The 534,861-nt window shown below is 38.5% G+C and overlaps 1 protein-coding gene, 2 long non-coding RNA genes and 1 pseudogene across 9 annotated transcripts; 1 reads left to right on the top strand and 3 right to left on the bottom strand.

Moving 5' to 3' along the window:
* Nucleotides 1-69,748: 69,748 nt before the first annotated feature.
* Nucleotides 69,749-350,011, top strand: LOC106837338 (uncharacterized). Of its 3 annotated transcripts, none has more exons than XR_011502585.1 (6): nt 69,749-69,870; nt 334,830-334,946; nt 335,984-336,168; nt 337,331-337,435; nt 338,236-338,358; nt 346,759-350,011. It is a non-coding gene; the product is annotated as an uncharacterized lncRNA (long non-coding RNA). The 3 variants fall into 3 exon arrangements; XR_011502589.1 differs by lacking the exon at nt 69,749-69,870 and adding an exon at nt 312,039-312,145; XR_011502588.1 differs by lacking the exon at nt 69,749-69,870 and adding an exon at nt 320,924-325,383.
* On the bottom strand, nt 310,541-320,734 carry LOC139045031 (uncharacterized). Of its 2 annotated transcripts, XR_011502591.1 has the most exons (4): nt 319,960-320,734; nt 318,883-318,971; nt 310,931-314,685; nt 310,541-310,837 (listed from the first exon to the last, which is right to left on the bottom strand). It is a non-coding gene; the product is annotated as an uncharacterized lncRNA (long non-coding RNA). The 2 variants fall into 2 exon arrangements; XR_011502590.1 differs by having other exon boundaries at nt 310,931-318,971.
* An 11,641-nt stretch (nt 350,012-361,652) lies between the features above and the next one.
* On the bottom strand, nt 361,653-534,535 carry ADGB (androglobin). Of its 4 annotated transcripts, none has more exons than XM_070506834.1 (36): nt 534,377-534,535; nt 506,478-506,640; nt 501,189-501,281; nt 497,334-497,405; nt 495,329-495,538; nt 484,398-484,537; nt 481,602-481,688; nt 469,839-470,050; nt 465,661-465,801; nt 463,414-463,508; nt 458,219-458,393; nt 455,101-455,191; nt 450,499-450,628; nt 446,104-446,137; nt 445,046-445,229; nt 444,572-444,635; nt 441,047-441,149; nt 438,824-438,965; nt 437,409-437,523; nt 433,844-434,011; nt 430,763-430,898; nt 430,001-430,138; nt 428,090-428,183; nt 426,821-426,955; nt 425,872-426,025; nt 423,687-423,874; nt 418,885-419,069; nt 409,158-409,357; nt 407,071-407,182; nt 387,082-387,254; nt 380,315-380,494; nt 379,374-379,557; nt 376,297-376,509; nt 369,454-369,544; nt 368,570-368,753; nt 361,653-363,169 (listed from the first exon to the last, which is right to left on the bottom strand). In XM_070506834.1, the coding sequence occupies exons 1-36, from the start codon at nt 534,448-534,450 to the stop codon at nt 362,984-362,986; spliced, it is 5,046 nt and encodes a 1,681-aa protein (XP_070362935.1). In that variant the 5' UTR covers nt 534,451-534,535; the 3' UTR covers nt 361,653-362,983. The 4 variants fall into 4 exon arrangements, with proteins under 4 accessions (XP_070362935.1, XP_014706132.3, XP_070362940.1 ...); XM_014850646.3 differs by having other exon boundaries at nt 379,455-379,557; XM_070506839.1 differs by having other exon boundaries at nt 380,315-380,491.
* Nucleotides 382,106-385,016, bottom strand: LOC106837225 (calcium-independent phospholipase A2-gamma-like; annotated as a pseudogene).
* Nucleotides 534,536-534,861: the final 326 nt, after the last annotated feature.

The raw sequence follows: 534,861 nt of genomic DNA, 5'->3' as shown, positions 1-534,861 counted from the left end.
TTTCTGAACCGAAATCGGGAGTGCCCGCCCTCCCCTTTGTGATTGGCCACCTCCTGCCCGTGCCTGGAAATTCTCGTCACAGTATTGGTTGATGTGACAGTCATTCAAGAACAGTCCGCAAACCAACTATGACTGGGGCTCAGGCATTTCGGGAAATGTAGTTCTCTGTGGCGCTTCCGCATCCAGAGGCGGTCTTACGCTTGGAACTTATAAAATTATTTTATGGTTTAATATTTATTGACTTAGTACGCTCACTGGGTGCAGCGAACAACAAAACAGATTTGAAGATTTTCTTAAGCTATTTCCAAGTGGCTCTGAAATTTTTGTTTATTAATTTAGTTCCCTGAAACACATTTTACTGAATGTGAGACGTCCTGGGTACTGAAGACAATTCTTGCTTTCAACAAGCTCACCACAGTCTAAAGAGGGCAAACCTCACATAAATAAGAAATTGTAAAACAATGTGATGAGTTCACTGATGGACTCATGCACGAGGAGGACTGGTAGAGGGTACTTTAACCTGCCAAAGAAGGGCTGGAAATGGTGATACCACAGTTGAGTCCCGATGAATAGGAATTGATCAGATGAAGAGGCGAGACAGGAGCGCTGGAAGGCTGGTGGGGAGGAATTACCTGGAGAGTTTTTTAAAAATACAAATGCCTGCATAGGGGGAAATTGCAAAAGAGATCACTTCCCCATGGAATTTTATGATCCATCTTTTCATCTAGGTTGAAAATAAATCTTTGGATAATTTGTCGTCATTGGATTATAAACCTCTTTGGAGAAGGAACAGCTTCTTGCTGAGAGGCCTTGTGGGGTAGTGGAAAAATCCTAGGCTCTGTTGTCTCCCAGACATGAATTTCATTCCAGGCCTTGGTAGTATGTGCAAACTTGGGCAAATTCCTTACTTTTCTTAACAGGCGGATTCCCCCTGTGTAAAATGAAATTAATACTACTTTCTTCCTGGGGTTCTGTGAAGAAAACTGGAAAAAAAAAAAAAAGGGAAATTTGTACTACATTGGTTAGCACTCTGTAGATACTCAAAAATGTCAGTTTTTCCATTCTACTTCCAGGGTCTTTGAAGTGAAAGAGACTTCAAGAGATCACCAATTTAAGCCAGTCTCCATCATTTTTGACTTTAGAATTTCTGTTTTGATTTTCGTACCTCATCCCTCTCATCAGATTATGAACCCATCCTGGCATTCCCAAAACTTTGGTTCATAGAGGACATGTGGAATTCTGAAGGTGGAGCATCTCTGCTAATGTAGGTTAGCCTCATGAATTTGTAGTCTATCCTCTCCATGCTCCAGGAGGCCATGACATATTCAGAATTCTGTAGGTAAAAATCAACACTGCCCCAAAATATCTACCTTTGTGATAGGCGAAATAATGGATCCTCAAACTCATGATATTTCATGTAATTCGGTTTCAATTGATCATTTGATTTTTTAAATTAAGATTGATAGAAATTTTAAGATTTTAAATTAAAATTAGCCATTTTAAGTTTAGAGTAAAATGTTAAAATTTTTAATAATTTATATTATTCATTTTAAAATTAAGCACAGAGCAGAGTTTTACCCATAATAATCTCTCAACAGTTTTATTTATTTTTTTGTTTTGTTTTAATAAATGAATTAGTGTGTTGATTCCAAGCAATTCAATAGTTTTCTGCCTTTGGGCAAGTGACATTCTCCCAAATGGAAATCTTTCTTACCTGCTTACTGAAGAATGGATCAAGAGATGATGATGTGATAGTGTATTCCGCTGACAAGTTATAGATAGCTATATTACATTTAGCTGAGTCAAGACAGCTCTAAACAATATTCAGTTAATAAAATGAAAATAAAAAGGCAAAAAGAAAAAAGAGAGTCAACATACAAAAACGAAAGCAGCTCATTAAATTATTCGGCATGGAAGGCTAAAGATCGAGAATTCATAACATTCCTGAATATGCCATTCCTCATTGTCTTGTTGAAAGGCTACCAGAGGAACAAAGGCTCTGTTATTGGTCTCATAGGGGCAGCTGGAATAAATAAAATAAATAAATAATAAAAGAAAAAATAAACATTCCTTTTATTGAGAAGAACAAAGTAGAAACTGAAAGTACATATTTTAATGAGAAATTATGTTATCGGTAAAAATTTTCTGGAAGACAGACCAAATCTACCTCACCTTCTAGCATTCGTTTATATTGACTTGATTTCAGTTTATTGAGTCCCAAAGGATGTATGTGTGACAATAATTGATTCACTACACCGGTTAACAGAATATTGAATTTAAATTATTTGTAAATTGCAGCAAGATGTTAATTAGTTTGCCTAGTTCAGGTGCCCTTTTCTGAATGGGTCCCTTAGGTCCTGCTGAAATGCTGGGGCTGGGCAACCGTGTTTTGATCAGGTGACCAAGAGTCCTAGTCCACACTGACTGGATCAGAGGCAGCCAGCTGAAGTAAGCCAAGCCAAGAGATCATCTGGGAATCTGGAATTGAATTATAAAGATGCTAAATACTCTAAACTAGAAAGTCTTGTAGAGCTGGGACTGAAGCTAGAAGTGCCCATACTTCGATGGAACACGGGAGAACGGAGCAGACACAAAAACTACAGACAGCTGACTCTGGACAGTTGGAGAACCATTTCTCTCCATGACTTTCCAGTTTCCAGTCCTTATTCCTCATGAAATCTGGCTGCCCTTTCTTCCCTTCTTTGTTTAAACGAGTTTGAATAGGTTTCTGTTTCTTGTACTCAAATATTCCGACAAAAATTTAGAAACAATCTGCCCCAGCATGGAAAGGAATGTAGAGATGTTGTAGCCATCTTTCGCTGCCATTTTTTCCCTTGCTCGCAATTCTCCCTACAGTTAGGAGGCTATTGCGATAATCCAGCAAGGAGTTGGTGGCTTAAACTGGAATGATTAAAAGTTGTGGTTGTGGTGAAAAAGGGTCAGATTCTGGATTGTATTTTAATGGTAGAGCCAAGAGGATTTGCTGACAGTGTGGGGGGTATTAGAGAAATAAAAGAGGCAAGGATGATGCCTCAGTTTTTGACCTGAGCGCTTCAAAAAGCGCTGTTGCAATTTAATTTCCACATTTATGACTCCTGGATAATTTCCAGTTACCATTTGTACCTGAATGGACTTGACAAATATCATCTGCTAAGTAAACAAGGTTGGGAACAAGCAGGATCCACACTATGTTGTGATCTTTGTCAAGCTCTGGCCTTTCTAGAAAAACAGATTAGAAAGATATTAATGAGTCTTCATGATTCCATAGATTACTTCTGTCACTACTTAATATTATTTATAAGAGTATCATTAAACAATATACAGAAATGTCTGGACAAAGGTCAGTAAGTTCAAGTGAAGAGAAAATTCCAGAAGTGCAAAACAAAACTAATGGAACCAAATGAACACTTAAATGTAAAATATGAGGCATTAATGTAATATGAATGAAAAGTATTGTCAAATTCTTAAAATTTAGAAACTGGGCAATCAGGAATTCCTCAATAAATTCTCCTGTATTTCAAATACCACTTCTACAATGGGAACAATGTTTCTACAATGAGAACAATATGTGAGGTAAGGAATAATGCTCCCAGTATTTTAATTTCAGCATCTTATTTTAGGGTTTAAATATTGTTGTAAATATTTTGAGAATTTTGCTAAACTTTTGCCAAAATTTCAACTTTTCTTTTCTTTTCAAATAACTCCTTATAATTGATTTGATGACTAAAGAGCTGGAGACAAAGTTTGTGCTTTATGTACTTACTCACAGTTAATATACCGTGGTAACTGAATAAGCTTTGAAAAGCAGTTAAATTTAATATTTTGTTCCACCCACCACACCTACTGCTTCCTTCTGCTCCACCCTACCTATCCCCCGCCTCCAATAGCCACCCCCACCGCCGCTCTCCACAGCATACACACAAAAAAACAAAGAATAAATTGTATATCATAATACTTCTAAAAAGTATTTTCTTAGGGCAGGTCAAGCAGAAGTGTGATTCTGAGGGAATTTCCAGGCCACACTGGTTTTTTTAATTAAACACTACACAGCACACAGGTCAATAACTAAGTGCCAGCATGCTGACGGAAAACTGAACACTTTTCCCCTCAGAGAGAGTTACTTGACGTGGCAGCCCTGTGAGATAGTGTCAGTTGCAGCTGACTGAGGCGACAGGGCCTTCCGTCTCAGGCTCTGAGGCTGGACACATGCTGGGTCCCATCTCTTAGTCATCTGGCTGTAGATCTTTCAGATCCAACTCTCCCTTCTTTCTCATCAACCCTAAAGACTACCACCTGAGAAATCAAAAGGATTAAAACAAAAGCCTTAACGTAAGGAGAGTAGCAGCACTCCTCTCCCCAAGGACTCATCTGAGCCAAGAGAATTGTCCTAACCATGAAAACATGCAGGGGATGCTAATTAACTCTCGAGGTTTTATGTAGAAAGTGGGTACGCACAGGGATGGAGTTCTTCCAAAGAGGACCAGGTATCTAGCTTTAAACTCAGAATGGATTCCTTGACTGCATTTTTAGCAAGCACTGTACACTTAGTCCAACAGCAACATGCCTACAAACCTGTAATTGTAGTATCTGCTTCCGCCAGCTCCAGGTCAAACATCTTCAGCTTTCAAGGAACCTCTGCCTCGTGGTCATCTGCTCTTTTTGCGTTACTCTACTATTGTATTTCACACACCCTTAGTCTCAATTCTACCTCCAGTGGCCACTGCACTCTTCCTGGTTCTATGACCAATGGACAAACTAAGTTCCTTTGAACAAAGACTATTCTTCACAAGGGAGGAACAAGGAGTGTGACTATGTACACTTTAGTCATTGAGTTCCAATTTGTTCCTGGCCCATAAATACGTCCAGAGAGATAATAATCGTGATGCTAGGGACATAGAATGACTAAGGTCTTAAAGCAAAGGAGAAAGAGAAGAAGAGCGCAGCATTAGTGCCCTGTCCGAAATAGAGGATCAAGAATCTGGATCCTGATGCTTACGTTTACCTGCCACCAGCATGATCATTAGTGTTTCATTCCACAAACCTTTGTGACAGGTACTTTGCCAGATGTTATGGAGAATACAAACATGATTTGACTTGGGTGTGGCACTCCATGAGACAGCCATATAGTGATAAGGAAGGAAAATCCCTAAAAGAAATGACAAAAACCAATGCTGAATGCATTTTTTAGTCTCCTGAGGATTATTACCATATATCATTTCAAGCTCTCCTTAGCAGCACTCTCCCATTGAATTTGTGCTCATTGTCAAGGTACCTCGTCCCAGAGGATGGGCTTCCCTTGCAAGCAACACCTGGGGTTGAGAAACATGGAGAGTGGAGGAGGAAAGACACTAGAATCACTCAATTCCCTATTATTCATGCAAAACCTTCATCTACTCCCACTAGGTTTTGTCCAGACCAGCATCACCCAAATATTTCCACCAAGACTTAATCTTGTTCAACAGGCCCTAAATACAACTTCCTTTGCTTGGTTTCCTCATAACCGTGATGAGGGTGTAACTTCAAGGCGTGGCTTCATAACTGGGGCTAGTGGAGGTTCTCACTTTCCCGTACAGGTTAGTTCCTATCCACCATTCAGTGTGGAGTGATGGGCCTCTCTTGATTTTTGTGGTAATAAAATAAGTCATGATTCCTTTCAGCCCAGGCCTGTAGGAAGGAAATGAAGAAGGATACGAGGCTTTTGTTTGCTCCATATTATTTTTCAGCAGATGGATATGACTGCACTTTAGAGAAGCCAGTGGAATCCAAGTAGTTAGAGACTATGAGTCAGCCAAACACGTTTTACTTAGGGCCAATACTTTGGAAGGGTAAATGCAACACCATAAGGATTTTAGTGACATTGCGGGTCACATCTACAGATGAGTGATAGTCTCTGTCTCTGTGCTGTTTCAAGTGATTCATATCCAGTTTTCAGTCATGAGGTTTGTTTCCTTTGATTTCATAAAAGATTTGTCCAGTGTCCTGTAAGAGCCTCTAACCTTAGTGACTTGCAGATTCCTAAAATGCAATACAGACATTGATGCATAAATTCCTGTGCAGCGGCTGCCTCTTCATCTGCTCTTAAACAGAAATGTTCTGCTTATTCACGATGAGAGAGTTAAATTCAGGAAATTGAGGAGGAAGTTTCATGAGAGTATTATCGTGGTTCACCAGCCTAGCGGTTTCCTTAAAGAAATGTCTCCCTGCAATTGAAACTTAGAGCAGAGTGCCTGTCTGGTCATAACGTTCGTGCTCATGTGCAGCCTGCTTGGGTAATTCTACTGCCCCTTGCACTGTTCAGATTGCAGAGCTGATGTTCACTCTTCTGTATTTCTATTTCTTATGTCGTGGCAGAACAGAGAAGGCTTGGACCACTGAGGCAGGCACACCTGGCTTCTGTCTCCAGCTAAGAAGCATCAGAGAAGTCTTTTAACCCTTAAGTTTCCATTTCCTCTTATGTAAAATAGGTGCACAAACACCTACCTAAGCAGAGTGTTGTAAGATTAGAAATAAAAAGTATAAAGCTCCTAGCTCAAAACTTGTCACATATATTGAAATTAAATGGTAATATTCAAAGCATTCTCTGTGATGTCTTTAGCCACCTTCAAGGTGATGCTATCCTGTTTTTGTGACTTAAACATTATCTGAACTTTGATGACACCCAAATTCCTATGGCCATCTCAAACCTTTCCCCTGCACTCCAGGTTTGATTCATGTATTCCTCTTTGACGTGTCCGCTTGGATATCCAAAGGGCATCTAAAGTTTAGTGTTCAAACTAAATTCTTCACTTCCAACAACACATTATACTTTACACCTCCCACAATCTTCCTTTTGTCTGTTAATGGCGAGCCCTTCAGATGCTCAGGCCCACACAAGTAAATTTGGACCACACACATTCCCACTGTCTCCCCCAGCAGACACACATCTCTATTTCAAGTTCATCAGCAGATCCCATCAGCACTGTCTTTACAGTACATTCAGAATTGACAGATTCTCACAACTTCCACCTTCATGCTTTAGTCCATGCCAGAATCATTTTTCATCTGGATTATTGCAGTGTATACGAAACTAACCCCCTCTCATCTATTCTAAAAAGAGTGAGCAATTTAAAATGTAAGTCAGATCACGTCTGTTCTGTACCTAACCTCCTCCAGTGGTTTCTTATCTCACTCTAAGTAAAGGTCAAAGTTCTTTACAATGGCCTATGAAGGCCCTGCAGGATCTGGTCCGCACTCTCACTCTCTGCCTTATCTCCTCTCACTCTCCTTGCTCACTCCACCATAGCCACACTTGCTCTCACTTGTACACAATAAACACACTCGTGCCTTAGGGTTTTGCATTTGTTGTTCCTTCCACAAAAACCAGGAATCAGCAAACTTTTTCTTTAATGGGCCAGGCGGTAAATATTTTCAGTTCTATGGGCCACACACAACCTCAGTCACATGGACTCAACACTTTCAATATAACACAAAAGCAGCCATAGAAAATAGTTAAGGACTGAGCATGGCAGTGTTCCAATAAAACTTTATTTACAAGAACAGGTAGTGGGCGGGATTTGGCCAACCTCTGGCCAATACTTCTCTTTCCTTAGATATTTGTGTGATCCAGTCCCACATTTCTTTCGTGTCCCTGCCCAAATATCACTTTATCAGTGCAGGCTTCTTTGACTGTTTCCCACAAAATAGGAGCAATTTTACCCCCTCCTGCACAACACACACACACACACACACACACACACACAGGCACTGCTCATCTATACCTATCCTCTTACTCTGCCTTATTTTTCTCCATAGCACTGACACACTACACTTTTTTTTTTGTAAGGGACTTTGTTTTCTTCTCCGCTGTGTCCCTGAGGCATAGAATTGTTGATTGAGATAGAATGAATCAGCGGGCTCTGGGTCAGAAAGCAGGAGAACCTTCAGGATTCTAGTATGAGCCAATATAACCCATTAGCATGTCATTTAACCCCTGAGGGTCCTAATGTCCCTCTGTAAAAAGGGGAAAATAGGACATGCTGTGAAGATCAAATGGAATAGTAAATGCAAAGAAAAGAACCTCAAAAATCTATGAAAAGTAATAGAAATGTAAGTTTTGTTTGTTAATTGTTGCACTCTAATTTCTTTCAGGGAAAATATAAATACTCTTCAAATTAAAGAATGTTGACCAATTCAAAGTTCTAAATGACCAAAGTAATTTCTTCTTTATGGTCATTTTCTCTGCTTCAAACTTTATATATAAAGGAAAAAAGTGGAAATCTTCAGGAATCACTTGAAGAGTCAATCTAATTGATTCCTTAATAACCTGAGGATCTACCACAGAGATCAGGCAGAGGCTATCATTTGGAACTCCATTTTATAACCTAAGAACTAAAAGTTATTAAATTTTAATTAATTAAACCTAGAGTTATATCGTTGATCCACCTGTTTCAGTAATTTGATTTGCAAGCTATGATTTATATTTATAGGATCTTTAAAATGCAAAGATCATATGGCAGAATATTATTGTCCAATGTTTGTGACTTCTAGTTCCTTGTGAATTAATTCTATTTGCTCTTATTAATTCTAAAGTGATCAAGTTTCAGAGAAGCACAAATTCTATCCAACTGCAAACCCTCATCTTCTCCCACAGAAAGCCCTGGCCTCTCCGGATAGAGTGGAATGAGTGTTTCTTATACCTGGGTGGAGAATTGGGGTGCTAATCCCCAGGAAAGTAGCTTTCGGGGCCAGAGTACTTGGAATGAGGGGCTAATCAAAAAGTAGAAGCCTAAACAATTCCGGCAGAATAAAGCCCATTTTTCCTTCATGCCCCGAGCATGAATTGTTACGTCCAATTAGCAAACATGGGATCTGACATTTTCTTGGCTGCCATTCAACTCAAGATTGCTGCTTTAGTGGCAGCCAATTATCCAGGAGCATATTTGGGAGAAGGGCAGAGATCCCCAAAAGAGCATACTTGAAACATGATTATTATAGCAGCTGGCACAAAGTTCACGGTGTGCAAGACGTGAAACTTTCTTCATCTTCAAATACTAAAATTGTTTTCTGATTTGAAGCCCACTCTCCCTTTTTTTTTTTAACTTACTGTGGAAAATTTGTCTTGTCACATCAGGTAAACTAAGGTTTTTTTTTAACCATTTCAGGTTTTAAATTCAGTCATTTCAAGGTGTTTGCTTTCTGTCCCCCTCTCAGAATGCTGCCGTGGTGGGGAAAGGGAGAAATCTTGACTTCTCAGCCTTGGTTTGACTGGCCAAGTCTTCAGCACAGGAAATGAATCACAATCCTTCAAATGTCAAAGATATGGTCTTGGGAAGCCAACTTGAGTCCCTGCAGAACTGTACAGTCTGCTGAACTGTAGCCATGGACTCAACAGATTTAGAGTGAGGAATGCCCATAGCATTTCTGTCTAATATGACATCCCTTTGTTCAGTGGTAAGACCCAAACCAGGGGCAGGGGCTCTTTCTCCAGCCCCCTCATGGCTACTGTCGTTCTATGTTTGTACTTTACCAGCCGCACCAACTGAATGGGGGTGGGTGCTTCCTTTTCTGGGAAGCTTGCAGTTTCCCTGAAGCTCACCTAGAGCAGAAGGCACTGGTTTTCTACTTGTGGTCATCAGACATAAAGGGAGCGAAGGGAGAAGGAAGATCCTTGAAGAGATGATGTGTTTGTGGGGTGCCCTTCCTTAGCTCTCCACTCCACCTGCGGAAGGAAGTGCAAGGTATAAGGCTCCCCACATTTACACCTAACTCTTCAATTTTTCTCTTCCTTCTTTCCCTTCTCATATCTGAATGAGGGGACAGAAAGAGCAGGCAAAATTCTTTGCTTTTTTTCTGATCACTTTTGTCTGCCTCTTAAGTCTTTCTATTTAAAATTTAAACTTAAAAAGTAAGATATGGTCTCATTTGATTGCCAGCAAAGTTTTCAGCCTCCCAGTGGGCCAAATAGGGACCCACCTCTCTGAGCCTAAAGAGACGAAGGTAGTTGGAAGGACAGACAATGAGTAAGAGGAAAATCGTGCTGATTAATATCTCAGTTTTCTTATCCGACCATATTACATTATATTCAACATCCTCGTACAATATAATTATTATTATTTTGGCATATGTTTTTATATACTCTCTAGAAAGAAGTCACCAATTTTATTTTAAAATATTATCATAAAAATGCTAAGAGTTCGTTATCCACATTCAGCTTGGTTCTCTCCTCCATTCTTTGAAAAGTGTCACCCTGTTCTTTCTCTCCCTTTAGGGGAAAAAAATGTTGACATCCAGGTTATCCAAAGTCATGGATTCAAGGTAAGGCACACTGTCGGTAACATAACATCCCTCTTCTTTTTGTTAACATAACATTACATTCATAACATTCATAACATTACATCACATAACATTCCTCTGACATAAATAATTAAAGACACCCCCTCCATTGACAGTGGCATGTCTGAACCTGTGTTCCTCTGAAGAATTTTAAGCTGCCCATCTATCAAGGTCTTTATTACTCCCCTCTCATTTTACTTAGGAAAGAGGGATATAGGAATAAATCTCAGAATTTGTGACAAATGAGCATTATTTCTTTTTCTCCACTTTTCAATTTCCATGTCCCGTTCCATTTTTAAAAACTATCTCTTGAAGTATTGTATTAAAACATTTTGTTAGATTTTTTATATTAGTTTATAACCTTGTGGAGATTACTAGAATTTAGCAATATACCTACTCAGTGAAAATTTCAAGATTCTGAATCAAAGTTATAAGCAGCATCAATAGCAAATATTCTGTTAATTCACCTTGACTTTGTCTTTCCTCCTAGGTTTAATTAACCATTTTCCAGGGGACAGTGTTCTTTTACTAGATTTTCATTGTATTTCACTTCAATTCACTTGTCAAAGTTTTTAGTTGGTTTTCTACCCAAGTACCGGAATAAATATAATTCCTCCTAATATCAATTATCTCTGCCTTTGTGATTTCCCTTTTTTGGCACTGACTTTTTATTTGTTTTTTTGATTAATGACTTTTCTAAATCAGTAGTTTTGAAAATGTTGCATACACTCTTGATTGCTCACAATCCAGACAACTAGAAAACTTAACTGACCATAACAATCTGAAAGTTCAGCATCATAACTGGTGGCCGTAGCGATGTTACTGTGTTGGTGCCTAATGTTGATGTTTCCATTATCAATAATCTGTAATTAATTATTTCTCGAAATGTTTATGAATAGAGACATTTATTCAAAATGTTAGGAAAAAAACCAAAAAATTAAAAAATATGTATAATACTCACTCGAGTTATTCCTTCTTTTACTGTACCCTCTTTTGATGAATCTACTCTAGGTACCCGCACAGAAAACCAGAACTTCTTTTAGGCTGCTTTCCCACCGGCCATCATATCCCACCCTCACTGGCTCAGTTCCTCTGTCCTCTTTTACTCTGGACCTTAGCTCGGGCTTTTGTTCTGGGCCTAATGGATATGTTGTGTGATTCTCTGCCATGACCCGTGGCTCCGGCTTTGCATCCCCTTGGGCACAGCATATGATACTTTCCCACTGACTTCAGCCACCACCTCTAGAACTAAGAGGCACAGACTGGCCACCTCTGCCTCCCCTACCTGACATTGTGCCATATCAAACCTTCGGACACTGTCACAGCTGAGTTCACCATGCCATGGTGGTGAGGAAGAGGATTAGACCTATGACATATATAGTAACCTTCAGTTAACCTAAACTTCTCCGAGATTTATATCCTGAGATCAGAAAGTAAACAACAACTTACCAGAATATACATTTATTAAGCTGGTCACTTGCACTATCTGTTGTTAGGTTGCATCTCATTCCAAGTTCAGGCTTATCCCTTGCCTGGAGTCACGTACAAAAAATAGATTCCATGATGGGTGATGGGCTGGGTTGGTTGAAAATTCTATTGGCGTAGGACTCGGTGACCCCAGTCTATGGGTTGTTGAAATGCGGGCTCAGGAATTTAGTTCTGCCTCAGGCTAAGAAAGGCTTTCTCTCTCTGTCATCTAACTGCCTTTCTACTTAAGAATTTCAAAAGCTTAGCATAACTGCATTCTAAGCTGATGCCAAGATACTTTGTTATCTCAACAAGAAAAAAGATCAAGAAAAGGAAGAATAATGTTCAGTGACTGAATCTGAAAATAACGCAGCCAATATCTTTCATTTGTATAGCATTTTACACTTTCAAAAGCATATTATCTATTTAATATTCACAACAATACCTACATACCATTGCCCCTATTTTAGGATTGAGGAAATAAAGCTCAGGGAAGAAGAGGGATTTGTAAAGTCACACAGCCAATAAATGGCAGAGCAAAGGGGAAAACCCAGCTCCTTGGACCCTCTGTCCAGAATCCTTTCTTCTACACCACACTGCCTTTGTGAACAGCCTGTTACAAAATGACAAAACACAGGATTATGGGGAACATGTTTTGTTTTGGCTTTATTTTAAAGATTAGTCCCCATCTTCTATGAGATTTTCCCCATTCCCCTCAATATCCTTTTTCCTGTGAATTTTTCTAAGCCAAATCTAACTCAGCTCTAAAAATTCCTCATTCTCCATCCACCAAATTTTCTTCTCCTCATTAAAAATCTTCTTTAAAGCCCAATTAATATGACTGTCCCATAGTACACTCTTAAATTTCTTTTTGAATATTTGAATTCAGGAATTAAATTTTTTATGCAGTGTCCTGTTCCATGTTAATACTCGAAACACATTAAATAATCTTTATGAGAAAAGTTTCAGGGCCTAAATCTGTAGATAGTGCTGACTTCTTCCATCGTGTAAGGTACCACCTCATGCGGATCTGGGGGGTTTAGATTACTCAACGCATGAAAACGCTTAGAACGATGCCTTGTGCATAGTATGTACTCAGCAAAAATTGTTTTGTTATTGCTATCATTTTTACTATTATTTGGTATACAGTGAAGTATGGAAAATGAATCCCTCTCAGGTCAGACTGAGGAAGATTTAGAAATACTCAATTCTACATGACAATTATATGTTGTCCTTCTGACTTGTATATTAAAAAATTTAAATCACTGCCTTTGTTTGGGTATTCTTTTAAAGTAAACATTTTTATTAATTTTTACAAGTAAGAAAAGGATTCTAGCCTGGTAAATTTCTGTTTACAAGCTATAGTTTGCAAAACGTGTTCTACCCCTATTGTCACCAGTGGTGAAGGTTGGTTGCCGGTATAAACACGCTCATTGTACCAACATTTTGTGGCAGAAATACTATAGTATTGAAAATGTTCTGGATTCTTTTCAGTCTCATTTTATTTTTTAATCACGAAGGATAATTGGATGAAAATAATTTCCTTGTTGTTCAGGCGCTCTTTTCATGGAGCTTATTTCTCCGACCTGAAATAGAAATGTATTTTTAATTACTAAAATATGTGTGTTTAAGCACATTGTCATTATGCTTGAAGACTGGAAACAATATAAGTAACCACACTCACATTAATCCTGGGAAGAATGCATAATAGACTATGAAGTAATTAAACATTTATGTCTATCTAATAAGTCTCAATATGGGGTGGTTTTACATGTACTCACAACTCATATAGTTCAGTAGAGCAGTTACCATTATTGCGTGCAGACATTATATCAGGAGTAGTAATCAAAACGGCTTCCCATTGAAAGTTTCAACTGTCATCCCCTCTCTCTACTTCTAAGATCCAACATTTTATCTCTCCACAGTTCTCCTTTCAACTGATTATCCCCCTCCTTCCTACAATTCCTCCTTCCTACTCACGTCCTCCTTCCAGGCTGTTACTTCTATGTGGAAATTTCTCCTATTCCCAGAAATCCAAACTCATCATTCTATACTTAGCTAAAATTTTGTGTCCTCAATGAAGCTCTTCTTGATGGCTTGAAAGGGAGGTGACTGTTTCTCCATATTTTATATTGCCTCCATGTGCAACTCTCTGAGCTCTTTATTCTTCAAACTACGTATTTTGATATTTACATATTTGTTCATGTTAAATCACTTTAAACCTGAAGGGGGTTGTTTATGTCTGTTTGCCATTTGATATTTGAAATTCTCTAAAATCTCTTGGGTAACGCATAGAGTTTTATGATTTTTCTGGAATGCCTAGCAGAGGGCTTCATCCAGTCATATTATTAATGGTTTTTTGATGCTAGTATAGCAAGATAGCTAGTGGTTTATTTGTTTTTCTTAATTGGATGTGTGCATATTCAGCCTCATTTGTGTCCTTTGCATGAACGAATGTGCTAGCCAAGCATCCTTCTGATCAGAAAGAAGACACATCTTCTATCCTGGCAGCATTCTCCAGAAAAGCAGCTGACAGCGAAGGGATGACGCCTTAGAAGACAGGAAATTCTGTTCACCTTGGTTCAGAGCCAGCAGAGGTCTTTCCCTGCTCTCTGGGTGAAGCTCAACTCTGAGTTGCCAAGCCCACTTCCCTCTGCAGGTTGCATGGTCCTTGATGTGTGTCTACATAACAAATACAGGGGAACTTAGATCCTGAAGCACCAACTCTATGTCAGTGGAAAAGAAATGATCAAAATATCCAGTTTTCATCAGAACTTTTCCACGTGGATGCCACACAGGCACAGCTAATTCAACATGCCTAAAACAAAGCTGCTCATCTCTTGCCTGGAACGTGATCCTTTTCTTATGTTCTCTCTCTCAGAAGAGACCACCATTATCCATCCAGTGACCAAGCAGGTGGCCTGGGCAGCCATTCGAGAGTCCCAGGATTCCTCCTTCTCAATAGCTCTTGGTCTGTTTCCTCCTCCCCTCCCCATCACACCACTCACCCTAGTGTGGGCCTTCATTATTTTCACTTAGATTATTGCAATGTTGAGTTCACGGGCTTCTTGTCTTTAGTATGGAAACTGTCCTTGCTACCCAAGGATTATTTTCCTAAAATAAAAATCTAATCATGTCATGTCCTTACTCAAAGATCTTCATGTCTCTTGGTTCCCTGTCTCCAGTATAAAAATGTTACTGTCTCTATCCTCACCATCTGGTTCCTGCCTAATTCTCCAGTTTATCTTTTGTCACTACTCAGCTTGCATTTTACTTTCCAGAACCATGGAACACTGTCTTCTCTTCCCCAGTCCTGCTTTTGCTCACGCTTGGAACGTGTCTTCCCTTTCATCCTGCCGGTCTCACGTACGGTGTCATCTCACCTGTGAAGCCTCCGTCACTCCCACAAAAAAACCGGGGGCATAGTTACTTATGCCCCAATGGCCCACCCTTCTTTCTGTTTTTGTAACTTTTTATAGGACTGTCAAGAAACTCCATGTCATATCATTCATTTCTTAGTCTACTATGTGGATGGCCTTCCTGGTGCTAATGCAGTAAACAGCACATATGTCAGTAGAGAGTGGCCCTGACTATTTGCCTGTCTGCCTCTCTGTTAGACTAGTCTCTTAAAGGGAAAAAGATTTGCCTTTAACTGTTTTTATCTCCAGTAGCTAGTACCAATACCTGGTCAGGTGTTTTGTAAATGCACATTGGATATATATATATCTCTACACACATCTATCTGTCTATCAATCTTCTATGTATCCACACACATGCACACACTCCCCTGAAAAATACTTCTCCTACCTCCTAGGGTACGCAGGCTTAAAATATAGAGACCCATAATATTAAAATTTAAATTCAATTAAATCCAATTGGATTAAATCAATACAAATTAAATTAATCCAATTAAATCTCCTTCAGTGTTTTCATAGCTTACAGTTGGAATGATTAAAGAATTTAGATTTTATAGGAAAATTCCATTTTCATTTTATTTTGTACTTAATAAACTTTGGTTTTTAGAACAATTTTTGGTTCACAGCAAAACTGAGTGGGAAGTACAGAGAGTTCTCATATACCACTTGTCTCCATACACACACAACTTCCCCCTTTGTCAACATTAGAGTGGTACATTTGTTACAATCAATGAACCCACACTGACACATCATTATGCCCCAGAGTCCGTAGTTTACATTAAGAGTTCACTCTTGGTGTTGTACATCCTATGGGTTTTGACAAATGCATAATGATCTGCATCCACCATTATAGTATTGTACAAAATAGTTTCAGTGCCCTGTTTTCATTTCTTTTTAATTTCTGAATTCAGACATTACTTTTTATTTTTTCCCCCTGAATGTTTTTTATAAATAGTGGATACATTACACTTTTCCTGACTTTTTTTGCTGTTCCTTACTAGAAGATGGCCCCAGTGGTACCACTGGAAACCTATGTGAGTGTGATTGTGAAATGGACAGTTCGCCTACATTTTTTACTCTCTTTGGATCAGCGACTCACCAAATCTCTTCCTCACAGAGCCTACAACTGGTTGAGATCGTCTCTTTACTTCCTAGCTTATTTGATGAACTTAGGCAAAAGGAGACACCTGGTCTCCCAGCTTTCTTTCTCAGGCTGATTTGTCTGTTATTTTCCTTCTTGTTGTTTCAAAAACTATACTGAATCTTCTTTTTAATGCTGCTTATTGGCTCTTTTTAATTATAAAAATAACTGAGACTAGTGTTAGAAAGTTTTGAAAATAAAGATAAGATATACACATATAAACCTAAGTAACCTGCAATACACAATGATAAACGTTAGCATTTTGACGTATTTCCTCCTAGTCTTTTTCCTATGTATGCGCATACACATATACATATATACTAACTGAATAGGCGTATATATTTGAAGCATACTGTCTAAATAATTTTGTATTCTACTTTTTTTAATGAACATTGTATAGTAGTCAATTTCTTATGATTGTTATAATTCTCTGAAAATAAGTTATTCCATTGTATCTACCATGATTTATTTAATGAATTTCTATTACTGGATATTTAAAGTTGTTTTATATATATATTTGCCAGGATGAATAACATTTTTGGATATTAATTTTGCAATGTTGATTATTTCTTAAGGGTAGATTTCTAGACAAGCACTCCTGAGTGAGAGGATGGCCACACTGACTCTGTATGGTATTACTTCTACCTATGGTGCCTGAGCAAAGACTCTTGGAATATTTGTGGTCTTTCGGGTCTTTATGTCATTTATATAGCAGTAGAAAGGAGAAAAGGCACTATCTTTGGTGATGCTCCAGAGTTCGAGTTCCAGCTTAAGTTCTTACAGGCTGTGTAACCTTGGGAATGTTACTCAACATCTGTCTGCTCTAGTTTCTTTACTTCTAATATTAGGATATTAGTATTCCACTTGTAGCGTTCTTGTTAGGAATATAAATATACTGAATATATAGGTGGTATCTTTTCAAACTTGTCTAGTGGCTAGTGGAGTTGAATTATAGCTCTAAGGCTGGAGCATTCTGCTGAGCATTCTATTTTTAGCATTCGATGCTAGCTATGGCAGACATGTCCTAAGGATGAAACTGGCCAAGATGCTGTGACGCCCATGGCATATTTTTAGCTTATTTGAGATCACACTTAGTATCCTAAAGCACAGTCTTTTAGATCTAGTTTTATACTTTTCTTACTCTTTGGAATTCCAATATTGAAAGCTGACTATCAGATGATAATGGTTAATTATAGCTAGGTAATGATACGATCTCTCTGGTACCCAGTTAAAACATGTCTTATCAAACAACAGCACAGGGTTAATGTAAACAAAAGACTTTATAAGCTTCTGCATTTTCTTCTTTGCGCATAGCAGATGGAAGCTCCCGGATTAGTGGATTAAGGAGGCATCCTCTTGCATTGAAGTATTTACCAGATTCAGAAAATCATCTATTGCTAACTACTTGGATCAGATTCAAAATTCTTTCTTTTTAGCTTCTAATTTTGATATAATTCCTTAAATAAAAGTCACAAAAAGTGTTACAAAGCACTCTATAATGTCCTCTACTCAGATTCAACAATTCTTAACATTTTGCCCCATTTACTTCAGCATTTGCTCTTTCTCTTGCTCTCTGTCTCCTTTTTATGCATAGGTGCTTCAACATGTATTTCCTAAGGACTCGCTCTTACATAACCAAAGTACTTCCATCAAAATCAGGCAATATAGCATTGGTACAATATTATTATCTAATTCATAACTCTTTTTCAAATTTCACAAATTCTTCCAATAATACCTCATATAGCTTTTTTCCCCCTTCAATTATTTTATTGAGGTCATAATGGCTTATAACACTGCATAATTTCAGGCGTGCATTATAATTTGTCAATTTCTGTATAGACTGCATCGTGCTCACCACCAATAGTCTAGTTTTTATCATCACCTTTATATGCCTTTTTGTCTTGTCCGGGGTACAATCCAGGATCACAGGCGGGCTTCAGTGTTGTGTTTCTTTAGTTTCTTTTAGTCTAAAACAGTTCCTCAGCCTTTCTTTTTCTTTCACGATCTTAACATTTTTGAAGAGTAAAGCCGGTAACTTTGATATCTTTCTGTTTGAATTTCTCTGATGTGTCTTCACAATTACCTCAGGTTGTGTATTTTTATCATAATAACAGCGAACTGATGCTGTGTCCCTCTCAGGATATCATATCTGGAGGCACATAACGTCAATTTGTCTCGTTATTAGTGACATTAATCTTGATAGCTCAAGTAAATTTGTGTTTGTTAAATTAATCTACTATAAAGTCACTATTTCTTCTCATAATTAATAAGGAATTTGTGGTGATTAATCTGAAACTATGTAAACATTTTCTTGCTCATCAAACTTTCATCCACTATTTCTTGCTTTCATTAAGCTGGATCCTCATCTTGTTTTGACGTGTCCCTATCTTAGCACTTTCATACTTTCTAGCACAACAAAAAGTTCCAGGCTCGTTTTAGTTTCCTTGCCCCAACCCTGGACTCCACCATTTCTCTAAGGATCCCTGGTTCCTTTTAGTGAAAAATAGTACTTAGACACAAAGCTCTGGGTGTCAGATATGCTTGTGGCTCTCGTGGTGCTTTACTTCTAGGCCTATTTATCTGACACACCTAAGAAATATACACACACAGATACATGTATTTATACCTCTTTCTGTAAATTCATGTATGTATTTGTGTGTATTATATAACATATAATTTTTATATGTAAAAATATAACATATATGTATATAATGCATATACAGATTATATACATACACATATATATGTATACATATATACACATATAAATACACATATAAATTATATATTTAAATGTATATTTTTATAAATGTATACATTTAAATATAATGAGTTCATACTGATTCATTTCCAATTCAGTACCACAAGGGTCACAAAATATTTAAAAGGCAGAATAGACGGGACTTGATATTAATTGGGTGTGGGGGGAAGGGAGAGGAGGAATTCATGGGTGACCAAAAATTGTAAATGCTGGTACGGCATTTCCAAGGGCTCAGTGTAACATGTTTCTTGTGCCGACATTTTTAGTTGTGTGTGCCAAACCTGCCAATAAAGGCTTCGGTTGTGTTCCTCTTTTAGCACCTGTTTCACAATGTTCCTGCATATGGATCTTGAGGGCAGATGAAACTTGAGGTCTTTTTATATTAACTGTTGTCAAGCAAGGTGTCCTACCACTTTTCTTATGAATTCAATTGTTGGAAACTATATGCTTGTATTCCTGTGAAATTTTATCTGGTTAGTATTAGACCATTGTTTATTCTCTTCAAACCCTTTTAACCCTGGTTTAGCTAATATATTAATTGTCCCCACAAAGTATGTGTTGTACAAAGGTTTTGTAATATGCCTTCTATGAGACTGGGAGGGTCTCCTCCACAGAGAAAGCAGAGGGTCAAGACTACAGCATGCTGTTGCTGAGGGGGCAATAACCCCAGAATTGTAGCTGGAAATGGGGTCATTTCTTACCACAGTATTTTATGTTATGAAGGAGGCCATCAAGAGTCAGGTTATCAAACGCTAAAAGGAAAGTTGAGGGGGGCAAGATAAGAAATGTGACTCAAGATCTGCAAAAAGACAAGGAGATCGCCCTGATGGCTGTCACATAGCCAGAAAAGGACTCTTAGGACGTCACTTCCCTCCTTGGCCTTCTTTTCTTCTCACTTTAAGCATTCTTCCTAGGTAATCTAATCCACATTCATGGCTCTAACCCTCCAACTATACCCTATAGCTGCTGTTTCTTCCATAATTATAGAACTTAGCTGTTTTGTGTCAACTAAACTAGGAATTGCATTTCCTAGGCCCATTACAGTAGGGATGGGCACGTGGTTGTTCTAGCACAGGGAACATGATTAGAAGTGATATATGCAAGTTCCTCCTCACTCAATTAAGAGGAAATCTCTGTCTTCATACTTCCATTCTTTCTTCCCAGCAGAGAGACTAGAGAAACCACATGTTGAACATGGAAAAGCTGCTATCAACCTCGGTTCCTGAATAACCACATGAGGGAGAGCCCCCCACCAACCCGAGATACCTGTCCTGGAATTTCATGTGAGTGAGAAATACTTTCCAATGGTTTGAGCGATTACATTTTTTGTGTGTCTCTCTTGAGCACCTTACTCATATATTCAACTGCCCACTAGGTGCTTCTACTTTTGTATCTCACAGATGCCTCAAATCCAACATACTCCTCTTGAACCTTACTTCTCCTTTCAGACATTATTGTCTTTCCAGATGACCAATGCAGAACCCTTGGAGTTAGTATTATTGACTACTTCCTCTCCCTTTTGCCCATATCCAATCTGAACAGCAACTTCTGGGTTCTGACACCTTTATTGCTCATCTATGCAACCCGTTTTCTCCACCCTCTGTCTACTGCTTTAGATTCAATCCCAATAATCTCAGGCAGGAATTAGTGCACTACTTGGTAGCCGGTTTTTCTGTTTCTAATTTTGCTCACCTCAAATTCATTCTTGGCGCTGGTTCTATTGCTTAGTAGCTCAACGACCATCTGAAAAGTGAGGGATGCTACCTCACGACTTTTTGTGAGAATTAGTCGAGATCATGCATGCCAAGCATTTAGCATGGTTCCTGAAATATAGCCTTACTCAAAAAAGTTAGCTACTTTTAATACTATTATTAGCATTTTCATATCATAACTCTTCTTATAATTCCTTAAAGGATTAATATTGCCTCTAGGATAAAAATCACATCCCTTAGTGAGCTTGGCTAACACTCTGTAATCTGGTCCCTATGGAAATTTCCAGATTTATCTCTTGTTGTTCTAACCTTCAAACTCTGTACTTTATTTATAGTGAGATCCTACAGTTCCCTCAAGATGCCAAACTCTTTTATACCTCTTATCTTTGTACATGTTGATTCCGTTGCTTTAAACACTCCACTTCATTGTCTCTCTCTAGCTTATTATTCATTCATCCTTCAAGTCTCAGCTCCTATATTACCTCTGCATGATGCTTTCTGGTCTCATTCAAGTGCGTGTTCTTTGTGCGTCCACAACACCCCGTGTTTTCCTTTATTGTGGCAACTAAGAGAATGTTCTATAAATGTTTATCAACAGTAGACATGTTTTGTGTGTTTGCCGTGCCCCTACTCCTTTCTTGGTGGGCTTTCCATCCTCACTTGGTGGGCTTTAGTGGCATTATTTATATAGGAGCCTTCACGTTGTTTATCGTATCTGATTGAAACATGCCCAAAGACTAGGCTGAGTCAATTTGCTACATCTACTGAAAATTTGAATGAAGATAAAATTATGACTGGTTAAAATGGTGCTGGATTTGTAAAACATGAAAATTTAGGACCAGAGTCCAAGCCTTAGAAAGGAAAAAGGGAAGAAAAGCCTACAGATACAAAACCACAGACAGAAGATGGAAAAACGGGGATAATGAATAAGCAGAGAAAGTGGGTCTTCAGAGAGAATTGAATTGATGGTTGGAGAGAAATGGAACAGAGACCATTCATCCCTCTGAGCAAGAGAGCAGCTGTCTCATGAATTTGAGCTTGGATTCATTCGTTCAAAAATCTCTGTAAACTACATTTACAAAAAATCTTTGTAAATGACAGAGAAAAGAACCATATTCCAATAATACTTTGACTTGCTTTTTAACTATACGACTTTATAATAAGTAATAAAGACCCAAATGGCACTGATTAATAAGGTAACTCCATAAGAACTGTGTTACTGGTCTTACATTTATACACGTTCATCTTGAGAAATTCAAATATAGCTGAAATTTATGTTATTTTTGACTGAGACCAAGATGTTCTTATAGTTATTTGGTCCAGATTCACAACCAAAAACTAGTGGTCACACACAAATTGATTCTTTCTACAGCCAGCATAGAATAACAAAAGCAAGTAGCTGCAAAAGTGTTCTGTGTTTCAAATGTTGTTATTAGACAAATTATAAATTCAAGAATTAATCTGCTGAAGGTCAGCCTTAGAAATTTTTTGAGGACTCGAGCCTAAGATTCCAGGAAATATTTTTTTATGATTTTTTTATGATGTGATTTGGAACTTATTACATCTTTGCTTTTTACCTCCATCTCTTTTTTCTTTCAGCTCCATTTTGCATTCCATATAGAGTTGTTTATTTCCAGAAAAATGAACAAATTCATAAAAGTTGAGAGATATAAAAACTGAATGACCAGAAAGTTAAGTGTTATTTGAGGGGCATTCTACTAGAAAAATATTCAATGAGTCATCAGAAGGCCAAATTTCTAGACAAAGCTCTGCCATTATTTGACTATATAATCTTGGCTAAGTCAGTTGACTGGAATTCCCCTCCGTTCAGTGAACTCATCTCTAAAGTAAGGATCATAATCTCTTTCTTGCTTACCTTGGAGGTGTGATGATCAAATGTTCACTTTGAAAATGTTAAGGGCGTATATATCACAAGGCCTCATAATATTCTGCAGTAGAATATTGGCTAGGATTGACTGGAGTTGATTTCTCGGTCCAAAGATATTACGCTACTAGTCACCAGTTTTATCTACATAAGAAAGAATGCTTCCCATTCCAAGAAAGACACAAATATCTATATTTGGAACCTAAGAGAGACATATTAAATTATTTATCTACAATATGGCAGCATACATCCATGTTTATGCACCTAGGTAATATTGTTAGCAAAAGAAAAAGAATTGCAACTCAATGTAAAAGGATAATAAATCAAAATATTTACAAAAAAAAAAAGAATGAAAGATGCTTCCAATTATGTGCTACAGTTATCAAGAGCACAGGTTCTTAGTTTTCTCAACTGTAAATGGGATAATTATATATATAATGGGATTATATAGAATTTAGCACATCTCCTGGCACAAAATAAGTGCCCGAAGAATGTTAAGTGTAGAAGTAAAATTTAGCTCTGATCTTTGACCCAGAATAGACATGGGAGAAAGAGATTACTGATAACAAGTGTGAAGCTGACCAGGTGTAGAAATGTGGTCCCAGGTGTAGAGTTTCACAGCAAGTCATCTCTTTACGTTCCTGTAACACTCGAGATATAGAAGGATCTGGCTCCTTGCATTTGTCTCCTGCGAGATGGATTGTTATTGGTCATTAATTCATGTTAAATGTCAACCAATCAGATAACATTTCTCCACCCCTCCTTTCCCCCCAAAATTTTAGATACAAATGTTTTTAACCAATGTTTTGATGAACCACTGTAGAACCAATCTAGTACAAAGTTAGGAAACATTTAACCAGACTTTCCTAGTTTATTTAATGTCTTTTCACAAATATTTGCAGAAAATTATCATTAAAACCCAACCAATGTTCTAATATAATGGTGAATAGTATGCATGATAATATTACATGGTTATAGCTTTATCTAACAGTGTACTTGAAATGTATGGAAAAAGTAATGAAAACTTTGTGTATAATGAAAACTCCTTTAGATATTCATTATCTTAAATGGACTGGTGACAAGAGTTCAAAGGATAATTTTAACTTTCTTCGTCGTTCTAAATTATCGTTAACTTAATTTTTACTATTGTTCTGAATACATTCATAATTTCCTATAAGATGTAAATGTCCTGCATAGTAAAATGAAGGGTAACTAGTTGACTAAAAGGAGTAGCTATCATTAAGAAAACAATTCCAGTTTAATGTAACAATAGTAACAAACTATACATACTAGAAATGTAATACGCAGAGATACTTCACCATAATAATAATCCCGCGACAATGTAATATTGTATTCACTTTCGGAAAACAAGGAGAAATAGCTCCTTCGTAATGAAACATTGGGCATGAATCCCTGGGGATTTACCAATCATTACTGCTTTAAATTAAAACGGGTTTTCTTTTTTTTGTCTTAAAACAGAATCTCAAAAAAAGCTGGAATTTACCCACGTAGCACAGAGTGCCAGGTTTGTACTGAACAATGCTGATGGGGAATAGTGTCTGCAGGACAAGGAAGAGAGCCAAGCAAATTAGAATTCTAGAAGTTTATCCTATATTCGAAATGCCATTTCCTGGCTGAATGCGTTTTAGAAGTAGTCATGTTTCTAAATTTGATATACAATTTAAAATCTAGCCTATATTAATGTTTCATTTGAAATATGATTTTTCTCTTTAGATTAAAGAATAAATAAAAGGAAAAGTGGTGTGATACAAATAACTCATCTTCAGATGATAGCTCCTATGTCATTCTTTGGATTTGAAATGCCCTAGCCTTTACGGACAATCTCTTCAGAAACACGACAGGATTAAATGCCAGCTGTACTTCTAAATGCAGCAAAATGCAGCTCCTTACATCTAATATCAGCTGAGTGCTTTCACTGACTTTTGATAAGATTCGTTCTTGGGTCACTTCTCAGGATCCAAAGCCAGATGAGAAAGTGACTATGAAAAATCACCAAATGCACGTATGTGACAGCACAGTTAGAATTTATCAAGCAATTTATAGCAGATTAACCACGCAAGTCTGAGATTTTAGAGTATATCAATTTTTGAATAAATTAAGCAGGATGGTTTTCCCTATTCCGATAGTTTCACTTGTATTAACGTACATAATAGATCCTAGACATCAGGGTTATTGTTTATAACAATCCCCTGAGTTGTGTGTTAAAACTACACATACCCAAGTTCTAAATTCCCTCCCCATCCAGTAGGTCTGGGGTGACACACAGAAAAAAATATTTTAATCAATAGACGTTACTAGGTTTGGCTTCAGCCCCTGTGTACCAGGTACCCCTCTGTATCCAGTTACATGTTTGCTTCTCTCTTTGAGCTTTGGTCTTCATTGTTAAATGGAGGGCAGTATGTGGACCCATTATTTTGAATGTGCCTTCCCAGCCTATGTGGCTCTGTGCCTCTGCACTTCTGCTCCTCTTGGCTCCTGGGTTGGGTTTCAGACGAGCATAAGGCAGCTGCCTAGCAGCACTGGATAAGATCGGAGTGGAAGTAGATGTTCTTCTCAATCTTAATAAATTCAACCAGCATTATTTTTGAGAGTTCATGATTGTCTTCTCCTACCTTGAGAAGGGAGAATTTGGTAGAATGAAAGCATGGTGGGCCTGACAATTTTATTTATTTGTAGGAATATAGAAAAAAAAAAGAAAGTTATGGAATCTTTAAAGGGCAGATTGTATTTTGAATTTCATTGGTGTGCAGATATGCTTGTGCCACAGCAAATGAATTTTGCGTCATCATTTACTATTCATGAGCATATGATTATATCAGTAAAACAGATAAAATGTCATGTGACCTTCTGTTTTCTCTGTTTCTACACATTCCAAAAACATTGGGGGTAACTTTCAAAAACACAAAGATCTCCAGAATCATTTACAGTGAGAACAAACTTGAAAGAAATGGCATGGCAGCTTATATCTAGCTCAAGCATCTGTCAGTAAGTTTCATGCTTCACTAACCCATAAAAGAGGGAAGTAAAGGTCCTTTGATTTTTCTACCTTCCAACTCTGGAACAGAATGTCCCTGACTTTAAAATGGATGACCTCCCAAAAAGGGAAAAATGAAAACAGAGCTTGACAGACTATTAACTGCTAGTATTTTCAGTATTTCAAAAACTTGCTGTATATACTCCTCTCATTGAAATATGCAATTATGACATTTCTAAGAAGTGATGGCATCTGGTGCTAAGGACAAAATAGGGGGAATTTACCACAAGGAGCCTGATTCTCCCTCCTGTTCTGTCTGAAAAAGAAAGTTTTTTTAGGCCACTTATGGTGTCTGTAGCTGTCTACTGTGAGATAGACGTATAAAAGTTTGTTACTTTTCAACCAATGCTATGATTTGTGAATAATAATAGCAAATAATTAGATAGCACAAACTTAGATTTTAAGTACTGTATGTGTGTGTGTGTACATATATTCATGTAACTGTCATGATCTCCATTTTACAGAGGTGAAACTGAGCCATGAAGAAATTATACCCCTTGGCCAAGGTTACATAGCTGGTAAGCAAAAGAGCCAGAATTCAAACCCAGGCGAACAAGTTCCAGAGCTCATGCTCTTAACTAGTATACAACACTACGTCTCAACTTCAAATTCATTGTCCTGTTGAGTAGCCGTCCTGGGAGGCTGTACAGCTCCATCTATGTTGGCATTGCTGGAAACATTCCTGGACTTTCTTTGATACGCCTGATTACTGATACATTAGAAGCCAATCCAAACAGAGAGAAATCCCCCCAGCAGCTTCGTCTGGCAGTATAAAAAGGAAGTGAGCCGTCCCTCTGGCTAGACGCAGCCCACAAACATGCTTGGTTTGGTCTGTGGTTTTGGCCTGATCAGCATTTTACATTTTAATTAGTTACCGAAATAAAAACAATGAAATATAAAAACCTTACGTACAAATCTGAATTTCTGCTCTCCCTCAGAAAATTGGACTCTCTGCGTTGAGCTCGTATTTTCAGTTTCCCACAATCCTCATCATCTGTGTACCCCAGAAACTGGGGCTCCTGCTCACTTACCGTTGGTACCCAGACCACTTCATTGGTGTATTTTACTTGCCTAGCTCTTGTAGACATTTGATTTTGTGACACTTGAAATGAAAACATTGTTTGTCAAGGAGTTTAGAAACAAAATAATTATTGAAGCTTGAAAAAGGGAACCTCAGGAAGGTGGCTTTTAGGTTAGAAGGATGTTTATTCCTGGAGCTTATCTATGAGGAATTAAAGGATGAATGCAAGAGCATTATTTGGAGAAAAAAACTAAGAGAGATGAAAACCTTGGGATACGTAATTCCGACCCTTCCCTAATTTTCTCTGTGCCCTGAAACAAGTTCCTCAACTTTCATGTAGAATGGCATATTTTCCAAATTCTAGGTAGTATTCGCACTATGAAATGACAAAAAGAAATAGTTCCATGCCGTGGTCAATGTGCGCTATTCTAGAGAAAATCAAAATGTTAGCAGAATGAACAGAAGAAAGATTCCACAGCAATATTGCAAACCCCTTCTCTCCAAGGATGAAATCATTGATTCTCCAGGCTCTATCAGAGTAACCACAAGAACAGACACTAATTTGGTAATGTCTGCTAGATAAGAAATGAACAAATGTGTTTCTCTAATGTGCTGCTATTTTTATCATGTTTAGAAATGTGTTCACCGAGAACTCTCACGTACCAAATCGGCTTTAGACCATGTCTGTAAAATGTTTGCCTTTATCCTTGATACATACAAACTCCTTTCTGCTTTGTTTTATCTGCGCTGTCAGGATTCGTGCAGCCATACACCCAAACCGCCAGTTAGTTAGTTATTGGTTCATTCATCCATTCTTTTGGAAGATATTTACTTAGTGCCTACAACATGCCAGATAGGTTCTCAGCTTCATTAATGTAATTTGCAACCTGGGACATGGTTGGAATAAAGGATATTCATGGAGACAGAGGATGCTCAATGTGCTCATTGTTATATTTTGTGGTTTGAATGGGGTTAGTGATGTTACTGAAGAAATACTTCCTCACATTTGAGTTCCAAAATTACTAGCAAAGTAGCAAACATCTTAGATATGTATTGTCTTCTGAGTGGTTTGTGACCCAAGCTAGGGGAACTGTTCCCTAGTAACGGAACATCTCTGCATCATCAGCGGCCTGGCGCTGTAGGGGAAGGGAGGATGAGACTCTAAAGTACTCAGTATTATTCTTTGTGAAAAATTGCCAGCTTGTTTTCCCCCTCTTCTCATTCCTCAAAGTCTGCCGCAAGAACCACTGGTGTTCTGTTGCGTTCTACTTGGCAAACACTTCAGCGCATGCTGCATGCTTCTTTTATTTTTCTTCCAACTTTACCCTTAGTCATGTTAGAGAAATGTTTTAAAGTCAAATCTACCAGGACTTCCTTCAAACAATACATAGATGATGTCAGTGAGTAAGAGTGGAGAATATCTTCAATTCTTTCATCTTAGACTAAAAAGGTGTGTAATCTATGATTCTGTTTAGATCTCTTAAGGTTCTAGAATTTCCATTCAGACAAATTTTTTTTTTACGTCATTATTTATAAGCCTGTCACGTTTATTTCCTAATGTTAAACCACAGTTTGCCTCTCAACCACTTGTATGCTGAGGTACTGCAACAGGTTCCATTTGACGCTACCAGCCAGAAGCCCGTTAATGCCCTAATGAAAGCAATTTGTATCAACTAAGTCACAATGAAGACACAAGAGGGAAAAGGTTAACTCTGGCCAAATGAGTGTCTTATTGAATTAAACGAAAAACTACAGTTCACTCTTTCCCCAGAATCCTGGGTGATATTTAGAGATACAAGCTACATTGGCTAGAAGTATTTTTGGATTTTGTTTTCTTTTCAATGTGTGGCTTAGCACATGCTCATCTGAAAGCTCTTCTCTACTTTCATTTCGCTATCAAAAAGTTTCTCCTCTGGTACAAACTTCCAGCTATGAAATAAATAAGTCACGAGGATATAATGTACAGCAGGATGACTATAGTCAGTAATACTGTACTACATCTTTGAAAGTCGCTAAAGAGATCTTGAAAGTTTTCTTCACAAGTGAAAAAATTTTTGTAACTTTATATGGTGATTGATGGTAGTGAGACTTATTGTGGCGATCATTTCTCAATATATACAAATATCGAATCATTATGTTCTACACCTGAAACTAATATGTCAGTTATACTTCAGTAAAAAAGTTTCTCTTCTGATTCTGAATATACCAGGAGGGAATGACTGAGGTGTGTGTGTCTGTGCGTATGCGTGTGTGTGTGTGTGTGTGTGTGTATTCAGGGTGGGGGTGGAACCCTGGGGAGAAGGAAATCAAGAGAGTTCTAAAGTTCCATTTTTGTTAACCGTTCAACCAAAGAGCATGTGCCTTATTGGGTACTTTCCAAACTCCCAGACTGTACTATCTATCTATTAGGCTCAACTTCATCAAAGTCTATCTTGGAATTCTTAGAATATGGAAATACATTTTTGTAGGGATTTATTTTCATTTCTCTGAGAAAGAGAAGTGCAGATAATGCCCTGTGGATTATCATCATCTTCAGCGTTCGTGAGCACCTGGGATAAGGATATTGTTCTAGGTCTTGGAAATACAAGAATACAAGGGAGCGTAAGGCATTCTCTCTCTCTCTTCTTAAACCATCAGGAGCTTACAATTTATTTGAGGAAGAGATCACGTACATGTACCTGTGCAGATAATTAAAGATATATTGGTAAGTGGTACATGTAATAATGATGTAGGAGAGGGTGAAATAGGAAGGTGAAATGGAAAGTTCCATAGGGAAGTATTAATATTTAAGCCTGCTGAGGATTAATGCTCTATGGCCTGATGTTAACCAGAAGAATGACGACTCTTAGAAAGGATTTTGAAGAAAGTCCTGGGGTCAGAAAACATTAATTTCTTTCCTCCCAATTCCTCTACTAGGGATCTGACAATTTCCTTTGGCCAGACTACCTGGACTTAATCCTCTTGCCTGATGCTCTTTGCATTGCCCCAGCTAATTGCTTTAGAACAAGCGTCAGTGAACTTTTTCTGTAAGGAGAGTCAGAGTAAGTATCTTAGGCTTTGTAAGCCACGCAGTTTTTGTCACAACTACTCAATTACACACTTATAGCACGAAAGCAGCTGTAGACAATATGTAAAAACTGAGCCTGATAAGATTCCAACAAAGCTATATTTATGGACACTAAAATTATAATTTCATATAATTTTCATGCATGGTGAAATAGTATTCATCTTTGGATTTTTTTAAACCACTAAAAAGTATAAACCACTCAGCTTGTGTGCTGTACAAAAATGAGTGGTAGACTGGATTTGGGTCACAGACTGTAGATTACTGACTTCTGCATTAGAAGACTTCAGCATTTACCAACTTCTACCCGATCTTCAGCTCTGTTCCGTTTCCTCATCTGTCTGATAGTTTCTATCAGAAACCAGGTGCCGTTGCTATATAGACATTAGGTTCTTGAGCTCTTCAAAGTAGAAGGCTTAAATTAATGTAATGATTTATTTGATAGTAAATAATTGATGTAACTTCAGATCAAAGGAAGTCTCCTGGACATATTAAGCATCAAAGACTGCTGTCCAGGGAAAAGCAGAGTGCTTAGAACGTAGGTTAATGGATCACAATCTGTATAACTAAGAGTGGAGCCTGGGTCCACTTCCTCCACTTGACCACCAGCCTTGTGCCCTTGGGCAGGAAACCAGAGAATTCCTCTTTGCAGAAGAGATCGGCTGGAAGAAAAGACTTAATGATACTGATATTTGTTAATTTCACAATGAAATTTCTTCAATGCTCCATATTATTTTGAAATAAAAATAACAGCTTTAAATATGGAAAGTGGATGCCTGACGGGAGCAGGACTTGAGGATGGGGAGAGATGGAACAGAGAACATACTGATTTTATTTTAAGGCTTGTAATAATTGAATTTTAAAATCCTACATACATATTTTTCATAAATATAGTAATTTAATTAAAAAGAAAAAAGAAAACCAAACCCTTTGGTGACTCTCAATGCTTATAGAACAAGTCCAAACCATTTGGCATGTCACGTAAGACATTCAATAACTTGGGCATAGCCCCCCGTTTTGGTTTCACCACAATCACTCACCAGCACACACCAGGCAAAGACTTGTTCTATCCAACCCACTTTTACATCCCCGTGTTCTTGCCCCTGTTGTTTTCTCTCTTTAGTGTCCTTTCCTCACTCTCTGCCTGGTGAACTACTTACCCTTCAGAAAATACCAGCTCTCTGTTGCCTGCTGCCTGTGCCTTTCACAGACCCCACAGGAATCATTAATTGGTTCATTACCTGTGTATTCTCAGCTCTTCTGACAGGTTTATATCATAGCACTTAGCACAGAGGATTATTTATTTATTGGACTCGCATGCTAGTTAGACGGTAAGTATCTCAAAGTAAAAATCAGGTCTGATTAATCTTCAAATCAGTATTTCCTGCACGTGGAAGGTTCTCAGGCAGTAGTTTCTGACTTAAAGATGGATTTGTCTTCAGCCAGATTCTTAATGAAGGAAGAAGCCACACGATTGATTAGTGACCAATTGGATGTCACTGTGGAGGCAAAGGTCAAAAATGATACCTTTGTATTTTTAAATAGTTGGTAGCTAGGAGACTGATGTTACCTCTGATAGAAGAAAGGGGAGGAGCTTCTTTTGGGGCAAACGTGAGAAATTTGGTTTTATTTTTCCTGAGCTGTGGATTGACAGTGAGTCATCTAACAAATATTTCTTATCAGAAGTTAGAGAAATCAGTTGAATTCAAAAGAGAAGCTAAAGTTAAAAATATAGATTATATTGTCATTAGCATGTTAGGCCATCTGTGAATCCAAGAGATTTGATGAGATTTCTGAAGTAGAGAATTGCTTTAAATAGCAAGTCTCAACTTCAGATGTGCACACGAATCATCTGGAGCGCTTCTGAAAACACACATTCTTGTGGCTCCACTCCTTGAGATTTCAATTCAGAAGGTCTGGGATGGGGTTCAGGGATCTGCATTTTTACAGGCACCCTTTTATGATTCTGATGGAGCTAGCCCACGTCTACACTTTGAGAAATTCCTGGTATAATGGGAAAAGGAAGAGGCTGAAGAAGCTAATTTGGGAGCGATTTGGAAGGCTGGAGGAAGATGTGTACTCAAGGAAGGAGAGAGAGATACATGGCAGCAATTCGGAAACGGCTTTACCACTATCTACAGAAAACAGAAAACACTGGAATTGGAATTTACCAGTTACTTTATCTGTCTTCAAAATGACTTCTTATGATTCATGGCTTGAATTTAAAAATGTCTTCAGGTCACAGACCTCAAAAACAGCTTCCTGTAAGGACTGAATGTATCTGGGGACTCCTATCACTTTTCAACCTATGTTGATTTAGAATTCTACGGCTCTAAGTATCATGCCTTTTTTCTGTCCCTTACTGAATGCTTTGCAGTAAGAAAATCAATAAATTTTCAGATTTAACATCCTTTTGTTAAGCAAATTATGTAAAAAGTCTTTACAGATAAGATCATTGTTTTTCACCATAAAGAACACCCTTTGGTGATGACTCATCCTTACGTGCCAAACTCAAAGAACCTATCATTTACTGTACAAATTACTATGGAAAAGTTTGCTTTTACCGCTAACTCTGGAAATGAATAAAACCTCGTGAATATTTTCCTTAAGAATAAAACCTTGTGAATATTTTTTACTAGAGCCACTGCTAGTTCTGTAAAGGAAACAAGTCCAATGGAACTTTTAATGATAAAATAATAAATAATTATTTATTAAATCATTTACTTAATTTAGTAAATTAGAAAGCAATACGTATTAACCAAACATATGTTACAGTTAAATTTGCCAGTGGCTTCATTACAATAAATGATCTTAAGCATGAAAATTATCATTGCCTGCTGCATGTGGAAATAAAGTCTAGCCAAATGAGAACAAGCGAAGGTTATTTATTCAGAGCTTGTTAGAGCAAAGGAGTCAGCCACCATTACTTGTGTTTGCAGAGGAGCTGGAAAGCTTTATACTGAATAAAAGAAAGACTTCAGGTGTGCCCTGACTGGAGGCTGTTGGTGTGGGGAAGCTGTAGGAGGGCTAATAGAAACCGGCATCCTGTCTGATTGGTTGGGATGCATATTTGGCTTTCTCTGGTTGGTCCAAAGTTGGAAGCCAGGACGAAAGTTAGGGAGCTCTCGGTTATTAATCAGTTCTGGCCATTTGGGGCTGATTGCTATAGGGATTATTGTTTGGCTTTCTGGGCCAGTTGCTGGAGATAGTGGTCTGAGTTCCTACAAGTCTGACTTATAGACAGCAGGCTGGCTTCCTGGGCTGGTTACTGTAGCTAATGGGTTGCTTTTCTGAGCTGGTTGCTGTAGACTGTGGGTCAGAGGTCCGTTTTATGTACGATCTGGCCACTGTCTCTACAGTCAATCTCACATACACAATGATAGCTATGAGTTTTTAAGGCAAAATCATAGATAAATTTGGATAGCTCTCCAAGACTTACTCTAAGGCAACAAAACAAACTGAAGATAGGTACATACGTTATTATTTATATTATGTAAAAAGAAAAGGAAATAAAAACCTATGTAAACAATACGGTAGGTGTTTGGCAAACATATAATGTTTAGCAAGTATTAGATGTGAATGTTTATGTTTAGCAAAAGTCCTGGAATGTTATACCAAAAAAATCACATGCTGGAAAGCCCAAGAGAATCACTGAGATACTGAGGGAAAACCTATAGTTTAATCCCAGACCCACAGTGCAGGGCAGAGGGAGCAGCTCTTTGTGGAGATGTCCACATCTGTGTAAGGGACAGTATTGCATGTGGGCAGGAACCTGACGTGGGAGGAGAAGGGGAGTGGGTCGCTCTCGCTTGAACTACACAGTCCAGGGAGGAATTCTAAGAATTTGGAATTCGGAATTTTTATTTATAAATTTTTTAATTCATGTTCTAGATGGCTGTTAAGGTATATTGTAGATTGGAGGATAAAATATATTTTAATAGTTTATTAGCTTGGTGCATAATTTTTAAATATTCCAACATTTGGTGTGGGGGCCTCCATTTATTCCTCAATTATTAGTGGCAGGCCTGATAATGCCTCGACGGTCCTAGAGCCAGGGGAGGACTGAACGTCAGGGCCGAAGCTGGGTGCCGTCCATCCAGCATCCACGCAGAACCTATTTCTGCCTTTCTCCATCCCAAACCCCCAGCCCACATAGTACAGTCTATCTGTGGCCAGGTAGAGGGCTACATTAAAAACAGCTGCTTCCTAAGACCTCATTTCTGGCCAAATGAGAAACAAACTCCAAGAATCTGTATCTAAGAAGGACAACAAATTGTCCCACAAATTATATTTCCTCGAATACTTTAAAATTGTTCCATTCAGATATGTCTTTTTGTTTTAAAGAAACAAAAATGGAATGGAAAACTAGGAGAGGATTAGGAGAAAGGAACTTTCACTATTTGGTTTTGTTTCTTTTTTCCTTATTGGAACAATTGCAAGCTTACTGAATATTTGCAAATACTACACAAAGAACTTTCTTCTTCCCTGAACTATTAGTGTAGGCTGTCCATACGATGCCTCCTCAACCCTGAATACTTCAGTGTGTATTTCTCACAAACAAGGACATTCTTTCACGCAACCAGAATGCAAACATCAAAACCAGGAAATTAACATCGCTACTCTCTAATCTTCAGGCTCCATTCAGATTGTGGCTGGGGTGGGGGGCGGGGTGTCATTCAATTTCTCTGTAAAGGACCCACAAGGCAAGGAGTCTTCTGACCTCTGTCAATCTCACGGGCCTCATCTCCCATCAGCCCCCTGGCTCAGGAAGCTTCTGCTACCCTGCTGTGTTTCCATACCTCAGATGCATGGAGTTCTTTTGCACCATTTGCCTTTGCCTATAACTGTTCCTTCTGCCTAGAACACTCCTCCTGCAGCACTTCACCTGCTAAGCCCTACTCTTCTTCCTGTCAAAACTGGTTACTACCTCAGAGAGCCCTTTCTTAACTTCCCTAACCTAAGTGAACCCCAGTAAATTTTCTCAGAAAACCCATGCTTTTCTTTCATTGCACTCCTCATAGAGTGTAGCTACGATTTTATTGGTGAGATTATTTCTGAAACGTCTAATTCCCCTCTCTGAGTTTTGTGAGGACAAGGATCTTAATTTTTCACTTATCAGAGTGTCTGGCACTTAGTAGATGCTTAGTAAAAATTTAATGCATGAAAAAATGAATACAGTGTTGTTATTCTGTTGAGTGTTTATACAAATGAAAGTAATATTTTACTCAAACTTTCAATGGCCAAATCACAGAAATGAGAATTTTAGAAGTTGTGGACTTCTCAAGAGAGAAAGATAAGAGGATCTGTTATAAAAACAAAGACCAATTTATTTATTGTGATTTAGTATTAAGAGCAATGATTCCATCAGACAAAAAAGTACGCATGTATTTTTTCTTTTAAATGTATCTTTTATACATTCTAGATATGGCTGTGTATTATATTGCATGCTATTATGGTTTATTTCAAAGTAATTTTAGGTGAGACTTATAATGAGTGGATTCTGGTAAAATATACTTAGGAGTGTTTGCTCAAAGTTTCTTATTATATTTAAAATTATTTGAGAAGCACCTTTGTATATTACAGACATATCACTGTAAAATGATCATTGTAAAAGTTATGTGGGATATTTTATAATGTGATGCATTGTAAATAGACACCATAAGCTGTATTGTTGAGAAAAATGCAATATAAGTCCTATACAATGTTTTTTTAAACTAAACTTGAATTTAAAATTTTGGCTGTTCCTTCTACAAAAATTAAAGAATACATTTAATAAGAATATGTTATTCAAATAATTGTCTTACTAAAAATGTCTTTTTAAATGTTCTATGAGTCTTTAAAAAGTTCTAGTGACATTCCATTGAGCTCCATACATTTAACTTAGAAACTCCAAATACTAACTCTGAAACACAGCAAATAGGAAGGGAATTTGATTTATTCAACTCTTAGGGGGAAAATAGGAGTACTATTTCAATCTTACTGTTTTCACGGTCATTGGGTTTATAACAAGAAGCTCTTCCCTGGTATAAGGACATGTCTAGACATATGTAGGCTTGGACTTGAAATATATAATAATCTTGTTAAGAAGTATAAATTATAGATCCACAACAATGGATCTGTTTATGTAGTATTTACACAAACTTGTTTTATAAATAAAATCCTTGTTTTCAATAATATGAAACAAGTTATCAAGGTAGAAAAGAACAGCTTCCTTCCTACCCTACCCCCCCAAGATAGAAGATAGAGGTAAGTTACCGCTTTCTGCTGCATTTTGTGATCATTACAATATACACAAAAACAATTAGTGCTCACACACAATTCTTTTTTTGCTGAACTGTGTGTGCGTCTTTATGTGGGCTGACCCTCATAACTGACTACTAAAACTACAGCATATGTCATGATGTTTTGTGCAAATATGCTTCGAGAAGCGGTAGGCTTCTCTATTTTTCCCCCTGGAGTAACAAACTGGGTGCATTTAGTGCAATGCACATGTGCTAGAGTATAATGTAAGCCACACATATAATATAAAATTTTTAACTAGCATCATTAAAATAAGTAACAAAAAAACAGGTGAAATTAATTTTAATAACATTTCCTCAACCTGCTATATACAAATTACTATCATTTCAACGTGTAATGAGTATAAAAAATTATCAATGAGATATTTTACATTCTTCTTTTTTATACCAAATCTTTGAAATGAAGTGTGTATTTTACACTTACCATACATCTCAATTAGGCTTAGCCACATTTCATGGGCTCAATAACCACATGTGGCTAGCGGCTACCATATGGCACAGTGCAGGTAGAGTTTATCCGAAGGGAGAAAGGAAGGACAGACAGACAGAAAGAAACAAAGAAATTGGACACAATTCCTTCAAAGTGGTAACTATTTTTTCAGAGGAGAAAAGTAAGCATTAATTGTAATTATAGGGCTCAAGGCAAACAAGCGACTGTGTATCTTTGGTTTCCTACCAGTGTCTTGAGTGTCTCCCATAGAATATGAAGTGCTTAAGGGCAGGGACTTATCGTATTCATCTCATTATTGTCAGAGCCTAACACAGTGCCTGGCATATATTAGATTTGTGTATATTTGTTGAATATGTGAATAAATGAATCAATGGCAGTATTATATCCTAAATATGTTTATTTTAAAAATTCAAGATTGCCAATTAGTCACTTACATCTTAGCCAGGGATTTAGCAGAGTATGTTGGATCTCCATTTCAGAGAGAGGAAGAGAAGTTGTGGTTGATGCCTTGTGTCATCAATACTTGTGAAATAATTTCAAGAGACTAAGAAGCATAAACATAAGACCATCACAATACAGCATGTATTTAAAAAGCAACTTTTTAGAAAGGCCACCCTCAGATGCCTAACTTCAGAAGATCATTGCCAAGTCCGCAAACTAAATAATATGGTTAAATCCTTCATAACGAAATTTTTTTATTGAAAGAAATACTTTAAAAAATATAAGCTACTGTATCTCTAGTTCATATATTATTTTTATAATTTCTCTTTCTCTCTTTCCTTTAACCTAATGTATTAATTTCATAAGAGTGTGACTTAAATTCTGAAAAGGATTGAGTTCCCCAAGAATAAATCAAATTCGTAGTGTCTCAAAGAAGCAAATTGCTTGGGTTTCAAGGACAAGTGAAGTATGTATTTCTCACTTACAAGGAGACTCACAATGTCCTCACCTGCTTTCTGTAACTTGAACTAACCAGATATCACTTTGAAAAAGGGATTTTACTGAGTATGACCCTAAGACATCTTTAAAAATAAGAGTTATCGTTTCTTTTCTGATTTAAAAAGTAATTCCTCTTTATGATAAAATATTTATAGAAGACTATAAAGGAGAAAGTTATAATCACTCATAATCCCACTATTCAGAGATACTTGAATATTTTAGTACATTTTTCCGAAGTCATTTTTAAGAAGATAAATATATGACTTTTATAAAAATATTTATGCTATATGCTAGATAGATATATAACCTTATGTCCCACTTATCATATAGTAAGCATTTTATATTCATAAATATCCTCTGAAAATAAGATCTTAGTGACTGCATAATATCTCTAAAAATTGTTTGATATGTGCAATGAAGTGAAAATGTTATTCGTGCCATTCTACTTTTTATGGAAGAAAGCATTGATGATTATTGTTAGAAAGTAGGCCTTTACAACTTTCTCCCCCTTCCTCCAACACCCAGAGGCTTAATCCTTGTTGGTACAAAGGTTTCAGAGGCATTGGTAAGTTGCTCCGAGTGAGACAGGAGTATGGACCTTGTGTTTCGCTGCTGAATAGAAAGAGAAGATAGGAACATAGGTGGAAGCCAGTTAAATGGCAGAATGTAATGTCATGTGCATCTCTAGCTCTTCATTCGTTCTTCTATTAGTCATCCCTGATGGTTAATATCATCAGCAGATTTCTACTAAACTCAGAAATGTTTGGGGTGTGTGTTATTTTTATGAAAATTGATGATGATATTTGATACTGAAGGTTCTGGTTTAGGTTGACATGGGGGAGATAAACACGACATGAATAGATGCAGGAGCTAGTGTCAAAGAGTCGTGAGAAAGTAAACCCTTGGGAATTCAAAGATATGGTAGGAGGATTTTAGGCCACTACTGGCTCTGTGGCAGGTAAGATCATTGTCTTTGGTCCCAGGAATTTCTCTTTGGAATGGACACATTTATCTTTGATTTTCCTCTACTTTTCTCATCTATTTTCTCCCAGGGGAGCTATCTCATTCTCTTTCACATCCTCCTCATATCTCTCTCAGACCCATCATCTTTGATCTTTCCGTCTCAGTTGTTTTTTGAACTCTTTTCTACTTGCACCAGCATTTTCAAAGCTTGGAAGATCCTTCCTCTGGATGGTTCCTGTCCACACCTGTCTGGCCAAAGGCTTCTCACCTCTCCAGGTTCTGCTTGTAACCTGGATCAGGATGACTGTGCTTACCCAGTTCCCTTCCTGGCCTCACAACGTACCACTCATCTACTTAAATCAAAAACAGAAACAACGCTTTCCAGAGCTTGTGTCTGTGTTTTAATTTCAATTCAAATTTTTCATTTGTCTCTACCACGTCCTCTAAATTTATAATGATCTTCAAGTTCAAATTTATTCTTGGTTTATAGGACTTTGTGGGGGGATGGGAAGAAAATTAAGGAATTTATAGAGTCAGATGAATTAATCCCACGATCAGTGTGGATTCTTAGGCTCAATTTGACATTTTGTCTAGAGAAAGAAACACTTAAGGATGTATTTTCCAGTGCTTATGGTGAAGTTAGAGGATATTATAAAGTGTCTATTATACAAACACTATCAGAATATAAAAATAACTCACTTAGCAAATGGTCGTGTGTTTAATTTGTTCCTCCTTGGTGCTTGTTCATGCCTGAAAATAGTGTTGTAAGGAGCAGTTCTGTGCAGCGTGGTTGAGGGCAAGAGCCTATCGTGCATGGCTCAAGTTACTTCATATCCTTCTCGAAAAGCTGTGGTCTGTCTTATCAAAACGCTTTCTAACTGCTGTGAGCAGTTGGTTTCTCTTTGCAACATTTTAAGGAGACTTACAGTTGCTTGGAAGTTTGTTGTAAGGGAAGTGTTGGTGTGAGCTAGCCTATGGAAACCAGTCCTGGCTTCTAGAAAGAAAAGAAAAACATAGCAAAAAAGAAAATTTACTTCAATCCACACTCAGGTCTAGCTATTTTCTCTGGATTTTTTTTTTTTATTTTACCAAAATATGTTAAACAAATATTTATTGAATGGCTACTATGATCAGATACGGTGTTAGAAGCTGGAAATAAATAAGATAAATAAATAAAGAAGTCTCTTTGTGGTAAAATCAGAAGATTCATGTTTATATGTATTTGCCTGGTGTCGTGGTGCTACCAGCTCAGCATTTAATTTTTTTAAGCTGCATTTTCATTGCTCCACGGGCCAGCCACCAGTAATCAAATGATTTGTAATGTGACTTGGTAGATTATGTATACATTTTCTTGGCCAGCCTGCAAAAAGCATTCGAAGAAAATAAATCTTCTTTTAGAAAACTCATACACCCTATACGACCTGAATGAATTGGTCTCCAATATTTAGACCAAAAAAAAAGTTAAAAAATTTTTTTTTAATTTTTGAAAATACGGTACACTCGGTAGTAGTAAGAATATAAGAACACAACAATGCAGAATAAAGGGTGCTTTTTCTGATGGTGGATTTCTGATAATAGAGTTAAAGATTACCATATGAAATAGAAGGAGACAATGAATTAACTGTAAGACTTAAATGGTTCTGGTGTGCTGCATGAACCAAGTCCTCTGTCCCTGGATAAGAACCTTATTCCCTTGTGAGTTACTCCAGTGATGTGAAAGACTGAGATGTATGAACTAACCTCTAAGCACAGAAAAATAAATAAGAGTCTGCCTCCTCATGTTCACTTTGAGCCCAAGTTATCCAATTAGGCTCCCTCCATTGATGAGGCTCGCCTGTTAGCCAGCCAGTCAGTTGATGTTTTGGCTATATCATATCTTTCTTCTAAACAGTTTTCAGAAATCATTGATCAAATTAGCTTGAACTCTAATTGTGGTTTGGACATTTATGCCAACTAATCAAAAATGCCATCTAAGACCTAGTGGATAGATTTACTTATACATATAATCCAAACATCACGTGGCGCCAGAGGAAGCTTTTATACTTTTAAAAGAAGCACTTAAAATTCAGAGACTCTTCTCTGTTCCAAAGGTCTTTTAAAGTATTTAGAGAAAATAAGTAATTCTAAGCAAAAAGCAGTCTCGTGAGTTCTTTTTCAAAGGCTTTGTGTTTTTCTTATTTTATTAACTTCTTTAGATATAACACCTTACTTTTACGTTGCATATTATATTTTGTCAACCTACTTCTACGTATCATCTAATATATTCCTTATGACAATCTCATGAGGGAGACAGGTCAATGTTCCCCAAAATTTGCATGGCTAGTAGTTTACTGACAGAGTAAAGATTGGAGCTCGTGTACCTGGGCTGCAGGTTTGAGGTTCCTGAAATAGTGTTATACAGGCTGGTCCTTTATTTTAATTTCATACATTTCTTCTAGAGGAACAAGATAAATAAAGGAAGAATTGATAAACTTTGTGGAATGTACCCCTAATACGCAGTAGTACGTAAGATTTTCTTTCCCAACCTAATAAACGAAACTCTATTGGTACCTTAAAATAGCACAAAATATCAAAGTCAAGGTTTAAAGCTAGCTGAAGAGAGATTCTGCTGGATTACAGAAATCTTCTGGCTCAAAAACTACATAAAAGCTTCTCTCAGGAGTATCTGTGGTGATATCCAGAAACTTCTGAAGAAGTCTGAGATAGGTCCTTGATCACTTCCTTCTCAACCTGTTTCATTGAAAATGACTCCAGAATATTTATGCACTACTTCCTACTTTTACTCCACTGGGAGCAGGACATTACACTGGGACACCAGTATGTGCTTATGTGGGGATCTGGGGATCATGCTGGTAGAACCCGTGGCAGAGGAAGAGTTATATCTGTGACCAACCAAAATTTGACGTCACATGAGTGTTCCCAACTTCCTCTCTCTTCCTGTCTTCCTCTGTCTCTGTCTCTCTCCTTTTCTTTTACTCATTTATCTAAGGAGGGTTCATTTAGTTTTTGCGATGTGAGAAGAGCTCAGGAGATTCAGCAGTTTGGGAAAGTCACAGGAATGGCTCTTGCGTATGGTGAAAGTGGACAAAAGAGGAAAAGAAGATTCAAGAATTAAGAATTACTGAGACTTTGCAGATGAGTTTGGAAAGATGCAGCATGGTTGTACCATCTTTTTCTTACCTAGTCCCAACATCCAGCCCATCCGCCTGTCCTGAGTGGAGCTACAGCTGGGGCTGGGGCAGACAGGTGGCTGGTTGTCAGGGGTCTCCCAGACTCTTTGGGTGGCTTGCCGGGAAATGCAGAGGAGTCTCCTCTTTGCACAGGACCACAGCTTGGAGTCCAGCACTGCAGGGTGCTGGTGTAAGAAATATAGAGGATTCTGAAAAGATGCCAATTCAGAGATCCGTAGGTCCTCAGGAAGAAGATCAATATCAGCCCAACTTGAGTGAGCCTGCTCTCCCTGGTACTCAAGGAGATCAAAAGCACCTGAACAGGTAGCTTGATGCCTCTCTACTTCTGATGCTGGGAGAGCAGACAGACTAGGAAGCAGAGAGGTTTTTCTCTGCTCCCAAAGAGCGAAAGATAAAGAGATCAGCTGGGGTTAGAAGTGCCAAAAGCCGTGGTGGTAAGAGAGAGGTCTTTAGCGTTCGCTTCCTCTTCCCTTTCCTGTCTTCATTGATCTCTTTCTATTTGTCCACTCCATTCCTAGACCTAGACTGACCCACCCTTAGAGAAGCAGAGAAGAGAGCCAAGAGGAATATTTCAAGTGTAGGTGTTTTCATGTGCATGACCACATTTAATCCAGTCTCCAACCGACGTGGTAGGTTTGCTTGTCCCAGATTTATCTATGAGGAAATGGAAGTAAGGAAAACCACCATCCCCACAAAGTGCATCTCCCTGACCCTTGATAAGTTGATTTTCCCATTCGTGGGAAATGGAATTTCTCATGCTTGTGGAGTGGAGTTGCTGGAGGAGAATGGGATTCTGGTACAAGCCACTGGAGAGAGAAGGTGAGATGGGAAATTCTGAATCTGGAGTGGGAGGGAGGGGAAGGGGATTTGTATATGTTTTGTATGTATGTATTTCAGAGTTTACCCATGTTTATTACCTCCTTCCACTAAACCGGAAGCATCCCAAGGAACTGTATTCCTCTCACCATCTAGTACACTCTATAATTGTGGAAGAACAAATGTTGAACTTGAGAACTGTCCATGAATCTATTATCACAGTGTTATTGGCACATATGGAAAGAGCTACTGAGAAAGTGGCAGGCATTAGGATTCCCAAATTGCTGGACCAGGTAAAGTTTGTGGTTGTTACCTTTTTGAGATCAAATGGGTAGGAGATACTTCTTCATGGGGGAAGATGGGACAGGTGGTGATAGCATGTGTTGCCCCATTTAAAAATTAGCCCTACTTAAAATTTATTAATGTGAGTTACACTGAGAGATATGATGAACTGTTTTTGAGATGAATTAGGTAGAAATGATGTCCCTAAGATGGTGAATCATTTGTCTTTTAAAATTAAATTAGAAAAAATTGAAAACTAGTATTAGAATAACATTTCTGCTGCTCCTTCCAATGTTTATTCACTAGAGGGGGAAGGAATGGAATTACACACAAGTCACAGTGACTTGGGTCTGAACCTCCAGAAATCTTCAAGTGTGAGTGTTAGGGTCAATGTCATTGGTGGAGAAAATATTGAGAACCATAGATTCTTATCTGGTGTTTGGCCCTTATGGCATTATGCTTTGTATTTTTCATCATCTTTTACATGCTCCTGTCATCTTTCATTTTACACTGTATGCAACCTGGGATAATTCTTGTACTTTTTTCTATACTTCACAGTTGTTTGCATATGCTTGGTGCCCAATGTAACCAGAATACAATCATCAAAATCAGGACATCAACAATGATGCATTACTGCCCTTTAATCTTCAGACCCCATTCAAGTTTTGCTAGTTGCCCCAATAATGTCCTTTATAGGAAAAACGCAGGATATAGAAGGACACTCGTGATAATGACTTCTGTCAACCTTATTTAACTATCTCTTTCTCCATTTCTATTCCATGTAAAACCTGAACACTCCACACAAAATAAATTGCAGCTTCTAACCAGGTGTTAGTCTTAATATAGAGGGTGTATACAATATGTTTAACCAGGCACGCCCTTAAAAATCAGCCCTGTTTATGTTTGCAATGAACAAACAGGGTTGAGTCAGCATGTATTGAAAAGAATTTCAGTAATACAGTTCAAACAATCTTCAGGATGTTCTTTTCTCAGGAAGTGTTAATTTTGAGGCTCTGAGTCAACTCATTAGAGTAGTGCAGTGCTGACCAGAAAAAATCCATGAGTCTTAAGAATAAATTGCTCCAGTAGGCTGCCAGGCATCTGCGCATTGATTCTCCAAGGCAGACGTTGTCTGGAGAAGGAGTGAGAACAAGTGATGGCTGGCAGGCCCTGGGTCTGTCCTTCATCTTGCCCCTCCCTCTGCTCCATCATAGGAGGGGCTTGAAGCCTCGAGAAAGTACTGAATGGTGTTAAGACACCCGCCTGAGTATAAACTGAGAGGCTGAAAACAGGCTGGCCTAGAGTGAAGAAAGTTGATTGAACCATAAGAGAGTGCTACTGCAGGGTAAGGGGGCCATGCATGGCAGGAAAGTGGAACGTGGATGAAATATGGGGAGCGGTGACAGTTCGTGTAAATCTCTCTGCCCCAGAGAATTAGAGAGGGCAGAGTAGAGGACAATTTAACTTTCCATTTTAGTTCTGAAACACTAACAATAGCATCTGGTCAGACAGATTAAAGTTCAATTTCAAAATTATTCAACCAAAATTTTTTTAAACTATCCTGCTAAGAGGGAAAAAACCTTTGATAGAAACATGTATTTTCTTTATTGGATTATAGGTATGACTGCTCTCATTCTTTTTTCTTTTGAGCACCCCTGTTATGTCAGGAACTGTTCTCAATGCCAGGCATCCAGGGATGAAACACAAGGACAATGTGCTCAAGAGGTCACAGAACTTGTCATCTGCCAAGGAGACAGACAGGATAGTAACTAGTACAGCAATAGAAGAGCATGAAAGTGTAAGCAGTGTTCTGGAGACTGGCTTTATAGTTTATGAACAACTGTATTTCTCATTTTTATGTTTCAGAATCTTTTTGTTTGCTTCTCTATTAGCTTTATTAATTTATCAAACTTAAGAAGTATGTTTACATTTACTCTTAGAACTTAGTGTTTTCTGAATTTGGATTGGGGCACACCTATTTAAATACTTATAAAGGACACTTTTTCTCTCTCTAAGTTATGCCCATTCTTACCTGTGTGGTACAAAGGATTGCTGGACGGTCATTTCCAAGAGAACGGTGAAGAGATGCCAGGGTGAACTGCAAGTGGCCTCAGCAACAGGCTTTGCACCTCTCTGGCAAAGTACAATGAAGCCTGTTCCCACAGGCCACACGGAATGTGTGGCCACAGATGTGTTGGGCGGGTGCGTAACATAAGAAGTGAAGTCTCAGGAAAGGGAAGATGGGGAATGTTTGGAGAGGGGTTGGCTTTTCTAGAGGAAAATCAGATCTGCTTACACTGTTATCAAAAGAAGGATGAATGGAGAATGACCCCTAGAGTTAGATTTCCTGGGTTCAGATCCTGCTTTCTCATTACTAGTTGACCAATTGGGTGAATTACTTGATATCTCTGAACCTCATTTTCCTCATGGGCAAAATATAGTAGTTATAACATTAAATATGTAGGCTCTTAGCTCAGTGTCTGTTTGCTAGATGAGGAGGAGCAGGATGACATGATGAAGGTGGTGATGATGATAATGACAAAGTGGTCCTAAGCCTTATGTGAGGGATTCATGAGGTGGATGAAGTAGATGTGGTCTCTGATCTGCCAAAACGTACAGACAAGGAAAAAGAATTACAACGCAGTAAAAGAAGTGCTGTTGTAGGGAAGAAGCGTGTTCTGAGAGTGTGCATGTGGTATCTCATACCCACACTTGGGAGGCCGGGGAAGAATTCTTTGAGGAAGGAATATCTAAAGAGAAACTTTCATTCGAGATAAATAGGCACAATCTAAGCAAAGGAGAAGGACCTTGGGTGTGAGAGAATAGAAGAGCGTGTGAGAAGGTATGGAGGAACCGAGAGCAGAGTGATCTCCAGGAACTAGAAGATGTTCTGGAAGGCTGGAGTAGGCAAGTGCAAGGCCCCTGTGAAGTTTTAAGCAAATGAGAAATGACAATATTTGCACTGTTGAACACTCCCCCAATGGCATTGTGAACTGCCGTCAATGTGAACTAAAGGTGTTAAGCACCTTTAAACTTCCTTCGAGCTGCTCAGAGCACACACCAGTGACAAAATCACCCCTGGAGAGTGCATACAGTGAAAGTAGGAGAGCCACTAGGAGACCTGCGGGGAAAGCAGGCATTTGAGGAGGAGGAATATGAGGTGGATCTGAGGCGGAGGCGGAGAAGCATGACCCAGAGAAACAGAAGGAAAACTAAGAGGGGGCAGTATTGCGAAAGTCAAAGAAAGAGTGTTTCATAAGGCAAGAGTGGTCAATTCCAAGTGCTACAGAAATTTCCAGTAAGCTAAAGTCTATAAAGTATGAATTGTTTGGCATAGAATCCATATTTCAATGACTAGATAATGAACGTTAAAAAACAAAATTCAATTGAGTAAATTGGAAGGTTGAATTGGCTTTTTTAAACAATTCATGAATCGGGCCGCATTGCATCTAGTGACTAGAAGGGCGCTCAGAGGGATGGTACAGAATGAAAAGTTTTTATAAGAAGAAGAGTGGGACAAGGGAGTTATTAGCAAAAGAAAAGAAAGGATTATTTTTAGGCTAGGCCATCTCCTCTTGGTGGAAGGGAAGCAGGGATCTTAATCATACAGATTGCTTCTTCTTCTAGGGGACTGAGTGGGCCCAGTGACAGATTACATTATTGGTGCTTGACCAGAAAATTCTAGACTGTGACCAGTGTAGATTGAGTCTAGACTAAGATTACATTTCTGGGAGAGATGGAAACTGCAATTAGATCAGGTATGACATCTAGGTTTCGTGTCATGGGCTTTAGCAAGAGTGATGCCATTTTGTGCCTATGGTTTCCTTTTTAAGATGAAAAATTGAGACAGTAAAACAGACAACCCACTAAAGACACAGGACTGGACAATGAGTGTTTAAAAATGAGAAATAAGAGGAAGTCTCAAGGGGCTGGCCCTGTGGCTGAGTGGTTAAGTTTGCGAGCTCGGCTTTGGCGGCTCAGGGTTTTGCCAGTTTGAATCCTGGGGGCAGACATGGTACCACTCAAGCCATACTGAGGTGGCGTCCCACATAGCACAACTAGAAGGACGTACAACTAGAATATACAACTATGTACTGGGGGGCTTTGGGGAGAAGCAGAAGCAGGAAAAAAAAAGAAAAGAAGAAGATTGGCAACAGATGTTAGCTTAGGTGCCAATCTTAAAGGAAAAAAAAAAAGGAATCTCAAAATTATATTTAGACAAGACAGAACCGGTGTAAAGTTGAAACATTTCTTCCAGTTAATTAGGGAAAGTTTTATGGTTTCAAAACTAGATGAATTGCTGTAGTAGAGAGACGAGCTGAGGCACTTGTTGCCCAGCAAAGAGGCGAGATGAAATGGAATAAGTAGAGGAGGATCCCATGAGTAAAAGAAGAGAGAAGAGGAGCGTAGAGGATGATACAGAAATTTAAGAACTCCAGGGGCATATTATTTAAATGCAAAGACAAGGTTAAAACACATTAAACTAATAATGGACCATAAAATGTTGATTTGCATAGAAATGAGTGTAAGTGCAGTAAGAAGGCAGGTAAGTGGGAGATCAAGGATTACCCACTACCGTGAGAGAAAATCAAACTTTTAGAGGGGACGTTAGCGTTTTAAATCCATGTGGTGCAATTTCAAGGATGATGGTGTCTTCTAAATATAACCTGGTGTTTGTGACAACTTTGTACAAAGGGTTTGGCTCTGTATACACTTCTAAAGTGCCTTCCATAAAGATGCATAATCATTAACTATCTTTGTTGTCTGTACCCCAAAAGGTATCAAATTAAAGTGGCTTTTTAAATACTGAATGATCCAACGGAAAAGCACTTAGTCCATGTCATTGTAAGACATATTTTAACATTTAATGTAGAATTCTGTGTCTCCCAGAATAGTTCTATTTATCTCATCTGCTTCATCGATTGCTGTGAGGACAAATAGGAAAAATACGGTTTTAAAAAACCTTATTTCAGCTAGAGAAGATTGAATTTAAAAACAAGACTATAGATGAAAGAAAATGCAAAGTTACCAATGCAATAATTAGTAAATCAACTTTGTTTTCACATAAAGCATTGTCTGAGTTTGTTTTTGTCTCACTACAGTGTACAGACAAATTTAGAGGCTTTGGTGTTTTTCCATTATGAACTCATCCTTTGTGTAGTAGAGATTTGGTTTTCTGTAGTGTCAGCAAATAAAAGTACAGTCGCAAAAGTGTGTTTCTTCTTAGTTTCTTCTATCATCAATCATCCTTGATGAGAGTTTAGTACAAAGTGAGTTTAACATTCTTATGCAGACTGTTTCTAACAAAGAGGCTTTGCTTTCATTTTGGAGTTAACTTTACAAGTTGAATTTACTCTTAATTTATTAGCTACATCTTATAATTTGTTCTAATTTTTAAAATTGTGATTCATTCTTTTAGATGCTACAGCTGCCATCAAATAGGTTTCTTTTAAGTAGTCACCCACGTCCTTGTATTCTTGCACTTAATTGTTCTTCATATTTGCAAAAGATATTCCTGTGTCATTGCTTGTACTCATGTTTCATAGTTGAAATGTTGAAATACCGGATTTGTTCTAGTATATGTTTATTTATTTTAGTATATTTTTACCTTTATTAGTATGCAAGATTGACTTGTCATAAACTTACCGGTCAATACTGGTGAACTAACTACATTATATTAGTTCAATTATGGTAAGGTTAATTTACTATTAACAGTGATTCATAGTGAAAATGGCATCCAAAAACGTATTCTTCCATAAAAGCAACAACAACAAAAAACTGGCTAAATAGTCAGAATCAATTTCTTTCAAGACTCTGGAAATTAACCAAAGACTTGTAGCAAACCAGGAAACATTTATTCAAGAAAAGCTGCTGAATGTTGGTAAGAGCAGCACTCAACTCTCCCACTCCCCAGCTCACCCTTAGCCTTGAGGCAAAAGAGCCCACCTTCCCGGGTACTTGAAGGAGCAGAACAGAGCTAGAGTTCTTTCAAAGCTGCGTTCCCAAAGAATTGCTAGTGTTTGATCTGTTAGATGTTTCCCAGGAAGACCTGTGAGAAGCTTTGCCTTTATCTGATCTGACTCAAGTTTGTCCAATGCTAAAAGCCTCTCCCCAAGGGTCATTTGTGGAACATATTTACGGGCAAGTGTTTTAAAATCGCGATGCCTGAGATGATGGTTAATAGTTGCTGCAAACAACAGATTAAAAAGCTGGAAAAGAAAGGCTGAGGAACGAGGTGTTTATAGGGGTTTTGGAAAGTGTTTACGTATTCCTGGGAATTTAGAAGTTCATGCACACGTGTAGTGCTGTGTGCATACTCAAGCAGAACCTGAGAAGGCCCTAAGCTCTCACCTCTGGCTGACCTTGAAGGGAATATCTAAAGCAGATATACAATGCATGCTCAACAGCCATGGTCAGGCCCTTTTGGAAAGACAAGGTCAGGCCGAATTAGGTTTATACCAAATGGCTTCCTCATATTCTCCAATATATCCTATTGCTTGCCATTTTTATTTGTCAATAGTTTTGTATACCAGAAATGAAAAATCCTAAAATGAAATTAAGAAATTAATTCCATTTACAATCATCAAGAACAAAATACTTATGAATAAATTTGTCCAAAGAAGTGCAAGACTTGTACCCTGAAAATCACCAAACATTGTTGAAAGAAATTAAAGAAGACCTAAATATGTGGAATGACACCCCATACTTATGGTCGCAATACTCCCCAAACTGATCTACAGATTTAAAGCAATCCTTATCAAAAGTCTAACTCCCTTTTCTGCAGTAATGCACAAGTTAATTCTAAAATTCACATGGAAATGCAAGTGACCCAGAATAGCCAAAACAATCTTGAAAAAGTAAAACAAAGTATGGAGGTCTCATACTTCCTGATTTCCAAACTTACCACAAAGCTATAGTCATCAAAACAGTATGTTACTGGAATAAAGATAGACATATAGATTACAAAATATTTAACCTGAGAGTCCAGAAATAAACCCATACCATCTTTGGTCAATTGACCTTTGACAAGGATGCCAAGACAATTCAATGGAGAAAGAACAGTGTTTCAACAAATGATGCTGGGATATCTGCATATTCATATACAAAAGAATGGGGTTGGACCCTGCCTCACACCATCTACAGATATTAACTCAAAATGGATCAAAACGATATGTAAGAGTTAAAGTGATAGAACTCTTAGAAGAAAATGTAGGGGAAAGTATATGTGGTCCTAGTTTAAGAAATAGTTTAAAAAATATGACACAAAAAGCATGAGCAGCACAAGAAAAAATAGATAAATTGGAGTTCAAAATTAAAAATTTTCATGCTTCGGGGGCTGGCTCTGCGGCCGAGTGGTTACGTTCCTGTGCTCCCCTGGGTGGCCCAGGGTTTCGCCAGTTCAGATCCTGGGTGCAGACATGGCACTGCTCGTCAGGCCATGCTGAGGCAGCATCCCACATGCCACAACTAAAAAGACCCACAACTAAAAATACACAACTATATACTGGGGGGCTTTGGGAGAAAAAGGAAAAATAAAAAAAAAAATTTTCATGCTTCAAAACACATTATCAAGAAAGTGAAAAAATGACCCAGAGAATGGGACAAGACATTTGTACATCATAGATCTGATAAGGATCTTGTATCTAGAATATGTAAAGAACTCTTGTAACTCAACAATTAAGAGACAACTATCCTGATTAAAATATGGGCAAAGGATTTGAATAGATATTTCTTCAATGAAGATACGCAGATGGAAAATTAGCATATAAAAAGATGTTAAACTCCATTAGTTATCAGGGGAATGCAAATAAAAACCAAAATGAGATTTCACTTCACATCAACTAGGATGGCTATAATAATAATTTAAAAAAAAGGAAAATAACAAGTGTCGTTGAGGATGAGGAGAAATAGGAACCTTCATACATTCCTGACTAGAGTGTAACATAGTGCAGCCACTGTGGAAAACAGTTTGGAGTTCCTGAAAATGTTGAACATAGAGTTACCATATGACCCAGCATTTTCACTTTTAGCTGTATATCCAAGAGAACTGAAAACATAGGTTCATATGAAAAATTGTACTCAAATATTAATAGCAGTGTTATTCATTATAGTCAAAAAATGGAAACAACCTAAATGCTCATCAACTGATGAATGGATAAGCAAAATTTGGTATGTCCATACAGTGGAATATTATTTGGCAATTAAAAAATGAAGTGCTGCTAAATGCTACAGCATGAATGAACTTAAACACTAGGCTGAGTGAAAGAAGCCAGACACAAAGGCCACATATGGTGTAATTCCAGTTATATAAAATATCCAAAACATGCCAATCTATAGAGACAGAAAGTAGATTAGTGACTGCCAGGGAAGGAGGGAGATGGAGAATGGGGCATGACTATTAACAGGTGCAGGTTTCTTTTTGGGGTGATGAAAATATTCTGGTATGTGATAGTAGTGATGGTTACACAACTCTGAATACTCTAGAATCCATTGACTTGTACACTTTAAAATAGTGGATTTTATGATATGTGAATTATATTGAAAAAATTTTACTATTTGATATCGGAGGTGCTTGAAATTAATGCTTATGTCACTATTTTAGAAGTGAAATGGTATCTCCAGTATTTTCAATACTCACATAATATTTAATTTGTTTTTTGCCATTCTTTTAAACTTAATCTTGAGATTCATTTTATATGTGTATCTACTCAACTATGTTTGTAAAAATTTTGATCTGTTATTTTAAAAATCTGTTTGTATAAATCTTTTTTTTTTTAAAGATTGGCACCTGAGCCAACAACTATTGCCAACCTTCTTTGTTTGTTTTTGCTTCTTCTCCCCAAATCCCTCCAGTACATAGTTGTGGGTCCTTCTAGATGTGGCATGTGGGATGCTGCCTTAGTGTGGCCTGATGAACGATGCCATGTCTGCACCCAGGATTTGCACCGGCGAAACCTTGGGCCACCGAAGTGGAGCGTGGGAACTTAACCACTTGGCCATAGGGCCAGCCCCCTGTATAAATCTCTTGATGTTAGTAACAAAAAATCAAAATTGTTTTACATATTTAAATTTTTCTGTTTCTAACCAATAGGAATAGAGTAGAATTCTCTGTCTTAGAGTGAAATTTATTAAAGGCAGATTATAATATGTCCTTGGTTTTAAGTGTGGCATCAGCTTTTAAAACAGTGTTCAATTTGCAAATCAGTTAACTTTTTCTATACCAGAAAACTATCCCAAAACTTAATGGTCTAAATGTCAAATAATTACTGATTCTCATGTTTCTGTGGGTTGGCTGAATGGTTCTTCCAGTCTGGTCTGGCTGGGCTGGGGTGGAACTCATTCACGTATCTGAGACCTCAGCTGAGACAGCTCACCACGGTGTCTCTTTCTGCACGTGGTCTCTCAGCCTCCAGCAGGCTGGCCTGGGCTTGTTCACATGATGGAGGAAACGTCCAACAGCAAAAGAGAGGAAGCCCACTGTATGAACACTGTGATGGTTAGCTTTATGCGGCAACTTAATGGGGCCACAGGTGCCAGATATTTGGTTAAACATTTTCTGGGTGTTTCTGTGAGGGTGTTCTGGATGCGACTGACATTTGAATCCTTAGACTGAATAAAGCGGATTACCCTCCCCGATGTGGGTGGGCCTCATCCACTCTGTTGGAGGCCTGACTAGAACAAAGTGGAATAAGAGAAAATTTGCTCTCTCTGCCTGTTTCTGAGCTAAGACATCGGTCTGCACGCAGACTGGAACTTACCCCGCCAGCTCTCCTGGGAGTCCAGCTTGCACGAGGCATTATCTTGAAATTTCTCAGTCTCCATAATCACACCAGCCAATTCCTTATAATCAATAAATTTCTCTCTCTCTCTAAAAAGGGAAAGAGAAAGAGAGAGAGAAAAAGAAGCAAATGTGATGGAAACAGCAGAGTGAAAGATGCTTTTACTAGTTAGGCTTCTCCAGAGAAACAGAACCAGTAGGTTTTACATGTATCAATAATATAGATATAGACTTTATATGCATATATATTATATAATAATACAATAATATATTACAATATATAATAATAGTAAATATATTAAATTATAAATGTATACCTATAAATAATATTATATATTAATATTATAGCATTGATAATGTAGTTTAGTATAACAAAAATATTAAAATTATATATTAATATAATTTTACATAATGTAAAACCTACTGGTTCTGTTTTTCTGGAGAACCCTGACCAGTACAAGTGAAAACCCTGCTCCTGTCATCACACTTGCTATTATTCCATTGGCCAAAACAAGTCACATGGTCAGAGCAGAGTCATCACAGGAGGGGCCTCCCTATGTGCAGAGAGGGGTATTCAGTCAGCCATTTTGCAAACAATTTGCCAAAATGGGCAAAATTCTCCTTAATCTGTTCCACATGGTAAATCCCACAGTTCGTGAGTGACTCTCCCACGGATGATAATAGTTCTCATGTTGGTTATTTCCCTGGAAACTAGGAGCATAACTTGAGTTCATCTTCTCTATTCCTTAAAATATTTTCAAGCACAGTTGCCTAAAATATATTAAATAAAAGTAGACTTATAAGCCTTTTTTTCTGGGTAATCAGAAATGGAGGAGTATGTGTTTAATTAGGAAAGGTGCTGACAGCGGTCTGAGGAAAAAGATGGTAACCTTGTGTGTTTCTAGCATCTGGGTTGCTTACATGTGTCAGAATTACAGATTCTATTAAGTCCTACAGTGACACAAGCAGTACCACGCCTGTATTTGGTACCATTAATTACTGTAACAAACAGCAGCAGCAGAAGCAAGGACAATAGTATCATTAATTGAATGATCAATATGTTTCAGGCATGATTCTAAGTGCTTTAACTGAATTAACTAATTCAATCCCCACATCAACCCTTTGAGATTGGTCCTATTATTCCCATTTTAAAGATGAGGAAATGGAAGCACAGAGAAGTTGTTTCAAAACAATGGAGAGGAAAAGACTTAGTAGGTTCTTTCTTGAGAACATGGTGAAAATAGTCTTTGCTGTTTAATACGTCAATCTGTCCTGAAATGACCCCCTGAAGCTCTGGTGTGGAGTGAAATGGACACCCAGGAAATGACACCCCAGATTTCTGTCTCATCTTGAGGACTCAATGGGGGCTCTTGTCCCAACTATCGTCCCCCTCATACCTAGAACTTCCTCTTTGCAATATTTTGTTTTCTGGAAAGTGGGTCTGCCTATCCTTAAATTCAGAAGGCAAAGGTGCATTCCTTTTTGAGAAAGCAATCCCCATTCAGGTTGTGAGGCCAAACTATAATTTCCCTAGGCCAAAGCTGTCAGCAAAATGGGACACTGTTTGTGAGTATGAAAAGGAAGGGTTATTGGACCGAGAATGATGTCAGCAGAAGTAGAATCTTCCAAACGTTGGAGAGTTTCATCAGTTGAGGATATGTCTTATTTCCCTACATTTTACTAGCTAAACAGGCAAGTATTTAGCGTATTTCTGAAATGAGACTGTAATGGGGTGAAATACCTTTACGGTGAGTTCCATTTGACATCGTTCAAATGTTTATGTCATTAGAAAAAGAATATTGGCTTTTCTCATTCTTACTCAGTCTTATTCAAGTCATTTCTTGAAATTGTGGATAGTTTCAAACTTACAGTTTCATTGAAAAAATCGTAACTTAATTTAGAAATAACCCTCTAGAATGTATTACTTCATGTATTAATTTGTAAAATGTACGTCAATTTTATTAGAATGAAATTAATGCAAAATAATTCTGTTCAGAGTTCTTTTCTAAGGAAAAGTACATTCTTTATTGGGCTGTAGCTGAAAATAAACATTTTCAGTATGTCTTATTATGCATATACTAAGCCTTCCTGGTTTTAATAAAAGTTCTATTAAGATGACTTTAATAATAAGTGTGGATAATTGCATACTATTATTGTAGAAAGAATCATTGAAACACCTCAATGAGATGGCGGTTAAAAGCATAAAATAGAGAAAGTTCATTTCTGTTACATATAAATTCTGAAATGCAGCTTCTGAAAAGATCAGTCAAAATTCATTTCTTTCTTTTTTTTAAATGTGTGATTCATTCTTTTTTTTTTTGTAAAGATTGGCCCTGAGCCAATCTATTGCCAATCTTCTTTTTCTTCTCCTTTTCTTCTTCTCCCCAAAGCCCCCCAGTACATAGCTGTTGTGTTCTAGTTGTGAGTGCCTCTGGTTGTGCTATGTGGGACACCACCTCAGAGTGGCCTGATGAGCGGTGCCATGTCTGCACCCAGGATCCGAACTGGCGAAACCCTGGGCCGTGGAAGCGGAGCGTGCAAACTCAACCACTCGGCCATGGGGCTGGCCCCCAAGATTCATTTCTATTTGGAGCACATGTTCCTCCCAATATAAAATATAAAATTGTGTTTTAAAGTTCACATGTATTCAGAAGAATTAAAATAATCAAAAAATGCCAAATATTTACATATTATTTACCTAGTATTCACTTCATATCTTCCCATTTTTTTCCCCTGGTAAGGGCTACAGAAAGAGAACTTAAAGACCAAAGTAAGTGAGGAATGACATAACTACTTAGAGAAGCAAACATAAGCTTCTATTTGCTAAATTCCAAAAACAATGCAGAGTTTTCCTTTAGTTTGCTTTTCAGGTGGGGAGAGAATGAGGGAAAGTGTCAGAGCAGAGACTCCAGTGGGCCAGGCAGACACATGTGTTAAGAAGTCAAGGAAAACACTGCAGAGAGGAAGCAACAGGCCTGAGGGACACAGGTAGAAAGAGAGCAAAATGGAAGACATAAGGGAAAAGAGGAAGAGGAGAGAGAAAAAGGAGAGCAACCCACAAACAGAGAGGTAGAAAGAAAGGAAGCTTGGGTTGGGAGACACAGGGAAGAAAGAGTTTACCTATGCTTATTGTGGTAACCATTTCACAATATATGAGTCAAATCATTATGCTGTATACCTTAAATGTACACAGTGCTATATGTCAATTATATCTCAATAAAACTGGAAAAAAAGAATAGTACCTGGAGAGAGGTATGGAGGTAAGGCCCATATCTGGAAATATCCACTTCAAATTTACACTGAGGGAAAGCCAATCTCAGAACTACTTTTAAAAAGTCACGGTCACATATGTACACGACTTCAGCAGGTCTTGGTTTAAATGCCATCTCGTCAGAGACGTTTCCAGACCACCTAACTAAAGCAGTAGCACCCCCGCCCCCATTACAGTTATTTGACCTTCTTCATAGTACTTATTATTTCCAGAAGTGGTCTTATTCATCTATTTACATGTTTATCTCCTATTTCTCTTCTCTGTGAGTTAGGGATGTTTCCTTGATTCCACTGCATCCCCAGGGCCTACAAAAGTTCCTGGCATATAGCAGGTACTCAATACACACTTCATGATTATTGGCCAAGAGAACATCTGTTTACTTTTCTCATGAGTTTAAGACTATATACCTTAAATTTGGGAATAATACAAAAACCTGTATGTATGTATGTATGATACTTGGAAAATTTCTCCTTCTTAGAGAGACTTTCAGGATTCACTCCCTTTTAGAATCTCTTCGGAGGCTAAGAACTGCCGGATGTTCAATTCCTTCCACTGAATCTCAAGGCAAGGTCCTTGCTTCCGCTCAGGAACAGCCATTCGTAGTAGATTGAACTCTATCACTAAGTAGTTTACTGAATGTTTCCTAGCCTAAAATTTTATAAAGACACCAAGGAGTAGAGATGATTGATTCCCTAAAAACCAGGCCTTCTCCTGTGCGTATTTACAATAAGTAAAATCACAGTAACTAGGATTTATATAGGGGAACAGGAGGTGAATGGGAAGTGTCAAGGGGTCATTTTGGGGAAACACTTAGTAGAATATTATTCACTAGTAGATACGAGAAGGAGTAACTCATTGCAACTACTCCCCCTAGCCTGACATGGCTGGCCCAGCATTGTCACAGTACCTTCTACATTGTGACTGAACTCAGCTGTCCGGAGCCTGACAGTCAACAGACTTCCTCCTGGGGTAAACCGAGGACTCTCAGACTCTGTATAAACAGGCTGTTTCTCTATAAACTTAATGCCCGTGATATAACTTCAAAAAGAAAAAGGAAACTACAGATTACTTAGCACTTCTCTACCATGGGATGAGTAGATTTCAGTCTGCCTTAGCTTGGGGCTTAAAGAAAGAGACCCTATCCCTCAACATCACCTTTATTTTTTATTTCGTCCTTTTTGGAGAGGTTTGCTCATTTCCATAATGACTTGTTCATTCCTAATACCACTTTACGGAATAATAGCATGATATAAAAAACAGCGTGTCGGGAGAAGAATATTTTTGAAAGTTTAAGGATTTAAACTGAAAGACACTGACAATTTTGCATGTCCCCAAGAGTCAAAGGGGTTAGTACAAGAATCAGACGTGTGGCATGGAGAGGGAATAACCAAAGGATCACTTCACCTACCCAAAAATGCGGCTACTTGTGGGGTGAACACTAGCAGAAAATATAGTATTTTGACTACTGTATTTAATAATGAAAAAAAAGGAGTTCAATTAAAATTGCAAAGGCATACATTGGTAAATGGAGTAAAATTACCCTGGCTGAGAACTGAACAAAATACCATAATTATAACTTTGACCTAAAGTTGCAAAAAAAATTTTTGAGAATATTTCTGAGCCTCTATCTTGAATCCTGCACTCAGCAAGCCAGACTAGAACCAGCACAGTAGTGGGATCTGGAGCAGGGATGGTGCGAGCAGAGGAAAGAAGGATTGTGGGTACACCAGGGTAGTTCAGTCTTAGGAACTTGTCTTGGGTGAGTCTTTTAAAGGGCCTGTATTCAGACACCAGATTTGGATCACATTGTATGTGAAGGTTAATTTTAAGTTAGGTCTGGTATGGTCAGGAAAGTTAGGATGTTAACTCAAAGATTTCTTGGTTTGCCTCAGGAAGGACACATTTATGAAGTTTGACTGTAAAATAACCTCACCTTTATAGAGATTGAAGACGACCAGGGACAAACTCAGATTTATAGGGTCCCTGTGGAGTAGACCAAGATACCTGAGATCAGACCCAATCCAGACGCTGGATTGGTTATAGAATCAAGCCAGCTTCCAGAATTGGAAGTGAGGCAAGCTGTGTTATCTTCTCTGCTATGTTGTCTCGTGGTTCCATGGGAATCCAGCATATCCAATATGTGTAACCTTGATTTTACATTTAATTTCAAAAAGACCCAGCAGCTTAAAAATATGTTATCTTAATTTAAGTCCATATGTCATTTGATACAATATACGATAGCAGTTATCACAAGTACTGTGTTTGAAAGAGTTCAGGTACCACAAAATTGCTTAACTTCTTTCTGTAACTGACTTTTAGATGCATAGGAAGGCAACCCAACCCAACCCAACACACCCACACACACACACACACACACCCATCAACCATAGACTGCAAACTTTCAGTTGCATAAAGTTTTGTAAGACTTGTGAATTACCAAATATATTAAAGAATTATAAGGTCTATAAATTGACTGCCCTTGCCTTTTCCCTTTCAATCAGAACACACTCTGTAGGAATTTTGGCAGGGTGAATTTTGGTTGAGAGGAATTTTCAGGTTTCAATCTGGACACAAGGCTAGTTCCTTTCACCAGTCACCAGAGGAAGCCTGTTCTTATCAGCGAACAAGGCAGGAGCACTGAGCTGATCACCAAGTTACCACATCCCTTTGTACCTTACCAAGAAGAGAAAAGGGAATGCTCACACTGAATAAAATAATGGCCCATATCTTCCAAATGTGGGTTAAAGTTGGCTCAGGGTAGTATGCACATGGAGACATTTGGTATGGGGGAAGGCCCAGGAGCTTGGGGATAGATGAGCTGGCTTTGAACTTAATGGCTTTGAGTGCTTGAGAACTGGTAAAATCTCAGTCTTCTTTCACCTGTATTTCCACCTGCCCCTTCTAAGTCCAGGGCTGTTGTCACTAGGTATTTTAGGATTTTGTGAAGAATCATAAAACTCTAAGGTATGCTTATATTATACTCATATCAGATTCTAGATACGCAAGGCCTGAGAACCCTGAGAGGGAGATTTGTGGCACGTGACAGAGAGTGTGCAGAGAAGAGATGAATGGGATGAACGATCGTATGCAAACAGTTTCTTCAAACACTCTGTGATGGGGGACCTCAACTGCCTGTCTCTACTGTTCCTTCTCATCTCTGCTTCATATTCACCTCCAAGCCCCTAAAAGCATAGGCTTGACGAAAGACTTAAGTTCACAGAGGTGCATGTCTATGTCACAGTCGGGAGGGAAGGACCAACTTCCTGGGCTTATATAGAAAACTATTAGATGGCTGTTTGAAAACTCACATTGTTTAAATATGTCTTTTAGTTGTCCCTATTATAACTTGGATTTTTACCTTCACATTTGAAAAAGAAAACAGTATCACATAAAATCTACTATGCACCGTGAAGTTTGTTAGAAGAGGATTTACTTGAAAGAAACTAAATGTGTAAATTCTGACTTCAGAAGGCAAAGAATGAAACACAGAAGACGTAAGTGATGTGAAATCTCATTTTTATTAGGAAAATAGTCATGGGTGGATTTGTGCTACTAGTAAGTCAACGTAATTTGTGACTGACTTCTTATTTTTTTGGTAGGTTTTCATTGACTATAAAGGGCAACTTATCCTTTGATCTATAAATCAGAGTGCTGAATAATGGCGTATTTAGAGTGTTAGGAACTGTCTATTGAGTATAAAAGCCATTGACAGCCACCAGATTTCCTTGCAGGCAAATTAAAGTGGGTGGTAAAGCTGTTGAACATATCAGATCAAGTTCAAGGAGGGAAGAGAATCAAGATGAGTTGAATCAAGTATAAGAATTAGACCAGGGTTAGTTGGAGCAATGATTAAAAACATTGAAGTTTTAATAAAATCCTGGTAGTTGCTACATATTTCTTGTATTAATTGCCTACCAAATAAAAAAAAATTCTTAGCAATGCTGGTTAATGTCTTGGATTTTAGGTTTAATATAATAATAGTTCTGTCTTTAAATTTTTTCTTTTTTAAAAGACAGTTTTAATTTTAGGACAGTTTAAGACAGAGTTTCCACATATCCCATACCCATTTTTCCTTATTATTAACATCTTATATTTGTACACTTGCATGGGACATTTGTTGCAATTATTGAATCCATAGTGATATGTTATTTTAACTAAAGTCTGTAAGTTATTCCGATTTCCCTAGTTTGTTGCCTAATATCCTTTTTCTGTCTGAGGATCCCATCTAGGATACCACATTAGATTTAGTTCTCATGTGTCCTTAGGCTCCTCTTGGCTATGATAATTTATCAAACTTTCTTTGTTTTTGACAGCCTCGGTGGTTTTGAGGAGTACTGGTCAACCATTTTGTACAAAGTTCCTCAACTGGGATTTGCCTGATGTTTTTCTCATGATCAGATTGGGGCGATGAGTTTTGGGGAGGAAGACTAAACAAGTGAAGTCCCATTTTCATCACATCACAACAAAGGTACATGCTGTGAACAAGACTCATCAGTGTTGATGTTGACCTTGATCAGCTGGCTGAGCTAGCGTTTGTCAGGTTTCTTCACTGTCAAGTTACTGTTTTTCCCGTTTTTTTTATACTGTACTCTTTGGAAGGAAGTCACGTTGTGCAGCCCACACTTAATGTGGGGGGATTTATGCTCCATCTTTTTGAAGGCAGAATATCTGCACTAATTATTTGGAATTCTTCTGTGTGGCAGATTTGTCTACTCTTCCTTATGTATTTATTTGTCCAATTATTTATCTATATCAGTATGGACTCATAGCTTCATTTTTTACTTTGGATTAGAAACCGATACCACTTTACTTGTTGTGTTGCTCAGATTTTCCAGCTTGGCCATTGAGAGCTCTTTCAGTTGTCTGCTATGTCCCTTTGCATACTTAATCATTTTTTTAAAGCATTTCCTTACTTTCTGGCACTACAAGATGCTCTAGGCTCATTCTATACATTTTCTTCCCCAGTCCTAGAATAATTTCTTTCTCCAAGGAGCCCTGATTCCTTTTATTGGAAAATGGTGTTAGAGAACAAGATCCACGTGGTAGGTGTGCTTGTTGCGACTGAGTTGTCATTGCTTCTAGGCCCTCTCCGCAGACAGAGCAAGGAGTTTCATGTGTGCATACTAACCCGCTCATATACACATATCTATAATTATTTCTATGTGTAATAGTGTGTGTCTATACTAACCTAAACATGAGTTCATACTGATGTCTTTGACTCTAATCCAATCCATTACCACGTGGCTCATTCTAGCCTCCTCCCTTGCTTTCTGTAATCTTCCACCCCAACATGGAGAAACCTGATTGCCAACATCCAGCACCCAATTACTTAATTGTTCAATTCTAATATGTAAATATAGCAGTATTGAAATTCCTTATATCCCCATGAGAAACAACTTTATCAAGTAGAACACAGTGCTGATGTACAGTTTATCTTGCCTTTAGTCTTACAGACTCCATTCATTTCCAAAGTCACTTAGGTCACATTCCCCACTCCCCCTTCCGTGAGGTTATTACACACATTTGTAATACAGTTAGATTTATTTCATACATTTATAATACAGTTAGTTTTATCACACTCTGAATTCTATCTTGGAATACTCTGACCTCCAAAATGTATTTTTCTTTAATTTTCATTTCATTTCACTTTTTATGCTAGAAAGTTCTATGGGTTTTGACATGCATAGTGTCATATATCCACCATTACAGTATCATACAGAATAGTTTTACCACCTTAAAAAAGGTCCCTCATATAGTCAACCCTCACCTAACGTCCCCACCCTGAGCCCCTGGAAACCAGTGATTTTTCACCTTTGCCATAGTTTTGATGTTTTCAGAATATCATATAATTATTTTTCTTTGTAAGCATAATTATTAGCTTACATTTATTAAGTATTCACCAGGTGGTTATCCCTATGCTGTGTGCTTTTCAGGTACCATTTTTTTTTTTGAAAAGTACAAGAAGATGGAAGTACAATTATTATCCTTAATTTACAGGCAAGGAAACATAGATTTACTAAGAACTCCTCCTAAAGTTGAATATAGCTAGTAAGAGGTCAGTTTAAAACAAGGACTATTTGGCTCTGAAACCAGAGGTCAACCAATATGTTATGCTACTAAATTCATACTCACAATTGAGAAAATTAGAAACAGGATACCTGTTTCAGAATGCTCCTTCACTTTGATAGTTTTGTACACAAAATAATGGGACTCCTTTACAACTCCAAACAAGCATTACTTTGATAGAAAAACACGTATATACTAAAAAGAAGGAAGATAAGAAGAAGAAAGGGAGGAAAGGAGAAAGGAAATCATATCAGGAAAAGGATCAGTAACTCTGTTAGATTTCCTTAAAAGCCATGTCTTTCCCCCTGAGGGTGAGCAGGAGTGACCATTCTGTGGGCTCAGAACTCCCTCAAGTTCCACCAGTCTGGAAAGGGTAAGTCCAGAGGAGCACATTTGTTTATGACTCTTTCCTCAAAAGAGACTGTGCTGTTCGACATTAATACATTTTATTCACAGTCTCAATTTACTCAAGAACACAGCAAATGTTTAAATTTTAGTTCTGTATATTCTTTGGTAATGTGGCTATTAATATAGATCCCAACTATGATTCATGCCACATTTTTGTCTTCTTCACAAAACCTCAAATAAGAATCTTCCACCATGCTTCCCATCAGACTCCTTAAAATTAGCCATTAGATCAGTTATTGATTGTTGTGAAAATAAAACACTGTCCTGATATCTGAGAATGTTTTAATGTGAATTTAACCATGGACTGATGGACAAACAATGCATTCTGAGTATCTAGATGTGTCTTAAAAGCCCAGAATAAAAATATTTAAATGATCACTTACGAATCAGGCATCAGTTTTCTGGTAGAAAGGGAAACATTCTCTCCAGAAAAAAATATTAACCTTTTTTAGCAAGTGATGGCAACGTATCAGGAAACATAGATGTAATATCTTTGTAAAATTATTTGCAGGTGTTCCTCGTGTGGCTATGAAATCACAGGTGAAAGTTCAATCTAGCCATTTCGCTGTGAACTGGCTTTACTGACATGGTGCCCCATGAAAGTGTTGGGAATTGCTTTATTCATGAGCAAGAGGCTTAGATTTGTTCTAAGATTTCTTGAAGATGCTTACATTAGTTCCCAGGGCTGCTGTAAAAAAGTACCACAAGTTGGGTGGCTTAACCGACAGGAATTTATTGCTTTACAGTTTTGGAGGGTAGATGTTCAAGATCAATATGTCAGTAGGGTTGGTTCCTTCTGCGGGCTATCAGGGAAAATCAGTTCCAGGTCTCTCCCAGGTTCTGGTGATTTTCTGGAGATCTTTGACATCCCTTGCCTTGTGGATGTATCACCCCAATCTCTGACTTCATCTTTATATGGCATTCTCCTTTGCACATCTTCATGCAGTCTTCTCTCTGGGCATGTCTGTCTCTGTGTCTAAATTTCCACTTGGTATAAGGACACCAGTTGTATTGGATTAGGGCCCATCTTAATGACATTATTTCAACTTGATTACCTCTGTAAAGACCTTATTTCTGAATAAGGCTGCATTCTGAGGTATTGGAGGTGAGAACATCAACATATCTATTTTAGGTAACACAATTCAACCCATAACAGTACTACTGAGGTCTATTTTGCTAATACAAAGGCAAAAACCTCTATCATGCTAAAACCATGTTCCTTTCTCCCATCTTTCCCATTCTCTCTCCTGTCAACAGCAGAATTTCTGGATGACTTCAGCCTGCTGGATGAATCTGAGGAGAGAATGAGGTTGGGATTTACATTGAGCGAGAAGCTGGGATCATGTGAGGCTAACTAAAAACTCAAAGAACACAAATTTCTGGGAAATTTATATTGAATCTGTTCCTTGACTCACATGAGAAGATGTAACCCCTGAGAATGTTAGCTATGATACATTGATTAAGGGATAACCCTCGGTCTCAACAAAATATTACCAAACTGAATTCAACAATACAGTAAAAGGATCATACATCATGATCAGTGGGAATTTATTTCAGGAATGCAAGGATGGTTCAGCACCCACAAAGCAATCAATGTGATACACCACATTAACAAAATGAAGGATAAAAATCACATGAACATCTCATTAGGCGTAGAAAAAGCATTTTACAAAATTCAACATCCATTTATGATAAGAACTCTCAACAAAGTGGGTATAGAGGGAATGTATCTCAACATAACAAAGGCCATCAATGACAAGCCCACAGCTAACATCATACTCAGTGGTGAAAAACTGAAAGGTTTTCCTCTAAGATCGAGAACAAGAAAAGATTGGCTACTCTTGCCACTTTTATTCAACATAGTCTTGGAAGTCTTAGCCACAACAATTAGGCAAGAAAAAGAAATAAAAGACATCCAAATTGGAAACAAAGCAGTAAAGCTGTCACTATTTGCAGATGACATGACATTATATATAGACAACCCTAAAGACTCAACCAAAAAACTGGTATAACTACTCAACAAATTTGGTAAAGTTGCAGGATACAAAATCAATATACAAAAATCAGTTGCATTTCTGTACACTAATAGCTATCAGAAAGAGAAATTAGGAAAACAACTCCATTTATAATTGCATAAAAAAGAATAAAATACCTAGGAATAAGTTTAAGGATGTGAAAGATCTGTACACTGAAAACTATAAGACTTTAATGAAGGAAATTGAAGAAGACACAAATAAATGGAAAGATATTCCATGCTCATAGATTAGAAGAACTAATATTGTTAAAATGTCTGTACTACTCAAAGCAACCTACAGATTGAATGCAATCCCTGTCAAAATTCCAATGGTATTCTTCATAGAAATAGAACAAAAAATCCTAAAATTTGTATGGAACCACAAAAGAGCCTGAATAGTGAAAGCAATCTTGGAATGAAGAAAAGAGCTGGAAGCATCATTTTCCTTGATTTCAAACTCAATTACTAAGCTATAGTAATCAAAACAGTATTGTATTGACATAATAACAGACACATAGATTGATGGAACAGAATAGAGAGCCCAGAAATAAACCCATGCTTATATGGTCAGTTAATTTTTGACGAAAGAGTCAAGGATATACAATGAGGAAAGGACAGTCTCTTCAACAAACATTGTTGGGAAAACTGGACAGCCACATGCAAAACAGTGAAACCGGACCCCTACTTACACAAAAATCCACTCAAAATGGATTAAAGATTCAAATATCAGACTTGACACCGTAAAACTTCTAGAAGAAAAGATAGGCAGTAAACATATTGACATTGATCTTGGCAATGAATTTTGGAGTCTGACAGCAAAAGCAAAGCCAACAAAAACAAAAATAAAAAGCTTTTGCACAGCCAAGGAAATCATCAACAAAGTGAAAAGGCAATCTACTGAATGGAAGAAAATATTTTCAAATCATATATTTGATAAGGGATTAATATCCAAAATATGTAAAGAACTCATACAACTCTATAGCAATAAAACAATCGAATTAGAAAATGGGCACAGGATCTGAATAGACGTTGTTCCAAAGAAGACACATCAATGGCCAACAGGTACATGAAAAGATGCTCAACATCACTAAGCATCAGGGAAATGCAAATCAAAACCACAATGAGCTAGCACCTCACACCTGTTAGAATGGCTGTTATCAAACAGACAAGAAAACACAAGTGTTGGTGAGGACTTGGAGAAAAGGGAACACCGATGCTGGTGAGAATGTAAATTGATGCAGCCACAACGGCAAATGGTGTAGAGGGTTCTCAAAACATTAAAAATAGAACTACTTTATGATTCAGCAATTTTACCTCCAGGTATATTAAGGAAATGAAATCACTATCGTGAAAACGTGTCTGCACCCCTATCTTTACTGCAGCATTATCCACAATAGCCAAGATGTGGAAGCAGCCTAAGCGTCTATTGATGGATTAATGGATAAAGAACATGTGTTGTACAAATATGCAGTGGAATATTATTCAGGCATAAAAAGAAGGAAAGTCTGCCATTGAGACAACATGGATGATATTTGAGGGCATTATGATAAGTGGAATAAGTCAGAAGAGAAAGACGTATACTTGTGAAATCTCACTTACATATGGAATCTGAGAAACCCTAACTCAGAGATACAGAGAGTAGATTGGTGGTTATCAGGAGATGGGAAGATGTTGGCCAAAGAGTTCAAACTTTTAGTTATAAGACGAATAAGTTGTGCAGATCCAATGTACAGCATGACTATAGTTAACAATACTATATTGTGTATATATACCAGAGTGTTGTAACAGAGTAGTTCTTTGATGTTCTCACTATTAAAAAAAGCTAAGTATGTGAGGTGATGGATGTGTTAACTCACCTTATTGCGACAATCATTTCACAATATACATGTATCAAGTCATCACTTTGTACAGCTTAAACTTACACAATGTTATGTCTCAGTAAAGCTGGAAAAAAATTAAAAAATAAAAAAGAAAGCTGATGGAACACATAAATATGCCCACAAGAAATGACAGATATGTTACATATAAAAATTAAAGAAAATGTAAGAATGTGGATGTTACAACTCTAAGTGATATAGAAGAATTGAACAAAGGTCATTCTATTGTTCACCAGACTGGCTATGTGGTAGGAACCAAACTTCACGAATGAAGTTGATTTAGAAGATTTTGCTCCATTCCAAGCACTTACTGTATGCCAGGACATATCATTAATAGCTGAGGGTTAAAAGACGAAAAAAGTCATCATCCGTGACCACAGGGTTCTTTGAGGGAAAGACACCCAGTAAGATACTTTTTAGTATATGGTAAATCCTAAGAACATCTGGCCAGAAGGAGAGAGGGACGAGGTGATTTTTAAAAGATAAGAGTTATCTGGTTAAAGAAATGAGGAATGTGGGCCTGGGTAGTCAGAGCATTATCAGGAAAGGCATGGAGGTGTGAAATGGAAGGTGTGTCCATAAGAACACCACAGTTTGTTTAAAGTATGAAGTAGAGAATGATGGACTCAAAAATACTGACTAATCATTGAACTTGGAAGAAGAGGAGGGACACAGCATTTTATTACATTGCTGGATTTTATGCATTATTTAAGACTTTTATATTAATATTCATTAATATAGAGATATTCTGTATTTTCCTTTTCTCATATTGCTCTTTAGTTTTTTTTGTTTTAATCAAATTATACTAGACTCCTAATATAATTTATTTGGATAGTTCTCTCTTTTTTTCAATTAGAAGAGTTTGTAAGATTGGAATTATCCATCCTTGAATTTTGGTAGATTTACCTGTAACACCATCAAGGCCTCATGCTTGCTATCTGGGAAGATTTTCTATTTCTAATTCAGTTTCTTTGGTACTTCTGAGTCTCTCCAAGTTTCTGTTTCTTGTTGATTGATTTTATTTGTCCCTTTTATCTATGCTTCCAAATGTATTGACATAAAGTTCATTATATCTGATTTCCTTGTAAATCCCTCTTGTAGCTCTAATTGTGTTCCCTTTGTGTTCATTTCAAATGTTTACTTTTGCCTTGCTTCTGTTTTCTTGGTCAATCTTGCCAGAGGTTTGTCAATTTTATTTATCTTTTCAAAGAACCAGTTTGGCTTTGCTGATATTCGCGCTATAAGTTGCATCACATTTCCCAGGGTTTTGCTTTTCCTTTTACTCTTTTCTTCCTTCTGCTTCTGTGTGTTTTTTCTGTTCTTTTTATATCATTTAGGATTGCATGCTTAGATGATCTATTTTCAGCCTTTCTTATTTTCTACTCTCTGGACATTGTTTCAATTTTACATTTATTTATGCTGTTATTTGATTAATGACTTTCTCCCATTATAGACTATATGCTCCTTTAATTTGGGGGACCATTTCCATTTTTTGCTGTAATTTCATATCCAACATTTAGCACAGTGCCTGAGTCTTAATAGTGGCTCAATAAATATATGCTGAATGGATGAATCTTTAGTGTGATGTATAAACTGCAACACCCTACACACATTAAATTATTGATAGATTTATCTGAGCTGAAGATAGTATAGTAGCTTGGAGCATATTAGAATATCAATGCAACTGTCTGAGAAAAGTTATAGAACCAATATTTTTGAGAGCTATTTTTATTTACAACCTAAGGGAATAAAAATGTCTTCAGGCAAACACTTTCTGAACTGCTGAGTGTTACAAAAACAGAAGAGTCAGTAATCAAAAGTGTTTATGACGCAACCTGGAGACTATCATCTGCTTTCTGTTTCAGTGAATTCTATGTCCAGGGATCCTTGCTCAGATCAGGATGCAATTTTCAATTTTTACCACAGTAACTAACAAGAAATTATCCTTAATTTCTGTTAAAATGTCGTAAATATTTGGAGTCAATAAAGCAAGAAAAAAATAAGAAATAAAAAAGCTCGTGGAACATGTAAAGATGTCCATGAGAAATGACAGATATTTTACATATAAAAATTAAAGAAGGGCTGGACCGGTGGTGCAGTGGTTAAGTTCCGCTTCGGCCGCCTGGAGATCGCTGGTTCGGATCCTGGGTGTGGACCTACGCACTGCTTGGCAAACCGTGCTGTGGTAGGAGTCCCACATATAAAGAAGAGGAAGATGGGCACCGATGTTAGCTCAGGGCCACTCTCCCTCAGCAAAGGAAGGAGGATTAGCAGCAGATGTTAGCTCAGGGCTGATCTTCCTCAAAAATAAATAAATAAATAAATAAATAAATAAATAAATGAAATAACTTTAAAAAATTAAAGAAAATGTAAGAATGTGGATATTGTAACCATAGGTGATACTGAAGTACCAAATGGAGGTCATTCTATTTGTTCATCAGACTGGATACGTGGTAGAAACCAAACTTCAAATGCCAGCTGTGTTCCTAACTACCTGTGTGACGGCAGGCAAGTGACTTTAGCCCTCTGAGGTTCAGTTCTCTGATCTGTAAAATAGGCATAATAGTAATTCTCTCCCTCACTCTATTGTGAGGATTAAATGAGATAACGGATGGAAAGTGCTTAGCATGGTGTCTGGCACATGGCGGGTACTCAGTACATGCTATTTGTTACTGTACCTGTGTGAGTTCTTCATGGAAGAGACTATCTTATGTATCTTATATCTAATTGTAACCCCAATGCCTAGCCCAAGCATGATTGCAGCACCAAACTAAGATCCTCATGTTGACCACAGTAGATGATAAAAAAGAGAGAGGCCATTGAAGAAAGGAATTCAGGCTTTGTAATTATTCAGCCATGTGCTTCAAATTCGGGTTAAAAATACATGATGGAGAAAGAACCTTTCTAAATATCTCCTACACATGGAGGTGGATTTAACCATTTAAACTGAGGCATTGGCAAAAATATCCTAGGGAGATAAAGATAACATGTGCAACAAAATGGTGATATTTACTATCGCTTTGTTAAAAGTAGACACTTTCATTGGGAAAATGTCATCTAAAAGCACTTTCGTATGTGCAACTCTGTGAGGCCTTTTTATAATTCCTGTGGGAAAACTGAACTGAAATCATGCTATTACGAGTTTACTCACAGCAGATAATGCAGAGCACCACTTGACCTCCGGAGTGACACGTGCGTGGAATGATTAGCTGTTTTAGAGGAAGACTCTCTCATGCCTGGGTCATGTGGAACTGTTATATCAGAAGGTCAGGGGCAATGCTATTTCTATTGGAAAATTTTCCTTTTTGAAAAAAAGAAATATATTTTTAGAATGACTTTCAGTATTGACATAAAACATAAATACAAAAATCTGTCTTTATTATAACTAGTAAAACCACTTTTTTGCACCACTTATTGTTGTAATTTGGTCTGAATAATGCCAGCTATATTGCCACTCTGCTGAAGTCCTCTTTTTTGAGCCTACAATGAACCTGTAATACTTATGGAAAGAGTTACCATAGCAACCTACATTGATGTCACAAGCTCAGGCTTCTGACTTCATTGCATAATGCAGTAGCAACTGGATTTGCAGCAGAAACACCCTGCTAAAGAACAAGTGTCTTGGTTCACAGCAAAGAGGACAAAGAAAAACAGCAAGTTCTAGGGGGTTGAATGCTGGATTGTGAGTCAGATTGTCTGAGTTCTTATTTTAACCCTGCTTCTCACTTGTTGCCTTGTTTTCAGCAATTGTGTTTACATGTGTGCACTGAGGTTTGAAGCAAGAAATCTCCTATCTATGGTATAGACATAGAAGAGGAAACTCAATATTTAATGTCTTAGCATTTGGTGGACATCTTAACAAAGCTAAAGCACCCTAAAAATAACTTGGAAAGAAAGGAATTACTAATGTCTAGTAGTAGGTATCTAGCTAGCTCACAAAGATAAAGAGGACACTTTGAAATAAAAAAGAATCTAGCTAGTGTTTTTTTTTTATTTTTTGAAATAGCAATGGGTAAAGGACAAGATTGATGCTCTAATTTTAATTTTAGTAAGAATGTAGACAACTCATATAAATATGTCATGTTATATAGCTATATCTAGTTAAAGATGGTTTTGTATGTTCAGAGCAGAGAAGTGAAAGATTAATCTGTATCTATTAATGGGCATGATGCTTCTCATGTTTATACTGTGTACATCAAATCATGAATGTTTCTTAATTTTTCCATGCAAATGTTCATTCTCATTAGAAAGCAACTGAATATGTGAAATGGCTTTGCTAATTTAAAACGAAATTTTAAAAAAATCCTAATGATATCCTCTTTTAGAATGGCCTAATCTTTGCATTGGAACCTATTACCTGTTCACTATGTCAAATGGTCTAGGTTTTTCATTATACATTAAATTTCAAAATTGAGATAGAAATATTTTGGAATTTGAAAAGGCATTTAAACTAATAAACTTTCTCACCAGAAACTAAGGGGAAAATATGATATAGCTTTTTACTTTATCTAAGATAACAAGCTAGAACATTTTGATAGAACTATGGTTCTTTCCACCCCCTCTATCCATATGCTTCCAAATCATTCCAAAATATCAGCAAAAATTTAACAAGCTAAAAAACTTCATTAACTAAATTCCATGTTCAAAAACCCACAGAAAGGCACAAATAATTTGTCAAGTCTTAGGAAAGTTTTAAGTTACCATTGAAAAATGTAGAGCAAGGTGGAAGTTGTGGCTATGTTTTTGATAAGCGCTTAATTGCATTTGAGCTCCACCTCATATTGCAGCACAATCCATTTGTAGGAGTCGCAAAATCTTGCAAAATCATTCAAAAACAAGGATTTAGTATACAGTATTTTATAGAATATATAAGAATGAAAATTAGTTCTTTCATTGTAGGCATTATGTCTATCAAATAGCTAATGTGGTATTTCTTTTATATGGGGAGAAAAACTTTTTGTGTGTGTGAATTTCATTCAACAGATTAACTTTATTGAAATGAAAAGGTTCTGAACATACATAGTAAAGTTTTGTGAAAGAAAGGGCAAGTTAGTCTCCACTTTTTTCTTTTTTCATCTTAAGCAAAGAGAACAACCAGTCGTGGTTGGTGTCCTTCTGAACTCTACTTTGTTCCTTGCCCTAAATTCCACCATTTCCTAAGTATAAGCCCTCTAAAAATCACATCATGGAATCATAGGTATAGAAAAAATTTCAGGTTTTTTTTTTTTTAATCCAACTAAAATCTGGTAGATTTAAATAACTTTCCTAAAGTGAACTGGTGGGAGGAGGCACACCGCAATCAAGTATTGTTCTACCTCATCAGATGGCCCTAATCCTGCTTTGTGGCTTTAATCCAGTCACCTCCCTTGTATATAGTCTGATGTATCGTCCTTTTTTCTCTTTCTTTAATTGGGGTATAATTGACATATAACATTATGTTAGTTTCAGGTGTACAACATAATGATTCGATATTTGTATATATTACAAAATGATCACCACAATAAGTCTAACAGCTGAGTCCTTTTTTTCTTAGTGTTTTGTGTTGTTTTTTTTTTCCCTTGGCAAATATCACTGGCGATTAGCTGGTCTGGTCTGGAGAGTCAAAGATAGTTTGACTTACAGGCCTTGACAAGGAAAACTGGAGGGCTGAGCTCAGCTGGGGCTCTCCCTCTATCCATGAGCACAGGGCCTTTCCACATGGCCTCTCCAACAGAGTATTAAGACTTCTTACATTCTAGCTTGGGGCTCTCAGAATGTTGCAAGAGACAAGAAGTAGAAATTGCAAGTCCTCTTAAAGTCTAGACCTGCAACTGGCAAAGCATCACTTCTGTCATATTCTTGATCAGAGCAGTCAGAGCAAAGATTCAAGGGGAGGGGAAATAGAGATGAGTCCTATCAATGAGATGAGTGTCAAAGAATTGGGGCTACCTTTTTCCCATCACATTGATCCTGTGTTATATTTTAGTTTTCGATTTCAGTAATATATTATTTCATCCTTCTGTTTTCTTTATATATATTCTATCATTACCTACCCCTCAAATTCTTAAGTTGGATATTTAAATCATTAATTTTCACCATTTCTTTGCCTGATAACATCAAAGTGTAAAATTTTCCTAAATTATTGCCTTTCAAAGTTTAGCTATGTTGGTGTTTTACTCTTTGTTCAGTTGCAAGTATTTATAATATTCCATTATTATTTCTTCTATGACCTGTGAGTTATTTGGAAGTGTGGTTTTAAAATTTCAATCATATGGGGTCTTAATAACGTATCTACTCGGGATTTAAAAGACGTATCCATCAAATACAATGTATGATCCTTATTTGGATTCTGACTTGAAGAAACTTAAGAAAACATGAGATAATTGGGGAAATTTGAACATCGACTGGATATTTGAGGAACTTTTATTTATTTTTAAAGATATATAATGGTATTATGGTTGTGTTAAAAAAAGAGTCCTTTTATAGAGTTACAGAGAAATATTTATGGGTGAATTTGCTTGAGAAAAATTTAGATGGGAGTGGGTGTATAGATAAGAAATGATTGGCTCTGAGTTGAAAAACTGTTGAAGCTAGCTGAAGGGCACATGAGCATTCTATGTCTATTTTATTTACTCTTGTATGTGTTAGAAATTTTTCGTAAGAAGATGTTAAAAATTTCTCTCTTTAAATAATGGTTTCTGATTTAATTGCATTGTGGCCAGAGAATGTAGGATAAATACAGTCATGCACTGCATAACGTTTCGGTCAATGACAGACCGCACATGTGATGGTAGTCCCAAAAGATTGGTACCATATAGCCTAGGTGTGTGGTAGGCTACACCATCGAGGTTTGTGTAAGTACATTCTATGTTGTTCACCAAATGACAAAATTGCCTACCAATGCATTTCTCAGAACATATCCCCGTCCTTAAGTGATGCATGGCTGTATATATAAAATGAGTTTTGCTTTATAGATTAATATATTCAATTTTGATAGATGTACCATGTGTGCTTGAGAAGAATATGGAACATCTCTTTCTTTTTCTCACTCCCTCTCTCTCTCTATTTTATATAGAGATACATGAATATCCATTAAAACAAATTTGATAGTTAAAAATATCCATATTTTAACACATTTCTTTCTTCTTGAACTATCATTAATTGAGAAAGATGCGTTTTATTCTCATATTATTAGGGGGATTTGTCAGTTTCTTTCTGTACTATGATTGTTTTGCATTATGTCTTTCAAGATAGGTTCATATTATATATCTAATTGTTAAATCTTATTGGTGATTTGAAACTCTAACCTTAAGATAGTATCACTTCCTCCTAATAATTTTTACCTTAAAGATCTTTCATAATATTAACAGCTCCTCCATTTCTCTTTGGGCTATTTGACAGATATATCTTTCAATAATTTTCTGTCTTTATATTTTACAGTGTCTTTTATATAAAGCATGTAGTTGAAGTTTTCTGTTTGTCTAGCTTTAAAATTTCTGTTTTTTAAGTGGCAAGTTTGATCCGTATATATAAATATCGTGATCAATGACATTTAATTCTTGATATTTTATTGGGTGTCCATTAACTTAAAATGCCTAAATTTAATCAACCATTTACACCCTCCCCCTTCTGAAAATACAAGAGTAACAGAACAATATGCTTCTGATCACCCCTTCTGACTTCCATGCTATTACTCTTTAAGATCTATCATTTTATTTAATTTCCCAAATTAGACATTTTAACTATTACTTTATAAGTCAAAGTTTATTTAGATTTACCTACATGTTTATCAATTTCTGCTCACTTTTCTTCTTAGACTTTCCTTCTGGAGTAATTTTTTTTCTTCCAGAAGTATATCTTTTAGAAATTTCTTGTGAAAGTATATTGTTTCTCTCTTAGATTTTGTTTATCTTAAAATGCTTGCAATGTATCTAATTCACTCTCAATCTTGAAGAAATTTTGCTAGGCATAAAATAATGGGTTGATGGTTATTTTCTTGAAATAATTTCTTGAGGAAATTACTTTTATATTTCTTGAAGAAATTATTCTACTGCTCCTGGCTTCCATTGCTGCTATTGAGAAGTCCACTTTTAGACTAATTATCATTACTTTGCAAATGATTTCTATCTGATTACTTTTTTGTTCTTTTACTACAATATATGTAGGTATGGATATATTTCATGTATCTTTCCAAAAGTCTGTCATCAGTTCTGGGAAATTTCTAAACATTTTGTCTTTGAATGTTTCCTTTCCTCCATTCTTTGTATTATTACTTTATGAGATCTTATTCTATTCTTTGTGTCTATTTATCTCTTTTTCATGTATTGCATTGCTTTTCCTCTATCTGCTTCACTCTGTGTAATTTCTTTAGGGCAATCTTCCAATTTCCTAATTCTCACTTCAGCTCTATCTAAGCTGTTTACTCATTGAGAAACTTTCTACTTTCAATGATTGTTTTCATTCTGAAAACTTTATTTTTAAAAGTTGCCCAATCTTTTTTAAAAAAGTAATTTCTTCTTAAATGCTTGCTTTTTTAAATTTATCATTTACTTCTTTCAATATTTTATTTAGAGTTATTTTGTATTTTATATCTGATAATTCTACAACTTGAGGTTATTGGGGATCTAAATAGGTTGCTTTTTTTCCCTGCTGATTCATACTCATGGTGGACTTCTTCTTGTGCATTTAGTCAATTTTTATGATGATTTCATAATCTATGGGAATCCTTGGAGTTGTGATTGAAAACACTTTTCTCTAGAGAGGATTGAGTTTGGTTGTCCTGGGTTCCGTTGTTGCTACTAACCTAGGTCCATTTTGCTCACCATCAAGGGCCTCTTCTTAACGTTGGAGTTTCAGATTCTATTCACCTAACCTTGAGGCACAGCCAAGGCTGAGTACCTCAGTACCAACCTTGCCATCAAAGTAAGCCCAAGTTTTGCCTTTTTTGTTTATTCCTCATCTCTCCAGTTTCAATGTTCTCTGGTAGTGCATCGCTGAAGTGTTTCTTTACTTTATTGTGGATTCAGAAAAATATTTTCATGATTGTGAGCTGTAGTTTATCCAATAACTAGATAATTTCAGCCTTAGTATCTTGACATCCAAACTATCTGGACATGCTAAATTCTCCAACCTTCTGTTGGTTGATTTGAATTGTGGTCCATGTTTTTAAAAAATCTGATCTGTCATGTACTACATATTGTAGAAATTATCAAATTTTTCATCTTTTAAGGGAAACCTTAAATATTTTTTCTAAGATAAATACATATTTTACCTTTAAATTTTTTTCTTTAGTCATTTCAATGGTTTTTTGAATACAGGACTGTTGAACACATGGGATAAAGTTAGTGTTCTTCAAACTGGAAATCCATAAATTGTTTTAAGAACAAGGCTTGAAGGTGAAATTCTAGTGAAAAATAGCATAAAAGATGAAGCTGAATTTAATATTGATGGATTGATGAAGACAGGAAAGACTTAATGTTACATTTAGCAAAAAAAGTAGAAGTTATCAAACTTTCCCCATAGAAGAGAAAATGATATAGTGAAGTCTATTGGAGAAGGATGGCAATTAGGAATAATATGAATTGAGTTAGGAAGAGACTGAGATCAGGGAAGCCAGATTAAAAGCCCTTTTTCAGTTAATAAAATATGATGGCTAAGGGCTGAATTAAGATAATGGTTAGAGACTAGAAAAGAAAGGCATTGGCTGAGAGACTTAATAAGTTTGGTAGCATCCACAGAGGAGATGAAGGAGAGAGAAGGAAGCAATATGCCAGTAATAATAAGACTGATTATGTTACTACTATTGGCAACCCAAAGATGTAATCCTAAAGGTTTAATATTATTTTGATGCCGTTGAGAATAAACACAAATTGCAAAGCATCTTTATAGTATTCTTGAAAGAGTATCATTTGGGATAAGAAAGCTTGGGTTTTCATGCTAACTCTGCTACTTATTAACTGTGTGACCTACAGAAATTCACTCAACCTTCTTTGGAACTCAGTTTCCTCATATGTAACATGCAGGTGATAATGTGAACCTTCTGGAGTTATTTTTAAGGTTAAAAATATATGAAAAGTTTGTAACATAGTGGATAGGGAAGGTCAGTGGATTGTTTGACTGGGAGTCTTGGCTGGGTCAGAGTTGAGGCTTAGATATGCTAGTCCGTGGAATTAGGCGAATGCCCAACATCCAGCCACATCGCCTGATTTGCATGGTGTCCATTAGTCCATTGGGAAAGAACTTGAGTCTTCCACAATTAGGTCTATACATGCACAGGCATGTATGGACTTGTGAGGGAAGCAGGGCAAGAAAAAAGTAGACTAGTCAAGTGGTAATGCACAACGGCCATGAACTGAGAATAGAATCACAGGCAAGGGAAAGAACCATGTGTGAAACAACTCTCCATTTGCAAACTCCTAGAGAATCATGAGAAAGGGGAAAAAGACTTAAAGTCTTCTACTTACCAAGTATGGGCTACAGAAGGAGAAATTGTTAAAATGGTATGAATGAGATCATGGGATGCAAGAGAAAAAGTTGTAATTCTATTTCTGTGGAAGGTCCGATTGAAGCTAGATGCGATATTTTCCAGCTGTGCTTGTTAGATCAGGAACATGAATGAGGGAAACAGTGTGGTCTGTTAATGTTGGAACTGGAATACTTATGCACGTATGTGTATTAAACATGGAAATAGAAGGGTTTATTATAATTAACAACAGGCAGCTGGCTGGGTAGAGAAGCATGTAGCAAAGAAGGTCGGAAAGGGAATGAGGACTGTGACAGAGGAGGGCTGATGAGAGAGAAGAGCATGCCCAGAAGGGAGAGGTAGAGATAGAGGTGACAGAGGTGATAGACAATAGGAAGCGTAATGGCCAAGGAGAGGCATTTCAGAGCTTCTGAAGGGGAAGCAGTTAAGAGAGATGGTGAGGTTTAAGGTGTGGTTTATTATTAACTAAATGGAGTGGAGTAGAAGATTCTAGTGTTGACGTGGTTGAGGAAGTGCTAGAGGATTCTTGTCTATGATCGTAGAGGAAAGATTGAGTGCAGAGGAGTTAAAATCAAGAAGTTAAGTGGGAGAAAAGCGTCATTTTTCATTTAGCAAAAAATTTATTAAGCTCCTCCTATGTGGTAGGCACTATACCGAGTGCTTAGTTATATTGACAAATGAATGAACACAGTTTCTCCTCCCTCCCAGACTGAATTGAGCCATTAGAGCATGGTGGCTGCCCTGCCACCTTCTCTCTTTATATCATAATCTACTGCTAATCAGCTTCATCTCCTACTTTTCTATTTCCCCATCTCCCCAGAGAGGAATTCAATTTCTTCTGCTTATCTCTTCAAACCAGGTCCAGAGTCTTGCTTATTGGCTCAGTCGGTGCATCTGCAGCCTTTGTGTTAGATGTCCATCTCTGTTCAATCCTCCCCTGAAAAGTAGGGAGGGTTATTTGCTCTGGACATGGCCATGTCCGCTCTGCAGGGCCTGTGATGTGGGCAAGTGTTTTAGCTGACAACCCCAGAAAGCAGGGTCTGTTGTAAGAATTTGTGCTACTTTTTGTGTTAAGGGAGGCAGGAGAGAGTCTAAAAAGAACTGAGTTAGGCGAAGGAGGGAGAGCTCATTGAAAGGTGTGATGCTGAACTAGTTAGCACTACATTATACCGCTTCATGCTGTAGGACTGTCCCATGAAAAGCCACATCAGCTGCTCTCAGGACCATGGATAGTTGAGGAGAGAGAGGAAGTATCTATTTTTCTTGTCTGCCACTGGTTAAAGGTTAGCTCTACTGGCATTTAACTCCCCTGAAATTCCAGACTGCATTGGTGGGCACCAAGCAAGACCACTCACCCCTCAGTGTGAATGAGAAGTCCTGGGCTGCTGAGAGATGCGTGGTATGGCCTTAAAGCAAGGCATTGTCAAGTTCTGCCTGAAGGAAATCATTCCAAACCCACACAGGACTGGTCACTGCAGTAGCCATTGAAACAAAAGACACATGAGGCTGAGAGATGGTGAACTGGTGATAGGAAGCGTTGGGTACAGAAGGCGATGATGGGCAAACTAGTCAAGGGCATGAGGGACTGGCCAGAGGTGGAGGAAGCAAGGGGATCTCATCAGTCCCAAAGCTTCAAACAGAATAATTCAAAGGAAGCCCAACAGATACTTTTTGAACCTCTACTATCTGCAGGGAACTGAACTTATATCCCCATTGGGGATATAAAGCTAAGCGAGAAGCTTTACCAACAAATGGGGGAAATAGATGAGTATAAATTTGTGATACAAGATATCACATGTTAATGTCATCACCTACACACAAACACGTGCAACAGAAACATGGAGGAGATGGTGAGCTGTGCGGGAGGAGCAGGAGGTTCTTTGTGGAAAATTAAATGTGGCTTTCACGATTAAAGTTAAAAGTTTAATAATAATGTCAGGGCTATTTCTTTATAAAATATCTGCAACAAGCCTTCAGAACAACTTTATGTCTGCATCTTTATTTTATCAAAATGACCTTTTTATATTTTAGATAGTTCATATTTAAAATAGAAATTAAAAATTTAAAATTTAAAAACAACTTATTTTTCCTTTTTTGGAAAATGAATAGTATTTTTTTTCATGTTACAGCACAATGCATCTGGGTTGATTTTAGACATGATATGCCAGATTTCTTTATAAACTTTCTTAGAATGGAGTTAATATTAAAAGTTGTGTGTGACCTGTACATGTTTATTGTCATTGATTTAAAGATTTTCTTCCTCCCTCCATGTAAAGAGTAAAGGAGAGAATAGGTGAAGAGTCGAATGGAAAGAATGAGGGTAGCAGGAAAATAAAATATAGATCTTGAGAGAGATTAGAAAGATCAGGTGTTAATGTTGGTGGATCAAAATCTGATGCCACGGTCAAGGAATGCTTTCCTGGTCTGAATTCCTTTTCTGGAAGAAATAAAACAAGGTTGAAAAGATGCTGTAAATGGGACCGACAGGACCCAGACTCTGAGAGACAGAAAGCTTGATGAACAAAGACAGGGCTAGATATGACTCCTGGGCTAGACTAAACGTCACAGTGACTTGATTGTGCCCCCGACCAAAGCTTTGTCTTAATTTCTTAAAATGTGAATGTGTCTCTGAGTGGTAGAGACCTGGCTGGTGGGGCTCACCATTGACTGCAGCCTCATTTTAGTAACACAAAAGCAAAATGTGGCGTAGTGCCCTGTTTGCATTTAATTAAAATATATTTAACACATGTAAATACAATCATATTGCTTTGCAAAATAAAATATATACTAAAAAATTAATAAATAGTGCAGGCTATTCCACCAGTTATTCCACTCAAAGTGTCCATGGAGAGGGAAATCTTCCCTCTCCTCAAATGGTCTCACTTCATTTACTTTTTTCAAATTACGAGCATCTTGCTAATTGGAATATGAATCTAGTATCAGAATATGTATATGTGATTTTTTTTTGAGATAATATAGATCTCAAACTCAAGCCAGCTTGTTCACCCAGACTCAGCTAAGGAAGAAGCAACTTGTCCCAATAATGGAGGGAAAATGGCCTACGCTGGACTTGCTGAGAGCCTGTACCCATGTGATTCCTTCCTGAGGGATTTTCAAGGGTAAATTTGACCGGATGAGATTTGCACTTTTACTTCTGACTTTAGAACCAAGAGATAACTTGTATAGAGTTTTCAGATATAGGAAGGTCTACGCCCAAAAGAGTAAATGTTGGAATGGCTTAAGAAGAAAGGGATGTGGCAATATTGAGTCAACGTTCCCATGGATCGCCTTAGCCTTTCTTTTCCAGCAGCAGGAAAGGCGAGCAGATCTCCTAAGATGGAAAAGCACCATAGTTGTTTGAGGATCCAAAACTTTTAGGGGAGAAATTCCTTCTTTTCCCTTACTGTTAGCTTCTCATTTCTATGGCTTAGACATTGCTCAGACTTCATCTTTTGGTCCAGGTGAAGGCGTTTGAGTGTTAACCATGTTCTAGGCATTGAGTCAAGCGCTTTACATAGTTTACCTCGTTAAAAATTCGTAACAGTGTCAAGAATTATTCTTATCCCCAATTTACAGTTGAAGAAACCGAGGCTCTGAAGTCTAGGTGATTTACTCAACTCATAAGTGAAGGAGGTAGGATTGGGATGCAGTTAAGTCTAAGTGTAAAGCCTGTCCTCATTCCGGCCTACACACATCCTATCTCTTACGTTTCAGACCCTCTGTCTTATTAGGGTTTCTTAAGGTTGACTTAGGCGCCCTTTGAAGGACTAGGGGAGTTCATTTGCTTTCACCCTTATGTGGGGAGTCTTTCTGAGAGCCCATGAATTATAGGGCTGAACCCCTTCCCATGGCATTGCCTAAAGTGGAATTAGGTGATGGTACCAGCAAGGAGCCTGTGCCCCCAATAGTGGCTCAGTTACACTTTCCTTGATATTTGTTTGGACTTCATCAAAATCTTTTGTCTTATAATTTTGGTAGCATTTAGGTAAAGCCTATATGTGAAAGTGAACGGTTTAGTTTTCCTGATGGAAAGTTTAATTTAGCACTCCAGTATGTTGCTTTTAGCTTGTTTGTAGATATAATCGTTTGCTTAATGAGGACGCAGCCTCCCTTCCAGAGTACAGACTTTAAAATGAATTTCCATAGATTTGCATAGATTCCCTGCGGACCACTATAAAGTGAGCAAAGGAAGAATTGCCCAGCTGTGCATGGATTTAATGGAATTATGAAGCTTTAGGGTGTGGGCTCTGAAAAAGATATCTGGGGGAAATAGTTACTCAAACTGTTGGAGAAATAAACCATTAAGTGAATTTGCTCTCACTCCGAAAGAAGATGTTTTTAGAAGCCAGCATCAGCCAAAGTTTTAAACAACTCATCTTAGGGAAAGCTAGTGAAAATGCTGTGCATTTCAGAAATCACCTGTTATTTCTGAGAAGGGATGTTAATATTTTATGATAGCATTTTTTTGAGTAGAGGCTTTTATTTTAAAATAGTTTTGCTTAAAATGGAAAGAATTGGCAAGTGCCCTGTATCTCACACTGTCAACTCAAAACCAACAGCATCCTCAGATACACTTACCTTTAAATTTAACAGGGGTTTCCAACTTCCTCTGGGCCAGGTCTATGTTCTTCACACCTCAATCCCTTGTCGGTGATGTGGAAAGAGCTAAGAAGACATGAGCTTCTGGGGCTCAGGGATTTTACTATCTTTAATCGCCTGTGAATCTTTCTTTAGATGGCGGTGTCCCAAGTACTCGGTTTTGTACTCTGTGGCTGGTTCTGTAGGTTGGTTAGAATAACATAATTGCAAGGGAAAGACCTCACGATTCCCTTGGCTTTGGAACGTAGCGATGTGAATTATGTCCTTTTGAATTATGCTGAGATGATACCTCAGCATTGCCCAGCTGTCTATAAATGCGTATCTTTGGTTCAAAGAGGCTTATTCAAGAATATGAAGGGATCGATATTAATTTATATTCTGTGTTGGAGAAACAACCACTAATGGTGAGTCAATAGGTCTGTCTCTGTCCATGAATATATAAATCAGTCAATAAGTATTTAGTAATATATAGAACACACTCTAAGGGGGATGCAGAAAAGGAAGAAATGTTTGTCCATGGCATTGAGGTTTTAGCATCTATACCAAAGAAACAATAATAATAGCTAACGATTTTTGCACTCATTGTGTGCAGATTTTCCTTTTGTCATTTACTGTAGACTTCACAACAACCCTATGCCTTAGGCACTCTGATTATCCCATTTTACAGATGAGAAAATGAAGTCACCGAAAGACTAAATTTCTTGCCCCACAGCAAGTGTGGGGGATAGCCAGGGCACCAATTGTGGCACTTTGACTCCAGACGTTATGCTCTTTTTTTGAATTCTTATTGTGGTAAAATGTGTATATCATAAAGCTTACATTTTAACCAGTTTTTAAATGTACAGTTGGTTGGCATTAAGCCCATTCACGTTGTTGTGCAGCTATCATTATGATCCGTCTCCAGCACTTTTTTCATGTTCCCAAACTGAAACTCTATGCCCGTTAAACAATGTCTCTATATTTCCTTCCCCCCAGCCCCTGGCAATCACCATTTTCTTTTCTGTCTCTATGAATTTGGCTATTCTAGGTACCACAAATAAGTGGAATCATATGGTATTCATCCTTTTGTGTCTGGCTTATTTCACTTAACAAAATATCTTCAGGTTTCATCTGTGTTGTATCATGTATGAGAATTTCCTTCCTTTTTAAGGCTGAATGATATTCCATTGTATGTATATACCACATTTCATTTACCCATTCATCCATCAATGGGTCCTTGGATTGCTTCTACCTTTTGGTTATTGTGAATAGTGCTGCTATGAACATGGGTGTTCAAATATCTGTTTGAGTTCCTGCTTTCAGTTCTTTTGGGTATACACCAGAAATTGCTATAACCTATGGTAATTCTATATTTAATTTTTTGAGGAACCACTGTACTGTTTTCCATTGTGGCTGCACAATTTTACATTTCCACCAGCAATGTGCAAGGCTGCAATTTCTCCAAATCCTTGCCATTTTTCTCTACTAGCCATCTTAATTGTATCTCATTGTGGTTTCGATTTGCATTATCCTAATGATAAATGATGCTGAAAATCTCTTCATGTGCTTATTGGCCACTTGCAACCCTCTTTGGAGAAATGTCTATTCAAGTCCTCTGTCCATATATAAATAGGGTTGTTTTATTGTTATTGAGTTGTAGAAGTTCTTTATATATTATGGATATTAATCTCTCATCAGCTAATGGTTTGCAAATATTTTCTCCCATTCTGTGGGTTGTCTTTCACTACGTTAATAGTGTCCTTTGATGCACAAAAGTTTTTAATTTTAATGAAGTGCAATTTATGTATTTTGTCTTTGTTGTCTGTGATAAGACCCTATGTTCTTAATGACTACACTGAAGCATTTAACCAAGATTGCAGCATGCTAAATTATTTGGTACCGTCCATACCTCCTGATGATGAAACAAAGATGCAGGTCTGTGTTGTTGGGGGAATTTGTGAAAGAAGCCGTGATACCTAGCACGTTGTAGATGTGTGTAGTGCGTATTCCTTGATGAGTCTGTTTTTGCATAAAATTTTATTGAAAAGAATAATGCTGAGTCAACTGTGTGGCATCTCCCTGACTTTTCCCATGTATTTCCTGGGCATTCCTTAGGGGAGGGGAGAGATGGGGAAAGGGGATGGGTGCCTGCTGGGAATGGAAATAGATCTGCCAATCTCATAGCTGTGGATACCCTACCCTGCCAGGACGATGTCTGGTAGAAGTTTTATTCAGCCTAATTTAAAGAGCTGGAATAGCATGTCTCTGCAGTCTCATTCACTACCTGCCACTGCAAGCTCCTTTCCCTTGGAGCTTAACTGAGAGAGAAAGTAAAAGAGGGAAAAAGAATCCTTTCTTTTGCCTTTTCATCTCTGCCCGAGGCGGTACTAAACTCTGTCTTCCTGGGGATTATGGGGTGGTGGGGATGGGCCGAGAACTGAGCCCACATTGTCCACCTTCATCTGAAGAAGGTATTGCACATCTGACTCCTGTTTCAGAGATTTTTGCTTCTGACCGCATACCCTCACATTTCTCTTTTAGTTTTTGGACTTAGGATACATGTGAGATAAAGTGTTTCCCCCATACTGTTCGTGAATTATTAATTCTATGCCTCAGTCTCAGAGGGTGGGCAGGCATGGATACTGTAACAACAACAATCAGTGCAGCAAATAATAAGGAAAGTCCTTCTCCTTCCGATCCAGGTAGATGAATGAGCCCCAGGTGATCACAGTGGAGGCACAGGCTTGCTCAGGCTCCTAACATTTTGTATGTTTCAAAGAATCTTAAAAAGGGTTTGCAAGCACAAGGACGATGGTTTGATAGCTGTCAGGAAGTTTGCAATAAGAAGAGCTCGTGTGTAAGCCCCCCCGGAAGAGGGCACAGCCACAGCGTTAGTGTAATACTTTCTTCCTCTTACAGTGCTTTGGGTAATAGGGCTGAGAGAGGATTGTAATGAAGATGGGAGAGCGTAAGGAGAGACTTCTGGACCCTCCTGACTGCGTTCCACATGACGGTCTTGCTCCCAATCAAGACACTCTGCAGTCTAGGGGTCATTCCTCCCTGGAAGGGTCCTGGTGTGCCTGGTCATCTCCAGACTCCAGACGATTTCATCACCTTCCAAGGGCTGCTTTAGCTTGACTTCAATCCTCTTACAGAAAAAACTAATGAGGTCTCTGCTACATATCAAAGGCCAAGAGAAAGAGTTATTTTGCAAGATAACGTTAATAATAGTAACTACTATTCATTGTGTTTATACTGTGTGCTAGGTGCTGACATATTTTGCTAAATTCTTGTAACAACCCCAAGATAGATTTTATTATTCCCTTTTGCTCTTGAGGAAATGGAGGCTGGGGAGGGGAAGTGAATTTGCTTGTGGTGACGCGATGTGTGGAAAGCAAAGCCCACAGTCTGAGCTGGTCTCATGGTCCACAGTCCATCCTCCACCTGATCTGTCTGGGCAGGGACGTCTTCCTGGTCTTCTCTTGATGGCCTATAACGCTTTCCTTCCAAACTCTCATTATAGATTCCCAGAAACACAGGGAAAAAAAAAGGGATGCTTTATCTGATATTTGTTCACTGAAATTAGCCACAATTATCACCTCTTGGAGGAGAGATTGTAGAATGACAACATTAGGCTGGGTACCATCCAAACATTGGATGATCATGTTCTCATGATAAATGAATCTAGTACACACTCTGTTTGGTGTAACTGTCATCTCATCCACTAGCACAGTTTACTAAGGAGATGTTAGATGCAGTTTTCACACTGCTGATGGAAACTGCTGGTGGAAAGAATTGCTACACAGGTGGAGATAATATCATTCAACTGCAATGAGGGGCAATTTGCAAGAGAGAATCGCTCCTGTTCATGCTGAGGCCAAAGGCAGAGTCTTGGCTTCTCATTTTGTGGCAGGAACTACTTCCTGGCATATTTTTTCTTTCTGCAGCTCAGTTGTTGGCTTATTGTACTTGTTTTTATCAGCATAATGATTTTTTTTGTAATGTCAGTTTCATGACATGATTATTCTCCTGCCAAATCCAGTAATCAAATGAATTAAAAATGAATTGATTTTTAGAGAGAATAGGTTTATTATGATGTATTCATTCCTGAATAGGCTAATTTGATACCAAAAAAACCTATTAGGGTTAGACAGCCCCTTTAGTAAATATAATTTACCCAATAATTTAGAGAATGTTATTTTCTTAAATATAGTACACATGTCCCAGTTTTAATCATTTTCAGAGGATGCTGACAAAACAGCAAGAAATGATTTGACTTTGCCTGGTGAAAACTATAGTACAGGTGCTTGGCAGCTTCTTTCCTGTCAGTTTTTCTTGAACAAACTACAATCAGGACGAATCTGTTCCACTTAGTAGCTGTCATCACAATCTATATTAGATATAAAAAGGGCAACCATATAAGTTTCTTAGAGGGTCGGTGGACACCAGGAGATGGGGCAGAGAGCATGTTCTCTTGCTGTAAGGTTTTTCTAAAGTTAGTGCTGGGTGGGGCGGGGGGAGGTGTATTATCATCACCATCATCATTGTAATAATAATAAATATATTGCATCCCAAGGTGGTAGGCATTATTCTGAGAAATTTACTTGTAATAATTCATTTAATCCTCATGGTAACCCTGGGAAGTAGAGACTGTTGTCATCTCCACCTTACAGGGGAGGATACTGAAGCACAGAGAGGTTAAGTAATTTGCCCATGATTACACAGCTAATAAGTGGGAGAACCAGAATACCTATCCAAATAGCCCAGCTCCAGAGTTTGTGCTCTTAACCACTATGCTACATGACAACACTTATTGAGGTCATACCAATGTGCCGTCTATTATGCTAGGCACTGAGACTGGAGAAAGAAGAATTCCTCAAGGGGTTTACAGTCTAGAGCAAGTGGATACAAGTCTGTCTGCTTTCCAGCTTTAGAGGTTGTGTTTAAAGTTTCTGAGGGCAGGGAAAAGATTTCGCCAAGTGTCAGTGATTTGTGCAGCCATTAACAAGAAGCACTGCTCTCCATGATGGAAGGGGCACAATGATGCCCTTCACTCGGAGTTAAAGCAAAGCATTGACAACAACAGCTGCACCAGTGACTGTCTATTGAGTGCTCCCATAACGTAGGCATTGTGCTAGACACTCATACGTAGACTCATGGAATGCTTGCCACCGGATGAGCTGGGTCTCATATGAATGGATCACCACCCCCAGCCCCACTCCTACCTTCTTGCTTTTGGGTCAGCCTTGTTGGACTTCTTCTCAAGCAGCATTTTGAATTGTGCCTTTCGTCACAGGGCAGTGAAGGATATTCCCTTGCTGGTTTTGTGGTTTCACCTGTAAGACCTCTCTTTTCACATATAAGCCAGAAATCACACCCCAAACTCGAGCTAGTCTATTTTCACGAATTTTATGGGGAGAAAAGTCAGCTAATTTCCACACTCCCCTGATCCTGTTATTTTTCTTATCACACTTCCCAGCATTTCCTAGTTTCAATTAGGACTGAAAACAATGTACTAAAATTGCGTGAGCGTCCCTTCTCAGGGTGCTCCCTCTCCGCAGAGGGGGACAGCCCTTCATCTCGCCAACGAAGAGGTCAAAAGGCTCATCAGGCTTCTTGCTGTTTATTAGATGGGCAGACTCTTAGAAACCGGGCAACCTTTGGAAACATCTAAAATTTGAAGTAAATATTTCAACTAAACTTCAAAAAAATTTCAAGTTTGCCTGTTGATGTCCTTTTTCAGTTTTAGCAGCTAGAACTGTGGAATGCTGAATTGGATGACACTGGGCTATAAATATCCATGATTCCTATTTGAATAGCTTAAAGATTTCATCACAAGACAGTTGGTTCAGTTAGACCCTATGTGAGATGAGAGTGAGAGCATCCTAAGTCAGAAGACTCCCACCTCTACAAAGATCCATCTTTAGCTGCTATAAAATCTTCCACATCAGGATCTGAGAACTTTGCCAATAAAGTTTGAAGAGTGTTTCTTTCTCTCCATCGCTGTCTCCATGTACGTAAGCATGTGCACACATACACACACTTGCAAAGGATTCACGAAGACCAGAATCAAGGGAGAGGAGAAAATGCAGGATATGCTTATGGTAATTTATACTTTGGTATATTGGAATTAAAAAAAGTTCATATTTCTTTTGAAATCTTATAAATGCTTTTTAAATAAAGAAGTACATAGTTCTAGAGTACTTGAAGAAAAACTTACATCCTCTTTGTTGAGGATGAAGAATGCTCCCAGGGGATATTAGCCATTACCTCTCAGAGGCTTAACCTTCGCTTGAACAAATGTCTACATTTGTATAACCAGGTACTAAAATAATTCTCATGTTAAAGCAATCATTATTTACCTGCCACACTATGTGACACAATAGTTTTTAAGTGATTTTATAATTATACTTTTTTAATGCTGTGCTTTCGGCTGCCAAGACAGATCTGCCAATCTAATGCATATTTTTACATAATTTTGTGTGTAAGCAAAGACTAAAAATAGGTGATTTTTAAAAGTTTTTCATCTCACTGTGCCATCCTTAGTAAAATGATAGCTCCACAATGGCTATTATAAAGACATTTTTCACAGGACAACGTTCTATAGCAATATCACGTCCTTGTATGCAAATATCACAAGTGTCTGGATCATTGACAGAATTTGAAAGAAAAAAGAAATGGCCTAAAGCCTTTGGAATCTTTTAATCAGATCTGTTTTTCACAGTCACACAAATGCAAGAACGCATGTGATTTTGTTTTTAAATAAAAACCATTCTTACCTATAAAAGCGCCTGGTTTCCCCCTGCCCATGTGGGAGACAGCTTTAGCTGGGAGGAAAATGAAGTTTATCTTCACAGTGTCTGCTTGCCTTCTTTGCCCTTTGGATACTTGCCCTTTCTGGCTCTAGAATATTTATGGGTCCATGCACTCTTTTTGGAACGCCTCTGATAACCTCGTTTATACTTAGATGTTCATATCTGATAGCATGTTATCTTCCTCCCAGGGAATATGTTTTTAAGTCAAAGGCTTAAATCTCTAATGGATGAATGTTGAACATCAGGAAGTAAGAGACAATTTGGGAGATCATTTCCCATGTGTCAGAAATGATAAAATGAATATATATTAGAGTGCACCTTTATGTTTTTTGAATTTTTCCATAAAACATGTTTTGCTGGCCCTGTTAGAGAGAGAATGCAGGTTGGATGGATACTCTATGTATTACATTCTGGTAGAAAATACTTTTATGTTCTCTTTTTGTTACATTTTATTTTTGCCAATATCATTATCATAATTTTAAAGTTCAGATTTTAACCTGTGAGGATTTAGAATTAATTTGAATTTAATTAAAAACAAGGAGCTCAAATAATATTTTATTTCAATATCTTAGTATTTAAAACATTCAAAAAGTTAGAATCTTAGCATCTCTCAACAGTAAATGATATAGATAATGACAACAAAATATTTATTGAGCACTTACAATGTGCCAGGCACTGTGTTAAGTTCTTTTTTTTTATGCTTTATCTCCCCAAATCCCCCCTGGTACATAGTTGTATATCTTAGTTGCAGGTCCTTCTAGTTGTGGCACGTGGGACGCCGCCCCAACGTGGCCTGACGAGTGGTGCCGTGTCCGCGCCCAGGATCCTAACCAGTGAATTAAGTTCTTTTTATGGATTGTTTTTTAATGTTTGCAAGAATCCTATGCAGTAGGAAGTGACTCCTCTTTACAGAGGAGGAAGCTGAGGCTGAGAGAGCCCCCCAGATTGATTCAACATCCGAAGCTGGTGAGTGGCAGAATCAGAACTGGACCCTGGTTCTGTTTCACTCCACAGCTCCTTGCTCCTAATTATTACAATCTAGATCTAATGATACGCCATGCCCATCTTTATTGAGTGCCAACTGCATACCAGGCACTGCCCTTAGATACTTATGTATCTTCCCCCTTAAGTGGCCTGTCCAATTCTGCACAGCTTAGAAGTAGCAAAGCAGGGGCTCATATCCAGGTTTTATGATTTCAAAGTGAGTAGTGTTTCTACCACACGCAGCTAATCCTCAATCAAGCCAAATACGATATAACGTAGGGAGAATTATAGAGGTGGGCTATTTGGTGACAATTCACCCAGAAAACCCTTAGTTTGACTCTCTTTAAAACAAAGAGAAGTATCTAATTCACTGTTTTGTACTTATTGAGTAAGGCATTAATTTAAAATCATAATGAAACTTTATCGTTGTCATGCATAGTTTCTAGGTTAAATGATATCTAGCCTATATTTTGTAGCATTTTACAAGAGGTTATTTTGGTTTTATTTGCTTGATAGAACTCACAAACTAAACCCTTCATTGATTAAAGTGATTTATTCATCATTAAAGTTTAGCTGTTCAGGGTATTTTGAATGATGGGTGAGGAGCAGGAATGTTCTTGTGTAATGACATAGTAATTGAGAAGTGCTGGTGTGTTTAAAGGGAGAAAGGATTTAAAGAAGTAATTTTCTAGACTAAGAAACTAGGTGAGTATAGCTGTAGAGAGAGAGGACAAATATATCAGGAACAGACTGGTGACCTAAGATATCTTGGGTGGGTCTCATTAAGATGACACTAATTCTCAAACTGGAAGACTGATAGCAACTCCAAGTCACCAAGGTTTGCATAATTCTGCTTTAAATTTCCATGTTTCTCTACACTTGTCTCCTTTGTCTGGAACTATTCACTACCATGTCCCTAGCAGCTTCAAAAAGAGGCCTCCATCCACCCCGATCTTTTGCCAAGCAGGAGCTCTGTAGTATACTGTCTACTCTAGTAAGGAGCTTCACCTCCAGCCATTGCTGAGCCTGGAGAGCTCTCAGACACAAGGAGCAGGTGAAGCTCAGTGAGTGGGGGACTCTCTCTATGGGAAAGGAAGATAGGAGGTACTCTCTGTGTATCTGGGATACCAGATTTGTGGTGATTTGATCAATCAGATTAATTACATTCCATGACACTTATTTTTTAAGGCAATCACATTTACTAACGCAGTTTTGAAATGTAATGCCCATTGTATTAGTTTCCTAGGTCTGCCATAACAAAGCACCAGAAATTGGGTGACTTAAGACAACAGAAACGTGTTCTCTCACAGTACTGGAGGCTAGTAGTCTGAAATCAAGGTGTCAGCAGGTCCGTGTGGCTCCCTGAAGCTTCTGGGGAAAAATCCTTCCTTGTCTCTTCCAGATTCTGGTGGTTCCCAGCAATCCTCAGCCTTCCTTGGCCTGTAGCAACACGGCTGCAATCTCTGTCCCGGTCTTCACATCTTCACATGGCCTTATTACCTGAGTCTGTGTGTCCTTGCCTCTTCTATGGGGACACCAGTCATTGGATTTAGCACCCACTCTAATCCCCTATGACTTGATGTTTATTTCCAAATAAGGTCACAATCTGGGGCTCCCTGTGGACATGAATTTTGGGGGGATACCAATCAACCCACTACAGACTGTTAGTCTATATCAGGCATTAGTTTGGCACTCACGACACAACCATGAGCAAAAACCAATATGGCGTCTGCCCTCATAGATATTATAGTCCATCATGGAAATTAGGTAAACATCAAGAGTGCTAAGTATGTTAAAGGACAAGTGCCCTTTGAGAGCATATAGCAGGAAAATTGATCATGTCAACATATTGGAAAAGCCTTGCTCGATAGTGAGGTTTGAGTTGAAATATGCAAGATGGGTGGTGATAAGTAGGTGAAGAGGGGAAGGAAGAGTGTTCCAGACAGAGGGAAGAGCAAGTGTAAGGGACCTATGGTGGGAAGGAGCACATTCAAGGAACCAAAATACACCTGCTGTACTTGTACTTCTCACATTTTATAGCATTAAAAATCAAAATAGGCCCAAACTCTGGTCCTTACATATAACGTACTGCTAGATGAAGACAAGGTACTTTGGAGAAATGTCTAACTTTTGCTTTGGAGTAGGAAATACACTAGATATCTAAACTGGTATACTGAAGAGTAAGGAAATCAATGGACTACTGGAGTGGAGTCAAAAAAACCTAGGAGCTAACTTTAACAGGCTCCTACTAACCAAAGATGGGACAGTCTGAGAATTAATAGGAAATCATCAAAATAGACAGGAACACATTATGTTAAAATCCATGAGTACAAACGATATTGAAAAACTCACTTTTAAATTTTATTGGATGCTAGGGAACCAGTTCATTATTCTGAAAATTAGTAAATAAGAGGAAAGAATCAAGCATTTATTTGTATTTCCTGTGTGAGTTGTCTTCAGGATAACCATAGAGTTGATGAAGAAAGATTTCTGTCCACAGAAGTCTGTCAGCCAACAGATGACAGAGGAATGATAAAAATATCACCATATTTTAAACCCTCCATGAAATAATAGACCTAAGCAATGATCAGTAATGGCCATAAACATCACTAAAAGAGAGACAACTGAGTATTATGTACCTCTACAAACATTTTCCCCCAAATTTGAAGCTGAATTAAATCATGCTTCTAGATCTAACTATAATTTATAGGAACATGTTAAATGAGGTGATAGAAAGGCAGTCAGCAAAATCTTAGAGTATGAAGAACTCTGCAGAAATAAATTATCTGATTTCTTTAGCAAATGTATTGCCAGAAGAAAAACGAGCGAGGAGGGATCTTTCAATTAAAAGACATAAAGGACCTATCAGACAAGTGCAATGTGTGGCTCTTGTTTGGATCCATAACCAAACCAATCTAATGGTAAAAACAAACAAGCAACATTCATGTGTTATACAATAGGAGAAATTCAAATATAGTCTTGATATTTGGTGACATTAAAGAACATTACTCTCTTTTGGGGGGCAAGAGAATAATGATATTTTGACTATGTTTAAAAAGGAGTTCTTATCTTTTTGAGATGCATACTGAAATATTTATGAATGAAATAAGCTAATAATGAGGATTTGCCCTCAAATATTCCCATTGTTGTGGGGAAGGGATGAAGCAGATGGTGGAATAGATGAAACAAGCAGAGCCCTGAGTCGAAGGGTTTTGGAGCTGGGTAACAGGTGCACGGGAAAATTGTATTTGACTTTTTTTAGTGTTCTCTACTTTTGTCAATGAAGAGTAAAAGGAGGACAAAAAACAATTAGGAAATAGAAAAGAACACTCCTGGGTGAATTCCCGCTTCTCTTTCATGTCATCGTAAGTGTTTTTGTGCTCTGCTCTGGGTAATGCTCACTTCCTCCAGAGTGGTCACCAAGGTAACAACTCTGTTGTGTCTTCAGGCAGGGAACAAGGTAGAGTTATGAGGTCAGGATCCTCCGAGGTCTTTTAAGTGTTGAATTACCAAGTACTATAGGAAACTGTGAAAGAAGATGAAGACCATGGGAAGTTGTGAAGAAAGCTGTGTACCTTTTTCCACTTTTTTTTTCAATCTGCGTATATGCTTTCCCAAGGAAAGATAAACCCAGGAGAGGATGTGCGTCACATACTTAAAAATGGAGACCATATTTCTTTTTTCCCTGAGCATAGCCAATTTAAGCTAAAAATTAACTCAACAATTGAAACAATGACTACTTGACTTTTTAAAAAAAAATTATATTGGGTCGACACTACCTTTGAGTGAACAATCAATGTTTGTATAGAACATTGCATATATCATTTTGAATGCTCTTTTTATTTTCTGAAGTTAATTGCTACTGGAAACTTCAGTCAAGTTGGAGTTGATGTGTTTGTACGTAAATCACTTGTGTTCCTTTCACATTGTCTGATGACTCCATAAGTTAGATTTGTTGTCATTTTAGAGCCCAGCAGGAATATCTTTTGGTGAAGAAAAGTTCCTTATGAGTTATACTTGCTGCTAAAGTCACAGGAGGACGATGGTGAATTATTGCAATATATTAAGCACATATGGCAATCATAAAGGTAAACAAAAATCATTAACTTTTTAATCAAGATATACTATCAATAAGTGTGCCTTAATAAAATACAACTCGTGGAAATCAGTCAAGAAAGTAAATACGCTGACAACACTCAAATTTATTTCCAGCTCCAACCTTTCTCTGGAGCTCTAAAATGACAAATTGACTTCTGGACATTTCCACCTGGATGACCTTCCCACAAACAACTAAAAATCAATATGCTTAATTGAGTTCAATTCAACATTTATTTATTGAACCCGTTTCAGGAGATGTGTTAGAAGCTGGGGACACAAAGATAACTAAGATCCAGCCTCTGATCCAAAGAGGTCACCAAAAAAACCCACAATCTTTTTTAACCAAAACTTTGACTTTCTTCTAAGTTCCATGTCTCACTTGATGGCAACACGCAGAGCCTAAAGCCAGAAACATTTGAATCATCTTTGACACATTTTCCCTCCCAACTGGCATTCAATCCATTGCCAAGCCTTTTAGATTCTACTTCTAAAAATTCTTTGATGCCTTACCCTCTCCTTCAGTCCTGCTGTTAATGATTAGTTGTGCGCTTTGTCATCTTTGTCCCAGACTATTGCAATAGCCTCCTAACTGGTTTCTCTGTTTTCAAATTGTCCCCTCCACCCTCCCACCCATCCCTCTTCCCCGTCAGAGTTGTGTCACGAAAACAAAGATCGGATCATGTCACTCTCCTATTTTAAAACCTTTTCTAAAGGCATTGTGCACCTTGGAAGTCTCCAGGACTTTCTGCAGGGGCCACACACAAGCTTACAGAGGACAAGCAGGTGATACAAACAAGAGACGGGCACCAGGTGGGAGACTATGAAGAGCCCATACCCTATCTGAAGAGGCGGAACACTCAGCTCCAGCTTGGGGGGAGTGTTGGAGGGCTGGGCCCACTCTTGCTAAAACTTTTACTTTTTTTTTTTGCTTGCTATCAGAAGTGAGGAATCCTGATTTTTACTGAAGTCTCTTGGTTTTAAAATATTGGCTCATAGTTTGAAACCACTTTGTAAGACAAATTATATCTGTGGGCTAGTTTGTGACCTTTGTTTTTTTGCTTTGACCCTCTCATCATTTATTCGTGGCAAACTCCTACTCATTTGTTAGGGCACAGATCAAATGTCCCTTAACCTTTGAATCTTTCTCTAATCCTAGTCAGAATTAATAACTCAGTAGTCTAAACTTCCATCAACCTTGACTGAACTTGACTTTAATAATAAACGTGCTTGATTTACACAATAGGTACTTTAACATAATGGCAGTTTACTGAGGAAAAAATTTGTGCCAACGTCAGAAGAAAAGAGAAACTTTTGATTTTCTCATGCTATTCGAAAGTTATGTAACAAATGAATAAAAACTTCAGAATAAATAACAATTTTTGAAAAACAAGAGTTTGAAATGGGGGAAAGAGTGAATCTGTTTCAAATGCCCCCCTCTTCACCAAATGTACTGCAATGCAAATAAAACATAAGAAGAAAAAAGCAGAGACATAACTGGACTTATAAAAAGATGGACATCGCCATCGCGCAGATTTGGCACAAATGTAAAGTTGGGCAGGCTGGAAGGCAGACTGGGGTCCCGGTTCCCAGCGGGGATTAATGGTCCTGTGGAGTGCAGGGGGCCAAATGCACTCAGTTCAGTGGGGAGAACCACAACCAGGCTCACTGCTCCAGTGAGGGAGGGAGGAACAAATTACAAATATTTCAGGCATGCAAAGACTAAGAGTGTTTATTCTGCCAATGACTCAGCAAAAAAATGAGCAAAAGTTATATGTTAAAGAAAAGTGAACCCAGAAGTCAGACATGGGCTACAGAAAACAATGAGCACAGAAAATGATAAAAATATGTTGGTTGACTTAACTATTTAATATAAAAATAACAATTTTTAAAAAGAATAAAACTAAAACCTTTAAAGACAAGATGGTGGGGACTGCTTTGATTTTCTTTAATTAGCTAAGAAGTAGTCACGAGGAGAATGGAAACACTGAACAATTGTTGATTTTGTTGAAAAAATATAGATAAGTTTGCTTGATAAAATTTAATGGTTAGCCATTAAAATAGAGACAATCTATAGCTTCCCTACTACGAGAAGAAAAATGAGGAAAATAAAAATATTATATATGCAATGGAAGGCAGGAAAGAAGTTAAAAAAAAAACAAGGAAAAAAGAGGATAAAGAGAAGACACAAAATAAAATGGTAGGTGTAAGTTCAAGTCGGTTAGTATTTATAACAGATGCAAGTAGACCAAAATCTTCTGTTAAAACATAGAATTTACTGGAATGGATTTTTTTTAAGTTCAGCTATATGATATTTATGAGATATACCTAAAAGAAAACTATATAAAAAGAGGTATATTATAAAAACACCAACCTAAAGAAAGCTGGTATAGCCATAATAATATCAGAGGAAAGCAGAATTTAAAGCAAGTCCTTTAATAGACAGAATGACTTGAAATGATGATAAAATGAACATTCCACCAAGAAGGTAGAATTAGGAACTTGTGTACTTCTAACAACGTAGCCTTGGGCAACACAAAGTACAAATTGATTTAAAAGGAGTTATCGATTTTGGACCAGTATAGTGACTCATAATCAACACCCGGATCAAGCTATAGAGTGCGTCCATCGCTGTCCAGAGTTCCTCGGTGCTCCCTTCCAGTCAATTCCCACTCTCCCCACCCCATAGGCAACTACCGTTTTGATTTCTATCACCAGAGATTAGTTTGTTTTTCCTAATCTTGAAATTTATATAAATGGAATTAGGCAGAATTTATTCTTTTGTTTATGGCTTTTTTGGTTCAACATGTTTTTGAGAACCATTCAAGTTGCTTTTTATATCGATAGGTTCTTATTGTTTGTTGCCGATTGGTGTACTATTGATGGCTACACCATAGTTTATTTTCCTGTTGATGAACATTTAGATTTCCAGACTTGGGCTACTATAAATACAGTCGCTGTGAACATACAAAAAAAAAAATAATTCATACAAATTCATACAAAAAATGAATTAATAAAAGGGGATATTGACTAATCTACAATCTTACTGGATTACTTATATATACCTCAATTAGAAGCAGACTAAGATGCCAAAAACTAATGAGAATTAGGAAATCTGAACAACACAATTGACAAGGTTGTCATTTAGATGAGTATACACATATGAACATAAAATCTTGCACCCAACATTAAAGAATATACATTCTTTTCAAGTTTGCATTGAACATTTACAAAAACTGACCCTGAACCAAGTCACAGTGCAAAGGATTCTCTATAATTGATATCACAGAGACTAGAATCGCAAACATTGTAATTAGATTAAAAACAAGAGAAGATAGCTTAAAAAATTTTATTTGGAAACTTACAAAATTCACTTTTAAAGATTTTTTATTTTATTCCTTTTTCTCCCCAAAGCCCCCTGGTACATAGCTGTATATTCTTCGTTGTGGGTCCTTCTAGTTGTGGCATGTGGGACGCTGCCTCAGAGTGGTTTGCTGAGCAGTGCCATGTCTGCGCCCAGGATTGGAACCAACAAAACACTGGGCTACCTGCAGTGGAGCGCGCTAACTTAACCACTTGGCCACGGGGCCAGCCTCCAAAATTCACTTTTAAATTACACAGAGATTAGAAAGGAAATTACAATAAAAATTATAAAATATTTAGAAATGAACTGCTGCATTTCCTATATGTAGCAGAAATGCTACATTTTATAGTCTTTTTTCTTTTTTGGCTTTTTGCGTTTAAATTTTTAAAAGCTTTGACCTATTTGGAAGTGATAGAGCATAAAGATTGGGGTCCAGCTTTTAATTGTTTTAAAAATGACTATTTTTCAAATTGTACCAATACCATTTGCTGATTATAAATGCAACCTTTTTATATGCATGATTCCCACATGTACTTGGGTCTTTTATTGAACTCTTTGTTAATGCTCTACCGGTAAAACAGTACCAAATTAATTTAGCATTAAAGTTCTATGATAAATTTTAATGGGCTAATTTCACCTTATTATTCTTTGTCAGAATTTTCTGGAATGTATATTTTTCCTGATTAACTTTAATATTATTTTGCAAAGCTTCTAAAAAATTTTAATTGAATTTTGAATTTGCACAGAATTTTTGATCAATTTAGGAATAACTGATATTTTGTGCAATACTATGTAGCCCATCTAAGAACAAGAGCTGTATTTTGATAAATTTATGTCTTTTTTTGTGTTCCCTAGTGGCATTTTAATGTTTTTCTTATGTAGATCTTCTGTAGTTCTTGTTAACTGATTCCTAGGTATTTTCTCTTTTTGGTTGCTGTTATTGCTGGCATCCTTTCTCTTATTACATATTCTTTTTTTTGTTTGCATTTAGACAAACAATGGATCTACTATACGTTAATTTTGTAACTAGGTACATTATTGAATTCTCTGGTTGTTTCTAATCTTTTTCAGTTGGTTCTTTTGAATTTTTCAGAATTGTAATAAAGCTATCTGAAAATACTGAAAAAATTTCCCTCTCCTATCTTATATATTTGGCCCTTATTTCTTACTCTTCCCTCACTGCATTGATTAGTTACCTCCAGAAAATAATGTTAAGTAAAGATTAGAAGGAGTGGTATTGGTAGGATGCTTCATTTGCTCCTGATTTTAGGGAGAATGCTCCCACTTTTTTCACCATTAAGCACCTCCCCCAGCCAATCGATAACCAAAGGAAGCATGCTAATTAGAAAATAAAAAATAAGATGACAAAATTAAGACCAAATTTGCATGTTAAATCAATACACATAAATAGTATAAACTTACCTGTCATAAATTCGTTGTCAGGTTGGATGAAAAATCAAACTGAGGGCTTTATACAAAGGGTATATTCAAAACCAAGAAATTCAGAAAGGTTAAAAAGGCAGAGAAGGAAATAAGAGGTGAATGCTAAGCAAAACAAGATGGAATTATGATATTAACCTCAGTCTATCAAGGCAGAAGTGCTACATGAGACCAGGAAGTGGACTTTCAGAATAATAAAGGGTAAAAGACCCACAAATGGTTGTGGCTGTTGTAAATTTCAGGCAGCAAATACCCAAATGAGAAACCAAAACTGATACTCAGCCTGGCCACCCTTGTGAGGTGTGTACATCCTACCCCACCATCGGAGAGGAAAACCTTCCCTCTGCGATAAACCACAAAAAAACAAGAACACTTTGAGTCCCCTCCAGAAATGAAGCCTCGAGGCCCTTTCCTGTAGAAGTTGCTGACTCCGTGAGAGAGCGATGTTATCTCTGACATCTGAAGATCGCAGCAATTCTGGCAGAAAGGATGTGAAGGAAAATGGCCCTTTACCACCAATGGGAATAACAAACAGATCAGCTGTAACTTTGTGCGTTTTAATTCTTTAAATAGTAGCTACATCCTTTACCCAAGAAATAGTTCTGAAGGCTGGACTCCTCTATCAACCTTGCAGATAAAAACACTTTCTAAATGCTTCAATTTTTCTTTGAATTTTCCTTTACTGCAACATCAAGGTATATCAAGCATAAAAAGCAGGAAATGTAACAGAAACACATTTGGACAGAAATGGACAAATGTGTACAGAAATGGAGAGAAACACAATGATGATAACATTAACTTACATTTTTGGGCCCACAACAAACTAGGGAGACAAAAATAAAACAAAGTGTATAACATTTGAAAAATATGATTATATTTGTACTTAAAAAATATATATATAATTATCTGTCTTCCTTTCTTTCTTCCTTCCTTCCTCCCTTTAGTTCTTTTTTTGGTGAGGAAGTTTGGCCCTGAGCTAACACCTATGCCAGTCTTCCTCTACTTTGCATGTGGGACACCACCAAAGCATGGCTTGATGAGTAGTGTATAGGTCCGTGCCCAGGATCCAACCTTGGGCCACCAAAGTGGAGCGCATGAACTTAACCACTATGCCACTGGGCCAGCTCCTAGTTTTACTTCTTTCTCATCAATTTTGTCACTGTTGAAGAAAGATAAAGAAATTAGTGCACTTAAAATACCTTCTACCACTAACTCCACACTTTGTTTGTTTGTATTATATTATATTGTTAAATTGATAATATTCATAGTATTTCCATAACCATTTTCCCACATGTTTATTTACTGCTCACCACTAATCCCTTCATGGTGGGTTCTCTAGTCATCTCTTATTTGGCTCTCAAGTAGTTTCCTTTTTTCGAGAAGCTCTTGTGGGTTCTCTCTCCCCTGAGTTCTCCAGCGTTTGAAAGCGCCTGCCCAAAGCTGGGTAGTGCAGACGCCGAGAGTTTAGGCTGTGGGGCAGACATCTTAGGTTTGGATTCTAGCTTTGCCACTCACTGTGTGACCTTGAGCAGGTAACTGTGCTCTCGTTTCCTTATTCTTAAAAGAGGGACCCGTATAAGTGCTGTTCATTGCGTTTGTTGGCCCCTCTACAACCCACCCCAGCTCCACTCGGGCACTGCTCTGCCTCATTCTGTACCCCAGGAGGAAGACCACTGTCTCTGCACCAGCTGGGCTTCCTGGCCCACTAGCTTCCAGCCGGATTGGGCCAATGGGAAGGGCTGACAGGAAATCAAATGGCGGGGGAGGGGAGAAAGAGTGGGTATTATTTCCTTGCTTTCTCCCCACTGCACCCCTTGTAAGGACTGTCCCTGAAGCTGGCCACTTTTCCTGAGCTGCAGCTCTCACTGGACTTCTAGAACACTGCTTTCTTCTTTTGTTCCCTAGTCCCGAGAAGGGTAATGGTATTCCACTGCTACGTTCTCCAGGTATCTCGACGGACCTTGTTGTTCCTCTAAGCTTGCCTACCTTTCTAAGCAGTTCCTTTGTTAAAGTCTCTTCATTTTAAATATCTGGGGTGAACTGTGTTGCCTGCCAGAATCTTGACTGATACAGTCCATAGGACCAGGAATGACCCTGGAGATGGAATTCTCAGACTGGGTTGCTAATATGGTAGTAGATTCATGGGAACACAGGACCTGGGCAGTAGGTGGCCTGCTGGAGCATCCTGATCTCTCCAATTACACTCATAATGGTAGGAGATGGAGAGCCAGCCAGGTCAAGGCATTGCAAGATCGCCAGGCTGATGTATTACTCCCTGACATTATGACAATGATGATGACAAATGCTGCAGGGGATGTGACTTGCTTCTGACTGTGCCAGAGAGCTTGTGTAAAAATAAATATATTGCTTTACTTTCGATTCAAGACAAAGTGGAGAACCAGACATGTTCTACGGAGGCATTAAGAGAATCGCTTCTTGCCTTGAGCTGGAGAGCAGACATGAATAAAGATCAGGCCTAAAATCGAACTGTTCAGCTGCAGAATTACAACTCTAGTTAAGCATGCAACCTTTGAAAGTCTCTTGTGCTAAATTTAGAAGACTGGTTGAGAAGGAAGGAGACTCTGAGCCTTCAGATAGGGACCTTTGTGCAGACACGATATGAATCTCCGAATCACCCTGAACCTCCTTTGCTGTTGCAAATAGTCTCCCCTCCCTGTCTCAGGACGTCTCCCTTTTCTTTCACTGACACCTTTCAATGATACTCCCTGAGGCAGTTGCTCTGCCAGGGCATGCCTGTTTGTCTAGATCCACCCACAGGGCCTTTAGGCCCCTAGCGAGAGTTCAATCACAGCCTGGCACAGGGAAGAACTGTACATTCCCTTCCAGGGGGAGAAAGTAAATGAGCCAAAAAACCTGCGGGTGCTTTTCACTTCTTTGAGATGGGCCTAAACCTGGGGAGGACCTAAGAGAATGGATTCTAAGCATTAGACCAGGGATTGGCAAATTTTGGCTTGTGGGCCCATGGCCCACCACCTGTTTGTGGATGGCATGCAACCTAAGAATGATTTTTGCATTTCTAAATGGTTGGAAAAAAGAGTATTTTATGTCACGTGAAAATCATATGAAATTCAAATTTTGATGTCCATTAATAGAGCTTTATTAGCACACAGTCATGCCCATTGGTCTGCGGGCGCTTTTGTGCTGCAAGGGGTAGTCATGGCAGAGGCTGGCTCTCACAGCTGGAACTGTGTACTACCTGTCCCTTGATAGAAAGAGTTTGCTGAGTCCTGCTCCATAGCCTGGAAATGATAGTTGGAGGTGCTGCCATTGAAGCGGGATCCCAGTTTTAATGGGCATAATGAGATTCTGGCTAGGCAGAGGCCAGGTGGCGATGATTACCATCAGAGAGACAAAGTGGGCACAATTGCCACACTAGGCAGGGTCAGAGGGGCCAACTGTTTTGACCCACTGGATTCGGTGGTGGTGGTGCATTGACCATGGGTCTGTAGGAATGAAATGGATGTAGTCTACTAAGATACTGATTGAGCTATATGATCTTATAGGCAGAAACGTGATTAGACTCTCCATAGAGGGAATTCACAGGCTACCATCAACTCAACCAAGCCAGGTCAGACCTGGAGAGGTGACTGAGGGGAAGCTGGACCCCTGTGGGGAGTAACGTAGCCACAAATGTATACTGTAAATCTTTCTCTAAGCATTTCCACAGGCCATTGATAGGATGACTGTGCATTGGTGAAAGGGAATTTTCCAGACCTTCCATATGTTGTAAGATACTGACCCTGGGTTGAGGGTGATCACGAAGTACCCAATATACCATTGTGACCCACCAATCAACATGGGGGCTCATGGAGGTTAGATAGATGGAATTTTTTTAACAAGTTATTATTGTGAAATAATTTCAAACACATACAGAAGAATAAAGACTGGTTATAGTGAACCCTATGTACTCAACCTCTAGCTTCAACACTTATCAATATTTTCCTATATTGTTTTATCTAACCACACTAACACTTAACCCCACCCCTGGGAGATTTCTAAAAAATCATCATCCATAAATCTTTCATCATGTACCTCTGATAAGGACTTTTTAATGTAACTACAATATCACTATCATACCTAAAAAATTAACAAAAATTCCTTCATATTATCTATTACACAGTCCATGTTTCAATTTCCCCAAATGTATTAAAAAATGGCTTTTTCAGGTGATTTGGTTGAATCTGTACCTAAATAAATTCCATACAGTGTACTTAGTTGAAATATCTTAATCCTCTTTCATCTATAACAGCTCCCCCTCCCTACTTTTCATGACATATGGTGAAGAAATTGAGTCATTAGACCTGTAGAATTTCCTTAGAATTTCCCTTATTCCAAATTTGGCTGATTGCGTTTTCATCAGATCATGTAATTAGTTTCTCTTCCCCCTCCAACTATCCTCACCAGGCCAAAATTGTAAACCAAGAGGAGTGCAACCTCCCTGGGGGAAATTGTGGAGATTGGGGCCACATTTCTGCTTAACTTACTTGTGTGGTTGGTCCAAAACCTAGATGGATCTTGGGGAACGACAATGGTGGTTATCATAAACTTAAATAGTGACATCATTGTTGCTGCTATTTACATATGGCATCTTTCGTGGAACAAATCAACACTCTCCCTGCTCCTGGTTTGCAGCTACTGACCTATCAAAAAAATTCATATGGGGCTGGCACCTTGGCCGAGTGGTTAGGTTCATGCGCTCTGCTGTGGCGGCCCAGGGTTCGGATTCTGGGTGTGGACATGGCACTGCTTGTCAGGCCACGTTGAGGTGGCGTCCCACATCCCACAACTAGAAGGACCTGCAACTAAGATACACAACTGTGTACGGGGTGGGGGTTGGCGAGATAAAGCAGAAAAAAAAAAAAGATTGGCAACAGTTGTTAGCCCAGGTGCCAATCTTTAAGAAAAAAAAATTCATATATCCAATAGTAAAATCAGAAGCAATTTTCATTTTTATAGCAAGGCCTATACTATATATATATATATATATTTTTTTTTTTTTTTTGCTGAGGAAGATTTGCCTTGAGCTGACATCCACTGCCAATCCTCCTCTTTTTTTGCTTGAGGAAGATTAGCCCTGAGCTAACTTCTATTTTGTATGTGGGTTGCCACCACAGCACTGCTGACAAGTGGTATAGGTCCACGCCTGGGATCCAAACCTGTGAACCCAGGCTGCCAAAGCAGGGTGCACCAAACTTAATCACAGGCCACAGGATGGGACCCTATACTGTGTTCTTAATGGACTATGTCGACTCTTCCGCTTTCTGCTAGAGGCACATTGACCATCTTGATGTCCCACAGAACGTTATACTGATGCATTATATTGATGATGTTTTGGTAATTGGATCTGGTCAGTGGAAAATAGTCAATGACTTACACCCCTTAGTAAGACTTTTGTGTATCTGTGGGTGGGGGATAAACCCCATGAAAATTCAAGGATCTGCCATGTTGGTGAGTTGCTAGAATTCTAATGGTCTGTGGTCTATCTGGATACTCCTTTTAAAGTGAAAAACAAGTTATACCTTGAACTGCACACCACAAATAACTCTTGGTGGGCCTCAGTGGATTTTGGGGGCACTATGACCATCTTTGTGTATTTTACTCTGGTGTGTTTACTGACTTGCTCATAAGGCTGCTATTTTTGAGTGGAGACCTAATGAGAGCTCCATAGAGGATTCAGGCTGAGGTGTAAGCTGCCTTACCACTTGGACCTAATGATTCTTGCTGTGTATACAGCCTTCAGTAAGCCTCAATAAGAGGATCACTGTATATCAGCTCTCATGCCCTAGGATTTTATTTATTTATTTTTTTGTGTGGAAGATTAGCCCTGAGCTAACATCAGCTGCCAATCTTCCTCTTTTTGCTGAGGAAGACTGGCCCTGTACTAACATCCGTGCCCATCTTCCTCTATTTTATATGTGGGACGCCTATCACAGCATGGCTTGCCAAGTGGTGCCATGTCTGCACCCGGGATCCGAACCCGCGAACCCCGGGCCGCTGAAGTGGAATGTGTGCACCCAACTGCTGTGCCACCGGGCTGGCCCTCATGCCCTAGGATTTTAGAGCAAAGCTCTGACTTTTTCTGCTATTGCTATTCTCTGTGTGAGAAGCAGTTCCAATTTTGCTATGGGATCCTCAAAGAGATGGAATAGCTGATCATGAGACACCAAGTGACTATGAAACCTGAGAAACTCCTCATGGTCCGGTGTTTTCTGATCTGCCATATCATAAATTACATGGCAGCAATCCATCAATAACTAAAACTGGGTCTGGGTCTGAGCGGGTCCAGAGCGCCAAGTAAATCTGAGGAAAAGGTGGCTCAGACTCTCAGGTATCATCATTTTCTCCTTCATCACCTTCCTTTAACTCACACTTAACAGCCTTGTGGGGAATTTCCTATGACCAATTAACAGAAGAAGAAAAGTTGAAAGCCTGGTTTACATGTGTGTGTATAGTATACTGGCACCAGCTGGTAGTGGAGAGTGAAAATATTTTTACAGACTTAAGAGCGTCTCTATGGTCAATGGGGAGGGGAGCTTCCCAGTGGGCAGAACTTTATTAGGACCTCTGGTGGTCTACTCCCTTTAGAAAGAAACGCAGCTTAAAGTATGGATCTGCATTGCGTTGAGGTCTTTTACCAATAGGTTGGCTGACTGATCAGGGTCTTAGAAAGAAAAGATTGGAAGGTTGGTGACAAGAAGCTCTGGGAAAGAGTGAATGCCCATTCAAAGCAGACTCTCAGCAATGAGCTGGCAAGATGACCTGTGCTACAGATGTCGGCCGCCTATACCAGCCACCACGGTGCTTGCTTGAAAGATTCATTTATGAAGTGGGCACAGCATCAGGCATGGAAGATATGCATGGGCTTAACAGCATAGACTCGCCCTTACAAAGGCTAGTCTGACTACTGCCATTGCTGAGTGTCCAACCTATCTACAGCACAGGCCAAAGCTTTGTCCGCAATATGGCACCATTCTCTAGGAGAACCAGTCAGCCACCCAATGGTAAGTTGAATATGTTGATTTTCTACCATTGTGGAGGGGGGAAGCTATCTTTACAGGATTCATATTCTGGTTACAGATTATTTGCCTTCCCTTCCCACATTTTTTCTGTTAGCACTACTGTCTACTATTGAGGGACTCACACAATGCCATGGTGTTCCTTACAACATCATCCCCAACCAACAAACTCATTTCATAGTGAAAGGTGTATGGCAATGAGCTCAGGCCCCTGGAATTCACTGGTCCGCCCACTTACTCATGAGCTAAGAGCAGGTAGACTAGCAGAACAGAACCAATAGAAAACTGTGTAGGCTGAGTTACAGTGTCAGCTCCAAGAGAGTGCTCTGTGATGTTGTAGTGATGTCCTACAGGGAGTAATCTATACTTCACGTCAGTAACATTTGTGCCCCCTAGCCAGACTATATAACCTGGGAACCAAGGAATCAAGTTATGAGTGACTCTTTCCATTTCTACTACCTTGGTCTTGCTGAGTTGGGAGTCGTATCGCCTCGGGGAGGGGTGCTTCCATTAGGTGATACACTTGTGTGGCATTAAATTAGAGAGAATGCCCCCTGGCCATCTTAAATTCTCTGAGGCCCTGAAGCAATAGGCCATGATGCCTAATCCTTGTTACCAAAGGGAAATTGTGTTCCTTTTACGGAGGGCCTGGGCAGGCTAGGGAGGCACTGGGGCAGCTCTCGCCCTTAACACCACCTGGCCCACTACATATTTGTTTAGTGTTCCACTAAGCTGTAAGGACCATGAGGATGGGACCGTGTCCATCTTGTTCATTGCTATATCCCTGATTCCTGTAGTTTAGTAGTTGCTGAAGAAACTATTTGCTGAGTGAATCAATGTGCACTGGTGGCTCTCCCAACTGGGAGTTAAACTATTAGCCTCTGGAGTCTGGGTTTGTATCTAGGTTCCATTACTTCCTACCTCTTTGACCTTGGAGAACTCGTGACCTGAACATTTCTCTGCTTTAGTTTCCTCGTTACCACAGGTCCAAGTGTCTTATCCGCCAATCCCAAAAAGTGCGAAATGCTCTGAAAACCCTAAGTTTTTGTATCTTTGGCACAAACTCATCTGCAGCAAAACTTGACCTGATTTGAATTTATATGAACTATTTATAGAATTAATTTTTCCAATTAGTGTGAATATTCATAGATTTAATTGAAAAATTTAACATGTTTGAATATAGGATGCTTCTTCACGACCTGTGGATTTTGTGTCTTATATGGCACATGTATCTTATTCCTTGTCTTAAATCTGAAAAAAAGTCTGAATTTCAAGACATGTTTGGCTCCAGGGTTTTTGAATGTGGAAGTGCGCCCCAATAAGAGGACCTACCTTATTGGGTTGCGTGGGTTCAATGAATTGGTACACATAAAGTGCTTAGTGTCTACCACACAGTAAACAATAAATGCCAGCTGTCATTCCTATTAGAAGACCGTCTGTTTGCTCTAATATTGTGGGAGTGAGATCTCTTTAACTCCTTTCTTATCACGTTGGAGACCAGTTTGTATCTTTTAGAGCTTATCCTGGGGGCTGGTAAGGTGTGTGGTGCTTGTTTTCTGTTGTGGGAGGCACAGGGAAAGGAGGGGGCTCATTAGGCTTGTGGGAAGCTGTGCTCTGTGAGCCTGGTTTCTGCTTTCACTACTCCAGTTTGGTTCGAAGTCCTGCGCAGAGTTTACCGCACCTATGCGAGGTCCCCTCAGAGGCCTGGGGAGACGCACTTTAGAGCGGATCCTGGAACCTGTTCTTTGCATAGAGACAAGCTGCACCTTCTTCACCTGCTTCTCCCCGACTGCTGGTCACGTTACCAAAAATTAGGATGACACTCGTGGGCTGGGCCCACAGCCTCATCACCTGCTGGGAAGAAGTGGTACTCCCCAAGGTGCCTTGTGGCTTCTTCACTCTGGGCCTCTGGCTCCTTCAAAGGAGCTTGTTTCAGTCTCTTCTGTTCATGTTTTCTTGGCTTTGGGTTTGCTTTGTTTGTTAGATACGTATAGATTTTTGGATATAATTAGCCCTAGGTCATCACGAATAGACTGCCTTCTCTTTATAGCTTTGTTCTCAGCTGGAAAAAAACAAGGCACAAAATAGACAGTGAGCTCTGGAGATTCTTTCTGACTCTGGGGAGACACACGTAGAGTTCTATGTTTGTCCTCTTTCTATGTTTCTCCTCTTTCTATACCTTTTGTCTTTTTCCTACTTCGGAAGTATTTTTTATGTGTATATGATTTTGTCTTCTTTTTTCTTTTTCTTTTTCTATTAGTATCTATACCAATTTCTGGAAAAATCTGTCTCTCTCTCTCTCCGTGCTTCTCTCTTCAGCTATGCTTTTCACAGAGTAGGCATAAAGCTGTGTTTCTTCTTATGTTTGATTGCTACTAGTTTATTTTTTTATGTCTTGTTTGCCTTAAAATTTGTACATTTCTTTAGTGTGGTGATAGAGAATCTGTGATAGTTTCACTCTGCCAACTTACTCTGAAAATCTCATCTACTACATTATCTTTTACAGCATAAAGATATGTTGCCCTATAGCGCAGTTCATAGGTATTAATGGATAAGAGTAACTAGACATAAGGCAGTTAAATTTTTGCGTGTAGAGGGAGTCAGAAAAAGCCCATAGAATTAAGCCCAACTATGTACCACCATGAGATACTGCCATTAATTAAGGTGCACCAATTCCATACATTCCAGTTTTTTCTCTTCCTTTCTGTTGGATATAGCAGATAAAGTCTTTTTTTTTTTTTTTTTTGGTGAGGAATATTGACCCTGAGCTAATGTCTGTTACCAATCTTCCTCTTTTTGCTTGAGGAAGACTATTGACCCAACATCTGTGCCAATCTTCCTCTATTTTGCCTGTGGGATGCCACCACAGCATGGCTTGATGAGTGGTATGTATGTCCATGCCCAAGATCCACACCAGAGAACCCTGGGCTGCAGAAGCCAAGCACGTGAACTTAACCACTACACCACCGGGCCGGCCTCTAAAAGTCTTTTAATGACTGGCATGCTCAGAAAATTGTTTCAATTCTTCACTTCAGTACTCATGTATAGTATAGCCTGAAGAGGCTGCATACTTTAAAGCATACACTCCATACGTTCATTTATTCTACACATATTTCTTGAGAACCTACAATGAGCTGGGGGCCTGCAGATAGAGCAGAAAAAATGAAACAGACGGAAATTCCCGTGTTCATGGCGCTTACATTCTATCAGAGAGAAACAGACAATAGAAAAAATAAGTACATTGTGTAGCTTGTTAGAAGCTGTAAGAGTGATGGAGAAAAATTAATCCAGGGAGCCTCGCAGACCTAGAGGCAGGGGGAGCAGTGCAGTTGCCCCTATTTCGGGAAGATCTCCTGAGCAGTTGCCATTTGAGAAAAGATTTGAAGGATAGGAAGAAGCAAGTCATGCAGATTCCTGGGGGAAGGAACATTCCAAGCAGAGGGACCAGAAAGATAACATTTTTTCCTCCTCCTTTCTGCTGGATAGAACAGATAAAAGTCTTTACTGACTGGGCTGCTCCGAAAATTGTTTCAATTCTTCACTTCCAGATCCATGTACCGCCTGAAGGGGCTGCATACTTTAGAGCAATTATTAACATTTGTAGTCGAATTTAAGTATTCCTTTTGGCTATACACGAATGAGTATGCATAAATTAGTAAGTGTCAATAAATATCTGTTGTAATAAATTTAACCTAGTGCTTGTTCTTTCAGTTAGCACGTGTATGTGATTGGTTAGAAACCCAAGCAGAAGGCCTGCGTGGTCATCGGAGAGGAGCAGCCAAGAGTTACAGAAGATCCGCTGGATTCTTTCAAGGAAACTTCCTTCTTCATTTCCGTTTCTGTCTGGTTTCCTCTTTGAAGAGTCAAATAGTGGTCTGGGTTTAATTGCGACTTCCTCTCTAGTCTCTGCATTGATCTCTACTTCATAAAGCAGAGGAATATGATCTGAAAGGAAACGAACTTCTGCTTCAATGAGCTGGATGGTTTTATCAGGTGATTTCAGTCTGAAAGTAAATTGTTCTCTGGAGAATAGATGCTTATTGCTGGTGTTATTTTGAGAAAGGATTTAACAAATAACTTTCAACATATGCCTCGTTCTATTTGAAAAAGACATAACAAAACAGTATTTGGGATCTAGAACAATGATCTAAAAATAGCTGAGAGACTGTACTCCTATTTGGAAAAAAAAATCGCCATGAAATGATTTTTGCTTCTTATTCTGAGCATTGCGTAAAGCAGAACCAATTCACAGCAACTAAAGCATACTCTCAAAGAGAAATCTCAAGTCATTTTCTGCTCAGGACCCTGGAGACCTCATTAAACTGCCATTACAAAGAGACCCGCAGCACGTGGTTTACGCCTGTCTGCTAGGGAGTCAAGCAAACGGCACCGAGATTGCTATGCAGATATGTCTATGAGTTGCCAGATATAGATAAGCCCGGTGTACCCCACTCTATGGAATTAATACTTTTTTGAAAAATTGTGTTCTAATTTAATTACATGTTGGAAGTTTTACATTAGTGATTCTCAAAGGGCACACACCCTGAGCAGATTTATCAGAATCTCTGATGTTGACAGGTCTTTTTGAAAAGTCCCATATAACCACCCCACTCCTCTGCTGCTATATCCTTCGAAGCAGAATGGGAGTTCCCCACCTCTCGCTTCCATGGAGAGTAAGAATCTCCGCTGTGGGGAATTAGTGTTCTTGGCTGGAGTCTACAATGGCCCTCAGAATTATTGGAGTGGAGACAAAGTTGAGAACTCCGAGGGTGTTTCCTCTTCTGTGGTCCTGCAGGATCCAGTCTGCACTGCAGTCTCTGGCAGATTCGACAGGGCATTGGTATTCTCTGTTCCTATATGTGCGCCCTCCTCCTAGGAGCGTCTTGAGGGTGAGAGTGGCGATTGCTTGTTTTGTAAGACCTCGTACACAGCAACTGCTCAGTAAATATTTACTGAATGGATGAAGGACTGGTTTTAAAGAGGCTCTGTTTCAAGGGATCAAAGTAGTATAAGACCATCTCAGTCCTTAAGGGATTTAAAATCTAATTAATAGAATAAAGCACACATATGTAAGGGGGAAAACAAATCTTGGGTTAAAATACAGAAGTTTTAAAGAAGAACAAATTCTGTTGAATGAGAGATCATTTTATTTGGCTGAGCACCTTGATGGATTTGCATATGCAAATGTAGGTCTGATGCAGATTTGGAGAGTAAGGACTGTAGCGAATTGAATTGTGCTACCAAACAGAATGAAAAAAGTTAAAGTTTTTAGAAGGTGTTCCAGAAGGGAGTGGGGAGGAACTGAGAATGACAGAAGGGGGTGAGTGAGAGAAGAAAGAGAAATCAAGGAGGTGAAGTGAAGTTGGGGTGCTACATGGGGTGAAATGGCCAGTGAAACCCCCAATATGAATCCCCAGATTTTAATATTGATTGTGTCGCCTTTTTTGGATTGTTGTGATGTAGACCCCTGCTCTGTGGCCCCAGTTAGTCGGTAATGACTGTTGAATGTGGATCCGTGACTACAAGGTAGCCACATTCCTTGTAGAATATATATACGTTGGCTGCATAGATATCTCTGTGCCACTTGCCTATGTATATACACACACACAGACACATAATATATATATATTATATATTCATGTTATATATGTATACTCACACACATTTCTGAATGAATATGGTACAAAACAGTAAATGAGTAGGCATTTCTGTAACTGTGATAAATGTTTCTTCTATTTTCCAAACTTTGGGTTGAGTCTATCATTTATGTAAAATCTTATATGAGTGCTGTTTATTTGCTTATCATTGGTTGATTTTGTTTTGTTGACATCAGGGAAAGGGGCTGAGTTCCACTTCTGGATTGACCGGAGGCAGAATAGGAACAGCCTTTATAATAGAGGAAGATGACCCACACTCTGAGTTAATTGCACAGAAGAATGGGTTCAGAGTCAGAGATGACTGTGAGCATAGATGCGCCCCAGGAATTTACCAGAATCTTGTGGTGTGTTAAAGACTGGCAGGAGTGGGGTTTGAGACACACTTAGAGAGGTCTTAATGGATAGAGAGGCTCTAGCTAACGTCTGAGTTACAGATACATGAAAACAAGAAAGCAAAATTACAACGCAGTATTTTATAAATGTCAGATGAATGACGGAATAGATAGTAGAGAAGTTCAAAGTGGGGGCAGTCGTCTGAGCGGAGGCAGATAGAAAGGTTTTTTCTTGTTCTTTTTTTAGAGATTGGCACGTGAGCTAACAACGGTTGCCAATCTTTTTTTTTCCCCTGCTTTTTCTCCCCAAATCCCCCCAGTATATAGTTGTATATTTTTAGTTGTGGGTCCTTCTAGTTGTGGCATGTGGGATGCCACCTCATCATGGCCTGACAAGGGGTGCCGTGTCTGTGCCCAGGATCCAAACCGGTGAAACGCTGGGCCACCAAAGCAGAGCCCGCAAACTTAACCACTTGGCCATGGCGCCGGCCCCGAAGGTTTTTTTTAATTTTTTTGAAAGAATTAGAATTCAGTTTGAATCTTGTGAAAGAGAGAAGTGAATTCCTGATAAGGGATTATTAATTCATTCAACACATGCCACTCACTTATTTGGCTCCTAGAATTTGTCAGGCACTACGCTGGGCTGTCAGATATAAAGATCCTTTAGACATGATTCTTGTCTTCAAGGAAGACAAACCGAAAGGTGAGAACAGTTTACTCAGCAAGTGACGATGATATGTTATAATGTGATGAGCCTACATTGGTGCATGAAGAGGATCCTGTGGAAGAACACACATGGCCACGGTTCTTTCTGCTTGCGTTGGTTCAGGGAAATTGCATTAGGAACTTGCCTTTTGAAATGGGCCTTGAAGGAGGCATAGACTATAACTAGTTAGAGAATGAGCAAGGGCGTTTTAATTAAAGGGACTAACGTGAGCCATGCTGGAAGACCTGAAGCACATGGATATGTAAAATACAGCGAAGTCGGCTTGGCCGGAGCACAGGGAGTGTGTCGGGAGAAGGCTGGAATGTCACCTTGGGGCAAGGAGGTGAGAGGCTCAAATGGCATTATTTATAGACAGAAGGAGCCTTCACAGGTTTCTGAGCTGGAAAGCAGGAGCAAATTTATTTTGGGAAGATAATTGAATTTGGGAGGAGGATGGCAACAAACAAGGAGAATTTGATGGCTAACGCTTGCTCTTTAGTTGGTACTTACGCTGCGCTAGGTACATTCTAAGTGTTTGACGCCTGTAACTACTCAAGACCGTGCAAAGATGTAGGTCCTATTATTAACTGCATTTTACAGATGAGAAAGCCATACAGGTTCCATAGCAAATAAGTGGTAGAATCAGGTCTGAATTCATTGGTCTGACTGCAGAGTTTATACTTTTAAATGATACAATGAACTGCCTTTTAAAACTACAAAACAAAGGCAAACTTCAAGGTGGCGATCATGAGATGCTAACGTAGGGCAACGTGTACAGGATGGTAAAATGAGGATGGAACCCAAACCACCACAGGAAGTGTGGGAGAAAGAGGTGAGGAAGATGAATCAGTTTCTTGTTTGGATTGCCTGATAAATGGTGAAGCTATTAACCAAAAGACACATACTGATTTACTCAGAAAATAAGAAAAATGCAGCTTTTCAATAGATTGTGATCTTTATGCTCTCAAGAAACATTTAACCAAATGGTGGCAGCCCCACATACCGCTATTTCAGTATGTACAGACACATTCACATTCACGGAAATGCTGATGTTACAGCTGTCAGATTAAACTGAAATCTGTGATACACATGCCAAAAATTCAAATACAAAGGGAAGGTTCAGTTAAGCAATCAATCACTCCATTGTTCGGGGTCATGTAACAACATCTGGAAGACTGACTGAGTCTCACTTTTTATATAGTTTCCTTGCCTTTATGTCGTTGCCACATTTAAGAAATGAGGCCAACTTCAGAGATATGTATGCAAGGAAGCAGGCAGTAATAGCCTCTGTGGCTGTTTCTGGATGGTAAAAACATTCTTAGCCCCTGGCGTGTGCATATATATGGCTGAATTTCATGAAATAATAAAAATAATGCTTCCTATTGCTATAGTTCTTTACATAGTTTTCAACACTTTCTGAGGAAAAAGATGCAAAACCCAATATGCATTCCTAAATGATTAGTGATACGGCACTAAGTGTGACTTTCTAATGTTTCTTTATGTGTTTCTTGAATGTTCGTAACGTATTCGGAACTGAAATGTAAGGATTAAAGGGACTTCAGTAGATTCTAATCACACACGTTTGTTCCTTTTATATTTTCTAAACCAGGGAGAATGCCAGGATATTTTATTTCCTACAGGCTGAACTATTTAGAAGACATCTTCCCTTACATGTTGCTAACACGCTTTCTACTTATTTAGTTTCTAAATTTGTTTATTCACTCAGTGTTTGTTTAGTGGTTTCTGTGTGCAATAGTACAGTGTGGGAAGTCTACACTGGAAGCCACTGGAGGACAGGGAGCCCATCTGTTCCCTCTTGATGCACAGCCTGGCTCACAGAGGCGGACAGAGGCGTGCTGGATGAACGACTCTGCTTGCTGACAATATGATGAGTAACCATTTCTGATTCCTATGTGTAGATATATGTAATATACTATGATACATGATAACTGAGGAAAAAGATGCCTTTGTTTTACATCAAATATTCAGGAAGGGGCAGAGAAGTTAAACCTTCATCTCTATGACATTTAAAGAATAGCACCAGATCATTGTATTTTTACATAATGATATCATCAAGAGCTACCAGCTATTGAATGTCTGCCCTGCCGTGCACTTTACAGATGAAAGTGCTAAGCTTTGAAAATTTTTTATTTAATTTAATATCTACAGCAACCTAATGAGGTTGTAATATTATTCCTGCTTCATAGAATAAGAATCCAAAGCTTAAGGAGATTGAGTAACTTTCTGGAGGTCATACTATTAGGGGCTTGAAGGCGGTGTTCTTTTCACCCACCACCAACAGCCATGTCTGAGCGTTAATTACATCTCAGGAGACCCAGCAAGATTTGAGGGATCGAAGACCAAAAGAACTTTATGGAACCAGTCCTACAGTTAGAATACAGAAGCCATTTACACATCGTTATGAGTCAAGCAAAGCCCCCAAACACTGCAGTTATGATGGATATTTATTTAACTCCCATATATCTGGACTTAGCCACTTATCCATTAACTCATTTAATGAGCTTGGGGAAGGTAAATTATTTGCAAGTACTATTTGACAAAATACAAAAAAATAGTGAAAACAAGCCATATTTGTACCAATTTACTTAAAGTCTGTTTCTCTCTATCCAGTTCCACACATAACTATTAACTGAGCATTTATAATGTGCAATTTTATTGTGCTAAGCACTATGGCAAGGTTTAAAAAACAGCAACCAAAAAAACCCATGGTTGCTCCTCTCGTTGTTTGCCAGGGGAAGACTAGACTAGTTGGCCCCTGCCTTTCTCGTTTTGCTTACCCACAAAGCATATTTGTTCAGATATCTTCTAGCATCTTTACTCAAAAAATTCTAAACTCGAATTGCAAAGCACTGGATAACTCTTTCAGTTTGGAGCAATATCATAAAATTTAATGAATGAAACCACCACACAATGGATACACCTAGGGCAATATTTGAGAAAGTAAGCCAAGAGATTGTAAGCATGGTTACAAGTGTGGTAACACACAAAATGCTGAACAAAATCACCTGAGAGGAAGCCCAGGCCTGAAATAGAATTAGAATCAGGAATCACCTGTAATCGGTAGAAATTTCATAGGGAAAAACTTGAACTTATAAAATTCAAGTTCAGGGGCCGGCACTGTGGCTGAGTGGTTAAGTTTGCACACTCTGCTGCAGGCAGCCCAGGGTTTCGTTGGTTCGAATCCTGGGCACAGACATGGCACCTCTCACAGTGCCACGCTGAGGCAGCGTCCCACACACCACGACTAGAAGGACCCACAACTAAGAATACACAACTATGTACCGGGGGGCCTTGGGGAGAAAAAGGAAAAAAAATAAAATCTTTAAAAAAATAAATTAATTAATTAAAAAAATTCAAGTTCCAATTTGGAACTAAATTTTTAAATACAATCTGGGTTTGTTGGTTTTTTTCATGAGATGCCATTTTCCTTAGATACCAAATACCTAAATTTGTCCACATCCAGGTAAACTTGGGCAAAGTAATGACTATTCTGGTCATATACTTGGTCAAGTCAGGGTTTCTCTTGCTTCCCATTATAGGGTTGTGTTTAAGTTCCAGGAGGTTTCCAGCAGGACCTCGGCATTAGTGAAGAGTGAGGCTCTACTCCTTGAACATTCTCTGTCTACCTTGGTCAACGTCATACGGCTCACACTGTTGGGTTTTGGCATCTGCTCCTGATGTCCACAGTTCCTGGATTCCAGGTCCAAGACTCTGAAGTTTCCTCTCTCAAACTGCAAGCCCCACTCCCAACCTTACCTACTTCCTCTTTGAGGGGTTGCGAATTGTCTTCATTAAAACACTCTAGGGTGCCCACGGCTTTGTCAGCCTGCCTGTAGGCTCTAGCTGGCTTAGTCAACAGCGGCCGTTTTACTGTTCTGGCGCCATGTTGGATGGAGCCTCCTTAAGGAAGTCTGAAGCCTCTCTAGGCTACACTTTGGGAAGGGAGGTGGGCATCTTGTCTGTTCAGGGATACCAACAAACTTATCTGGCTTTTATATTGTTTCCACACGCTAGGCTGAGCTCTTTTTGGGGGCCACGGTACAGGGCCCGCTCTCTCAGAGAAACTTACAAGAGTTAGCTAACTTCATTTCTTTCCTCTCCATTTCTGGACATTCTCCTCGCTAGCCCAGAATCTTTTCCCTTGGGGAGATTGGAAAAACCTGTAGAGGCAACTATCTTTTCACCCTCTTTTTTTTGGTCCTTCAGGATTTCTGCTCTGTGTTTAAAGCCAAGCTTTTGGTACTTAAACACTTTATTCTTTAAAAAAGCTTGATGCTTGCAAATCAAAAACACCTTGGTTTTCAAAACTGTTGTTTTTGCTCTGAGTTCCAAAATCTATTTATAAACTCAATTGACTCTTATGTTCTCAGCTCTATCTATCTTTCCACTGAGGAAACAAGTGCCAAGTCCTTGAAGGACAATCAGATAAATGCTGAAAAGAAAATGCTTGGTATAAGTATCTGTTTGAGTCCCTGTTTTCAATTTTGGGGAGTTTTATACCTAGGAGTGGAGTTCTTGGGTCTTATGATAACACTATGTGTCACTTTTTGAGGAACTTCCAAATAATTTTCCACAGCAGCTGCACCATTTTACATTCCCACCACTGGGAAAGTGAAAGTTTCAATATCTCTGTATCCTAGCTGACACTTGTTATTTATTTTTATTATCACCATCCCAGTAGACGTGAAGTGGTATCTCTGTGGTTTTGATTTGTTTTTCCCTAGTCACTAAGGATGTTGAACATCTTTTCATTTGCTTATTGGCCATTTGTATTTTTTTTTTGAGAAATGTTGATTTAAATCTTTTGCCCACTTTTTCTTTTTTGCTGAGGAAGATTTACCCTGACCTAACATCTATGCCAATCTTCCTCTATTTTGTACGTAGGTCACCGCCACAGCATGGCAGCTAACGAGTGGTGTAGGTCCATGCCTGGGAACTGAACCCGGGCTGCCAAAGAGGAGTGTGCTGGACTTAACCACTAGGCCATGGGGCCAGCCCCCTTTGCACACTTTTTATTTAGTTTTTTTTTTTTTTGCTTGTGTTTTAGTGGTTTAAAAAATATATTTTGGATATTAAGTCCTTATCAGATACATGATTTGAAAATATTTTTTCCCATTCTGTAGGTTGTCTTTTTATTTTCTTGATGATGTCCTTAGATGCAAACAAGTTTTTGAATTTTGATGACGTTCAATTTACCTATTTTTTGTTGTTGCTTGTGCTTTTGGTGTCATATCTAAGAATACTTTGCCAAATCCAAGGTCATAAGATTTACTCCTATGTTTTCTTCTAAGAATTTTACGATTTTAGCTCTTGTATTTATTCTTGATCCAGTTTGAGTTAATTCAATTGACCATGGATGTATGAGTTTATTTCTGGATGCTCCATTCCATTCCGTTGGTCTCTATGTCTATCCTTATACCACATCCTCTCAATTTTGCGTCATTTTGAACAGGGGAATTGCTCTTAAATCTTTCTGCTTTATTTTCAACTCTATCTTTTATGTATAGACTTTTGCCTGGTAACTTCAATTTTTGTCCCTGGATTTTCAAAGCCAAACATCTATAATGCAATAATGTTGTTCTCTCTCTCTCTTTCCCTTTTGAAAAAAGAAAAAAAATGTGGCTCTTTCAAATTACATTCCTCTTGTCTTTCAAGACTATGTTCTCCACTAGGATTGTTTTAAAATCTATCTAGAATCTAAGAATTTTTAAAACATCTCTGGACTGGAGAATATCCGAATACTTTTGTGTTGTTTCTTCCTGTGGCAAAAGAATGGACTGTAGAGCAATGGAGCCAATTTCAAAGGGGTGGAAGGGGCCACCAGAAACTTACTGGGGGACAGGGGAAATCTCAGTAATTATAGTGAATTTTGTCCTGCCACAGTCACTTGCATTTCTTTGGTGAAAGAACATATGCATAAAAAGAAACAATCTCTTTAGAACAGACTGAGAGTTTACAAAAAAGAATAGGAATGAGGAGGAACAAAGAAAAATAGTGAAAGAAGAAAGTAAAATCGAATATACAACTGATGACTAAATATTTTCTTGGATACACTTGTAAACAGTGTCAAAGTTTTTAGTATGAATCTAAAAGCATGGCATTGCATGTCATATGAAATTTAATAGAGATGAAACTTAACAGGGCATCATGGTCAAGAAACTAGTAATGAGGAACAACACCCACATTTGACTGAACCACTTGGGCAGAGTTGACATTCTAATAGTAGAACACTATCCATCTGCTTCTCTAGGGAGCCTCAGCTTGCTTGTTAGCCTATAAATTGTCAATGGATTAATTAGCACCTCTGTATCAAGAACATGGTCTGAGGTCTTATGAAAGTCTCAAGATGCGAATCGCTGAATTTTCTCAGGGCACCTGTGATACTTTTAAACGACAAATCTGAATTCAGGGTAACACTTGCTTTGCATTTTTAGGTTAAATAAGGTTAAATAGCATTGGAAGCAAGAATAATGAAAAGTAAGATCTTTGATATGCACGAAAGATATTTACCTGGTCATGTACAATTGTCATTCTAACATTACAAACGTGCTGTCTTGTCCACCCTTATCCTTTTCTCTACCCCTGATGAGACTCTGCGGGAGGTGTCTCAGAGAATACCGATGCAAAGATGTGTCTACTTACTTTTGGAGAATTTGACTCATTCTTTGGCTGGTCACCACATAGAGAGAAAGAAACTGCTATAAGTCTTAGAAGTTTATTAAATATATATATATATATATATATATATATATATATGTATATCTATCTCGGTCGGGGAGGGCAAGGGAAGGGGAGGGGAGAATTTGAGGACAAAAGCGAGAAATCAAGTAATGGTTGTCATGATGCAGACTTTCCATTATTTCTTGAATTTTCTTAGAAAATATTGGTCTGGAGCAGAGGTTATTCCCTTGAGTCAATACATCTTAAGAAGATTAATAGATAAACTTTGGGAGTGCCCAAAACTACCTGAAACAGTATGAAAGCAGTTTTTTGCATGTGTGAATTTTTCTAGGTAGAGTGGTCATAGTGTTCTTGAATCTTTACAAGTGTATCTGATTCAAAAAAGCCTGAGAACTGGTCTAGAGCAAAGGTGGCAAATAGATAGCATTTTAAGCACCAAGATGAACTTTCAAATAGTGGTTTCCTGGAGTACTGTGATGAGGATTCTAAGGTCCAGCAGAACAGACTGATTAGCAATATTTGTCAAATATATGTGTGCTGGAAGAAGGGTTTGCTGTCCCTAACTTAAAGTGAGTTTTTCCAGAAGACTCAGCCAGTCCTGTGTTCTTAGGATTATTTAAGAAACATTGCCTAGCATCTAAGGAGAACGCAAAACAAAAGACATATTCAGCTTCATCTGTGACTGAGTTTTAAATTCGTTTTTAAAATACTTGACCATGGATTTAGGTTGTTAGTTTCCCTTTCTTCATACTTTGTATATTGGAACCATTTGTACTCCTTGAGTAATATTTAAGACATGTATAAATGTAGCATCAAGTCAAAAATATTCCGTGGTGGCAAATCCTGTTTTTAAATGCATGAACATAGCTCCTGATTAATTTAATAGCAACTGTGAGCATGCATTAAAGACCAGAATTTGGCTCTTTGAGTCTAGGATTATGAGGCAACAACATGGATAAAATATGAAACTCTATTTTTAGGAGATTCATAATAGAAATGAAATGAGCTCTACAGTTAATATTGCCTAAGTCACCATCTGCGGATCATTTGGGTCCTCTGGGAAATGTATAAGCATCATCCTTTGTTCACTCAGTGCTCTTGGCTGCCTCAATGTCAGAGAGTAATTCAGATCTCAAGGAGAAGAGAGCTTCTTATCCTCACCATCTCTTCATAAGGGTAAGGGGGGAGTCGAGAATGGACAAACATAGACACAGCTTGCCTTTATCTCAGGGTATCGCATTTTTCATTAACAAGAGTTCAAGGAAATGATGTAACACTACAGGCACTCGCCATTCTTCCCACTTCCCACTGGCGAAGGTGAGCAGTACAAGCATTACAGAAAGGCTGTCACTTCCATTCACTGAATTAACCATGAGCTTAGTGCATTTTGCAAGTAACATGTTTAATCAACACGTTCTTTGCTACGTGCCCTGGAAGAGGAGATCCAAGCCCTTGAATTTAGGCTTCAGGTGGCCAACAAAATTTACGGATCACAAACTGGGGGCAAGACATGGGGCTTGGTGGTGGGGACACAGACATGAATCAGTTATGGGTTCTGCCTTCAAAGCTCTTTCAATCTAGTAGGAGACCTAAAATGTATTTACTAATCACTCTAGTAGGAGGTGGAAAGCCAAGTACCATCAGAGAGTCAGCGATCTGCGAAAAGGGCTGTCTTCTCAGCTGCCTGAGTAGCCAGAGAGCATCAGCACTCATCTTCTGGGCTTTGGTGGAGAAAACTGAACTCGACATGTTTTTAGGTATTACAGGTATTTTATATAAATTGGCTGTTTATTTAATACAAGCACTCTTGAGTTTGTCTTCATGGCAGAGTATTTTAATGATTCATTGTCTTAGTAAAGTGTCATGCTAACTTTATTTTCAGTGGAGCTAAGAGTTGACTCTTTTGGAAATATTATATATCTGATACAGTCAAACTCTGCTAATTGGAAGATGGCAAGCGAAAATCAGAGAATTGTCAAATACTTGGTAGATCCCTTAACATAAAAATGTTTCCCCCAGTATATAGAAATGATTAACATTCAACAGCAATCCCTAGCAATTAAAACAGGATGATTAATTATAATTTTTAATAGGAGTCTTACATAATATTAAAAGAATAGTTCTTAAACATATAACAACTTATTCCTGGACTCAGAAATTGATAGCCAAACTCCATGGAAGGAATTCTTTATTTCTTGAGACTTTAAGAGGATCATACAGAAAAGAAATTGCATACCGTGTACCTAAGAGTGAACCAACAACCATGATCTTTTAGCTCCAGGACACTAGGAGGAAAACCAGAACTTGGGGAGTTAATATCCACTCTACCCTCACGTGTACGTTTGTGTCATTCTCCTCCTTGTTTCTTTTGGAGGCTAGCTCCACCCCAGACTGACAACTTTCACGTAGCTGTCATTTTTGAGGAATGCAAGCAAACCAGTTAGTAGAGTGAGCTGAGATTGCTGATTATGACTCCTGCTCATAATGACCTTTACATCGTACATTTATGTTGGGAAACTATTGAAATGAACAGAGTCAACAGTCTGCAAACAATGTGGTATAATTTGGTTTGGTTATCTTTGACCTTCTTTGTATGTCACATTTCATTATTTAGCTGCTTTTGTAAACAGAATCTATTCAACCATTCATGCATGGACACGGCAAGAAACAGGTTTGCAGGATGTTTGACAGCTCAGGGAAGTGATGAAACAGTGCTGTCAAACAGCTACAAAAGGCCTAAGAAGTCCTAAGTGAGCTGTCGTCAATAAGTGATAACATTGCTGTAAAATAGCAAATCAAAACATTTTCGATGTGAAAACACCAAATTCGTAAATTCCTAGAAATCTTAGAACTCAATCCCTTGGAAGCCTAAGGATTTATTCAAAAACTGAAACTTCCAGAGACAAAGCGGGAAATGCACTGATGACTTCGATTTGGATCCTCATTCTGTTGGTAAGGCTCTGTGATGTTGGAGAAGTTATTGAATCTTTTTTTTATTTTCCTACTCTGTAAAATGTCACTGATGATACTCTCTACCTACCTTTCAGGGTTGCTGTGAGAGTCAAAAAAGAGAATGTGTGGATAAGGGTTTCATACACTCTAAACCGCTGTGCAAATGGTAGTTATTCTGTCTGGCCTTCCACATAGGGAACAGGGGTTCAATAAGTCCTTGAAAAGTAAATGAAGTGTGGGCCTAACATACTTGGAGCTTTGAAACCTTAAAAAATTGTGTTGGTCTCAATAATTGTCATGATAAATTAGAAAACTAGTTTAACATATTTGCTGGAGAAATGAATGACAAAAGGAATCATAACATAATTTGGTTTCTCCAAACATCTCTAATTATTCATCATAGATCAGAATGTCATTCTGACACGCAGATTTTGAATAAAAAATATCATCTTGACTTAGGGATGTTTTGACCTAAATCTAAAAGCTAGTTCTTTTATAATCTTAATTTCCTTTTCTTGTGGTTAAAAAATAAATAAATAAAAGATAATTTGGCCTAGTCAATACATTTTCCAAACACCAAACCACATATACATTATTTTGCAAAGCACTTTGGAAAATATGACTCTTGCCTTTAAAGACTGGGTGTGCCCTAAGCAAGGCAGGGCATATACATTATAAAAGAAAGTTAATTCAAACAACTAGATGGATGCCAAGATGGGGGTTATAGGAGGTCATTCAGGGCAGGCAGCAATATTGAGGTATAATTGACATATAACATTATGTTAGTTTCAGGTGTACAACATAATGATTCTTTATTTGTATATAATGGGAAATGATCACCACCGTAAGTCTCATTAACATCCATCACCGTAAATTGTTGACAACATTTTTTTTTCTTGTAATGAAGACTTTTAAGATCTATTCTCTTAGCAACTTTCAAATATGCAGCACAGTATTATCAACCATAGTCACCATGCTGTACGCTACAGCCCCATGATGTTTATTTCATAACTGGAAGTTTGTCCCTTTTGACCTTCTTCATCCATTTCCCTGCTCCCATGAACACCTTTGCCTCTGGCAACCACCAATCTGTTCTCTGTAACTATAAGCTTGCTTTTTGTAAGATTTCACATATAAGTAAGATCATACAGTATTGTCTTTCTCTTATTTCACTTAGCATAATGTCCTCAAGTTCCATCCATGTTGTCACAATGGCAAGATTTCATTCTTTTTTAAGGCTGAATAATATTCCACTGTATATATAGACATATATCTATATATATGCCACCAAATATGTGTGTGTGTATATATATATATATATATATATATATATACACACACACCACAGTTCCTTTATCCATTTATCCATCAATGGACACTTAGGTTGTTCCCATATCTTGGCTATTGTAAATAATGCTGCATTGAACATGGGGGGGTGCATAGATCTTTTCAGGTTAGTGGTTTTGTTTCTGTCGGAATAATACCCGGAAGTGGAATTGCTAGATCATATGGTATTTCTATTTTTAACTTTTGAAGAACATCCATACTGTTTTCCATAGTTACTACATCAATTTACATTCCCACCAATAGTGTATAAGGGTTCCCTTTTCTCCACATCCTGTCCAATACTTGTTATTTCTTGTCTTTTTGATAATAGCCATTCTAACAGGTGTGAGGCAATAGCTCGTTGTGGTTTTGATTTGCACTTCCCTGATGCTTAGTGATGTTGAGCATCTTTTCATGTACCTGTTGGCCATTGGTGTGTCTTCTTGGCAAAAATGTCTATTCAGATCTTCTGCCTGTTTTTTAAGTGGATTGTCTGGGTTTTTTGCTATTGAGTTGTATGAATTCTTTATATATCTTGAATAGTAACCCCTTATCAGATAGATGGTCTGCAAATATTTTCTCCCATTCTGTAGGCTGTCTTTCCAGTTTGTTGATGTTTCCTTTGCTTTGCAGGAAACTTGCATTTTAAGGGAAGAACTATGACTGTTACGTCTCTATGAGTATTTGTTATTTTTGTTGCCACAGTTTGTTTTCAAATTAGATAATTTTTTTTTTCAAATGGAAATGTCAGCTCTTGACTTAAGTATTGCATTGTGATTTTCAAATCTTATTGATATTAGCATTTAGCCTCTAATTCATGATATATTGAGATATACATATCCAACTTCATTTACTTATTACTAACTTTTGCCACATTTCCCTATTAACGTAAATTCATTGTTTAAAACTCAGCATGGCCTCAGGTGAAATTCCACACTTACTAAAGAATTAATCATGGCAGCCCCCACCCAGATGTTCCTCTGAGATTCAGCAGGTGTTTTGCTACCATTTTCAAAGTACTGATGGAATTTCAAACTGTGAAAGTCCAGCGGTGTATTCATTAACTCTCTCTGGGAAAGTAAATGCAATATGATCTGATTCTATTTCACGGGTGCAACCTTGAATCTGTGCACGTTTATTCCAATTTTGAGTTGTTTTGTTGTGGTAAAATCACTCCTGGTTTTTCACTGACAACTCAAAGCAAGTGTTATTTTTCTCAAGAGGTCCGTGGCAATTCCATTTCCCCTCCTCAAACTGTGCTCCATTGGCTTGCGTGGTTGCAAATGGCAGCTCTCCATAGGGACGCCTCACCTCACTGCTCCAGCAATCAGGACTCTCTTCTCCAGTAATTCTAATAATTGACTGTTTCTTACATTCTACACGACATGACACATAAACACCTGGCAATAAACACATATTGCCAGTTTTAGGCAAATCACTAAAATCAAGCATCAGGGACTCATTCGGATGGGGAAGGAGGGAGTAAAATGGAAAAATACAAAACGAACCTTAAGAGATTGAATCTGAAAGGGTCAGAGGCCTCATGCCAAATCAAATTCATCTTGAGAAGGTTTGTTCCAGTTTTTCTAAGCTCCCAATTTGTCCCTTTTTCTGTCCTGGTTCTTTGTAGGTTTGTCACGTTTTCTCTCTAATCTTCCTCTTCTCTCTCCTTCATGACTGGCTTCTCTGAGGCTCCATATAGCCTTGCTTAACTTGCAGAGAGGAAAAGTATTTAATCAGCTGATTTTCCTATAATGACAAAAAACCAGTCCGAATTTTTTAATTGAGATAATTTTTACTCGACGTGACCTCTATGAGGTAGAGGGTTATGTTTGACAAGAAGAAGCTTTGATCTGAGTTCTAGTCCAAGTTAGATGATGTTGGATCTCAGTTTCTTTATCTATAAAGTGGGACTAGAAAGGCATAATTCATGGGGTTATTGGGAGGATTAACATCTTAATGTATGGTATCCCAAGGTGCTTTGTACATTATAAAGTGCCAGATTAAATTTATTATATTTAACAGCTAAAAGGAGGCAGGCTTAGCTTACACGCAGCCTTTGCTTGAAAAGAGGAAGCCAGGCACTTCCCTCGGCTTTATTATTTACATGAGAAGCAACGTAAAGGGATTTGCTGGAAACATCTTATAAATAGGACAGAACATACTGGTTCAAATGGAACATTTCCCTGAGAAGTCTCCCTGGGGCGGGCTGGTTCTGTTGTTAAGAAAACATCGCCCACACTGGTTTCTCCTGTCACAGCTGGTCAAGAGACAGAAAGAGACTTTACAGTTTATCTCCCATTGATCTGGTTTCCTGAATACACTTGTTCAGTTCCTGTTTACAGGCATTCTCTTTAGAAGATTCGGGGCAACTGGAGTTTATGTAGTTATACATACGCCCTGATTCTCTCTTCGTGGATTTGTACCTGCCTGTTAGCCACACAGTGTCCCTCTGTCAGGTGTGTGCTGGGCATATTGATGGCTCCAATAACGGGAGCAGGAGGCCAGGCTTACAAGCACTTGACCTGCTTTGACTTGGCTCCTGTGCCAGTGTTTACCCGCCTGCCAGCGGCAGCTCAAGCAATAATGTTGTCTTTGAATCTGCTGCTGTCCCCTTTAACTTTAATATTTTTTTAACAGCTTTATAAATTAGGACATTTTTCTTCTTAGCTGAGCACATTGCTAACGTCTACACATTATCATTTAGTTGAAGGTGTAGAGAGGATTTATAGCTAATTATTCAAGACACCCACCTTATCTTACTCACTGCCACACAGCCATTACATCCAGGGGCAAAGCTTTTGGAGGAGTCGATTGATTCATCAGGACTGCGCTTTCATTTATTCTTTAGACACTGGGTCCCTGCAGATGGCCTCTTTACCACGCCTACTTGAATAAGGTTGTTTTAAGTAGTGTTTTGAATAGTATTTCTGGAACCTGACTCCCTGGGTTTGGAATCACAGTTCCATTTCTTACTGGCTTGTTGATCTTGTATAAATTAATTCCTTTCTCTCTATTTCAACCTTCTTATCTGCAAAATGTGGATAAAAGTAATATCAAACGTGTTTTGGGGGGAGAGAAGAAATGAAAAAGTCCTTATAAAGTGCATATCAGAGTGCACGGTATGCAGTAAATACTCAATTAGCTTGATTATTATTATTATTTAAGAAAACCCAAGGGGCTGGCCCCGTGGCCGAGTGGTTAAGTTCGCGCGCTCCACTGCAGGCGGCCCAGTGTTTCGTTGGTTTGAATCCTGGGCGCGGACATGGCACTGCTCATCAAACCACGCTGAGGCAGCGTCCCACATGCCACAACTAGAAGGACCCACAACGAAGAATACACAACTATGTACTGGGGGGCTTTGGGGAGAAAAAGGAAAAATAAAATCTTAAAAAAAAAAATCATTAAAAAAAAAAAAAAAAAAAGAAAACCCAAGACACAGAACACAGCGAACATCCCACTGAAGTAGAGAGCAGGTGTCCTGATCCGGATGTCTGAACTCTTAGAAGTCTAAACTTTTGCCCTTTTTCTGGGCTATAGATTTGGGATGCCCAAAGGTGTTCCAGTCACTATCAATTAAGACTGTATTCAAAGCTTTTAAGTGTTTGGTGGGCAAAGGGGATCTTGAGGGAGCTTATGATTTGGATTGTGTTTATGAAATTAACAAGTTAATTCATCCAGTAAGCGTGCACTGAGGGCTGTGGTGTACCTGGCTCAGACGTGAAGAATACAGGATCCCTCTTTCTTTGGAGACTTCTTGCTCATCTTTGAGACACATACTCTCCTGATTTTCCTCCTTCCTCACTGGAACCATTTCTTTGCTGTATCTTTATTAACACACCAGGTGGTTTTCAGCTTTAAACACAGGCTACTTAAGATGCACTGATGATTCCCACATTTACATCTTGTCTTGATTTTTTTTTAAAGACAATTTTTCTAGAGCAGTTTTACGTTCACAGCAAAATTAAGAGGAAGGTACAGAGACTTCTCATAGACTCCCTGCCCCCACACACGCATCACTTCCTCCATTATCAACATCCTCACCAGAGTGGTACATTTGTGACAATTGATGAACCTCCATTGACAGATCATAATCACTCAAAATCTATAGTTTACATTAGGGCTCACTCTTGGTGTTGTATATTCTATGGGTTTGGACAAATGTACAATGACACATGTCCATCATTATAGTAGCATACAGAGTATTTTCACTGCCCTAAAAATCACCTGTGTTCCACTTATTCATTCCTCCTCCTCCTTCAATCCCCGGCACCCATGATATTTTTTTACTGTTTCCATAGTTTTGCCTTTCTTAAAATGTCATATAGTTAGAATCGTACAGTATGTAGCCTTTTCAAATTGTCATCTTTCACTTAGCAATATGCATTTATTACTTTTCATAGCTCGATAGCTTATTTCTTTTTAGTGCTGAATAATCTTTCATTGTCTATATGTGCCACACTTTCTCCATTCCCCTCCTAAAGGACATCTTGGTTGCTTCCAAATTTTGGCAATTATGAATAAAGCTACTATAACCATCCATGTGCAGGATGATTTGTAGACATGTTTTCACCTCCTTTGGGTAAACATCAAGGAACATGATTGCTGGATTGTAGGATAAGAGTGTTTAGTTTTGTAAGAAACCACAGGCTGTCGTCCAAAGTGGCTGTACTATTTTGCATTTCCCTGTAATCTTCTGACAACTCCCCGTGGGATTTATATTATCTGTGTGCTTATTTGCTTTGGGATTATTTCTGCCCTTATCTAGAATGTAGGTGCCGCAAAGGCAGAGGTTGTCAGTTCACCTCCGCATGCTCCTAGGACAACCTGCGTGCCTAGGTTCACATGAACTCTCAGTAAACATTTCTTAATGAAAGAATGCCTCCATCCAGGGCACTGCAGTGTGGGCTCAGACACTGTGTTGTCATCATTTCCTTATGTGACCCCCATTTCCTGGCTACTTTCTCTTCCTTAATACAGAACTACCACCTCTAACGCTTCTCTAGGGTGAATGAGACCACACGTGCAGTGGGTGCGGGGAGGCGGCAGCTTCTCGGAGACTCTTTGATCTGTGGGTCAGAGCCGTGGGTTTGGGTAATCCTGTTAGGAAGCTGTGCTTACTCGGAAGGTTTCAGCTTCTGATTTCCAAAATCATTTGCACCCAGAGATGAAGTCTCCAGGCTGTGCCATCTGGTCTCAGCGCCAGGTTGTGAAGAACACCCTTCCAGCTGGATGCTCTGCGCGCGCGTGGGGGCTCAAGGGAAGGGAGGTGGACTTGGATGGGTTTCTTTGTGTGCAGACTCTTCCTATTCCTCGGGCAGCTCTTCCGCTTTTAGTTTTGTTTTGTTTGTGCTTTCTCATCATTTTTCTTTTTCTGAATGCTCGTAAATAATTTTTGTTTACAATTTCATTAAGTAAAACTTTCCATTCCAATTTTTATTCTCTCCAGTTTTCCTGGCTCATAGAAGGGACAACCTTTCAGGGGACAGGAAGTGAGAAATGAACATTTGGGGGAAAAGTAACAGTGAACCTCCTACGACAAAAATCTTCACTTCCTCTGAATTTCATCCTCTATTTGATATAAAAATAGTTTTCAGATATCCTGTCCCTACAATGATATTAATTACTAACATTTACGTGCAATTATTATGTGCTAGTCACTGCTAAGTGTTTGACATCCCCACAATAATCCTAGGAGGCAGGTTTTATTATTCTCTCCATCTTAGAGATGGGGAAGCTACAGGGAGGAGGACTGAGACATTAATTGACTTCCCAAGGTTATCTGCTAGTAAGTGGGTTTGCTGGGACCTGAACTCAGATGGCCTGATTCCAGATCTGCGTTCCCAGCCGCCAAGCTGTGCCAGAGTTTCTGTAGAGCTAACTGATGTTCTTGTGGATTTTAGGTGAAATATTGGTATCATATGAACTTTTCTGGTTCTCTTGAATGTAAGCACGTATTTTATGCAAAACTTCGTTGAAAAGCCTTTTAAAAAAGCTCCCCCACTTCCTTAGATTAAGACACAATTCCTTAACCTGGTACTTGAAGAACTACCCACTAAAAACCATTTTGTCTTCCTTATTATTTTTCTATTACTTTTTCTGTCAATTTTGCCTCTTCTACTTATAAAAGCACCTGGAGAATTTTAAAAAGTGTAATACATTGGAAACGTAATTTAAAAATTCCATATCATAATTAACTTATATTTTCTAGATGTGGTGAGTTGTGATGATCAAAATAGCAAGTATTATTTGAGGATATTTTTGATACAAAATACTGTTTATGTATGAAGCTATTCAATGTATCATTTCTAAAAGAGAATTTATATTCATTTTAATTTAATGCCGCTATTAATGAATTTATCATGTGCCTGTTCTACGACGATTATTGTGCTTAGAATTCTGGGGATTCTAAATAATCTATGACATGGTCCAAGCTATAAAGGAGCTTAAAATCTTATTAGACAGAAATGTTTATAGAAAATTATAAATTACAAGTTTGTAATTAAAAATTACAAAACAATTAGGGGCTTGCCCTGAGGCATAGTGCTTGAGTTTGGCTTGCTCTGCTTTGGTGGTCCAGGTTGGCAGGTTTGGATACTGGGTGTGGACCAGTCAGCCATGCTGTGGTGGTGACCCACATATAGTGGAGGAAGACTGGCACAGATGTTAGCTCAGGGCTAATCTTCTGCAAGCAAAAAAAAGAAGAAGATTAGCAACAGATGTTAGTTCAGGGCTAATCTTCCTCAGCAAAAATAAAAAATAGAAAAAAACCCCACCCAAAACCATTAAACTACAAAAAATATGAAGCAAAGATGTTTTATTTGTTTATACTCTCAAATTTTTTCTAAAAAAGATTTGAAATGTCTACGATCTAGTATACTATTTTTACATCTCCTTCTATAGATTTTATTCATTCATTCAATATTTACTGAGCAAATATGTGTAGAAGATGGCCATAAATTTTTTCAAGGAATCCTGAGGTTCTGTGGAATAGAGTTTGACAGTGATTTTGACAAATAATAAAGATAATTCAATGTTTGGAATATCAAACAAGATTATGGCTTCTGCTTCCATTAACATATTTTTAGACTGGTATTATAGATAAAATTTTTTTAAGTCAAACAGTAGACACATATAGGGCACCTAAATTAGTCATTGGGAATTTAAAAGACTAAGATACTTTTCCTGAACTCAAGGAAGGGAAAAAAGGGAGAATCCACAATTGATTACAATGCCATGATGAGTGCTAAAAATGGAAGTAAGCAGCAGGTAGCAGGGGAGATGGAAGAACACACCTAAATACACCTGAGAGAGGTCAGCAAAGGTTTCTGGGAAGATGAAACCTTAAAGGGGAAGAGAGAGAGGGATAGAGAGGATTCTGTCATGGAATTGAGAGAAAGCCTGGCTTATTTAGGTTTAGGTTCACTGTAATAGTGGGGAGAGAGTGACAGAGAGTTTGTGTGTTTTGGGAGGACTATTATAGGGAATTATTTATTTAATTTAAGTTCTCAGTGTGAACCACAGAAACAGAAAATTATTTGAGTCACTATTTTCTTGGTTCTCCCAACGATGGTGTATAACTAATATTCTAGATGCTGAGGAGAAGTTAATCCACTCGTTACACACCCTAGGATGCCTAAGGTATTAGGGCTTAAGTCTTGGAGTAGTTCCAGGTGAGAAAGGCTGAGGATGAGTAAGATGGACAAAGGCGACTGTCGAATGTGACTCTTGGGTGTAAAGTTTTTGAATTAAAATTACTTTTACTTTTGATTTTGTTCTTATTTCTTCTAGCATTTCTTCTAGATTTTGGGATATTGTTCTCTTGAGTTGCTCTCTCTCCCTTTCTTCCCGTCCTTCCTTCTTATTACTTTGAAGTAGTCCTCAAATAATTGGCCAATTAGGACGTTCTCCCCTGTGTGGGCCAAGGGTTTCTGTTCAAGTCTTTAAACCTTGGTATAAATCCTGTTCTGTTGTCCTCATTCACATCCTCTGCGTTAGATTTTAAAGAATTTTTTTATTTATATATTCTCCTTTTTCTCCCCAAAGCCCCCTGGTACATAGTTGTATATTCTTCATTGAGGATCCTTCTAGTTGTGGCATGTGGGATGCTGCCTCAGCGTGGTTTGATGAGCAGTGCCATGTCCGTGCCCCGGATTCGAACCAATGAAACACTGGGTCGCCTGCAGCACAGCGCGTGAACTTAACCACTCGGCCACGGGGCCAGCCCCCTCTGCATTAGATTTTAAGCAAAATTTTCACAGCCAGAATCAAAGTCATGGAATCCGTCATGGTAAAGATGAAGGGTAAATTGGCCCCAGAGAGGTGGTATTTAGGCTGATTTGAGAAAAGACCTTCTTTTCAAGGTGACTGATTTTCCAGAGTAAATTTCTTTAACAATTTTCCAGGCCTTTAAAGTGAAAGAAGCTTTTCTTCCCTCTTTTTTTTTTCTTTTTTAAAGGTTAATGTCTTCAGATGTCCTCAAAACAATGTGCTTTGTGTCTCCTTATACATTTTTGCAGTTCTGGTTCACTTCTTACGTTGCTGGGTAGGGAGTTAATCGGTGTCTCTCATAAATGATAAGCCACTCATTTGAGAGAAGATAAGAGGCAGCTTCCGCTCTGTGACTCCGCCAGCATGCTTTCTGCCAGTCGGGACACAGTCTTCCATTTCGAAAGCTTCCAACCCTTTGTTTCAGAGGGCTCCTGGCACGGATTAGGAACAGGCAGGGCTGGGTCCACAAAGGTTGGCCCAAAAGTTGGCATCTGCTCCTTACAGTTCTGCGTACAGGCCAAGAAAGGCAATTCTTCTGACCTCCTTTTGGTTTGTGCCGTATTGCCATAAAGAGAAAAGATTTGCTGTGTAGGAGAGATACTTGTTTCTTCATCTGAACCCTGAATATGAGTTCTGCACAACACACAGCATTATCTAGGAAACTGGAGCCCAGTGATGTTTTTTTGGAAAAAATCAGGGTAAAGGTACTAAGTTTCATGCCCCAGAAAGATAGTTAGTGTAGTCATCCGAGGAAGATGGTCAGTTCAATTAGATAGGGTCAAAATTCCGAACAGTCACGGCTTATTTTCATGACTGCCTTGTGTGGACCAGACCGCATCTTCCTCTAGTGTCGTTCCTCAGGCTATGCTTTGATTTAAAAAAAAGTGGGGGCGGGGAGGCTTTGCCAGTTGAATAAAGCCACTGTTGGAGAAATGAATACAAAATCTTTTCCTCTTACTGACAGAGAAACAAACTGTTTTCTCACACAGATTATCTATTGACATATTATTAGATGAAAAAGGTTGAGTTGAATGGGCCACAAGACTGACCCATCACGGAGATTCCTATGTCCCTATGTATAACTGATTTGCTTTCATGGGCCTGTTGCAGTGAGGTGATGGCCTGCCTTGATGTAAAATGAAATCTGCATCCCTTTGTTTTTATCTTGACAGTTTCTGGTGCCACCATTGCTTTTTGGTAAATCTCATTATGTGATCTGAGCATCTAAATGAAAGGTTCTTTTCTGCCAGTGTACTGAATAAACACTACTCCTGCTTCTGGAATCCTTATGAGCTCTTCTCTGCATCAAACAGCTGCATCAGCTTTATCGGAAATGAGTTTGTTCCTGGGCTGGTATTTCTCAGTGAAGGGCATGTTTAGCATGGTGAGGCTAGCTAAGAAATCACTTTGATAAGTGACACAAAAATCTTCATGACAGCACATTTTCCAAAAGTCTCCTTTCTTTCTAAAGCAGGTAAGTTAGATCCTGATTCTCCAAATATTTACAGTAGTAAATTATATGCTTTTCACTTTTTGAAATTTCATGCTGCACAATTCTCCTGCCGTTATTGGGACCAAATCTCATTTTCCCATTTCAACTGCACTTTCATTCAAGTCATCAGGAGTTCCATATAGAAATTGAAATAGGAATCAAGACTCTTGCTATTAAATAATTCTTTTGTGACCCTACCTGATGTTTAGATATGGAGCAAATTCTAAATGAAAGGCTATATTCAAACATTTCAGTGAAACTAATAATGCCACTATTTTAAGTTATTAACACGTAAAATTTCATAATATGTTTTCTTTAATACATTGGCTTAAAATGTTGAAATGATACCCCAAGGGCAAATTATTGTGATTTTATTTATAACAACTGGGAGCTGTATCTTTTTGTGGCTATGATTCACAAAAATATATACAGCTCAGTGGTTCCATCAGATGACTATAACTTTCACATTTTCACATTTGTAACTTGTCACATTTGTGTGATTCTAGCTAGCATTTATAAGCAGCAAGGATCTTATACTTCAAAGCACAGAATCCTTTTTATCCACAAAAGAACCCAATTAAAGAGTGTAATAAGATTTTGAAAACTGAAAAAAAAAATGCTCAGGCCATTGACTTATAATGGTTCACATAACAGATCACATTCAATGAGGCATGTTTGAATCCTCGTTTTCAGTTCTAGGCTATTATATCTTGTACTAGATTTTAGAGAGGCGGAGCGTGATGGCGTGAGAAATTAACAGGAGGTGGACACGGGGAGGGTCTGTAGAGATGAGAGCTCTCCAACTCCGAAGGGCACGATCATTCCCAAGGCTACATTTCCCACGGAGCCACGACTGCTTCAGTGCCACCCATCCAGCTTCCAAGCTGACTTGTACACTACCACTTTTCCCACTGGGCCCACAGCCTCAAACTCATCACCATGCAATTTTAATTCTTTGGTTTGAGCACACAAATTGGTGTCTGAAAGCAGATCAGAACCTTGATCTCATGATTTCTCATTTGGGTCACTCACCACTTTCAGTGGCCACGTTTGATGGCTATTGATGAAGAAGTCCAATAGTTTGGTGGAGATATACAATTTTGTACATCCTCACTTGATTTTCTTTTCTCCTTCACTTTCAATGCATTTTAGTATGCAAATAGAGCTGGGGTTCAGGGAGTTCCTACGGGCATGCTTGTTTGAGAAAGTCTGGGTGGCTTGTGGACCACCATGGAACTAAAATGAGTACAAAGTCATATGACAGCACTGCAAGACTGTTAATCGCTGCAATCTGAACTTAGGGTTTCTTTTTCCCTTTTCTGTTAAAGGAGAAATAATATCTTATCTACCTATTGTCCGATGTGTTTTGGAAAATAACATGCGATAATACATAAAAGCAAGTTTCTAAAGGCTATAATCAAATGGAATGTCATCATTTTTAGTATCATTATTGTCATAGAGGCCATAAAACGCACAGCTGGCTAAGCACTTTTACTTTCAAAAAATGATTGTATGAGAAAAGAAGTCATCCTGATTCTCCTCCCTTCTTTCCTATATTTCCACTGGGAACCAAGAAGCCGTGAGTGCTGTGTAAACCTCTTTCAGATTTGGTTTAGGAAAAAGAACCCAAAATATAGGGATTGAGGTGAGCATGTAAATGGCACAAAATTTTCTATACCCATGCTATGTGCCTTCTGCTTTTGTAGCAAAGAAAATAGTAAGTAACAGTTACCACTTACAGATTATTATCCCTCATACGCTGTCCTATATACTTTCTCTGCGTTGTCTGAATTCTTACAAGATTCCTGACAGCAGCTGCTATTATTATTCTCATTTCAGAGATGAGGGGATGAAGCTCCAAAGGGGTTAATTAGCTTGCTGAGTCTCCCAGAGCTAGTAGATAGTTATCTTAGAAAGAAAGCCTGCATTATGTGAGAAGTTGCACTTTAAGATATATTCTCATTCCATTTTTCTTTGTAATTATATGAAAATAAACTACAGCATCACTCAATATTAGTCTGGAAGGATCTGAAATTAGACAACAGCATTTGGTTAGTGGATAACCAAACACAGCTGTTGGAGGTGTGATGTCACAAAAACACAGAAGCATCTAGGGAAGCTGGAATAATTAGTCAATAATGATTAAGACACTGGGCATTTCCTAAGGGAGTATTAACCAGCTGGACAGAGTTGATGGACCAAACCGTGCTATGGGTCATTAACTACAACAGTCATTATTTCTGGGAAATGTCTTATTCTGAAGTTAATACTCTGGCTTGTATGTGCGTATTTAAAGTGAGCGGCTTGATTCTTCTTGTGCTGGATGGGCTGGAGATGCTATGACAAGGGAAAGTCTATGAGAGAAACTGATTGTAGTTCCCTAGAGCAAAATATGAGAGCAAAATTATGTATGTGTGGAAAGGGAAGCATATTTGAATATTTAGACTTCATTTCTTTGTCACAGGAATTGGAATTTACGTATCATCCCTTTTTTCCCCCCACTCCAATGGGAAAAATAATATCCTGCCATTAAGATCAAATAAGCCAGTGTTCACCTGCAGAACTCAGCAAAGCAGTGCTGCCAGGGCGATGCTGAGCTGAGATAAAGACCAAAGATCAGGCAGAGTGCGGAAGAGGAGGGAGAGAGAGGGAAGGGAGAAAGGCAGAGTTTCAAAGGAAGTCAGCAGAAAGAATTGGCAAAATGGAGGACAATAAAGAAAAGATGTGTAGATGACCTCAGAGAGAATTCTAGTCACTTGAGATTACCCTCTTCTCTCATTCTATCAGCCCCTTGTACAGTTGCTGTCTTCCCTACCTATTGGTTTCACATTTCTCACAGAATCTGTCATCATTCCCACCGCTGTCTTCAAATACCCCAGCCCACTCACCATCATCTGGCTCCTCACCAGATCGTTTCCATTTCTAATGGAGGCCAAGATCTGAGCACCCCATACAGGCTGGTGGCTTGGAGCCTTTCAAACCAGTGTTGTTTATGTAATGGTTAAAGAGGAAGGAGGGGCTGGAGCCAAGCTCAGCCTGTCTTCTGCTATTCCACACAGTTCCACCGTGTCCCCAGACCTGCACACCCCACTTGGCAGAGCAGCAGCTCTGCAGGTCCTTGGCTTCCTATCTTAGAAAGCAGTTTAGCCAACTTCTCGTGTTATTACTTGAGCATGAGCCTGGCTGGCTGAGGGAAAGATGTCTCGCTTTTCCCTCCTTAAGAAGCAATCAAATTTGCCTCCCCGTCATATATAATACTGTGGTCTCTCTTTGAGAGAAGTTTAGGTAAAAGAATTTTCTCCAGTGACATTTTAATGCCTCATATAGATTGAGCTCTTGGGAAGCTTTAAGCTCTTCTCGGTAATTTTACTAATCACATGGGAACTCCCTCACCTTCCGTCATTTCCTTCCTCTTTTCGAATCTACTCCCACCTCATATCTCTTTTATACATACACACTTATAAACTTAGTTCTTTAAAAATCAACTCTAATTTGTCATGTATGCTCTTGATTTCATCCTTTTATATCCTCCAGGACTGTACTTGATCAATTACAAGCTCTATTTCTACAAACATTGAAGCTATAGTCTATAATCATACTCACTTTTCAAAATTAAAACGTTTTTCTCTTGATCTTGTGCCCTCCTGTAGCTATAATCCTGTCTTCTTATAAAGTCATAATTTAGATACTACTATTAATAATAATTCATATTGATTATCAAATATTTTATGACCGTCTCATAATAGTCACATGTAATTAGTGTCATTTCCCTTTTACAGATGGGGAAACTGCCATCTAGAAGTCAAGTAATTAAGTCACACAGAAACTAAGGGGCTGAGCCAGGATTTCAACCCAGAATTGTCTGGATCTATAGCCTTTTAACAGTTATAGTGTTCCTCTCTGTACTTTCCTACTTTCCAGACCCTGGGAGGAGAGTGATGACATCCTGTTCATACCGTCTGGTAGCCAATGCAGTGACACTTCTCGGTCTTTATTGGTCTTGATTATTCTGCAGTACTTGGCACCAAGAAACATTCTTTTCTCATGGTTTCTATGACACCATTTTGTTCTGGGTATTTCTGTCTTTCTTTCTGTCATTTTTTTTTTTTTTTAAAAGATTGGCCCTGAGCTAACATCTGTTGCCAATCTTCTTGTTCTTTTTTCTTCTCCCCAAAGTCCCCCAGTGTATAGCTGTATGTTCTAGTTGCGGGTCCTTCTAGTTCTGCTATGTGGGACGCCGCCTCAGCATGGCTTGACAGGTGGCACTAGGTCTGCGCCCAGGATCTGAACCAGTGAAACCCTGGGCCACCAAAGCAGAGTGCGTAAACCTAACTGCTCATTCACGGGGCTGGCCCCAATGTTCTGCTTCTTATTCTCATCACTCCTTCTCAGTCTCCTTCATTGGCAACTTTACTTCTCCTACCCTGTGAACATGTGTTCCTCAGGTTCCAACCTTGATGCCAAGGATCTCATGTATGCTCACACTGCCAACTCATCATTCACAACTCTATCTCCAATGTAGACTTCTCACCTGAATTTCAAAATATTGTTTCTATCTGCCTACACGATATTTACACATGGGTGTTTCACACAGAAACTAAAAATGCAACAGCTAGAAAGTTGAACTTCTTCCCAGGACTGCTGTTTTTGGGACTGTAAATGGCATCATTCATGCTCTTTTTACATCCCCAAGCTCGGTTGACTTCCTAGACATCTTCTTGGTCCCCACAACTAATAAATATGCTCCATATCTGCTAAGGGCTGAATGTTTGTGTCTCCCTTAATTAACATGTTAAAGCCTTAATCCCCAAAGGGATGGTATTAGGAGGTGAAGCCTTGGGAGGTAATTAGGATTAGATGAGGTCAAGAGGGTGGAGGCCCCAGAATGAGATTAGTACCCTTATAAGTCATGAAGGGACCAGAGCTTTCTCTTTCTTCCATGTGAGGAAACAGTGAGAAGGCAACTGTCTGTGAACCAAGAGGAGGGCCCTCACAAGGAACCCAATCATGCTGACACCCTGCTTTTGGACTTCCAGCTCCCAGAACGGTGAAAGATAAATATTCATTGTTTAAGTCCTCAGCCTGCACTGACTAAGACAACATTCTTCCTATTTTCTCCAGTACACCCACTCTACTTTCTTCAGACTTTTGTTATCATTCTCTTGAACCATTGGCCTTCTTCAAGAATCTTGTCCTGATCCCACCCTACCCCTACAACCTCTTAAAAACTCATCCTAGAAACAGTCACCAGAGTTAATTTTCTAAAATAAGCACCTGATTATGTCATGGTAGGCAAAAGAAACAGCACGTGGAAAGCTGTAGGTGTATTAATACACCTAGAGACATGTTTTTGGGTAACTTCAAGTACCCAAAAGTACTCATCCCTTTGTCTAGCCAATCCATACTGTATACACTACCTGCTCATTAGTCACTTAGTAGCCATCTGGGTTATCAGAATGACTGTCATGGTTTCACAGTGCTTGTGTTCCAGTAACCCTTATTTTGCTTAATAATGACCCCAAAGCACAAGGGTAGCGATGGCAATTTGGATATGCCAAAGAGAAGCCATAAAGAGCTTCCTTTAAGTGAAAATGTGAACGTTCTTGACTTAACCTGGAAAGAAAAAAAACTGTATGCTGTGGTTGCTGAGATCTATGGTAAGAACAAATCTTCTCTCCTTGAAATTGTGAAGAAGGAAAAGCAAATTTGTGTTCGTTTTGCTGTTACACTTCAAATATGTATGTATAGGAAATATGGTATACGTAGGGCTTAGTGCTATCTACAGTCTCAGGCATCCACCCGGGGGCTTGGAACATATCCCCCAGGGATAAGAGGGGACTCCTGTATAGAGAAAAACCCTTAACTCCAGGAATTTCATGGATTGCTTCCCAGTGGCAATGAGTCTTTTAGTAGAAACTTCAGAGAACAAGAGCTAACCACTTATAGCAAAAGCAGTAGAAATGGTAGTTGCAAAGGTCCAGAGGTGCTAATGATCATGACATTACTTACGGCTGCTTTATTTTTACACACTTTAAACACCTAAGGACACATCCAATAGAATGCATCACATTGAGATATTTTCCTCTTGACACCGAGAGAAAAGATCATTGAGGAATCTTTCCTAGATACCATTATACACTTCATTGGAAAGCCCTTGCCTTTTCCTAGAGTGTGGAACTCTCCTTATTAGTATACTAAAAGGCAAAGTAATTTCCTTGAGCTAGAACAAAAAATACCCTGTTCCTGTTTGCAGGATGTTTCTGAAATTTCTCACCCTCTGCTTTGTAGAGTCTGAATAGACGATTGTTGAGTAAATAACATGTTCAAATACTAGAGTGGATGTTGGTGGTGGAGCCTGCTGTTCAGAATGGCTTGGGAGGTTCTTGCTGGGCTGTATGGATTTATTTTTCTCTACGTTGATCCTAAAGTGAGTTTGAAATCTCTTGTGAAACTCCTGTACCAAATAGGCCACCTGGAAAAAATGTTTACTAAACCCATATCCAATGTAGATTTCTACTACTTTTGACAGTTACCATGGTGAATTTTTCTAATATGCGTATATTATATATAGAAGTTTTAAAACATCATCTATCACTCTCATTTACGTACTCTCATAGACGGATGAACTTTAAACTCTAGACTGAGAATTTCTCTAAATTTTCCAAGTATTCCTTTAGGAGATGCAAAGGTTAAGTTCTGTTTTTGGGTGTTATGAATATATTGGATTACCTCTATTATTTTTTATTAAGATATAATTTACAAATAATAAAATACATAAGTCTCAAGTGTTCAGATGTATGAGTTTTCACAATTGTAAAGACCCATGTAATCACCACCCAAAGCAATATACAAAACCTTTCCATCACTCTGGAAGGTGTCTCCTTGTTCTTTTGCAGTAAATCTCTTCCACTCAAAGAGGTAGGCACTTTCTGAACTCTATTAACATAGTAATTTTTGCTGTTCTTGGATGTCATATTAATGGAATCATATGATACATTCTCTCTTATGTCTGCCATCTTTTGCTCAATATAATGCTTTTGAAATTGACCCATCTTGCTGGGTATATCAGTAGTTCAGAACTTCTTATTGTTCTTGAATACTCGAAACCATGAATGTATCACAATTTGTTTAGCCATTCTCTTTTTTATAAAGATATGGGTTGTTTTTAGTTTTGGGATATTGTGAATCAATCTCTAAGTTGTAGATGTATATTTTAATTTATTTTGGGTAAAAACCTTGATATGGAATTTCTAGTTAATAGGTATTAGGAGTAGAATTGCTGGGCCATAGATCACAAGCTATGTGTTTAACTTTAACAGAAACCACCAGACAACTCTTCAAAGTGGTTGTACCATTTTACTCTCTCACCAGCGAGCTGCAGTTTCACTACATTCTCACAGCGTTTGGCATTGTCATTCTTTTTGTGTTAGACATTCGAATGGTTGTAAAATAATGTCTCATTGAGGTTTTAATTTATATTTCCTTCATGATTAATGATGCAGAGCACCCTTTCATCTGTTGATTGCCCATATGCATATCTTCTTTTGTGGAGTGTCAAACCTTTTGGCCATTTTTAATTGGATTGTTTATCTTTTAATAATTGATTTGTAGGAATCTTGATATATTCTGGATATAAACTCTTTGTCAGATATATGTATTATGACTATTTCTTTCCACACTCTTTGGCTTGTCTATTTTTTTACTTAAATAGGGCAAAAGTTGTTATTTTGTTGAAGTCCAATATACAAATTTTCAATGCTTAGTGCTTTTAATGTTCCTTCTAGAAAGTCTTTGCCTACTCAAAAATTATGAAGATGTTCTCCCATAAAATCTTCTAGAAGCTTGTGGTTCTAACATTTACATTTAGTTCTATGACCCACCTTGAACTAATTTTGTGTTTCGAATGAAGTAGGGCGTAGAAGTACTTATTTTTCCTATTGCTGGAATCATTTTTACAAAGGATTCCCCTTTCTTATTGACATGACTTGTGCTTTGTTAGAAAATAATTTTCTTTGTATATGTGCATCTTTTTCTGGACTTTTTATTCTTTTCCATTAATCCACAAGTCTATCCTTCCAATAACTCACTGTCTTGATTTTTTCTTTTTTCTTTTTTTTTTTTTTGAGGAAGATTAGCCCTGAGCTAACTGCTGCCAATCCTCCTCTTTTTGCCAAGGAAGACTGGCCCTGAGCTAACATCTGTGCTCATCTTCCTCTACTTTATATGTGGGATGCCTACCACAGCATGGCTTTTGCCAAGTGGTGCCATGTCCACACCTGGGGTCCAAACCAGTGAACCCCGGGGCCCTGAGAAGCAGAACGTGCTTGCAAACTTAGCTGCTGCACCACCAGGCCTGCCCCTCACTGTCCTGATTTTTTTTTTTAGTTGTATATGTTTTAATGGCTTCTCAAAGCAATCTCTTCTGAAGATCTATTCATTAATTTTTGGGCCCAGTACCACCATACTATTTATCATAACTTTATAAATGTTTTAATATCTAGCATGGAAAACTCTCTCATTATTAGTTTTCTTTTGCAAAATTTCCTAGATATTTTTGTCTTTTCTAATATGGAAATTTAGAATAATTTCATTACTCTCTTTTTGGAATTCTACTTGGGCTATTTTAATTTGGGAAAATTAAACATTTTTACAGTATTGAGTCTTTCCATACACTATCCTGGTGTTTTTTTTCACGCTTTACTGAGGTATAATTGACAAAAAATTGTAAGATATTTAAAGTGTATAAGGTAATGATTTCATATACATATGCATTGTGAAAGGAACTCCATCCATCTAGTTAATTAACCAATCTACCACCTCACATACTTACTTTTTTTTTGGTGAGAACATTTAAGTTCTACTCTCTTAGCAAATTTAAATTATACGATACAGTGTTATCAACTGTAATCTGTGTGTTATACATTAAATTCTCAGATTTTATTAATCTTATACTGAATCACTGTCAATCTTGAAATTAGATAATACATGTCTTACAATTTTATTTTTCAAATTGTTATGGCTTCTGAAAGGTTTACGTTTCCTTGTAAATTTTTGAATGGTCTCTCAATTGCTCCAAAAATATCTGAGAGAGTTTTTATTAGGATTATGTTGACTTTATAGATAAATCTTGGTAGAAGGGAAGTTTTCACAATATTGAGTCTTCAAATCCTTGGACATAATATACTTTTCCAGTTACTTAGGTCTCCTATATATCTTTAAAATGTTTTGTAGTTTTTGGTGTAGTGGTCTTGCATATCTTTCATTAGATATGTTTCTAGATATGTGGTGGTTTAAATGCTAATAAAAATGGTACCGTTTTGTGAACTCATAGAGGCAGAGATTAGAATGGTGGTTGTTAGGGATTATGGGTGGGGGAATGGGGAGATGCTGGTCAAAGGGTACAAACTTTCAGTTATAAGATGACTAAGTTCTGGGGATTTCATGTATATCACGATGACTATAGTTAATAATACTGTAGTATATTCTTGAAGTCTGCTAAGCAGGTACATCTTAAGTATTCTCACCACATGCACACAAAAGTTAACTGTGCGAGGTGACAGATATGTTCATTAGTTTGTAGTAATCATTTCATAATGTATACGTATATCAAACCATCATGTTATGCATCTTAAATATATACAATTTTTCTCAACTACTCCTAAACAAAGCTGGAAAAAATGGTACTGTTTTGTAAATTTCATTTTCTATTTTATTGCTGGTACATAGAAATACAAGAGTTTTTGGTGCACTGATCTTGTACCCTCTCATCCTGCTAAACTCGCTTACTAATTTTAGTAGTCTTGTGTGTGTTTGTGTATTCCACAAAGTTTTCTCTGTTCTAAGGCATGTGTTCTGTGAATAATGACAGTTTTCCTTCTTCCTTGCCAATCTTTATGCCTTCTCTTTCTTTCTCTTTTCTCACTGTACTAACTACGCCCTTAAGTAGAACGTTGAATAGAGGTTGTAAGAACAGACATCATGTCTTTTTTCTAATCTTAAAAGTGTTCAATGTTTACCACATATATTAGCAAAGTTTTTTTTTATGTCTGTTATCAACCTGAGAAAATTCCTAGTTTGGGTTTCTAGTTTGCCGACAGTTTTTTTCCTAAATAAGTTTTCAAATTTGTCTTATGCCTTTTCTGCATCTATTGAGATAAGGGCTTTTAAAAAAAATTTCTATTCTGTAAATCTGGAAGTTTTTCATTCACTTACATGTAATGTAATTATTCATATGCTCAGAGTTCAGTCTATCCTCTTTGCATTAATTTTCTCTTTTATTGTCATGTCATTTGTTCCTCTGTTCCACTTTTATTGCCTCCTTTGGAATGAATTGAGTATTTTTCATATTTCAGTTTATCTCCTCTATTGACTTCTTATTATGTATCTTTGTGTCTTTCTTTTATTGATAGCTAGAGACTACAATACACAGATTTAACTTATCACAATCTATTTTCAAATAATATTATAATGCTTTATAAAAAGCTTAAGAATATTTAACAATAGAACTCCATTTGTCGCTTTTCATATACATTTTGCTCCTGTTTTCATTTATTTTACTTCTACATATTCTAAAATCTCCACAATACAATATTACTTTTGTTTTAAATAGTCAAAAGTCATTCAAAGAAATTTAAAATTACAGATGTAAAAATAAACATATTATACAAACTTTCATATCTACTTGGTGATATGTCTTTTCTAGTGCTCTCTTTCCTTCCTAAAGATCCAGGCTTCCGTTTGGTATAATATCTCTTTCACCTGAGAAATTATTTTAACATTTTTGGTTTTATCCTGTTTTAGTTTATCGCAAAGTATCTGTATTTTGCCTTCATTTTTGATAGATATTCTCACTGGACCTAAAATTCCAGCATGATTTTTTTCTTTTAGCACTACAAAAATATTTTGTTTTCTTCTTCCCTGGGTTGTTTCTGATGAGAAGTCAGTCTTGATTCTTATCAATGTTTCCTTGCATGTAATGAGCCTTTTTCCACTCTGAATGCTTTAAATTTTTTCTCTTTTTCTTTTGATTTTAGCAGTTTTGATCATAATGAGCCTAAATATGTTTATTTTTCTCTTTATCCTGCTTAGGGTTCACTGAGCTTCTTATTTCTGTACATTGATATCTTTCATTAACCTTGAAAGACCTTTAGTCATTAGCTGTTCAAATATTCCTTCTGTTTCATCCTCTCTTTCCTTTCCTCTAGGTTTTCCAGTTAGGGCACACAAGTTAAAATGTTTGATGTTGTCTGCAGAGATTGGATGTTCTGTTTCATTATTTTGCACTGTTTTCTCTTTGTTTTTTATGTTAGGTCATTTCTATTTATCTGCCTTCAAGTTCATCGATCCTTCCTTCTTCTGTGTCAAATCTGCTCCTAAGTCTATAAAAAATTCTTTATTTCTTATATTGCATTTTTTATGATTAGCATTTCTATTTTCTTGTTTGTTTCTCTCCACTGAGCTTCTCCAGCTGTTGATATTGCCTACTTTTTCAACTTGATCCTCTAACATATCTATTGTAGTTGTTTAAAAACCTCTGATAATTGCAACTTTTGGGCTGTCTCTGGGTCTGCTTTTATTTTATCGTCTTTTTCTTCTCTTGAACATGAGTTGCATTTTCTTGCTTTATTTTCATAACCTGTAACTTTTTGTTGTATGCTAGGCATTGTATATAAAAGTGGATATTGAAGTAAATTATATTTACACTTAGAGAATGGCACAGCCTTCCTTTTCAGGCTTTGTCAACCTAATTGCAGTTGAACTGAATATTCACCAATTTGCTACTGGTTTAAAATGTTTTGAAGGAGCAATCAAGACTTTGACTTCAGTAGAGCTTGCTACTTGAGCTCCAGTGACGGTTTATGTATCTTTTTATGCTTCAAAGCTCAACAGTCTGCTTTCCCAGCCACAGGAGTTTCTCTCTGCTTTAGAGGTCAGCTGTCACTTGGGACTTGCTAGCGAATCCTCTTTGCTTTATAGGTCCACTTCTGACTTTACTCAGCTTGGGAGATCTCTCTCGACCCTGATGCCCTGCCCTCAAACTTTGGAGGGCCATAGGAACGCACTCGATAAACACCTGGAGTGCTTTAGAGATGTTACCTGTAGTGCTCCTGACTCTCTTCCAGCTTTCAGTGGGCTTCTGGCTGAACCAGGTGTAGGCAGGCCTAGAGTACCTCAGAGGGATTTCTCCCTACTCTCTTCTCATCCCCAGTCTTTGACATGCCACCACATGCATTAGTGAAGGCTCCTTGGAAAGTGCTGGAAAGTGAATGCAAATTTTCTCTGTGCTTGAAGTTCCTCAGGATTCTAGTCCATCTTGTTAACTCACATGTGGCTGTTAATAGAGTGTTAGAATTTGGCAGGTTTCTTCTTATCCCATTTGTTGTGAATTTCTCATCTCACTGGTGTGCCAGAACTAAAACCACCATTATCTCTTCTCTCCTGAGAAGGGCTTGTCACATTTTGAAATTTAAGTCATTTAGATTCTTTACATCTCAGCTCTTGGATGGATTTAAAGAAGACTATTTTTAAAAAATTTTTGTTGTGGTAACATTTGTTTATAACATTATATAAATTTCAGGTGCACACCATTATATTTCATTATATTTTGACTTCTGTGTAGATTGCATCAAGTTCACCACCCAAAGACTAATTACCATCCATCACCATACACATGTGCCTAATCACCCCTTTTGCTCCCCTCCCTCCCCTCTTCCCCTCTGGTGACCACTAATCCAATCTCTGTTTCTATGTATTTGTTTGTCGTTGTTTTTATCTTCTTCTTATGAGTGAGATCATACAGTATGTGGTTTTCTCCCTCAGACTTATTTACTTAGCATAATACCCTCAAGGTCCATCCAGGTTGTCACAAATGGCTAGATTTCATCATTTCTTATGGCTGAGTAGTATTCCTTTGTGTATATATACCACATTTTCCTTATCCATTTATCCCTTGATGGGCACCTACGTGGCTTCCAAGTCTTGGCTATTGTGAGTAATGCTGTGAGGAACATAGGGGTGCATGTATCTTTATGCACTTGTGTTTTCATGTTGTTTGGATAAATACCCAGCCATGGAATAGCTGGATCATATGGTAGTTCTATTCTTAGTTTTTTGAGGAATTTCCATACTGTTTTCCGTGGTGGCTGCACCAGTTGGCACTCCTGCCAGCAGTGTATAAGAGTTCACTGTGCTCCACATCCTCTCCAACACTTGTTGTTTCCTGTCTTGTCAATTATAGCCATTCTGATGGGAGTGAGGTGATATCTTATTGTAGTTTTGATTTTCATTTCCCTCCTAGTTAATGGTGTTGACATCTTTTCATGTATCTGTTGGCCATTTGTATATCTTCTTTGGAGAAATATCTGTTCAGATCTTTTGCCCAATTTTTCTTGGGTGGTGAGGAAGATTGTCAGCCTTCCTCTTTTCTGCTTGAGGAAGATTGTTGCTGAGCTAACATCTATGCCAAACTTCCTCTATTTTACGTGGGATGCCGCCACAGCGTGGCTTGACGAGTGGTGCTAGGTCTGCGCCCAGGATCCAAACTTGCAAATCCTGGGCTGCTGAAGTGGAGAGCACGAACTTAACCAGTATGCCACTGGGCTGGCCCCTGCCCATTTTTAAATTGGGTTGTTAGTTTTTTTGTTGTTGAGATGTATGAGTTCTTTGTATATTTTGGATATTAACCCCTAATCAGATACATGGTTTGCAAACATTGTCTCCCAATTGTTAGGTTGTCTCTTTGTTTTATTGATGGTTTCTTTGTGCAGGAGCTTTGTAGTTTGATGTAGTCCCATTTGTTTATTTTTTCTGTTTCCCTTGCCTGGTCAGATATGGTACCTGAAAATATGATTCTAAGACTGATGTTGAAGAGCGTACTGCCTATGTTTTCTTTTAGAAGTTTAATGGTTTCAGGTCTTACATTCAAGTCTATAATCCATTTTGAGTTGATTTTTGTATATGATATAAGATAATGGTCTACTTTCATTCTTTTGCATGTGGCTGTCCAGTTTTCCCAGCACTGTTTATTGAAGAGACCTTCCTTTCTCCATTGTATGTTCTTGGCTCCCTTGTCAAAAATTAGCAGTCCATAGATGTGTGGGCTTATTTCTGGGCTCTTGATTCTGTTCTGATATTAGCTGTGGGATTGTCATATTGGCCTTTATTGTGTTGAGGTACTTTCCTTCTATACCCATTTTATTCAGAGTTTTTATCATAAATGGATGCTGTATCTCGTCAAATGCTTTCTCGGCACCTGTTGAGATGATCATGTGATTTTTATTCTTCATTTTATTTATGTGGTGTATCACGTTGATTGATTTGTGGATGTTAAACCATCCCTGCATCCCTGTAATAAACCCCACTTGAGCATTATTTATGATCATTTTAATGTATTGTTGTATTTGATTTGCTAGTATTTTGTTGAGGATTTTAGCATCAATGTCAGTGATATTGGTCTGTAATTTCTTTTTTTGTATTGTCCCTGTCTGGTTTTGGTATCAGGGTAATGTTGGTTTCATAGAATGAGTCAGGAAGCTTCTCCTCCTCTTCAACTTTCTGGAAGAGTTTGAGAAGGATAGGTCTTAAGTCTTCTTTGAATGTTGGGAGAATTCACCAGGGAAGCCATCTGGTCCCGGACTTTCATTTTTTGGGAGGTTTTTATTACTGTTTCGATCTCCTTAGTGGTGATTGGTCTATTCAAATTCTCTATTACTTCTCAATTCAGTTTTGGAAGGTTGTATGATTCTAAGAATTCATCCATTTCTTGTAGATTATCCAGTTTGTTGGCATATAGTTTTCATAGTGTTCTTTCATAACCTCTTGTATTTCTGAGGTGTCTGCTGTAAGTTCTCCTCTTTAATTTCTGATTTTATTTATTTGAGCCTTCTCTCTTTTTTTCTTGGTGAGTCTAGCTAAATGTTTGTCAATTTTGTTCATCTTTTCAAACCAGCTCTTGGTTTCATTGATTTTTTTCTATTATTTTTTAGTCTATATTTCATTTATTTCTAGTCTGATTTTTATTATTTCCTTCCTTCTACTGATTTTGGGCTTTGTTAGTTCTTTAAAGATGATATTATTGTCTGGCTTTTCTCATTCTAAGGGTGGGAGGGAGACACAGTCTCATGCTACTTTCTAAATCCTCTCAATTGTCCCTTCACATCTCTCCTTCATCCTAGTGTGCCTCTGTATATTGCAGATACTGGAAAACTGCAAACTACAGTTAAGACTTCTTTGTAGCCAAGTTTCTAGGTGTGATTTAGGTTTGGCTGGTTAGATGCACTCCCATGAGATACAAAGGGACAGAGTGATTCAGAGTTTGTCTTTCTGTTACTTCTCCTTTTTCTTGCTGTCAAACATGGTCGTGGGGGCAGTGGGTACTTCTGCGATGGTTAGCACAGGTCCGTGTGACTCATCGTTAGTTTTGTAGTTTTGTGGTCGTGGAGAAGCTGATGACAGGATATGAGCCATCTATTTATCTGTTATGTGACTGGCTCTGAATTGATCAATTCTGTGGTAGTTTCCTCATCCACGGACTGTAGTTAAGATAGTATCTTTCAGAGTTAAAGCTACAGAAGTGACTTCCTGATCCTCTGGCTTCCTAACAGCTGCAGAGGTGGCAAATGTCTTGATCATCCAGTGTTACAGTGGTGTTCTGAGAGTCATTATTTTTCCTTTGCTTTTTTTTTTTTGAGGAAGATTAGCCCTGAGATAACATCTGCCGCCAATCCTCCCTCTTTTTGCTGAGGGAGACTGGCCCTGAGCTAATGTCCGTGCTCATCTTCCTCTATTTTATTTGTGGGATGCCTGCCACAGCATGGCTTGACAAGTGGTGCGTAGGCCCCGCACCTGGGATCCGAACCAGCAAACCAGTGACCGCTGAAGCAGAATGTGCGAACTTAACCACTGCGCCACTGGGCTGGCCCCGAGAGTCATTCTTAAAGGCTATTTAGAGCCTGCTTCTCTGTGCTTCCAATGATTTTGTAAGAACCTTGAAAAATACCTTTCTGCTTAAAATACCTACAGTAGTTTTCCTTATCTTCAACTGATTCCTGACAGAGTGTTAGCATAAACTTTTTCATTTCTGTTGACTTTTATCATTTACAAAGCACTTTTACCTACATTATCTCATCTAATGCTGCTGCATATACTATGTTTCAATGAATCTAACATACTGTAGATTACAAATGCACTTTATAGATGTACCACTATGGGGGCCGGCCCCATGGCCAAGTGGTTAAGTTTGCATGCTCTGCTTTGGTGGCCTGGGGTTCCCTGGTTTGGATCCTGGTCAAGGACCTCCACACTGTTCATCAAGCCACCCTGTGGCAGCATCCCACATAGAGGAACTAGAATGACTTGCAACTAGGCTTCACAACTATGTACTGTGGCTTTGGGGAGAAAAAAAAAAAAGAGGAAGATTAGCAATAGATGTTAGCTCAGGACCAATCTTTCTCAGAAAAAAAAAAAAAGCATAAAAAAAATTACCACTGTGAAAGCAAAGCATGATTCTATTTAGCCATGACAAAATGTTTTTAATCACCTAGAAATTTTATTTTATGCATATTGTAACTGTACTTTGAGTCTTTCTCTTAGCCCTAGATGAGTTCACTAATTATTCTCTACGTGACTTATGACTTGAAGTATCTGCAATAGGTGTGTTATCACAGCAGACAGGTAATAGAACTAAGTAATAGATCAAGGAAATCTACCTTGGTCTGTGCTATGCTTGCCCCACATGACTCCCTGAGTTTCAGTCCAGAGGCTTGCAAACACGGATTCAGCAGAGAGAGAGAGGTGTTAGAGCAAAGGGACTATGTGAATATAGCCAAGCAGATAGTTTGGGAAGGTGGTGACAGAGTCATGAGCAAGTACTCACCTTAGCAGTTGCTTAGCTCTATGACTCCTGCAGTCCAGGGTGGGGTGGCTTTCAGCAGTAGGTTGGTCCCAAACACTAATGTGGAATATTGAAAGCAACCATACAAATTGCAACCATACAAAATGCAAATTGAGATGCATCTCAATTTCAGTTGCTAACATCGAACAAAATGTGCATCTTATAATCAAAGAATGGTATTTTTATTACCGTTATATAAATGAGGAAATCTAGGCTCAGGGATTTTAATGATTAATAGTAGCTAGTAAGAAGCAGGGTGCCAGGAATTAGGCTTGAGTCTTTCCAACCTAAATGCCACACTTTTTAGACCCTGCCATAACTGCTTCATATATGTAAGCTACAAATCTGAAATCGTAAACTTAAATTTTCAAAGACAAAGTCCAATAAAATTTGCCTGGATTCTGTGGCAGTTCCTTGTTACTTTTTCTTAAATCACTTAGACAAGAAATTCTCAACCTTCAGGGCTCAGCTCAAAATGCTCAAATGGATGAGGATCTGGAAAGTCATTTTCCTCGAGCCTTTTCATATCTTTGAAAGACTACTTCATCCAAGGCTATGCGCGTGTGACGATATCATCCCACAGCCCAAAACAGAGTCTATTTCAGTGATGCCTTGAATTCACAGAAAATGAAATAAAATCCCAGATAATGACAACCGTTTTAGAGTCTATGGACTCCAGGAATCAAATCAAAGGGCTCCGCAGCATGTCACCGAGAAGGATTGACTCAAGAATGAAGCGGATTTCATGGTACCTCCTTACAGTAGAGACGAAGCGCTGATTTGCCTAACGTGTCTCCTGTCCTTAGGTCACTTCTAATTACTTTTCCCTTTCTGGGCTATATATAGATAAATGCTTGGGATATGAAAATGCCTTGTAGGCTGGTTATTTAACTGCTACAGAATTGATTTCATGAAGGAAAGAAAAACAGATTAGAGTCTAAGATGTAAATTGTGCAATGTGACAGACTGCAGTGTGTTGCTCAAGTCTGTCAATAGAACTGTCAGCCCACAGTTTCTAGCTGGCTGCAATGGCTCCATGGAACATGAGAAGAACACAGTTGACAACCCTTAGAGCAAGTGTAACTGCTCTTGCCTCCAAAATAGCAAGAAACGGTGTATTTTTGTCTTCTTATTTCTCATGCTATCCAATATATTATATATTATCAAAATAATTTTAGACTGGAATAACTTCCCTGTTTGCTCATGAAATATTCATCCTTTCTTTGTGCTTTTCATTTCCTTGTTTCTTCCTCAAGGAAGATGGGAGGAGATGATATGTTCTGTTTTGGACACTAGAGAAGCAGATTCCATATTCTCGCTGTGTCCCATGGCTACAAACCAGAAAACACAGAAAATCTATTTTTTCTGATTTCGGTCTTGGAAAAATCTTGCCATTTCAGACAAACTGGAGGAAAGGATAACCACATAACAGAAAATAGACTAGTACTGCTTTAAAATTCATTTATTTAACATTCATTTGTTCAACAAATTTCTATGCTGCTGTGGATTCAATGACGAACAACACAAAGACCTTGTTCTCGGCTTTCTTTCTTTCTAGCTGAGAGGCACATCCAAGGTCACTATATGTGTCATGAAAGTATATTTTAAACATATTTTTCTTCATTGTTTGTATGAAGGTAGGGTAGTGTCTTAGTCTGCTCGGGCTGCCATAATGAAATGCCACAGATTGGGGGGCTTAAACAACAAAAATTTATTTCTCACAGCTCTGAAGGCTGAGAAGTTCAAGATCAAGGTGCTAGCAGGGCAGCTTTCTTTCTTTTTTTTTTTTTTGAGGAAGATTTTTAGCCCTGAGCTAACATCTGCTGTCAATCCTCCTCTTTTTGCTGAGGAAGACTGGCCCTGAGCTCACATCTGTGCCCATCTTCCTCTACTTTATATTTGGAACGCCTACCACAGCATGGCTTGCCAAGCGGTGCCATGTCCACACCCAGGATCCAAACCAGCGAACCCTGGGCCCCCCGAAGTGGAAAGTTTGCACTTAACTGCTGCACCACCGGGCCAGCCCTGCAGCTTTCATTGTGAGGTCTCTTCTCTTGGCTCATAGGCATCCACCATATTGCTGTGTGCTTCCATGGCCTTTCTTCTGTGCGTGTCCAGAGAGTGAGAGGGCTCTCTGATGTCTCTCCTTGTAAGGACACTAATCCTATTGGATCATGGTTCAACCCTGATGAACTTATTTAACAGTACTTACTTCCTTCACGGCCCCATCTCCAAATACAGCCACACTGGTGTTAGGGCTTACACAGACGAATTTGGGGGGACTCACGCATGCAGTCTATGACAGGTAGACTAAAGAGATACGGTGTGAGGATAGTCAATGCTGTGTGTGTTGGTGGAGAACTGTTGTATGAAGATCATCATTGATGGCCTTTCCAATGAGGAAACCTTTGTGCAGAGAGTCAAATGAAGGGGGTCAACCAGCTGGACAACTCAGGAAAAGTGTTCTAGGGATTGGAATAATAAGATCCAATGTCCTGAGGCAGAAGTAGGCGTGGTGTGTCTGAGGAGCAGCAAGGAGAGCAGAGGGTCTAGGGTGAGCAGGGGAAGACTGGCGGGAGATGAGGGCAGGGAGGTTATGGGGTCCAGCGCCATAGGGCAGTGCTCTCAACGTGATCAATCTTCATGCTCCATTATATAGCAAATATTTTGTAAAGACTGCTTTTTTATTCTGAAATAAGATTCATGGAAAACATAATCTACCTATACAAATATATTTAGGAAGACCTTATAGTAGGCATTATATAACATGTGCAACATAATAGCCTAAAACGGGCACTAAATAAAAGTTGACAAAACTTTGTAGTGTCTTAATGAAATTAAAGCACTTGCTTTTCTCAATTGCTTGGATATGAATATTCCTACTGAACCTATCAATATACTTTAAATTGTATACGTAAACAGAGAGCATAAAGGTAAATTTATGTTAGGATATAAACCCTTCAAAATTTCTGATGAAGTGAGGTCTGAATTAATGGCATTTTCCTGAATCAATTTCTTTGCATGGTGCTCAGATACACGCTAATCAGCCCTTTATTGTGTTCTTTACTCATGTGATAGAACTTGTAAGCGTTCATATCACCCCAGTACAGGAGACACATTGTTTTTCCTTTTTGTTGGCTAATGTGAAGCTGCACATTTTTGGCATAAATGGAGGAACAGCCTGTCAAACTAAATGGAACTCTGAATTGGAATTCTGAAGAGAGGTTGGGGAAAGGTATGTTTGAAATGAAATGTACGTATGAAATGAACTTTCTAAACTGCCTAAAAGTTCATGAAAGGTTAGGGAAAGTGAGACTGTGAGGAAAGTTAAATGAGCACAGAACATTCTTGGTCTGGAGCAGAGCCGACTGGACGGAGCCTAGTGTCCTTTGAGGTTGAGGCAGTTCTGCTGTGGCTTCCGGGATGACCTGGATTTGAGATGACTTTCCACGGCTAGGGCGATATTCACCTGCTGTCCGGGAAAAATAGCTGGTGCCTGAACACACAGGAACGTTTCTGGCCTATTCTTCCATTGCCTGATACGCTGGGCTTATAAGAAGTAACATACTTCATAATACCCATATGCCTGGGAACTCTGGGATGTTACTAAGCTTGAGAATGATGAAATGGTATCTAACATGACTCAATTCTTTCGATTTGCAAATATTTGTTTGGAAATTTATCCTAATATATATATTCAAAAACTTCTAAATGATGACTGATGAATCATATGTCTTATGGTTGATTTTTAATTCTCTCCTCCTCTACTTAATATCACCTGGGCAGTTAGAGCTTGAAAAAAAATCCCACTTCATGATTTGTGGGAATTCAAATCCAACAGCCAAATTTTCATATCTCTATTTCCATATATATATATATATAAAATATCAAATCTAATTATTATTATAATAATTTATATTATTTAGATTATTAAATTTATTATATATTTATATATAAATAATATAAATTATTATATAATATATAATTAGATTTTATATGGGCAGCTAGATTAAATTGTGACTATGCTTTAAAAATTAAATATAGTTTAATTAGTGGCTTCTCTCCTGTCAGGATTTTATATTTTGGAGTTGGAGTCGGAGGCTTTATTCAATGAAATGAATATATAAGAAGATATGTTAAACATTGAGTACTTTTTTCCCTTCAAAAATTAGATACCAGCTCCATTGTAGCTATAAAGTTCATTGTAAACTTTGGTTAAAAAGTTGCAATCATGTGGTTGAATGCCACCTTTTGCCTATTCTATCTAGATGCATCATATGCTTTTTGGACTTATGGAACAATTTCCCACGGCCCTCGTGTCTTGGGTTGGCCAACGGCAGGCTACTGGGATCAGTTATTTCTTGAAGAGAAAATGGGAAGGACAAGGCTGGATATGCTTTCCAAATTTTTCCTTCAAAACTAATAGGACTGAGTTACTCCTACTGCCTTGAAAGGAAGGAGTGAAGGGGAGCAGAGAGGCTAGGAGAGTTACATGAGTTGGCTGCCCTCCCTGTGGAAGGAAGCCTGCAGCGTGGGCAGAAGCAGCCCTCCTGTCACGAGGAGGAAGCCTTTCTGCCTACAGTTTGTGAGTCGTGCTTATGCTCTGCCGACGAGTAACGAAATTATGTGGTCAGCCAGCCTTGGTCGTATTCAAAGAAAGGCAGAAGATAACAAATGGATTCCTATTAGCAGGGATGCAGTGACTTCTCCTTGACTGAAGAATTAACTATTAGAGGCAGCAAATGTTATTTCACAGAGGTTGAATCCTGATGAACCGAAAGATATTCCAAGTACTGAAGATTTTGCCTTGAGGCCATTCTAGCTTGAACAGGCTTTGAATGGATCAGCTGGACCAGATGCATTTTTTTTTTTTTTTTGCTTGGTCATTAGATTTTTGTATTACTGCAGTGACAAATAAAATAAAAATCATTTCAGAAGAAGAAGTTCATTAGACTTCAGCATTTTGATTATGAGTAACCTACTTTTTACTGTGATTTAAATATGAATTTAAACACTGCCAAACAGAAAGAGGAAATACTAAACTTCTGGTTACTTATGATGTAGGACTAAAACCTCTTTTTTAAAATAAGTGAAAAGAAAGTGAACATATTAAGTTTTGGAGATCAAAGCTTTAATACATTAAAAGTTGATATATAATCCCAATTTTATCCCATTAATAATAATGTTGATTAGCTCAATTTTGGAGGGTAATATTTTTTCCCTTATATCTGTTATTTCTCATGGCTGTGTTCCATGGCCAAAGGTTTTATTCTCCTAATCTCATACACATATCTCAGAATGGGTCTCACTGGTCATAAGAGGACAAAAAAAGAGGAAAGGGCAGGCATCATTGTGTAATAGAAAGCATGAGGCCTGGAGTTGGTTGGGAAGCTTACTCTACTACTCTGGGTGCTCCTTCCACCAGCCACAGTGCTTCTCAGGGCCGGAGTTCTGTCGGGTAAGGCTTTTAGTAGCTCCATGAAGTCGGAGTAACTGCCATCATCGGATTACGACTGTCAAAATTAAAATGGCCAGGTATGTGACTGTGCTTTTCCAACTCTAAAATGCCAAATAATGGAGATGATGTATTATGAATCCATTATTGAAAATTCAGCATGATTCATAAAGTGGGCAAGATGCGTTAAAACACCCATGCTCCCAACGTGGTATAGTTCACTTGCGTTAACTTCATAACCAACATGGAGAGTAATAACCAAGATACACATTACTTGAAAATTATTGCCAAAAACACTAGGTACGTAGGAAACTGGGATCACTAAGAGGAAAACCTCTGGGGCAACTTTGATGCTGCTAATTGGCCACTGGAACCATTACACACTTAGCTATGGTTTTCATAGGTGGCACGCAGAGTGGTAGCATAGAAAAATGTTAATATGATTAAAATTGAGCAAGAAGAGAGAAATGCCAGTGGGTAGCGTTAAGTGTAAGATTTTTTTCTAGGTACTGTCAGGGAAATCCTCGTGCTTGCTACTCTTCTAAAAAGAGAGAGGAGAGTAAGTGAGGGAAAGCATGCACACCATTTTATCCTTCAAAAATGCATCTTTTCGTTCATACGGAGTAATCAGATACCACTGACTGTGCCTGGCTCACAAATCATTTGCAAATTGCCTGGCCACCACTCACCTTGTTTCATCCTTGTCTGCACAGTTGTCAGCCATCAGAACCACCTACAACGGCTTCCACTCAAATAGCAGGGTTACTAACAAATCTCCTCGAAGTGAAAATAAATGTGCGCGGTCGGGTAACACCCTGTCTTTCTCCCCCTTCCCCACGGCTGGGGCCCATCTGGGAGGAAGCATCATGCTGTCCAGATGGTGGCCACTTCTCTGCTCCTGCCTGAGCACAGTCTCTGCCAAGGCACCGAGCGCCAGTTTTCCGGTGAGAATCTGCTTGCAGGAAGATAGTTGCCTGGGTTATGTCACCTCCTTTGTAGTCTACAAACTGGGGCTATAGTGAAACAAGTATGAGGGCCAGAGAAGAGGGAGGGGGCAGGCAGAGATGAAGTTTGTATGAAAAAAGGGAATTATCTAGGAAATGGGATGCATTCACTCACCTGTGTAAGCTTCGGTAAGTTATTTGAACTCTCCAGACTTGAGATATCTCATCTCTAAAATAAAACAGTTGAACTGAATGATTATCTGTCACTCCTCATCTCTAACATTTCTAAAATCTTGTGGCCATTTAGTGTATATGCTTCAGGAGGGTGCCTCTGAGTAAGATCCATTCTGCATTACAGTGATGACTATACCATGGCCAGCCAGCAATTTGGGGGAGGAATAAACAAGTTTCAGAAATATGTGGGAGGTAGCTTCTTTATAGCAAAACTAGGTCTGCCTGATGAAACATTTCAGTGAGATCCTAATTTCAGACTGTCACGTTCTTTAATGTTGAGAAGAGTTTTCTGGGCAAGTGCAGATTTCGTATCTAATTCGTATTGTGTTTTTGATGCAGGAAAATATGATTTGCTGGGTTTCTACTGTAAATCAGGCATTGGGGACATTGTGGTTAATAATTTTGAGCCTAATGTTCATGGAAGAGGCGGTGCAATGGCTCACACCAGTCAACCGCAGGCAATCTTTCCACAGAGTTGCAAATTATTATATACGCCCTTCAAATATTTTTACTGAGGTGGAGGCCATTCTGAAAGGCCCTCAAAAGGGTCTGACCTCATCTTGTCTCCCTACTCTGGCCATCAGAGCACTGGGAGAGCGCTGGGCAGGTTCTGGACCTGTCCAAGCTTCCGAAGTTCCAGAGGGGGAAACTGAAGCACTGTCATCTGGCTCTGGGCTCTGGTTCAACTCCACTCTATGCGGTGTGGCTATAAATATTTCTTTGTAGATCCTGTTATCTACTACATAAAAATGTAGAAATCGAGAAAAATACTTGAAGTAAAAAGAGACCGCTGCTTTGATATTGAACTTATTCTTATCCAAATTATGAATCATTCCTCCATCAATATATATTTAATAACTTTTGAATATACAATAACACTGAATATTATGTCATGATCTACCCACTTTTCCGTTCCATTTAAAGTTTCAGCTTGAGAGGGTGGTGTGGGTAGAGTTTTTCAGAAAACCTTTGCTTTTTCTCTTTGAGTATGTTGGAGTTCTACATATAATTCTCTATTAAAATGGGTGACGGTCTTTTGCTTCCTATACTTTTCATAGGACAGACGTTTGTTTTCCCTGTGGCATATACTGTGTTGTGCACAGGAATAACCCAGGACACAAGAATCATATAAGGCTTAAAGCTGGGGACCTTTAGGTGTCTGGGTGTTTTTGTCTACTCAGGCTGCCACAGGCTGAGTAGCTTAAACAACAGAAACTTATTTTCTCACGGTTCTGGAACCTAAAGTCCAAGATCAAGGTTCTAGCTATTCACTTTCCGATGAGGATTCTCTTTCTAGCTTTCTGATGACTGCCTTCTCACTATGGCCTCACGTGGCCTGTGGGGAAAAAGAGGGATCTCTCTGGTGTCTCTTCATTAAGGACACTACTCCTGTTACATCAGTGCCCCATCTTTCGGAACTTATTTAACCATACTTACTTCCTTAGAGGGCCCATCTCCAAATACGGCCACACTGAGAATTAGGTCTTCAAAATATGACTTTGGGGTTGGGGGGGGGCAGGATGCAAACATTTAGTCCATAACAAGAAAATTAGAGATTCTTAGGGGATGCATAGTGTAGGATTGCAGGTGATATAGCTTAGTGGTTAAAGAGTATAGTCTGGATTCAGTCACATCTTAGCTTGATTTCTGGTTTTGTCACTTACTGTGTGACCTTGGGCAAGTTCATTTGGAAATCATTTGTTAAATATATTTTGAGTACCTGCTGGGTCCTATGCTGGGAGCTGGTCATAGAGCTGTAGATATGACAGAAATAAACAGTACTGTCCATGTTAGATCCCTTGAAGAGTAGATGGAGCATGGAAAGTATTTGGTAAATGGTAGTTAGTTTCTAAGATTTCCTTGTTGGTCTGAGTATAGAAGATACAGGTCTTTTTTTGTTTCTACTCGTTTGGAATTCCCAGGAAGTGAGTCAGTCTCCCAGTGGGACTCTGCTTTTGCAAACATTATGCAGTTTCTACAGGCAGAATTGACATCTCTAAGGTTTCTAAGTATGTGCATGTATGTGTGTGTATGAGGGGGCATGTGTGTAGGTGGGAAGAAAAAAGTCTGGTCTAAGACCACATGAGAACTACCACTGGATGTAGATTGCAAACACTGGGCACTGACTGGTGAGGCTTAACCGTCGCAGACTGTGCCACAGGAGCGATGGTTCCCTGGTGGTCTCTTGAAGTCACCCACTGTCTCTGAAATTCTTCCAGGTATAGGATAAGCTACAAAGGGCTTCTCTAATTGGCATTCTATCTGGATTTGCCCAGTCTGCTTTGTGGGGTCTCTTCAACTCTGGGATTATCAAAAAGTCAGGATGTCAATGTAGTAACCAATCCAGCAGGTAACATATTTCTCTTCCCCACTCAACAAATAAATGCATATACTTACGTGCGCACACTTATGTGAGCTTGTTCAAACATGCACACACATACATATATACTTTTTTAAACCTATGATGGGGATTTGAAGGTATAAGAGCATTGAGAGGGTAAATATTAATTTTGTTTTCTTCTAAGGAAGAAGAAAGTTTCATCTGTGTCCTCTTATTGTTTAGAATCACAGATAACATCTTTTAATTCTTCATTGACTTTTAAATTAATTTGTTATCAGAACAATCTAAAGGCATCTTAAAAGCTATCCTCTAGAATCTTCCATTATACTCCAAGTACAACCACTGATTTAGAGCTTTGTCAATGACTTGAAGTTAAGTTAATTCTGGTGCCATCAGAATGTTGCAGAAAGAGCAACTGGCTGAGAGTTGGGAGGTTGGGTCCTAGTCTTTGGACAGCCCCAAGCCAATAAATACCTTGAGAAAGCCACCAACTGCTTCTCCTAGAAGAAGGCTTTAATCTTTCAGTTCAATTCATCTTTCTGGGACTTAGTCTTATTTGTGAAGTGAAGGTGTTAGAGAAGATGACCTGAAATGCTCTTTCTACTTGATCCTTAAAAATCTCCAGGCGAAAATGCCAAAGATATGCTAAGTGCTTTATAAGCATTTTACCACTTAATCTTCATGGTGACCCCTATCACTTACATTTACAAACAAAAGCCTAGAGACGCTTAAGAAGTTTGCCTTGAGATCTCAAGGCTAATAAGTGGTGGCCATCCCCAGCCTAAATTCTTAGCTGTCATCCCAGTCAATAAATTAAGATAGCCTCCTATGCTCAGATTTGGCTGTGGCACTGTGAGAAGACACCATCACACATAAGATAGATTCTTCCCTATTTCTATGAGTTAGGGTCAAATTTGGGAAACAAACATACAAACTACACAAAAATACATGAAGCAATTTAGTTCTAACTATGTGTTGCTATCTAAACAATAGTTTGGTAAAAGGAGAGAGAAGTTTAAGCTTGAAATCTCCAAGATGGGGATGGGATTGGGGAGGTCTTCAAACATGGGTAGGATCTGAATAAACAAAGGAGACACAGAGGAACCCTAGACTGTGAATATGTCAAGAACAAAGGCAAGATGGTACAGGCAGTGGGGAGGGTTTGTGTGAGTATGAGGCCTGCACTGGGAAATTAACTTGAAAGATACAGAGCTGGTCTAGGTATAAGAGACCTTTCAAACCTTTGGAAGGGAAGTTAGGAATTGTGGGTGAGTTTAAAGCAGGGAAGGAACCTGAGCATATAGGTTTTCGTGGGTTTGGCCAAGCAGTGTATGCAGGGGACAGAGAGAGAAACTGTGGTCGATTTGTGGACTTGGACTAGAGAATAGGAAAAGGAAAGAAAAGGAATTCCTTCTGAATGATGTTTGAAGGACAAAATTAGACTTTGGGACAATTTAGTTATAGGAGATACAAGAAAAGAAAATATCAAAGATGATATTTTTTATCATTTATTTTAAATTTTTTACTGGATTTCTAATAAATGTTAACATTGCCATATTATTCTGTTTAAGAAATAAGAAGGAATTTGTGAATGAAGGAAAACAAAGAGGGGAGACCTGTAGAACATTTTGGGAGCTGGGACCCACTTAATGGAAAAAGACGTTTGAAGAAGAAGGATATCTAATATTCAGGTTTCTTTGCGGGGGGGGGGGGTGTGCATGGACATGTGCATTGCTATGATATAAACTCCTTCTGTTATTCCAAAAACTTATGTGAAATCTGCTATACATAAAAGGATTTCTGAAGGCTTCTTTTTGTTTCTTTGTTTCCTTTTTGTTTTTGGTGTAAATGGTGAATTACTCATATGGTAGATATTGTGTAGAACTTAACAGTTTATGAAGACTGTGAGATGAACCATACACTGAGCTAATCTAGCAGAAATAAGAGTTTGGAGGTAGATCATAACAAGGGAACCTACCCTCCCCACCCCAAACACACGTTCCCATCTTACCTCCTACTTAAGGCTTGTGTTAGACTTTCAATACAACGTGGAATGGAAATTAGTCCAATCTTACCTAGATTTGAAAGGAAAAAGATGACCATAGCTGATGAATGCATTACATATGGAACTGTAATCAAGAAAATTAGAAAGGAAAGTCAAATCTATTAAAAGCAATCTAAATGAAGAGGGACGGTTCTAGTCCTATGAGATCCATTCATAGCATAATTACTAATGGATTGGTTTATTTAAATTATCTTTTATGTCCCTTTGTAAAGCTCCATGGAATCCTCAAAAATGAGGAAGCTGGGATAGAGATAAATTCTTTTAGAGCACTTTCTGCCAGGTTTTCAGGAAACTTTGTATTTGATAGCTGACATTTATTGAATACCAGTTACCTAAATTGGGGCATTATGCTTGGTGTTAAAGGAACATTGTGGTCTCTGACATTGAGACACAGAGTTTGCTTCAGACACATGGGGTCATTTTCTATTGTGAGAGAGGATATTATGAATCTCAGCTTCTGAAAGGACCTTAGACTACTTGTACTACTCTTATACTACTTAACAATTCTTATACTACTAAAGAAACTTACACTCTTTATACTACTCTTTTCCAAATCTGCAATTTTTTCTATATCAAGAGAAGATGTTCCAGCAGCACACTTTAGCTTCTGTTTTTAACTTAAATCTGAAAAAATGTCTTAAAACTTTTTCAACTGATTTAGAAAGCTGGAAAAATTACTAAATCAGATTCGGATTTGCAAGCTATTGAGTTTTATTCCTATGCTTCATTGGTAAATATATTCTCCATGACCATTTGCCCAAATGATACATTCAGTACAAGGCAGCTGTACGATTTCATTTGCAGAATAAAACTATCATAGACTGGCACAAGATTGAGATTGTCTAGTCTGACCATCATCCCCACAAATTTTTCATTCATTCTAAACCTTCAAGAAGGAGAAACTTGCCCCCTCAGAGGCAGCTTAGGACATCATCGGAAAGCTTGGACTATGTAAAAGGTTCTAAATTGAGTTGAAATCTATCTGCCTGTAACTTCTATTTATTTATACAAGTTGATTATTTAGAAATACAAACAGAATAGGATAATCCCATTTCATACTAGAGCCCTGAAATATTCGAAGCTTTCTATCATATTTAACCAACTCCCACCCTTCTCTTCTCATTCCCTGTGTATCCTCTTCCCTCGGCTAAAAGTGCCCATTTTCTTCTTCCATTCTTCATACGATATGATTTGAAGGTTCTGTCATTGATTAAAACAAATTCAGTGTGCCTTTACCCTTCTTCATTGTCATAATTAAGACACAATATTTCAAAGGTCATTCATTCATTCAAGAAAATGTTTACTGAGTATCCCATAAGTCAGGGCACTGTGCTCGATACTGGGGATAAAGCAGTGAACACAATAGATTAAAATACTTATCTTCATGGAACGTACATTTAAGTGGGAAGACAGAAAATATTTGAGATAAATAATATAAAGTAACTCAGTGATAAGTGTTTGGAGAGAAAAATACAGCTGGATGGAGATATAAGATGTAGGTGGGTGAATGGTATTATAGTCGTTGGCTAAGATGACCAAGAAAGTCCTCACTGAGAAGGTAAGTATGTTAGTCTGGGTCTCCAGAGAAACAGAATCAATAGGATATAAGGATATGTTTCCCCTTCTATCTATCTATCAAGAGATTTATAAAAGGAATTGACTCACGTGGCTATGGAGGCTGAGAAGTACCATGACCTGTAGTTGGCAAGTTGGAGACCCAGAAGAGCCGATGGTGTAAACTCCAGTCTGACTCCAGGTCCAAGTCCAGTTCCAAAGGCAGGAGGAGCTCAAGGACAATCAGGCAGAGAGAGTGAATTCTCCCTCACTCAGCCTTTTTCTTCTATTCAGGCCTCCAATGGCTAGGATAAGGCCCACCCCCATTGGGGAGGGTCATCTGATTTACTTGATCCACCTATTCAAATATTAATCTCATGTAGAAATACCCTCACAGACATACCCAGAATAATGTTTTACCAAATATCCGGCCACCCTGTGGCCCAGTCAAGTTGACACATAAAATTAACCATCACACTAAGATTTGAATAGAGACTTAAGAAAGTGAAGAAATGAATTATGTGAGTATCTGGAGGGAAAGAATTCCAGACAGAGAAAACAGAAAGTTAAAAGGCCCTGAGGCAGAGGCAAGGCTGGTATATTCAAAGAACAGCTAGGAGATCAGTATGGCTGGAAAAGGATAAGCTGGAGGTGAAGAAGATGAAGTCACAATGCGATCAGATTATTAAGGACTTCGGCTATTACCTTGAGAGCAATGAGGAACCATCAGAACAATTGGAGCAGAACAGTGACCTGATGTTATTTTTAGCAAAAACATTCTGGTTGCTGGTGGTGTTTAGACAGAAAGCAAAGCAGCATGAGGACCAGTTAGGGGGCTATTGCAGCAATCTAGGCAGGACACAATGGTGGGGTGTGGACCATGAGGTGGCACTGGAATTGGTGAGAAACAGTTGAATTCTGGATACTGTTTGAAGCCAAAGTTGACAAGATTTGCTAATGGATCAGATGTGGGTTGTGAAAGATGAAGTGGTGTCAAGGATCACTTTAAGGTTTTTAGTCTGAGTTTCCATTTACTGAGATAAGAATGTCTGGGTGAGGAGGTGGTTAGTGGATGACAATCAGTTCAGCTTTAGATTTCTCAAGTTTGAGATGCCCAATGCCATCCAAGTGGAGGTTGGGGTTGGAGATAGACATCTGAGAATTATCAGCACATAGATGGGATTTAAATAGAGGAGGTTGGATGATATCACCAACGGAGACAGTGATGTTAGAAGAGGTCAAAAGACAGCCCTGAGACCCCTGGGTGGATGACCCACACAGAATCAGAGAGAAAGCCTCTTATCTTCTTATATATCCTCTTGTTCTAAAGCCCCCTAAGATCACTTTAGTCATTAGGGAAGCTCCCCCATACTGTGAACTTGTACTGTGCTTTCTATTTCTGACTTTTCCCATTCCATCTTCTGAGTTTTTCTTATGTGTGCTACTGCTAAATTGCATCCTCTTCTCCCTGCCACCCTGATCTTGCATAAGCACATGGACTCCCACCAAAATTTGGTTTGAATGCTAAGACTGATGATACTACACACACACACACACACACACACACACACACATGTCAAGAGGATACAAAAAACGTTTATTACTTACATAATTAAAGTCTCTTAGGAGATTAGGGCAGGCCTCTCAAGCAGGTCTGAAATGGCTTGAGAAAGCAAGGAAGGGAGACTGGCTCCTGGTTTTTATTTTGGTTAGAGGTTGGGGCTGTGAGGATTCCCATGCCCAGGCAGGGGCTTGTGTGGTTTGAATCTCTTGTCCAAGCTAAAGAAAGGAGCACCCAGAATTTCTTAAAAGCTTGCCCAGATGTGGGGAGAAACGGGAAGAGAGAGGGGTGAAGATTAAAATATGTCAGTAGTCAAGCATCAAAAAATAGAGTCAGACTTCTTGTTATTATCCCGTTTTTGTGCCATTAATATTTTGGACTTGCATTCTTAACTCAGTCTTGTTAAGTTCAGTCCATTTTTCCAAGCCACCAAAATCCTTTTTGGTCCTAATTCTGCGGAGTAGTGTTTTTCAATACTACCAAGTCATTTATCATTGGAAAATACAATGACTATAACCCCCAAATCTTTAATGATTAATAAAAATGTTGAACATCGCAAAGCATTGTTGCATCCATCTCAGCTATTTCCTCCAGTTTGGCATAAACCATTAATGTCATTCAATGTAGCCAATGGCTGACTCCCCAAATTAAACTAGCATGCAAATCTGATTATTTCAGCTTGTCTCAAAAACATTCTGATCAAATCATGAACAACGTGAACCCTCTTGTGTAAGGCCAGATGACCTACCAGATTAATAATGATCTATCATATCAATAATGCTATCAAAAGAGGAAATGTGGTTGTATTTACTTTTTGGTCAGCCACTCAGAATGCTGCCAGGAAACAACCACACCTCTCTGTAGATTTTTGAGTTTGCCGTTTTTGTTCTTTCATCTATTTCTAGTCTTCTAATACTGTTTTTAGTACCCAGAATCTCAATTGCAAATTATTTTTGTAATATGGTTTGTAATTCCTCATTAACAGCAGATATGAATTCATTTAAGTGCTGACCAATAAAGTCTTTACGCTTATTGGGCTTCAATTTCTTCCTAATAGTATTTAGTCTCAAATTCGTGGCTTCTCTTGCTCCAAATAAAACTATAAGTTACTTTGGTATTTTCATTTTTTTCCTCAAATCTCAGCTCACTTGGGACCTTCATCTCCCTGACATGAGTCTTACTGGCCCTACCACTCTCATATTCAATGTTCATTTGTTCATTCATTCACTCATTTGACAATGCTTCTTGACTATTGCCGTGTTCTTGGCACTGCATTACCAAAATGATGAACAAAATAGATATGGATATTTCTCAGTTGTATTTTTTTCTTTTTAAAATATCTGTAGCTACAGTTTTTTTTTGGTTTTCTTTCCACTTTCCTCCTCATTTTATCATTTGCAGTTGCTCTCAAAATTGCATTTTTGAGAACATCATAACACTTTTGAGTCATAATCTCTTTAGGAGTCTCATGCCATGAATAATGCATATCTTTTCTCTAAACATTTTGAAGACACTCACATAGTCTAGAGTGTACGATTCATGCTCCCCGGTCTTCTTTCCCTTGGAAAAATAAAATTCAAGATAACACAGTCAGTTTCTTTTAAAGTCCATATTACTTTGACTTTGCCAAGTAATTCTTCTTCTTGTCAGAACTAGGTCCAAAGTGGTCACTTCCTCCAGTTGTTTCCTTGTTTCTTTAGCGATTAAATTATCATTAATGATATTCAAGCACCTGTTACATGGTTGGCTTTTAGCCAAATAAAATGTTTAGTCTATTCTTGGACTGCTGATAAGGACAGGAATCTCACCTCTCTTGTTCACCCCTAATTCCTGCACCATGGCGGGTGCTCCATAAGGACCATCATTTTTATTATTACGTACTCAGTGCTCTCCAGGGCACTTCCGTTTTCAGGAAATGGAGATTTCCATGCAGATATTAATCTTCTTGACTTTTAGCACTACTCATTTCTCCTCTTCAAAATCTGTTTCTTTTGAGAAAGACAAGTCTTTCTATCATCATGTTCTAATTTAGAGGGTGATTTCATCACATTTTAGAGATTCGTTTTTAATATATTCATTCATTCAACTAATATTTATTTAGTACCTATATAATAATAGCAATAACAATAACTAAGCTATTGAACGTGAACTCAGTCACTTTTTAAAGCACTTTACACAAGTTAATGAATGTCATCTTTAGAATCCAGCGGAGACACAGAGATATTAAGAAAAATTTCCAATGTCACATAGATTTTAAGAGGAGGAGTGTGGCAGTATTCTGGGTACTGATGATTCAGTAATGGACAAAATGGAGAACATGCCTTTTCTTAGGGAATTTACATTCCAGGAAGGAATGCAAATGGTAAATAAATAAACAAGATACTCTCAGGTAATAGGTACTATGAAGAAAAATAAACATTGGAATTTGATGGAGAGCGACTGGAGAAGGATAACAACTTTCATGAGATGGTCATGGAAGGTCTCTCTGGAGAGGTGGCTTTGTGACTTTCAGCTGCGAGTAAAAAAAAAAAACTGAACACAAAATACTTTAAGCAATGGAGGAATTTGTTATCTTACATAAAAAGATGACTTAAGGTAGAAGGACTCTAGGATTATCATTTTTTTTTTTTAGTCATTTCCTGTTTTTCTTTTTTTTTTTTTAAGGATTGGCACCTGGACTAACAACTGTTGCCAATCTTTCCTTTTTTTTTTCCTGCTTTATCTCCCCAACCAGCCCCCCCGCCCCCCCCCCACCCCCCCCGTACATAGCTGTATATCTTAGTTGCAGTTCCTTCTAGTTGTGGGATGTGGGACGCCGCCTCAACGTGGCCTGATGAGCGGTGCCATGTCCGAACCCAGGATCCAAGCCCTGGTCCACCGCAGCGGAGCACGTGAACTTAACCACTTGGCCACAGAGCCGGCCCCTAGGATTATTTAAGCAAAGGCTAATGGTTGTAAGAGAACATCAGTTCTTACATGCCCATCTCAGCATGTGGACTAGCTACCTCCTTGCTTGCAAGATGGTTGCCTTACTTCTATGCATCCCATCCTTGCACACCTTAAGCAAAGTCCGTAGGTAAAAAGAGACAGTTTCTTCCCATAGATCTCTTCTTTATCAACAAGAAACTCTGTTCCCGGAGACTTCGCATAACATCTTATTGTCCAAAATTTTGTCACCTGCATGGGAAATGAAATGATCATGACTGGCCTAGAGTCTAAGACTTAGTATAATTCAGATTCAGCACCTGGAGCTTGGGTTTTGGTCACGTTTCTTAAGTACAAGAACGACCAGAGAAGGTGAAACAACCAAAAAATTAGGGAGAAAAGAGGGAATAGATTTGGATAGAAAACCACTAATGCCTATACTAAGCTGAGTCCTGAGGAATGAGGAGTCAACTATATGAAGGGCTAGGGGGAAGAGTATTCCAGAGAAAGGAACAGCAGGTGGAAGTCCTTGAGAGTAGGAACTAGGTCAGTATGTTCAAAAAACAGAAAGACATGGAGTTGAAGCACAGCGCTACAAGAGAGAGGGGCATGGAAGGAGGTGAGAGGGAAATGTACAGTGTTTAAGAATCTAGGTTCAAGACTCCTTTTCTTTTGGAACCTCGCCTCTAGTGCTTTAGGTTCAAATAACAGAACTGCCATTTATTATTTATTTGACTTTGCACACATTAGCTAACCTATCTGTGTTGCAGTTTCTGTGTCTTTAAAGTGGGTATAAATAATAACCCACTACTCATGGAATTATTGAAGGATGAAAAACAAAACATAAACAACAATTAGAACAAGGCCTGGAATATGTATGTGCTAAATAAATGTTAGCTTATTATACTATTATTATTATGTCATTGGTTCAGAGTTCAGATCATGCAGGGTCTCGTAGACCATATAAGATATTTTGATTTTGTTCAAATTAAATTGTAGAGTCATTGGGGTTTTTAATGCAGGGAGTCAACTAATATGATTTGAAATTTTAAAGTTTTTTTTTTTTCTGCTGCAGAGAATGGGGGAGGGGAAGAGTTCATGCAGCATAGTCAGTAGGACTTTGTCATAACTTACATCAGGTAGGTTTGATTAGGGTGAAAGCATTGGGGAGGGAGACAGAGCTAGCAGAATTTGTTAACAACTTATATTTGAGTTTGCGGTTAAGGGAAATAAAAGATTCTGAATATTTGACTTGGAAAATTGGGGAAATGGTGACATTCTTTATTAGGGGGGCCTGTGGGATTCACAAAATTGCCAAAGGGATCTATGGAACAAAAAGATTACGAACATTTGAATCTGTTCTTCCATGTTTCTTAAGAGAGTTTTTCCTTTCTCTTTCCTATCTTTTAGGAACTCACTTTCTTTCAATTTACATACTTGATCTGATAATGAAACAATTTGTGAAGATAATCTTTGTCAAACTGGTTTACCACAGAGCAGAAGTGAGAACATAATGAATTTAACACTTGCTTGTTGAATATGTCCCAAGCCTTTCAAGGCCCAGCTGTTCAAAATTAGTAAGTGACTCTCATGAAAAGTGATTTGTAGTTATTTTCATTTTTATTTCCCCTATCTTTTCCTTCCAGCTGTTAGAGCCTATTTTTTCCTGTAGGTGGAAAATAATTTTAATTTCTTTTGTTCTCAAAGCCAAGTTGAAAGGTGGACAGAATGGCCATTTCGATTTAGCCCTATTGTGTTCCTTTAACATGGTCCAGATGGCCTTCAATGATGGGTAGATACATGCCCATCTTCCATGTCTCCCTCTTCTCTAACGATATCCTGTGAGCATATAATCTGTGTAGGCATCCAGCTTTGTATACCACAAGGAGTTTTCTTTCTTACATGTTTTGCTGAAGACCAACAGCATTGAAAAGGGAAATTCATAAAGTTCTTGCAAATGACTCAAACCTTGTTGTCTTTTGAAGACAACAACAACAACAAAACCAAAACCTGTTAAATATAGCTGTTTATTGGCAAGGACCACTTTGTGTGTGTTTGGCTCAGCCAGTACTGTAGCTCAGAGGATGTATATCGTTGCCCAACATACCTAAAGATGACATCATTGACATGCCACTAGTATTGGGCACTGAAATTATTTTTCCAGTAGTGATGATGAAATGAGCTAAACCAACCCTTTCTGCTCTTCGTCCTTATGGTGAGAATTACTGTTATCAGTCAAGATCTTTTTGGTTGCAAAATACAGAGATCCAACTTGAACTAGTTTTGGCAGAAAATCTAGGCTTCAGCATCAAAAGAAGAGAGAGAGCAATTTTTACAAGGCAAGGAGCAGTTCCAGGAGTCTTAGGGATTGACTTTGAACCCCATAGCGCTCCTTTTCTTTCCATCTCTCATCTTTTTTTTTTTTTTCCTCAGCAGAACACCTTCTTCCACAGACAGCTTTAATGCTGTATCTTTCCAGCTTTAGCATCAGAAAGGAAAAGATTCTACTTAGTTCCACATGGAAAAATCCTAAAGAACAGTGGTCAGGTTAGGTCAGAAGTCCAACCACGGTCCAATTGCTAGGACCAGGGAGTCAAGGTAACAGAGTAAGATGGTGGCCCTCAGACCATGAATCTAGAGTAGGTGAAGGGGCAGTTCCCCAAAAGAATGTGGGATGCTGTTCTCAGAGGAAGAGAAGGCTCCTAGACAAAAACAAAACAAAACAATTAAGAAACACAAACAACACGTGTTTACTAAAAGAATCCATTTGCAAGATAGCCGGCGGGAATTAGAAGGTAACTCAGCACCTAGGGAATAGAGCTCTGGTCCAGGAGTGGCACACACTCTTCTTAGTTTTCAGTCCCAGATAGTTAAACTCACTGGGTGATTTTCTTAACAGACTTAGATATCTGATTCAAGATCAGCACGTTTTCAGCAATCAAATCTCATTGAATTGTTTTGCTTTCTTTATGTCTTTGTTTTAACTTAGAGAAGTCTATTTTGCTTTGTCCATGGTGCTTCAGGGACTTTCCTTTTCAAGAAGCCATTGACTATATAACCTATCTGAACTGCTTTGGGGTTTACTCAGTATTTTCTTTGTATACTTACAGCTTGTTGATAGACTAGAAAAGAATTATTTGGAATGAATAACAGACATATCTAGAAGGGATTTTATTTATAGCTTGAGTAATCCCCATTTTATAGACAAAAATGAGACTTGAGAAGGGTAAGTGATTTGCCCAAGGTCACATCTCTTATTACCAAAAAAGCCAGTATTAAAATCCCAAGACCACCTGACTTAGTTTTGTGTCATTTCCACTGCCTCAGGCTCAGTGAAGACAAAGTGAGAATAAGTTCAATAATAACAAATGTGAAGATCAGGTTGGATCATCCCAGTCACTTTGAAGAACACTTGCTGCCCTTAGGACTTAGAGTGTAAAGATGGCTTGATAGGTGAGGGGCAGAGAGGAGGGGGCTTGGGCCGAGAGGTGCTTGCTTCCCTCGTGCAGGCAGGACCCTCAGTGTCAGGAATGTTGTGGGGAGCATATATACAGAGAGAGGGACAGAACATAGATTCCTCTCTTTCCTTTCGACTCAGGCTCGGTTGGATTCTACTCATCGTGCGTCTCTCCAAGCAGCCTCTTTTTGATTTGTCACTGCTGTGGCAGCAGTTATGGTCCCTCTCATTCTCTCTGCTTCCCAAACAGCCTCCTTCCAACCCATCATCACCATAGTGATCTGTCTAAAATGCAAATTGGATTGTGTTATGCTCCAGCTTAAAATAGTTCGATGTTTACCCCTTCCTCCAACCACACAGAATAAAGTTCAATTCCTTCACCCCAACGTTCCTCTCTGCCTCTTCAGTCACTATACCTGCCAGCCTTGGTCCCTGATTTGTTAAGATTTTGAACTGACCAATAATTAGAACTCCTAAAGATTAGGGCTATGGAGCCTTATTCCTCTTCGTGTGTCTAGTAATGCCAAAATATTTATTGAACTGAATCTCTTTTGAATCTAGACTAAGTCTAAAAATCAGAAGAAACAAATCCACTTAGTGAATAAGTCAATATTTTGTAGATAAAACTGTAGCTATAAGTCATTGCTCTTATATTTTACTTTCTTAGTCTTCTGAAACTAGATTCACTGCCATTGTAATATTATAAGCAACTGATTAAGTAAATGGAATTTGAATTTTGCAATCTGATTTGCAGCTTGAGAGAATAGCTTGGTGCTTAATGCAAGGCAAAATCCTACTAAATCCAGGCAGAGAACTTTTCTTATTTGGTTTTTGAGCTCTGGGACTAAGTTTTTGCCTTTTGGGATCTCTTCTTATGCCTTTCGGTTCCAATTTCAGTTTTGAAAAAGTGTGAAGGAAACAAAAAAAGAGCAATTGTTACTAAGGAGCTGAAGATGGTAAGCCCTGGTAAACACAGGAATGAGCCACTGCTGGAGGACAGATGTAATTCTATTAGGGCTATCTGGACGGGCACTCACTGACTCCGATGTCTGGGGACCTCCCTAGAGATGGAGAGTGCTGTGTTCCTCAGTTATCAATTAGAAAGTTAAAGCTGAGGCTATCCTTTTCATTGAAAAAGTGAAGATTAATTTGAGGTTGTTAGTGATATGTTTCTTGACATATATGTGAAATCGGGGAAATTTTTGTGTAAATTTACTGCTCTCAGATCCCCCTTAAATTAGAATCCATAAAAGATTCCTCTGAGTGGTTTTATGTAGGAAAGTTAGGGATCTAGAAAAGATAGTCTAATTTAGTAGTGTTAACTCTGCTCTAGGGAGACTGAACATTTTTGGTTATGATCAAATTATAGAGCGAAGATAAGCTTGGAAGATGAGGGGAAGCTTTGACAGTGGGCATATCCAGGTGTCAACTTCACCGCATCAAGTACGAGCTTTGCTGCAGCAGGACTGATGCTGGAGCCTGCCTTCCTATACTAACTGCATTGGTCTAGATTGTCCCTGGAACTAGGTGAGGCTGGGCTGTCCTGGTCAAGCAGCAGGGACTCTGAATGGGTAGGAGGCAGAAGCTGAGGTCCTCATTTCCAATTCGTTGACTTTCTCTCTGTCCCCATTCCCCAGACTGTGTCTGGCACACAGGGACAAATCACAAAAATGTATTGCATAAATCATAACTTACCATTTTCCTCAGATATGTAGTTCAGAAAACAGAGCTTGTTTTATAGAGAGGTATTCAGAGGAATTCTTAATTTTAAAGACATTTCCCCTCCTTCCTAAAGCCCCCCAACCATTGGCACCTGTGACTTATTATCTTCAGGTTATGAGCATCTCCAAGATCAAGTCCTCATCCTCCAACTCTCTAGATGCCTTCTGCTCTGATGGCTTCCACACACATCAGGGCTGTGGCGCCCACACCTACAGTTCCATCCCTAAATGTTGCCCACAGGCATGCCCAAATTACAACCTGTCTAGTGTAATATTCCTCTGGCTCCCCTCTTCTTGGCCCATTCTTTATAGTTCTGAACTCCATTTCTACTGAGCCCCAAGGTTATTTTCAAGCATCCAGGCTTACCCTTGGATTCATGTGTTTACTCATTAGACATCTTTCCTTATATCCAGTCAGTTAATATGTCCTGCTCATCTTCCTTCAGATTCTTTCTCATTACTGTTTCTTTTTCATTCCTCTGTAGTCACCCTTGCCCAAATCCTTTTTGCCTCATTATTACAGCCTTTATAGGTTATTACAGCCTCCTGCAAGTTTTTCCTGTCTTCACCATTCACAAATCATCCAGCATTTTGATGTAGAATACTTTTTCCTAAACAGATTTTCTCAAGTTACCAGCTTGCTGACTTATATATGATTTTAGGTCCCACTGTTTGCCAAAGTGCTTTTCAAACCAGTGGACCCTTTGTTCCTGCAAATATGTGAAGCTCCATCCCTTTTCTATGACTTGGTTTATGATAAAGCTCTTGCCTGGAAACTCTTACTTTTGCTCTCTGCCACCTGTTGGGGCTCAGGTCAAGCATCTCTTACCACTTTGATGAAATTTTACGTGACGATTCCACTCTTCACTGATCACATCTGCAACCTCTGGAAGCTGTGCTGTTTTAGATGGTTTACTCTTGTTTTACCTGTAATAATGTGTTGTAAGTTCCTTGAGATTGGAGTCTTACCTCACATGTCCTTGGGGATCTCCCCAGCATGAGCCTACTTGTTTACATTCTATGGGCTTAATAAATATGTGCTCTGCTTAAAAAAATACTCTTGGTACATTCATTTTGTCATTTCTAATTGCCAATCACTCGATATTTAAAATCCTAAAAAGATACCAATTGTTATTTGCTGGTGTTTTGTAGTCCTTGTATTTTAGGATATTTTGGGTGGACTTCCCAAAGTATAAAATGGCAGAAGAGAAAGGATTCCTTCTGTGTTTTACTAACTTATTCTGCAAACATGCCAAGCTAGTGTTAATTCTGTAATCCTCTCTGTAGAGAAACAATTGGTAGGGATGATTCAGTATCCGGGAATTTTATAGTCATCGCTTTTATTCTTATATTTCTATACTTGAAAACAAATAAACTCTACTAATTGCTCACATATCCAGAGTTTTCAATGTCGATCCTTAGTCACTCGGTAGCAGTGGTAGTAGGAGTACGTAATAGTAACTGGAAAGGTAGAAAAAGCAGAACAGTAATACTACAATAAAAATAGTAGCAGCATCAGTAGAAGTAACAGTAAAGTCCACCATATATGTGTGTATTGTGTACCAGGCACTGTGCTGGTGTGATGCATACATCATTTCACTTATCTTTATAGAACTCTGTGGGGTATTGTTAGTCACCATTATAAGATCAGTAAACTTGCTCAGAGAGGCTGATAACTTGTCAAAGGACTACAGTTAGTAATTGGTAGATATGGAAACCAAACTCAAATCTGTCTAATTTCAAAGCCAGACTCCTATAATATGACTTAACTTAGTGAAATCAATAGAAAAAGCCTTTTTTAAAAACTATAAACTTTTACATCCATTTGTTGGGGTCTTCTTCTATGCCATGGCTGCATGAAATTAGTTGAATCGTGAGTTTTCTGAAGGTACTGATGTATGGTCTACGCACAGCTGGAGAGTGCGTTTGAGCAGTTCAGAGATCTAACACAGTGACGTCAGCTTTTCAACTCCATCGCCCCTTCATCAGGCATTTAGGTTTGAGTTTTTGAGATATTTATATGCACGTGAACCAAATGTGCAATATGCTGGAGCTTATCTTAATCTTCACTTTTCCAATCTGGAGTAATAAGTCCATTCAAAAACTTACGTGAGAGTCTTGGGCATTTCATAATATAAAGAATTTACCAGTATTTTTTGAGTATATTAAAGACCGAGATTGTGGCACTTAAATTATTGAGGCAATCCTAGCAGTAATTTTGTCATTTTTCCCTTATTTAAGATTTCAGTCAGAATGTGCTCTTTGCGGTACAGCTGCTGTGTATGTTGAAGCTGTAATGTGTGAAGCTGATCCTTAGTTGAACCAGTTGCTGTCTGACAAGTCTGAAGCTATTTGCGGTTCATTTCATAGTTCTATGTGATGTGTGCATGATTTGCTCTTGGCACTGATTCAGAAGATGAAAAACAGAAACATTTAACATACAAATGAAAGAATACTTTGGGTTGGCCTTTTGGAAGCTTTAAAATTGTTTAGTCATTTCAGGAGTGTGTGCATTTTGTTTTCACCGGAACACACTGGTTAAGAGTTAAGAGGGGTACAATTATAGAATTAGTGTTTCTCTGACTTCACCTCTCCCTACTCTTGTGGAGCCTTCAATTTCCCTTTACAGGAGTCTCTAGGTGGTGTCTAAGGATACTCAAGAGCAGTCTCTCTTTCTAGTTTTGGTGCCATGATGATGAGGATGGTGCTGGAAAACTTCTGCGAATGTGCCTCTTGCCTTTGACAAAACTGCAGCTTCCAGTAATTGTGGATGCCAAAGCCACAGCTCCAAGAAGTCAGAAGCTGTTCCAGTCTTTCAAAGCTGAGCATCTGACGCCCTTACATTGTGCCATGTGCCCTATTAAATGGAGAGTCTTCTTTTTCTACTTGAGATACGTACTCCCCAGTCCCAAATCAGAGCCACTTGTGTTCCTGATGGCTCGTGGACACTTCAGTGTAGTCTCAATCATTTATCCTAGACTTGGGCCAAGTTTACGGGCTCTGGGGCTGAGGACATATCTGAATATCAGTTGGATATTGTACTTGAAATTGGTCCTCTTCTTCAGCCTGAGGGTAAGTTCCTTCCCAAGAGATACTTAGATCTCTTATGCAAATTAACCTCTGGACAGGAGTTCCAGAATTTTCCAGATTTACCCTTTGGATATAGGCGAGTCTTAATGTCTTCATAAGTTAGGTCTGAGCTAATTCTATATGCTATTGTCAGCTAAGCATTCCTGTGCCCTATATGTGTTAGCAAAAAGTGCATCCTTGTGTGAAATACATTAGTCATTATGTTCTAGTAAATGCAAGAAGAATTTAAGGTAAATTTAAGTGGTCTTCGCGATAGTTTTCTCCTTCCTCCCTTCTTCTCTTCCTTCCTCTTTCTCTACTTTCCTCCTTTCCTCTTTTCTTCCTTCCTTCCCTCCTTCCCTTTTTTCCTCCCTCTTTTCCTCTCCCTCCTCTCTCTTCCTTCCTTCCTTCCCTTCATCTCCCCGCCCCTTCCTTTCTGTATTAACTTGGTTTCCCTGTGTGGGAGTAGGGGTGAGACTTTGGGACAAGTCGAAGTTTATCTACCTTGGTCACATTCACAGCATTGCTGTATTAGAGATCTTATGCCCTCTGACTTTTGTTGGCATTTGGTGATAACATCCATCATTATTGTTTCAAATCTATAACAACTCTACTTCCAAAAAACACTGCCCATGCCCTGCTAGTTGTCACAGGTAAATACTGCTTTCCAGTTCAGGGGAATGCATCCTCATTTTCCATCACAGTCAGACCACACAATACATTTTGCGTTGAGATTCTTCTCAAGTTATGAGGTTTGGGATTGTGATATGCTGCGTTGCACCCAGTCTTTATTTCAGTCAGAAAATCAGCATTGGAAATCTGAAGTGTCTGAGTTGTGGCATTTTGTGAATATTTATCTACAAAGTTAGAATGTTTTCAACAGAAGGATTGACTTAACTGAACATTCGGTATTGAGTAATGAGCAAACTCATTCAGAAAAAGGAATTGTTATGTGTCAAGTACCATTCTGGATGCTGGGGTACAGTTGGGGATAGATCAGTGCTGGCACTCCTGCAGTGTATAGTGCAACAGGAAGACGTTCATTAAGCAGGTAACTATGAACACAGGATGTCTTGTGAGCACAGAGATGGAGGATCTAACAGAAAGCTTGTCCCCTCACTGTGAAATCTTAAGACAGAAATAATGTGGACATTTTAATTTTGATATCTAGCAGCAAATATAAATATTTGGTTACATGTACACTATTTTAATCACGAAAACTTTGAAATGTAAATTATTTTTAGATTGAAATGCAATGTTCTCCTGTAAGTACCTTTAATTTGTTGTAAGAATTAATCTCTTCTTCTTATATGGACAACCACATCATGAACAACAGCAAAACACAAAAAAATGAAAAAAAGAAAAATAAAACAAACAATAGAATGAGCTAATGGAAAATAGTTTTGTAAAGACTTGTTTCCTAGTCTCATCTCTACCCCTACTTCCCATGTCTGGTGCCTCTCTTGATTGCCTGTTATTTAGTGAAATCCTACATGAACTTGACAACTGCAACATAATCCTTAAAAGACCTTTTCAATACACCTAATTTACAATTAGAAAGAGATCAAGCTTAGGCATCTAAGTGAGAATCATAGACTTATGGCTGGTATAGCCTGGCCAACCCTTCTGCCTCACCAGTGTTTAGAGTAGCTTGCCACCCAGTGTATTGTCCCCCATGAAACATTCAGAAATAGGCTCAGCTATTTGAGAAAGCCATCGATGACTATGGCATATGGGAAGATTTAGGAATAAAATACTGAGAGAAGGCATTATTCTTCAGTGCATTCAAGTGTAGCCACATGGCTCAGTTTCAGACTCCTTTACTAGGAGTACTTAAATTAAAAAAAAAAAATCCATGCAAGAGAAAATAAAATCTTTGTTTGCTTTTGGACAAATGCCTGACTAAACAGATGGACTTTGCCTAATGCCCTAGACTGCCAGCTCATTTGTGTGCTTTGGACCAGAAGAGAAAACATTTTCAGAGTACTACCACCTTCAAAGAAGAAACACTGTTTTATTACCTGCTACATCCAATTCTAGAAATTTTCATCAGTCTATGAGAAGAAAAGCATCCGCAGATCAGCAGACTTGAGGTTTCTTAGACTACGCAGATTAATGAGCAAGACCTTCAAGTGTACGTGGAGGGAAATCATTTGGCAGGCTGCAAGGCACAGGTGTGAAGCCAATACACTACACTAATTAAAATTTTTCTAAGTGATTTTCAAACAAGCTGCAAATATTGTACATCTTATCAACTTAGTCCATTGTCATTTACATTAAATGAAATAATAGATTTCGCAAGGCAAAGCAGCACTAAACAGATACAAGGTATTACAATTGTATCCTTATGCAGGTAATTCATATGGTAGTTGCGTCTCTGTTTATGTCTTGGAAGAAACAACCATGAGAATGTAGTGGTCCTATAGTACGAGCGTGCATTTGCCTGATTAAATTAATTCTACAGATTAAATAATCCCCCTCTCCCATTATTTCTGAAGCGGTGGGCTACATCACTCGCTAGTTACCCCAATTGTAAAGCTTTTGTGTCCCAGGATGGACCACATACTATTATTAATTTTGTGATCTGGGAAATCTCACACCATGCGTGAGTACGTCAAATGAGTGTCTTTAGATGAGACAACTGTGTCTAGGAGGCAATCTTTGTTGAATCTCTGTTTTGCCTTCTCAAGGGCACAGCCAAGTAGGAACTGGCTCTTTCTGGGACCTTCCCTATCCAATATCCTATACAAGTATTTAACATTATTGTAATAGACAGTGGCTTGGAAGTCAGAGACAACGGAGCTTGTTTTTCAGCCCTGCCAATTATTACCTGTGGTCTTTTGACAAGTTGTTTACCTCTCTGGGTGAGTTGACTGATGCATATAATGGAGACTGAGAAGGAGCTTGTCAGATGGGTAGGAGGAAAAGTGAGGTAGGATGATGTCCCAGAAGCCCTTGTACGCTGTCTCCTTGAGAATTGTTGAATCCTCAATCCTGACTTTCCTAAAGATATTAATGTCTGCTCTATATAAATTGTGTCGAATGCTGCCAAATGGTTGATGAAACATCAATCAAATGCTTGACCACTGAGAAATGAGATGGATGCTACCGGGGAAGAGGAGCCAAAAGAAGTGCTTTTTTTCCCCTTTTATGTTCCAAGAAATAACAGCTTTATTATTTTGTATTGGAATCAATCAATAAACAAAGAGGGAATAATTGATGATATTAGAGAGAAACGAACAAAACACTGGATATTGAATAGGATATTAAAGGTAGGTGAGTTGGAATATAATGTTCAAGAGAAAGTACAAGTCTTTGCCTATTATCCTCCACAATCTGTCCTCAAGTAAATTAGTTTTGTTTTGTTTTTACAAAGTACAGTTTCACCTCTGTGCTTCTATGGTCCCCATTTCCTATGCCTGGAATATTTCTAACACTCATTGTTGAAGGGTAACTCTTTCTTCAAAACCAGTGCTAAATTTTCTCTTCTTAATGAAGGCTACTCCAACCTCAGAGACCATCTAGAAAAAGCAGCAAGTATATGCTACTGCACACCTAAGATCATAACTAAAGTTGGAAATGAATTTGGATTTGATTTTAGTTACCTTGTCAGCTCAGCAAATATCATGTCCTATTAGTTTATGTAATTTTCATTTTCTGTCACAAGAAAGCTTTCCAACTGCACAATTTACATTTAAATTTATTGAAATGAAATAAAATTAAAAACTCATTTCTTCAGTCACATTGGCCACATTTAAAGTGCTTGTTAGCCACATGTAGATAGTGGCTACAGTTTGAGAGAATGCTCATCTATAACATTTCCATTTATTGGAGAAAAGGCTGTTGGATAGCACTGGAATCATCTTTAAACTGGTCCAGATATAGTTAGGACACTCCCGTATACGATGCTTGATGTCCCACAGTGATGCAGAAACAGATCCTGTTCTTGCCCCCAGGGAGCACACAATCCATGTGAACAAGACAAACAAGTAAACATAGACACGTATGAACACAGAGGTGATTCTAACTAGGAAGTATCTGCAAGCTTCATAGAGAATGCATTTGAGAAGAATTTTTAGAAGGAATAAATTTTTGGTTAGGGAAGGGAGCGATCATTCCTAATTGAGGAAACAGCGTGAGCAAAATCATCGGAATGTGAGAGTGCACATGAGGAAGTTTGTGTGTGTAAGCATTTTAGGTGATGGCTTGATGCTATTGAGCTGTATTATGCAAAAAAATTTTAAAAACCCAAAATAAAACACACTCTCCCCTCAAACAAACGGAATGCCCCAATTCTGTCTCAACTAGTTATCCTTCTTCCCTTGAAATTCCCAAAGGGACCTATGGGAAGCAAGATGTCATTGATTACTTGGGTTACTGCCAATGCTTGTGTTGACTTCTGATAAGGCTAATTTGGAGCATGCAGCTTATAGTGAAGGCTAATGATAATCCTTCTATTTTCTCTGCACAAATGTAAATTCGAGGACATTTCCATACTCAGGCCAGCTGTTCTGTAAAGTGAGCTGAAGTGACGCTGGCATACTTAGGCACACAGGTGAGCAAGGGAGGTGAGCCAGATCCTCAGTCTCAGCATGTGGAGGAAATAGGAAGCAGACGAGTTCCTGGGCTGGACATTGGCGATGCCCTTTTCCGTCGGAGTGACCTCGTCCATTTGTAATCATGACCCAAGCAGTGTTCTAGCTTTTGTGTATGTTTTATACATGCAGAAACCTTGTTGAATGATCTTACATATTCTGTAAAGTGTAATCATCTATTTACTGAGGTTTTCTCTAGGTAATCATGCAACCTGAAAGCAAAAAAGAAAAGGGAATTTGTACCTGTCTCCTCAGTCTTTCTATTTTTATTTATTTTTTATTTTATTATTGCCTTGGCCAATACAACACTGCATAGAAAAGTAATAGTGCAGTTTTTTGTTGTTGTTGTTATAGCTGACCTTAGAGGAAAGATTTTCAAAGTTCCATTTTTAAGCGTGATGCTCACTATAAAGACGTTTGTAAATACATTTTCTCAGGTTAAGACAGTTTCATTCTAATTATAATTTAACAACTTTTTAAAACCAGGGATGAATATTGAATTTTATTACCTGCTTTTGGGCTTCAAAAATATATTCAGGTGATAAGATGACTTTTCTCCCTTAACCTGTTGATATGGTGAATTTTATTGACAGATTTTTCTTATTGCTTAGTCACTCTTGTCTTCCGAGAAAGGATAAAAAATTACATGTTTGTAATCATAGTTTTAATATGACCTATTGGATTTGATCTGCAATTTTTTTTTAATTGAAGTAAAGTTGACATACAATGTTATGTTGGTTTCAAGTGTACATCATAGTGATCTGACATTTACATGCGTTACAAAATGGTCACCACTATAAGTCTAGTAACCAGCTGTCACCAAGAAAGTCACTACAATGTTAACTATATTTCCTATGGGGTATATTACAGCCCCAAAACGTACTTATTTTACAACTGAGAGTTTGTACCTTTTATCTCCTTCACCTATTTTACCCAACCTCCCACTCCCCTCTCGTCTAGCAACCTCCAGTTTGTTCTCTGTATCTATGAGTCTATTTCTATTTTGTTTTGTTGTTCATTTGTTTTGTTTTTTAGATTCCACATATAAGTGAAATCACATAGTATTTATTTTTCTCTATCTGACATTTCACTTAGTATAATACCCTCAAGGTCCATCCATGTTGTCATAAACGGCAAGATTTCAGTCCTTTTTATGGCAGAGTAATATTCCATTATATATTATTATAAACATATAATGTGATATATATATCTCTCTCACATGTTTATCCATTCATCTACTGATGGACACTTAGGTTGCTTCTGTATCTTGGTTACTCTAAATAATGCTGCAATGAACAAAGGGCTGTACATATCTTTTTGAATTAGTATTTTTTTCCTTTGGATAGATACCCAGAAGTGGAATTACTGGATCGTATGGTAGTTCTATTTTTAATTTTTTGAGGAACCCTTGAACAGTTTTCCACAGTGGCTACAAGATCTGCAAATGTTTTATTTGGCTACTTAGGCATATTTCATAAGTAAAATTAGGCAATGAGTTTATTTTCTTGTGTTCCGACGGTTTCAATATCAGGGATTTATTGGCCTAATAAAATAAACTGAGTGGTTTTTATTATTTTCTATTTCTCTGGAATGGCTAGTATAAATTTGGGGTTTGCTGCTCCTTGAATTTTTGTCCATTAAGTTCTTTTGAACCAGATTCCTTGATGGGATGCTGGGAGAAAGGGGAAATTTTGGTCACTGTTTCAATTTATTTATTTGGTTATGGGTATACAGATTTTCTATATCTTTTTGAGCCAATTTTGGTAATTTATATTTATTGACATAAATATTGGTATCCCTGGCTTTCTTTGGTTACTAATTGCCTAGTACACCTTTTCTCCCACTCTTTAATTTTAAACATCTGTGTTACTTTATTTCAGTCATTACTCCCGTAAATAAAATGTAACCAGATATTTAAAATACTGTCTAAGAATATGTATCTTTTAATCCATGACTTTTAACCTCCTCCTTTAAACATCCCATTCAAGATACACAAGAGCTTCTGGAGTGTGATTTTTCTCTACTTTATTTCTTTTTAGAAACTTCCGGTAGCTAGATATACACACCGACATCATCTTATGGGCAATGTCCAAGTGTAGTGAAATTCCTCATGGACTGAGTCAAGCCCATTCCTTCAATTATTTTAGACATATTGATTTACTTATTTGTGATGTGTTTGGACTTATTTTTGCCAACCTATTTTATACTTTTCTTTCTTTATTATAACTTTTTTTCCTTTCCCTTGCCTTTTGTGGAAATGATCCCTTTTTTTAATTTTAAAAATTATTCAATTTCCTCTACCAGTTTCAAAGTTCCAAATTTGACTTATATATTTTAACAAGCATACCTAAATTTGTACTTTTCTGAGATATTCTAAAGTCAATAAACATCTTTTCCTTCTTCCCAAACTAGACAGATTTTTACTTTTGTCTGAATTCCCTTTTCTATTCCCATCTGTCAAAAACTATGAAAGGCCTAGAATTTTACTCTTTTTGTAATCTTTTTGTGGCAAGTGAACTTGCCACAGCTTCCTGGATGTTAGCAGAAGACACAACCTGTGTCAGAGATGAAGGACTTTGTTATTCACAATAATAGCAATAGCCAGAGCATCAGCAATTCCTTTTCCAGTTCCTGGAGCTCCAGTTCCCAAAGAATGACACCAAGAGGACCAGATGACATCTGTACACAGAGTGGGTTGCATTACAGGAGAGACACTCTGAACTTAGAGAGTACAAACCTTTTATAATGGGTAGTAAGCTTGAACACCCTTTGCCCTGGAAGAAGACACTGTCTATTTTCCAAGGCTGTAAGGAAAACTGCCCTTTGCTCCAGAGGGAGATGCTCTGTGTATCTATCAGTTAGTGCCTCTGCTTGCAAGACATGCAGAAATGTAAGAAACCCATAGAGAATCATCTCCCAGAACCATCTTTATTTGTATAATCTTATTTGCTATTTTTAAACACATAAAAATATGGATATAGTTAATGTCAAAATAGTGGATTTGTCATATTTTATCAACTTATTTCCTCACATCTGCTTCTGGCATTTTGTTCCTTCCTGTTGTACTTATTGTTCTTGTTAAATTATATCTTTAGTGGTGTTATCTGTGGAAGACTGTGGCTAATAGACTTTCTAGATGCTTTATTTTTCTAGGTAATTCTTGATTTGTAGTTGAACTGGGTATAAAATTCTAGACTGATAGTTATTTTCCCTCAGCACCTTTAAGATATGCCATTGTTTCTTCCGGTATCCACTGTTGCTCATTCGAGTCTGCCCTCAGTGTTAGGGTTATTATTTTATAGGTTTGCTTTCCCCTTTGTAGCCTTTTTGAATTTCTCTTCCTCTTTGATGATCTGTAGTTTCACCACTGTCTCTATTGCTGTACACTTTTTTAAAAAAATTCATCCAACCTCAGCATTCACTGGATTTTTAAATCTGAGAAATCAAGTCTTTTTATCAGTTCTGTAACATTCTCAGCTATTGTGTATTTTAGTGTTATCTCTCCTGCATGTGCTCTACTCTTTACTCCAGAAGTGCCTATTAGAAAAACATCTGTGCTTTTTATTTATCCTCTTTATTATTTAATTTCTTTTCTACATTTTTCATTTATTTATTTTTGCAATGTTATGGGAGAGATTCTTAATTTTATCTTTCAATTCAATTAAATTTATGTTAACCTATATCAAGTCCACCATTTAGCTCATCTGTTGGGATTTTCATTTTAAATGACAACATTTTATTTCTATAATTTCTATATTTTATTACTGTCTGCTTTTGTTTCACAATTGTCTGATTTTATTTCACAGGCGCTAAACTCCCTTTGAAAATTTTAAACATATCTCTTTCAAAATATTTTTATATCTATTTTCTCAAATATAGACTTTCTTACTCATATGTCTGTCAATTGTCATTTACAGCAATGGAATGCCTTTTATATTTTCTAATTATTGCACAGTTTTGCTCCCTGAGGCTTGATATTCATGTAGGTTTCAGCCTCCTACCATTTGTGGGGTGCATGATTTTGTTTTCAGGCCTTCTGTTTTTGTCAGTGCCCCAAACCTCACACCCCGTGCATGGTCCCAGCTTTCATGAGTCTTTTTGTTTCAACTTTTGCTTACCTCTGTGGAACATTCTTTTGTTTATTGCACCTCACATTTTCTCTTTTTGGCTTTGGAGTCAATTAGATACTTTTTATTTTTAAAAATCATCTCTATGATTTTGTATATTTTGAGAAGAGAGTATATTGTGTCACTACGTGTATGATTGGCCGTATTTATCTTAAATTACTCCCTAAAGAAGATTTGCGATGAAAAAATGTACAATAAAAGAACCATCCGGGCCAGCCCCAGTGTCCTAGTGGTTAAGTTCGGCACACTCCACTTCAGCACAGTGGTTTGATTCCCCAGCAATGACCTACACCACTCATCCATCAGTGGCCATGCTGTGGTGGCAGCTCACATACAAAAAGAGGAAGATTGGCAGGAGATGTTAGCTCAGGGTGACTCTTCCTCAGCCAAAAAAAAAAAAAAAAAAAAACACCAGGGGCTGGCCCAGTGGTGGAGCAGTTAAGGCTGCATGTTCTGCTTTGGTGGCCCAGGGTTCACTGGTTCGAATCCCGAGTGCGGACATGGCACCACTTGGCAAGCCATGCTGTGATAGGTGTCCCACATATAAAGTAGGGAAAGATGGGCACGGATGTTAGCTCAGGGCCAGTCCTGCTCAGCAAAAAGAGGAGGATTGGCAGCAGTTAGCTCAGGGCTAATCTTCCTCAAATAAACAACACAACCAAACAAACCAATCATTTGAGAGGAAAACTAGTAAATAAAAGAATTTCCAGAAGACAGGAGACTTAAATGCATTTGTGGAAAGAAATAATGGGGGAACCAGAGAGAATAATTTCACAAAAGATAAGAGAGAGAGAGAATCATAGAAGAGACTGAAGGGGATGATATCACAAGTCTAAGGGAGCCTTTTGTTGAACTCGAAAGATGAGGACATAGATTTGGCACAAGTGAAGCTGGGCAGACACTTCAGACATCATTCAGTGAGGTTACGCTAAGCCATGGTCAGATGATTAATTCTTTAGAGGCAGAACTGTGATTATGTCTGTATTGGTTTTTTTCCCCGCATTAGCCTAAAATTCAACTCAATTCTGACACTATCTACCTGGAGTTAGTGTCAGATCCCACAAGTTAAGGGCTCAGTCCCACAAGACCCTCTCAGCACAACCACTTCAGACACCACTGCAAGTCTAGGATGTAACCTGTGCTTCTGACCAACTGGCTATAAGACAGAGATTCCCATGACCCCTCTTCCAGTTTGATAATTTGCTACAATGGCTCACAAAACTCAGGAAAACAGTTTATGGAGCAGATCACCAGTTTATTATAAAAGGGCACAACTCAGGAACAGCCAGATGGAAGAGATGCATAGGGTAAAGTATGGGGAAGGGGTGCAGAGCTTCCATGCCCTCTGGGAGAGCACCATCCTCCCAGCACCTCCATGTGTTCACCAACCCAGAAGTTCTCCAAACCCCTTCAGCTGGGATTTTTATGGAGGCTTTATTACGTAGGTGTGTTGATTAAATCATTGGCCTCTTTTGACCAAATTCAATTTCCAGCCTCTCCCCGCTCCCCAGAGGTAAGGGGGTGGGGATGAAAGTTCCAGCCCTCTAATCATATGTTGGTTCCCCTGGGAACCATCTCTCAAGCCCCATCTATAGGGGCTATCCAGGAGCTCCCAGTTATCTCATTAGCATACAAAAAGACACATCACTTCAGAGATTCCAAGGGTTTTACAAACTGTGTGCCAGGAAATGGGGACAGAGACAAAACATGTGTTTCTTATTATGTCACAATGTCAATATGCACACAGATAACCAGTCTCACAGGGGTGAACTCTACCAGTTCAACTCACAAGAAGTTGGTGTGTAAGCCAGAATACCAACGTTTTACAATGGGTGATATACACGCTGCAATGACTGGAATGTTTCTGTGGGCTGATCAGCATATTCTCTCTCTATAAGAAAGTTTCCTAGGAAGTCAGTTATAAACAGCAGGTTGGTGGATGCACACAGAATCAGAACAACAGTAAATTGGATGGTTTTAATGGCTATCGAGCTAGGGTGGCACAAAGTACTACATAGGAATTTACCTGTCCAGAGAATCGGCTAATTTGGATTTGTCGGTCAGGGACAGCTTTATAGCACAGGGTCACACTGTCCCTTGATGTCAGGTTGCTATGCCTCATGCTACTTGCTCTTATTTACTTATTAAAATGAACAAGGACAAACCATCGCTACAACCATTAACAGAATTTTTAGAGCTAAAATTCCTGCTTCCATTTCTTCCTACTGATACTTACTGTGTACAGGCTATATATAAATTCGCTCACCCAATCTTCACAATGATGTCAAGTATGTACCAATAACCTTATTTTACAGATGAGAAAACCGAGGCATAGAAAAGTTAGATAAATGGAGCAAAATTACATAAGAAGTAGTTTAGCTTGAATTTAAAATCTGTCTGTCTCCAAATCTCATGGCTTTATGATCCAGTTGATGAACTACAAGCCTACATAGGCTAATGATTTTCTGAGAGGATGCTGGGGGCGCTGAGCCTGGATGTTCCTGAAACACTTGAGCCACTCATTACAGAGGGACCTTCCTTGTACAGATGACTAACCTCGTTAATTACACTTCTCCCAATTTCATTCTCAGCATGCAAACTAGAAGTTATGAGGAGCATCTTGCTGACACCCCCATCTGCCTTACTAGAATATCTCTGTAAGTGAAAGAGACTCATTTACTTCTGAAACAGGAGTCAGAAGGAAAGGAAAGGGAATGGGTGTAACAGTGAGAAACGGGGAGAGGACAAGAGGGAAGTCAAAGAAGTTTATATGTAGTAATTTATGTGTTCTCAGTGAAGTAGTAGCTAAGGTCATCCTTTCGCTCTGGCCGTGAAAATTCCATTTGTAAAGTCAGTGCCTTTAGTGGTGTGATGAAGTTTAGACTGGGCAATACTGGGGAAAGAACAGGAAATAAACTTATAGGTGAGAATAAATTTGTAGAGATCCAAGAGGCAGAGACACAAAATCTACGGTAGTAATACCTAGCGGCGGAGGAAGTTGAGAGAGCAGTCAGTGAGTTTACGAACACAGAGGTGCCCAATATGCATGGATAGCTGTTCTTGGATTCAAAGCAGAGTTCTGGACTGGAGTCATGGAGTTGAGAGTCATCAGCTTGACCAGTACTTGATACTTGAAGTAAATGCAGTGAATGAGATGGCCCAGCCAGAGTGTGAAACCAAGAATGCAACAGGACAGAGTGGAGTCTTGGAGATGAGGTAAGGTTTGGGCAGGGAAGGAGTATCCTGCAATGGAGACCAAGAAGGAGCAGCGAGAAAAATGGAGGAAACCCACAAATGGAAGACAAGGAAATCAATGTTTAAGGTGGCGGACATAGTCTGTGTATGTCTGATTCATCATCATAGGCACTTTTTAAGTGGTACACACACATAATAAGTCTGGATGAAATAAATAAATCAATGATTTTATTTTATAACAAGTCCTTCAAGTAGCCATGGAAAGAACACTGATTTTTACAGTTATGAACCCTAGGCTTAGTCTTAGCTATCAGACATTCAGTGTGAATTTGTGACCCACTTTCTCTCAGCGGAAATATTTGTGACAGTGTTTTATATACAGAATAGCACTATACAAAAGGAGATTTTTATTTAAAAAAAAAGCAGTTTAAAGTAAAAAGCTTATTTATTTATATTTAAATTTTATTATTTAAAAATTTATAATTTGTGATAGGGAGAGATTTTTTAAACTGTGGTTTCATGGGCCAATGTGGTGTAAATAAGATGACAGTGGAGATCACTTCTATCTTGAAACCCTAACTGGGTTTTACATCAATAAAAGCTTAATTTATATAAAAATTATATTTGAGAGAATATTTTATTCTCTATTATTGGGGATATTTCTTTTTGAATTTCTGTTCATTTTTGTTCTATATATTTAAAGGCAATGTTATAAGGTGCATTTAAGATCATCTTCCTGGGGAACTGCCTCCCTATGCTATTAAAAGTGACGATTGTTTTCTTTATCTCTAATATGGCTTTGCCTAAAATCTCTACTGCCTGATATTAATATTGCAACAGTAACTTTTGTTCCTTTAGTATTGTTTATCTTTTTCTATTTATTAAATGTAATCTGCATAGTCGTGTAGTAAGTATGTTTTGTGTAAACAACAAATAACTGTTTTTTTTTTAAATTCTATCTTAGAGTCTCGGTTTTTTAATGGTTGAGATTCATTCATTTATCTTTCTTGCAATCACTGATTTGGATTCATTTTGACTACCTTAGTTTATCTCTTCTATTTACCATGGGTTTTTGTTGTTGTTCTGCTGAGGAAGATTTGCCCTGAGCTAACATCTGTGCCAATCTTCCTCTATTTTGTACATGGGTTGCTGCCACAGCATGGCTGACAAGTGGCGTACGTCTGTGCCCGGGATCCGAACCTGTGAACCCGCACTGTCAAAGCAGAGCATGCAGAATTTTAACCACTTGGCCATGGGGCCAGCCCCTTTTGTTGTTCTTTTTGCTTCTCTGTTTTTGTTTGAAAACTTATTTTTGAATGATTACTTAGCTTTTATAAAAATGTAGACTGACACATATTTTCCCATTGTCTTGTGGTTTCTAGTTTTGCTCATGTAAAATCTGTAATCCCACTAATTGTCATGCCTTTATAGGTGATCTCTGTTTCTCCAAGTTACTTTTAAGATTTTCTCTTTGGTTTTGTATTCTGAAATTTAACTCTGACATGCCTTGGTGCAATTTACTTTTTTATCCTGCTTAGGATTTACTATATTTGCTTAAATTGTGGACTGCTCTTCTGTTCTGAAAAGTTCTCCACTATTATCTTTAAATTTCTATGTTGCCAGTATCTATTCTTCTTTCTGACACTCCTATTGGAAGTATGTTGGACTTTCTCAATTTACTCTCCATGTTCTAACTTTGCATTCGTATTTTCTATTTTTTGTTGCTACGGGTAATTTTTCCAAACTATTTTCCAATTCACTTGTCTTCTTTTTGGCTATGTTTATGCACTGTTTTACCCATTTCTTGCATTTTAGATATTAGTGACAATGTTTCTTTCATTTTTAGAAATATGTTTGAATCTTTTAAATCTTTTTCTAATCAGCCTTTTAAAATAGCATCATTAATTATGTTAGTGCTTTATTTCAAACTCTTATTTCATTTTATTTTTTTAAAGATTAGCACCTGAGCTAGCAACCATTGCCCATCTTCTTTTCCTTGTTTTTCTTTGATTCTTTTCCCCAAAGCCCCCCAGAACATAGTCGTAGATTCTAGTTGTGAGTGCCCCTGCTTGTGCTATGTCAGATGCCACCTCAGCGTGGTCTGATGAGCGGTGCCATGTCCGTGCCCAGGATCCAAACCGGCGAAACCCTGGGCCACCGAAGCGGAGCACGTGAACTTAACCACTCGGCCATAGGGCCGGCCCCTGAAATTCTTATGTTTTTAGTTACTTAAATACATTTATTTTGGAGTCTTTTTGTATTATTTCAATGTACCATTAATTAGCATGCTAATTATCCTCTTGAATTTGCCAGCTTTCTCATAGTGACCCATTTCCTTGTATGGTTTATAATTTCTTAAAGTTAGGTCACCTTCACAATTATTTATCTGCGGGAGTCGTACGTGATCTGGGTTCTTTACCAAGTATTATCTTTGATTGTTTATCTGTTTACTTCTGTGAGAAATACTAGTTTCCATTGATCTAGGATTAGTATGTTTTTTTAAATTCACTTCCCAAATTGAGTGTCCTGGGCCAATTGGGTAGTACACATTTAGATTTCACACCTAATTAGACAGACAATTTTAATTTCTCTTGGGAAATTTAACTTTTCCCTATCCAATGTTTTGAACAGACTACAGCTTCCTTGCCACTTCTAGGCTCCTTATCATGGAAAACAGCTATTTGAGGGTCCTGGCTTTCTTTAAATGTTTTATTTCCATGTCTCATGTTGTGGGATAACCTTTTTCGGTGAAGATCTCTATTGGACTCTGATGGATTCTTTTCCTCCCACGGGCAGAGGCATCTCTTATATTTACTCTTTCACTTATGAGCCTAGTATTTCCTTTAAGATTAGTTTTGTATTTTAGAAATATTTACCAAGTGTTTCTCTATATATTTGGAGTGGAAGTAGTATCTGTAACAATTGAAGCAGTCATATTCTCAAAAGAGATAATATGTGTAAGGCTAATTTTAATTAATACATATCTTTGAAAAAATAGATCTATTTTGAAATACTTTACAGTTTAGTGCCTTTGTCTAGGTAATTTATTATTTCCTGCCCATTTTTTCTGAAATATAATGTAGTTTAAAACTTTTGGAGTGGGTTTCAGGAGTATACACATGGCTTTATTTTAATGGAAAAATTTCAACCTTGGTAGAATATGCTGTAAAATTTGCATTAAAACTACACACTTTAGCACCAAATCTGAGAGAAAGTAATGTACTTATTCTTCTGTTGTTTTTCAGACCTTGTCTCATTGGACCTTACTGGGAATTTGACACTGCTACCCACTCCCTTTTCTTTTTTGTGTGGTAGCCCCCTCACCCCACCCCTATCTGCAATTACCTTCAGTCAACTGTGGCCCAAAAATATTAAATGGAAAATTCCAGAAAAAGACAATTCTTAAGTTTTAAATTGCATGCCATCCTGTTAGCTCGATGAAATCTTACTCCACCCCACTTGGGACATGAATCATCCCTTTGTCCAGTGTATCCACACTGTATACACCACCTACCGGTTAGTCACTTAGTAGTCATCTTGGTTATCAGGTACCGTTGAGGTACAACAGTGCTTGTGTTTAGGCAACCCTTACTTCACTATATAATGGCCCCAAAGCACTAGAGCAGTGATGCTGGTAATTTGCATATGCCAAAGAGAAGCCGTAAAGTGCTTCCTTTAAGTGAAAAGGTGAAAGTTCTCAACTTAATAAGGAAAGAAAAAAAATCGTATGGTGTGGTTGCTAAGATCTTTGGTAAGAATGAATCTTCTATCTGTGAAATTGCGGGGAAGGAAGAAGAAATTCATGCTGGTTTTGCTATTGCACCTCAAATATGTATGCATAGGAAAAAACATATTATACATAGGGTTTGGTACTATCCGTGGTTTTAGGCATCCACTGGGGTCTTGGAGCATACCCCCCACCCCAGATAAGGGAGCGTATTGTACTCAGTAACACCACATTGGTAATATTCCTTGGTTTCATCCTGCTGTTTCTCGCCTACCCGACTCTCGCTGTCTCCTCTAATTGGACGTTTGTCCAGCCTTTCCTTCCTAAACACCTACCCGCCTCCTACCGCACACGCACCCGCTATGTAAGGCTGCTCCTCTGGGAGGCAGCGCCACAGCACAGGTGTTTTCTCGTTGGAGAAGGATCAAATGAGTGGAAGGCATTAACATCAGCAGCTGGGGTTCCGCAATAAGCTAGGCTGAAGTCTTAACCCTCAGCAGCGGTGGATGAGAACTTAGCATGAAATCAGTTCTTTGTAGATGTAATCAACTTAAGATGAGGTCCTTAGGGTGGCCCCTACTGCAATATGACTCTTGTCTTATAAGAAGAGGAAAGTGCCCTGTGAAGCCAGAGACACACAGGGAGAACGTCATGTGATGACAGAGGCGGGGGCTGGAATGATGCCGCTGCAAGGCAGGAGATGCTAAGGATTGACGGCTTCTTCCAGGATCTAGGAAGAAACAAGGCAGGATTCTTCCCTACAGCTTCAGAGGGAGTGTGGCCCTGCCAACACTTTGATCCAGGCGCCTGGCCTCCAGAAGTGTGAGGTAATGAATTTCTGTCATTCTAAGCCCCCCAGTCTGCAGCACTGAGTGACAGCAGTCCCAGGACACTAGCACAGGTTCCTTTTGGCCAAGAGAGCCTTCTTTTTCTACATTAAAGAGCATTGAAGGCTCTTAAGCCCTTGCACACGGTGAAGATCACAAAATCCTGTTCTCTGACTTGAAAACCTTTTACGATGAGTATCAGCTTCCATTTTTGTCGTTTTTTCTCTCATAACTGGTCATCCTTGCTTATCCTGCAGGAGAGAATATTCTTATTCCGTGAATAAATGAGATAGCCCATCCTTTCTTCACATGGTCTGGATCACTGCAGAAGACTTGCTTTGGGCTGCTGTACCCTGTCTACCCCACTGTAACATCTCTCTACCCCCCCAGCCCTGGAGTTCGGTAGAAAATAGAACGCTGAGATGATTTAAAAAGATGCAGCAGGTTATTATTTTGTTCCTGTTAAGTTTTCCCTTAAGATATTTTCCCCGGCTTATCTGTTTATGCTATAACCGTAATGAGTCAAACAATAACCACCCCATTTTCCTTGGAGTCCACCACCTCTATCCTTTAAAGAAAGTGTGTGCTGACCTCTCCGAAACTCTTTTTAGATTATAGCTCCCACTACAGCCTCTCACTACCCTCTGGTAGGCATGAACCCTTATGGATCACTTTAAAATGACTTGGAGTGGGAGAAAAGTGGAATCATCCTGCTCTTCTCATGAAGGTCAAAGTGACTGACTGCCTCAAATGATCACACGTATTTTACTTAGTCATTTTTTCCAAACAACTATGAATATATTTCTGATTTCTTTTTTTCTCCCTGGCCTCCATCCTCCCACTTACCACCTTTTCTTCTGAGTTTTGTCCTTGCTGCCTCATTCACCTACCTACCTCCAATCAATTTCCAAAAGAAAGCTTTGCATAAAGGACATGCCTATTAATAATAAGGATTGTATATGATGGAAAGCTATGGCAGGGAATGAAAGCTGTTTGTCAAATGTGAGTCTCTTGGGAGGGGAGTGTGCCAAGATGGGAAACTAAACATCCTTATATCTCAGAGAATGTACCCTCTCTGCCTTCACTTCACTTCAGACCTCTCCAATTATTGCCTTGACAGGGCCTCAGGGCCTCAGGAGGAGAAAGCTAGAGTCAGGCTCCCCTACTCATCACATCCTCTTCCAGCACAACTTGTTCCAATTATCCTTTTTGAGAAGCTCGTATTAGTCCTTTCATTCTGTGCACAAGGTACTAATTGATGAGTAAACTTTCAGGGTCTTCCTCTTCCGCGTGGGGTCAAATCCTGGCTCTATCAGCTGTAAACAAGTTCTTTAACTTCTTTGAGCTCCACCAAATTTCTTCTCTGTAAAGTAGGAATGGTAATAGCTACCTTGCTGAGTGGCTGTAAGGATTGAATGACATCACTCCTGGCCTTGAACAAGCACTCACCAGAACAGGTCACTGGTTATTGGCGTTGGTATTGTTGATAACATTTGGCTCTATGCTCATTTCCAGCCGGCTGTCAACATTCTGCTTTATAACAGATTCTTGTGTAGACCCATCAGGAAACAGAAATCCTTGTCTACCTATGAACAGTTGTGCTGTTGCTTTCTGAGATTTCTTAAATGCCATCCACCTTTAAGAGGTGGTGTTGAAGGAGCGGAAGATGCCTGGTTCCTTTCGTCTGTTGTGTGTCTGGGAGGCCTTGTTGACGTGGGAGTGCAAAGACTGACTTCCTTGGCAGGTAAAAAGGAATCAGGCTGGAGCTGGGATGGAGGGCAATGAGGCTGTAGCCGTGAGTGGGCCTTGTGAGGAGGTGAGAGCGCACGGCACAAAGGCACGGGTACCAGTGCTTTGGTGCCAGAGCTCCGATGCTCACATGCTTACTGATGCATCTTTTCCCCCAACACTTCTGTGAAGTCGATATTATATTAATCTTACAGATGGAGACCCAAGGTGCTGAGCTTGCTGTCTCCAACGTCAGCCAACCAGCTAGTGGGAGGGAAAAGGTGATACCTAAGGAATTTCTTCCATCTTCCATATAAGGACAAATGTTAATGGTGCTTAAATAAATGACTCTATGTCGCTCCAAAAGGAATTTAAAATTACATAGAAATGAATAAGCTTTCCATTTACACTGAAATGGGGGAAGTTTCTGTGCCTTTAAATTGAAAATTTAGAAAATTATCGAGTTATGTAATACGTTTTATGTGTTATTTGTCAGTTGGTGAGGGAAAATGCCAGTTAAATAAATTAGTTTGAATGACCCATAGTTTATCCTTTTGTAAAATTTTTTTCTTTTCTTACATTTCCCTTTCCTACGTCTGTTAGCAGGTTTTATGGAGCCCATGACTTTCTCCCACCCTTTTAATAATACTGTTTTTGAAATAAAGAGCAAGAGAAAGCAAGTAGGAATTCCCTTTTCAGATGCTAATTTCTTTCTGCCTCTATTTAATCAGTGGTCTGCTGGTTTGTTAACTTCATCTTGTCAAGGGATGAAAGTGAAGTAAGTCTTTATAAAATATATCATTGATTTTACCAAACTCTCAAAGTGAATATGAAAAATTATATAAGCCTTAAATATCTTGGGCTTGGAGAAATGCCAGGGAAAAATTCAGAAGGAACAAAGGCTATGTTTAACCCCTGTTTTTACTGTCTCTCTCTAGTGTACTGTGGTCGAAGGAGCAGGCAGCTTGGAAATAACATAATTGCCCTGAATTCCAGAGCTGCCCCTTCCCAGCTATGAGAAATTGGGAGTCATTTAATTTCTAGAAACTTCGATTTCTTGCCCAAAATATGGTAGAAGTTGTAACTTCTACCTCATTGGCTCATTATGAGGAACAAGTGAGATAATATGTATAGTAGAACTTTGTAGACCACATACAGTGATGGTTAATGTTATGTGTCAACCTGGCTAGCCCATGGTACCCAGATATTTGGTCAAACATTATTCTAGATGTTTCTGTGAAGGTATTTTTTAAGATGAGATTAACATTTAAATCACTAGACTTTGAGTAAAGTATATTACCCTCCGTTATGTGGGTGGGCCTCATCCAATCAGTTGAAGGCATTAAGAGAAAAGATTGACTTCTCTGGAAGAAGAGGGTATTCTGCCAGTAGACTGCCTTCAGATTTGAACTGCAGCTCTTCTCTGAGTCTCCAGCCTGCTGGCCCACTCTGCAGATTTTGGACTTGCTAGCCTCCAAAATCCCATGAGCCAATTCCTAAAATAAATCTCTCTCCATATGTATACACACACACACACACACACACACACACATCTTGTTGGTTCTGCTTCTCTGGACCCTGACTAATACACATACCATTATACAAACCATAAAATATTTTTTATAATCATCTCATTTTCTCATTAAAATATTTAATTTTCCTTCATTTCTTGTTTTCTATTTCTGGAAAGGGTATAACTCCTTGATAAAGAAATATTTTTCCTTTTATTCATTTTTCCTTTTATTTTTTGGTAAGCTTTATTGATTTATATACAATAAAATTCACCAATTTTGTGTCCAATGTGATGGATTTTGACAATTTATATAGTAGCACAAACCACCGAGATCGTTATACAGGACATTTCTATCACACCATAATTTCCAATTGTCCTTTTGCAGTCAATTCCATTTCCTAACCTTCTGGCCCCAGTCAACCACTGATTTGCTTAGTATAGTAACAGTTTTGCTTTTTCTGGAATTTAATAAAAAATGAAGTCATAGAGTGCATAGTCTTTGCATTACTTGACGTAATACTTTTGAGAATCATCCATATTGTTGCATACATCTGTACCTTGTGTTTTTTTAATTGTTGAGCAGAAGAGTAATCGCGTGTTGTTTATCTGCGAATCAGCTGATGCATATTTGGATTCTTTCCATTTGGGCTACTATGAAGGAAGCTGCTGTGAACATTTGCATACAAATCTTTGTATGGATCTGTGCTTTCTGTTCTCTGGGTAAATATACAAAAGAGGAACTGCTGGGTCATGGAGTAAGAGCATATTTATCTTTATAAGAGGTGGACGAACTGTTTTCTAAAGTGTTCCCATATGCAGTGTATGAGGGTTTGAATTGCCTCACATTCTTTCAAATACTTGGTGATTTCAGCAATTGTAGGGGGTGTGTAGTATCTCATTGTGGTTTTAACACGCATTTGCTAATGGTTAATCATATTGAACGTCTTTTCTTGTGCTTATTGCCATGTATATATCTTCTCTGCTGAGCTTTCTATTCAAATCTTTTACTCATTGTAAAAGTGGGTTATTTTCTTGTTATTAAGTTGTAAGAGTTCTTTATATATTCTGGATACGAGTCACTTAATAGATTTATATTTTGCAAATATTTTCTCCTACTCTGTGAATTGCCTTTTTTTTGCTTGAGGAAGGTGGTCCCTGAACCAACATTCGTGTCAGTTTCCTCTACTTTGTATATGGGATGCTGCCACAGCATGGCTTGATGAGCAGTGTGTAGGTCTGTGCCCAGGATCTGAACTGCAAACTCCAGGCTGCCAAAGCAGAATGCATGAACGTAACCACTATGCCACCTGGCTAGCCCCTGTGAATTGTCTTTTAATTTTCTTAAAAATATCTTTTAAAAAATAAATGTTTTTATTTTTATGAAGTTCAATTTATCAGTTTTTTGTGCTGAATAAAGAAATTTGGCCTCATTCAAGGTCACAAAGATTTTCTTCTGTTTCCTCCTAGAAGTTTTGTAGGATTAGTTCTAAATTTGTAGGTCTTTAATGCATTTTTTGTTATATTTTATATGTGGTGTGAGATAAAGGTGGAGTACATTTATTCTGTTTTGACCTTGGATGTCCAATAGTTCAAGCACCATTTGTTGAAAAGATTGTCGTTTCCCTACTGAATTACCTTGTCACCATTGTTGAAAATCAATAGACCATATACATGTGAGTTTATTTCTAAATTCTCTGTTTGGTTCCATCCACCGGCATGTCTATTTTTACACCATACCATGCTGTTTTGAATGCAAAGGTAGTGAAGCAAATCTTGGAATCAATGGACTATGTCCTCCAACTTTGTTATTCTTTTCCCAAATAGTTTTGGCTAGTCTATAGAAATTTTATAATCAGATTGTCAATTTCCCCCTCAAAAAAAGGTTGATAAGAGTTTATTGGATTGCATTGAATCTATATTAGTTGGGGGAAATTATCTTTAAAATATTGAGCCTTCTTTCCACCAAAAAATGTTAGAACCAATAAATGATTTCAGGAAAGTTTCAGGATACAAAATTAATATACAAAAATCAATTGCACTTCTATACACCAAGAGCAAAGTATGAGAAAGAGAAAGTAAGAAGACAATTCCAGTTAAAATAGCATCGAAAAGAATAAAATACTTATGAATAAATTTAACCAAGGAGGCAAAAGATCTGTACACTGAAAAAAAAAGACATTTATGAAAGAAATTGAAGAGAACACAGATAAATAGAAAGATATTCTGTGTTCATGGATTACAAGAATTACTACTGTTAAAACGTCCCTACTAACCAAAGTAATCTACAGATTCAATGCTATTCCTATCAAAGTTCCAATGGCATGTATCACTGAAATAGAAAAAACAATTCTAAAATGTGTATGGAACCACAAAAGACTTCGGAGTTCCAAAGCAATCTTGAGAGGGAGGAACGAAGCTGGAGGCGCCACACTTCCTGATTCAAAACTCTATTACAAAGCTATGGTAATCAAAACAGTATGGTATTGGTATAAAAACAGACAGATTGATGGAACAGAATAGAGAGCCCAGAAATAAACCCATGCAAATGTGGTCAATTAATTTTTGACAAACGAGCCAAGAATATGCAATGGGGAAAGGATAGTCTCTTCAGTAAGGTGCTGGGAAAACTGGACAGCCACACGTTGCATCACGGACAAAAGTCGACTCAACATGGATTAAATACTTGAGTAAACCCGAAACCATAAAACTCCTGGAAGAAAGCATAGGGGGTAAGCTGCTTGACATGGGTCTTGGCAATGAGATTTTGAGTTTGACACCAAAAACAAAGACAGCAAAAGCAACAGTAAACAAATGGGACTGCATGAAACTAAAGCACTTCTGCACAGCAAAGAAAACTCAAGAAAATGAAAAGGCAATCTATGGAATAGGAGAAAATATTTGCAAACTACATATCTGATAAGAGATTAGTATCCAAAATATATGAGGAATTCATATGATTCAATAGTAGAAAAACAAGTAACAATTAAAAAATTAGCAAAAGATATGAATAGACAATGTACCCTTGGTAGAAGGGTACAAGCTTTCAGTTATAAGATAAATAAGGTCTGAGGATCTAACGTATAACATGGTGACTACAGTTGATAGCACTATTGTTTAATTGAAATTCACTAACAGAGTAGAACTTAAATGTTCTCACACACATGAAAAGAGGTAAATACATATGCTAATTAACTTGATGGAGGGAATCCGTTCACAATGTGTATGTATCTCAAATCATCACATTGTACACTTTAAATATCTTATAATTTTATTTGTTAGTTATACCTCAGTAAAGCTGGAAAAAATATTGAGTCTTCTGATCCACATACTATATCTCTGTGTTTATTAGGGTATGCTTTAATTGCTTTCAGCAATGTTTTCAACAATAGTGTATCACTTTTATGCATATTTTGTTAAATTTCATATTTTTGATGCTATTGCGAGTGGTATTTTAAAGTAAACTTTATTTTTAGAACAGTTTTTGATTTAAAGAATAATTGAAGATAGTACAGAGAGTTCCCATATATTCAGCACCCATTTTCCTCTATTATTACTTTTTTATTTTTTATTTTTTTGCTGAGGAAGATTCTTCCTGAGTTAACATCTGATGCCAATCTTCCTCTTTTTTTGCTGAAGAAGATTCACCTTGAGCTAACATCTGTGGCCAGTCTTCCTCTATTTTCTATATGAGCCGCTGCCAAGCATGACCACTGACGAGTGGTCTATGTCCGTGCCTGGGAACCAAACTCTGGCCACTCAAGTAGAGTGTGCTGAACTTAACCACTAGGCAACCAGGGCTGGCCCAATGTCTATTATTAATATTACATTAATATGGTTTATTTGTTATAGTTAATAAACCAATATTATTACATTGTTATTAACTAAAGCCCATACTTTATTCAGATTTCCTAAGTTGTAACCTAATGTTCTTTCTCTGTTCCAGAATCCCATCCAGGAAGCCACATTATATTTAGTTGTGATGTCTCCTTAGGCTCCTTTTAGCTATGGCAGTTTCTCAGACTTCCCTTGTTTTTGATGACCTGGACAGTTTGGAGGGGTAGAGGTCATGTAGTTTGTGGACTATCCCCCAATTGAGATTTGTCTGATATTTTTCTCATGATTAGCCTGGAGTTATGGGTGTTTGGGAGGAAGAGCACAGAGGTAAAGTTCATTTTCATCACATCATATCAAAGATACATATATGGACACGACAATACTGTCGATGATGATCTCAATCACCTGACTCTAGTAGAGTTTGTCAGTTTTCTTCACTGTGAAGTTCTCCTTCTGTTCTTTTTCTGTACTGCACCTTTTGGAAAGGAGTCACTCTACACGATGCATACTTAAGGAGTGGGGAGTTATAGTCCACTTCACTGAGGGTGGAGTTATCTACAAAAATTATTTGGAATTCTCCTGCACAGGAGATTTGTATCGTCTCTCCGATTTGACTATTTATTCAACCATTTATTTATATCAATATGGATAAATGGATATTTATCTTATACTTTGGATTAAAATCCAATACTATTCTATTTGTTTTGTTGCTCAAATTGTTTCAGCTTTGCCCATTGGGAGCTCTTTCATTTGGCTCCTATGATCCTTTGCCTGTCCCTGTCATTGCATTTTTTTGTTTTGTTTTGTTTCGAGCATTTCCTCACTTTCAGGCACCATGAGATGTTCCAGGCTTGTCTTGTATATTTCTCATCCCAGTTTCTAGAATAAGCCCTAGAATAATGAGCCTTAGTTCCTTTTACTGAAGAACAATATTAGGAACAAAATCTATATACTAGGTGTGCTTATAAATAATATATACTTAAAAAATGTAGTTTCCAATTGTTCCTAGTTTATAGACATACAATTGGTATTTGTGACTTAACCTTGAATCTTATTAGTTCTGGTAATATTTTTGTAGGTTCCTTGTGATTGTATACATAAAGAGTCACAGTGGGGGCCAGCCTATGGCTGAGTGGTTAAGTTGGCATGCTCTGCTTTGGCGGCCCAGGATTTTGCCTGTTCAGTTCCTGGCACAGCTCGTCAGGCCATGCTGAGGCGGCATCCCACATCACACAACCAAAAGCACTCACAACTAGAATATACAACTGTGTACTGGGGGGCTTTGGGGAGAAGAAGAAGGAAAAATTTTTTTTTTAATTAAAAAATAAAAAGAATCACGTTGTCTGGAGTATAGACATTTTTCTTTCTTCCTTTTGAATCTGTATGCCTTTTGTATCTTTTCCTTACCTTCTTGCAATGGCTAGGATTTCTAGCATGAAATGAGCAGGGTTAGTTTAAGGAGAGTGGTGTGAGTAGACTTCCTTATATTGTTCCTAATTATTATAAGAAATATTTAGTTTTTCATAAGTACGACTTTAGTTGCAGGTTTTTACAGATGTCCTTTACAAGACCGAGGAATTTCTCTTCTATTTCCAGTTTGATAAGAGTTTTTATCAAGATATGTCTTAAATCTTATCAAATTCTTTTTCGGCATCCATTGAGATGGCATATTTCTTTTTTACACTTTTGATGTAGTGTATTACGTTTATTTGTGAATATTGAAATAGCCTTGTATTTCTAGAATAAATTCTACTTGGTCATATTATATTACCCTTTTTGTATATTATTGGATTCATTTGCTTATAATTTACTAAGGATTTTTGCATCTATGTTCATAAAGGATGTTAGTCTTCAGTTTTTCCTTTCTTCAGCTTATTTTGGTTCTCATTTGCTTTCTTTTCTTAATGTGAAAACTTTGATCGTTATTTGAGACCTGCTTTTCTTACATTAGTGTTTAATGCTATAATATTTCCTCTAAGCCCTGCTTTAGCTGCATGTCATACATTTTAATATTCTGTTTTAACTTTTATTTATTTCAAAATATTTTCTGATTTCCCTTGTTATTTCTTCTTTGACTCACAGGTGTTTATAAATGTATTGTTTAACTTCCAAATATTTGGGGGATTTTTTTCAGATATCTTTCTGTCATTTTCTAATTTAATTCTATTGTGGTTAGAAACCACACTTTACATAGTTTCAATCTTTTAAAATTTATTTAGAATTGTATCATGCTACATACTATGGTATATTTCAGTATACGTTTCACATGTATTTGAAATGAATATTTATTCTGCTGTTATTTGTTGAACTGCTCTATAGATATCATTTTGATCATATGGTTTGATGTCTTGTTCATGTCTTCAAAATTGTTACTGGTTTCCTGTGTCTTGTTCTATCAGTTATTGAAGTAGGGATGTTGAAATGGTTAACTATAGTTGTGCGTTTGCAATTTCTCCTCTCAGTTCTCTCAGTTTTTGCCTCCTGTATTGCAAAGCTCTCTTATTAGGTGCATACTCATAGAAATTTTATGTCATTTTGATGAATCGAATTCTTTTTTAGAATAGAGTATCCGTCCTGACCCTGATAATATTCCTTCCTCTGCAATATACTTCTCTGTTATTTCCTTTATTTTTTTACTAATATTTGCACAATGTATGATGCATCTTGCATGATGCATCTTTTTCCATTCTTTTACTTTTTGTCTTTGTATTTAAAGTGAGTTTCTTTTAGAGGGCACATAGCTAGATTTTGCTTTTTTATTCAATCTGAAAGTCTCTGCTTTTTAATTGGAATGTTTAGACAGTTTAGAGTTAATGTGATTATTTATAAGATTTTTCATTACATCTACCACATTACTATTTGTTTTCTATTTGATACATGTGTTCTTGATTTCTTCCCTTTCTCTTTCCTTGCCTTTTTGTGGATTTATTGAGTTTTAAAAAAATGTTTCCTTTTTACTCTGTTGTTAGCTTATCAGCCATGTATTTTTTCTAGCTATCGCTATAGAATTTACAGTGTAACTTATCAACATCTACTTTCAAATGATATTATATCATTTCATGTATTGTGTAAGAAACATAAAACGGTACACTTCCGTTTTATTCCTCCAGTCCTTTTTGCTGTTGTTGTCCTATGTTTTACCTAGACATTTGTAACAAAGCCTGCAAAAATAATTATTTTTGCTTAAAATCAGCAAATGCTCTTTAAAGGAATTGAAGAAAATGAGGAAAAATATGTTTTTTATTTACTATTTTCCTTATATTTATGTTTTTGAGTAGATTCAAATTACCATCTTGTATCATATCTTTTTGTTTGAAGAATTTCCTTTAACATTCTTAAAGTGGTGTTCCAGTGAAGATAAATTCTCTCTGCTTTTGTTTGAAAAGGTCTCTATTTAAACTTCACTTTCGAAACGTATTTTTCTGACTATTATATGTGAGCAGTTTTTCTTTCATTATGGTAAACGAGTCACTCTGTTTTCTTCTGACGTATAGTTTTTGATAAGAAGTTTGCTGTATTCTTCTCTCTGTTTCTCTGTATATAATGTACCCTTTCTCCTTTTGGCTGCTCTTAACTATTTTCAATCTTTAAAAAAAAATTGGTTATGATATACCTTTACATGGTTTTCTTCGTGTTTCTTTTGTTCTTTTGCTTGGGCTTCGTTGAGCTTTTTGGATCTGTGTGTTTAATTTTTTCATCAAGTTTGGTCAATAGCTCTCAAATATTTTTCTCCTCCCACCCGTTTCTACTTTCTTTCTGGAAATCTCAGCACACATATATTAGATTATTAGATATTTGTCCCATATGCCACTAGAGCTATGTTAATTTTTCTTTCATGTGTTTTTAATCTCTATGTTAATTTCTCTTACTATATCTTCAAGTTCACTTCTCTTTTTTTCAGCAGTCTCTAATCTGTTGCTCATTTCATTCAGGGTATATTTTTATTTCAGAATTTGTCTTTTTCATCTTTAGAAGTTTGATTTGAGTCTTTTAAAACTAATCTCTTCCATTTCTTTCCTCATACGTATAATTTCTTCTACTTCTTTAACATGTGGATTAATAGTTTCTTTAGTATTTTTATCTGCTAATTCTATTTATTTCTGGGTCTCTTTATTGATTGATTTTTCTCTTGGTTGTGGGTGCTATTTTTCTGCTTTTTTGCATGTCTGACAATTTTTTATTCGATACCAGACATTGTGAATTTTCTATTATTTGGCGCTTAATTTTGTTGTATCTCTTTTCAGTTAGTTTTACTTGGAATCAGTTAGATCATTTCAAGCTTACATATGAGGTTTGCTAGGGTGGGTTCAGAGCAACTTTAAGGCTAGGGTTGACTTGTCCTCAGTGCTGAGGCACTATCCATCTGAGAAATGTACTCAGTGCCCCATGTATTAGGAGATCTTCCCGTTCTGTCTGGTGGGAATTCACATTATTCCTAGGCCTGCGTGAGATATGCTTATTGTTCTTCCTACTCCATCCTAGTGGGTTCTTTTTCTCATTTGTTTCCTCACATGAGCGGGCTGATGAGTGCTTAGCTAAAATTTGGAGGGACCCCTTCTGTATATCTCTGGAACTCTCTTTGTAGTTTTTCTTGCTTTTCAGTATTTTGCTCCACAATTGCTAGCTGCTCTGGCTTCCCTTAACTCTAAACTTTATCCTCTCAGTTCTACAAGACTGCTGGGTTATTTTTGGATGTCTCTCGCCTTCATGGCTTGGAAACTCTTTTGAGGCTGTAAGCTGGAGCTGTGGTAGTATTTACTTCATAATCCTGTGCTGCCTATTGTCTAATATGCAGAACACTTGTTTTATATATTTCATCCAATTTCTTAGTTGTTTAATTTGGGTAGGTAAGTCTGATCCTTGTTATCCCAATATGACCAGGTGTAGAAGTTACTAATTATGATTTTATGACATTCAGTCTTTAAGAGTATCAATTCACAGCCATAAATAAATAAATAAATAAATAAATAAACAACCTTACCACAGTGTCAGTGTGCTTGGATTCGAATTCTGGTTTCTCTACCAATAGCTCTGTGATCTTGGGTAATTCCCTTCTCTCATCTTCAATAGTCTCCTTTATGTGAGGAAGTATTGTGATGTGATACTTTCCAGATCACCTCCACGTAGCTCTCTAGCTATGCTGATGCAGAGCCTCCAGTCTTAGGGCATGGAGATTACAGGGCTCTCGGACACATCCTTGAGAGTCAGAGAGGACAGGTTATGTTGTGGCTGATGTGGAGCATCCCTGTAGAAAATACAGGGCGGGGCACAGAATAAAGTCCTTTGCTTTAATGATATGGGCAAAAGCCAAACTCCCAGGGTCACCAGTTTTCACAATTCAGCACCAGAAAATGATATTCAATCAATATCTGTGTGTGCCATTTTCTGGAGTTGTACAGCACAACCCTCGCTGAAGTGCACTGCAGACCTGAAAACACTGGGCTTCAATTAAACAGAATCCTTATTCAACTGATTAGGACTTAGGTGGAAAATAGGAGGACGTGTCTCCTCTCAATAAGCCATCGTTCTTGTTTCCTCTAGGTTAATGAGGCAAACTCAAGATGGTCACTGAGGTTAGAGAGTTAAAGGTCAAGAGGAGCCACTCTTTGGATGTGCTGGGGGAGAACTGAAATAATTGTCCATCTCTCTGCATGATGAACCAATGTGTGAGGTTATCACAGGTCCTAAAGCCAAACTGTACAAATTTGGATCTTGCCTCTCCCCCTTACTAGCTGTATGGTCTTAATTCCTCTATGCATCAGTTTCCCTATCAGTAATATGGGTATAAAAATCATGTAGTTGTTGTAAGGAATACATATATGAGTTAATACATAAAGAAATACATAAAATGAACTGACACATAAAGTCATACTTGGAAGAGTACCTAGCACTCAGGATACATTCAAATGTTAGCCATTTTGTAATTATCTTTTTTAAAAACTATTGATAGCCTGTGAGATGGGTCCCATGCAACCTCAGGAACTAAAGAATTTTCCTTGGTTATGTCTGTTTCGGTTCCTTTACCTCCATTATCTGTGCCCAGTCCTACAGGGCTTTGCTGCCAGCTAGGCTTCCAAGATGCAAGTTGAATCGATAGAATAATCCCCCATGATGACTTAAGATGTTTCTCCTCCCAGGAACATTTGCATTTTTATAGGCAACTCTGGAAGATAGAATAACTTTCTGGTTCTGATTAATTATTTGCTGTTTCAGGCCATTCAGGCAGGGCTGCTATACTGCACAACTCCAGGGGGTGCCCTGCTAGGCAGCTAATGCAGGAACTAATTTGGTATAGTGGATTTCAGACCCTGCTCACTGGAATCTCTAGGATTATGGAGGGAATAGAGAGAGTACACGAAGGACCCTATTTCTCCCTACCATTTGCAGGATCTTTTATCTAATTTCCATATAGGACATCTGTCTACTTTAAAAAGAAGGTTTGAAGTTCATGGGTTTAGGGTAGGATACTTTTTTTTTAATGAATGATTGATAGATAGTAAGATATTTCTCACTAGGAGGGCATCTAAATCCCTGTGGCTTTGACAAAACCATCCTGATTTGGGATAATGTATGGAATCCTCGTGGTCAAGTAGCCAGTTACTGTTTACAACACATGCCTTCTCTTTATCTTTGCCAGGTGATCTGGACCCTGTGAGGCTCAGTGGAAACCAGGCGTCATTGTGTGATTGACACAGTGAATATTGAGACAGCCGAGTTTCTCAAACGCCGACACTCTCCTGAATTTCCTCTCCACAAATATGTTTACTTTGCAAAGCCAAAGGGATTTGCATGAAACTTTTTTTTCTGCTTATGGAAACAACAGAACAAAATTCCTTACATTCTCTCTGTTTTCTACTTTGACCTTCAGGATCTTACCTTTCAGTCTTTTGTTCCACATTCACACAAATGCACACCTTTTAAATACGGCCAATCGCTGTTAGAACTGGAAGAGGTCTTATAAAAGGCATCTTGAACAACGTCCCACCAGGGAAGAGATTTTTTTTAATCATGTGTCATAGAAGCCAACATTTTAAAGCGTTGTAAATGGAAATATATTGTAAAATTTCTTTAAAATACAGAGCACATCTTATAGAGACTGGCATCTGAAAATTGCCTGAGTTAAGTTACATAAAATGCCTGAGGTGGTGTAAGGTAAAGGTTGAGTCCCCAAGTAAAAATGACAGGAAATATCAGCAGTGGAAGGATTGCAGGGGTGGAAAGGATGCCTGCCCTACCAGGTATTGTCTTCTTTCATCAAAGGCCTTATTTTCTCTTCCTGTGAATAGATCTAATCCCCATTCACTTTTCTCGTTCAATCAATTATGTTTACTGCTTCTGATACTTTCTCTGCTTCACTGGCCTCCAGTCATGAATCATTAACACAGAACACAACAAGCCCTTATTAATTTGTATCCGGGGATGGCTGGGCCAAAGAGCTGAGTAGGTCGTTGGTTGTGCTTTCCAGATGGAAAGAGATCAAGAACTGGCTGTGATCCTCAGTCCTGATCAGTCCTTTAAACTGATTCAAAAGGGAGCTATGTGACAGGGGCTTTTGGGGTAGTGAACGGGGCTGGGGTGTGCATGGGCTGTAGGAAATTTTTGTCTGTCCTCCCAGTCTTGGACTAAAAGTTGGTCATTTCAGTCCCTTACCTTAGATATACACATTGGTTTGGTCACAGGCTAAAGTCCTCTAGCCAAGGCTGTATGAGGCCCATCAGCTGGGGAGATAGCTCCTTTGAATTGGTGGTGACCGTGGACTCATCTTAATTAATATGCTTCATGGGGTTACCAAGAAAGAAGCAATCCAAAGTGGGATACTTGTCTGAGACAAAAGCTAAGAAGAATATACTACATGGACACGTGGGCTTTGACATTTTTTGTTCTTTACTCTCATCCTCCACCCTTTAGTACAGTAGCCTAAGTGGCTCTTAGCCTTGACCCAAGACAGCACTCCTTCAGAATGGAGCAAGACTGAGACTACTTGAGTACCCCTAGAGGGAGAACCACACAGCCAAGACAGGTCAAGTTTGTATTCATATCAAACTCAAGACAGTATGGTCAGATAAAGGGAACAGCAGAACTCCTTTTCCTGCCCGTCCCTCGCTTCCTCCTCAGGGCTCACTTCCCTTTCCCGTTCACCTTTTAGGTAGCTCAGTGCTCTCACACATTCTCCTTCTTGCTCTTTGGTTCTATTAACTTAAGTCAATTTGTTGTCTTTTGCTCTTGGTTTACGAGTGAGTTTTACCATGGTTACCATTCTCAGAGAGGGCCCTCACATTTCAGTAATCCTTTATAGCACTGTTGAAAGATGATTTGTGTTCCCTAAGTTGTTAATAGGTGTTCTAAGAAAGAGGGTTCTGCCGTCAAATGTCTTCTACAAAGCTATGTTCTACAGGTATATATATTTTTTATTCTTAAAAGTGATCAAAACTGATCTTAAACAGATTTAAGCAAAAGGTGGGGGGAAGAGTAGTTGGTAATTTCTTGACTTATATAACTGGGAAATCCAGAGGGGGAGCTGGCCTCAAGGACTTCACCAAGAACCCAGGCTGTGCCATCATGTCTTCCGTGTCTCTCTTCACTGGCACCCCCACTCTCGAATCTTTTAGCTGTGCTTGTATCTGTGAATTTTGTAGTTTTCTTGTGTGGATGGCTTTCTACCTTGCACTGGAGTGATGGTGGTGACGGGAGGAAGACATTCACAGAGATTTTCAGGCTAACACCATCCCAGTTTAGTGACTTCCTAGATGAAACATAGAGCCTTTATAACCAGGAATATGTATGGAAAATCCCAGGACAGGCTCTCGCTTGCCTGACTTGGATTGTAGTCTAAATCCAGGCCAGCCACCACAGCCAGCATTACTGGGGTATTGTGATTTGTTACGATTTGGTTCCAAGGCCACTTCTTGTGACCAGGGAATCAGCTTATTATGATTGGCAACTCTGCCAGGAATGGGTAGAAAGTATAAGGGGAAGTTCATCAGAAGAAAGAGGTTATTGTAGACAGAATTGGGAGACACGATGCTGAGCACATAAAAACAGCAGCTGTCCCTAAATACCTTTGCACATTGAAATCACTTCGGGAGATCTAAAAAATACTGATGTATGAGTCTCACCCCCCCATGATTCTGATTTAATTTATCTGGGATGTGGCCTGGACATTGGGGTTTTAAAAATTCTCCTGGGTGATTCTAATGTGCAGCCATGGTTGAGGACTCCTTGTTAATTGCTTTTCCAGGTCATCATTTTACAAGGTACCAAAGATTAATCCTTCTAAATCTCAGTCTTCTGTTCCAAATAAAGCCCTGACTCCAGATGAATGTATCCAAGAGTCACTAAAATTGAATTCCAAACTCTCTTTCCAGTCTTATCTTCCACTACTATTTTATTTCCACTTTATGTTCCAGCAAATTGTAGGGTGTCCATTGGTCCCCAAACATCTCTAAAACACCTGCAGTTCCTCATGTATGGTCATCCCATTTCTTCAGCTTCGAACAGAGCTGCCCAGTAGAATTTTCTGAAGTGATGGAAATGTTCTTCTACTCTGTCCACTGTGGTAGCCACTAGCCACAGTGACTATTGAACACTTGAAATGTGGCCAGTGTGACTGAATTTTTAACTTTATTTCAGTGTACTTAATTTAAATTTAAATAGCCATGCCACAACTTGAAGGACCCGCAACTAAGATACACAACTATGTACTGGGGAGATTTGGGGAGATAAAGCAGAAAAATAAATAAATAGCCACATGTGGCTAGTGGCTGCTTGGATAGGGCAGATAAAATGCTTTATCCAATCCATCTCTGTCAACATTCTGTCAAAATGTGCAGGGTTAATTTTGTGTAACCCTCCTGTCCTGACGTTTTCTCTGATTTCTCCAGCTGAGAAACTTCACTTCTTCCTGTTAATTACCGAGCACTCTAATTGGACCCTAGCAGTGGCCTATTTATATTGTCCCATATTGTTCTTTCTGTCACCCCTGCCCCACTCCAGATGTTAGAAATTTCTTGAAAGAAGCGACTGATTAGAGGGTTTGTGCTTAATAAGCATTTGTTGAATAAATGCAGACAAAATTGCACCAACCACAAATGTCTGTATGCACTGCGGAAGCACAAAGACGTATATATTGTGAGGCAACAGACAGATGCACGTTAGGTTCCTCTTTTCGAAAGTGTTGCCAGTTAGATGGGAAGGCACATGTCCTGACTGTGGGCGAGAAACTGGGTCAGTAGAAGAGGTGGGAGAGAATGACTAATCCATAAAGTGACCACAGAGGGTTAGCCTATCTTATCTGGCTTGGAGGCAAAAATAATGGTGGAGATGTGAAATACTAATGATTTTCATTAAAGTAAATGAGGGGGCGTGGCCACTCAGCGTACACTCTCAATTAACACTTCATGAAGAATTCTGCAATCAGTCCTGGTAAAATGCGTAGTTATAAATTCGTCATGACCCACGTTTTTTTCCAGAATTCGTTTGTAAAATGATGAACTCTCACTTCCTAAATTTTCCACAGATGCTACCGTTGCCGGGGAAATGTCACTGTTAGAGAATAGAAAACTATTATTCCAAAGAGTATTGAAGACTGACTGAATCAGGTCTGGAACATTATTGAAATGGTAAGATAAACTCAGGTACTCTCTGGTAAAAGGAAAATTCTTTTTTCAAAAGTGTAGCCCCTTCTGAATTATGGCCAAATGTCACGGAATCATTTTCAGTGAAATTTTATCTATTAACAGCGAGGAGAAGGGAGGATGCTCTGCGCTCCTCCGGGAGCCCTGCAGCTGAGGTTTCTCTCCCCTGAGATCCACGGTAATGGAAGCAGCTGAAGCTGGAGGTCATTAACATTTTGAGAACACCGCAAACTGACACTGTGTAATGTTATGACATTTCTTCCCAAGATATTTAATCTCCTTTAATCAGTGTTTATGTTGAAGATACTTCATAGTTATTTGCTTTCACATAAAAATGGAACACTTTGGCATGTCATTAACATAAGAGTAATTTACTTATTACTCATTGCAATTATTTCTAGAGCTCTCTCTCTCTCCTGTCCTCTCCTCCATTCCTCTCTCCTTCTCTCCCTCCCTCCTTCCCTTCTCCTTTTCTCCCTTTTCCGTGTCTTCATTGTTTCTGGCTTTTGTTTTCAATTGTACTATTTTTGAAAGTGCTTCCAGTTTTTCCTTCTGCAGATAATCTTCCTGGCAAGTTGGTAGTCTTGGGGTTTTCGTGCCCTCTTCTTAGTAAACTTCAGAGCCTGGAAGAAAACTAACCTCACCTCTCTGAGAAATGCTCATGGTCCCCATTGTCCTTGGTCAGGAACGGCTTATTCTCTGCTGAATGGTGCTCCATGGATGACTTAGCTGAACATCATTTTCTTCTGCCTTGCTTTCCTCCTCTCACTTGCTTCGGATATTGTTCTGAGCTTCTAGCATCTGTCTTCTTGCCTCCATTTCTCTTTCCTTCTTGTGTGGGGGTTACTTTATCTTCCTTTAAAGCTACTTCAGCTTTTCTTCCACCCTCAAAACTTTTCACTAAATGCAAAACTGATGATTGTTGACTTTTTTTATATCAGAGAGGGAATATATTCCTTAGCATAAACAAGTGGTTGCACATTTCAATCCATGAATTAGGCATAATTTTCCTTATTTTTAAATAAATGAACAATTTCTATTATAAATCTCTTATTATGCCAAGTAGGCAAAACCTAATTTCAGTTTAGGGAAGTGTTTCTCAACCTTGAGATCACTGATATTTTGGGCTGGGCCATTCTGTGTTTTGGGAGCTGTTCTGCGCACTGCAGGGCGTTCAGCAGCATCCTTGACCTCTGCCTACCAGATGCCAGTAGCACTTCCTGATGTAACACCAAAACTTGTCTCTAGACATTGCCAAATATCTGCTGGGGGGCAAAATAGCCCCACACTGAGAACGACTGTTCCTTTCTGTGGAGTTATGTCTAAGTTCTAGGGCAAGATTTAAGGAGGATGGAGAAGTCCTTTCCTTGAAATCATTCTTCATTCGCATAGACTTATCTGAGGTGTCCCTATTCCCATTGTGACTTTGGGCCCCTGGTGCATCCACCATGATCTGACGAAGGGCTCTCACAGCGGCTGTCTCACTCTGCTGTCAGGCACAAGGGCTGTTCCTGCGTTATTGCAGGATGCTCTGTGAGGTGGCCTCAGGTCTGTCCCGGTGCCATGCTAGGGAGCCAGGCTGATGGACCAGGAATGCAAGCATCCTGCTGACTCCAGACTCTCCCCTGGGGCTAGGGGCCCTGTTCCGTCTGATCTTGGATTCTCAGTTCCCATGGGGAGGACTTCCTACAGGACACAGAGTTCAGGGCCCACTGTCATCTAAGGTCTGCTCATGCTGTGGCAGCTCTCGTTCCCCGCAGTCCTGACCATCTTTATGTAGTTTGAGGACAGCTCACCTGGCTCTTTATCTGGTTTTCCAAATATAATATTTTATGGCCTAGAAGTTATGTGCTTCATAGTTATACTTTTAACACCAAAAAGATTTTCTCCGCTTCTCTGCTATATTATCCCTTCCTGGAGGCAATAAATTCTGCTGAGGGAATGGGTAGAAAAGAGGATACAAGAAAATAAGAGAAAAAAGTTTTGGTCAAAATTTCAATTTATATAAAGAAAAAGCATCGCTTGCTTATTCCAATGCTACAGTTCTGTAGGAATAGAAATATTTGGAAATCTAGATGAAGAGCCATCTTATCCTCAGCCTACAGAAGGATGGTTAAGACTGTGGGGAGCCAGGAGATTCACAGGGAAGCGAAGAGCTTAGATGACGGCGGGCTCCTGAGCTGGGGGGCCTGTGCCAGGACTCCCACGGTGGAATTGGCAGTCCAAGATGACATAGTGTAATTTCACCTGCATACTACGGTTTTGCTTTCTTTTAATGAGCCAAGAGTTCCTTAGTAATCCTCTGCGTTTCTGGTCATCTGGTGGTCATCGGTCTTTGCAAGACCTTTGGTCCTCTTTTCCAATTTCTTAATATATATTTGGTTTATATTCATCTACTTTAAAGCATTAGTGCAAACCATGCATTATTTTTTGTAGTTTTAATTTACATGCATTGTCTTGTGTTTCTTATTTTTTTCACTCAACACTCTGCATTTAGCATCTGGTGGGTCTAAAGAGATATCTCTTTTTTGTTTTAATTTGCATTCCTATGATTACTAATGATATTGGGCATGAATCATATATTTTGTTAAAACTTTGGGTTTCTTTGACTATGAAGTGACTCAAATATCCTCTACTCATTTTTAAAATTTGGGATTTCTATGCTTATGCATGAGTTCCTGGTATAGTCTAGATAATAATTTCTTTGTGATTTTAGACACGATAAATACCATGTCTCTGCAACATCTTTGTGCTAACTTTGTTCACAGAAATTCTTAATTTGATGCAATTAAATCCATTAATGATGCTTTTGGAATTTTGTTTCAGAAGTTCTTCCCTAACCCTGGGGGACATTGTCTTCTGCCTTTATGATTTCCTTTGGTTTCTTTGTTTTTTTTAAAAAAAAAAAAGATTTTTTAATTTTTTTCCTTTTTCTCCCCAAAGCCCCCCGGTACATAGTTGTATATTTTAGTTGTGAGTCCTTCTAGTTGTGGCATGTGGGATGCTGCCTCAGTGTGATTTGATGAGCAGTGCCGTGTCCGCGCCCAGGATTCGAACCAATGAAACACTGGGCTGCCTGCAGCAGAGCACGCGAACTTAACCACTCGGCCACGGGGCCAGCCCCCCATTTGGTTTATTTCTTTAGTATATTGGATCCCATCTTTGTATGTGGTAATAGGTATGGGTTTTTCTCCATAATAAACAACTTCCCTATCATCATTTACTAAACAGTCTGATTTGTGGTGCTGTCTTTATTATGTAGTAAATTTGAGATATGAGTCTATGTCATCGCAATCCTGATCTGTAGGTCAATTTGGGCTTTTTGCATTAATATCATACTGTTTTAAACATTATGACCTTTCAGTGAGTCTTAGTAGTTGTTAGGCCAAGTGTTCATCTCATTTGCTTATCATGGTGATACTGCCTAGAAACATAATTTAGGGTTGCTTGTAAGTAAATAAATATAGACTGTCAGACTACACACCACTGTTTTGGGGGCTGAACCAATGGAGGTACAGTCATGTGTCACTTAATGATGGGGACATGTTCTGAGAAGTGCATCATTAGGCGATTTCGTCATTGTGAGAACTTCATACAGTGCACTTACACAAACCTAGATGATATAGCCTACTACACACCTAGGCTATATGGTACTAATCCTATGGGACCACCATTAGTATATTACGTGGTCCGTCATCGACTAAAATGTTGTTATGCTGCCCACGACCGTATAAGTCTTAGGAGGTGTTGGGCCTTTTGCATTCTGGGGCAGAGAACGCAAACTGAGTTGGAATCAACATTAGATTCTGGGATAGGAACTCAGACTTTGGGCTACATGGCTTTTAAGCCACATGATTAAAAAAGCACTAGCTTATAGAAATTCCAGAATTCAAAAACATAATAAATGAATTTAAAGCTTAATGAAAGTGTTATATAGGGTAACAGAAACAAATAAATAGAAAATTAGTAAAGTGTAATATAGATCTCCAAACATCTTATAAAACACAGAAGATAGACAAATAGATGGAAAATATGAGAGGTTGATAAGCATGGAAATTGAATAATAGGGCCAACATCTACATAGTCAGAATTCATGAAGAACAAAATCTATATAATTTTGTCTATATAAATTCATGATAATAATAATAATAGTAATGTCCAATTTGTGGAGTGAAAACAAAGCAACAAAGAGCTAAATGTTTGGGCAACAATAGCTAGGAACTGAGAGGAAGGGACTGGAGTTATGTTTGAAGGTCGTCATATTATTGGGCAGAGGATAAAGGTACTGATCACTGTCAGACTTTTCTAAGTATGTACATTAAAATTTCAAGATAATCATTGAAAAAGAAAGATTGAATGTTTATATCCCAAAGTTGTAACAGGAAAAAATGGAAAGCAAAATGGAAAAAAATCAATCTGAAAGAAGACATGAAAAGAGGGAAAAGATCACAAAGTGTGGGACAAATAGAACGTACAAAATAGGGTGATAGAAAGAAATCTAAGTATATGAGGAAACACTGGAAACTGACATAGATTGTCAGACTACATGTTTTTAAAAATTCAAGCTACATGCTACATTCTGTTTAGAAGAGACATACCCAACACATAAGCACACAGAGAACAACCAAACTGACAAAGCTATTAGATTGAAACCTCTGAAATTGCCAATTTTGAGCTACAAAACTAGCAATTTTCCATGGTTCTAACTAATATAACAGTATCAGAAACATAGACCTTAAGACAGAAAACATCATATGAGATAAAAAATATCATTATGTATTATTACAGGTTTGAATCCACTAGGAGAATGAAATACCTCTTAAGAATACAACAGCAAAGATTAAAAATATATAAAGCAAAAAACTGACAGAATTACAAGAGGGAACAGAAATATCCGGAATTGCAGTGGGATATTTTAACACATCGCTCTTAGTTATTGATAACTGGGCCAATGACTATGTGGAACGGTTGAATAACAGTTAAGAAGCAACATCTAGAAGACAATCTACTTCTCTACTGGGGAATGGACTTCATTTTCTAGACCACAAAGAGCATTTTTGAAATCAATCATATTTAAGACTATGAATCAAGCCTTAATAAATACCAAGGGACCTGCATCATAGAGATAAAAAGTTTGTTGACCATAAAGCAAGCAAACCTCAACAAATTTCAATCAACCAATATTATGCAGACCATGTATCTGACCCCAGTGCAATTAATCAAGAAATCAATAACTAAAGAATAATTTTTTTAAATCCCATACATTTAGAAATTTAAAAACATATGTTTGAATAACTCAGATGAAAAGTAATATTAGAAAAGAATTAGAGCATATTTAGAATTAATAAAATTATAATTTTAAAACTACTTCTCAACCTTGTAGGATGCAGGGTAAGCAGTATTTAGAGACAAACGTATAGACTTCAATCCAATTATGAGAAAATAATAAAGGTCCCAAATCAATAGCTAAGCATCATCATCAGAAGTTAGAAAAGGAACAAGAAAACAAACTCAAATAAAATAGAGGCAAGCATATAACAAAGATAAGAGTATAAATCAATGAAATAGAAAACAAACATGTTGGAGAGAATTAATAAGCCAAAATTACTTCTTTGTAAAGGAAAAAAATATCATCAAACTCTGACATAACTGATGTACAAGTAGAAAAGATAGAAAACCCAGATAAACAACATGAGAAATACCAAAAGAGCTATCATTAGAGACAAAACAGAGATAAAAGATAATAAGTAAAAAACTCTGGAAAACTTTATACCAAAAAATTGAAAATTTAGACAAAATAGACAAGAAAAAATATAACACAAAATTCCTTCAAGAAGAAATAGAAAACTTGAATGGATCTATAACTGTAAAAGAAATTGAATCAATAATTAAAAATCTTCCCGGGGCTGGCCCCGTGGCCGAGTGGTTAAGTTCGCGCGCTCCGCTGCAGGCGGCCCAGTGTTTCCTTGGTTCGAATCCTGGGCGCGCACATGGCACTGCTCATCAAACCACGCTGAGGGAGCGTCCCACATACCACAACTAGGAGGACTCACAACGAAGAATATACAACTATGCACCGGGGGGCTTTGGGGAGAAAAAGGAAAAATAAAATCTTAAAAAAAAAAATCTTCCCACAAGGAAAATACAAGGTCAAGATAGTTTATAAGGGAAAGCTATGAAAATTCAAGGACTAAATATCTTCAAGCTTATGGAAATTCTCCCAAACCATGAAAAAAAAAAGGAGCATACTTTCAACACATTCTATAAGGCTAATGATAACACTAAATCCAAACAAAGACAAAGAGTTATCGCTGGCAAGTTCTGAGAACTCAGATACATATAGAATCATAAATGAATATTAACAGGTGAAATCCAACAGTGTATTAAGAAAGATAAGGTATCACTACTAATTTTTATATATCCCATGCATACAAAAGTGGTTTAGCATCAGATAATATAGTACATTAACAGATTAGGGGGGAAATGTTCTTATCAATCATTGCAGTGAAATACTTGATAAAATTCATAAATAAAATTAAATCAATCAATTAAGTAAATAATTCATAAATAAAAACTGTTGAAAATTGGGAATAGAAGGCACATTTCTTAACCTGATAAATGCACATATCAAAAATCTACAGTGAACATTGTACTTAATAATGAAATATTTTAGGCATTTCTTTTGAAATCAGGAATGAGACAGTTGACCACTATCACTATTTCTGTTGGTTATTGTTCTTGACATTCTAAGTTGTGCATCAGAGAAAAATAAAATAAAATATAAAATGATTGGAAGGGAAGAAACAAAACTATCATTAGTTTTTTGCACAGTAAACCCAAAATGACATACCGTCAAATTATTAGAAATATGCTAACTTAGCAAGGTTCTTGAATGTAAGATTATTATCTAAAAATAACAATAGAGTTTAAAAATTAATTAAAAAGATGATTTAGCATTATAAAAAACAACATATAGGAATAAATCAAATAAATGATGTGCAAACCTTTACTGAAAAAATTTTTTATACTACTGAAAGACATTAAAGAAGATAATGTGTGTGCTGTGTGTATGAAAATAAACACGTAACAGAACAGCTTCACAATTAATGATACTCAAAAGAATAAAGATGACAATTCTGATCTAAAGATAAATCTGACCTACAGATTACTCAAAATACCTGATGTATTTCTCATGAAACTTTCTGAACTAAAGCTAAAATTTTATAGAAGATTGAATGTCCAGGTAAAGAGAAGATACTCTTGCAGTAGAATACAGCGTGTATTCAGTAGAATACAGCTTTCTGGATGTCAAGATTCAGACAGTGTTGAAACGATACAGGGATGGACCGACACACCAATGGGAGAGTGCCCGTAAATAGACCCACGTATACACGGAATCTTGATAAATGACAGCGGTGACACTTTAGACCCACAAGGAAAGAGTGGACTATTTAATAAATGGTGCTATGATCATTTGGAATCCATCTGAAGAAAGAAAAATTGTATCACAATCTCCAAACAAATTGAAGTGAATGAGAAAGGAACAATAGTATTTTCTTACCAGGTCAGCACACTTTCTCCTAAAGGAACATAGTAAATATTTTAGGCTTTGTGGATCATAAGGTCTCTGTCACAACTCTCGACTCTGTCATTGTATTGCAAAGCAGCATAGACATTATACAAAAAAATAGGTGTGGCTGTGTTGCACGAAGCTTTATTTACAAACACAGGCAGTTTCCTGCAGGCTGTAGCTTTCTGATTTCCTCTTTTAGAAGACAATACAAGAGACTATCTGTAATCTCAGGATAGAGAAAGACTCTCCCTGCAGTGTTATTAAGGTATACTTGGCAAATAAAATTGTATATATTCAAAATGTACAACGTGATGATTTCACATACATATACATTGTGAATGATTACCTGCCACAATCAAGTTAATTAACGCATCCATCACCTCACCTAGTTAGCTTTTTGTGTGTGTGTGGTGAGGATGCGTAAAATCTACCCTCGGTAAATTTCAAGTATACAATACAGTATTATTAGCTATAGTCACCATGCTGTACGTTAGATCCTCAGAACAATACTCTCTGACCACCATCTCCCCATTTGCCCCAGCCGCCAGCCCCTGTAAACCACCATTCTACTCTCTGTTTCTATGAGTTCAACTTTTTTTTTTATTCCACATATAAGTGATACCATACAGCATTTGTCTCTCTCTGTCTGGCATATTTCGCTTAGCATAATGCCTTCCAGGTTATCCATGTTGTCAAAAATGGCAAGATTCCCTTCTTTTTTATGGCCAAATAATATTTCATTGTACAAATATATCACATTTTCTTAATCCATTCATTCGTCAACAGATACTTAGGTTATTTCCACATCTGGGCTGCTGTAAATACTGTTGTAATGAACATGGGTGTACAGATATCTCTTTGAGATACTGATTTCATTTCCTTCAGCTTTATACTTAAAAGTGAAATTGCTGGATTATATGATAGCTCTCTTTTTAAATTTTTGAGGTGCCTCCGTACTGCTTTCCATAATGGCTGTACCAACTTATATCCCCACCAACAGTTTTCCCTCCTCACTAATAATCCGTCTGTTCAGATTTTCTATTCATGACTTGGTCCTGGTAAGTAGTGTGTTTCTAGAAATTTCTTTCTTTAGGGTCAGTGAGTGGAAAGTTGTGTTCCTTTAGTGGTGTCACGTTTCCTTGATTTTCCATGTTTCTTGAAGTCTTGTGTTGCTGTCTTTGCATTTGAAGAAGAAGCACTTCCTCTGTCTTGACTGACTGGGTTTGGGAGGACATCTTCACCGTCAGTCAGGTTTAGGATTCCAAGGCTTTCTAAACCTTTTCTCTGGATACATGGCTCCACACTTCTGGTTCCCTCTTGGGGGAGAATTCTTAAGATTGTACCCCTTCTCTTGCTCCCACAAAGCCCAATGCTGTGAGCTTCCTGTTTGTTTTCCCCAGGGAAGTGCCCGGAAATGCTCAAGTTTGTGAGCCTTCTCCCAACCCCTCAGAGCCAGGCTAACTTTCTGCACTTGCTCACTGTCTCCAGATTGGCTCCTGCTGTCTGCGGGAGCACACCTGGAGGCTGGCCACTGGGAGGAGGAGAGGGTATGAGTGGGGCACATAGAGCATTGGGGGTGCCCATGGGCCAGTTCGGGGGTCCCCAGCCAAGGCATCCCCAGCAGTTCGTGGGTGGGTTTCATGATGGGGTCCATTAGTCTGCAAGTAGGAAGAACTGTGAAGCTGTTAGTACTGTCCCTGAGATTATTCCAAACCCTGGCTTCTGTGCTTCCTGCTTTTCCCAATCCCTCAGCCCTGCAAATCACCTCAGTAATCTGTTTAAGGTGAGAAACAAGTGGGCCTCTTGGGCAGTGTCCTGCACAGTTGGGCAGCCGGAGTTCACTCATACATACTCACCTGCCTCCGTGGGAGAAAGTCATGGGTGAGGGCGAGGGGGTCTCTCCTGGCACCGAGCTCTGCTGCCTAGGGGGAGGGGATACACAGGCAAAAGGAAACTGTGCCTCTCATCTTTGTCAGTGTGTCTATTCTTGGATTTTCTTTTTTCTCCAATGATGTGCTGGAATGTCTCTGCTGGACTTCTGACTCCCACAAGGTACTCTCATCAGTGGATGACTGCCAAACTTGAAGTTCTGTGGGGGGTCTGAGGGTAGAGAACTGTTCCACCGTCTTGCATGTCTCTCCAAGAAGGACTCTTAAAGGAAGAAAAGTGCACAGGTGAGAGAAAATATTGAATAATCAACAGCATTAAAAAGAATTTCTGTTTATCAAAAGATTTCATAAAGAAAGAGAAAAGACAATGCCCCAAAATGGGAAGAGAGACTTGCAACACAGAAACAGATTAAGAGTTAGTATTCAGAATATATAAAGAAGTCGTAGGAATTAAAGAGAAAATTCAAAAAATGACCCACTAGAAAAATAGGTAAAAGATATGAACAGAGTATTTCACAGAAGGGTAAACACAGTGGGCATTAATTATATAAAACAGCAATAACTTTATTAAGGTTAGCGCAATTTAAAAGCACAATGAATTACCATTACATGCTTGCTCTATTAACAAATATACAAAATCTGACCATACCTAGTGTGTTAGTCCATTTGGGCTGTTATAACAAACAGCTCAAACAGTTTGTAAATAGCAGAAATTTATTTTTCCTAGTTCTGGAGCCTGGGAAGTTCAAGATCAAGGCACCAGCAGATTTGGTGTCCGGTGAGGACCCACTTCCTCATAGATGGTCACCTTCTCACTGTAACCTCATATGGCAGAAGGGGTGAGGGAGCTCTCTGGGAACACTTTTATAAGGGCAATAATCCCATTCATGACCCAGTCACCTCGCAAAGGCCCTACCTCCTAATACCATCAGTTTGGGGGGTAAGATTTCAACATATTAATTTTGGGCGGATACAAACATTCAACCCATAGTATGTAATGATAGAGAGTACTTGAATCAAGGGAAACTCTTAAATGTTGCCAGTGAGAGTGTACACAGATACAACCAGTATGAAAGACAAGTTGGCGTGATTTTGTAAAATTGAACATGCGCAGTCTCCATAACTCAACAATTCTATTCCTGCCTACACTGTATATCATAAAGAAATACTTGCTCATGTATCCAAAAGAGGACTATCTGCATCAGCATCATAACAGCAACAAATTGGCAACAACACAATGTCCTTAGGAAAATGGATGGACAAATTATACAGTATTCATATGATGAAACACCTATTCAGTAGTGAAGTTGAACTACAATGATGTGCATCACTATGTGGGTGAATATTAAAAAGTAATATTGAGTTAAAAAAGCAAGACCCAAAAGAATGAACATAAGATGTCAGGTTTATAAATTCCAAAAAATAAACAAAACTAAACTATATTAAAAGAAAAGGGTGTGGTGAAAAATTAAAACTCAGGGGCCAACCTAGTGGTGCAGAGGTTAAGCTGGCATATTCCACTTCTGTGGCCCGGGGTTCTCTGCTTTGGATTCCTGGTTTGGACCAATGCACTGCATGTCAAGCCATGCTGTGGTAGGTGTCCCACGCATAGAGTAGAGGAAGATGGGCACAGATGTTAGTTCAGGGCCGGTCTTCCTCAGCAAAAAGAGGAGGATTGGTGGCAGATGTTAGCTTAGGGCTAATCTTCCTCAAAAAAAATAAATAAATAAAACTCAGGCTAGTGAGTTCTATTGGTGTAGAGTGAGAAAGCAGAAAAGGATAATGAAGAACAAAGAAATGGTGTTAATAATATTTTCTTTTTTAATTGGTGGTGGTTCATGGGTGTTTGCTTTACTTTTTAAGTTCATAAGTTGCATGTATCACATACATTCCTTTCACATATCAAATATTCCAAAATAAAAAAGTCCAAGGCAAAAACCCTTTATCTCTGTATTAAAATGACACAAATTGGTCAACATGTGCTATTTTTCCACACATTCTAAATAAGCCCTCTTTCCGTGAAAATCATTTTCTATCCTCTTTACCCCTTTTTTCTTTACTGTATTTATTTTTTATCAAATTTTGCTTTACATTATATTATTTTAGTTAAATTTTTTAATCTGTTTGATCTTTCTTGATGGTAAGATCCATGTGCCAATTATTTTCCATTTGACTCCCTTCTACCATCTTCTGTTCTTGTCGGCTCTGCACTATGCTCTCAGAGGCTGAAGCCTACATCACCTTGACTCGCTTGCTCTCATATTTCCAGTTGAGTTTAGCCAATGGGAATCCCTGGTAGGAGACTAGACTGTGGGAGGAGAGAGAGATGGGGGAACTTCTTCCCTCAATTTCCTTGTCCTTGGGCAGAATCCCTCGTGACCACATCTTCTTCCAGGAAGCTCTTCCTCCATTGTCTTCAAGTCTCATTGGTGTCTGTAACATTATGTCCCCCATGCTTATTCGACATTAGATGTGGCAGTGGCTTCTCACTCTTGCTGGTCTTGGGGTGCCTCAACTTCCCTTGTTTACACCCTAAACATTTCCCAAAATACATAATTAGCTCTTTGATTAAAACCATCTAATTTGGACCAGCTGGGGTAAATTTTTATTCCTGCCAGAATCTTGTCATACATTTGCTTGGTCTCAGGCACTGCTGTTTTCTCAACATCTAGAAAATTACCCAGCACACTAGTAACAAGAAGAAAGAAAAGAAAAAAGTGAACAAATAAAAAAGACAGACTCATAATACCTTAGAGTTTGAGAGGAATTGTGATGGACGTGTGATTCAACTTTTCCCGTTACAGATGTGGAAATGGGGCCTTGAAGAAGCCAAGTTTACTGGAAAGGAAGTCTGGGCCCCCGCCCACAGCACTGGGTAGTTATGGATAGCTTCTTGAACAATAACCCATCAAGGACAATTACCACACGATTGTGTCCCACCTGCAGCAGCTGATTAGGCCAGGGCTGGGAAATTGACTCCAGAATTATTGGCTAGTAGCAGCCTGTGAGATAACTGGCATGAGAATTTTGCCCAACCAAAATGATGGTGATTAAATAACACTCATCAGATTCCCTTGCTTGGAGAATTTGAATGCAAAATACAAAGAGAGTGTTCCAGTTGGTAACGAAGGCTGATGCTGAAAAAGATGCAAATGTCAGACATCAGAGACGATAAAATAGCAGTAGTCATGAGAGACGATGAGTATGTAGGGATTGTGAATTCATTCAAGTTCAAAGCACAGATATCATGACGAAGCAGAAGCTAAAAGATACCCAGCTGTAGAGACAGAGAGAGGAGCTGAGTCATGATACCGGCAAGAGGTGGTCTAACTAGAGAGTGGCAAGTTAATGTTGATAGTAAAATGACTTTGGATCCTTTTAATTCCCAACGTCTATTCCTTTCCTCTGAGGTCCAGAATATGCCTGCTCCTGGGGTTAGCAAAGATTCCCTTAGTTCTTTTTTCCATATATGTTTTTACAACAAACCCTCATTATCTGAAGTTCTAGCAAATACAAAAAAGTGGAAAAACCAACGCTCTATCTCTTTCCACCACATCATTCACATGAAGTTATCAGTCAAATTTGAATCTTATTTATGATTCCTTCCTAGTCCAGCTTAGTTTAGAAAAGGATCAAAATCCGCTCTTTGATAGTTTTGCTATGCAATGATTGCTGTCTAATATTTCTTTTCTTTCACATTATATGTGTGAGTTTTGCAAAACATCGGCAACAATTAGAAGGTAATCTAAAGGGTAAACTCAAATTTCCCCAAATTCATTATGTATATATTTTTTACAGATGATCTAAATTTTAAGCAGAGAAATAGAAAAATATAAATGTCTGAGGGTGAAGATTACATAAGAGATCAGTTATTTCATTCTTCCAAAATGTCAACCCCTAATATCCAAACTCCCAAGCAGGATTGCTCTGAGAACAGAACCTCAGGTGGAGAAGAATCTCCATAGGGGACAAGACAGAGAATGAAGCAATGGGGCATGGAGCAGACACAGCACTCAGGGCAGCAGCGTCAGGGCTGTGTCAAGAGCAGCCTGGCACAGAGGAATACATTCTTTCAGACAGATTCATAAAGGGGTGATTAGCATGAGAGAAATGTAGGGGTGCCATTTATCTTGATTGTCCCAAAGCCCTTGACAGAATATTTTCTCTGAAATTCACTCTGAACGAGTGAAGACTCGTTCACAAAAAGTGAACTCAAATTGCCTTGAAAGTTGGCTGATGAGTCCAAAATAAAGAAAAAATGATAAATAGCAAATGCATCTAGTTCCAGGAAAGTGGCTGAAAATCACAAAGAAGTTGATATCATTTTTTAGTCTTCTCACATTTTCAAAAGTTGCCTGAAAGTAATTTTAAAAAAATATGTGGGAGTTAAACTTACCATGTGTTAGGTACCTGAGTGCAGTGGCCATATATTCTGAACCCAAATGAGGAAGGCTTTATGTTGCTTCTGGGTGCAGGAGATGGAGAGATGTCATTTGGAGGATAAGTTATTAGAATTTCCTGCATGTTCTTTATTGTATACGGGAATTTCAGGACAAATTTTTTTTCCTGAGGAAGATTATCCCTGAGCCAACATCTGTGCCCATCTTCCTCTATTTTATATGTGGGACACCTGCCACGGCATGGCTTGAGGAGCAGTGCTAGGTCCATGCTTGGGATCTGAAGCGGCAAACCCTGGGCGACTGAAGCGGAGTGCGTGAACCCAACAGCTACAGTGCCAGGCCAGCCCCAGGACAAACTTTTAAATCAAGATAAGTCTAGAAAATTCTGGACATAAGTTATCAAGCAGTGCCATATGTGATTCCTGATAACAAGGAGCTTAGAGTCTAGGATAAAGGAGTCGAAACATGCTCACACACACTTTAATCGTGATACAATGATGTCGGAAACCTGCCAGAAACATTGACAGAGCGTATTAACTTAATTTCCAGTTTCTTTGATTCCTTTTTCCTCCCCACTCCACCCTTTCATCTTCTTGCTATCTGAGAAATTTTAAAATGTAAATTGGATCATGTCATTAACCTTAGAACCCTTCAAAGACCTTCTGCTACTCTTTGAAAATAATTTAGAGATCTTGTTAATCATCGTGTTTTCCACCTGCTCCATCACTTACAGATCTGGCACATTGTAGGAACTCAATATCTGCTGAAAAAAATTAAAGGAATGAATGAATGATAGGTACATACATACAAGGTATAAAAATATTGCTGAATATTTAGCCTGAGTTTTCTTCTGTTTTTCCTTTGCGATGCCTCTTTCTAATATAGTTGTAGGAATGTAGTGACAACTCCCAACAATAAAAATGATTAATGTGGCTGACATACAACACAGACTTGAAAATATCAGGTTGTATTTTTAGTGCCTGTGTCTGATTGGTTCACCAAAACCGAGGATGCATTTCATTTTGACCACCTTACAACTGTTAGGCCCTTTAAAAGGTTATGCAAGTTGTGATCTGCACAACTTCAGGAGGAACACAGGGGTACAAGGGGAGCTTTCTCATCCGTGAGAAATCTGTGAGTTTTCAGGGCCTTGAAAGTAGCTACTTAGCTTTATTCATCTTTCTATTCCCCACGGTGTCTATTGCTATACCTGAGATTGAGTTGGGGATCAATCTGTATTTATTTGTTTAATAGAACTGTCATAAGTGTTCTTATACGTTCTCAATTTGAAATAATTCCAGCTTGCAAACTAATATTTTAATAATGCATAATTGGTCAGTTTATTTAAAAAAGGGAAAGTAGAGAATCATAAAAATTATTCCCATATACCTTAAAAATTTTAACTTTTAAGGCATGAAGTGTGCATCCAATCATCAGTCTTTTGAGATAGCGTTCAGACCTGTTCTTTGAGTCCATTGATGAAAGTTCTGATTTATCTTTATTACATTAAACCCAAGCATACCGATCTTAACTAACTTAGGGTGTGACTATGGCTTTAAGATGAAGGAGAGCAGCCATTATATTTGTGAATCAAGGTCCTTTGTACACCATTCATTTAAAAAAGTGATGACTTGAAGTGGTGACTGAAGATGGTTTTCTAGAGCAAATGGAAGAAGTGTGAAATTCAAATATACTTGTGAAATTCACAATCATTTACGCTATGATGCTAATGGTGTTAATGAAAATAACTCTTGCTTATAACACATTTAAAAGGGTTTTCAGGAACATTATCTCATTGGAGCCTCACATCCTGTGAGCTCAGTACTGTAGGTAAAATCATCACCCTAGTTTCTGAGATAAGGGAACTGAAGCCCAACAAATTTAAGTGATTTGTCTAAAAGGTTTTACAATATTAATGCACAACCATAACTCAAATCACAGCACTTTAATTTTATTTTTCCCTGCTAAAGCTTGTTGTACGTTATGTTGTCTTGAGCAGAATAAATTGTCTTCCTTCAAGAGGAAAAAAAGAGAATTATTACTATTCTTCCCTTAACTTCATTACTACGTGCTTACTACCCTAAAAATGCATTTCTCTGTATAGGTTTGTCTTCCCTACAGCCTGTCTTCCCTTCAACCCTACAACCTTCTAAGAGGAGATGAAGCCAGTCCTCTTTCTCTAGAATGTGTCTGGTGACATGTTAGTGTGGCTGAGCTGAATTTTAAGAGAGAGCTTTACCCATTTTAGGAATAAGAATACATTTTAGGAGCATGTTGTGTTATTTCTAAACAAAATTTTCTATCTTGTAAAAATGGAAGAAAGAAAAACTTGGAGATTTGAAGAGGAAAAATTCAGTGTGTTTTCAAGAGAACCTCAGGATATGGTGATTCATGTTATTATCTTCACATTCACAGTTCTTGCATTTACCTATTAAATCTATGGTTCTTCTATTTCTAATTCATTATTTTATTCTTTATTTTTGATTAATTCCTTCATGCTGATTTCTTTATATTTTAATTATTATTTTTCCAACTACTTGAGTTGAACGTTCATTTATTTTATGTTTTTTGAAAATATTGAAAATGTACAAGGTTTTGAATTTGTCTGAATATAGATTTGATATGTCTCACCAGCCTTTCTTTGAAAATTAAGAATAACTTTATGTATCTTTTTCTGATTATAAAATTCATTCAAAACAGAAAGATAAGGACAAGAAAGTAAGAATTATTCATGGTCTTAGTGATAGAGCAGAGGTCTGCAAGCTACACCCCACAGGCCAGATCCAGCTCAACAGATATTTTTGTAAAAACAGCCTTGGGGCTGGCCCAGCGGTGTAGTGGTTAAGTTTATGTGCTCTACTCTGGAAGCCCGGGTTCACTGGGTCGGATCCTGGGTACGGACCTACACACTGCTCATCAAGCCATTCTGTGATGGTGTCCCACATACAAAATAGAGGAAGGATGGCACAGAAGTTAACTCAGGGCCAGTCTTCTTCACCAAAAAAAAAAAAAGTTTTATTGAAACATCGTCATGTCCGTTTGTTTACATGTTGTCTATGGCTGCTTTTGCACTACAGTAGCAGAGTTAAGGACCTGTGACAGAGACCAAACTGCTTGCAAAGCTCAAATGTTTTACTATCTAGCCATTTACAGAAAAAGTTGGTTGACTCTTTGACATCGGTCTTAGCAGTATCTTTTTGAATATGTCTCCTTAGGCAAGGGAACCAAAAGAAAAACAAACAAAATTGGGCTGCATCAAACTAAAAAGCTTCTGCATAGCCAAAGAAACCAACAACAAAATGAAAGGCAACCTACCAGTTGGGAGAAGATATTTGCAAATCATACATCTGATAAGGGGTTAATATCCAAAATATATGAAGAATCCATACCGTTCAACAGCAAAAAGGAAAAAAAAAACCAATCAGAAAGTGGGCCGAGGCTCTTAAAAGACATTTTCAAAAAAAGATATACAGATGGCCAACAGGCACATGAAAATATGTTCAACATCACTAATTATTAGGGAAATGCAAATCAAAACCACAATGAGATATCACCTCACGCCCATCAGAATGGCTATTACTAGAAATACAAGAAATAACTAGTGTTGGAGAGGATGTGGAGAAAAGGGAACCCTCGTACACTACTAGTGGGATTAGAGAAACAGATGCAGCCACTATGGGAAAGAGTATAGAGACTCCTCAAAAAATTAGAAATAGAAATAGCATGTGATCCAGCTGTTCCACTTCTGGGTATTTATCTAAATAACATGAAAACACTAATTCAAAAAGATATATGTACTCCTATGTTCTTTGCAGCATTATTGACAATAGCCAAGACTTGGAAACAACCTAAGTGCCTAATGGCTGATGAATGGATAAAGGAGATGTGGTATATGTATACATATACCACATACCGTATATATATACAAATAGAATGCTACTCAGCCATAAAAAAAGATGAAATCTTGCCATTTGCGACAACATGGATGGACCTTGAGGGTATTATGCTAAGCAAAATATCAGACAAAGAAAGCCAAATACCATATGATTTCATTCATATATGGAAGATAAAACAAAAACAACAAACAAATACATAGACACAGAGATTAGATTGGTGGGTACCAGAGGGGAAGCGGGGAGAGTAAAAGGGGATATTTGAATGGTGATGGATGGAAACTGGACTTTTGGTGGTGGACAATGTAGGCTATACAGAAGTTGAAATATGAGGATCACACCTGAGTTTTACATAATGTTATAAACCAATGTTACCTCCATAAAAAAATAAAGAGGAAAAAAATTTTGATGATTTTTGACTCAGGGAAAATCAATAACATTTTGGTCTCTCTATCTCAAATTTATTCATCTTTGATGTCACAATATTGATCAGTCTATCTCTCTTTTTATTGTCTATGGTAACTATCGTTAGTGGCCCCTGTAATGCCACTTCTCTCCCTTCTTTCTTGTTTTTAGAACCTTGACTGTTTGAGGGAATCAATGTGCCAGGTAAAAATAATTAATATTCTAGACTCTCTTCAATTAAGAGTGATGTTGGGATATAGGTTTGAACAATGAGGGTTCATCGATTACTGATTTCTATAGAACATACAAATTTAGCAGCTTAAATAACAACTATTTAAAATGTTGAGACATTTCTGCTAATCTGGGTCTGTTTCAGCTGACCAAGCCTGGGCCCATTCCTGTGTCTGGTCAACTGGTGGGTTGGCTGGGGGTTAGCCAGGCCAGGAAGGCCTCCAATGGGACTACTCAGCTCTTCTCTGTGTGTCTTTCATGTCCCTACAGCTGCCCAGCTGGGCTTGTTCGCATGGCGGTATGAGCCGTGCAAGAGAGAAAGCAGAAATACGCAAGAGCTTTTTCAAGTCTCTGCTTGTGTCACGTTTACTACTTACTGTTCTGATAATCAAATCAAGTTATATGGCTAAACTCAGAGTCACAACCAAAGGGAATGGATGTGGAAGATGTGAAAAATTGAGTTGAGAAATGCAACTGATTTACCAGATAGATACAGAAGTCCATCGACAGGGCGTCCTTTCCCAGTAAAAAGAGAGAGTATTTCTTGCGCCTGGAATAGAGATGTGAGGTTTGGTAGTGTTGTCACCATCTTGGGACTATGAGCTGACAAATATAAGGACAAAGACCTATCTATCTGTTAATTATGGTGGAACAGAAGATGGAAAGATCCTACATTCCTGACAGCATTTTTGAGCCTCACGAGTAGTTGTAGAATAAAACTGTTGTATGAGACAAATAAGTCCTTACCTGCTTCTCTACATAATAAAGTAAGTTTTCTGTTACATATTGCCAACTATTTTTAGTCAATAATATATTGATGTAACTTCTTATTAGTACATATAACCTAGCTCCTTTTCCAAAATGGCTTTTCGCATATGACTATACTGAAACTTATTTGATCAATCTCCTCTTGAGAGACATTTATTTCCCAGATTTTCACTATTGCAAATAATGTGTCAGCGGTCATTCTCGCACATACATCTCTGACCGCCTCTTCAAGTGTCTTGTAGGATATACTCCTGCAAGAGAGATTTTGGGGAGAACGAACATATTCACTTTACATTTTTAAACATATGGTGTAATGATCTTGCAGGAAAATTGGCAAAACTTACCCTCCTATCAACACTTTATGATTACTTTCATTTTTCCACAAGTGCTCCAAAGTTGAGTATTGGCAATCTTTAAAAATTTGGCCATTCTAGTAGAAAAATATATACATTTCATATTTCTTTTCATTGGTAGTGCTTCAAATTTATTAAGATTGACTCCTTTTCACTCATTTATTTGTCATTTATATTTCTCTTATACATTCCCTGTTTGTATCTTTTATGCGTGTTTGTACTGGTTTGCTTATTTTTTCTCACTATTCTTTTACTTTTTGTCTATACAACACAATTCCTGATCTTTTTTTGTTTTATACAATGTACGCATATTCTCCCAGTTTATTTGCCTTTTTCTTTGTTAACGTATCTTTGCCATAAAGAAGTTCATTTTTGTTTTTTAGAAAAAATCTTCCAGCTTTTGATAAGATTTCTAGGTTTTGTTCATACCTATCAGTCCCTTTCTTAACACCATGAAAATATTTTCCATATTTATTCCCACTACCTTTGTGGTTTTTAAATATATCTAAGTTTTTAATTCATTTGGCATTTTTACATGTGTATAGTGTGGATAGAAATACAATTTAATTTTCTTGCAATTAAATGACTATTAGTAAAATCGATCTTTGATTTGTGTGTATGTGCATGTTGTCTTTGTCAGGTTATAGTATGAACTTATTGTAGCTTTGAAAAAGTAATAGGACGATTTCATCTCTCTTTCCATGATCCAAAAACATTTAAATAGTATAAAAATGATTCCTCTAAAGATTTGCAAAGATTTTCTATGAAAACTGGCAATTTGGGGGAATAACTTTATTTTACTTACTGGTTTTGGTCTGTATAGGTTTTCTATATTTTTTGGATTTTTTTATACCATATTTTCCTAGAAAACTATCAGTTTCATTTATGGTTAAATATTTATTTTCAGAGTTGTATAAAATCATCTTTTACAGATTTAAAATATTTTTTGTATATTTTATTATTTGCTCTTCTATATCCTAATGAGCATTTGTGCTTTTTTTCCCCTGTTTTCCTCTTGATGGTTAGCTAGTGGTATGTCTTTTAAAATAATTTTTCCACTCTCCTGCAATTTATTTTCATATACATTTACGGTTCCAAATTTTGTTTTCTATTTTCTAATTCATTAATTTCTGTTTCATCTTTATTCCTTCCTTCATTTTGCCTCCTTTAGGGGTTTTCTTGTTGCGGTATTTTTTCTAAGTTCTTGAAATGAATGCTGTATTTAATTAATACATTATTATTTTGTAGTGTGTTTAAGGCTATAAATTTTCCTGTATGTACAGCTTTGATTATGTGTAATTTTCCTTTGTGTACAGCCTTGACTACATGTCTTAGTTGTGAAAATGTTTTCATTTTTAGTATATGATAATTATTCTGTAATGTGAACTTTTATTTGCTCTTTCAATAGTAAATTTTCTGGGAAGGAGTTTTTACATTTTTAAAAGGTTGATTTGTTTGCTTTACATTTCAATTCTGTTTATGTTATTATTTGCTAGGCTATTGAATTTTAGGTCAAGAAAAGTGATATGAATTATTTGAATTTTTGGTATCCATCAATGTTTTCCTTGAGGCTTAGTACATGGTCAGCTTTTTTTTTTTTGAGGAAGCTTAGCCCTGAGCTAACAACTGCCAATCCTCCTCTTTTTGCTGAGGAAGACTGGCCCTGAGCTAACATCCGTGCCCATCTCCTTCCACTTTATATGTGGGACGACTACCACAGCATGGCTTGCCAAGTGGTGCTGTGTCCACATCTGGCATCCGAACCGGCGAAGCCCGGGCCGCTGAAAGGGAACATGCGCACTTAACCGCTGTGCCACTGGGCCGGACCCTATGGTCAACTTTACAAATGAGCTACAGATACTTTATGGTGAATTCTCTATTTTTATGGCAATATGCAAAGTATATGATACCATATATATATATATGTTCACATATACTTTTATATCTATCTTATTGTGTTTTGCCATAAAATAGATATAAACATATATTAGCATTATATATAGGTAACTATATTCATATATATCTATCAGAATTATTATGTTACTTAGCATTATCCTTGAATTCCCTTTGTCTGAAGAAGGTCCCATGATGCTGTGAGAGCAGATTTCTAGGCCCCCTTCCTAGAGATCCTGGCTGAGTGAGTCTAAAATCCAGAGCCTACTGCGGGTGAGCCTGCCCCCTGCTGAGTGGGGGACTAGGCTGACTCAGGGGGAACCCCTGTGCATTCAGATCCTTTCTTGGACATTTGGTGTTGACTTATGCAGCTCAGTTAGCTTTGTTTAGCAGCAACAAAAGTGACTACATCTTTTTCTCCTCCCCCTTTCTGATCTTCAGGGTGTTTCTCAGAGTTAGAGGTATTATGATGTATTGAACTCTGTCCCCTTTGTCAGTTTTGTTAAAAATTAATTGCTTGTGCTGTAGCTATTTCCTCTTTCATTGGGATGAAGTGTTCGCAGTTTACATTATTTTGCTGTTTTGGTGGTTTCAAAGAGAGATCATTTGCCCATCTTTTCTCAGAAGTTCTTTAAAATTTTTCCTTAATTCTACTATTTATTCTATTCAGTCAATGACCTTGTCTCGTCTGTTATCTATTGCTTTATAAAGTCTATGTTTCCTTTAATTTTCTTGAGAGTGTAAAGCATTTACTCTCAAAAAAATCTAGAATCAATTTTTTCACTCTAGCTTTGGTAATCTATAGTACTTATTTCCTCATTTTTAAATACTCTCCTTGCATAGTTTTTCCACACTCCCTACTTTATTGGAATAACACAAGTTGATGTACATTTGATGCCCCTTGTCCCCACATAGTGTGGTTTTATTCTCGGGTTCACTATCTATTTCCCAGGAATTATTCAGATCCTTCTCTTAAAATATAAGTTGGATAAGGTAACTTTATCAGACATCAGATAGTCCACATTTCGGGGATTCAGCAGCCAGAGAATGGTAGAAGGAAAGTTGAGCCCCTTGTCAGTCACAGCTGGGTAATTTCATAAAATTCTGTGACGTTTTCTTAATGTTTGAATAATGGCGCCAGGATCCATTTGGGAAAGGCAGAGACTATCCTTTCCTGCCAAGGGGCATAGACATCAGTCATGAATTCACCTTCTTCGTGGTGAACTAATCTCATTAGTGAGAGGGTGCTTGAGAGGAATGTCCCATGGTCTGTGGACTTTGTGTTTGGGAAGCTGTAATGTTTTCTCCAGCATAGATATCTGCCATTATTGCTCTTGGTTGGGAGCTGTGAAAATGGCAGAAATTCATTTAGTCTCTTTCCCATGGTCCATCCTTATCTCCAGGCTCTGCCTCTTTAACAGATGTTTTTAAATTTAGAGATGGCATGTGAAAACAGGCAGTCCAACTCTATAGCTTGGGTTTTTACCACTTTGTAAAGCTTTCTTTCTAATAATATTTATTGAATGCTGATGATAGAAAGCCATGAGCTGACAGGACATCGTAATACAATTTCAGGGATAGCACAGAATTTTTAGATCTACAGGTAATACATAAGCCTCATTTAGCCAAAGTGCTTCCTACTCCCTCACTTTTATGGGTCTCTCAATTTGTACACTTGCTGATATCGCTCCCTGCGCATTCTCTCGTGGAAGTGCATTTGGACACCATAATAGCTAAAAGGCACTCAGCCAGAGAGAGCAGAAGAACAGGGATATGAACCGTCCACAAATGCAATAATCAACGCCTGGATAATTGCACATTGATTAAATAGTATCGTGATTTCTTTGTTCATTTTCTAGGAGATGTACCCAAGACTTTCGAGGAATAATTTAAGGTAGGATAGTTGTTTTGTAGCTTTTTCTCTAGGCCTACTCTTTTAGGTGCCTGCTAAAGATATGATTAAGATGAAGCTGTTAATTGATCAAATACTCTGTTCAGTTTTTCCTTTTATTTCCTAACTGAAGTTGATATTTTTCTAGGGTGCAAGAGCATCATGAGTCAATTGGCTCAGGCAAGCAAACAGAGCATTTACCTATAACTACTCAGCTAAAGGTCAGTTGCTGGGATTTTGCTGTTCATCCCTATGCAGTAAATTCATTTTTTTTCTCTTTTCTTTAAACTTGACACCAGTATGAGGCAGTTCAAGTTCCTTCTGCTGTTTGCAGTGATTGATTTTTGAAGCAGCGGAAACATCCTTTTACTGCATGAAGATTTGAATCTACTAAGGCTTGTGGGGACACAAAGCATTTATCCCAAAGCTTGTTTCAGAGAGACTTGGGAAAAAGTTTAAAACCTACCCATACAGCTATGCAAATGCAGTCTAACACCCACAGACTGCCAGGGATGGCGGACACAGAGTATCTAACCCCTAAACTCAATAAAGTTCATTGGTGAGGTTCTCTTGACTATGCTGTGCTCACATCCAGCCTTTAAATTCTTTTCAATCTCCCATAGGCTAATGGCATACTCCATAAAGCTAAGACCAAATAATCCAATAATGCAAGTAAGCAGGTAAACAAACACCTGTTGACGCCCTTGTGTAGAGCAGCAAACCACCCAGGCAGCCCTTACATTTCTTGACTTTTCCTGCCACATACACAAAAGCTCTCAACTGTCTTGGATTTTGCCATATTGCTTAGTTCCTTCCCTTATTACACAAATAAGAAAACTTAACTAGTAATCATAATTATACTTGTTGCAAATACTGAATGGAAGTAGAATGCAGGATATCTTGATCTGTCTTGAACTTGGCTTCTTGATTTTGATTGTATCACAGTCTGATTTCCTTTATTCCCTTTGGATTTCCTTTCACTTCCTGGTCCTCCTCTGCTATGGAGATGCTACACTATAAGAGCAAATACTATTTAATAAGAACTTACTATGTTCATAGGCATTTTAGGTCATGACATTTAATCCTCTCAAGAACCTTAACAGGCATTTATAATCTCTTTCAGAAATAAAGAAATTGAGGTTGAACTAGAAAGTCATGGAGCCCTTATATGAACCTATGACTTGACTCAAAAACCCATCTTCCTTTCAGTTCTCTCTCATTTAGAGTAATCATGGAAGTTTCAACTTAGATAAAAAGAAGAACCCTCATGGAAACAGTTTGCAGGGTTTGGGCAGGATATACACAAAACTACCACAGACAATTTCATTTAAATATTTTTCATGTAGGTTCACATTTAGGTTTTTAGAAGCTTTTCTTGCTAGATTTTTGCTTTGTGCGAACTATTTCTATGTAGCATGACATGAAAGGAGTGAGTTAATATTCAAAATCTCATGACTCTCGTATCAATAAATGTAGATGTCAAATCCAGATAGTACAAGTCCCTATGATATTGGAAAGGAGAAACAAAGAGGCAACATTTATGTAAAGAGTATTAAAGAAATTTCCCCAAACTCCAAAAGCAAAAGGGGATCTCAGCTGTATAAACAAGAATGAAAATTTGAGCAGTTCATACATTGTAAATCCAGTCTGTCCCTTTTCCAGGAAACACATGGATTCTCTCTCCAGGGGGTGACTAGCTGTGTGGGGATTAGTCAGTGTCCGTGTTTCTTCTTCCCCTTCTTCCTTTTTTTCTGCTAAAGCGTTTACAATTAGTTGCACGGTCGACCCTTGGTATACTTGGGGGACTGATTCCAGGAACCCACTCATACCAAAACCAGCAGATGCTCAAGTCTCTTACATAAAATGGCATAGTATTTGCATATAACCCACATACATCCTCCCGTATGCTTTGTCATCTCTAGATTATTTATAATACCTAATGCAATGTAAGTGCTATGTAAATAGTTGATATACTGTATTGTTTAGGGATTAATGACAAGAAAAAAAGTCTGTACATGCTCAGCACAGATGTAACCATCTTAGATCTTTCAATCTGCAGTTGGGTGAATCCATGGATGCCGAACCTACAAATACAGATGGCCAACTGTATTTGGAGGTCTCCTCTATAATGATGTGACATCTGGCATAGGAGGTAAATAGAAAAGGAAGGTAAAATTAACATTGGGAGCAAGTGAAAAGGTACTCAGGACTTTCAGAAAAGTAAAAGAATTGTAATAACTTTATATCCCCAAAGTAAAAGGAGAACATTTCAAGAAGGGGCTGATTACTGGAGTCAGATGCTATAGAAAGTCAAAGGTAATGAGAACTGAGAAAAGGGCCATTGATTTGGATGATTAGGAGGGCAATATTCTCTTCCGATTATGCTATTTTCATATTTTAGTGATAGGGACAAAAGCTGGATTCAAAGAGTCAAGAAGGGAGAAGTAAAAGGGTTACACCCATGTGGACTGTGGTTATATTTATTCTATTATTTCATCATCCTGATATTTTACTTGATATCCAACTTAAGGTCTGATCCAAAATTGATTTACGTGCATATGTGGTTACTGACATTGAGATGATTTAAAATAAGTTACAGAAATGCCTTTTCTAACTAAGGCTAATTTTTTCCCCTCAAAGCTGAAAATATTGCATTATTATAACCATTTTGAGCAGAGAATTTACTACACAAGGCACAATGTCCCTGGGTATGCTGACTAAGTAACCCTGATTAGAAGGAGATTGGTGATTTAGATACAAGAGGTGAACTTGGAGTAAAGAAAACAGCAAATTACAAATAAGATGCATTACCTACTTTGTGTTTTTTTCTTTTTCTTTCCCCTCACCCCCTCCACATCTATAAAACACAATAAGCTTAATAGGGTTAGGTGTTCACAGTTTCCTTTTATGGACTGTCAAACAGAACAGACCTAGAAGTTCTGTAGCTGTAGATTATGCTCCAGAATAAGGTAGGCTGCATTTCTACAGGTGACAACACTGATCCTACCACCAGGTGACCTGCTTTAAGGAAGGTGGCAGTCAGACTTCTAGAGCATGTATTCATCTAGTTAGAAGTAGGAACTAATAACAGATAGAGAAATGACAATGACTAAAAATGAGGCTTTCTGATGGCTGGGGAAAATTATTCCAGTTGACCAGGGCATATTGACTGTAAATCAGGAGATCTGAATTCAAGTCATGGTGTCACTTATGTGATTAGGAAAAGTTACTTCTCCTCTTGTGTTTCTTCCTTGCACAGAAGAGTAATCACATGATGACATCTGGACCACCATCTTACAGAACTGTAGATAGAGAGTGCCAGCTGTAAAACCTGAAGCAACTACATGTGAAAACTGTTAGTATTTATGTTTTGGTCTCCCCAATGCTTGAGTTTATATGTCGCTTTACAAATATTTTCTGGACAGATGTGTCAATGTTAGTGACCGAGAACTCTTTAGAGATCATCTTTTCATTTAATACCTCAAAAACCAAAAACATGACCAACCCAAGAACAAACAAACAAAAGAACTCAAGTAAGAGAGAGGTCATTTGTCAAGTAGTAATTTATACAGGTAGTGAATGGGAAACTCTAGAAAAAGCCACATTCTTGGACTTCCAGACTTTTGCATATTCATACAGCGTGATCAAAGCAGGTACTTAAAGATTAGTTATGTTAACGAGAAAATAAAAATAAGGGCCATCTTTTTCAAACCCAGGCAGGACCATCTTTCTGTGAAATGGACCCACAGTCTAACATTTTGTTCAGAGTGGTAGTACCCCCATCTCTCTTCTCTGAGGACTGCTATCTGGCCGCATTAGGAACAGCCATATTAAGCCCTTATCCTACTCCCTTGAATAGGTCCACAGTTGAACAGTCCAGAGACTGTTGGGTGACTGCCCCTAACAAATGCCTTGGGCATTTGCTGTCTGAATTCCTAGGGTATAAGTGACGAAGCTGGGCAGCTGTCAGTGGCCACATGTCCTGCCATAAATTTCTAGAGACCTAGGGAGGTGGTTTGGAGAGAGAAGAGGAGAGGAGAGGACAGGAGAGGAGAAGGAGAGAAAGCTATTGTACAGAATGGAAAAGAAACCAGTGTGAAGCTCAGGTTGTTTTAAACTGAGTTTCAGGCCAGACTACTTCCAGCAATTTCTTCACCAGGCTAGGTTTCCTCCTTGAGGTTCCCCGTTAGGATGCTCGTTAGCATGTGGACTTGGGTCAGCCAAACTGAGTTTGAATTGAGACACACTTACTAGCTGTGTGACCTCGGGAAAGTTATTTAAACCCTAGAGCCTTAGTTCCTTCATCTGTATAAGGCGACAGACGATCCTTACCTTGTAAGATCTTTTTAAAGCTTAAATAAGACACTGTGTATAAAGTGCTTACTCCAGGCTTTGTACACATCAGACACTTACTAAATGGCGCACCTATTAGAATCTCATCGACTTGTGGACTTGGAGAATGCTAGAGCAGAAAAGATTCCTTCTTAGGAACCATCTGGCCCAGCGATCCTCATAAGACCCTTTGGAGTCTTAAGAGCTTTGTAAAGGGACTGGGGTGTGAGGGACAGGAAACTCAGGGGTAAAGGGGTCTCGGTACCTCAACTCCTACTTCAAACAGAATGCCTCTATTTTTATCTGTCATATTTTGGGCTTCCTACTTAAAAAAAAATGATATAAGGAAAGAGTCTGCAAAAAGAAAAAAAATATGCTAGTGCAACTTCTTAATTCTGTAAGTGAGGAAACTGAGGCAGTGAGTCAAGCCCTTTGCTTCATTGCCCATCTCGTCAGATGATTCTGGTGAATATACAAACTCCTCATTAATATCAACAAGCCTGAGGGGTGTTTGCATCCAGTCATTGGGTCACCTTCACAGATAATTTCCTCAGCTACAAGGCTATAGCCCAGAGTGGCTCCGATCTGCCTTGTCTATTCTGAGCCACCAGAGTCTGGCTGTAAGTTACAGATGGAGTCACCAATTGGATCAATCATCTAAAACTATGAAGACAAAGTATAGACAATAGAAAAAAAATGAGAATGATTCAATCCATCCTGTGGAATAAAAACTCTATACTGTTCCTGCAAGTTACTCTCAGCGTAATTAAAAACAAGGAACTTGGAAGAATGTAAAGCAGGCTTTGAAATTAACTTCTGTTTCTTATTGGAAATTGGTAAAATCCTTAGTCATGTACCATTAAGGGAGTTGTCTCTGCTGTGGTCCAGTCTCGATGTCTCTTTATCATTCACGTCTGCTCATATAATTCATATCCAACCCCAGACTGGCATGACGTTTTCACTTTCTTCAATCAAGCTTTTAGTCATAATTAGAGTGAAATTTTAGTCTCTGCATCTGCAATTGCTCAAAGATTGTACTGTAAATCAACTGATTTCTAAGAAAGCCTCAATTCTGAAAAAATGCCTGTTGCCAGTTAGGAAATAATCATGATTAAGATGACATGAATAGGCAGTGTTTATAGAGCACTGCAGCGCTTTATCCAGATTACAGACGGACAGGAAGGGACCCTCTCCCAACACACGTACTGCAAGGTTAGACCAAGTTCCTGATTTAATTAGCCAAGGATGCAAACCTAATCAGAAAGGAGGTAGCCACACAGGATAGGAGCAGAGGCAGCATATCTCAGCGTAGCTTTCTTTGCTCCCTCAAAATCTAACAGGAGCCCACAGCTGCCTGAGTCACTGTCCACACAAAAAGGACAAATGGTCCTTTATGCCATGCCACTGTCCTTTAATATTCAGGGTTTACATCATTTTCTGGAAGCACTTATATAACAACCTATTTGCCTCTTGAACCAACTCAGTGTCTACCAGATCTCATCTTTCCCCGAGGAGCAAGCAGTGTCAGAGCCTGGATGCTCCAGAATGGGATCTACGGTTCTGAGTTTCCAGGGTTTGGGGAAAGCTCATTTTCCAGTGAGTGTTCACCAGGTACGCCCACTCTGTGATGCTCTTTCATGCACTATCTCTTCGAATCCCCCAGAGCTATTGCAGGTTCACAGTCATTATCCAAAACCCTTGGGCTCATGTAAGTTTTTGAATTCAGAAATTTCAGATTTCAGACAGGCTATATGGTGCATATACCATATATTTAATTTGTACCATCCCCAGTGGGACCTGAGGCAGCACCCCATAAATAATCACTTTATCCATATAAAGAATATGAATTGGCTTGCCACAGTTCAGTCAGAAATTGATGCAAATTACTTTGTGCCAAATGTATGAAAAGTCATTTGATCCTAAGAACATTTTGGATGTTGCAATGCAGATTAGGGTTTGTTGACCTATATTACTGTCTTCCTCTTGCAATTGAGGCTTATAGAGTTTAAGGAACTTGTCCAAGGTCACAACTAGTAAGTGATGGGGTGAAAATTCAAACATATGTCTGTCTATATTCCAAGCTTCCATCTTTAATAACAGTACCATAACACAACCTTGGCTGTCTTTCAATTTGAGAGAACTTTCCATTTTCTGACTCTTTCTAACAGGGCCTGGACTGGGGAGAGGAGAATGAAGCACTCATCTTGGGTGTAAAATGTAAGGGAGTGTCTAAAAACTCAGTAATCAAGATAAATAGTTTTAAAATGCAGCATATTAACAATTAAAATTAATGCAAAAAAACCCTCTGATGAACAAAATATAAAAAATTTAAATCAAGATGTGATCAGTGTTATCCCAATATGGCTCCGTCAGGCCTCCTCTCTAATTAGTGTCTGAGTACTGCTCTGCTCTTCTCTGTTTTCACTGCAATAGGAGGAGGATGATGTCCCGTTCCTTTTGACAAGAAGGTTGACTCCAGAATGAGGCCCGGGAGAAGCAGTTCTCCAGTGAACAAAATTCATGAACAACACACTGCTTCCTGATTACCAAGATTAAAAATCCCTTCTGGCCACAGAAACCCAGACATTATTGTTGAACTGTTCCATCCCAGCCTCAATTACACAAAGAGAAGGGACATCATTTTTCATAGATATTTCAACAGAGTTAAGGGATTGGATGGAAAATGTTTAAGTTGGTCTACTTTCAAGTTCACGATTATATCAGTCAATACCCATAGGAAACAGAACCCACCCCAATGAAGAAAGTTTAATGAAGGAATGACTTCCTAGGTCAGAGAATAGGAAAGGTGCTAGACACCGAGAGACAAGCAACAGAAGCCAGTAGTGCCCCCGGGTCTAAAGGGAAACAGGGAGAAAATGGTGTTCCTGGAGTCAGAAGGAGCTTGAGCAGTGAGGAAGGGGGCTGCCAGGCAAGACCTGTAGTTGCGGAGGGGCGCCATCCCAAAGCAGAAATTTTCCCAAGCTCTCACTCCCCCACCCACTCCAGTCTCCTCTGAGGAGGGCCTCCTATTGGCTGGACTGATGGGGAGCAGCTGGACTGGAGCTTGGCTGGTGCAGCGGTATGGATCAGTCTCCTGCAGCACAGAGAAAGGCATCAAAGAGTGGAGAGAGGATCTGGGGCAGGAAGAAACTGGTAAGAAAACACACAAGGAGTTTTGTTCATTGATTTTCACAAGCTCAGATACCTATCAAGATACTCCTGTCTGTTTAGTGACACAGCTAAAAGAGCTATTGCAGGAGAGATCCCAAAATAGTTACCACTTGATGTTATCACTCTCACTTAAAATTAGAATAAATACTTATATGCAAAATTGTTATTGATTACACAGTATTATTCCCACTGTACAAAAGAGATACTGATTTCATTCTCCTTTTTTTTAATCATAAGAAGAAAATTTAAATTGCATATAGAAGAGAGGTGTTTATGCTAATATGAGTCCCTGGCAATATGACTTAGATTTTTTTATTCTGCCATTCAAAACAGTAAGTGAAAGACTAGAAAAGAAGGCATTAAAGATTTTAAACACTAAATAATCCTTCTGAATCAGCATTCAAAGACAACGGAAGGACTCACTGGGGATTTAAGTAAAGTAGCTATTTTTGTACATAATTTTAAGAGCATGATTAAGGAGTGATGGTCATATATTTGGTATGACTCATGGCCACTTACATGGACACATTCTCTAAATATATGAGGAGTCTAAGCTGGGATAACAATAGATTCATTTTCCATACACATGGCTATGCTGGGATATTATTTACTTTAGGATTCCAATGAGTAAGGAGGAGGTGGAGAATGAGAGCAAGTCTACCTGCCCCTGAAGACGACCAAGGAGAGAGATTCTACCATGGCAACAGAACTCTTAGTTCTGATGTCTTTTCACACCTTCAAGTTTTCATGCCATAATTTAAGACCAAATTTCTTGGTTGGTATCTGCTAATGCCATGCTCTTTCAGCTGCTGCTGGGCTCAGTTCCTCTGGGGTCATGTGGATCTTAGTAAACTCCCTTTTGGTAGAGTTGGATGAAGTACTTGAAGACAATATAAGTCATTGCATAGAAAACGCTGTTAAAATTTTTTCCTACAAATTATATCAGATAAGCAATGTACCTTTTTTTTTTTTTAGAGGGGAGGATTGTCCCTGAGCTAACGTCTGTGCTGATCTTCCTCTGTTTTGTATGTGGGATGCTGCCACAGCATGGCTTGATGAGCAGTGTGTAGGTCCGTGCCAGGGATCAAACTGTGAACCATAGGCTTCCAAAGCGGTGCACGTGAAATTAACCACTACGCCACTGGGCTGGCCTCGCAATGTACATAATTTTACAAGTGGTTTTCAGGCTGTCTATCTTATTGGTAGGGTTTAGTTTCATGCTGAAAGCATTATTTCCTCCTTTGCATGGATACTTAATCTTATTTTAAATATTCAGTTTCTTTTTCTGCTTCAGCTTTTGTCTTTCCACTTTAATAGAATTAAACATTTGCTTTTTTCCTTTTTTTCCTTCAGAGATTCACAAAGAAAGAGATGCCAAGGCAAAATTTCAATACCAAGGCCAAAACCAACTTATAGGGAGATGCTTATGCATTAATTTATGTATAGCCAATGTTTATTGTTTGTTCTATACATAGCATTAGTTTATGTGCTGAGAATTTAAAGATAAATAAGGCTTAGCCCTTATTTTCAGAAATATCAAGTCTAATGAGGGTAACAGACGTGTAGAGATGATTTCATTTAATGTGTTAAGGATAATAACAGAAGTATAAATACATTTTCCTGAATGTAGGCATTCTGAGCCAATATTCATAAACAGTTGATAAAATAAACTCAAATACTTGTTGTTTTTTCCCTAGAATGTTTCCCAAAGCCTTTATTTCTAAGACTACTTTTTTTTTTACCTGCTCTCCCAGTTGTGTAGTGTGGTGTAGTAGGACGAATCTCTATATTAGAGACATTCACGCTGACGACAGAATGGTGTGTCATTTGTATGGCATAAAGATGGACACTCTTGATTGCAACATACACTTGAAAGATGAAACCGTGCAACACGGCTACTTTGGAATTTAGCTCAGAGGTGATGTAGCCAAATGCTCAGCCTTGAAAGTCTAAGAGTCGTGGGTTTGAATTTTGGTTCTGTCATTTACTAGCTATGACACTGTGCAGGTTATATGAACCTGCCTTTGAAGGTAGCCCTTTCAATTTTTAAAATAGGGATGAAATACCCATATAACAGCATGGTAGCGGTGATCAAATAATACAGTATGCATAAAACAGCAGAATGCCTGTCATCTAAGCATTCGATAAATGGTTATTATTATTTATTGACTCCAAAAATTTATTTGCACCATACATTTCTTCCTTCTAAAATTTCCTCTTAGGGGAGCACAAGGATCATCATTGCCAACTAAATAGAGTTTATAAAATTATAAACCCAATATACACCCGAATACAATTACAGAATCATGAATTTTTTATAGTGAAATTGACCACACCCATTGCGAAGATAAAAATGCTGAGATTTAGATGGCTTACGTGACTTGCCCAAGTCTCTCAGAACCCAGGTCTGCCCATTGCATATACTGCCTTGTACCTCGGAATACAGTCATCCTCCTTGCTCACCCCACCCTGGCTCTCCTTGTAGTTTCCATCTGCAGTATAAATATCCTTCCTCTCATGCACATTTCTGATTCATACTCCTTTGACAGTGAAGCTGAGCTGTTCTATCATTGATGAAGTGTGAATGAGATGCTGTTATTAATACAAACAGTAGCACCCTCTGGGTATCATGCATTTATCAGATCAAGCATCAAAATATGAAACTACGAAAACAACTAATGAAAACAAAATGAATATTGTTAGCTAAATTAATGCTGTCATCTTCCCCAAGTGTATCTTCAAAATGAAATGGTCCAAAGGCAAAAATAGAACAAGCTGGGAACACTTAGTTCCATAGTGTAGAGGATTTGAAACATAGACTTATTTTCCAATGTGTTAAATTGCTCAAGTGTCAGTGGTGAATGATTACTAGTATGTGAAGACCCCAGAAAACTCCAGTGTTCCCCTTCTCTGTCTCTCTAATAAAATTACAGCATAAAACAACAACATGAATCTGTATTTTGGAGCTTGACTCAGAGATATCCTTTCTGCCTCCTGCTCTGGGAGTTTTAAAGCCACTGCCACTGTCCCCTTTCAGTGCCAAAATATTTGTTTTAGCTGCCTTCTCAATTGTGGTTCAGCTGGAGCAGGAACACCAAATCAAGAAAGCATGTTGCTGCGCAAGTTTACTTGTTGAAACTAATAATGCTCTTGAGAGTAGTGAAGTTAGTCTCTGTACCTATTAAGCTCATTTTCTCCCCTTTCGAAGTCAGTGCCATCCTCTTAGTGCTTTGTCCATTTGTGGTCAAAGCTTATGTAAAGAAACACTCTAGAGTTTCTGTCGGGTCCAGGCTTGCTCATTCATCTTGAGATTTGCTTTGGTTTGAGGACAGAGGTGATTTCAGTACTGTTGGTTCAAGGGAGTTGTATCATCAAAAAGTGGATGAGAAAGGGCTGTTGATGATTCCTTTCTGTTCTCTACTGTCCAACATGTCTCAGTGAGAATGGGATTCCACTAGACGAACTCTGGGTGAGAATAAGTAGTGTGATTCCACTTTTAAGAAAGATCAATGTATTTTGTTACTGAAGCTGATAAGGCAGCTTCTCCTATAAATGCTGCCTACAATCCACATGTAGAGAATTCTGGCCAATGAGATTAGACCAGATGCCGGAAAAATGCACGCTGACCAGCTTACCAGCTGAATCATTCTGACTGTCACTCAGGTCATAATGATATTTTGCTTGAGATTCAGGATTGCAGAGCATAGATTCTATAAAAAGCAAGCTTTGTTTGAGGAACTGATCTGAAGATGTGACAATGTTAGTGGCTTTTACTTCTTCCAATCCCAAACGTTGTTTCACACTTTATTTGCTTTGCACTGAGAATTTAGAGGTAAACAAGATATGGTCTCTGGCATCTGGATGGTCACAGTCTAGTGGGAAAGCTATGGACAGGTGTTACCCAATAATACGAGAGGTCTGTAAGGTCAGAGGGAAAGAGAAAGCTCTTCCCTAGTGAAGGTTGCGGTGGGAGAGTGGGGCAGGGGTGAGATTCCTCAGAGGGGGTAAGACAGTGATCGACACCTGAACCAATCTTTGAAGAATAAAGAATTCTCTGAACAAGGTGGAATAGTGTTAGAAACAGAAAGTATAATGTATGCAATGGATGCTATGGATGGAAGCGTCAAAAAATGGCTGTTTTGAGGGCTTTTTGAAAAGTTTGATTAGTCATTTTGCTTCCTGGTGTTCATTTTACCTGGAAGAAAATAAACTAGTAGCACATGAAGAATAAAAACATAAAGCAAAGCAAAACATATGTTCCTTTAGTCTGTAGGGCCTAAATATGTGTCATCATAAAATCGGTACGTTCAGGCCACACGAGCTATGACTGAGACACTTTCTGAAACTGTTGCAATATTGCAGCCATGTCCTTGACTATTACCGTTCAGTCACGATTGGAGGTTAGAATTGAGAAAGAGATTTTTATATTCTGATAAAAGGATAGAAGCTCATGCCCTTTCACAACTGCACCATCTTTGCAAATACTATTCCATTATTATTATTTCTTAGACGACTTGATGCTGGGTCAAATTGGGTATGAAATTTCATGCTGAAACTCCTGAATGTGATTCTCAATTTGACATCTGAAATGCCTCAGAAGTTTCTAGTCAGTAAGCCTGCATAATTTCATGTTACAGAAATTAAAGGAACGGCCATTCGTACAAAGGACGTTTCTAATTTGTAGAAAAAGAGTTCTCTGCTGGGTCAGTAGAGTAGAGGAAATATCAGTTCTGGGTAATTTCTCTGATAAGATATAGATACTCAGGCTTAGAAAGTTTTACCAAGAAACTCCCTGTAAATTCAAAGACGTAGAGTGGGGGTTATGTACAAATAAGTTCTCTGAAAGTTCCCCATTCAGAGACCCTTAAAATGGAGTCTAGAAATGAGACCTTTCAACTACTCACATAATTTGGCATTAGATGTCCTGCTCATTAACAGGGAAGCTTAAGAACTGCTTGGCTAACAGGAGAGATGTTGTGGTGTTGGTGAACACATCCATAAACAGCACGAGTGTATGGATATTGGGTGTGGTATATCGTTAACTGATAAAGATAACTTTCGTGACATTTTTCAAAAAGACTTTTTCCCAAAATCATTGAAAGAACTACGTGTTCTACAGCAATTTAGCACTTATTGAACATTTTTATTTTGTTCCTATATGTTAGGTGCTGCATTAGCATTCAACAATGCAAAAAATTGTTCTGGGAGGAGGCAATCAGTGCACAGTTGCTATGGCCAGAAGCTGTGTTGTTTTGTACACAACTAAGCTTCCCTCTGTCATTATAAATGAGCTATGAAAAAACTTTTTGGGGAAAAATCAACCCCACAGAATCTAAACACTTTATCTGTGATTCTGGTCCATTCTTCTCTTCTCTTCTTTCTCACAACCCAGATATCTGCACCCCAGCAAGTGTGAGAGTAGTAGGACATAAGTCAGAGAACTGTTGGGGGCAGAAGGTGGGGACAGATCATGTAGAACCTTGTAGGCCATGTTGGGATTTTGGTCATGACTTTGAATGACATGGAAAACCATTAGAGAGTTTGAAGCAGAGAAAAGAACAGTATGATTTATCTTTTAAAAGGATCGGGCTCACTACCTTACAGTAAGACTAAACCATAAGACATGAGGATTAAAAGAAAGACCCTATATAGAAGGCTATCGCAATAATTCAGGCAAGGAATGATAGAAGCTTAAACTAGATTGGCAGCAATAGATGTAGAGAAAAGTTCTCAGGTTCCGGAAATATTTTGAAGGTAGAAAGAATAGGATTTGCTGATGGATTGAATGTGGGATGTGAGAGAAAGAACTCAAAGGCAAAACCACTGATTTGGGGCAAAAAATTTGGAAGGATGGAGTTGCTGTTAACTGAGATGGAGAAGATGTCAGGAAAAGCAGGTTTTGATGGTGAAGTTCAGCCATTTGTTTTGGCCATGTGAAGTTTGCGACGTCTAATATATATCTAGGTGGAGATGAGAAGTAGGCAAATGCAAATAGGTGTGTGTTTCGAGAGGGCTGAGCTGGCCATTTAAACGTGCAAGTTGACAGCACAGAGTAGGTATTTAGAGCCGTGGCACTAAAGGAGATCACCAAAGAATTAAATACTGGAGCCTTCCAGTATTTAGAAGTTGTGGAGATGAGATCCTAACAGACACATTGATATACACAGCTGAAGTCAATGTTCATAATTACGTCAACTGACATCAAGTCAAAGAAACCAAAGACAGTAGAAAAGAAATAGGATGAGTTGAACTGTAAAGTGAAATAATTTTTGGTTACATGGCTAGACGATCTAACCTAGAGAATCCACTTCACATCTGGACCAAATGATGACTTTGCAAAAAGCATGATGCTTTTTTTAAAAATGCTTAAATTTGGCACAGTGAGTCATAATTAGAAACTTGTTAAGTTCAGTCAATGCTTATTATTTCAGTAAGAAAATGGGTAAGCCTGACTTACTGCTGTTGCTGCAAACTAGAGATCATCAAGAAAAACGAGGAAAGTATGTACTTAACTGTGTTTCTGGCTTTGTCTTTATAATTTGCTTGTTCACAAAATTTTGTTGAGGGCTTTTGCCTAAAATAAGCTCACATGAATATAACCTGCGATTATGGGTTATTCCTTGACTCTTTTGGTTTCACTCATATTTCTTCCACCCCATACCCAAGAATCTGTTATGGTAACTCTACCGGAAGTGTTGATCTTAGAAGAAGCCCCTGACTTACCTCTTCAAAAAAATCAAAGCCCTTTATTAACTGCATAGGGTCCTAAGTTGACCTTTACCTCATACTGATGAAGAGGAAGGCAGCTAGTAATGAGAAAGTCAATTGAATCTAAACTATTAATAACTTCTAACATATTTTCTGCTCATAAAGAGTGTGTTTTGACAGGTCAGTTGTGTTTTTATTCCAGAAGGCAGTTGCCATATTGTCTTGGTAACATGAAACTTTTCTAGGAGTAATTGGCCCTAATGATTTAATGTAAATTATACTGAGTTGCCTAAAAACTAATTCTAAAAAAAAAATAATAATAAAAGCAGTATATTCTCCACCAGGAGACTTGGAATATATCTTAGAAGGCAACTGCTGTTCTTGAGAAGTGACTAAGTAGGAACTTTTGGATTCTGATTGTCTTCTTCTGAGAGTAGCTAGGGATCTCTTGAGTCCCTCACAAATCTCCCAGACCTGCAAAAATAAGAGTCCTGTAATCATTTATGAAAAGCACTCACCAAACACTGTTGTTCTTTCAATATCTGTTCATTAAACTCAGCTGAGGAAAGAATTTATGGGCAGCAATCTTAGGCACAATGTCACCGTTGCTTATCTTCGTTGGAAAAAGATCCATTTGAGAATGTGGTTCAAACACTACAGCTGGTCTCCATTGGAGTGCTCCAAAGTTACTTACCAGGTTTCTTCCCAAGCTCAGTGGTAGGGAGCAGTCAGTCCAGCTGACTTTCTTATAGGACATTTGTTTCTACAAACGTGCACAACAGTCTCTATCTAGATCGAGCTTAGCTTTGGCAAAAGAAACCAGATCTAATTTTGGTGCACCTGTTCTTCACTCATGTTAACCACAGAGAGGCTGGGGCTCACTGTTGAAATACTGTCATTTAACACTCTTGTTGATTTAGGGGGAATGTGAGTCCACATAGTTAATAGAAATAATAATGATAACCCCACCCAAATAAAACCCAACCTAGATTTTTCTCAAAGTTTATTTATTCATTTCCTGTTTTACTGCTACTCAACCCAAAAGTTGTGATAAGAGATTGAGATTAACTAATATGAGCTTTTAATTTATATCTGATTTGTCTGTCATATGATACATCTTAGATATTAACTATATTGTTATTGTTTTGACAGCATAATCACTTTTCACACTTTCTCAATAATCACAGACACTGATGAGTAGAAATATATGAAGAGTTCACCTAATTTCTCACAGTTTCAAGGAAGACTGGATTTAATCTTTTCCAGAGATATGTCCAGAGGAATTCTCCTAATGTCAGTGAGTTATCTAATTTCCCTTAAAAATAAAGACTCTTGATGTTAGGAGAATCTTCCTCATTATTGGCCTCTCAGAGATCCTCCAGTTGTCTCCACTCCAGCCCCATTCCACCTCTAAGAAGGTGGCTGAGATGGTGCAATGAAGATGAAGGGCGTATGCTGAGCCACATTTCCAAGACAGCAACTTCTCTCCGGCACATCATGGGATCTATTTGCACTTAGAAGAAATTGTATATTACTAAATTGATGTGCTGATTTTATTTTTTTTAAATGTATGTGGAAATCAATGTGTAACTACTAAAATATATGTCTCTCTTTGTACCACCTGAAATCACCTTGCATAATGGAAAACAGATCTATAAAGTGTTAGTTTGGCCATGCCCTCAGTGCATCAATCTCCTTTGCAGGATAGCTGTGGATTGTCAAGTTTCTTAGCCTCTAAGAGTTCTATCTCGAGCATAATTGTCTTTGCTACAAAGTGAGGATGCTGGACCAGATAAATTCTAAAGTCCTTTCCATCAGTAAAATCTTCAAGTTTCTGTTTAGTTCAGTCTCAACTGAAGGCAAAGTGAGCAGTCCCTGAAGGAACCTTGCACCTGTCAGAATACCATCACGTGCCTTCTCTTTAGCCTTCCCTGCCCTCGACTAGATGTCCCAGTTAGAACTTTCCTTTCGTCTTTCACATACAGTATTTCAGCTTTCCCAGTGACACCTTTCTGGCTGTACTTGGAAGGGAAAGGGGCTGCTGAAGCTGACAGTGCGGCTAGCACTGTGTAAATCACTCAGGCAGAGAGCTGTCCGACATCCATGAATGGATGGCAGAGTTAGCAAGAAGAATAGCTGGGAGGATGCAAAAACCCCAAAGGTGTGAAGTCTCTGGCTTTTTTTTTCACTTTAGTTTTCCTTTTTATTATTATTTTTCTTTCTTTCCCGTATACTTACCTGCATGTTCCAAGATATAATGGGATTCTTTGGCAGTTATGGAACATAATTTGTTAAGTCCGCAAGCAGACATCTTCTGATCTGTTGAAAAAGCTGAAATGTGGACCCTATTGGTCCAGAACTTCTTATTAGCATAACGAAACCCTCCCAAGACACTTGGAGCAAGTCTGATAAAAGGATAGGAGCTGTGGATTACGGAGTTAGCATTAACCAGTGAAGTCCACCTCACTTACACTTTTGGACTTAGACCAACCTAAGGGTGAGGAGGATAATCAGGAAAATCAAGTTCTTTGTTCTGTGTCATGAATTACTTGGCTGGGAAGTTGTCTTGTCAGAACGTGTCACATGTGTCCATCATCCTGCTTTTATACTGATCACACACAAAAGGGAAAGCTGTAGAACTCAGGCATTTGCAGTACGAGAGAGAAAATGGGATGCTATCATAACCACAGATCCAGTGCATGGCTGGGCAGGTGTTAACATCTCGTGGAGGACTGTATTTTCCCAAGGAGCAGGCACGTTGCATGCTTTTCTCCACAAGCTGGGTGCGTTAGGCCAAATATCTCCAACCAGAGAGATGACTGTCATCATCAGATCTAAGCAGGTAAGGGCATCATCCTCAGACACACGTCCCACAGATAGTCTGAGTTCAATGCGCTTACCCGGACTCACTTCTGCCCTTTGTGTCAGCCCGTACACACTGAGCTTCTTGGTCACTGCAACTTGCTGCATGTCTAGATTTTTCAGCAACTGTAAATCACTGTGATTTTTCAACATTTACGTAATCATAGATTCTCCTGAAAAGGGAAAATATTCACCTTAAAACCCTGCCTATCTGGCTACTCTTTCTGAATCAAATGTTTGCAAGTCAACTTTATGTTTTCTTTTGATCCAAAATGTATCCTTTTCTATATTGCTTTACTACAAAGGAATTTAAAAAGAAAGAAATTATTTTCCACTTCATATTTCTAGATAATTTATCTATCCATTTTTTTAAACAATTTTTTTTTAAAACCTACTATAATTCAGACATTGTTCTAGGCATTGGGGATACAGTGGTGAACAAGAATAAGCATTTCTCACTCACAGACTTTACATGTCAGTTGCGGACTCACACCATTAACTTATTTTTTGGAGTATTGCAATTAAGCTAGTCTTCATCTATTTGGAAACACAATAACCTGTGAGAATATTAATGGACACTGATTATTCAGAAAGTAATTGCCTACCATGGAGAATGCCATTATTTAGAATTTCATGGTGCATGCGTGTTGTGTGTGTGTGGAAAGAGTGTTTAAACGGTGTGGCAAAGATTATCAGCTATATTCACAAGACTATGAATTTAAGTGAGGGTTTTCTACTGTCATTAAATGCTAATAAATTCCAGTAATAAATTCATCTCAGAAGTACAGAAGATGCAACATGTCTATTCATTTTATGAGTTTAATAATTATATGAGTAGTGGAATTAGGTGAGAAAAATGATCCCCCGTAAATAATGAGTGAAGTGGATTTCAGTCAGCAAGAATGCCAAAATAGTAATTTTCTCTGTTTAGCTTTGAATTTATTCTAAGAAACCAAGAACTCACAGGTCGCATCATTTTCCTTCATAATTTCATTGGAATAACTGGGGAAGTCACTTGTATATTTTACTATCCCTGGGAAAGGTATTTATCAGATGGTAAAGCTATAATCAGACACTAAGTGAATTTCTTCAAATTCTAGAGAAAAGGAAATAATCACTAGTCTAGCAAAAAGATGTCTTGACTTTTTCTTCTTGGGGAATCTCAAGTGAACTCTGAGACTATAAACATCCACTGAAGTTGATAATTCAGCAAATCCGCCCATATAGATTTTTGTTAAAAGCATCTCCCTTGAACTAAAACACTGACTGTAATCACATTCATTCATGAGTGTTCGCGCTAACTACTGCATAAACTTGGCTTGTGTGAGTAAAGATGTGCAAAGCACAACATTAGAGGAAAGAAAGGGCCTCCTGGCTTTTGTATGAATATGGGACACTTATTTTAAGGTGAAACATTTAAATATCAGAGAGATCTTTTAGTGAAATGGCCAGTTTTGCGAAAGCTTTCTTTTCTCTTGTCCTTAATTGAGGATGAAACCCTGCTTTAACTGAGTGGGGGCAGAGGTATGCAGTCCAATGTGCTACAACCATTTAAATACGGGATTGAATCGAATATTTGTCTGAAAGGAGTTATATTAGTATTATTAATTATTATATTAAAAGAGTTATATACAGAATATGCAATTGTGATTGCTACCCTTCTAAAAATCAGTGCTTTGGGAGATAGATAATTCCCAGAGTGGGACAGCTCTCCACCTGTGATCCCAAGTTGCAAAGAAAATAGATTGTTCAGACTCAATGATATTATGGGAGAAAGGTCTGGTGGCTGTGATAGCCATCCTGGCAGTGCCCTTTGAAGATTCAGATGGGAGTAGCAGCAGCAGTCAAAGGAAAGGCTGGCAAGATTAAAATTGATGACCATATTACATATTATACTGAAGCTCATACATTATACTCAATGAAAGGAACCATGCAATACAAATAGGAAAACCACAGTTTCTGCAGATTCCTAATTATATCTCTTTTTTCCATCTGTTTCTATTCCAGTCCCTTAACTCATTCTGGTAGAGAGAGAAACAGGTTTCTTTAGGGCTTAGGATCTAATTTCAGGACTTTTAAAAATATAAAATGTAATACAAATATGAAATAACAAATTCTACCACTATTTATTCAAGGGTCACAAGGACCCTGGAAATATGAGATGTTGTGAAGGTTGTACAATAAAAGGAGAAAATATGATTTCTGCTCCTAGGTGTTCATATGAGACTTTTGGCTTTGATATGCCAAACATAGCGCTAGGGGCTGACAGGTTTGGAGCACACAAGAAATTAATTCTTTACTCAAGGATGGAAACAGCTCAAAAGATATCATCTGTGGAAGGAGCTATATTTTTTCCAAGTTCAAAGCAAATAAACAGGTGAATAGACAAAGCACCTGCAAGTTGTAATCAATGAGGTTACATGACGGGGAAAGAAAGGCAACTTTAGTTTGGGGTCAAGGAGAAGTAAGTCTTGTGAAGACCTGGTATTAAGGAGAATGAGAAACTCAATGCGGAATCATTGTTTGATGCTCCAACAAAATACCATGCTCCAAAGACTGGCTATGGAAGATCAAGGTGTTCTCTGTGCTGTCAGCAAGATTTTCTGTAGGGCAGCGGGTCATGTTCTTAATCTCTCCTCAACCTTTGTCCCACATACATACTTATTTTAATATACTTTTAGGATTTTTTTCTACTTCGATTCCTCATTTCTCTCTTCATTCTGGGACTTTTAATCTATCAAACCTGGCCTCCTTAGTCTCCCAGCTTCCCTTTTCCCTCCAGCTCATATCAGTAGTGCATATTATTGCAGAATAATCTTGTGTGTTCTGCCCGGAATGCCTCTTCTAGCTCTTCTGACAATCTCATCTTTCAAGGTTCAGCTCCAATGGTTCCTCCTCTGTGCAAGTCTTCTCTGATTGATTCAGACAGGAGATGGTCCCTTTCCCTCTAGACTACCATGGCTCTTTGTAAACACTTCTGTTATAGAACTAACCACAGTTTGTTGAAATTCTGTGTACATCCTGTTTCTTTACCTAGACTATAAGTTCTTTAAGAATAGGGACCTTCTCACCAGCACCTGGTTCAGTGCATAACATATGGTAGGTTCCTAACAAATATTAAATATTTACTGACTAATATTTCAGCATCCACTGAATAAAAGAATGAGTGACCATCAGAAGGACTGATTGTATGAGAGCTCCAGGGCTACACTGATTACCCTAACTAGCAGAACTGCCTTAGAAGTAGGGATATTCATAAGAAATTGATAACACACTTTTCAAGTATGGAATCTGCTTAGAAAGTTGAGGAATAAAAGCAGAAAATCAATACTTGAGAATAGGCAGAAAGCTAAAATTTCTTGATGCTTTAATGATATAAACCTGAGTCAGAAGAAAGATGCTAAAATTAAAGAATAGAAGTCACCTTAGAAAACACTTAGCCAAACTTCCAGAGAGAACATAAATGAACTTTCTCATGGCCTCCCACAGGGTTATTGGCCCAGGACCAAACTCCCAATCCTGTGCCATTTTCTCTCTTCTCACTGCTGTGACAACTCCATTTCTGATGCTTATACATCCAGCTTAGAATGCAGAAGATGTGTTTCTCTTCTTTTTTGCTCTCATGAATAATTTCAGCAGCTCCCATAACTGCTTTCGTTGCCCCATTGGGTTCACCCTTGCAAAGGACATCTGGTCATATAGCAAAGAGAATCGCCCAGTACCTTTTCAATATCCTTTCAGTCAATCAGTCAAGTTATTTACTGAGCAGTTGCTGATGTGACCAACACAGGGCTAATATGATAGAACTGGCTGCCTTTGAGCTCAATGCATCAATTAAATAGCACTTTGCATGATTTTGACTTGGCATACCTCGGAGGACAATATTTTTCAAGGCCACTGTGAACTCAGTAACGGGAAGCTCACCCGGTAATTAACTTTATGTGGAATCATGCCTTTTGGCCTGATCCTCAGTGTAGGCTTTAAGACTGTCAGTTACAAAGCATCCAGGATCAAATTCTGTCCTCAGATGTTTAAAGACCATGTCCATCTGGTCTTTACATCCTATGGTGGAAACTGAATGCCCAGAAAGCAAAAGAATGAGAAAGACATTCTTCTCAATATGAAGTGCTGTATGTTTCACTGCACTGAGGACCGGGGACCAGGACTACGATGAGGAGTTTGTAACAAATTTTTCTGATGCTTTGGCATTCAAATACCCTACTCTCTGTGACTCAGGCTTCAAGTGAAATACAAAGAGATGGATTACACTTTTTGGACGGTGGGCTTTCCTGTAATTCAGTCCACTAAGTCCCACTGCTTAGGCGCTAGGCACTGGGCCTGAGAAATGGCTACCACAGGGGAGCTGCTTGGCTGGGAAGGAGCTGGGGTGCAGGGCCTAAGCATGTCACAAGCCTGGACACACTTATAATACAAAAAGTTGTGTTTACCCCAAATCCAAATTTACCTGGGCATCATATGTTTTTATTTGCTAAATCTGGCATCTCTAAATCAGGATCTTCTGTCTGTTGGTTACTTTCAGGCCAAGAAGCAGCTTTGGGTGTTATTGTAGGACTGTGGGTTTTATCCTGCAAAGCTATGTGACTTGGTCATAACTCATCTGACAGTAGATATTTAGCAAGGTCAGGCTCTTGTGAAATACTTGGATAGGAAATTAAATGAGAGTAAACTTTAGAGGGAGTATTGCAGGCTGGTTAAGAACATGAATTTGCAGTCAGGCGGCATGAGTTTGAATCCAAACTCTCCCACTGCTAGCGATGTGACTTTGGCCAAGCTACCTAACCTTCCTTAGTTTCTCCATCTGTGAAATGGGAACAATAGCGTCTAACTTAAAATTGTTGTAAAGATTAAATGGACCAATATATATGAAGTGTTTGGCACATCAAAAGAACTGTATAAATATTAGTTATTATTGTGGATAAGACCCATATAAATTTCTGGGTTTATTTTTATTTTAAAAATTCACCTTAGACTGCTTCTATGTAACATTAAACTCAAGTCACCTATTTTGAATTAATTCAGAGCATAAAAGGGATACTTAATTATATGTTCCTGAGCATTTATTTGTTTAATTAAGCAATGTTATACATATTTTAGTTGCATGACCCTATACTTAAAAACATTGGGGTCTCTGTGCCTTTCAAGTCTTGTCAACTTCTACTGTAATATCATGCCAGAGGAATGAGAATGTTCCATGACAAAGATCCATGGAAAAGTAAGAACTTTTAACATTATTTTAAACATAAATAATGCAATCGTAAGAGGTAAGTGACTCCGCGAAGCCCAGGTAAAGTTTACGTTCAACGAGCCTGTCTTAAAAGGAGCAGTTATCTCTAGAAATTGCCAAGAAAATCTGTGCTATGATATCAATGTGGGATCAGAAAGAAGAAAATGTGAGACAATAAGTTCATGAGCTTTTAATAAGGAAAGTGGACTGAAAGTTTGCTGAGTAAGAAAACTCTAGACATTTTAGGTAATGTCACAAGTCCAATTCAATATAATCGTATCATTAAGTTTAAAAGTATAAATATAATTTAGAATTCCTTCTTTGGTCTGTGTATGAAGACTCATTCTACTCCATCTTTTAGTTTTTGACAAACCAGACATGGTGACTTTTTTCAGCTTCAACTAAAACAAAAAAGAAAATGAAAATATAATTTCATTTACATATAAATGTTATAAATCCAGTTATAGAGTGATTGCCACTTGAAATTGGGACAAAATAAGACATCTCAAAGGCTTTGGAAAAGAGAATTTTGAAGAAGACCTACTTGGAATTAAAGGTCCAATGACCACTGCTGACCGACCGCATTTACAGCCTCAGTCTGATGCCTGCGTGATTGAGGCAGGTTTTCTGCCCTTGGCCCGTTGTGGTTTGTGGATGAGTAAGAACTTCAGTTCTTACACAGATAATTTCAGCAACAGTGTTTGCAAAGGACCCCTCAGCATCATGTGAGGGGTGTGTTTAAGTCCTGAGGTCCCTGGGGAAATCCCTAGTGATGATGCTTCTGAGGAGGGATGAAGATTCCTGGTGCTACTGTAAGAGCTCCTGGGGAAATATATAGAGAAATGGAATAGCCCTTTATCACTTGCAGAAAACGTAGAAAACCCTTCAAATGCCGACTCTCATGCTAACTACCAAAAAGACAGAGTTGTGGGATTGAGAAACTAACCAATTTTTAAAGGAGTAAGGTTAAGATCAATACATATGAAAACAAACACATAGCATAGAAGGGCTCATTGGCTGTTTGCCTGTTTTCATGGCTAGTCCTTTATCCTGTGCCTCATAGCAGGATTATTCAGCCCTATATTTCCCATTGAAATTAGTTCGAATGCTTTACCTTAGAGAAACTTGATTTGCTTCAACCCAGTTTTTGAAAAGAAAACAACAGCAACAATAAAAAACCTCTAACATATATAAGGAAAGTTTCTTTGGGCCCTTGAGTAAGACATTTGACCTATTTTTAGGTGCCAAGAGAGAGAATGATGAATACTTAATGGATTTCACATTTTTTGTGTGTGTGAGTTGCGCTATTTGGAATGGACTGGAAAAAATTTGAAGCAAGCTGTTATTGCTTATAGCTGGATAAATGTACCAACCTAATTCTTTGGTTTTATCAAGGTTTATAGAAAATAAAGATGGTTCCCTATCTGCTGATACTCTCTGGAAAATTTAGATGAGTTCATTGTTTAATTTCTTTTCCAAGGTTCATGAAACCACACACTCATTTGCTTGCGAGCCTGCACTTGAACTTGGACTTTCGTAAGCATGTTTGCAGAGAAGATGACTGAAGCAAGAGGCAAATGCTGCAGGCCAGATGGCTAGGGACGAGAACAATGTGAGACAAGTGGAAGAGTCAGAAGGAACTCATGCTCACATAGGTGCTCATAGTGAAAAGCTCCAGGAGATGGTCATCGGAGCCCAATCAATCTCTTATAGTTTATTATAAATATGAACGTTAGAGAGCTTCTATTTTGTTCTGTTCTCTAGAGCAACGCTATATCGGACCAGGCTAGCCAACAAATCTTTTCATAATCCTAAAATATCTGAAATACCTTGCATTTGCAATACAATATATCAAAATTCTTGAACTTTTAATCAATAAAAAAGAAAGGCTAAGTGGATTTTTATTTATCTTGACTTATAAACTTATATTGCTAACAAAATTTCAATTTGAAACTCAGTATTTTTTTTTGAACTTCTAAGCAACTTTCCTCTTGTCCTCCAACTCTCCTGGTTTATGAGGCTGAGTTTGAAGCTGATGACCTGAATTGACAGATCTGTTTAGTGTGGTCCTGTGAGGTGGGGCAGTAGGGTCAGGTATACTAAGGGTTATGGAGCAAAAGATAATTCGGAAGAATTGCTCAGCAGCTAGGAACAGAGGTGAGTGAAAATTATACAATGGGTTTACAGTCTAAAGGGAAATTATGGTAATTCTAACCAAAGTCTCCATGGGAGGTTTTCGTTTGTATGTTTGGTGTTTATAATAAAGTTATCCTGGATCAGGAAAAACAAGAGGGTGAAAATAACCAAGAAATTAAAAAGAAATAAATGCTAGAATTTTCACTTTTATGTATGAAAACATACTACAAAGCTTTAATGATGAATACGGTGACATTGTTCTAAGAATAGACAGAACAATGGAATGAAATAGAAAGTTTAGAAACCAGCTCTGATGTTTACAAAATGTTAGAGCATAATAAATATGAGCTTCTAAACAATGAGAAAATGGCAGATCATTAATACATGGTACTGGGATAATTAATTACCATTTGGAAAATAATAAGGTTCTAAAACCTCATTTGATATGTCAAAATAAAATCCAAATGGAAAAATTATATGAAATGAGTGAAAATACAAGCAAATGACAACAATAGCTGTGTATTTTTGGTGAGGAATTTCTCTCAAAGAATAAACCCTTTCCTTGACCCCCCCCAAATAAAGAAAAATACAAATGACCTCCCCACAAAGTTCCACTAAACAATACCACATACGAAAGTTAAAAAATGACAAATTAGTAAAAATCTTAGTGACATCTGAGAAAGCATTAGTAGCCTTAAGACGTAAAGAGATTTTATAAATTTATGAGCAAATGAACATAATTTTCCATAAAGGCAGAAACCAACACACCATCTCCCCCTTACTCCTCAGCATTCGTTTGCCTCGATCCAGTCCACTCTCTGGCACATTGCTAACACTTAGTAAAAACTTGTTCAGTGAAAAAATGAATCATTGAAAAGATAAATATCCCAACAGAAAAAATAGATGACGAATTGGAAGACAGCATTACAAAAGAAGTATAACGATTCATAAATATATGATGAGACTCTCCAGCCTCATTAGTGATCAAAGAAATGCAAATTAAAACGCTATAACATTGTCTGTCTTTTAAGTTAGTCAAAGTTGACACAGTAAATAGTGATTGAAGAGAATAATGAACCAGATGGTGAAATTATAAATTCTTTTAAGCTAGAACTTTAGTTATATGTATGAAAAATTTTAAAACATCTTTATCTTTTAATTAAGAAATGTATTTTAATGTAACATCAGAGACATTCAAGATTTGAATATGAATGAATGAATGAAGTTATACATTGCTTTATCATTATTTTACTAATATTGGGCTTGATCTACTTGTCCATATTGTAGGATTATTTAAATTAATTGCAATGCATGTGTTACAGGAAATAATATGCAGCCATTAAAACTGTGTTTTAGCTATTTCTTAGTGATGCGAGGAAATGATTAAGACAGATAATGCGAAAAGAGTAAGTTAAAAAAATTCTAATTCTTGAGTGTGGTTTTCATGGGTGTTTATTATATCATAAAATTAAATTCATGAGTTAATTCAATTCTGTGCATCTGAGATCCAAAGGGATAGACAAACAACACGTGCAATCTTGCCATAACTCTTTTCCAAAGGTTTATTGTGTATTTTATAGAGAAAGATTTTTAGGGAATTCATCAAAACAGTTACAGTGGTTATATCTGTGGGGTGGGATCAATGATGATTTTTATCTTTTTAATACTCTGATGTGTTTTTTAAAACTCATTTTGTAATGAAGTTGCATCATCTTTATAGAGAAAAAGAGTGTATTTTAAACGAAAAGTTGCATTCCTCCTGGTTGCTGAGTGCTGAGTAGAAGATTGCAGAGTCCTCCAGGGAGAAGAAGGGAACCTCAGAGACATAAGCCTGTCTCCCCAGAGAAGGTGGGAGATGGAGGGGAGCAGCTCGCCTGCGTAGTCTGCTGGGAGAAAGCCTGGTTGCTGTGAATCAGGGCAGCAGGGCGGGAAAAACAGTCCACAGGATGGGGGTGCTCTGCTCTGCTCTGCATCAATCCAGCCCCAGGCTCCCTACATCTCTTGTAAGGACCAGGGGAACAGGGTAGCTGCAGGATAAGGGAGACTTGGGAGCCCTGGGAATACAAATTCTTCTCAGAGCAGCCTAGCCCAGGCAGAGGAGCCAGACCCTATGAAGGGGATCGAATAGTGTCCACCATACAAAAAATTCATGTCCACCTGGAACCTCAGAATGCGGCCGTACTTGGAAGTAAGGTTTTTGCAGATGCAATTAGATAAGAATCTCAATGATGGAATCATCAGACTGTATCTTTATAACAGACAGGAGAGGGAGTTTTGGATACTGAGGCACACAGGGAAGCAGGCTGTGTGAAGGTAGAGGAAGAGACCAGAGTTATCCAGCCACAAGCCAAGGAACACTGGGAGCCATCAGAAGCTGGAAGAGGCAAGGAAGGAATCTCCCCCAGAGCTTCCAGAGAGAGCAGGGCCCTGCCATCACTTTGACTTTGGACTTCTGGCCTCCAGAACTGTGAGAGAACAAATTTCTGATGTTTAAGGTCACCTATGTTGTCGTAATTTGCTTGGGCAGGCTCAGGAAACTGATACGCTCTGTGAGATGACGAGGCCAAGTAAAGCCCAGGAGAGGAGGGGGGACTCCTGAGCCCTTTAGTGGTGGAGTCCTTCATCACTACAGTTGACAACCAGGACAGCGCTGTCCCCAGGACTCTTGCTCTGCCTCCTTCTCTAGTGTTCGTGGCACTTTGCTTGTATTGTCTTCCTAAGTCATGAGTCTTAAATTGAGTGGTGCCTTTAGTGATCTCATCAAAGAGGCTAACACATCTTTCTGAATGCTTACTTCTCGCATGAATTTGAAAGGTATTCATCAGGCATATTTAAACTAGGCACCAGGTACAAAGATGGTCCTCATGGTGTTTTAGCAAAAGGAGATCAGTTTTCCTATTAATTTTGGTAAAGCGTTTTTACATGGCCTTTGGGAAGAGACAAAGAGGAAGTCTCTAAGGGACTTTTGTCTTTACCAAACTTGGCTGTGAAATGGCAATTTTGAGATCCACTGGCCTCTTCTGAAGCTGGCTGACAAGGCATGCCAGTTGAGCTTAAGCCTCCACTGAATGTTAGAAGATAATTCCATGCAATTTTTAATAATTTAGAGAGAAGAATAACTACATAGGAATTTCCACTGCTCTGTGGTCATTCTTTCCATTTCTCGCAGGTAAATTCCCAAACCAGACCTGGTGTAGGCTTTGGCTTTATTAACAATTCAAGCTATGTGAGATTTCAGAAAATTCTGATGTCCGTATTTAGGGTTTAACACCTTGAAAAAGATCTTAGTAATGAACCTTGTTTACAGTGTAACAGGGAACGATATGAGCTTCTAACTTTGCAGTGGAAGTCACTGATGCCAAATGGACCCTGCCACCGGTAGTTTATTTATGGCTGTGCTATAATCTTTAGCAGAACACAGAGAAGCAGCTATTGCTGATTTAGTTATTAGGTAGAAGCACAAAGGGTTAGGAGCTTCTCGGGTATTATTCATTGACAATAATCTGGAGCCTGCTATGAACAATGCTGCATGCTGTGCAAATATAGCAAGACTGCCTTCATAAATAATGCCAGAAACAGTAGCTGTGCCAAGGCAGATAGAATATATTGGTGGCAATATATTAAAGTCTTAGGCCTCTGGGTTTGCTTAATTGTACAGGCTGGCTTATCCCAGGCAAGTGAAGAGAATTGCCTTAGCTCAAGGCAGGTTTTGGAGTCCATCATTCTGCCCCCACTCTGCCATCTCCCAGGTTTAAGATAGATCCTTCGAATAATGGTGCAATTTGCTTGACTCTCACTGAATCTTATCTTCTTACAATATACAGTGGCGATGTTCTTCTTATTTTGGTGATGGGAATGGAATGTGTTTTCTCTTGTTGTAATCATCTTCTACCAGCAACAGAAATGGAATTTTAGCTTGTCCAGAGGTGTCAACATTTGTTTATTTTTAGGCTACTTATATGCATAGGAGGGAGTGGTCTAAACCCTTTGCTCAATTTATGCAAGGTAGTATTATTCACACTCTCTCAGGCTACAGCCCTGAGATGGGAAAATGAAAGATTACTTCTTGGGTCCAGAATGTGGCCATGTAGCATATGTTTGAAAGATAAGAGAAGAGGTTTCTATGGGATTACCCAAGACAACGGTGATTTGTACCCAGAATCATACCAATGACAATGTGGCAGGCAGAATAAGGGCCCCACAAAGATGTCCACATCCTAATCTCTGGGACCTGTAAATATATGACATTACATGGGCAAAAGGGACTTTGCAGGTGTGATTAAAATAAGAATTTTTAGATGAGGAGATTATTTTCGATTTTCCAAGTAGACCCGGATAAGTGAAAGAGGAAGGGGGATCAGTGTCTGGGTGACATAGCATGGTAAAGACTCAACTGGGCGCTGCTGGCTTTCAAGAAAGAAGGGGGCCATGAGCCAAGGAATGCAGGTGGCCTCTACGAGCTGGAAAGGGAAGGTAATAGATTCTTTCTTAGAATCTCCAGAATGAACGCAGCCTGGCCAATATCTTGATTTTAGCACCTTGAGACTTGCCTTAGACTTCTGACCTCCAGAACTATGAAATAATAACTGTATTGTTTAAGCCATCAAGTTTGTGGTAATCTGTTACAGCATTGATAGGAAACTAACATAGAACACATAAGTAATTCGTACTGACACTTCTATAAGAAAGTGATCAAGTTCACTCATTCAGTTACATTAAGAAACTATTTACTGAATGCCCACTACGTCTCAAACACTATGCTTCGGCATTGTTGGTGCATCAGTGAATGATGTATGACCATTCATTTATTCTCAAAATACTTATTTAGTCCCCACTATTCGCCAGGCACTGTTCCAGAAGATACACAGGAGAATAAGATGGATGAGATCCCCGTCCTCACATAGCTTACTCTTGTGTGGAAGAAAGCAGATAAAGAGCAAGTAAATCAATAAAGTCATTGCAAGTTGTAAGTGCTATAGAGAAAATTAAAACAGAGTAGGTGATAGAAATTAACTGGGGAAAAGCTCCCTAGATCAGCTGGATATGGAAAGTCTCTCTGAGGAGGAGGAGGCGACTTTTGAGCTGAGACCTGAAGGACAAGAAGGTGGCAGCCTTGACAAGCTTGGATGTGGAAGATAGGATGCTTAAGGAAAAGGAAGAGCAAAAGCCTTGAGACAGACACTAGCTCAGCAAGTGTGAATAACTGAACCAGGCATGTGAACAGAGTGGTGCGAACGGAGGTAAGGCTGTGGAGTGACAGATCACTCAGGGCTTTCTAGGCCACGATAAAGAATGTGGATTGTGTTCTAAGAGAAATGGGACGCCAATGAAGGCGTTTCAGCATTGAGTGGCGTGAGCTAATGAGTGTTACAGATTATTGGATGACCTTGAAATAATTAAAATGCTTTCGCAGTATTATTCGAATTTTGAACTGAAGGGAATTTAGAGATCGTACAACTTGATTCTCTCTTCTTAATGGAAATTCATACCTACATTGGTTAATTCACTTTCCTGGGACACATCTGTCTCTTGTCTCTATGCTTTTCACTGTGCTACTTACCACCTGCACACAATTTTACTAATTTTTCTTCAGTATTGATCCTCTCCTTTCTCCCTCCTTTGAAGTGAAATCACTCAGGGACCAAGATCTATGGTACAAATAATAAAGAAATTCTCACAACTAGTGGAGCTGGACTTGGAAATTAGAAAGGTTCCATGAGAAATAGACTCTCTACTGTGCTCTTCTTTGTGACTTTATGTTTACAGATGTCTTATTCTAGGCCATTTGTATTGTTTTATAAATAAGTTGTTTCTGGTAAAAAACTTGCATAACCTTTTGATTTTTTCTTTTGATTTGGCAAAGGGAAAAAAGGATGGCACTGAAAATTGGATGGTTGGCAGTTGCTAGGCACCAAGCAGACATTCAGGAAGTGGCAATGAAACACAAGAAGATTTAAAAATAAACAACCATTTTAATCTTTAACCACAATTTCAATGAAGTCGATTAAGTTATCTGATTACTAGTATTCTCCAAACAGACATTTAACAAGAGAAATGGGATACTATTTTTGAACTTGCAGGACAACATCAGTTGTGTCTACCTAATATAGTTGTTTTTCCTCCTAATGTGTCTGTCAGGTTCACTAAAATTTGCTTTTATAATTTTCAGGTTTAGTGATTGGATGAGTAGTCAGTTGTTTGCAAAGCAAAGCAAAATTTATGTCGTCTAAATTTCAGTAGTGTTGGCTTGAATATTTCCCTGAAGAGACCCTTGTAATCTGGGTAGAAAAGGAGTAAATAATTTATTCATTCCATGATCCCTGCTGGTTTTTTCTATTTTCATATAGAGCTTCATGCTCAGACCTTCAACCTTCTGATCCTCTGAACTAGTCGATTCAGACTTTGAGATATCACCAGCTGCATCCTCTTTCCTCCCAATTATTCCCTTTGCATTCATGGCTCCTCTGAGAGAAAGACGCAACCTCTCCCCTAAGCTTTGTGGAGCCTTAGTAATCTCTGTCATAAATAACGTCAGCTTTGTGTACTACATTTTGTATCCACGGTCATAAACTACAGCAGTAAATGAGATAGACCTAACTCTACCAGGAAGAGCAATGACCTGATAATGTGTTACTTTGCAGAATTAGCAACACAGGGTGATGACACAGGCAGCATTGTGCAGAAGCTGAAAGCACAGCCTCCAAAGCAAGAATGCTTGGGTTTGAATCTTGCTCTGCTATTTACAAGCCGTGTAATCTTAGGCAAGCCATTTATCTTCTTTGTTCCTCTTTTCTCATCTTTAGGAGGGAGAAAATAACAGTAACTTCCTCTCTCGTTGTTCAGATGATTAAAAGGGGGGATGTTTGTAAAGCTTTTAGAAAAATGCCTGGCATTGTAAATATTACGTAATTATTTGATAACACAAAATGCAGAAATGAATATGGGAGTGCTCTCCCTTTAGTTATAGTATTTTGTCTACTTTTTCTCCCATTTTCTTAAACTGCACCCAGAAAAAGGAGTTATTTGTTTCCAAAAGGCAGGCCTTACGAATTAAGAATTAAACACATCATTCCTATTTATAGCAAGTCAGCCTTTGCTTTGCAGTTTCCATATACACGGATTTCAGTTACCACAGTTTCATTAGCACCAGTTCTCCAACAGTTCAAATTTCAGTTCCCACGGCATATTTTACTGAATAAGTGTGTATATTGCAAACTTCCTGCTAACTCTTTAGTTCACAATCACTAGTCAATAACAGATGCCCATGATGATCAGTGACCAGTCATGTCACTTCCTTCAAAGTGTTGCAACAATCGGTCACCACATACTTTTATTCAGTTCCCATACAGACAGCAAAGCTCGTAGCTGTGTTGCTTCCTTGTCTCCCACTAACAGACCTACACGATATTTTACACAAATGGATAATCAACCAAGCAAATTGGCCAGACAAAGATGAAAGTTCAATGAAGAGACGAGTGATAGTGAATTGAATGTACATACGTGGAGATACGGGAGAAACAGCTGGCTGAGGGCTTGTTGACACTGGCCCATTTGAGAGACTGTGGGTATGCAGTCAGAGGAACTGAGAGAGAACTTAGCGAAGGCGAACTTACCAACATAAATGAGCAAAGGTTTGTGACAAAAACGAGAAAGCTGTCCTAGAGAAAGTGACTTCTTCACATTAAAAGAACTCTCAGAAATATTTCGCAATATTGGAAGAACAAAGGCTAAAACGTTTGAAGCTGATCAAAACTTAGAGAGAACTCTGACAATTCCCCAAAGTGGGAAAGATGCTCCTTTTGTATCTTAAGTCACACAATGACAAGGAGAAGGCAAGCACTGTTAAAATCACTCTTGATGAAAGTACAAAGAAATAATTTTAATTCTCAATGGTTCTAATATTTTAAATTACAACGTGCTAAATAAATAATTTTTTACTCCTTTTTACATTTCCCTATAGATTTATAAATAGGTGAAAAGCATTTTTAAAGTTTTGACAAACATTTTTAAAGGTCATGGAACAATTGTAACTTTCCTCATTAATCTTTAAGATCCTTTTGTATGGTCTCAGTTTGCACGGTCATTTCCATGGTCCTGCACCTCTGTGCGAAGTGAGGGCAACCTGTCCTTTTTTGGAGGCAGAGCTAATCTAATAAAATGGATTGGAAAGATCATCTGAGCAAAATGATTATGCTAGTTGGGCAAGAGTCTTGAAAACAATAGAGGTTTTATTCAAAGATGGTAAATTATTCTATCCTTGGGATGTTTTTTGATCCAACATTTAATTGCCATTAAATAGTGTCACAAAACTTCATTTATTTGGATTATTCAGAACCAAGGATTCTCTAAATAGGTCAAAATACCTGAAGGCTGAATTCTCATTTCCTGGCCCTATATTTTCCACAGGGCAGGAGTAAAAAGAGTCTTTTCTTCTTCCTTTAGCAGTTCAAGAGAGCGTGTCATTGGACATAAATTATATGCTCAATATAGAACTTGAATTGTGAGAGATCTCACACTAAAGGGCACTGAATGTCAATGTCCATCTGAAATAACACAGTGAGCATTATAGTCATTTCATCCAACTTGAGAAAGAACACAAAATTTAAGGTTTTGTAAGTAGGCATCAATATTATTTTGATATTTTTAGACTCCTAATGTCTTTAGAGTGAAAATAAGCCTAAATAGTTTGGTCATCTCTTTCCCATCCATTCCTAACATTTAAATAGAATAAACTTGTGGTTAGAAATTTCTGCAGGTTTTAAAGATTTCTTATATACCAGCATTCTTAAGAATATTCCTTCTTATCGGCACAGATGTTAGCTCAGGGCTAATGTTCTTCAGAAAAAAAATTCCTTCTTAATTCAGGATTTATTAATTTATTAATAAGTATTATTAACTACTAATTAATTTATTAATTCAGTAATATTAATTCTGCCCTTATCAAATTGAGCCTCAATCAAAGAAAGACTTCCTCTACATTTTGTGGAATGGAACTCTGTTTCTGTATCCTCCCTTAAGAGAGAAAGAGTTGGCACTAGAGTCATAAAAAGATTTTCATGATTATCACTCTTCAGGCTGAAATGCTTCAGAGCAAAGTTTAGAAGAATCAGAAAATTTCAGTGGAGTTGGTGCTTCCTGGCTCTGGTCATTGACTCTGTTGCCTCATGTTCCCTTTTCCTGATTTTTTTCCTTGGGAAGATTCTCAAAATTAGTTCTAGCCACACTTTGGCTTCATGCTTCTAGAATTCTAAGAAGTCAGTTACAAACTACCAGAATACTCTACATTCTAAAACATATAAAAACATGTAGGCAACACTTATGACTGCAAGGAGCTCACAACCATAACATGTCCATTTCTAATCAGAGAGAAAGAAATGCCATAAAATATATTTTATCATCAATTTAATAGGGAAAGTTCAAAAAGTAGACGTCGAGTCTTGTTAGTGGTGCTGAAGGAAAAGAGTCTCCCTCAGTCATTTGCTTCTAGGAGTGTAAACTAGTGTATACCTGTCTGTAGGGGTATAAACCTGTGTAAACATCAATTTAGTAATATACATCAAAATTCAAAATGATGACCCTTTAGACATCAATTCCTCATCTTGGAATTATCTGACATCATCTTGAACAGTTATGAAATGCTGTATGTATAAGAACGTTCACTCCAGAATCATTTATAATACCAAACAATTGAAGATGCCACGGAACAAGAAATGACATTTCTTCTAAGGTGCCAGTAAAGTGAACTTCAAATACTAAGACAGTCCTAAGATAGATCTCCTTACGGAGGATGGACAAGGAAAATGTTATGGAAATGGCTTTGGGACCCTTGAACCCGTCAGGTCAGGTCAAGGATTATAAAGAAGAGTCAGAGATGGGAGAATGTACCTATAAGGGCATTATTTCTAAGAAGGAGACAGAGAGATATAATAGCACTCCAAGTTGGGTGCCATGGAGAGGAGCACTCGGAAAGGTGTTCCTTGAAGTTGAATGTTGCAGAGAACTTGGTGCCTGGTCATGCCCAGGAAAGCTCAAGTGCCCTGTGGTAGTACAACAAAGTGGTTACGTTGGTATCAGCCACCACTCTATATTGGTATCAGCCAGCACTCTATTTGCCAAGCAAGTAAAGTGTGAGCATTTCCCATGGACAGATGTGGCCTACTGAATAGTGGGTGTAGAAGGCAAGATATGGCCTCTTAAAGATGTCCTAACCTTTGGTACCTATAAATATGTTAAGTTACATGGCAAGGGAATTAAAATTGCAGATAGAATTAAGGTTGGTAACCAGTTGACCCTGAGGTGGGGAGATTATCTTGGATTTTCCTGGGCCCAATGTACTAGAGAGTTTAGGCCCAGGAGGTGCTGAAATATAATGTGCTTCTGTCCGAAGGAAGAGAGAGTTTGGAGCATGCCTGGGTGTGTACCACTCAGATTATCATCACCGTCGTCTACCAGGATTTGTGTTGGAGCCTCAGAAAGAAAAGGAAGTAACAGCACACTCTCACACAGCTTGTTGCGAGTGAAAGGCATTCCTCCACTTCAGCGGGGGGCCTTTTTGGTGTCCAGGAGACAAGGCAGGGAAGCAGCAAATGACGTTGCAGTAGTCAGTATCAGGAGCCGGAGAAAGCGTGGCGACTTGAGCAGTGTGCTGCAGCCCATGGCAGGGTAGCAGAAGGCTCTGGGATGGCAAGCTGTGACTGTGACACCATGGACAGGAATGACAGAGGAGATGAAGGACATGGAAGCAGCAATGCCCTTGACAAAGGAGCACAATTGCCCCCTCAAAATCAAGGAATTCATCCATCCAAACTTTCAGAAGCACATGGGCAAAGGCCATAGTACCTTCCTTAATGAGTTTGGGGGAATGTGGGGCTGATGAAAGACAGGGTATGGCATTCTGGAATTCTGCTGCAGGGGACTCAGTTAGAAAAATAATGTTTTCTTGGATGCTAATTTTGAACATTCTTTGGCTCTCGTTTAGTGTGATTAGGGAAGATATGTGTAAAATTGCATTAGAATAAAATTATATGAAATAAAATTTACAAAATTTATAAAAATTATATAAAATAAAATTACATAAATTTACATGAGTCTACAATCCGGACTTTAGAAATGTAACTCCTGCTTTATTTCTAGCTTCTCTAGCAAGAGGAATAACTTTCACATTAGTAAGAGTAGAGTCTCTGTGGTTAGGAAAAATATCAAATAAGAATACAAGTGAGGAGATGATCACAGAATATTTCTCTCATAATGAAGAAGCTGCTGATACGGTTGTGGAGCCATTATAAATTATCTTCAAAAAATTATGGAAAGTAGAGGAGATTCCTCAGACTTTTTTCTTTCTTTCTTTTTCCTTTTAAAGTTTTCTAAGAGGAAAAAGGTCTAATCTGGGGTTATGTATGTGATTTCAATGCTTAATTCACTTTCAAAAAGGATTGGCAGGATGTTTTTTGGATTACAAAGCGCTAACATGGATTCACCAAGAATATATAATGCAATTCGATGCTCTAGAGTACATTTGTTAAAGTCTCTAAATTTCTTTATGAACAAGATGGTGAAATATGACTTTAATCATAGCAATATAGCTGCTGCCCTCAAACTGAGTATTTGGCCCTGTGCTTTTCAACTTTTTTATCCATAAATTGAATGAAGACAAAGACAGCCAATTTATCCCTTATTTTTTTTTTTTTCTGCTTGAGGGAGATTAGCCCTGTGCTAACATCCATGTCAGTCTTCCTCTATTTTGTATGTGAGATGCTGCCACAGCATGGCTTGATGAGCAGGGAGCAGGTCTGCGCCCAGGATCTGAACCCAGGAAGCCTAGGCTGCAGAAGCAGAGTGCACGAACCCAACCATTATGCCACTGGGCCAGCTCCATCTAATCTTTGAATGATAAAATATAGGATTCTGAAAGATGAACATTCTCAATGGGGTAAAATGATGAGTTAAAAATTAATGAGATGTAATGTAGCAGAAACGAATATAAATTACCATATCCACGTCTAAAAGCATAGATGCAAAGTACAGATTTTGGGAAGTTTAATGTAATGAAAATTAATGTAAGATTTTAGTCAGCCAGTGCAAATTAAATAGATGTGGATGATGAAAAGACTTAGATTTTGTTTTGCATAAATGAAAGTCTAGTGCCCAGAACGAGGAAAGTAAAAGCTCACTTTCTCTGAAAGCAGTAGGCCATATCAAAATATTGGATTCAGTTTTATCAGATTTTGCCAAGACATGAACACACCAGGGCATAATTATCGAAGAATGGCCAGAATCAGAGAAATTAACCTGGAAAATAGAGAACTTTGGTAATATGCAGTAGCTGCACTTAAATATTGGAGAGATGGTCATGAAGAAATATTAGATTTGTTCTCTAGAGTTTCAATTGCAAAAATTGCAACATGGTGGTGAGTTGATGGGTAGGACCTGAGGCTGGAGGGTAGAAAAGGTCCAAGGCATGAAGAGGTGAGCCACGGTCAGGAGTGGTAAGGAGGGTGAGCGATGAGAAGACACAAAGGCCTGTAAGCAGTAGAGAAACAGAAGTTTGTATTTCTGGAGAATCTCTTGGGCTGCACTGGGAAAGCAGAGGCCGCCATCCAAAGAGGATATTTTGAAGAGGGTGCTCCCAATGAGTGGGGTAATCCCAAGCCTTGTGGGTTTTAACTATAAGTGTACAACTTTCGAGAAAATCGAAGCTGCTTAATTGCTTTTCCAGAATTACCTTGTGGTCACAGTTGCTCTTATAATTAACAGAAAGGCCAGGTTTATATTTCCTTGAGAAAATTTCAAAATTCTAATCCAGAGATAGCTCACACAAAAAATACAATGAATGAGAAAAAGGAACACTGTAATAAATTATAAACTGGAATCTAATGAGCAGAGAAAACTAAGCATAAAACGATTCAAAATTGGCTTGCTTAAAACAGGCTTTAGTTTCTGAAGCTCTAGAAAACAAGCTTACTCATACATAGAAAAACTTGGAATTGAGATATTGTTACCATTACTGTCATCAACAACAGGAACATATACCCCAACACCTCCATGAACACTACCAATATGGTATAATATTTTTTTCTTTTCAAGTAGATGACAATATAAATCGAAGGGATGGTTGATTCATAATAGCCAAGGCAATGTCTTGGCAAAGGATGGGTCTGTTTATTACCTGCTGTGATGAAGACTAAATAGCAGAGACCAAAAGACTAAATTTGCTAAGTTGGGTCTACGCTTCATTTCTCAACTAGAATCATATCGCTGTTGGCTTGAACTAGCTTCACTTTCCTTATTACCTTTATTAGTGTTATCAGTGCTTGATTTTCCAAGCCTTTCAGTTTTTAGCAAGAACCTGGGCCGGTCAATATTTGTATGCCCTATTGAGCTAGTAAATGGACATAAGATGGCATAGTAGAATGAGGACTGGATTAATAGAAGGTCCATTTGAATGGAGTCATGGTTAAGCATGGGTACTCTGGAATCAGTCTGAGTGTTGTCAAATATTGATTCTGCTATTTACAAGACTATGTGACATGGTATGAATTACTCAATCTTTCTGTGTGACTTTCTTTTTCCATCAAATGAGCTATTAAGTACCTCAGAGGATTGTTAAAAGGTTAAAAAAGTTGAAATAAGTAAAGTCTTATAGCTGTGCCTGGTACATGGTACGTAGTCAAATGATGTTAGCTATTACTCTTAGTCCTGGCTCTGGCTCAAATAGTTATTATGCAGATCAAGATCATTAACTTCCTTGGGGTTCAGTTTCCTCATCTCTAAAATGAAGACATCGGACTAGATGTTGGCAAATGATCCTTCCAGATCTCCTTAGTTAGTACAGTCATTATTTCTTTTTAATATCTTCATTTATCAGTTATATATTGACTGCCTATTATGCACAAGGGATTATAGCTAGGAATAATGGGCTATCTGTGTATTTTATTGGCCTTCAAGAGTTTATGAAATATAAAGGATATAAGACTTAGAGATGTAATCCCAATGCAGGCTCCATGGGGCAACTTTCATGTACTCCACACTGTGTACAAGGTTCATAGAGAGCAAGAGAGTGGGAAATAAGGGTGAGGAGCATTTGAGCAGAGGTAATACAGAGAGCAAAAGCATGAAGGTGGGAAAAGAAAAAAGTATGCAGGGATGGGGAATACACCAATTTAATGTGGGAAGAGTTCCTGTAGTGAGAGTGGGAGACGAGGTTGCAATGAAGTTGTGCCACCTTACAGAGCATACTGAAGCCTGCCTAAGCATAGACCATTCTGTGAGTGAAAAGAAACTGTTGAAGATTTCAGAGCAGAATCACAGTCCTGGTGAGAGGAGAGAGAGGAGAATGCTGAAGACGGGACAGTGAGAAAGAGTCCAGAGAAGAGGTAGTGAAAACGACCCACACTTGACCTGCAGATTGGCGTCCTTCTCATGAACCTCCTTGACATTTACCACTTCCTTGGGCCTCTACTCAATCCTGGCTCCTACACACACCCTTCCAAAACCCTCTGATGTTCCAGCTGGGTAGGTCTCCTTTCCAAAGACCTGAACTTTCCGCTACTCTATATCCCTTTATGATGCTAAGAAGAATTGGGAACAGTAGCTAGATGCATCTTTGCCGTTGCAACTGCCCCTCCCTGAATGATGTACACAAGGGAACCCTTGCATCTACAAGACTTGTGATTTATCGAGCTACCTACAATTGTGCTTAGGTGCTAATACAAATAAATTCAGACTCTTTCCTACCAGGGGCTTTTGCTTTGAAACCTTCTCTGCTGTTCTTCCCTGGAGAACTCAGTTGGGCCATGTAGAAACCTCAAGATCTTTTCCCCTTGCCCTGGAAAGCCTTATGCATAGCCAAGTCCTGGGTAATCCTCTTTTGTTTGTCGGCCCTGGTCCTCTGATCTCTATCAGGTCTCCAGACCTGAAGACGTGTAGCGACAAAAGGAACACCTTGCTCCAAATCCTACCAAGGCTAAGAGGACGCAGGTGAGGAAGGGAGGATTGCTAATCTCCTGATTCTTTCCTCCGAAAATTCCACTGGCCAACGCTGAGCAAGGGTTTGCTGAGCATTGCTGCAGGAGGCTCTTCGAGGTCCTTGATGGAACTTTCATATCTGAATTTCCTGAGGAGGTTAGAGTGCAAAGGCCAGGGTGAATGGAGCAAATGAAACCCTATAACGAGCATGAACTTTGGAATCTGACAGACCCACTTGAGTTCAGATTTTAGATTTACCACTTACTGGTGGCAAATGCTTCTCTAGACCTCTGTTTTCTCATCTCTAAATGGCTACAATACCTGACAGGTTTGTTTTGAAAACTCAATGAAAGGATATAAGCCAAAAAACACCTACCACATAATAGGAGCTCATTCAATGCTACTCTCACCCCATCTCTCATGACACTTGGTGCCTTGCTGTTGGTTTGTTATCAATTCAAATTTGTGGCAGCAAAGAATCTGTTATCAGTTATTTTGATAATTTCCTGAAATGCATTACCTTTAACAGTAAAATAAAACATGTTATTCCTTATTTAAAATGCTTCAAGCGTTTGACCCCCTTGAGGTACTTTTAAATGCTTTGGAAATCAAACACTGCAGTACCCACATACTATAATCCGCTTTCTGCTTGGTGCTCCACTCATTCTCTAGGAGCTGTCTGCTCAGACGCATCTTTTCTCAGACCTCTCTCCCTACCCCTGGTAAATCACAGCGCTCCTCTGAGCCTTCTTTGAATCATGCACACATCTCTATTAGAATGCGTGCCTTGCAGTATATAATCGTGTGTGACATGTCTATCTTCCTTCCCAATGCCTTGTAGGATGTCCGTTGACCAGTGATTCTTCCTCTTGGGCTTATTATGCTCTCATCTGCCTCAGACTAAGCTTTTAGTTCTCTCATAGCACCCCCTTGGCTTCCAAGGCCTCCTCTACAACAGGCCCCATACAGCTGTAACCTTCTAGAAGTTTCTCTACGCTTTTGATCATTCTGCATCCATCTCCCTTAAAATGTTTCTGCCCTGTGACCCAATCCTAATAGCCAAGCTATGTAACAACCAACCAACTAGTTGTATGCAACCAAGTAATCCAATTAAACAATTTATGCTGAAACATCATCAGGCAATGGTGTGAAATGTACATTACATAACTCCTGGAGTCTACACCAGCCAATGCATCTGGCTAAGGAGACTCTTTCCCTCGTAAATATCACTACATGTTATCGGGCTAGCTCTGGTGCCAAACTGCCTCAGATTAAACCTCTGTCACTTTTTAGCTGTGTCACCTTGAGCAAGTTATTTAACTTCTCTGTGCTGCATTGATAAAGGGAGTTTCCTCATATACAAAATGGGGATAATAAGAGAAATTACTTTCTAGGGTCGCCCTGTGTTTAACTGATTTAATACACACAATGTGGTAAGAAAGGTACCTGGCATGTAACAGGCCCCATATAACTATAAAGCCTGTGCTACTCCTTGTACCCAAGGCCCCTGACTTTAGGGCTGTGATTTGATATCGTGAGAGACCTCACTTAAGAAAATAGTTTCTTAAACCCACCACTCCATAACCATGAATTATGTGGGACAGAGAACTTGAAAGGGAATGTGTTCACATTAATCCCTTTTTCTATGACACACACACACACACACACACACACACACACACACATACATACATCCATCCTGGGAGTTGCGTTAGAAAGAACACTGAATTAACAGTCAGATGATCCCTGTACATGTCTTGATTCCACCACTTATTAGCAGTAAAAACACAAAGTCTTAGAGATACAGTTTATCTCTAGAAAAATGGAACTGCCTGTCTGCCCAACTCACAGGATGTTATGGAGACCAAATGGTTTAAAAAATATCCCTTAGTAAATTGCGAAGTGCACTGCACGTGGGAGGCGTCCTAGCATTAGATGCAAGCTTTTCCAGGGAAGGCAACTCCTTTCATGGAGTCTGTCAGACATTAAATGCTCACCAGCTCTGTACAATACAAATTCCTTTTTTTTTTTTTTTTTTGAGGAAGATTAGCCCTGAGCTAACTGCTGCCAATCCTCCTTTTTTCGCTGAGGAAGACTGACCCTGAGCTAACATCCGTGCCCACCGTCCTTCACTTTATATGTGGGATGCCCACCACAGCATGGCTTGACAAGCAGTGCCACGTCTGCACCCAGGATCCGAACCAGTGAACCCTGGGCGGCAAAAGCAGAACATGCATACTTAACCACTGTGCCACCGGGCGGCCTGTATGCAAATTCTTAAGGAGAGGATGCTTGCACCAGGCCAGGAAAATATTTAACATTTACAAAACTCGCTGTGAATAGTAAAACAGAAACTTTAGGATTTTACGCATTCTTTTGTTTCCATGATGTTTCAAAAGAATGGTTTTCAAGCATGGGGAAGTGTTTTAAGGGGAACTTTCGCTTACAATATCACCTACAGTAATTTTCTGAAGTCACGTGAGTATACGTCTTTCTTCCCCTTGTGGTAGGTTCCAGATCTCTCTCACTTCAAACTTTTGCAGCTTCGAAGAGAGAGCAACGCTGAGCGTGAGCCTGCAGAATAAATGAATGAATGGCTGAGGGAGAATTTTCTACATTCAGCCAAAGGAATAAACTCAGAATATTCAAAATAATCTTGCATCCCTTAACTATTCATTTCTTAAGGATTTTTTGTTTGTTTGTTTGATTTTTGTTTAAAGGAGACTATCATGGAAACAGCAAGTCTTTCCTTAGACTGGTTGTCATGAAAATTCTTTTACACACAAATTCGCAATGTTAATTGCTGCTTTCTCTGCTGTGGTTTGCTTACTGTTGCAAAATCACAACATATCAAATTCTTGTCTGCCTTACTCCCCTGACAGCGTTCACAGAGAAACACAGAATATGAGATGCTGCCTCAGAGGTATGTGTAGACGGACGTTGGTTAATTGCGGAGAGAAAGATGCATTAGTCAAATTTCATGTTGAGAGCAAAAGAATAAAAGTATGGATGACATCAAATATATCTGACCTAATCGGCATCGATCATGTTCAAATTCAGCAGATAAATCCATCTTCCTAAAATCAATTGAAAATCCAGTAAATGTACAATGTATATAAATCAATTGCTTCCCACTATAAATTTACCTGAAAGCAGCTTCATGTTTAAAAATTGCGGCAGAGAGAGTTTCACGGCTCTAAAATAATTTTCGTGCACAGATATTTGGGACTCAGTTTAAAAATGTCATTTCAGCCCAAGAATATGGCATAAATTGAAATAATATTTATCTTCTCATACAGGTAAGGTCTCACTAGTAAAATTCCACTCCATATGAGGTTCTTTCTGAGCTTAGAACAGTCTGCACTAGCTTATATATTTTGAATTTTAATACTTAAAAAACGTGATTGGGGGGCCAGCCCTATGGTGCAGTGGTTAAGTTCAGTGTGCTTTGCTTTGGCAGCCCGGGTTCGTGGGTTCAGATCCTGGGCACAAACCTACACCACTCTTCAGCCATGCTGAGGTGGCAACCCAAATACAAAAGAGAAGAAGATTGGTTCAGATGTTAGCTCACGGCTAATCTTCCTCAAGCCAAAAAAAAAAGAGGACGATTGGCAACAGACTTTAGCTCAGGGTGAATCTTCCTCACCAAAAAAAAAAAAAGAGAGAGAGAGAGAGATATTAGGTTTGTGCTGCCATCCTTTGTATCACTCTAATGCTTCCTCTGTGAGCTGTCTTTCTTTCCATTGCCAAAGAACCACGTCAGGCCATTGCAAGGCTTTTCCTGTCTTCTGTCACTAAACCTTCTTTCCTCCAGTCCAGAGAACTTTATGGAATCAAGATTCTGAAATCTCTACTTGGATGTGCCACTCCCACTCTCGACAGCCTTCATTAACTTTACAACTGCTTACGGAATAACATCCAACTCCCTCACTTGGAACTGAAAGTGCTCCATGGTTATAACATCTGTGTTTTAAGCCCAGCCCTGAATGTCTCTGAAATGGACCTGATGATACTGTCCAATTGTACTCACTGTTCCAGGCAGATACGCTGCCTTACTTCGTATCATTTGACGCCATTCCTCCAAATTAGAAGGACCCTTTTCCCCTCCTGCTGAAACCCGGTAAACACAAGTTCAGCTCTCAGGTTCTCTGTAGCTCTATTCCTAACCATCACATCCAGAAGAGATCTCTGTTTCCTAGGAACTCACTTTAGTCCTTGTTGAAATGATTCTCGCTGTCTTGCAATGTAATCTTTGAGAAGAGTTCCATATTCCTCTATTTTCCTAAAGAATGGATGTATGATTAAGATCATTTTTTCTTTAAACATTTGATAAAATTTTGTGAAGCCGTCAGGACCCAGAGTTTTTGTTTTTGTTTTTGCAAGATTTTAAATTAAAAATGCAGTCTCTTTAATAGATATAAGGCTATTTGGATTTCCTATTTTGTGTCAGTTTTGGCAATTTATGTTTTCCAAGGAATTTCTCCATTTCGTCTAAAGTTTCAAATTTATTTATAAATCTGTTTTCTCGGAGTGTTTCTATTTGCGTCTGTCTGCTGTTTTGCTTTTGAGTTCACTGATCTTTTCTTCTGTACCCTCTAGTCTGCTTCTCAGCTCATCCAGTAAATTTTTAATTTCAGGTATTACATATTTCAACTCTAGAAATTCTACTTGCTTTTTTAATAGGTTCAATTTCTCTTCTTATTTTTACACGATTTCCTTTAAATCCTTGAATATATTTATAATAGCCATGAAAGACTTTGTTGACTCATTCCATCACCTCAGTAATTTCTGGGCCTATTTCTACTGATTGACTTTTCCTGTAGTTATGGGTCATATTTCCCTGCTTCTTTGCATGTCTAATAAGTTTTTATTGGATGGTGGACCTTTTGAAAGTTTAACTGTTGACACTCTGGATTTTCCTGTCTTCCTTTAAAGAGTATTGAGTTTGTTTTGGTAAGAAATCTACTTACTTGAGAATCAGTTTGATCTTTTCAATGTTGGTTTTTAAGTTTGGTTTGGGCTAGTCTAGAGCGTCTTTTTACTGTCCAGATGGGTTAGGACTTATCCTAAGTCATGGCCTTTCTCTGATCTGCACTGAATATTCAGAGTGTGCATCGAGGTCTCTTCACTCCGATTGGTTGGAGTTGAATGCAGTCCACCTCTGCGCAAGCTCCAAAAGTTGTTGAATTTATAGTCCTCTGGTAGTTATCTCAACCTCGTGAAGTGTCCCTAGGGATGGACAACTTTGCGTTATACCAAAGTCTCACAGATAGCCCTGAGCAGGTTTCTAGAACTCTCGTTCTGTGTAGTTCCTTCTCTCCATTTTCTGTCCTATTTCAAACAGCTCAACCTCTCTGAACTCTGCTTTTTGGGATCTCTGCTTTGCGTGGATTCCCCCTCCCGCTTCTGCCTCTGCCAGAAAGCCTGAGTTATTACAGGGCTCCCCTCTTTCTTGTTTCCCTTCCCTTAGAGATACTGCCTTGCGCTGCCTGTTGTCCGGTGTCTGAACACGTTATTTTCTATGCTTTGTTTAGCTTTCTAGTTGGGTACAGCAGGAGAGGTAGTCCAGTATAAGTTGCTCCATGATGGCCAAAAGTGGGGCTTCATATTCCCAAAACACAATTATTTTAATCAGAATTTTTTTTAACTTGAAGGAATTTTCTTCTAGAAAATGTAATTTCTAAATCAATTTTTTATGTAGCATATGCAAGCACTTTTCATTTTTAAATAACCTTATTCTTTTGAATAAGTTATTTCTGTATAATTTTTAGAATTGATGACTGGATCCATTGATAGAATTGGTGCATATTAAATTTTACTGGCCATAGCCTCTGCAATCTACCATACTAATTTGCTCTGGCAAAGTTTACCAATGACATAATTATGGGCAAAGACAATGTTATCATTCAGTCCTCATCTTATTTAATTTTGAAATTGCTTTTTCCCTTCCCTTCTGAATCATGACTCTCTCCTGGTAATCCTCCTTCCTATTTAAAAATTCCCCTTTGCTAATTTTTCTTCTTCTAATGATGGCTTAAGTGTTTGTATTCTCTAGGGCTCCACTCTTTGGACTTTTCCCCCAACTAGGCTCCCTCTGGGCAAGCTCATTACTCTCTGGGTTTGAACCATCACCTATGCTGATGACTCCCAAATCTGACAAACAAATGCTTTTATCTATCTCAGGCCTCTCCCTCCTGAGCTTGAGATTTATGTGTCTCAACGCTCTACCTCTGAGATGTGTTTCATAGACTTCACAAGTCCGAAACTGACCTCATCACCTTCCACAAACCTACCTCCCCTTCGCATTCTTCATTTTAAACATTCACCAAGCTGTTCCAGCCAAAACCCAAGAGTCATCCTAGATTTGTGTCTTTCTTTCAACTCTGATGTCTCATCATCACTAAATCCTGTAAACTATATCTTCTTAAATGCTCACTTCTCTAGCCTTGATTCAGGCTTTGTCATCTCTCCCCCTGGCTGTCACAATGGTCTCCTAACATGTATTTGTCTGCAGTTTCACACCCTTTCATCACACCCTTCACACTGCTGCCATTGTGAATTTCTAAGGAAATTCAATAATATGTGATACTCACCTGCTCAAAATGTATCAGTTTTCCCCCTTACTATGGAAAAGGGACAAAATCCAAATTCCAGAGTATGGCACATAAAGCCATCTACATTCTGTCTCCCATCTGTGTCAACTCTGACCCTCTTCCTATGCTGCGGAGAAACCAAGACAATTGACATAAATGGCAGGTTGCTTCATCTCTCCATTCATTTGCTGCACTCTACCTGAAATAGCCTCAACATTTCTTTCATTTTCTCCTTCTTTCCCTATTCCTGGCCCCAATACATATTTATAGTACTGGCACACGGGTAGGTATGTGAGGTGAATGAATAATTGAATAAATCATATAGTAGAATTACCATGAATATAATAGGCATTGGAAACTAAAACTTTATTTTTATTTATATATGAACATAAACATCCTAACATTCTTAAACTCTGTTAGAATTTTAATTGTAGTTCTACTTCCCTAGTTCCAATTTGGCCCAATAAAAACATTTTGACATTCAAATAAACTTTGAAAGAATATTTTCACCTACTATAAAAATATTCTGTTACATTTAGTTGGTTTTAGACCAGAGAAGGCAATGGGGTGAGAATCCTTTATATATATACATATATATATATATATGCATTACCTTTTCTAATGAACACTTTGCCATCCCTGGTTTATTTATACTTCTTAGGATCATTCTGGAGCATTTGCTTTCCATTATCTTGGAATTAAAGAAATGCAGAATCTGCACTGATGGCATGCATACTTGATGACAGTAATCAAATTGGTATTATATAACTTTACTTTAAACAATTTGGCAGACAATTTGATCAGAGGAAATGGAAGAACATGTAAACACAATGCCTTTCTCTTCCTCATCTTTCTTTTCTCTTCATTTATTTATGGCTATACTTTTCACTTACTCAGAAATGCTTTTAGAATAAATATCTGGCACTTCTTGACATGCAGTTTAAGACCTTCAATTCAGAAGCTGTAACCCACACTGGAAGGAAAAGCTGGTTTAAATAATCAAATAATTTTCTTTTTAATTAAAGGCTTCCCTCCCCTGATCCACAGATTAAGCATAAAGGAAAATCTAACAGGAGAAAATCGAGAGAGATGCATAGGGGACCAATAATATCAAGGAATATTCATATTCATTATCAGAAAGCATGTGAATGGAAACTAACTGCAAATAGACAGGTCAACAGCTTAGTCAATTCTTGCTGGGAACATATTGGCTATTCTAAGATCAACTGTGAAAAGAAATGTACTCTCACGGGTCGGTTTGAGCCATCTGGAGAATCACTGATGTGCCCTCAGCACACTGATAAATTATAATTAAAGCTCATTCTATAAATACAAAGGGAGACAGAGAATAAGGGTGAGAGAGAAAGAGAAAAAGGAAAACCCTCACCGCTCATTAGTTATATAAGAAAGACATTTGACTGAGCATTTGCTTCCAGTATGCAATTGTGTAAGGTGAAAAAAAAAGAAATGAAGAGATTCTGGCATGAGGGTCATTCCATCACATTAGTTGAACTATACATTTAATATGAAATGATGATTGTTGCTAAGCTATGACACTCATTAATACGAGCTGCCAGAAGGGATTGGCAAAACAGTAAGAGGGACTTTTAGGGCAAATACCATGAATTTGGAAAGCAGGAGGGGAACCAGAGTGCCAGTCTCCTTCCTTTTAAACTGTGTTGATTTTTCAAAAGCACACAGACAATAACAGCAGGGAAACCTCTAAAATCAACAAAAAGGCAACATTTTATGATAGACTGGCTTGCCCTTTCATGAGCCATGAAATTCTATACTAAAAATGAATAAAAGTCATGATACTAAATCAGATTCTTTGCAGCAATGTTTTGTTTCTCAGACAGGCCTTCATTTTACCAATTACCAGATTCCTCCAGGTGGGATAATATTTTCAAAACACTCACTTCAAGAAAAAGAAAATGCAAAAATACGAAAGTGAGGCTATAACCTTGACAAGAAGACATCTCCAACCACGCATGACTCTCTCTTTGCTTTGTCTTTCAAACCAGACTCACTGTGCAGATATCTCAGTGGGATATAACCTTTAGCAGTAAGAATAACCGTAACACTAACTTTTCAGTTGTACATCCAATAAATTTTCATGGTAATTATGGCAGTTGCAAATCCTTCGCTTTTGGAAGGCAGCAAGAAAAGGAAAATAAAGGGGAGTCTACAAAACTAGCAGAATATGATACAATCCTTGAGTCCTATGAACATTTGTAACTATGGTTAGTGGGGAGAAAAAAGACTTTATAGCTTTGTAATAATAGAAGTCATTCTCATTGATTGAGTCTATGGGCTAAGCCACTGAACTACATGCTTTGCATACATTATATCCTTTAATATAGGTAGTTGTTGTTATGGATGCTTTACAGATGAAGTAACAGGTTCAGAGAAGCAAGCTAGCCGAGCATCTTGGCCTACCCATCGTGTAACTGGGATTCAAGCTCAGCTGATTCCAGCCTTGCGTTCTTGCATTTATACTCCTTGCCTCCTCTCTGAGTCTGATGGATTGTTTATAATGAGCAAGGCTATTATATTAAATAAACCTATATATGACTATAAAATCAAAGATAAAATTTTGAGGTCTAATAACGAAACTAATATTTTATATTAATATATCATTTTATAGTTCCTAAAACATTTCCAAAAGCCTTAGATCATTGGATCTTTATAATATCCCAGTGATGTGGGCAAAGCCGCCATTTTCTCTACCCCACAGGTTAAGAAACTGGAACTCAGAGAGGTTACGTGATTTATCTGTGGTTCCCAAACTTGCAAACTGAGATTAGGATGTGGGCCTCAAGATTCCCTGTCCCAGGGGTCTTCCCATTCTTCTGGTGTCAAGGGTAGTACAGTGCTGGCTACTGGTAAAGATTCATTTACAGATGAGAGTTTTACTATGACTTCCCTAAAAGAGCACTTCTAAGGTATTTAGAATCTAAAGGGCCCATTTCAGTACGTTTGGGTCCTGTTTTTATTAGGTCACGTTTAGCCAACTCAATATTCTTCAAAGCCCAAATTTCTGCCTACACAATAAGATAAGTGGTAGTGACTTCAATTATTACTAATAATTATCACTAATTGGTGACATCTGGAAAGTGTCAGCTGAAAAACGTGGATGATATATTTCCCATAAACATAGAGTCACTCAGGAGCAAACCAGCAGTTACTGTGATATTCTGAATGTCTTTAATATCATTCAGTCCATCCTTAGGCTGAAAGAGCTTTCCCCAACATTAACAAATGACTATCTCAAAGAGGGGGTAAATTCTACTTTAGTTGGTAAAAGCCAACTACTTGGCATGTTGTAGACACTGGGTGGTAAATATATGTTGAATAAATTAATGAATAGATGATAAAGTTGACACATTCATTGAAATCGCTTGTTAGACCATCCTTAAGAGCTTTGCTATTTTCTAATGAAGTAATTTACTCTATTTTTAATCTAATCAGAAGTCAGTACATTAATGAAACTATGTGTATGTGTGTGTGCAGATTATGTCAGCGAAGCAAATGGAAGATGTGAATCATTCATATTATTGTGGCAATACTGGTTACACGTAAACTTGTGTGTGAGATAAATGAGCTACCAAAACATAAGACAACCTAAATAACTGGAGGACAGGTTATCTAGAAATGTCTTCACTTGAAGTAGATAGGATAATGAAGGAGCACAGAAACAATCACTTGTTTGGAAATTTACAAAGTGGTGTCACGACATTGTGTTTTTTCTGACCCAGTACTTCCAAGGAATGAGACACAGTCCACCAATAACATTGACCAACAGAAGCCAAGTGGGCTGGGGAGGGGATAGACATGGAGGTGTGCTTGAACAGGTGGTGCGAGTGATTCTGTGCGCTCCTCTTACTGAGAATTACTTGTCTATATTTCACTGTATTCAAAATTATAGATGTGCTAATGGAAAACTTTTCCTTATTAAGTTCTTGCCTATGATGTTATAATTTTATAACAAAGATATTAGTTAATCACGCATTTTGAAATGTTTGCATACATGTTATGCATACACACTATATGTGCAGAAATTCCACTTGTATCTTTATTAGTTGGAAATTAAAACCCATCTGAAATGAATCCCAGTCTTTTTGCCTTCTAACTGCATGATCCTGAGGCGGTAACTGAACCTCCTTGATTCTCAGTTTCTAGTAAAATGGGGACGGTTCCACACCTCATATAGTTCTTAAGAACATTCATTGAAAAAGCAGGTAGAGTTTCTGGTATGATAACTGACATATAGTACTTGCTCAATAAAATGCTCAATAAAGTACTTGCTCTTTCCCTCATCTCAGTCAGTTGCTCACAATTAAATTTTAGTAACACTGATTGAGTGGGCAGTTTCAGTTTCTGCTGTTTACTTTCCTTTTAAAACTGGAAGGGGGTCAGCCCTGTGGCATAGTAGTTAAGTCTGGTGTGCTACTTTGGTGGCGCAGATTTGTGGATTCAGATCCCAGGTGCAGATCTACACCACTCATCAAGCCATGCTGTGGCAGTGACCCATATACAAAATGGAGGAAGATTGGCACAGATGTTGGTTCAGGGCTAATCTTCCCCAGGCCAAAAAAAAAAAAAAAAAAAGAGGAAGATAGAAAACAGATGTTAGCTCAGAGTGAATCTTCCTCACCAAAAAAAAAAAAAAAAAAAAAATTAAAAAAGACCTAGACTGGGGCTGGGGGTTCCACAGCTCCAATATTCTAATGGAACAAGAACCTTCCAGGGAACAATGCATTCACTGGAGCTGGGGACAGAGCGCGTTGCAAGGTGGTGACTGTCGAGGGCAAGATCAGAGAGGTCCATGCTCCCAGGTCAAGGCTAGATCTGCCCTGTCCCTTCTTATGGCCATCTTTTGCATATTTTCCTAATCTTCACTTTTATTATCCTTTCTCTTCTCACATATTCTGTCTGAAACCAAGCAGGCTGTCAATCCAAGACATTTTTCTTCTGTCAGTCATTTTTTGCATATGAGAGACATGCTGTTTGGACCATTTCCATGTTAATCATTGGTTGCTACTTGGCCACTTGGGATATGAGTTCATTCTCTTAAAGAATTGAACTAGCCCTTCCTCTGGTGGGAAGAATAGAGAATTCAATTCCCTTGCTAACCCAGCCATCGATTAGAAGGGAATGTAAAAGTAAGGATCAACTTTTCAGAATTTTGGTCCATATCCTTGCTCTGAGCCAAATATTACTTTTTAAATGAAATTTGTTTCCTGATTCTTCCCTAGAACTCATGTCTACTCCTCAGCCTTCAAACAACAGGTCATTGGAGAATTGCTCCTATTGTGTCAACTTAGATTTCCCTTTAACCTATGAATTCAGCTTTTGTGCTTGTTTTTCCAATTTTCTGTTTCTTCTTTTTCCTTCCCAAAAAGAACTGGCATGTTCTAATGGATGTCCGACTTAAGGTACAAGGGCAGAAAAAATTGATTCTAGTTCATGCCTTGTTGGGATGTGGAGGGGTACAGACTTGCTCTATGCCTCGTTTTCCTTGTTTGCATAATGGGGATAGGAGTTTTAATATAATTTCCTCCTTTTAAACTTCCAGCCTGGACAACTTTCACAATGGTCTAAATGCAAGGGCCATTCTGTCTGAGGCTGTGTGGCTCTGGATGTTCCTCTCGGGTGATGTCTGGAATGCTCCAGGTTCAAGGTGATTGGCCTTCAGACACTGCCTGCAGTGCCATTTAGTGACAGCCCAGGGGACCCGAAGGGACTGTGGTGGCTGCTTTCTCCTGGTTCATCATCCAGTGGGAGCTCCAGGGCAAATCTGATGACCATGATTATAAACATTAAGGGTCTATGCTAGATTGATGGCTCCGGATCACTTCAAGAGATTAAGTAGAAATTTAGCTTTTTGGTTGATATTAAGATTTGACATTCCAGAGTATAGGACAGAAACTCTCACTTCTAGTATTTTCATTATAAAGTGGTAATAACCATCGCAAAATTTTTCTAGGTGCCTAACTGATTAAGGAAACAACCAGTTATAAAAACTTAAACTTATTATAGCCAATCTTTAATTTTCTGTTATCTCAAAATGACCTCTTTCACAGGACTTTGATTGAATCTTACTCCCCTGTCCTGAAAAAAAATCCTCATCTTTACTCTGCTTGGTAAGAAATTTCTTCACCTTTTTCTATGCTTATCACCGTACCGCTTTCAAAATCAGCTTAGCAGAGCGACCATGACCTTTCCAACTGAAATCAAACATCTTCCTTTTTAGCAACAGGAGGTTGTGGCTTTTGGCATGAAATTACCCAAGGTGATTTACTTATTAATTTTAGCATCCTAAAACAGACTCACCCAGGCCCACCTAACTGACAAGTTCCCAGATGCTAAAGAAAAAGCTTATTTCAGAATAGAAATAACAATTTCAAATCTGAGCTGAATTTGCTTGGAGCCTTTTGATTGGTTCCTATCAGATCACTCACTTTACAGTAAATTCCAAGTCCGTGGTCAGAAAATATGTGAGTCTCAGTCAGATAGAAGAGAGCCTTCATAAAAGGAGCCACCAGCCCTGGCATTCCGCTCATCAGTGCAATGAAAACGCAGGCACTCATAAACTGGTTTCGGAATTGTCTTTCTGGGAATATCTGTATGTTGCAGAAGGCTCGTTCTTCCGGTGGAATCTTCGGTGCTTTCCTGTGAGACAGCTCTCGAAGCAGGACCTGCTGTGCTGTTGTACTTTAATCACTGTGCGGCCACAGAGGGTAATATTGTATCATCCAGCCAGCTGACGAGGAGAGATTAAACATTATTTCAACAGCAATACATTAAAACTCCAAATTAGTCCACGGAACCAGGGCAACCTGCAATGAACCTTTGCAATGTGACTCTGAAGCAAGATGCTGCCAGGTTGGGGACAAGATGGATTCTGAAAAGGCCAGATTTTAACTTCTCTGCCTCACTGGGTTCAGTATACACTGCTGACCCAGAGCTATTCGACACAAGGAGAGAAACTAGCAGAATGTCTCTTAAAGCAAGGGTACTAAAAGGGCTCAAAGGAAATTTATTTGAAATAGAAAGAATTACTGCTCATGGTGATTTAAAATCCTAATAGTCACCACGGGTCTCCCCTGAATGCCAGATCTCTTTGTTGAGCTCTTACTGCGTACCGTTGCGACAGAAATGGAAACCCAAGGCCAAGGGCAGCCTGGAAGTCTTTTTTGTTCTTGGTTCTTCCACATGGCAGATCATATTTTTATAGGTGCAGTTCAAGTCTGCCAATTTGCATTAGCATATCATCCGCCTGATTACCAAGAAAATGTGCCTGAAGGAAAAAAATCCGAGGGTGTTCATGGTCATTAGGCTTGTATCATGAGCATGAATCAGCAGTTTTGAACTGCACAGCTGGGGAAGAAACAGGCCCGGGAGCCAGCCGAGCGTGCAGGAAAACTCACTCCTGCCTGGGCGCCGGCTTCGCCACATCCGTGGTGCGTTGCATCCGCCTCTGGCTAGCGGAGGGGGTGGGGACACCCAGGGCGCAGAAGCTCCTCCTCTCGCACAGCCGTATTTTCCTGACTTCTTCACCAATTATTGCCAACTGTCGTGGCAAAGAACACATTTGACAGTAGTTATGTATGAACCCTTGCACCTGAAAGAAACAGAAATTAAGGCCAAAAAAAGGTGAAAATTCACTTACTCTGATTTGCTTTGGATATTTTATACCCTTGGTATTTGAAAGCAAAGTCAGTGGTGTGGGTGATTTATGTCACGCATCATAAATGTTTGAGATTCGAAATACTTTTAAATCTCCTCAATGCTGGCAGTAATACAGGTAATTGGCAGTCTGTTTTGTTCCATTACAAAACACCTTTTTAATTCATTCACAGAGGGAAACTAAGGCACAGGCAAATCAAGTGACTTATCCAGAGAGAGGGGAGTCATTTGATGGTAAGCCGGGCCTTGAACCCAGAGCTGGTTTTTCAGGGCTTTCTCACTCCGCCACAATTAACAAGGCTGTCGGTCAAAACTCTGTACTGCCTGTCTGCACCTGGGGCTGTGGCTTTGGACTAAAGCATTGCATTTCATGGAGAGTCTGTGACTAGGGACACATGATCGATTGATCCCATCATCAGTTGTGAACCCCTAAGAGAGCTTCATTGCATTAGACTGTTTTCTAAGGAGTCCGAAAGTTGCGAGCAGTTGCCTCCGGGAGTAACACTGAAGGAAATGGGGAGGGCTAGAGCAGACATGGGATGGTGTTCAGAGCTTGGTGTGGGAGTCATGCGGATGCAGGACCCCTGAGTGTTCACCAGAGGAACAGCAAGGGAGGTAGAAAGACAATGCTTAAGCCAGACCCTACTTTCTTCGCAGTTCTGCCAGGGCTGTCCTCTCCCTGGTCTGTGTGGGGTGTCATCTTTCTGTGGCTCTCCCATTTGATTCTGTAATGCTCACAACTCCATGCTAATGAGATTATTTTGATGGCTCTCTACAAAGTCAGAATGTTCCTATTAATGGTAGAATCCTGATTTTCCGACTGTATTGGGCATAAGCGTTTTTCTGCATTGGGGCCCATTAGCAGTGGGAGTTTTTATTTATTTTCAAATCAAGTGGCCATATTTTGGGCCTCTTTTCAAGATGAGCTCAAACCACTAATGTGCACCGCTATCAACCTGCATATTGAGAACTGCCTTCATTGCATTTCTTTTTCATTTTAGAAAAGGTACTAATATTTTTTGTATGCTTCTAGAATTATTAGAATATCCCCTCATGGTAGCACAGCCGTCTTGGGAAACCAGATTTCTTATTGGGTGACAAGAGAAATAAAATATCATAAAGCTAAAACACATGTACCTTTATCTTGGCTCTAGGAGCAAAGCCACTTTGTAAAATGTGATTATAAATTATTGAAAATTTTCTTAAAACAAAAAAGCATAAAGAAAATTCATCCAGAGGAAAAAAGCATTGTCATGATTTGCGTACATTTCTTAAGTGATTCATAAAGTAGAAATGAAAACAAAAATATTTTTTTAGATGCTTGTTTGTCTATAAGATATTTTTATCAAAAATAATTTACTGGGAGCTGTAACTGCTTTTACTCAAATCCAATTTAAAATTGAAAACTGAGGTACCATAATGTAGGATTCATCATCGTAAATATTAGGGACTTGGGACCAATCATTATAGAACTGTTTCATTAAAACTTACTTGTAAGCGCACATGTGTGCTTGGCCAGGTGTGCTGGATGGGGCAAAATCTGAAGTGAGGTGGTGCTGTTGCTGCATCTCACCTGTAAGAGCTTTTCTCCATCAGGGCACGCCAGCTAAGAAAGTATGGACACGTCCACTAGTTTTGAATGGGCTCCAAAGGAATCCCCAGTTAGAGAAAGATCTACCTGAGCGTGGAGTCATGTGACTTGAGCAATAGAAAGGTTTCTACTTGAGAATGTTTGGTGTCCTCATCTATAAAGTAGAACTATTAATAATATCAACCTCTTAGGATTAGAGTGCTGGTAGAATGCCAGCATGTGTGTGAAAACCCTTTATAAATGTAGACTCCAGGCAAATGTCAGCTAGCTTTTCTAACTAGAGGATGAAGAGGTCGTCATGGCCTGGTGGGCTACTCTGCTCTGATGGAAGTACCATATTGGTCCAAACAAGAAAGAATTCTCAACATGAAGATTGACTTAAACGTATTCAATCGGTGTGTGCGATCTTCACATATATATCAGTAGACAAAAGCAAAATTCTTCCATTTATGTAATGGCGAATGAAAAAATCAGAAAATCTGGGATAGTGTCCACTTTCCTCCACAAATTAGCTGTGTAATCTTGAGTAAGTCACTTAACCTTTCTAGGCCCTGTTTTTCTTATCTATAAAACGTAAGATTTGGATTGGGGCACATTACAGGTTCTTAAACCATGAAACAAAAAGAAATGTGACAGGTTGACCTTATAAATCTCCAAAAATTGCTCATTTAATATAGTTTAGGGCCTGATAATAATCAAGAGAAAAGAGTTCAATCAGCTTTAATTTCTCAAAAATCATGGGTTCCAAATAAGGAATATGATCCCTCCAGAGGAGAGGAAAAGGCAGAAGAGGGACATAGCACCCTGTTACGCAGTCCATAGAGAGGACACACATTTTGCCTGAAGAGACAAATGTTTTATTCAAATAGCACTTTGCCCATCTGAGGAACACTTCCCCTTGTGAAGACGATGAGGACAAGGTGATCTAGAGTTTACCTTTGACAACCAAATTAGCACTTGAAAAGGAATGGAGCTCCCAGTCGGGAAACATTGGATAGAATTTAAGCGTCGAAAAGGAAAGTGTGATGAAGTATCAGTGATGATATTGGCCTTGTTTCTCACAATCCTGTTGGCTGAATTCACCATCTCTCCTTGGAAGTACATCTTGTCTCCTGCCTCTCAGCTGTAGCTGAGGACGAGGGAAGAATCAGAGGTGGGAAGCAGTGGGAACCCGGAGTGACAGAGAGATGTAGGAAGAGCAGTTATTAACAATCCAGTTATAAGACAGACTGGGAGAGAAAGTCTTGGAGACAAAGACTTAAAGCTGAAAGCAGCTGTGGTAGTATCCATCTTGCACAGCCAAAGCACCTGTCCACCCAGAACTCCACACCCAACTTTGTCTTCATTCCCCAGATAATTGGGAGAATACAATATTTTATTCTGTGTCGGTCACATTTTTGTTTTTGTTTTTGCTTTTGATTTTTCAGTAAGGGGAAGAATAATAAAGGGTAGGAAAGAAAAAGTAGTAAATCATTTAGGAAGAAGGTAGAGGTGCCAAAAATAGTCTTTGTGGAAAGATATCATATGATATGTTTATAAGAAGGTAAAGTTTGTTGCAAAGGAAACAAAGAACAAATCAATATGAGGTAAAGGAGGTGCCAAATCATAGGAAAATGGAGAGACAGAAACATTTCTTGGACTTATCAAAACAACTCGTTATTGTACTCTCTGTGCCAAGGTCTTAAGAGTCAGTACATTTATTTATATTTGCTCCTCAGACCGCGATAACTATTCAATTTCAGCATTCACCTCTCCCGAAAGACAGGCATTGCTTTGTTTCTAAAATATTTATGGTACATAATGCACAGATTATATTATAATTAGTCATAGTTTTCTGTAAGTAACTGACTTTTGGGTTTCTCCCACCTTGATTAAAACATTTACTTTTCTAACATTGACCCTAAGATTTTTCCAAATCCTTGGCAACACCACGTTCAAAGACACAGTGTGTGGTGCACTTAATGTCAAATGTACTTGCTGCCAGAATGATCAAGAGTTAAAAGTGAAATTGCACACAAGGGCCAACAGAGGAACAAATTGCCAAGTTGCTTTACTTGAGAAGTTTGCTGCAGATAAGTGGATGGTATTCTTCTCTACAAGTGTAAATGGGTACGGTGCTTCATCATCAGACTGTCTTGTGCTTTAGCGGGTCTGCATCCAAAGATAGCTCTAAATGCACATAAATGACTCAAGCTCTGTAAGCCAGAGAGAATGACAGGACAAAGAGAGATCAGTCAATATCTCAGAGAGTTGATGCCAAGAGGGTGGAAGTAAAAACTGAGAACAATCTATAGCCAGGACTGGATTTAGAAGAACATTAATAAGGAAATAAACACTGAAAATTCAGAGGGCACATATCCAAGAGGAAGCCATCTTGGCAGAAATGGTGTGGTAAAGGGTATATGAGAAAAGTCACTTTTCTACACTTGTTATTGGTTTTACTACATTTTTGGAGATCGTCCTGAAGGAGTTAAACCGTGTATCTTAACATCAAATGGTAACCAGTTAATGCTCATGTCCTCTTGCGCATAGACTGAAGTTGTTCGTACTTAATCAAACTTCTCTACAAGAACAGTATCTTCCACATGTCTTCAGCTTCCTAAAAGAAATTGCTGTAAAAACATAAGGAATTTAATGCTCAGAATCTCAAATTTGATAAAGAGGTTTGCAGTTTTATCTTTTTCATGTGAGACATTTTATTTAGTCTTGTATATTGAAAGGGTTTTCAGTCCCTGGGACCTAGGACCCTCTAAGAAAATACTAAATTTTTAAAAACTTTTTTTTTAATCAGCAGATTATTCCTTATAGACCCTAGACATATGGCTGGCTGAAGTTATCTATTTATTTATTTTTTATATTACATAGTGAATGCTATATTTATAATATAAGTGTGATTGGTTTTTACCTGTAGTTTAAACACAACCATTGAGTAACATTTTCCCTAGGGAGCCTCAGCAGTGAGTACCCCACTACTATTGATGTATTTCATCAACCTGACCCAGATACCCATTGACGATCCCCCAAATGATTGGGATGGTCAATCTCTGATTGCCTGGTTACCCCTAATAGACTCAGGATACACCTCACTGGCCCCAAAAGAAAGAGAACCTAGCGTCCTAATTCCAAGACTGCCTATGACAGCAGGGCACACACTCAATGTCTTAGTCCTGTTAGCACTACTGAGTTCCACCAACAGAGGTGCGGTTGGTTCTCCAGCCGGATAAGAGTGGACTCTGCTTTCTTGAGGACCCGTGAGTGCCCCCAAAATTTCACTCTCCTTTCTCAAATGTAAACATCAGAGTGTTCCTGGGAGAGGTGAGAAATTTTAATACTTTACTCTTCTCTTTGGCGAGGAAATCTTCTCTGTCAGAGGTGGCATTAATACTTACTTGTGCTTTATCCATTCCTTTTGAGTCTGAGTCTCTGTGTCAAGGGCCAATTGTCTAGAGAGAAAATAGAGCCTGTTCCTGCTCTCTTTATGGAACCAGATCGTTAGTCCATAATCAAACCAATACATAAGGAAACGTTACTGATTTCTACCGGGAAAATAGGTCTGTAGCTTGAATACAAATCTGAATACTCCATCTACTTTGAGGTACCAGAAACTTCTATTTCACTTTTCACAATCCCAAAGCCCTCCTGTTTATACTCCAAAGTATATGTTGACTGAATGAAAGGTAGACTTAAGAAAAAATCTTGTTTTCTCATCACCTTTATTGTCCGATTGAGGACGATCACCTCATGTTTCACTCATTCGGTTCATCTTTCAACATGGGATTCCATCCATAACAGTTGTTGTGAAATCTCCTGAGCTTATCAACAGAGCCTGGCTTTAGAAGATGCTTCCCTGGCTTAAGGGAAAGAAGGAAAATGATCTGTGCTTAGGTATTTAATTCTATTTTCATGGTGTATATCTTTCAAAGATTTCTAAGTGGAAATATGGATTTTGTAAAATAATTTTTAAAAAATCTTTGTTCTTGGCCATGGGAGATAAGATGGCAGAAGTATGCCTTGGAGCACCCAGGGGTACAAGAGGCAGGGTGCAATGTGAAGACACCAAAGGAGGGCGTCCTTGAGTCTCCATCGGTGCCTCTTTTCACTGAGCTGCCTTAAAGAATCCCACAATCTGAGGAAAATGTGTGGGCTTACTGTGCAAATGCAACTTCAAGATAACCCCTCTCTCCTCTTGCAAGCACATGGCTGCCCTAAAGCCCATACTCTGTAGAAATTCTTGTAACTTACAGCTTCCTCACCTCTTTTTTCTGTGTTGTTATCGACTCATGATAAATCCTGAATTCAAGCAGTTTATAAGTGAAGACTATGAATAATGATCATATTAACAATAACGCTGGTTAAGCACTTACTATAAGCCAGACTCTGGAAAGAACCTTTTGTGCATTATCTCCCTTGTTTCTCACAGCAGCACTGTGTGAACGAGATACAATTCTTTTTCCCATAGTCATAGTTGAGAAAGAAAGCATATATAACTTGCTGAAAGTTACATAGTGAGCTGGGAGGTTAGCACAAGCTGGCCAGTGGGAAAGCCCAAGCTTGTACCCACTGTTCAATATTACCAAAATAGTAAGGAGATATTTGAGTTTTTAGAGTCTGGTCCCATGCAGTTTGATGGCTGCTGGGAAATGAAATATGAAAATAGCTTGGCTTGTGCAGGGCAGAAAAATGTTTATTCTCTTTCCTGTGCCGTAGGCTGGTGACAGAAAGTAGACCCTGGAGAACAGAAGCACTTGGTTTCAAATAACGTATCTGCATTAAATATTCAGCTTTCCTGCAGCTTTATGGGAGTACACTACCAGAGGGATGGGCAGGCTGGCAAAGGCTGGAGCTTGGCACGGGTGGATCTCTACATCGGCCCTATTGAAGGCCTGATACATTATCAACTGGTGGGATCCAGAAGCGGGGCAGGAGCACACAGTCTCTCAGGAGCTGTTGCTCTTGCCTCCCTAGTTAGAGCACGATGTCAGTCAGACCTGGGCTCTGGGCTGGTGTGAATTGATCTGGGTTAGCATCACACGGCTAATGCTCTGTAGCACCAGTGAGATGCAAGGAAAATGTGAGCTCTCCAGGTGAGCTAAATGCCAGCACTGGGAACTCAGTCCCTTTGCTCTTCCTTGGGTAGTGGGTGTGTTTATTTCCCCAGTGCTCTCTGGGAAAGAGCCAAGGTCCGGGCCTCTGGCAGAGGAAACAGAGGGATTCGAAGGGAAATTACCAAAAAACTGGCTCCAGCTAATGGTTTCTGCTCACAGATATTTGATCATTCCAAACATAAAGAGGAGGGGCAAGAGCCAAATTCACTTTGCAACTGGAGTTCTTTCGGTGTTCAGTCCCTTTGTAATATACTGTTAATGTGATTAAAATGGAGGCATTTAGACTTAAATGGTTGTTGGAATAAATTAGAGACATCAAAATTGGCAGAGTTTAGGTTTTGAAGAACACCAGTCTGTCAGCTCTCTCTGAAATTTAATCACTCCAATATCAAGCTATTTTTTTCACGATGTGAAATTTGGCAGTGAGCAAAATCAACAGGGTCACTGCTTTGAAGAGGAATCTGCTGCATTTTGGCAGAGGATTGATGGAGATTCTAAAGCCTAAGGATGCTTCTTTCAAAGGACCTAAGAGAAAGCAGCTATTAATTATTTAAATCACTGCAGAGGGGGTGAAAGAGATTTGTGTGTGTGTGTGTGTTTTGTGTGTGTTTGTGTGTGTGTGCACACACGTAAGTCAATGTACCCAGAATCTGAAGCCAATTTGGTGAAACAGATTTTTTATGCAATCTGCTATCTTTAAACCGTTTTCCACTGGTCTTTCAAAAATAAGAAGCAGCAAAAATTCAAAGAGAAAAATGGCCTTAAACATACATATGACACACACGTGACACACACACACACAGAAAGCATGCAAAGAATGAGAATATGAGAGATGCATCTGTATTTCTGTACACACATGCACGTGTGCACAATGACATTTCGGTTGACTGACCAGCAAGCAGAAAGCAACTTGGGAGAGTGGAGCTAGCCATGTCGTGAGGGTCTGACATGTCTCAGGCTATCTCGGGTAGCTCAGAACAAAATCTTTGAAGAAGACAAATTTGAGTGTTTCTTCGATGGCATTTATACCTCAGATGTTTGAGACTTTTATTTTTCTTGGTTTGCCTCTGTGTCCCCAGACTCCTTAAATCTAGTGTGAAAGGGCTGGAAAATAGAGGATTGACTTGTTGGCTTGTGAATTAATAAGAGTTTCTGGACCAACTATTTCCAACACATCTCCTCTTCTTTCAAACACGCACACTGTCATACACACACACACGCCCAGAATTATCCACTGTTCCATATATGTGTGTCTACCAGCTAGGAAATGACATTCATCTTCAGGGTGTTTGAAAGATTTCCCTGCAGGTTATCTAAACAGTAGCTTTGGAAAAAATATATAGATGGCCACATTCAAATTGTCTTTTGAATGATGCCCTTGTTAGCCATGAAAATAAGCTCTTTCCCACGTGCCCTGGGGCAGTACTAAAAAAGAAAGGCAGTGGCCTTAATGAAAATCAAGTTTGGGGACTAGGAGAAACTTAATATACTGTGTCCTTTCTCTGAGGTCATGACTCTATCCTCAAGAAGGTTATAGTAAATAATTTTTAGAGTTGGAAAGCTCCTCAAGGAAAATATCCACTGGGAAGAGAGCTTTAACTATATTACTCCTGCGTATGATAGGGAAGAAAATGGGGCCTTTCGTTCCCATGATGTATCAATATCGGGCTTCTTACATTGTCAGGCAAAAGGCAGTGTGGGATACGGGTTTGGGGATCAGGTTCTCTTCCTTCAGGCCTTGATTCTGTCCAGTTTGTGACCTCAGACAAGTCACTTCCCCTATTCAGGATTCTTAACTGTATAATGAGGATGAACATATCAACCTCCCTACTGTTGTAGTCAAGAAGAACAAAGAAGCTTCTTACACGGGAAAGCATTTTGAAATTAACACAGTGCTTTACAAATATAAGCCATGATGTTAGGAATTTACACAGAGGAAAACTAATGCCTGCCAGGAGAAAGCGTGGAGCTTTCTCTGAGTGAGGCAGAGGCCACGTGAGGAAGAGGCTCCTGACGAGGCAGGAGGGCCTGGGTGCCCAGGTGTGTGGCATGAGAGAGTGCGTGAGCGCCTTGTCCGTCGCCATCTGCTAGGTGCCCACTTGGTTCCAGTGCCCACAAGGTCAACGTGAGTTGACCATCCAGTCTGCTCTGTGCTAATGCATTGTTGCTGAGAAACTTGTATTTCCGCTGTAGATTGTTTGATATGCTTTTCTATAGAGCCTGAATCCCTCATCTTTTCCCCCTTTAAGTCTTAATGTAACACAAACGCAATTATTTCATCATGATCCAAAGCCCTAGCTGCTTCTCCAGCTGACTGTAACTGCGAGTCTCTGACCTCGAAATCCGTATGAAGCCTGTCACTGGTGAGCGTTCTAACCAGAGCACAGCACTGCAGAGGGTAGTGGGAGAACTCAAGGAAAGGAGCGCTTGTTTGAATCCACGCTAGACCTTGCTAATGGAGGAAGAGAGAGTTGCTCTCAGCCTCAGATGCTCACATGAGCAAGATTCTTCCTGGGGGTAGTGAGCTGCAAAGCTTTTTCTAAAAAGTTACCACCTTTTCAAGCTACTGGCCTGCTCAGTCTCCTAACGACCTAGATAGTAGTCTTTCTATAAATAGCTCATCTCATTACACTCCTGTTTATTCTGTCTCTGTGGTTTTGTGCTTCATCCTCGCCTACTGTGCATAGATTCCTAGGATCAAAGGCAGCTTTGTACTTTTGTCCTTTGGCATAAGCAGAGCATCGGGAGGGAAGGAAGAGGATGAAGGTAATGATTCCCTCTCCACATTCACTAGCACAGCATCCTGCTTACTACCTGGCCCATTGGCCCAGAGGGGCCCGAATAAATGACAATTTTGTCAAAAACGAGATTGAACTGTTAAAAGAATATGAATGATCTACGTAAATTATAAAACCTAAGATAAATGCATATGTATATATGCATATGTATGTATGCATATGCATATAACGTATGTACATACATACTCTGTAGCTATGAATACGTTAGGAACTTTAAATAAAAGGTAAGGAAGACAATGGGTGCCATCTCGTGGAGAGACCTACCACTACATTTTCTAAATTGTCTCTACTTCACACTTTTTTTAAGCCCAAACCAATACTCCTTGGAGTAAAAACCTTTCTTCCTACCTTTCCAAGTTGTTGATCCAAATTGTAAGGTATCCACTACATAAAAAACGTCATGGCCCCATGTGCCAGGATACACCTTAGAAGAGGAACTGTGTTCATGGAAATGGGTGTTGTGGTGACTCAGTAGAAAATGCATTCACTACTGGCCCCAAGTCAGGCAAAAGTCTCAAAAGTTTTGAAATTAAAGAAAATTATGATAAGAGACTCTAGGACTCACAGCGTTTTATTGGTGACATTGCCTTGTTCCCCACTGATGTTGCTGCAGCCACTAGTCCCCGCAACGTAATCCCCTCACACTGTTCACACACTGTCCATGCACAAAAGCTCAGTCAATCGATCCTAAGGCAAACACTTTTACTTTCTCTCGGTAAACTGGCCTCACAATCTAGTGGCCCATCTACATGTCTGGTCCTATAAGCAGTAGTAATGCTCTACTGGATAGCTGCCTTAGACACGTACACGGCAAATGCCTGCTCATCCTCTATTGTGTCTAGATATGCATAAGAAGGTGAACTTACCTTTTCCTGGTGCAAACATGGCCAGAGATACAGGTTCTCCTTCTGATGGGTGAGTCTATAGTGAAACAGGGTTTCTGCTAAATGTTATGTGAACACCATGAACTAACAGGAGCTCGTCACTCATCACAGTGGAGGGAGGTGTTTTTGCAGCTATTACACGAATAAGGAATGGAGAAGAGTAGCCACACCAGAGTTAGTGACAATGAGTGAGAAAAGGGCACCATTAGTAAGAGAAGTTTATGTGTATCCTTTCATTCACTCAACAAACATTATGGCGTGATTACAGTGTGCATAGCCTGCACTATGGGGAATGCAAGAGATCAAACAGGCAAGAATTGACAGAATGCCCTGACTTCAAGGGGCTTGCGTTCTAGGGGAAATACAGACACTAATTAAGTAAAATATACTGTTTGTTAAAGGATAATTAGAGCTAAGGAGAAAAATAAAGCAGGAAAGGGGAAGGGGGAACATTGAGGGGGAGAATGTCACAATTTTACATCAGGTAGCAAAGGAAGACGTGGAGAACGTGATATTTGAGCTGAAGTTTGAGAGACGTCGTGCAGAAGGATGTTGGAGCAAAGACCGTGAGGCAGGACTATGCCTGATGTCAAGAAACAGATTTCCAGGTACCAGATGCTGGATTAGGCTCTTTTTCACATTTTATCTCATTATACCCTCTCCACAAGACTGTAAGGTAGAATGTAATCTAAATCCCATTTTATTTATTTATTTATTTATTTATTTATTTATTTATTTATTTATGTGAGGAAGATTGGCCCTGAGCTAACATTTGTTGCCAATCTTCCTCTTTTTGCTTGAGAAGATTATCCCTGAGCTAACATCCGTGCCAATCTTCCTCTATTTTATATGTGGGATGCTGCCACAGCATGGCTTGAGAGGCAGTGCTGAGCCCATGCCTGGGATCCAAACACGTGAACCCCAGGCTGCCCAGGCCGCTGAAATGGAGCACTCGAACTTAACCACGATACCACCGGGCCAGCCCCAGAAATCCCATTTTACAGATGAGAAAGCCAGCACAGCAGGAGGCTGTCCAAGGCACCAAAGCTGGTGATTGGTGGACTTAGGTTGGTGCCCGGCCTGAGCCTGATGTTTCTATACACTAAGCCCCGTAGCTGATCAAATGGGTCTCTCCCGGAGGTTGGGCTGGAGGAGTTGCGGCGGGCTCAGAAGGGAAGTGTTAGGTCAAAGCCTGGAAACACCTAAGGATTTTTTTTTTAATTTTGTAGAAAACAATTGGTACTTTCTCTACAGACTATGTTCTTTTCTTAAGTCCACGTATAGAATTTCAGTGTGTAATCACATCTGATTTTCCACATTTTTGTATTTAAATCACACCTTATAAATAGAATTGAATATTGTAACAGCATATAGACCCATAGCTTCAATTACCAACCCGATGATGCTCTGGCTGGGATCGTTCAGCACTCTTGAAGGGGAGGAATGGGGAAAATAAAGAAACTGTGTGCCCACCATACCACAGAGCAATCCAGCCTTGTTCCACTATTTCAGGTGGTTTGGGTATTAGATTTACGTTCAGCGTTGAGAAGAAACAAATGCCAGTAGCACATGCTCAGAGCAGAGATGTACGGAGGAGCACGTTCTATTCGCCCACACCATAGACACAGCCCCACACACAGCTCACACAACCAACCATTTGCCACTGGGGGCAAGCAGCACAGCCACCAGCAAGCGCTGCCTGCAGCCTGTCCTGTCTCCCAGGAGGGATTTCTTTTGCCCAAGCCTGGGAGCAATCTGAGTAGGGTAGTGGTTGAAGTCGACTGTTGACCTGGTGTTGGTGCTGCGTCCTAATGACTCTGCATGTTACATGACTCTCGTTCCAGGCCGGGTAGGGCTGACTTCAGCTTTCCCACGGTGAGTGGGACCAACACGTCCCATGCTTAAACGTGATGAGGTCATTTTCTCACGTTATATTTCCCATTGTTCTTTAGAAGGTGCTTTACAATCACTGGTCTTGCTGTCGTGGAATAGTGTTCTCATTCCCTCAGGGTCACCAGGCTGGTCATCAAGGGTACCTGGAAACTCGCCACTGACAAAGTCACAACCAAAATGTCACAGGGAGAGTCAGTTCTAGGCTGAAGCCTTTCAGAGAAGATTTAATCCTCTTTTTGATATCCTATTTCAATATCTAACAACAGTAATAGAAATGTTTCTGGAACCTAATTTATATTCCTCTTGCTGTTCTTTAAAGTTCCTTTTTTCTCCTATTTTTGAGAGAATAGTTACAATTTCTAAGGTTAATTCATTGTCTGCTTGAAAACCATTAAATTGTCCTAAAGAATCTGGTTTCACCTCACAGTGAGGTCTAGAAACCCCATTTTGTGCTCTCTGTTTTAAAAAGTGATAGATGTTAGACATATCTTGTTCTTTCTCTTTCTTTTTTCTTTTTCTTTTTTGGTTTTTATCTCATTGGCGTCCTTCTGTCTCTTGTAGAAGAATCCTCATTATTTAAAGAATCGGTGCTCATGGAAAAGCCTGTGCATAATTTTAGCATGGAGGGTTCTGCCATAAGCACAGCTACAGCCCACTGGTTTGGATGGCGAGATGGTGATTCAGAGGGGAACCACGGCGTACAGGAAAATGATAGGGTAACAAGGGAGAGGCGAGGAAGTGAGCCTCCTCAGAGATGGGAGCTCCAAAAAGGCTATTGTTGGCCCTGCCCCAAACTGAAGTAGTTTCCTTTGCCGTCCCTTCTGGATGGAACGCCTTCCTGCCCCACTCCCTGGGTCCTGCTACCCTCAGGTTCTTTTTCTGGTTCCTCTCTCCAGATTTGCAGATAGGAAATAGTACTAATGACAGCTACCATTACTTGAGCATGTGTGACATTTAAACCCTTCTCATTGTTAATCCTTGTAAAAATCCTGCATTTAGCTCAGAAGGAAAGAAATGCAGAGACTAAGAGATCTGTTCAATTTACACAACTATGAAATGGCAGAGCTGGAAATTAGACCCAAATCAGGCAGCCTCTGAAGCCTGTCTTTCTTCCATACTGTGTATAGGGTAGTCTATGCCTGAGTGACAGCCTGTCCTCGAACCATTGGCATTTTAATCATGAACACATTCAAAAGGAATAAATTCTGAAGTCGGACTTCCAGACCCTGGAGAGGAAACAGCTCTAGACTTTAGGGATCTTCTCAGCGTCCATCCTGGAGGCAGGGTTTTGCCCTCGTTCATGTCAGTTCAACCAGCACTTAGGGAGCACGTACATCTGTCAAGCCCTGCGCTGGCCTCTGGAAATGATAATGTGATTGCTATAAACCACACTTCCTTCTCTCTCCCTTAATAGCCTACGCCTTCTTTTCTGGAACGTTCAAGCTGTGGAGCAATGTTTTCAAGCCCTTGTTCTTCCTTTTTATTAAAAGTAATTCTTATCTCACCTTTGCAGAATCCTATGATATCAGTTACCAGGGGGATTTAAATTTTTTATTTCCATATTCAATTTTGACTGCATTTTTCAAATCTAAATCTGATCTGTTCATCCTTTAGAATTAACTGTAGCATCTGAAAGACAGTTTTTAGTATGCTTGGTATTTGGCTTATGCTGAAATAAAGGATGTTACAGAGTGTAAAATTTATCACCAAATTAAACCGCTAGAAGCCTGCAAAGAGTCACAAAAAACCCAAAACCTTTAATTTGGCAAAACTAGTCTGTTTTCTGTGGACACTGACTGATTCAGTTACTGAGGGCATTTTTCTTGTTTCTCAACTTTTTAATCTATTTTAATCCAAATGAGACAAGATCAGTTTCTTCATCTGCTCCCTGTATGATTTTTAGAATTTTCACCTTTTCTGTGGTTCTCCCAGAGTATAATTTACTTGTACATTATTCATCTTAAAATGTAGTATTCAGAGTTAAAGATGGTATCTCAGCTAGGGGCCCACAGGACAGGAGTTTGTGATGATTGCATTTATCTGGAAACCACTTTTTATGCTGCCTTACATGGTGTCCTCTTGTTTAGCAATTCTCTCACCAAATCGGTGTATATTGAGCTAAACCAGCAAAGATGTTTTCCTCACAAATTCCTTTAAAACCAATTCTCTTCCACCATTAAAATTAAAATCAATTAAATTAAATTTAAAAAGCATACCTTTAAAAATCCTCAAAAGGAGAACTTTCTATTCATGCTCATGAAATTTCATCTTGTTAGTGTCAATATATCTTCTAAGCCTTTGAGATGGTTTTGAATCTTGGTGGCCATGGGGAAGGTGCTGGTACTGATGAAAATGGTTGAATTTAAATGAAAGGTACGTAGGGGCTCATTCTACCATCCTATTTTTGCATATGCTTGAAATTTTCCAAAATAGAATGTAAAAAAAGCCCCCAAAAAACACCACGCATTATCTTCCTGCTTTTATTAGTCTTAACTATCTCATCTAACACTACAGCAGAAAATTTGCTCAGTGTTTTGCTGAAATCTAAATATATTTTGTCGACGACATTCCTCTTGGTTAATTGTCTTATAAATTTCAGAATTCCCCAGAAATTGGAATTAAGTAGTAAAAAAATAAATGAAAAAGAAATTTTAAAAATTATCTAAATCTCTGTTAGTTTGGTTTCTAATCTTGGCCATAACTTTGTTACATAGAACAGTAGTCCCTTGTAATTTTACCACTGTCATAGCATCAAAATTGTACATTTATGTATATTTTGGGGCCTTAGTTACTAACCAAGTTGAGTCAAAGAGTAGACAGCCCAGGGCATCCACCTATGAGGAGAGCTAAATGTCACTGGATGCAAAGACATCAGTGGAAACATAAGAAGAAGAAATCTTATTTACCAGAATTCCTCTAGGGAAAAGGTGGTGAATTACTTTGATAAGACTCTGGGGATGAGAGTAGAGACTTCTAAGACTCATGCTCAGGTTACAGTAAGAAATCTCTAACCTGATTCTGAGGATGGTGGGTCAGGTAAGGGCAAGGCATCTGTTTACAGAGTGAGTGTTAGGAAGGTCTGAGATCAGGACTGAATTATGCAGAACAGCTCAGCCCAGCTAGGAGCATCCTTCCTTCTTGGCTACAACCCACAGATCATTGAGCCTCTCTCCTTAATGCATGTTAAACAAATATTTTTAAACCATCAGTTAGAAGGGGCAACAAATTACTAGGTCAGGCCTGGGTTTTAGGACTTAATTTGCAAAAGTTAAAATTATAATCAGATTATTGGAAAGTAAAGGAACACTTCACCAACGCTTTCCTAAAGATCTAACTCTCAGTGTGATTTCACTTAATTTTGCTTCAGGAATTGTAACCGTCTATGATCAGACTCAGATTGTCTTAACCATTCAATGTTCAAAGACTTCAGAGGAGAAAATGTGCAACTAAAAAGAAGTGAAAAGCCAAGGAAAATGGATGGAGGCACAGCTCAGGGACGGCACTGGGCACCCCCAGAGTAAAGCAAGACTATGCCTAGTGGGACTTGACCAACCCAGTGTGGCCAAAATAACTACAAGGACTGTTTCCAGTATTTTCCACGAGCACTGTAGACACAATTACTGCTGATACAGAGAACATCAGTTGGCTAACCAGCTCCAGGTTAAGAGAAGGGCAGATATACTTAAGACCACGGTTAGAAATGTTTAATGAGCTGTTTTTTCTCGTATCTTTCAGAAGGCAAACAGGTGAAACACACGGCCCTGACTGACCTCCACGTCTCTCTGATCAGGCTGTGGAAAATAAGACCCTCCTCTTGTTAAATAGGAAAGGTTAGTATTTAATAGTTAATGAAGGTGAGGGAATCTGAACAGATAAGAGCTGAGTCTGTGCAGGCTGCAGTGGGACAATCCCAATCCCCTTATCTCTTCTTGAAGAGTCGGCTGTTTGTGAGATATTGTTTTAAGCAATGAGAGGACAGGAACAGCCGCATGTACAAGGAGAACCACCTTTTTGAAAGAATGCTAAAGCAGAATATATGGAGGGGTGCTGCTTTGCAATTTTATGGGATGCTACAAAAACATACTATATTTTTTTCCAGTGGATTCAAAACACTAATCCCCTGGGAGCTAAACTTTAAAATATGTACAGCTTTATGGATGTCTTGTAAGATTCTTACCTTTTCTCCCTGCTTGCACTACTCTGTGATCTGCATTGCTTTACACCCAAGTGGCTCACAACATTCATATGAGGAGATGTTCTGAGCTGAGCAAAACCCAGGAGGGAATGGAGAGGGGTTAAGCTTTCTTTCATGGAGGCATTCAGTTAGCATGCCTTTGGGTTCAGGGTTATTCCAGGCAAGACAGTAAAGATAAAAGTATCTTGCCCCAATTCAACTTTTCCCCTCCCTTTTATTTCTCTTTTCTGGGGACAAATTTAGCCCAACCTCCCCAATTCCCTAGAAAGTACCATCAACACAGGCCATGATTAATTCCTTCCCTGGAAGCTTTATCCATCCCTCCCTGACAATATCGCCTCCCTATCCACTGGGAACTCCTGCCCCTGTTACTTCAGTGGCTGTCCAAAAAGTAAGCTCCTCTCCCTCTGTCTCGCCCATCATTTCATTCCCAAACATGTCTATGCTTTTCCTCTTAATACCCAACTTTTCTCTTTTCCTCTCCATCCCCAACTTTTCTTCCGTGCCCTTTCTTATCCTGTATCTACCTCTCCTATGCCCTCAGCTCCTTCACTGAGCATTCCCTTTACGTCCTTGCCTTAGCTGATGCTTGACTCACCTCAGGACATTGTCTCCCTCAGGTAGAGGTCACTAACTCCCCAACTCCAGGAACTTGGGTAGCGTCCTCCTCATCTTCAAAGCTATTTCCAGGCCGTGAGTCCTCTTTTATGTAAAAATCCTTGCTCTTTAGAGCCTTGGACATCCAACTAAATCCTCATCTCTCCTCATCTTACTCCTTTACCAATTTCTGAGGTCTCTCCCTTATTCTTTGGACGCATCAGGCTTACAGCCTTACTCTCCTCCCCAAGCCTCAACTCCATCATGGGTTGCTTTCCTGTTCACATGGATCAGCCATGCAACATCGTGGCCGCTTGAATTTTTGATCTTCTGCCACATCCAATAACTTTCACCTCTCCCCACTTCAGCTCCTCATTCTCACGATCCCACACTCACCAAGACCCTTCTCTGATCACAGTGTCCTACACTTTCAGCCTTCTTAACCCATGAGGTCCACCACTTCTGTTCTTCAGCCTCATCAAGAGATTCAGTCCCTCCATTATTCTTCTATCTTTCTGTCCATCAACCTCCTCTCACCTTCACTGCTTTCTCATCCAACTTAGACCCCACTGGACATCACTTCAGTCACTTTCTTTTAATGTTCTTACCTGCCTGTCCTCCCATTTCACCTGCCCAGCTAAATCCTAACCTTAGATCAATCTTCCTCTGGGTCTTCTCACTTCTTACCTCTCACTACTGATGATTCTGGTAAATATTATATAGCCAAATGTATTCATGCCACTCAAATTTTATAGTCTCCCACTCCACTCTTGTCTTTTCAGTATTTGCTCTAAATGCCAACCCCTTTTCCTCTGATTCCATGATAAGTCACCCATGCTTCTAACGAGCCTCTTTTTGGGTCTGATATGAGTTCATGTCAGGTTGCTGTGTAGTCTCGAGGACCTGGAGACACTCTAGATCTTTTAGATGACTTTGATACATCTGCTATGGTTTATTATGGTTTATACAATGGAGGGTGGTTTTATGCAATAGATTTGTGGTTTTATACAATAAAGGGTGATTATGTATTTCTCATTTTCGAGTTCACAATGAGTACTTCTCTGTGGTTCTCATCACTACCTATTCCACCATGTGTTGGGAGTATGCCGTGTTGGAACTTACTAATTAGTATTGACATTCATATTCTTACATACCAGTGAATAACTCTAAAATCCCATCTTGGTCACTTCAATAGGCTTTGACTTCCTGCAGAATTCTCTGCTCTTTTCCCTTCACTGATTTGAATTTCCTCAAAGTTGCCGCTCGATCCTCATGCATCTCTATGGTCCAGTCAGCCCTAGCTCCATCCCAAGGAAAAAGAGAGGGTTTTTTTTAAGGTTTTATTTTTTAGACCAGTTTTAGGTTTATAATAAAATTGAGAGGAAGGTACAGAGATTTTTCCTACATCTCCTGCCCCCACACACGCGTAGCCTCCCCCATTATTCACATCATTCACTAAAATAGTACATATTTTTTACAAGGATGAACCTACATTGACACATCATGATCACCCAAAGTCCGTAGTTTACCTAGGGTTCACTCTCGGTGTTGTACATTCTATGGGTTTGGACAAATGTATAATGAGATATATCCATCATTACAATACCGTACAGAGTATTTTCACTGCCCTAAAAATCCTCTGTGTTCTGCCTATCGTCTGTCCTCCAACCCCAAGACTCAGTGCTAATTCCTACGAGATTCCATCATCTGATATGTGAATTTCAGCAACTCGCTTCTCTTTTTGATGCTCTAATGTCTTCAGGGTGAAATGAAATAGTTGTCACTGCAGCTCAAAATGTTGGTTAAAGTACTCTGACTCTAGGGTAAAATTTAACTGGAAAGCAATTTTTCAATTTTATTTTTAGAGCAAAATTATGCCTCTCATTCATTTTATAGGAATAAATCCTAAAATTTACTTTTTGCATAATTTGGTGTATTATATTCTCTATATTTGAAGCTTAGACATAAAAATTAGTTAATGTATATTGCTGTTTAGGAAGAATTCTTGTACTTAATTCCATAACTAGAGAGTTAGTCCTTGTCCTTTCTATTTACTGAACAAAATACCCACATTCTCTTTTTAAATATCTAGATTAAAATACACATCACTAAATTATAGCTAATGTGCATCTTCTCCGTTATTAACTAATTTAGTGATCAGGATTGATGCTTTTTCTCAAACTTCAATTTGCTTGCAACAATTCAAAAATAATAATAATAGTTCCTGTGCCAACCATCATATGTTGCTCCAGCTTCAATGATCACCCCCATTTTGAGTATGAATAAACCGAGAGAAAATGAGAAACCAAGAGATCACACAATAAGTAGTTTGGCTGAGGCTAAACATTACTGCTTATGAGAAGTCAGGTTAAAAAGACCCAAACGCAATTTCCAGCACGTTTCGAACACCTACGTTCCCTCCTTTATGCCTACCAAGCACAGTCCATCCTTCAGGTCCCACTGAATTGACCAGCTCTACCAGGTCATGCAGATATTTCCCAGCTGAAGAATGACCTTTGGGGGTTGGGTTGGGTCAGTTAGCAAAGAAGAGGTGAGGTCATGGTTGATCTGCCTGTGGTGTGTGGAATGAACTGCCTGGAGAGGCACATGTGCTGTGAACAGCAGGAAAATTCTGAGGGGGACCCATCTCATGAAGGGTGACAGGAACTGACAAACATGCCAGATGGACTGATAGGCATGGAAGCTTAGGTCATCTCACCAGAAAAGAGGAAGTTAGGATGATGCATAAACACAAGACCCTGACTTGAAAGCATATTATTGCTTAACAAGGAAATTTGGAAAAGACACACCATCCTATTTAATGTTATTTGTTTTGAAGCACAAAAAAAGCATTCATATAAACATTTATTCACTTAATCAAATGACTTAGAGTTATGTAACAATGCATGGTATGCAACAGAATGCAAGCAGACGCAGCGTTTCTCCTTGAAACAAAACACTCTTTATTTTAATGCTGCAGTTTTTAAACAACGTTGGGGATCTTAATTAGACCTCAGAGTCCCTCATGGAAGGACTGCAATGCATCACGATCTGCTTCTAAACTCCTGTGTCTCGAATCCCTTACCTTGCTGCTAGAGTTATTTTTCTAAAACATAGGTCAGTTTCAGTAACTTTCCTCCTTGAAAACCTGCAACGGCTTCCCACTGCCTGGGGAGTCCACTTCTAGCACAGCGTTCCAAACTCTCCATAATGTCACACCTTTCTGCCTCCCCTGGCTCTTCACCCAGAGCTTCTCTGGATTCATCATTTACCTCCCTCCAAAGCTTTGCTCCGGCTCTTCCCGCAGCTGGCTTTGTCCTTCCCATTGCTCTGCATCTTAAGATCCTCTGATTCTCCCTCTACTACACCCGCTCCATGAATCCTCTCTTAATACTCCAACTGAAGTGTGCTGTTCCTCCAAGGACCTCCCGAGCTCCGTCACACTCCTGCAGCTGCTGCGCACCACCTTGTGTGATCGCTGTTTGAACTCTTCTGTGATCTCCAATGAGCTGTACTATGATCAGTGTGCTTGACGCTTTCTTGAACCTTCTATGGCAGTGGTTCTTGAACTTCAGCAAGCACCAGAATTACCTGGAGGGCTAGTTAAAACATAGATTGCTGGGCCCCACTCCAGAGATTTGATTTAGCAGGTCTGGGGTAAGACCCAAGAATTTACATTTCTAATAAGTTTCTAGTTGCTGCTGCGGCTGGTAGGGAAACCCCTGTGCTTATAAGGACTGGCATAATGCTTTACACATAGTAGGCTCGACAGATGCTTACTGGACAATTGGGTAAGTGATGTGGCCACACTTACTGATTGAAACTTTAGAAAGTGTTTTATTAAGACATTTACAGGTCTAAGTGTCCAAGAATATAAATGTAATGGTTTTCATTTAAGAATATGTAGGCGCGTGGAGTTTATATAATCTCTAAAGGCTGATAAATTTACATGTATGTGTCTTCCACGCAGTTCTGATATGTACTAGGACCCTTGCAAGTGGGTGACAGAGCGCACGGTGAATGAAGATCTATCCATAGGGAACTGGAAGGAAAGGAAACTAAAAGTTTTCCTCAAAGACTCAAGACAATTTCTGTAGTTCCCACGGAACCCAGGGAAATGGGAGGGCAGGAAGGTCACATCGCAAGGACGTGGCAGAACCAACTGGAGCTCTGTCTGCCTTTAGTCTCAATGCTCATCCGCGACTCTTCCGGCTCCTCCTCAGAAGCGGTAGCATCTTCTGTGGAACTAAATAACAGGAACTAAGAAAATATTAAGTTCAAGCCCAAGACAACAACCAAAACGTCTCAATTTATTTTAAGTGAGTCGTAATGACTAGGTGGCAAATACATGACACCATGCAAGTGCTGTCTGTCCTGCGGGAGTCCCTGAACGCCTCTCATTTCATGCTTCCTAAGCCGTGACATCGAATGCTGGCCCTCTGCCTGTGATCCGCCCAGACCTAAGTCTCAGTGGCAGCAACTTTTGTGTTTTCTCCTGGTGGAAATGGGAAACATTACAGCTGCTGCCATCCAGAGGTCAGAACGAGTCAATGAAACTGATGAGTTAGCAGAGAATTAATCCACACCAGGACGTCCAAAGTAAGGTTTTAGGAGAGAATGATGAATTTCTAAACCTGTTGTGTCTGCTCTCAGAGATAAAAACGAAATAGATCTATAGCCTCCGCTGTGACAGTCAAATGGGCTACTCCTGGGCCAGGCAGCCTTCTAGAGTAGAGGTAGTGTGGGAAGGAGGCAGTGCAGGGTGGAGGCAGTGTGGGGAAGAGGCAGTGCAGGGTGGAGGCAGTGCAGGGAAGAGGCAGTGTCGGGTAGAGGCAGTCCAAGGAGGAGGCAGTTCAGGGCGCAGAGCAAGGGTGGAGGCAGTGCAGGGAGGAGGCAGTGCAGGGTGGAGGCTGTGCAAGGAGGAGGCAGTGCAGGGGGGAGGCAGTGCAAGGAGGAGGCAGTACAGGGTAGAGTGCGAGGGTGGGGGCAGTGCAGGGAGGAGGCAGTGCAGGGGGGAGGCAGTGTAGGGTGGAGGCAGTGTAGGGAGGAGGCAGTGCAAGATGGAGGTAGTGCAGGAAGGAGGCAGTGCAAAATGGAGGAAGCGTAGCATAGACTTTTGTCCCTGGACCAGGAGCATCTGAGTCATCTAGGAAAATGTTCGAAATGCAAGTTCTCCAGCTCTTCTGGGACAACATACTCAACCATGTTGGGTGTAGTTCCAGAAATCTGTATTGTACAAGACCCCAGGTAATTAGGAGTCAGGCTAAAGTTTAAGAACCACTGCTAGTGTTTAGTCATCACTAAATTAGGCAATCCCCCAGACTTCAATTCTTTTTTCAATGACTATCACCAATTCATAGACAAGTACTGCTTAGAGCAAAATTTTGTAGATATTCCCAGGTACCTTTTTTTTTTTTTTTTTTTGAGGAAGATTAGCCCTGAGCTAACTACTGCCAGTCCTCCTCTTTTTGCTGAGGAAGCCTGGCTCTGAGCTAACATCCGTGCCCATCTTCCTCTAGTTTATACGTGGGACGCCTACCACAGCATGGCTGCCAAGCAGTGCCATGTCCGCACCCGGGATCCAAACCAGCGAACCCTGGGCCGCCGAGAAGCGGAACGTGCGAACTTAACCGCTGCGCCACCAGGCCGGCCCAATTCCCGGGTACCTTTTGACATTGAAGTGTCTTAATTTTTGTTAAGATTTTAGAAGAATGCAAAAGCTTGGCTTTTTATGTTTTTGTTATTATTTTAAAATTTCATTTTGTATTGAATGTATATTTGAGATAAACATTTAAATCACAGTCTGGAAAAAGGCTTTGCTATAGGAGTTTAGAGTTGAAAGCTCACTTGAAATATCATCAGATCTAATCTTTAATTAGAGTTGAGAAAAGAAGCCTAGATTTACGTGACCCCGTGGGATCCCAGAGTGCTGTTCCGTCTGTTGCCTACATTCTGTCTTCCATGAGACATCCCGCTTTCACTGGGTTCGTGCATGACAAAGGGAAGGATAAATATCATAATCAGAAGAAGAAGAAGAAAACAAAGTAAATAGTCTTTCATTTACCTTGGTCATCATTTACCTTACCTTATAAAACAACACCTAGGTATAATATCTTCACACAGTAATCTAGAATATCTGTCTTTAAGTCTCTTTAAGTTTATTTTTTTAATTCAATTTTATAAATGTTTTGAGGTCATGAACTATCCTTTGAGACTCTAAGATTTAAGAATCCTATTCTTGAAATATTATCCTTACCCGATATACACACACATACACACATGTCCCGTGATTCTGTATCCAGTGGCAGAATTTTCCCTTGAAACCTCAGGTGTCCATTGGAGCCCAAGTAAGAATTTCTGCTTTCAGAAGCCTCCCTTTAACACCAGGGATGATGAGACATCCTTCCCAAATTATCCTTTTCAGCTAAAGACTTTCTTTAGGAAACTTTTTTGCTCCTCCATGAGTCCCACATAGATAATTGCCACCCTGTTTTCCTCACCTTCGCCTCCAATGCCCCAAACTCACCCCTGCATTTGCAAGTGGCCGGCAGCCAGGTCGATGAGGCAGATGCTCCAGATTGCCCTCCACAGACATTCTACCTCCTTCTCCACCAGGACCCCAGCCTTGCCACACTGCACCGGCACTGTTGGTACTACTGCAGAGTGGGAGCAAGGTCTGGAGGCAGTTTTAATATGCCTCGTTGTACCCAAGATAAGCAGAACACACCACTCCCTGCTGTGTGCTGGACCTACAGATGCAGTAGAAATTTTATGCACATTTGGGAAGCTTGCTTATTTTAGGATTTTGTTCAGAAATGAGTCACTTGAGCTTCTCTTTCTCGCTCACTTTCTCCTTTGTGGCTCTCCCAGAATGATAAAATTCCCAACTAGCAGCCACAGAGAGCAGATTAGTTCAAAATTTGTTCTACTAAAGAAGCTCATGGAGTGAAAGCGCCAAGGGACATGTCACAACAGATTTACAGTTTGCACAATAAATAGAGAGCTGAAGAAGCCCAAAGGGAGGGTTTGAGGTGAGCGCAGAGGATGCCCTGGAGTGGTGAGAATGAGGGGGCCACAGAGTCCGCAGACGCCGAGAAGGCAGTTACAGCACGGACAATCTCTATGTATACAGACGTTGGAGGACAGACATCATGCTGCTAGCAGGTCCCAGGTAAAAAAGTGAAGGTGTTACTTAGGTCAAGTTACTCTAGAATCCATTAGCATAGGTTGGTTGATTGGTCACATAAACCACCAAGCAAAATTAAAATGATTTATCATGGGTCCAGATATTTGAACTGGAGCAGGTTAAGCAGTTAAATGGAGGGGCAAGCGGACTCTGGGGCTTTGCTGGGAGAAGCACATCATGGGGATCACGCTAGTGGATAGTGTAGATGGCAGCAGCCGGAGGCCGCAGGAGGTCCCAGGAGTGAGTAGAACTCTATAAATCATGTCAATTAATTTTTGCTCACTATGCTTCTCAATTTTCTGGGAAAAACAATTTCAAGAAGAAAGGGCGTTTGCTAGTTAGATTGAAAAAAAAAAAATCTGGTCCTATTTGAAATCCTTTTGTGAAATGCTCAGAATGACCTGGCAGATAATGAGTGACTATGTAAAATACAGTTAATTGTTTGAAATACGAAAATTATTTTAAAATCTTATTTAATGCTAATAGATCATTTTTCACGAGGGCCTCCTTTTCAACTGAACCATTGTCTAGAAAAATGTCACAGATTTCATAGTCGATAAGCTTTAATACATATGTTTGGAGTAGCGATGAACAGCTAATGGGTTCATTATTCACGACAATTGTACAAGCACTGTTTTCGTAGTCATCATCCTCTATAGACGTTAGCTAATTTATCCGCGGTAGGGCTCCTGAGCAGTGCAGTGTTGTTTCTGTTGTTGGGCAGACAGAGGAATTAATGCAAGGTGAAAGGCCGTGATTCTCCAAGGTTCTATTTCTGACCACTGATCCCGCTGAAATATCAAAGACAAACTGTTGACAGTGAGCCAACAGAAAGGCAAAACGTTTGCCAGTTTGATTGGAAAGTGTTGCTGGTGTTTACTTACCCAGAAGCCTTAAACGAAGCAGGGATCTGGAAACAACGAAGAGCCCCACATGCATTTCCACTTTACTGCTCCAGCTACAACGCCAGACTCTCCGCCACCTGTGGATAGCACCAGGGAGCTCCCCATATCCTTCCCTCCAGGGAGACAAAGCCAACTTTGCTTTTCTTAGAGCTCGCTCTTCTTCTTCTACCCAGATCATAAGGGGACCTCCTCAAAGTGAGCATTTTCACCGTCAGGCCGGTTTGCAATTCTCTCTCTCTCCAGCAAACAATCTTTAGTCGCTTGTCCCTGTGACCCAGCATGTGAATCTTTTTTGGTCAAATGCATTCATGGCTATGGAAGAAGAGCTGGCCAGCTTCCTAGCTTCCTAGAAGCAGCAACACGTCACTGCCTTTTCTTTGTGATCGTTTTTTGCACATTTTTATTTGGTTTGCCTAAAAGTGATACAGATGAAATTAACCAGAAGTTAATCTTAGAGGATCTGGTAGCGCCACAGATAGGCTATTAAGATTGTGGAACTCTTGATCCCGCAAGGACCCAAATCTTTCTTTTGGAGTTTTCCTGTGTTGGCTAATTCAGCTTCAGAGTAAAGAGTCTTGAGTAGGCTGTGGAGGTTTGTACGTTCCGGCACTTACTAATTATATAAATTTGGAAACTTGGGCAAATCGTTTTGTTTCTTTAAATTTTAGTTTCATCATCTATAAAATAGAAGTAATCCAAGTGAAGTACTTAATAATGTCTACCTGATATCAAGCATTAAAAAATTGTGACTACTATCTATCATTTCATAGCAATCATAATTTGATAAGAATGTATAAATGCATAAAGGAAATGTATAAAAAGAAATTGGATCTTTTTATCAGGATAACAGATTCCTTTGAATTTTTTGGAAAATGTTCATAATTTGTTTTATTTGCTACTCCTAGAAAGAAAATATAACCTTCCTTAAGTACAAACAACTGGCTTGCCTAAGATTTCCTAGAACCATTTGAATTTTGTGACCAAAAGCAAACTAGCTTTATGCTACGTCTGCTTATTCTTATTTCCTTTTCTGAAATTCCCCTTCAAAAAACCACTGACACTTCCTTATATTGTCCCTCCAATCTTTCAAGCCATCCCCGTGGCTGACCCTGGACTTTGTCACCATGCCCTTTCTGCCATTTCCTTATAATCCACATAATTTCTGGAAGCTGGATGAAGATAAAAATGGAGCAGGTCTGTCCACAAGAGATTATAACAATGATTGTGGTGGAGAGGGCACCGAGGGGAGAAATAGTTCATCTGGATCCTGGCAGAGGAGAGAAGGTCTTCAAAAGATGAGTGCCCTGTATTTAGCTTAATTTTCTTTGGCTTTTCTTCTTAGGAACAATTCTGGTCTGAATTATTTCTCTTGAGATGGTGTCAACAGAGAGGCACAGCGGTTGCGAAACTTTTATTAACTCTGGCACAGTCCCGTCCACAGGACACAAAACTTTTTCAAAGCTGGGAAGCAGTCGGTGGTTGGAAAAAATAGAGATGTGAGCAGTGGGAGGAGAGGGGAGCAGGCGGGGGTATCGACGGGCCTCAGGAAGCTAAGTGGAGGCATCTCGAAGTGTCCTCTTTCAGGGCAGCACTGGCAGAGCCCGGGACCTTGGGCTCAACATAAGGGTTGGGAAGTGATGAATGTTCTCCATAAAAATATATGAGGAAGTTAATCTTTTTGTTCATAAAAGAAAGAATACAGAGAAGCTGAGGTGGGCGAGGCTGGGAACTTGAGGGCAAGACAAATGACTTTTAAGAATAGAAATGTCTAGTATTCAATTCTAGATTTTTGGTGAAGATGCAAAGCAAATCTTTTCCTTTCCTTTCACACCTCTACAAAACTTTAGTAAAGTCTGCGACCCACACAGGGGCTCTTTTATGTCTAGAAATCAAGGGAAAGACCTGAGGTCAGTGTGTGAGTTAGTGTGGAACAGGAAACACTGATTCATCAAAGCCAAGAAGCTGGAACCTGAAGAATCCATGAGAACCAAAGTTCCAGAGGAAGTCACAAGAATCTTAAGAAAGGCAATGGATTTTCTCTGGGTTGTTGTTTAGAGACTGAGATCAATCTTATAATAATCTCAATGGGGCAGCATGACCCCAGAGGGCAGCTGATGGTGAGTCCAAGGCCCTGACTGGATTTGAAGCCTGCCTCAGCCATATTCTAGCTAGTTAATATGAAGAAGGTACAACTTGGCTTCTTCATCAGTAAAGAGGGAATAATATTTTTGTAATAATTGATTCGGGGTTACCAATGAATACTAAAGTAGTTAGGTGAAGCATTGTTGAAGAAACAGAAATTCTAAAAGTAGCACCCCGCATATTACTTTTGAATTATAAGGGAAAATGTGTCTTTCCAATTGAGAAATGGCAAGTGATCGTGTAACTGAGACGTATACAAGAGATCAAACTGAATGTCACCAATAATAAGAGTGATAATGGTACAAAGGTTTTATGGAAGACCATCCTTGGTTTGGGGAGATCCATGCTGAAATATTTAGAGGTAAAGTGTCATGATGTCTACACCTTACTTTAAAATTCACCATATATATGCCATGTGTATATATATATATACACACATACATGTTATATAATGTGCATATATGTGTGTGTATCTCTCTATGTGTAGTCTCATATATGCACGAGAGACATATATATGTATATGTGTGATATACACACACATATATGTATGTCTCTCTTTCTCACTTTTTCTCTCTCTAGATATCTTTCCCTATCTCTCTCTCTCTATAAATCTATTATACATGTTATATAGATAAAGATATTTATAGAGAGTGTACAAATGGGGCAAAATATTAGCAATCAGTGAATATAAGTGAAGAGTATATGAGTTTTTATGCTACTACTCTTCCAGATTTTTCAAAATAAAATGTTTACTGTGTAAATAATTCAAAGTACTATACCCAGCACCGTGGCAGCTGCCACATCTATGCTCGTTTTGTGTTGATGACCTTTTCCTCTATTAGGCTTGTTCACTTTTCCTCAATCATGATAGGCCCTCATTATGGTTATTTAAATATACCTTGGGTCTAGTTACATTGCCCTAAGAAAAAAGTAGTTTCTGAAAAGACATAAAGCACAAAAAGGGCAGAGTGTGGTAAAAATGCCAGGAGTGGCAGTAATTGGCTGCTCCACAAGGTTGTTCTGTTCTCCAAAAGGGACATCCCATGCTGTTGCATGTTAAATATTTTACAGAATTAAGAGGAAGAAATCAGTAGTTTGAAAAAAAAAACAATATCCAGAATATTAACCTTTCTCAATCAATACCAAAATAGAGCAAATGTTTTATCTGAGTGCTGATTTAGTAACGCAAAATCAAGATTATTTTTTCTTAGTGCTTTTCTCCCCAAGGTAATAGGTTTTAGCACCTGTGGAAATGATGAACATTTATTTGGAAGTTGCCTGAGGGGTCTGAATTGTGTGCACAGTTAATTATACACCATTAAAGATATTTCTGCCAAACCAGCTGCTCAACTTAACTAGTGGCCAGTGTGTGTCTTGATTTTTAGGATGAAGACTCCAGAATTCCAGGATATTTTTTTCTTTTGCTGTGCCTACTTCATATCCTTAAAGCTGGAATGGATATAGGAAAGAGACAAGAGGAATATACTCAGTCTGGGTCCCCTTTGGGTCATGATTCTCTTGAATTCCACTTCTTCTGTTGGTGACTTTGTAAATGAATCCTTTTCTTAATTCTATTAATCCTCAAAGCTCTCCTGGTGGAGAGAAGGGAAAAGCAAATTATTTATCAAACCAACTTGTGAGGTGAGAAAACAGGGGGACTTATGGGGAAATTATTTTCTAAACCATGCAATAGAAACTCATCTGGCTTTCTTTTACCCCATGTATATAAAGGATTATGTGAAATATAGGGAGATGTGAAGAAGAAAAGAGTTTAGGACATAGTTTCTGGTAACTAAATAATAGTATTAACAACAACAGCAATATAAGATAGTGTATGTATGTGAAATTGCTATGCAAACTGCAAACTTCTGCCCAAATGCAAGTTACTATTATTTTATTCATCATAGTTATTATTATCATCATCATCATCATCTTCATTGTCGTCTATGTTATAATGGTGGAGTTCTCAGGAATTGTGAAGGAAGAAGAAAAATGATTTACTGTTTGGAAAAACTAATTATAAGCAAGTTTTGAGTGAAAGCTGACATACTGAAGGTTTTTAAAGACCTAGTTGGGCAGGGAGCCAGGCAGGTGTATTCAAATGGAAGATGCAGTAGGAGTGATGGGGTGTGAGAGGGAGGATGGCACCTGAAACTCTCTGATGGCAGCAGAATGGGACAGTAATAGGAATTTGGCAGTCAGGGTGGGAAGAAAATGTGGGAGGATGGGAGGTCCAGTAGCTGGAAGACAATAAAGCCCATAGTCTTAGATTTTAACGGAATTCAGGAAGCCGTAAAGAGCAACTAGGATTCTAAGAAAAGAAATAGCATGACAAAGTGATGCTTGGGAAGATAAAGTCTTCTCAAGATTTTCAATAGATTGTGGACAATCAAAAGCAGAAGAGGAAGGAGGTTTTTAAGATAGAGCAGATTCAGGGAAATAAAGATCTTGCTTTGATCAGCGATGCTAAGACTGAGACAATGGATGTCTTGAGAGCACAGCTGGGCATATGCTCAAGAAGTAAAGCTTTGTTAGACATTAGGTGTGTGGGAACAAAAGAAAGCTAAAAGAAGGCTTTGGATCTAAAGTCAGAAAAGACTCTGAGAGCCTGGAAAGAAAGACAGACCTATGTGAGACTCATATATGTTGGATGAGACTGGAAACCAGATTAGGATTAAAAACCGATGCTTTTAGGATTTTGTCACTCCCAGTCATCATCGGAAAACTGCTGATCACTGGCTTCTGCTCTCTAGTTCTCTTTCTCCCAAGTTGCTCTGAAAGAACATTCTGTCCATCAGAGCTGCAGGGCCCCCAGTGACCTGCTTGCAGGCTCCCTTTATGGTGTGGGGACAAAGGCAGTGCCAGGGCAGGGACTGTCAGCTTGCTGAGGCATGCGTTTTAGGTACTACTGTTGTTTAGTTTCAGAGCACTTCAAATAACAAGTGATTTTAAAAATGCCTCATTGATGTAACCTCTGTATTACTGGCTCTTGCCCTCTCCTTGCAAAGAAAGAATTGAGTCCCCTGCAAGGTTCTGTCTCAATTCATATGTGCTGTGTGGCACAGCCATGTGCATTTGTACACAGGGAGGATGCGTGGGATGCTGTAACTATCTGGAACTGCCGTCCCTCTATGGGGCTCCCATTCTCAACACAGCTTCTCATAGTTTTCTCTCCTGGCTGCACAATGTTGTGGGAAGAAAGAAATTTTAGAGTCCTTTTAAAAAATTTATCTTTTTAGTATATTCTGCTGGCAGGTTACCTAAACAGGACTCCTTATACCATCATATCATAAATTCATCATGAAAGTCATTTAGTGTTTTACATCAGTCCAAAGGCCTGGACTGGAGGACAAATCTGGACAACATACAACACCCACTGTAATTATATAGACTCTTTGGAAATAGAAAGATGCTATATTTATTTAGCAATGCTTATATAGTTCTTGCTATGTGCCATGCCCTGTTCTAAGTGCTTTATTTAATTCTTTTAACATCCCTATGAGGTTGATATAACTATTGTGATCCTCCTTTTGATTTTCAGATGTGGAAACTGAGGCACAGAGAAACCAGGTAACTTGCTCTAGGTTATAGAGCTGCTAAGTGGGGAAGCTGGGAGTCAATTCCAAATTCTCAGGTGCCAGATTTCTGGGTTCTTAACCCCTATGCTAGACTGTCTTTCTAAGTGGAGATGGAGATACGCGTACCTCCAGGTCACACTATTTATAAGCAGATTAAATCCTGCAATTTGTAAACTTGGAAAGAAGCTTCTTATATTGAAAGACAGCAAGCCCTTTCTGCCGTCTCCATCTTCCCGTGTTAGCCCACTTTCACATTTTCTCTGGCCATGGATGAGGGGGAGCTGAGGCATTATGGATATTTTTACAAAATAGAAATGGCTATGCTTCAAAACCCTTAACCTCCTCACCTCATAGGAACCCCCGGGATCCTTGGTCTCTTGTGGATGCAAAGAAGAGAGACTCAGGATCTGAAGGGTCTGGATGAGGGGTCATCATCCTGTATGTTCTCCCTGTCACGTTGTCTTTGCTTCCATTGCTGTCACATGACCAGTCTTCAAATTCCAAAGTTAGCTGGTATAAATAATTTAACTAAGCCCTCTCACCTCTTCTGGGCAGAGGTTGTCGTGCCAGGACACCATAATGATAATTGACTGGGTTGCTTTTGAGTCACCTGCCCAACTCCAATTTGACCGCACAATTGAACAAAGGTGGTGGGCTGCTGGGGCTTCTTCCCTTGAGCAGAAGGCTATGGGCTGAGCAGTTTCCAAAATAAGGGATATCTGGGGTCTCTGGATATGACCTACATATCCAAAATGCATCCATTCTGGCCAATGTGTGTACTCACTGCACACCAAACCTATTTTATACTTTGTTACTGCCTTTATTCTTTAGTTTATGCCATTTCCTCCATTGGTAGTCTCTCTTCCCTCACTTAATGGCCTAAATCCTTCCTATCCTTGAACACTCAATTGAAATTGTCAAAGAAGTCTTCTAAGCTTATGCCAGCTGGAGGTGATTGCTACCCAATTATGTACTCCTGTGATATTTTAATTTATGTACCATTTATTTAGTAATCATCATTTACTGCATTCCATAGCCTACTCATGAGTCCCTGTCTCATCTCTCCAACTACATTATATGCTATTTGAGGCTTCATAATAGGTACTTAATAAAGGCCTGTTAATTGAGAGTCACTTCTACTATAATCCCTGGGAACTCACTGGGGTCTTGGTTATCTCTTGTCGTTGAATACCCTGAAGAGCTGCCCCACTCCTCTGTGGTACTAGTGCTATAGAAGGGTATCAAGGACTAACCCAAGAGTAGAACTTTATAAATTAATCAAGGGGAGGGGGACAGCATACACAATTAAGGGAAGAGGCATCAGAGGAGACTCTGACAAAGCGGTACACTGACCTTGATTACCTAATTTTAGAGCAGCAATGATTTCAGACTCCCAGAATCCAGCCCATTCCAAGTAAACCCACCAAAAGACAATGGAGCTAGAAGGGTGGCTTATCAGAATTCTTTTCCACCAAGCTTATGCCACCCTGCAAACAAATATAAAAGAGGAGATTCAGGAACTACAACATCAATTTAGAATCTAGGAGGAAGCCACAGGCTATCTTAGTTTGACCTTTAGCACACAGTCTATTTCAGGCTAAATTTTATTAGGAAAGCACACTCCATGATAGGCTTGTAGTGAGAAACAGGATCTAATCAGAGCTGACAGCAGCCCCTAGCCTCAGCAGAACTAACAGCAGTCTGAGCGAGAATCTGGCCTGGTGGGAATCTGAAAGGAAAACATGGTGGAACTACAAGGAGACAGAGTGCCGAGGGCACCCCACGGAGTGACTAGGCGGGCACACTGTAGTCACATGGATTCTACTGGCAACGGTTCAAAGGTTAAATAACTCACTGCGTTGGCCGCAGGAGCTAAATAAATGCTGTTTTGAAGGCTGTCAACAAAAACTCAAATGATAACAGAAGTAGTTTAAATATATGAACTCAAATCAGAGAAATCATAAGAGAAAGAAAGAGTTTAAGAAACTCATTCTTCAAATTAAAGGGATTAGCATTAAACCATTCTACTTTCTCTAAGGATCCCGAGGAAACAATTTTTAGAACTATGGAGGATGCTAAAAAAACACATCATTTAATTCTGTGGTTTATTTTTCAACATTACATTTGATTGGAAAACAGGATATGAGTCTCATAATCATTGTACAAAGAGTAAGATATGAAAGTATAAAAAGATAAAACGAATTTCCTCACAGTTAGGCGATGAGTCAGCATGGGTCCAAGTTTTAGAATACAGATCTCTTGGCACCAACTCTGGGAAAATGCTTTCAAACTCTAAAATCCTATAAAAATGGAGAGAAAAATTACCGGTAAAGGCCCATTACCTTTCACATAGAAATCTCTTTGCTCATCATGTTAAATTGATTGTACACAGAGAATTATTTTTATGTTCTTTATTGTTTTCTCTCGTGAGTTATTTTATTAATTATTTGTTCTTTTCTGCTCTATGTAATATCTGTGCATGATAGAAATTTAAAGGTTTCCCGGTGTTTATTCCCATATGTAGCCACTTTTGTGGGTTTCGTATATATCCCTCTAGAGCTAATCTACACACTGATAAGCATATATGCACAGTAGAATTATATTTTGCCCCTTATTCTGCATTTTAGTTTTGTAATTACACTTGTACATATGAACTTTTGCATAGTCGCCTGCCTTATCCTTCTTAGATACGATATAACATTTCACTGCACATATTTGTAAGTTAAAGACATATATTTAACAGCCCTGTACTGATGCATATTTAAGCTGTTCCCCATAGTTTGGTATTGCCAGCAGTGCTTCAATTACTGTCCTTGTTCAAAGACATTTTGCATGAGTGGGAGTATATAAGTAGAATCATTTCCTAAAATTGGAACTCACTGGGTAAAATGTTAGGGTGTATCTATAATTTTGATGAATACAGCCAAATTGTTCTCTATAATACTTCTCCCAATTTATATTCATAACAACAAAGAAGGAGAGTGCCAGTTTTCCCACATTCTGGTCAACAAGCATGTTATTTAACTTAAAAAATCATTGCCAATTTAGCCCATGCTAATGTTATCACAATATTTTGTTTTTCATTTTTCCTTTTTAAATGGGAATGAGCATCATATCTTTTATTTAAAAGTTACTTCTATCTCTTTTCTTCTACAGTCAGTATCATTTTAAAAAACTATTCTTAACTCCTATATTTTAATTTAATTATTAATTAATTTTTTTAATTTTTAACAACACCAAATGTATTCAAAATTTACATCTTAGTGATACAAATTGTCATCTACGCACTTAACTTCTCGTAGTTTTCTCTGGGCCTCTTCATTTTCCTCTTCTTAAAGTGGAGGAGTGTATCTTTACCAGAAAAGGGGCTTACTTCATCTTTTAACGCATAAATAAAGTCTGCACTATCAATGAAAATGTCCTACGTGAGACCTTCTGGTGAATGATTGATGCCATCCCTCATGTCTGCTGAAAACCTGCCTGGGTTTGTGCAGGCTGCATTTCTCTAATCTCATTTCCGTGAAAACGCCAGTGGAGAGTGACAGCCTATATCTGGCAACACTCCACTGTGTCATGTGACTCAACAAGGCGGATCAGAGGCAGGCAAAGGAGCTGTGCTGGTCTCTGCTGTCCATTTTATTGACAGAAAAATGAGTCATTACAAAACAGCATCTGAAATTATAGACCTAATTTAGTTCCTGGTTATTAACCAGCAATTCAGTAAACCCTGAGAACAGTTTTCATGCACCTGAGGTAGCTGAGTGTTACTGGTTTAAAAACCCGTTTAGTCTAGTCTCGAGCAAAGTCAGGATCTGCTGATTTCTCTTCCCTTCTCTAAGACATGCTGTCTGCAGACCTGGGAAATATTCGCCATCTGCAGAGGCGGCTTCTCACAACCTTCTCAACCTCTTTCTTTAGGCACAATTTTGGAAGAAGTAACTTAGTTATTTGGAAGAAGTCACTTAGTCATTTGCTTCCTGATTTGAGGAATTGATTTTGTCTTTTGAAAGGTTTCCTTAAAATCTTTGATTTGTAACTTTTGATATCACTGTAGGAAAAGGAGACTGGCTCACAGAGCCACCTATTTGCCTCTCATTATTATCTCTATTGCCATCACAAACATCGTTCATGAAATTACTTTTTAGTGTGGAAATAATTAGGGGAAATTTAACAAGCAGGGAGATTTATAAAAAATCTAAATGCCTGTAAATTCTAAAGTGACTATGCTGAATATTTCAGTCTTCAAACCTGTTTTTTTAAGAATGTATCTTAGTAACATTTTTAGATCTAAAAGCTAAAATCAATTTGAGAAAATGAAGAGAATATTCCGATTCTGTCTTTCAATGGAATGCCTTTTATACAAATATGTTTTTAAAAAATAAGGAGCCACTCAAATAATGTGGAATTCTACTCTGAGTTTATGTTGCATATTCCCAAGACTATTAGCAGAGGATGATATTTTCCTCCATATTAATGTCCCTACAGATGGAATATGGCAAAGCAGATGGACCAGATTTAATGGTCTGGTGCCTGTATACAAATTAAATGTGTATAGTTTTTCTTCATGCCAATAACAATCATCTAGACAAGATAACGGGGAAAAGATACCATTAAAAATAGCAACAAAAATAAATCCACAGGAAAGACCTTAAAAGAAGTGTCTACACAAATGGAGAGAATGACAAAACTTCAGTAAGAATCACATGGATAATTTGAATAAATGTCTTCCAAATGAAAAAGCAAAATATTAATTTTCTCCAAAATGATGCTTACATTTAATGCAATCCCCTTTAAACACTTGAATTTTAAAAAAATTTTCTAAAGTTCATTTGGAAGGATAAGCAGGTGAGAATTGCCATTTTTGAAAGATAATTGTAACATGGGACTTGCATTGCCAAAGATTTGAACATATTACAAAGCTAAAAAAAAATGTGAAATGGTGTGGTATCAGTGTCAAGACAGGCACTCAGATGAATGAAGCAGAGTAGAAACACCAGAAAAAGACCCACGTAAAGGAGTTTTTAGTATATAATGAAGATGGGATTTCAAATGAGTGGAGAAAAGAATGAAGTATTCAAAACTTGGATGATTGGTTAATTATTCATTAAAAGGTCATGTATTTTCTTCCCTTATACCAGAAGTGCCAATGGTATGCCCATATGCCCAGAGTGGGCCGCAGGCTGAGATGTGACCCCTCAGGGACTAGGGTGGCTGATAAATTCTGGCCTTGAGCAGCCTCATCTGTTGACTCCAGAGTGCCATGAAAATAATCATTTTCTATGCACACGATGATGCAAAATATGGTAGACAACACTGTCCTTTCCTATATGCCAAAACGAATTTAAAATGGATTTAAAAACTAAATGCAAATGAAAACGTAAAAGAACTTCCAGAAATATGAACAAGTATCTTGGGTTCAGGAGGGTCTTTAGAAGAATAAAACAGAAGATAGAAATAATAAAGGAAAAATGAGATTTGATGAGCTAAAATGAAGATTTTTGTACCTCGACAGTAAAAGATTAACAGAATTAAAGGGGAAATGTCATGCTGGGGAACATGTGTCAGTGTTGAACGAATGGACGACTCCTACAGATCTATAAGGAAAAGATCAATATCTACATATTTTAAAAAGGAAAAGGTATGACAGGCAATTCACGCAAGTGATTTTTAAAAACACCACACTATGAAAAATGTTGAAGATCATCAATAATAAAGAAATGCAAACTGAAACATCAGGGAGATTCCTAAAGATAAAAGGATTCATAACTCCTAGGGCTGGCTAGAGTGTCAGGCATTGAGCACTTTCATGCATTCCTGAGGAGTAAGTGAATTGAAATAAACTTTTAAAAGGCAATTTGAAAATAGATTTTTTAGGCCTTTAAAATGTCCGCACATTTCAACCTACCAGTTTTAGGGATCTATCCTAAGTAAATAATTAAAGATGGAGTGAAAGTTAAATATATTCAATCAGCATAATTTATAAAAGGTACAATTTAAGGAAATCTAAAAGTTCTTTAAGTAGGGAATTATATAAATTCTGTTACATATTTGCTGTAGATTTCTATTTAGTCATTGAAAGTGTTACAGAAAATACTTAGTGATAAAAGAAACTATTCACAATACGGAGCCAAGTAGTAAAATGCAGGATGTAAGAATATGATACTATTTTTCTAAAGCAATGTGTAAACAAATAAAAAACTAGCAAACAGCAAAATGTAAATGATTATATATCAGTGTCAATGGTAGGTAACTTTTGCAGCTTCTCTGTGATTTTTCTGTTTTTGAAGTTATCTGTACTGATCATGCATTCCTTTTGTAACTATTTTTCAAAGACAGATGTTATTAAAATACAAAGATGAAACTCCGTCTCAACTGTATTTATACAAGCAAGACTTAAGTGATGATTCAAATCTCAGCCTCAGATTGGGACAACCATCATCAGAAGAATCCATCTTCTGATTATCGGGCTGTAATCAGGGCAGATTGGCACATCTTACAAGAGGGGATGCTGAGACAGGATGGGGATATTCAATGGGACCTGTGTGCTAGACAAGACTCTTCAATTCTAGCTTTGTCGTACATCCCACTGGAGTGGCATCGCCTGAATAAGAAGTAGCTTGTACACAGCCAATAAATATTTGATGGTTTATTTTGAAAACTCCTACTCTTATTCACTTACACTGCAGAAACCTTGCATAGTTGATTCTGACAAAAATTGTCATCAAAATTTTAAAACCATCATTTATATGTAAACTACCTGAAAGTTTATGTTTATTTAATACTATATTCTGATCTCATAGATTAGTTAAGAAATAGATTAACTTTCAGGACTATATATAAGGGGGAAATCCTTGATCTAGCCTTTTTGGTGGTGTCTTTGAAGTGGGATGTGACTTCACGTGTTCATAGGTTTGGGGAACTCACAGAATAATGACCTACTGAGATTTATTTATTTTTATCAGATGTAGAAAATTGAAATCTAACATTTTCATGGATATAATTATATTGACAATGCATATTCTTATTTAAAGTTTTGAAAAGTGGAAGAAAATAATTGGATTTAAAGGAGAAAGAGAAGTAAAATATTTAGATATTCCTTATAACTCAAAGTATAAGGTATTCCTTATAATTCAACTTAATAAGTTGCATAACATTGATCAAGGGCAATATGCAATTTGCGGTATTTTTTGTTCTGGGAAAAGCTTAGTGACTTGTAATGTCTTTTACTTCAGATAGGACGCTCACCCTCCCAGTAAGCTCGTGGCTGAACTTGAACCTAGAATGAGCCTTCCTGACAAAAGTCCAAGAGGCAGCTTAACGGAGAACGTGGAGTGTTCCACTGCATGAGGGTTTCGAGGCAACATCAATTTGGCCGTGATACGTTTCCATGGTTTCTACACTTATCACTCTCTATCTTGGTAATGAGCACCAATAAAATATGACCCGACTGGATTATAGCAAGAGAAGAATCTGAAGAACACTCCTTTTATAGTTTCTTCTCTTGTGAAACACTTGACTGACTCCTGCGAAGGCTATCCTAAATTTCGCTGGACGGTGCAGTCTGAGGTCATCGGCTTTCCTTATTTCAGGAGGGTTCCATGCCGCAATCAGATCAATATTGTGTGCCTTGCCTGTGTTATTAGGAGAAAGAGATTTCTGCCTAGGAACTGGAGTGAGAAAAATAATGCTAGAGAGCATCATAAACAGGAAAATACCCAGTGCTGCCAATGTCTATGAAATATGCAAAAATCTGCATCTCTTATGGATAAGTAACAGATGGAGCTATCAGATAATAGGAAAAAGAAAAAGATAAATTGTAATATAATTGACCCTCCAGAGCTGTTTGGAGAATAGACACACTGCACTCAACTTTCAGCTTGTTAGGGCTGGGTTAGGTGATGGAATGACGGGAGCAGTTTCTCATAGTGTGATGTTTTAAAGATCACTCAGTCACACTTAGGTCCTTTGTGGAAGATTCAACTTCTAGTTATGTTTTCTGTGCCATGTGGGCAGCCCTTTCATTGAAGGAATTCCCAGCTGTATTGCCTTTTAATAAAAAGATGCACCAGGATTGGGAAGAAAAGGCTTGCTCCCTGCATGTTGAGCCGCACACGCCCCTCCTCCACCGCAGCCCTCTCCCTCTCTGCTCTCCAGCCCCTGGCTTCACTAGCAGCTGCCTCTCAGCCTCCCTTGTTGGGAAAGAGTGCTTACTAATGGGCCTTCTGGCACCTATCCTGGTGAGTGAAAGTGGCATACAGGACCTTGTACTTCAAGCGTTTGGCAGAGCAATACAACCGGAAAGCCGAGAGCCCCTGCAGTGCTGGGGCAGCGCTGCTGACAACAGGCACCCTTGCTGCTGGGGCCTTGACTGCTGCTGACGCCTGAGTCAGGCACGGAGCATCCCTGGCAGAAGGTCAGAGGGACCTGTTTTCCCTGAGCACTGAGAAACCCCCTCTAGCAACCACTGATGACAGCTGGTGAAAAGCAAGTTTCTTTTCTTTTTTAATAAAATTGAGAAAAAGAGAGAGAAAAGAAATTTAAGTTCAAGGCTAACTGAACAGAGGTTGCACAGTGACCGTGAAAACTCCTATCCATTTTCATGTTCAGAGACATCTTGGAGATCACAGGTTGAGAGTGCAGAATAGAAAAACCACCTTGTTTTGAAATCCTCAAATGTTTACGTCCAGGGAGAAAGCTCTGGCCATGGCCAAGGTATGTCTTCCATCACTTGCTGGTTGTGTCACCTTCAGCAGCTTCCTTGCCATCTCTCTCTTGGTTTCCTCACTGTAAAATGGAGGTAATAATGATTCCTACAACGTAGTCACTGTGAAGCTTAAATGAGATAATCCATCTGATGATGTGGCATCTGATTAAAATTCAATAAATGTCACTTATCAGTATCATAATTTCAGCAGAACAGAATAATGTTTTTCTAATTACTATGCATTTTCTAGCTGTTCTATGCATAGGCCACTTTTATTCAGAAGAAAAAAAATAACCTTCAAGAAGTGGTTTTATTTCTCCAGGGGCTATTAAAATGTCGAGTCCTATTATGAAGACTTTTGCTTTAAGCCCAACAGACTTGCTCAGAAATGGAAGGGACTCTGGGGCAGATGGGGCTGTGGGTTTAATGACATCAGGTACATAACGACTCCCACTTTAGGCAAGTCTGAAAATACTCTCTGCCCTGCCAAGCCAAATGGCAAGCCAAAATCAAGCAAGCTGCACAGCCAAGAAATGCTTTCTGGGCTCTTGGATCTGTTTTCATTAATTCTTTATCAATTATGTATTGCGTATTTATTGAGTTCTATATGTGAAGTGTTGTAGGCTCAGTGCTTTGGGACTATGTAAAAATGTATAAGACAGTCTGGTGACCCCCAGGAGCATATGTATAGCAAGAAAACTATTATATATGCAGAAATAACCACGATAAGAGTAGGTGTGGAAACTACTATCAGAGTTATGAAAACGTGGGAGCTCAGAACATTCACTTCCTTCGAAAAAAAAGTTTGGCTTTTGCTGGATAATTATGCATTGAAGAAAAAGGCACTCAAAGAGGAGGAAATGGCATAAACAAGGTGTTAAGATGCTAAAAATGATTACAGTAATAATGAAAAACAACTAATTTACATTTTCTACTATGTGCTAGGTGATATATATACACACACATATAATGTATGCTAGCAAGTGTGTCTGAAGGTAGGCAAGCGATTAAGCTGCAAAGGAAACTGGGATAAGAATAGGATTTCTAACCCTTAGCTGATATCAGACCTCCCTAACAGGAATAGGGTTCTCTGCTTTGGGGTGACCTTATGGTCATGGCGCCTGGCAGCAGGTGACTAAGTGAATGTACGTCTGTTCTGGGGGTCAGCTTCTGGGATCCAGCACCTCACAATAACCCTATAAGGTAGGTAGTGAAGGTACTGTTATGTCCACTTTGCAGGTGGTAAGAATGAGGCACTGATTTAAGTGACTAAACTTAGGGCCCCTGCAGAGTCGATTTCCAAGCTAGAACTATTACCTGAATCTCTCGTGACTGCGTGCCAATGCGCCTCCATTTGAAATCCAGGTTGTGACCCCGTGGCTCTGAAACACCTCATGTTCATTTGAGAGGGGAGGCAAAACCCTAATGTCTGTGAGGACTGTAATAGTTACAGTGGGTGGCAGCAAGCCCAGTGTGCTTGGGCTGCTTGAACGGCATGCAAATTGCAGAAATGCTAGCAGCCATGGTTGTGCTAATATTTATGTGCGATGAGTTATGGCGATGGCTCTAAGGGACTTGCAAGTCCAAGAACCTGAGTCTTCAGAATGCATAGGTCATAGAATGTCAGAAGTGGGAAAAGCTTTGAGATCACCTAACTTCTTTATTTTCCCAGTGAGGAAACTAAGGCTCTGAGAGATCAGGTGAATTGCCAAGGGCAGATGGAGAGTGAGCGGGGGAGGGCTATTTACTCTTAATCTACTTTATTAGTCAGGGTTCTCCAGAGAAACAGAACCAATAGGACGTATATATATAAAAATAAATATATAAATCATATATATGTATATATATTTATAAACATATAAATCATTTATATGTGTACATGTAAATCTCCATATATAAATCTCATGTATATGGATATTTATATATAAAATCAATATATACAATATGTATACATGTACGAGAGAGAGATTTATTATGAGGAATTGGCTCACACAGTTATGGAGGCTGAGAAGTCCCTCGTGCTGCCCTCTGCAAGCTGGAGACCTTTGAAAGCTCATGGTTTGATTCAACCTGAGTCTAGTGCAAAGCCCTGAGAAGCAGGTTGCTGATGGTACAAATCCCATTCCAAAGGCTGGAGTAGATGGGATGAGATGTCCCAGCTTAAACAATGAGAGAGAGGAAAAAGGGCAAATTTCCCCTTCCTTGGCCTTTTGCTCTATTCAGGCCCTCAACAGGTTGGATGAGACCCACTCACGCTGGGGAGGGCCATCTAATTTAGTGAGTCCACCAATTCAAATGCTCGTCTCATCCAGAAACCCTCGGAGACAACCCAGAAATAATACTTACTCTGGGCAGCCTGGGGCCAGTCAAGTCAGCACATAAAATCAACCATCACACCACTTCTGATGGGGAATGAGACCTAGGTGCTTGGTTCTTTAAGAAAAAGCATTCAAAGTGGCAACAGATGAGTTGGGAAAAGAATGAATGAGCAAGGAACAGGACAGGGTGGCTGAGCACAGCCTTTTGTTCCCAGAGGGGAGGTTGGCTCTATGAACAAACCCTGGAACACTTGCCGGAGCTGGAAACCAACGTGAAACTCTAAAGTGTCCCGCTTCCACTCTGAAACACTGCCTTCAATTTTACCATGTTGAATTTTACCATGTTCCTCTCCAGACGAGGAAGTAACAAAAGCAAGTGATCTTGAATACGTCTGAATTTTCAACCCAGAGTGACTGAGAAGTCACCCAACCTTATTAGATCTAAGTGGAATTGGTTGGATTAAACTTTCTACATAAGACAAGTGAGGAGTTCAGGGTCATACACTAAAATTTAGTCTTTGAAAATAAATTTATGGTTCAGCAACACCTGAGAATATCATGGTAAAAGTTCACATTTGTAAGACTTTGGGTGAAAAAACAAACAAACAAAAGATCCTGAGACTTAAGAAAACTTTTAAAACTTCTGATCTATTAAACAGAGAAACATGAAAGTTCCTAGTCTGTTCTTACAGAGAAACTCTGTGATTTACCCAAGGTCATAAAAAACAACAGAGGCCAGAGGAAAGGCCCGACCTGGGGATGTCTCCACCCTTCATGCTTAGAATCTGTGCAAAACAAAGGCATGCCAGGTGTTACTAGGTGTTGATGGCGGCAGCATCTTTTTATAAGCACACGGTCTTCCGTGTTGAGGTACTTGGGGCAGATATTCTTGGTTCTGCACAGGGTGGCCTGGAGCTGCTCTTGGTTCTGCCTATGTAGGTTAGAGAGACACTTACTGTCCTGGGGAAGAACAGACAGGGACCTGTAGCCACTTGATGAAGGCTGTCGTCCCTGAGCCCTCCAGAGAAGGTGTATTGGTTTACGTAAGAATTCCTGAGGCTTCAGGGAAAGTAAGGACTGAGGATTGAGCTTTGAAATCTGAAGCTCAATAACTTGTATCTGGATGACTTCAAAGTGTGTTGGCAAGGGTGGACACCAAGTTCCCTAAAGAGAAATTCATGAGAGGGGCTGGGGTAAATGGCAGTGGTTGCTTCGGTACAACCAAAAGCCTTCCAGTGTGGGCGGGGCGGACTGGTTTAGATTACTCAGATCCAGTCTGGGCAGTAGAACCTGGTGTCAGCATTGCTAGTGCATTGACCAGATCTGCTAGTTTTCCCTCTTTGCAACCTACCACCTGACATTCTTGTGTAGGGCGAACACGTCGGAACGAGTAAGCCTATTGTGTTCTTGGATAAGTTGGTAAGAGGGAAACTGAACAAAGTGATGCTGGATATTTTTCTAATACAAAATTGTGGGGACTCAAAGATTAATTGAGGGGGAGCAAAAAATACAAAGTGATGTGATCTTCTTTAATCACAAGCTGAAAAAGTGACTCATCCTGGCTACCCATGAGTTTCAGGAGCTTAACTAATCTTAGATATTTTCTGTTCTGAGTTTCCCTAATTCAATCTTTTAAGGTGTGCATGGACTTTAAATGTATTGGTGGATGTTGTGCTGAAATAGACAGGCCTGGGCAGAATGCCTTAGAACAAGTAAAAGAAGAAACTTTGTGAGTCTCCTTGGAGCAGCTTCTAGAGAAGATCTCTGCTAACTCCCTTCCCATATGTTACGGTGGAGGAGACTTTTCTCAAGCAGAAATGACAGAAGGGACCCCTTTGTAACATGAGCAGTTCTGCAGGGGAAACGGGTCTCCTTGTGACTCTGGAGATAAGAGGCACATTTATGACAGTGCTCTCTGGTCTTCGCAGAAGACACTCCCTTTGAGCAGTCCAGTTTGAGTGTTCACAGAAAACTGTGTGTGAGTAATATACTTCTAAAAATACCATGTTGGCTAGTGGGAAGAGAAATGCATACAAGATAAAGTCACAGCGGAAATATAATAAAAGCATGATTATTTTGGCAAAAATGTTATGCCTAAGCACGCATGTGCTTCTTAGACTCCACAGATTAGTCCCCATGAAGATGATTTAGGGGGTAGCTGGTCTCTTCCTTAGCTAGTTTATGGGCCTGGAGAATGTACACCTCCTCTGACCTTACCTACTAACTCTCTAGTTGGCTTTTCCAATGCAGAAACTCATAGTACGTACTACGAGTTGTGTGACTTCAAGATAGATGGACAAGTTGGTTTTCTCCACGGCCATACCTAGCCTCTGCTCAGCACCTCTTACAGGTGCTGCATAAGTCAGATAATTGAGAAGTTCCTCCTAGCTTACTCTGTTTTTCCTCACATGATTAGTTTTTTGGTGACTATATTTATCTGTAACTTAGAACCACTCAATGAGTTAAATGACTGGGTGGAGGTGAATGACATCCCACTCATGGAAATAGACATGAAATATGGAATTTATAATGCATGTGGCTAGATGAAAAGACTCTGCAAACCAATCAAGGTTTTGAGTTTCTTTTTGAATAGATCTGTGCCATTTCCACTGCCCTTCTCATGCCAAGGGCTGTTAGCAGCATTTCTGGCACATGTCAGCAATGCCACTTAATGTGAATGCCTTAAAGATCCTTCCTTGGGGGTGTTGCTGGTGGTTTCATGTTTCTGATGTCCAGACCAGAATACTCATGAAACTCCAGCCACAGTTCTTCTGTGCTCTCCATGACCTGTGCTATGTCAGTTAGTTTAACACATAAATTCATATTCAGCAGATTTAGAGACTTATGTTACAACTCCTTAGAGGGCCTGACAATGGTATAACCTAAGTAGGTACCAAACCCTGCTATGTGGTAGAGTGCATAATTTGGAGTAAGAAGTGTGTCCCAGGTTCCCCTTTTGTAACTCTGTGACCTCCATCCCACGTATTGACTGTGCCTTGTGCCAGCCTTGGACCTCTGAAGGTCAGCCTCATCCCCGGTCAACCTCAGGACTGCATCACTGGATAATTTGCCCAAGAAATACACCACGAGTTCTCCTGGAGCTTGCTTTGTGCATCATGTTACACTATTGCAATGGAAAACAGAAACTCCTCTGATCTTTCCAGAAGCTGAACTTCTGCACCTGTCAGGGGGCACATCCATGCATGTGCAAGAGCACAATCAGGCTCTCAGGCTCCTTCCCACAGACACACACACTCTAACGGGGGAGAGGCCAAGGACTTTGGACAGGTGTAGAGCCATGCACAGAGCCACTGTTCTGGTCCTTGGACCTGTGCCAGCCTCTCCACCCCAAGTAGACGTGCAATAATGTGTTTTATTCTTCACAGGCAAAGCAGATCATGGAAATTATTTTATGAAAAGTACCTGGGAGTTTTGCCAAGCTCATTTTTGGTTCATTATACCATCTATTATTAATACATTATCACACAATGATCACTTGATCTGATTTCTTTACCCCGTGCACACGGTGGTAGTTTTTCCCCCGATTTTTTTTTTTTGTGGGCAGTGTCACTGAATCATGGTCAATGCTGAATTTTAAAATTTGTTCATCTGAGTGTTGGCAGAAAGATTCTTTCTGATGAATGCAGGTCTTCTGAGCAATTCTTATAGGTTCACCTTTCAGAAGGTAGAAAAAAAGAAAAAAATCACTATTGTCAACTGAAGACTTGAGAAACTGGGAAGAAATGTGAGGTGCAGTGAAATGGTAAAGAACGTTGGAGAAATTAACCGTGTCATCTTAGAGTTCATAATAAACTAGGAGGAAAATTCAGAGAATAACATAACACAGAGATTTTTAACTTATTAGAGAAAAAATAGGTAAAATTTCATGGCTGGAAGCTTTAAAAAGTAAAGATAGCTTAAAAGGAATTGATGATACCATCTTAAAAGACTTTGAGTAAAAGACAGTTTAAGAAACTAGTGTATCAGGAAACAGCTCGGTGTCTACTTTTAGAAGGATTTTGACCAGAAAAAAAGAAGGATCAGTACGTAGAGAAGAATCAATTTTTACAGACCCATAAAGGGCAGTGTCTTCCAAAAAGATTCAAGCGTGGCCCTATTTTACTCATCTTCATAACTCCAGCACCTACTATAATGTTGGAGACACCACGTTTCTTTCATTGATCCTACAGCTTGAAGAAATTTTATCCCAGGTCCTTACAATGCGTTGCTGATGTGATCCCAGCATCACTGTGGCTAACATGTGATGAAACACAGAGAGTGCCAGGGGTGTCAAAAGGTGCAAGAATGTGGCGGAGACACCTACCTGACCACCTCAATAGCTAAGCTCTTTTTCTTCTTTAGTAACGGAATTCTGATTTCAGTGGGTGGAAGCAATGCATCTAACAAAACGTACATTTTCCAACCTCTTTTACAGCTTGATATGGCTCTGTGACTATATTCTGGCCAATGAAATATAAGAGCAGGTGTTGAGGTCGGCCCCATGGCCAAGTGTTTAACTTCGCATGCTCCGCCTCAGCGGCCCAGGGTTTCACCGCTTCGGGTCCTGGGCACGGACACGGCACCGCTCATCAGGCCATGCTGAGGTGGCATCCCACATAGCACAACCAGAAGGACCTACAACTAGAATATACAGCTATGTACCAGGGGCCTTTGGGGATAAGAACAAAAGAAGATTGGCAACAGATGTTAGCTCGGGTGCCAATCTTTAAAAAAAAGAGCAGATATTAATGTGTCAACATGAAATATAAGAGCAGGTCTTCTGGTTGGCCTGAGATCACTCAGCTGGAAAGAGTGGCCCTTTCGTCTCTGCTATTCTGACTAAGTCCTTAAACCATGCCATAGTCTAAAGGACGGAAGTCATATGCTGAAAATAGTGAAGGATAGAGATTGAAACCTGGACTCTTGATGGCTCCACGGGCCATCACACCCACCTCTGAACTGTCTACCTCTAGATTTCTTATATTTCAGAGAAAAAAACCCACTTCTACGTGTTTGATTAAGATTATGTTATTTTGGAGTACCTGCTAGGCAGGTGAACCTAATCTTAACTGATAAAATTCCCAGAGACTATAGATGTATTTCAGGGACTAGAGACAAGTGTGTGTAACTCCCAGGAAAAAAAAATCCTTAAAAATGAATTCTAAGCCACCTTGAAGGTCCTTAGGGAAGGAAACGGTGATTTACAGGAGATAAAGCACATTCAAAAAGAATAATTATTGCTAAATTACTTTGATTTTTTGGACTTTGTTATGAGATTGGTAGCTTTTATTTAATAGGAAATATTTTTAGAAGATTTACTACTTGGCAGGTGCTGTTTTAAGTACTTGACGCTTATTATCTTTTATAATCATCACAACAGGTACTATTAAAATCTTCTTATTGAAAATGGTGAAAGGGAGGCACTGAGGTTTAAACAACTGGTTTGATGGAACGCAGTTATTAAGTGATGGAGACAAGACGCAAGCTGAAAAAGTGTGCATTCAGAGGTCACCGTCTTAACTAGTATACTACACTGTCTTTTAGGGGAAAGACACAGACAATGAGTATACTTTACATTTTAGTGCCATTGAATGCAATTTCATAACAGCAGGGTAGAGAAAAATGAGATGTGCATTTAGATAAATTCAAGATGCACAACCAATGTCAACCTGGAAGGAAGTCTCATGGTCCTTGTCAAGGTCTCTTACTCAATCCACTCCTTTTTAAGAATTTTGTTAACGACTGTGGACATAGAAGATATATTTGTCAAACATGCAAGAACCCAAGTAAGTTTAGCCTGGAAAAGAGAAGACTCATGGAAACACGGGAGGTCTCATCAAAGGCTTAGGTTATAATTTTAGACCTTTAACAGCTTCCAACATCATCAGTTTAATGTCCCTCAGGGATGGCGGGAATGCAAAGTGGTACACAACCTATAGAGACAATATTTTGCAATAGTGCAATATTTGACAATATTGTGAGAAATTATATATGTATCTACCCTTTGATCCAGAAAGTCCACTTCCAGGACGTTCTTGCACAGATACACTGGTGAAAATGAAAAAAGCTACAAAACAAATGGGCACAAATTCACAAAGCCATCCACTGAACAGTAATTACGTATAACTTGGTTTCTTTAACAAATAAAATTGTAAGGAAAAAATACAAATGAGATGGACAGGGGTATCTACAGGCTAAAAGAGACTTAAGCTGTATATTACTAATTATAATAGTAGGCCCTTATTTGTGTCCTGATTCAAACAAGCAAACTCAGAGAGAGAGAGAGAGAGAGAAAGAGTGCATGTGCGTGTTGGAGAAACGTGAGCATTGTTTGCATAGTTTAAGATATTTAGGAATTATTTTTAATTTGGGGGAGAAAAGTAACAGTATTGTGGTTGTAACAAAGCCAGAGTCCTTATATTTTAGAGAAACCGTGAATCATTATGGATGACTTTGTACAGTATCTGAAATTTGCTTCAAAACAAATCCAGGGAGGAGGGAAAGTGGATAAAGCCGAGACGAAACCAGACTGACCTTAAGTTGATATATTTACAGCAGGGTGTGGCCTCCAGGGGCATTCATTATTTTATTACCTCAACTCTTGCATATGTTTGAAATTTTCCATAATAAAAAGTAAAAAACAACTCTCTCAATTTAACATAAACTATTTTAATTTGCTAAAAAATTTTCAACTTGAAATGTACAGATGCAGATCTTTGAAAAAGGCACTCACTAAGAAGAAAAAAAAACTGAAATCTTTAGGAAAGGCTAATTGAATTTAAGCACTGGCCCGACATTTGGTTTGCAGTAGAGCTAAGGAGCAAATTCGGGACTCTGGAAACCTAAACTTAACTTCAGAGCTCTTTCTGCTTTATGGCTGACTTTCAGTCAAAGGGCACTGATGTCAAAGAGAGTGCGCTGTTTTTTGGGCGGCTAAAGGGGAACCAATCAACCAAAGTTATAAAAAGGTATATATATTTTTTTGTTTTGTTTTTGTTTTTTGTTTTTTGTTTTTGAGGAAGATTAGCCCTGAGCTAACTACTGCCAGTCCTCCTCTTTTTTGCTGAGGAAGCCTGGCCCTGAGTTAACATCTGTGCCCATCTTCCTCTACTTTATATGTGGGATGCCTACCACAGCATGGTGTGCCGAGCGGTGCCACGTCCATACCCAGGATCCGAACTGGCGAATCCCGGGCCGGTGAGAAGCGGAACATGCGAACTTAACCACTGTGCCACCGGGTGGCCCCTACAAAGGTATATTTTGACTCAAAATAACAAAAACTTCCTACAATTGAGTCTATTGAGTAGCTCAATAGGATTTTCTCTAGGTTTTGGACAGCTCAGGTCTGGATGAACACACAGGTAGAGACCTGAGGGCCCCCCAAGAGGGATGCTGTAAAGAAAATTCCCATGTCAGCTAGAAGCCTGCACTAGGTGGCCTGGAAACTCCCTTCCCACTTGATGACACCATCATTCTATAAGGACATGATCCTTCTTGTTTCGACACATAACTCATAACTCTTGCTGGCGGGCTGCCATGCACCACGGGCAACATTAGTGCCTGACTTGAAAGAAAAACACCTGATTTTCAGAGAGAGACTGATACAGTCCTTCACAAGCTGAAAACTTAAAGAGTTAAATTACTGATGCTAAATAATTACAGTTTTAGTAGTTTGGACTTTAAACATGTATTGAATTCCTAGAAAGTGAAGTGCTTGGACAGACTGTGGAGAGTCGAGGAGGCCAGGCCCTGGTCCAGATGCCAAGTGCCAGGATGGGTTTGGTACCTCCAGCCTCTCCTCCCCACTCCCGTGAGCTGCCCATGGCACACTGCCCTTGAGCTCTTTTTCCTGCATGGAAACCTGCTCCTAGACAAGGTTCTGATACCCACCTTGCACAGCCACGTGGGAGCTTAAAGCAACATGTCATCATACCCAACCATTTTTCTTTAAGCTTTATTTCTAACCAGAATAAAAAGATTCATTCCTCTTAAAAAAAAGAATTCCTAGTGTCAACAAATAAATCGGGCAAAAGTTGAGGCGGGTGTTTAGAAATGACACAGTATAACCAGTCTAGCTATTCCAGTGATTGCAGAGAGAAACTAACCACATAGTCTATACTAGAGTGGATCGGGGCCCTGCTACCTCAGGCCAAAGGAGACCATCACCCAGGAACTGAGTTAGCCTGGCAAGGAATGGATCAAGAAGGATATGGAGCTAGCCTTCCAAAGATCCGTGAGGGAGTGCATTCTGTTCCTGTGATGCTGTTAGCTTTTCTTTCTCGCTCTCTAGTTGTCGGTGACATGAATCTCGGCTCCATTCTACACGGAGTATTTCTGAGCTAATTCTCACAGCCCCTACATTTCAAGAGATGAACATACACACCAGAAGGACATTACAGGAAAATTGGATTGCTCGACTGTGAGTGAGATATGGAAAGGCCTTTTCCCCACCAAGCAGCAGACGAAATTGTAACAGTAAGTTGTGTTTGAAATAAAATGGTACATAGGTCAGAGGTGACTCTGCCTTTTGTAAAGCGTGAAATTCTTCCTTCTGTTGGGCAGAATGAGGATAAAAAAAATAAAAAGAACACGAATAGTTTGCTACCTATTTACTGTGTTATGATCTGCCTCAATTCACAAATATTTACGTCTCTATCTATAAATATAGCCATTAAAATTCTTTTTTTTTCTTTTTGAGGAAGATTAGCCCTGAGCCAACATCTGCTGCCAATCCTCTTTTTGCTGAGGAAGACTGGCCCTGAGCTAACATCCATGCCCATATTCCTCTACTTTATATGTGGGACGCCTACCACAGCATGGCGTGCCAAGCGGTGCCATGTCTGCACCCGGGATCCGAACCGGCGAACCCCGGGCTGCCGAAGCCAAACGTGTGAACTTAACTGCTGCACTACCGGGCCGGCCCCAATCAGATTCTTTAAAAAGCTACATAGTTAACATGTTTTCATGCGTGGTTTAGAGCACATCTGGTTTGTCCCTGGGGAAATATCATCCCAGCTCTAGAGTTCTGTAAGTTTGACTTTAAAGGGGCACCTGCTAGATTTCCAACATGACAGATGAAAGTGTTTTGCATCCATTACTCAATTATATCTCGTCCTTTACATTTCAGGCCATCTTCCATCTCACTCGTCCATCTCCCTTCATCATTTCAGCACCTGGCTCACAATTTTGCTTAAGCCACCTCTGCCAACATCCTTGGTGTCCCAGTCAAGTTTATGATCATTCTGGCAGCTTACCATTTAGCACATAACATTCATACTGAAGTTTTTATAAATATCTTTTTTCCCCCTGTACGTTGTGCGCATACCGAACTTTTCCGTTCTCATACAGAAACGGTAATGGTGCTCTGCAAATAATGCAAGCTTAACCAACGTTGGCTGTGATCCAGTGTGCAGGGGGACAGCTTTTATCTGGGATTCCCCCTTCTCACCATCCCCACTGCCTTTAATCCTCCTTAGAGTCTGGCATCTATCAAAGTTACGATAGTAGGAGAGGGCTTTTAAAATGCAGTCCGACTGAGAAGGAGAGGTACTTTTATTTTAGGAAAATTTTTGAAACACTGGCAGGAAGCTGATCTCACTGCAGAATGTCTGCTTATCCCTTTGTCTTACCTCTACAGGCCAGATCACTGCGAGGGCCCTGCCCACCTTGCCAATCTCCAAGCTTTCAAAGGTCTCTGTCCAGCGGTGGATCAAACACCTAGTAATGCATCCTGGGAGCAGAGGCAAGTGGAGGCCACGATGACTGCTATTTATGTATTATTTTTGATTGGCAAGTGATCAGAAGGGCTATAAAGGGGTTGTGGGAAAGGGTATGCATGGCGAGGAATGGGGTGCTCTGTGGGCAATAATGGGGCTCACTAAGGCCCTGTGACCACAGGTGGAGCTGGAGGGCAGGTTGGAAGAGGTGAGAGAAGTTATTTCCAAATCATCATCATCTTGTGAACTTTGAGTATATTATTAGACATTATTAAATGTCCTTGAAGATTCCACATAAGTATTTAGCCAGGTAACAGTTAAATCTGTACGTCCTGAAGCACGTGGTGAGTGTTGGCGTTCTATTTGTGAATAGCACAATCTCAAGCTCTAGGTGAAGCACAACTTCAGGTGAGGAAGGACTGGATAAGGAAAAGGAAATATTTCCACAAGAAGGTGCCAAAGCAGGGCTCTGGGCCAACTCGGTGAGAGCCAACTTACTGAAATTAACTTCACGAATAACCAATCTCCTGACTCATTGAAGGATTTGGCTTCAAGTTCTAGTTTAGTTCCTGCCTCCACCTCTGCCTCTTCCTGCCCCTGCCTCTGAACTTGGCCCTGTCTCTCTAACGAAACAGTCTGGACAAACCTCTGAGATGGGGCAGAGGAAAGCACAGGGCAAGGATAAAACTAAAACCTTTTAAACATCTCCCAAATTTGGCAAATTGGGCATTTGGCACATTATTTTTCAGTAAATTGTTGGTGTAGTAAATTGCTTTGCTTCTTCAAAGCAGAGCTATCTCCTAATTATCTCTCTCTTTCCTAGCAGAGGCTCCAGTCTCTTTCACATTCAGTTAAAATAAGGAGGGATGGCATCTATGAAGATGCGCACACCCAATGATGTGCATATGCACCACAAGATGACATGTGCACACCGGTGTGCACAGACCAGGTATGGAGTTTGAATTGCGTGTTGAAGAAACAACTTCCCTAAGGTCATCTCTTCCCCCATGCCTACCTTGGGTGCAAAAATCACCAGAATTCGTGTGTTTAATCTTTCTGACCATGGTAGGTCTTTTAGTTATGAAAGTTGAGTCAGTTTAAGAACTATTCCAACCTGAATCCCCATGCACAGTCCTGTTCTAATTTTCTTGGCTGGGAATCTTTCCCACTAAGGGTCCTTCCTGAGTCTTTACAAAAGCATCAGTCTACCCAAGGGATATGGTTTGATCAAGTCTCCAAGGTCTAAAGGCCAGTGCCTCCCACTACATGTTCTTTTTACTTTGGCTGCTACACACTCTTATCCTTTGTTGCTTTCATCAGGATCTAAGCTAATTGGAAGGTTCTGAAGGAAATCTGAGAAATTCAAAAGAAAATGGCAGAGGAATACAAAATGGAACAATGAAATACTATTTGTAACCTGTAAAACTGGCAAAGCACACAAAAATGAACTCTATTGGTGTTCCTCATAATTGTTGGTGAAAATACAAATTGGTACCCTGTTTCTGGAAGGGCATTTGCAGACACATACTGACTATCTTAAAATATCTGTTGATCTTCAATTTCTCCCCTAGGATTTTTCCTAAGAAAATACAAACGTATATAAAGATTATTATCCCGGTGATGTTCACCATTGTAAAAAAAAAAAAATGGAAATAGCTTTAATATCCATCCTTATGGGGTTAACTGAATATATTATGCTACATTTATGAGACATATGATAAAGAATACTATGCAGGTATTAAAAATAATCCAGTATGTTAAATGACAAAAATAATAGATTTTTAACCAATATGTATAATATTATAATACTTTGAAGCATAGCATATATAAGGTTGGGAAAAAAGTCATCAGTTCATACATTAAGTTAACAACAATTATCTTTAAGGATTATGATAAACTGTATCTTCTTTTTTTCCAGTTCCGTATGGTCCAAATTTTCTACAGTTAACATGCCTTCAGTGAAGTAAGCTTGGTTTTGACCTCTTAGTTTTCTTTCAAAAATAATTTCACGGTTTTCCTCATGGCATCATTAAGAAAGGAAAGGGATCAAAAAAGCAGCCCTATCAACCTACCGGAAAGAACTCCCTACCTTTTCTCTCCCTTGTAACCAGCACCCTTCTTTAGAACACGGTATCAAAAAACATCGCCGACACATTTGAGGGAAATTGAAAAACAAAACACACACACCCCTTAAACGGTAAAATAGTAGCAAGACGCCACTGATTTCAAAAGAAGAAAATCAAACAATATTCAATTTCCTGTTCATTCTCTAAACTCGACCTCTGTGTCTGATAGGTCCAATGAATTTGGGAAGGGCCTAATTTCCTCGCTACCTTCCTCCCTCCCTTTTAGAAACAAGCTGCACTTCAGGCAGCAGCAAGGTCTGACGAAAGGCGCCGGCGGGACCCCTTGCTGCAGGATGGGGGAAGAAAGAAATGCGGAGCAGAAAAAGATACCCAGTGCCATTAAGTACCTAGCTCAGTGAAGGCACCTAGGAGCTGCTGGGAAAGGGTGTCTATAATAACTATTATTTACTCTAAAAAAAAAAAAAAACCCAAAACAAAGCCCCTTTTGGAAAACAGGAGCATTGAGCTAGTGTCAGTCGGGTCACAGGCAGCGGACAAGTCAAGCAGAACTAGTGAGCAATTTCCAGGGCTTCACGGGAAGGACGAACAGTCCTGAAAGCCCGTCCTTCCCGCTGGGGAAGCGGGCCACCTGGGCCCAGGGGCGCCCCCCCGCGTCCACCTCTGCCCTGAGTCAGCATCCGCCGGCGGGCGGCCCCGGGCGGAGCATGCGCACTCGGCGTTGCATAATCATCCGGGCTGCCGCTCGCCAGCGCGCTTATCGTCGGCTCCCCCTGCTGGAGAAACAGGAAAATGGAGCTTTCGCGGACATCTGCTTCTTGCTCTGGGCTTTCTCTACTTTTAGCACAGTATTTTCTCCCTGTGCCACCACGGGAAGGGAATTTTCTGCAGAGAAAGAGAAGCAAGAGACCTTAGCCCTGCAGCACAGAGCATCCACTGGAGCGTCAGTCAGTAGACAGTTTCCGTGGGAGGAAGGGCTCTTTCTCAGCAGTTTCCCCACATGGCTCCAATTCTTGCCTTCAGCCTGTATACTGGAGAGGCCAGGCCTCCGTCTGCCAGCAGAGACAGGGCCGGGAAGGATTTCTCAGTGCTTCGGGGAACGCTAAGGCGCCGAGTTTGCAGCCTTCTCTTGCCTTTAACTCCGCATCGCATGATAGAAGCAGAAAGACCCTTAGACCACAGGGATGTCTGTGTCTTCCTGCAATCCCGACGAACTGCCTTTCACTTCTGGAGAATTGCAGAGATCTCCCTGAAAGTGTAGCCGCAGCCCTCACCTAGCCCTAAGAATATCAGAGGGATTCACTCCTGCCTCTAAATTGTCTCCTTGAAAGTTTGATGACCCTTGGGCGTGGGTGGCCCGTAGCCGCACAAATTCCCATGACACTGTGCACTTTCACTGAGGAGGGTGGTATCAGCTGAGAAAAGTTAATGGCACTGTCACCTTCTCTTTGCTCAGCTTGTGAGAGAGGTGACACATCACTCACCTGAGCTGTGGCTAACGGGTGGAGGGGCTGAGCAGAGCCTGAGGGGCTGGCAGGGTCGTGCAGGTGCAGGACGTGGGTCCCCAGAGTATGCTCTCTGAATCTTTGGGGGCATCTTGCTTTTTAATTTTGCTCCAAGTTATTTACGTTCTCGTTTTCTCATGGTTCTCAATCCTAGCTGCACTTTAGAATCACCCAGGGAGCTTTTAAAAATCACCTATGCTCAGGCTCTGCCCCAGAATAATTAAATCAGAATCTCTGGGGAGTGGAGCCAGGGCATCTGCATTTTTTTAAAGATTTTCAGATATCTATAAGAATGAGCCAAGGCTTAGAACCACTCCCCTAGTCTTTATCTTCTCAGCTCTAGGACATGACCTTATACAAAATAGGAAGTCAGCACTGTTTGATGAATGAATGAGTGAGTAAGGTCTGGGAAGGGTAAAAACAAACGTATACTCCTTTATGACAAATATGCTAAAATATTGTGATTAGTGAGTTAATGAATAACTAAAAGTAGACCAGACAATAAAGACAGTCCCAAAACTAGGCGTGGAAACTTCTAGGATAGTCTTAAGAGGGTGGGTCAGATGACCAACGCTGATGGGAAAAGGCCCCAGAGCAGCCTGTGTTTATTGTTGGTACTGGTCTAGTAAAGTCCTCGCTTCCTCCTTGGAGAGTGGGGGAGGAGGACAGCAGGACAGGAAGGAGTCGGGGAGAGGGGATGGATTTGAAGTCTCATAACTGATTAGGAACAGAGGATGGTGGTGCTACCGGTGCCTGAGGGAGTGAGTCTGGCCGAAGCCCTTGCTGAACACACAGAGCGTGTGGAACTTGGGGTGCCCCGGGGTGGTTGAAGCAGAGGGCTAAGGTGCTGTGTGTTTAGGGGAGGCAGGCCACAAGCTCATCAAAGAGACTCAGGAACACAAATAGACATTTGGCGCATCCAGGCAAGTCCAGTCTCCCGCCCAAACGAAGGCGAACTCCTTGAGGCCAGGAACAGTATCTTTCTCCGACTCTTTCTGGAAAGTTTCCGATTCCCTTCACATGTGGGAGTGGACTGGCTTCTCAAGTGAGTTCAAGAAACAGGAGAAGTACAGAAAAATGAAGGACGGCATGAAAATTCAGTGGGATCCCAAATGGTTAAAATGCGTGCATGAAGGGTAGGGGAATAGGTGAATGGGGAGCCGGGGGAAGGCTTAGAGGCTGATACAGTTGTCCTCCAGAGCTGGTGACTTCTGGCCACGGTAGATGCTTGAAACTCTCTTGTGGGATGTTTGTGAGTCTTTCAAGGTCTTCTTTCTGGACACCTTGACCTGCAGCTCCCTAGAAATGGGAAATGCCTGTCGCCTGTCGTCTGGCAGTCAGCTGTGACTCCCAGCTCAGCCCCTGGACTCACAGTGCTCCACCCCTCCCTTGGGGTCGCACTGTGGCTCCAGGCATTCCCCATGGGTAATCATTTCTAGATTACCTCAAGTCAACTCCCCCCATGTCTTCACTCTTGTTTTCCGGAAATCTCAACCCTTTGCCCAGCTGAAGTGAGGGGGAGCTAGCTTTAAGTGAGCTTGGCCCCCTTCCTTCTGCTACCTCAGGCTTACATACAAGCCTCTTACTTTTAGACTTTTCAAGCATGTCTCAGAATTTAGTCCAAATGTTGCCCACATTCCAGGACACACCGGGAAAATTCTCCTAAGAGTCTCCTTAAAGCCCCTCTCACTTGGGCTTTAGGTGGGGGGTGGCACCCATCCTTTTCCCCATGATGGGAGGATGTGGGGAACACAATGACAACTCCAGATATGGTCTCTGGACTGTTCCATCTTAATCTTATGAAAGTTACGAGGGGAGGTCTAACACCTCACTTTAGAATATACGGGAGCTTGACACCTGCTCCAATTTTAAGCTATGTCCATAAACTCTTTTATACTCTTCCCTTTGAAAAGTGGAGCCTATTCACTTACCCTTGGCTGTGGGATGGACTTAGTGACTGGCTTCTAGCAAATAGAATAAAAGGAAGTGACAATATGAGACCTCCGAGATTAGGCCATAAAAGGCATTGTGGCCTCCTGCTTGCTCTCTTTTTCTCTCTTGAATCTCTTGTTCTGGGGAAAGCCAGCTGCCACATTGTGCGGACACTCACACACCCTCTGGAGAGGTCCATGTGACCAGGGACTAAGGCGTCCTGCCAGCAGCCGTCCCAGCGAGCCACCTTGTAGCCGACCCTCCACGCATAGTTAAGCCTTCAGATGATGCAGCCCCTGCCGACGTCTTGACTGGAACCTCATGAGAAGCCCCGAGCTGGAATTACCCAGCTAAGTGGCTCCCAAATTCCTGAACCACAGAAATTGTGAGATACAGGAAAAGTCACATTTAAGATCTTGTTGGATCTTGTTTTTTTACCTTTCCCCTCAGCACTACTGCTTCTTTCTGCAAGCATCGGAGTCTCCAGGTGAGGGCTTCCCCTGGCCCAGGAGCTGCTCTCCTGAATGGGCTGCGCCAGAACTGCTGGGGAGTCACTCCCTCCGGGAGCAGCTCTCCTCCAATGGTGGGAAGGGTTGGTGGATAAGTACCTCAGCTGCCTCTCCTAGTGGATGAGACGACTGAAGGACACACTCTATGCAATAACTCAGGGGTCCCCAGCAGGATGGAGCCCCACTTGTGCACAGTACCAGCTTGTCCACTGATGCCCTATGGTGACTTCCTTCCCTTCTAGGTCCTACTTTCCCACTCCACTGCCAGTGCTTCCTTGAATCTTGCCCCACATATTCTGGTGTACCCAAATTCTGTCTCAGGGTGTGCTTCTCAGGAAACCCATCTAGATCACCTCCCCTCTGCCCCTTGCACGCTCTTCCCTTGGGGGAGATGGACGGAGCTGCTTAGTGAGTTGGAGAGAAGGAATGGAGAGTGGAGGACTCAGCCATGCTGGGCTTTCTCATCAGAGATAAGTGTACATCAGTGTGTGTCCTGTCTACAAGATGCTTACAGTCCCTGTGCATCCAATGTCATGATTAGCAGGGAATATTCTGCCTTTGCAGGGGAGCACCTGAAATTTAGGGTTGGCAAGCTCAATGGGGATTAGATGTCTTAGGTGATCTGATTATGGATATAGATCAATCTGTGCCTTCTAACTCAGTCCTTCTCTAATTAACTGCTGTCATGGGCCCCATTTGTCTGATTCCTGTCTCTTTTCTCAAATTAGTATTCTGGAAGGATAAAGAAGAATGTTTTTTATTTGCACCCTAAAATGTCAACAACGTGTACAATATAGGGGTTAGAACGAGTAATTTATGAGCATTTGCAAATAGCCTACAAAATTAATTGAAGAACGTTATGCCAAGTAGCGGTTTTTTGTTTATAAAAAGAAAACTCAATAACCTTTAGTAAAATACCATGTTAACGGACCCTCTCAGGTCATCAAGTGCTACAGAAGAGTGAAAGGGGAAAATAATATGGCAGCAAAGCCCACTTATAAACCGCGCACGTTTGCATCACACACTGTTAGGAGAACTCTGGTATGCGGTTCTGGAATGATGTTGGGATTTTAGCTTTACAAAATGGAATATCTCTTTGCTTATTTGGATTTGTTTCTGGCACAGTGGGAAGCCCTTAGTCATAAACTTCCGGGAATTTTCAAGTCAAGATGGTGTTTAGCATTTACTTCTTAGCTGCATTAAGCTAGATTCCACTACACCCCCACACATCCCCGCTACCATTTCCTCCCTAGAAACAAATAATTAGAAATGACAGACCATTTTTTTTTTAATAAAAAGGATGTGGCCCACTCAAAATTTAAATTCTTTTTGAAAGAAAAACAGAACAGAAACACACAGTAGAAACTAGAGCTGAATTTGCGGCTATGTCGGCTTCAGGAACAGAAGCAAGCGTTCGACTAGAGAGAGTTGAAGGACAACTTGGTGAAGTAGTGCTGAGAAATTTACCTCGAACTTGGCACGGCCAGATAAAAAAGATCAATTTCCTGACACAAATGTTAACAATCATGGTGAGTAGAAAGAGGAGTTCCAACATGTACCTCATAGGAAGCCCAAAAGCAGAGGCTTGAGGCATCCCTCAGAAACACTATTCTGAACACTGTATAAACACTGTATCTGAAGACATACCAGCTGAGAGTTTTCCAGAACCAAACAAAGATACAATTCCTTAGATTTAAAGCTCATACTGAATGCTGATCAGAATAGAAATAAACAGACACCTATGTATATTCGAGTGAAACTGCAGAACAGACATAACATAATATCTTAAAATCAACCAGAGAGGGGCCGGCCCCGTGGCTGAGTGGTTAAGTTCACTCACTCCACTTTGGCGGCCAAGGGTTTTGCAGGTTTGGATCCTGGGCATGGACATGGCACTGCTCAACAGGGCATGCTGAGGTGGCGTCCCACACAGCACAACCAGAGGCACTCACAACTAGAATGCACAACTATGTGCTGGGGGACTTTGGGGAGAATAAAAAAAAAAATGATTAGAAACAGTTGTTAGCTCAGGTGCCAATCTTTAGGGGGAAAAAAAAAGCAACTAGAGAGAAAAATATTGCATTGCATACAAAAGAATCACACTAAGACTGACGTCAGACTTGTTAGCAGCAAAAACGGAGGCCAGAAGTCCACAAAGTAACATCTTCAAAACGCTCCAGGACTTCAACTGTCTACCCTGAGTTCACTTTGCGGTTAAACTCTCTTTCAGGGGTGATAAATGGGTTAAGAAAGTTTGCCACTGTGGTCTCTCATTGAAATAATTATTGAAGGAGGTATTTATTATTACAAGAAAAAAGTCAGCCCAGAGGAAATAAGTAGAATTCAGACAACGCAGTGAGCAGGGAAAAATTGCTTAGGAAAAGTGGAGCTGTGCATATTCATGAGTTTCGCTAGTCTGTGAAGATGCTGACGTATGACAGTCTTCAGTTATAGACCCTGACACGTCTCCGAGAAAAGGAAGTCCATCACTTCGACTAAAAGTTACAGTTAATGTGGCTGGGTGAGATGACGTTAGAAGCAATAGTGACAGAGAAATAGAAGTATGTTTGTGCTTCTGGTTTTTAAGGAAAAAGAGAGTAGTTTTGTCCTAAAGTAGTGCCATTTTTTCCCCTGAATATGAAAGACCATAGTGACGGAAAAAACTTGGAAAGCGAATTTTACTTGCCTTGGTTTATAATACTTAAGTCAGCAAAAAGCCGTGAAATATTTTAAAATTTTGAAGAACAAAAATTTGGGGTGAACTAAATCTACATGTATCAGCATATATACAGTATACATCTGAGCAAGTAAGTCATTTTGCAGGATAAATAATAATGACACCATGTAATTCAACATTAAAATTGTGTTGAACATGGGTAAGACCCATGTAACCATCACTTAAGTCAAAAACGGATTAACACTATCATCTCACCATCTCTTCTCTTGTCTCTTGACAAACTCTCCCCTTCCTAAAGGTAACCATTATCCCAATTCTAACACTATAGTTTAGTTTTGTTTTCAAACTTTATATTAACGAAATCATTTAATATGCATTCTGTTATATCTTCATCCTTTTGTTCAACATTACATTTGTGATATTTATTCATGTCGTTGGTTTGGGTTCAACTATTCATTTGGAAGATAATTCTATGTATCTATCATCTGCCTGTCATCTGTTCATTTTGAGGTCATATTATGTTATATTGTATCAGTCAGGGTCTGTTAAGCTTACATTAGTAACATAAAGATAGTAAAACACGTGTAAAGTCTCTGTGGATTAACACAAAGTGTTTATTTCTTGCCCTTGCAAAATCCACAGCAGGTCGGGGGACTCTCCATGGCTATCGTCTTCCTCGTATGACTGGGAGACCCAAGCTGCTTGGATCGTATGGCTGTGACATTTCAATACCTGGTCTCCACATTTACTGCCAACAAGAAAGCAAGGGATGTGAAATCACAAAGGGAGTGTTTAATCCTCCAGCATGGAAGTAACACACGCATCACATCGACTCACATTCATTTGTCACAACCTGCCATAAAGCCCTTTTTACCTGCCTGAAGGCTGGGAAGTATCATCTTCTGTATGTGTAGACAGGAGAGGAGAATCAGCTACTGGCGGGCACTAATGAGATCTATCACACATACTTTAATAAAAATAATTTTTAGGGATATCTAATATAAATTATATGTTGTAACCATGATAGAAAAAATATTGGCTAATGTTTGTCATAAATTAACGGTGGATGAAATCTATTTAAGTAAGATAAAGAATTTATCTAACATAAGAAAAAAAGAGGCAACTTTAATTACAAAATGTTAAAATGTTTGTTGATTAAGGAAAACCATAAACAAAGTCAAATCTAAGCAAATCAAAATGTAAGTAACAAAATGTTAATCTCCCTAATGTACAAATAAGCTCCAATAAATGGAATGGAAAAAACCCAGAACAATGGAAAAAAGGCACGTGCATAATATTTACAGAAGTGGTAATTAAACTGATAATGATGCTTATACTGACTAGTAATTAGTGAAACATTTTACCCATCAGAGCTACAGAATTGTTCAGATTGATAATTTACAGTTCCAATGAAGTTATGGGGAAATAGATGTTAGTTTCACACACTATTGGAGGGAATGTAAATTACACTAATCTTGTGGAAAGTAATTTGAAGTGATATATTCAAATTTTATATATGTCAGTCCTATAACTCAGCAATTCCATGTCAGGGAATCTACACAAAAAAATACTTGTATAGAGCCTGAAGCATGTAAGTTCAAGAATGCTCATTTCAATATTGTCTGTAATAGTACAAAATAAGTGCCAACCTAAATACCCATTAATAAGGGACTGGTTAAACAATTCATAGTTTATCCATTGCATGCAATTCTATATGCCTCCAAAACTATAGACTTATTCCCCAAAATGATTGTTCAGTTACTATCTTTTTGCCATAATGCCATTTGAAAATTTATACCACTTTTCGGTGACTTTCATTTTATTTTTTTAGTAGCAGTGCTTTCACCTAAAAACCTACAAAATAGGGGGCCGGCCCCGTGACCGAGGGGTTAAGTTCTTGCGCTCTGCCTTTGGCGGCCCAGGGTTTTGCTTGTTCGGATCCTGTGCGTGACCATGGCACCAGTCATCAGGCCACGTTGATGCGGTGTCCCACATGCCGCAACTAGGAGCCACAACTAAAAATATACAACTATGTACTGGGGGAATTGGGGGAGAAAAAGCAGAGGAAAAAAAAAAGAAGAAGATTGGCAACAGTTGTTAGCTCATGTGCCAATCTTTAAAAAAGAGAAAAAATAAATAAATAAAATAAAAATAAAAACCTACGAAATAAATATGACCTAAAAAACTATATTTTGACTTTATTATTTTAGACAAGGGCACACTCAAAATTTACTCAATACAAAAATTTCTATGCAGAGACGATATGTGGGACAGATTTCAATTGCTGTCAGATTTGTCTTCCTTTGTATGGGCACACAGAACACGAGGGATAAAGAAGCAGCAACTTCTATGACTCTGGTCTTTTATGCACATGTACTCCTATTTGTAAATGTTTTGACCCACTCTTGTGTTTAGTCTTTATTTTCAAGTGTACTTTGAATTAAAGTTAACTGTGAGCCCCCAAATAGCTCAAAAACTGATAAGTAAGTGTTGTTGTAGAAAGAAAAGTTAGGAAAATTTTAATCGTGGAGCAAAGGATGAGTGAAATAAAAGAGGATGGAAGCAGGAGACAGAAGTAAAGATTCTGCAGTCTTTTAGGATAGTTCACTCTGCTTAATACGCGATCTTGAATGCCTGGCTGAAGGTCGGTTACCTGATCTCCCCTAGTCCTCCTTAGAACACCTCCCTCGCACCTCTGCTCCACCTGCCCATTCACTGTCTGCCCCGCCTTAGTGAGTACACTGAACTTTCATGATGTTATTGCATTGACTTCCTTCATAAAAAGCTGATTTTGTTTTCCCTCAAATTGTTTCTTATTGCTTATGTAAACTTGGTTTTATTGTCAATCAATCGGTTTTTCTTCGTGAAAATTGTTTTGGCGTCTTAGGTTGGCAGGAAGGAAAACATAGGCCAGAAAGGAAATCCTTGAAAGGAATCATAATTTTTCCCATTAAAATTGATATAAATATTGCTTTTCAATTTAAACGACTTTATAGCTAGTGGCATAGTTTGAGTTGTGAATTAAATTTGTTAAGCAGGCCATGAGCATATTAAAGAAATTTGTGCATAAGGCTGTGCAAGGTTATCTGTGATTGGTAAGTGGAAAAAGAAAGTTGCTGAATATTATATGTTATGAACTCATTTTTGTAAAAATGATCTGGAATGACATTATTAATAGTGATTATGCCTGGGCTTCTAGAATGCTAGTTATTAGTTATGAGAGATCTGAGACACAGTGCTAAGGATCCCAGCTCTATAACTTGTTCACTGTAAAACTTTGGCCAACATAGCTCTCCTCAAAAGCTTCACTTTTTTGTAACCTGAATATCACAGATCATAATTATTCTACCTCACAGGGTGGTTGTGATGATTCAATGAGGTAATCAACTGCCAGACACAGTAGGTGGGCTACACATTGTAGCCATTGTTATTATTTTATGTACATCTGTATTGTTCATTTATTTTAAAATGAACACGTCTTAACTTTGTAAAAAGATTAAAATAGATCTATAAGTTGTGTTGAGCTTTTATTTATTTATTTATTTTGAGGAAGATTAGCCCTGAGCTAACTACTGCCAGTCCTCCTCTTTTTGCTGAGGAAGCCTGGCCCTGAGCTAACGTCGTGCCCATCATCCTCCACTTTATATGTGGGACGCCTACAACAGCATGGCGTGCCAAGCGGTGCCATGTCCACACCCAGGATCCGAACCAGTGAACCCCGGGCCGAGGAGAAGCGGAACGTGCAAACTGAACTGCTGCGCCCCCGGGCCGGCCCCTGGGCTGAGCTTTTAGAATAGGTTTTCCTATATCACAAATGACTCCTCTTTCCTGAAGAATTTGAATAAATGTGTAAATTTGGATAAATTTGAATAAATGCTTATCTGAACCAACCGTCGATTCCTGGGTCTAGTGTTTGCTCTGTTTCCACACTCCTGCTACAGCCTGATGGAGATGCTTCTCTAGTTCTTGACTCCCAGGTAAGGTCTTTTCATTTTGAGTACCATAATTTTAAATGACAAATGAAATACGAGTTTTCTTCACATAATGTATAAATGCATACCGATTAATACCATTTATTAATTCTTGCTTCTGTCTCATGTGGCTTTTTGTTTTCATGTTTTGAGGGGAGAAGAGACTTGGCTATGAGAACACCTTAATGTGGAAACCCTTAGTTCGTGGTTTCCACTCACCTGTTTGCCAGCGAGGCTGATAAATGGTGCTGGGTAAGGAAGCTGGGAGCTTCTGGAAATGTGACAGAAACCCTCTGTCCACCACCACACCAGAGACACGGGGCCCTTAGAGGTAAATTCATGAGGTTAAGGGCAAGCAAAACACTAAGCTAGACTTAGATTATCTACCCAGTGACAACACTCTGGTGGAGTGTTGTCTACGCATGAAGTACTCAGCAAGCGTGGGGCAAACAGGTCTTCTTTTCCTTAAAGTATAAACAAATGCATGTCCCCCAGCAATTGTGAGAGGAGGATGGATGGAAGGTGAAAATTACGAGGAAGAACGTGGGAGAGCTGAGGGGAGGTCATTGAATCATTGCAGGTTTATAAAGATGTGGCTTTTACGTCTTGGCTATTGTGAATGGTGCTGCCTCGAACATAGGGGTGTGTAAGTCTCTTTGGATTCTTGATTTCATGTTCTTTGGATAAATACCCCGTAGTGGGATAGTTGGGTCATACGGTATTTCTATTTTTAATTTTTTGGGAAACCTCCATACTACTTTCCATAGTGGCTGCACCAGTTTGCGTTCCCACCAGCAGTGTCTGAAGGTTCCCTTTTCTCCACCTCCTCCCCAACGTTTCTTATTTTCTGTCTTGGAAGATAAACACTTGGATAAAGAGAACAGATTAGTGGTTACCAGAGGGGAAGGGGACTAGTGAAAGGGGTAAGGGTCACATATATAAGGTGATGGATAAAAAATTAGACTCTTGGTGGTAAGCACACTGCAGTCTGTACAGAAACTGATAAATAATAATGTACACCTGAAATTACACAATGTTATGAATAATTATAACCTAATAAAATAATTGAAAAAGAAAGATGTAGCTTTTATTTCCCACTTTGTTCATGAAAAAATGTACATAATGAACTTCCGTTTTGCTGGGAATTGAAGTAAATCGATTTGCAGCATCAGACTTTCTTCTCCTTGGCCTTCCATGGTTCTCCATCCTCAGAGATTGGGAGTTATTCCGGGTGCTCTGTTGCTCAGCCCTGTATCTGAGTGCTGGGAATCATTTCACACTTCAAAAGATCTTTAAATTCAGCATTAAGTTATCTCATAATTGACTTGTCTCCACTCTGTATTTTAACACACAAGATTCCAACCAAATTAAAGTACAACAGATGGGGAAATTCACTCGGAAAGGAACACTAATGAAGTAGTTTTCCTTTCTCTTTGCAAGCTAGGATTAATAGATTGATTTCAGATAACTGAGGATGTGTTTCAAATCCTTGGGGTTTGGAACATAGGCACGTGGACTGAAAATCTAAGCAACAGTTAGTGCTTCTTTTGAGCCTGTAGGGAAAGCTCCCCATTTTGGGTGGTTCTTTTTGTGCTCATCATGTGTCATCACCACCACCCAGGTACTGAGTTCTTGCGTGGGCATGGCACTGCTCACTGCTGGCGAGAGCAGCTGACACTACCGGTATCAACCTGGTGCTTGTCAACCCCCTTCCTACACAGGAATAAAGCAAGAAAAATACAGCTAGTCAGGACAACTCTAAACAAACCCCAAATCCCCCAAGGGCATAGTTAACCTTCTGCTATAGCATGATGTCACATCCAGGATATCGACATTGAGACAATCCACTGATCTTATTCAGAACTCTGTAGTTTTAATTATACTCATCTGTATGTGTGTGTTTAGTTCTGTAGAGTTTTATCACCTGTGTAGGCTGTGTATCCACTACCGCAGTCAAGATGCTGAGCACCTCCACCACGAAGGTACTTTGTGTTGCCCTTTTATAACAAAACCAGGCTCCCTTCTCCAAACTCTGACAACCACAAATTTGTCCTCCATTTCTAAAATTTTGTCATTTCAACAATGTTATATAAATGGAATCATATGGTATGTAATCTTTTGGCATTAGCTTTTTTCACTGAATGTAATTCCCTGGAGATTTATCCAAGTCGTTGTGCATATCAATAGTTCATTCCTTTTTACAGCTGTGTAGTATTCCATCATGTATGTCTACCACTGTTTGTTTAATCATTCAGCTCTTGACATATGTTTGGGCTGAATTCAATTTTTGGCTTTTGTGAATAAAGCTCCCATGAACGTTCATGTAAAAGGTTTTGGGTGAACCTGAGTCTTCATTTCCTGAGAGAAATGCCCAAGAGTTCAATTGCTGGGTCACGTGGTAGTTGCACATTTAATTTTTTTGAGGAATTTCCAAATTGTTTGCCATAGTGGCTGTACCATTTTATATTACCAGCAACAATACAAGAGTGGTCTAGTTTCTTCTTATCCTCACCTGCATTTAGTGTTGTCAATATTTTTTATTTTAACCATTCTGATAGGTATGTAGCGATATCTCATTGTGGTTTTAATTTGCATTTCCCTGATGGCTAATGATTTTGAGCATCTTTTGTTGTGCTTATTTGTCATCTCTCTATCCTCTTTGGTGATGTCTCTTCCTGTCATTTGCCCATTTCCTGATGGTATTGTGTTTACTGTTGAGTTTTGAGAGTTATTTATACATTTTTTAGATACTAGTTCTTTATCAGGTGTGTGGTTTGCAGATACTTTCTCCCAGTGTGTAGCTTGACTTTTTATTCTCTTCATATGATGTTTGGTTTTAATCTTTAATTAAAATTTTAACTACACTTTTGATAAGACTCAATCTATCAATTTTTTCCTTTTATAGATTGTGATTTTGATGTCAAGTCCAAGAATTATTTGCCAAAGATCTCAAAGATTTTATCCCCTGCTTTTTCTAAATGGTTTATAGTTTTATGTTTCCACTTTAAATCTATGATCCATTTTGAGTTAAATGTTGTCTGAGGTAAGAGGTTTAGGTAAGGGTTCTTTTATCTTTTTTCACCTATGGAAGTCAAGTTGCCCTGGCACCATTTGTTGCAAGGTGATCTTTCTTCCATTAAGGTGATTTTGCATCTTGGTCAATAATCAGTTGGGCATCAGTATTTGTGTAGATTTATTTCTGAGTTCTCTACTCTGTTCCATTGATCTACTGTCTATCATACTGCCAATATCAACATTGTTTTGATTATGATAGCTTGATATTTAGCCTTGATATTGGGTAGAGTAATTCCTCCTTTGTCAATATTGTTTTAGCTACTTTGGTGCTCGTGTCCTAGAGAATCTTGGACCCAAGGGGATGAAGCGGCTTCCTTGACCAAGTACCAGCTGTAGCTGGGTCCCTTCTGCCAGCTCCACAGACCTGCCTCAGTATCTCAGTGAAAAATGGGAGTCACAAGCCTGGCAGGGAAGAATAATGCTTCCAAAGCTACTTATTAGTGGTAGAGCTCACAATTAATTGTTCTTGCCAGTGGTGTCAGCTCATCTGATGTTGTCAGAAGGACTCTCATTCTAAGCCAGAGCAATGAACCTACCTTGGCTGCCTCCTTGTGTTAATTTGATGATCAGAAAACAATGGGTCTGGGTGGTCTTCCTCTGTTGTGTCGGGGGAAGAAAGATGCCCTGCTGCTGTTCCTCCAGTCCTGGGGCCCAAAGCCAGCTCACCTTCTTACCACTTTCCAGAGTCCTACTTTGGTTACCAGTGGCATCATTTCCAGAGTTTTTAGTTGTGCTTAGTGGGGAGGAGCAAGGACATGACTAGAAGTCAAGACCTATCAAATAGGTATTTTTAAAAACAGATAAGCAGCTGCTTATTTAAATAAAAAAGACACTAGTATGTCAAGAGCAGCACTTGGCCATTTAGCAGAATTGAACAAAATTCAGAGCCTGGAAAATGTGTACCAAATCCCCAGTTAACCAAAGTTCTTAGGCTTTATTAAAATGCTTGAACTTTTCTTCTTCCTTTTGACAAAAATAGAGTCTGGGCTAAATTCCAATTTGAATAAGTATCCTGATCTTCCAAGTTCCCTTGGCAGTGTCCACACACGCAATTTTCTCCACGTTCTGTCGTTAAGCAGTGGAACAGGACGCTGTGCACACTGGGGTAGATTGCTGGGTTCTACTGAGAGCTGCCTGGAGGTGAAGCAGCTTTCAGATTTATAACACCAAAGCCCGCAAAGCTGTGTATGTGAATCAGCACTCTGTTTTTCTCCCTGATTAAAACACCCTTATTTTCCTTGCCATTGTTTTTGAATCTGCTTAATACTTCTATGAAAATAAACAGATGTGTTTGCTGAAATAAAAATCACGTGACATTTGCAAGTGCAGCATTTGGATGAGAGTCCTGGCTCCTGCCAATTGGTCTGAAGGCGCTTCGGTCCTTACCTTCTCCTGGTAGTTCTACTGAAGACGCTGTCCACCTTCACTTCTCAGTTGAACACCTTCCAGGCAAATCTCTTTGCTCTTATTTCCGCCTTATTAATAACTTCTGGCCCAGAGCTCTGACACCATACAGTATTTTGTATCTAGATGCAATTCTATCTTTTTTCAAAAGACAGACTCTTAAAAACATAACATTGGAAAGGGTCCAAAATTCACAAGATGTTCAACTCAATCTTTTTAAGGAGGACAAATTTAAACCAAACAATCTACATTATATTTAAGAACCTCTGGAGACATAAATTCCATTGACATCCTTGGCAGATACATTCTAATGTTGAGTGACTTTGTTTCCAGGTAAATTTCTCCAAGTTGATTAGGTTAATCCATTCTTCAAAGCAAAAAGCAATTTGAACTAGAAGAAAATATCTTACTATCCTTTATGCTAATTGAAACTAAAAATAACTTTCTAGAGCAGTAGAATTTTATGGGTTATGGACTCCTTTAATAATTTGATGAAAGTTACAGATTTCATCAAAATAAGATATATATAATTGCAGAAGACTTAGGGGTCACCTAAAGCCCATCCAGAGCCCCCAGGTTAAGAACCCTTGCCCTGGAGTGTAGGTAATCTTCTGTGAGAACTTCTAAAGTGTCTCTTCTAAATTTCAGAATCCCTCACATAGGAACAAATTCGGGGAGTAGAATCCAAAATGAGGTTTGAATGTATCGATTATGATTCTTTGGTTATGTATAACAGAAACAAATTCTAGTTAGCTTGAGAAAAGAAAAGTCATTGGAGATATATTTGAGTGACTCATAGACTTGAAGAAAAACCCAAATCAGAAGGGACAGCAAGCGAGGCAGCAGATACCAATGTAATGGACAGTCTCTGTGAGATGCTCATAATGACTCAGCTTCAGCTCTTCTGTTGCTGCCACCAAAACACAGTAGATGGGGGGCTGGCCCAGTGTGCAGCGGTTAAGTTCACACGTTCTGCTTCGGTGGCCCGGGGTGCACCAGTTTGGATCCCGGGTGTGGATATGGCACTGCTTGGCGAGCCATGCTGTGGCAGGCATCCCACATATAAAGTAGAGGAAGATGGGCACGGATGTTAGCTCAGGGCCAGTCTTCCTCAGCAAAAAGAGGAGAATTGGCAGTGGATGTTAGCTCAGGGCTAATCTTCCTCAAAAAAACCCCAAAACAAAAAATAGTAGAGGGGATTCAGGGCAGGCAGAAACAAGCAATGTGCATTACAGTATCCACAGATATCTGGGAATGTAAGAATGGAAACTAATGCTATCCCTTATTTTAACTGCCTTTGATATTCTTATTACGTCCACAATTTTCTCTTTCTTATTAATTTATGTCTACATACAACATATCTATATGAAGTTTGAGGAATCAGGATAGAAACACTGATCAGCCTCCAAAATAGCCATTTCAGATGTGGCCAAAGAGTACAACAGACAAGAGGAAATTCTCAGAAGATGGAAACAGGGGCCATGGAGACAGATTGAACAGAGAGGGCTTCCTAGAGTAGAAAATCAGACCTGGACAAGGATCCTCCCCACTTCTCCGTGGGAGCCTTTGCAATGTCTACCCTGAGGAATTTCAGAATTGCTATGAGGCAGCAGTGGGTGCGTCCCCCATTCTTCCCTTTTCTGAATGAGAGTGTTTATTGTTTGTCCCCTGATCCACAATTATGTGTTGGATTTATGGGGAGAGAATGGGCAAAAAACAAACAAAGGGATGCCCCCTGGCTGAAGACATCAGTAAAAAGATACACTGTCATAAGTTTGGAACATTCTCATTTTAATTGTATGAATATGAGCTCCCTGGTAACTTTAGTGATGCACAAATTAAGATCCTATTTGGAAAATGAAGCTTCTCGATTAGACTATGATGTATGTCTTCTGTGAACATTGCAAAATACCATTGTTGACAACCCAACATCTGCTCTTATCACACTCTTTTAAGGGTGTGAATTTTTTTTAATCTCTGTAAACCATATTTTTCAATATTTTCAGTTGAAGGTCAATCTAATCCATTTTTAAAAATGATCATAAGCATTGATATAGACCCATTTTAACATCAACCTAATAACCCAAATAATGCAAGTAGTGTATTTTATTCAGCTATAATCTACTGACAGCCTGCTCTGTGAGGATTTGTGCTGTGGTCTGTGGGTGATTAAAATGCATAATATATGACAATTATGATATAGTCCTTCCACTCAAGGAGAATTTAAGCCATTATGTGATAGGGAAAAGTGTTATAAATGGTCTTAATGTGACAAACTAGTTAAACATTGATGACACAATTGAAGAAATAAAATTTAGCAGCCAAATTTGAAGCATCTGGGATACCGAAGGCCAATGGTTATTGAAATCTGCGCATGATAGGTGAGCATCTCATGAGGAATTTTAACTTCCCTTCAGGAAATTTTTTCATGTCTACAAACCACAAATGAAACTCTCTGGATTTTCCCCTGCTTTCTTCCTCTTTGTCTTTATGGAGGCTGAGATGACAAATGCTGATGAATGCTGAATGAAAAAGGGAGTAGTCTGTATGAATGATAAATTGGAAAATGGGTTTTGAATTCAAGTTGACTATTCTAAAAGCTATTTTCATGGAGTCTTATGTTAATAGTTTAATGATTGCAGATGTTTTGGTGTGAAAACGATGGTCCCTAGAAAAACTTTATTATTTGCCAAAGATTGTATTCCACACATTGTATTGTAAAATATGCAGACTTTGGGCACATGCTACACCAGAAGTAACTGAGTTAAAAATTGCTAAGTTCATGGAGAAATACATGAAAATTTTGAAGTTCCTTGAGAAGAAATTACGTAAGAACAATTTCGTATGATACTATTAATCAATGGGATGAATGGTCATTGGTAAGGTTGGAATCTTTTCCACAAAGGCAAACATCATTTTTTCTGAGTTTTCTTTGTATTTGTCTAAATATATCACCCACCTACAGTAGAATTAAAGAGACATCCATATGCTGTCTGAATTGGTGATTCTGAAATCAACAGTTTGATAGACACTGAAAATAAAGTGTCATGATATTATATACCAGATGGGAAAGGGATTTACAGATTAGATGATTGAATTTTTATAATTAACAAAATGTATTAAATGTGTTTGGTTTATTCGAATAAAGTTAGATTTGTTTAAAGTTATGGATTGAATTGATACATACACGATAGAGTGATTTTCTGTATACGTTCACTGAAAAAATAAATCGTACTGTGTGGTCCCACTGCCCTTTGGGCCCACACCAAAAACAAGGATGTTTAGCCTAAAGTTCTGAGCACAATACGTAACAAAGCTATTCCACTCATGTTTGGAAACTGTTTTATTTAAGTTAAGATGAATAAAATCTGTTTTGTAATTGATTGGACAAAAAAATGTTCTAACAACAGCTTGAAACGAAGTTCCTTCATAATGTTAATTTCAGAAATGTTCTATGGGGGCTGGCTCCATGGCTGAGTGGTTAAGTTTGCGCGCTCGGATGTGGCCGCCCAGGGTTCAGAACCTGGGCGTGGACATGGCACCGCTCGTCAGGCCACGTTGAGGCGGTGTCCCACATCCCACAACTAGAAGGACCTGCAACTAAGATATACAACTGTGTACGGCGGTGGGTGGGGAGGGTTGGGGAGATAAAGCAGAAAAAAAAAAAAAAGATTGGCAACAGTTGTTAGCCCAGATGCCAATCTTTAAAAGAAAGAAAAAAAGAAATGTTCTGTGAAGGTCACCAAAAATTTTCCTTAATCTAGTGTAAACAGTTCCACTGGAGATATGGCCCAAGCCGGGGTTTATGGGTGGTAGAGCACATACTTTCTCTTCTGAGGCAACTTCCGTTACTACATGACTCTTCTTGCCTCTTCTCCCTCTATTTTCCCTTTTTCCAAGAGGCAGTGGATGCTAAGGTTTCTTTTGAATGAGACAGAGACACAAAGTAAGTATCTGTTAACATATCAGAATATTATGTAACATTTTTTATGTGTGCAAATAATCTATATATAGCTGAGGGGCTCTGAGACTAGAAATCGATGTTTTTTGTTTTTGAAAACTTGATTTCTAAAAGCCAGTTAAAAGTTTCTCAAAGTTGTCAGCAAATTTTTGATTCATTTAATGAAGACTGCCCTTTGTTACATTTCAAAAAACACTTCAGTGAATACTTAGATTTTGCAAAAGGGAAACCCACAATCCTGTTCTCCAGTGGAGGCGCTGGAGGCACTGAGGAGTAAATTGCCCTTATAATGATGTTTCATTATCACCCGAGTTGCACCCTGGGGATTGTTATTGACTCAGAGGCAGGCCTGTGACTGCAGAAGAGGAAAACTGTTTGCTCTGCTTTTGCAAGAGGCCTGAGAAGGAGGGATTGACCTTGAAGTACTTAGGGGGAGGTAAAGAGGTAATGGTAGGAGACTAAGGAGAAAGAAACTGAATGGTGGGCCACGCACTTTGCCAAAGACAGTGGTCTGGGGATTGTAGGAACTGTGATGTGCTTTGTAGCTATACCCTGGTTAACTCAATCAACACGACGGAGCCTATTTATATGGATATGTATTCCAATAGAGGTATTTATAACTGTGGTCCACAGACAGTTCTACCTTCAGCTTCTCAGCCATCATTACTATTCTTCTAGATGAGGACCTCAGCGGGGACAGTGCCATCTCTAGAGAATATCTAGGAAATACCTGGTGGCATTTTGGTCTTCCTAAATGGGAGAGAACTATTGCTATTTATGGGTTGAAGGCAAAGATGATAGATGCCCCCCAAGTTTTGAAAGAGTCACATGCAACAAAGAATTATCTATCTCCTCTATGATTTGAATGGCCCATCGTTCATGTAGTCTAAAAACAGGTTAATGATCCAAGAACCTAACTGGGTAAGATATGTCAAACCAAAGTATTTGTTGTACAGTTTTAAAGTTCACTGAATATTTCAGGAATGCAACCATTATGTAAAATAAGGGCAGACTAAACATTGTTATCTTTGCAAATTTACCAAAAGGGTTGTTCACCATTTTGGAAAATGTATCACCCATGGCAACCCCATTCCAAATATCTGAGTCACAATTACAAACCACCTGTAAATCAGGCTGCACTTCTCTCTACTGCATTGTACCTGGTGTTCTATGTACCAAGTATTTCATTTCTAGGGCAGTCACTCCAAGCATTTATAGACCGATATTCAAAGTATCTCATTACAAAATACTTTGATTTTATTTTTCCCTTATTTTAACGTTTGGGCACTACATTTATTTTTTATTAGAAAATACTTTGTTAGTTCTACCATCTTGCTATCTCTTTTTTGTTCTTACCAGTTTTCTTTGCTATTTTCCCCTTTTCTCTAAACTACTTTTGGATTAATTATTTTTAGTGTTTCATTTCACTAATGACTTATTATCTTTGTTTCATTTTTTACTAAAAGTTTAAGACTAACAATATATTTCGTGAAGTTCTCACAGCCTTCATTCAAATAATATTCTAGGAATTTATGTATTATTTAAGAAGCTACATTGGTATATCTTCATCTCCACTTCCTGTCCTTTGGGTGATTGTTGTCTACACTTTACTTCTCTGTAGATTATAAAGTCCAGAATGCACTGTAACCTTTTCTTTTTTTTTAGTTATCATTGCAACTAGTATTTTAGCAGCTTTAGTAAGGTATAATAGAAAAAAATTATATACATATAGGATGTATATCGTGATGATTTAATATAGGTATACATTGTGAAATGATGACCACAATCAAATTAATTAATGCATCCATCACCTCACATAGTTACCATGCTGTTTTTGGTGTGTGGTGAAAACACTTAAGATTTACTTTCTTAGCAAATTTCCAGTACACAGTACGATATTACTAACTCTAGTCATCATGCTGCACATTACATTCCCCAGAACATATTCATCTTACAACTGAAAGTTTGTATTCTTTGATGAACATCTCCCCTTTCCCCACGCTACCCCCCTCCCACTGCCCCGTGTCTGATAACCACAGTTATACTCTCTGATTCTATGAGTTTGATTATTTTAGATTCCACATATAAGTAAGATCACGCAGTATTGATCTTACTGTGTCTGGCTTTTTTCACAAAGCATAATGACCTCTAGGTTCATGTTTTTTACAAATGAAAGGATTTCCTTCTTTTTGTAGCTGAATAGTATTCCAATGGAGTATTATTCGTATATATATCTCTCTCTCACATTTTCTTTACCCGCCCATCTGTTGATGGACACTTAGATTGTTTCCATATGTTGGCTATTGTGAATAACGCTGTAATGAACATGGTGGTGCAGATATCTCTTCAAGATAGAGATTTCATTTCCTTTAGACATATACTCAGAAGTGGTATTGTTGGATCATATGGCAGCTCCATTTTTAATTTCTGGAGGAACCTCCATACTGTTTTCCACAGTGACCGAGCCAATTTACTTTCCCGCCAGCAGTGCACAAGAGAGGGCTCTGGAGTACTGTAGCAGCAAAGTACCATATCTAAAGATGAGACTTCTGCCTTGGAAACCAAGGTTTATAGAAGTCTAGGAATCAGAAGCATAGAGACAAAAACCAAACCAAAACAAAACAAAAAGCTTCGTAAACCAGGCTTAACTCTGAAAGACAAAGAAGTGGTTACACAGAATGTGTGATGATTACAACAGAAGGAGTCCTCCATCCATAAACCTGGGAAAGTTATTCATACTATCTGTCCTCCTCATAGTTCATGAAAACAAATCTTTTTTAAATATTGAGAAAAATCTAACTCCATACAAGTTACTAAAGATAACGAGATGACAACGAAGAAATCACATTCAGATAGAAAATGAGAATGTAGCAGGGAAGTGTTCATTAACCAGAAGAAAAATGTAGTATAATGATTCAAAACAAGCCACCAAAAACTACCAAAATGATCAGAGCTTTGGGAAAGTCAAAACTGAAAAGCTCGGAGAAGTGAAACAGTATAGCAAGAAAAGAAGAAAAGAGGAAAGAAAATGAAAAAAATCAAGCAAATAATGACAGCAATAAGAAAGATTTGACAGAAGTGATTGATGATTAAAGATTTATGATTTAATTATAAGGACAAGATATATGCAACTGAATTTTATTTAACTTGAAGAGAATAAATAATACCAATGTTACTATTTGAATATTCTGATACACACCCATGTATTTTCAAGTGGATAGCTCACATGGCAAAGTTTAGAAACAAAGTAAATATTCATCAATAGAGAATTAGCTGAATAAATTAGGATATATTTGCACCATGGAATATTATGCAGCAATGAAAAAGAATAAATTGCTTGTGACTTGAAGAGATTTTGTATTGTTTGGTGAGAAAAATCAAGATACAGTAAAGTATGTGTAATACAATGTCATTTTGTAAAACAAGCCATTATGTAATATAAAATATTGATGTATGATTATACAGGATCAGTGAAAACTATGGAAACATTCATAGTAGGTTGTTACCATGTATTATTGTGGGGGGCTGGAAGGTCACAGGATCTTGAAGGAAAGTGTAGGCAAAGAGTAATAAAGGAAAAAATGCATGTGTTTACATATTTAATAAGTAAAATTACATATACATAAAAAATCAAATTTTTTAATAACAGAGATTTAAACAAATGAAAAAAAAGGAACATCACCTATCAAAGTGAAACAGCTTTGACTGGTTGAAACATACTATGGGAGTTTTCACCTGAGAAAGTTTTGAATTGGAAGTGTGCTTTTGGGAGAAGTCAATTTCCTACTCTGTGTCTCAGTTAATCCACTCATTGCATTTTTTGAAAACTGGCATACAAGAACATGTTCTCTGTCTTACAAAAATTACGACGCAGGTACACTTGAGAAGGGCTGTGTTTGTGATCACACGCTTTATGTCCGGGTTACTGTGACCCTTTGTCGGGATTCAGAGTTCTAACGCCTTGGGTGGGCTTAACCCACAACAGTCCTTACCCAATGAGGAACGTTTACTGAAGTTCAGCTTAAAAGAAAAAAAAAAGGCACAGGTCTGAAGCATATATTTTAATATTTTAAAGTCTTTAGAGAAAAAATTTTCTCCAATAACAACAGCTATTTTCCTCATTATTAACTTTTTCAAAGTCAATCCTGTTGGCTCCATTATGATCTTGTTTTAGTACTAATTAAAAACGCAGCAATTCAAAGCAAGTCATATAAATTTTATTACATCTAAGTATTTGGAGGCAATTTTTATTGAAATTAGAAAAATTTATACTCGGCTTCAGATAATACCTTTCTGAGAAAAACTAACAAATTAACATTAAAATGCAGAAACTATTTTTAAGGTAGGAAAACTTCTATTTTCAATTAGCCTAATAGCTTATCAACGAGCGAAGTTATTGATCATTAAAAGTAGGGTCTTCTTCGGAAGAAGAAAGGTAGTATTCAGCAACTCCTGGCTACTTTTTCTTTCCTTTCTTTTTTTTCTGTGCGTCAGGGGCTGGGATCTTCTTTTCCGGCTCCACCTTCATCGCTGCTTCCTCCGCAGCCAGCGCCTCCAACCTCAGGCGCTCAGCTTCCAGCAGCTTATTTCTATACTCGTCCCGGATGGTGAAGATTTTATGTCGGGCTTCGTCTAAGGAGTCCTATTCCAAAACAAAACCCCAAGCGAATAAGGCCCACTAGTAAAGACTTACGGTCTCAGGGCGGGGGGCGGGTGGGTGGAGAGAGCAATCCCTTTATCCTTTGCTTATGCCGACAGATTCATGCGGGAAATTATTGAAGAAAGATGAAAATCGGGTTGTGGTCTCAAATGTTTATCAACGCATAAGACATGAGAAAGCAACAAAGAGTAAATGAGATTTTAACAGAATGGCAAATAAAAGCATCAGGGGGAGGAAAACAAAGGGGAAGAAAGAAATAGGCAGAGATTTGGGCAAACTAACAATCTGCTTTAAATGAGTTTAAATATAATCTATATGAAATATGCAGCCCAGTGTGTCTCTCTCAGTGACTGTGCTCGATAAATTACTAGTTCCCCACACATATTCTAGCCCTGACAAAATATATCTGAGTTACACGTCAAGAACTTCTAAATAATATCACCTAATCTATTGGATATCTTTGTTGTCAGTTTGGCTTTTGTTCTCATCACTTGAAAAAAACTGCATTCATCAAGGACACCAATGACCCTATATGGAGCTAAATCTAAGATCACTTCTTGGTCCAATTCTTATTTAAGCATACTCTCTCCACTCTCTCCTCCCAGATCGACGGACTTCACTTGGTTTGCTGGACATCACACCCTCTTAATTTTTCTTCTACTTCACTATCTGCTCCTTATCAGTAGCCTTTGCTGACTTTTCCTTTTCTCCTCCATCTCTTAGGGTGGAAGTGGCCACGTCTCAGATCCTAGGCCTCCTTCCTTGGTGATCTCATCTAACCCTATGGCTTTAAATCTCATTTACACACTGATGAGTGCCCCAATTGTTTACCTCTAGCCAAGATCTCTCTCCCAAATTTCAGAATCACATGTCTAACTTCTAGTTAACATCTCCAAGTCTGTCTAATAGGTATGTAAAGATGTCCATTTTGACACGTTATATCAAAAAATGTCAAAAACTGAAATCCTTATCTTTCCTCCCAAACCATCAGATTTGATGGCAACTCAATCATTTCAGTTATTTAGGCAAAAAACTTAAAGCATTTCTTGAGCCTTCTCTGTCTGTTATAATACATCAACAATCCATCAGGATATCCTGTTGACTCTACTTTGAAAATATATCCAGAATTCAGTTGCTTCTCACCACCTCCGCTCTACCAGCCTGGCGTGAATCCACGGTGAGCTCTCCCGTGCTCAATGCAACAGTCCCCTCACAGAACTCTCTTCTATGTGCCTCCTACATTTACCTTTTCTGCACACGATACCCAGAGCAATGCTTTTAAAAGATGTCAGATCGTGTTAATCCTCTGCTCTTTAAAACCCTGTCATCGTTCCATGTTTCCCGCAGCATAAAGCTAAAGTTCTCTCAGTGGCCTTCACAGTCCTAATGCTTACCGTCTTCATCCCCCTCGCTTAATTCCCCTCTGACCTCCTCCCACTCTTCTACCCCTCGCTCACTCTGCTCCATGGAGCATGCCTCCTTGCTGTCCTTCCTGGGATACATGAAGCCTGCTCCGGCCTTAGGGCCTTTGCTCCAGCTGGTATCTCCTCTGAGTAACTGTGTTCTGATTCTGTTCTACTTTTCTTTTTTCTCAACACTTACCCCTCTCTCTCATATTATACAATGAATTTATGTATCACGTTTGTATTTTAGCACGTATTTCCTTACTAGAATGTAAGCTTCCCAAAGGCAAGGGTTTATCTCTTTTGTTCACGCTTTAGGAGAGTGTCTGGTAGAAACTGCCCAGAAATATATGTTGAGTGAATAAATTGTGGAAATAGGAAGTGTCAGAAGATCGTACACAGGTAAATAGAGTTTACATTTTCAAAAAGAGGAATAATTTTCAAAACTATAGGTAAGAACACAATTTCAGTTCCAGGCAACACTCTAGAAAGGGATGATGAAATGGCTTCTCTAAAAATGTTTACAAATAAGGCAGTGATTACCAAGTGCTCATGCACGTTTACTAAGAGGCCATGGCTTCCTAATTTCAGTGCATTTCTGACACTATGGCCACAATTATCGTTCAATTTGTTGACTGCTTCTGTTTCAAAAATGATATAATGAAAAATAAGAATTAATGAATCCATGCTGGAAGAGAAGCTTCTGGACATGACAGTTTTGTCTTCATCACTGAATTCTTGATGAAATTTTCCAGGGTTTTGCAATTTGCATGACTTCGGTTGAGATGGTGGAAGAGCTGAATGTCAGAATCAGACTTACCAAAGCTTTTGACAGAAGAAGAATACTGTATCTACCACAATAAAAGCGGTTTCACTAAACCAGTTGCACAAGTGCAAGATGATAGCAGGTACATATTTAAAAAGCAAAAAGAGAGAGAGAGAGCTATCTTAATGGTTTAGCATAAAGTAAGTGTAACACATGTCAGCAATCCCTTGAGGATTGCTATGTTTTCTTCTAGTTGATAAGAAACATAAGACTAATCATGTTTGTCTTGAGGTAGCTTCAGTCAAAATTAGGGTGCTTCTCTGTCCCTCACACTTAAAGAATGGGATCTGAATTCAAAACTATTCAAGTTAATATTTCTTCCTTATCTCCTCCCCATCTACTGCATTTGCTTGTCTATTAAACACAGAAAACATAACTGGCAATCCTGAAATTCCCTTTTATCTTATAATATTTTAATTTAAACTATTTTCTCCACGATGAATTGAGTCTATGTAATTCTTTTTTTTTTCTTTTGCTAAGGAAGATTAACCCTGAGCTAAAAGCTGTATCAATCTTCCTCTATTTTGTATGTGGGTTGCCACCACAGCATGGCTGATGAGTGGTGTAGGTCTGTTCCTGGGATCCAAACCTGTGAACCCTGGGCCACTCATGTGGAGTATGGGGAACTTATCCACTACACCACAGGGCCAAACCCATGAATCTATATAATTTTAATATTTGTTTATATCTCTTATGAAAGAAATTTCTGTGAAATAGACATCCCTTCCAGGTTCCGGGGATACAACTGTGAATTGAAACAAAGTTCTGTTCACATATGGTCTATATTCTGGTGGAGATAGATTAAAAGTGTATGTATATTTAATATATATACATTTCCATGTTAGAACAATAAATGAATATACATACAGGATAAGTGCTTTCATTATTTTGAAGGGTGCTAATTTTCAAAGGCTAGCTACAGATGATCTCTCTAATGGAGAGACAACAGATGAGAGACATTATAAAGTGAAGCTGTAAACCATTTGGCTCTCTAAAGGAAGGATGTTGCAGGAAGAGCAAGGTTCAAGACCCACAGGTGGGAACATGCCTGGCTGTTGGTGGAAGAGCAAAGTCAGTCTGGAAAAAACAAAAGGAGAAAAGAGGGTAGAATGGTAGAGAAAAAGAAAGGAGAAGAAAGTGGGCACTAGAGTACGTAGAGTCCTAGTACAGACTTTGGCTTTTTTCTTAGTGAAATGTGAAGCCACCAGAGGAGTGAAATGACACCACCCTCCATTTTAAGGATGTACTTTGATAACCATTAGTGCAAATCATAGAATACTTCCAGTTCTCCTCCAGCCACATGGTAGCATTGCACTCTGTATTGGCCTGCTTGGGCTGCCGTAATGAAGTGCCACAAACTGAGTGCTTAAATAACAGAAATTTATTATCTCAGAGTTATTGATGCTAGAAGTTTGAAATCCAGGTGTCAGCAAGCTTGAGTCCCTCACTGAAGCTGTATGTGACCATGTGACTTGCTTTGGCCAATGAACTGTGAATATGCAATGCAAATGAAGGACCCTCTACTGAACTCACTGGACATGTAGCCAGGAGGGGAAATACTCTCTTACTGCTTTAATCCAAGGGTTGGTAAACTAAGGTCTGTGGAGCAAATCTGGCCATTGCCTATTTTTCTAAATAAAGTTTTATTGGAACACATTTAGGTATTATCTTTGACTGATTTTGTGTTAACAATGACACAATGACAATGAGTTATCCATGAGTTAATGAGTTGAGTAGATGCAACATATGGTCACAAAGAGACCATATGGCCTGCAAAGGCACAACTATTTACTATCTGGCCCTTTACAGAAAACAAGTTTGCCATCCCCTGTCTTAGGCCACTGAGACATTGGGGCTATTTGGATAATAGGATAAAACGGTCTGTCCTGACTGACACAATCATTTTGGCTGCTGAGCAGAGACTGCTCTATAGAAAGGAGAGAGGGAAGCCGTGAGATGAGTCAGGAGGCTGTAGCAACACTCTGAATGGAAAAGAATGGCAGTTTGGACTAGGATGGTAGGGAGAGAGAGAATGAGAAGGGTTTGAATTTGGGATCTATTTTCAAGGTAGTGCTGACAAGTTTTATTAATAGATGAGACGTGAGGAGTGAGGGAAGTCAAGGATGTCTCCGAAGTTGCTCTTCAAGCAACTGAGAGAGTGCAATTGTCATTTACTAGGATGGAGAATATTGGTGGAGTGTTATGTTTGCGCTGAAATGAGAAGGTGGGCAAGACTTATAGAATACAGATTTGGAGAGCTTCAGTTTGAGGTCCCTATTGGACAAACAAGAAAGGATGTCAGATAGGCGTATTCCACAGATCAGCCAATCCTAGGAAGGACGTGGAGAACCCAATCTCACTGTGGCTGAAATGTTTGCAAAGTCCTCTAGCCTTCAGTGTCTTTGGGAGTGTGTGTGTATGTGTGTGTGGGTGCTGTAGGGGGCAGGCAGGAAAAAGAATAAATCTTCATTCTCCATAGTGGAAGTCATTCCTATACATTCGTTGAATTTCCCCATTTCTAGTATAATACTTCCAATTTTAATTAAGTTTGATCTTTCATACTACAGAAATCTTTTTTTTTGGGGGGGGGGCTGTGTCTAAATAAAACACCTTTACTGTTCTGCTGGGGTGGAGGAGTGACAGTCACCTGGCTACAATGAGTTGAGGTGGCCAACCGCAATTCTAACGGCTTCTTAAATAGTTTCAAACCAAACCAACCCAATGATTTTATCTTCTTCCCACTTCACCTTCACTTCCTAACATGTGTGGTGCCACCAATTTCGGAGCCTTTTGGGGATTCTGTGAAGCAAACTTGGTTGATTCCTAAGAATTTTTCTACTGCCAGCTGAGGATTTGGCTGCCTCAAGGCTGTTAATGCAATCTTCATCCAGCTATTTTCCAGCTCCACAAATATTTCATCGTTGTCTTCTCTCTCTTTCTTCCCATTTTGTGGATAGATTCCCACTACTGCATTTTAGAGGGATTTCAGAGAGTATGTAAAATTAGATGTGTATAATCAATATACCACCTTTTCTGAGAAGTTGGGAACTAAATGTTTTCAAGACTTCTTTTGACTTGGTTACTGTGTGATTCTATGATATCTTTATAAAAAGAATTTGTCAACTGTGGTCCAGGTGTGCACTTTAGACTCACCCTCATCTCGCCATACATCTCCAGGACTTTATCCTTCGACTTCACTCGTTCTTCCTGGTCAATGTCTCGAATGCTGAGGATTCTCGCCCTGTACTCGCGAAACTGATGGACCTCCTCTGCTTTTTGCATCGCTTCCTGTTGGTTTAGTTCCTCTGTTTGCAGCATAGGCTCAGTATTTGTTTTCCTTGATATGAAAACATCCGGAGAGATACATAAGTCATTTGGGAACTCTGAAATGAACTTTACTTTAGAACTCAAATAATTTAAAATCATACCAACGGTGTGGTGGACTGAATCAAACCAAACATTAGGAATAGGAAGAATAAACTATTAATTTTAGATAGGCTATGCTCCATTTATTGGATCATTGATATTTTAGGAAATTATTTTATGGAAATATCAGTAAAATTAGATGTGCCATCTGATGTTGTGTTTGTGGAACCGGTGTTTGAAGCTATGAGAATATTTTGCAAGTTTTCCTTTTTAATTGATGAAGGTAAATAGTTTTGAAAATGTTTCCAAACTTATAAATATGCTTGAGTAACTGTCTCTCTCTATTAATCTTATTGTCTAGTTCTTAAGAAAACGGACTCTCAATAAATAATAGCAGCAGGTATGGTGGGAATTTTCTATGATTCAACTCACCTTAATGAGGCTACAAATTAAATCTTTGCAAAAAACGTTTAAATGCTTTTATGATTGATTTAACAAAACATTTGCTAAATTTGAGATGTAAAATCATGCACTTCTAAAAATTTAGATACACTGAAAATATATTAAGCATTTAATTTCAAATTTTAGTTGTTTAGCAACTGCATATTGGCAATGTATCCAAAATTCCATGAACACAGATGTCTGTGTTAATCATGTTTATTAAAACTTACCGAACATATTGAGTTAAGTCCACACATTCTAGCTCTTTTCGAATAAGTTGAGGAGATATTTCCAAAAGAGTTGGGGATCGTGAAAGAGGCCCTGTTAAAAAATAAGTCCTAGGCTTTCAAAAATGAATCAACGATGACTAACGAAATGACTGTTACATCTCAGTTTAATTGAAAAAAATATTTTCTGTTAAAAAACAACCATTGAGGGGCCAGCCCGGGGGTGTAGTGGTTAAGTTGGCACACTCTGTTTCAGTGGCCTGGGGTTTGCCAGTTTGGATCCTGGGCACAGACCTACACACAGCTTGTCGAGCCATGCTGTGGCAGGTCTCCTGCATATAAAGCAGAGGAAGATGGGCACGGATGTCAGCTCAGGGCCAATCTTCCTCAGCAAAAAGAGGAGGATTGGGGGAAGATGTTAGCTCAGGGCTAACCTTCCTCAAAAAATCAACAACCGTTGATTGGACTTACCTTATTTGATATGATTTTAATATGACTTTAATAAAATATAATTATATTTCATATTTATCCTCTAGCTGGTGTTACTGTACTTAGAGCAGAATGAAGGAGATGACAAAATGAATACAGACAAAATGAATCAACTCCATAAGATGAGTAACAAAATATTACTCTAATTATAGTTAAATGAAGACAGAGATGGAAAAAGTCGTACTTGAGGTTACAAAATTTCATTGTAAGTAGGTTAAATGAGCCAGTATTCAGAGTGCTTATTCTAGAGTGAAAAGATATACTAGGGGCTATGGGGGTGGAATGAAAAAGTGTTTAAGACACAGTATCCTACCTTCAAGAAACTTTTAGTCCAGTGGAGTGGGCTATATATGATAAGCAAGCACTGAAAATCAAATTAGCGGGAGCTTTTTACTCCGTAGCCCCATATGAACCCACAAGAACAGATTTAAGAAAGAGACTTAGAGTCTAAGATATTAACCATTCAGCCTTTCTAGACCATTTAATCTCTTTTTTAAAAAAAGAAATTCTTTAAGTATAATTAGAATAGCGTGAAATTCACCCATTTTAAAAGTCTAATTCAATACTTAAATTTACAGCGTTGTGCAACCAGCACCAAAAATCCAGTTGCAAAACATTTCCGCTATCTACATCAAATCTCTTGTGTGCTTTTAGTCACTCTCCATTCCCACCACAAGCCCCAGGCCACCATTAATTTGTTTTATGTCTCTATAGATTTGCCTTTCCTGGACATTTCATGTAAGCAGGAACGGTAAAATTACATTTAACCATCTAGGAAATTGCCAAATCATCGTGTTTTGATTGTTGTTAGCTTCATGATAAGTTCTGAAATCACAAAGTAAAAATCTTCTCCCTTGGTTCTTTATCAAAATTATTTTGTTCATTCTTGGTCTTTTGCATTTCCATATAAGTTTTGAGGTCAGCTTGTCAAATTCTGTAAAATGTCTACTAGAATTCTGATGGGGATTACACTGAATTTATAAATCAATCTTGGGAGAATTACTCTCTCGCTACACTTAGTCTTCTAGTCAAAAGCATGGACTGCCTCTCTCTTTATTTAGATATTTTAAAATTTCCTTCAGTCCTGTTTGTAGTTTCCAGTATACAAGTCTTGCACTTTTGTTGACTTTATTTCCATACATTTATTATTGATGCTTTTGGGAATGAAGTTGTCTTCTTATTTTCATGTTTTGCTTGCTCATTGATAATATGTAGAAATAGGAGTAATTTTTATATATTAATCTTGTATCATGTAATCTCACTGAACTCACATAGTTCTAGATGATATTCTTGGTTCTTTACCCCTGACTTCTTAGGATTTTCGGTATATAGAATCAATTTGTCCGACAACAGAGTTTTACTGCTTCCTTTCTGATATAGATGTGTTTTCTTTCTTTCTTTTTTATCTTTTGATTGACTAGCCAGAACCTCCATTAAAATATTGAATATAAGTGGTTAAAGTGGACATCTTGCCTTGTTCTTGATCTTAGGCTGTTTTGTTACCAAGATCGCCCTGTTCAATTTTTGACTGATTTGTTGCTTGCTCTGACTAGTATCCCAGTCTCAGGCAGCTGTGACGTTAGCCATTCCATTGTTTGCAACCAAGTTCACTATTATTTGCGACAATGCCCGAGGGCATAGAACTTTTCCATGGAGCCTCAAATCTGGTAAACCTCTCCCAGCATTGGCGCCAAGGCTGCTCTTCCTCATGGCTAGTATGCTACAGACCTCGGGTTGATGAGAGAACCTCATGTTAAAAACTTAGATCCTTGCTGTCCTTACCAGCTGTTGTAGACTGCCTAATGGACCTCTAAAGATGTCTTACATCCTAAGCTCTGAAACCTACAAATATGTCCATCCTTGTAAATACGTCCACAGTCCATCCTTACAAGGACTTTGCAGATGCAATCAAGTTAAGGATCTTGAGATGAGAAGGTGATTGTGGATTATTCAGCTGGGCTCAATGTAATCACAAGAACACATAAGGGAAAAATAGGCAGGTAGAAGAGAAAGGATCCAGGAAGGAGATGAGGTGATGGGCGCAGAGGAAAGAGAGATGGAGGGAGCGAAAGAGAGACTAAGAGACAGAAAGATTTGAAGATGCTCTGCTGTGGCCTTGAGAGGAGTGCAGCCCTGCCAACACCTTAATTTGAGAATTTCTGCCCTCCAGAATTGTAAGAAATGTGTGCTGTTTTAAGTGACTAAGTGTGTGCTTATTTGTTAGAGCAGCAACAGGAAGCTGATACAATTGAGTTCATTTGTTTTTGTTGTTCTTATTTTTGACAAATATTTTTCATTTAATTGTATCCTTTCAGAGCTTTGAAATTGTCTTACTCATTTTTTTTCCAGTTTATCATTGCTTTTTCGGGAGAGGAAATGCCAGGTTATCACTCTGCCATGCAAGATGCCCCATCCCACCCTGACTAGTATTCACTCCTGCTTTGCACAGGTGGTTCTAACAGCCTCGGCAATGTTGTAAAGTGCTTAGTTTACAGCAACTTGCTAAAGGTGATCATTCATTCAGAAATATAATCTGATGTAGGCCTTTAAAAAAACATAGAAAGCAATAACATCCAAATTAATTTTTCGTTTTTTCAAAAATACATGAAGTCATGATATACGTGAGTAAACAGAATATAGTAATACAAATTCCAACTCTGCTCCATCATTAAAACATGAATTCTAGGGGCCGGCCCATCGGCACAGCGGTTAAGTTCACACGTTCTGCTTCTCGGTGGCCCAGGGTTCGACAGTTCAGATCCCGGGTGCGGACATGACACCGCTTGGCACACCATGCTGTGGTAGGCATCCCACATATAAAGTAGAGGAAGATGGGCATGGATGTTAGCTGAGGGCCAGTCTTCCTCAACAAAAAAGGAAGATTGGCAGTAGTTAGCTCAGGGCTAATCTTCCTCAAAAAAAAAAAAAAATGAATTCTATTGTTTTTCATTTTATCACATTCAATAAAACATTCCTGAAGTACTGACATTTTATAATATGACTCTTCTAGAAACAAGTGGCCAATAACTTTTCTTTTTTCATCATGGTTACCATGGGATCTCAAATTTCTAAAGTTAATTTCCTTTTCTCACAAACATATCTACTTTTGTTGGGTATATTTCTGGCATTTCAAACTTGAATTGTTTCTATAAGACACCAATTCTGCTGACTCTAACTGGAAAGAAAATGTTTTATGATTAATTAGATGTTTGTGTTTTCTTATATCTTGCCAAATAATATATATTTAAACAGAGAGTGGGAAAGAGGTAGAGAAAGTTAATCTTCATGTTTATCTACAAAACCTTGTTGTATCAGAATACAGTGTGAGTGTAGCATGAAGGTCTCGGATTTCTGGAACGGTGCAGCTCAAAGCATATGTGTGTGTGTGTGTGTGTGTGTGTGTGTGGAGCATCCTCCAACAGCAGACTTGTCCTCTGTGGGATAAGCTCTGAAAGCGAGAGGATGCATTTAGAAATATTCTTATAGCAGTTGGTCACGCACTGGGTCATTTTACTATATTTACGAAAATTTCAGTTTGCAACAGACTAGAGAAGAAAACTTCCTTCCTTGCGGATAGTGTGAGAACTGCTGTTTAAAAAACATAGTGAAGAATAGTTTAACTGACTATGAAGCCTGGGGAAAAGAAATTGGAAACAAAAACAAAGATCACCTGTAACCTCTGGAAGAGACACTTTCTAGAGGCCTCCAAAAAAAACGGGGAAGTTGAAAGTAATGTTTGGACCCTTGACCTTGATGATGGCTTGATGTTGAGGAAGAATGTTTAGGAGTAAAATCCATAATGGTGTTATTTATATGTCCTCTGGCATTATGAGGAAAGTTTTTGTAGGTTACCTACTATATGAAAATGGGAAGTAGCAAGAATAAGGTAGCTTTGGAGGAGTCACAAACATCTACGACAACGTGGAGATCAGACCACGTAAAGCTCTCACAGGGTCTATAATCTCCTATGGGCGATGCTTCTCCAGGAATGAGGACCAATTTGTGGTGGACCAACAGCAGAGGTGGGGGCAACACATGGAATTGCAGAGCACAGCTAGACAACTGGACTCATGGTTCTCAAGCAGGACTCCTCCTATGACTGTAGTCCTGGGGCACATGGCAGGGTTTCAGTGCTATAGGATGTCCTGGAACCACACAACAGCACACCCCTTCTTGGAAGGAGGGGGAGTCAATTTTTCTTGATGGTGCATAATTCAACTTATCATTTTATATTAAATTAAAGTTACAATAAAACACATTTAAGAATGTTTTGAAGTTGGCCTAGGTACTCCATTCCCGCTCGCTCTTCCCTTTCCTCCCTGCTTCCTGCCCTCTCCTTCCCACCCAAGAGCACACTCTTTTACAGTTATGTGAACTCCACTGCAGATGTCTGAAGACTCAGATGGCCAAAGGTGTGAAGAAATGAGGAACAGGAGAGCTGACGCGGAAGCACAGGCCTCAGACCCTCACAACACTGGTCTGGGGCTCTGGGAAAAAATGACGGCTACACCATGATGGCGGTGACGTGCTATCCGAGGCTGGTGTGAAGAATCGTGATTACATTCAACTTTCTCAACATAAAGGTGACCTTGTTAGCAAATAAATAAACAATTTGATAGCACAATTTAATTATATTTTCATTTACAGATCTTTAACTAAGCGTGGGAGAAAGTTTGTGTTTGATAAGAAATTCCAATGTGTGGAGTCAAAAGAAGTGAAATTTGTCTTGATTCTATCCAAAATGTTTCAGCTTCCTGCCATTAGGTGGGTCATTTATCAATTCCTTCGTTTTTGAGGCAGAGAGAGCAGTATATGCTTTTTCTAGTTCATAGAGGTTCAAGTGAGATAATGTATACCAAAGCACTCTACCAGTAAAATATTAATACAAAATTATAAGTATTATTCTAATACGTTTTAGTGCTACTGTCATGTGCATTATTATGAAATGAGTGCTTACTTTCAAAATATTGGTTCAAAAATATCAGAATCTCTTGTTAGTAGAGTAAGAGAGCCCTTTGAATTTTGGGATTTTCCTCTTCACTATGGAACTCACTTAAAGACATGTGAAGACATATTTGAGCCCTAAATAGGTTTTGTTTTTTTTTAGTGAGGAAGATTCGTCCTCAGCTAACATCTGTTGCCAATTTTCCTCTTTTTGCTTGAGTAAGATTGTCCCTGAGCAAACATCTGTGCCAATCTTCCTCTACTTTGTATATGAGATGCCACCCCAGCATGGGATGATGAGCAGTGTGTAGGTCTGCACCCGGGATCCAAACCTGGGAACCCTGGGCCACTGAAGTGGAGCATGCAAACTTAACCACTACACCACCTGGAAGGTCCCCATAAACAGTTGTTAATTGGAAAGTTCTCAGACTGGTTTAGCAACTTTGAGAAAAGAACCATTGCTGGCGTTTCTGAGGATACTTCTTTCCAAGATAGCTTTCTTTCCTGCCTGGGTTCTGAACAAGTAGAGAAAGAAAGAGTAAGATTTTATTACCAACATAGGTATAACCGGAGGATGTAGCTTGAAGTGAGAGGCAAATGAATCAAGATCACAGAACCCCAGAACTGGCCGACCCCTTCCGCCTCCCTCAGCCATAGGGAGCGCTTCCAACTCAGAGACCAGCAGTGGAGTCAGGCGACCCACGGGCAGCCCGATTTATTCTTTCCAAATGCATCAATCAGATAAGCCACTTAGCCCCCTTGGGGACAGAAAGTCCAAGAGTTTCTTAGGGAAAATCCTTCCTCATGAAGGCCGGGAATGAGGAAAGACATTTCTCTGTAACACCTTCCATTGAGGATTTAGGTTCATTTCAGCGAGTAAATATGAATCTATTACTATATAGAAATGAACCAAGTCAATGAGGCTTGTACACCACTGAAAATTGCTTTCTTCCAACATTTTAGAAACCAAATATTTAAAATTTGTTATAAAAAGGAAAAAGAAAATCTATCAGGCAGCATACTATAGACATAACAAAACCGGTCTATGTTTCGTGAATATGCATGAATAGTGAAATACGTATACTGTGTGTGAATAAACGTATACACATTTACTCTGAATCTCTGTATATGTGATCACTGCAATTTTATTTTCAGCATTTGCAGACTCAGAAAAGTATACAAAAATATACCTGATACTTTTTTTGGCCCACTCTTATGAATACTTTTATCAGTATTTAATAATTAGATCCTTGAGCTGATTATCAACTCTGATGAGGAAAATCAGGACGCATGAATACAAAACACGTATTTTTCTATGTTAGAACCCTAGCCATCACGTATGTCTAAGTTAGTATCTTCTAGGATTTTTATTTCAAAATATGCATTGATCTTACCAACGAGAGCAATACTTACCCATGTTTTCCTTCCGCTGGCTCTGCTCTCGTTCCTCCTTCCCTCCTGGAAACCCTCCTCCACTTTCAGTGTTCATCGATTTTGCCAGATCCTTCAAGCCCGTGGTTAGTTGCCACTTCTTCCATAGCATACTCCCTAATGCTGTGCTCTCTTTTGCCTCCGAATTCAAGGAATACTTTGCCTCTGGCTCTTTTGTGGCACCTGCAGATGTTTCTACCACGACATGACATGTGCGTTACGGAAAAAATTTGCATTTGGTGAAATCAAATGCAAAAAATAACAAAGCTTATGGGAGCACAGATTTGGAGCAGAAGACTCAAAAGCTTCGCAACTTCTAACCAAAGCAAAAACCATCATTGGTACCTCAGAAGATGACATGGCTGGCCCAGGCATCCACTGTGTCTGGAAGCTGCCTCAGGTTATGAAAACATCACATAAAAATACAGGCTTTTTGGAGGGGAGACATTACAAATGGAAATGGCATCTCTGAACCATTGGGCTGCTGTTAGGGGGCCCCTGGAGGAAGGGCAACCTTCCCCATGTGAGAACTATGCGTGGATGGGGTTCTGCTCTCTGGGAAGGGAGCCCTGTGTGTAGGCACTTGTCTAAAATTGTCTTAAAATAGACCTGCAAAGGGCTCATGCTTATAAAATTGCAAAGCTGCAAGATATTTTCTTAACATTATAATTCTATTCCCAATGTTCCAGATCCTTATGCCTACAAGAAACTGTACAAAACCGACCACAGCTTCTACATTATACAGACACTTTCCCCTATTTATCAATTGCAGATGATTTAATTGGTGCAATATTCTGCTTTGAATGAAAGGTACTGATAGGTTAACACTTAAGGGCATAGGGAAATCTTGAAATGAAAGACAGACATTCAGAAGTTGAAAGTTGGTTCTTTAAAAATATTATTAAAATTGGGGCCAGCCTGCTGGCAGCACAGTGGTTAAGTTCGCGTGCTCTGGTTTGGTGGCCTGGGGTTCGCGGGTCTGGACCTACCACCACTTGTCAAGCCACGCTGAGGCAGCATCCCAAATACACTAGAGGAAGATTGCCACAGAAGATTGCCATGGATCTTCCTCACACACACACACACACACACACACACACACACACACAAATCTGAATATATAATTAAAATTAATGCACCCCTAGAGAAGGACTGATCGAGAAAAAAAGAGGTTAAAATAAAATGTATTCCAGGAAGTTTAACTTACGTAAAATAGACAAATTTCTTGTAAAACACAACTTATTCAAGAAAGGCAAAATTAATTCATGGTGATAGAGGTCAGACTAGAAGTCATGCTGAGGAAGGAAATGGCTGAGAAGGGGAAGGAGGCGGACTTTCGGGATGTGTTAACTGTTTTATATCTTGATCTGAATAGTGGCTCCTGCGTGTACACATATGTCAAAACTCCTCACGCTGTGGAACTGAGATTTGTGCCTTTATTGCATGTATGTTGTAGGACAAGTTCAGGCTCCTCTGAGCCCTCTTCTCCACCAGGCCTCATCCTTGGCTTGCAAAGAATCTGGGTTTTAGCAAAGAATCCTGCTAAACCAGTTTACAGAAAACTCCCCCACTCTTGATATCCAGTCAAGCTCCTCTTCCCTGAGCCTCGAAGCCTAACCACGTTCCTCTGAATGATTTCCTAGCCCCTCGCTCTCCCTGCCTATTGGCTATCACCCCCCACTGGTCCCTGTGTATTCAGAGGTGAGTTCAATCTCCTTATTGCAACCATCTTGACTCCTATTGCTAAAATCTGGAATAAAGTCTTCTTGCCCTTCTTAACAAGTGTCTACGCAATAGTTTCTCTTTTAAATACAACTTAATATAACGTTTCTAAAAACAGTCATAGAATCTTAAGCCTAAAGGACAAGAACTATCTTCTATTTGCCTTTGTCTTCCTAACATTACATTAGACTCTATCTGTTAGAGGAGTGAGGGCTTTAGGATTTTAGGAGTTGGGAGTATTTCAGATCCCAACTTTGTCACTATTTAAATGTATGACTTAGGAAGAGTAAGGTGATTCTCTGAGCTTTGCTCCCCTTATCTGTAAAATGCGAATAGTAACGTCTACCTTATAATTGCTGTGGGTTAAAGTGAGAGAACAAACATAACGCACTTTGAACAGTGCCCATCCCAGGATCACAGGATTAGGGCGACAATTGTTGTTTGTACTCTTCATATAAAAAGTTAAGGGACAAGATTTTTATAACAATTACTGAGTTACACTCCTGAAGATGTCAAAGTAGAGAAGCATGATTTGGGATGTGAATGTCTTCAGCCTCCCAGGATAGCCCAGTATGGCGAGAGATGGAGGCAGCCACACGATTGTGAGAAGACACCGGGGTGGTGGAGACCTTTGATGGCATGCTAGCTCTGTCTGGGCATCTTTGGAGTTTAGCAAATTACTGAGGAAACTACTATGTGCCTGTGTCCTTACTGGTAAGCTGGAAATAATAGTATATATCAGTGGGGTGATGGGAGTATTGAATGAAATAATTGGTATTTCACAATTCCAGGCCCACGGCAATCACTCAATAAAAGTAGTTAGCTTTATTACTATGATTCTTATCGCTATTATTTATTGTTATTGTTATTAGAAAGGCACCAGATTCCCAGTAGTAGGCCTGCCTTCAAGTTCTCAAGTCCTAAGTAGGACGCATTCTTATTTCTGGTTTCTTAAGTGAGGAAAATCTTATCTACTTGGGGAAAAAGTAAACATCTGCCTGATAAGAAGAACACGTTTCAGAATCTATTGTCTTACAGGATTGTATGCGACTTTTTTTTTTTTAAAGATTTTATTTTTTTCCTTTTTCTCCCCAAAGCCCCCCAGTGCATAGTTGTATATTCTTAGTTGTGGGTCCTTCTAGTTGTGGCATGTGGGACGCGGCCTCAACGTGGCTGGATGAGTGGTGCCATGTCCATGCCCAGGATTCAAACCAACGAAACACTGGGCCACCTGAAGCAGAGCATGTGAAATTAACCACTCGCCCACGGGGCTGGCCCCTGTATGTGACTTTTTATAATCCTGCAAAAAAGTAGATTCTGAAATGTGTTCTTTTTACCAAGCATGACTTGTTGACTATCTTCTAAGAGGTGCACGGAACAGCTCTGTGCTCCAAGGCAGCTGGGCAGACTCCACTGACCTTCTTCCCCTGCTCTGGTTTGACTTTCACACACAGGCATGCTCTCAAAATCAGGAATTCTCTTAAATATCCGGCTGAGATAATGCAGACGAGCCTGAGAAGCCTGAAGAACAAATACTATCAAGAAACAGTAGAGGCAACAACATCTTAACAGGACTCAAAAAACAAACCTAAACAGGAAAATGTGAGTGAATAGGGCAGTATGAACGAGGCTAGCTCTTATTAATCGTCAGATAAACTCAAATTCTGAACCATCCATGATTTTGACAGTTATTTTGAGAACTAGTGAAGAAGCAGTCCTAAGACTAATACACTGGGCCTGATATCTTAGATCCAGCTGCTCCTGAACGTTTTTCATCTGCCTCGATAACCCTGGGTTGGGATATGATACACCTGTAAGCAATAATGTTTTACCAAGGCAATGATCCTTATATAAAATATAGGGGCAGGGAGATGAGGTATGCATGTTCCACAAGAGGAAGCATATGCTTTTCATCTAAGCCTTTTTGAAGCATGTGAAGGCACCTATTATACATTCTTGTGCTCTCTTACTGGGAATGTAAGAGACTCTTACACAGGCATGGACATGGCCCACACTATGTGGAGGAATGAGGTAGCCCACAGTTCGGGCTGATTAGTGGCACCGTTACGTGTTTTGCTCTGAAAGTCATCTGGGTCTGAGGAGGGCGACATTTCACAATGTGTCCAAGTGTGGTCTTAACGTTTAGTTAGTCAACGTCTGACACAGTTCCAGACACCAGTGCTAAAGGAGAGACTATGTGGTTTCACCAACATGGCTCTTCCTTCGGACCATGCCTAGGAATGGAAAGTAAAAGACCAGCTTTTCAAACTCAGGTGACCTTGATTGCTCTTCCTGGCTCAGCCGACTCCCAGGCTTGCTTCATGGCTCGGATTTCATCTGCTCGTTCGGTATCTTTTTTCACTTCAAAAGAATCCGCTTCACTGTGTTCAGTGACCAACCGCAGAATCCAGTAGGGTTTATTTGGGTCTTCTTGTTGAGAGTGGGCAGTGGACATCTGCTAAAATAACATAAAAACCTTTGAGTCAGATGCTTTTCTCCTTTCCAATGGGTCTATATTTTACCCTATGATCCATAATTTCACTAAGTGTTCACTCAAAAGAAATGAAAATATATATTCACAAAAAGACCTGAACAAGAACATTCATTACAGCCTTATTCATAATAGCCAAAAAAAGGAAATGATATAAATATCTATTAACTGATGAATGGATAAACAAATTGTAATATGTTCATATGATTGAATCCTACTTACCATTAAAAAGTAATAAATTATTGAAGTATACCACAGCGAGGTTGAATCTCACAGGGAGATATTATACTGAGATAAAGAAGCTGAGCACAAAAGAATACTTCTTGTATGATTCATCGGCATAAAATTCCAGAACAGGCAAAACTGTTGCCTGAAGGTGAGGTACGGGATGACAGAATCCACCCCACAGAGGTTTGAGGGAATTTCTAAGCTTAAGGAAATGGTCTATAATCTATACCTTGACAGAGACATGGGTTACATGGTAAATGCACTTGTCAAAAGTCATTGAATTGTACAGTTAAGATTGCTGCATTTCACTCTATGCAAATTTTACCTAAAAGCTGTAAACAAAAAAAGTTCTAAATGACACTTAGGCTAACTCATAGCATCTCTTCATAAAAATGAGGGCAGGAATAGTTGATTATTTCTGAGTCTGGATACACTTGAGATATATTCATTATGAAAGTGAACGACATTTTGAGGTTTCATAGGATCACTTTCATGGACCACAGGCTGGGAGCAGATTGCCACAAGACTTGAAAATGTCTAGATAAGTGAGGCCCATTGGTGCCAATCTGGTAGTGGGAAAGGCTTGACTCAGATGTGGTTACTAGCAGTCTACGTAAGCTGGGCAATGTTAATTATCCATCTGAAATAATACAGGTGAGGAAGCAGGGATTGGTGAGGGCACCGAATAAAGTTTTCCCATGCAGTTTTATTTTAATGTTACCAAAAAGATCTTCCAGATTTCTACAATATTCCCCTAATATTCTGATGAGAACTTAAATCTCACAACTGGAAATTCTTCTATTTCTTCCTTTTAAAACACAGTACATAAGCTTTTACCATCTTTCATATTGCTTGATAAGTGAGTTTATCAGAAACTTCTTTGCGATCAAGTTTTGATCAGAGGAGGGAACACTGTGCAGACCCAAGGGTGGGCCATATGTCTTATAAGAATTAATGGATTGAGTTAAGCTTATTTGTTTTAAATTTTAATAGTTTAATTTTGCTAATGATAAGAATATTTTTAAGTGAATTCAAATAACTGATTTTATGCCAGTGAAAGAGAAATTCAAGCTACATTTAGCAAAATTAACACAGAGGATTATCTTGAAGTTTCAAGGGAAAAAAGTGGTTGATTGGAATTTCACCTATGTTTTTTAATTAAACAATATTGAAATAAGCAAATTTTGAGTAGAAAATTGTATCTGGTTCTTTTATATTTCAAATGTAATAGTCCTTTGATAAAGAAAATTCCATTTTTCTTCATCCGTGTAGATGATATTACAATAAAAGGCAGCATTTGGATTGCAGAATGTAGTGAGTGAAAATGTAAGTTATGTAAATTTAAGAAGAAATTAGCTTTTCCAAATGAAATCAAATCAATGATTAAATAAATTCAACATGATTATGGTGACTAAAGTGAGAATATAAAGTATAATATGATGGTTTTCAGTTTCTTGTTTGGCACATATATTAATAAATTTTCAAACATTAAACAATATAATACCAATATCTGCTAGAACCAACTAGCACAATATTAAGATTCTTAAAGCTTAGTTAATTGCTAATGTCATAAAAACCTAATTCCCATATGAATTCTGTCACCAAAAATACCTTCTGTGCTGTGCAAAATGGTCCAAGCACTGTATTTGTCAGGAATCCTCGGAATTCATGAGTATTTCAAAGTTAACTCATGCTGACCCTCAATTCTTTATTAAATTTGGTGGGTCTCCTGAACAAGTTTCATTTTTGAGAATATATGCATACATTCATCACAATTTTGAAAAGAATGGAAAGTCAGTTTTTAGGTTTGTCCAATGATTAATTTTCTGTAGAATTGTTTTTTTCTTGATTCAGTATTTTTTCAACATTCTTTGCAATATTTTTCACTTTTCTTCATTGCTTTCTATGTACTTCAACCGTTCCAACTGCATCTGATCAAGTTTTTCATTTAGACTTTCATCTAGAGATATGTTTTCACACAATACAGGACTGAATCTGAAATAAGTGTCAGGAGGTAATAGGTTATCGAGTATTACATGGACTTCTATATCTGTAGCACTGTTGATGACATTAGGCTGTGTGGTTTTCAAGCTCATGTATATCATGGTGCTTCTCATATACTCATAACATCCAATGTCCAGGGATGCTATGCACTCTAATGGGATGTCTGGCCAACACTTACACTCATGCATTGCTAATGCTGAAAGGTTATTCAGAAGAAAACCTCCATCTTGATGGGGATCGTTTCCCAAAAGCACACTCTGCACAGTAGCCTGAAGCAGCAGGTGGAGCTCTAGTGGCCTGCCACAGTTTATACTGACAGCCTCCCAAACAGTGAGAGTTGACTTCAGGAGGGTGACCATAGTTTCTGAACCTGCAAACTTTTGGCATTACCCCACTTTATACCATGGGACTTGATGCTGCTACCTTTGGACATATGGACTTCTTGCTGTTTCAATCATGAGTGCATATCCCATTCTATCCTTAAGAAAATTCCCCACATTTGACGGTCATAAAATGCATGGCTCCAGCTCATTTTGACCATTCCAACAGCAATATTTTGTGAAAACACATGTGATCCTAATTTATAATAACTGCCTCATGTTTGTCCAGGGGCATATGAAACAATCCCAACATGAAAGCTAATATGGCACCTGTGCTTACACCAGAAATGCAATCAAAGAGCTGACAGCTGGCTTTCGAGTGCGTTGAACTGACTTTCACCGTATCTGAAGAGCAACTGCATCCCTCACTCCTCCGTCATCAATTGTGAGAATTCAGATACCTCTTCCTTTCGCTGGATTTGCATAGCCAATTAAGGCCAAAATTTCTGTCACTGCAGCCTGAAGAGTGCCATCCTTAATTTGTCTCAGTCATAATAAATATGGAGTAATTCTTTCCTTGGAAGCCACTCCTTTTCCTTCAGGAAGTTCTGGAAGATGAAAAGTCAAGTTCTTCAACCCTGTTAATGCAGAGCTTTGAATCAGGTGTCCTCAGTGCTTGACCTAACGCCCAAGTTCGGTCATCAAGACAGTAGTCCCCGCTTATCCTCGATGTCTCTTTCTGTGGTTTCAGTGACCCGTGGTCATCCACTGCGGGCTTGGAACATATTCTCCACAGTTTTGGGGGACTACTGTACTGCCCCGTGCAATCTTTTCTCACTGAAGAGACAGATGCTATTTCTCCTCTGCTTTTTTGTTTTTGCTAACAGACTGCTCAGGGTTAATCGCCTCTTCCTGTTCTTCAGATTGACCCTTTTGACTGAATCCTATTTTATTTTGGAGACAAGTCCACCCACGTAACCCCCTACTAAAGCTTGTACACCTTCAGTGGGACAAGGAGGAAAGTCAGCAGTGCTTCGTTTAGTAGAAACCGGGAGACCCTGAGGGACTTGCAGGCTTGTCCACAGCACATAGAGAAGATTCTGAGCGCAGCTTCTTACCAGTCGGGACGCCGGGACACGGAGAACTTGTTTTTACTTCTTCAAAGTTCTTACCTTCAATTTCTGAATTGTCCTGGAAATGTTTATTCTCCTTTTTTGAGACATTTTGCCCTTACATTTGAAGCAGGAATTAATATGGCTTGATAAAAAGTAGAACGATTCTCCAAGTTTGGTGGTCATACCGTTCATGTTATGAAAAGACTTTGCCTACTTCTATCTTCATCTTTATCCATACTGTGACTTTTCCTTTCTGGAAAATTCTTTTGTGTTGATTTCACACTATGTTCTTTCAGAAATTTGATGGTTTGTTTGATGTTTTTATGTTTTAACCAGCCACTAACTATGTTTCTTAATTTTCAAGAGCTTGATTTAAGTTGAACTAAATGTGAAACCATTTCATTCTGATTGCCTAAAACAGCCTTTGAAATAAAGTTCAAAGTACTTTTAAAATGGGACATATGAATGCTCACTCTTATAAGACTCTTGGGAGCAGAAACGCTAAGTTTCAAAATTCCAGTATGTAAACTATGGTTGTTTGGAGAGTAACAGTGCTGGCTGTAAAACTCTGCTTCCCTTTGGGTCCATTTACATCTTATTTTGCTCGTATGAAAACCTGTGGTAGACTGATGTCACGTATCCTCCCATAATGTTTCGGTGAACACAGGAAACGCATTTGCTTGCTCTTCCGCTTCACACAAAGGCTTCTTGCATGATGAGATGTAGGATGCGACCGCTTCTGCAGCAGCGGTAACTTGCCCTTTCCCCACTGTGGACATTGACTGGGGCTGGCCTGCGTTGGCTGAGCTCCCAACACTAAAAGAAGGGCAGCAGCCCGGGGGCCACCCCATCAGTTCCATCCCAACCCCAGCAAGTCAGGTGAAGCTTATTTACTTCACAGTGTTTTCACGGGTAGACCCCAACTACAAAATTAAATCCTGGAAATGCAAGTGGACAGGTTTTTCCTTTACCCAAGTCTGGGATAATTGATCATCATCTCTTCTCCTAATTTGTTAATTTTCCTTTATTGTCCTTTAGTAGTGGTACCGACATCCTATTCAGTTAATCCAGCTGCAAGCCTGATAGATATCCTTTGTTCCTTCTTCCTTACCACCCACTCGAGACTGATAACCACCTACCTCGTTTGTTTCCTAGACAGTTCTTTATTTGTCTCTTCTTCCTTTCTTTTGAGTTATATCTCGTAAGCACATGCTCTTTCGCCTGGACTTCTGCTGCAAGTTCTTGAGTGTTTTCCCCATTTCTAGTCTTTTCCCCATTAAATTCATACCCTTAAAAGCCATTGGGGTATCTGAAATGTAAATCTAATCATGTCAATACACTTCTTAAACCCCCCACATCCCAGCCCTGCTTAGCCTAAGAGGTGATCACAAATGGTGGGAACAAGTTGTCCTCATAGGCATTTTGTTTTGAGTTTAGTGGTTTTATTTCCTTAAACGTTCTCCGTTTTGTTTTTTTTGGAGGGGAAGATTCACCCTGAGCTAACGTCTGTTGCCAATCTTCCTCTTCTTTTTTTTTTTTTTTCCTCCCCAAAGTCCCACTACATACTTATATATCCTAGTTGTAAGTCATTCTAGTTTTTCTTTGTGAGCCCACCAAAGCATGGCTACTGACAGATGGGTGGTGTGGTTCTGTGACTGGGAAGTGAACCCAGGGCACTGAAGCAGTGAGTGCCAAACTTTAACCACTAAGCCATCAGGGCTGGCACAAGTTTAGTGCTATTTTTTATTTTTTGGTGAGGAAGATTGGCCCGAAGCTAACATCTTTTGCCAATCTTCCTCTTTTTGCTTGAAGAAGACTGTCGCTGAGCTAACATCTGTGCCAATCTCCTTCTATTTTGTACGTGGGACATCACCACAGCATGGCTTGATGAGTGGTGTGTAGGTCCAGCTCTGGGATCTGAACCTGCAAACCCAGGGCTGCAGAAGCAGAGTGCATGAACTTAACCACTATGCCACCAGGCTGGCTGCTCAGTTTAGTGTTTTTAAATAACTTGAATTTGAGTATCTTTAAGCCTGTGCTTACATTCCTCAAATTTGCCACCTACATCCTCTTCCTTACCTCTAATCATTGTAATTACCTAAGTGACCATGAAGGAATTTGGAATCATGACCTCTGGGCTGTACATAGAATCCAATCCTTCTACTGAGGCTTAAAGGCCCTCCTCCATCTCACTTTCACTTACTTCTCCAGCCTCATCTCTCATACTTTAGAGCTTCAAAAAAAAAACCAGATTGTGTTGGTTTTTGCCTTATGATATGTTTGCTGATTGACTCGGTTCAGGATTTGACTCCTCTAGGAAGAGGCTGGAATAGGTACCTATTCTTTCTCTTTTCCTTTTTTGGTGAGGAAGGTTGGCCTTGAGCTAGTATCTGTTGCCATTCTTCCTCTTTTTTTCTTGAGGAAGATTGTCGCTGAACTAACATCTGTGCCAATCTTCCTCTATTTTGTATGTGGGATGCCACCACAGCATGGCTTGATGAGTGGTGTGTAGGTCCATGCCCAGGATCCAAACGCACAAACCCCAGGCTGCTGAAGTGGAGTGTGTGAACGTAACCACTATGCCGCTTGACCAGCCCTGGTACCAGTTCTTTCTAATACTGCACATACAGTATCCAACATTAAAACTCTCTGTTAACCTTCAGTCTCTTCCATTAGATTACATACTAAAAGTTCAACTATTGCTTTTTGATACTAAACTAGGGAAGGCAGCCTGCAGACAGTATCCAAGAAATGTCCTTATCTAGATCGTTGCTGGAATGAGGGAGATAGAATTTTTCAGTTATGTCCTCAGGAGAGATGGGCAAGTAGGGACCCAATGGACCTATATGTATTAAGTGACTTCAATAAGAAAAAGTACCACACTCACCTGAGGCTCAAAGCGAGGTGCTTGTTTTTCTTTGGCTGTCTTTTCTTTCTCAGAAGACTTTTCTTTGCCTTTTCTTGTTGTTTTGGAAGTTCCTGAAGATTTTTGCCCCTCGCTGATAGCATGGGAATCTGGGCTTCCCAAGGTAATTAATTCCTCATGTTTTTCTCCATGAGCTAGAGAGAGATGAAAATGGAAACCAGTGAGTCATAATATAACAATAATATCATGTCAGGTAGGAACAGAGGAAGCGAGTCAGAAAAAGTGTTAGTCAAAGGGGTTTGGATTTCTTTTCTTTTTTTAAACATTCCTTTCATAAAGATTTGTGTGACTTCCTTTTATAAAATTGAGAAATAATTCACATACCATAAACTCACCATTGAAGTGTGCAAATTATTGTGTTTTGGTATATTCATAAAGTTATGCAAATATCACCACTAATTCATTTCCAATCTGGATGCTTTCAGTTCATTTTCTTGCTTAATTGCCTTGGCTTGTATCTCCAGTACGATACTGGATTCATTTATCTCTGCTTTAATATTTATTATTCCCTTCCTTCTATGTGCTTTGGGCTTAGAAGGCTCTTCTTTTTCTAATTTTCTAGTTTTCTAAGGTGGAACATTAAGTTACTGAGATCTTCCTTCTTTTTAAATGTAAGCATTTATAGCTATTAATTTCCCTCAGCACTGCTTTCACTGCATCCCATAAGTTTTGGTATGCTGCATTTTCTGTTTCATTCATCTCTAAATATTTCTTAATTTACCTTATGATTTGTTCTTTGACCCATAAGTTAAGAGTGTGTTGGATATGTTTGTGTATTTCCCAAATTTATTTGTTAAGGATTCCTAATTTCCTTCCATTCTAATCAGAAAAAATACTTTGTATGAGTTCCATCCTTTTACACTTATTTGGACTTGTTTTATTGCTTTACATATAGTCTATCCTACATAATGTTCCAAATGTACTTGAGAAGAATGTGTTTTCTGCCATTGTTGAATAAAGTGTTCTATAGATATCTGTTAGGTCAAGTTGGCTTATAGTGTTATTCAAGTTTCCCATTTCCTTTTGATTTTCTGGCTAGTTATTCTATTTATTATTACAAGTGCAGTATTAAATTTCCAAATATTAATGTTTAATCATCTATTTCTACCTGAAGTTCTGTCAGTTTTTGTTTCATGTATTTGGAGCTCTGTTTTTAGGTTAATATATGTTTATAATTGGATTGGCTCTTTTACTCTTGTAAAATATTCTTCTTTGTCTCTGGCAAATGTTTTCTGTATTAAAGTCTATTTTTTCTGGTATTAATACAGTAACTCCAGGTTTATTTTGGCTACTGTTTGTATGGTATTTGTTTTTTTTCCAACTTTTGGTTTTCAAACCATCTATGTCTTTGAAACTGAAGTGTGTCTCTTGTAGACAACACATAGTTAGATCACATTTTTGTTCCCCATTCAGCCAGTCTCTGTCCGTTAACCAGGGAGTTTATTCAATTCATATTTAATGTAATTACCAGCACAGTAGCAGTTATGTCTGCTTTTTTATTATTCCTTTTCCTATGTGTCATATCTTTTATTTTCTTCTATTCTTCTATTACTGCCCTCTTTTGTGTTAAATAAATATTTACCACTGTACTATTTTAATTCCATTGTGTTGTGTTTGTTTGCTATACGTTTTTAGTTATTTTCTTTGTGGTTTCCCTGGTGATTACAATTAATGCCTTAATTTATAACTATCTAGTTTGGATTAAAACCAATTTAATTTCTGTAGCATACAAAATCTTTGCTTTTCTATAGTTCTGTCCCCCCCTTTATGCTGTTTTTATCACAAATTTCATCTTTTGCATTTGTGTCCATTAACAGATTTATAATTATCCCTTTATGCTATTGTCTTTTGATATGGATAGGAGGAAAATCAGATTTACACACAAGAAATACATACATATTGAGTTTTCTATTTATCTCTGTAGTTACCTTTACTGGTGCACTTAATTTCTTGATATGGATTCAAGCTACTGCCTAGTGTCCTTTTGTTTTAGCCTGAAGATTTCTTGTAGGGCATGTTTGTCAGTGGCAAATTTTCTCAGTTTTTGTTTTTCTGAGAATGCCTTAATTTTTCCTTTATTTTTGAAGGATAGTTTTTTTGGATATAGAATTCTTTTTTAATTTTTTTTTCAGCTCTGAAAATCTCATCCAATGGTTTCTGGTCTCTACAGTTTTTGACAAAAAATCTGCTGCTAGTCTTATTGAGGATCACTTACATATGACAAATCGTTTCTTTATTGCCGCTTCCGGATTCTTTATCTTTGTCTTTAGATAGTTTGATTATACTGTATCTACCTATGGATTTTTTTGAGTTCATCCTATTTGGAGTGTGTTTAGCTAGCTGAATTTCCAATTGATGTTCTTCATCAAATTTTGGACATTTTCAGCCATTATCTCTTCAAATAGCCATTCTACAACTTTCTCTCCTCTCCTTCTAAGATTCCCATTATGCATATTTTGGTGTGCATGATTGTGTTCCACAAGTCTCTGAGGATTTGTTCCTGTTCCCTTTTCTTCATTCCTTCTTTTTTAAAATGTTCCTCAGACTGGGTAATCTCAATTGATTATCTCCCATCCTGGGAAGAAGGCTTGTAACTGAGTTGGTTTTGAGTCAGCCTTGTAATTGAGGCCTTCCAGGATATCACCAGACAAGTCAAATAATAATAAGTCTTTGGGAATGAGACTTTAAAACAGACCCAGTTTACTTTTACTCTTTCTGATGGCTGCCAACCAGCATCAGAAATAGAGGATATTATTTTTCAAGGTTACTACCGAGCTGGAGACCAGTGGATGAGACTAGGGCAAGTTAACATGACATGTACCTCACTGTTTTTAAAGAGATTTGGATATTTTTCTTGAATACAGCCTTTGCTAATTTCCAGAGTTCCAAAAAAGTTGATTCTGATCATTTCTGCCAGCTTTTTCATTGTTTTTATGGAGAAGCTAATTTTCATAGTCCTCACTCTGCCATTTTCACTGATGTCCCCCTGGATTCGTTTGATTATCTGAACCTCGTGTATTACCTCTGCCTGTTGTTTGTCTGGGGCAGAGTGCTGAGAGAACAAAGAATTCACAGAGGCCAGGTCTCTCACGGTTCCTGGAGAACTTGCCATAAGAGCATGGAATTACAAAAAGCTCTGTGGAGGAAGGTGAGATTCCATTCTAAGAAGCTCAGCTCTTGAGTGTAATGAGTATGACAAGTCAAAAATGGACTGATTTAACTTGTGAGCAGAAAAGTGAGAAAAATGAGACCGCAGAAAGAGAAGAAGGTTATTTAAATAAGAGGAAGGACAGGACGTAAGGGTAGAGATGATGAGTCATAGAAACTGGATCAAGAGAAGAAGAAAGAAGAGTTGAAAACAAAGATTTTTATAGGAAGCCACACAGTAAAATCATCTTTTATCAAAAACCCAGGATAAACCGTAAGAAAGGCTGCAGAGGACACATTTTCTCCTTGGTTTTTTGGTATCATTGGTCAGCCAAAAACTTTGAAGTTGAAGAAACATTACTTGCACGGCAGTGAAGCTCCCTCTCAGAGCCTCCTCATGCTGCCCTGCTTCACACAGATGGTACGGTACCAGACCCTCATGTTAAGCCCAGTGTGAGGTAACTGGGCTTCAACCAGTCTCAGTGGCTGCAGGCGCCATCTCAGCTTCTTGCTCCAATAAAATCCAAGTCCCAGAGATCTCAATGCCAGCAGAGTCAGTAGTTAACTGCATTTTAGAGTCTCACTTGTGGCCAGTACTAGGAAAAAAAGAACCTCATAAAAACCGGAGTAGGGGGCCGGCCCAGTGGTGCAATGGTTAAGTTCGCACATCCGATTCGGCAGCTGAAGGTTCACTGTTTCAGATCCTGGGTGTAGACATGGCACCACTTGGCAAGCCATGCTGTGGTAGGCGTCCCACATATAAAATAGAGGAAGATGAGCATGGATGTTAGCTTAGGGCCAGTCTTCCTCAGTAAAAAGAGGAGGATTGGCCGATGTTAGCTCAGGGCTGAACTTCCCCCCAAAAAATAAAATAAAAAATAAAATAAAATAAAAAACTGGAGTAGAAGAACTCATTCTTTTCAGCTTGGGCTGCCAGACAACTCTGGTACCAGTAATGCTGTGCTTACTGTAACACACAGATTCAATCTTGATGAATGTATAAATCACCCAGGGAGCCTGTAAAATGTAGATCTCAAAGCCCAGACCCCAGAGATTCCAAATCCTTAATCTGATATGGGGGTGAGGAATCTACAGCTTTAAAAACTACTAATTCAAAAATTATGAAAAATGCGGCCCCCACACTGTACATTCATGTAGCTGGCAGAACTGTAGAGGAAACAACTATTGGAATAAACTAACATATCTCTTGCAGAGAGGAAATGCTCAGGGAGTATCTTTTGATAAAATGAATTCATAAAAATCTTCAGCATTATGCCTTTCGGTTTCCTCTTACGTCATCTTACATGTACCCAGAATACACTAGACAGAAATCTTCAGTGGATAATGCAACTTATAAAAATTATAGAAATGTAATTTTGAATTTATGATTAAAATTCAGTGCTTAGATTTATAAATACAAGAATTAAAAACTGGTTGGGATTTGAACATTAACACAATTTCTAAACTAGAATACTTGTTTAGGACAAAGTGTACGTTTGCCTAACATAATCACACTGGGTAAATATAAACAGGAATATATATACATATATGGTATTTAATAATGTTTTGTTTCTTCAAAGACCTTGAATTGAGAATGATAAACAAAGTTTATATGTGTTTTTGCAAAGAGATTAGATCCTCAAAGTTGCAGTCCAGTAACACTAAAATGTAATATATTAGCAAAAGGACTTTAAAATAACGACATTGCTAATTACAAGGATATCACTAAGTACTACTGGCTCAAGGTCCTCCAATTTCTATTTCCTTAAGTGAAAGTCAGCTGTCTTCGTAAGCAAGTTTTACTGAAACTTAGATATTGAAATGTAACTAAAGGTGGCACTGTTGCCTCATGTAACCAGAAACCAAGCTTTGTAAAAATTTTTGACACAAATATCTTAAATTGTACATAGCTAGATTTCAGGCCTTACTTTTTATTATGGGTTATACAGGTGAGAATTTTTGAAAAAAGCAATAAATTACATATTTTATTTTTCATAGAAATTAAATGTTGAGTTTAAATGAATAAATGGCGCAACATTTCCATGGACTTCAGGATGCACGTAAAATTTTAAATTACAAGGCTGGCCCCGTGGCATAGTGGTTAAGTTCAGCAGCCCAGGTTCATGGGTTCAGATCCTGGGTGAGGACCTACACCACTCATCAGCCATGTTTTGGTGGTGACCCATATATAAAGTGGAGGAAGACTGGCAACAGATACTAGTGCAGGGCTAATCTTCCTCAGCAAGAAAAGAGAAAAAGAAATTTTAAAATTAGGTCACCAATGTGGTAATGAAAAAAAATACTTGACCAATTTCTTCTTGATATAGTACTTATAATTGAAACTAAGCTGTTATAATGTGAAGACATTAGTAACTTAATTTTTCTAAAATATATCATACCCTAAAAATCAAAGTTTTTAGGTTCTGTGTTGTAAATATAATTGGCTCATAGAAGTTGATATATTGATATGTTTTAGTTTGAACAAAGTGGCTACCTAAAAATCCACATTTATAAACATGATATCAGAGACATGATATTAGAGACTATTTCAAATTCAAAAGTTGCTTAACTTTGAAAAAGATTGGCCAATATATTCTTTCAAATAGAAAATCTTCCTGGGTCATTTTAAATAAAACTTAATTCTGAATTTCATTGCTTGCTGCTTTTAGCAATTAATGTATTATGCAATGCAGGTGTAATTTAATTTTAGCAGAAGCTCATTCACACATAAAATTGTCAAATGTAATGTCAAAAAAGAAGACATATAATTATTCCTGAAGACTTATTTTCTGGTTGGAATACATGATAATGATAATACCATTTTCTGAGTGCTAGTAGGTTCTGGGAACCTTGTATATATTATCTTGAACCTTCCCAACAGCCTTGAAAGATAAGAGTTATTATTCTAATTTTATGGGTGATAAATAACCTGTGTTCAGGCAACTAAACCTAGGGTACTTTATCTGCTATGCTGTATTTCTCCATTTAATATTGACTTTCTTTTAAAAACTTAATTCATATTATTAATTTTGTACCATTACTCAATTCTATGTTTTTACAGTATTCTATTTCACGCATTATAATACTGTGTTCCTCTCACATATTAATATTTTTCTTTTGTTTTCCTTTAAGATTTTAACATGTATTGATTAATATACTTAAATGTATTAAATATGATAGCTTGTGATAGTGGTTTGTTTACTGGAAATCCATCTGTGTTGGACAACTTGAACTTGAGAAACAATAACTCTTAAGGAAAAATATAATCAAACCCTTTACACAAAGTTTTATGTTCACTGAAGAAATATAGACAGCTCCCTAAATAAATACATGTATCAAGGACGCAATAAAGATCTGAAATTGACACTACCATATATATATATATTTTTCCTTTTCAAAAGACCTTGCTGGATCATTAATTCTGATTCAAGATCCTAGTTCTGGCAGTCACTAGCTGTGTAACCATGGGCAAGTCACATAAATGGTCCGCGCCTCAGTTTTCTCATCTGTAAAATGATAATGGTAACAGCATCTGCCTTGTAGGTTTATCGTGAGGATTAATTGGATCAGTATATGGAAAGCCCTTAGAAAGCATCTGGCAGAAATGTTAGCAGCTACTCCCAGCACCGCCGTCACGACTGTGGCAACACTGCTGGCTGGGACGTCTCTACAGAGCCGACAGGGTACACTGGAAAGGTTCTGGGCTTTAGTAAATCAGATCTAGGTTAAAATCTTCACTTTGCCCCTTCTAGCTTTGTAAACTTAGGCAAATTATTCACAAAACTGAAGCCTCATTTCTTCATCTGTGAAATCAGGGTGGTAATACCTACCTCCCAGAGTTTTTGTGAGAATTGTAATACATGAAAATACTTAGTAGAGTAAGAGGCATGCAATAGTATTAAAAGAAACCATAATTGTATTCATTGAACTTCTAGGTCTTTCCAGAGTTTTCTTTTTGTTTACAAAATAAATGTATATTCTTTTAATTTTTTTATTAAAATAGCATGTGCTCATTTAAAACTTCTGGTTTTTACATTTTTAATTTTAAATTTAATTTTCTTTTTAGATCCTGGAAAATGTAAATGAGAAAGTAAGATTACTAATACTTCTACTGCCCAGAAATAATCACTTGAACATTTTTGGTAAATACTCTTCGTTTCTTTTTCTGTGCACACCCCTTTCCCTCTCCCATCCACTCATGTATTTTTGAAGAGTGGTAGCAATTTAGGGTTGCCAATGTCTAACGGTAGACAAAATCCTCATATTAACAATAATGCATCTGTGTGAGCTAAGCTTAGGCAGACATTTCTGAATCTTTCTTCTCCGCCATTTCTGACCTAGAAGGAGAGGGGAATGGCCTTGAATATCCAGACATGTGCACAGGGTTTTCCTTGTTCCTTTGTTTGTCATGCTCATCTGACAAGAATCAGCCTCTCTTTGGCCACACCTGATGCCTGGTGGGTGGTCCTGTGGGTCAGGTGTGTCTAAAACGGGCTCCTGGGTCTCTTCTGAGACACATTCTCCTCACCACTCCTACTTCCAGGGCAACAGTTCATTTCCCTTGCTTGGTATTCTTCAAGACTTCATGGTACAAAGTATTCCCCCTGACCCCTCTATTTCAAAGGGTCATTTCTTCTTTTCCTAAATACCCCAATTTACATAATTTCACATAATTCACACAACTTACATACATTGGAAACAAATTTCTAATTACTGAAGAAAATATACATGAAAATTTAAAAATATACATTTGACTGGACTTAAGGTATTTTAAGGTTTTTTGCACCTTTTTAGACATTAGAAGTTTACTTTGGAGAGATGAAAAGAAAGCAACTCATTCACTCTTCTAACAGCGTTGTATTACATGGTGCGATCTTTCCCCGAAAACCTGAAATGTCACTACAAACTTTCCTTCCTTTATCACTGCATGTTCTTGTATCTCTTTGAACGTTATTCAGAAATAGGACATTATTCAGAAATCCTGTGAACAAGATCCTCAGTTGAACTTAATAGAGATTGTTTCCATTGTTTTCTTTTCATGACTTATGCTAAGATTATTTATTGCCTATCTTGTGGGATCTGAGTTCACATTTATAATTGCTATAAACAGCAGTAGCGTGACTATTTTTAGCTTATCGAGACAGGCATAACAGAATATTGTAACATAGAAGTCAGAAGTATAAAGAACCACAGGCAACTCATGGAAGAGCCCACATATGGAAAAAAAGGGGGTTTGATTCTCATTCTGATCTACTAAAATCCTTGGTACTCAGAAATGTAATGTAAAATCTACTGGTACTGAGAATTTTCCTTGAAAAGTAAGAAAAGAAATCAGAATAGCTTAGCCGAACACATATAATACACACATGCGTACACACAAAACTCTGCAGTTTCTCTATTATTTTGATGTATTTCTATAATTGTGAATATTTTATTTGCACATGGATCTTTAGCATAAAATATTTAATCCAATAGGCATCAAGCACATACTGTCTACTTCTTTACGGGAGGGGGACACAAAGCCACCTAATAATTTGCACCATCCATTATTTCAATCAGATTTCCATTGACTCATACAGAAAAAGAGACCTGCACTTTTCTGGCACAGTAAGAGGTGTTCCTTTGGACTACAGGAGGTGAAGATAATGACTAACCTCAAGGAGACCGAAAGTGACAGCTGGCAGGAAAAGAATATAGAGAAAGAGAACATGGGAAGGTGCAAAGGGGAAAATAAATAAATAAAAAGTAATGGCTTTCCCCCTTTATTTTCCATTAGAACGTTGTAGGTGTGGATGGTCGATTCCAAAATATTTAAAGAACTCAAATTCATAGCTGTGGGTAATCCGTAAGGCAGAACTAGAGAGAATTAATTAGGTGGGGTCAGGCAGGCTTCCTGGCTGAGGACCCAGAGAAGAGCACTGACTTGAAGCACGGGCCCAGGGAGCCTGCCACAAGGGCAGTGAGAGCAGAAGCCAACGGCCTTGCATCCCCGAGGGGCAGCTCAAAGGACGTGTTCAGGTCGAGAGGTGGCCTGCAAGGAGTTTTCAGTGTCCACATGACGTTTATTCATACATTAATTGTGTTCTCTTCGTGTAGACAAGAATTCTAGATTGAAGTCTTGCCTGCTCCATATTTCAGATACTTTCAGTGGTGCTGGGCAATGGGGGTGTTGCCTGCTGGAGGGGAGGTTGAGGCAGAATGAAGAGACACCTCAGCAAAATTCATACTCCGTGAGTTTACCTAGGGCATGCGCGAGAGGGTGTCTGCCCGGCTTTACGTGTGTATCACCGGAAAGCAGCAGCACAGCCACTGGTTCAAAGAGCAAATTTTGGCCCCGGGGGCACCTGAGCTCCTGCCCTGCGGGTTATGCATACAACAGATAGGAACAGCAAACAGGGGGCCAGTATTGGCTCTGGTGCTACCCCTTTCTCTGCGGGTGTCCGTGTTAGACGATGATAAGGATCACACACTTTCTTGCTGACCCTGACACGGCCCCAGAATCTTTTCAAGACAGCAGCCGGGTCACCATTACAATTTAAACTCTCCTGCTGTCCCTGGCATAGCACGTTCATGCATTTGTCTCCTAAACTTTTACTAACAGCTTCTCTCTGGTTCAGGAGATACAACCATGAGGCTGAGGCAGACAGAATCCCTGTGCCAGAGAGAGGGGTCCAGCGGGGGAGGCAGACGGGTGAAGGACTCCCGCAGAGTGCCATCTGCTCTAGGGTCACACACTCGATTCATCTAAAGGAAGTGGGGACTCTCAGGGTCATTTACTTTTATAAATTTTCTTTGAATTCTATGTCCTACACTAGAATCTGTTCCTTCTAATAAAGGTTTAGCTCAATAATAAGAATTTTCTCCTAACTTCGGTAATAAACAAACCTCTACTAACTCCTCAAATGGTCAGGTCCATGCAGATTGTACAAGCAAGCAAACACGTGAACACAGTTTTCGACAATTAGTGAATACGGGCAACAGTAATAAAAGTATCCTTTCATTCGCTCACTCAACATACGTTATGGCGTGATTACGGTGTGCATAGACTGCACTACAGGGAACGCAGGAGATCAAACAGGCAAGAATCTACAAAACTTCTTGGCCTGAGGAGCTTGCATTCTAGTAGACAATAAATGAGTGAAGGAAACTGTCTGTTAGAGGATGACCTAAGAATTTGTATCTTGATCAGAGGTAGGATGTACAGGCATTAAAAATTCTGGAAAATAAAAAAGCAAGCTTTGACGGTGGTTCCCATGGGTATCTGAACTGGGATTATGGAATCCAAGAAAGAATGGAGGCTTTTACTTTTTACGCTATGCCCCTTGTTTTAAGACTTTATTTTTTTAGAGAAGTTTCAGGATCGCAGCAGAATTGAGAGGAAGGTACAGAGATTTCTTCCTCTACACTCCCTACCCCTAACATGTACAGCTTCCCCATCAGCAACATCCCCTCCAGAGTGGATGATTTGTTACAATTGATAACCCTACATTGACAATTCATAATCATCTAAAGTCCATAGTTTACCTTAAGGCTCACTTTTGGTGTTGTATGTTCTATGGGTTTGGAAAAACGTGTAATGACATATCCATCATTATAGTATCATACGGAGTATTTTCACCTCCCTAAAACTCCTCTGTGCTCCACTTACGCGTCCCTCCCCCACTTCAACTCCAGGCAGCCAGTGATCTTTTCTTTTTTTTTTTTTTTTTAAAGATTTTATTTTTCCTTTTTCTCCCCAAAGCCCCCCGGCACATAACTGTGTATTTTCCGTTGTGGGTCCTTCTAGTTGTGGCACGTGCAATGCTGCCTCAGCATGGCTAGATGAGCGGTGCCTTGTCCACGCCCAGGATCCGAACTGGCGAAACCCTGGGCTGCTGAAGCAGAGCGCGTGAACTCAACCACTCGGCCATGGGGCCAGCCCCCAGTGATCTTTTTACTGTCTCCATAGTTTTGCCTTTTCCAGAAGGTCATACAGTTGGAATCACACAGTATGTAGCCTTTTCAGATTGGCTTCTTTCACTTAGTAATATGCATTTTAGGTTTTTCCATATCTTTTCGAGGCTTGATAGCCATGTATATACCATGGTGTATTTATCCATTCTCCTACGGAAGGACATATTAGTCACTTCCAAGTTTTGGCAAATATGAATAAGGCCGCTATAAACATCCATGTGCAGGTTTGTGTGTGGATATAAATTTTCAACTCTCTTTTTTCAAATTTCATTCAGATATAATTGCCATATAACATAAGTTTAAAGCGTACAATATAATGATATATGTTTATATTGTGAAATGATTACCACAATAAGTTTAGCTAACATCCTTCACCTCACAGAGTTACAAATATTTTTCTTGTGATGAAAACTTTTAAGATCTGCTCCCTTAGCAACTTTCAAATATAGAATACAGTGTTGTTAACTGTTGTCACCATGCTGTACTTTACATCCACAGAACTTAATTATCTTATACCTGGAAGCTTGTACCTTCTCACCACCTTCATCCATTTTCTCCACTCCAGTCCCCTCTCTGGAAACCAGCAACTACTTCTATGTTTCTGAGTTCAATTTTTTTAGAATCCACATATAAATTAGATCATACAACATTTGTCTTTCCTATATGACTTATTTCACTTAGCATAATGCCCTCAAGGTCCATTTGTGTTGCTGCCAAAGACAGGTTTTCCTTATTTATATGGCTGAATAATATTCCATATGTATATATACGCAATTCCTTTATCCATTTATCTTTTATGGACACTCAGGTTGCTTCCATGTCCGGGCTGTTGTAAATGATGCTGCAGTGAACATGGGGGCCCAGTTATCTCCTTGAGATAGTGATTTCATTTTCTCCAGATGCATGCCCAGAAGTGGAATTGCTGGATCATATGGTAGTTCTATTTTTAATTTTTTGAGGAACCTCCATATTGCATTCCATAGTGGCTGCACCAATTTACAACCCCACCAACCGTGCACAAGGATTTCCATTTCTCCACATCCTAGTCAATACTTGCTATCTCGTCTTTTTGATAATACTCATTCTAACAGGTGTGAGGTGATATCTCATTGTGATTTTGACTTGCATTTCCCTGAAAATTAGTGCTGGTGAGCATCTTTTCATGTACCTGTTGGTCAGTTGTATGTCTTCTTTGGAAAAATGTCTATTCAATTCTTCTACCCATTTTTTTTTTAATGAGGAAGATTTGCCCTGAGCTAACATCTGCTGCCAACCTTCCTCTTTTTGTATGTGAGCCACCACCACAGCATGGCCACTGACAGATGAGTGGTATAGTTCTGCACCCAGGAAGTGAGCCTGGGCTGCTGATGCCAAACTTAACCACTAGGCCACAGGGGCTGGCCCCTCTTCCACTCATTTTTTAATCAGATTAGATTTTTTTACTATTCAGTTGTATATGTTCTTTATATATGTTGGATATTAACCCTTTATCAGATATTTTATTTGCAATTATTTTCTCCCATTCCATAGGTTGCCTTTTCATGTTGTTCATGATTTCCTTTGCTGTGCAGAACATTTTTAGTTTGATGTAGTTCTGCCAGTTTATTTTTGCTTTTTGTTTTGGTGTCAAATGCAAAAAATCATTGCCAAGACTGATGTCAAGCAGCTTACCCCCTATATTTTCTTTTAGGGATTTTACGGTTTCAGGTCTTATGTTCAAGTCTTCAATCCATTTTGAATTTTTGAGTATGGTATAAGATAGGAGACTAGTTTCATTCTTTTGCATGTGGCTGTCCAATTTTCCCAGTACCATTCATTGAAGAGACTTTCCTTTTGTCATTGTATATTCTTGGTTATTTTGTCATAAATTAATTGACCATATACGCATGGATTTATTTCTGGGCTTTTGATTCTGTTCCATTGGTCTATGTGCCTATTTTTATGCCAATACCATACTATTTTGATAACAATAGCACTATAATATAGTTTGAAATCAGAGAGTGTAATTCCTCCAGCTTTGTTCTTCTTTCTCAAGATTGCTTTGACTATTCAGGGTCTTTTGTAGTTCCATACAAATTTTAAGATTTTTTTTTTTCTATGTCTGTGGAAAATGCCATTGGAATTTTGATAGGTACTGAATTGAATCTATTTATGGCTTTGGTTAGTATGGGAATTTTAAAAATATTAATTCTCCCAATCGATGAACATGGAATATCTTTCCTTTATTTGTTTTCAATTTCTTTCATTGATGTCTTACAGTTTTCAGTACACAGACCTTTCACTTACTTTGCTAAATAATACCTAGGTATTTTATTCTTTTTGATGCAATTGAAAATGGCATAGTTTTCTTAATCCTTGTTTTGATAGTTCATTATAAGTGTTTCCAATACAATTGATTTTTGTATGTTGACTTTGTATCCTGCAACTTTATTTAATTCATTTATTAGTTCTAACAGTTTTTTGGTGGAGTTTTTAGGGTTTTATACAAATAATATCATATCATCTGCAAATAGACAGTTTTAATTCCTCCTTTCAGATTGTATGCCTTTTATTTCTTTTTCTTGCCTAATTGCCCTGGGTAGGATTTCTAGTACATTGTTGTAGGCAAGTGGCAAGAGTGGCCATCCTTGTCTTGTTCCTGATCTTTGAGTATGATGATAGCTGTGGGCTTGTCATATATGGACTTTTTATATTAAGGTAAGTTCACTCTATATCCATTTGTTGAGAGTTTTTATCAATGAATAGATGTTGAATTTTGTCAAATGCTTTTTCTATGTTTATCAAGAGGACCATATGATTTTTATCCTTCATTTTGTTAACACTGGGTATCACATTGATTGATTTGCAGATGTTGCACCATCCTTGCATCCCTGAAATAAATTCCTCTTGTTTACGGTGTATGATGCATGTTTTTGGGGGGAGTGGAGGAAAATAGTCCTGAGTTAACATCTGTTGCCAGTCCTCTTTTTGCTTGAGGAAGATTGTTGCTCAGCTAATATCTGTGCCAATCTTCCTCTATTTTATGTGGGATGCTATCACCGTGTGGCTGAACAAGTGGTGCTAGGTCTGCATCTAGGATCTGAAACTGTGAACCCCAGACCACCAAAGCACAGTGCACAAATTTAATCACTATGCTACCAGGTCAGCCCCCATGATGTTGGACCCTTTTAATTACTGAATTCAGTTTGCTTGTATTTTGTTGAGGAATTTTGCATCTATGTTCATCAAGGATATTGGCTTTTAATTTTCTTTTCTTGTGGTGTCCTTATCTAGTTTTGATATTAGGGTAATCCTGGCCTAGTAAAATGAATTTCGAAGTTTTCTCTTATCTTCTATTTTTTCTTTTCTTTTTTTTTGAGGAAGATTAGCCCTGAACTAACATCTGCCACCAATCCTCCTCTTTTTGTTGAGGAAGACTGGCCCTGAGCTAACATCCGTGCCCATCTTCCTCTACTTTATATGTGGGATGCTTGCTACAGCAAGGCTTGACAAGCGATGCATAGGTTTGCATCCAGGATCTGAACCAGGAAACCCCGGGCCACTGAAGTGGAACCTGTGAGCTTAACTGCTGCACCACTCAGCCAGCCCCCTCCTCTTCTATTTTTTGGAAGAATTTGGAAAGGATTGGTATTTATTCTTCTTTAAATGTTTGGTAGAATTCACCAGTGAAATCTTCTGGTAATGGACATTTCTTTGTTGGAAATTTTGATTACTGACTCAATCTCCTTACTAATAATTGGTCTCTTCAGATTTTCTATTTTTTTATGATTCAGTCTTAGTAGCTTATATGTTTCTAGATATTTATCCATTTCTTCTAGGTTGTCCAATATAATTGTTCATAGTAGTCTCTTATGATCCTTTGGTATTTCTGTGGTATCAGTTGTAATGTCTCCTCTTTCATTTCTAATTTTATTTGTGTCTTCTCTCTTTTTTTGGTAGGTTTAGAAAAAAGTTTGTCTATTTTGTTTATATTTCCAAAAAGCCAGCTTTAGTTTATTTACCTTTTGCATTTTCTTTTTGTTTCTATTTTATATTTGTTTTCTGATCTTTGTTATTTCCTTCCACCTATTAACTTTGGGCTTAGTTTGTTCTTCATTTTATAGTTTCTTGAGGTGTAAAGGTAGATTGTACATTTGTGATCCTTTTTCTTAATGTAGACATTTATTACTATAAACTTCTCTCTTAAGACTGTTTTTACTGCATCCCATACATTTTGGTATGTTGTATTTATATTTTCATTTGTCTCTAGATATTTTTTACTTCCTTCTTGGACCCATTGGTTGTTCAATAGCATTTTGTTTAATCTACACATATTTGTGAATTTTCTAGTTTTCGTCATAATTAATTTCTAGTTTCATACCATTTTGATTGGAAAAGATGCTTGATATGTTTTCAATCTTCTTAAATTTACTAAGACTTATTTGTAGCCTACTGTATGATCTATCCTGGAGTATGTTCCACGTGAATTTGAGAAGAATGTGTATTCTTCTCCTGATGGATGGAATTTTCTGTAAATATCTCTTAAATCCATTGGATCTAACATGTCATTTAAGACTGATGTTTCCTTATTGATTTTCAGTCTGAATGGTCTATCTCCATTGTTGAAAGTGGAGAATTGAAGTCTCCTATTATTATTGTATTGCTGTCTATTTCTTCCTTCAGTTTTGTTTATTTTTGCTTAATACATTTAGGTGTTCCTATGTTGGATGCATAAATATATACAAATGCTATATCTTCTTGTTGCATTGACCTCTTTATCATTATGTGTGACTTTCTTTGACTCTTCTTACAGTATTTGCCTTACAGTCTATTTTGTCTGATATGAGTATAGCTACCTTGTTCTCTTTTGGTTTTAATTTGCATGGAATCTTTTTCTATCCCTTCACTTTTAGTTTCTGTGTGTCCTTAAAACTGAAATGAGTCTCTTGTAGTCAGTGTATAGTTGGGTCTGTTTTTTCTTTTATCTTTTAGCCACTCTCTGTCCTTTGATTGGAGAATTTAGTCCATTTACACTTAAAGCAATTATTGATATATATGGAATTCTTGTCATTTTGTTCATTGTTTTGCACCTGTTTTTTGTTTCCTTTGTTCCTTTCTTCTTTTCTTACTCTCTTTCTTTGTGACTTGATGTTTTCCTATAGTGATATGTGTAGATTCCTTTTTCTTTTTCTTTTGTGTATCTAGTATACGTTTTTGCTTTGTGGTTACTATGAAAGTTACATAAAACATATTTATAACAATCTATTTTAAGTTGATAACAATTTAAAATTGAATGCATACTACAACTGTACATTTTTACTCTCCCTCTCATTTCATGTTTTTGATTTCACAACTTACATAGTTTTAACTTGTGAAATCACTAACAAATTACTTTATTTAAATTTATTTTTCAATACTTTTGTCTTTTAACCTTCATTCCAGATTTATAAGTGATTTTCTCACCACCATTACAATATTTTAGTACTCTGAATTTAACTACAGTCGTGTCTCACTTAATGATGGTGATACCTTCTGATAAATGCATTGTTAGGTGATTTCATTGTTGTACAAACATCATAGAGTGTGCTTACACAAACCTCAATGATGTAATCTACTACACACCTGGGCTATATGGTACTAATCTTATAGGACCATTATTGTATATGTGGTCCACTGTTGACCAAAATGTCACTATGTGGCACAAGACTGTATATGTTTACTTTTACCAGAGAGATTTTATCTACAAACGTTTTTCTGTTACTAATTAGTATCCTTTTGTTTCAGCTTGAAGAACTCCCTTTAAAATTTCTTGTAAGGCCAGTCTAGTGGTAATGAATTCCTATAGCTTTTACTTGTCTGGAAAACTTTGTATCTCTCCTTCAATTTTGAAGAACAGTTTTTCTGGGTAGAGCATTCTTCATTGGCAGTTTTTTCCTTTCAGCACTGTATGTATATCATGCCACTCCCTTCTAGCCTGCAAAGTTTCTGCTGAAAGAATCTGTTAGTAGTTTTATGGGGGTTCCCTTGTTAACAAATTATTTTTCTCTTGCTAATTTTAAGATTCTCTCCTTGTCTTTAACTTTTGACAATTTAATCATAATGTGTCAGTGAGGATTTCTTTGGATATGTCTTATTTGAAACCCTCTGGGCTTCCTGGATCTGGATGTCTGTTTTCTTCCCCAGGTTAGGGAAGTTTTCAGCCATTACTTCTTCAAATAAGTTTTCTGCCCCTTTCCTTCTCTCTCTTCTTATAGTGAGATCACATCATGTGAATATTAGTCTGCTTGATGTTGTCCTATAAGTCCCTTAAGCTATCTTCACTCTTTTTTGTTTTTTTTCTTTTTACTCCTTTGTTTGGATGAATTCCACTGTCTGGTCTTTGAGTTTGTTGATCCTTTCTTTTGCCTGCTGTTGATCCCTTCTGTTGAATTTTTCAGTGCAGTTATTATATTCTTCAGCTCTATGATTTCTGTTTGGTACTTTCTTGTATTTTCTATCCTTTTTTTAAAATTCTCACTTTGTTCATGCATTCTTCTCCTGACCTTGGTGAGCATGTTTATGACCATTATTTTGAACCCCTTATCAGGTAAATTACTTATCTCTATTTCAATAAGGTCTGTTTCTGGAGATTTATCTTGTTCTTTTGTTTGGAACATATTCCTCTCTTTCTTCATTGTCCTTGACTCTCTGTGTTAGTTTCCTGCATTAGATAAAACAGCCACCTCTCCCAGTATTGATGGAGTGGTCTTTTGTAGGAGATGAGCGTTATCATTCAGCCCAGCCTGACCTCTTGGTTGTCTCTTCAACCTTTGTGATTCTCTACTCTGCCTACTTTGTTCTTAGTGACTCCTATTATTGAGCATGTACTGAGACCCATCAGTGTACTAAAGGGGAGGATCTCAATCAGCACAAAGATGCAGGCTGATTGGAAGCCAAACCCCCAGACTGTAGCTTTCAGAGTATGCAAATAGATCTCTTCCAGGGAAAGAGCAGGAGATGGGCACTTCTGTCTGCTCCCTCTGTGCTGAGCCCTGAGGGGATAGCAACTTAAGAACTTTTTCTTTGTTTGTTACCGTCCTGTGAGACTCACAAACACAATCCTTGTTGGCCACCAGAGCCAAGGGATCAAGTGATGCATCCTCTGAGTGGCAGCTGCAAAAGCCAGGGCACCGGACATGTGCACAATCTCCTTGCAAGGAGACACCAGCAACATAGAGCAGGCCCAAGGGAAAATGTGGACAGTGTCTGCCATCCTCTCTTGTCTCTAGGGAGGGTGGCAGTCAGCCCCTAGATGTGAGCTAAGTTAGAAGCCTGATACTCAGGAAGCAGCTTTTAAACTATGCAAACAGTCCCTTTTTAGGGAAGTACTAGGAGATGGGCATTTCTGTCTGCTGTTTCTACGCCAAGCTCTGGATGGATAGCCAAAGCATCCTTGTGAGCCTGTTAAGACCTATCTCTTTGTTCACTGTAGTCCAACGGGTTCATGGACACAGGCTTCCTTGGCTTTCAGAGCTAGGTGTTTTGAGCGTCAGTGCCTCAGGTGGGACTGTTAGAAGTTGGGGCACTAGATGTTGGGTCCAAACCTTCACTTTGAGAGTTGTGAGCTCCCTTTCAATTGGATGTCACTGTGCTGGGGGTGGGGTTTATGGTGAGAGTATATCTCGATCTTTCCTACATGTTTTGATGTAGTTTTTGTTTGTTCGTTTGTTTGCCCAGTGCATAGGAGTTGATCAGCTAGTTTCTGGGTTTCCTTCAGAGGAAATTGCTTTGTTTTGTTTTGTTTTGTTTTGTGCCAAGGAAGACTAGCCCTGAGCTAACATCTGTGCCAATCTTCCTCTATTTTCTATGTGGGTCACCACCACAGCATGGCTAGCGAGTAGTGTAGGTCGGCATCAGGGATCTGTTTTTGTGAACCCAGGCTGCCAAAGCAGGTCATGCTCAACTTAACCACTGCACCACAGGGCCAGCCCTGCTCCTTGTGTTTTTGTGTCTGTGGGAGGAGGTGAGTTAAGGAGCATCCTATATCACCATCTTGTACAAGAACTGTCAATTCTCAACTCTTTTGGGTAAATATTAAGGAGCACAACTACTGGATTATGTTGTAAGTATATTTTTAGTTTTGTAAGAAAGCACAAACTGTCTTCCAAATTGGCTGTGCCATTCTTCATTCCCACCATGAGAGCATGAGTGTTCCTATTGCTCCACGTCCTTGCCAGATTTTGGTGTTTTGTTATGCCCTTTTGTATGGTGTGGCTTTATTTTCTTTTAAAAATAATGTACATATGTTGTTTTTAAGTTTAGGCAACATGGTTTAAAATTTTAAAGAACATGAATTGAAAATATCCATTCCTTCAGATTCAATTATTTTTTTGCATAATATGTTATAAAGCTTAGGGATAGAGGCCGTTTGAGATTTCTGTTTTTCTAAAGCATCAAGCTGTCATGTTCTATTCGGGAATATTGAGGGTAGTTTATATTTTAAAAAAATAAACCTGAATCTTCACTCACTAGGCGATTCTCCTTCTTTTAAATATTTTAAGGACTGGTCTTTGGGGTTATACACTCTCAACAACTTGGAAAAATATAATTCTATAACTAGAAAAGTTTTCTGCACATTTCTTAGGTAATCACTAAGTAATTTTTACTAACTAGACAAAATGTGCTTAAACTGGGTCTAAACAAGCATGTATTCTTGGTTCTTATAAACTAAGCAGTAAAGATTATGAAATATGTAATCAACTAACACAACAGGAAATGCCACTGGCTATAAAATACAAATCATAGGCAATAATGTTTTAATAAGTACATGACACTTACTATTAAATATTTATCTGTAATATAAAACGCATGAATAATATTAGGGTGACATACCTTTGCTATCACTTTTCTCTAACTCCTTCAGTGCTTGAACAAACGTCAGTTGACTTTCAGTGAGAGGCCAGCTGTTATATAACACCAAACACTGTATGATGTACTTGTAAACCTGGGAAATAAAAAGCAATATTTAAGCACAAACAATAAGAATAACCATAGTATGCTCCTAATAATTTATTACTTTAGGCATATAATAAGTGCATATTTCTGTGGATCATACAATCATAATTTAATTTAAAACTGCCAGATGGTCTCCAAAATTCTGTAACATAACCATTTATAAAAGTTTATCCTCACATCCCCACCAACACCTGCCACTATATAGCCCAGTAATTACAATTTTTGCATCCATGTTTATAAATTAAATTTATTTATTTAACTTTTGTTACTCTTCAGTTTGAAATCAGAATTACATTAATCTCTTCAAAGGGATTGGGAAGTTTGTATTGTTTTCCTCTTTTTCAGAACAATTTGTTTCTTGATAGTCTGTTAGATCTATCCAGTAGAACCAGCTGGGCCTATGGCTTTTTGGAAAGGTAAGACTTTGGTGATCATTTAAGTTTTCTTATTCTTTATTATTTCATATTTTCTATTTTCTAGTGAAGCAGCTTTTCCTCCCCTTACCGCAAGAACTTAGCATGTCTTTTTTCTGAGTTCAACATTTGCTAGCATAGAGTTGTGTATAATACTTTAAGTTTAGTTTTTAAAAACCTGTTATTTGGAGTTATACCTTCCCCCTAATTTTTCGTTCTGTGTTTGACTTATTTATATTTTCTTTCTCTTTTATTTCTTGATTGATCTGAAAAGAAGCATGTCTACTTTATTAATCTTGAAAGAGCTGAGAGTATTGATCTTCCCAAGATTTGTTCCCCATTTCATTAATTTCCACCTTCATTTCAGTAAAAGTTTTTGTTCCTTTTTCTTTGAGTGATTATTTCGCTTTTTTTCTAACTTTTTGTTTCAGTAGTTTAGCTCATTCATTTCTACTCATCCGTGCTTCCTGATAAATTAATTTAAACGTCAACATTCCACTGAATGCTACTTTAGATGTGGCCTACAAATGTTGACTTGTAGGTTTTATGGTTATTGAGTACTTTGTATTTCATAGTTTCTCTTTTGATGTTCTCTTTAAAGGATTATTTGGTATATTTTGCTTTGTTTCCACATTTATGAGATTTCAGTCTGTTAATTATTAATTTTTATATGATTGCATTATTTTCACATAACGTCTATACAATATAGTTTGGTTTTTATTGAGGCTTCCTGTGTGTGCTATGAAAAAGTGTATTCTCTGTTTATTAGGTGAAATGTTCTATATGGATATTTAAAGGATTAAGCTTATACCTAAGTTTTTCAAATTCTAGTGAGCACACATATTTTGTTTTTCAGCTTGATCTATCAGTTTCTGAGAGGTATGTGCTAAAATCTTCAAGTATTTGTTGTTAACATTTCTTTTTCTCTGTAGTTCTGATAATTTTTGCTTTTTACTTATTAAGTCTGGGAAATTCGGTTCCTCTATGTTAGTTAAGATCATATGTCCTTGTTTTATTTTAGGCTACTTATAGTTGCATTTTATTTTTTATCTAACTTTAAAACTTTATCCTTTTAACTGATTAATAATCCATTTGTATTTATTGTAATTACTGTCATTTAGGACTCATTTCTGGCATTTTATTTTCATTTCTTTTTATTTATGTATTTATTATTTTTGGTTTCCAATGGATAGGTCATATTTTCTTCTGCTGCTTTGAATTTTATGCGTTGTCTTTTATTTCTTTAAGTTAAGGCACAGACAAATTAGTTTTTATTAATGAGACATTTTCCAAAGTTATACAGCCTCTTATAATTCATGTAACATAATTACATATACATTATAGGGTTAGTGTATAGATAAAATTGCCACATATTTAAAACCTTGGCATAGAGGAATGTTCGATAATGTTTAATCCTTCAATTCTGGTTATACACTGGGGCATTCTATATAGAAAGTATTATACAGTGACAATTTTTACGAAGAGAAATGTAATTTATGTTAGATTTTTAGGAGCAGTACCATTGAATAATTCTTTGAAGTATAAATATACCTGCTGTGGCGTACTAGCATTTTCTTCCACAGTGGGCAAACTGACAGATTCCTCGTCCAAAATAGGCTGGCCACTGTCCACCACTGCACTTCCAGGTTTGCCCTTATAGGACTTCTGACTTCCCGGGGCAGATTTCTTCTTAGCTAACAATTCTTGCTCTTTCTTGGGTGAAGCATGGGTTAAAAGAACTTGCTTGCTAGCTGAATAGGAGAAATATTACATTTAAGTTAAAATATATGAAAGGTGTAGTTATTACTAATTGTGTTATTTAGTTATATCCTTTTATAAAATGCTCAAAGGAACAGGTCAATTTGTTTCGTTTTAATGAGATAAAAACCAACATCATTGGTTTCTTGGAAATATTCTGGTCTTAAAGAAACTTACTGTGATAGTATGTGACTTGCATAGAGCAATGCAAATTCTGAACAAACACTGATTGCTAAAAAAATATATAATACTTCCAGAATTTCTCATTCATTCTATGTCAACTGAATGACACTAAACTAATACCATACACTCTGATTTCTTCAGTGTTTAATACTATGTATTTGTAAGTTGTGACACTCATAAAAGACTTTCATTTTAATTTCTACATTCATTATTTTGTAATTAATGGATAATATAAGTACCATTGGGAGGGATAAAAATAGAAATGTGCTGAACTGGGGCTGGCCTGGTGGTATAGTGGTGAAGTTCACGTACTCTGCCTCGGCAGCCCAAGGTTTGCAGATTCAGATCCTGGGTGTGTACCTACACCCTGTTCATCAAGCCATGCTGTAGTGGTGGTCCACATACAAAACAGAGGAAGACTGGCACAGATGTTAGTCCAGTGACAATCTTCCTCAAGCAAAAAGAGGAAGATTGGCAATGGATGTTAGCTCAGGGCCAATCTTTCTCACCAAAAAAAAGAAAAGAAAAAAAATAGAAATGTCCTGAATATTATTAGTTAATCAAACATGTATTGAGGGAATTCAAGTGAATGGCACAGAGAAATTCCAATGCTAGACATGACAGAATAAGGGGCATTGGACTTATTCTCACACCATAAAAAATGATAATTGCAAAATGTATAAAGTAACTGTTTTAAGCCGTTGGACAATAGACAGCCCAGGACTGTTATCCTTGATAGAAGAAAAACATACAAGATGATCTCTCCGCTTCCCCAGATTTCTGCCTGTGAGCACCTTCTCAACTGTGGCACAGGGAGTCCAAACAGTGATAGCAGTTTTTCCAGGTTCAGGAAGCTAAAGATTGGCATTTGGGGCTCCTGAGACAACTAAAATTTGTAAAGCAGGGTACGAGAGAAGAGGCATCAAAATATGCATAAGGGTCCACTTTCATCTTTAGCTGAATTCTAAACTTCATTTGTACAAACACCTAACAATTTCTGGCAGACAACAACTACTCTGAGATCATGAGCGTAATAGAGATTCTGAAGGTTGCTCAATGTTGACAGACATTGGAGCTCTGCCAAATGAAGGAAATTTAATGAACATACAGGGCATTCAGTTGAGACTCAAGAAAGGCTAGTCTTTAAGAGTAAATCTACCTTAACCCTGGAGTAATGGAAACTCTAGACTTAGGAGTTAGAACCAAGTCTTGATATGATTAAGCTAAGCTGTCAATAAACTTCTTGCCAGAATGAAATCAACATTCTTTCAATGAACAGAGTATAGTCTTAGCAATGTATCATGTGCAATGTACAGCACACAGTCAGCTTGATATAAGAAGAAGCAGGGAACATGACCATGAGTTGAGAAAAAAAAGTCAATAGAAATAACCACATAGCTGACATAATGTTGGACTTAGCAAATAAGGACCTTAAAATAACCAATAAAAATGTGTTTAAGGATGTAAGGGAAAAGGTCAACATAATGAAAGAAAAAATGGTGAATATCAACAGAAAAATTAAATATATAAAGAATCAAAACAAAATTCTAAATATGAATATATCTGAAACAAGACATTCCTGGATGGACTTAGAAAGCACATTGTCAAATTCAGAGGAAAAGATTAATAAACTTGAAGATAAGCAATAGAAATTACCTACACAGAAGCAGAGAATGAAGAAAAAATATTGAACAGCAGCTGAGTGCCCCACGGTATAATATTGTAGTGGGTGAAATAGTGACCCCCTAAAAGAGATATGTCCACCCAGAACCTCAGAATGTGACCTTATTTGACATAAGGATGTTTGCAGCTATAACAAAAGGATCCCAAGATGAGATCAATCTAGATTAGCATTGGCTCTAAATCCAATGATAGGTGTCCCTACAAGAGACAGAAAAGGAGAAGACACAGAGATGCACAGAAAGAAGATGCCATGTGAAGACAGAGGCTGAGATTGGCAGAGTTATGCTGTCACACGCCAAGGAATGCCAGGAGCCACCAAAAGCTAGAAGAGACAAGGAACGACTCTCTTGTAGAGACTTCAATGGGAGTGTGGCCCTGACAACACCTTGATTTTGGACTTCTGCTTTCCAGAACCATGAGAGAATAAAGTTTTGTTCTTTTAAGCTACACAGTTTGTGGTAATTTGTTACAGCAGCCCTAGGAAATTAATACAGATATCAAGTCATCTGATATATGTGTATTCTTAGTCCTAGATGGAGCTCCTATAAAAATAAAATACTTTGGTATAAATTTAATAAAGTATGTGTAAAATCTGTCCATTGAAAGTATAAAACATTGCTGAGAGAAATTGAAGTTTAAAATAAGTTGAAAGATACACTGTGTTCACAGACCAGGAAACTCAATTTTGTTAAGATGCCAATGCTCCCCAAGTTCAACACAATCCCAACCAAAATCTAAAGCTAAAATTTTCAAGAAAATGTGGCGTTGGACTAGGATTAGATATTTAGATCAACTGATCAAAATGCAGTCCCAAAATAGACTCATACACACATAGTCAATTGATTTTTGACAAAAGTTCTAAGGTAATTCAGTGTAGAAAATATCAGCTTTTGAATTTATAGTGCCAGAACAACTGGACATCCATATGGGAAGAAGAAGAAACTTGACCTCCTACATTACATCATACACAAGAATTAATGCAAGATGGGTCATAAAACTAAACATAGATGCTAAGATTATAAAACTTTAAGAATAAAGCATGAGATGAAATATCTATGACCTTAGATTAGGAAAAGATTTCTTAGATAAGTACATAAGTACATAAACTGTACTAGTAATTTATTTTTAATGACAACTTTGACTTCTTCAAAATTAAAAGTTTATACTCTTCAAAAGTTGTTAAGGAAGTGAAAAGGCAAGTCTTAGACTAAGACATCATATGTGAAAATTATATATTTGATAAAGGACTTGTACTCAGAATATATAAAGAACAAAGACAACCCATCAAAGACATGGCTGTAATGTGCAAATGGACACTTCATCCAATAAGTCATACAGATGGCCAAGAAGCACACATAAAGAGCTCAGCATCACTGGTTAGCCAATTTAAACCACAAAGAAATATAACTATCTACTCACCAGAATGACTAAAATCAAAAATATTGACAACAATACATGTTGGCAAAAATATGGAGAAACCAGAAATCTCATACTTTGCTGGTGGGAGTCTAAAATGATACAGTCCCCTTGATAAACTTTTTGGCAATTAAAAAAATATATATATATACCTATGTCAAACCATGTCACATTAATTCAACTCCTGAGTATTTATGCAAGAGAAATGAAACATTAAGTTTCAAAACAAAGACTTACACAACTATGTCCTTGGCAGCATTAGTTACCATATCCTAAAACTGGAATAAACTCATATGTCCAAAAGAAGAATGGATAAAAGTCCAAAGGAATGGAGTAGCAACAACATGGATGTATCTTAAAAACATTATGCTGAACAAAAAATACCAGTGCCAGGAGTATTAACATGCTTCCAGTTCCACAAAGTTCTATTACAAGCAAAACTACTCTCTCTTTTTTTTTTTTTTTTTTTTGAGGAAGATTAGCCCTGAGCTAACATCTGTGTCTATCTTCCTCTATTTTTTTTTTTTTATATGTGGGACACCTGCCAGCAGTGCCCAGGCCTGCGTCTGGGATCTGGACCTGCAACCCTGGGCCACTCAACCGGAGCGCGTGAACTTCACCACTCCGCCACCAGGCGGCCCCAAAACTACTCTCTTTTGACAGCAATGTGAACAGTGGTTGTCCCTTCAGCAGGTGGGGAATTGAATGGAAATGGCCTTAGGGATCTTTCCGGGTAATTGAAATGTTCTATATTTTGTTAGGGGTGTGGGTCACACTAGTGTATGCACTTACCCAAACTCATCAACTTAGATTTGTGCTTTTCGTTGTTTATAAATTATACTCCAATAAAAAATTTAAAGATAATGACACAGTGTCCCTATCCTTGTGAAGTACTTCCTTCAGTCATTCATTCACAACCCCTTCTTTACCAAAAATGTGTGAAACATATACGAAAAAAGGAAAATTTTCCTTAATATAAGAGAGTCTACAAAACAATTAGAAAAAAATAGCTAATTCCAATAGAAAAATGAGCAAACCACACAAAAACATTTACAAGGCAGGAAATATAAAAGGAAGATATATAAAATGTATGAAAACATGCTTAAACCTCACTAACAATAAGTGAAATACAAGTAAGAGTTTTAGCATTCAGATTGACAAAAGTCAAGAAATATGATAACTCACTGTCATTCAGGGGAGTATGGACAAATTTGCACAAACTCAATGAAGGGCAATTTGGCAGTACACACCAAAATTAAAATTGCATGTACCTATGACCCAGTAGCTCTACTTCTAAGCATTTACCCAATATATATGCACATACAAGTTCAGAAAAACAAATTTTTTAAGGAAAAATACAGCACTGTTTGTATAAACAAAATAGAATTATCACAAATCACTATCAGTGGGAGACTAGTTACACTAATTATGCTACATTATTAACAAAATTGAGCCATGTACAGCCATATGAAATAAAATGTTTTACCATTCTTAGTCCATAGTAGTTCCTCAAACACCCAACTGCTTAGATCATAAATTTTGTGAAAATTGCAGATTTTAGGTTAAATCTACAGCATGAGTACTGGTATAAAATTTTATTTCTGAAAATTACATGAGATATACAGGCATTCTTTAAAACTACTGTGAGATAATACAAAACCTAAAAAAGCCTCCATTTTACGATTTTTTTGCTGGTTCGCTTCAGAGCCTTCCACATCTTTGCAATGGAGTTTATTTCCCCTCTGGTGTCATAGAATGTTTGCCTACAGAATACATACGATAGTCTCCCATATCCTGTTCCATTACAAATATAAGACACACACAAGCACACACACACATCCACATATTTCTTTTTGCATGTACTTTTGGTAGGGATACTCCAGAAATACACATAGTAGAGAATTCATAAATAGATATGTTTCCAAGAGAAGCAACCGAAAAGTGTTTAGAAAGAAAAAGGAATTTCAATGTCTGCTTATATAATTCATAAACACAAATTAATAGCATCCCTTTAAATATGATATCCTGTCTTAAACCTAAATAAAGAAAATATCCAATGCACAATAACAGCTCTATCAATCTCTATGGAGAAATTTTTACATCTTTTCTATGAAACATACAGTCATGAATAAATGGAAAGAAATAGCCTTTACTTGTATGTAAATTCAATACTGTAAACGTGTCGGTTCTCTTTAAATTAATTGATCTATACATTCGAGGTAGTCAGAAGGAAAACAATGACAGAGTTTTGCACGGTTTGAGGGGAATTTGAAAAAACTGTATTAAAGTTTATCTAGAAATATAGATATGAAACTCATAAAATGCTTTTAAATGTTTATGCATAATTCTCTTGTAAATGGTAATTTTGAAGTGAAATAATGAACTGTATGACAAACTAGAAAGAGTGTTTATTTCTACAAATTTAAATGAACAGATTTGGAGAGAAATGTGGGTGGAACTAGCTATTTAGGGAAAAACATGAGGTCGTAAATAGCACAGGAGAGTTGCATTTGGTGCCTGCTAAGGTTTAGAATTAAGATATTCCTGCACTAAAGAAACTATGAAACCCATATAGAATGGAACAGAGAAAAGAAAACAAGTCCATCTTGAAGAGAAAGAGTGATCATCAGACTAGCAAAGCTTAGTACTCTCATGGTCTTAACATAGCTGAAGAAAACTCTCTAAGTGGTTTGCAGGTAAATTTGAATGAAAGACCACAAAGTAGTAATGTGAACTGAGTACTGAAAATGACCCAGGGGGTATTCAGGGATGAAAGGCAAATGATGGGAGAAAGGAGACATGATCAAAAGAACTGCTTAATTTGCAATTTTGCCCAAGCTCAGCCTTTCTGGTATCATATAATGCATTCCCACCTCCCTGTGTCTAACACACTACGTTTGCGCCCTAATTGTGCCTTCACAGTGTGGTGTCTACTCAATTCTCTGCTCCTCCAGATTCTTATTCATATTGGAAGAGTCTATCCCTGGGCTACAATGACAACTCACACATTGTTTCCAGGGTTAGTAGGAGAGGATAAAAAAGAAACATATGAATAGAACATAGGTAAAAAGACTTCTTTTTAGTAATTTGCTTATACACTTAAGATAATCAACATAAACAGCATTGGGAATAACGAGAGTTCAGATGGGTGCTAAAGTTATACAAAGGTCAACTAGAAGATATAATCAATTACAAAAATGAATCACGATGGCAGAATTCACAGAAAGCATATTTATCAAAATAAATGTAAATGTATTACGTTACTCCATTTTACAAACTAGAATCTTGGATTAAGTAGAAAAAAATACCCATTTATAAGAGAAAGATTGAAAAATTAAATGGATCAACAAAATATACAGGCAAGCGATAACAGAAGAATCAGTGTTAATATCAGACAACCTACAAAAGTTGAAGAAAGACTGCTTTATATTCATTTAAAAAATACAACACATCAAAAATTATGAAGCAAATGTGGAACTTCATGCAACGAGCAAGTAGCATAGAAATACGTAAAACTAAAAATATTAGAGATAAATATTTACACATTTTACAATGAAAGTAGGTGATAACATATGTTTCTCAGAAACTTACATATCAATAAGATAAAACATAAATGACAAATCTTGAAATTTTTCTTTTTTATATGCTTTTTTTTCTTTTGAGGAAGATTAGCCCTGAGTTAACATCTGCTGCCAATCCTCCTCTTTTTGCTGAGGAAGATTGGCCCTGAGGTAACATCCGTGCCCATCTTCCTCTGTTTTATATGTGGGACACCTGCCACAGCATGGCTTGATAGGCAGTGTGTAGGTCTGCACCTGGGATCCAAACCGGCAAACCCCGGGCTGCTGGAGCAGTGTGCGAAAAGTTAACCACTACACCACCTGGGTGGCCCCTTGAAATTTTTAAACATCGCAAGTAGCAAGTTTTCCTTTTATTAGAAAGAGTGGGCGTATATTTAGACATCAGACTATTTACCTCCAAAACAGAGCATAACTTCATAAACCTCAGTGTAACACTCATCAAAATTGATTTGAAGCAGGCCACAGGAGAAACATCAATCAAATCCTCAAAATGGAAAATATATAAGCCACTCTCTCTAACTCCACAAAATTTAATCAGATATTGATAACAAAAGATTAACCAAAACAATTTTATTATTTGGAAATTGTAAAAATATTATAAACATTTAAACTTAAAGAGAAAACCAAAATTAAATTATAGACCATGCCAACTGCAACAACATTACATATAAACTTTGTAGCTTGCTCTAAAATATAACATGATACATAGAGCTGTACTCAGGAAAATGCACATCGTTTAATTTGTTGACTTAAACCCAAGACTTAAAACACCAACTGAACTTTCAACTGGCGGAGCTGGCAAAAAAAAAAAAAAAATTAGACTAAATTTAAAAAGTAGAGGGTAAATTTTAAATGAAAAACATGAATATCGATAAATTAGATTACAAAAATAAAAAGCCGTTACACTTGATTAATGAATCCAACAGTTCATTCTAAGAAAAAAACAAGGAGACCTCTGAAAAGTCTAATCAGGAATACATGTTTTAAAACACAAATAAATAGTGATATTTAAAAAATGATCATAGAAACATGTTCAGAAGAGATTTCAAAACTGTAAAAGAATCTTATAGACAAATGTGTGCAGATACATTTGAAGTACTAGATGAACTGTTACTTTTAAATAAAAATACATATTGTAAAAATGAAAGATAGAAAGTTTGGAAATTATTAAAAAGGAATTAAAAACAGGGAAAAATTTATCCCCTGAAAACATCAGAATTAGATAGTTTTGAGGTCCAATCTGATAAACTTTACAAAAAACCAAATTACTCTTGTAGTATTTAAATGGCTTCCCAAATCAGAAAGTTTCCAAAGTAATTTCAAGAATTTGTCATAATTCTAACTTGAGAACCTGATAAGTGCAGTGCATGGAAAAAACACATAGAGATGTACAGTTATTGATATGATCCAGCAAACTAAATAAAACAGTCTATTCTAAACATAGGGGTGTATTAAAACATCATAGACACAGAGCTTTTATTCCAAGAATGGTACAAAATTAAAATTTAATCTATGAAATTCAAAGGGGGTAAAATTTGATGACTTCTATAAACAACAAAAAGATAATAAAGTTGCAACCCATTTAATATTAAAATTCTTAGCTTTCAGTAGAAAGAACATCCTTAAGTTTTATAAAGGGCAATTATTAGAAGTCAACAATAAACACGATACTTCCTGGTAAATGTGTAATCTTTACTGTTGAAGAAAAGGAAATGTATCATCATCTCTCTTATTTAATGTGGGTTTGGAGGTCCCAACCAGTGCCACAAATAAGACAAAAGTTATAGATTTAAGAAGAAATACCAATTGTCAAGTAGATGAAATCCCAGTTTTGTGTAAAATGTAATTCCAAAAATGGAAATGGAGGCACAAAAGCTAAAATTAACTATTTTTTTCTGGGTAGCATGATTACAAGGGATTTCTTGCTCTCTTGTTTATAATTTTTTATGTTTTCAAACTTCCTACCTTGGCCAAGTGTTATTTTTTTTATTGTGAGGAAGATTGGCCCTCAGCTAACATCTGCACCAGTCTTCCTCTGTTTTATGTGGGATGCCCCCACAGCATAGCTTGACGAGCAGCGCTAGGTTCAGGCCTAGGATCCCAGCCCGTGAACCTGGTCCCACCAAAGCAGAGCACGTGACACCACTGGGCTGGCCCCACAAGAGTTATTTTTATACTCAGAAACAAGTTACTAAAGAAATTGAAAGTATATCTCACAGTATCACTGTTATCCATTATTTTGGAAATATTTTTATTTTATTAATTAGTGACTCTTGTGACTATTAACATTGAAAATAATAACTTTAAAGTTCCTGTTAATTCTACTAAGTAGAATGTTATCTAAACCTAATGGATGGGGAATAAAAGAAAAGTAAAAATTTCTTTCGAATTAATAAAAATCCTATCTCATTCAGAAATCTGAGAAGTTTCATGTAACGAGAAAGTCTTTAAAGTACAGTTATAATAATCTCTTGAACTTCAGACTGATTTGACACACAAATGCAATAGTTTTTAAAGTATTTTACTATAATATCAAGTTTTAAAGATTTAAATGTTACTTGCTGTTTTATTTTAAAGAAAACATTTCTAAAATCAGTTACATAAACATAAATACCTATTTATGAATGTAAATAACCCATTTAAAAAGATACACTTACACTGGGAGCTCACAGTTTTTTCATTTCCCAAGATGTTAATTGCTGGGATTAAGGCTTGGCCTTTCCCGGTGGAGCTCACTATAGTTTCTTCATTTTCTAGAATCTGTAGCTTGATGAATGCATCTGGTTTGGAGGTACGTACGTATACTGTAACAGGATGTGGTAAAGCAACTTTAACCGAATACCTATAAAAAAAACCCATTCAGCTTTATAAGGAACGTAAAGGAAACTGTGTAATTTGCTGATATAATTTATAAGTAAAACCACTTTATGAAGTCAACTAAAATCCTGGAAATATCCGTGCTGTTATAGACTTTAGCCAAAGATCCCAATATGCTATGGTAGAGTGAAATAAGTAAAGTACGTTTATTACCATCAACTCCCAAACAGGAAACACAACTTTTTGTTTCGATATAAGCCCTCACTTATGAAACTTGATACATCTGCAAACTACTCTCACACCAAACTTTTCCATTGCCCCTTCCTCTACAGTTGGACAAGGCACGACTGGCAGAGGCAGGACCTTTCTAAGCCTCACTGCTAACAATACTTTCTTTGATTTACAAAAACACAGAGAAATCAAAGGTAGTACCTTTCCCTGTGCTTTCACCCTTTACCATACAAGTTGGGAAACTCTTGCCAAAAGACTGGAATCATGCGGTCTAACTCCATCCCGTCTCCTCCCTTAATGCATTCAAAGAGGTGGTGTTGGAGTTTTTTTTTTCCTATTTTAGGTGAATCCTTGCAAATGCTCAGGATCCTATCGACTTTCAACTTCTCTAGAGATTTGCTTTTCTGAGTATCCTCTCTCCTGTATCTTAAATCTTCCTCTCCATTCCTCCTTGTCATTGGTTTTTGTACAAATGCAGGTCTCACTCATCTTAAAAACAGATCAAAACAAAAAAACCCAAAAAATCTTGAATCAACTTTGTAGTCCAGACTCGGCTCTATTTCACACTTCCCCAGCTCCCCATCTAAGGAGAGTTGTCGACTCCCACTATCTTCATCTCATCACCTTCCACTGGCTCACACTCTACCCCCACCCAAGATGCTAAACTTGCTCTTGCCAAGGTTTCAAGCAGTTTGTCACCACCCTACAGAAATTTCAGTTCTCATCTTCCTTGACCTGTCAGGAGAATTTCACAGGGTTGGATCAACCTTCATTTCCTAATTCTTTAAAAACTCTTCCCCTGTGAGCTTAGCAACTTTTGTACCTCCTATTTTGCGTTTTTTCTTTTAGACTTCTCTCCCATTGACATTCCCATAAATGTCAGAGCATCTTAATATTCTGTCCGGGATCTGAGTCTCACTGCACAAACTTTCCTGGGCACTTCCACAGGCAGAAACAACAATGATCCTTAAATCTGTGTCTCCAGCCCAACTCCATTTGCAGTGTCACTTGGACATTTCACTGGCCTACCATATTGAATGTCTAAAAACGAATTGTCTTCCTATTGCCCAACCTACCAACGGGATCCTCTCTGTGACCTCTATCCTGCTAAAGGATACTTACAGTCCAAGACTTCCAAAGTCAAACCCCAGGAGCCCCAATCAACCCAGGCTGTCAAGTTTACTTCCCCCACGTCTTAAAGTCCTTTCTCTTCTCTCTAGATCCACTGCCACCATGGTTATGGGTTAAATTGCATCCCCCTCAGAAAGCTATGTTAGAGTCCTGAATCCCCGGGTCCTTGCAATGTCACTTTTTTGGATACGAGGTCTTTCAAAGGGAATCAAGTTAAAATGAGGTCATTACGGTGGGCTCTAATCCAATCTAACTGGTGTCCTATAAGAAGGGGAAATTTGGAAACAGACGCAGAGAAGATGCCATGTGAAGATGAAGGCGGAGATCAGGATATAAAGAATGCCCAAGATGACCAGCAATCCACCAGAGGTAGGAGAAGGGCCTGGAACACATTCTCCCTCACAGCCCTCAATAGGAACTGACCCTGCTGACACCTTGACCTCCGACTTCCAGCATCCAGACCTGTGAGACAATCAGCGTCCGTGGTTTAAGCCACCTACTGTCCCAGTTCGTGGGACTTTGCTATGGGACCCCTGGCGATCCAACATGCTGACTGACTTCAGGTGGCCACTATCACACCCCTGCACTGTTTCGAAGCTTCCCGTCTCCAGTTACACTCTCCTCCATCCATTCAACACACTGCAGTCTTCTGAATGAGCTTTTTCGTTTTTTCATATTCCATAGCTTTTACGATTTAATATAATTTCACAATAATACGGTTCCAACATTTTTTCTGTTCTTAGAAATTATATTTAAAACATTTCTTTCAGTTTACGGTTTAGAAACATAATGTTTTGACACAAGTCTATTAACGCCATTTTTAAAAAAATCCTTCAAAGCATCTCGCTGCCTCTAAGGTAAAGTCTAAGTGGCCTGTCTTATGAGGCCCTCAGGAGAGGGCTCTGTGGACCTCTCTGGCCTTACCCCCTGCCATAGCACCCTACAACCCCACCTTGCAAACAAGACAAATGTCTTTAGTTTCCTGGAAATGCCACATCCTCTTTAATTTCTGAGTGTTCACATAGGCTAGTCAAGCACCTCCTCCTCACCTGCCCCCGTCTCAGCCTGACAGCTTTAGCTTCTAGGACTAATTTAGGTGTTTGGCTAAATGTCGCTTCTTAGTCTATTAGTTTCCCTGCTAGGTGGCATAATGGTTTCCTACCATAGCAATTAAAATATTTCATCACAATTGTTATTTTTGGTTAGGGATATGTTTCCTTCCTTCTTTCTTGCTTTCTTCCTAATAGGCAATAAGCAAATATATTAAAAGAAGCAGGCAGATTAAAAAGGGAATCCTTCACCCCTTCTATGGCCCTCAGTGTATGTGTTTTCTTGCAGTATTTTCTCTAAATTTTTACCTACATATAAAATATATAAACAAATATAAATGTAAGAAAATATACTTGGGATATACTGTATATATTGTTCTGTAATTTAATTTTATTGCTGATTATTTTTCATTACAAAAACATACGTATGTTTTTTAAAGGGAAAAATGTTTAAAAGTATGAATAAATAAGATTCACAGGGAAAAATCAGCCAGAATACAATAAATTATTATTTGTTTATATATTGTCAAAAAAACTTAGATTTTCCTTTTAAAATTCAATTTACCAATACGTTCGGAATCTTTAAAACATACGATTTCTTTAATAGAATAAATCTTTAGACAATAATCAGGAATTTACTTTACTGTTTACAGTCAAATATACCCATAACATATATATTAATTCTATAGAAAAAGTAGAAATGGAAATTTGTATCAATAGGGAATAACCAATAACCAAGTAAATTGTTATATATCTGTATGAATCATTACTAGGAAATCATGAAAAGAGTTCATAAAATGTCTTAATGTCATTGGGAAATGCTTAAACTATAGTGTTAAGTAAAAAGGACAGGTTACAAAACTTTAATTATAATTTTAATAATGTTAAGCTGTAACTAGGAAAAACACTATAAGAAAATACAATAGAATACTAATAATGATTGCTTCTAGGTTTTTTGATTATGCGTGACTTTCACTTCCCTGATAATATATTTATACATTTTACCAATTTTCTGTGAGAACAATATATATTAAAAAAAGATGATAAGTATTTTAACTCATTTAATAACAATAAATATTTAATGAAGGCCAATTATGCACCAGGTACTATGCTGGGTCCTATATTGACAAGACATGGTTCCTGCCTTCAATAAATGTTAATTCTGTTAGAGGTTGATGTGAAATTAACCAGCTAAAATTTAATATGTCACATTCTCAAAAAGAAAAAAGAACTATATAAATACGTCCAGGACAAACTAAGTACATTCAGAGGTTTAAGCACAAAGGATTAGGTGGTTGAAAATCATCATTAAAAGTGATAGACTTTGCTAGGTGGAGGAACGGAGATAGGATATCACAAGACAAGAAGAAAGACATGAACAAAATAAAATCACATGGCATATATGTCAGGAGATGGTGCCTGATTCCATCATAACAGTGCACGGTGTGTCTGGTGGCTGGGCAAGAGTGTTGAATATCATGCAATGTGGTTCGGATTTTATTTACAGGCAACAGACAGCTGTCCAAGATTTTAAAGAAGGGAAATCACATATTTAAATGTTTGTGTTAGAAAGGTAACTACTCTGACAGTAAAAGTGGATATGTAAATGAATAAGGAGAGAGAGTGAGAAAGAGAGAGAGAGAGTAAAAAAAGGGAATATAATGGAATCATGGATTCCAGAAACACAGCATTTCTCTAAACAAAATATAATGAGGCCCTACAGTAGTGGTGGGACATTGAGAATAGAAAGGAGGGCATAAAGATGAGAGTTATGTGAGAATTAGATCAAAAGGACTGATTAATGAAAGAGAGTGGAGCCCATGATGAAGCAATTCATGGAGTGTATATTTCAAGGATGACAAGAGGGTTAAGTTACCAGATAAGGAAAAACCCACACAAGAGAGCAGTGATGAAGTAGAACAAGGAGAAAGTAATAAGAGGAAAGAATATAATGAAGAATATTTGACAAAAGTCAAATAGGATGAGGACTAAGAAAATATCATTATCATTACTTGCAACAACATAAGCTTGAGCCTATATAACACCTATATAATCACATTTCTCTCTAAATTGTTTCCAAAAGCACGTAGGAATTGATATTCAAAGTTGACAGGATTTTACTCAGAATTTATTATTTTTAATAATATTAGTATTTAAAATAAGATATTTAATAAAATAAAAATATTAATACTATAAAAAGGAATGCATTTCCCCTTCTGTCATTTACTTACCTGAATAAAATTTTCTTATCGTTGGGTATGTAGTAATCTCTGATTTCCTTTATGGTAAAGGTGTTGCATGGAGAGTCTCGAGAGAGGCACGGGAGTGGATTATAAGGACCAATGAGGCGCAGTTTCCATCGTGAGGATGATACATACGAGTCTCCAGTATATGCTTCACCCACGAATGTGTATCCTTTCTATAGGGAAGAGGAATTACACAGGAGGAATTTACACTGTTCCTAGTCTCTCAAATGTACAATATATGGATTCACAGTAGTAAAATGCTTTATTATCTTGATATACATAAAGATTCCAAGATCTCTTGAAAAATATCAAGTCATTAGCATCATGTTTTGAAATCCCTTTTAGAAACTATCTTATATGTTTTCAGAAAAAAATCAATAACTTTAGACACACACCTTACATCCTTCACAAAGATTAACTCAAAATAGATTACAGACTGAAATGTAAAATGCAAAACTATCAAACGCTTAGAAGATAACCTAGATGACCTTGGGTATAGCAATGACTTTTTAGATACAACACCAAAAGCACAATCCATGATAGAAAGAATTCATAAGCTACACTTCATCAAAATTAAAAACTTCAGCTCTGTGAGAGAAAATGTCAAGAGAATGAGAAGACAAGCCATAGAGTGGGAGAAAATATTTGAAAAGGACACATATGATAGAGGATTGTTATCCAAAATACACAAAAACACTTGAAACTCAACAATAAGATAATAAAAATAAACTAAAAATAAAACTACCTGATTAAAATAATCAGGTAAATAATCAGGTAAAATAATCAAAATAAACTACTTGATTAAAAAATGGGCAAAAGATTTTAACAGACATTCTACCAAAGAAGATATACAGATGGCAAATAAGCATATGAAAAGATGCTCCACATCATATGTCATCAGAAAAATTTAAAGAAATGAGATACCATTACATATCTACCAGAATGGCCAAATTCCAGAACACTGAAAATACTAAATGCTGACAAGGATGTAGAGCAACAGGAATTCTCATTCATTGATGGTGGTAATGAAGAATGGTACAGAGACTTTGGAGGATGGTTTGGTGGTTTCTTGCAAAACTAAACACATTCTTACTACACAATCCAGCCATTGCGCTACTCAGTATTTACCCAAAGGAGATGAAAATTTATGTCCACACAAACACCTATACATGTATGTTTATAGCTGCTTTATTCATAATTGCCAGAACTTAGAAGCAACCAAGATGTCCTTCCATAGGTGAATAGACAAATAAACTCTGGTACGTCCAGAGAACGGAATATTATTCAATGCTAAAAAGGAATGAGCTATTAAGCCATGAAGAGACATGGAGAAACTTTAAATGCATGGTTTTAAGTGAAAAAAAAGCCAAGTAAAAAGTTATATATACTATATTATTCCAACTATATGTCATTCTGGAAAAGGCAAAACTACGGAGACAGTAAAAGATGAGTGATTGCCAGGGGCTGGAGGATGGGTGATGAATAGGTGGGGCACAGAAAAATTTGAGGGGGATGAAAACACTCTTTGTGATACCATAATAACATATACATATCATTTTACATTTATCCAAAACCACAGAACGTACAACACCAACAGTGAACCATAATATAAACTATGGACTTCGGGTGATAACGATGTGTCAGTGTAGGTTGACAAATTTTAACAAATGTCCCCTCTGGTGGGGGATGTTGATAATGGAGGATGCTGTGCATGTGTGGGGCAGGGGGTGTATAGGAAATCTCTGTACTTTCCTCTCAATTTTGCTGTGAGTCTAAAACTGCTCTAAAAAATAAAGTCTTATTTCAAAAAAAATCCCTAAAATGACTCAAAAGAGCTATTATGTTTTTTAACCTTGGAAGGAATCTGCATAGCCATATAAAGGTCTGGGGGGGGTGGGGGGGTGGGGTGGAGAGTGGCTGTGTAATCACAATCTTCTGAAATATCTAGGGATAGAATAAAAGCCTAGTGGGAAACTAAGAAAACAAGCTGGTTTGGTTTAGGAATAGGACTAAATGAGCTCCTTAGAACCTTTTCCATTTTAAGAGTTTGGATGATTTTATGATTTTTAAAAATGAGAATTTCCAATGCTTTCTTTTTGTCATACTTTCTTTGGAGAGAAGAAAGAAGAGAGCTGAGAGATGAATGTTCTAGAATAAAATTTACACGTACCTTGTTTTTGGTATAAAGATATGGCACCACTTTTTGGAATACCTTTGGCACTTGTTCCATTGTGTCATTATTAACAACGTGGAGCATGCAAACTGGAAGTGTAGTATATACTTTGGGAACCAAAATCATATCTTGAGGAAACAAAAATGTTTCTCTGTAATTACAAAAGCATGGATTTTTCCATTGACACAAATTGTAAAGAAAATTTGAAATTAGCTTCGGTCCTAAGAAATTTTAAAAGAAGAATTTAAAGTTCCAAATAAACTGTTTTTTAAAATCATTATTATTAATATACTACTTTGTCATGTAAATGCAAACTCTTTAAGAAATCCCATTTTATAAGTAATTTATGACTTTAATATGCAATTACTTGGAAATTAAATTATTTCTTTCTATACCGAAAGGACATCATTTTATTATATTATGTTTATCATACTCAAAAAAGATTCTAATAATTAACTTCACATTCTTCATATTTTATTTAAAGAAACATGGAAAAAATTTCTGTAATATCTCATTTATGCATAGCAGATGTGTAAGTAACTTTAAGTTGTGAAAGAAACCTAAAAGTTCATACTTTTACTAATATCATAAATAAAACTCTACACATAAAAATATTGCATGCCATTTAAAGGGGCCGGCCCCATAGGAGCGTGGTTAAGTTCGCATGCTCCACTTTGGCGGCCTGGAGTTGACTGGTTTGGATCCTGGGTACAGACCTGGCACCGCTCATCAGGTCATGCTTAGGTGGTGTCCCACACAGCAAACTAGAAGGACCCATAACTAGAATATACAACTATGTACTGGGGGGCTTTTGGGAAGGAAAAAAAAAACAGAGGAAGTTTGGCAACAGATGTTAGCTCAGGGTCAATCTTCCTCAAAAAAAGAATATACATATATTGCATGCCATTTAAAGATGGCATCTCTTGCCAATATATGATAGCCTCACCTGAATACTATAAACCAACTATTTGGTGGCTGGTCAGGATATGTCACGGTATAGTCAGCAAAAGCAATCTTTGTTTCTTCATCTTGATAGCATGGATAAGATTCCATAGACTTGCATTTGCTTTTAAACATTAGTCTAGAAATGTAAAAATAATTTAAGTACCAAAGGCAAAAGGAACTTTTAAAATAAATTTTATTTACTAAAAAGAAATAGGCAAAAAATAGCATAAAATATCATAGTCCATTGTTGGCTGGATTGAATCTCTGATCAAAGGAGGGGCTGTGGGGCTCATGGTGCATGGCATCAAAGTAGGAGAGCCCATTCCAGTTCAACCACAAAAGATGTCTCTCAAAGGTACCCAAAGTTCTCTGAAGTTCTTAGTCTAGGGAGAACCTAATTCACAGTTGATGGAGTAATTGAAGTGCATAGGTGGGAAATCACCAAAGTTCAAGCAATAAGGGTGGGAAAACTAGAAGCAGGCAAACTAGCAATAAAAATTCAGAGGTGGGAACCAATGAAGGTCTGGACTTGACATAGAGAATTGATACTGGAATGGAGTTTAAAGTAAGGAATGGATTTGGAAAAATTAATTAAAAAAAACAAAACTAAGATCATGAACAAAGGGAGACTGCCAGTTTTCCTTCTAGGGATTTCTAGTTCATAAGGGAGTGGTGCATGCGACTGGTTAAAAGAATTATGGGCTGAGGTTTCTCTATGTTTGCCCCCTGGGAGGCTGTGGAATATTCCAGAACATGAAGGAAGTGATGTGAGGGATCCTCTGGGTCCTATCCCTCCAACTGTACCAGGAACTGGGTCTAGACTCAGTAGCACCAGTAATCTAGAGTCTTTTATATAATATCTCCAGTATTAGCTGGAATGGGAGCCATTATGGCCACAGAAAACGGTTCTCTATCAGAGGTCTAGACAGAGCTGGATATGTTCTTGGTTTCCAGAAGGCAGATGGTTTAATCGTCCTGTCAGTGGTCCTAAACTCTAACTTTCGTCTTCTCTACACCATGAGACTTCAAGAAACTCTGTTTCGCTTCTCAGAGGTTTTCTGCTTAGCATTTTAGATAAGAGCAACTAAGACAAACAAAAAGTAGTAAGAACCGTAGAGACGTTTCAGATAAAATATTGTGGGAGTTCAGAAGCAATGGTGTGTTTCTAGCTGCAGTGCTTAGGGAAAACTCAATGAACATGGTAGCATCTGAACTGGAGCTTGAAGGATACCAAGACACTGCGATAAGAAATATCGTTATTCTGTTTTACCTTAAGAGAGAAATTGCATACTGTTCTGCATTCAGTTCCAGGACAGCCCAAACTTTCTGAAGAGTGTCTGCAACACTGGTATTTTCTTTTGTGTCTAAAAATAACAACAAAAAATAGCAATATAAAAGCCTGAAGGTGCCTGAAAGATCATCTTGTTGAAAGCCTCCTTTTACAGATGAAGAAGTTGAGACTTGTGATAAGGAGGTATCCAGAGTCACAGGCTTTATTAGCAGCAAACTCATGTTCAAAATATAGATCTATAACCTCTAGTTGAGAGCTCCGTTCACCATGTTATGCTGTTTCCCTTCATCTTTAGTTGAAAAATCATAAAATGTTCTTTGATCCAATTGAAGATACTCATCAAAGAGTTTACATCAAAAGATCTTTTATCACACTAAAAATTCCTTATGAAAGCTCTTATATCAGAAGAAGTAATCCACCCAATTTTTCTAAAAAGCAATGGCTAATAGGATCCCACTAAAGCTCAATCTAAAGCATAATCCACAATGGCTTAAGAGCAGATGATTTGCCAAGAAAAATGCAAATCCATAGTAAGTAACAAATTTAACATGTCAGAAACTGACATTTTTTTCTAATTATCCTAACAATTTCCTCATAGTACTTACCAGAATCTGAAATTGGTATCTTAACATATTTACTTCTCTACTGTATGTCTACCACCACTCTAACACAGGACTCATCAGAGCAGAAACCCTTCCAGTTTTCCTTATTTCTATGATGCCAGAATCTAGAAGAGTGCTGTTCACGCAAGCCTTATTCAGTAAATATGTGCTAGTGAAAGAATTGCAAACACTATTAAAACATTATTTTGTTCGAGTTTTTGTCTTTATAAAGAGAAGGAAAATCATTTTATGAACATAATTTTTACAGCATATATGGACAACCAAAAGTATATTTTACCATATATTTAATTTGATGAATTAATAATTATTTTTTCTAATAAAAAATATAAAAACCAGTCACAGTAATATTTTTCTGTCACAAAACTATGCAATGCAATTTGTTTGTTTTACATTTGAGTATCTATAATTTTTACTGCTTAGATGAACATTTTGATGGTTCTCGCTAAATGTTTCGAATAGACATTTTTACAACAAAAAGTTTCAATATGCTCAAAGAATTCTATTGGAGGTAAGGCTTTTCCTAAGAAAATGTCGACCAAAACTGCAGAATGAAAATAATTGAATAAAATTTTTGCCTCTGCAGTGTTTTATTTTAAGCTGACAAAATAGATCTTTTCACAAAATACTTTATTTCATATATTATTTATGAAATATATAAATATAATATATTTATTAAGTCAATAATATTGATTTGATAATATTGATTATTTTCATATTATTGATTTAAGTCAATAATATTGATTTAATAAATATAATAACACATTTGAAATGCATTTTATGCCTTCTAAATGTATGTCACTGTGGACATATGTGGGAGTTTCTTCATTCAGTTCTTTCATTCGTTTGCTCATTCATTCTCGCATCTCTTTGAAAAATGGTCTAGAAATGTAAAGATATCTATGATCTAGCTGGAGCTGACTCCTGCTGCATTCGGCTGTGTGCTGGAGCTGTATAGAGGAAAAGACCAGTTCCCTATTTTTAAGGAACCTCACAAGGGTTTGGGAAAAAATAGTTGATCAATCACTCACTCATTTATTCATTCAGCAAGTATTTCTTGTGAGCTTACTCTGTGCCAGGCACTGCACAAATTCTGGGAACAAGAGAGTGTGTGTGCTGTCGTGCATCCTGACCTCAAGGAATTTCAGTACTTATAAGAATTAAAAATAATTAGCCAAGTCATAAAGCAGGATGACTCTAAAATAACATACAAACGAATATTCATTTTCATACACACAAGTCTATTTTATAAATGATTGAAAAATTATACCTGGTGTCCTAGCTTTCATAAGCAATCTGACGTAAGACCCTCTCCACATGGCTTGAATTTTAATTGCTGCTGCTACTTCCTCAGGAGAATACTCTTTATCACTCGCTGGCACAGAATATTTAACGTCTACCCATTCCGCTGGAAAGGGAAAAACAAACTTTGGACTGAAAGTTATATTTATTCCATTTCCCAATTTTCAATGCCTTTCACTGCTAAAGCCTCTGACGGAACAATGCGCCACAACGACAGATGTCTCATTATACTTAAGACGGCCCTCTGTAGGGGGTCCTTTTTCAGAATGTAAACATTCTGGAGAAGGAAAACACACTAAATTGACACCTTAGCAAACTACTATTGATTCTTCTGAGAAAGTCTCAAGAGATTTCTTTCAAAACTGAAAGAAAATTTTACAATGGTAGGAATAGAGCATCGAGAGAAGAGGAAGAGAAGGTTCCTTGGATCAGAGAATCTTCCCAGAATTCCTCAAATCGTACTGTACAGACTGGCGACTTTCCTATCTTTTAAGGTCCGAAACAAATGAACCAGGGGAATTCTGGGCTCCTCCGGAAGTATGGGGGCTCAGCGACACGTGGCGGAAGTTTGGAACCCCGTGAGCATCCCAGGGCACGGCTTGAACGCCACGATGCTGATGCAGATCTGTTCAGCCTGCTCCACCAAAGCTCTGAGTGCACTTGTCTCGGAGTACGTATCTTACATAAGGCTGGGAAACCCCACGTCTAAGTACCTAACATTAATCAGTACCTAAAGAAACATCTTCCAAGGAGGAATCAAGTAAGTCCAAGTCCAGAACCATGGCACGGAATGCAAATTTGAAGTTTGCAAGAGGTTTTGTTATTTGAGTTTTTTTCAGTAAACGCCATAAAGAAATATGAAAAACCTGAAAAAGACAAAATACATTAGTGTGTATATATTATATACATACAATTTTTTTTAAGATTGGCCCTGAACTAACATCTGTTGCCAATCTTCCTCTTTTCTTTTCCTTCTCAACAAAGCTCCCCAGTACGTGGTTGTATATGATAGTTGTAGGTCCTTCTGGTTCTTCTGTGTGGGACGCCACCTCAGCATGGGTTGATGAGTGGTGCTAGGTCCATGCCAGGATCCAAACCGGTGAACCCCAGGCCACTGAAGCAGGACACGTGAACTTAACCACTCGACCACGGGGTCGGCCCCTAGTATATTTTTTAAACCGAGAAAATACCATTACCTTGGTTAATACTGTTACCTAGGTTCTGACCTAGAGGTAAGAGAAACTCTAAAATAACTTTGAATACTCTAAAAATAAAAAAATATATTTCTCAGATATATACACAATCTAACAGATACTCTTCAAAGTCCCACTCACTCAGTAATAAGGCAAAATTATTTATCCTTTGACTCTTTCTAATTTAATAAAATTTAATCACTACAACAATGTTTATAATGTACCCTCAATCAAAATATAAAAATAAACTGGTTTAGGGGGCTGGCCCCGTGGCCGAGTGGTTAAGTTCGCGCGCTCCGCTGCAGGCGGCCCAGTGTTTCGTCGGTTCGAATCCTGGGCGCGGACATGGCACTGCTCGTCAGACCACGCTGAGGCAGCGTCCCACATGCCACAACTAGAGGAACCCACAACGAAGAATACACAACTATGTACCGGGGGGCTTTGGGGAGAAAAAGGAAAAAATAAAATCTTTAAAAAAATAAAAATAAAAAAAAATAAAAAAATAAACTGGTTTAGGAGACATATCATAAGATAGAAAATATGGTCCTTGTGCTTAAGCACGTTAAATACAATATTTCATTGATTTTAAGATGCCATCCCTTATAAGACACACTATTATTTCATGTGCTACAAGAAAGAAAATATGGTACTTAGAGCTTTTAATCACTATCTTAAGTATGTACTTCCTATTGAAAAGCTCTTTTAGATTTATTTGAATGTAGATTTTCATCATATATCACACTGAAACATACATGAAAAAATAAGCCGCATAAGTTGGTTAAGTATTTCAAAACTATTCACATTCAAACTCCTATTCTTGTAAATCACTTTTAGAAAATGCTTAACATCTGTGTCTTCCTATGCAATTTTGTCCTTCATGTTGTCAAAAGCTTTGAAGACGCATCATTGCCTAAAGAGCGTTTGAGTTTTGTCCCTGGGGTTTTTCCCAAGGTACTGACCCCCATTCAATAAGTGTTGATGCTGACTCATTCTTGATCTTACCAAAGAGAACTGACAGAAGGTTTTTAGACAACAAGAACACGTGTTCCTTCTTCCAAATTTTTTCATGGTTTTTATCCTGAAATGCTGAGGATTCCATTTATCCAGTCATGCCACTGAGAATAGCAACCATGTGTTGATAGCTTATTTCTTTTTAGTACGGAATAATATTCCATTGTCTGGGGGGGCCACAGTTTATTTATCGATTCACCTACTGAAAGACATCTTGGTTGCTTTGAAGTTTTGGTAATTTTAAAGCATCTATAAATATACGTGAATAGATGTTTTTATGTACATAAGTTTTCAATTCCCTTGAGTAAATACTAAGGAGGAATCTTAAATGTATGTTACTGAGTTAAAGAAGCCAATATGGAAAGGCTACATACCGTATATGGCTACATCAAATTATATGACACTCTGGAAAAGGCAAAACTATGGAGACAATAAAAAGACCACTGGTTGTCAAGAGTTGGGGTCAGGGAAGGACGAACAGGTTTGGTACAGAGATTTTTTAGGGCAGTGAAAATATTCTTCATGATATCATAGTGATGGATACATGTCATTATACCTTTGTCAAAACCCATAAAGAATACAACACCAAGAATGATCCCTAATGTAAGTTATGGACTCTGGGAGGTGATGATGTGTCAATGTAGGTTGGTCAATTCTAACAAACGTCCCAAGTGGTGGCGGATGTTGATAGTGGGAGCTGCTGTGCCTGTGTGGGGAAGGGGGTATATGGGAAATCTGTACCTTCTTCTCAATTTTGCTGTGAATCAAGAAAATAAAAATAAGAAAATATTAAAAAAATAAAATATTTAATAAAATATTTTATATTATATATTATAATGAATATATATAATATTTTACATATATTATATAATATATGTTATAGTTATATGAATAAAGTATTTAATAAAAAATAAATCTGACCAGGTGTCCTCTGTTTTCACTTGTGAAACCTGGCAATGTTACTCTCCAAGAGGCAACTGAGCATGTCTGAAGTCATTTTCAGTTGTCACAACAATGTGCTGCCTGCAGCTAGAAGGCGTGGCCAGCCATGCTGCTACGCATTCTACAGTGCTTGGGGCAGCCCCACAACAAAAGTCATCTGGCCCAAAATGTCAACAGTGTCCAGGTTCAAAAACAAGGACCTAGAGGGTACCACAAAGTCTCTTTGTCTCAATTCCTCCAGGCTTTCTGTGAAGCCAGGATGCTACTCAGCCCCAGCAAAGGTACAAGTTTTAACTGTCATGAAGTTAATGCCTCTGAGGACAACTATCTATCAGTGGGAAAAGAGTTGATGGATAAACGTCACAATCCCCCATCCTTTAGCGGGACCTTCTGAGTGATGTCCTATAAAGTTTACCAGGACCCCCCTGGATGATTGAGCCCCAGCAGCCCACAGCAGTAGATATCACATCATTTAATGAATAATTTTCTCTTTCTCATCTCATTCTTCCCACTCTCTCATTTCTGCTTCTGGAAGTCACTTCCCAAATAGTCTCCGACCAAAATACTTTCTCAGGCTCTGATTTGGGGGGGGTCACCTAATGTAAGATATATCATTTTGAATAGAAAGTATCCTCCTGGGAACATCATGTCCCGAGCAGGCTTACCCTGAAGTGCTGGGCAGTTAGCTCCTTGTCACGGAGGGGCAAAGGGTAGTGAGCTGTTTGCAGATCCCTCAGAGCTCTGGGAAGTTTGCGCTTATCTTTGAAATGAGCGATCACATTTCCGACAGCTTTCAAAATGGTTAGCGACTGCTCTGTGAATCGGTAGCTCTCCTGTGAAGACAGAGCATAGCAGCCAGTGTCACTCTCATTTATTCAAGTGTAAATCAGTTTACAGAAATTTAATTTCTGTGGTTATAGTAAACCTCCGCTCTATGGTTGATTCGATAGTTATTTCTGGTGGACTTATGAAATCAAAGCATTTGGCTGGGTGCTGTGGCCTCAGAGATTTAAAACAAGGAACCCAATTCCTGCTGTAGTGGGAACACATAGGAAGAACAACTACCCAATATTGGGGGCCAGGGGAAACTTCTCCACTGGATTAATATCCAGAGTTAGTTGTGAAGAATGTCCAGGAATTCTTCTGACAAGAATTAGTCAAGAATTAGACAAGAATTCTTCTGTGCAAGAACTAGTCTGACAAAAACTGTGCAGGGGTCGATGACCGATGGGCAGAGAGGAGTTCAGAGAGAGAGCAATAAAGATCAAAAGACAAGAGTTTGATCTAGCATGGGCTCTGGCTTCCTCTTGCTATCAACTGGGAGGAAACAATAAAAGCAAGATAAGGATATGGAAAAAAGTATGGAGGTTCCTCAAAAAGTTAAAAATGGGCTACCATATGATCCAGCTATCCCACTTCTGAGCATATATTCAAAGGAAACGAAAACAGGATATTGAAGAAATATTTGCACTCCCTTGTTCATTGCAGCATCATTCACAACAGCTAAGATGTGGAAACAACTAAGCATCCATCAGTGGATGAATGGGTAGAGAAGATGTGACATAGATAGAGGAATGTTATTTAGCCACAAGAAAGAATGAAATCCTGCCAAATGTGACGATATGGATAGACCTTGAGGGCACTGCGCCAAGTGAAAGACAAATACCGCATTCTATCACTTACATGTGGAATCTAAAAAAAAAAAAAACAGTCCAACTCATAGAAACAGAGAGTAGAAAAGTGGTTGCCAGGGACTGAGTGGTGGGGGAAATAGGAACAGGCTGGTCAAAGGGTCCAAACTTTCAGTTACTAGATGAATAAGGTCTGAGGATCTAATGTATAACAAAGTGACTATATTTGATAACATTACGTTGTATAATTGAAACTTGCTAAGAGAGTACAACTTAAATGTTTTCACCAAAAAAAAAATCTAAATATATGAGGTGATAGATGTGTTAATTAACTGGGTGGTAGGTATCCTTTCACAGTGTGTATGTATATCAAACCATCATGATGTACACTTTAAATCTCTTACGATTTTATTTGTCAATTATACTTCAACAAAGCTGGAGGGGGAAAAGAAATTTCAATAAATCTGTAGTTAAAAAAAAAAAAAACAAAAGAAGAAAACCCCGAGGAGTTTGCAGATTATCTTGATTGGTGTGTGTGGTGGGGGTAGTTAGTTGCTGGTGGAGGAGTTGCCCAAAGCAGACAGCGCTTGGAGGCAGCCATAAAGAGGGTGAAGTTGGAAGAAAACTTTGTAAAGCCTTTTTTTCCCCCTTTTCTAGTGGGTGTCATGGTGCAATCAGGAGCAATCATTGCTCCACAGTTCTCTGCAGAAATTTCAAGGGATGGCCCAGCAGCTATTATGCCTAGACAGCCCAGACTTCCTGATGGAATGAGAAGCTGTCAAAAACAGATACAATTGACATGCCACCTTAAGGCATCTCCATTGTTAGTACCGTCAAGTCCATTCCGACTCCCAGCGATCCTGTGCACAGCAGAGCGGAACTCTGCCTGATCTTTTTGTGCCATCACTCTCCCCTTCCAGGGCTCTATCAGACAGTGCTCTGCTGCTTTTCATTGGGTTTTCATGGCCAATCTTTTTGGAAGTGGGTTGCCAGGTCCCTCTTCCTAGTCTGTCTTAGTCTGGAAGCTCCGCTAAAACATGTCCACCATGGTGACCCTGCTGGTATTTGAAATACTGGTGGCATAGCTTTCAGCATCACAGCAACACGCAGCTGCTACAGTATGACATGGACCAACAGACGGGTGGTGTGGTTCCCTGACCAGGAAACGAACTTGGGCCATGGTGGCCGAATCTTAACCACCAGACTACCAGGGCTGGCTTCTCCATTACCTCCTCCCTAACTCCCCAAAGCCTAGGGAAAGACTATTCTCTGCGTTGTTTCTCCCTGAGGTGAAACCATAACCAGAAAAGTTGTCTGGTCTCTTGGCGGCTTTGGCATTGGGAGTGATCAAGTACCGCTCTGAGGAGCTTGAGTCTCTCTGCTCTTGAACCAGCCCAATCCCCTTTTGCTTCTTCATTAGAACTGAAGACTACTGGGGCCTGGCCTTGAGCCCTAATAATTTTTATAAGATGGAAGAGTTGATAACCCCAGGGAAATATGAGTTCACAGACCAAAATAACTAAACATCTAGACAGTTAGATCACCTAAAGAAAGAAACAAACTAGATAATCTATGCTATCTAAAGTAGATTTTTTTTAAAGAAAAAACAAAACAAAAATTTAAAATACGTAGGGTAAACATAACTAAGGGAATAAGGGAAATCTACTTATAAGGTGGGCTTCCTTCTGTGCCCATTGAGGGAGAGGGAGAAGACAGATGAGAGGTGGTGCAGCAAAGAGAAGAAGCAGCCATGGGGAATCCTGCACAAACACTGCCTCGAAAGGCAGGAATGCAGGACTGGAGCATGTCCGAGCCACAGAAACACAGTTTTAGGGAGCTGGCCTTGAGCCATCTTGTTGCTATCCTGGCCAAGAAGTTTACTGGCTGGCTGAGAGGATCCCATCTCATTAGTATGAGGACGTGCTATGTGGAGATGGGTTGAGGGAGTGGGTAAAGCTCAATCATGCGGGGCAAGACCCTCCAAATGCACCTGCCCCAAAAATGCACCTGCCTACATCTCTAAAGAGGATGTCCTTTTGAGGACAACTAAAACCAGGACAGGACCTCAGGGGAGATGCCGGTCCCTTGTCTCTTCTTTCAGATCCTGTCAGAGCAGAGGAGCAAGAGAAATTAAGGAGAGACCAAAAGGAGAAAAAGGAGATGAAGAAGCAACAGAACCTTCTCTGGATCCTCTGCTCCTGTATCCCAGAGACAACCACTCCGAATTCCTGAGGCCAAGGAAAGGCTAAACGGAGCATATGATACCAAAATTTTAAACTACATTGAAATGGACTGTACTGATGCTTCATATCCCCCAAAAGACCAAAAATACTATAGGATCTACGTGGGCTGTTAACAGATGTGAAAGGGGATTCAATGGAGCAGAGGTGAAGGTAGTTGTTGGAGAAAAACTAAAATGATTTTATTTGCATCCCTACAGAGTTTATTGTACCTGTCGTATGTGAGAATTTCTTGAAGAATATTCTTAATAGTTTTAAAAGGGAAAAATGGGTAAGTTGAATCAAAAATAGGAATATGGTTTAGCTCAAATTCTTTGAAAATAAGGCACAAAAGAATTCACAGTTGCTAAAATATTTACCGGCTCGAAGTTAGGTAGCACGACATCTTCATCCCCAACGACGAAAGTCATCATGCTGCAGATGTTTATGGAATGCCCCACTGGGGAGTAGGCAGTGAAGAGCAGCATGTGCCTCCTAAAGAGGATGGGGGACATATGAGGACCAGTTCCTTCACTGTAGTCCCTGCCTCTGTTAGTTTCTTGATGACATTTTGCGCTCAAAGTCAAATGTTAGTAAGAGTTGCATTCTTTAACATAGATAAATAAAGACCTTTGAATTTCCACTCCAAAAGAACCCTCAGAGACCATGGAATGTACATTTCACTAATTATGTCAGACAAAACTAGTGACACTAAATGACAAACTTGCACACGCTGGAGATATCCCCATACACTGAAGTCACATTGCAAAACACTCATCTTGATTTTTCCCTGACAACAGCAATAATTCATGGTGGTATAGGGCTTTGTAGACTTCATAGTCATTTTCTATCACATAGAATTAGCATGATTGATCTTGGGGAATCCAGCAAAAATATTTCTTTCATCTGAAATATGAGGTAATACTTTGAATTTTATTTACCAAAATCAAGAAAAGTTTTTGATTATGTATATTTTCTTTAAAGTGGAAAATGTGATTGTTTAGCAAACTTTACCTTAATTGAAAATAAAATCTAGTAAAACAAACTACAGGTAAAACTATATATTGGTTGGTAGAGGAAAATGCTATGTTTCCCAATCTATTTTTAAATAAAATCACAGTTCTTGCTAAAGAAGATAGTAAGATTTCCAGGAAAACAAAAAGGATTTTTGGGGCCAGCCTGGTGGCATAGTGGTTAAGTTTGTGCACTCCGCTTCAGTGGCCTGGGGTTCGCAGGCTTGGATCCTGGGTGCAGACACAGACCACTTGTCAAGCCACGCTGTGGCGGCGTCCCACGTAAAACAGAGGAAGATTGACACAGATGTTAGCTCAGCGACAATCTTCCTCAAGCAAAAGGAGGAGGATTGGCAACAGATCTTAGCTCAGGGCCAATCTTCCTCAAGCAAAAAGAGGAGGATTGGAAACAGATATTAGCTCAGGTCCCACCTTCCTCACCAAAAAAAATTTTAAATAAATAAATAAACAAAAAGAATTCATAATAAATTAATTTATGGAAATGCAAGGTTAAATAAGTTAAACCATATTCTTTACTAAAGAAATTACCAGACTCCTTGGCAACTATGAATCTTCTAAGAGGAGATTCAATGTACAGCGTTTCTTCAGTTTACCTGTTCATGGAATTATTTTTCTCAAGAATCACAATGATAGATCTGTGCCTTATGAAATCACTTCAAGAAACAACATCCCAGATTCCGTATTGTTTAATTATTTAGTAGTTAATAGTTTCCAAGTCTTCAAAAAATTCTTAGTATGGGAAAAAGGAAGCCATTCCATACCCGACAGGCAGGCGAACTATGGTAGCCTTGGTGGCATAGGTATGAATCTTCAGAACCAGATCGCCTGGCTTCAGAGATTTCCAAGAAACTGTCTCAGCTATAAGTAGTCCAGGCTCTACGGGAGGGCTGCCTTTTGTTAAAGCTTTAGGAAAAATGAAAAATATTAAAATTTGATTGTGAGAGTATAGTTGGCCTTCACTGGTATTGCTTTTTATCCAGTAACAACATTAACAGTAATAATAAAATCAGGAATTAGAGATATTCTAAAAATGTTCATTACTCTTGATAAATCACTATTGGAAGTGATACCCAGGTGGAACCCAGACCTTCCTCCTCTGTCTTATTTTCCTCCTCATAATCATCCCCTTGGGTGAGGAAACCAGGAATGGGAAAGTTAGGAAGAGGAGGACAGACAGGAGCATCTCGGGGTAGTATGCCATCGCTTCTATTATCTACAGCTGTAATCACACTATCCCTCTAGTTGCAATTTTAAAGGAGGAAAAACACCACGTCTAGGAAAATAAGAGATTTTCCTAAGATATTTGCAAAGCTAGGTCAAAATACCCTATTGTTTACTTAAGTTTTGATCTTTGATTCTTAGCTTTGGCCATGTGTAGAAATAGCAAATAACAAAAATTTTATTTTAATATCAAGTTTTTCTCTTAAAAAGAATAAAGAATATGGACCACGCTTCATTAGTAGCTGAGGGCAATATATTCCTTACCCTATGTCCACATAACACTCAAGCTGAGGACATAAGGCCACAGCATGACTTGAAACACCTCTACACAAATAGAATGTTCTAGGACATGGTGTGGCTTAGGAGGTATTGGGTAGGTAGACATACTATGCTTACACCACTAAAGTTTGGAAAGTTTATTCAGCAAGCATTTATCACCCACCTGCTATACACCAGACACCATTCAAAACATTGAGGATATTTTGGTGAAAAATCATAGTCCTCGTTCTCAAAGTTGGGAACATTCAATATGAAGCATTCAGCAAATATTTAGAGAGCCTCTACAGTGCCAGGTACTGTTAGAGTTAGAGGTAAATACTTTAACAAAACAGGCCAAAGAATTAAGGAATGATGCTTTGTGCATATGTGCATGTGTGTGCAAAGGGTTGGCCATAGAAAGGAGCAGGACAGTCCATCCATTTGGATGGGAGGGTAGGCTGACCAGAGCTTGGGAGAGTTGCTGTTGGAAAGATGAAGCAGAGCATTTCTGCTGTCTTCTGTCTCTTCTGTGGAAACAGCAGCAAGGTCATCAACTGATAATGAGTGAGGACAAGAGTGGGTGTCAGAGACTGCAAGAAAGAGAGAGAAGGAGAGTGACTTCAAAGTTCGAAATAGTTATCCTTGAGAGTGAGACTGGGAAACATGAAGGAACTAGGGAAATGGTGGCAATGCTTAGAGGCTTTTTTGAGATCTTTGGTCCCCCATTTAAACTGGGGCTAGCTGATATGATTGGTTTTTTTCCCCCTCTAGTCACATTCAGCTGCTCTGATGCAACCACAGTTAGGTGCAGAGTTCAATTGTTGGGTTCAACCAATATTAGGATTTTGCCAGGAAGGTAAGATGAGAGGGTAAGAAGAGCAATTGCATTGTGGGTACAATTACAATGGTGGATCACGGAACCCATGTTGGGAATGAGAGAAATAAGAATGTGAGGAGAGGGATGGAGAGAGAAAAAGTGGCAGAGCCAGTAGTGGTCCCAGAGGAGTCAAAGAATTGTAGGAGTGGGAGTTCTAGGGAGAGTGAACTGGAGAGTCAGGGGATGGTGGTCAGAGAGCTTGAAATTGGGATGATGTAGCAATTGGTACAGTAAATTCTAAAGTATATTCATGAAAGTAGGGGCCCAAGGTGGGATAGAGGAAAAGATCTTCAGAATTGTCAAATCAAAGAAGAAAGTATTCATGTTTTTTAATAGATTTTGAAAGAATCAAGAATAGCACATATAGGTGGAAAGAAAAACAATGAATAGGCATGCCAAAGAGGTGAGTAGACGACTACAGCAAGTAGGGGTGTAGGTGCCAAGAGAGCATAACCCTTGATGTCGGAGAAGTAAGACGCTCATAGGATGTGGTGTAAGTGTGCCTCCCTCACAGGGTCTGGAGAGGGAATACGTTCCTTCATCTAGAGACTAAAAATCTTCCTCTGCATTTCCCCTGGGCTGAAAGTGAGCCAGGCTTTAAGACTGTAATTTTCTAGAGCCCTCTTACCTCCAGATTCTCCCCAGCGGACCAATGCAGAAAAACAAACCAGTAGTTCAATAGGTTTTAGACTATCCACAAACAGATAGTAGGACACACGTTCATCCGAGAACTGCAAGAAATCAGACCAGTCATTGTACTTAACATCAGTCTATTAATGCTATATTTCTCACTTCTAATAATAATGCAATACCTAGCATTAGACACCACAATAAGTACTGTACAGGTTCAGTGATATGAAGAAGATCATACCAGGTGAATGTTGGCAACAGGCTATGGAAGCTGGGTCCGCAGGGCCTGTGTGAAACTGGCTGCTGTGTCAGAGAGAGTCACAGCTCTTCTCCATGAGTAAAGAAAAAGGATACGCCTGTTCCAGAAATCACACATAGAGGAGGAGACTGGGCCCGGGCCGAGCAGTGCTCAGAGAATGGGTCCCTGATAAGTAGACAGGCCGCAGGGTAGCTTTGGTAGAGAACAGAACTGTCTAAAGAGCATGTTAAAAGGTATTTTGCAGAGTGGTATGTGATATAAACCTTCTGTTCCTTCTTTCTACGAGATCTTCAGAAGTATATCCATTGTATGCTAATCACCAGACTGGATTTTTGTTTTGGAGATGCAAAAGAGCCCTGAGTAAAACCAGAAGTTCCTCTAAAGGAAAACCACATAAGAATTACATGAACATGATCTCAATCCATCCTATGTGGGTACTATTGGTATCTATAATTATAGATGAAGGAACTGAAACACAGAGAGGGTGAATAACTTGCCAAAGGTCACAGAGCATGCAAGTAGCAAAGCTGAGATTCAAACGTAGAGATTCAAAACTATCTACCTGACCCCAAGGCTGGTATTCTCGACTATTATGCTATCATTGCCTTTCCAGTTCTCAGTGCTTCAATGTGATTTGACTGATGGTATGTGGTAAACGTGTTACATGAATTTAATTGCAATTATACTTTAAAAGCTTTTCATATTATTTTACAAGAATATTTAAATAGCCAGTTAAAATATGAAAGAAAAATCTCTAGTAGTACTGTGAAAAAGGAAATATTATTTCATTATGACAAGATTGCTAGAAATGCCTGATACAATGTAATGATGTTTTAAGTGATTGCTTTCCCCAAGATTTTCCTATAGTTAGCATTTGGCACTTTATTTCATTTGTTTCCTTTTAGCTGCAACATGTGGGTGATAGAGACAGTTGTTTCAAATATTCACTATCTAAGACTATGCAGGCCCCTGAATTTGCCAGCCCAGCGTGCTCGCCTGAGGAGGAGTTTCTGCAAAGAGCTCATTTGCTGTCATTTTTAAGAGTCTGAGAATTTGGGGGTAGAGTGGCCCTGGAGACCACATAAGGGCACTCTGCCCTGGTGCCAGCACAAGGCACTTTTGAGAGCGCCCAGCCCAGGTCCCACACTGAGCACCAATGGATCCTCTAAGGAGTGGGGAGAGGAGAGGTCTCAGTCTCCTTGCTCCCAGTTCAGCTGACAGCGCCTGTGGCCACTAAAATCAGGAATACCTGGCTTCAGACCACAACCCATCCTTCCTTTCAGCCATACTAAAGGCTGTTAAGTTTGGGTTCCAAAACCTTTAAGAAAAAGTTATTGTTTGCTCACAACATTGATAAAAAAATTTCAAAAGAGTGAAGAGACTCATATAGGGATGTCATCATTTTATTTTGCCAAGTTGGGACTTTAAAAGGAAAAAAAAAAACCCTATATTTACCATCACTTTAAAAAAATAAGATTAGAATAAAGAACAGTTGGCCATTTTCCAAACACAGACACATAGATATTAGGATGGTGATATGCAAACTGCCTTTAGTAATAATAAAGACAGCCAACATTTATTTTCGCCAAGTGATAGGCATTCCTCCAAGCATTTTACATACATTATCTCACTTACTTTTAAACCGTAATGACATAGGTCTTTTATTATTGCCATTTTACAGATAACAAAACTGAGGCAAAGAGAACTCAAATAACTTGCTCAAAGTCCCACCCAAGTGGAGCCTGCATTCAAAACCAGGCAGCCGGCCCCAAGATCCTCCTCTGCTTCTCCCAAAGGCGTGCTCAGGAGAAGAGCATGGCGCCACGTCAGACAGCCAGTTGTCCTGATGTTTGTGCCACTGCCTAGTTTTGTGATCCTGGGCTATTTACTCAGCCTTGATCTGCCTCAGTTTCCTTACCTGAAAAATGATGATAATAATAATCCTTTCACAGGGCATGCTATGAGGAGTTCATGTAACAAAGAACCGAGGCTGGCAATACAGTAAGCTCCTATAAATGACTGTCATTTTATTATTGCCAATTGTTCGAATATATAAATATGCCCAAGTTAACTATAAACCATATACTACTCTCATACCGTACTCTGGGCTCAGTTACTCTAAATGAACAGTTTTATTATCTTTGTAAGTCAAAGCATTCCTCTGGGTGTTTTATACATAGATTTCAGCACTGGTTGGACCGTTTCTGGCCCCCTCTCCCGGGGTCCAGCCACTACCACAGACCTGATCCTTACTTTCCGATCAGGCCACCAGATACAGAGAGCACCTTTTGAGGATGCTCAAAAGGTTTCTCTGCCTGCATTTTCATCTAGTGCAAGTGCGATGGGAAAAGTCATCTCCAAGACTCCTTGCTTCCCCCAGCTCTGCATACTGCTGGTGGAGGTGTGGGATTATCATTGGGCTTGGATGGCCCCATACAAGCAACATGCAAGTTTCAGTACAATTTAGTTTTCCAGAATACCTGTTATATTTTTCCCCCAAATTCCACTCAATGTGAGATTTGTTAATTCATTCATTCAACAACTTTTTATTGAGTTCCTGCCTCATGCCAGGACCAGTATTGCAACTGAACAAAAAGACAGAGTCCTTCTAAAGATTTTGACATCAAGTGGGCAGGGAGGTGGAGGGGCACAGAGAAGTAACTAGACAGGATGGAGGGAGGTAAGTTCTGGGTGAGGATGAGTCATACTTGGTACATACGTGCCTCACCCAGACCCTATGGACAGGGAAGGAGGTCTCAGAGGGTCAAGGACAGCCATGCTGCTCTGAAGGGCTTCTAGGCATTAGCCAGGTGGAAACAATAAGCATGAAGGGGAATGAACTCTGGCCAGAGGGAGGAACACGGGCAAAAATAACAGAAATGGTAGCGAAAACGTGCTCATGTTGTAGGAATTGCACGCAATTTGGTGAACACTAATGGAAATCAAATATAATAAATTTACTTGTGCTTCTCTTTCATTAATTCATAAATCAAAATTTTCTTAACGTGAATTTATACAATAACGCGGCTCAGAATTGAACTACTATGACAACCAGATGGATCACATGTAAGGGTATGAGGTGGCGAAGTCTTGCTCATTTCCCGGAGAATAGATTAGTAGAAGATCCTAATAATTATTTTTTTAGATATGATAATGTTACAAGTTTAGAAATGCTTGATAAATTTGAAGATGTTTTCCACTAGCATGATTCTACTAAAACTTTAAGTATAAGAAGAGAAAGAGAAGAGATCATAATATTTTTACCTTGAATTCTGTTTTTTGAAAGGTCAAGCAATATGAACTTGGCCTGTGGAAAATACATATATTCCTGAAAAACATTATTTAAAAAGGATTATTGCCATTATACACAACAGACTAGTACTACATGTTAAGTTTCTTAGAATCAAATAATTACAGGCAGAACAAGCTAAAGACACATGAAAGTTAAAAAATAAGAACAATTCAGAGAGAGAAAATTGGTTTCCAGGGCTAGTGGGTGAGGGAAATAGAGAGAGGTTGGTAAAGGGTGCAAACTCTCAGTTATAAGATGGAGAAGGCCTGAGGTTCCATTGTGTAACATGGTGACTACAGGTGATGACAGTGTACGGCAGAACTGAAATTTTCTGAGAGATTATATCAACACTAGACTAATATTGGCTTAACTCTTTTAAGTGATAACTAAAAATTAGTAGCTTCTATATCCACTATATTCAATACACACAAAAAATTTATACTTACTGAAAGCATACACAAAAGTCTTCAAAATCTAGCCATATTTCTTTAGAAACACCATTATTTATTGCTATAAGGTCCTCCTGTGACTTTTCCTGTGTCTCTGTCACCTGGCTGACCAAATCTCTTTCTAAACCGATTCCCTCAGCTTGATGAGCTGCGTCATTCATTCCAAGGTCTGTTAGTTCATCTGTGCAGAGTAGAAGGTAAATATGTCAAACACATCTATGTTGTTAAATATGAAGTTATTAAGATACGGAAAATTGTAGTGGGAAGCTCATAGATCAAAGTCTATTTTGAAAAACATTTACTGATACAATCATTTACATGCAGGCCTCAAGTTTGTGGTGGTCCATACAGAGACACATTTTCATACAGTGGGGAGAATTCAATCATCACTTATCCTCATAATAGAGTATTCAGAAGTTTTGAAATCATTTTCATAAGTTTGTGCACACATTCTTTAGAGATTATAGATATAACAGAAGTTAGCTAGCTTTCGTACTTAAAATATGCTATAGACAGACATAGTCATATAAGAGGGGATGGCTCTGACAACAGAAGAAGAAAGAAAAATTTGAAAGTTTTATTGCAATAAATGCATTTCAGTAAGCCACTTAATCACTCCCTATTGTTAGTGATTCTGTGATCTTATTTTATGTTTATCAAGGAATGCATAAAGTTCTCATACACTTTGTGAACCCATATTTTATATATACACATGCTACATACTTTTTTGGATTTGAAGCTTGGCCAAGTTCTTAGTTAGGAACTGAGGAATTCGTAGTAGTTTCAGCACTTTGATCACAGCACGCATGCATTAAAACACATGAACTTTACTCATGGGCCTTAATCAGATCATCTTTTATTTTGACTTTAAGCTTGAGTTTAACAAGAGAGATTATCTGATTTTTTCAGCCCAGAGCAAATTAGACTCAGCACATCAGAGGAGACACTGGAGAGAGGCTGAGAGCCAGGAGAAGGGAGAACGAAAAGATCTCAAGAAGCAGAGAGCCCTTTGTGCTTTGATGTCTGTGAAAAAAATCATGAGATTACTAATTTACCTTTTCCAGATGTAACTTGTGAAGCAAGATTACCCTGTGAATTGAAAGGAATACATTAAGAAACCACTTATAAATTTAACAAAATACTACAGCTTTCTAAAGCATCAAAGTTTTTAAAAGAATTAATAATCTTTAAACATTGAAGAAATAGATTTCTGCAAATAATTACTAAAAAATACAGTAAAACAGAGAATTTATTTTTAACCTTAAAATTCAAAAGATGTGAATTTAATTAAATAATTGGCTGAGGGTTTAGGCTTATGACATTTAAACAAAGAATATGTGAATTTATCATATGATTGAATCTTATAATAAAAGTCAAATTAAAACAGTATCTCTAAGCAGATATATTACTCATTATGAGGCACTTGTCATTAATACAGATTGAGTATAATGAGATTATAATTCACAATTAATCTACAGAGCCTAGAAAGACTGGTTTCAAATTATAAAAGTTGTTTCTCAAAATTTTAACAGGGAAATTAAGTTGAATTTACATGTACAACTGAGTTTTCTCTGTGTAAAAGATAAAATGGCACAAACTCATAGAGACCAATAATGGGTGATGTCAACAATGTTTTGGCTCAAGTAAAGCGGATGGAGCAGACAGGAGAGGAGAGATAACTGGATACTAAAGACTAGTGAGAAGCAAGCCCAGCCATGCCTTAGGACCCCAGAAACAATCAGTAGGCATCTGAGAAGGAGAGAACGAGCTTTGGGCTGACAACACAAGATTGGGATGTATGTCTATATCAGGAACAGACAAATCCCCTCTTCTTCTCCCTCATTCCTTCCGGTTTAGCACTGAGCCCTCTTCTGCCTAACCAGGACACTAAAAGTTGCTTCAAGTGGAGAAAGTAATTGAGAAATCTCTGGACGTGAGTTCACAGATACCATGGGAAGCAGAAGAGGCTATGTACAGAGAGGAGAGGAATTAAGCGAAAGACCGCACGCTGAACCTTGGAACTCCCAGCTCCTCTGTGCTGCTGGGCTTCAGTAGCACTGGTGGACAAGTGTACATCAACCTCTGTGACCCTATTCAACCCCACCAGGGAGATTAGAGGACCCTTAACTGGAGAAGCTGATCACAGACAGGGAAACTCCCAGGGAATCTGACATTCAGAGCTAATCTCACCCCAAAATGAAGCTCATTCATTCCCAATTACCTAAATTACAGTCTCCACTCGACAAGCTGTATCCATGTTATAAAGCTGCTCCCAGCAGCAGCTCTTTAATGTCAGAAATTCCTTAAATACTTGTGTACAGCAAAGTGTCACCTGACAATCAAGGAAAGATTCTTACGTGAAAGAAAGAAAATAATGGATGTGGGTTGGGAAGTTCACAGAAAACAAAAACAATAATATGGACAGCAATTTTTAAAATTAGCAATATCAGAAAGATGAGAGGATATTCATCTATCAAATAAGATTCTACAAAAATATAATCAAGAACAAGAGAGAGCTCTGAGAAAGTAAAGTAGGAAAAGTGAAACAAATTCAACAGAAAGCTTGGACAGTAAGTTGATACAAAAGGCTAAGAGACTAAAATAGAAAACTTTTAGAAGAAAACAATAGGTCAAAAGCTTCATGAAATTGTATTTGGCAATGATTTCTTGGAGATGAGACCAAAAGCACAGACAACAAAAGTAAACATAGATTAATTAGAATACATCAAAATTAAAAACTTCTGTGCATCAAAGAACACAGACAATAGAGTGAAAATGTAACCTACAGAATGGGAAAAATATTGGCAAATCATATATCTGATAAAGGGTTAACATCAAGAATATAGAAAGAACTTCTACAAAGAGCAACAACAAAACTTGATTAAAAAATAGGCAAAAGACTTGAATAAACCTTTATCCAAAGAAGATATAGAAATGGTAAACAAGCACATGAAAAGATACTCAACATCACTAATCATTAAGGAAACGCGGATAAAAACTACAATGAGATATCACCTCACACCCATTAGGATGGTTACTATTAAAAAACGACAACAGGAAATAAGAGTTAGTGAGGACGTGAAGAAATTGGAATCCTTGTGCACTCCTGGTGGGAATATAAAATGGTACAGTCGCTATGGAAAACAGTATGGAAATTCCTGAAAAAATTAAAAATGGAATTACCATATGATCCAACAATTCCACAGGTGGGTATATACCCAAAAGAATCGACAGCAGCATCTCTAAGAGATAGTTGTACACTCATCTTCATAGCAGCATTATTCACTCACTGAGTGTTCATCGATGGACGAACGGATAAACAAAATGTGGTATTTACATACAATGGAATATTATTCAGCCTTAAAAAGGAAAGAAATTCTGACACATGCTACAATATGGATGAACTGTGAAGACACCATACTAAGTCAAATAAGCCAGTCACAAAAATACAAATACCGTATGATTCCACTTACATAAGTTACCGAGAGTAGTCAAATTCATACAGACAAAAAGTCGAATGGTGATTTTAAGGAGCTGAGGAGAGGAGGAATGGGGAATTGTTGTTTAGTGGGTATAGGGTTTTAGCTTTGTAAGATGAAATGAGTTCTGGATATTGCCTGTACAGTAATGTGAATGTACTTAATATTATTGTACTGAGAAGAGGAAATTCTCAAGGAACTGTATAAGAAAATTCCCTACAACTGAAAAACACAAATTCCAGGTTGAACGGGCTCACGGAGAACCCAGTGCAGTTCACATAAAAAACTCATACCAAGGCCAGTCATTGTGAAATTCTATTATTCTAAGGATGAAAAGAAGGTCCAAAAACTTTCCGAGAGGACAGAGAGTCACATGCAAATGATCAAGAATCACAGTGTCGTCTGTACTCTCCAGAGCAGTGCTGTGCTGTACATATACACCATAGAATCCAGGGTCCAGAAAATTAAGACATCCATCACCTCACGTGATGAACATAGTTCACTCTTCTTTGGGGGGGGGGTAGTGATGTTCAATAAAGTTTCAATAAAAAGAGAAACGCTTGAAAGTAGAAGACAAGGGATCAAGGAAGAGCTTCAAAAATTCTGAAAGAAACGACTTGCAAACTAGAATTCTATATCCCACCAAAATATACATCAGGTGGGAAGGTGGGATAGAGACATCTGCAGGCATACAAGTTCTCATAATTTTCACTGCTCCTACGTCTTTTCTCAGGAAGTATTGCAAGGTGTGCCCCATCAAAGTTAGAGTGTAAACTCGGAGAATATACTTTCCAGAAAAGAGGAAATCTGTCAGAGGAAAGAGGTGCAAGCTTCCATTAGTTTGAACTGGAGCAAGAGGGCAAAGGATTCCAGGGGTGACGTCTCCAGGAAAACAATTGGCATTTATAGAATATCTGATGTGTTTGACTGTGTGGCAAACGGTGTTTAGAGGGATTTTATTTTTTTGGTGTTTGGGACGGCCTACCAAGGTGTCCTAGAAGAGCAATCAAATGAAAAAAGGTAGGAATTAGCTTCTACAAAAAGTTGTATAAGAAAAGTTGTATATGTCATGGCAATTACCTCAGCGGTAATAATCTTTACGTAGCTAGGTGCACGTGTATACAGGGTCATTCAACAATGGTCATGGTGCCATCGCTTGCAGCAGTAAGAAACAAGAAGCAGCGAATGTAGTCAATAACGTTGTGAAAGATGAAACAAAAATGGCAGGCTAGTCAGATGATAAATACCTTCAACCAGTGAAATGAATGAACTGTGACAGGCAACAAAAGAGACGAATCTCGTCAACCATGTTAAGTGAAAGAAGTCCCAGAAGAATTCATACAAAAACCCATTTAAATAAAATTATTTAACAATTAAACTAACCTAATATTTTTAATAAATATATACATAATTGGCGAAATTAAAAGAGTATGGAAGAGTATGGAGTTGGGGCTGGCCTAGTGGCACAGCAGTTAAGCTTGTACGCTCTGCTTTGGCAGCGTGGGGTTCGCTGGGCCAGATCCTGGGTGCAGAGCTGCACACTGATCATGAAGCCATGCTGTGGCAGCATCTTACATACAAAATAGAGGAAGTTTGGCACAGATGCTAGCTCAGGGATAATCTTCCTCAAGCAAAAAGAGGAAGATTGGCAACAGATGTTATCTCAGGGCCAATCTTCCTAACCAAAAAAAGAAAAGAAAAGAAAAGAGTATAGAGTTGACTAATACCAACTCTGAATGGCAGATAGAAAATATAACCCAGAAGAGACATGCAGGGGACTCCCATACGAGATGACTATTCCATTTTCTGATCTAGGTGATGGATACGTAAGAAGCTTATTTTAACAGTATTCTTTATTCTGTTCAGATGCACCTTATACATTCTTTTTACATACAGTAAATTCCACAGTTTAAGAAAAAATCTTTTATAATTAAGAATTATAAACATGAATGATAATAGTAACACAGTTACCTGAGACGCAGTTGCCGTCAATTGACTTAAGTCTGTCTGGCTGAGGGTGGCAGTTTCTTCATTTTCAGTAAGGGAAAATAGACTAGATCTTGGAGCCACCCCCTTCTTAATAAAAGATTTTACAAACTGACTAATGGAAAAAAACAAAACAAAACTTCTGTTACCTTAATCTCTTGTTTGAAGTTACCAATAAACAACTGCTATATTTTTATTGAGATATAATTGACATATAATATTATACTAATTTCAGGTGCACAACATGATTTAATATTTGCATATATTACAAAATGATCACGACAACAAGTCTAGTCAACATGTTAGCGTTCATCACCACACATCGCTACAACTTTTTTCCTTGTGATGAGAACTTTTAAGAACTACTCTCTTAACGACTTTCAAATATGCAATACAGTGCTATTATCTATAGTCACCATGCTGTACATTACACTCCCAGGACTGACTTATCTTATAACTGCAAGTTTGTACATTTTGATCTCCTTCATCCATTTTGTCCACCTCCCCGTCCCCTGCCTCTTGCAACCATCAATCTGTTCTCTATATCTGAGTTTTGTTTTGTTTTAGATTCCACATATATGTGAGATCATATGGTATTTGTTTTTCTCTGTCTGATCTATTTCACTTAGCATAATGCCCTCAGGTCCATCCATGTTCACTCAGATGGCAAGATTTCCTTCCTTTTCATGGCTGAATAATATTCTACTGTATATTAAGTAGCTGCAGTATTGTCAACAATAGGAAGTTCTGATTTAGTTCATTTTATCATTCTCATTTTTTACAATGAGCAATGATTTTTTGCTTCTTGTTAAAAACGTTGAATTGCTTTCCATTTTACTGAAGAAATATTCTCTGTCAGTCAATGCATTGGTGTAGAAAATTCCTGGACACTGTTTATTTTAAAGCTATAGTCATCATCTTTGGATATTGGGAATTTGACAACATTTAGAATTGATTTAGCTAAATATCAGAGAAATGTATCAGTGAAATAGGACTCCAAGTCAAAAATTTAATTATGAGCCTTGAGTGCTTAAGTTTATAACTGAGACATTCCTACTAGCTACCCAAGTATACAGTATTTCCTTCCAAGTAATTGCTGATGTGACTCAAATCGCCATTCTCTTAGCTAGACATTTATAGGCGCAATAAAAAGGCATTTGTTATAGTATATATCTTTTTGGTAAGTGTGTTTCAAAGATAAAATTAAATTTCATGTATACAGATTTCCTAAACTTTAGATTTTTCCTTGCTGGAGTTCACACAACTTAATTCACCTCAAGCTAAACCTCTCTGATTTACCTGAAACTGCCACTAGAGGGCAGCACAAACACATTTGTGACGCTCTGATTCTCCCAAATCAGACCGGGAGCGGAGACCGGGCAAATCCGGCCTGTAGGGACAGTGGCAGCGCTCTGAAGAAAGGCAGCTGCGATAGCAGTCACTTTCAAGGGCTCGCCAGGAAAAGGGCTCGCGCTTATGCTGACCGGAGAACTCTGACTGTACAGCAAAGGGCGACAAGGGATGTGTCTTTCACACGGACAGGGTGAAATGCCATTCACCTATCTTTGCTTTGGGCTCTGCCAGATAGAATGAGTATCCTCTGGAATTCACAACAGATCCAACCACTGAAGAGACTAGCTGGATCCAATCAAATATTGGAGTCACCTGGATCTGGGTTACAGAATTCCATCCACTTTAATCAAGGAATAAAGCTGAAAGGGGCATAAGGCAATCAAGAAAGAGAGTAACCCCGAGAGTTCAGGTCATGAGACCAAACCATTTGTGGTCCCTGTTGGTGTAGAGATTCTGGAAGTCTGAGTGTGGCATTTTGAGCCACAAGAAAGTTTGTCCCGGTGGCCTGCAGCTCCGGTTCTTATGACCCACAAAGTCTCTGATTCGCACGCAATCTCCATCAGTTGACAGATAATCAAAAATTATTCAGAATGGTAAAATCATCATCTTAGTGGGTAGCATTAAGTACAAAATTAATTAGAAAAATTATGAGGCATTAACATTTTTATGTGAGGTTTAGGAAAATTCTGTGTATATGTGGTATTTTGCATTTTTAACATATGAAAGAATTTAGCATGTTACATAATCCAACAAATTAGGCTTTCAAATATATATCTTAATATTTAATTCTAGCTTTATTGTTAAATTAAAAGGGATAAGAAAATTTTGGTTTGTAACAACTGATAGTATTATAGGAAAAATTAAGGTTCTCAAAATAAATGATTTTGATTATTTGAACTTTTATGATGATTTAAATACTTGGAAAGATTTTATTTGCTGTGATTTTTGGCTTTTAAAGTACTTACATTTTGCTAACTAAATTTATTTAAAACTTTTATGGAAGTTGATAGATTTATGTATAAGATAAGATTTCTTATAAGTTAAAATGAAAGTTTGAGGAAAACTGGATTTACAATTTTATAACAGTAACAAACTTTCAAGCCAAAGTAGCAGTAAATTGTCTTTTCTGTTTATGAAGCTGTCCCTCACGGCTGGACACTTCTAACGGCCACTGTCCGTCTCCCGGCGCTGCCTACGGTGTCTCCTCCAACACTTTTCAGTGTCCAATCGATGCAGAGAAATGACAAGAGCCTTAAAGGTAGAAGATTTGAAGACTCTCCCTAATGTCTTCTACTTCGACAGAGGCCATTAAATGTAAATTAACCGGCTGTGATGTCAAGAGGCTTTAAAAGTGGCACAGTTCAATGGGCAGACTTCTGATCGAAATTTTGACCGCTTTTCTTCATCAGCTTATATGCTTATATTCCTCTCATAGATTTTGATATATCTAAGAGAAGGCTAAACCATACCTAACGGCTGTTGTATGTGTGACCTATGACATAGGCCATCCAAAAATTTTAATAAAGTTTTATTGAAATTTAAAATACATTCAAAAAGGACACAAATCATAAATGTAAAATGATGAAAAATCACCAAATAAACATGGCCATATTACCATTATTCAGATCAAAGGATAGTAATATGACCAGCACCTAGCAAGCCCTGCCAGATGCACCCCCCCATCATGGCCCATACTCCTCACCACAGATAACTACTGTCGTGACTTCCCACACCATATTTTGCCTTATGTTTTTGTTTTCTTAGTGTATATTAATAGAATAATTAAAAACAAACCATGTACTGTCTTTTTTCGTTTAGGAAGATTAGCCCTAAGCTAACATCTGCTGCCAATCCTCCTCTTTTTGCTAAGGAAGACTGGCCCGGAGCTAACATCCGTGCCCATCTTCCTCTACTTTATATGTGAGATGCTTACCACAGCATGGCATGCCAAGCCGTGCCATGTCCACACCCGGGATCCCAACCAGCAAACCCCAGGCCATGGAAGCAGAATGTGTGCACTTAGCCACTGCACCACTGGGCCGGCCCCCAAACCACGTACTTTTTAAACCAGATTTCTTTGGTCTATTTTCTTGTGTGAGAGTCATCCATGTTATTTTGGCAGCAGGATTTCTTTCACTTTATATCACTATCTTATTACATTACATTTATCTCTGGTTTTACTAGGCTGTAACTATCCGGTCCCCTTCACAGCAGCTGGTTGCAAAGTTTGTCCTCAGGTAAAGCTTCCATTGAGGGCTGAAGTGCAGCTTTAAATTGGCAGATGACGCGTGGGTGATGGAGGAAGAGGGGCAGGGTAGGACCTCAAACCCTTCCCCCAGGAAGAGGAAGAGCCATGACATCCAACAGGAGAGTGACCTGCATCACAGCTGCCGGCAAGTTCTCCCGCCTCCCGCACATCGCTGACATCAGGACTCCCATATTCAGGCTCTAATCATTTCTGCAGAATAGGTTCTTTGAGGGTTTTACAACCATGGAATTTGGGACATACCTTTGTAATGCCAACGATTACATTTTATTGTAATTATTTACTTAGATATCCAGCTTCCCCCAGAAGCTGATATCGATGTGGGGCAAGACAAGTGTGTTATTTTTCTACCTTCGAGTGAAATAGACTGCCCCGTTGTGTTAGTCCTCTGGGGCTGCCCCAACAAGATGCCATGGCCTGGGTGGCGTAAGCATCAGCACTTTTTCCCTCACCGTTCTGGAAGCTGGAAGTCTGAGATCACAGTGCCAGCGTGGTCAGTGTCCATGAGGACTGTTCCTGGCTTGCAGACAGCTGCTGTCTCACTGTGTCCTCACGTGGCCTTTCCTCAGTACATGGAGAGAGAGAGCACTCTGGTCTCCTCTTCTGAGGACACTAAGCTTACGACCTCATTCAACCGCACTCACTTCCTTAGAGGCCCCATCTCCAGATACAGCCTCACTGGTGTTAAGGCTTCACAGATGAATTTTAAGGGGACACATTCAGCCCATAACAATCACATACAAAAGGTGGCTAGAAAAGGTTTGTTGAATAAGTGGATTGGTGAAATCATAACCTGTACCAGATCAAGGAAATATCCTGTAGTATGTTTTATACATATATTTGGCCTTTTTCTTAAATGAAAATTCTTCAAAATGCCCCCATTAGTCTGTTCTTTTTAACCACGCAAGTCACAAAATACTTCTTTTGAGAGCAAGATGCATTTGTGGGAAAGAACGCTATGTACTTACGTTTCTGTTGGAATTGGAAACGGAGTCATTCTATAATTCAAAAACGGACTTGAAATCTCAAGAAACTGCTCAGGCTTCTTTATTACCAATTCTGAAAAGAAACAGGCAGTGTGATGTACTTTTACAAAAATCTTCCAAGATTACACGCCGAACTTAACATTTAATGCAGTTCTCATTAGATTACTATTTACCCAGCAAATTTCAATAGAGTTAAATAGGAACGTACTAGGATACATATGGTTTTTTTAATTGAAAAAGCTTGATAGATTCGGCCACTCTTAGATTTCTTTAATCTCCTCAGCTGCTTTCCACATTGACAACATGAAACAGTGAAGTCTCGATGAAGAAAGTCAGCAATGTCTTCAGGAGTTACTGCTCGGCATTTGCTGCTGTTTCAAGTACAGGATTGAATTTCTATACAAGTCTTTTACTAAGACGTGTTCTCTTAGTTAACCTCTACCCCACATTGCTCAGGACATGAAGAGGAAATGTGGACAAAGGCATGAGATGGCAGTGGGAGAACAGAACAGGCAACAAAGTCAAGCTCATGAGTAGAAAAGAAAGCAGAAGGTCAAGAAAGGATCTGTGGGCACTCCTGAAGGAGTCTGAAGCTGACCTAGCAGTGAGAAATTCTCAGTGGATGTGGGACACAACCCATGCACTAACATGGTGAACACTGAAATTAAACATTAGGGATGATCATTTCAGCAAAAACTCCTGCGACGGCGGAAAGGATGCCCATTGGAGGAAAAAAAGTGAGGCTCTGACACAGTGCATGTGACTTTTCTGTGCTTGTTCCGTGGCAATCTCTAAATTGATCTTCTATTAATTTTCACTTTACTAAACCCAATAGAGAGAAGAAAGACAACTATGGGGTGAGCCTCGAGGTGGAGGTGGGGCACTGAAATCAGGGAATCCCGCCAATCCTTAGGTTTTCTTCCCCAGCTGACGAAAGCAGTCACTTACATATAATTACACGCCAATCAGCAGCCAAATCAGGAAATAGCTGTATGTTCAATACGTTTTCTTTCATTCAGCCCCTCCTGGGTGCTCTGAATGAACAAGTGTTTTAAGCATAGCTCTATGCATTTAACTAAAATGTAGTGTTTAAGAGTACGGTCATGCATTGCTTCATGGTGGGGATACATTTTGAGAAACGCATTGTTAGGCAACTTTGTCATTGTGTGAACACCATAGAGGGTACCTACACAAACCTAGATGGTGCAGCTTACTACACACCTAGGCTATATGAAACTAATCTTATGGGACCACTGTCGTATATGCGGTCCATCATTGACCAAAACATCATTATGGGGCACAGGACTGTAAAAGATTTTATTTCCTTTCAGCATCATATCACACTCTCTTGGCACCAACAGCCCACTGCAGAAACTCAAGGGATGTAAATAAATGACTAAAATAATGAGGCAGGAAGGAGAAGGTCAGAGAGGTCTCAACAAAAAATGAATTGATCATTTCTCCTCTCCATCCAAAGCAGACATTTCTTTCATCTTTGTTCTTTTCTGGCAAGGAGAAAGCATGTTGTGCTAGAGAAGTCTTTGCTGCCAGCTGTACTGGCTGCACCAGTGTAGGCAGAAAGAAAATGTGAGAAAAATGACACGGTTAACAGTTGTTATTTATATTTTTAAAATGTGGAAATTGTGGCTGGAAGTAGGAGGCAAGGAACAGGTATGTATTCCGATTGATGTGGTTATCTCTGTTTAGGATCCTAAGGACCACTGGGACTTATGTATTACCCTGTAACTGAGATATGGTGCTCTTGTCACCTGCAATGAAGGATCAACAATACTTAAATTGGTAGCAGGGACAGCAGCAAGCACCACAAATAGGGGCACAAGCCATGGTGCATGGGACCAAATACTTAAGCATATTTATAAGCTTCAGAGTGACTGCCTGCAGGAAACTAGCATGAGGGATGCTCACTGTGGCTTTGCCTTCATTGTTCATTCAAGTGACAGGCTGTGAGCACAGCCCCAATGCAATAACCTCTAGAATGCAATGTACTGTTTCTGGATGAATACAATTAGAAAATAATGAGATATTAGCAAAGACAGAGGTAAAAATGCAAAAGCAATGAAATGAACACAAAAAAATTACAAAATAGCTTTTGTTATTATTAAACATAATTTAAGCTTTTTAGAATGAGAAATATATATATTTATATTATATACATATGCAGACACCTACATACGTATATATAATCCATAGCACGCCAATTCTCTATTATCCTTCATTAAAAACTGCAAGTACCAAATTAGCTACGGAAAGGATATACATATGTTGAATAAACATAAATTATGAGTTGTTCTGCTAGGCTGAAATTTTTTAATTATTAGTGTTTTTTTAATCCTCTCTTCTCATGTTCGCGATTCTGCTTTAAGATTGACTTTTCATGTATTGTCTCACTCATCTCTTCTCTTGCCATCTTGGTCTGTCTTCCACCCAAACTTTTGCTCATGGAAAAAGGAGTAAGAATGAAGACTTGTAGAGAAAAAGATCGAAGGAGTGAAGAATTAGACACGGACGGTGAGGAATTTAGAAATGAACTGTGAGAATAAAAATAAGGCCTGAACAGTCCCACGGCCCCACTCTCAGCCAGCGGGAGCCTGTTTATTTCTGAGGACAACTGCCACTCCTTGTGGCTATGTGACAATATTAACACAGGAGCCAATCCAGGGCAGAAGTTCAACTCCCAAAGGAGTTCTAAGTAGAAATCAGTGAATTCAAAGATCATGTCCTGCGGGGTACCCTAGAGTGATTACCACAGTAGAAATTCACTCCAGTGGCTCAACGCGTGCTATTCAAGTTTCTATAGTATTTGCTACAAACCACCTTTTTGTCACAATAACAATAAAAAACCATCACCCAAAGAATGTCCTCGATACGTCCAGGTCAGCTTAGATGTGAATCAAACTTCTGAGATATGGAGAATTAATCTCGAAAGACGTAAAATTCGGACATAAACTGAAATGCGGGCTGTAGGTGTGACGTTGAGTGTTTTGCCTTGAGCCTTATCTTTCTTTACAAACGGAGCTATCAGCCCTTTGTAGGGAGAAATGTTAATTAGAAAGCTTCTCAGATGACACGAGAGCAGTACCTTGAGCCTCATCTGTTATGACCCTTTCTTTTTTCTGACGGAAGAGTTTCCAGGGAGGGACAAGAGGTGACTTTGGTGGTGCTATTAGTGGGCAAGACCTGGTTCTGGTCACCAGCACAGGGTGGCTACAGATGTGGGAAAGCCCGTACTCTCTCAGCTTCTCCGCAGAATCGGCCTAAAAGGTGCAAGATACATTTAAAAGGATTCTTGCAATTGCTTCATGCATTTAAAATAATACTTTTTGTCATTATAAAAATCCTATCACCACTGTAGACATATAGGAGTTCTAAAAAATAAATAACAACCCATATTCCCACCTTCCTTAACATAAGCACTATTAACATTGCATTTCTTTCCATCTTTTCATTTTTCTTTTAATTTTTTCATTTGCCTATTTACAAAATGAGAACCTAGAAAGAGAAGGCACTTTTTAGGTCTAAATGTTTAAGATTCTATGAGATTGCAAAAATATTAGTGTATCAGTTTTGGTCCAAAGTTAATCGACCTTTATTTTTATAGGTTAAAGCTTTGATACGGGAGCTTAACATGTAAAGTTGTTTTTTTTCCTTTCCTTTTCTTTTTCTTTTTTGAATCACTAGCAATTGCTACACAGTGTTCAGAAAAATCCACTGCACTCGGTATGTCAGGTTAAGGAGGAGGTAAGTGGCTGCCTTGAGTACAGTTTCTGCCCTCCCTTCCAACCAGCCGCTCCCCACAGGAAATCCCCATGATCGCTCCTGACAATGGGGGCATTCACAGAGGACAGAGGACAGAGGCTGCCCTGTGTCCTGCCAAACCAAGTCGTTTCCCAGGCAGATGCTTCCCATGTTGCACTGTTCAGATCTCCTGAAGCCACTTGGCTTTGGAACAACTCAGAATAGTATCTAAGCAGAACTTCAGTTACTGATTGATGGCTGAAATGTGCCAGGAGAAACCAAAAAGCATATGAAAGTTAAAGTAATATATACTGCAGTCAAATTTTGATGTTCATAGTCTAAATGTTGAAACGTTTAAAGTAAAATAAAACGTTAACTACACGAAAGTCAGTTTTGCCAACAACTATTTTTCTTCCTAGTGATTTTGCATCATTGATTTCTATTCGAATAGCAACGCTTGAAAATGTAAATGTATAAAGCCATTATTTAAATTAGGACTGGGAATCCACTTATCAGCCTCTTCCAAATTATTGCTCAGCTAGAACACGCCTTGCTCTTGTGACCATTCCTCCATTGCTCACGCTGTGCTTCTGGGAGGCAGAAAAGAGGGGAGGCATCCGTGAGATGCGACAGTTCTTCCTGAATCCGGGGATTAATTAATGATTGCAACAATTCATTAATAACTAGAAGAAGGAGTTAATCAGTGCACCACTGAGTCCAGAAGAGCCATTTAAAAGTGTTATACATAGGAAAAATAAAGAGAAAAGTGATTCAATGTTTTTTTCAAAGAGGTCTAATTAAAAAGCAGAGAAAATTGTCACATACTTTTTTTATCCCTTTTGTGAATGTTAGCAATTTACTGAAAAAATTCAGAAACCTCTGGAATTATGCCTTTTTTTTATAGGTATTTTAAAATCTAACCCTTTTCCCACAACTTGCGCTCTGTCGAATTCTAGAAGTTTCCCAACATTTGAAAGTAATCTTTCAATGGGAATTTATGGGAGAATTTACTGATATTATTCAATCAGACAATGTCTCAGTATCGTAATAAAGAGAGTACATTACTGTCAAATTGTCACTTAAAAAATATCCGAAATAGAAATCATGTCCAGAGTAATATTTATAAATTGAATCATTTCCAGCTAGTTTACTACACCTGAAATTTGGTCTACATATCTCAACTCCTTCTTACAATGCAACCAAAGTTGTAGTCTATTCCCTTTCTTTTTTAAGCTGTAGCGCATTGGAAAACAAAGCAACCTAAAGCATTTTGAAATTGTAAGGCATTGGCTCAAATAATTAAGTATGGTATTAGCACTTACTGTATTGTTTAGATAATCTGCAAAAGTACTAATTTGATTTAAGGTATATATGCCAACTTCTCATACATTTTATTTCCAACATACTACATAATACTTCTGAATGCTGTGAAGTAATGCTATTCATAACAGTTATAGTTTGATACTGAGAACTTTGTTAAAGGATCTCAGATTTCCCTAGATTAGAGTTAGAGGCAGAGAGAGTTTGAGAATAGGAAAACATTCTGGTGAAATACTAGCCGGCACTCAAGAAAAATGTTTGAATAATTCATGTGTCAGACATAAATTAGAAGTTTCCTTACACAAGATTCTTTTACTTCTTTATCCCATCCCACCTTAAACATTCTAGAAGTGGGGCTTTGAGCAAGTGAGAGGGCTTTCTTAGAACTCCCAGATCACCCATGAAATGAATCTAAAACCATTTAGAATGTCCAATAGCAAGAGGATGGGGGATAACGTGGGGTAATTCATGACACCTTATTTCTTCCCAAGTATTGTTGCTTTTCTTGTAGTCTTTACCAACTCTTTAATGCTAAGTATTGGCTTTGCTTTATATGTTGGTCTTATTGTCTTTGGGGCTATAATTTTTAGAAATGTTCTCTATTTAACAAAATCCCATTAGAACAGAATTTTTTTCTATTGATTTATATTTAAAACATTATATCTCCATTATATTGCAATTTTTACCAGAACTGGATCATCCTAACAGCTAATGTAAAAGAATCAACAGGCAAGTTAGGGAAACCGTGAGACTATAGTCAGTTCATTACAGCCTTGAGGTTCATTTAATTACTGTTACAGACACTCGCTAATTCCTGGGCCCCTTAAGCCATTTTCAACCCCCACAGGGAGGATTTATAATACTCTTTATGACCTGACTCCCTCCCATATCTCAAGCTGCCTCTAAGACTTCTCCCCTTGCAATCTACTCAGCCTCCAGCAGTTCCCTGAACCCAGAGAGTTCTCCACCTCCAGACTTTTCCAACGTAAGCTTCCCTCTGCTTTCGAGCACAATTTTTCCCATTTACTAGGCTAACTTCTTAAAGCCATAGCTTACACAGTTCTTCCTTTGGGAAGACTTCCCTAGTCAACCATTGGACAGAAAGATGTGTTTCTGCTATGTGTGTCCCATATTCATTTTTCCACTCATTCATTCATTTGTTCACTCATCAAACACACAGTATTTGAATGCTACATCTACCATGTTCCAGGCACCTTGCATGCCCTCTGTTATACCAATTTTCTAACTTTATTACTGTTGCTTGTCTACCTTCCTCAATGGACTTGAACTTTGTGGGGTAGGACCATGTTAATCTTACTCATCATGGTATCCTCAGAGCAGAACTCATTGTTTAGCACATAATAGGTAATCAATCAATCAACATCTGTTGAATTAATAAATAAGCATGTGAGTTTTTTCATCTTTTAAATTCAAAATTAATTTTGCGTTTAAACGTTAGTTTTTAAGTAGGGCAGTCAAAAGATCAAATAGATTATCTTGCACTCTTTTTTCTGTAATGCATTCATCCCATCCTTATATTTTGTAGTTTTAAAAAGTGTGTCAGTACTTCCCCTACACGAGACCATGGCACTCCACGAAGCATGGCTCGTGTCATTTTACAGTCCACAGTGTTGGAGCATTCAGTCTCTCTGGAAGATTTAAGACAGCACCTAGGCCACTGCCATGTAAAGAGTTTAAGAAACAACAACAACGAAAACCAAGGCTGAGATGGGCAGCTCGAATCTTCACGAGAGACTCAAGTTGGACACGGAGGCCTCAGAAGCACACTTAGATTCAATCATGACTAAAAATAATTAACTTCAAATTAAAACAGAGAAATTGCCACTATCTCTACATTCATAATGTCTTAACAGTATTACCCCTGTTATATGCCAGACGTCTGCAGGAAAGAATGCTTTCTATCTAAAAAGGAAGAAGGAGGAAGAGAAGGAGAAAGAAGAGGGCGAGAGGGAGAAGGAAGATGGAATGACAACATTATGCCCCTTGGTTAAATCATCTCGATGACAAATGTAACGTACATAGTAAAGCGCAATAATCATTCCGTTGGGGTATTTACATCTCAACCAAATTTCCATTGAACTCAACTGTTTCTAACTAACCAAATGAACATTTGTATATATAAATATATCATTGAACCATCTAATCTTCTTATAATTTAATGTAGTGATTGCATAACATATGGAATTCTATAAAAAAGTGCTAGATGTCTAAAAGTCCCCCAAAGGGTTAGGATTCAATAAGTTCCAAATGCAATAGGGCATTTGTCTAAGTAGATTGAAGCGTAATCTTTCAATTTCAAACATGGGCTTTGCCCTTTATAAGAGAAGTGGAAAAATTTCAAAAATGGCCTTTGCCCTTTATAAGAGAAGGAAAAAAATTATTTTTATGTCCAAGAACAAAAGATAACTTTAAAAAGGATGGGAAACTCATGCATCACATGCAACTACTAAATATTATGTTGCCAAATATTTAACATCATAGACGAATGTCACTGATACAGTGTCAAGTGAAAAAACTTGTTTCCAAATAGAACATGAAATTTAATTCCAAAGTGTAAAAAAGTGTGTATTTATGTACACACACACACACACAGACACACAGATTATATGTAGAGAATAAAAGACCCAAAGGATATATGCCAAAATGTTAACAGTACCTATGTCTAGGTAATTATACTATGAATATTTTAATTTCATTTCCTTTATCTGTATTTTATAAATTTTCTGTACACTTTTAGACTTATTGGAAAAAATGAATTAACATTTTTTGGGTGTATTATTTTACGATACAAGGAAGTTATAGCCATGGTTTACCAGCTCTGGATGTGAGTTCATTTAAATCATCTTATGTAAGAAAATATGTACAGTCTGTTTATGGAAAGGTGATTTATTCTTATTTAGAAATGATTTTTACTGAAATATATAACTTATGTATCTTTTATTTTGCTTGTAATGGAAGGAATTGATAAAAATATATGAGACTACATCCTTTTTTTTTTTTTTTTAGATGGAACTATTGCAATCATCTAAAATAATTTTGGATGTTCTAAGTCCCTGTGTTCCACTGCCTAATTTTAAAGATAAGGAGACTGAAATCCAGGAATAAAATTTTCATTAAATTCTGGTGTACCTTCTATCGCAACAAACAATCACACACACACACTGTCAATGATAGGGTTGCCCGGGCTTGAGTGCTCACCATCTTCTCTAAGGAGAAGATCTTCTTTTCAAACAAATAGAGAGGTGTGAAGGTAGCATACACAACCATGTGAGGGGCCTGCATTCCTGAAGAACCTGTAAAAACAAACATACGTTGTGTCATGGAAATTCTAGCCAAGATGGCTCTGTCAGTGCGTCATCCCAGACGGTTCAAAGTCCTTCAAGAACTTATCTTTGCTGCCGAAACTCAGGTAAATGACTCTAAATGTATTTAATAAATGTTAAATCTCAAATGTGCACCTATTTCATAGAATGTCTCACTATACGATATTCATAATCGTGCCATTAATTGCTTAAGAAATCATTTTACTTCACTGTAAAAATGTTACCACATAAACTCACTAGCTATCAGTCAATGTAACTTAGAATGGTCTATAAATGACTGCGTTAAAAGGAATAATTTTAAAACTGAGACATTCTGGGGGCTGGCCCCGTGGCCGAGTGGTTAAGTTCGCGCACTCCGCTGCAGGCGGCCCAGTGTTTCGTTGGTTCGAATCCTGGGCGAGGACATGGCACTGCTCATTAAACCACGCTGAGGCAGCGTCCCACAGGCCACAACTAGAAGGACCCACAACGAAGAATATACAACTATGTACTGGGGGGCTTTAGGGAGAAAAAGGAAAAAAATAAAATCTTAAAAAACAAAAACAAAACAAACTGAGACATTCTTTAGCTTTCATAGGTATAATCTTTATTTTGAATTTAAATAAATCCAGGAGTTTCTATATTATTTCAAAGAGAAAGAAAACATAAATAAATGAGTCCTTCCATGAAGAAGGGAAAGATAGTAACTTTGGAATGTTTAATGTTTGTAGAATTTGCTTCTGAGCATCCCTTATTTATTTACGTGTTCCTTAACTCCCTGACATTTTGATATTTGATTCAGCATGCTTTCGCTCTTTAAAGATTCTGGCCAAAATAAAAGAATTTATTTTCCTTTATTGTCTTTATTATTAATTAAATTTTTGTTTTATTCCTTCACAAATTCAAGCACTTATATTTACCTCTATTAGAGAATATATTTATTGCAGAATAATACCTTTAGAGCTGCAAAATATAAATTTGATATGAGCCCGGGATCTCTCTAGAATGGAATAAGATGTGAAATATGCCAAACTTATAAAAATATATTTTTACATTTAAAACTTAAACTTTGTATATTTTTCTTGGAGCAGCGATCTGAACCCAGGCAGTTTTACTCCACAGCCCAAACTCTAAACCACATTCTGTATCTTGAAGTTGACCATAACTGAGTTTGGTAGAAAAAAAGGCACTGCTACCTTTTTTTGTTTTTACAAAGAAAGGAACTCAAGAGAAAGGTTTAGTTTCACAAAGAAGATTAAATATGAGGAATTTTGGGAATGTTATGTCATCCACTATCAAAAAAGATCGCTTAAGGCATCAACACAAGAAAACAAGTTTTAATATAGAAGTAAAAATACGACTAGTAACTCCTTTCTCTACCAACCCACCAGACATGTTTCCATAAAAATAAAAAGACATAATTCTTAAAATGTCCTCACAAAAACATAATAATGTATTAAGAAAGAAGACAAAATAAAAAAACCCAACTAGATAGAGCACAGTGCTGGAGGTAAATGGATGTACTTTCAACCATGTAATGAAGGATGAGCTGAGAATGATACCTACACTCTGGAAGCACCAAGATAGATGACCTGATATGAGGAATATAAAGTCTTCGAAAAGGATTTTATATATGTGTGTATATATATATATGTTATATAAATATATAATTTACTCATATAGAGGGGGACATACTAATATATATTTATGCTAATATATAATTACATTTATATATTCATGTAATCTATATTAATATTTATGTATATTATATATAACATATAGCATAAAATGCATTTTATGAAATATAATACATATTTCATATATTATAATACATTATATATGGTATATCTTATATATAGCTTACTAATATATAACATATATATTCATTAGTATATGCCCTCCTTCCTGTAAACACTTCTCCTGTGACGGTTGTACCATAAGAAGTTGGCCAACCTTGGCTTCTGTCTCATGTGTGGGCTCTTGCCCCAGTAGGCAGCCCATCTGAGGGCCTCACAATTGTGGGCAACCTTGGACAGGCTTATTTAGATATGTCTAAACAGAAAACACATTTCTATGCTCCAGAGTTTTCCAACATTTTAGGCAAGAGCTAGAGAGCTACTGTTGGAGGAGGCTGAGAGCTTACAGTCTGACAGAGACAGCAGAGAGTGCTGGACGTCTGACGAGGGTCGGGAGCCGTGCAGTGACCATTTGAATTTGTCTTTTTCCTTTTCCTTTTCTCCATCTTTACTCCGCTTCTTCCCAAGGTCTTTCGCATCTGCTTTCTCTAACACATTAAAAAAATGTAATCCTTTAGCTACAAAACCTCAAACTATATTTCTTATTCAGTTGCTGTGTTGAAGAAAAGGTCAAAACAATAATGTTATTTAAATGTAAAACAATTGACACAAATTTCCCAAAACACTACTCATCTCCAGTTAGAAACATTAAAATAAAGCAAGAGAAAACTTTGAAAATTGACATGTGTTGTGAAAGACAGGCAGCATTATTTATTATTGATTACACATATTTTTATGGTAAATGGAGATGATCATTTAAATATAATTTATTTACCTAAAATTATAGGGTCAGGCTAATTTTCTCATCTTAAAAAGAAAAAGCAGCAAAGCACGTACTTAAAGTCAAGTCCTAAATGTGAAGCCCTCTCAGATGGTCCTTATTTGGAGCCTCCACCTCAAGGAAGTACAACTTTCTGTCTCCAGGAGTTCTTCTGGTGCAGCCTAGATGCCAACCAACATCCACAAACCAACATCTTCTTGCCAACATGACTTGTGTGGTAAAATTCTGCACCATTTGAATTTCTATTCATATTTACATTTCTATGAAACATGTCGCCTTCAACTCAAAAAAAAAAAAAATCCTCCAAGATTTTTTATTCCCTAACAAGGTCCTTCCAATTCTGAAACAGAAATTTCAGATTGCTGCCATTTCGTTCTCTCATCTTCTGCTAAATTTGTAATTGCCATTGGTCAGGTTGTTCATCTTTTAAAAACTTGTATAAATAAATACTATGACATTAACACCTGGTAATGTTCCTTAGCTTCTAAAGTAAACCTGTCTATATCTTAGCTTTTACAGTAGATTTAACATCAAGGTTAGATACAAAACTGAAGATAACTGTCACTTAAATCATAAGATGAGACATTTAACTGGGAAACTAAGATTTAGAAAATAGGTTATCAGAATTTCATTTTGTAGGTTTTCCACGCATATTTGACAACTCAATAAAATTAATTTTAGCTCGCAATATATGATTTCATGTATGATTTTAAAATAAGACTATAAAATCCTTCAACCTCCTATTCAGAATTCAGAATTTAGAAATAAAATAATACATAGTAAAAATTATAAATAGAAAAAATACACTATTTCACATAGAAATTTGGATAGTATGCAACAACGTTTACAAAAACGTGTTTTTGCCAATGCCCTAAATAAATGTGTCCCTCCTCTGTCATTTCATCCCACCCATCTAGCAAACCCCACTCTGAATAAAGCTAGCAGCTGAGTCCTACAGCAGACAGCCTCCCCTTAGTTTGGCAAACCTCTGCCATATGTATTTTATATCACCATGAGAACCTTCGTCTTCCACCTCCACCTCACTCTCAGTTCCAAGATAGGCTGCCGATGAAGAGAGAAAATAGAAGCCTTTTGTCAGAACCCCTCAGCTTCTCCCTAACAAACCTGTTCACCCACTGGCATTTGCGTCTGTCCCCTTCCGTGCCCGGGGCCCACCAGGGTGAATGAAGAGACTGTGGCTCCCCTGGGTTGGTCCAGTCCCTCCCTCTGGGCTCTCTTAATGCTGCTCTTCCTGCCTTCTCAGGAAGCTTACACTATTGCTGTCATCTCAACTGTATTCTCTCAATCTTCACTTAAAAATACTCAGTTCTCCCCCAATACATGAAAAATATTAATATCCTGTATGAGTCCACATAGTCCGTCTCAGCTTCCACTTTGTAGTCTCCTGTTCTTCACAAACTTCTAACAGGGTTGTTTGTACATTATTTTGCGCTCCACTTACTTCTTACCCCTCTCCAATACGTCTTCCACTCCCACCTTCCACCATTGCCCAAGGACCTCCACATCACAAAATCCAACAGAGAATCTGGAGTTCTCATCATATTTCAACTCTTACTATTTGACACAGACTATCTCTCTGCTTCTTGAAACATTCTTTTCCTTTGACTTCAACAGCAACGTGCTCTACTGGTTTTCTTCCTGCTTCTCTGGCCATCCCTCAGCCTCCTCTGCCAGCTCATCATTTTGTACCTAGCTCTCAGATGTTTAGCTTTCAGGCTCAGTCGGAAGCTTCCTAATTTTCTCACTCTATGCTGTCTTCTTGGGGATATCATCCTTAGTTGAATTTAGCATGTATTTCTCGATGATTCCCAAAGGTATATCACCAGCCTAGAACTTCTGACATGAAAAGTCCACCTGATTTTCTTAAAAGGCACCTCAAATTCAATGTGTTCAAAATGATTTTGTAGTCTCTCCTCATAAAGTCATTCCTCTTTTAGTCTTTCTCATCCCAGTTAAAGGTATCACATTTTTTACTTTTCAAATATTTTTCAAATCATTCACCTGATCTGCTTCTCCACTCTGACTACCTTACTTCCCTGCTCCAAGCTACCACCGTCTCTGACGTGAGCTGATGCGACAGTCTCCAAACTGTTTTTTCCATGTCCACTCATGTAACTGAGCCCTGAAAGGTCCCTGTCGCCACCCCCACCCCAAAGTCTTTTCTTCTCAGAAAACCAGAATATTCTTTTGAAAATGTGAATTAGATCATGACTCTACTCTAAACTCTTCATTAGCTGTCAATTGCTCTTATGATAAAGATCAACAATCTTAACATGACCTAGAAGAGTTGATATGATCACTCTCCTACCTACTTCTCCATGTTCTTCTCAAACTACTGTATTCCTCACATCCTCTTCTCCAGTTAAACACATCTTCTACCATTGGTCATTCCTCCTACTGCCCATGACCTTTATATCTGCTGTTCCCTCTACTTGGAATGCTCTTCCTTCCACGCTCCCTGATCTTCCTCTAGACAGCCCTCTCTTCTTTGCAAACACAGCTCAAAATTCCTTAGGGAATTCTTCCCTGATGTCCCAGACTAGATCCCCCATATGAACTCCCATAGTTTCATATATTTCCCTTCAAGGCTCATGTCTTAGTATATGATTATGTTTTTTAAATTAATGTTAGACTCTCTCACTAGACAATAAGCTCTAGGAATTGAGTTCCACGTCTGATTTTGTTTACCAAATTATCACTAACTCCTGGAACATTTACTGGTATTCTACTAAGTAAGTAGTATATTTGAATGGATGGATGGATTGATGGATAGATGGATGTTAACTTCTGATACATGAGAAAAGGTTTCTAGGTTCAAATTAATTCAGATATACTGGATAAAAAAATTGATTAGGCTTCTTTTTATTTGCTTTCTTTCATAAATTAATTCATATTAGGTCATTTCAAAAAGGGCCTATAATAGGCACATATCACTCACACACTTGATCTTGGTGTATTTTTGAGGAATATTTACAGTAATAATTTATGTACAATATACTATGGGCAATGCTGGTAGATAAGACCTTGATAAAGAATAATTCAGACAGAATATCAATTTTTTATAAAACAAATATTCGAAAGATCGTTATAGATATTATCAAAGTATACAAAAAGTCTTGGTATTTTCTAGTATATTTAATTCTATTTACTATACCAGCATTATTGTTCACATGCACAGCTACATGAAATACTTTAGAAAATATAAATTAAATAATTACTCAATATATTTCCCATTTTAAAAAGAGAAATAATCTTACACTCAGTAAAATAACTTGAAATTGTATTTTTCAAATTTGTACTTCTACCTTACAATAAATGGCTAGCAAATCATAATCTAATCTGTGTCCATTTCACATTTCTTGAAAAAAATGGTATAACCTTTCTCCTCTGCTATTTTGGTCCATTCCACTCTACATATAAGAAAGATGTGATTGATGGAAATTGAAAACTTAATGTCTCTTTCTATATTAATACTATATAAATTTAGTATCATCAAAATATATAATTGCCTTTGATTTTTAAAGGCAGTAAAATATGGAATATAATTAACATATAGTAAACACTATTATGAATTCTAAAATCTTAGAAAGGAAGGATCTAAACCATTTTCACAACACCTAATAAATGATAATGAAAATAAAGAATCATTAAATTCAGAAATGATTGTAAAGTGTTTATATACAATATCCGTATTGAATAACATTGTGATATAAAATGTCTTACCCTTTGGAATTTTGTCACTTTTTTCAGGTGTCTTTAGTGTTGTCACTGAGCTTTCAGGTTTGAATTCTTTGCCATCTTTCACTTCCTTCGCTGGTTCTTTTAATTTGGTATCTACCACTGTTATTTTGCTTTCAGAGCTGGACTCATCTGACAGCTTAAATTCAGGCAATATTTCTTTCAAGAGCTCCCAAACTTTGTCCTTATATCCTGGGCTTAGATAAAACACATCAACATTAATTTCCAAATTAAGGTCTTTAGTTCACGTCAAGAAATTACCGACAGAAAAAATCAACTTGCTATTTCACAAGACTAATTTCAATAGTTACTTCAACTTTTAGTTAAAAAACACTATGCATTCATTCATTCAACAAGCTTTGACTGAGTGCCTACTGTGTGCTGGGCTTTGCTATGCAGAGACTAAACATGGAGTTCTAGTTCAAGATGGTGACATAGGAGGATCCTGAACTCATTAATTCCTGTGGACACACCAAATCTACAGCTACATACAATTTCCTCTGAAAAAAAGCAAAACTGGGCTGAGCAACTTCTACACACCTGATGAAAGAGAAACAAATCCACATCATTGCAGGTAAGAGAGGCTAAGACACAATGTTGCCATAAACGCCGCTCCCAGCATGGTGACCCACAGTTGGAGGAAACTCACAACTCTGAGCTTCTCTCTGAAGAGCAAAAGGTTTGACCTCACATCTGGCGCCTCAACTTTTAAGAACTGCATTTGACAGATGAGCCTCCAAAATGTCTAGCTTTGGAAGCCCCTGGAGCTTGCATCCACAAGACCCAGGAGCTATAGCAAACTCAGAAAGAGTTCTTATAAGCCTCGTACAACTCACACACCCCAGGGCCCAGTGCAGAGGCAGCGACTGAAAAGAATCCAAACTTCCTGAAAGAGGCTTATTTGCTTATCTTAGAACATTGGCCTGAGGGGCTGGTTGCTAATTAAACACACATCTATGGGCCAACAGTAATCCTCTTTAGAGATCTTGGAGGGTGGGCACTATCTTCACGCTCTCCCTCTGCCATTCTCTGGAGTGCCGGTATTTCCTGGAGGGGAGCAGATAAACACATCTGGTGCCCTAAGTTTTACATCTGGCGCCCTGATTTTTGCAGCTGCTGTCCGGGAGATGCCTCTTGATCAAGTGGCTCCAGTGGTCAGTGGAGCTTTCATTCATGGGTCCTGCAGGACAGTTAAACAGCTCTTAACCAGCTACCTCCCCCCACAACAGGCAGAGATGGCAGACTGAAAGGCATTCCTAGACTTTCTGTGAGAGAGGCCTATTAGCTTATCTTCATAGCCGTAGCCTGAGGGGCAGACTTCTAATTAAAGTCACATCTAGGAGCCAACTACAATCCTCTCTGGTAGGAGCCATTTTTGTGCTCTCCCTTGGTGTCTCCCAGAAAGGAGCTTGTACAAACATCTGGTGCCTCAGGTTTTCTGTTTATGGCCCAGAGAACACATCCGTTGCTAGCATGGCTCTGGTGGCCAGTGGGGTTTGAGTTAACTGGTTCAATGGGCTGGTAGCAAAGAAAGACAGTTCTTAATTGGCTATCATCTGAGGTGTCAGAGCAGACAGAAATGCCCATCTCCCAGTCTTCCTCTGACTTGTTTCAGTCTATTTGCATACTTTAAAATTTGTTAGCTCAGGGCTGGCTTCCAATCAGGCTGAATCTAGGTGCTGACTGAGATCCTCCCCTTTGGGACACTGACAGGTCTTGGCAAACTGTCAACTACTGGGAGGCTCTAAAAATAAAGTAGGCTGTGTGGTCCATCACATAGATTTAAGAGACAACCAAGAGCTAGGGCAGAGTTGAACAAAAAGGTTACTCTCTGACATGAGCCCACTTCTTCAAGAGCAGGAGAGGTATCTGTTTTATCTAATCAGTAGTCAGTACATTAGTAATCTAGAAATCAGTACAGAGAGTCAAGGAAAATGAAGAAACAAAGGAATATATTCCAAACAAAAGAACACATTATAGGGACCCCAGAAGGGAAAGAGAGGAAAAAGGGCAGAAAAGTTAACTAAAGAAATAATGGCTTAAAATTTCCCTAATCTGGGGAAGAAAATAGACATCAGATCCAGGAACCGCAGAGATTTCCAAATAAGATGCACCCAAAGAGATTCACATCAAGACATTTAAGGATTAAAATGTCAAAAGATAAGGCAAAAAGAGAATCTTAAAATCAAAAAGAGAAAAATAACTTGTTAAGTATGAGGGAACCCTCATAAGACAACAGCAGATTTGTCAGCAGCAACTTTACAAGCCAGAAGGGAGTGATATGGTATACTCAAAGTGCTGAAAGAAAAAACTGCCAACCAAGAATACTCTGCCAGACAAAGCTGTCCTTCAGAATTGAAGAAGAAATAAAGAATTTTCCAGAAAAGCAAAAGCTAAAGGAGTTCATCACCATTAGACTGACTTTACAAGAAATGTTAAAGGAACTTGTTTAAGCTGGAACAAAACGATGTTAATTAGTAGTAGGAAAACATAGAAAAGTATCAATCTCCCTGGTAAAGGTAAATATATAGGAAAATTCAGAATAATTTAATGCTGTAAAAGTGGCGAGTTAATCACTTACAAAACTAGTATGAAAGTAAAAGGACAAAAGTAGTAAAAATAACTTTGTCATACTTGTTAATGGACATACAAGATAAAAATAAATAAATTGCAAAATCAAAAACAAAATACTTGGGGGGGGAGTAAAATTATAGAGCTTTAGAATGCATTCAAATTTAACTTATAATCAACTTAAAATATATTGTTATAAATATAGGCTGTTTAATATAAGCCTCAAGGTAACCACAAAGCAAAAACCTATAGTAGATACACAAAAGATAAAGAGACAGGAATATCAGCATACCACTATAGAAAAATTATCAAGTCACAAAGGAAGAGAGCAGGAGAAGAAGAAAGGAACAAAAGAAATACCAAACAGAAAACAAGGAACAAAATGGCAATAAGTACACACCTATGAATAATTACCTTAAATGTAATGGACTAAATTCTCTAATCAAAAGCCATAGAGCAGCTGAAAAGACTGAAAAAAAACCAAGACCAATATGTATGCTGCCTAAAAGAGACTCAGTTCAGACGTACGTACTGACTGAAAGTGAAGGAATAGGAAAAAATATTTCATGTATTGGAAACCAAAAGAAAGCTGGAGTAGTTATATCAGACAAAAGAAACTTTAAGACAAAGACTGTAATAAGAGAAAAGAAGGTTATTATATAATGATAAAAAGGTCAATCCAACAAGGGAATATATTTGTAAATATAAATATTTATGCACCCAACATAGGAGCACTTCAATATATAAAGCAAATGTTAACAGAACTGAAGGCAGAAATAAACAGCAACACAATAATAGTAGGGGACTCTAATACCTCACTTTCACCAATGGATAGATTATCCAGACAGAAAATCAATAAGGAAACAATGGCCTTGAATGACATGTTAGACCAGATTGACTTAACAGACATATATAGAACATTCCATTCAAAAGCAACAGAATATACATCTGTGGAGATTAAAAAACATGCTACTGAACAAGCAATAGGCCAACAAAGAAATCAAAAGAAAAATACAAAATACCTTGAAAAATGAGATTGGTAATATAATATACCAAAATTAATGAGATGCATCAAAAACAGTTCCAGAAGGCAAGTTCATAACGAGAAACGCCTACAACAAGAAACAAGAAAGATCTCGAATAAAGAATCTAAGTTTAGGTCTCAAGGACTAGAAAACTAGAACAAACAAAACTCAAAATTAGCAGAGAGAAGGAAATAGCAAAGATAAGAGCAAAAATAAATGAAATAGAGACTAACAAGACAATAGAAAAGATCAGTGAAATTTAGAACTGTTTTTTTGAAAAGATAAACAAAACTAGCAAATCTTTAGCTAGACTCACCAAGGAAAAAAGAGAGAGGATTCAAATAAAATCAGAAATGAAAGAGGAGATGTTAAAACTGGTACCACATAAATACAAAGAATCATAAGACAATCTATGAACAATTATACAACAACAAATTAAACAACCTAGAAGAAATGGATAAATTCCTAGAAACATACAACCTACAAAGACTGAATCATGAAGAAATAGAAATTCTGAACAGGCCGACTACTAGTAAAAAGATTGAACCAGTAATCAAAACACTCCCAACAAACAGAAGTCCAGGATGAGATGGCTTCACTGGTGAATTCTACCAAACATTCAATGAATTAATACCAATCCTTCTCCAACCATTCCAAAAAATGGAAGAGGAGGGAACAGTTCCTAACTCATTTTAGGAGGTCAGTATTACCCTGATACAAAAACCAGACAAGGACACCACAAGAAAAGAAAATTATTGGCCCAAATCCCTGATGAACATAGATGTAAAAATCTTCAACAAAATATTAGCAACCTGGAGGCTGGCCTAGTGGCGTAGTGGTTAAGTTAGGCACATTCTGCTTTGGTGGCCTGGGATCGTGGGTTTGAATCCCAGGTGTGGACCTATACCACTCAATAAGCCAGGCTGTGGTAGCAACCCACATAGAAAATAGAGGAAGATGGGCACAGACGTTAGCTCAGGGCCACTCTTCCTCAAGCAGAAAGAGGAAGATTGGAACAGGTGTTAGCTCAGGGCCAATCCTCCTCACCAAAAAATATATATATATATATGTGTGTGTGTGTGTGTGTGTGTGTAAGCAATCTGAATTCAACAACACATTAAAAGGATCATACACCATGATCACTGGGATTTATTCCAGAGATGTGAGGATGGTTCGACATCCACAAATCACTTGATGTGATACACCACATTAACAAAATGAAGGATAAAAATCACATGATCTCAATAGATGTAGAAAAGGCATTTAACAAAATTCAACATCCATTTATGTTAAAAACTCTCAACAAAGTGGATATAGAGGAGTGTATCTCAACATAATAAAGGCCATATATGACAATCCCACAGCCAATGTCATACTCTACATTAGAAAGCTAACAACTCTCCTCTAAGATCAGGAGCAAGACAAGGATGCCCACTCTCACCAGTTTCATTAAACATAATACTGGAAGTCCCAGCCAGAGCAATTAGGCAAGAAAAAGAAATAAAGGGCATCCAAATTGGAAAGGAAGAAATAATGCTCACTATTTTCAGATGCTGTGATATTATATATAAGAAACCCTAGTCACCACCAGAAAACTGTTAGAACTAATAAACAGGTTAGCAAAATTGCAGGATATAAAATCAATATACAAGAATCAGTTGCATTTGTATACACTAATAATGAGCTACTAGAAAGAGAAATTAAGAAAAGAACCCCATTTACAATTACATCAAAAAGAATAAAATGCCTAGGAATAAATGTAACCAAGGAGGTAAAAGATTTGCACATTTAAAACAATATGATGTTGATAAAACAAATTGAAGACATAAATAAGTGGAAAGATATTCCATGCTCATGGATAGGAAGAATTAATAGTTAAAATCTCCATACTATTTAAAGTCATCTACATATTCAATGCAATCTTTACCAAAATTCCAATGGCATTTTTCACAGAAACAGAACAAAGAATCTTAAAATTTGTATGGAACTACAAAAGACCCCAAGTAGCCATAGCGATCTTGAGAAAGAAGAACAAAGCTGGAGGCATCATGCTCCTATTCAAACTATAACAAAAAGCTAGAGTAATCAAGGCAGTATGATATTGCCATAAAACCAGACAATAGATCAATGGAATGGAATATAGAACCCAGCAAGAAACCTATATATATATGGTAAATTAATTTATTACAAAGGAGCCAAGAATATACAATATGGAATAGATAGTCTCTTCAATAAATGGTGCTGGGAAAACTGGATGGCCACTTGCAAAAGAATGATAGTAGACCATTATCTTACATCATACACAAAAATCAACTCAAAATGGATTAAAGGCTTGAACGTAAGACCTGAAACCATAAAACTCCTAGAGAAAACATAGGCAGTAAGCTCTTTGACATTGGTCTTGACAATGAACCATAATCCTTGAATTATTAGGTCCAGCTCCAACCACTCTCCAGACAGCCAAGCCTATGTATACAATCGCCTAATAGATGCCTGTCCAAAAACAATCAACCAATTAATAAGCAAGAACATCCTGCCACTACCTTCTACTTATGGGTCAAGTTAGAAAACTGAGGATGACCAAGTCTCTCTCCTTGAGACACGCATCAAATAAAACACTATGTCCCTTTGATCCTGTCTCCTCTTACTGCAGTAGACGACCTTTTCTCCAGCCTTGTCACCACCTCCTCTCTAGAAGCCCCCACCAAACTCCTCTGGAATTCCGCACACGCCAGCCCCCCTGTTTCAGTCCCACCACTGCTTCTACTGCTCCGGGTGATCGCAAGACTGTTATGACAGGATCATCCTCCTGTCTAAAATCCCTCAATGACATTCCATCACTGTCAGAAAGCTGTGAAAATGCCTTACCTTGGCATAAAAGGCCTTTGTCTATTTTGCTCCTCTCCACCCCCACACTCACCCCTCCTCTAGAATCCAGCCGCACATAATCTAGTCACGTAGAACCACGTGTGCTTCTGGGAGTACACCCTCCTCTCTTGTGCTTCCATGTTATTCTTTATTCTCTGAGCTGGCTTCTCTACCTCAATCAGCTGCACTGATTTCAACCAATCCTTTGAGATCAGTTCAAGTGTACTTTCTGGGGGAAGTAAACTATACGTTCCTGCTCTGAGTTCCCAATGAATCTCTTACACTTTTATACTTCTAGTACAGCCTTTTAAAATACTTTTTAAGCTACTCAATTGACCAACATCTCTTGAGAACATACTGGGTACTAGTCATTCAGTGTTGTCATTCTAAGGCACAGATGGCACAAGACTGAGCAAGACAAAAAGGGTCCCTACTCTCATGCACTTTACCATCCCAGTGGATGGATACGAGAGAAAGAAAGGATAACAGGCATTGATAACTTCCATGATGAAAATGAATAATGGACAATCGTATATGACATAACTTGGGAAAGGAATAATTTAGACTTCATGGTCAGGAGGCCTGTCTGAGGAGTTGATATTTAAGCTTGGAGAGACCTAAATATTATGATATACCAAGCCAAGTGAATATCTGATGGAAGATTGTTCCAGGCAAAAACAAAGAAGAGCTTGTGTAAAGACCATGAAAGACAATGAGTTTAGTATATTTGAGAAACGGAATGAAAATGTAGTCGGCTAGCTAGTGGTTGCCAAGACAGAGATGAAGTCAGGGATGAGGTTGGAGATTGTGCAAGAGTCAGACAGTACAGATCCCTAAGGCACAGCATGAAGATTTTAAAATTTCATTTGAGTGTATTGGTTAACTACTGAAAGGCTTTAAGCAAGGCAAGTGATATGATCTGATTTATGTATTAAAAATTATTCCGGGGTTGACCCTGTGGCCTCGTGGTCAAGTTCAGTGTGCTTTGCTTTGGCCACAAGGATTCAGTCCTGGGTGCAGACCTACACCACTCGTCAGTGGCCACGACCACACTGTGGCAGCAACTCACATACAAAATAGAGGAAGATTGGCACAGATGTTAGCTCAGGGCTAATCTTCCTCAGCAAAAAGAGGAAGATTGGCAACAGATATTAGCTCAGGGCCAATCTTCCTTATGAAAAAAAAAATTATTCTGATTTCCATGTAGAGAATTAACCAGAGAAGGGTAAGTTAGACACAGGAGGACCAGTTGTGAAGCTGTTGCATTGTGCATGTGAGCCATGATGGTGAGTCGATCTAGGATGATAATAAGAGAGATGCAGAAAAATGAATAATTCAGAATGAGTGGAGGAGATGCTATTGACAAAGATCAGTAAGGAGTTGTATGTGAGAGGTAAGGAAAATGAGTGAACAAAAATTCCACCTAATTTTTTTTTTGCTCAAGTAACTGGGTGAACAATGGTGTAATGTACTAAGATGAGGCCTTCTAGGAAAGGTACAGGTTTGGGAGGTTGAGAATTAGTTTCTTTCTGGATATTTTAAGTTTGAGATAAATTTTTGATGTCCACATAGCTACATGAATTAAGTAGTGGTGTATAAGTACAGACTAGAATGCAGGAAAAGGTGATGAGGCATGGCAATGCGAACTGGTAAGTCACTGTTAGCTAGAGTGCTATTTAAGGTCACAGGACAGGAGGGAGCTGTGCTGTATACCACCATTCAGTGGTTGAGCAGGGGTTGAGGAACCATCCAAGAAGGCTGAGACAGAGCAGCAAATCGGACAGGAGAGAAATCTAGAGAGTATGTTGTTGTGGAAGCCAGGTGGATTTGCAAGAGGAAAGAGTTGCTCTTGGTTAAATGCTAGGTTGCCAAGTAAATGGGTCAAGAGAGGTGACCCCTGGATTTGACAATGTTAAGGTCTCTGTGGACCTTAAGAAGAGTGGTTTCAATAGTGTGGTAGAGAAGGAAGCACAAAGAATCAGGCAGGAAGCTACTGGGAGGTGAAGAGATACAGTATGTATAGACCACTCACTCATTAAGACTTTCTCTGAAGAAAAAAAGCAAGATGAACTGGTGACTTGAGAATAATAATCAGTTTCCTTCTGCATCTGTGATTTGCTCCGATGCCTGAACTGCCTGCTAGTTATCATTGGATCTCCAGTGCCTGGCAGATAGTGGGCACCCAATATATTTTAGTTTTGCATTTAATCCCACAACAGCTCTGCAACATAGACATTACAAACCTAATTGAGGTTTAAGAGGTTGTAAAATTTATGCAGTCACACAACTAGCAAATGATAGAATCAAGATTCAAACAGATCTTTCTGAATTCAAAGCCCATTTTTTCCCCCTCTACAATATAAAAAATGTTACGCTATGAAAGAGAAATATTCAAATATGATAGGATGAGACTATATAAATTCTTAGACAGTTAGGCTTAAATATGGAGTGGTGGGGTGCTTTATTCACCAATCAACTACACCAAGAGCAGAGACGTTTGCCAAGAAAAGAGTCATCTCTTCATTTGAAACTGTCAGACTTCTAATATCCACGCAGACATGTTACCCATTGTGTTTCTAGTATAATATGGCAAGTTAGAAGGTCTTTTTTTTTTTGTTCCAAATGGTAAAATTGTACTAATTGTAGAGCATAAGAGGCAAGGCCCACAGTTGCAAATGGAGCAGTGTTTCCCTTTGGTACTCCTGGGGGAGACTGGAAGGGAAAGAGTTTGCTGGAGATGCCACAAAAGTCTTCTCACCCTAACTGATTTTCACATGGGAAAAAAATCAGTAGTCAACACAAGTTTGAAACTTTAATTCTCCTTGACCCCTATAAAACCATGACTACAACAGGCCAAGCCCCTGAGGGGCTTTCTCTGCACACTCTAATCCTTCCTAGGAACAGAAACATCCCGCCCCTTAACATACCATGGCTTTGGTGACTGTGCTCCTGCCTTCAACCCCTCCTCCTTCATTTCCTTCAAACCAACAGAAGAGGAGGCTCACATTAAGTCAGCACTTTCTCCGGGAAGCCGTATCTGACCCCTGCCTGCACCTTTGGCAGATAGTTGATTGCGCCCATATTTCAACTTAAACTTTTCTTGACCATCACTTATATACTGTTTCATGACGCTCTTTTCATTTAAAATCACATATATATATACACACACACACAAATTAACTTTGGAATTTTATAGTATAATTGTAATTTAAAATTATATGAGGAATGTGGTAGAATGTTCATAAGAAAAAAATCCTACAAATTATGACCTAGATCAAAGAAAATATCTATCTCTTACTTTTTAGTTGTATTTAGAAGAAAACTGATAAGTGTGAATGTCTGATTTAGTCTCATTTATTCTTCTTTAGACATTTTCCTGTTTCCAGAGTTTGCTTATTAACTACCACACATATTTCTAGATTACATTAAACAATCTAATGAAAGTCGTCAGGGAAGGGAAAGAAACTTTCATTAATTATGTCTCTACCTTACAGTAGCTACTTTTTCTGACACACTCGCCTATTCACTTAATCTTTAGAACTATAGATCGTAGGTCATTTTATCCGTTTTACATATGAAGAAACTGGGGCCCAGAGAAATTACATTACTTGTGAAATTCACATAACTTGAAATTCAAAGTGTAAGGATGTAAGTCTAGCTATATAGTTCTGAATCCAAAGCTCCAGCTTTTTCCCCTGATATCATTTTCATAAGCAACCATAAATTCATGCAAACTGAACATCTAAAATCTTTCAAGTTTATTATTAATTACTAATGTAGTCTCATAATTATGAAAGTATATGAACACTTTTCAGTTTTCATATATGATTTCACTGTATGATTCTAGAAAGAGAAAATTCACAATTCTTAATTTACTAATTTTCTAGTTGTGAATAATTCTGATCTCCTGTTTCTTTCCACTCTCTGTTAGACTTCTGATGATTTCATGTCTCTGGTGTCTTTGTTGACTACTGGGCAGGGAAAATTAAGGCAAAATTGTAAGTATTCCATCAACATTGAAGATAAATTTTAGAAAAGTCCATACTTTTGAATCCAATTCTCTCTCTACCTCTCTCCACTAACATTACCCATATTATTTCAGAAATATTCTCTTTTCTTAGATATCTGAAAAGGATTTTCCATGAGAAGATCTAACAGGGTGCCATCTGGACCTTACCTTAACATGGAAACACAAGGTAAGCTCTCCTTCAGGAAAGTGGTCCTTCAAAGATGACATCTACCCTCCCATTTTTTTCCTGCAAATATTTTTATTTGGACCAAGCAACAGCTGGCTTAGCCTGCTGAAAGATGCTTTAAATGGTAGAATCCATGTTACTAGGGCCTGTCTTCAATCTCCGCTAACCAGGACCTTGGGGAATGGTAGCTTTCCAACCTCAATCCAAGATCAGAGATGATCCAAATTGATAACTCTACCATGGATTTGATCTTCTTGTAAAAATCAGCATCTGAATTGATAATATGTTCAGATCTATTGACGTAATTCTTTTCTACACACCTTAACCAGATTAATTTCCAGTGGCAACGGCAATATGATCAAATTGTATGTCTGTAACCTTTATGTATGAAATAAAAGTATTTGTGAATTTTTAAGTAAGCATTACATTAAATGGTCTCTCTTTTTTGGACACGGATCAGCAATCTCTATATATCTAGAATATAGGAGAGAAAGACTGTGAGCTTTGGACCCAGCAAGACTTACATTTAAATCTTGTCTCCTCCAGGTATAATATGCCCAGCTCTGGGGAATTGAACCACTCCAAGCCTCAGTGTCCTCATTTGTAATGACGTATACCTAGCTGATGGGGTCATATGGATGATTAAACAAGATAATCTTCTCAGCACTGTGGTTTTTAATGAGAAATAATATATCAAAGTGTCTAATGCCTAATAGGTGTTTTATTATTAATTATTTCCTAGTATGTGTGGCCAATTAAAACTTGCCTTTGTGTTTGTGTATTGAATAAGTGTAGTAGCTGCATAAGTGTATAGGGATGGCTGTAAGTATTTTACCATAATAAATAATTAACATTGTTTTAATATTTATAATTCAGATATTTAAGAATTAAATTGACAATAATGCAAGGAAACAGAATTTATCCTGAAATTCTGAAGGAATTTTATATAATACTATAAAATATTATTCCCCCAAACATTTTGTAAAATTTGACTTTTCTTGAAATTTTCTTAAAGACTAAGAATATTTTAAAGAAAATTTAGTGTGGAAGAAATAAAAAAATATAAATAACTTAATGGTCAAACCTACTGGAGAGAAATGACTTCTGGTAGCCACCCTGTGAGAGCATGAATAACCGTGAACTCGCCCAGTTCTCGCCTCTCGGCTGCATGGATGCTAAAAGAGCAAACACACAGTGGCATAGTTAATAAAACTTGAAAACAGAGAGAGCCATATAAGGAATAGGAATCTCTAATAAACAGTGATATAATAGTAAACGTAGGGGTCATACTGGTTTTACATCATAGTACAAGAAAACACTGTTCCAACAGCCAGACGACTCATTTTCTTAAAGCACTTAAATAGATCCAATGATCAAATTCCATGTCTATTTACAAAACATACTTGTAAGCTTTATTTTTAAAATATGTAGATTAATATTAATGTCACATACATAAACATATTCGTACATATATTATAAAATATGTAAATATAGATATATATTTTATATATTCAATATACTATCCTGTTGTTCCTTTAAAAATAGAACAGTGTCTTTCATCTTTCTGATTTCAGTAAGTATTCTAAGATGCCTATGAGGCTGTGTATTAAGTCGGTCTCATACATGGGAGGTCAACATGGGCATCAGACATTCTTAATTAAATCCTTAGATAATTTCAGAGGTTGTAATTGACCAAATATCATTCTTCTCATTTCAGTCCTTTTATTTTTTACTTTTTTCTGAAGTGATTAGTCTATTTACATTAACACACATAAATGTCATCTCCTTATTCTGCGCAGGAGTCATAGGGTTAGTCAACCATATGCCAATGGTGGTGAATGATGGTATTGACTGACGTATATACCCTTTTCTTCAGAAAGAAGCCTTGCTATCTTAGTCACACGTTCCATCATTTATAAATTTGCATCGGTTTGGTGTCTACAGATTATGAATTTGATGTGCCCACATATCTCAGGGATAACAAGAATCTATTGGGATAGCTCACAGTCTAGTCTAAACTCCCCTTTGGGTAATCTTATTTAGGAAGTGATTGTGCAAACCTCACAGAACTAATGCTTTCTCATTTGTATATCTCACAGTGATATGAAATAACCACTATATATTAATTTTTTAATGTAGAAAGTAACCACTATATACTATAAAGTACGAAAATAATCACTATAAACTATAAAATCTGAGAAAAATTTACTGACAATTATAAATTGTGCCACATGGTGCTGGTTTCCACTAGAAAGCCTGAGAAATGTCTTATATTTAGTCTCATCCTTTATTTCCAAGCTGGATTTATTTATTTTTAAAAAAAACAATAATTCTATTACTCAAGTTGCTATAAAATTCCACTGACCTATTGCTTTAAGAAAGATGAAACGCCTCTCCAATTATCCAGCTCATGCATTTAATGCTTCACTGGACTTGCAGCTCTAATTCGCAGAACTTCTAGTTAGGTCTGAGAATTAGGAATATTAGGAATCTTATTTTCTTTCCAAATCAACAAACATAGTTGTCATCACTGTGAATACTTTGTAATATTCTAAAAAGATCTCGACTGAGTTTTTCAGAAAACCTTGAAATTAAGGGTTTGCAAGCTGAGGAAAGCAAATTCCCCATAGAAAATTGAGGGTTGCTGAGAGAACAGAGAGATGAAGAGGACGGGTGGGAGTGGCTGTTTTTGTTGTGTAGCCCTGGGAGACAAAAACGAAGCCCAGCCAAAAGAAAACCCAGGAAAAGCGGACCAGGCCTCTGACTGATAGTGCTACGTTCACAGAAGGGGAGGAAGCTGAGCTTTGAGCAAACAGCTGAAGTGGTCTGTTAAAAAGCACGTGGGTGTGTTCTGTTGAAAACCAGATGCTGTGACACACTGCAGGGGGGAGAAGGGGATGAAATTCAAGCTGGCCCAGAGTATGTGAGAATTCTCCCACTGCATGTGATACAAAGTGGCCATGTGTTCACATCTCAAGCGTCCAAGCTTTTTCCATTGCTAGGGCCAGAATGGAATGACCACAGATCTCTGCAAGTGGAAGCTAAAAGAATAACCGTAGCAGACAAGTGTCATATGCATTGGTGCATAAGCCATGCAGAAATACAAGACACAAGCAGATTTCACACGAACATTCAAGAAATGTGAATAGTTTTGTCATGAATGTATTAAAAGGGACCAACGTTGGGGCTGGCCCCGTGGCTGAGTGGTTAAGTTCGCGTGCTCCGCTGCAGGCGGCCCAGTGTTTCGTTGGTTCAAATCCTGGGTGCAGACATGGCACTGCTCATCAAGCCAGGCTGAGGCAGCGTCCCACATGCCACAACTAGAAGGACCCACAATGAAGAATATACCACTATGTACCGGGGGGCTTTGGGGAGAAAAAGGAAAAAAATAAAGTCTTTAAAAAAAAAAAGGGACCAACGTTAACAAAAGCATCAGAAGTACGCTGACACCCTTCAGAACAGTTCAGGTTTTTCAAACTTAGTAAATTCTTGCTGCATAAACAGAACTTAAAACTTTAACTGGATTCCAGTATACATTATTCAGGATTTAGATGAACCAATATTTTCCCGTACAAAACAACTTCTCCTATTAAGCTGACACATTATTTGCTCTGATTGACTTTCCGTTCACAGTAAGAGAGCACTGGATACAGAACAAAGTTTCAGTACTTTTTCTAGGGGGAATTTTTTCTTATTTCTGGCTAATCCAATACTTCAAATCAGTGGCTTTGACATATTCATTTTTATATTAGAAAGTACACATTGTTTGGAAAGAAAACTTTTAAATTAACTTTTAAAAATTAAAGCTATGCAATATAGATTCATAATTGTTGTTTGCCTTTTTGTTTTTATGCAAGTAAGCAATAATTTCTCCTTCTACGTACTCAACATTTGCCAGTTTAATGATAGCTTTAGACAGAAGCATTGGCCAGAGTTCAAATTCACAGGTTGTAGCTGGAAGCAACAGATTGTTATCTTCATCAAAAGGCAGAAAGTCATCAACAGTTATCTTTCTCCAGCAACCCTACAAATGAGAGGAGAGGAGTATGCCATCAGTGACTTATTTTCTCTCACATGTTATTACACACTGCTGATATTACTGTTTACTGTTTTACATTTTATGTTAGCTTCTTACATCTAAGGACTGACATATTGGTTTTCAACACTACTCTGGCTGCCCATTTTAGCTTATTATTTTAATTAATATAATTACAGCACATCCACATCTATGTCAATAGCGTCATTATTTATGAGATCCTGTAAGCACATTCTTGGGCGCCCCATGCTATGTAATGCAGTAAATTAAAATGTTTCAAATGGCATAAACAAAAATTATACAACCATGGATGAGTTTGGGCATAATTAAATAACTTAATATAGTCATAATGCAAATTCCCCAAATATAGCTTTAGTAATTATTGTTTATCCTAATAGGCTCAGTGATCTTATACCTCCAATTATCGTATTACCCCTATTATTAATTAATGATCAAATTTTTTGACATGAAGTTAATACTTTAATAAAATCATTATATTTCCCTGCATACATATTACTTGATAATTAAACGCTTGAGCCAAATGATAACATTAATGATCGTGAACTCGAAGATTTTTTTAAACTTTGGTTTTACATGTGAAATTTTCTGGTGATTTATTCCTTTGCATAAGATATATTTTCGGCAGTGATGCAAGCATTGTGAACCCAAAGCTCTGCATAACACATGGCCTAAACCATTGAATTGCTTATAGTCCAGTGATGGAAGGTATATACGCAAACAATACAAAATATAATATGTTCGAAGTGCTTTAGGACCAGAAAGGAAAGTGTGACTAATTTTGCATCGGGGAAGTCTTCATAAGAAGGTGACATTTGTACTAAAGATACAAAGGACAATATATTTTTCCCAGGTAGATAGGAGCAGTAGGATGAAAAAATATTGTCTTTCTATGACACTTGTAACTCTGAACTCACATTGCCTTATTTCGCAGTTATATGTCTTTTTCTTTCTTCCCTAAGAGATGATGTAGGACAAGACAGGGTCAAAGGCACAGGTGCTTAGCCACCTCCTGTTCTGATTCAAATGAAATGACCCAAAAGAATACACAGTGAAATGAGCCAGATACGAAAGGACAAATATTGTGAAATTCTAAGTGGAATCATTTCCATTTACATGAGATGCCTGGAAAAAGCAAATTTATAGAAACAAAAAATACCATAGAGGTTACCAGAGGCTGGGAGAAGAGGGGAAGGAGTAGTCGTTGTTTGATGGGTATGGAGGTTCTGTTCAGGATAATGAAACAGTTGAGGAAATAAATAGTGGTGACGGTTGCACAGCACTGTAGAAAGACACAATGCCTCTGAATTGTACATTTATAATGGCTAAAATGCCAAATGTTATGCTATGTGTATTTGACCACAATAAAAAAATAGTAAAAGGAATCCCCTTCCTACACTTTGATTTTCAAAAAAATCTTTAAAGGGGACAGCTGGATTTTTATGAAGGAAAAGTTTTAAGCAGCCATCAGAACTTGTTAGACCAGTTCAACAAATATCTCCTGCTTCCAGAGGATCAATGATAACATATTTCAATGAAGAATGCATTGATTACTAAGCACTATTGAACTTCACACTTTAAATACGTGAACTATATGGGATGTGAATTGTAGCTCAATAAAGCTATTACCAAAAAAAATGCACAGGAATGAATGCTCAGTATTAAAAATCTAAACCATCATTTGACTGGAATTATAACAATTTTCTTGGAAAGTTTTTTGATTCATTGATATTAACACATTGGTTGGTTGCATCCTTAAAAAATAAAATATTACATGTATATATGTATAAATAATTTATCTGAGACCTCATTATAGAACATTGAATTGTTTTTGCATTTAGTATTTTTTTGTTATAGCATATAAATTATGTATATTGGACATTTTTCACTGAGTTTACTGTGTTAGCACCATATAATTTTAAAAGACCATCAAAATGTTTAAGTATAGAATGTTTATGAAGGAAGATGCCTCCTTTGTTAATATAAATATAAATTACTAAGATCCTTTAGACGGTTTCTTTCCCCAGTGGAGTCAATGGACAGAACCATGACTTCCATCCTCCCACTGCAATAAAGAGGAGGTGCCCTGCCCTGGGAGAGCCTCTTGGAGGAATGAAGTGGCACACTTTCCCCTCCTCAAGTTGTGCTAAGGAGATTATCGGGTGGAGTCTTATCATCTGGGTAATGAACAAGAGTGGCAGACAGCATAGGACTGCACAGGCTTTATAAACTAAACCACCTTTGAAACAAAGCCCACAAAAGTGAGCCAGGATGCACATTCTCAATCTAAACAGGTCGACTACCTGCTAAAATGGAAATTTTAATTAGGAACCAGAGTCATAAAACATCACACTAACAATATCCAGGAAACTGTCCAATATTATCCATCATATCAAAGCCCAGGAACATCTCAATTTCAATGAGAAAATACAATCTATGGACCACAGCACCAAATTGATAGGGAGGTTAGAATTTTTAGGTAAGAAATGTAAAGTCTTGTCATAGAAATGCTTCAACAAGCAATTACGAATACTCTTGAAACAAATAGAAATTCTCAGCAAAGAAACAGAAGATGTAAAAGAGGAAAACATGAAAATTTTGAACTTAAAATTGAACAAACAAACAAACTTGTCACTAGATCAATAGTTGAATACAGATGGCAGAGAAATTAGTGAAGTTAGATCAATAGAAACTATAAACAGCAAAGAAAAAACAGATTTAAAGAAAGGATATGAGCCTCAGGGACCTGTGAGACAATGCAAAAAGATATAACCTTTAATATCTTTGGAGTCTCAAAAAAAGAGGAAAAAAGAATGTGGGGCTGAAAATATGTTTGAAGAAATAATGGCTGAAAACTTCCCAAATTTGTCATAAAACATAACACTACAGATTCAAGGAGCTCAGAATACCCCAAACAGGATAATTCCAAAGAAATCTACACCAAGACGTGTCAAATTCAAACTTCTGAAAACTCAAGACAAAGGAAAAAACCCTGAAAGCAGCCCGTGAGAAAAGACATGTTACCTGTAGGAGAACAGCAGGCTGCTCTTCAAAAACCACACAGGCCAGAAGGAAGAAGCACACTGTTTTTCAAATGCTGAAAGAAAAGGACTGTCAACCCAGAACTCTGTACTGAGAGAAAATATCCTCTAAGAATAAGGGCGAAATAAAAACATTTTCAGATAAAGGAAAGATAAGATAATGTGTCACCAGGAGATCAGTTCAAAAAGAATGGCGAAAGGGAATTGTTCAGAGGTAAAACAAAAGAAAAAAAAGAAAGAAAATGGAACATTAGGAATGAAGAAAGAGCAAAGGAAAGAGTAAGCTTATGGGTAAATGACAGCACATTCTTCTCCTATTGAGCTTTTAAAATTATATTTGATATTTAAAAATTTTTTTAATTTAATTTAAAAACTTTAAAATTTTTTAAAATTTGACTTTTTGATGAGGGTCTTAATATGTATAGAGAAAATATTTAATACGACTATACTATAAAGGAGGGATATAAAGGGACCTAAATAGTGGTTAAATTATATTCCAATTTAAGTGGTAAAATATTGATATTAGTGGACTATGATAAGCTATGTATGTATAATTTCATCCCTAGAGCAACCACTAGCAAAAAATCATATAAAGAGATATACTCAAAAACACTAGAGATAAACAAAATGGAATCCTAAAGAACATTCAAGAAACACATAAGAGGATGGAAGAAGAGACAGATACGAAAAGTAACAGAAGTAAAAGGGTAGACAAATAATAAAATAGCAGACAAGTCCCAATTATATCAAATATAATTGCACACAAATCAAAATACAAGAGCAATTTGAATATACTTATCAAAATTAAGAAAGTGCATATGTTTTGACAGAAAAATTGCACATGTAGAAATCCTAGGAAAATACAGTCAGGCAAATGGACAAAAATTTATATACAAAGAAGCTATTTTACCCCACTGTTTCTACCGGTAAAACACTGGTCATAACCTATATGTCTGTTGATATGAAATTAGCAAAATATGTATAGTTATTGTTACACTCGAACAATGGAGTAGAAGGTACATCAATATCTATTAGCATAAGAAATGTCCACAGTTAGGGAAAAAATACAGAACAATGGGTACCGTATGATCCTACTGTTGCTATAAATTCTATACAGTAGGTTTACATATAAGAACAAAGTTTAGGAGGATATACAGAAATCAGTCACTATGTTGTCTGTATAGGTGGAATCATGGGGAACTTTCATATTCCACTTTGAAAATTTTAATAGTGTTTGAATTTGGTTTATTAAGAGCATATATAATGTTAATAATAATGAAATAAGAATAAAAATAGTTCCATTTTGGAAAAAAATAATTGAATGATAGAAAAATAATTTGTCAGGGTATATATCTTGCAAACAGTGTTCCTCGAGTTCAAAGATCAAAAATGTCACTGGGTGGGAGAGAGTTTGTTTGAAACATCGATGCGGTCTCTGCCCAGAGACTCTGACTAGGGGTCTGTGCTGGGGCATGGGAAGCACCATAGGAGATGTTGATGCTGGTGGTTTTCTGCACTCCATAGTTTAAGAAACTGAATTCTATAATAATATTGTGCTTAAAAAGTATAAAGGTCAATCAAAAACAAATGCTGGGGTCAGCTGGGTGGCATAGTGGTTAAGTTTGCGAGCTCCACTTCAGCGGCTCAGAGTTCACAAATTCAGATTCTGGGTTCAGACCTATATGCCACTCATCAAGTTATGCTTTCAGAGATATCCTACATACAAAATAGAGGAAGATTGGCAGAGATGTTGGCTCAGGGCCAATCTTCCTCACCAAAAAACAGAACAAAAACAAAAGCTAACACATTTTTCATACCAATAGATTGATAGCAACGTGGGAAAATTGTTGGTCCCAACGTGTGTGTTTTCTCTGGTTATTCAGAGACAAATGACAGCATTGGGACACTCAAAGAAAGGCTGCCAAGATTAATACAGACTTCAAGTGGAGAGAGAGAACTAAATTGCTTCTTTCAGGGGAGCCAAAGGAATGCTGAACTTGGAAAGCACCTGCCTGGCAAGACTGTATGTGGCCCAGGAGCAGCATTAATACTGCCAGGTGCAGGAAGAGAAAACGTCTCTGTTTTATAACAATGTCCTTTATGCTGCTCAGTGAATTTTTACCTGGCTGATGTCAAAGAATCTTGAGGCTATTTACTTAGAATCCAAACTGGAAATAGTAGGAGTACTTTTACGGGGAAAATGATATGCTGGTGTGAAGATCTGAACTTTAAACATCATGCAGAGAGGCTGAGAGCTTGGTTTACTTCAAAGAAGTGATTAAGGTAAATACTTCAAAGGACAACAAGAAAGAGGGAGAAGAATATATGTACAGTTGACCTTTCATTTCCACGGGTTCTGCATCCTGGATTCAACTAACAGTAGATCAAAAGGCTTACAATGGTTGCTTGTGTCTCTACTGAACACGTATAGAGTTTTTTTTCTTGTCATTTTCCCCTAAACAGTACAGTATAACAACTACTGACACAGCAAGTACATTGCCTTAGGTATTATAAGTAATCTAGAGACGATTTCAAAGTATACAGGAGGATGTATGTAGGTGAAGGGGAGGAAGGCATTTCCTCTACCCTCTCTGGGTCCTCCTGGCTAAACAATGAATTAATTCACATGAGACAAAATAATAGGAGAAAATCAAACAAAGCTTTATAACATGTATACATGGGAGAGACCCAGAAAAACTGAGTAACTTGCCAAAATGGCAGAAGCTCTCACCTTAAATACCATCCCCAGCTAAAGACAAAGGAGGATGTTGGGGGTGGGGGGAGTCAGTTATGGGAGATTACCAGAAATGCACAATAAACAAAAGTAAGATTATTATGCAGATTTAAGTCCTTGTCTTCTGCACTGATAAGAGTTTCCAGAGATAAGGTCATACACCTTCTTCCTGGTGCAGAGAGGAAGACACCTTTACAGATGGAGATTTCCTTTACAAATGCAAATGTCTCTTACAAAGGGTAACTTCTGCTTTTCAGAATTTCTCTCCTGTCCGCAGTTTTTAAAAGTAACCAGACCAAAATAATCCTCATGCCAAAGAGGCACATCTTGGGGTGGCCAATTCCAGTCCCCCACATAGGTTTCATGCAAATATCATGCCATTTTCTATGAGGGACTTGAGCATCTCGGATTCTGGTATCTCCCGGAGGTCCTGGAACCAACTCCCTGCAATGTTCAGGGAGGACTGCAATAAGGCAGAGAGGAGAATCAACAAGAAAAAACTAAGAAAACATCCAGAAATTGAAGAAGAAAAACAGTGGGGAGGAGACTGAAGGTACGAGATGCCACAGAGCAAGGAAAATAAAGATAGGGCAGGAGATGTGTCTCTGGTAAGTTACACTGAGTCAAGCAGTAGAAGGTAACAAAGCATATTTTTACGAACATGTTCCTTAAATGTTTGCAGAGAAAAGCAAAGGATACTCATGTAAATACTGATCCAGACTTGGAAGAGAAAAGAACTAATTAAACTGCGTATGTCTGGAAACCGACAAGAAAAAAATAACGTAATTTATCTTGTCAGAAAGAATTTACTCTAATTCTATACTAACCCTCATACACACACAGGTGTTGCCTCAGCCCTACCACCTGGGAATTAGGTAGAAAGAGGTAGAAATTTTGACCCCTAGCCCAGAGGGAACAGATTTCTACCAACCAGAAAACCAGGCAGCCACTTGTCACATGGCTACAGCCCTGAGACGGCACAGTGCTTGTTTTCTGCCCTTTAAGAATTGCATCCATCTATTTATTATCACTGTTGTCATTATCCTTCTGTGTCCTTTGGAGCACTGCAATTCTAGTTTTAAAGGAAGGACCAAAGCATAGGAGGACCAGCAGAAGAGCATTGTGATCTGGCTTGTGTATTCACCTTATGAAAAGAACTGCAGATTGGGCCAATATACGAATATAAGAAATACATATTTAAGCAAAAGCCCTCAAAAAATAAAGCATCTAGAGAGTAACAGCTTCTTACATATCTTTACATATACTCATGAATACACTAAGTGGCTGGCGCTCTGGATGCTCCATCTTTGGTGCTGTGGAGAAAAATGAAGGCAGGCAGGAGAAAGGGGGTGCCTGGGGTCTCAGGAGGGTGGAGAGTAAAGGCCTCAGAATGTGTGTCTTTAATACTAAAACCACAAGGTACTCAGGCATTGGCTAGTGTGTTCTAAAACAAAAAGTTAATTATCCAGGTATTCCATATGTAACCAAATTATCATTCACCTAACAATCATGTAGAAAGGAAAATAGAAAGATTGTAATATTCAGTTTCCCAAAATATACCACATATATATTCTAAGTGAATAAAATTCTAGACTGCATACTCCATCTGACTGAAAGATGAATCAAAATAAAATAGTCAAGAAAGGGAAGCTGTAGTAGGAAAAAAAACAATGAGGAGGACTAAATCCTTTTATACACAGATTAAAGGATAAATTATTATAAATATGTGTTTAAAGATAAATGGCAGCAAAAATGTGTATTCAAAATCACATATGCCAAGAAAATGATGAAACAAAAGAGTATTAAGTGGATTTTGTCCTAGAAAGTCAAAACAAACTGTAATTCATAACAATTAAAGCAATGTGGTATTCGAATAGGACAAGGAAAAGAGTAAAAGAAAATAGAGTGAGAAACAAGCACAAGTCCACATTGGAATTTAGTGTCTGATGAAAGTGGTTTTTAAAATCAGTGGGTGAAAGGTAAAACATTCAATATATAATGCTGGTCAACTGGCTGAGATTTTGGAATAAAAAGTAAACCAGGTCACACAACCAGAAGAACCTACAACTGGAATATACAACTATATACAACTATGTGCTGGGGGGCTTTGGGGAGAAGAGGAAAGAAAAGAAAAAAGAAGATTGGCAACAGATGTGAGTTCAGGTGCCAATCTTTAAAAAAATAAAAAATAAAAATAAGCCAAGTCTTTATTTCTCACAGTAGATAAAACAAATTAAAGACCCAAACAATAAAAAAAAAAAAAAAGTCTAAAAAATACTAGATAAAACTAAGGGAGAGTATTTCTTATATTCTTGAGATAGTGATATCCTACTTTAAATGACAAAACAGTCCTAGATTCTGTAAAGAAAAACAATGATATAATTGACTACATCAAAATTACAAGTCTCATTTGGGCAGAAGATGCAAAGCTAAAACATGAATTACAACAGCACTTCCTCGACACCCACGTGCACGAGTATCTGCAACATACAAAAGAATGCTTACAATTCCAGAACACAACCTGAAATAACCTGTTTTATAAGTAGGCAATTCAAGAAGTAGAGAAGGGATGTACAGATCTGACGGGATGCTAGAGGACAGAGCATCAACATGGGCAGGAACTACCCAAGTTCGGGCAAAGGAAACACAGCAAGGCCACATGCAGGAGCAGTCAGAGCACGGGCAGCCATCACCATGTGTCCTCTCCATCTTCTCATCCTCACTCAAGAACCCTTGTTGGGCAAGTGAGCACCTGGTAAGCTGATCATATGCTTTTCCCTCAGCTCTCCCAAGGGGCAAGAAGAGGAATGAATCAACTCTTTGGCTTCCATAGTAGGAGGTGGCAATGGGAAAGAGAGAAGGGATCAAAGAATAAACTAAAGAAGGAAGGAAATTAATGATCTTGAGATGCTATGTGTCAGGACCTTTTCTAGGTTCTTTTACATAATTACCACATTTTATCTTCACCTGTACTTGTCAAGACATGTTACATGTCTATTATCTTGAGGGATGTGCTCCTTTGCCTTTGTGTGCAAGCGACTCTGAAGGGCCCTTGTAGCCCAACAATGGATCTAGAAATGCTGAGGGCTGGTAAAACTTTCTCTCAGCCTCAGTGAGCAAGACAATAGCATGCACTTGAGCAATGAGTGCCAGCAAGCTGCCTACCAAAATGATTCACATGGACCCAGTTGTATCTCAGTGCTCAACAGTCTAGCAGCATCCCCCACAAGCCGTTCCTCAGGTGAGATCAATGAGGAAGCAGAAGAAGCCACTGGACATGAGGTTCAGTCTTTCTCACTGCCACACTCCTAGCCCTCTTCCCTCAAGTGCTACCTTCTCTAAAGTAGAAGGTTAAATAATCCAATGAGACTGAGATTTCCAAACTGGACTAAATGCATTTTTTTTTTTTTAATTTCTGAATCCAAATGGGTTTGGGGTTGTGCGGAACCAGTACAGTTAAAGAGAAATAAATCACATTTTCTTTGTAAAATGAAATGTAGTCTTAATAAACGTTGGCCTCTATCCAGAAGGAAATTTAAAAAGAAGGAAGGGTGTCAGGAAGCAGGGAGAGGAGAAAGAGACAGAGAGAAGCTAACAGCGTTGGTTTAATGTTCTGCTGATGCTGTTTGGAAATTCTTAATAATTTTGAATCTCCACCTCAAGTTTAGGCAAATGTGAAAAAGTGGGGACCAAATATCCAGGCATCTGATCCCCTCACTCTTCCCCTGTTTACTGTCTTTCTATAATCCCTCAACTCTTATCCACTTTCTTAATGCCATATACTCCCCCTCACTCTTCTGTGCATATTTCAATCTTTCAAGCCTAGTCCGCTAGGTCTGCCTCCTGATTAGTAAATAAAGAAGATAAAGGAATTGAGGAAGTTATTTTCTCTCCAAACAATGGTTTTGACTTTCAAGGTCTACCTTCTTGCTGTATCAAAAGAACAAAAATTCTATTTCGAATATCAGAGGCTAAGGTTACCTTCTTTACCTTTACCTTCCTGCTATAATGATCCTATTAATTCCTGAGCATTGGCCTTTTGACATTCCCTATCCTTGGAAGACAGATGGCTTGGGTGCATTAAAGAAAAAGTCATGCTCTTAGAAATATAGAATGGAATAATTGACTTTTCATACTTTCGCCACTCCTTCAAATGTTCAAGAACATTCTTTCTCAGTGAACAGGACCAGCTTCCCAGGTATGTGACCTGGGCAGTCACCTGGGACCCCACACTCAGAAGGCCCCCATGCTTGGTTTAAAGTGCTGCTATCATTGTCTTGAAATTCTTAATAATTTTGGAACAAAGTGCTCTGCAAATCATGTAGCTGGTCCTGCCTGTGACTCTGGGTCTTTAGAAAGAGCATTCCATCATTAAAAACCCAAAGGTGTTTAGTATAATCCAGCATTGCTAAAAGTGGCGTGAGTCTTCTTTGCCATATTAACTGAGAGATTTTTAATTCTCCATTTGTATTTCCTGGTTTTCCATTTGCAACCTTTCAGGCACTGGTAAAAACTTTCTGTGTCATAGTAAGATTTGTTAACATGAAAACAAATCTCAAGTTTAGGACAAAAAACAAATGGGATCAGGGCCCTCAGTAGCAGCAAACACCGGACTATGCTCATGTACTCCTTCCTGCCACGACCCTGATGCCACATCACAGAGGAAAGCTGGGAAGAAAGCCTTGTGTATCCACCTGCCCACCCATCCCACCTGCCCGAGAGGGCAGAGGCTGCAGAGGGCTGCCCCTCCACGGTCCTGGCAGCACCAGTTTAGAAAGCCCACGGGACTGGTGTCACAGGAGAAATAAATGTGTTTCTTTTTAATCCCAAATTACATGTGCAGGACATTTCCCCCAGTAGCCACATGACTGATAACCTGCGTAAACTGCAGCATCTTGTATCAGCCTAGTTAACAGCATGTAAGACAATATATATTTCAATATGAAAAGCACGAGTTTTAATGCACACGCACAGGAACTTGCTTACCATCCAGTAAAGTTTCACAACATACTTTCCATAACTATTGAACAGAGGCATGTGGCCCTTTACAGCCTTGCACAGAGAATATATGTGTTCCCAGGGCTTCCAGATGAGAAGGGGGGGCTCCCCTACAGTCCCTTTAAAATAATTGCTCAACACGCCAGCGTTGAAGATCTTCCACACAGCATAGATTTCACTGATAATCCATCGCATCAGCTAGAGACAAAAACCGTCAGTGTTAACCAGTCATTCTTCAGGTGTCGGCACTGTAGGGGGAAAACCAGTCAAAAATCTACTTCCAACAGTAATGTTAACTTCTACATGTAATGTATTCCACACTTTGATTTCTGACCTATAGAATAAAATCACAGGTCTTGCTTTTGTTTTCAGGACATACAGTCAGAATACAAGCTAAAAGGTCTAATATTAAACAGACTCTTAGCTAAGAGCTGCCTCCCAGAGCCCACTGTCGGCGAGCGCACCTCCGTTTGAGCTCTGTGTGAGCGTGTGGGAGGGTGAGAGGGACACTGAGTGCTTCTGAGGGCAATGACGATTTTATTTTGAAATTAACTCTCTATAACTGAGCGAGCTGCTCTTCTACAAATGTTGAGAAGTTTGAGAAGGAAATGATCTCTTTTATTTTATAGGAAATTAGACAAGAAACGAGACGTGAAAAAATTAAAATTCCACACACACTTAAATATACTCTGTCTCGTATTTCCTGTGTTCATCTGTAGGTGCAGAAATGCTCCACGGAAAAGGCCCACTTGCAGTGTTTTTAACAGGTGGTGAGGCACTGCGGAGGGCTGAGACTCTGAGTAGAAAAAGACCAGGATTTCAATCTTCGTTCAGATCCTTCTGCTCTTGGGCAAGTCATTGAGCCTCTCTAAGTCGCAGTTTTTTATCTGTTAAATGTAGGTTATACCAGCTATTTTTCAGCATTTTTGTGAGGAATAGAAATGATGTGTAAGAAATCTCTAGGTCACAGTGCTGTTAAGTAAAGCCATTATTAGCCTCAGGAGTACCGGATTCTCTCAAATATTCATCTCATGTTTTACTGCCTGGCTTGTAAGGAGATTAAATACTTGAGACTGACCTCATAAGATTTATGTTTTTCTCAAGTTGCATTATCTAGGAAATTTCTTAAAGTTTGGTTAAATTGAAAACGGCAAATCAGATATCCTCCTGTATATCTGGAAATTTTACTATAGAATATTTTCTACTCTTCTTCCCGTGAAAAATGGAAAGCTAATGTCTGTGTATGTTTAGCATTTATAAAATAAGCATATTTTAGACTAAAAGTATATCATATGAAACACTTTGGAGATAATTTTATGCTAATCAGTAGAAGCTGGCTGAAGAAATAAATATTTTGATTTTAATATTGGTCAAGATATTAAAGATAAGAAAGATAAAGCGTTTTGATCAGTAATGACTATGCCCCATTCCTCTGACAGGGTCTCAGGAGAAAATACGCAACAGGCCCCTGTTTCTACTGTAACTACCTCAGGGGAGTGGAACAGGTCTGGTGCCGATGGATAAAACCCAGGCAGAGAGGTGAGGAAAGTTGTGCCCCCGGAAAGCAGGGCTGCTGTGCTGAAATCTGGCTTGTTTAGATGAGATGTTGCAATCCAACTACACCCCAGGATTTTCCCCACATTAGCAAACCGAACAACATCCCAACCTGTAGCTCTTGGCCACCATGTAGGGCAAGACGGGCGGCAACTTCATGTCAATTGCCAGGCACATGGGTCTGGAGGAGCAATGCCCAGACTGTGAGAACCCAGTTACCTGGACTGGAAAATAAGGGCAGCACTAACATTTCGCACGATTTGCAAGCTAAATTCAATTAAAGGGACTTCTCTCCCCCCTTTGAATGTCTGGCATGTAAAATGCTCCGTTATACCGAAACTTAAAGGACAGCAAGGGGGGACTGAACCTGAGAGGGAATCGTCCAGGCAGGGCTGCAGGGCATCCTGCACCGAGCTTTGGTTCCTTCTTCTTTACATACCTCACTGCAGAGTAAATGCTCATTTGCTGAAAACAAGTCAAACAGGATTTCATTTTTCACAACTACGGGAACCTGAAATAAAATTTTAAAAATCAAAATAGATATTACTCCTTAGGAAAAGCAAAGGAAATGTAGCTTAATGTAATCAAGCTTCATGTGCTGTAAATAGGCCAAACCTCATTTCATTTCTCGAAACCAGAGGAATTAGAAAAAATAAAAATAAATAAATAAATAAATAAATAAAATAAAAATGGAATTAAACAAACAAAAAAATAAGCACGTTATTCCATAAGGCAATCCTGTGGGAGGTGTAGGGGACATTAATTTAATAATTTAATGCCTATAAAATGTAGCATTTTAATATACAAATAAAACACTTTACGATATAATACACGCAGATAAACTTAGCATGCATACACACACATTTCAAAGTGATTTGAAATTTAAATGAACCACTCAAGTTAAACCTGAAGCTTAGTTAACATCTGGTAGCTGGAAAAATATCTTCATCTTGGATGAAAAATATTAGCTGTGACAGCTTTTAAAATTTTGCCCAACTTTAAGTCCTGTCAATTTTTAAAAAATTAATTTGATGGTCATCATTTAATTGGTATATATCTGAAGTTGCTTTAAATATTTAGACCAGTGAGGAATAAACATAAGAGGGGAAAATATGACTTATAATAGTTTGAAAAAAATAGTTACAATTCACATCAAGCTTATATATTTAAGCATAACATAAAAATGGTTTTGATTAGTGAAATAGATTTTTTATAGAAACTAATGCCATGTATTAGTCTCAATCATCTGTACAACTAACACCTTGAAAACTCAATACAATTTTTACGTCTGAGAAAAATTTACCTAAAGCTACCTGGAAGGCCTGAATTGACTCTTATGTTCATAATTTATAAACATAGTAAGTTTTATCTATATGTTCTGGTTTGACTGATTAGGATGCAACACTTCTAAAATGCTCATACCTTTCAGCAAGTACCAATGTGCGTTAAAATTTATTAATTATATATTAATTATAATTGTTAACAAATGATCAACGAGTTATAATTAATTATAGATAAAATAGGTATTGGATACCTAAAGTTTGAAGTTAATAGGCACATGCTGATAAATGAAGAGGAGGAACTGACAGTTTGTAAAAACAGCAAATATTAAGGCAGAGGTCTCTACAAGGGTATTTCAGCACCTCTGTCCCCTGTGTCTGCACCTGGGGCAAGATGAATCTTCAGACATTTTACATCTGCTCAACATAATTAACTCTCAAGCACCTGGGCCACCAATAGCTGATTCTCAGAAATAAGCAGATCTGAACGCTCATTCTGTGATCGGGGCTTGTTAACTACTTGGTTGGCCGGCCCACGTTGACTCTGATGTCTTATATCCATGCTTTTAAGTCTTTTAATAACTTAGCTTCTCTCAGACTTAAATCAAGTCCTTTGATGTCATCTTTTGCTTGGAGCGGTCTAGGACATGCTTCTAGGCTGGATTGTGCTTTTTAATTGTGGTTTGCAATTATGTAATGATTCATGAAATCATTTTAGTGGGTCAGGACTATGTATATGGAATATAATAGAACAGAGTAAATCTCACATAGAAAGGTCATTTTTTTTTTCAAAACTTTTGTCTAGACTTTATATATGTCCATATTTAATGAGTCTCAATATAAAATGTTTTTATCACTGTGGACCTAAACATTAAAACTTGAAAACCACTATTCTATGACTTTTCTACTTAGCTAGACTTTCAGTTCTGGCAATTCTGGTCCATATTCCAGAATGATGGATCAAGAGAAGGAGTCAGTGCAGAGGGAGAGTGGAGGTAGATGGATGGCAGCCTTACGACAAATGTAAGTGGAAGGATCATCAACAACAATGAATGAATTTATTTTTTAGCACAAGTGTATCTCTCAGAATTAAGGTATGCTAAAAAAACAAAGAGAAATGATTTATAAAACTTTTCTACTTATCAAATTTACAACACTCCCACTTCGTGGAATTTATATCCTTTATGTGCATGGAACACAAACTCTGCACTTATATTGAGCAGCGCCTGAAAATTATTAATAACACATTAATATTTTTCGTTAGTTGCCTTGAGTCAATTCCGAATCCTAGCATCCTTGTGGAACCCTGCACAGTCTTTTTGCGTCATCCTCTTCCCTTCCAATGCTCTCTCAGACAATGCTCCACTGCTATTCATAGAGTTTTCATGGCCACTTTTGGAAGTGGGTGGCCAGGTCCTTCTTCTTAGTCTGTCTTAGTCTAGAAGCTTCACTGAAACCTGTCCACCATGGGTGACCCTGCTGGGATTTGTAATACCGCTGGCACAGCTTTCAGCATCACAGCAACATGCAGACACCACAGTATGAAAAGCAACAGACAGGTAGTGTGGGCCCCTGATGGGAAAGCAACCCAGGCCATGGCAGTGACACGGCCGAATCTTAACCACTAGAGCACCAGGGCTGGCTACATTAATATTAAGGGCATTATACTAACATCACAGAATTTATATTCTTCATGTCAATATTACCTACCATTATAAGTAATTTAAAAACTTGGGTCATGTATACTTGATTTCTTTTATTTAAAATGTCTTACAAGTAGGCACTCAATAAATTCTCTGATGGACAGAGATGTATCTTCTTCTTTTTTTTTTTGTTTTGAGGAAGATTAGCCCTGGGCTAACTACTGCCAATCCTCCTCTTTTTGCTGAGGAAGCCTGGCCCTGAGCTAACATCGTGCCCGTCTTCCTCTATGTTTATATGTGGGACGCCTACCACAGCATGGCATGCCAAGCGGTGCCATGTCCGCACCCGGGATCCGAACTGGTGAAGTCCGGGCCGCCGAGAAGTGGAACGTGCGAACTTAACCGCTGTGCCACTGGGCCGGCCCCAGATGTATCTGCTTATTTTCTCATTTTAGTAAATATTTTTGAATTTAGGATTATCTGACTTTCCCAACTAGTAACAGTAATTGGAAAATATGGTGAATAAATTGTGTTTTCCTGCATTAGTAGCAGTGCTGATAAAGGCTAAAGCTTTTAGGAGCAAAAATCACTTTGTGTAGTGACAGAAATTCAATGAATTCCATAACGTATGGAAGAATCAGCTTCATTACAACCATTTGACGAGCACTGAGTAACTAATTTAGCTTACTGGTTTTCTATGCATTAAATGAAAATAACAGGAGATTCAAAAAGGGAAAAAAAGCATTAGTGATAATGAAATCCTTGGAAACACCAAATATATTCAAACTAACATAGCTATTAGAAAGATAGACCAGTGGGTCTAAAGTTGTAATGTACGCTAACTGCTATTTAAAATGAAAGTTTCTTGGGCGGTGTCCCAGTCAACATGATTCAAGTGTCTGTGCATGGGGGTCCAGAAATGAAAGCGGCCCTTGGAAAATGCTTCAAGAATTCCTGGAATAGAGAGATCCAAGTGCAAGTCTCTTGGGCTGGAAAATTACTGCTATATACACCACACAAACAAATCTTCATGCCACATAAGTTCCTGCTAAGAAGCAGAAAAGAGACAGTGTCAGCAATCAAGGAATAACTTCTCAAAACATTTTAGGCTGTAATGTGACATCACAGAGAGAAGAAGAAAACTGAAGGCTCTACGCAAAATACTCTGTTGAAAACCAGTACAAGAAATATTCAACTATACTGACATACATTTATTTCTACACTAAATGCCAAAAAGTAATTACTTTTTCTTACCAAATACCACAGGAAAAAAATTACTGTAAATTGTCTTAATAATGAAAGATTTAATAACTAGGATATTATATCCCATAGCTAATATGCATTTTGTTTAATAGTAAAACTATTTCTTACCCGATTAATTAAAAAATCCTGTGGACGTTTCCAGGAATAAATTTTCAGTGATGGTGGTAACTCAATCTTTCCTTCAGGATCTTCAAAAAAATGCTATATTAAAAAAATTGAATTTTTTATCCATATGGTTTTATTAAAATAAAAATAACTGAATCCTAATAAAAATTAATAAGTGCATAGAATTGATCAACAAATAAGCATTTATAGAGCAATTTGCATGTTTGTTTTCAGAGTTAATTCATGGAGTTCTTGGAGAATACTGAAGTTATTACATGAATTAGGTATGGTGGGAAAACAATTTTGGATGGGCCAGATATGGCCATATTTTCCACTGAAAATATTGGGGTTTTTTACCTGAATACAGAAGATTCAAAAGTATTTACTTAATTTTCAGCTGTTAGAATCACAAAAAGGATTATACGTAAATGAAATTTTTACCTCTGTTCTGACTTTCTTTTATTGATTGTTTCAATTAAACCTGTTCTTTTGAGATAATTATAGATTCACATGCCATTGTATAGATAGAATCATATAGTATGTAACCTTTTGGATTGGCTTTTTTCCCCTCTCTGCCTAATTCCCTGGAGATTCAATTCATTCAGGTTGTTGCATGCTCCAATAGTTTGCTCTTGTTTATTGCTGAGTAATGTTTCATGATATGCATACTTGTTTGTTTACCATTTGTCTATTGAAGGACATCTGGGCTGCTTTCAGTTTGAGTCTATTATTAATAAAGCTGAAATGAACATCTGTGTACAGATGACAGGTTTTTGTGTCAACCTGTTTCCATTTCTCTGAGATAAATGTCCAAGAATGCAATTAGTTCATTAATTTTTGAGCCCCTAGTGTGGGTCAGTTATTGAGATCTGGAGAAAGAATTATGCTCAAATGTCTACTCTCAAATGCCAGCAATCTAGGAAGTTTGAGAGACCTCAGGTAGCTACTATGTAGAAGTTCTCATAGCTCATAAGGGGGTGTGTGTGTGTGTGTGTGTGTGTGCCGTGCATGCACACGTGGGGCAGTGGTGGATTCTTACAAGAAATAACAGGAAAAGTCCTAGGAATACCAAAAATGCTCAAAGAACATAAACTATCTGTATGGAAAAAAAGGGTAACTAAATTTCACCGGATATAATGGGGACAGGGGCAAATAAATACTGCTTTGTGATTTTCATGGTAATCGTATTTTTATGCTAATGCTAGCATGGCCTGAGAAATGGGTATATTTGAGGGCAGTCACAGCTTTAAAAATAGTCAGTGTCTATGAGTATCTGGAGCATCTGTCTTTTTGTCACATTTAAGATACTGGAATAATTTGAGTGAAGACAAAGGCAACCCCAACATCTAGTCAAAATGCCCAAAGAATGGTTCTTGAAAAATAGACTGAGCTCTCCAGGAGCTGTACTAGACTTCTGGGGTTCCCTCACATTGTTTTCCTTGCAAATATTAACTTAGTTATTTTAAAGTCCCCTATCTGACCATACCAAAATCAGAGTCACCTGTGGATCTGTTTCTGCTATCTGATTCTTCCCCTTGGCTTTCAGTTGCGTGGTTCAGCTTCTCTTCATGTCTGTTAAATTTTGATTGTATGATCTACACTGGATACATAAATTTATAAGGCTCTAAATAATGATGTCCCCCCCACCAGACAGGAGCACTTCACTCCCTTGCTGCAGGCAGAGCACAAGACGAACTCGACCCAGTCAACACTGGGTCTCAGGCTTTGACAGGGCTGGTATAATTTTGGTTTGCCCTTACTCAATGCAGAATGCTATAGCCATGTTGAGGAACTAACTGAGAGGCTGCAGTGTTTATCAGGATCCCTTCACCTTAGTGTACCCTGAATTCCACTCTCTCACCATAGCATCATGACATCTTTTCTCAGTTATTTAGCCTCCACGCTGCCACTTTTTACTCATTTGCTGGCAGCAAAAGCTTTATACACACAGCTTAGGAGTTGGGGGTCTTGAAATAAAATTATACACAGAATTTTCAGATCACTTCTGTGTATTTTGGTTCAAGCTCTGACTACTTTGGCAGCACCAGACAACATCCTCTCTCCCTCAGCCCAGAGAAACTGACACAAGCCCCAGGCCACTACTTTCTTCTTGCCCTCTAATTTCCACGCCTTGAGTTAATAAATGTCCCTGAGAAAAAATAAATAAACAAGGTGGATGTGGGGTTCATCCTGGTGTAATTCCCTTTTCTCCAGGATTTGAGACCCTCACATTAAGTTAATGGTAATCTTTCCATGTCATTTTGCTTTAGGTACATTTCTCATATCCACCTAACAGTACTTCATCATATACTCTCAGTTTGTTCACCCATCACATACTTTCATTGTCGCCACTTAACTGAAGAAGTGAGACCTGCCTCTGGACTTAGGGGGAAGGGTTAGCTCATCTGAGGCTGATTTCCTGATCACTGGCCTCGCATTTAAAGAAGCAGCCTTCTCTAATTCCAAGGAAACCTGGTGTAGTTCGATGCTTAAGGCAACTAATCCTGGTAAAATATGGATGTTGCAAATCACGGCTAAGAGCTCCTGTGCCACCATATCATAGAAATGTAATCACAAGGCTTGGAGCAGAGGGCCTGTGGCTTCCCGAGCCAAGAATGCTGACGTTGTGGAACAGAACTGGGGGAGGGGAGCAAGATTCCATCCCAGACGGTATCACTTTGCACTGTTGTAATAACCAGGGTTTGAGCTTGTGCTCTCCTGCCCCGTGAAAGCTGTGATGGCAGAATGGGGCGTTGGCTAAGGTTCTGCAGCGTCACACTCTCTTGGAACACCTCCTATTCACCTCAGGAGTGGGGCTGTTGCTTTCTTAATCATGAAGTTTGATACAGTTCCTTAGTCCAAGGGCTGCAGTATCTATTTTGGGGTCTGATGTTTAGCCAGCAATATTGCTATATGTTGCCCCCAAATGAAATGGGCATCAGGTGACCAGCACATTTGTTTCTGCTCCTGTCTCAATGGTTTTCCTACTGTAAATGTTCTTCCAACGGACTTCCCCTTGTTTTCATAACACTGTTAGAGGAGGTCATTGAGAGGACATGACCACCAGTTGACCCTCGAACTGGACACAGGCAATCAGAGGCTTCTCACCCCTCCCCTGTCCTTGGAATGTACGTTCTGCCCACTGTTCTTGCACTAGGAGCCACTTCAAGTATGCAACCTTGAGAGAGTAATGTCTTATTGAGACCATCTGGACTGTGTGTGTCACTGAACCCCATTAAGGCCTCTACGTAAACTCGTAAGATTCTCATGGGGAGGCGCAGAGATTTCGTCTTGCGGCCACCCAAGACAAGCCTCATGCAGAAATTCCCTTGCTTATTAAACCTGCCACCTACCAATCTGGAGTGGTCTGCCTCTTGCTTCCATCTTACGTTGCCCTCTATCTATGGGGGCCAGTTTTGAATTTCACCCCAGGAATTCCTGAGTTTGCAAATCAACAAACACTGATAAGTCCCAGGATTTGATACCCACCTTTCTGGAGATCTGCAAGAAGTGTTTCTTTATTTTTATTCTTTTAAGGAAGATTAGCCCTGAGCTAACATCTGCTGCCAATCCTTCTCTTTTTGCTGAGGAAGACTGGCCCTGAGCTCACATCTGTGCCCATCTTCCTCTACTTTATATGTGGGACGCCTGCTGCAGCATAGCTTGCCAAGCGGTGCCACATCTGCACCCGGGATCCAAACCAGCAAACACCGGGCTGCTGAAGCAGAATGTGCAAACTTAACCACTGTGCCACGGAGCCGTCCCGCTGCAAGAAGTTTTCATAGTCATCCAATAAAGGCACGTTTGCACTCTAGGGCTCCTAAAACGTTATGTTGTATACCCTATTTCCTATTTCAAAGTTTTCAGGCACTTCTGCTCTTCTCTGTTGTTTCTTCACACTTTGGAGTGACTCATCTCTACACCCTTTCCAGAGGCCAACTGCTCAATAGAGGGTTTGCACAATCTGTCTTCCTAACGTAAATTCACACACAATCCCCATAAGTTTTGAATTGCTGTTAAAATATGTAGAATATGACCATTTTCTCTTGAACCCAGAGAGCTCGAAATCCTTTGGCATAAAAAAGTTCCACAATAACTCTAGGCACGGTACAGAGAATGCCTTCCCTCGCACACTGCTCATCTGAAATTGTTCAAGTACTAACAGAGAAGCAATTAGTTAAATTTATCGAATATCTCTTATAAACTAATTACTGGCATGGATCATGCAGCTTGTGATTCCGTATTTTGTGAACAAGTACAAATTTAAGAAGTACCATTTCAGAGTGCTTTTTCAATTAAAGACACAAGAGAGCAACCTAACAATCCTGGAAATTTTGTTTGTGTTTTAAAATTGTATTGTGCTCTGGGGGCCAGCCCACTGGCACAGCAAAGTTCGCACCTTCTGCTTCAGCGGCCCAGGGTTCGCCAGTTTGGATCCCGGGTGCGAACCTATTCACAGCTTGTCAAGCCATGCTGTGGCAAGTGTCCCACATATAAAGTGGAGGAAGACGTGCACAGATGTGAGCTCAGGGCCAGTTTTCCTCAGTAAAAAGAGGAGAATTGGCAGTGGATGTTAGCTCAGGGCTAATATTCAAAAAAAAAAATAAGTAAATAAATGAATAAAAATAAAATTGTATTGTGTTCTACAAATATTTTTGTTTAATGAATTGCTGCACCAGTAAGTAGGTCATATTTTAAATGCAACCCAGACTCATATCCTCAACAAAGAACTTTTTAGAAATAGAGTAACTATTTTTAAATAGGCAAAAGAACCTAAAATAATATAACTGGAAAATGTAGGTACCCCATTCTCAGCTTCAATCTCAAGGCCACATCATGTTTAAGTGGCTGCAGGTAAATGAAGGGTAACTGAGATCTTTACCTAAGCGTCTTGGGAGGGGAATTAGGAGGGATTCAATATTTATCTCACAGTAACATCTCTTTTAAAAAATCATCTTTCCTATAATCACCACCGTCTCTAAATGCTTGGTTCCCAACTCTGCCCCAAACCACTAGCTAACCTGTCCTATCAATGTGCCATTTATTTAGTTATGACTCTTTCGTCATCTCTCGCCTCCCGTTTACTCAAATGTGATTCACCAAATCTCAGGGCTAAGGCTTGGAAAGACACGGGATGATGTGCGAGGCCAGAAAGATGAAATTTCTGTCTTGGATGGAGATTGTGGAGAGGAATTAGTGCGTTCACATGTAACAAATCTTATTCCATTATAAGAACCAAAGAACCATTACTAAGAACCAAAATGAAATCCAGTCACATTCAGGTCGACTTACAAATATGGGGCTTTTCCCCATTTTGTCCTTTTCTTTTCCACCTTTGCCCGCGTCCCACTTCTCTGCGTTTATGTCAGCTTCACTCCATTCTGGCCAGATTGGGAATTTCCCCTTCTTCTGTTCGACGGAACTAGTCTGCGCATTGCTGCCCAAAGTGTACTGACTAGAGACAGAGGGGGAAGGTGGGTTAGCATTAATTCAAATCTCTGAGCAAAGATATTGCATTAATACCAATTAATCCAAGGTTTAATTAGCTTGTCAGCAGTTACGTTAAATACATTTTTCAATACAGTAATACCTGTGGCCAGACAGCTTCCACGTGTTAGGGTTCTAAAGACTGAAATACCCCAAAAAGACTATCCTGTTAACAAATTTTGAGAATTAGTCTCTACTTACTAATGCAGGACATCCGTCATAAACGTATAAGATGCCATAAAGGGGAATACTTACATACAATTCACACTTAAAAATCCTTTCCACGTTTAATAGTAAAAGCATTTTGAAGATCAGTAGAAATATAATTTTGATTTTTCCCAGTATAAAAGTGCTCTGTGATCATTATTTTAAAAGCGAGTTTAAATGTACAAATCAGATGAATAAGAAAGGCAAATCCACTTCATTCTAGAAGCCACTTTGTTAACAACTATCCATCCTCTCAGACTAATATACAAGGATATACATCTTTTCTTCAAAAATGACATCATTCAGCAGATTTTCTTTTATAGACTCTTTTTTCCACTTATCAGTATATTGTTAATAGTTCCCATGTCAATAAGTGCCAGGAGTCGTCAGCCTATAAATTAAGCCTCTGCCTTGTGACACGGTCCAGGAGAGAGATGAGGGGACGCACGACGACCCTCAAGGGAGTCTACCAGGCTGCCCCTGCAACGAGTCTCCCTGGTACTTCTGACTTTCCTGCTTCTGCTCACTCTGTTCTGCACCTGGGGTTATTTCAGGGGAAGTCAGCCCGGCCCTGGGAATGAGAATGATACAATGCAATATTTTAGGGAAAGTTCTAGGGAACAACATCTTCTAGGGAAAGAATGTTCTGATTCGTCCCTGGTAAAGAGAAAAAAGGGAACCTGACAAGTCACCTAGGAAACGGGTTAGGGACACATGGCCCCCACAGATCTCTCTAGGAGGACAGTGGTTGCCGTGGCCCATTGAGTCAGGAGGCCGCTGGGGATGGCCTCCTCGAAGTAAAGGATTGCAGAAGGTTGACTTCTCCCAGGGCTACACACAATCCAGATACAATTGACTATTGTTCACCTTGCAAAAACCCACTTATGCGAGCCAAAAATATGTACTGGGACTGTTTCATGAAATCATCCTTGCATATCCTGAGCCCTATATAAATCATACATACACAAAATAAAGTTAGACTTGGACTTGGACACCAAGCTCCTTGTCTCACTGCCTCCTCCTTCGCCAACGCCATCCATCCCTCAGGAGACCCTGTTCATGCTGGGGCTGGACCCCGGCAAATAAGTATTCATCTAAATAAGAATTTAATGATTGCATAATATTCTATTGTATGAATATACTGCCTTTCGTTTAACTAAGGTTCTATATTTGGAAATTTGAGAGTTTTGATTTTAAAAATTTTTCACTATTATAAAAAAGACTGTGATGGCTATCCACGTTGCAAACTTTTGCAGATACTATTAATTATTTCCCTAGGATAGATTTTATTAAGGAGATTTACTGTACCAAAATACATGCATATTTAAAGTTTGTGATATATTTTGACTAATTTTCTAGAGAAAAGGTAGACTTCTTAAGTGAGCTCATCATTAGTATACTACGTGTGAGGCTAGAACCCTGCTCTAGACCCTGGGAGAAGCAGTGAACCAACCAGACTAAAATCTCTACCCTTATAGCGTTCATACTATAGCAGGCAGGGACAGAAAATAGCAGCATAAATTAAATAAAATATATAGTATACTAGAAAGTGCAAATGCTAAGGGGAAATACAAACCAGGGAAGGGGAACTGAGCAGTTAAGGTTTACAATTTTTCATACATTAGTTCAAGAAAGTGCCTATAATAGAGTAATATTGAAGTAAATAGTGAAAGAAAATAAAGGATTAACCTATGTGGAAATCTGTGGAATGAATGTTCCAGATGATGGAAACAGCAAGGACAAACAGCAAGGAAGAGTATTCCAGATGTGAAGAGCATCCTGGCCTATTTGAAGAATAAGGAGGTCAGTGTGGCTGAAGCTGAGTGAGTGAAAAGGGAGGTAAAAGGAGCCGATTTCAGAGAGGTAACAGGAGACGCAAAGAGAGTCATCTAAACCAAGAGGAGGACATTGGTTTCTAGTCTGAATGAGACGGGAAGCCAAAGGAGGGTTCGAGCAGAGGTGTAATGTGGCACGACCAACATTTTATAACCGCTCTTGCTGCTATGTTGAGAAAAGACTAAGGAAGCAAGAGAGACCATTTAGAAGACTTTAGAATAACAAGTAAGAGCTGATGGTGGTTTGGTAACAACAGAGGAGGCAAGAAATGATCCCCTCGTACATGTTTAAGGTAGAGGAAGTAGACTGAGTGGTTATTTCCTGATAGACAGGAGACTGGGGGATGGGGCAAAATTGAGGTAGGGAATAAAGCAGCATTTCACTTTTGGATGAGTTGTGTTTTAGATGTTTATCACAAATCCATGGAAATACTGATAGGTAGGTAGATGTAGGATTCTGAAATCTTGGAGAAAGAATCAGACTAAAAGTGAAAATTGAGAGTCATCAGCATTTAGATGATATATAAAGTATAAAAACTAGATGAAATATCAAAGAAAATTTAGATGATATTTAAAGTCTAAAAACTGGATGAAATCTCAAAGAAAATGACTATCTTAAGGAAGAGGCATTCTCAGGAATGTTATTCAAAACACCTAGCAACCGGTAAGGAATGAGCATTGACCATTCTAAGGAGATGCTGGCTTCAACGCTGGGTCAGTGTCTTCAAGGCCAGACATTTATTCTTTACTTTAAGTAGTGGGGTCAGGGATGTAAGGTCCTCAGGATGGGTCAGGGATCCAGGACAGGAAGCAGAAATATCTTATTGATAAGGTGATTGTTAAGGCTATTCACCAATCAATATAAAAATATTTCAATATTATAATAATCAATACAGCTGTATATTTGCTCTGGTACTCTCTCTCATATCAGAGAGAGAGAAGAAAGAAAACTAAGAAAAGCAGTCAGTGATTGTGGTAGACAGAATAACGGTCCCTCAAATATATCCACATCCTAATCCCCAAGACCAGTGGGTAGGTTACCTTCTATGGCAAAAGAGAGTTCTTAGATATCTTCAGGTATCTTGAGATAGAGAGATTATCCTGGACTTTCTGGCTGGGACCAATGTAATCCCAAGGGTCCTCAAAATTAGCAGGAGACAGAAGAAGTCAGAGGGGCCTTTTGAATACGCAGGAAGGAGGCCAAGGAATGTGGGCAGCTTCTAGAAGCTGGAAAAGGCCGTAAAATGGCTTCTCTGCTTCAGCCTCCTAAAGGAAGGCAGCCCGGCCGACACCTTGATGTTAGCTCAGTGAGACTCATTTTGGACTTCTGACCTCCAGAATTACAAAACAATAAATTTGTACTGTTTTAAGCCACAAATTTGTGACATTTTGTTACAGCAGCAATAAGAAGCAGTGAGGTAGGAAAGACACAGCAAAGGCTGACGCCTTGGAAGCCAAATAAAGCAATTTTTTCAAAAATGAGAGAATGAGCAACAGATCCAAGCGCTTCTGATAGATCAAATAAGAGGAAGCATAAACAAATAAAGGCTGAACTTAGCAACAAGAAGGGTGAGGTCTCTCAAAAATTTCCGCCTTCTGGGGGCAGACGTGGGAGTGACTTCCCTGAACAGCCTATCTCATTAGCAACTCTCTTCATCCTTTAGATTGTTTCATTCTTATAACACTTGACATTATCTCACTAACCCTTTACTCATGCGCTTACTGTGTGTTTCCACAGGTAGGGCTTGTAAGTTTCACAGTGGCGGGAATATCCGGTTTTTGTTCATACCCTCCATCTCCAGCAATTAGAACAGTGCCTGGACAATGCAGGCAATCTCTCTGTCCTTCTGTCATCTATTTCCATGAAATAAAAGAATGAATGTCTTTATTTTATATTTTTATCATTCCTAATTAGAACTGTTTCAAATTTTTATATTGGGGTAGAGATTGACCAGATGCTCAGCAATCTTGTTTTCCATTTCCCACATTTCCCATACTCCTTTGCAGTTTGGCTGGTAATTTGTGATGGTGTTTTGGACAATAGCATGTGAGGAGATGTGTTGTAGCCCACCTTTAGGCTCATGGAACATTCCGTGAGATACTTCTCACTCTCTTCCTCCTTGATGCATGGCTCAATCCTATGAGGAGAACTTTGAAAGTGGTAATAGTACAAGATGGAAGGAGCTGGGGAAGGTAGCACATGCAAAGCCACCACTAAACTCTGGATCAGACTCTGGTCTGAATGGGAACTATCCTTTGCTGTAAGTCACTGAGATTTGGGGGTTGTGGGATATTGTAGCCAGCATCAATGATTTCCCACTTGCTACTTTGTTACTGTAGCTAGTGTTGATTATTAGCATTGACTGATACGAAGGGTGTAATTCTTTTCTTAGGATTTGGATTTCTTCTTTTATATCTTCAATAGTTATATACATGGTAAATTACTTACAGACTATTTTTCTATTATCTTAAATCTGTGACGCTTCATTCTCTTGTTTGTTGTGACCTCTGCCTATCTTTTGCTTATTCTTATGTTTTAGGATGCTTTTACTATGAGCTCGTCCTTTTCAGGGTTTTCTTTCCCTCCAATCCCCTTCCCCTAAGGCAATCCTGTGTTGAAAGAATGTGCTTTCATTGTAATATTGCTTTCTTCTTTCAGAGACCCCAAAAGAATAAGCTATCCAGGAACCCATAGATTTTTTAAAATCAGATCTCAAACTTACGTACGTCTCAGTTGAACAGTTTCCATTTCTCAAGTAAGATTTTTTTTCAGCCAGATACCAGGCAGAGAAAACGTAGCTTTCTTTTGACCTCTCTGTGCTTGGGTGGATTTTCTCATTCACCATTTTTAAAAGAATTAAACTCTTGGAAAGCCATGTCTTTATCTAAGGTTGGAGGACTGCCTTTCCTCATTTGGGCTCAAGACTCTGTCCTCTATATGCTAAAAGAAAGGATTCCAATTTCATGTGACTGGAAAGCCTTCCGTAGAGAAGCAGCAGCTTCAGCTTAGAGCCACGGCACTCTGACCATCAGTTCCCTCTTCATTTCTGGATCCTGATGATTTTCAGTTCTTTATGTAGGCATTTCTGGGTATTATTATTACTTTTTAAATATTAATCCACCATCTTGCTGAAAAAGAAATCCTGAGAACATACACATTGTAAAGGAGTGTTCCTAAGCATCATGTGAGAAAATATAAGAGAGAAGGAAGACTAGAATAGTTTTCAGGGAAAAAGGGAACTTTTTCATAACATTAATAGAAAAATCAAGGCATAAAATAGTATGTTATAGTATTCTGTTTTATTGAGTGTTGGTACAACCCTACATATAAAAAAGAAATTAGTGATTTTGTATCCTTCCAAACCATGATAAAATTACCTCATTGAGAAGCTCAAAATCTTAAAGGCTATTTTTGTAAAAGGAAGATCTAATTTTTTTAAAAAAATAAGAGCTCTACTGAGATTCTGTTTCACTTTCCTCTGCCGTCTGTCAAGTGGAAGTAAATGTTCTGGCTCCCTGCCTTAAGCTGTTAAGCTTTATCACTAATTGGCCTACTTTCCTTATGACATGTCAAGTTTGTTTTCATCTCTATTGAAGATCACTTAAAAAGGCTCATTAGAGGTATGGTATACCAGCCCAATAGCTCACCTACAGAGCTACACACACAATGTAAACAATGCTTAAATACTCCAATGTCACATATCCTGCAGATTTCAAATGATCATATACAAATGTTGCTTCTGAAACTCTCATCACAGAATGCCTTTGAAGTTCACTGCCAGAATGTATCTACTGCTCTGGCATAGTTGGGACCTTTTTAATATTCAAAGCACATTATTCCTGGTCTTATCAGTTCTGAGAACAAGGTAATCTATAACACAAAAGAAACTCAGGACTTTTGAAGACTTAGGAACCGGTAATACTGGGAAATAATGTTGCCAAAATTTAGAAAATTCAAACATGCAAAGAAATCAGACCTATCACACTGAAAAATTAGGGGTATACACAAAGGTATATTATTCACATAGCAATATATCCAAGTAGTAGTAAATGATTTAATTAATTAAAATTGGAAATGGTGTAAAAGATTTCAAAGATAAATACGTTCTCTAATAATATGGCTAAATGCTCCCTTCCCACAAAGTGAGTCTAAACATTCCATTGAGATAGGAGGAGTGTCATTGTCCCTTTTAGGAGAGGCTAGAAATCTGTATACAAAACATATTTGTGGAAATTTATGATTTTTTAAAAAGTTAATAAAGTCAGTGGGGAATGTTTATAATATAAAACCTGTATATTCCAATGCCAAGTGATATTCCGAAGGAAACTGATGTTTGGAGGGTGGAAAAATTTCAGATAGCCGGGCATGAGGCTGATTTCCAGAGTAGAAATGTAAAATAGGAAGGTGCTCCTGGGGAAAAGAGAGGAAGCACAAAGCAAGTAAATTTATAACAGCAGGCCAAGTCAGACAGAGTAGTCGCACATGAGAAGGCTCTATTAAGTAAGCAACAGACACAAATGTGTTGATAATTATTATATGTATATTATACATATAATATATATATAATGTATGTGTATTCACGATTGAAGTAAATTGATCATGATCGAAAGCCACTGAAAAATGTGAATGGGTGGCGGCCAGAGGTAGGGTGGGGGGTGGACAAAGTGAGTGAAGGTATCCAAAGTTGCAGACTTCCAGTTCTAAAATAAATAAGTCCTAGGGATGTAACATACAGCACGTGGCTATAGTTAATAATACTGTATTGGATTCGGAAAGTGTTAAGAGAATAGATCTTAAATGTTCTCATCACAAGAAAAAAAATTTGTAACTATGTATGGTGATGGATGTTAACCGGACTTATTGTGATCATTTCACAATATATACAAATAGCAAATCATTGCTTCACACCTGAAACTAATAATATATCAATTATATTTCAGTAAAAATAAAAAAGTCAGCGGAGACATTACAGAAAGAAGCTGTACGGTGAATCAGAGGCTGAAACAGTGTCTTCCACAAGTAGGTATTGGAAATTGGATTTGAGCAGTGGCAATCCAAGCTTAAAAGTCTATAAGTCTATTTGGAAAAGAAGTTGAATTTACCCTGTATATTTCAGGAGGCTAGAAATAGGCTTTCTGAATGAGCAAGTGGCTAGAGTTACTCATGAGCTCCTGGCTTTGAATCAAAGCTGATATAACTCCCCCTACAGTTTATGGTATAACAGGCGATGTGTCACTTTCCTGCGGTGCCATGAGGACGCAGACAGTCTGGCCAAAAGAGAAAAGATGAGGACTGGGGGGCCTCTATCACCATGTGGGCGGTATCAGGAAAAGCACTTCCCACATGGGAGGAAAGCTTCCAACCTCCAACGTTGAGACGTGGGTGGGGGCAACGGTAATATAAAATATTTCAAAATTCTTATGGCAAACATGCCCACCAATTAGACAGGACTCTGCTCTTGTATTGGAACAGAGGGTTAGAGGCCCCCTGCTGGTCCGTTGACCATTTAGTATCTCAATTGTGGATAGGTCCTGGGGTTCTCAGAGAGACAGCAGAGTTCAAGGAGAGAGAAACATTCTTTAGGGAGCTCAAAAAAACAGCTATTTACAAACCGATAAGGAAATAGTTCAATATCATAACAACTATCCTGTCCTTTACAATAGTGCATCCCAATTGGATCAGCAAACGGTAGGGCGGAATCATCCTGGAAAGCCATCCAAACCACATGGCAGAGAACAATATGCATGAGTTTAAAATGTTTACAAAAGATGAAATAAAAAACTAACATTATAAAGCAAAAGAAAAAACTTCAAACTATGGAGGACAGTCAGTAAGTATACAAAAAGAAAGAAATCACATCCAAGGAAAGAGAAATAAGGTAACAATGTTTAGAATTACCAAAAAGATAAAGGAGGGAAAAGTTCTGTTTTGCAATTAAAACAGGAAGATATTAAACAAATAAAAAATAAGACCAAATGAATAAAGTGACATTGGAAAATTCTAGTAACGAAAAATTCAGATGTTGAAAAAGCAGATTAAATAAAGCTGAAAAGAGAAGAGGACTAGTGATTTAGAAGGTAGCATTTTATTTTATTTTATTTTATGGAGGAAGATTAGCCCTGAGCTAACTGCTGCCAATCCTCCTCTTTTTGCTGAGGAAGGCTGGCCCTGAGCTCACATCCGTGCCCATCTTCCTCTACTTTATGTGTGGGACGCCTACCACAGCATGGCTTGCCAAGCAGTGCCATGTCCACGCCCAGGATCCGAACAGGTGAACCCCAGGCTGCCGAAGCGGAATGTGCGCACATAACCGCTGCGCCGCTGGGCCGGCCCCCAGAAGGTAGCATTTTAAAATCAAGTGTTTTCACAGATAGACAAAGAGATAGAAAATGTGAAATAGACAAGTGGATAGATTGAAAAACCCAGAACTATGCCTAATAGAAGTCTGAGAAGGATAAAATTGTCAAAATGGGAGGAGTGGGGTTTGGGGAGAATTATTTGAAGATAGGACTGCTGAAAATGTTCAGAAATGATGAAAGACATGTCTTCAGATTGGAAAAAGCTCATGAAGCCATACAAAGGATAAATGGGAGGCCAGGGGAAAGAAACCTGCATCTAGATATATCAGATGTAATTGTAGATTAATTATGAAGATAAAAATCTATCTATGAAAAGAAATGAGAAATTATCTGGAAATAAAAAATTGTCACTCAAATTGACAGCAGTTGTAGACACCAGAAAGCAATGAAGTGGCATCTTCACAGCTCAGGTAAAATAACCGTCAATCTTGAAATCAAGACCCAATTAAACTCTTATTCAAAGTGAAATAGAAACATTTATCCTAAATTAAATGAAAACATTTTAACACTGTGAGTTTACTGTAACAGATTCCCTTGAAAAAGAAAAAAAATTACTGAAGGATTTCTCTCAGAAAGACTGGAAATGAACCAGAATGAAACCGTAGGCTACAAGCAGAGATGGTCAACAAATGAGTAAAATTATAAAAATATTTCCCGTGAACCAATAATGATAATAACTTTGTGCTTTTAGAAGTTATCAAAAATAGAAGAGATTTATTTTGTCCTTTCCTTCAGAAGGGGATTCTGAAGGACAATAGTGTGCCTGTATTTTCTTTAGGAATAAGACTGAGTAATTGTACACTTTGTAGAAAAGTATTTAAAGATAAGTACATATTTTTAAAAATTAAGGATTGTCTTAGTCACTTTGGGCTATAACAAAGTACTATAGACTAGGTGGTTTATAAACAACGGAAATTTATTTCTCACAGTTCCGGAGGCCAGAAGTCCTACAGTGGGGCGCCAGCGTGGTCAGGTTCTGGTGAGGGCCCTCTCTGGGTGATGACCAACTTCTCAGTGTGTCTTCATATGGGAAGAGAGCTGACTAGCTCTCTGGTCTCTTCTTATAAGGGCACCAATTCCATTCATGAAGGCTTCACACTTACGACCTCACTACCTCCCCAGAGCTCCACCTCCAAATGCCATCAAATTGGGATTAGGATTTCAACATACGAATTTATGGGGGACACAGACATTCAGTCCACTGCAAGGATGTTCTAAGAAATAAAATATAAAACTTCCAAACTGAAGGAGAACAGAAAAAATGGACCTGACATTAGAGGAAAACTCACTGTAAAATATGTCTTAAATAGAAGGGAAATTGGGAATGCAGAATTCTTTTAATTAGGATCAAATCAACCAGTATGTCTGGAGACTAAAACATTTTAGAGAAGCAAATTTCAGAGTGAGAAAGAAATCTCACTCAACCAACAGTTCACTTATTTTTAACTAACATTTATTGAACACCTGCTGTGGTGTTCCTGCTGTGACAAGCACTGTGCTAGATGATGGAGTTACTATGTATCTCGGCTTTTGAATTTATTTTGGGATGCAAATTGGTAAACAGATAATTTCAGTATACTGCGGTATGTGCAGAGATGAAAGTATTCACAGGTGGTGAAGAGGGGGTATTGTGCCCAAAGAGAGAAAATTAGGAGAAACTTCCTGCAACAAATATTGTCTGAGCTGTCTTGGAGGACAACCAGAAATTTTCCAGGTTGAAAAAGGAGAATGGGCATCAGCAGGAAAAGAGAGCAGCGTTAGAGACAGCACACGGTCAAGAAAGAGCAGGGTGGAAGTGAAGAACTATGAACTCTTCAGTTCTGCAGGAGTGCACAGTACAAGGTGGGGGGAAATGAGGCTGGAGAGAAACACAAGGTAGACAGGCAGCTCCCCAATGAGGACCTTGTTGAGGAGCTTGAATCTTATTTTCTAATCCATGTTGACTTTGTCCATTACACGGAGACAAATACTTTATTCTTAGATGTACGTTATTTAACATTTATCCATAATGGACCATTGGTTTAAAATAGGAAGACTGAAGAACACTGAGGTTGAAATAAAACTTAAAAATGAGCACAATGATAATTATGAAAATGTGATTTAATATAATCTTCATTGGATCTGGAAGTTGTATTCTTTTAATTAAAAGTCTTACATCAAGATGTCTCTATAACATCAAAAAACAATTTTTAAAAAGATACTACAAATACTGGTAATTATATTCAATTTGGGGCTTCTTTTTTTGGTGAGGAAGATTGGCCCTGAGAGCTAATATCTGTTGCCAGTCTTCCCCTTTTTTTCTCTCCAAGCCCCAGTACACAGTAGTATATCCCAGTTGTAGGTCATTCTAGTTCTCTGTGGTATGCCACCACAGCGTGGCCTGATGAGTAGTGTGTAGGTCCACGCCAGGATCCAAAGGGCAAATCCTGGGCTGCCGAAGTGGAGCGTGCAAACTTAACCACTTGGCCATGGGGCCAGCCCCTGGGGCTTTGTTTTTAAGGAAAAAATTCTATCCACACTTGCAATATATTATTTGTGGATACATCCTTGTGAATACTGCTTTAAAATCTCTCATCTAGGGGCTGGCCCGGTGGCGCAGCGATTAAGTCCGCATGTTCTGCTTCGGTGGCCTGGGGTTCACCGGTTCGGATCCCGGGTGCACACATGGCACTGCTTGGCAAGCCATGCTGTGGTAGGCGTCCCACATATAAAGTAGAGGAAGATGGGCACGGATGTGAGCTCAGGGCCAGCCTTCCTCAGCAAAAAGAGGAGGATTGGCAGCAGTTAGCTCAGGGCCAATCTTCCTCAAAATAAATAAATAAATAAAATCTCTCATCTTAATATTTAGAAACAAAATGAAAAATTTAAGTAATAAACCTGAGTGATATCACATCCATCTCAGGTGGAGTAATGGGAATTGGATTTACCCTCTGCCACCTGAGACAAACAAAAACCTGTGCAAAACACAGGAAACAGGTGTTCAAGATACAGTCATTAAGTGATGAAGGACAGTGGTTCCTGAGGGAGAGGAAATGAATGAAGCGAGCCCTACAATTGCCTCAGCTTATGGTTCTAAGACAGTTTCCAGTGCAGAGACCACACTGCAGGGAGGGTAGCCTAGGGCTGTCCTAGTTGATTCCTCGAGTAGAGGAGAAGGAAACAAGAGCCTGGGGGAGAACAAGGAAGGAGTTTGCAGGGCAGAGTACAAGAGGGGAACTCCTGAGATCTTCAGAGGATCACACGTTCCATATAAAGTTTAGGATGGGTTCTTCTAGTCCTGCAAAAGAACACAAATCATCGAGATTTTAATAGGAATTGCATTGAAACTGTAGACTGTTTTCAGTGGTTGTGACATTAAGATATCTTCAAGTCTTCCAATCCATGAACATGGGATATGTTTCCATTTATTTACATCTTTAATTTCATTCAGAAGTTTAGTAATTTTTACCATACAAGTCTTTCACCTTCTTGGCTAAGTTAATTCCTAGGTATTTTATTCTTCTTGATGCTATTGTAAACGGAATTCTTTTTGCAATTTCTTTTCCAGATCATTCATGGTTTGTGTATAGAAATGCAACTGATTTTTGTGTGTTAACTTTGTATCCTGTTACTTTGGAGAACTCATTTTTTAATTTGAACAGTTTCTTTGTGGAATCTTTAGGGTTTTCTAATTATAAGATCACATTATCTGCAAATGGATAATTTCACTTCTTCCTTTACAATTTGGATGTATTTTATTTCTTTTTCTTGCCTAATATCTCTGGCTGGAACTTTCAGCACTGTGTTGAACAGAAATGATGAAAGCGAGCATCTTTGCCTTGCTCCTGATCTTAGAGGAAATGCTTTCAGTCTTTCACCACTGAGTATGATGTTTGCTGTGGGTTTTTCATATATGGCTGTTTATGTTGAGGCAGTTTGCCTCTATTCCTAGTTTTCAGAGTGTTTTTATCAGGAAAGAGTGTTGGCTTTTGTCAAATGCTATTTGTGTATCAAGTGAAATAATCATGTGGCATTTTCCTTCATCCTGTTGATGTGGTGTATTACATTGACTGATTTTTATATGTTGAACCATTCTTGCATTTCACGAATAAGTCCCACTTGGCCATGGTGTATAATTCCTTTACAATGTTGCTGAATTCTGTTTGCTAGTATTTTGTTGATAATTTTTGCATCAGTGTTCATAAGAGATGTTAGTCTGTAGTTTTCAAGTAATATCTTTATCTGGCTTTGGTATCAGGGTAATGCTGGCTTCACAGAACGAGCTAGGAAGTGTTCCCTCCTCTTCCTTTGTTCGGTAAAAGTTTGAGAAAGATTGGTGTTAGTTCTTTTTTAAAATGTTTGGTAGAATCCACCAGTGCAGCCATCAAGTCCAGAGTTCTCTTTTGTTGAGAGATATTTAGTTACTGATTCAATTTCCTTAATAGTTACAGGTCTATTCAGATTTTCTATTTCTTCATGATATAGTCTGGTAGGTTTTGTGTTTCTAGGAATTTGTCCACTTCATCTAGGTTTTCTAATTTGTTGGTGTACCATTGTACATGATACTCTTATAATCCATTTTATTTGTGTAGAATTGGTAGTGTCTCCACTTTCATTTCTGATTTTAGTAATTTGAGTTTTCTATTTTCCTTAGTCTGTCTGGCTAAACGTTTGCCAATTTTGTTGATCTTGTCAAAGAACCAACTTTTCATTTCATTGATTTTTCTCTATTGTTTTTCTATTCTCCATTTCAATTATTTCTGCTCTAAACTTTACTATTTCTTTCCTTCTGCTAGCTTCATATTTTGTGGCTGGTGACAATAGGACTAGTCCTGGCCCTGTGTGAGTCCTTTGATCCTTTTGGGTACTTTGTTCTCCTGCATTGTGTAGTTTCTCATGCACATGAGATTTACAAAAACAAAAGAGATGACTGAAATATTTGAAATGAAAACTAAAATGTTTGAGAAAAAGTACACAAGCAGTGTATTAATGGTAGATTAGATACCGGAGAAGATTAGTGAAGCTGAAGAGGTAGCAATAAAAATGATCCAAAATAAAACCAAAAAAATTAAAGATGAACAGCATCAGTGAACTCTGGAACTCCTTCAAACAATCTAAGTGTTGTTGGTGTCATCAAAGGAGGGATTGGAGACAGAAAAAACAATTTGAAGAAATTATGCTCAAAACTTTTAAAATTTCAATGCAAGCCACAAACTTACAGAGTCAACAATTTCAATGAACCCCAAACTCAAGAAACATAAAGAAAATCATGCCAAGGTACAACATAAGCAAATGGCTCAAAAGTACTGGTAAAAAGAAAATCTTAAAAACCAGACAAAAAAGACACATTACATGCAGAGGGACTAAAAAGGAAAGCTGCAAATTTCTCCTTAAAAGTAATGCAAATGAATGGGCAACATCTATAAAGGACTAAAATTTAAAAATCTGTCAGGCTAGAATTCTACATCTAATGAACATATCCTTTAAAAATAAAAGTGATACAAACACTTTTTTTCTGACATAAAAATCTGAAAGCATTCATCAGCAGAAAATTTTCACTGCAATAAAAAAAAAATAAAGGAGGGCCTTTAGGCAGAAGAAAAAATGATACCAGAGGGAAATATGGGTCTATACAAAGAAATAAAGAAGTAGCAACTACATGGCTAAATATACAAGTTATTTTATTATTTAAATATCTTAGTAATAATAATTAACTACTTAGTAATAATAATAATAATTAACTACTTAAACAAATAATGTAATATAGGGTTTATAACATATGTAAAAGTCAATTGTATGAAAACAATAGCATAAAGGTGGGAGGTAGACATATATACTATTATAATGTTTTTATATTAAATGTGAACTGGTATAATATCAAAAGAAAGAGTGTGATAAGTTAAAGGTGTATACTATAAGCTGTAAAGTGACCACCAAAAGAACAAAACAACGAGATATAGCTAAAAGCCAACAAAGGACATAAACAGAAACTTTTTAAAAACCAAAATTTATCCAAAATATGGCAGAAGAAAGAAGAGGAACACAGAAAAGATAGAACAACAACAACAAAACAAATAGCAAGATAATAGACTTAAACCTAACGATATTAGTAATCACATTAAATGTAAATGGTCTAAACACTCCAATTAAAAGGGACAGATTGACCGGTTGGATAAAAGCAAGATCTAAGTATATGCCATCTATAAGAAATCCAGTTTACATCTAAAGACACAAACAATAGAAGGATGGAAAAATATGTACCACGCTAACATTAATCAGAAGAAATATTTTTTAAAATGTAGATTTCAGAAAAAAGAATATTACCAGAGATTAAAAAACTGTGATTTTGTAATGATACAAAAGAAAATTCATTGAGATGTAATGTAACAATCCTAGACTTTTGTTAAAACATGAAGCAATAAGAGATAGAACTACAAGAATCAATAAGCAAATTCATAAACATAGTAGAAGATAGCAGTACTACTCTCAGTAACTGATACAACAAGCTGACCAAAAATCAGTAAGACTATAGAAGAAACAGAATACAGAATATTATCCATCAAAATTGACTTCACATTTATAGAACACTCCACAACACCAGAATGTACATTCTTTTCAAGAACACACATTATATTTATCAAGACAGACCATAACCTAAGACATAGAATGTCTCAATATGTTTAAAGGAATTAAAGTCATACAAAGTATATTCTCTGACCAATAGAATTACACTAGAAATCACTAACAAAAAAACCTTGAAAATTCCAAGATATTTGGAATATAAATAAAACACATATGATTAACCAATGTGTTAAAGAAGAAATTAAAAAAGAAGTTAGAGCAAGCGCCCCTATGCCCAATTGGTTAAGTTTGCATACTCCACTTCAGTGGCCTGGGGTTTGCCAGTTTGGACCCTGGGCATGGACATACACAGTGCACATCAGGCCATACTGTGGCGGCATCCCACATATAAGAACTAGAATGACCTACAACTAGGATATACAGCTATGTACTTAGGCTTTGGGGAGGAGAAAAAAAAAAAAGAGGAAGATTGGCAACAGATGTTAGCTCAGGGCCAATTTTACTCACCAAAAAAAAAAATAGAAAGTATTTGAATTGGATAAAAATGAAAGCACAACATAATGAAATTTACAGGATGCCACTATGGCAATACATACAGGAAAATTAATAGCACAAAATTCCTGTATTAGAAAAGAGTCAAAGTCTCAAAACAATGTAGTCAGTTTCTACCTCAACAATATAGGAAAAAAGTAAGTTAAATCTAAAGTAAATAAAGTAAGAAAATAATAAAGATTAGAACAGATAAATAGAAATAGAAAACAGAAAAATGATAAAGAAAAAAAATCAATGAACCCAAAATCCACTTCTTTGAGAAGATAATCAAAATTGATTAAACTCTAGTTTGACTGAGCAGGAATATGAGAGAGAAGACACAAACTACCAATATCAGAAATGAAAGAGAGGACATCACTACTGGTCCTACAGACATTAAAAGCATAATAAGAAAATATTATAGACAACTATATGTCCGCATGTTTGATAACTTAGATTAAATGGATCAATTCTTTGAAGGACACAAACTAAGAAAACTTACTAAAGAAGAGAGAAATTGGATTAGAGATATTGAATATCCTTGTATATATTAAAGAAAGTGAATTTATCATTAAAAACCTTCCCACAAAGAAAACTCCAGACCCAAATGGCTTACTGTTGAAGTCTCCTAAATGTTTAAGGAAAAAATAATACTAATTGTACACTATCTGCTGGCAACAACATGAATGAATATCAAAATACTTATCATGGGTGAAGGGAGCCATACAAAGGGTGCACACAGGTTATGACTGCACTGACAGAAAACTCTAGACAATGCAAACTAACCTACAGTGACAGCAAACAGGACAGCGGCTGCTTGGGGCCTTGGGTCAGGGAGGGACAAGAGGAAGGGATCCCCAAAGACCAAGGAAACTTCCCTGAATGGCAGATCTGATCAGTATCTTGAGCGTGTTGATGTCTTCATGTGTGCAGATGTACATCAAAACTTATCAAAATGCATCCTTTAAATATGCACAATTTACTGTATGACAAATTCACGTCCATAAACCTGCTTTTAAAAAAGAAAGAAAAAAGAAAACAAGCTTGGGGATTTTAAAAGGCAAATGAAAGAAATCCAAAACTTGACTTTGTGAAAGCAATAGTGTCTGTTCATATATACACACATAAATTAAATCTACATTCTATGATATATTTGATTACTAAGTCATATGCAATAAAATATATTTTATCTATGTATTTTGTCTTTCTTATATACCTGTTCCTAGTAAATTAAATACCCTGCATAATTTGGAATTGGAAAAAAGTCAAAATTATCTTTATATATAATGAAAGTAGTCTGCAATTGTATTAAAATATATTTTATAATCCAAGTATTAATGAAACAGTAATAAAACAACTTTTTAAAACTTAGAAACACTAATCACACACTTTGCAAAGATGACAAAGTGATTTTTTTTAAATTCTTGAATTAAGATTATACAATACAATAAAAAATGTACAAGAATTTAAAACTTTCAAAGAAAACTTTAGCTGGTACAAAGTCATTAAAGACTTTAGCAAAAAAAACACAGAATGTGATTTACACACACACGCACACTCCTATGTGTGCTTTAATTAGATTATTTTCACTGTAAGTATTAACACTTCAACAAACGGAGGGTCTGGAGTTTTGCCATTGTTGTCTTCAAGCATGCTGCTCAGTGTGAGGACATGATTTTGCTCACAGTGGGAGGCAATCTATTTATGCATTGTGCAATCAGCATGCCTTCTTGGGCATATCAGTGTCCGCTAAAACCCTGAAGGAATCAGAATAGGAACAGAATTACACAATTGACTTAATTTGGATTGGGGCATTCTGAGCCATACTCTTCAGAAACATCAAATATGTAAGGAAATTGCAATTTTTTTTTAAGGAGATTGGCCCTGAGCTAACATCAGTTGCCAGTCTTCCTCTTTTTTTTCCTCTCCCCAAAGCACCAGTACATAGTCGTATATCCTAGTCATAAGTCCTTCCAGTTCTTCTATGTGAGATGCTGCCACAGCATGGCTTGATGAACGGTGTGTAGGACCCAAACTGGAAAACCCTGGGCCGCTGACGTGGAGGATGTGAACTTAACCACAATGCCACCAGGCCAACCCCTACATTGTAATCTTAAAAAAAATTCTTAACTGAAAATAGTTAAAGCTTGGTTGTTACGTTGACCTTGGATTCTCTTGGTTTCATTAAAATTATTTAATTGGGCACTGAATTTTAAAAGTTCAACATTTATCTACTTTTTAAAATACATTGTGCTTGGGGGAATACAAAGACCAGTAAGACTCAGTTTCTATTTTCAAATAACTTAAAATTAAGGAGAATAAATATACACAGTAACAAAAATGCAAAGGCAAAAGGGAAAGGACTAGAACAAAGTGCTTTATCAGCACAGAAAATGGGGAAATGGCTTCCGACTTCCAAATCAATGGTGGCTTCATGGAAAAGCAGGTCTTGAGATATGGATGGAATTGGTGATAGGGTGAAAGGAACTACAAACAGAGAAAAGAGCATGAGAAGAAGCACAGAAGTACGACAGTGGAAGAATGTAAACAGTATGCTAGTATTTGGTCGATACAGACTAGGAGGGTGGCCCTGAGAGCTAGTTAGCTCCCTCTTTCTCTCATTTTCTGTCTCTCTTCCTCCCTCCCTTCCTTCTTTCCTTTTTTTCTTCAAAGCAGGAACATCCCACCAGTGGAATGCTCTGCTAAAAATTTACTAACAGTATAAAGCAAATTATACATATAAAGCAAATTGGACAAGAAAAACCTTTGACTGAAGGCAAGGACATTAGAGTGTTTTCTCAGTGGTTCTACCTGCAGTTAATATAGGCCCAGACTAGAGAATGGCAGGGAAGAAACCATTTGAAGGGAATAATCTAAAGGACATGGAAACCAAGTGGATGTGATGGCAAAGGGGAGGGAAAGGTCAAAGATGACTGAACTTTGGAGTCAAGTGTCAGAGAAGATGGTAAGAAGACTCTAAAATCAACAACACAGGAAATATAAATATATGGGAGAGGGAAGGATGACTTCCATTTTGGACATATTTAACTTGGAGCAGGAGAGCACATTCAAGTGGGTTTGTGCACTTGAACTTGAGTTCCGTTAATGATAAGGACCACAGATGCTACGTTAGTCATCTTTAATCAGCAACGATTGTTTCAAATTGATGGGGATTATTTTGGGCTGGTTACTTTTGAAAACTACAGACAGGAAAGAAACTCTGAAAAGTGGAATTTGCTTGCCCTTTGATGAGAGACATTTGCATTTGTAAGGGAGGTCTCCATCTGTGGGGGTGTCTCCCTCTCTGCACCAGGAACAGGAGGGGATGACCTTATCTCTAGAAACTCTTAAAGGGGAAGCATAGGATGTCCTGACTTAATTCGATCTGATTCTTATCTAAAGTTATAGGACTGCCCAATAACCAGACCCCACCTGCACCATTTTAATGACTTTTTTTATATATTCTTTCCTTTGTCTTGTAAAGAGATAACTCACATAGCTATGCCTCATAAATTTATCTCTAACCCTCAACACACAGCAGCTCTTCCTGCACGTGGGTCCTGTCCCCATGCTATTCCACACTATTCTCTGAATAAAAGAGCACTATTGCCAGACCTCGAGAGTCCAAGAAATCTTTCTTTCGACACTTTGGCTCGCCAAGCCCACATCAAGATGATCAAAAGGTTGAGAAGAGACGCAAGAAGAAGGAGAGGAAAGGAAGAGCAATGGAGAATGAGTTAATCTAGGGGGTAGGAGAAAAGAACATGGCAGGGGCAGGTCAGAGAGGAGAGCGAACTCCAGGAAAGGACAAGAGGGGTGAGGTTTGGCTGGAGCGGCACACGGTCCCCTGTAGGCAGCTGAATGCTCTTGAGAGACAGGAGGAACAGGAGAGCAGAATAGGAGGCAGCTGCTTCTGCTGCTCGGGGCCCCAAGCCAAGGCACACAGGCCACTAGGAACTTAAGCTTCTGCCATTTCCCAGGGCCTGACACCTTCTAGCAACAAAGCTGATATTTATAAAGAGCACAAAGCGTGGTATGCAAATACATGAGAGAGTATGCTAATGACTTTGACCAAAATCCCTGAAAGAAAGAACAGGTCTGCAGGACCCACAGGCTAGTATGTGCACAGGTTCCAATATACCTTTTTTTCTTTTTAACACAACTCCAACTATTTTCATCATAACCTCATTCTTCGTCTATGGTACAAACCAGTCCTAAACTCCTCCTTGACTCTGACCAAGGAGGAGGAAACCTGTGGCTGGTCTCTAATTTCTAGTTCATTCCTTAGACTAGTAGGCAGAAAGGGCCCTGTTGGCAGCGGGCGCAGCACAGCCTTCACCTTTGACCTTGACCTTACCTGATTCAACTCTCACTGTGTTTCTGGCTCATACCTGGGGCAAAAGCAAGCAAAAGAGTCCACAGTTCTTCCTGCTTCCTCTCCTTTGGCCTGTGTATCCACAAGGCTTGATGACCTATAACCTTTTTCGTTAATTTATAACAAACCTAGATATATTTCCTTCCCTCGGATTCAATGGATAACTCCTGAATACGCCCCTAAGCAGTACCACTCAGAAACAAATGCTGCAGAGAGGCCGAGGACGACGAGAACTGAGAAGCTCTGAGTTTACCCCGGCCTCAGAGAGTCTCTGCAGACGCTGTGGATGGAAGCCACGAACCCGGACTGAAGATTGAGAGGTGAAGAAATAGGGGAAGAAAGAGCACATTGGTATTTTGAGAACTTTAACTGAAGTAACATGTGCAATTATGATATTTATCAGGTCAGAAGGAAGGGATAAAAATAATTACAAAATATTTGGACTACGGCATTCATTTTTATACCAGCAAAAAAACAAAAACAGGGGCTGGCTCGGTGGCATAGTGGTTAAGTTCGCCGTCTCTGCTTAGGCTGCCAGGGTTCACAGGTTCAGATCCCGGGCGCAGACCTAGCAGGGCTCATCAAGCCATTCTCTAGAGGCATCCCACTACAAAATAGAGGAAGTGGGCACAGATGTTAGCTCAGAGCCAATGTGCCGCGCGCGCACACACACACAACCATAGAAAATACGAGTATTTGTTTACTTTAAAAATGAGCATATGTTAATTCAGCCATACAATTTAGCATGGCTATAGCCTCAGAACACGGAATTAACTAGCCTGGAGCTACCCTGGAAGGAATGTTGATAAAATTTCAAAGCACCTAATGGGATACTTCTTGTGACTACATATACACATCTTCTTTGTCAAGGGTGAAAGTGAGAAAGATTAGTAATATTTCTATCCAAGCTTTCACATTATACAGACGATATATCAAATTACATAAATCATATCAAAGGCATATTTTTAATCTGTCTTGGATACAGTTTTTAGTCATTCTATTTTACATTAAGTAGCATAATCAGTTTATAGATTATTTAATCCCTTAATTTAAATAATCTGTGACCTGGAAATGTCAAAAGTGATATTAAAGTTAATTAAAATATTTTTAAATAATCACTTCTGATTGAGATATGAGTTTGCTCATCTAGAAGCATTAGCAAGGATGCTATTAGTTTCAAAGTATAAATTTGATTTTGTTTTTAAGTAACAATGAAGTATGAATTCCACAAGTTTGTAAATTTAAATCTTTTCAATCTAATCTCTCCTCCTCTCACAACGCTACACAGTATCCACAAGTTTGTAAATTTAAATCTTTTCAATCTAATGTCTCCTCCTCTCACAACGCTACACAGTAACTTTAGAGGGAAGCATTTCTCCTCCAAAACTAAACTAACTAAAAATTGGTTGGTTCAAAAAAAAGTTTTCATGGTCAGAGATGATTCTTAAACCATGTCAAATTTTAATGAATTATTAAATGCTCAGATTAAGATTATCTTAAAGGGAGAATTGATGGCAGATCCCACTAAAACTAAAGGAATACTTCTCATTAAGCAGGGCTTTGGGGCTGAGATATTTATATTTCAAAATATGCAACAGACATTTCTATAACCCCCCAATCTGTGCCAGGTGTGGCCCTGCGTCCCGGGACCACTGCCAGGGCCACTTCCCTCTCGGCTCCCACAGTGTCTCCCTTTGGTTCTGAGTCAGAGGGTTTTATGGCTGAGCTCCCACACTAGGTTTCCAGTCCAACTCAATTAAATTACACACACATTTAGTAAACACACATTGTGCCAGGCCTTGAAGAGAGAATGTAAAAATAAATAAGGCAGGGCACTCAGAAACTTGTCACTGAACGTTATTTACATGTTTTTTCCTTCTCTTTTTAGACATAGCGGCATCGCCATCTGGGCACGATCGGCACACATTGCCACTGCGATGGAAGGTCATAAACTTGTCTTTTGACCACAATCACTTTCCAGATGGGCTCTGCGCCCACTCACGGCCCCTTTAAAGTTGTTCCTCCCTGTCATTGAGAGTTCTCAGAATCAGGCATTTCCCCGTTATCTCAGACTGCCACCATTTCTTTCTACCCAGATCCTCAACCCAGCATGAACTCCATGCAGACAATTGTTGAATTATACCTCAGAAGTCATTTTCATATTTAAAGCCATCTGTGCTCCCCACCACACACAGGTCAAGTCCTTTCATCTGCTCCCCCGTTCTGCTGCATACTTGCCTTCGATGCTTTACGTGCCAGTCCATTCCACACAGGCCCTCTGACCAGCCAACCTGGATGGCTTCCTGTGCCCCAGACATTCCCATTGCCTACACTAACCATCTGGCTAAACTGTGCCCTTTGAAATTGTAGAGTGGCTTTTAGAGGGAGGTGATGAAAGACCAGGATCCAGTCGGAAATGATCTTCCTCTCCTCTAACTCATACTGCCCTCGTTTTGTTTAATTAATTAATTAATTTACTTATTTATTTTCATACATGCAGCTCTGGTTCATTCCTTTTATTTATTTATTTATTTTGAGGAAGATTGGCCCTGAGCTAACATCTGTTGCCAATCTTCCTCTTTTTTTTTTTCTCCCCAAAGCCCCAGTACATAGTTGTAAGTCATTCCAGTTCTATGTGGGATGATGCCACAGCATGGCTTGATGGGTGTTGAGTATGTCCGAGCCCAGGATCCAAACCAGCAAACCCTGGGCCACCTAAGTGGAGCATGTGAACTTAACCACTCAGACATGGGACTGGCCCCCCTCATTTTAGAAATATCACGATTTCTCTAATCTAACCCCCGGCCAATGTGTGGTTCCTTCTATTATTACCCAACAAGTTCCCCCTGACAAATTTGGCATTACCGTATATTTCCTAGTTACTTCTGTTTGAATCTTGTTTCTTTTCCCCCCAGATTGCAAATCCCTGGACAGAAGGTACCATGTTTCACTATTCTTTTCCCTCCCAGGCCTATCCGGAACTTGGGCATGGGAAGTGCTCGTTAAATAGCTGGGAAATGAACAGAAAGAAGAGGCTTTCCTCTAGAGAAGTTTCTGTCACCAGAGCTCATCTTTTAAACTGTAAATGCTGATGACCTTAGTTGTTGAAGGCCACACAGGTCACCTGGGGAAATCACAAAGTCCCGTGCAAACCCTGGGATGCTTCCCTTCCTGCTGCTCCTCTTACCTCTGTCTTTCTATGTGGAGCTGTTAGGACAGGACCCTGAGCTATAAGACATCTCCCTACTGTGTCTTGCTCTCTTTTTTTTTTTTTCTTCTTATCTCTGGAGAAAGAGGACATATTATCCACCAACCACTGTTGCATGGTTTTATTGAAGCAACCGTGTCTTGGTCCTCAGATAACCAGAAACCCACTTGATTTAATCCTCAGTAAGACAGTCACTCTTCTACTTTTTGTTGCTTTCGTAGTATTGTTCATGATTCAACTTTTGTAATACCCCTGTTTTCAAATTTTTGTATAGACAAATATGTTGACCTTGTTTTGAGAATTCTATGAAATTTAGATGTGCTTTTCAGTAAGTAAAGATTAATTAACTAGAGCATTATGAAATATATTTCATGCTGTTTTGGAAAGATGATATTTCATCACCATTAAGAATCTGGAAAGTTGCATAATTCTTGTTAGTTTAACAAATTATCTGTTTGCTTGATCTTGGTTGAATGTACTATTGGAAGTGGAACTAAATTTTCTGACTATAAACTCCTCATCTCAAGCTGCCCATTAAAGTTCCACATATGTCAGCATTTAAAGTGTGAGCGTTGACACTTCTAATAACTATTAATATTTAAGTTGCTTGCCTTCTTTTACCTCTTTTGAGTTATCCATGATCTACACAACAACTTATATTTAGTACTACTAAGAAGATCAAATTTTTGTCTTGGTATCACTATAAATCCTGCCAGTGGCATCTAACTAGTGGAAGTATCTTCGGAGTGCCTATTCATTTTCAGATTGATTAATTTAGATTGGTTTATAATTTCTTTCTTTTCTTTTTTTTTTTTTTTGAGGAAGATTAGCCCTGAGCTAACATCTGCTGTCAATCCTCCTCTTTTTGCTGAGGAAGACTGGCCCTGAGCTCACATCTGTGCCCATCTTCCTCCACTTTATATGTGGGATGCCTACCACAGCATGGCTTGCCCGGGATCCAAACCAGCGAACCCTGGGCCGCCAAGCAGAATGTGTGCACTTAACTGCTGAGCCACTGGGCCCACCCCTGGTTTATGATTTATGAATTCTCATTAGTTATTGATAATGAGTCATACTTTGTGACAGTTGTTATGACAATAAAAAGTATTGTTCTCAAAGATAAAATTTTAAAAAGATAACTTCAACTAGAAAAATAAATCAAAGTTTTAACCATTTAACTATAACAAAATTCTATCACTTATTATGGACCCAAAAATATCTGATAAAGTCATGGAAGTTTGGAGCTGGAGGAAAAAATAAATCAGAGAAGCAAAGATAGGGCATGTCGGATTGGGAGCAATTTTAATTAGATGGCCCTTCATTTAAAGAAGAGAAAATTGTACGTCAGAATAGAAAACTGATATGTCTAATGTCACAAAAACTTGGTGCCAGAGTGGGCCCTATATCAGAGACTTCATCCTTCTTGATAGAAAGAAATATAGAATTGATAAAATAGAAATGCGTTATGCTAATGTAAAAACTGACAGCTCATTTACCTGGTGTAATTTTCTTGGCGTAATTTATCATATTTACTTATGAATTTGGTCACAGCTGGATGTAGATGATTCTGCTTTCTCAGGTGTAACATCTCAGTTTTGAACTTTGCCGACAGCAGATCAGATCAGAAAGGGAGGGAGAACTGAGCATCAATCAAATTCAGAAGGAAGGAAAACCAAGCTAGGTGACTAAACTATGAACTCACTTAATAAGCAAAAGGTGAGTGTTCATAATGTGCCAGCCACCACGCCAGGCAAAAGGCAGACATGGTCCTTGTCCCCAAGCTGACACATAATTTTAGGAAATAAAAGAGATAGGCTACAGCTGGCAGCTCTAGGAGAATAAGATTCTGTAGGGGGTCCATTTTCAAGGCTCTGAAGACTTTTTTTCCCATTTCCATGTCCAGGACCATGTTAGAGCTGGTTGCATTTACTGGATGTGTAACCACAAGGTGTGGTAAAATGACCATAAAAACTGACTCTAAGTGTCCCCAGTGTACTTCGAATGACAATTATGCTGGAGCCTTGCTAGACTTTGATCTCTAGGTCCCATGCTGGGTGACACCTTATTTATCTTTCAATCTATGACTTTGCCTGGTATTTATGATTAGTTCTTCAATAAAATTTAGAAGACAGACTTGATTTATAATGAACTTCTCATCTGTCATATAACACTACAGCAAAATCTAAGGATGATGTTTAATGCTCAATAGATAGTTTCTAGCAAAGCCTAGATTTTATATAACTATTTGCCTTTTCTATTTTCATAAATATACACATACATTTTTATTGATATAATTCAACTCAGATATTTTCTAGAAAAAATAAACATGTTAGAAATAACATTATCATCTCAAAAAGAAATAGGAAATACTGGCAAGGAAGAGTTAGCATCTTATCAGCAGGGACCTTATCTCTACCGTGTGACACAACCACCACAGGACCAGGCCGCCCACTGTGTTTTATGGTATCTGGTTTGATCAGTTTCTTTACAGGAATTAACAGTTTCATCTCTTTCAGGATATAAACTCTTCAAAGTCAAAGATTTTCCCCAACTCCTTAAGAGTTGTGAGCCTTGAATGTGCGTTAATTATAACCATCTTTGACTAAGGGTTTCTTTTTTTTTTTGAGGAAGATTAGCCCTGAGCCAACATCTGCTGCCAATCCTCCTTTTTTTGCTGAGGAAGACTGGCCCTGAGCTCACATCCGTGCCCATCTTCCTCTACTTTATATGTGGGACACCTACCACAGTCTGACTTGCCAAACAGTGCCATGTGTGCACCCGGGATCTGAACCGGTGAACCCTGGGCCACCGAAGCAGAACGTGTGCACTTAACTGTTACGCCACCAGGATTGACTAAGGCTTGTTTTTTTTTTTTTGTGGTTATTCAAAAATTTTTTTGCAACCCTGTTATAATCTCTTATTTAATCACTGTCATTCATTAAATAAGCATTTTTGAGTGTCTACTATGTATGACCCAGGGATCACTCTAGGTATTAAGAATTCAATAGTGTATAAAATAGAAAAGGAAAAATCCCTCCCTTCATGGAACTTACAGTCTATTAGCGAGACATACAAATAAACATAATTTTTCAAAAGTGAAATATATAGTATGTTAAATGAGCAAAAAAATTAATGAAGAAAAATAAAGCAGACCAAAGGAAAACAGGGAGTTTTTTGGTTTGGGCAGGAAAGGGAGGGTTGCGATTTTAAACCAGTTGGCCAAAGATGCTGACATGAGAAAATAGCATTTAGGTAAACACCTAAAGAAAGAGGGAGGAAAACACATGGATATCAGGGAGCAAGAGCTTTCCAGCAGAGGAAACAGCAGGTGCAAAGGCCCTGAGGTAGGAACAAGCCTGAGGAGTTCCCGGGAGCGGAGAGGAGGCTAGCATGCAAACTAGGGGAAGATAAAGTCTGAAAAGTAACAAGGCCTGATCCTGTAGCCTTGTAGGACTTGGACCTGTAAGAATGGAAGCTATCAGAAAATGTTGAAATTGGCATACACTGGTATGCAGCAGGAGAGAGATCCTGTTAAAATCACTTATGTATGTAATATAGTATCTGAAATTTAAGTGAAGAAAATGAATGGATTATCTGCCAGGTAGCTGGAAGCCTGCTTATAAGTGAGGACAGGACTAGGAACAAGAGACTCCCACATAGAAGAATGCGTGTGGGAGAGGAGTTCACCGGGAAAGAGTTTAAATACTAGGGATCAGTAGACAGAAGTCCAGTGTGGTATACTTCTGTCAAGGAGGGAGATGAAGAAGCACTCACAAAATGTCAGAATCCAATTAGAAAGAATTTATTGTGTCCCCCCCATCCCCCCCCCCCCCCCCCCCCCCCCGGCAAGATACAAGGGAGAAGAGCATGAACCATCCCGCTGAGGTGGGTTTGGCAGCTGGAACTTTCTCATAGTGGAATAAATTGTAGAAATTTTCTAACTTCAAATAATAGCCCAAAGTCTGTGCAATATAAACGATAACATAATAATAATAAATCACTATAATAAGTGGGTATTTCTATAGAAAAACAAAACCAAAGAAGAACAGTAATGAGGTACATACACAGACAAGACAAACACCCCACGAGCCAGCGTCTGTACGCTTTCTTGGCGTGAACATGAGTGACATGGACCGTATATTTATATAGGCTTAACTTAAAACCATTTGATGTCTGATATGATTGATTAAAGGCCTTTAGCTGCTGGGCCGGGACAGATATAAACCGGGGAAGCACCACTGACGTGGAAGTTTCACTCTGTTATTTTCGGGGCCAGGCAGACGGGTCCCTAACTGGACATCTCCGAGCCCCGCCTCCTTTGTAAGGAAGCTGGAAGCCTTCTGCGTGCCTGGGGGGACCACGAAGGAGGGGGCAGGGCGGGAGCTTCACGGATGGCAGAATCTCATCCCATCCCGGAGAAGCGCGGCCAAGCGGCCGAGGCGGGGACACCAGGGGCTCTGGGAAAGAGGAGCGTCGAGGCGGGCATAGGGCACGAATGGGGCAAGAATCTGCGGGGAGGCCGGGACACTCCTGCCCTGGCAGAGTTTGCTACAAGGAAGCGCCCGGGACGAGTGGGAAGGCCAAGGGGTGAGGCCAGGGGCGGGACGGGCAGGCGGAGGGCCCTTACTCTCTGTATTTATCCGATCCGTGCGCCGAATTGATACGATGCACCTCTTTCTTTTTGGTTTGTTTGGAGGTCATGGCCGAGGCGGACCCAGGCAGGGGCTGAGCGCGGAGCCAGAAAGCAGCTCGCCGGCCCCGGCTGCGCGTCTGCGGTTGCCAGGCGACGGCGGCCTCCGGTCCGGGGAGGTGGGGAGGGGGCGGAGAGGGGGCGGGGAGGGGGCGGGGTCGGGGCTCCCACTGGGGGGGCCGAGGCCGAGGGAGCCCAGGTCTCCACATCCGGTGGAATCCTAGGGCTTGGCGTCTGGGGAGGCATCTGGCGCCCGGGGCAGGAGGATGGATGGGCAGCTCTGATAAACTGGAGCCCGTCTACCAGGCCTACTCTGCCTGGCTTTGCCCTTCGGAAGCATAGACGTACATCGACTCTGTTTTGGATTCTCAGCTATTTGAAGATGGATACTCCGCGAGGTGCCCTCTCCCCGGTGTTCTCTC

The sequence above is a fragment of the Equus asinus genome, chromosome 1 (genome assembly GCF_041296235.1).
Source record: "Equus asinus isolate D_3611 breed Donkey chromosome 1, EquAss-T2T_v2, whole genome shotgun sequence".
NCBI classification, from domain to species: Eukaryota; Metazoa; Chordata; class Mammalia; order Perissodactyla; family Equidae; genus Equus; species Equus asinus.
The sequence above is the reverse complement of the archived record's forward strand: the minus strand, read 5'-3'. Positions and strand labels throughout refer to the sequence as shown.

Excerpts from the sequence above, each read along its gene's own strand:
- ADGB (XM_070506834.1), bottom strand. The coding sequence starts at position 534,450 with ATGACCTCCAAACAAACCAAAAAGAAAGAGGTGCATCGTATCAATTCG. Across the intron at positions 441,150-444,571 it reads TTCAAAAAACAGAATTCAAG|TTCTCGGATGAACGTGTGTC; the intron begins GTAAAAATATTA and ends GATTTCTTGCAG. Across the intron at positions 363,170-368,569 it reads AGATGTATGGCGAGATGAGG|GACTCCTTAGACGAAGCCCG; the intron begins GTGAGTCTAAAG and ends GTTTTGGAATAG.